Below are 554219 nucleotides of genomic sequence, written 5' to 3'. Positions count from 1 at the left end.
CTGTGCTGCTACCATGTGCTCCATAAACTTGTAAAATGAGTAGACCCGCTCCTTCAAAACACTCACTGAATGATCATCTCCCGCATCCCCTCTTGTCTCTGAGCGGCGCATTAGCCCGATATACCAGATTTATGTGTGTTCACCTGTCGCTTGGAAATGACTGAATCCTTTGTGGTTACTGTTCTTAACGTAGGTTATTTGTGTTATAAATGATAGCAAAACACCATCGCCATAGGCCGATGTGGAAATTGACACTGTTCTCCACTAGGTTGTCAAGAGACATAACGCAACAGAGCGCATGGTTCCATGGTGTAATGGTTAGCACTCTGGACTCTGAATCCAGCGATCCGAGTTCAAATCTCGGTGGGACCTGGTTTCAAGACTGCCACCTGTCCACCTGCCTAAGTAACCCCCTTCACCTGATGGCTGGGAATCTGCGACTGATATCAAGACTGCTCAGTCGCTCAGTGATCGCAGACTGATCACTCGCTCTTCAGATCGTCCAATTCTCCTGAGGGACCTGTGAGGTGACTTTACGGGTAGTTGTGAGCTGTGGTTCCATGGTGTAATGGTTAGCACTCTGGACTTTGAATCCAGTGATCCGAGTTCAAATCTCGGTGGAACCTGATTTCGAGAAGATTTGCACTTAAAACGCAGTGACTTTTGAAAATGTGAAAACTCTGCCCTCTTTTTGGAAGACGCTGTGTTTTTTGAAAGACTGAATCCTTTGTGGTTACTGTTCTTACCGTAGGCTATTTGTGTTATACATGACAGCAAAATGCCATGGTCACAGGCTAATACGGAAATCGACATTGTTCTCCACTAGCTTGTCAAGAGCCATTGCTCAACCCAGTGTGTGGTTCCATGGTGTAATGGTTAGCACTCTGGACTCTGAATCCAGTGATCCGAGTTCAAATCTCGGTGGGACCTGGTTTTAAGAGGTCGCGAGACCATTTACAGGTAAAATGCAGGGACTTTAGTCCTATCTTGTCAGCGCTTGTAAATGTGGAAACAGTGCCCTTTCTTTGGAAGACGCTTTGTTTTTTGAAAGACTCAATCCATTGTGGTTACTGTTTTTCCAGTCTGTCTGAAAGTCATGGCGATCTACACTTAAGAGATATTCATCTTTTGATTATGTGGAAATTGACACAATTTTTCAATTGTCTTGAATATCATGAGGGCAGATGACCTGAATACACTGGGCTAAAAAGTTGATCTTGAAGTGAAAGTCTGGCCAAGGAGGGAGCCGAGCAAGTAGCAAAAGTTTAATAAGTTGCTTACGTTAGGCAGTAAAGGTGCCTTTTTAAAATGTTATCCACTGCGTTACTGGTAATTTCATACGCTATCTCTGCTTTATCCATTCATTTATTTTAATGATCTACACTGTCAGTTTGCCTGACTTTGTCACTACTCGCAGCCATACGCTGAGAGCGGTGCCTTTTTTGCCTCGAGAGAGTCCATCAATCATTGCTAATTGCTATGTGGATCCAAAATCATAGGTCCGGACCTTCAGACGCAGTCAGGATGGCCGAGCGGTCTAAGGCGCTGCGTTCAGGTCGCAGTCTCCCCTGGAGGCGTGGGTTCGAATCCCACTTCTGACAGCCAGTGTTTTTCACAGTAGTCCTGAACCTTGCCGCTAAGACAACATTGGGAAAGACACTAGATGATGAGCGCTTGAGAAAAAAGCCACAACGGTTCAGTCTCTACACTCTCAACCTGTGCACAGAAAGCAATGCGTTGGTGAACAGTAGCTGTGCTGCTACCATGTGCTCCATAAACTTGTAAAATGAGTAGACCCGCTCCTTCAAAACACTCACTGAATGATCATCTCCCGCATCCCCTCTTGTCTCTGAGCGGCGCATTAGCCCGATATACCAGATTTATGTGTGTTCACCTGTCGCTTGGAAATGACTGAATCCTTTGTGGTTACTGTTCTTAACGTAGGTTATTTGTGTTATAAATGATAGCAAAACACCATCGCCATAGGCCGATGGGGAAATTGACACTGTTCTCCACTAGGTTGTCAAGAGACATAACGCAACAGAGCGCATGGTTCCATGGTGTAATGGTTAGCACTCTGGACTCTGAATCCAGCGATCCGAGTTCAAATCTCGGTGGGACCTGGTTTTAAGAGGTCGCGAGACCATTTACAGGTAAAATGCAGGGACTTTAGTCCTATCTTGTCAGCGCTTGTAAATGTGGAAACAGTGCCCTTTCTTTGGAAGACGCTTTGTTTTTTGAAAGACTCAATCCATTGTGGTTACTGTTTTTCCAGTCTGTCTGAAAGTCATGGCGATCTACACTTAAGAGATATTCATCTTTTGATTATGTGGAAATTGACACAATTTTTCAATTGTCTTGAATATCATGAGGGCAGATGACCTGAATACACTGGGCTAAAAAGTTGATCTTGAAGTGAAAGTCTGGCCAAGGAGGGAGCCGAGCAAGTAGCAAAAGTTTAATAAGTTGCTTACGTTAGGCAGTAAAGGTGCCTTTTTAAAATGTTATCCACTGCGTTACTGGTAATTTCATACGCTATCTCTGCTTTATCCATTCATTTATTTTAATGATCTACACTGTCAGTTTGCCTGACTTTGTCACTACTCGCAGCCATACGCTGAGAGCGGTGCCTTTTTTGCCTCGAGAGAGTCCATCAATCATTGCTAATTGCTATGTGGATCCAAAATCATAGGTCCGGACCTTCAGACGCAGTCAGGATGGCCGAGCGGTCTAAGGCGCTGCGTTCAGGTCGCAGTCTCCCCTGGAGGCGTGGGTTCGAATCCCACTTCTGACAGCCAGTGTTTTTCACAGTAGTCCTGAACCTTGCCGCTAAGACAACATTGGGAAAGACACTAGATGATGAGCGCTTGAGAAAAAAGCCACAACGGTTCAGTCTCTACACTCTCAACCTGTGCACAGAAAGCAATGCGTTGGTGAACAGTAGCTGTGCTGCTACCATGTGCTCCATAAACTTGTAAAATGAGTAGACCCGCTCCTTCAAAACACTCACTGAATGATCATCTCCCGCATCCCCTCTTGTCTCTGAGCGGCGCATTAGCCCGATATACCAGATTTATGTGTGTTCACCTGTCGCTTGGAAATGACTGAATCCTTTGTGGTTACTGTTCTTAACGTAGGTTATTTGTGTTATAAATGATAGCAAAACACCATCGCCATAGGCCGATGGGGAAATTGACACTGTTCTCCACTAGGTTGTCAAGAGACATAACGCAACAGAGCGCATGGTTCCATGGTGTAATGGTTAGCACTCTGGACTCTGAATCCAGCGATCCGAGTTCAAATCTCGGTGGGACCTGGTTTCAAGACTGCCACCTGTCCACCTGCCTAAGTAACCCCCTTCACCTGATGGCGTCAGTGGCTGGGAATCTGCGACTGATATCAAGACTGCTCAGTCGCTCAGTGATCGCAGACTGATCACTCGCTCTTCAGATCGTCCAATTCTCCTGAGGGACCTGTGAGGTGACTTTACGGGTAGTTGTGAGCTGTGGTTCCATGGTGTAATGGTTAGCACTCTGGACTTTGAATCCAGTGATCCGAGTTCAAATCTCGGTGGAACCTGATTTCGAGAAGATTTGCACTTAAAACGCAGTGACTTTTGAAAATGTGAAAGCTCTGCCCTCTTTTTGGAAGACGCTGTGTTTTTTGAAAGACTGAATCCTTTGTGGTTACTGTTCTTACCGTAGGCTATTTGTGTTATACATGACAGCAAAATGCCATGGTCACAGGCTAATACGGAAATCGACATTGTTCTCCACTAGCTTGTCAAGAGCCATTGCTCAACCCAGTGTGTGGTTCCATGGTGTAATGGTTAGCACTCTGGACTCTGAATCCAGTGATCCGAGTTCAAATCTCGGTGGGACCTGGTTTTAAGAGGTCGCGAGACCATTTACAGGTAAAATGCAGGGACTTTAGTCCTATCTTGTCAGCGCTTGTAAATGTGGAAACAGTGCCCTTTCTTTGGAAGACGCTTTGTTTTTTGAAAGACTCAATCCATTGTGGTTACTGTTTTTCCAGTCTGTCTGAAAGTCATGGCGATCTACACTTAAGAGATATTCATCTTTTGATTATGTGGAAATTGACACAATTTTTCAATTGTCTTGAATATGATGAGGGCAGATGACCTGAATACACTGGGCTAAAAAGTTGATCTTGAAGTGAAAGTCTGGCCAAGGAGGGAGCCGAGCAAGTAGCAAAAGTTTAATAAGTTGCTTACGTTAGGCAGTAAAGGTGCCTTTTTAAAATGTTATCCACTGCGTTACTGGTAATTTCATACGCTATCTCTGCTTTATCCATTCATTTATTTTAATGATCTACACTGTCAGTTTGCCTGACTTTGTCACTACTCGCAGCCATACGCTGAGAGCGGTGCCTTTTTTGCCTCGAGAGAGTCCATCAATCATTGCTAATTGCTATGTGGATCCAAAATCATAGGTCCGGACCTTCAGACGCAGTCAGGATGGCCGAGCGGTCTAAGGCGCTGCGTTCAGGTCGCAGTCTCCCCTGGAGGCGTGGGTTCGAATCCCACTTCTGACAGCCAGTGTTTTTCACAGTAGTCCTGAACCTTGCCGCTAAGACAACATTGGGAAAGACACTAGATGATGAGCGCTTGAGAAAAAAGCCACAACGGTTCAGTCTCTACACTCTCAACCTGTGCACAGAAAGCAATGCGTTGGTGAACAGTAGCTGTGCTGCTACCATGTGCTCCATAAACTTGTAAAATGAGTAGACCCGCTCCTTCAAAACACTCACTGAATGATCATCTCCCGCATCCCCTCTTGTCTCTGAGCGGCGCATTAGCCCGATATACCAGATTTATGTGTGTTCACCTGTCGCTTGGAAATGACTGAATCCTTTGTGGTTACTGTTCTTAACGTAGGTTATTTGTGTTATAAATGATAGCAAAACACCATCGCCATAGGCCGATGGGGAAATTGACACTGTTCTCCACTAGGTTGTCAAGAGACATAACGCAACAGAGCGCATGGTTCCATGGTGTAATGGTTAGCACTCTGGACTCTGAATCCAGCGATCCGAGTTCAAATCTCGGTGGGACCTGGTTTCAAGACTGCCACCTGTCCACCTGCCTAAGTAACCCCCTTCACCTGATGGCGTCAGTGGCTGGGAATCTGCGACTGATATCAAGACTGCTCAGTCGCTCAGTGATCGCAGACTGATCACTCGCTCTTCAGATCGTCCAATTCTCCTGAGGGACCTGTGAGGTGACTTTACGGGTAGTTGTGAGCTGTGGTTCCATGGTGTAATGGTTAGCACTCTGGACTTTGAATCCAGTGATCCGAGTTCAAATCTCGGTGGAACCTGATTTCGAGAAGATTTGCACTTAAAACGCAGTGACTTTTGAAAATGTGAAAGCTCTGCCCTCTTTTTGGAAGACGCTGTGTTTTTTGAAAGACTGAATCCTTTGTGGTTACTGTTCTTACCGTAGGCTATTTGTGTTATACATGACAGCAAAATGCCATGGTCACAGGCTAATACGGAAATCGACATTGTTCTCCACTAGCTTGTCAAGAGCCATTGCTCAACCCAGTGTGTGGTTCCATGGTGTAATGGTTAGCACTCTGGACTCTGAATCCAGCGATCCGAGTTCAAATCTCGGTGGGACCTGGTTTTAAGAGGTCGCGAGACCATTTACAGGTAAAATGCAGGGACTTTAGTCCTATCTTGTCAGCGCTTGTAAATGTGGAAACAGTGCCCTTTCTTTGGAAGACGCTTTGTTTTTTGAAAGACTCAATCCATTGTGGTTACTGTTTTTCCAGTCTGTCTGAAAGTCATGGCGATCTACACTTAAGAGATATTCATCTTTTGATTATGTGGAAATTGACACAATTTTTCAATTGTCTTGAATATGATGAGGGCAGATGACCTGAATACACTGGGCTAAAAAGTTGATCTTGAAGTGAAAGTCTGGCCAAGGAGGGAGCCGAGCAAGTAGCAAAAGTTTAATAAGTTGCTTACGTTAGGCAGTAAAGGTGCCTTTTTAAAATGTTATCCACTGCGTTACTGGTAATTTCATACGCTATCTCTGCTTTATCCATTCATTTATTTTAATGATCTACACTGTCAGTTTGCCTGACTTTGTCACTACTCGCAGCCATACGCTGAGAGCGGTGCCTTTTTTGCCTCGAGAGAGTCCATCAATCATTGCTAATTGCTATGTGGATCCAAAATCATAGGTCCGGACCTTCAGACGCAGTCAGGATGGCCGAGCGGTCTAAGGCGCTGCGTTCAGGTCGCAGTCTCCCCTGGAGGCGTGGGTTCGAATCCCACTTCTGACAGCCAGTGTTTTTCACAGTAGTCCTGAACCTTGCCGCTAAGACAACATTGGGAAAGACACTAGATGATGAGCGCTTGAGAAAAAAGCCACAACGGTTCAGTCTCTACACTCTCAACCTGTGCACAGAAAGCAATGCGTTGGTGAACAGTAGCTGTGCTGCTACCATGTGCTCCATAAACTTGTAAAATGAGTAGACCCGCTCCTTCAAAACACTCACTGAATGATCATCTCCCGCATCCCCTCTTGTCTCTGAGCGGCGCATTAGCCCGATATACCAGATTTATGTGTGTTCACCTGTCGCTTGGAAATGACTGAATCCTTTGTGGTTACTGTTCTTAACGTAGGTTATTTGTGTTATAAATGATAGCAAAACACCATCGCCATAGGCCGATGGGGAAATTGACACTGTTCTCCACTAGGTTGTCAAGAGACATAACGCAACAGAGCGCATGGTTCCATGGTGTAATGGTTAGCACTCTGGACTCTGAATCCAGCGATCCGAGTTCAAATCTCGGTGGGACCTGGTTTTAAGAGGTCGCGAGACCATTTACAGGTAAAATGCAGGGACTTTAGTCCTATCTTGTCAGCGCTTGTAAATGTGGAAACAGTGCCCTTTCTTTGGAAGACGCTTTGTTTTTTGAAAGACTCAATCCATTGTGGTTACTGTTTTTCCAGTCTGTCTGAAAGTCATGGCGATCTACACTTAAGAGATATTCATCTTTTGATTATGTGGAAATTGACACAATTTTTCAATTGTCTTGAATATCATGAGGGCAGATGACCTGAATACACTGGGCTAAAAAGTTGATCTTGAAGTGAAAGTCTGGCCAAGGAGGGAGCCGAGCAAGTAGCAAAAGTTTAATAAGTTGCTTACGTTAGGCAGTAAAGGTGCCTTTTTAAAATGTTATCCACTGCGTTACTGGTAATTTCATACGCTATCTCTGCTTTATCCATTCATTTATTTTAATGATCTACACTGTCAGTTTGCCTGACTTTGTCACTACTCGCAGCCATACGCTGAGAGCGGTGCCTTTTTTGCCTCGAGAGAGTCCATCAATCATTGCTAATTGCTATGTGGATCCAAAATCATAGGTCCGGACCTTCAGACGCAGTCAGGATGGCCGAGCGGTCTAAGGCGCTGCGTTCAGGTCGCAGTCTCCCCTGGAGGCGTGGGTTCGAATCCCACTTCTGACAGCCAGTGTTTTTCACAGTAGTCCTGAACCTTGCCGCTAAGACAACATTGGGAAAGACACTAGATGATGAGCGCTTGAGAAAAAAGCCACAACGGTTCAGTCTCTACACTCTCAACCTGTGCACAGAAAGCAATGCGTTGGTGAACAGTAGCTGTGCTGCTACCATGTGCTCCATAAACTTGTAAAATGAGTAGACCCGCTCCTTCAAAACACTCACTGAATGATCATCTCCCGCATCCCCTCTTGTCTCTGAGCGGCGCATTAGCCCGATATACCAGATTTATGTGTGTTCACCTGTCGCTTGGAAATGACTGAATCCTTTGTGGTTACTGTTCTTAACGTAGGTTATTTGTGTTATAAATGATAGCAAAACACCATCGCCATAGGCCGATGTGGAAATTGACACTGTTCTCCACTAGGTTGTCAAGAGACATTACGCAACAGAGCGCATGGTTCCATGGTGTAATGGTTAGCACTCTGGACTCTGAATCCAGCGATCCGAGTTCAAATCTCGGTGGGACCTGGTTTCAAGACTGCCACCTGTCCACCTGCCTAAGTAACCCCCTTCACCTGATGGCTGGGAATCTGCGACTGATATCAAGACTGCTCAGTCGCTCAGTGATCGCAGACTGATCACTCGCTCTTCAGATCGTCCAATTCTCCTGAGGGACCTGTGAGGTGACTTTACGGGTAGTTGTGAGCTGTGGTTCCATGGTGTAATGGTTAGCACTCTGGACTTTGAATCCAGTGATCCGAGTTCAAATCTCGGTGGAACCTGATTTCGAGAAGATTTGCACTTAAAACGCAGTGACTTTTGAAAATGTGAAAACTCTGCCCTCTTTTTGGAAGACGCTGTGTTTTTTGAAAGACTGAATCCTTTGTGGTTACTGTTCTTACCGTAGGCTATTTGTGTTATACATGACAGCAAAATGCCATGGTCACAGGCTAATACGGAAATCGACATTGTTCTCCACTAGCTTGTCAAGAGCCATTGCTCAACCCAGTGTGTGGTTCCATGGTGTAATGGTTAGCACTCTGGACTCTGAATCCAGCGATCCGAGTTCAAATCTCGGTGGGACCTGGTTTTAAGAGGTCGCGAGACCATTTACAGGTAAAATGCAGGGACTTTAGTCCTATCTTGTCAGCGCTTGTAAATGTGGAAACAGTGCCCTTTCTTTGGAAGACGCTTTGTTTTTTGAAAGACTCAATCCATTGTGGTTACTGTTTTTCCAGTCTGTCTGAAAGTCATGGCGATCTACACTTAAGAGATATTCATCTTTTGATTATGTGGAAATTGACACAATTTTTCAATTGTCTTGAATATCATGAGGGCAGATGACCTGAATACACTGGGCTAAAAAGTTGATCTTGAAGTGAAAGTCTGGCCAAGGAGGGAGCCGAGCAAGTAGCAAAAGTTTAATAAGTTGCTTACGTTAGGCAGTAAAGGTGCCTTTTTAAAATGTTATCCACTGCGTTACTGGTAATTTCATACGCTATCTCTGCTTTATCCATTCATTTATTTTAATGATCTACACTGTCAGTTTGCCTGACTTTGTCACTACTCGCAGCCATACGCTGAGAGCGGTGCCTTTTTTGCCTCGAGAGAGTCCATCAATCATTGCTAATTGCTATGTGGATCCAAAATCATAGGTCCGGACCTTCAGACGCAGTCAGGATGGCCGAGCGGTCTAAGGCGCTGCGTTCAGGTCGCAGTCTCCCCTGGAGGCGTGGGTTCGAATCCCACTTCTGACAGCCAGTGTTTTTCACAGTAGTCCTGAACCTTGCCGCTAAGACAACATTGGGAAAGACACTAGATGATGAGCGCTTGAGAAAAAAGCCACAACGGTTCAGTCTCTACACTCTCAACCTGTGCACAGAAAGCAATGCGTTGGTGAACAGTAGCTGTGCTGCTACCATGTGCTCCATAAACTTGTAAAATGAGTAGACCCGCTCCTTCAAAACACTCACTGAATGATCATCTCCCGCATCCCCTCTTGTCTCTGAGCGGCGCATTAGCCCGATATACCAGATTTATGTGTGTTCACCTGTCGCTTGGAAATGACTGAATCCTTTGTGGTTACTGTTCTTAACGTAGGTTATTTGTGTTATAAATGATAGCAAAACACCATCGCCATAGGCCGATGGGGAAATTGACACTGTTCTCCACTAGGTTGTCAAGAGACATAACGCAACAGAGCGCATGGTTCCATGGTGTAATGGTTAGCACTCTGGACTCTGAATCCAGCGATCCGAGTTCAAATCTCGGTGGGACCTGGTTTCAAGACTGCCACCTGTCCACCTGCCTAAGTAACCCCCTTCACCTGATGGCGTCAGTGGCTGGGAATCTGCGACTGATATCAAGACTGCTCAGTCGCTCAGTGATCGCAGACTGATCACTCGCTCTTCAGATCGTCCAATTCTCCTGAGGGACCTGTGAGGTGACTTTACGGGTAGTTGTGAGCTGTGGTTCCATGGTGTAATGGTTAGCACTCTGGACTTTGAATCCAGTGATCCGAGTTCAAATCTCGGTGGAACCTGATTTCGAGAAGATTTGCACTTAAAACGCAGTGACTTTTGAAAATGTGAAAGCTCTGCCCTCTTTTTGGAAGACGCTGTGTTTTTTGAAAGACTGAATCCTTTGTGGTTACTGTTCTTACCGTAGGCTATTTGTGTTATACATGACAGCAAAATGCCATGGTCACAGGCTAATACGGAAATCGACATTGTTCTCCACTAGCTTGTCAAGAGCCATTGCTCAACCCAGTGTGTGGTTCCATGGTGTAATGGTTAGCACTCTGGACTCTGAATCCAGCGATCCGAGTTCAAATCTCGGTGGGACCTGGTTTTAAGAGGTCGCGAGACCATTTACAGGTAAAATGCAGGGACTTTAGTCCTATCTTGTCAGCGCTTGTAAATGTGGAAACAGTGCCCTTTCTTTGGAAGACGCTTTGTTTTTTGAAAGACTCAATCCATTGTGGTTACTGTTTTTCCAGTCTGTCTGAAAGTCATGGCGATCTACACTTAAGAGATATTCATCTTTTGATTATGTGGAAATTGACACAATTTTTCAATTGTCTTGAATATCATGAGGGCAGATGACCTGAATACACTGGGCTAAAAAGTTGATCTTGAAGTGAAAGTCTGGCCAAAGAGGGAGCCGAGCAAGTAGCAAAAGTTTAATAAGTTGCTTACGTTAGGCAGTAAAGGTGCCTTTTTAAAATGTTATCCACTGCGTTACTGGTAATTTCATACGCTATCTCTGCTTTATCCATTCATTTATTTTAATGATCTACACTGTCAGTTTGCCTGACTTTGTCACTACTCGCAGCCATACGCTGAGAGCGGTGCCTTTTTTGCCTCGAGAGAGTCCATCAATCATTGCTAATTGCTATGTGGATCCAAAATCATAGGTCCGGACCTTCAGACGCAGTCAGGATGGCCGAGCGGTCTAAGGCGCTGCGTTCAGGTCGCAGTCTCCCCTGGAGGCGTGGGTTCGAATCCCACTTCTGACAGCCAGTGTTTTTCACAGTAGTCCTGAACCTTGCCGCTAAGACAACATTGGGAAAGACACTAGATGATGAGCGCTTGAGAAAAAAGCCACAACGGTTCAGTCTCTACACTCTCAACCTGTGCACAGAAAGCAATGCGTTGGTGAACAGTAGCTGTGCTGCTACCATGTGCTCCATAAACTTGTAAAATGAGTAGACCCGCTCCTTCAAAACACTCACTGAATGATCATCTCCCGCATCCCCTCTTGTCTCTGAGCGGCGCATTAGCCCGATATACCAGATTTATGTGTGTTCACCTGTCGCTTGGAAATGACTGAATCCTTTGTGGTTACTGTTCTTAACGTAGGTTATTTGTGTTATAAATGATAGCAAAACACCATCGCCATAGGCCGATGGGGAAATTGACACTGTTCTCCACTAGGTTGTCAAGAGACATAACGCAACAGAGCGCATGGTTCCATGGTGTAATGGTTAGCACTCTGGACTCTGAATCCAGCGATCCGAGTTCAAATCTCGGTGGGACCTGGTTTTAAGAGGTCGCGAGACCATTTACAGGTAAAATGCAGGGACTTTAGTCCTATCTTGTCAGCGCTTGTAAATGTGGAAACAGTGCCCTTTCTTTGGAAGACGCTTTGTTTTTTGAAAGACTCAATCCATTGTGGTTACTGTTTTTCCAGTCTGTCTGAAAGTCATGGCGATCTACACTTAAGAGATATTCATCTTTTGATTATGTGGAAATTGACACAATTTTTCAATTGTCTTGAATATCATGAGGGCAGATGACCTGAATACACTGGGCTAAAAAGTTGATCTTGAAGTGAAAGTCTGGCCAAGGAGGGAGCCGAGCAAGTAGCAAAAGTTTAATAAGTTGCTTACGTTAGGCAGTAAAGGTGCCTTTTTAAAATGTTATCCACTGCGTTACTGGTAATTTCGTACGCTATCTCTGCTTTATCCATTCATTTATTTTAATGATCTACACTGTCAGTTTGCCTGACTTTGTCACTACTCGCAGCCATACGCTGAGAGCGGTGCCTTTTTTGCCTCGAGAGAGTCCATCAATCATTGCTAATTGCTATGTGGATCCAAAATCATAGGTCCGGACCTTCAGACGCAGTCAGGATGGCCGAGCGGTCTAAGGCGCTGCGTTCAGGTCGCAGTCTCCCCTGGAGGCGTGGGTTCGAATCCCACTTCTGACAGCCAGTGTTTTTCACAGTAGTCCTGAACCTTGCCGCTAAGACAACATTGGGAAAGACACTAGATGATGAGCGCTTGAGAAAAAAGCCACAACGGTTCAGTCTCTACACTCTCAACCTGTGCACAGAAAGCAATGCGTTGGTGAACAGTAGCTGTGCTGCTACCATGTGCTCCATAAACTTGTAAAATGAGTAGACCCGCTCCTTCAAAACACTCACTGAATGATCATCTCCCGCATCCCCTCTTGTCTCTGAGCGGCGCATTAGCCCGATATACCAGATTTATGTGTGTTCACCTGTCGCTTGGAAATGACTGAATCCTTTGTGGTTACTGTTCTTAACGTAGGTTATTTGTGTTATAAATGATAGCAAAACACCATCGCCATAGGCCGATGTGGAAATTGACACTGTTCTCCACTAGGTTGTCAAGAGACATTACACAACAGAGCGCATGGTTCCATGGTGTAATGGTTAGCACTCTGGACTCTGAATCCAGCGATCCGAGTTCAAATCTCGGTGGGACCTGGTTTCAAGACTGCCACCTGTCCACCTGCCTAAGTAACCCCCTTCACCTGATGGCGTCAGTGGCTGGGAATCTGCGACTGATATCAAGACTGCTCAGTCGCTCAGTGATCGCAGACTGATCACTCGCTCTTCAGATCGTCCAATTCTCCTGAGGGACCTGTGAGGTGACTTTACGGGTAGTTGTGAGCTGTGGTTCCATGGTGTAATGGTTAGCACTCTGGACTTTGAATCCAGTGATCCGAGTTCAAATCTCGGTGGAACCTGATTTCGAGAAGATTTGCACTTAAAACGCAGTGACTTTTGAAAATGTGAAAGCTCTGCCCTCTTTTTGGAAGACGCTGTGTTTTTTGAAAGACTGAATCCTTTGTGGTTACTGTTCTTACCGTAGGCTATTTGTGTTATACATGACAGCAAAATGCCATGGTCACAGGCTAATACGGAAATCGACATTGTTCTCCACTAGCTTGTCAAGAGCCATTGCTCAACCCAGTGTGTGGTTCCATGGTGTAATGGTTAGCACTCTGGACTCTGAATCCAGCGATCCGAGTTCAAATCTCGGTGGGACCTGTTTTTAAGAGGTCGCGAGACCATTTACAGGTAAAATGCAGGGACTTTAGTCCTATCTTGTCAGCGCTTGTAAATGTGGAAACAGTGCCCTTTCTTTGGAAGACGCTTTGTTTTTTGAAAGACTCAATCCATTGTGGTTACTGTTTTTCCAGTCTGTCTGAAAGTCATGGCGATCTACACTTAAGAGATATTCATCTTTTGATTATGTGGAAATTGACACAATTTTTCAATTGTCTTGAATATCATGAGGGCAGATGACCTGAATACACTGGGCTAAAAAGTTGATCTTGAAGTGAAAGTCTGGCCAAGGAGGGAGCCGAGCAAGTAGCAAAAGTTTAATAAGTTGCTTACGTTAGGCAGTAAAGGTGCCTTTTTAAAATGTTATCCACTGCGTTACTGGTAATTTCATACGCTATCTCTGCTTTATCCATTCATTTATTTTAATGATCTACACTGTCAGTTTGCCTGACTTTGTCACTACTCGCAGCCATACGCTGAGAGCGGTGCCTTTTTTGCCTCGAGAGAGTCCATCAATCATTGCTAATTGCTATGTGGATCCAAAATCATAGGTCCGGACCTTCAGACGCAGTCAGGATGGCCGAGCGGTCTAAGGCGCTGCGTTCAGGTCGCAGTCTCCCCTGGAGGCGTGGGTTCGAATCCCACTTCTGACAGCCAGTGTTTTTCACAGTAGTCCTGAACCTTGCCGCTAAGACAACATTGGGAAAGACACTAGATGATGAGCGCTTGAGAAAAAAGCCACAACGGTTCAGTCTCTACACTCTCAACCTGTGCACAGAAAGCAATGCGTTGGTGAACAGTAGCTGTGCTGCTACCATGTGCTCCATAAACTTGTAAAATGAGTAGACCCGCTCCTTCAAAACACTCACTGAATGATCATCTCCCGCATCCCCTCTTGTCTCTGAGCGGCGCATTAGCCCGATATACCAGATTTATGTGTGTTCACCTGTCGCTTGGAAATGACTGAATCCTTTGTGGTTACTGTTCTTAACGTAGGTTATTTGTGTTATAAATGATAGCAAAACACCATCGCCATAGGCCGATGGGGAAATTGACACTGTTCTCCACTAGGTTGTCAAGAGACATAACGCAACAGAGCGCATGGTTCCATGGTGTAATGGTTAGCACTCTGGACTCTGAATCCAGCGATCCGAGTTCAAATCTCGGTGGGACCTGGTTTCAAGACTGCCACCTGTCCACCTGCCTAAGTAACCCCCTTCTCCTGATGGCGTCAGTGGCTGGGAATCTGCGACTGATATCAAGACTGCTCAGTCGCTCAGTGATCGCAGACTGATCACTCGCTCTTCAGATCGTCCAATTCTCCTGAGGGACCTGTGAGGTGACTTTACGGGTAGTTGTGAGCTGTGGTTCCATGGTGTAATGGTTAGCACTCTGGACTTTGAATCCAGTGATCCGAGTTCAAATCTCGGTGGAACCTGATTTCGAGAAGATTTGCACTTAAAACGCAGTGACTTTTGAAAATGTGAAAGCTCTGCCCTCTTTTTGGAAGACGCTGTGTTTTTTGAAAGACTGAATCCTTTGTGGTTACTGTTCTTACCGTAGGCTATTTGTGTTATACATGACAGCAAAATGCCATGGTCACAGGCTAATACGGAAATCGACATTGTTCTCCACTAGCTTGTCAAGAGCCATTGCTCAACCCAGTGTGTGGTTCCATGGTGTAATGGTTAGCACTCTGGACTCTGAATCCAGCGATCCGAGTTCAAATCTCGGTGGGACCTGGTTTTAAGAGGTCGCGAGACCATTTACAGGTAAAATGCAGGGACTTTAGTCCTATCTTGTCAGCGCTTGTAAATGTGGAAACAGTGCCCTTTCTTTGGAAGACGCTTTGTTTTTTGAAAGACTCAATCCATTGTGGTTACTGTTTTTCCAGTCTGTCTGAAAGTCATGGCGATCTACACTTAAGAGATATTCATCTTTTGATTATGTGGAAATTGACACAATTTTTCAATTGTCTTGAATATCATGAGGGCAGATGACCTGAATACACTGGGCTAAAAAGTTGATCTTGAAGTGAAAGTCTGGCCAAAGAGGGAGCCGAGCAAGTAGCAAAAGTTTAATAAGTTGCTTACGTTAGGCAGTAAAGGTGCCTTTTTAAAATGTTATCCACTGCGTTACTGGTAATTTCATACGCTATCTCTGCTTTATCCATTCATTTATTTTAATGATCTACACTGTCAGTTTGCCTGACTTTGTCACTACTCGCAGCCATACGCTGAGAGCGGTGCCTTTTTTGCCTCGAGAGAGTCCATCAATCATTGCTAATTGCTATGTGGATCCAAAATCATAGGTCCGGACCTTCAGACGCAGTCAGGATGGCCGAGCGGTCTAAGGCGCTGCGTTCAGGTCGCAGTCTCCCCTGGAGGCGTGGGTTCGAATCCCACTTCTGACAGCCAGTGTTTTTCACAGTAGTCCTGAACCTTGCCGCTAAGACAACATTGGGAAAGACACTAGATGATGAGCGCTTGAGAAAAAAGCCACAACGGTTCAGTCTCTACACTCTCAACCTGTGCACAGAAAGCAATGCGTTGGTGAACAGTAGCTGTGCTGCTACCATGTGCTCCATAAACTTGTAAAATGAGTAGACCCGCTCCTTCAAAACAAGGGGCGGGCAAGGTTCAGGACTAATGTGAAAAACACTGGCTGTCAGAAGTGGGATTCGAACCCATTCCTCAGAGTCCAGAGTGCTAACCATTACACCATGGAACCACACACTAGGTTGCGCAATGGACAAGCTAGTGGAGAACAATGTTGATTTCCGTATTAGCCTGTGACCATGGTATTTTGCTGTCATGTATAACACAAATAGCCTACGGTAAGAACAGTAACCACAAAGGATTCAGTCTTTCATATAAACTAATTCAGTCATTTAAAAAATGTGACATCTCACACATCATCTCTCATCTGTGAGTGGTGCATTAGTTCAGTTTGTTAGGATGACTCTAAATATGTCATGAATACAACATCATATCAGAGTTGAGCAGAATAAGTTTTCTTTTGCTAGCTGAGAGGGACCAGATGTCATGTTGTCATTTGACTACTGAAGAGTAACCAAACTCTATTTTCTAATATATATATGTGTGTATAATAAATATCACGGTGTATTTCAAAACAAACTTGTAAAACTCTGCACCACACTTGACTTGTCACATTTGCTTTACAAAACTGCAATCATGAACCAGTCCTTTGAACAGCTGTTTATCATGATCTGTCCCATTTGTAGTCTTCATTGATTTTTCTACCAAATGCAGGCTGTGACTGAAAACTACTGGGAAAATTAGTGATGACCACTTCCCATTTTAAATTTCCTGCTTTTGACCTTCGCAACACAGATGTTAACCACACTATTATACATTTTTAATTCACATTCTCACCATCCATCCTGTGTTTTATGACACTATTCGGATAAGACACTGATTTCTTCATAATGTTGTGTTGACACACTTTCCATACTTATGGAGAAAGTCCCACATTTGCTACCTCTGGGATATCATTCATGATGAAAGCTGTACAGGAATTTTTCTTTTTTAGGCTCCAAGATAATGTTATTTACACAAGTGGTCATTTTGGGATCATCTGCTAACCGGGGAGCAGTGGGTAATGACCTGTCTTTTTCAGAGCAGTTCATCTCTCAGTCTGCTAAGAATGATTAAGCAAGGCAGCTATTCTGATAAGGCTGGCTGTCTCCTAGTAAAACCAAGGTCTTGGAAGATATGCTGTGCTCTGTTTCAGACGGTCAGACTGTTTCCTCTTAGAAAGTATTGCATGTGACCTGACTGTAGACAACGTTACCTCACTTTACATAGGTAAGCACAGTTTTTGTTTAGGATCTAGTATCCAATAAAATCCTCACACATGTATAGCTGAGTAAAGAATAACCTTATTTTGACCTGTAGTAAATCTCGTGGGTCTAGTGAAGGGTTAAATACTCCTTGCTGGGAAGTAACATTCAGAATTGAGTAGCATTAGTATTACACAGTGTTTCACTTTTGTAGTGCTCTGTTCTCCTTGGTCGAGCTTCAATAAATGATTCTGCCTAAGACATCCAACTCTCCTGAAACCTACTTCGGTTACAAGTTAGCCAGTTATCAATATTTTCGGTCAAAGAAGCTTGAGATCATTTCAAGCCAGCAGAGTATATAATCTTCCTTGAAACTCGTTTAGCATGCTTGATCTATTTTAAAATTCTCGGTTTTATTTAAGTCTAGTGAAACATCATGAGAAAGGTCACTACACAAAACTTGTTAGAAACTTACTTTCATATGATGGGGGATTCTCACTCAGTGAAATAATTCTGGGCAGAGTTAACTATGAAATGTGTAAATGCAATACGTTTATAAATGTTTATTGTATATACAGTAACCTATGTGTCCCTCAGTAAGGTTTCAAGGTGTCTTGGCATTTCCCACTCTCCACTTGTCTGTGAATGCAACAAGTCAAGTGTGGTGCATGCTGTACATTGTTGTCACAATGTAATAACTTAAGGCAATAAGTATCTAATCATCCCACAAGTGTCTAGCAGCACATTTGCTACTGCATGTGGTTCCATGGTGTAATGGTTAGCACTCTGGACTCTGAATCCAGCGATCCGAGTTCAAATCTCGGTGGGACCTGATTTTAGGGGCGGAGTCATGTAAACCTATGTGTTACGTAACTAAGTATGGCCCTGTCTACATGAATTGATTACTGGGAAATCTAATAATACCAGTCTGTTTAAGATTAAGGACAATAAATTGTTAGTATGAATCTAAATGTCTCATGACAACAACTTTATGTCAGAGCTACGCTAAATAAACAAATATTCTTTGGCTACCTGAAAAGGAAGAAAAAATTCGTTATTTGTTTCCTAAAGAGTCACCATACTGTGTTCTCAAACATAGTTATTTATAATAAATGTTATACCTTATTAACTTGTAAAACTCTAAATATGCTCGTGATAAAACGTGTGTTCGTATGTAAGTATGTGGTCAGGATGGCCGAGCGGTCTAAGGCGCTGCGTTCAGGTCGCAGTCTCCCCTGGAGGCGTGGGTTCGAATCCCACTTCTGACAGTGTATTTTTCCCTGGAAAAGTTAGATGTAAAGGGTAGAAAATAAAGAAGCCCAGGTGTGTCTGTTGAACTCCCCCTCCATGAAGAACAGCCCATCAAGTCCCAAAACACAATAATAACACTGGCGCGCATATCTGCTCAAACAGACACAGATTACTGAGAGTTATGGAGGCTTAGTTCAGTGTATGGTAACACTTTAATGCGCGCGCTGATGTCACTGCAACAAATATTGTGAGACATTGCATTTAATCAGCAAAACTGGGAAGTATGAAAACAAATTTGCCCGGACAGAGGAAAATCTCCAGAGGACACAGAGTTTCGACTTTTAGCTACTTAAAATATAAACGCCCCGACAACTTTGATAGAGTCCAGGATTCATCTAGAGAATGGCTGCTTTATTACAAGCAATTTCACCGATAAACTTGCAATCTATGTGTAACAGCGGACCTGTCGGATGAGACGAAGAACACAGCACATCAATTACCATTAGACCCTGACCAATCCGGTTGGTGTATCAGAGGAACAAATGAAATCATTAAGTAAGTTACAGCTGCTGTGCCACGTGCGTAAATGCGGCGTCTGTTAATTTGGAGACGCACTTTTCGTTTCAGCTGCTGTGTGATGTTGCAGGTATTTAATAAACTCAAGGGGAATAATTCTACACACAGCCACTTGTGCAGACAGGTCATCAGTAATGATTTTCTGAAACCTCACGGATTTTATTCAGTGACACGTTACCGACATTTATTAGTAAGATTCAGACACTAACCCGTTACAGACCTGTCTGAATCACACTAATAGTTGTATTTTGAACGACATTTCATCAGAACAGATGTTAAATACTAGATAACTAAAACAGACAAAGTTCATTTGTGATTTTGGAGAGCCCTCTGTGCGCCCCTCTGCTAATCAAAACCACGCAAATTGTGGCTTTTGCGCGCACTGCAATTTGTTAGAATTGACCAATCCGGGGAGAAAAGCCTGAAAAACTGGAGGCAGCAGCTCACTTACAACTTTCCTGCCTGCATGTGACTTGTCAATATATAACATATATATTTTATACATGGACTATTTTGTCCATTTTAAGATTTTTTTTTTAACTTTTTAAAATCCTGTTTTGCTTTGCAGTGTGTAAATGCGATGTGTTCATACATGTTTTTGTAGGCCTAAAGAGTAGCCTGTGTGGCATTTCCCCCATCCAACTAGAGTCTAGCTGCGCTTGTTGCACAGTGGATCCGTGGTGTAATAGTTAGACGACGCTTAAGTTGGCTTGCGATTCACAGCTTCTTCCTTTTTTTAAACTCACATTTTTATATTTTTAACCAGGCCTAAATTTTTATACGTATCATTGTATTCTGCTTTTAGACACAACATTCCAACATGCAAACTTATTATCAGTTATCAGTTATTGATCCGTTAATAATGTGTACAAACCCGGACAACGTGTAAATGTGATATTTCTCACACTGTTGGTGCAGTTCTTTTGGTTGATAGTTAATCCAGCACACCGAGCAACACTGACAGTGAATAGACTTTTACATGTACATTGGTCTTTCCTGCCCTCTAGTGGACTTTGTTAGTACAAGATGAAACTGGTAGCCGTTTCTCTGTTCTCCTTAATACAGCATAGTAACATCGCAGCAGGTACTACAGTATATACGGGAGTCTACATCGGACGCTGACGCAGCGTCAATGAAAAAAGTCTGCTGTCAGAAGTGGGATTCGAACCCACGCCTCCAGGGGAGACTGCGACCTGAACGCAGCGCCTTAGACCGCTCGGCCATCCTGACTGTGTAAACAGAGGACAACACAAGTTATTATGGATACTCGTAGCGTTTTACATGTTCTTATGAAATGTAGTATGGTATATAAATATATTTTAGTGACCGTGTAGAAGACAAAATGACAATGTACACCTAACCATCACGACGCTGAAGTACGCTTCCGATTCATAGCTTCTTGTTGGAATTTCCCGGTCCACCTAAAGTGGCGCAACGCCTTTACATGGCGCTGTTCAGCCATTTTCAAACTAATTACTGAACTGAAAACGTATCAAATTGGGGGAAACTGTGATGTCCCCTGTCATATTGGAGTATTGGTTTCTTGAGACTTTTTAACACTGAGCAGGTTGGATCCCAGCAAATAGGCAGAAATAACAGTAAGACTGAAAATCAGTTTATCATGAGTAGGGGCAATAAGAGAAAATTCTACAGTTTAAATGATCAAAAGTTAAGACCATTTCATTTTACGTTTCATTCTAATTCCCATCATTTGATCAGTCAGTTCATGAATTAGCTTGAAAATGGCTGAACAGCGCCACCTGCAGGCGTTATGCCACTTTTAAGGTGGCCCAGAAAATTCCAATAGGAAGCTGTGAATAAGAAGCGAACTTCAGTGTCGTGATGGTTAGTACTTTAGACTCTAGACTTTGAATCCAGCCAAGCGAGTTCAATTCCCAGTCGGGAACTGGTTTTAGCAATGGATGATTCTATCAGTAAACTTTATGGATTATTGGAACACGACCCACGAAGTCTGTATACGAGTTCATTTGCTAGATTGGATCTCTGTCACTGTAGCCTACTGTGTTTTCTAATATAGGCTATATATTTATAATATATCTATATACCACATTATATTTCATAACATGTAAAACACCGAATATAGGCATAATAACTTGTGCTGTCACATGGCTTCATAGTCAGGATGGCCGAGCGGTCTAAGGCGCTGCGTTCAGGTCGCAGTCTCCCCTGGAGGCGTGGGTTCGAATCCCACTTCTGACAGTAGACTTTTTCATTGACGCTGCGGCAGCGTCTGCCCGACGCAGACACCCATACACACTGTAGTACCTTCTGTGTTACTATGGTGTATTAAGGAGAACAGAGAACGGGCCACCAGTTTCACCTTGTACTAACAAAGTCCACTAGAGGGCAGGAAAGACCAATGTACATGTTAAAGTTTATTCACTGTCAGTGTTGCTCGGTGTGCTGAATTTACTATCAACCACAGAACATCAACAACAGTATGGGAAATCTCACATTTACAGGTAGCCTGTAAACTTTCTACACACATTATTAACATTATTAACTGATCAATAAATAATAACTTTGCATGTCGGAATGTTATGGTTAAAAGCAGAATATAATTGCATGTATAAAAAATTAGTTAAAAATATAAAAATGAGTTTAAAAAAAGATAAACAATAGATAAATAAATGATAGAAACTAAACATGGAGAATAAAAGTGACTCATTCAACAATTAATAACTAGCATATTTATAAATAAATGCTAAATTGGTAATTAAGTATTTTAATTGATAATAGAATAAATAAATGAAAGCTACAATGAATACATAAATCTGTATTTCTATATTTGTAGTACCATCTATCTCATTAGAATACAGACACAGAAATAAAGAAATAAATTAAAAGTTATAAATTCATAAATAAATAAATGTAGAGTTGAAGGAATACATTAATTACATTTATTTCCTGATGAAATGAATTTCAGTATTTTTTTTATTGAAGAGAAAAATGCAAACACAGGAAAGTTTTATAAAGTAATATGAAGAAGTAAAATAATTAATTAATTGCCTCTGTTTTGTAGTGTGAAATGCCACACTAAATCCAGACCACTGATTTGTTTGAGAACACTGAATTCTGTCAGCATTAAATACTTCTGTGACTCTGCTTGAGCTCTGCTGTTTAAACCCACTTAATAACTCAGATAGTTTTGATCTATGTATTTTCCTGAGATTTCTCAATAAACAATAGTATTCGTGTTCTTTAACTGGTCAAACATAGAATCGATATTCACCTAAAGGGGTTTAAAGAGCTACTTCCTGATGATGTACCATGCTAGCATAAAAACATGACACATGTAGCTGTAACACCTTTCAAAGACAGGATGATGCTCAGGACAATAAACAGTCTGTGATGCTGCAGATGAAGAGCACATCTGGGGCCGCTCATCATCACTGGAAAAAGATAAAGGCGGCGGGAATAACATTTAAAAACCTCAGCAGCCCTGATGAACAGATGAGGTATATATATATATGGCAATTCTGATAAGAATATAGAAAAAGGTGAATTTATATTTTCAGATAAGTAGGTTCACAATGCATGCTCTCTCCTCTCCTGGCCCCATATCTGTTTTTTCTTGTGTCTTTATTTCCTCTTTGTTCTCTAAAAGACAAACAGCTGACAGGGGAAGATTAATAATCAACTTCAGCAACCAGAATAGCTATTCATTTGTGTTTTGATAATAACATGGAAGAAAATCTATTTTCATTTTTTAAAATGAGCAATATCACAGTGCATGCTGTCTCCTCCCCTCAACTTGCCTCGACTCCTCTCTTCTTTCTAAAAGACAAATGGCAGATAAAGGTTTCCCAGGTTTCTTTCTTCCACAAACAGCTGTGTGTTTTTTCACTCCAGCTGAAACATTTTAATGAAATAACTTTCATTTTAAGCTACATTTTTGCACATTTACAAGCACATTGATGGATGTGCTGTGCAGAGATGAGGAGTGATTAAGGTTTAAGCTCTATATTTTAACCACAGCATATGTCAAATTGTGGTAAATTATTACAAGTCACAGTATTTATTTTATATCTTTATGGGCACAGTGTGGCAATAATGAGGGACTTAAGTGACTGACAACGTCTTATTTGGCTACATTTATTGCATGCAGTCACATACATATTCATATTCAATGTTCAATATTCATATGTTAGTGAAGCAACAGTCTGTTTAAGACAGTTTCCCATGTTGTATGTGACAACCTAAAGATTCTTTTTCAGAAAAACATTTCTTGACTCACTGAAATGAAACGTAACTAAAACAAGTGCAACTTCTGTTGTGATTTGGTGCTATATAAATAAAACTGACTTGACTTGACTTTAGTAATTTAACACTGTAATATCAGGTGTAAAGCAGGTTTAATATGGTAGCCTGGGGAAATGTTTTCAACCAAATAAAATGTGAAGTAACCTATTATATTATATTATATTATATTATATTATATTATATTATATTATATTATATTATATTATATCTTACATTGCACTGTAACTTTTACTCTCCTGTTTTATCTGTCTTATTCTATTTTAGCTTATTTTTATTTCCAATTTAACATTTTGTAATAGTATTTAAATGTCTTTTTATATGGTCTTGTGTTGCTTGTTGTGACAATTCAACAGCTGGTTACTCATTTCCCGATTCCCACAGTTCAGCAACTTCTTGTTTGGGTTTTTACAGTTCAACATTTGGCCTCACAGTTGAGCTCTTCTTTTCAGTGCTTCAGGTGCAGAATGAAATTGGAATTTAGGGCTCTGCTTATATAAGGGCAGCTCAACATGTCACTCCTCATCATCATGACACCCAGAAACAGTACTTACAGAAACTAATTATTAAATATAGAATATTATGTATGTATAGTATATTTTTTTGCTAATACAAAAATTCAACTAAGATTTTGAGTACAGGAATTTTACTTGTTTTTCTTCATTGTGGTGTTGCTACTTTTACTCAAGTAAAAGGTCTCAGTACTCCTGCTGGCATTTATCTAATAATTTAATTGTGTATTTATTTATGTATTAATGCAAGCTTTTTTTAAAAAAAAAAAATTGAGCCACTAAGATATCATTCAGTTATTATTTTTATTTCAGCATTTATTTATGTATTTCTTGATGAATCTTCATAACTACAGTATACTTCAACATCTCTGGTAAAAATAAAACTTTTAGTTAAAAGTAACTGACTCAAAAACATTAAAACAGACATTTTACATGTTCGACCAAAGTATAAATGACATGAGGAGTCAATTAAAAAAAAAACTGTAAAAAGTGACTGCATTGTGAATCAGTAAATACTGTTTATTGGAGTGATTCATGTTTATGGAGAGATTACAGTATTCAGTCAGGTTTAACGTGATTAAAATGCTATTGTTTTTACAGATTTCCTTCACTATATTCAAAGTGACTGTGTGCCTGCTGATTGGTCAGTGTCCTCCAGTGGGTTTGTAGGCATTTCAATCAGAGGCGGGGCTTATCAAACAGCTGGATGTCTATTAGCGGCGGTGATTGAGCGCGTTCAGCTGTGAGCTGCACACTCTTAGGGTCTCTGGCACCTCGCTCCCCCTCTCTCCCTGTCTGAAGCTGGAACTGAAGCTACTCTGTGACTATGTTTGACCTGAAGAAGAGGAACAGTTTGACCCTGAACTGCAACCGCGACACGGACGAGTTCAGACGAGTGGCGGTCAGACGGAAGGTCAAAGGTGCTGCTGTAGATTGTCACGCCGCTCATACAGGTGACGTACCTTTCACTGAAGAGGACATTTTCACTCCTGCTTTCTCCACATTTGTATGGCACATGTTGAGCCCTCTCAAGAACTAATTATTTAAACTAGAAACACAAAATATCAGACTTTTTTTCTGAGTTAAATCCTACTTTTCTTAAATTATGAACACCCTCACATACCGTTTATCTCTTTAGCTAGCCCCCATCTCCATAAGAAATAACCAATAAGGCACTAATTCTAATTAAAATAATTATACAAAAAAGTATAACAAGATATTCGTGGGCTTATATTGGCTGCTATACTTACCGAAATGCACGAAAAAAAGTTACTAGTAGTCACATTCTGAGGACTATAGTAGTTTTTCTAGTCACTCTACCTTCGCTAGTGGTTCATTTTGAGAGACCAGTGTATGATTGGATAAGAGAGGTCATTGTTTGTTCTGAGTATTTTCCTATATGTCAGGGAAGCTTTCTGTGTTCACAGAACTTTACACCAATAAAATCATTAGCAGATATGGCCTTATTATCTCATTGAGTAAGTAAAAACGACGACCCTTGGCCTTTAAACAGTCAGTAAGACCAAAGGAAAATGTTTTAAAAAGCCCTCCTGGGCTCAAACTGCCTTGTAAGAGGGTGGCCAGGGCAGCTGGTAAGAATATTAACTGTCATTTTTGTGCATGGCTTACATAAGTGAGTAAGTGGTATTCTAATTTCCTTGTCAGTTTGTGAATAAAATGCCTTTTATATGCAGTGCACAAGAATTTGAATTTTGTTAGGCACAATTGTTAGCCTCTTAGCTTGTTGGATTACTCTAGTGAAATCTCTTTTCCCTGATTCAGCCTGGACTTTGCCTGTGTGTCTTGAGACCGGCATTTGTCAATCCCTCACACACACACACACACACACACACACACACACACACACACAAAGCCTTACTGTTCACCCACAGAGAGAGAGCAAAGCGATCTGTTTTGACTAAAGTATAAGTCTCTTTTGCTCCAATGGTACTATCAGATTCAGGATTCAACAGTACTGTGCATCACTATGACCTATATAATGAAGATTATTCTTTGGCTTGGTGTGAGGCTCATCAAGACATGCAATAGGGCAGCATATTAACGGAAACTAAATATGTTAAAGTTAAAATATGTACAAAGTTATTCGTTATTTTTGAGATGAAAATAATGTTGACATTTTTTTGCTTTCAAACCTCAACTCTGCTTTCTTTTTAAACCATAACTGAGAGGCTGGTAATTGATTTTTATACAATTTTTCTAAATATAAAGAAGAAAATCTACTTGCCCGAGGTCAATTTTTACTCGTGCCTACACAAATAGTTTTATTTATTAGTGGTTATCAAATAAAAACAAAGACTTAAGTTAATTGTCATGTTTAATCTTTAATTAAGTAAATGAAACAGAACAAAGACACAGTGTCATAGAGGCAACAAACATTCTTGCATATTGAAAATGGTATGAAACAGCCCCTATATGTCACTTAATACTAAATGCTATTGATCAGTTCTTCCACTCCAAGCTTCCTGATTTCTTGATCTCTTTAATGTTTCTCGTTCTTGTTCTTATTTATGGCAGTGAAAAATTACATGCACTGATTCCTCTATTTGACAGTGCTCACATAGTCCTGAGTGATGTTTGTTTCACGCATCACACTACTAGCCTTCTCAATTCTTAATTGGCCAACTGTGTGTGCCAGTATTCTCCAATGCATGCAAGGGAAGCGGGCTATGCTGACGTGTGCCAGAGAACAAGAACATAATTTATGATACAATGATCGAAAAAATGATTTTAACATTTTTTATTTTATTGTTTTACTTTTCTTTTTTTACCACTTGCAAGTGAGTTACTAGATTTACTAGCCCAACTTGGCATTTTACTTGCCCTGGGCAATCGGGCAAGCCTTATTGTTGAACAACCCCTTTTGGATCCAGTTCAAAAAGTACTTGATAACCTTAGTTTGACATTTTGGCCTATTTAGATTTAGATTTTCATATTTGTCTATTAAATGTGAAGCAACAACAACAACAGCGGCTGGTTAGCTTAACTTAGTATAAAGACTGTAAACAGTGGGAAACGGCTAGCTTGTATTTGGCCAAAGGCATAAAAAATCATCTGGAGCTGAAACAATTAGTCAATGGACAGAAATTAAAAGCCAACTGTTTTGATAATCGATTAATTATTTTTAGTAATTTTTAAGTAAAAATGCCAAAATTCTCTAGTTCCAGCCTTTTGAATGTGAATATTTTCTTGTTTCTTTACTTCTCTATGCTATTGTTTTTATTGAGTATTGCTTTGTTGTGGACCGTTGGTTGGGATAAAACAAGACCTTTTAGGTTGGATCTTAGGCTTTGGGAAACAGTGATCGACATTTTTCTCCATTTTCTTACATTTTATAGACAAAACAACTAATTGCTTTAATCCAGAGAGTAATTGACTGCTATTCCTTTTATGGAATATGAATGGAATATGGACTTATGTTTAATGTCACACAGGATCAGCATATATTTATTTATTATTCTTCAAAATCTCTACAGCCCAACTCAGTTTTTTGAAGAACTGGAAAAGCTGTCAACATAAAGCCCTTTTAATATGGTTCTTTCTCTTTGTGTTTCTCTCTCAAGGTTTGTGTGCTCCACCCAAATGTGACTGTTTAGTGTCTAGAAAGTGCTCTGTGGGAGTGATAGTACTCGACAAGTGTTAAATGTTTTCCACTGAGATAACTTATAATACTCAGGAGGGTTATGGCTGTGTGAAGAAAAGACGGAAGTGAGAAAGCAGAAGTATAACGCTGCTAAGAAAGTGCACATGACCAACAAATCTCTCACACTTCAGCAAAGCCAGGAGTGAATTGGAAAGCTTCATTTTGTTATTCAAGTAGTGGATTATCTTACATAAGAAACTGCAGGTAAACAAATCTGTTACACAATTTCAATGTTGTAAGTTGTTCGAAGGATGGAGGTCAGTTAGGATGGGTGTCGTTAGGATTTTATTGATGCTACTACTTTTATCAATACTCCTTATCGGTTTGGTTCTTTATCAATCCTCTTATCAGTTCTTTTTCATTACCAAAGAATTGATTTTTTTAAAAATATATTATGCAAAAAAAAGAATAAATTCTGAACAGGATTAGAATTGATTTATATTTTGTTGTTTCTAGAGCAGCAATAGTAATGTTTACAACAACAAAGTCACTAAAAAAACTCAGTAATGTCTCACTGGAAACTAATCTAAAATGTCAGTAAAGTTTAGAAAGAAGACCTGCCTGCAGGCACCGCTGGTAGAGGGAGGAGAGGCTGGTTTGTCTCAGCCTGTAGCTAAGTTTACAAGAATTTGACTAGTTTTAAGATACGTGGCAAACTAAAATAAACAGTGAGGTTACATACAGACAGCTTTAATTTAGCTTGTTTTATAGCAATTCACTATTAGCCTAACCAGGGCACTGTGGTTGTGTAAAACATACCGGTAGTGGATGGGAGACTGCAGACAAAGCAGTTGAAAACATCATAATATAATATTCTACATGTTTATGCTTGTTGAACAGGTGGTTTGATGAAGTACTCTTATTGGCTTTTTACTCACAAAGCTTTTATTGCACTTACAGTAACAAGCATAGTAGTCATCAACTCGAGTAAAAGCGACAATTCACCTGGTTCACTGTCTCCAGTGCTGTGTGTGTGTGTGTGTGAGAGCAGAAGAGAGAACCGAGAGGAGAGGCTGCCTCTAGCACAACCATAAGTTACACCAAAACGTATAAAAGTACTGATAAAAGAACCAACCTTAAAAATACCCCGGGTTCTTAAAATTTTAGAACCAGTTCCAATTCAGGACCAGGTTTCGGGGGGGGCATCCCTAGAGGTCAGACAGTCGTTGCACAGATTTCCAAGAGTATTGAAACAGCAATGAATGTGTGTAGTTTGCATACTGCTGTTTTTAATTTAATTAGTGTGACTTTATGTGCATGTAACCATTTGTTAACAGTGGAAGGCTAAGAAAAAAAGGGAAGAAGGTGTCTGAATCATGCCCTCGCAATGGTTTAAGGTTAAGAAATGTTGTATGTGGTTTCTCAGGACTCAGCAAAATTGGTCCTCAACACAACAGATTCATCTGTTGGTCGATTCTCACAAATGCATTGCCTGCAGCCAACCCTTGTTTAAAGTGCAAAAGCAGTGAATTTTATTAATTTTTTGTCAAAATTCCACATTTTAGGAAAATATGTGCAATGATTTTACAAGACATTCACATATTTGTAGTTTTTGTACAGTGCAAACAAATAAAATTACATTTTGTGTTTAAGTATTTCACCTAGTATGACTATGATAAAGCCTTAGTAAAGCATGAAAGACATATTGTCAATATATTGTCATGCGGTGTGGAGAAAAAAACGTTTTTTATATTTACATGTATAGTAACTGACTGTGTATTCTTGTAGTAGTGAGCAGTGGAGTGTGTGGCTCGTACAGCTGTGGACGTGCTTGTGAAAGAACATGTGGATCAGAACCAAACTCTAAAGTCAGTGCAGGGGACAAGGATGACAGAAGCCCAGCTAATAGATCACCCTCCAAACCACAAGGTAGGCTTGTATATCCATAACCTGAACAATAAATACTATCCATGCTAAGTCTATTAATGTATTATGGAAATGAACAATTGAAACTATTTGTCCAGTTCTCCACATGATCAGTGTTTGTATCATTATTTCACCTTTGTTCTTGTCATAATTATTAAATAAATCCCTTCTTATTCTTTGAGATCACAGCTTGTCTTCACTCTGTAGTGATACTACACCTGCCAGACATTGTACTGTAATCATAAATAAGCCAATCATGCTGTTTCATCTCTCCTCAGTGCCTCCTAAACCAGCTCACCTCCAGAGTCCTCTGAGGGCAGGACAAGATCAAGCCCACAGTCCCACTACAGGAAAATTGCTACCTCAACAAGTTAATGGCACAGAAGACCTAAGTCCTAACCGAAGCTATGGAGTGCCTTTTTCCTACATCAGCCCAGCACAGAACTGTCAATGCTCCCCTAGTCCTGTTAGAGGAGGGGGGAGCAGTTTTTTGAATGCAGTATCTGGAGCACAACTGAGCCCTGCCAGACATCCTCGGGGGATTCCAATTCTTGCAAGCAGTCCAGTTTTAGGATCTCCAAGTCCAGGCAAAAGAGGCATTCAGAACTGTAGCCCATTGAGAGAAGGAGGGCATAGCCCTGCTAAGTTGTCCCCAAGAAACCATAGCCCTCTCACAGGAAAACTGCGGACCCCCAGCCCTGTTCAGGGAAGGATGGGGAGCTACAGTCCTGCCAAGAACTCTAAATCCTGGCTGGGACTCAACAGAATCCCAAGCAGCAAGATGGAAGGACACGAGAAGAGGGCAGGGAAATCTTTGAGCGTGCCCAACTTGATTGTTTACTTGGATGAGAGCAGGTTTGATTTTTAATTTGGTTCATTTCTGCACCGTGATTACCTGAAACATATATAGCAGAATATAGAATCTAATAATTTCTGAATGACTACTTGAATTTCGAGTGACAAATACACTTTGTTTCTCCAGAAATCCCTTTGAAAAACCTGAACGCTCACCACTGAAACCGCTGCAATCACCCAACTGCTGTGGGCCTGCCATCACCATCAAAGCACCAGCTAACCATAGACTCAACCATACCACAAGTGAAGCAGTTTCCCATCTATCCAGCAATGGCAAAGAACACTCCCCAGAACAAATGAGTGGCATAATGCTGGGGAAAGAATGTGCAGTAGTAACTGTGAAGGGGTTTGATGACAAAATGGAAGAAGGCAAGATACCTGCAGGATTTGACTCCAAGTTTTCCTGCCAATGGACTGAGGCAACCCCAGAGGACGGGAAGGTTCACAAGGAGTCTAAAGGTGAACAAAGTGAGGAGGAGGAGGAGAAGAGGAGGGAGAGTGGAGGAGGTGAACCAAAAGAGGAAGAGACCACAGAGCAGAAATTGTTCAAGATAGCCAATGAACTCCTGCAGACAGAGAGAGCTTACGTGGCTCGTCTCCACCTTCTAGACCAGGTCAGTGGTCTAATCTGTTTGTGGGTCAATGACAATAAAAACACATTTGATGCTAAAAAGTCTGTAATAAAATAAAGTGGGGCTTGTTTTTCAATTGTTTGGAAAGATGTGGATTTACAATTTTTATTGTTAGATACAGCTATGCTATGCCCCTTCAGGTTAGCATAGTTCTTGTTGATATCGGGCACATGGCAGGGATGTCCTTTACCTCCCTTCTTTTTTTTCCATTGTAATAAAATGATTTTGACATTGTTTCTAGAAATGTGAGACACTTGTTTCTTTATTAGATAATTCTGTCATTGCACTGGTAGATACTTATTATTCTTGATAGAACATTTCTTGTGTAAAAGTTCAGTATCTGTAAAATTAATAAGCATGTCCTGCCCCGCTAACTCCCACCACAGGTGTTCTGCTTACGCCTAACAGAAGAGGCAGGTCGAGGATCATTTCCTCCTGAGGTGATAAGAAATATCTTCTCCAACACTTCCTCCATCTACTCCTTCCACAGCCAGTTCCTGCTACCTGACCTGGAGAACTGCATCAGCCACTGGTGGGTGTTCACACCACAAATACAGACAACATTGAATTCATATTACACTCTCCATTACACCGTTGTTATATTTGCTGTATGAAAATCAACCTGCTTTTACTGTGTATAACAAGAATCCAAACTTCTTGCATTGTTAATGTGACAGGATAATTGAAGCTGAAAGTCAGCACTTTACACTCATAGTCATTGTTTCATTTTAAAGCCATTGTGCTGGAGTAACGAGCCGACAACAGAAACATTTCATTATCCAAAGACTTATGGTCAGCAACTATTTAGATCCTTGACCTGCCCTCAAATCCCACCAAATCCAGGTGTGAGAGTCCAGGCCTGGGTAATGTTCTGCTGCCACATGCTCCCTTCCTGAGGATGTATGCCGACTACGTCAGGAACTTCGACCAGGCCATGGAGCTGGTGAGGACGTGGACCGAGCGCTCTTCTGCCTTCAGAAACATCATCCAGGACATAGAGGTAAGACATATCCAGCAGGGTATAGATCAGTTCTTATACTTGAGTCTGGGCAGGATGTTATGTATGTATTGTCCTGTTTTTTAGAGTCAGGAAGTGTGTGGCAGCCTGACTCTGCAGCATCACATGTTGGAACCAGTCCAGAGGGTGCCTCGTTACGAGATGCTACTCAGGGATTACCTGAAGAAACTGCCCAAGGATAACCCAGACTACGAGCTGGCTCAAAGTGAGTATACCATACAGATCAAGAATATCAGCTGGATCAGATGGACTGTCAGCGTCTTTATCTCTATCTACCAATATCCTTGCCCTGAGTCTCTTGTGTCAGACTTTGATGGTACCTCTCTCCCTCATAAAGTGCCTGCCTGTCTGTGAAAGCTCATTAAATCTGTAATGAACAGTGTGAACCTCATGCTGTGTCTCCTCCCACAGGATCCTTGCAGACAATTTCCATGGCCGCCACCCACTCAAACAGCGCCATCCACAAAGCTGTACGTTACCATAACATACCACATCACTTACCATTGTTCTAAGTAAGATTTCACCATCATCACAAAACACATAAATTGTATTGTATTGTCAAAACTCATCCTTATTGTGTTTTTTTTTTTTTTTTTTTTTTTTAACAATTCTGGTATTTTGCTTTTGATGGATTGTATCATTTGGAATGTTACAGCTGCACAGTTGGGATTAAAACTATGGTCAAATGATTTAATATGGCAAAAAAATTTGCATTTTTGTCATTGTAATAATAAATCCAAATAAAATTTAATACTGTTTACGTGCCTGTATTTTTCTGTGGGAACATAAATTGCCATATACAGCTATGATTGACTCCATACAGATCAGTTTTATACACTGTATCTTTCTTTCTCTGTAGGAGAGCCTGAAACGGCTGCTGGAGATTTATGAGATGGTTGGAGAGGAGGAAGTGGTTAACCCAACCAACGAGTTTCTCAGAGAGGGGCGTCTGCTCAAGCTCGCTGCTAGGAACACATCCGCCATGGAGAGGCACCTCTTCCTGGTTAGACCATTGATTTGTATGAAGGAAAAGATGTAGACACACTACATCTTTGGGCATTTTTGCTGAGACAATGAATAAAACATTTTAAAAGCTTTTTTTATTTAAGAGTGCCTTAAAATTTAAATCAAATATGAATTACTGGTCATAAAGAGAATCATGTCAATTTTCATGTATATTTGTTCTCCACAGTTCAACAACTTTCTGCTGTGCTGCAGTCCTAAGTTCAGCCTGGTAGGGCAACGTTTTACGGTCCGGTGCAGGATTGGAGTGGATGGCATGCAGGTGCAGCAGACCACCAATGAAGACCACCTACACACCTTCCAGGTGTCTGGAAAGGAGAAGACCCTTGAGCTGCAGGCCAGGTGTGTGTGTGGTATATGTCTGCTGTATCATGCCAGCTGAGCTGCGTGACTTTCCTTCACCTTTGACAAGATTATGTTTACAGTCCTGGTTACTAGCAGAATATTTCAAAAATATAATTGTGACGCATTTCCAAGTGATACTCAATATGTACGTGGAGTTTAGTTATAGAGAATGATTTAAATCACATCCTAGGGATGTGATTTGATCGCTCAAAGTGGGCATGGTTTAATGAATTCAGCCCAATACAGAGCTGTAGAGAGGTACAGAAAAATTGGATAATTGGATTTATATAACCATTCCTGAATTCAAGATGAGTGGGGGGATTTTATATAAAAGTACTCAAATAACGATTTTTATAATATGTCTAGCATGTAACACGAGATAAATGAATAATTAACAAATTGAAGATTTGAACTGGGAATATATATTTTTCACTGTCTTTACTTGGTCTGTGGCCTAACTTCCTAAACTTCACTGAAGTCAGTTTTCGGTGTAGATCCAGGTGCACATCCAAGAATTGTGAGATAATTTCTACACTTACTGAAACTGTGAATGTATCTGTATTTTAAACCTATTGTAGCCTATGTGCAGAACCATCTTGTGTTATTAATTAAACATTTAAGTTCATAACATGTCACATCCATTTAAATATAATTCTCTGCTTTGTTGCTTTTTTCCAGCTCTGAACAAGACAGAGACGAGTGGATAAAGGTACCAGGGCGTTTGTATTAAATGTTTTTTTTGCAACATAAAATGTTACATGAATTAGGAAAATATTTAATAGTGTCAGTTGAGTTTTCTAAAGCAAGTTTTCTCTCCAGGTGATTCAAGAAGCCATTGATGTGTTTCAGAAGAAAAATGAAACCTTCAAGTTGGCCTCAAAGGAGCCGAACGTGGAAGAACCAGTGAGTAGTTATTTTGGGGCTGTGTGTATTTTTAAGTTTTTCAAATAATACAGTAAGACTATGAAACATCCAAACTGTACTTTACAGACAGAGGAACTCGGCCGACGTGCCCCTCGCTGGATCAGAGACAACGAGGTGACCATGTGTATGAAATGCCAGGAGCCTTTCAACGCGCTGACCAGGAGAAGACATCACTGCCGAGCCTGTGGCTGCGTGAGTCAAACTGTACACATCAGCTTTGTACGGAACACACAACACAGACAAACTCTAACAAGGACAACTCAGGAGTGATGGTATCTCTGCTCCCCCAGGTGGTGTGTTGGAAGTGTTCAGACAACAAAGTGGCTTTAGAGTATGATGGTAATAAGCTGAACAAAGTGTGTAAAGCCTGCTACTCCATCCTGACTGGACAGAGAGGGGAGAGGGTGGAGGGCAAGAAGACGAGAATACTGGAGGTGAGTCTTGATTAAATCTAAATCTAAAATATTGATCTAAAGTATTTCAAAAGATAAATTCTTTAGTAACAGCATTGTATTTTTTTGGTGTGTATTGTCCAGTTGGAAGCATCTCCAGTGCCCAGTGACAATGTAATGAGTGGCTTCCTGCAGTATGGTGACAACCCCAAGACCTGGCAACGGGTGTGGTCTGTTATTACCAGGACCGAGCCTCCAGTCCTTTACCTGTATGCTGCCTCACAGGTAAGCAGACTATTGCATTTTATTTTCAAACTTCAAATTATGATGCCACATACTCTCTTCTATTTGTATTTCACTGTTGTTTGGGTATGCGTATGATGTTGTCAGACTCAGATGTCGCCACAGTCCCTACCACTGCATGGCAACACAGCAATCAGCAACAGCCATCATGCAATCACATGGGGCGGGGAAGATAACACATTGTGCATACAACTTCTTACACTAATAGGTTTGAGTTAGCCAAAGGCTACAAAGGAACCTGAGTGAAAATAGTCTGGGTTTTTTTGTTTGTTTTTTTTACAAAACTCTCTGCTTTAAATCTGGATCAACCATCTACAGTATAGGCCCTTAGGCTTTGTTTTACATTACTTCCCAAGTGTCTGGCTTCATATAGGTACTTTAAGTGACAAATTTAAATGAAAAACCAATATAAAGTGTCCAATAACGGTGGTGGAGAGTGCAAACATGTCAAACGAAAATTATATTTTCACCTTTTTTCTGTGTGAAAGACTCTTCATTTATTCAAATGTCTCCAATATGTCTTAAAAACTTTTTTTTTCTGTGACTTTCATTCATCTCCAGGATGTGAAGCCCCTTTCCAGTATACCTCTAGTGGGCTGCAGTGTGGAGGATTCTCCTCAGGAGCTCCAGGGTCAGTCCTCTTTCTGTCTAAGCCAATCAAAAACCACCCATACGTTCTCCTGCGAGGGGTTGGACCTTAAACAGCGCTGGCTGGCTGTTCTAAAAGCTGTTACGGGCATCATGTCAACATGCCCACCTACTGGCCCTGACAACAGCATCAATGGATCCAGATGTGGCATTAATGTCAGTGACCGAAGCGTCGGTAGTGGTAAGGAAATAGTAGTCAACGGCAACAAGGAAAACCACACCTGAATGTTGTCTATTAAGCTTGATGGATAGTAGATGTATATACATAGATGTATGTACACACATCCAGAAACATGAATAATGTAGAAGTGAAGCTCAGGAAAACAAAGCTTGTTTATATGCAATATTAAAACTGAGAACTGTGTTTTCCTTACAAGTGGCAACGCACTTTATTTCTGAAATGGTTTACAGTAAAATAAATAAAGTGAAGGTGTTTTAACATGAGTCGGGCTATCCCTTGTACTACACAGATGTTCTTCAGCTTTGTACAGGTTTTCTAAGGTGCTATGTGATGTGGTGTGAAAATGTGCTTACAGTTGTTTTCTTACAGCGGACGGTCGAACACGTTATTGCAGTGATACACAGAGGCTTTATGGGATCATAATCGCCTTATAAAACACATTCAGCTGATCCCATTTCTTCACAGATGATATTACAGCAATTGAATATTTACACTCAAAATAATTTACAGCTAAGCAACAAACTCTAAATAAAAATAATAAATTAAAAAAATGAAATAGATAAGAATGATTAGTGTAAAATAGAAAATGACAGAACAATAACCTTTAAGTCTAGAGTATCATATCTTTTACGTGTCGGGCACAAAGCCCAGTGAATGACCAAAGCACCAAACATCCTTTTCAAGAAGCAAGTGAACACCATGGTTGACATGAAGTGATGTTACCTCAATGGGATATTAGGTTGTTTTTTTGTTTTTTTTTTAGCACATTTATCTGACATTTATCTGCATGTAGTGATGGTCAGTCTAAATTCAGGAAATTTCCCCAAACTTTGACCTTGGTGTCTATTTCTGATTCACAGAAGTTTGCTTTCTGAAAAGTTAGACAGTCTTACTTAAGGAGAAAATTTCTCAAAGCTGCATTAATCAGTATTTTTTTTTTATATTAACACTGACTTAAATGGTTGTATGAAAGGGTTGTTCTTGACAAATTTATGGCACCATTTTGGCCTCTTTAAGCTAATTGTTTTGGTTTTTATGAGGCATTTACTGTATGGTTCAATCTCACTATCTTTGTTAACATTGTTTTCCAACATCAACAGACAGCTGTTTTCAGAAAAAAGTTCCTAAGAACCTAATGTTTGCTAATTGCCCTCTAGTGGCCAAAAATTGATTAATGCAGCTTTATGATTCTATCCTTTTCCCATTAACAAAATACACAAACAACAAACCAAAAAGTTTAGTTTCTTTTGTCACTTGTGTGTTTCCCTCTGCATCAACAACAAGATGTTCCAGACAACTGCTCCATTTGCTGTTAAGGGAGTTAAAATATGTTGCTATGATGTGCTTCAAAAATGTACAGAGCGTAAGCGTTTTTTTTTCTGCAGATGTATTTGCTGTTAAAAAACCAACTCAGTTTCTATGAATTAAGAGAATCAACTGGAGTTGTTAGCTCACTTCCTGCAGCTCTGTCTTTGTCGTGATGCTAGTGCTGAAAACACAACTGGAAAAAAGACTAAACAGTTCTGAGTCTTTGTAACAGCTTATTTCTCTGCAGGCCCAGGTGACAGTCAGGGAGCAACATTCCTCTATTTCAACATCACCTTTGCCTGTTGGACATCATTTGAAAATCGGATTTGGTTTCAGCTCAGGCTAAAAATGATTAGTCTTAACATTAAATTGAAATAAACCGATAGGGCAAAATCCATCAACTGGTCGTTTGTTGCATTAAGTGTCACTTAAACAGCAGTGCGTACAGACATATGCGTTTTGACCTGTGAGTAATCACATGATATTTTTTCAAGGAAGGAGGTACTGATTTGGACATAGAGGCTTAAAATGGGACGTTTAAATCCAGCACTTGATACAAGGATAGCAACACTGGTACCCCATATCACACACACGCTGACACACTGTACATAAAGAAACCAACAGGATTATTTACAAGAAGGCTACCTCTCTTTCACTTTCACACTTCCAAGTCTTCTGTTTTGTTCATCCAACTTGATGCCCCAGTACAGTTCGGGCCACTTAAGTATTTCTTCTATGTTATCTTCATCTTGTATTTGGTGCTGCCATCCGTGGCCTTCAAACACAGCTGACTGCTCAGTGTTAAAATACTGCAGCTGTATCAAGTCACCCAAGTGTCCATCTTAAGGGTGAGTTGATCTCCAAGAGGCTGCATCAACAAGAAATGACCACATGTTGTTTTTCCAATCAGGTTGTGAGTGAGCAGAACCACAGAAGCACAGGGAGATATACAACAAAAAAAAAGTTATGCCAGAGATATTTCTGGAGGCTCAAATAACTCCTGACTATAGAACTCCAAGAAGCCAGTAGTGCAGCACTCAGAGCTGGCTCGAGAAAACTCTTTTAAAACCAGCAGTGATAAAAGGTGGAAAGCCAGTCATCTGTTCTCTCTCAGCTGCAGCAGAGCTGCTCCGACACCAGCAGGGTGTCGTAGCCGTAGATCTCCAGCAGGTGGAGCAGGAAGAGCCTGTCTCCATGAGGATCAAGGCCCATGGCCCTCACACTCTCCTGGGTCAGTGTGGGATCAGGGCTCCCTGCCACCTCACTCAGGGTCTGGAAAATCCTGTTGTTCTGCTCCAGGAAAAACCTGGGTAAGTTAAAATTGAGAAGAAATGTGACTCAGTTGCTTTAAGTTGCAGATTTTCTTACAACAAAAATTGTCTATCCATGAAGTTGACTTTCAGCCTTGTTTATTTCTCCTTGTCCTGTATAAACTCCCACAGTTTGTATTTCATGTCTCTATGCTGAGCAGTAGCAGTGATGACATGAAGAGAGCTCAGAAAAATGATCACAAATCTGCTGTTTGTGGGATGTAATAACTGGAGCGACTGTGAGAGGAGGAGGAGATGGGTCATGGGGATTTTGTCAGGCTCATTACTTCTTGGATTCAATTTTAAGTTCCTAAGCTGCCACTGCGATATCTGTTCTTCCCACGATCCTCATAAAAGGATGAAGTCGTGTCTGCTGTGTGTACAGTGGTTAATCAGTAGTTAACACTCCACTGGCTGGTTTAAAAGAGTCATTTTGTACTTACAGAATAAAAAGATCCTCTTCACTGGACACACAGTCTCCATTCTCCTCCTGGGAGTACAGCAGCATCTGCCTACACACACACACACACACACACACACACACACACACACACACACACACACTTTATTTCTAGCTGTTCTTTTGGAAACCTACAGGATAGAGTGCACTATGTGTGATTTAGAGATATGTACTGTACACTTGGTAGTTCGGATTTGGCACATATGCAGTGTGTTGTAGTTACTTTGCTTAGCTAGTTAGCTAAGTTTAGAACAAGAGCCATGTTAGCAGCCCTGTGAGGCTATACTCCCAGTGGTTATTGGATCACATTTGCACCTCATTTCATGTTTTGCAAAAGTTGATATCTTTAATTTATTAATAAGTGTTTGTGTTCTTATTGGCTTTGTTGATTTATTTTATAGTTCATATATCTGAGATGCTCTTTTCTTGTCTCTTCTCCCGTGTATGTGAATGTTGTGATATGCATGTGTAGTCTGTTCTCCTGCCAGGTCTCCATTGTGATGGAGGACGCATGGCTCAGGTCCTACTCTGCTCTGGTGGCACCTTGAAGCTGCTTGGCGTCTTCTTCATCACATTCTTCATATATATCATAAATCCATTGTAATTTTGTTATCCTGTTCAATGCTGTATTTATGTAATTTGTCTTTCTTGTTCTATTCTGTACACACATCTATTTGTCTGTCCTGGGAGAAGGATCCCTCCTCTGTTGCTTTCTTGATTTCTTACTCTGGTAAGAAGTATATAGTGGAAGCAGTGGACCTGTTGCACCTACCTCTGCTCGGTGAGTTTGCGATATTTCTCCCTGTCTGCAGTGCTGAGGCGGAGCAGCGGCTTGAGTCCGTCTCTGTAGGTCTTTACATTCTGATTGTCTACATACACATCATACAGATCCTTCTTCTCCTCAAAGATCTTCTCAGTAGTGCCTAAACATAGAAACACACACTGGATCACTTGTCGTACATGAAAAATGTATGCATGTTAAACCTGACTACGCCCTCTTTCATTGGGCTTATCACAAATGTTAAGCATGTTTCAAGCATCCACTTACATGCTACGTAGGAGAGCTCATTCTCCAGGGCGCTGATATCGGCCACATTAACATAGAAGAAGGGGCGGAACTCGGGCACGGCCACGCCGACCCCGGGGATGGAGATGTTTGCCAGGCAACAGCAGCAGTACACTGAGAGGGAAGAGGGGGTGGAGGGTGAAAAATGATGCATGAGTGTGGGAGAGAAAGAGCGCAAAACAGGATGTGAATGTGTGCATGACGTGTGGGCTGTCCAACAGTGATAGAAAGGAACTGCATGTACACTGACGTACAATCGCCAGACTCGTGTAATAAATTAGTAAAAGACACAAATACGCACAATGAGAATGAGACTGTCAGATTAGCTGTTGATCTGATTCAAACCCTTTTTTTTTTTTGAGATGTTTCTCACCCCTGTAGCAGACCACACCCACAGGCGGAGGGGAGAAGATGAGAATGCGTCTGCGGAGTAGCGCCAGCTTCCACAGCACCATGATCTGCTCCCCAAAGAAGCGGATGAACTGGGACATACAGCCGGCCGGGTGGGTGATCTGGACACAAAGGCACACAAGGTTACTGAGCAACATATATGGTGTACAGGGCTGCCAATTGTCATCACAATTTTTAAAGATGCAGCATGTAGCACTGAAACATCAACAAATAAGCTCTGTAAATCTGACCCTAAGTGGCCAAAGGTATAAAAAAAGTAATAGTAGAATTTAAAAGTCTCTCCTACCTTCATTTCAGGGTGCATGCTGTGGTTGATTGCAGCTCCCCATGCGTTGGCTGGACATGTAGTAACAACTCCATCACCACTGGGGGGCAGAAGTGCTCTCTTGTCCTCATAAAAGGCCTCTAGGGGAGAATAGTGGCCTGGGGACTGAAGCTGGAGCCTGGGAAAGAGGACAAAATGACATCCAGTTAGGGCTGCAACTAATGATTATTTTCATTATCGATTATTTTCTCTGTTTGGTCTATAAAATGTCAGAAAAAAGGTGAAAAATGTTGATCACCATTTCACAAAGCCCAAGATGCAACCTAAAATGTCTTGTTTTGTCCCAATCGAATAGTCCACAAACCAAAGATTTTCAATCTACTCTCACAGAGGACAAAAGAAACCAAAAAATACTCACACTTCAGAAGCTGAAACCAAAGAATTTTTATATTTTATCTTAAAAAATTACTTAAAACCATTATCGAAAATAATAGATTAATTTTCTGTTGATCGATTAATTTGGTCATTTCTCACCAAAATAAATATTCAAAAGGACAGGTGAACTCCTTCATCACAGAGAGCCATTTTGATCTTAAGATGGAGAAAAACAACTGACTAATCTATGCAGATATTGTGGACCAAATAATCAGCTGCAGCTCTTTGTAATACAAATGAATTTGCCTCTCTCCTTGAAACCCTCATTCAGTAGCAACAGACTGAATGGCCACCAATGTGCACCGATACAAGGGCTGGATGTCAGTCAGGGAGAAAATATGCAACCAAGAAAGCTGGATCCTTACTATAGAAACAGAAATGTGACTGTTTTTTTGTTGTTATTTATTCTAAAAGAATATCTAAAATATTCCAGAGTGGATATGTGGGTTTCCATGTGCCAGAAACTGGTTTGCTTGTTGTTAAAGTTTTACCTTGAACTAGGATACTATCTAAATAAGGTTGCAACTAACTATTATTTTAATTACTGATTAATCTATCGATTATTTTTTTTTACAATTAATTGTTTAAAATGTGAGAAAATAGTGAAAAATCCTGATCCAAAAGTTCCCACAGCCCAAGGTGGTGTCTTCAGTTGGCTGAGTTCCACTAGCTGCAAGTACCAGGAGAAGAGAAATAACAGACAAAGAAAAGAAGGAAGAGAAAGAATAAAGAGGAAAGTATCTATACATTCCTATCACCTGATGAACAACAGTGAGCTCTTTATAAGAAACAGACCACAACGCCATAGCAGTCAGCAGAAGGGGAATCTGGACCAAGCTACATGACAATGATGAGTAAAGGAGCATGACCGCTGCATGACTGGAGGCCAGGAGAGGCCAGAGTGTGGGAACTGTGGAGGGGGAACACACAGGGAGGGAGGGAGAGAATATAGAGAGGGCTGTGTTCAAAGGGCCGCTGACGAGGAAGTGTGACAAAACTTGGGATGGAAAACTGCAGCACAGGGGCCTGTCTGCAGCAGCATTTATTAACAGGGTTAATGGAAGTGTAGTGTTGCTGGAGAAGACTGAGGGTGTGAGACAGAGAAAACAGGAGTCACACGGAAAGTGTGAAAGTGGAAAAGAAAGAAGAGGAACTGGGCCAGTATGAGACAAAAAGCCCCACTAGCAGCCCCTAGAGGCCATGTGTGAACTCACCTATGGACTAATTACATTACATTCATTTTTCATTACATTCATACTATTGTCCAAAGCGACTTGCAATGTATCCAAATGAAAAAATTAAAAAAACAAACAAAAAACAAACAGAGCTTGATGTCATTAAAAGATGGAAGTGCAAACAGCTAATGGTGTGTTAGAGAGCTATGTTGTGCATGCTTTTCTCTGATACAACTTAGTTTGCAGCCCAAACATTATAAATCAACAAACATATAAAAAGCTTTTTACATATTTTCGATTTCTTCCTTACACACTCACAAATGTGGTTTGTTTGAAAAGACTACCAAGTATAGTAAGAGTCAGCACACCAAAATCATCAAACATTTTTAAATATGCTAGCAATGTATTTGATGGATTGCCATGAAATTTTGTACAGACATTTATGGTTCCCAGAGGATAAATGCCACTTTCAGTTTGTCCAATTCTTTGGTTTAATAAACTACTGATATTCCCATCTGCTCCTGTAGTATTAACTAATGAACAATGGTTAGCATACTAAGATGGTGAGCATGCTAAACATTATACTTGCTTAACTTGTTAGCATTGTTATTGTGAGCATGTTAGCATGCTGACGTTAGCATTTAGCTCAAGTACAGCATCACTTTTATTATTAATGTTATAATAGCTTTTTTTCTCACATGCATTGCTCTCAAATTGTTTTTTTTTGGGGGGGGAGGGTCTTTTTGTTGTTTTTACTGTCTACACTTTTTCTGTCTTATCAGCTTGTCAGGCATCTGTGAAGCACTTTGAACTGCACTAACCTGTATGAAAGGTGCTATACAAATAAAGTTTGATTGATTGATTGATCACAGAGCTGCTAACATTCCAGTGGACTCTTTGTTCTGTTAAAATTTGTTTCAGTCTCTGTGTTTGGAACAGGGCTTAGCCAAAATGTCTATTTTACTCCCCTGTTAACAAGTTAACTTGTGAATGTAACTAGGTTTTACTGCTGAAGTTGTTTTTGACATATCTGAAAATGTTTTAACTACAAAGGACTTTTTGTCTTCTTGTTTGACCATCATGTCTAATGCTTTGTTGTCCCTCTGAAAAATAATTCTATTCTGATACCTCAAACGTTCTTAGTATCCTAGTTCTGCACATAAAGAGGGAATCTAGTAAAGAAAAACAAATTGCTGTATATTGTGTGGAGGGTTTTTTTTTGTCCAGTAACCCCACCTAATTATGAGCGGTGCAGAGACGATTAGTTGATTCAACTTTCTACAAAGTGAAAACTTACATTGACAATCAAGTGATTTTGGTAATTACTTAATCAATTTAAGTTATTTATCCAGCAAAAATGCTGGTTCCAGCTTCTTCTGTTTTATATTGTTGTGAACTGAGTATCTCTGACTCTACCTTCAAAGCCAACATGGATGATAAGTCCCTCTGGAAATGGAAATTTGAACATCTATAATTCCATAACAAGTCCATGTGCTGAGAAAGATCATGTGATACGTACGAACAGCTACTAAATGGATCTTGTGGTGAGATTTTGCCAACTGAATATTGTTGAGTTTTGGACTGTTGGTCAAACAAAACAAGCAATTTGAAGGCATTTGATGGCCATTTTCAGTATTTTGTAACATTTTATAGACTAAACAACTAAACTGATCTATCAAAAAATAATTGAGATTAAATAGTAATGAAAATATTTATTAGTTGTAGCCTTAATTGGCTTGGTGACAGTAGTAGTTCAGCTCCAGTTCTCGCTCCTCTTACCTGACCTGGTGCTCCAGGAAGCTCATGTAGCGGTAGAGCAAGGTGTAAGACGGAGATAGGATCCCTACCGACTTCATCCTCGCCCCCCTCTCCACCGTGCTCTCCACCGGCATGTTGGCAAAGCAGGCGAGGCCAAAGTAGCAGCCCTTCCGGAAGTAGCTGAGGATGGTGGGAGACAGACGAAGCCATGAGTCATGAAAGCAAAGGCACTGCCAGATGGCTGTGCTTTTTTTTTTTTTTTTTTTTTTGCCAGGGCAACACTTTCTGTTGTTCTGTCTTGCCAGAAGGAAGACATGGGGCCGCATCCTAATATTCAAAATTACTTTCCTTCCTTTGTTTGTATCCTAATTTAGAGAGAATGTGAGCAAATTCCTCTGCTGTGCAAATACTTTATTCATTATTAACTTGGCTATTGATTCACATAACTGGAAACCAACAGAGGAGACAGAGCAGCCTCTCCTGATCTTGCTGAATGTTTCACACACTCACACTGATCATGCATGCATTACACACTTACATGAAGTCTGTGGTTACTCGGTGGGAGCCGCTGGCAATGGCTTTGAACTCGACTCCCTCCAAGTCCATGTCTTTGGGCAGACACCACTCCAGCATGTTGCCTATATACACCCACACAACAGAGAGATAATATTTAAAGGCACGCAGACACACACGCCGATGCAGGAGCAGATCGTAAATATGTTATCACCCTTTCATTTCATGTTCACGAAACCACAGCGACACAGCCCAACTGGATTCCTTGGAATTCATTTATGTGTCAGTTGAACGCTGACGCTTGAGCGGCAGCTGAGCAAATATGGTCTGATAGGAGCAGAGAAACGGAGAAGGTGACTCAGCCAGTGCGGTTTTCAATCTAATCATTAGCTGTTTCACATGTATCAGTATCAAAAATGTGTGCTGATGGGGCGTCAGACTGAGGCCGCAGATCGGTATCATCCACTGAGACTCAAGAGACACCTGCAGCTGAACACCAAAGATGCTCTATTGCTACTTTGACAGCTGTTATCGACTTCAAGTATTTAGCTTCAAGTATCACGCGGTGCTAAGTACATTTCTAAACTATTTCTTGTGCAGACAGACCATTATTAAAAAGTCCCCACTAGCTGAGGTACAATAGTTTTCCTAAGCACAAAATCAGAACGCTTTGATTTGATGTGTCATGTAGCTCTTAATACTGGACTTGCTGTCAGCCTTATTATAAGTGCAATACTAAAATTCATCATAATCTTATTTCAATTAATCCTCTAAATGTTCAGTATCAGCTAAAGGTTTTCAAGATCATTTTTAAGTGTCATTTGTTAGCTTAATATGGAACCATCAGTCATGTCCCAGTGACTTTGGAGTCATGCTTTGGACGTTTTTTTCTAGAGCTGCAACGATTAGTTGATAAATCTATTAGTATCCAATTATTAAATTGATCACCAACTATTTTGATAATTGATTGATTGCTTTGAGTAATTTTTTTTAAAAGAAAGCTTAATTCCAGCTTCCAGATTCCAGCTTTTCCTCTAAATAATATTTTCTGGTTTATTTAGTCTTCTATGTTAGTAAACTGAACATCTTTTGGTTGTGGACAAAACAAAACATTTGAAGATGTCACCTTGGGCTCTGGGAAACGACGATTGATATTTTTCACCATTTTCTGACATTTTATGGACCAAACAACTGACTGATTAACTGTGAAAATAATCGATAATGGAAATACTCATTTGTTGCAGGCAGCCCTACTTTTTTGCATGTTTTTTGCACCACTCTTTCTCTTCCCTCATTTCCTGTCAGCTCTCCACCGCACTCTCTAATTAAAAACAGTAACCCCCCCCCCCCCTCTGAAAAAAAACCCAAACAAACTTGGAAGTAACACATGTTCTGCCAGAATAACACCCTAAAAACACAGGATGGATCCAGGAGTGAAAAATACATCAGCAAAACCTGTTCTTTTGGTTTTTTTTTTTAGGTTTAGGGTGGATTGCTCCTTTAAGTGAGCAGGAGTGGAGCTCAAACAAATATTTGATACTGCAATATCTAAAATCTTTTGTGATAATTCACCAATGCACTGGCACAATTGTGATAATACTGTATGTTTTGTTGTACTACTGAGGCAGAGATGTGTTCATCCCTCATATTTTAGTGCACAAATTATATAAATGTCACTGTTTTCTTCTTCAGGTACACAGATATGGATGCAATCATTTAGTGAGCAATGTATCATAGTGTCTTATTATTAACCTGTGAATTCCAGCACTAATTACAACACCTGGCATCAGCTCAGCTCATTAGTAGACTGAAAGGGTAACAAGGGAACAGTATTGACTGTACAAACCAGGGAACTGATCCAGCTAATCTACATGGGGTCTTATTTATTGGCTTCAAATTGAGAACCCATCAGACTGTGAGACATGGCGGTGGTGGGGTGCTAACGACAATATCAGAAACCTTTCCACTGAGCAAATATCAAAGGAAGCACTGTTATAACCTGTTCACTATTCTCCTGTTAATCTGAGTGCTGCAAAACCATAAAGTGGCCCTGATCCACCCTGTAGGGAATTTGTTGTATCACAATCAAATCAGGTTTTCTCTATAATTCTTAGACATTGAATGCTTGAATTAAAAGGTAGGTCACTTGACAGGCTCATCCTGTCTTCAACATTGGCCCTCTTTAATAATGAATAGACCCACTCTGCAGGTGATTGATTTCCATCACTGAATTCATCCTGACATTTTGACATGTCTGTTCTATAGTTAGGCTACAGAAGATAGTCATTGCTTTTAATTATTCCTCTAAACTTCAAGGCCAGGTCAGAGCCACACCTGTATCTGAGAAGGTTTCTGCAGACACAGGAATTGGTTGCATTTGGCGATGCAGGCTTCATCTATTTTTCCTTTCCCCGTCTACAAACATCACATCCATTACAATTTTCTGAAAAAATTTTGTATTTTATGAAATATGCCAATGACGATTCCGTGTTGCATATTTTTATGTCCCACCTGATCTGGTGTTGAATGTGACCACAAAGACCGACACAATCTGGTCTTTTTCCTCCCATTTCACCATCCTGTCCTCTAGCGGCACCTCCCTCGGTCCTGAATCCGAGGGACGCTCCCCCTTGTCGGGGTGCAGCGCTTCATCCGTGCCCGCCGCCGGGGTGCTGGAGGTCGCGGGTGGGGCGCTGCAGCCGTCTGCGCTGGGAGTGGGACCCCCCGGACCGCTGCTCCACCCAAACCCAGGCGAGGAGGATCCGGATAAGGCACGGCTGTTGGAGGGGCTCGACAGTCGGTCCTTCTCCGCGGACGGAATCTCCTCCCAGTCCAGCAGAGGGGCTCGGTCCGACCGCTCCACCATCCTGTCAGTTTCAACGAGGATTGTGAACGATGTCTCAGCCGACAGGCACCACCAGGTCCATCCGTGGATAATTACAGCTCAGAGCGACTCCCGCATCGTCAAGTTAAATTATTCACAACGGTTGTATTTTGCATCAAAGTAACATCAAGCGTAGCAACATGCACATCGAGCTTTAAAATCTTTCTAGTGTGAGGGGATCATAAATGTGATGCTGTTCAGAGAGGGCAACTCCTTCGTCTAATAAGAGCTGCATTCACAACAGTTTCACCCGTGCTGTCAGATCGCGCTTCAGCAACAACAGCTAACGAACAGTTGGGAACGTGAATCCGCCTTTTGCTTCTTGAACGCATCCCGTCTTCTTTTCACCAGCCGCACTTTCCATTTAATAATAAATAAATAATGATAAATAATAATACATTTAATTTGTACCACACTTTTCATTCATAGTGAAACTCAAAGTGCTACAGTATTAATAACATAGAACACACAACATAAAGAAAATAATAATAATAATAATAATAAAATGTTTTTATTGAGCAGTGAAACCACCATTAGGGTGTAAAAAATCTTTTAAATCTTTTAAAAAATTGAATGCGTCAATTGTATTGTTGACGCGCTTTTTTTTTTTGCGTTAAATACACATTTTTTTTAAATGTGTTGAATGTTGCGAAACTAAATGCGGGCGAGAGGAATCCTGGGGGTTCTCTGCGAGTTTAAGTTCCTCTATTAAGTTACAGAGTCTCAAAGCATTCTTCTTCTCCATTAATTTCAGTGTTTAATATTGCAGTATGCCGTTTATGCATAGTATGTTTGTAAAGAACTTTTCACATTTTTCAATAAAGGTTCAAAAATTGAAAAAAACATCCAAGTGAGAGGCGGTGACGTCATCGTTCAGAGACACGTCCACCACACGGAAGAAGGTTCCTGTTCAACCTGCTGCCTTATTGTTGATATAAGGACCGTCGTCTAATCTAAAATGGGTCAGTATTTTAATAAGTGATGAATATAATACGGGTTTGTCCATTCTGTCAATTATAACGTGTTTGGTTGTGAGTAATTAGACGCCGGTAAAGGCCTGTTTTGCTTCACTTAACGCACCAGCTAACTTAGCTATTTTGGTGTGGACAGTTCTTAAACGTTTTCCTTTCAAGCAATTTTAGCTTAGTTATGTTAAAATATGTACACACAGGCATCGAGGATTCATCCGGGAAAGCACTGGACTACACGTTGTAGTTTTCAGTGAACCTCAACTAAACTGGGTTAAACTGACAGTGAACGAGGCCTCACAGAGATGCAAAGTCAGGAAAAAGAGCTGGTTGTTATTTGGTTACAGCTGTAGAAAAACACACCCTGCCACTAGATTCACTGTCTTGTCTTTCTCGTGTTTCTAGAATGATTGTAGAGCAGTTCTTTAAACCCAGTTTTTAACAATTATGTTTATGATTATTTGAGTTATCATTCATTTAATGCAAAGTCAAAATAATGAAAAATGACCATCATTGTGGTTACCAGAATATTCAATTCATAATAAAGATGATGAATGAATGTTTGCTTTATAATAATTCATTCATTCAATAATTCATCTTCTCCTCATCCTCCAGGTGGTTTCTTCTCCAGTCTCTTCTCGGGCCTGTTTGGCACCAGGGAGATGAGGATTTTGATCCTGGGTTTGGACGGCGCAGGAAAAACAACCATACTGTACCGGCTGCAGGTTGGAGAAGTGGTCACCACTATCCCCAGTATGTACTGGTTTGCTCTTTTTGCTTTGCACTTCCATGCCTGTGTAGTGTTTGTCCCTCCTCATACCTTCATTCCGTTAATAGTCCAGTATATCATATGTACTAATTTTATCTTAGTACAATGACAACAACCTATTCATGTACAATAATTATATTATAAATGGCATGCAGCATTAAATAAACACTGTTACAGGCTTGACAACCACATACAACCGGTCTTGTCAACATTCTTGTTTGACGGGAGAGAAGCAAGGCTGTTGGTAATAAAACACGTTTCACAGGCTTTAATTGAGCAGATTAGAGTGCTGGTGTAATTTTTTTCATATGAAAGCATCCCCTCACCACTACTGTGAGACCAAACAAACCAACACTCAGCTACTATGAACGAGGATAGTAGTGGTACCGGTTGTAAAACAAACATACCTATGTTTTAATAAAGCCTAGGCCATAACAATGAAAGATGCTCTGTAAGACATACAGAATAGTGTGTGGTATGTAAACACTGAAATGGAGGCATATAGACACACAGAGGCTGTTTTTAAATAGGCTTTTTAGCCTTATTGAAATCATGAACACTTAAATATATCCTAGTCCTATTTTGGTTTAATTACACATTTCATTGGGCTTAATCAACATTGTACTTCTCTTTTAAAAAGTTATCTGTTTATGTAGTTGATTACATAACAGTACTTTGTTCATTTCAAGACAATAAAGACAGAACACCTTTGATTTTTAAAAACTATGTAATGAAGTGAACCCTAACTTATTAGTTGGAGTCAAAAATGACAAACAATATTGTCTGTTCAGCATGACTAATAGGCTGCAACTTCTTGTCAGAAGGTACAATTTCAGAAGCCTTACCAGATATAGTACTTAACAGTATTCTGTCAATTCTTTCTTTATATTTAGATTCAGCATCATTTCTCTCCAACTATCTCCTCCACATTCCTCAGCCTGGGAATGGAAATTGAATGAAGAGAAAAAAACACTGTGTGCACGTGCACCGCGGTGCATATCACTCATAATTGCAGCACTCAGCAAATTGCAAAGTAGATCCAGATAAGATGGTTGTATAGTAATAATCAGGTTCGTGTTCTCTGCCGTCACATTTGTATTTCTCTCTGTGCAGCGATCGGCTTCAACGTAGAGACGGTCACGTACAAGAATCTGAAGTTCCAGGTGTGGGATCTGGGAGGACAGACGAGTATCAGGTAGGTATCAGTGGCAGATGGTGGTTTTAACTCCTCAGGTGTGAATGTGTGGAAATGTATGCATGTGGAACAAGGACGTAGCTCTAAACAGCTTGTTGTTCTGTTAGCATCTAGTAGATAAGGTTCAAAAAGAGAATTTAAAAAAACTTGTGAGCATTTAAAGTTTTTAAAGAGATTTTTGTTACTGTTACCATCACATAAGTTGGCTGCTGTAGGGACTTGAAGTGTCTTCTTCATCTCTTAATTATTCAATCTCTTTATTATTTATTATTCTCCAATCTGTTTTCACCTCACGTTTTAAATGTTTTAACTTTTCACCTTCTTCTCTTCACGGTGTCTAACCACCTTTCCCTCCTTCTTCGATTGATTCCCTCTCCTACTTCTCCTCTCTCCTTCCTCTGTCTGTCAACCTCTAACCATCTCTTTCCACTCCTCTTGTTGCTTCACAGGCCCTACTGGCGGTGTTATTACTCTAACACAGATGCAGTCATCTACGTCGTTGACAGCAGTGACCGTGACAGGATGGGCATCTCAAAGTCCGAGCTGGTGGCCATGTTGGAGGTAAGCGGGATAATTTGATTTACAAGCATGAACAGAAAATAGATGGTTTTAAGAATGTTCATTAGAAGCTTGAAGTGCTATGCTAACAACAAAGCTCAGGGGTTGGTGTTGCCAGTCAATCCAAAATATCCTCTAGTGTCGCCATGAGGTCACATTGTCCATCTGTCAAACGCTGGGTTTTGATGAAATATAGTGAAGAGTAATGGCTAATTTAGCTGTGGATTACTGTTATAAAACAGCTTTTTATTAAAGCCAGGTTACATGAATTTAATGTAATTAAACTCAAGCTGCCATTTGGCAAATCTCTGGCTTTACCAGCTTGTTTTTGTGAAGTCATATAAAATCCTTTGCTCCTTTTTATCCAGGAGGAAGAGCTGAAGAAGGCGATCCTGGTGGTGTTTGCAAACAAACAGGACATGGATATGGCAATGACACCCACTGAGGTTGCCAACGCTCTGGGCCTTCCTGCCCTCAAAGACAGAAAATGGCAGATCTTCAAGACCTCGGCCACCAAGGGCACAGGCCTGGACGAGGCAATGGAATGGTAAGCTTTATAATGTCTTATACAGAGAGAAACAGTATATAAATGTGGGTAAATCATTTTTAAAAGGTTTGAAGTGGGAAAACCTGAACATCCTGTTAAATATATCCGCAGTCTTCAGCAGTTGCTCATATTTGGTACATATTGCACAATGTGTTATCTGTTCTTTGTGTTTACCGTGGCTGAATTATATTTGCTTTATCTTCTTTGTAGGCTGGTGGATTCCCTCAAGAGTCGGCAGTAAAGACACCCACCCTTTCTGTATATACTCCTGACCTTTGACCCTTCTGTATGAAGCCTTGTGACTGACCCCCCCCTCCCTTTCCTCTGGACCAGTGATCGCACTCCTTCCCTCCTCTCCTCTCCTCTCCTCTCCCCACCCGAAGTCTTGGCCAAACCCCCCCAATGCCGAACGCCTTTCAAGCCTGGGACTGAAGGCTGCAGTAACATCTGAACTGGACACACACACAAAACCCCATCTTTTCCAATTCTGGTGGAACAAATGAGGGTTTTAGAAAGCCGTAGGACTGCAGTATAGCTACGTTTACGTCTTTAGGAAATGTGTCAAGTGTCAGCCGACAGTCAAAAAAATTAAACAACTGTGTACAAACTAAAAATGTAATTAACACTGAAATAAGTCCTCATGGATTAAGAGGAATCAATCATCAATAAAACAGGCTGTGTACAAAGCCCTGTCCACTCTGACCCTTTGCAGAAATTCTGAAATTGCGATTCTTCACGGGACACTGCATCAGTTACCTTCTTCTTCAAGAGGGGTTGAGTAACAAGAGATGCCATGAAGATCCACTGGGAGGCAGCGTTTCTCCATAGAGGTACAAACCTCATCAGCATGTGTGACAGTTGGGAGTCTGACAGAAAAATTGTCAGTACTGTTCCTGACCTGAGCAACCAGAGATGATGACGTTATCACCTAGGAGTTGCTTATTGTCAAGTCATTAGACAATTTCCAATAGTATTCTGGAATGTCTTTACAATACTTGTGAATGAAATGTTCCGATTTACTTTTGCCAATTGCAAAGTGAAAAGAATTTGGCTTCAGTGTGGAAAAACACTATTTACTTTATGTCCTCAGGCCACCACGTGTTACTGCAGCCTGTGTTTTTGTACTAAAGTTAGGCAGATACAATGACATGGATTTCCATTTCTCCCTCCTGTTCATTTGTGATCCCATTTGTTTTTAAATAATTTTGTAGTTAAGGCCTTTTTTTTTTTCCATTTCTCATTGAAATCATTGAGTGCAGCTTTGGCATATTAGTCATATAGTTACTGAACACTAACTGTATGCTCAAAGTTTTATGGTTGCATATTTATATCTGCTTGTACAGTGAAAGTGATTCTCAGTAAAGATTGCTATCAGTGGTTGTACCAGTTTGTGTTAAGTCTTTGATTTTTAAATTGTGATACCAGACAATCATTGAAAATGTCTTTTTTAATTACAAAAAGTTGTACATTGAACTGCACATGATATAAATATGAGGACATTTCTTCTCTCTGTTCACAGCAGGAGGAAAATAAAAAATAGATTTCAGCTCTGATCTGCAATTTAAAGACACCCCGTTGTGTTACAGCTGTTACATGATGTCTCATTGCTAATTCCTTTTACGCAAACACACACATACACACAAGGACGTTGGATGTGTAACAATAAAGACCGATTAGATTATTAACATATCACATGGTTAGGTCCTTGTTCCCCACACACATCAGCAAATCCACCAGGGTGAAAAATCTGATTTGTGTCTGCTGGCCCAGTGTGATGTGTTCATCAACTGACATTAATTAGACTTGTAAAAGATATTATGTAACGTGGAACATGCAGCCAGTTAGCTATCAAGAGCCTGCCCGAGTCTCTTTTCTGGGCCAAATGGCCAGCTTTCATTCGCACCCAGCGTCCTTGACAAACAAACGTAGCCACCTACATGGCTCACTGCACCATGGCCAGATCTTTGAGAGCATGGCTCCGGTGCTTCTTCGCTTTATATCCAGGCCGAAGGAACTCGATCTTCCTCTTTTTGGCTTCGATTTTGTTTTTGTGCTTCTTGAGTTTCTTCTTGGCAGCAATGTCTGGGTTAGCCACCGCCTGAGAGAGAGAGAGGAACGAGGGAGAAGAGAGTGCAAACGTTAAGATGATTGCCAGGGATAGTAATGTATGTGTCAATACAACGTGTTGGTGTCCATCATACCTGCATGGCTCTGTGGCGTTTGCGTTCCGCTCGCCTCACTGAAAACTCCTTCTGGACTGAGGAGTAGGCCAGAGAGAATCTCTCCAGTCCCACATGTTTCTTCAGCAGCTCTATCAGCTCTTGTGCCAGGTTCTTCAGTGTGGGGTCTGGACAAAGAGGAGAACAGGGGTCAGCGATGGAGTACAATAAGACATAAGACATTTTTGAAGGAAGTTTGAGAATTATTTCATTCTTCAACTATTTTCCTGCAGGACAAGTTCAAATCTGGACAGAGAGTAGCAGTTTGCCAGAGTTATAGGCTTTTTAAAGACAAGAATAATCAGTAACCTTGGTCTGCATAGGTGCTGTCCAGCTCTCTGTACAGAGGAGCGATGATAGTGGTCAAATAGGGGCCGAGCCGCTCCTTCCCCAGGTCCATGGCTATCGCTCCCAGGAACTTAAATACGCATGTTCTCTGTGAGAGACAGTGAAGGGAAAACAAAATGAGCTTACTTAGATACAGGACAGACTGTATCTAAATGAATTTAATACATTGAAATGTATTTAGGCAAGGAGAGAGAAGGACTATTAGGTGAGGTTACAGGTGCAACAGACCTGAAACTTTTAACCACAAGAAGTCAGTATATATGCTTTTCAGCTTGGTATGAAGCCATTCTTAAAACCTGCAATAATTGGGGGCAGCGGAAACAAGCTGTGAGCTGTCATATAGCTCACGTTAGCAAACAGTTACCAACACATCATATAGATATAGAGCAATATTGGCATTTTTATTTATAGTTTTGTTTCTGTCCAGCAAACAAATGTAAGTCAAATATTTACCCTGCTTTAAGCTCTGTTTTGGTCTCCACCAAACCCCAAAAAATACCATTTGACACACAGTAACTTTGCTGTCTTCCACAGTAGTTGCAGACTTCGAAAATAGTAATTATTTAACTGACCTGAAGATTTAAACTCAATCAAATTTGTGCATTTCCGATGTGATAAATACATTTTTCCTACCCTGGCAAATTAAACATCTTAAGAGATTAATTTTCCTGCTGTCATGTATGGAGTTGCTTTTCAAATTTAACTAAAACTACTCCAGTTAAAAAATACTGACCCTCAATGCTTATTTCCTTAACTACAACACATCACATATTCATTTGGCCTGCATACACCACCATAGCAGGCTACTGATAGAGTAGATCTACTCAGATGGAAGTCCAAAAGTCGGTTAATGTTGTATTGTTAAGATAGTGAAAGCTAATCTCCTTTCTTTATAGTGACTGGAGGAAGTGTCTGAGTAATAGGATACCAAGCTGCCGCTAGTCAACCAGAGAACTGGACGTGTGTGTGTGTGTGTGTAGGTAAGGTAAAGACAGTGTGTACCTTCAGGGGAACTTTAGGAGTGTACGCTGCCTCTCTTTTCGCCATCAGCGCCAGCTTCTTCATCAGCCACAGCAGGGAAGGAGGCCGGTCGTCCTTGTCATCTTCCTCTTCTTCCTCCTCCTCTTCCTTTTCTTTCTCCTCCTCTTCCTTTTCTTTCTCCTCTTTTTCCTCTTCCTCTTCTTCTTCATCTCCATTCTCCCTCTGCTGCTCTTCCTCCTCTTTTGCTTCTTCTTCGGGAGGAGTGACATCAGACTCAGGGGATATGAGGTAGATTACCTTGCCGACGAAGAGCAGGTTCTTGATCACCTGTGGGGGCGGAGCAGGAATATCTGTCAATCAAATGTAATCGGCGGGATTTGCTGAAAAGTGTTTGAGATGCAGTGAATTTGTGCACCTGTTCTCCTGACGCCGTGTCCAGGAACTTGGACTGTAGCTGATGGCAGAAAGATAACGCCAACTCTCTCATCTAGAGGACAGAGAGGATAAAGAGAAAACTTATTGAAACAACAAGATGCAAAAATTAGGTCACTGCACCATTCATAGTAGCAAAACAGGCAGTCCTATCACCTTCTTATCCAGGCCTTTGACGATGAAGGCCGTGGCTGCCTGCTGAGGTGAATCATCGCCTGCCTCTCCCCTCCAAACAGCTACCAGCTGCTCCGCCTGCTGGGCAGCAAATAGTTGGCCAAAGAGCTGCGAGGCTGTCAGCCACACCCAGCAGTGAGGGTACCGCAGGTGGGCTTCAATGTGACCTAAAGGTGTACACATACATTGAAAAAAAAGAGAGTGAGTGTGTGTGGAATGTAGGTGGATGTAAGTGATAGAGAGGTGGTGTGTGTAAGTCTTTTACCCCAGATACTGCAGAGTGTGTCGTGAGGCTTGCTGAGCTCCAGCAGGCCGCAGTGTTTGCTCAGTTTGGTAATGAGAGTCAGATAACTGAACAACAGCCGGTCTGCTCCTTTCTCATCCTGCTCCTCCTCGATCTGAGAGAGTTTTCATGTTAAAAAGAAGCTCCTTTTTCTTCATGTTTCAAAAAAATGTTATCATTTTCATTTATTCCACATAACTACATCAAAAGTAGAAGATGTTCAAGTGTTGACTCACATCTTCGTAGTTGTCAGGGTTGATCTCTGTCTCCAGCAGAGGCAGCAGGTCGTCCATCCGACGGGCAAACTTCTCCTCCTCCACCTCCACGAACAGACCACAGACCTGAGCCCCGAGACGCCGCAGGCTGGCCTGAGAGAAGGGGCAGATGGGAAAATTATAAATCACATTCTACATTATTTAAGACACTGAAATATATAAAAGTCAGTAGAGTTGCAAATGCTGCACTGATAATAAAAACAATGAATTATTTCATGTTCAAATGATAAAAATAACTTGGTGGTATTCACTTTAATGTAAAGATTTTGAAGTTGTATATGTATAATTTAAGTGTGTGTGTGAGTGTATGTGTACTTTTTCTGAATTCAGCCAGGTGTTGACGAGGGAGAACAAGGTGTTCTGGTGGTTCAGATCCAGCTGGGTCAGCAGGGTCTTGATGGCCATGGCCGCCATTTTCTTACAGCGTGCCGAGTCGTCGTTGATCACAACCAAGGCCAGCGGGGCGAAGAACAGGCCGTTGTGCTGCAGCAGCAGGTTCTGAGCAGAAAAATAAAAACGCAATCTAAGCTTTTGTTTTGATTACGAAATGCAGAGTCCAAAATATTTTTGTACACACACACACACACACACACACACACACACACACACACACACACACACACACACACACACACACACACACACACACACACACACACACACACACAGTATACATGCAGACTTGAGAGAAAATGTCCACACCTTAGGGAAAGTCTGGAAGATGTAAGCCAGCATCTCCAGCACAGACTCCCTGCCTGTGTCGTGCTCATAGGTCAGCTGGGCCATAATGAAGTCCAGGTGCTCTCTCAGCTTCTTCCCCAGAGGGTAGTCCAGCAGGTACTTTAGATAGATCTGAAAACACAAAACCCCTTCTATTTACCGGCTGAACTGGAGATGATTGTCTCTTTATAAGACGTTACACATTGCCTGTGTGAGCACCTGTCGACAGTGGATTCTGATCATAGCGTTGCTCCCGTTGACAGACAGCTTGGACACTTTTTTCATCACCTCCTCCATCTCTGGTACAATGAGCTTCCTGGACAGAATTGCCTGCAAAGACACACAAACGCAAAGAACACAAAGAATTTATTATGAAACTGATGATATTTTACTATTTTTAAACTTCAGACTAGTCCTGTACGCAAAATTGAAAACCACAAAACACTCATTTTGACCTTGGCTGTGTAACATATGCTTCTTGCATGTTACATGTGTAATAGCAAAATCTTACAATATAGAATATAATTTTGTAGGTAATTTTACCTTTATTTGATAGTTGTAAGTGTACATATTTGTGTTATTTTCATGCTGTTTTTTTATATTTCATATTTAATACTTGGCTACACAGTATCCAAGGTAAGGATGTAGTTATAAAGCCCATCACTGGGGGAACAAATCAGACCGGGTTTGTATCCCCCAGGTGAGTGTGTGACTATTCAATGAAAACCTGTAAATATTCATGTTTAGCTGATCTGAAAGAGACTACAGAGAGACTAACTATAACTATACTGACATCCAGAGTGATTATCTATGTGTACTGATCCATCTGTATCAATAGTGTCTTTTGTGTAATTTGTAATATAAGTCTTTGATCCTGGCCTGGTCCATTGGCCTATAATTTGTAATTTAATGGCTACAGAAATCATTCATTAGCATTGTAAGTTTCATTTGATTATGATTTTATACTGAATAGTTTGACCGGGCTTGTATCCCCCAGATCCCAAAGTGCTTGTAAACAATAACAACTCATCACTGAATCGACATCGGAGCTGTCTGCGTCTCTTCATTGGAGTCAACTACTAACTGTCAGCCGTTAGTCCACCACCATCATCAAAACATGATGCAGAGGCTGTAGGCTGTCACCACTATCAGCAATGTAAAAGAGACTTAACAGTCAGAGAAGACAGACCCCCACTACAGCTGCAGTAGTTACCTTTAGCAGGCCAAAGGCAGTAGCCTGGCGAGACTGGTCATAGATGTCCTCCTCAGCGTATCCCAGCAGCACCTGCAGTTGTGTCTCTGAAATCTTATTGCTTTTGACATTCTTCACCAGTATGGTGATGGCCTGAGAGAGAAATTGAACAATAGAAAAAACAGTCCATGTCAATACAATATTTAGGTTTTTTTTAATGACTCTTCATAATTTAGTTGGAGCAGTTCCACAACAAATAATTTATCCTACTTGTCATCTTTCCCTTTCAGAATTTCATAATATTCTAGAAAGCTGCCTTAATCTTTCAGGAACATTAAAAAAAAAATTCAGTCCTCAACATTTCTGTTTGTTTTATTGCCAAAACTAAAGGGAAAATAGTTTTAACAATAAGCTGACCTGTTTATCTTCAGGTGTGTGTGCTTATTTTTTGTGGTGCTACTACCTTGAAGCAGTTCTGGACCAGTTGGTAGTTCTCCCCGCGGGCGGCTCCGGCCTTGGAGTAATCCTTCAGCAGGACAAAAAGTTGCTTGGTCAGCTGGCCGGCGTTCTGCTCCACTGCTGGCAGAGGAAACTTTAACAGCCAAGTAAACGCCACCAGAGCCTCTGTGGTCACCTGGGAGAGTGGAGAGAGAGAGAGAGAGAGAGAGAAAGAGAGGGTGACAGATGGAGGAGAGTGGAGGCAGTGCAGGTTATAGTCTGCATTTGTGGATCTAGCTAAATTGTGTTGCGCAGCAGTTAAAGTACGACAAAAAGATGGGGAACACAGCTCATGTTGCGGTGATAACAGGCACGATTACAAAGTCTGGGAAAAATAAACTGTCAGATGCTACAACCTTGACATGCATGGAGTCGAGACAATCGAGCAGCAGCAATACGAAGGGGTCCAGCATCTCGAGTGAAGACGCCTCAGATGATGTCACTTTGGCTTTCTTCAGACTCAGGTGGAGCAGCTGAGGAATAGACAGAAAATAATGTAAAATAGTGAATAATAGTAGAGATGGTTCTGAGCAATTTCTTAATTGCTACAAATTGATGCTAATAAAAATACTATGTGGCATTATTGAAGCTTGAGTACGTGGACGTGTACCTTAAGGCCTGCGTCCACTAGGATGTGCATGTTGGTTCGGCTGCTGACCGGAGCTTTCTTACCACCTCTCTTTGGGGTCGGGGGCAGGAGCAAGCAGCTGGGAGGGGGCAGTCGGGGGTCTAAGGGACACTTATCTGATCCTTTCTCTCTACAAACACACACACACACACAGTATCATAAATGATAATGACAGTATTGTGAATGATAGACGATGGAAATAAGCATGTAAGTATTTGACGGTGTTTTAGATGTAAGTTGTGTACCGGTCTCTCTTGGTGAGCAGCGGCAGGCTCTGGCTGACCAGGCCGTGGCTCAGCAGCAGGATGTCCTGGGAGGTCATGCCGGTGTTGACAAGCAGACCCAGGACCAGTCGGCGCAGCACAGCACCCACCCGGTTACACACCTTCAGACTGGACGATGTCTCCAGGATCTGATAGAGGAAGAGAGAGTGAGGAGAAATGCCGGTTTATCTTTCTTATGTTTACACCAACAATTAGGTAAAGTTGAATTATAACACTCTACCTCCATGACTGAAATATTATTAGTCTTTTTTAAATGCTTTTAATAGTAAAAGAAAATTTCTAAAGACTTTAAACGCTAACTATGAAAACTAGATTCAACAAAATAACATGCATTTTGAAAACCCTACCAGTTTTCCACAATTAAAAAAAAGTCAGAGAAAGCCAACCTTTAGTATATTTTAAGTGAGATCTTGTGTCATCATCTAGTGTTCACAACAAATGTTTTACTTTCCAAATCATATCCCCCTCTCTCACCTCCTTCATTGGCAGTATGAGCTTGGTGATGCTCTCCTTGCTGCAGAATTGGGCCAGCAGCTCGTAGGAATCCATGCTCTTGCTGTGTCGCGCCTCCATCAGCTTGGATACGATCCCCTTCACCTCCTTCTCCGCAGCCACGGCCCCGAACAGCTCGTTGTTGAAGATCTGACCGAGGCAGAGGAAAGACAAACGTGTTAACTGTATTTCAAAAAGCGTTAAAATATAAAATAAACGCTAGAAAAGATGACCTGGATCATGTTTTAACTGAGGCTTCACATTCCTCAATATTTGAGACACAAGCCTACATAGGTATGAGGTGTGAAAAAGACTTGTGCTTACATCGATGAGCATGTTCATGCATGGGTCAAGGTCACCACTCTTCAGGGTTGGACTGAGGACTGAGAGCAACTGGTACACTGTAAATGTCAGGACATGGACCTGCAGGGCGGAAACATAGAAGGCAGATAGATATTAAGACAATCAAAGTCAATGCACCATTGCCATTATATCATGAAATCAATAATGATCATGTTGAAATACTGTCAAGGCTTAACTCCATTATGTGCATGTGAGCCTGTAGAAACAAGTGCATATTAGCTCTTCTCTGTCATTCTCTGTATCTTTCTGTGTGCCTGCATGTGTGTGTGTGTGTGTGTGTGTGTGTGTCATCCCTCTATCTTCCTACCTGGTAGCCCTTGACCAGGACGCTCTGCATCTCTTTGAGCAGGTATTGCAGGTACTTGCAGCCCAGCGTCTCAATGATCTTCACCAGCGTTCCTCGCGCCACGTCACGGATCTCCTGGAAACGGTTCCTCAGCACCACACACACTTTGATCAGGATCCTGGATAACACACACACACACACACACTTTTGAGCTTTTTTTCCCTTCATAAAACACATTAACCAGCCAGATATCCACGCGCTCATACACATGCATGTACACAGAGCTGCATACCCAGGCAGGTTGGCCTCCATGATGTGAGGAGGCAAAGTCTGCATCAGTTTGACCATGGCGAAGGCTATCGGTATTCTCGCCACCTCCTCATCCTTCACATCCTTTGACTTCACTGCCTTGTGCTCCTCTTCACGTTTCACCTAGAGGGCGTACACGTAAATACACACACTTTTACTATTATAGTGCTGTTTGCAGACTTTTTCAGAACACATTAGGATACCAAATCATGGCTGTACCTTTGCGGTGAGACACCTCTGCAGGCGGGGCAGCACGCTGTCATTCACAGTCTGGTGGATGGCACTCATCAGAGACTCCAGCTCCTCTTTACTCTGCGGCAGCCCGCTGGCCGCTACGACGGGTTTGGGAGCCGGCGGTCTCTCGGCTTTAGCGGTGGCCTCCTCCTTAGAGACGCCATCCTTTTCCCTATCTGTGGTATCGGTTTCCATGGGAACATCAGAGGTAGAAGTCTTACTGTCTACCTCCATGGGTTCCTCATCATCGCTTGCGTCTGATTCTTCGGCCGCAGCTTCCTCCTCGTCACCTGCGTCCATCGCGACGCTCCCAGCTGGTTGAAGATGTGCAGTTTGATTTAGGATGTTTTATTTCATCAAATTTATCCTTTTAAAGCTGGAGCTCAGGTACTGACTCATCTCATTTATCAGAATAAGCTTGTTGACACACAATCAAAGCTTCAACTAATTTATATTACTCAAAAAAAAACTCTCTTTCAGATTAGTGACTCACCCTCTCTGGCCTTAGCAGCCTCCATTTCTCTGCTGAGGGTCTGGTGGTCGAAGTGGAAAGCATCCAGGACTGTGACCAGCAAACTGGAGTTAGGGAGGGAGGAGGAAAGGGAGAAAGAAGGTTTACAAATCACATTAAAGTATCATGATTAAAATAAAAATGGCATCGGAAAGCAATGTAATGGTTAAAAACCTGCAGAATAGGGCTCATTTAAAAGCATGCATGCAAACCTCACCTGACAGCCAGTTTCTGCTCGGTCTGCCCTGTCTGCAGGATGTGAACGAAGTGTTTCAGGTAGTACAGGTACTTGGACCAGGTCAGCCTGCGACATACTGCGCCCACCACCTCCACCGATGCTGATGTCATGTTCTCGTGCTGCAGCATGTCAGGAAAGACATTTTTTAGTTTAGTACAAAGCCTTAAAAAGTTCTCCCATAAAGTTCTGAATGCGTTATCCTACATTTTGCAATTAAACCATTGAGCTGTGTGCACGTTTGTGCGTATGAGTCACCTTGAGCATCTTTTCGTCGAGCAGGACAGTCATGGCGTACGGCATAATGTAATTCTGAAGGGAACGGGGCGTCATTACCACCGTTCCCTCGGTCAGCTGCTTGGCCAACTTCCTCAGGGCACGACCCCGACGGTGGATCTACACAAAGAGGAAAAACAGAAGTATTATATACATAGCAGTCAAACAGGAAAGGAGAGAGGTGTGAGATGAGAAAGGAAAAGCAAAAAGGAAAGTGAGCTGACAAGAGCGAGATGCAACAATTTAATATCTGTTTCTGCAGTTTCTGTTTTACCTGAATGTGCTTCATGTGCTCAAAAAAGTCAGACTCTGGGTCATTGTAGTCAGTGAGCTGCACCAGGTCTCTGAACTCTTTCCTGGAGGGAAACGTCTTCACCAGGCAGGCCAGTACAGTGGTGTATTCATGTTGCACACTCTGGTAGAGTAAAGAGTAGAGACATTTTTAAACCTGCTGCATACTGGTTAATTTCAGTTGTTTCATATTTACAACATCTCTCAACATATACTATAGTATGTTAGGAAATCATGGAAGTGTGTGTGTGTGAGTTTCTACCTCTGTCTTGCTGCGCAGCCCCTTGTGTACAGCATCCAGGATGGTGTGTTGCACAATGTCCTTGTAGAGTTGTTCTCCAGCCCCGACCGCTGCCAGCTGGGTGATCACTGCAGACAGACACAAGGTGGCGTTGTCTCCCAGCGACATGTCACCAATCTGCATTAAAGGAAAGAGGAAGGGTAACAAAAGGTTTGGTAAACAGCCATCAATTTCAAGAAGGAAGACAACAATTTGGAAAACTGCTAGAAAAAAACTAAAACATTTCACACTGAATCACACTGAATCCAAATCACTCCTACTAATCATATCTTCTCACCTCATAGGTGTGGAAGCAGTTGTGTATGATGTTGTTGATGTAGTCCAGGTCCAGAGTCTGCATGTCTTTGATGTACCTGGTGGCATCTTGGAAAGCTGTCAGTCTCACGTCAAAGTGGATTTCATCCAAGTGTCGACTGTCTAACGCGTTAAGCTGGAGAGAGCAAACAGAGAACAGTGAGTTTGTTATATCAGGGTATGTGAGTCTGACACCAGAGATTAATGTTGAGACTTCTAGTTCCTGGTAAACATCTGACGCAAATACAGTAAAGTGATCTTACCTTTGTAGCTACATCAGTAATGTATGTTAGTGAAGGATCCAGATCTGACAGAGTCTGAAAGCAGAGCAGCACAAACAGACGAGGCTGTGTTCAAAAATCAGCTGATGATGAAAGATTAAGGTGAGACTCCAACAGTTCAGTGCATAAATGTAAAAAGAATTAAAACTTCTGAGTGCATCTACTGTGTTACTTCTTGAAATTTTAAAATACAGTGTGCCTGCAAACATAACGTTTTCTTAAGTTGTTCTGCTGCACCTGGAAGACGTTGATGAGGGCCCGTCTGGGCAGCTTGTTGTGAATGATGGAGAAGAGTTTGCTGAGCGGCCGCAGGAAGGCAGAGGGCTGCACACACTGTCGCAGCAGGTTCTGCACGGTGGCCAGGATGTCGATTTCCGTCTCCTGAAACAAACACACAGTGAACATTTGACCAACTCCAATTTGAGAGGGATGTAATGTGGAAAGAGAAATTACCAAAATGCCACTTTGTTGTTACATGATTTACTAGCCACTAGTAGATTCTCTCATTTGAGCTCTCTGGATCATAACAGTCTTTAATAGAACAAAAAAGAAAAACAGTCTTACTTGAGGGTTGTTGCCTTTCTGGAGGTAGGGCAGCAACAGGCTGATGAGCACTGAACTCTGCTCCTTATCGCTCACAAATCGGCTAATCCTGACAGACACAAAGTGACACATCCAAAAATGAGTTTGATGAGACAAAGTAAACTGCACACAGGTCATATTCAAGAGAGAGAAGATATCTTTCAAACAAAATAAACAGATGATCAAAAATATGTGAGCTCACTTGGAGAGGATGTTGAGCTCCTTGGCCACCTGCGCTCTGAACTTCTTCTTCTTGAGCCTGTCGGTGTTGCGTACGACGCTGCTGAGGTACTGCAGGAGGGTGGAGATGTGAGGTAGCAGCAGTCTGGAGCCCTGAGTTATTGAGTCTGGAGGAGATACAACAACAAGCACATTTAACTTTGACCAGCTGCAATTAGCCTGAAATTCAATTTAGAAGAGGTTAACAGTATAAGGAAAAAAACTAAATTTCCATATTTAATCTTTTTATTATAAAGCAAAATCTGCTAACCTGCAGTGATGAGAGCGCCCTCTTCAGGCGTTGGAAACACACAGCCGTTGACGCTCAGCTCTGTCTCACTCTCTGAAGCAACAAAGTTTTCTGTGGTTGCGAGGGCCTCGGCTATGTCCATTACCATGGCAATGGTCACCGGGGAAGCCTTCTTGGCAGAGAGGAGGGCAAAGACGTTTAGGAGGACACCACACTGCGGGTGGTCTGGCCTCTGTTTGGCCAGGAGGGGGAAATACCTGAGACAGACAGACCAGAATATATATTTGAACTTCCTTGATGAAGAGACGAGTGATGTGATGGGAATAAGACAAGCGGAGAAGAGTCGGACTCTGACCTGGGATTTTTGCACCACACATGGATGAGTTTCAGCAGAGGGGTGGGCGAGTAGGGGCTTTCTGTAGGTAGACGACAAACCTGTGCAAAAGAATTTAAACTCATAGGTAAAAGAGAACTGAATTGGAAAAGTAAACAAACATAATAAAAATCCACAAAAAAAGACAAGTTTGCGTCACGTACCTGAGGCCAGACCACAGCTTGGAAGACGGCGTCCAGCTCATCTGGGGTGAAGCTGTAGGAGTCAAAGCCGTCAAAGAAGTCCTGGATCCTCAGGATGCCGAGTCGCCTCAAGTTCTTCAGAGGACTGATGCAACCTGCCCGCAACTGCAGATGAAAAGGAGAAGAACCCAAATCTCCATGAAAAAAAATTGCAGCGAAACAGCAACAGCATATTTTTCACTCAGTCAGTTAAATATTTTAAGGATTATACAAAGTTATGTAAATATATACAGTGAGAGAAAGGAATAATGAAATAGACCTTTAACATTTTGTAATCCTGATTACCTGGTCCCTGCTGTCCAAGATTGTGGACACGGAGGCGGTGACACACAGCAGGATCTGCAGCACCTTGGGCAGGTAGATGTGGATGAGGTGGCCCAGTTTCTGGATCACCACATGGATGACATTCAGCAGGCTGTGCTGACGGCCGAGCGGCAGGACGGCACCCGCGCTCGTCTCGGCTACAGCTCTCTCCACCGCAGCCAGACAGGAACCTGATGACACAGACAGAGGAAGGGGTTGAGTGAGGACACGTCCACTGTTAAAATGCTGCTTTTTTATATTTGAATTTCAGAGGGACTACTAGTTTTTACTAATAGTGAAAAGAATAAAGCATTAAGTTTATAATGATATGAAAAAGAGCAAATCCTCACTTTTTCAGATACAATTGGATATATAACTTAAACAACAGTTATTTAAATTGTCTTTGAAAATGTTCTTCTCTCAACAAAAAAAATAAATATGCAGAACAGAATACCATGTTTTTTAAAACATATTTCCTGTAACATCTTATACAAGTTCTGCAAGCTTTGTTGGAGGATATCTTTCATTTCCACCATGCTCGTGTCCTACCTTGGCTGTGATGGCAGACGGGCTCCAACAGCAGGTCGATGAACATTCCCAACTCCTCGGCCTGGCAACCTGCCAGGAAGCGCAGAATGATGGAGGACCTGGTGGCGGCGCTGGCCTTCCCCTGAAACTTACTGCCGGCTTTAGTGCGCAGACGGCCAAACAAGATCCTGTGTCAAAAATGGCAAAAAAGGAGACATGTCATTGAGAGAATATCAATGTTTAACAAACCTCTGGTAAAGCAGTGCTCCGTTACCATCAGAAATTATAAATAGGAACCTGGGGTCAAAATGATTAAAAACAATGTAGTAAAAATGATAATTACAGCCATCCTTTCATTATTTCAACTTTCCTAAAATCAATCATTAATGTGTGAACGTGACTACTGTTACCACAGAGCATTTCTGAAGCTTTCTAAATGGAGTAGAAAACATTGGCATCAAGCAGAGGTAAAGGCTGATTGATGCAAACCACTAAATGAATAAAACAAAGAACCAATATTGATTTTAAAAAGTCAATATTGTAAAAGTGGGAGACAGATAGGCTGGGAACACACTGCTACTGTTTTCCAGTAACATTAGATGAAAAGAAGTTAAACAATGGTCTGTCTTTGTACATTTATTAGCCAGTATGTAAATTAATGTTTGAACTTGTTATATAGTTCAATAAAAGAATAATCCCATAATGATCAAAGAGGTCTTGGCAAATTAAAGGAATGGTTTCACATTTTAGGAAATACACTTACTCACTTTCTAGCAAAGATAGATAAGATTGACAGCACTCTTGTGTCTGTTGAATATGAAGCTACAGTCACGAGTCATTAGCTAAGCTTAGCATAAAAGACTGGACTTTTTTACCTTTAGAACATAACCTGTGTAAAAAATAATGGACGTAGCCACCGTGACTTCACACGTTGGTTTGTGGACTCGCCTTTAGAAGCCTCGAGTTTGGCATTTTCACCGTCGCCATCTTGGATTTTTGGAGCCTGAGGTGATGAAAAGTGACTATCTTTGGACCTAAAGCTAGCTGCTAGCTTGGTTTGCACTGTACATTTCTACTCTATGGTTAGCTACGATAATGCTAACGCTAATGCTAATTTTTGCTACTGAAACAGGCTTAAAACCATTAAAACAAAATGTATTTACCAGAAAAACTGAGCATCCGACTCCTTAGATGGTCTTTTAGTAGAACCAAACATGGAACCACACTTTATGGTGACCACAATGTACAATTAAGTTTCATGAACTGAAAACACCGAAATAGCGACAGCTAAGGATATGCCTATACTCTGCCTATACTGTGAATCTGGGGTTACGCCATGGTTACATTACCTAACCAATGTTGTCGCTGTGTTAGTCAATCAAAACTTAGCCAAGCCCTTAAGCATACCCTGATTTATCGTATATTCTAATATAATAATTTATAATAATAATAATAATAATTTGCAAAATGAACATCATGTTATATTGAAGAAGACTTGAAACTAGCGATTGAGACCATAAACTCTCCTGGCTGTAGCATTTCCCAAAATGTCAAACTATTCCTTTAAGACAGAAAAGACTACTAAAAAAAGGTACTCAGAAACACACACACATACACACACATACACACACACACACACACACACACACACACACACACAATACCTCATGAGCAATGGGATGAGTCTGGCTCTGTGGGAAGCATCAATAACTCCCGTCTCCTCGGAGATGTTGAAATGGACAATTTCTTCTTTGAAGTGTTTGTCATCCAGTAGCCTCTCCAGATTCTCCCTGAACACACACACACACACACACAGAGGTCAAAACAATGGGGCACAGAGCAGCACTCCTGTGGCTTGTAGTCGTTCAATCTTTTTAAAAAACTTTAAAACTTTTAAAAAACTAAAATCATTGAGGCAGATGCTTGAACTTGGGTTAAAGAAGCTCCCAATTGTCCATAATGTGGCCTATTAATGATGCTACATGTATTTAATAACCACTTACAATGTCAGCTAAAGACTACGTTGTACATACTATGATATGGTTGATGAGCAGCATACAAATGGCAGAAATGACTGCCATCCTTCTGACTATCACTGTCCTGTATCCAGGTCAGTGTGACAGCCTGATCCTGAACAAAGAGGCGCACACACACACACACACACAATCATCTGTAATGCAAAACTCCCGGAATTGCACATCTGTCTGCAGGCTGGCTGGAGGTGCGGTAAACGGATAGCTTAATAACAGACAGTAGAGGGCATAATGTCAGGCAGAAACAAGCGCTGAGGTGGAAGTTAACATTCCTGAGAGTTATAAAGTCTTCTGTAACCATAGAGGGATGAGGACGAGAGCTCTGATTCCTATCAAAGACACTCACAATGACTCCATTGAGGAACATAAAGAGAATGGAAAGAGACTGAAATATTACTGTATTTTTTTTTCCCTCTACATCTCTAAAAGGTGGTTGAGGTAGGTTTCTTACTTGTATGGTACAATGTTGGAGTCTTTGTATGTGAGAACACATTCTAGTGCTACTCGCTGAATCTGATGATCCTGATGGCAGAGCAGCTGAAAAACAGAGACAGACAGAGTGAGAGAGAAATAGAGTAGAAATGCTGCATTGACACCAGAGAAAAGTCTCAATCTTACATACATTCAAACAGAAAAAGTCTGAAAAGTGTCCAAACATGTTCCAATATCCGCTGGTCTAAATACAAAATGTGAAGTTTCAGGATTACCTGGTTGTAGAGCTCACTGAGGCTGCTTTCCAGGTAGAGAGAGCGAGGGTTGGTGAATTTGGCGAACACCTTCAGATGAGCGATGAGCTGTCTGTTGGAGAAAAGACAAAATCACATAAAAACTTAATCAGCAATGTCATCTTTCAAACTATTAGAATAAAAATGAGACAAATGTGGTGAGAAATTGGTTTAGTATATTCATCACTCATTCAGTGTGCTTGGGTTAGAAAAATCCTACAGGGGCATTAAAAATAACAACAAAGTCTTCACAATATTAGAAAATTGGTTACCAGTTTACCGTGCAACCACTAGTATAAGGAGGATTTTGGAGGCTGTTTTCAGTGATGGTGTTGTAATGGACTGCGATATATTTAGAGCTGAATAAACACAATTAGCTGAAAGATACTATAAAGCTCCGTAGAGCTGAAGGGAACAGTAGTCCAATGATAATTCTCACATTACAAATATTCATTTTATCCATTGTTAATGTAAAAATATTGGTTAGAGCTTCTTTAAAACTTTAATTTACGATGAAATATTGATTTTTAAAAAGCTACATGTTGCACCTTTAACGTTTTTATAGCCTAACAGATCTGTCGCCTGGATTGGCATTTAAGACGACTGTGTCACTGTGTTTCAAGTCTTACTTGGCAGCAGCTCTCCTTGGGGGCGCTTTCCTCTGCTGTCTGCCTCCCTCCTCAGCCTCCTCTTCCTCTTTCTCCTCTTCTTCCTCTACAGCCATTCCAGACTCCTCAAGGGCGGCATCGTTTCTTTTCCTCAGGTCCTGAGTAGGCGCCACCTGCAGGTCAGCTGGGTAAAACTCATTCCTGCCGACAAAAACGGAGGACAAGTAGCACAGGGGTCCGTCAAACATTAACACTTCACTGGTATAAAAACAAGACCTGACACAATGTTTGAATAATGTGCAGAGCCAGATTTCTTTGAAAACCAACACCTGCTCGTTTTAGACACTAACCTGATGAACCTGAGCAGCAGAGGGCTCAGTTCTCGGCTACGTGGTTCAACTCTGTCGGGAACTTGAGCCATGGTGCGCCACAGCAGGCTGCGGAAGTTGGGAAAGTCGGTCCTCTCGTTGGGGTTGGAGGTCGACTTCAGCTGCTGTAAAAACAGCACCCCCATTTCCCCGCTCTCGATGACATCACAGCCCGGCTCGCCCTGAAGATCCAACTCTTCCGCTTCATTATCGTCATCCTCTTCATCATTCTCCTGCAGTTCTTTTTCTATGAAATGCAGAGGGGGAAGATCTGTTTGTCTCCTATTTACTACGTTCGCTGTTCGATGTATTTGTACTAAAACTTGGCAGTGAACTTGGAAGGGAATTTAAATGTAACTCAGAACGATATGTTGAATCCTGCAGCCTTACCAGCTAGTCCTGCCACCATCTCCAGATGTTCATGGTAGACCCTCCAGAAGTCCTTGTTGTCCATCCCTCTGGCGTGAGTCCTGCAAAACAAGGAAGACACACCTTGAGAACACCTCAAACATGTTGAATATTTGTAATGTTTATTCAGGTAACACAAGTTCTGCATTTTGACTAATAAGTCATGTAAGCAATTTTAGAATAACTCATTTAACTTCAATGTGTTGAAAGGTACAGCAAAAGCTTGTAGTCACTGGCTGGTTATGCCAACAAAATGTGAAAACGGCCTCAGTCCCTAAACATAAATGACTCAATTAATCAAAACATCATCATTTAAAACTGTATGAATTTTATACTCACACAAGAAGCTCAATGACTGCGTCCCACAGTGGCCTGAAATTGACGAACAGCATTGCGATGAGGTAACGCAGAGGCACCTGAAAATAAAGAGGAAGGGAACCAGTGTTGATCTGTAGCATCTACAACTGTAATGATGTTAATGTTAATATCATGATGATGAAAAGAAAAAACACAAAGTGCTGTTCTCCTCTCTACCTGCTGGAAGGTGCCGTGCGGCCCCTGTGGCAGGCTGCGCTGCACCAGGTCGTGTCGCAGCTTCCGGAGGTGCAGCAGCTTTTCTCTGTAGTCCTGCACCGAAGCCGGCACCAGCTCTGCCTGCAGGCACACCACAAACACCGGCTGCACCTCCACATTCTCCTCACCCTGGACAAGAGGCACAGATACCCACACGAGTAATTACATGAGCATAGTGTTTCTATAATTGATAGAGTTTAATAAGAAACTAGACTGACAGTCGTACCTCAGCTTGTGCGGGGAGCTCTGCCTCAAAGTGAGAGAGGATCCTTAGAGTCAGCAGGCGGATCTAAGAGAGAAAACAATTCATTTGTGAAATTGGAGGTAAAAAAATCTTTTTATAAACATGAGATAGGTAGAGGTAGAAATGCACCGCCACTGCTGTGACTGGAGACATACCTTAGAGATGTTGGAGGAGAGGTTAGCGTGCAGAATCTGGTAGACCTCCAGCAGTGCACTGTGGGATAGGTGCTCTGAAACGCCGCTGAGTGACAGGCGGGTGTAGTAGAGGTCTCCTAGTAGCAGGGCTGATAGGTCTGTGGGAAACTTTCTGTAACATTAAAGTGTGTAGTTGTCATGAGTTAAACCCGTTAGTGTGAGCGAGAAAAGTGTTTACTGAGTAACATGTAGTGCTACTTACCGTAGGACTGAGGTGACCTTGTCCACAGTGACCAGCGAGAGCAGCTGGGCAGAGCCGTCCAGAGTGAGGAGGCAGCTGAGAGCCTGTGTGGCTACAAACAGACCGGCTGGAGGGCAGAGGAGGAGTGACATGAGAGAGAGGAGAAATTAAAACTTTACTATGTAGAAATTTATGTTTTTGACATTTTTTTTACAAACTATCAATGATTCAGAAAATAAAAACAAACCTTTCCCCAATTTCTCCGACTCAATTTCACACAAAAGGTGGTTTAAGAAAGTGGTGACAGCGGGAACAACACTTGCTGGAACAAGAGGCCTGAAAAAACAGTAAAAATACACTCAAGTAATAAACTTTGGGAAAGTGTGTCCAAGCTTTTGACTGCTTCTGTATCTCAGAAAAGAAGCTCTGTGACCAGGTGCGTGTGTGTTGAAATATGTATGTACGTGTTACCTGAGGTGTGGCAGCAGCACCAGTGCGGCCCAAGGCAGCGACAGATCAGTGACAGGCTGCTTCTGCTCCTCAGGAAATTTGATCAGCGACAGCACCAGCTCTGGCACAGCCGACTGCTCTGGTGAAGCCTGACCCGCCTCCTTATTAAACACTCTGCAGGAGAAGAAAGACGCATTTTACCTCAGAGAAAATAACATGTTGAAACTTACACTTTAATTGTATGAGTTAGAGACCTAGAATTTAATTTATGACTAAATTAAGTGAGAATCTAACCCTGTGGTCTGTCCAGTGAAGAGAAGCGGGTAGGTTTCAAAGGCCATGGAGCCATCTGTGGGGGGTGGGGCTTTGGCGAGGATCAGACTGACGAGCACCTCCAGGCCGCAGTGGCGAGACACTGGATCGCCGCAGCCGAACAACCCGGCAGTGAAGCGCAGCAGGCTGGGGAGAAAGAGCTGAAGGAGAGGAGAGAAAACTTACTGTCATGGACGTGTAGAGAGAAATGAGACATAGACTGACCCAAACACAGGGAGAAAATATTGATATATATATATATATGATGACAACTCACCTGTTCAAACTGTTTCATGGTGAACATCTCCTTGGTAAACTCTAGGATCAGATCTTCCCCCATTGTGCTGCCAAACACCTGATGGAGAAGACAGAGAGCATTTTCACATGATTCATTCACGTGAAAAAAGGCACACACATATTCACACACAGAGAGCGTGCACATTTAATTTTGTCACATTAAACAAATGACTTTCTCATCCTCACACATCTCATTCTTCTTGTCTGTTCAACACACACACACCCACATACCTTCTGGACCGTCTCTTGGATGAGTGCATTGGGCAAGCTGATGTTCTCCCCGAGCAGCAGAGAGGAGATAATCTGAAGAAGCAGCCGGGAACAGGAAGCTGACAAAGCTGAGCTCTGAATCAGACGCAGCACCGTCTGTGATGAGGACACAAAAATGGTTTGTACAGCTACATGACACACACCATTTGGACTTTAAGCAACAATAAGGTTTTTTTTGTGTCTGACAAAATCTCACAAATTAGTGTCCTCCTCTTACCTGGCAGACGGCCTCCGGCTTGGTGATCTTGGCTCCGTCCCTGTGGGACACCAGGGTGTGGAAAATGAACAGCAGCCTCTCCAGCTGGTCTGTGGCTTGTTCTGCCTCTTCTCCCTGTGCCTCCATGACACCAAGGACCTCCACCGCACTGACCTGTAGATTTAGACATGTTGCCATCAGACACAAGGCAGTGAATGTACAAATAAATGATCGGAGGATGGAGAAAGGACTGACAGAGACAGTGACTGGAACGCAGGGACACAGATTGGGTGAATCATGATCTACTATGAAGGGTTTTTGAGTAAAACAATGAGATATGTATTCCTTTAAGTTTGCACCTGATGTTCCAACTGAAAATAAAACAGTCTTACCTGTAAGGACTCCCACAAAACCAGGAAATGTTCTTTGTCAACATGATTGGCTGCAGCCTGGGCCATGTGATCCAAAGCATCCCTGACAGTGTCCCATGGCAGAGAGACTCCTGGATTGGTTGTAGAACCGAGCTTCCGCAAAGCTACAGGGAAAGCCTGTAGAGACAGGTGCAGAGAAACAGAAAAAATTGAAAAATCTGAATTTATGACCTGTATTTATACTGTTTAAGTCTAAATTTCTGAGGACAGCGTAGCTCCGTCACATCAAATCATACCATACAAGCAAGAAATAAATGAAAACTCTGTCCAACATGCAGCAGGTACTCAGAAGAAACTCACAGTTGCAGCGCAGGAGTGGAACATGTTTCGGACTCCTTTGCACATCTCGAACAGCAGCTGACCCGCTCCCTCCGCCTTGTCGGGGTGCTGCTGCAGGTCTGAGAACACGTGCGTCAGCAGGGCGTCAAGATCGGGAACCTGTGGGACACGAGGAGACACAAGTTTATCATGGAAAACAGCTGCACACACTGAAACACAAAACACTGAATTCATTTTTTTAACATAAAAAAAAAAAGGAAGAAAAGCACAACATCAAGTGTGATGTTGTCACCCACCTTTCTCATCAAGAAAGAGAAGCTCTCTGCTGCAAACTTGCGGATGTGCTCCTTCTTGTGTTCCAACAGCGTGCTGTACAAACTGTGGGGTGGACAGAAGTTTTAATTTTAGAAAACATATGACTTGCACTCTTCATCTACCGTTCATAAAACACAAGAAACACTTTAGTGCTGCAAAGGAGAATAGAGGTTCTGTGAACTGTTGAACTCTTCTCTTGGACATAATTGTAAAAGATGATCAGTCACAAAAAAGAGAACTGTGCATACATCCTCTTTCTAACAATTGCTGCTATTTTTCACCTGTAGATGTTGGTCATGTCTTTCACCATGAGCCTCCAGAGGTACTTGTACAAGTAGGAGAGGCAGGTGAAAGCCCACTCCAGCACCTCTGTGTCTTTTGTGTCCAGCAGCGAGGTGATCAGAATGAAGAAGTCAGGGAAGTGAGGGTAGAAGTCGGTCTGCAGGTCTCTGGCTAGCTGCACCACCAGGCTGGAGAAAGAAGGAGAGGAGAAGACACATCTAGAGTTAGTTCACTGAGTCCAACTTAAAAAAAAACTACAACTAGTACTACAAACAGCTAGGTCCTCTGATAAACACAAAACAAAACGGGCAACTTACTCCAGCAGAGGCTGGTAGGCCAGACTGTTCTTGACTGCCAGGTGTGTTTTCAGGGTTTCTACTATCGACTTCTGATGGAAAACTAGCATGTTGAAAGACTGGCTCTTGTTGGAAACCTCTTTCAAAAACGTAGCTGGAGAGGAAAAAGCATTCATTTTACATTAGCTACAGATACACCACAGGTTTAGGATATTCACTTTTTTATCATTTATACGTACTGAAATGTTCTGTCAAGTTGAGGTCTCTCCATTTTGTCAGTCCTTCAGAGAAGTATGTTTCTACTTCCTGCATTGGGAGCAAACAAGACAGGTCATTACAAGTCAATAAAAACGCAGATGTAAATGTGAGGAACAATTATGTTGCCATGATTACTGATTGTTTGTACCTCTGCATAAGATCCAGTCCTGTCAATACGGTGGATGACATCGATGTTGACATTGGCAAGTCTCTCAGCAAAAGTGAGAAACTGAGAAAGAGAAAAGTGAGAAAGGTTTACGATCTGCTAGTGTGGAGACAAATGATCTAATAATAATATTATTAGATAATAACCTAATATTGTAATAATGACAATGTACACTGCCTGTGATGTCAGGTTAAATGTCACCTTTCCATAACTTAATAGACTGTCCTTCTTGAGAGAAATTTACACTTAATTCCTCTACATAATTTGCAGTTATTTGCTTAATTCATCCTCAACAAAAACCTTTCATATAACCTACATTGTAGTCAACGTTTTATGGTATTTCATACTGTCAGTATCGCCCCGAAGCCCCATAAAAGCATACTCTTTATGATTAATATTTTCTATATAAATACAAGGAAACAGCTAACATTTGGACTGAAGAATAACCACTACTGGCTTAATGTTGTTGTGAAAATTCTGGAGAAAAGAGGTTCACATGGTTTATATTAATGTGCTCAAACTGACAACGTTTGCTTCAATGACATTCATATAAAATGTCACAAAAGGTGTCTAAACTGTTCAGTGGTGGAAAGTAACTAGGTACATATATTCCAGTACTATACCTAAGTACAATGTTGATGTATTTTACTTGAGTATTTCCACTTGATGCTACTTTATACTTCCACTCCACTACAACATTAGAGAAAAAGTCCAAAAACTGAAAACAGAGAACTTAGTTTTTTCTTCTTTCCTCTCTCATTAATCATCTCTAGTGACCCTTTGTAGGGGCCGGTCCCTAGGTTGGGAACCACTGGGCTAAACTAGCTAAATGTATATAAAGTAGTTGAAACTAGCTCCACCTCCAGCAGCTACAACAGTAACATGCTGTTTACACACTGATGCTTCAGTACAAATAATCTAATGATGTCATATATAATAATATATCAGTCAGAGGAACCAAACCAATACTTTTACTGCAATACTTTACATCGAGCTGATAATACTTATGTACTTTTACTTTACTTATAGAGTCTTTTTACATTGCTGTATTGGTACTTTTACTTAAGTAAAAGATGTGAATACTTTTTCCATCACTGAAACTGTTAACACACTGATAAAAGCGATTTTTAAAGAGCTTTAACTCCACTTTATCCCTGCTTCGCCCCTAGCAACATGCTGCAGTGTGTTTCTGGACTCTCACCCTGTAGGTGTTCTCAGATTTGTGATACGAAGACTTGGATTTGATCTTCATCTTTGCTTCGTTGCTTGATAAGTGATGAATGGTATTCCAAAGACCGTCATGCGATTTATACGACTCATGAAAACTATAATTTCTTTATCTCTCAGCTAATGTTACAACTGTTTACAGCCATGCTGGAAAAAGGCATCATGGGAAGGTTTTTTTGCTCCGCGTGGTGAGCGAAGAGGGGCGAGAGGGCGAGATAAATTACTCCATCACTTCCGCCTTCGTCTGAGGCTTCACTGCTCCCTGCTTCCGGTGTCGTTTGATTTTTGTTGTTAGACCGTGATTTTTTGGCTACTAAACGTCAACATGTCTGACTTCCAGTGTATGTGGACAGTAGAAAAGCATACATTGTCAAAATGTTTTGAATTGAATAGTAACTTAGCACCAACTGCTTTTAAGAAGAAAACCTGTGGAACCATGTAGAGCCTAAGTACATTCAGCTAAGTAAGAAAAAAACACACCATGTTTGAATAAGGAAAAAATTAAACAACAACCAAAAAATACTTTTTGAGAATTTAAAGATCCCCTCCAGACATGTTTTAAGATGTATATAAAATACTCTACTTTGTAATAATAATGTGTGTCTGATATGGTTTTTTCCCCCCAAAAGTTATCTTCTTAAGATCCTTGAAATGGTATCTACTCCTTCTCCCTCATTAAAAATCCAGACTCTATGGATTATGAATATGAATATGCAAATATATTGTATTTCATTAGTGTAACTATTAGTCACATATATGTGACACCTGTGGTAGAATAATACATATTTTTCACAGCAGAGCGCAAACACACAGGTGTAACTAATGACATTAATCAATGACAGCTGCATTACATTTAGGCGCTGTTCTGTATGCTGGCTCACTGGCATTACTAACTAACCACATACAGATACATGGAATTAGTCAAACTGCCTGCTTGCAAAAAGGTCTGTAAGCCTTTTTCACAGAGGACATTTTGACTTGTCATCATAGGAAAAGTACAGGTGTAAATAATGACATTAATGATGGCTGAATCCCATTTAGCTGCTTTGGTTTCAACGTCCTGGAATTGGACATGTTGGCTCACTGACACACTGTCATGGCTTACTGGGACATAACAAAGCCACCATTAATACTGTTATTAGTAACACCTGCACTTTCCCCATTAAGACAGTAGTATGCTGGGGGAAAGGACTAGTTTGTTAATTTATTTAGTAGTAGTAGTAGTAGTAGTAGTAGAAAAGACAGATTTTTTTTAGCTTTTATTTAATAAGTTCCTTAAGTTTGAGTGACCAAAATATGCAGTGGTAGAGGAAACTCAGGAATACACTCTACCCTTTAAACAAAAAATTAATGTATAATTTGTTGAAAATATACCAAAAAAATCTGACAGAGGTTACAGGAAACATTTCTTTACCAGCTTTTCACCTGCACTGAAATGAATTTCCACCCACTTGGATGTTTGGCAGCAAACTGTACCCTTTGCAAGATGAATTAATTTTTATAGTTATTATTATAAATAGTTACTTACTAAAAATAGTTCATTGTGAAACTCCAAGTCATTTGCTTTATGTAAAGATGTAAAAATGTAACACAACATATTTTATCTGAATACACATTCTACAAATTTACTAGAGCAGTTTGACCCACTAAGTTTAATTTCAAGTCTTTTATTTCCAGCAGGCTGGTGAATTTTTTTTTCAATCTCTCCTAAATCTCTACTCTAAGTCACACATCCACACACAGACACATTCACACCTGTTGGGTGGTGTTGGACATAACACAGGTTCTCTGTGGCCAAAACATCACCTGTAAAAATTCTTTCACACCTCACACATACAGCCTCCTCAAATAGAAGCTGACTAAATGTGATGCTCATATGTACACTACACAGAGATGTACAAACTCACTGGTTACTCGTAGTCTTTCATTTCATTGTAGTCAGTCAATATGCTGAATGATTTCATACAGTGTTTTTGTGATCTGAATAGCACCAAACCCTCCTCTGGAGAGGGGCTATTCTAGAGGAGTTAGGCAAGGCTCTAGTACGGAGGAGACAACATACTGTATACCATAACAATGGAATCAACACTTCACTTGGTATCTATTTTCCAAAAAAATAAAAGATTTTGCATGTAAGTGTTCATTTCTATAGTGATTTGAAATGCCAATCATCTCCCCGAGTCAATCTGACCTGTTGAATACCATTAATGCGTTCAAAAATGGATGCTACACAATTAGTATCTATCCAAACAGTTAAAACATCCTGAGTCTGTAAAATTGTTCAATAAATAGGTTATTCTGATAAATCACAGCTGTGCAGCCAGTGGCCACAAAATGGCTTCTAAATCCAGAGAAATCCAGTCTCACAGCTTCTCAAATGTTTTCCCCCCATTCACTACATTATCACTAAAACCGCAGTTTACTCAAACACTGCCTCCCCCTTTCTACCTGTTTTGTTTTCAGAGGCCAGAGATCTCAGAGGTCTGTTCCTTATCGGAACCTCCTACAGACATTTCTAAAGAAAACTGACGCAGCAGTACAGGAAATTCTACGCACAAAAAAAACAAACACACACACACACACACACACACACACACACACACACACACACACACATTTTGTAGAGACAGTTGCCTTCCACAAAAACAGTAGCAGTAAATAAAGAACAGTAAAATGAGTTTTAAAAAGGGAGACAAAAACTCATCTATCTTGAATCTAAGACACATTTTTTGATTGAGTGAGGTATTAGAAATTGACTTGTGCAGGGATGTAAATATCCTGCTTTTTCTGTTTGGATCTATTTATTTCACCACTTTTACTGACTAACTTTACCATCTAGAAACACTCCACTTGAACACATTTCTGCTAAGTGTAAATATAAAAAGTGTGAATATCGCAATGATGCTGTGCACTTAGATAGAAACTCTTCAAATAAAAGAGGTTCTTTAAAATATTTCAACTGTGGTTGCAAAGTGGGAGTTAATATCACAAATATGGAAGGAATTGATGTGGGAGTGCTGGTACACCCTGGGTAAACAACTTGATATGTTAATTAGAGAATAACTTAGACATACACAGACATTTTATAACATAATTCATCTGAAGAAATTATAAAATTCTGCCTTTGAAAAACCTGAAAACCTCCAGACAAAATGTATGCAAAATATTCACACATTACATGAATCTCACAATAAACATACTGGCAGATTCAATACATAGTACAGTGTATTTATAGTATTTCGTGTGTGTGTATGTGTGTGAATTTCTGCAGTCTGGACTGATGATAGCTTTTATCCTGTGGTCAGGTGAACAATTCATTCTTTTGGCCTGTTGACTTCACATGTACCTGTCTCTCTGTCTCTCTGTCTCTCTCTCTCTCTCTCTCTCTCTCTCTCTCACACACACACACACACACACACACACAAAAGGTTTCAGTCTGTCGTCCTGCTTTCAGCTCACTGTTGAGTGAGAGGGTGATGTGCCAGGACCTCCACTTATTCACAGATGACTAGATGTTTCCAGTCTGAGTGCAAAACACATAGCACGGTTTGAATAACTTCCTGAAAAACTATTTTTCATTTTACTCTGACTTCCACCAAAATGTCAGGGGACTCTCTGGTAACTGGATCCTTTGTGGTAGCAGACTATGTGGTGTTTGCTCTCATGCTAGTGGTGTCTGCTGGAGTCGGGGTCTACTATGCCTGGTCGGACAGGGGCCAGGAAAGCTCCGGGGACTTCCTAATGGGGGGCCGCAGGCTGACAGCCCTGCCCGTCTCCCTGTCTCTGACCGCCAGCTTCATGTCAGCCATCACAGTGCTGTCCAACCCAGCTGAGGTAAGGTAACAGTAGATTGACTTCATACTGGAGTCCTAAGGGACAAATACAAGGAAAATTCTCTACTTGTGGTTGTATTTCTTTCAATGACATGCATCCTTCAGTAGTTTCCCTTGTTTTAAGATATTTTAAGGGAATCAGAGATGCTATGGGATGGAGCTGCAACAAAAAATTAATTGGCAACTATTTTGATAGTCAAATAATTATTCTTAGCATTTTCTTCAAGCAAAAATGACAAATATTCAGTGGTTGCAACTTTTCAAATCTGTGTCATACATGATAGTAAACTGAATATATTTGGATTTTGGACTGTTGATCGGAAAAAACAAGACATTTGAAGACATCACCTTCTGAATTTTTCTGTATTTTCTGACATTTTTGAAACAGACATGCATGGTGCATAAAACACTTCACTGACTCCCAGACTTGCTTAAAAATTTAAACTTATCAGCTCAAATGCAATGATAGGGGACGTTCCTGGATACATTTCTAAGTAATTCAATCAATTTACAGACCATGTAATTGCAAATTGTGCAAGGAAAACAAATTATTACAGCTCTAGTGAAAAAGAGAATCTCATGCTAGAAATTGATATCTTATATCATTGGCTGATATTAAATACCAGGCAAATATCAGCCTAATGTATCAGCCTAACCACACAGTAAATCTTCATATAAAATCCCACAAGACCTGCTCACTGAACATGAACAATGGTTGATTTCATTCCTTCAGTATTTGCTGCTGGGTGGTGGATACATTTGCCTTTCATTATGTTCTTTATATTCTTTATGTTTCTTGCTACTTCAAAGCTTATACCATAATTTACAGTGTTTCATGTGGCTACTTAACCTGATTTAAGTAAATTCTTTTATGAATTAACTGGCCATAACTTTGTCAAAGTCATAGAGAAACATTACTCTTTTATATTATATAAATTTGGTCTGTAGGTGTACCGCTATGGAGCCAGTATTGGATTTTATGCTCTCTCCTATGTAATGACGATGGTGGTCACATCTGAGGTCTTTCTCCCAGTCTTCTATAGGCTCGCCATCACCAGCACTTATGAGGTGAGAGTAGTTTTGTGTGCATGTGGTAAGTTATTGTACTGAATTCATAGTGTTGTGGCTGTATTCTACGGTATTGTATTCATAATTTATGAAATATGTAAAACATAGACCCAGATATCTGACCACTCTCTTATCTCACTGTTCAAATAAAAGGTTGGTGTGACAAACATTGATAAAAAATAACACTGAAACACCAAAGAGCACGTCCTTGTTGTAGTCTGAGGTTGACATGGCTCTGGTCCAAAAAGAAAAGGGATATGTTGAAACTTGGCTAATATGGGTAGAGTCCATTCAATCTGAGTTATTGCTTTTGTGTTAAGCAATTTATAATAGATGGATGAATATGACTTCTCAGACTCTCATGCCAAAATATTGGCCTGACCTGATATGATTGAAACTTATCACAGTTCTGATAGTAACCTTTTACATTGCTTGTCTTTTTCTGTCTGTGTCATGCCTCTGCTAAGTACCTGGAACTGCGATTCAACAGAGCAACCCGTCTGCTGGGAACTGTGCTCTTCATTGTTCAGACAGTGAGTAAGAAGCCAGTCAACACATAATGACAAGGTTTGAGCCACTGTGGCTCAAACCGCAAATCCTTTATCTGAGGGTCAGTTATATCAGTATCTTTTCTCTCTTTGTTACAGATCCTCTACACTGGAATTGTCATTTATGCTCCAGCTCTTGCTTTAAACCAAGGTATGTTGTTTTCAGTGCACAGTGGTCAGGTTCATGTAACATTCCTGCATGAGGGCACTTAAAGCTGCTTGAATTTTCTCAGTGAAGTGTCCACTGTGTGCCTCCCTCCCACTACAGTAACTGGTATGGATCTGTGGGGTGCAGTCATTTCCACAGGCGTGGTCTGTACCTTTTACTGCACAATGGTATGTAAGCAAATCTGTTTACTGAGTTCTGCTGTGTACATAATCAAAATGTAATACATATTCATGTCATTGAGGGTTTTCCCAAGAACATATATTCTTGTCAAAATGAAAAAGCTTGACACAGTATTTAACAGTACATAATGGCAGTGAAAAATTACTTTTTCTTCTGTTGGAAGAATAATTGTCCAAGAGCTCCATTTGGAATTCTCAGCCTTTAGCCTAAATATCTCTTTAAGTCTTAGTGATTGGCTGATACACTTGAAGTTTGCTTGATTTTAATGTATTATAGATACCTATTTGTGGTCTGCATTGTTACAGGGTGGTCTAAAGGCTGTGGTGTGGACAGATGTGTTTCAGGTAGGCTCCTGGATCAAGAAAATACATAACAAGTGGTTGATGAGGCATTACTGGTACGTCATGTTAAGATTTGTGAGGGGACTTATGGTCAAACTGACTGGCCAAATCAGGGATCACTGAGCATCTGTCATAACTTTTTGTGGTTGCCAGTGGTATACCAGTGTTTCATACACAGTAACTGTACACCACTGCAGCAAGAAACTCCTCACATTTTGGAATAATGCATTATACTTTATATATTATTCATTTACAATAGTTTAAATGCAACAGACTGGTAAATCTAAAACCACAGCTGAGACCAAGACCAAACCAGATTAAGTAAGGAAATTAAAACTATCTTCAATGTTCCCCTCTAGGTTGGTGTCATGCTTGCAGGCTTCCTGTCTGTCATTATCAGGTCTGTGATCTTACAAGGTGGAGTCTACCGCATCATTACAGATTCACAACAAGGAGGAAGACTCAACTTTTGGGAGTGAGTATGATAAAGGAGTGAGAATATGAAGTCACTACAGCTCTGTTAAACTGTGGGACTGAGATATGGACTGAGGATATGACCATTGAGACTGGTCCACTATACTGAAATACTGTGTCATTCTTACTGCATCTGGCAGCTGCATGACAACAAACAATCTGCTCTTTATGAGCAGATGTATTTAAACCCTTCATTTTGCCTATCTCTCTCCATGGTGCTGAAACATTGAACCAGCACACTGTGTCTTCTATCAAAGAGGCTGGATCCTCTGAAATCTGCATCTCCAAACCAAATAAATTGTTGTGGGTCAATAAGGCCTGGCACATTCTTTCGCCTAAATTTGAGACATTCTGTATATTGTTTGCAGGCCTCAGATACACTGGTGAGCATGTGTTCAAGGTTAAGGTGTCAAGACTTGTCAACAAATCTTGAAATATCATGTAGACTTGCAAATATTTGTGTTTAGGTCACAATCGATCACTGCTAACTAGTCCAATAAAAAGATAGATAATGGAATCCAGCAATAAACTCCACAGTTTGTTCTTGTTAGCTGTCTACACATGTTAATCAGAGGGAGTTACAGAAAAATGGAAATGGAAGATATATACCATTAAACTGCCCTGGTACACTATTTACCAGACATCTGTTATGTGTTGATGTTAAATATCAATAATCAATATTAAGGACAGTTTCATGGTTATAAAATTGGAAAACTTACAAGCTGACAAAGGTCTCAAGTTTGCACCATTAGTTTTGGTCCCTGTCAGAATGTCTTATATGAGAAAGAGGTGCAGGCTCTGCCCTTCAGGTTATTATTACCTTTTTTTGCAGTATGCTTTGTAGTATGCTTTTTAATCACTCAGCCACTGCTGCCTCCCCCCTTCAGGTTCTTTTAAGGACCATATATATTCATAGGTTGCGTCAATTACAGGATCCAGCCCCTGAACGAGGGAACTGATGAATCACTATATTCCTGACAACAACTGAACAATGTTTAACTTAAATTTATGGCTGAAATTCAAACCACACTCTCTTTATGTTTCACTAGCTTTGACACAAACCCTCTGAGGAGACACACTTTTTGGACCATAACCATTGGAGGGACCTTTGTCTGGGTCAGTATCTATGGGATCAACCAGGCCCAGGTTCAGAGATACATCTCCTGCAAGAGCATCACACATGCCAGACTGTGAGTTTTATTTTTACGGAGGGAGCCATTCATCAAGACAGGTGATAGGGTGCAACTATCCTTTGTGCTCTTAAAGGAAGTCTCCATCCTGAAGCACTTTTACTTGATAGGCAATACACCTTGTATTTTTTGGCTCCTTTTATTGTTTGGTGGACTATTTTCTATATCCCCACTGAAAGAAACATCATTGACAAACTTCACAATCACCATTGCTCAGTCATCAGTCATACATGGAGTAATGCACTCTAGTAGAGACAAAGATAGCAATTTCTCCACATTTACTTTGGGAAATATTAATTACCCAAACTACTGGTAAATGTGCTAATTTACGGTTGATATAAATTTACCATTGCCATTACCATAAAATATGCATGCAATCATTCATTAATGTATGTAATCGTGCATGTTAATGAATCCATGTTTCTGTTGACCAATTTTATTGCATTGCTCTGCTATTGGTTGTCATCAGTGTGTGTTTTTCTTTATCCAGATCTCTGTACATCAACCTGTTAGGTCTGTGTTCCATCCTGCTGTCTTCAGTGTTTGCAGGAATGTGCCTCTACTCAGTCTATAAGAACTGTGACCCATGGACAGCTAAAAGGGTTTCAGCTCCAGATCAGGTACAATGGAGAGTGACAAAGCATAGCTGAGGGTTACTGTGATTGTTGTTCTTACAAAACACACACACACACACACACACACACACACACACACACACACACACACACACACACACACACACAGTTGTACAAGCCAGAACAGAAACATGAGAAAGAAAACCAATAACCAGATAATGCTGATCAACAACCATCCTGATCATGTATGATGTCACTCCCTCACTGCAGCTGATGCCATATTTGGTGATGGACATCTTGGGAGACTATCCTGGTCTTCCTGGGCTGTTTGTTGCAGCAGCATATAGCGGATCTCTAAGGTTTATACTCAAGTTATTTTGTTTATCAGCTTGTACTCATAGAAAAAAAGGGTCATACTGGGTCTGTTTGGGTCTGTTAAGTTGGATTGGCAGTAAAAAATAAGTCATATTTTTGCTTTTGTGTTAGATATTGATGGTGGTTTGATGATTCTTTGAATTAATTGTGCAATTCTGTTGGTATATCAACCGCAGCACAGTGTCCTCCAGCATCAATGCATTAGCTGCAGTAACTGTAGAGGACCTGATCAAACCGTACACTCAGATGTCTGAGAAGCACCTGTCCTGGATCTCAAAAGGACTGAGTGAGTGGATTGTCCTCATGTACAGTATGTGCTGTATGTCAGCTGAACAAGTTGTTTCTTTCTTAGTGTCTGGCACAATGTTGTTTGCAGGTCTCTTATATGGAGTTTTATGTATTGGAATGGCTGGACTGGCCTCACTCATGGGAGGGATCTTACAGGTAGTGTGTTTATGTGTTAATGCAGAAGCATCATTTTTATTTTCACTGCATTTTGACAGATGTAAAGCAATCTTGTAAACACAGTGTTTGTAGGCTTTTGCAGAAGAATCCATCCTGCAACGTAAGTGATGTGTGTCTCCTAACACAGGCAGCCATCAGCATCTTTGGGATCACTGGAGGTCCTTTACTTGGGCTGTTCACATTGGGTATCTTCTGTCCATTTGCCAATTGCAAAGTATGTCTGTCCTGATTTAACTATAGTTTTTGCTGTAGCTCATGTAATTCCAGTAACCCATGCTAATATTAAATAAGGTCATGAGTCCAGCACAGATAATGAACTTTGCTCATCCTGTGATCTGCTGCTATTTTTTTTTAAATTAACACTTATTTCTCATTACATTTTGATTAAATTATTAATAATTTACCCAGTAAAATGTAAAAGATACTGATGAATGTATACCACAAATTAACTGGTCACAATTTCCTCTAGTTTCTGTTAGTTTAGTAATAAAAACTCTGAAATGATTAATTATTCCAAAAAAGCAAGCAAACCTCAGCACAAAAACAGCAAATATTTGCTATTTTTGCTATAAAAATGGTTAAAACCAATTATAATTGCAATCACAATTGATGAATTTCCTGTCAATCAACTAATTGACCAATCAACTAAACGTATTGTTTGCTTGCTAATTGTTTTATCACTTTTTACTTTAGCATTGTCAATGATTAAAATGTCTTTTAGGGAGCTTTGTCAGGTCTTCTGTCAGGATTGGTCGTATCTCTGTGGGTGGGCATCGGAGCCCAAATATACCCTCCCCCTCCTGAGATGACCCGACCACTGTCACTGACCACTCAGGGTTGTAACTTCACTACTGCAGACAACTTCAACTGGACCTCTACCTCTCTGCCAAGATCCATCACCACATCCCCTGTACAGAACAGTGATGCCAAGTGAGTGTGTAGCTGATTGAGACTCATTATTATTAGCAATATTTATCATCCCCAGGTGAACTAAGGTTATTTCGAACTTGTAACGATGCAAAATTAGATGCAAAATGGCAGCATAAGAACATTGTGAGATCTACAGTAGATAGTGAAGATGTAGTAGTGATAAAAATGCATCGAAGTGACAAGAAATCATCAGGTGACTTTCACTTGCATTTTTTCAGAAAGATGTAGCCTTATAAAGTTCATATTTACTACATAATACTATTACAAATACCCCATTACTGCCCAATCTTGACTAAATCTGTCTTATTTATCTAAATTTCACCTTGACAGTTTAAATTACACAGAACATTCATAAGGAGAAATATAAAACTGTTTATATGTGCAAGATTTCACTGCTCATGCATTATTATCTGAACATGTGCTATTTTTTCCCATCACCAGGCATCTACTGGCAGATAACTGGTACTCTCTGTCCTACCTTTACTTCAGTCCCATTGGAACCATAACAGCTATCAGTGTGGGACTGATAGTCAGCCTGTTTACAGGTAAATAACATGTCATAATTTTAAATACCTGCATGTTATATTGACATTTTTCTGAAAAACAGCTCATCAGATATCATTGTCATACTGTTTTTGATTAACTTTAAGGTTTTTGTTGTGCTCTCCTGCATTTGCAATTTATTTGTACGTATAATTTCAGGAGGCTTGAAGCTGAAATTGGAATCGAGGCTTACTTTAATGAAGGAAGACACAACTTTCTATTACCTATTCAAGTTTTTCCAACGCAAAGTAAGTGCTGTAGGAGTGAACTGATGTCAAAAGCCCTAGACTGATAACAGCTCCTGACTTTCTGTTTTGTGCTCTTCTCTCTTCAGGTCGTGAGACGAACAGGGAAGCTTGACCTGACAAAGGACAGAGAGAAGAAATTTGGCAGCACTAATCCTGCTTTCTGTGATGTTGAGCTGGACTTAACAAAAAGCAGCATTCCTACATGAAAAGCAACAAATGTTTGTTATAAAATTTCTGAATCGTCATCATCAATCTATGGTCTAATACAAGAAATGTTGATGAAGGAATTGAACCAGACAATAAATGGCATGGCTATCTATAAGTTATTACAAAATATCACTGCTTAAAATAAAACTTTGTTGAGCTCTGATTTTTGGGCACACTCCAAAGACATCAGGTCAGGTTAACTTTAACTGCCTATAAATATGAATGTGAGTGTAAATGGTTGTCTGTTTATATTTGTTAGCCCTGTGATAGACTGGTAACTACACAGGGTAAATGGGTATAGAATCTATCTGTGCTTACAAATATAGGGTGGATATATATGAATCCTTATCTCAATAACCCTTTGAAATTGAACACTACATTACCTGGCCTGATAAAATATTGATTCAGGCATTTTACAGTTGAAAATGTGACATCTGGCCTGACAAACTGTTTGGAGAATAATCCACGATCCTATTCATAGTAAATGTCTCAATTCCTCAAATGTTTTTTTTTTCTTTTCATTTTCTTTAATGACTAAACGTACTGTTATATAGATAATCATTACCTAATCTGTGTACAGTAGGTGTGTGTGTGTGTATGTTTATATCTGTGGCTGTAAATCAATGTCTAGTCTTGGCCCGTTCATTTTATTTACCTGCTGAATACTGACAAGAACACACACACACACACACACACACCCAGTATATGAAACGTATGTTTGTTTTGCTGCTGTTAAGTGTTGAATGAGAAGATTGTTGTGGATATTTCTGAGCGATGGTCAACACTTCAGTGGAGAGAAGCACACATGAGCCTTTAATGTTTTAATGCTGAGAACTGTAAACAGCGAACATCCAAGTTGGTGTAACTCGGATGCTGTCTCTTCCCGTTCTGCCTCTGACAGTCTGAGTGTTAGTATTTAACCCAAGCAGATTGGCCTACGATATGAAAAATTAGTCTAATTGGTCCATTGATTTCTATTTGGCTACACATTCCACCTATCTTTGTTGTCCAGAAGGGTCCTCTCTGGCCTTAGCTTACCATGGCAATGCTGATATATTCTTTTATCAGAGAGGTTTCTGCTTTCACCAATACATCACAGACAACTGACGTCTCGAGGAGAGATTAAGAATTACAGCGTGGCCTCAAGGCGTCGTCTTGACCCAATGTCACTCCAACCTGTAACGCCTAAAGATGGAAAATTCCATAACAAAGATGATGTACCAGGATTTCCATATAAGCACATCCAACAGTTTGAATAACTTTCTGAATAGTGTTAGCACAGTTATATTCTTTCAGACAATGAAGGCAGCAGTAAGCCATTTGTGGTGATGATTCTGTGCTCATGATCCACCAAAATTGTGAAGGAAACTCAAGGATATGTTTCAGCTTTCTTTTTTTAATGAATGGTTTTACGGGAAATAAAACTGAAAAATATCACAGATATTACTGATAAAGATAAACTGTTTCTCACTATGATTCACATGCTTTGGCCCTGATTTGCATAACTTCTGGAGTTCATTGCTTACAACACACGCATCGAACCAAATCCTTTAACAGCCGTTTTTTGAGTAACACCTGAGAACGCTGCCTGGTGTAGAATATTTACAATGCTGTTGCATTTACCTGACTGTTCTCTGGTCATCTTATCCTATTTGATTTCAGATTCAGTTTCACCGTCAGGTGATTGAAAGATGTCATGTTTCATTTAAAACTAGAGAAAATCAAATCACCTTGAGTGATTAACGGTGCCCCTTATGTACAGGTATTTACGGTCCTGTGAATAAGTTGTATTAACATTTTTTTTTTTTTTACTTTTGTGTATGAGTAGTTTCTTTCTTTCTAAATTGTTGTGCATATTCTTATATACGGAAGCCGAGAACGGCCCAGTTTTTTAAAATTATTTATTTCCATTATTTTTTTAATGCTGTTAATGCCGAGATCACAAATTAATATATCTCGTTATCTCGAGAAAACAAAAGGCCAGTTTCTCAAGATAACATGATCATTTATCACAAGATTTATCACGGGTGGAGCTCATTCTCATTTGTTCATTCCTGTCTTCTCCTCTCCATGTCTCCCTCACATGGATAGCTCAACTATTTAGATCAAGCACAAGAAGCCTTCATGTGGCTCTTAAGGACATGAGTTCAAATCTGTCATATGTTGGCTCTTATTCCCTCTCTCCACCCCACTTTCCTTTCTCTCAACAAGTCCAATAAAATGAAAATGCCTGAAAGGTATTGTTTGGTACTTCTACTGTACATGAAACATCCTGTCATATTATTACCAGGAGTCACTGCCATTTGGCTGTGACACAGATGTCATTACATGAAGGTGCTGTTAACAATGTGTTCTCCTTGATCTGTTACATTTTCAGCTTAAATCAGTTGTTACAGTTGTCAAGAAGTCGTCTATGCATGCTGCCATGGTGCTCCTGATCTCTGATTCTAAATAATAAGAGGGAACAACCTTTTGTTTTCTCTTGATAACAGGTCACTGTTGCTCTGTCCAGTAAAAACATGAAGCTTCACTTAACATTCAGACAAACTAATGTGGCGGCTACAATTGTTAGATTTGATCTCTGAGACCAACCTTTACCCACCTTGATAAGAGGACTGACAGATTGCATTTTCATTTTGACACCAAAAGAGTGTGGTGACATGTAAATGTACATGCAATAGACTGGGGGTGCTGTGCATTTGAATATTGTCCACTGTGCAGCCAATTAAGTCTTTGAAAATGAAATGTTAAATGCTGTTTTCATTTTTTTATTTTCAAATGGTTAGAAAATTGCATTTTAATTTTAATCGTGACTTAAATATTGCTTGAATAAATGGAAAATCAGGTTACATTGTTTATGTTGCATTTTAATTTTCAAATTTTATTACATTAATTAACATTTGAGTATTGTCCACTGTACAGCGGGGTATGACTTTGAAAATTAAATGTCAAACAGCTTTTCCATTTTTATTTTAATATGGTCATAGAACACCCATATGAGTATGTGAAGATGAAGAGTCAAATTGGATTATTGCATTTTCATTTTCATTTTTACTCAAATAACACATACATATGTGGAAAATTATAATGCTATTGTGGAATTACATTTTCATTTTCAAGTTTGCATTATCATTTTAATTCAGTCTCCTATGGACTTAAGTATCTGCAATATTGTTTTGATATTGAGTTATATATATACTATATTGAGTTATATTGAGTTCAGTAATAGTTCACTTATTGTTCTAGTCCTGAGGTGTATGAAAATTGGAAATGTTCAAATTCTGCCCATAGTGGCTTCTCTAATTATACATGTAAGTGAGAACCTCTTCTAGTTGTTGATTTGTCTGGTTTTAATCTTGATCTGTTGTCTGCCCCTAGAAAGAATGTAATAGTAGAATATACTTATTTTAAAATCATAATTGAAAGTGGGACATATATATGTATATTCATCTTAAGAATACTATTCCTACCCATTAAGAGTAATGTTAGACTTCCAATATTCAAGGTTGCTCTAAATCTAACTTAATATAAAAAGTTAACTCTGATGTGGTGAAATTCATATCCTCATCAATGTTAATTCTGCCTCAACTAACAGGCAGTAAATGAGTGGGGTTTGTCTGGCCAAGAGTAGATTCCATTATCATGGACTTTGTAAAATTAACTTTTTATACTCAGAGGGATCAGTAAGGTTGTGCCAGCTCACCTGAGGATTTGTGATGACTAAAAATAACATCATCAGGATATAGTAACTATGGTAACTGGATGTTTGTGCTTAAGGGTTCATATATAAAACCTAGATCCAATTAATACAATTGTTGCCAAATCTCATCAACCCTCTCAAAACCCTTTCCGTGTTTCCAACATGTTTGTGTCCATGTATTTTGCCATTTATTGTGTTGAATGTTGAGCCAACTTGAAAATTAGCTCTGACGTTTTCAGATATGTGAGGGATGTAAGCTAGCTGTAAGTTAGCCAGCATGCCTTGTCAGCTATCAAGATGACCGGGCGGTCAAAGCTCATGGTACCCCGCAAAGAACAGCCTTATCTCAGCAAGTCATTTTGGAATTTGCTGCTGGCTCTGATGTCCATGTAGTGGTTAAATATGGTATATAACTCATTTTGGGTATATTTAATGGGGAATCATTGGTCTCAGTCTGAATCTGTTTGTTTTTTCCACAGCAAATCAGTTTGGCTGAGGGCAAAGTTAAGGTTTAAAACTTCAATGTAAATTTTTATTTAACTTTAACGTTGTACTATACACAAGCACTTTAGCACTCAAACTTTTAGTTTATTTTTAAGCCGCCTTGTTCTTAATGTCAAATGTACAGTCAAATTTCTCTTATGTTTTTGTGATGTTTTTATGTGAAGCAATGGGCTGTAGCACTGTGTGCCCAAGACTAACATATAAACAATGTTTTAATCAAGGGACAATTGAGGAAACCCGGGCCCTCACTGAGTGGAGGGCAGCCAATGAGAGGCTTTTCACTGGCTGGCAGAATTCGTCGAAGTCTGGATGGGAGTGAGTATTGATTTTGAGTGCTTGTATCATTTCCTGTATGTCCAGTGTCCATCCATAATGATTAATATCTTATTGAAGTGGCAGTGTGTCACTCTTTGTTTATGTTTTTGTTTTTCCCAGGGACTTTGTTATCACCTCTGTCCTGGCAATAACAGGCCAAAAAGAAGTGGAACAATTTTAAAGACAAATACAAGGTAACAACAAAGATGCGGCACCTGGCAGTGGGACAGTGTTATGGATGCTGCACTCCAGGGGCAGCACTCAATTAGTCCGCCCCTGGTTGTTGCAGCAAACCTGACTGCCACTACAGGTGGCACAGTCAGCACACCAACCTCTGCCCCTTCTGCAGTAGAAGCCAGGGTCAGTCAGGGTCAACGCAGGAAGAGACCCAGGGAGAGTGAGGCTCTTCTTTCATTCATGAGGGAACAGGCCGAGAGGGAAGAGGAGAGAGAGAGAGAGAGGCGATAGCGAGAGAATAGGAGAGGGAAAGGGCAGCAACAGCAATAAATTAACATATACACACATATATTTCCATCTATCTATCTATACTTCTAGTGAACATGACTACATCTGGAGAGGTTTACTGTCTACATGTAGTTATGTTCACCCAAACATGCAGGCAGTTCTACAAGAGCAGAAAGCTGGGCAGCAAGCCTTCCCCGGACTCTGTTGCAGCTCCCTCTAATCGGCTTCTGTGTTGCCTGAATCATCATCGCAGTTGCCTGGGTTCCGCAGGAGGAAGAATCCTTATGTGGCACCCATCGATGGCACCGGCAGCAAGGTGGAATGCCTCATGGCCAGCAAGGCATTCCATGAGCAAGTGAATAACTCTGTGGAGAATGGTCATCATTTCCTCCACGACATTGTGGACAATCCTGCACACTGTGGCTAATGGCATTGCAAAGATGTCAACCTGCAGTCAACCTGTAGGAGGCTCCACAGGCAAGCCAGTAGACGGTGACCAGCACCTCAGTTTCATGGTTCCATCCATGGGCTTTTTGCTGGGCAGCATCTGGACCAGCATGTTGATGCTGTTCCTGGATAGCCTGAAGGCTGGTCTCAAGTCAGCTCCAGAAAAAAAGCATGGTGAGGATAGGCACATTGGTGTTCATTTGTGCATACCTTTGCAAGGGACTTTGGTCCTGTTAAAAAAAAAACAACTCTTTTTAGAATTTTTTAAGATTGTCTATTAATTGTTATATTTATGTATTTATTGCTTATTTATGTTTTTACTATTTAATATTTATTCAACTGCATTCCCAATATGAATTGTCTGATATCAATGGTTGACAGAGAGAACACTGGCAACACAAATCTTGCTTTCTGTGACATTGAGTTGGACTTAACAAAATTCAATGTTCACATGTGAAAACTAATGTTTGTCATACAATTTCTAGATTGAATTTTCCTATTTGTCAAATGAGGAATCATATTAATCTTACGTCTAATACAAGAAATCTCAGAGAAGGATTTTAAGATCCCCTCCAGAATTTAAACACTCTGCTTTGAATAATAATTGTTGTTTGATATTTTTTCTATAAAAATGTTGGATAATCTAGAAATTCTTAAAATGACACCTCCTTCTTCTCCATCAACAATTATTTTTTCACTTTTAACTGCTGGACAAAAGATTTCTCCTACTTGTAAATAAATAAATATCAAATACAAAGCACAGCTCTGACATTTTACTATATTATCTTGTGTATCTCCTAAAATATGTACTCTTCTTTTTCTGAAATGATTTAAGTGTTACACAGTGTTATATTCTAGATAATTAGTATCTGGTGTATGGGTGTGTTTGACATTCTGTGACCGGGAGAACATTATGTACTCTTGGCCTTTTCACATTATGTTTTTGTCTGGAATGCTGAAACAAGAACACACAGTTCTATTGCTCTATACTGCCAAGTGAGAAAGAGATGTGGAAACACTCAGAAGGTTTGGTCTGACTATCTGGTAGCTTGGCCTATTTGGCTACGCCTGGGTTAACAGGGGCCAGCAAAACTCAGGCGACTTTTCAACAAGGGGCCACAGTCTGACAGCTCCACCTATCTCCCTGTCCTTTACTGCCAGCTACTGTCAGCTATTGTAGTGCTGGAGTGCAGGAGTCCAAATGCAAGAATAATCTCTTCCTGACAGGTAATTTTGTTGCTGGTCCAACGTGCTGAATGTAGTTTTCTTTAAACAAGAAAAACCTCTTTAAATGAGGTAAGGTTTTTTTTACTTGCACTGAAATGCATCTTCACCAGCCTGACTGTTTGGCCTTTTCTGAATGGAAGCTGAATACTTTGTGTCACAAAGTAGTTTCAATTTTAACCTTAATTGCTTATTTTTACTCGTACATAGAGAACTTTACTAATTGCAGATATCCCTGGTCTGTTGATGTGCTGCTATGGAGAAAACTCTGATCATAGTCAGATGTGACCCTAGTGGTCACACACACACAGACTGGTCATCACCAGCAGTTATAATGTGAATGTAGCTTTGTATTTTGTTTTGAGATAAGTGTGTGGTTTTATGATGTTTTGCAGTGTTTGCAGCTGTATTCACAAAACCATGCTGCTCTCAAACTGCAAATACAAGTATTGTTAAATACAAAGTTGTTAGCTGGAATACAGTAAGGTAAAAAGGTAATACTCTGGGTGTTTTCCATCAGAAGAAAATAAAATCATGATGAGGAAAATCAAAGAATAAAGGACCACTTACCAGTTTAAAAGCTTTCAGCCCTTCAGTCTTGAGCTGCCCCAGGTGCAATAATAATGTACCTCAGTCACATATAGCAGGAATATGGTAATTTATATTAAATGAATATTGTTTAATGAGTTCTTAATACAAAATAACAATAAATATATTTATGCTACAGTTTCATACAGCAATGCCAGTAAAAGAGTAAAGTTATTGAAAATAACTGTTGTGATTTCATTGTATTTATTGTAACACTGGACATAGTGCATTGATACATAGTCATGTACATTCATTCTTCAAGAAATGTGACCATGTATTTACAAATATATACACTAACAATATATTCCACAGCTGTGACATTTCATTGTTACAATTTGATTCAGTCAGTCTGAGGGGCAAACCAGGCCTAACAATTGTTCTAGAGGAAAACCTATGATATTAACGTATGTACAGTATTAAATATTTTAAACACTGGCATTAAGGTACAACTTGCGTATAAAAAATACAAAGTGCGTTCTGTAACAGGTATCACGTTGTCATTCTTTTTCTGGCACTTTTTACAGATGGATTTTCCATTTCCCTTGTGAGGCAAGTTTAGTTGATTTTTCTATAAGGGCAACTGTTGGGAGCAATTTTTGCGGTGTAATGTGTAAAAAGATTTGTGTGCGAAAATAAAACACTGTTGCGTTATCTAATAAATATTTTTGACATTATTTTTGACTGTACGTTGGTTCACTGTCCCCACAATCTGTACTTCACTTCATAAAGATATCTTGGAGCAGTCTATGTGTGTAATTATTTTTCAGGTTCATAATACCTCTTCTTCATTGCTCGGTATTTCCTGAGGAAATAAAGAGCCTCCAGTTCCTTGATGACAAAGTCTCCACGGGCCACAAGCTTTTTGATCTTTTCAGGATCTGTAACATCTTTATTCTTCATGAAGGCTGACTTCAGTCGCTCTCTGAAAAAAGCTGCTCCCTGCGGGTAGTCACGGCCAAGATACAGCAGCTTTGGGGAGCGAGAAGCACATTTAGCTGAACCATATGTGTATATAGTACTACAGTAGTAGTATTATTAGTAGTAGTGTATAGTGGACAAATTCACTTACATTTTTGTATAGCCTGATAACCTCACCCCTTAAAGGGTTGGCCATGTCAGAAAAAAGAGTGGCACCGCTCACTTCTGAAATGAGGACAAAATGAAAAAGAGAAACAGTGAGCAGGAGAGAAAGTGGACAACAAAATAATTAGCTTCAGCTAAATAGCTAGCAGCATTTAACACACACTTCATTTCACAAATTCGCAGAACAACAACGTTAAACGGTACATAATTATTTTACATGTGTTGGTTTGTTGGGTGGAGTCACTCTAACGGAACGATAGAGTAGGGACGTCTCCTTTCTCACTTTGTCCTTTCTTCGTCTGCGGTGGACTCATAGATGCACGTACAGCACGTAAGTCGTTTCTTTACGTCGCAAATAAAAATAGACAACTACGCATGCGTAGGCGTTTCTATGGTTACTTGGACGCTGGAGAGTTTTTCTTTTTCAGCATGGTGAGATTTTACCATTTTCTTTTTAAATAAACTGCCCCAGTTTGGCTTTAAACCTTATCATACTCGAAGTGTTTTAACGGAAGTGTTTAACGCTAAATAGTTCATAGTTAAAACATAGAAAGTACGGCTAAAAATAAGCTAGTAGCGCAACGTTAGTGCTATTTACCCTTAGTTGTCAAGTTAGCAGGAAGAACCTTTAGTTTAATGCGCTTTCTTTCCTTAAGTTTCTTACCCTGTGCCTTTAATTCGTGTAAATTGAAACATTCTGTGACTTCATTTCTGTGTTTTCTCCTATGAATGAAAGCCGCCCAAGAAAGGAAAGGTATGAGCAAAAGGCAGCCAGCACATTCTCTCAATGTTCCTATAACCACGTTATGTAGTCGAAGATATATACAGCGAGGCACAGAAAATACCACCCACCTTCTACTGTTGGTTCATTTTCTCTAACACAAAAGAGTACAGTCACTGTACCCCCTTCTCCTCAGCAATGCATCCATACCCAGTAAGCTGTCCCTGTTAAACACTGATTTGTAATGTTTTTCGAAATTCAACTCACCCAAAAAGGGACGTAAATTGAACAAGGCTCAGAGGGCGAAGCAGCTGCAAGAGGAGGAAGAAAGAAGACTGCAAGAGGAAGGTAATCCCTGTCTGTCAGAGTTGCGTCTCTCTTCATCTTAAAGATCCTCTCCAGACGTTTTAAGATGTATATAAACTTACTTATTTGAATAATAATTTGTCTGATATGTTTTTTCCACAAAATTATCAAATTATCTTGTTAAAATCATTAAAAGGACATCTCCTCCTTTTCCCTCATTAAAAATTCCAGAAACTATGAATATACATATATTTTCATCTCTAAAGTTTAACTGCAGGACACAAGATATCTCCTACTTCACTGTAAAGTCCATTCTCAGCTTCAAGTTTCCACATCACACTTGTGTAAGTTGGATATTGGACCAGGTTTGGCTTCCAAACTATTTGTGATGTTACAAATCATGCTCATAGGTCAACCCCTTAAAATTTGATTTTCAAATTCTAAATATAGGAGCAAGAAGAAAAACACATTTTTGAGTGGAACTGGACTTTAACTGATCTTAAAATTTGTTGTTGGCATTGGCAACCATACAGTGTATGTGGTTGGCATGAAGCATAATATAATCCCAGAAGCAAACAATAGTGTGTTTAGGAATGAGAGAAAAAAAAGTGTTGAAGTGTGCATCATATGTGCTTTCCCCTTATAGAGGAGGCACGGCTACAGGCAGCGAGAGAAGAACAGGAAAGGTTGGAAAGAGAGAGAAAGGAGCAGGAGCTGAAAAGGCTTGAGTTAAAGGTAAGTCATGTAAACCATTTTCAATGGTGACACACATGAACTTACAGTGTATGCATTGTTATGTGATTCTTTTTCCTCAAACAGACAGTGCTGATCGAAAACAAGTATTGCTTTGAGTATGGATATACTGCATTTACATTGTTCATGGATGTCTTTTGCTGGCAGGACAGGGCACGCAGAGCGGATGAGCTGGATGAACTCCGCCATCTACTGGAGGAGAATCATACTGCAGTAACCAAATGGAAAACTGATGCTGTGGAGAAAGCCAAGGTGTGTGTTTCTGTCTTTCTGGGTTTATTAGTGAGAGGGAGACTATAAAAAAGGGATATCTGTCAGTCTTAAGTCCATGCTCAAGAAACACCAGCATGGAAAAACAAGGTGGATACAAAACTTTTTGGCCCTGTCCACGGTGCAGGATAAGCAGGAATTCATTGCCAGATTTCTTCTGGCTGATAAGAACACACAGTATGTTCTTTGTGTTCAGTGGGAAAGGTACATGCGATGTGATGGCACACCAGACCCGGCAGTACAGCAGGACATTAACACATATACCAGCTTATGGAGAGATGACCCAGAGGTCAACATCGCAGTTGTGCTCAAGCAATGTAACCTCGCTCTACAGGTCTGTACTGTGTGTGTGGAGGAGTATGCAGTGAGTATGAGTCCTGCAATTGGGCGTTGAATCAATGGAGAGAAAATTGACTTCAACTATCAGATACTTCTGTTATTACTTTTGATACTGTTACATGCACTGTTAATCACTGACCACTGTTAATCATTGAATCAAACAATTAATTGATAAACTAATTGATTATGATATAAAAATAATTGATGATTGCAGCCCTATTTTAAATTCTGATTCAGACACATTCTATCAGTTCATCGATAATCATAAGAAATCACAATCTAATTCCAAGAAATGAATTCTAGTGTTACAAAATAAACTTTTTCCTTTTAGCAGGTGGAGGAGCTGGAGGGTCTGCTCAGAGACGTTACAGATTCACAAGAGGGCCAGAAGTACCAGGAGGCTCTCATAAATTTGCAGGAGCTAATCCACACTAAACACCTCCTCACCACCGAGGAGATCCTTAAGGTTCGATAATCATCACTCACACATAGCGAAGCGCTTTGTAACTATAAGAAATATGCCTTACAAATTGTGTGTCTCCCTGGTCACAGAGGGCCAGTGCCAACATCGACACTGAGACAGGCAACATGCAGACTGTGGTCAGAGATGACAACGTTACACTGTGTCTCTGGGCCAACCTCAAGAAGAATCCAAGGTTGTGTATGACTGTGTGTGTTTGGGGTAGAAGGGGGGGGGCAGCTGGGATCTGCAGCTGTGACTACTGATGGGTAGGGGACACCCGCACTCACCTGATGAGCACAAACTGTAGCAACTGTTGCGATACTTCTCTTCTGTTGCTAACTGGTCCATCCAGGTTTAAAGGTTTAACCTTTGAGGGGGTCGGCATGGGCTTTGAGCTTCCAAAGCAGCTGGCTGTGAGCAACATCGCTATACGGAACTTCCACACACGCTATGACCACCTGTCTTTGCTGGCCAGGATGGCTCACCTGAGAATACACACACCAAGCTGCAGGTCAAGCTGATAGTGCCTTTTACTATTGCTAATACCACAATTACCTTTACAGTAATAATAATGTTGGCATTTATAATTACCTTGTCTGTTTGGTCCCAGGTCTCTTGCAGGAGGCGAGGAGGCTCCAGCTGACATAGGTGTACCTGAGCTGGGGGAGACAAATGGAGAGGGGGAGGTGAAGGACGACAACAGCATGCAACAGCAAAGAGCAGACGAGGAAGGATTTGAAGGGACCGGGAGCAAGGTAAAGGAGGAAAGAATTAGTTACTGGGCTGGTTACATTTCATGTTTTTATGCTTATTGCATCTTTATTTCACAGAGTGCAGCCAGTCTACAGTCAACAATCAGTGCCCAGCCTGCAGAGGGCCAAGACAGCCAGATACAGACCCAGATAGAGGCGCTTGGTGGTAAGACAGCCAGCCTAAAACTTCCCAAACGTAAACAAAATAATGTTGATGTTGTCCAATGTTGATTTAGACTCTTGCCCACTAGCTAAAGAATGCTGTCAAGAGTAAAGATGGATGAAAAGCAAATGAAGATGCTTTTCCTCTACCTTTGATGGTTCTGTTTTTCTCTGCCTGCAGATGAGGGAGACTTGACTTCTCTCCCAAAGCAGCTGTCCATGATAGACTGTGGTGAGTCTTTCCAGGTGGTGGACTTGATGCAGTACACGCCTCTGGGTGGGGTCTTCTACTATGACGTGTTCCACCTACCACCACAGGCTCATCAGGTCAATGGCTGGGAAATTAGACAGGTGAACAGAGAGGAGTTTCAATGTGTGCTGCTTACACCAAGGCCCAGCGGTACACCCCTTAAGTTAACCCTATTTTTCTGATTTTCTCTCATACCATACCACCACAATTGTGTTTTTCTAGCTGTTGGACACAGGGCTTCAATTTTTCCGCTACCCCACGGAACAGTCCAACTTAGATGACAACGAGGCCCTTACCTGCCCTCCTGTTGGGGTGTCTGTGACACTTCCTGAATCTGTTGTCTTCTTGGAGGCTCCCCAAGTGGCTCGCTGGGATGCTGCAGGTAGGCGCACTGCAACACACACTGTATAATCCTGTATTATACATAGTAACATAGAAAGGCATAAAACATTTTTTTTTTTCTTTAAAGTAGACTAAATTGGAAATGACAGATCAGGTTTTGAAATACATTTTAAAGGCACCAAAAAGGCATGCACATTGAAATTGTCTCTTTTATCCAGTGAAGCAGTGGAGAATGGATGGTATCACTGACATCTCTTACGCGGAGGCGGAAGCAAAGATCTCCTTCAAGATGGACTCCTTCCAGGCCTTCGTGCTGATGCAGGAAACATATGCCAACTTTCCTTTCCAAAGCTGGGAGCTCCGGCCGCTCGGCCAAGACTCAGCTCTTTTCATCATCAACGGAGCGCTCATCGACCTCAGCATCACCATCCAGGTAAGAGACACAAAACAAAAACACAAGGATAAATCAGTGGATGTAGTCTGACTCTTATAATATGTGCTTGTGTCTATTTTACAAACAGGGTAACCAGTGCATGTTGCAGTCAGAGCAAGAGATAGGCCTCTCTCACCTCGTAGGGAAGTGGATGAGTGGCCCCGCCCTGCAAAGAGCCATGCTCAACGCAGGGATCAACATCTTTGTGAACGAGTACACAGACAAATACGTCAGCACCTGTGGCAAGGTCTGCATCTCCTAACTGTTGGCTTGTAGAATAGAAGACAGACAATATAACAGGTTTGAGCTAAATTTGACCTGATTTGATTGTCCGTGTTGTGTTGGATGGACAAACCTGCCAAATAGTACATACTCACATATCTGTGTAGAACTTACTGGAAGCGGAAGATAAAACCTGATCTATTTCCCTTTAAGTATCATTTTAAGAGAACATTGCTCAAGCTGGCGACATATTAATTGTCATTGTGCCAACATTAACCTTTGTCTAAGCAGAGCCTCTTAGAGCTGTTGTTGAGGCTGTAGACTCTTACTCTTGTTATGTCAGTAGATTACAGTCCATGCATTTCCCACAATATTACAAAATGTGCTGTATGGTTTGTCTCCTCTGCAGGACCCACTTACAGAACACGCTGCCTACGAACAGATGGCCCTCTTCGCCTCTGCCTGCGCTTTTTCGTGGAGCAAGTGGAATGCCAAATGTGGAGCTGAGCATCTGGTCATGCAGGTATTTTCTTTAACACATACATTAGATACAACATTTATTTAATTTAGTATTTTACGTTTTTTCCTTCCAATGTGGAAATGCCAGTTCCCTGAACTGAACATGAACTCGTCTTTTTGCTGCCATGTCCCTCTGTTTGCCTGAGGAGGGTGTAGACAGTCGTCTGTGTGCTCCAGTACACATGGAGCCTCCAGCTACATGCAAAGGTTCATTCCAACCACTTCCGCACTGGCACCCTGACAATCAGTAGGGTGTTGTCAAAACAGCAAAAATGCTGCACCACAGCCAGTTCACTGTCACCTGGGTGCCCTCAACATAAACAGACATTTAGTAGACAGCCCAGAGGTAGGGCAAGAATGAGGAAGAGAGAAGTTATGTAATGCCACACTGTGTGTAAAAAAAGGACACTCTCTCAAACAATCAGCACGTGATTGACAGTGGAGTTTCTGGCCTTGGTTGAGTGAGCAGACCAGAGATGAAAACAGAAAACACCCAATCCAAACCACCAAATTCACTTTGAATTGTTTTGTTGTTTGTTTTTCCTATTTATATACATCTTTCTCTTACCTCTCCTCTCCTCTGCCAGGTGTGTGAGCATCATGGCCCCACCCCTGTGCCTAAAGGCTTGTGGAGTCTCTACCTGCTGGGTGCCCAGAGGAGTCAGAAGCTGGAGATCACAGAGATGAGCGAGGCTTTCTCTCCAGACCATTTTCCAGGAAGTGAGTTTCACTCCACCTTCATCCACATGCTGCAGGACAACATGAGCACTGATGGCATAGTTAGGACCAGAGAGTCCAACTATCTCTTTGTTGACACAGTACAGAGTCTGCTCTGTGCCACCAGACCACTTATGTATTCATAAACTTGTGTGAGGAGTTACATTTTTTTTAAATTAACAAATTAAAGTCATTTTAACCTTCTGAATTTGAAATGTACATTTGGATGCACATAGGAACACACACCTTCTATTGTAGAATTGACTACTTTATTTATGCAAAGTTTCAAGCATCTTCTTTGGAACATACAAAAGTGTATGAAGTTGAAAACGGTGACAACCACAGCAAGAACTCAAAAAAAAAAAAGGAAAATAAAAAAACTCTTTGGTGTTAAGACTGTAACAATGTATAATTATAACTTAAAAATAAACATTCACATCTCCCCACTCAAAACTAACAAACTCATAAATATAGATTTCAAAAACACTTAAAAACACTTAAAATGAATGTTTATTACCAGTGTTTATAGACTTTAAAGTTATAAAATGTCCTCTGCAACCACTGAGGAATTCCATTAAAAAGGCTAGCAGTCCCCCTGTATCTTCAAGTGCATGAAATGTGTTTAAAAAGCCATCGTCCATGATGTTTGTCAATGGAAAACTGCATTCAGACTTTGTGGATCAGCACTATCATTCTGATGAAGTTGTGACATGATTAGTCAACATTGTGGCAGCTCTGACAACTGATCAAGCCGGATTTTACAGATCATGTTGGGTCCAGGTGAACAGTTGCCAGGAGCACTGATAGGAAAACTGCATCATAATGTTGAGCAGCCCACCATAAAAGATATTGGTTGCCACCTCCTTTATCTGCTGCTTCTTTTAAACACAGACACACGCATACACACACAGACTAACTAATTTAGCAAACGTAATGTGACACATAAAATCCTCCGTAGGGTTAACTATCCCCTGAGGACTGGACTGTGCTGTCAATAAGAGTCTGTCTAGGAATCTTCAGGCACCAGTAAATATCCAAACAGCCACCGCTCAGGAGTGGTACACTGTTCTTTCTTCATCACCATCCCAGTGAACAGATAATCTCTGTAGAGGGCTGATGGGCATAGCACCATCCACCCCGGATGTCGGGCTAGACGGGGGGCTGTCCGTTGTGACGGAGCCCTGTGTAGGGCCACAGCAGCTGCTGCATGGTCATCCAGGAGTCCCCGGTCCCCACAGGGGCTGCATCTACTGCTGGCTGCATCACCAGGCTGGCCAGCAGTGCCAGGAGACCTGCAGGAGGAGAACCATGAACATTTCAGTACACAGAATGGATCTCACTATCCATTGTGCCATTAGAGGAAAACATCTATGCAGAAACATGGGTTGGATGTTAAAGGTGTAATAGCAGCTGTGTCACTGGGGTTACCAACTGAGCATCATAGACTAGGCCTGTAACACTTTAAAGAAATCCATCAGTTTATCGGCCTTAAAGAACCAAGCCAAAACAAAGAGCGAGCTCAAACCTTTAAAATACTGAACTCCTGTATTAGAAGTGCACATGCAAGCTGTATGAGAAATTATCTTGATTTAAATGTGAAAATGCTCATTTAAATAGGCTTTAATCAGTATTTAGAAATGATCTACTGTATGTTATCTATAACATAAAAAATGAAAAAGAATGAAAAATTGATCTTAAAACCACTATCACTGAGAAACTGAGTGTACCTGCTAGCACCACCACCATGGCTAACCAAAGCCAGAGCCCCCTGCTGCCTCTGGCTACTGCTGCAGTCGCAGCTGCCCGGGAGGAGGTTAGGCTATGGGACAGAGACTGGGCTATTCCTGGATCTGTAGATGTAGGGCTTGATAAGGGACTTGGGCTGGAGGGGGGGCAACAAAAGATAACAAAACCTTAGAGAACAGGATGGTTAGAAAATTAGGCATGGGAGATGGTTGACACTGAGAAAAGATGTAAAATTGTATCCAATAAAGCGAGAGAGTGAATAAGTTACCAAAAATGACATGTTGTGATGAGAGGGAGTTATCACAGAACAGTGCCATGAAAAACATAACACTTCCTTCTAAAAGCTGTGGGTCATTTGTGGTAACTAATGGATGGCAGGCAGTGAATTAGCTGCAGCTTGGTGCAATCTACAGTATTACCACCTATCTCAAAGTGTCAAAGATACAGAACCATTCACATTATCTTCATCAGCATAATCAAAAAGCTCTCAGCAGCACAGTTAAGAGTGGTTGGCATGGAGGTAGATTTGAGCAATTATTGCATGGTTAGGCAAAAGCAGCAGATGATTTTGGCCTGGAATCTGTCAACAGTAGGAGTGCTGCTTCAAATCACTTTACAGTCATTATGGGAGTCAGTGCAAGCTCAGAAGTGGCCTTGTATTGGCACTCCTACCTGCTAAATACAGGCCTTTTGCATGCATTTATTGTTTTTTGGACAGAGATAGAATCCACAAGCATTTCACACTTTGGACTCTCCTCCCTACACACTTACAGCATTACAAACAGCTCATCCTGACTCCTGAGCAATGTGGAGGGAGGAAAAGAGGAAAGGACAGTTCAGAAAAACACATGATCTGCTTGCAGAAAACACTTAGTAGCCCCACAAAAATAAAGAAAACAGTCAAGTGTAGTAGGTTTGCACATACAATTGTTAAGGTGGCTGAACATGTTAGTAAATGACAGAAGACAGAACCCTTTATAGATGGCTTGGGTATCAGTTAGAGGCTTTCCACAGTGCAAATCTGAACTTGAGACCCATGCATGAAAAACAAATCATGAAGCTTCCAAAGTCATTTGTCACATTGCTCAGTCCCTCCAGGATTTCAGTGTTTTTCTGGTGATTGTTGCGATCAAAAATGCTTGATTTTGCAGTGGCTTTTCTCAAAAACTGCAATGCTATTAGCAAAGTTTCATGTGATTTTTTTAGCTCTAAAATTGCATGAATTGGCACAACTACTACCTAATGAATCAAATCATATGTAATCACTTCCTATGATAATAAGCATACTGCACATCACAGAAATAACAAAAAATGTTTTAGTGCTCATCTTTTTTAAATTTTCTCAACTTAAAAACCCTGATAAGACTATGATACCATTATAAATCACAGGGATTTTGCAAAATTGCAAGCCCCAGCAAATACTGCGGAGCGTGGTTGAGTTTTCAAGAATCATTGCAATTGCAAAATCTCGATTTCCTGGAGGGACTGATTGCCATACACTGATCTCAAGTCAGTTAACAGCTGAAGGAAATGGTTCATTTCTGCCCTGAGTAGAAATGCTCAATCAACATGAGCCCCTGGAGCACAGAAGCTAGTCCAGAACAGACCCTTATCATGAAAGCTTCATCACTTAGGAGGTTTCATATGGTCATCCAACTTTTCAACAACATGATAAAAATTAAAAAAAAAAAAACCCAAACACATAAGGATCATCTCATATTAAAATCATAATTTTTGTGAAATGCGCTGCAAAAATACCACAGAAATTACTGTTAAAATTGGACGAATATGGAGTTTAGGATAGAAAATTGGAACCACCTAAATGATGAACTCTTCCACAATTCAGCTAGCCTCTTAGCTTTGCTGGCAGAAAGTGGAGCTGCAGTAGGCTAGTGGTGGGTATTTGGTTGGACTAACGTCTTGAGGGGCAGAATGAGGGAGGTGAGTTTGTTGCCCAGCTCACTGAGACTGGACCTCCTCCTCTCTACCACAGGCTGCTCCTTCTGCTCGTCCTCCGACTGGAAGTCGGTGCTGTCGCGGGCTGTCCTGTGGGCACGCGTGGGTCAGGCATTCACAAACACACTCTTCAGTTGCACATTCATATACAAGCATGACTGTATTACCACACAGGTTCAGTATGTGTACATGCACACATGCACATTTCATGCAGCCAAACCAAGCAGGCAGATGCAGACACGTACACCTTTAAATATTCATGATGTAAAATCATTTGCTTAACAAAAAAGATATGTTTGAAGTCGTTTTCTACAATATAACAATGCAAGCCCCACAATGCAAATTATATGCTCCAGTATTATATCATGAATGCACAAAACAATTTCACAACCTTTAAGATATTTGAAGAGCATTAAAAGTGCTTGATTCACATCATCCAAGCTTCAAGTTTGGCTTAGTCAGTCAAATATGGCCAATTCTACTCTTGTTGTCCAAACATTTGAAAGCTATATGGTGCTAAAATAATAGTCAACACTGTCTCTTACTTTACATATTATAAAGACAGGAAGAAAAAACAAAACAAAACAAAAAAACGTGCAAGAACTGGAAAATGTGGAGAATGTAGGCTTCTGATAAACACTTCCCCATGCGACCAGACACATGAATGATGGCTGCCAAGTGGTTTGAAGTCATCATCCCGGTTTTTTTGTGTTCTTAAAGGATAACACTGCTGTTTTGAGTTTGTTGCGGCTTTCTCTTTCCTTTTCCCTACACCCAATCCACATCTTTATGGGGGCATCCTTTTCTTTTAGCAAGGACAGAAGTTTAATTTCAGGCTCCTTTTGACATTGAAAAGTCTGCAATGGATCATCATATTATTTAAAATACAAAGTGATTTGAAGAAATATTAACTTGACCATGACAGAAAGCTCTATAACCCTTAATTCTCAAGTCAACAGCAAGCGCACTGTGGGATAGATAATGATGATTTCACACCAGAAAGCTGCCATCTTTATGCATCTGGGTCCACAGTGAAAGGACTTGTGCGACGCAGTCTCCTTCTCCTTGGCATTTCTTACCCCTTCATCATGAGAGAAGGCTCTTCTGTGTCAACCCAGGCCGCAGAGCTAACAAAGCGTTTTAGTGGGGGGCGTGCTGTGCTCTTTCCTGCCACATTCCTGAAAACCACCGTTATCACATACAGGCATAACAACAAAAACAACCCTCATGTCATGTTATGGCATATCTCTGTGGCCTGAGAAAAACCACAGCCACAGCGAATAGATTCAAACCCATCAGAAACAATGCTGGTGTGTTTTAACAGTTGAGTCATATAAAAGCTGGTATTGCTTTTTATTTTAACCATACACCCTTTCACATACAGTCTTGGTTAGCTATACTTGATATATTATAATCCAGGTTATAGCACACACATACTGTACATACACAAATGCAAATACCTACCATGGAGATCGCCTGGTCAGTCTCTCTGTCTCAGCCTCAGAACCGTCTTGTGTTTTGGGCTGTGTTAAGAGATCAAAACATTTGAATCATGATCACCATAACCAAAAATGCTTCTTTGTATAACTTAAAGCATAATTACAGCCAATTTCAACCAGGATCCACCATACTCTGACATAAAACATGTTTAACTTCACTTGACATAACCCTGAGTCATTTTTTAAAATTTGTGCTTGCCTGGTTGTCCGGAACAGATCAACAGATGCTTAAAAGGCCCACAAAATGACTCAACCCATGTCCTACATTTAAGATGTTTAGGCCACTGTGGGAGACTGTTACAGTCTGGTTATACATGATCTGACAAGTTTGTTCTGCACCATTTTACACTGTATTGCAAATAGTTTGGCACTTGAATTGGATCAGTAAGATTTTGTCTATGCTATGATGGTAAGCAAAGCGCTGGCAGTGTCGTCCTCACCATGTCAAAGTGCATGTTGCCTCCACCAGAGCGGGGTATTCCTGCTATGCTGACCCGCCGGGTTGATGACTGAGGGGATGCATGAGGGGAAAATAAATAAATAAATTAATTAATTAATTAAAAAAAAAAAAAAAAAAAAAAAAAAAAAAAAATCAGAATCACCTCATTAACAGACTTGGATATTTTTAACACATCAAATCAACATCAATCCTGAGTAATGGAGAATAATGAGATTATATGTAACCTAGCTGCAGCTGACCTTGTAGTACTGTGATGTTGTTGGCTTCTTGCCACGGAAGTCATCTGGAAAGAGGAACAGATCAATGACTTTGCATGTGTTGTGCTTTGTATGTGTACTGCTTGTAACTGAGTATCATACTGTATTTAAACATACACCCATCTGATCATAGTGATCATTTGCTTTTGTCAGTATATTAAGCCAACGTTGGCCTTGTCAGTCTAAGTCTGATATGTTGTAATTTCTTGGCACATTTAATCCAATTAGCTGTTCAATTTTGTGATTTTTTTAAATGACAAATATACACATTTTATTTTAAGGCCTTTAAGAACTTGCCTTAAAGAAGTGGCAACCACTTTCAAATTTCAAATATTTGGTTTTAGACAAAAAACGTGGGAAGAAACACTGAGTATTTTGTATTTATTAGCACAGCAATTGTCAAATTTAAGCACAGAGTAGCAACTAATTGTAACACCAGTCTAAAAACTCACTTCATGTTGCACCTTGATAGACATACCCACACATTTATGTACTTAAACTCAAACCTCTTTCAGTTTGTGATCCAAACGACCTCTCGTTCTGCATTAGTGTCTCTCTCAGCTCCAGCAGTTCAGCGTGCTCCTTGGTGTACATCCTCCTCAGGTTCTCCACGTGCTGGATCATCACCTCCACAGCCTTACCAATACGACTCTCCTAACATGCATAAGACTCCATTGAATCATCATAATCAAAATGAACTTAATCATATGGCGGTAGAACTTGTTTTGCTGGAACAACAGTGAAAACAGACTTCAGTTTATAGCGTGATCACACTACAAAACAACAGAAACCAATGTTGACAACACAAGCCCACCTGATGAATGGCTCCTAGCATCTCAGAGCGACTGGACACCCTGGTCATGGACTGGATGAGAATATCTAGATTCTTCTGGAGCCGCTGGATGATCTCCATGGACTGGTTGTCGTCCTCACACAGAGGAGTCAGAGCCTGAGAGGAGAGGAAGGGAGAGGGAAAAATGATGAAGACAGAAAGATAGAGAGACATAAAGAAATATGAAATTAAATAACTGCACATGGCAGAGGAATACTTTTGTAGAAGATTTTCCACTCATACTCACTGACTGACCTCTATTCAGTTACATCTGGTTGATTCAGTCATTCTTATTGATGTAAGACATTGTCCAAAACATAGTATATACCTAGCAATAGGCTGCAGAACAAGATAAAGGGTACCATTTATCCTCCATTCTCTCTTCTACATTATGATGCTTTCAAGGTTCATGCAGCTCTCAGCCCATTTATTTACAACAGCCAATAATAATATATTGCTAAAAACAGTGGCAGCTTCAAGTGGTCTGTATCTATCCATTAATGTGAGTCGCAGTATTTTTACTACACTAACAGCATATAATAACATATCCAGTGGTGTGGCTTTTCTACTAGGTGGGGTATTTTGGCCGTGAGCATTCGCCATACAGTGTAGCAGAGAGCCAGCTGCTGGTGGCTAGTGGCTAGGCTAGCGGTTTCTGAAAGAATAAAAAAGTATCTTCTAGTGGCCACTTAGGAACTGCTTTCACTTTACAATTATAACCACAGTACCACAATGATCTGTGTACGTTTTGCCTGCCCTCAGGAGGGAAATATGATCTAACAAGGAAGCAGCAATTAGGCGAAAAATCACCCAATCTGGTAACATTTCTTGAGCATAAAGTTTTCTGCACCAGATCCAGTTATTTTCGGTGTATGGTGTCAACCAATCAGGGGCCACCAGGAAAAGCCAAACATATTACACGCATACTGCCGTTGGGCGGAGAAAAGTACACTCTTCAACACACAGACAAAGATTATAGGCAGTGATAGTCATTGCATTTTTCTGTAATTATATGTGATTTATGTGAGATTAACAACTGAAATTTATACACAAGCACAACACAACAATAACAAACAATTTTTTCATTAAAATATGTATGTCACAATTGGAATGGCAAGAGGAGCAGTGCCCCAGTGCCCTTAATGGACCACACCTATCTTTTGCAATTTTGTTTATACTCAGTAGCAGTCTAGTGTGACAGGTGGATGAAACGTGTTCAAACATGTGAGTTTCACCTCTTGAAGCCACACCACTCACCAAAGAATATAAAGCCACGGCATGCTGTGACTTTATGTACAGCATAGACAAAAAATTAAAAACTGGAAGGAAGACAAATTACAGAATTCTAAAAAATTATACAAATGCACTACAAATTATCATTCAGGAGTAACTATCAAAAAGTGAAGAGTTGATTCCCTCAAACTGAGAACGTAACTAAAATTTACTCTATTTGCCAAAATAAAATTCTGGTATCAGGTGATGGCGCAAAAAGTGTACGAACCACAGAAAACTGGGCAGTTACACACCTAGACACACACACACTGACCTGCAGTAGGCCCTGGCAGCTGGAGACCTCCCTGCGGACGTTTTCCTCAGCCAGGTCACGTGACCTCTCCTCCAGGCGGAGTCTCTTCTCCAGGGTGAACATGTCACACTTGAAGCCCAGTGCCAGACGCTGGAACTCCGTCTGCAAACACGAAAAACCACTTGACTCACTTTCTCAAAATTTTGGCTTGCTAGACATACTGTGTCCTGCCAACTGTAGACATGATGACCATCTCTAACATTTCCTTGTTTGATCATGAGAAGAGTTTTCCCCCTATCAATGTCAGATTTATTGTACTGCCAGAAAAGTTGCACCAGATAAATTATGAAACTCCCCACCTCCCTGTAGACAACCCTCATATTTCAAGAGAATCAGATCAGTTTACATTAACAAAAGGGATGCACTAACATTGAATGGGTATACTGTAGTGCAAACTTACAATAGTGCATATGATGTACATATCTGATTTCAAATGAGGAGTAATCAGTAAATCTACTTGTAGAGATACCTAATCCCCAAAAAACTGCTCTGTTTATTCATCTTCATTCAATCTAAAAAATGTCCTTAACACACCAGTGGCTTACGTAACTAATGATATGAATCACAGCTCCAAGATCTAATGGTATGCATACCTCAATCTCCTTGTCATTCTGTGACAGGCTGCAGAGAAAGAGACAGCGATTAAACAAGCCTTCTCATATGCATACTATTATGGATTTAAGTGTTGTGTTACCATGATCACTGTCTGTCTTACCTGTTCCTGTCCTCTTTGAAGGAGTCACTGGTGTCAGAGATCACTGACGCCTCAGCTACAGAGGGAAATAATAAGCAGGTGAATCAAAGCACAAGAAATAGCTGACCAAAATAATGCAATCACCATTTAAACGTTCAAAGAGTGAATGAAAGACTGATTTTAAAATTGGGTTTAATTTGGTATCAAAGAGAGAGGTGGTTAGTAACATTTATAATATCTAGTGTATAACAGTGAACAATGAATATAACACATACATTCCTTCTCAGTGGTCACGCTGGTCTCGCTTTTGTCCTCCTGAACCTTGTGCTGCTCAATGGTCTCCATGCTCTGTGACAGCTCCTGCAGGTTCCGGACAAACGTTACTGCCTGTCTTGGCTCATTCTCACCGTCCTGTTCTCCTTTTAACTCTGATCCCTTCACTTTCCCATTCCTCTCAACATCCATATTGCTCCCTTTACTTGCTCCCTCCCTACTTTCCCTTCTCCTTTAAAAAGGTCTTTACATAATGAAGGTGAATAGTGAAGATTTGAAGAAGCCGGCAGTGTAGTTGGCTCTTGATTCTGAATGATCTGATCCTGAGTGGAGTTAAAATAGAAAGTACGCTCTCTCTCCCTTCCTCTCCCTATCACTCACACACACACACACACACACACACACACACACACACACACACACACAAAAACACACAAACACTCACATAGCTGGAAAAACTGCATTTCTCTTCAGGTTGTAATGTCACACTGAATGAATATACCAATGGCACAATCTTGTCACTGATTTAATCATAATTACAACATCCACATTCACCATGATCATGTGATGTTTCATAAAATCGAAGAATAAAAAATAAGATTTAACAAACAAAAAACAACAAATACAACGTCATATCTAAATCATAAATTAAAAAATATTAAACTGAACCAAAGCTGACTTGTAAAGGTTTCTAAACCAGTCTTTTATGCATTAGAATGGTTATTTTTCCTCAATTACAGTTGAAAACCTTTTATGATTTATTGCTTATATACATGATTTCAAATCTTCATCAACATTAGTATGTGTTATTACTCATCCAACACCCAGTTTAGAGGAAAGTGGGAGTAGGGCAGGTCTTACCAGTTCCTTTTTATTTTTTCCATGATGGGGGAGGGAATCCTTTTTGGCTGCTGAAGCACTATCCTCAACCTGGCTGGGGTCAGAGGTCACGCTGCCCATGCCTGATTGGTTGGCATGTATGACGGACGATCCTGACTGAGGAGAGCTGCTGTCAGAGAAGGTGGTCGCTCCGCTGCTGGTGAGCCGGTTTGTCCCTAGAGGAAGAATAATGTGTGGGTGGACAAACTTACACATATGTACATGTAAGAAGGCGTAAACAAACAGTCAACTTGGAAAATATCGGCTTCTCCGTTTCTCTCTACCTCATTCATACACACAGATTTGAGAGTTTTCTTCCCACCTGCCATGCTGGCTGCTACTGCTGGAGACTCAGCTGTACTGTCCTGCACACTCTCCTCCTCTTCCACCAACACAGGTAGCAGGCTCGTGCTGAAAAACACATGCACACTCTGCACCTTTACACAGTTCTAAATCATTTGCGAAAAATATATCTAGACCTAAATGTCATTAACAACAAACACACAGCTGGCTTTCAGAGTTTTGATGCAGAGAAAACATTTTTCTCTCAGCACTATCACTGAAATCTTGAGAAATTAACTCCGCTAAAATGTTGGATAGTAAATCCGTGTGAAAACGCTGTTCTAAAGGTTTTCTGAGCTAACAGTTGACAGTGAATCACTCACCTGTCCTCCGCTGCTGATCTGTCTACCGACTGGTCCCGGCTCAGGCTCTGAGATGGACAACAGTTGAGAGAGGGAAGGAGGGGGTGAGAAAAAGACAGGTGGCCTTGTAGCACATTTTTCTGTTCTACATTACAGGAAATGGTCAATGATTAAAAGACACATGCAAACATACATTCACATTCATGGTGCGTACCTGTCCCATGGCAGTGAAATGCTCTCTAAGCTCTACAGAGTGTGGAGGAGAAAGATTGGGCTGATTTCTTATATAATGCAGTGCTACATGGAGAGCCCTGCAGCTCGGTGTGTGTGTGTGTGTGTGTGTGTGTGTTGGTGAGAAGGGTGCTCAGAGAACACGTTAACACTGGCACAGTGCTCAGTGGTGGAGGCGGACTATGTGCATGTACTAACACACATACACACAATGGAGCAAGGTGAGCACTCAGAGCAATGCAATAGGATATTGTGTAATGAGTGTACATAATATCCGATTTGACACTGCTCAAAATAAAGTGAGCTGCTTTACAGGGTCAGTGAATACAATAGTTAAAGAGATTTCAATGTCATTTTATATCCAAAGCAACTGTGAAGCAAAATAAATCTGTCTGCTGATCAGTTACCTTTCAGCCATTAGCATTATCGTTAACTAGTGTCAGGTTCGTATCTAATATATTTAATTTCCATGTGATTAAGTATACTTGATGGGGGGCCTAGATTCTAAAAGTTGAAATCATCTAATCCTCAATGATGATGTGAATTTTCATATGAAGCTTTTTTATTTGCTCAATAATTCAACTTTGATTTTTATGCCTGCAAAATAATCCAGGGCAACATCTTAGAAATGTAGTATTTGCAATAAAATAACTGACAGAAACCAAATAAACAATACTCAGTGTAAGATAATATTGTGACACAAATTACTTTAAGTGAATTTGTCCCTGTGTAAGATCTTCACACATGGGAACATAAATCCTTTGAAAATTTCACTCTAGTAAAATACTAAAACATCATTTATCTCACTGGGACCAACATGAGTTTGCATTTTTACTGTTATCACAAATATCAATAGTGAAATAATGCTAAGATCAATAACATGGTATTAAATTTTGTCTACAGTTGTGTGCAAAAGTTTGGGCACCCCTTGACATGATTTAAAAGATGTAACCAGAGCCTCTCTAGGATATGGAACATAAACATAATATTTTCAGGAAACATTAATGCAAAGTAACTTTTTATGTCATAAATTGAACAATAATAAAAAAATAAAAACATCATTGTGGCATGTGCAAAAGTTTGGGCACCCAACATAGTCAGTACTTAGTAACACCCCCTCTGGCAGATATCACAGCTTGCAAACGCATTTTGTAGCCAGCTAATTCTCTTTCAATTCTTGTATTTGGGATTTTCTCCCATTCTTCCTTGCAAAACGCTTCTAGTTCAATATTCTTGGGCTATCTTGCATGCACAGCTCTTTTAAGATCTACTCACAGATTTTCAATTACGTTTAGGGCCATTCCAAAACCTTCAGCTTGCATCTCTTGAGGTAGTCCGTGGTTGATTTCAAGGTACGTTTAGGAGCATTATCCTGTTGTAGAAGCCATCATCTTCTCAGCTTCAGCTTTTTTATGGACAGTGTGATGTTTGTTTCAAGAATTTGCTGGTATTTAGTGGAATCCATTCTTCACTTCACCCATGCAATGTTTCCTGCTGCAACACAACCCCAAAGTATGATAGATCCACCCCCATGCTTAACAGTTGACAAGTCGGCGAGGGTTTTTTTTTCATGAAATGCTGCTCCTTTTTTCCTCTAGACATACCTTTGCTGATTGTGGCCAAAAGAGAGAACTTCATCAGTCCACTGCACTTGTTTCCAAAATGCCTCAGGCCTCTGTAGATGTTGTGTTGCATACTTCTGACATTGGATTTTATAATGAGGATACAGTTTCTTAGAAGTAGAAGTTTCTTCTACTGATTCTTCCATGAAGGTCTTGTTTGTGCAAGCATCGCTGCACAGTGGAACGGTGCACCACCACTCCTGAGTCTGCAAAATCTTCGAATGGGGGTTTTGATTTGCCTTTCTGACCAGCATACGAGCAGATTTCTCCAAGAGTTTTCTTGATCTTCCAGATCTCATCTTGACCTCCATAGTTCCCCTAAACTGCCTTCTCTTAATTACATTTCACACTATAACTGCAAGCAGACAGCACTTTGCTATCTTCTTGTAGCCTTTTTCTGCATTGTGGACATCAATAATTTTCATTTTCAGAGTCTCAAACAGCTGCTTAGAGTTGGTTGCTGAGTGTTTGCACAAGGTTTGAAGAGTCAGAGTACTTGTAAAGCTTTGAAATCAGCACCAGCTTACATTTCCTAGTGACAATTGTCGACATGCCTTAGGTCTAATGAACTGATTAAGATCTGAGACCTTGTAAAAAGAATCTGAGACTTCAGAACTCTCGGGGTGCCCAAACATTTGCACATGTCACAATGTTGTTCTTTTTTTAAATTTTTGTTCAATTTATGACATAAAAAGTAACTATGCATTAATGTTTGCAGAAAATATTGTGTTTTTTCCCCATATCCTAAAGAGGCTGTGTTTATATCTTTTCAAATAAAAAAAATCATAAAAATGTGTTATTTGTCAAGGGGTGCACAAACTTTTGCATACAACAATTGTCTACCCCAAACATAAATATGGCTGAAACAACATCTACCATTTACAAGTAAAACTACAAGTCAGGGCCTATTTGAATATATCCAAATTATTTTGATCATAATGAACTCAACTCCTTGTTATTGTTAACAGATTAAAACCAGGAGTTGCTTCTGGATCATCAAAAACACTTTAATTTGACTGAAAACCCTCCTTGACCAGGCTTCTGAGTGTAAAGGAGCATTTTATTGAAGAGAGCACGAGAGCCAGTCTTTCTTTACTCACCTCAGACTCTCAGCAGGTGTCCCAGCATGCCACAAGCAAGTATGAGACTAAATAAAACAAGCTGATCGATCCTTCAGCAGGATGCAAAGCCAGCTGCACTGAAACAGCATCGCAACTTAGGCGAGGTAGTGAAAACCTATCATCAGCCTCAGTTCTGACATGAAAACACTGCAAGCCTATTTGAAGCAGATGCTGAGCATAATTACAATGAAGCAACCTTATAGTATACTGTATATGTATAGACCACATATAGAAAATAATAATACACCATAGACCAAATCAAAGTATCTCATTGTAAACACTAATTGGTCCAGACAGACCAGAAAATACAGTAAAGATCCAGTATGTCCAGGCTTTTGCTAATGAGCTTTGTAACATCACTGTCCTCTTTCTGATAAATTCACTAATTGACAACAATTTTGATAATTAATCGTGTCAGTCATTTATTAAACAAAAAGGCAAAATGTTTGCTGGTTTCAGCTTCTCAAATGCAAAGTTTTCTCAGTTTGATATTTCTAAACTGAGTATGTTTGGATTTTGGAGTGCTAATCAAAGTACGTGACTTATTTGAAAATTTGCGAATATGAAATTTGCTTACTGGGGAATTGTGATTTTTTCTGATGTTTAATTAACAAAACATCTGATCAATTAATTAAAACAAACTGATCAAAATATTCCTTATTTACCCTCCCATTACGTTTCCCCATTTCAACCTTGATTGAAGATCTGCTCTGAATTAACATATTCCTTTTTCATTGTCATGTCCAACTGTTAGGAAATCTGAGGCATTTCCATTTTAAGTAAGCTTAGCAGTAACGAAAGCACCAACCCCTTAGTAGCAATATGAAATATATTGTACTTTGCCTCCTTTGGCAACAGAGCTCAAGGAAGCTGATATCTCCCTAATTCACTGGCTTGAGCAGTCAAGAGAATAAAGCCTTCTCATTCTCTGATCCTTCCCATACTTTACATCTCGGCCCTCTCCTCTGTACGCAGGAAAAGCAATCTCTGAAGGAAAGCCGGGCCCTGCCCTGCCCATTGATACCCCCTGACCCCTTCCTTCAAAATACACCTGTCTCTCAGTAAAGACACATAAAGTAGCAATGAAAGACAAAGAGGATGAAAAAGAGGAAGGGGAAGCAGTGGTGTACTGGTGCTGAAAACAATAGAGGAAGCTGTATTCCCTTATGCATTAAAACACTTCCCGTCTGCTACTGACCTTAGTGCGGTGCATATCTGCTGTGCTTGAGTCAGTCTCTCCGTCTTTCTCTTCTTCTCTCCTCTGGTCCTCAGTGGTCGGCTGGATGCTGACCACAGGTGAAAGGTGTAGGTCATGTGTCAAGCACTATCCATTTTCTCATTCTTGATTTATACATTAGGTACACTTTCCATCCATCTAACAAGACACAACTGTTACCGTATGAAACAGAGAGAGATGAGGAACAGCCTGAGTCTGTTTGTAGGTGGACTGTGGCTATGCAAAGCATGGCTGCAAAGATACTAATTAGCCTGCACACTCCTCCCACAGTGAGGAAAAACACCCATTTGACTAGCAAATGCGGCCAAAGTCATAGGGAAATGACAAAACTCAGTAAAATGGTGACATCAGCTGTGACTATAGTGGCAGTGATAAGACCTATCGACTTCAAATTTAGCAGGGATAGTTTATACTGCTAGGAAAATTAGTCAGGACACTGGGTGAGGTTGTGGGTTAAGGTCAGTTTCCTGACTATGGAAGCTTCTGTTTTGTGCTCTCTAGGGAGGACCTGCCAATTCAAACACCAACTTCAAAGGTGTGTCTGTGGACAAAATTACTTCCTGTCCTGGAGAGAATTAACTTATCAAGAGTACAGAAATAATAAAGGTTGCTTTGCAGCTTGGGATGGTGAATGCTCATTTTCTTATGTACATCATCCGTGTCAGGACTTTTTAAATGTGGTGGACTACATATATATTTTTGTTTTTACTCTATGCGATTACAATCTTCGTTTTGGAAAATCCTGTTTTGTCTGTCATATGGTCATTAGTGATCCCTCTCCAATCAGATATAATAATAATATAATAATGAGATAATACTTTTGTTTTATAGGCCTATTGCCTATCTTTTTACATTGCATGGAAGTAACTTTTTTAAATAGGAACAACAAAAGGAGAACAAAAAATTCAGAACAACAAAAAAAGTCCTGCTATATGTTAAAACCATGACTGACAGTCTTTACTGTGATTAACTTACAACATGTATGATTTAAGCCACAATTGTGAGCATTTGAGAATTGATGACTTTGGCGCTCCCTAGTGGCGGTATTAAAAAAAGTCACACTGCAGCAGACAGCGATGTGCTTTTTTTTTTTTAACACCCAAAAAATAGAATAACAGCAGATATGAAATATATTAGCAAAAAACTATATCTATGACCTTCCATGACATGAGCATTCTACAAGGAAACGCAGGAACAGTCTAATACCCTGATTATGTGCCCGGTCTTTCAAATACAATATTAATTTCTTCATTCACCTCTCACTCTGGGTAACAGTCTCATCTGGTCCAGGTGATGTGCTGTCAGGAGGAATCATCTCAGATGCTGTGGGAGAAGTGTTACCTGATGTGACTGTCAGATTTTGGGCTGGACCATCGGAGTGAGACAGTGCAACCTCATGTGTCTCTGCATCTGATTAGACAAGAGCAAAATGTTTAATCTTTAAATACTATTTTTTACTGTCAAATATCAGTGTACATTCCAGGGTTACAAGTTATTGTATTATCAGCTGCTGTAATATACATTAATGACTTCCTCCATTTCCCAGGGTACATTTTTACAAACCCAGAGAAATTAGCCAAATGTCACTTTGCATATGAGCTTAAATGTTGTTTTAAACATAATTCTAATATCTGAACATCTAAACAAAAGACATTAGTTATCCAGTTAATGAAGTCTGTGTGTTTTAATGTAATATATGATATTACAAGGAGTAATGCAGAGCTTACAACAAAGAAGTACAACATTTTACTAAGCAGTCATGCAATTCTGGATTACCAAAAGACAATAAAATCAGTGTTCATACAGTGGTTTTTTACCAGAGTTTGACGTTCATCTTGCAAAATTCAGTAAAATCTTCTCTAAACAAACAGCAAACATACCAAGTGAGTCAGGAAATGAGTCACTCTTTGGTTAAGTTGTAAAACACAGTAGAGCGAGAACAAAGTGAAACAAAGATAGAGTGAGCCACATAGAGAGTGAACTAAAGAGAGAGAGGGAGGTAGAGGTCTTACTGTAGTTCTCTGAGTGGGACGGATCAGGGAGAGCATCCGCCTCTGGGTGTCTAATGCTGACAGCTTGTGAGTGGGCGCTCAATGGCACTGCTGCCTCTTCCTGAAACACATACACACAGCCACAAAATGATAAATATTCAAAAAAAACAAAAGGGGTGAAAAGATCAAATAAGCAACACACATTAACCATGTACCAAACAGCAGGCACACAATCAGTCAATAGAAACAAATCTCAGATGAGAAGACGATACATAAGCAGCCAACAAAATCTAACAGCTGACAGATAGCACAAAGCATCTGCCCCTCAGTGATGGATTACTGCAAAGACCTCCAATTACTGTCATCTTCATAGGAATTCAAAAGCAAACACCACTTTCATACTGACTGCATCAATGATGGAGTGTTTCAATTAGTTTCATAAACCTAACAGTCATGAAATTAATTAAACACTGAGGACTGCAGTTAGTGGAAACATCCAAGACCAGAATGTGTAACAAGACATTGAGATTACAGCTACGTAATGTGTATTTTGTGTGGAGAAAATATATTTGTCTTCATATGCCACTGCATAATTTCTCCTTTTGCCACTAACAGCCAGTCCTTTAACCTCAGTGTGACCAACGTTTTATCACTGTCATTCTATATAAGGAAGTAGACAGCTTCAGCACAAGCTGCCAGACTGCTGCCTCTGTAAGCAGAGGCAGTGAATAATGATGTGTGAAGAGCTATTTGGTAGGCAAATGGCAATGAGAGAAAAAGAAAGAGATAGAAAGAGTGTTCAAACAAGGGAGGGAGAGACAGTAACGTGTATAAGAAGTGAGACAGTAAAAAAATTTCTATTCAGTCAGTCATTTTTAAAAGAACAAACCAGCAGTTTTGCATATTTTTGACAATATACATAATTTCCTGGCCTTCCAGGCAGTCACTGCTTCCTGTTCATTTCAGAGTAGCAGAAAGATCTACTTGCAGAGACTTCAGGCTTGAGTAATGTAATCTATCACAATGATAAGGACCATTTTTAAAATCCCTCTAGTTGATGGTACGTTTAAGCACATTCTCATATCCGATTTTCATCTTGGCTGCTGAAAAGATTAGATTTTATGCTATGTTGTTGGATCATAGTAATTGTAAAAACTTCCTACTTCCCTCCCACCACTGCACAGGAATGTGTAAAGCTGTATGAGCTGTATGCCAAATGTAATATCAAAAAACAAACAAGCAAGGAAGGTAAGCTGATCATCAAATCTCTTTTCTTGTATTGTCATGCTTCCTGCAGTTACACACCTGGCTGCCCAGTACAACTACAGTACAATCATCTACTGTTGGGTTCTGAGTGGCTGGGGATTCAGTGTCCTGCTCAAGAACACCACTGCAGTAGTTGTTGTTAGTGGAGAGCAATAAAACCTACATTTCTCCAGTAAGAAATGTACTCTTCACAGTACAGACCAAAATAAAAATAGCCAAAATGAATCCTTCAGCAACAAACTGGCAACGCCTTTTGACACTGGTATTATCAAGTGTAACACTGTTAACACTGTCTTAACAGTGTTATTAAGAACAACCACTACATTGTTTTGATCTTATCAAAAGTTTATTTTTCCCCAAAGACCATGGCATTGTTTCATCCAATTTTTACAGAGCCCCTGAAGTCCTTAAAGGTGATACTTCTTTTATCTTGTGCGAACAAGTTGCTATCATGTGCCAACAAGTTATTATCTTGTGCGAACAAGATAATTTACTATAAATTCATGTGTGGGAAACATTTAACCCTTTATTAATGATTCATAATCATTTAGAACTGCAGGACTGCTGACTAATCAGTGAATGTGACTATCATTTACTATTTACAGTCCCAAGAACTTCTTACTTAATCTTCTTTTCAGTGATGCTAGAAGACAAAAAGGCAAAATAGGAAGTTGAATGTTTCAGTAGGAAAAAATTCTGCAGCTTTGTGTATGTCACTGAGCAAACGACCAAGTAGACCATCAGGATGTTTAGAGTCGAACCAAAACCTTAACGATCATGAATCATTAATAAAGGATTAAATGTGTCACACTTTACGATAAGTCATCAGGTCTGCAGTTATACTTAATAAGTCATTAATAAAAATAATTACAGTCTGCAGCTATAAATGTTAATAAACTGTTAATTAATGGATTTTCATATGGACGCCCTGCAGCCACCCTTTCTTTCTTCCTTTATGTGCAAGAGCAGCAATAATTTCTTTGTATGACATTCTGAGGTGAACATAAAACTTGGCTGTGTAAATGTGAAGTTGTCAAGCTGTATGTTAGAGACACACATGAATTTATAGTAAATTATCTTGTGTGCACAAGATCCGCAACTTGTTCGCACAAGATAAAAAATTACCTTTCGGGACTTCAGGGGCTCTGTAAATTTTCAATGGACAGCAACATTTTGAGATTTTGGGTATTTTTTTCAAACAAGCAGATAAAATTTTTTAAAAAAAAGTTAGCACATGGCTTTCATCATAAGGTCAAAAATTGTATTATCATCTCATAATCACATGCGAGCCATCACAAATTAATTTAGGAATGTGGTTTTCAGTGATTGAAAGATGCAGTTTGAAAGCTACGTTCATTTAGGCAAAATATTTTTTAAAAATTCAAAGAAAGAACTAGTCATATTGAGCCTGGTACCAAGTTATACAGTTGATGATGAGATTAACTAAATTCTACATCCAGAGAATCTTATTCTCTGGAATTTATTACTGTGAATGACACAGAATATTATATTTATTAGTACGCAAGCCAAATATTTCAATAATGTAACTTTTATTCAAGCTTGTGCCATATTAAGAAAATATTAAAATATGAAGAAAACAGAGCAAAAGGATAATACACAAAGGTTACATCCAGTCACAAACTGAAATAAAGTGAGCACCTTGTAGATGACTCTACATGCACCTTATCCCATAAGAGGATCATTTCAGAATTCAATTTACCTGCAAAGGTTGACAGTTCACCTCTGGCTCTGACTCAGTGCAGGCTGTAGAGTCTGTGTGACAGGCAGAGAGGAATAAGAAGAAAAAAGTAATATAAATTCAGGAAGCAATAAAAGGAGGAAAGATGAGGCTGAGTTTGAGGGCAAAACAAAGAAGTTGTTTTTATAAAAACCCGAATCCTTGTCCAATTCAACCAGGGGTTAAGAGCCGTCAAAGAAAGCAACCCCACCTTTTACCATAAAAGCTCAGACTGTCTATTATGCAAGGCATTGAACTGAGGGAGAGGCAGAGGGGTTAAAATACCATGCATGGCTAAGGTGGCATTAATGACCATTCACACTCGTTTTCTGTCTCTCTGCCTGCCAGCCGCTCATGCAGGCAGAGGAATGGGGGATTACTGAGCTCACTTCATGGCCTCAGACCAGTCTTACCTGGCCATAGAAGGACCTTGTGGAAGAGAGGATTTCACACACTGTGTAGACACACTCTCTTTCACACACACAACCTTTAGAAGCCCAGGGCCACAACAACCATAGAAGGCAGGGGTCTACTTCCAAGGGCCTCAGAGTGTGTGTATCCATACAGTGAGTGAGTGAGAGAGAGAGAGAGAGTGTGTGTGTGTGTGTGTGTGTGTGTGTGTGTGTACTGAGGCTTCAAGGGTGGCTGAGTGTCCTTTGACTCCCATGGATTACAGCGGAATAATCCAATCTCTCTCTCAGACACAAATCAACACTTGAAGACAAGAACAGAGTCAGTAAGTCCTTGTTCACCTACAGAGTTTATCCTGTGAGACACTTTGTAAGACACCTGCAGACTGATGCACCATCAGGAGGTGTGTGAACTTTAAGTCTTTAACTAGTTGGTCTGACAGACAGCTGTGCCTTTAAGCTTCACAGCTGGCACTTGAGAGTGAGAGGGACTCCAGCAACTAAAATATTGCTGCTGGCAGTACATTTCCTCTCTCTACTGATGGTCGCCTGAGTTAATATTAGGTATAGGAAAGCAAAAGGCAATCATGTTCAGTTTAAGCATAAACACATGTATACCTAATCTTGACCTAAAGGTGCACAGATGCATTCATAGTTTGCCTTTTGGATCTACTAAAACACAGCAACATAGGCTCAAGTAGATAACAAATACAGCATAATTAAAGAATGGACTTACATTATTCCATTTGTTAGCTGTGTTTATATCCTTTCTTCATTCATACTATGGTTTAAATTTTGTCACGATAATAAGACAAGATGTATTAGCTCACATTCTTGTTGCATGACTTACATCTATTAATCCTACAGACTTGGATCCAGAGCCAGGAACAGAGTGAACAGGCTAAAATAATATTAAACTATGTTTAGCCGTATTTGGCTGGCTTCAGGAGGTTCCAGTTAGCCCTGGGCTAATTCTGGTGTATACTGGATTTTAAAGGCTCAAGGAAGACTCCTAAAAGTTCTCAACTTTTCCTGAGATGACGCTGAACATTTAATCTGTTGAAAGCCAATTCAAAATAGCTAATAGCTATTGCAAAATAGAACAGCTACATGGAAGTATACCAGCATGAATAAATCTCAATCTATTCTATCAAACTTTTTCATTATATGCAATACCTAAATATCTAGAAATAGAAATTATTTTTTATACTTTAAGATTTTTACCAAGTAACACTACCAGTCCAAAGTTTGGACACACTTTCAAATTCACTTGAATGAGAAAGTGTGTCCAAACTTTTGACTGGTACTGAATATACATGGAGCAAATGTAATAATGATTGCTTGGCAGTTGAAGTGTTGAGATGTTGTAGTAAAATCCATCTTGATGTCCCCACTCACCTTGACCCCCTCCTACTGCACCTCGTCCAGGCTGTGCCTCCCCAGACAGGGTGGACAGAGGAGTGGATGTGTCCCTCACTGCCGCTGTATCCACCACCATCCACTTCTCCTCTCCGTCCTCCTCTTCTCCTCGGTCCTTCACTTTATCTGCCGTCTCCTCAGGTCTGCCCTCTGTTCGCCCGTCCTGTGCTTGGCAATTCCTTTCTGCTAGCTCATTCTTCAGGAAGTCTTGGAGGGCAAACTCCTCATCCCAGTCCAAGTCATCTCCAGTCTAAAAGAAAAAAAAGGGGGAAAAATAGAGAAAGACAAGACCCGACAAAATGAATGCAAAAGTGAGATGGGCAAAAACCTAAAGCTTCACTCTAACAAATCCCACTGTGGCAATATCCCAGTGGAGGACTGGAGGTGATGTGGTTAAGGGTTGGAAAACTGGGTAGAAAGCTTGAGCAATGACACCAGCAATGACCACTTATTAAAAAATCTGTTACCAAAATATAAAAAACAAAAAAGAAAATGGAACTCGTAGGTTTCTATTCTTAAAGTAATCTTTCAGAAACACTGAATGTTAACTAAGGCCTTTAAGATGTTATCAGTTTTGTTGATTTACAAATCCAAGAGCTGATCTAGAGCTAAGTGAAAAAATGATTTGTAAACAACAACTATGTAAATCTATCCACCTCGGCACCAAGCTCATTATGTTTTGCAGTAAAAACAATGGTGCTGTAATGGAAATGTTTGAGAGCATGTCAGTGCATTTTGTGTGAGGAGCAGTGCGTAGGTGTGTAGTCGCATCTGATTCTGTGTGTGTGTGTGTGTGTGTGTGTGTGTGTGTGTGTGTGTGTGTGTGTGTGTGTGTGTGTGTGTGTGTGGGTGCACATGTCCACTTCAGCCGCCAACTCGCACTCAGCTCTTCTCTACCAGATACTCCATCTGTCTGAATACAGTATGAGCTCTGTCACTGTTCTCAAAGCACACCAACCAGTATTCTATTGTGTAAAATTAATGTTAATATATACAACCACATACATGGAATTTATTAAAATTGAATATACTCCAAACCCAATTTTGAGTGTCATGCCAGTGGATATTTAGACAGTAAGGGTGAATAGTAAAATCAAGTTGAAGCACCAATGGTCATAGACTTAAACCACATGATCTAGCCAACTCTCTCTCCCTTCATCTATCTCACCTCTTCCTCTGGTGCAGGTGTCTGGCATGAGGCCTCTCTGCTGTCCTGAGGAGTCTTTAGCTGCTCCAGCTCCTCACATAGCTGCCGCTTCTGGTTCTCCTGCTCCTGCACCCTGTGTGCAACAACACAAAATCTTGTTATTAAAAAGGATTATTATTTTTTCAAGAGAAAATTGGGAAAAAAAAACATGCAGTTTAACAAAGCATTGTTAACTAGCCAGTGAGATAGAGATAGATACATGGAGAGAGCTCCTGGAAGACTTTACAGTGGACATACTGTACCCAATCCGCAGGCCCATGCAGTGTCCCATTCTGTTGCCCAGGGTGACCAGCGCCAGTTCTCCAACTGGCCCAGTAATGTTTTCTTCACTTCACAGTGTTATAGATCCAGTCCCAGTCGGACCCTCTAATCTCAGACTACAAACAGACCCTCAAATGTGTCCTACAACAACCTCCCAATCCAACCACTGTCTTATAGTTCAGTCTTGCTCTGAACAACTTGAATTAGCCTACACTAGAGCAGGAGGTAGAGTTACACCTACAACGAGCCCTTTTGTTTCTCTTCTCTCCAAACAATATTAAAGTTCCTGAGTTCCACCCTGGCAACTGAGCACCAGTAAATCCCAGCTGGACAGCCTGATAGCCTGATCAGTTCTCCCTCTCTGGTCTGATACTGTACCACACTAACTCTGTGATATAGCTGAGGGGATGGCCATCTCCATACACACACAGACAGACAGACAGACACACACACACACACACACAGGCTCATCCACCGAGGCAAACCCATCAAGACACACTGAAGTCCACAATTGGCCCAGACCCAAACCTAGTGAGGCGGGCCTTTGAGGTCACTGAGGTCAGAATGACTGACAGGTCTTTCCCCCATTCAGCACAACTGACTGGCCAACTGAAACAGAGCATCAGTGAGCAGGAATGCCCATTTCAGAGACACATGCAGGGGTATGAGGGGTCTCACACTGATTAGTGTATGTGGTTTTGTTTATGTAGATGCTAAAATTTTAGAAATATAGACTTCTCTGAGAAACAGTGCTCCTCCAGTGGAATAAATACCTTTACTGGTTGCATAAAATCCTCTTTAGCTCTGCCTAGTAACATCCTTTGTTATTTCACTCTGGACCATGTAGCATTTAAGATCCTGGTAGCTCTGCAGACACCCTAACAAGCTTAAAGAGACAGCTATAGTCTTTTATGGACTTTGAATGTCAGCTAGGCTAACCAGCTAACCCTGATAGCTCATTATGCCTAGACTGATTTTTTTTAAGTTAGCAATTACGCAGCTAGACTTAATCAGCTTCCAGCTCTCTTAATGTCTTCTTCAGTGGCGTCAGTATTACCTTACTTAGCCAGAAAATGAATCCTTTAGCTCCGCCTGCTGGAGTCTGACTCAACCAATGAGATCACTGCTGCTCAAGAACAACTCCACCTTAAAAAAACGCTTCCCTGCCAAGTTGTCTTAAATTAGCCAGTACAAGATTTGCTGCAATTCACTTCTTACTCAGCTCTCAAACAGAACTTCACCTCAGCATTCAGCAGCTAACACATTACAAACTGTTTAATGTTGACATACACAGCAACAGATGCACAGGCAGATAACAAAGACCTGCTCACCTGACTGAAAGGTGCAGGATATCGGTTCGGGACCTCCTCAAATTACTGGCCATTTTGATCAGCTCCTTCTCTAGTGAGTCCGTGTACTGGGCTAGCTGGTCCAGGCTGAGGGCCCAGTCTGCCCGCCTCGCATCCAGCTCGGCCTGCACCGTCTGTGGGAAGACAAGGCCGAGGGTTCAGCCTCTCGCTCTGCTGAAAGGCTGCAGACCGCTGCGCAACCTGAATATGTGGGCGTCTTTAACACCTCCAAAAAGGTTTTGACACCTAGCTGTTACAAAATTTTTCCATGTCAGTCAGTTGAAACACTGAAGAACCAACAGAGGACAGACTTGAACTGGTACAGCTCTACTCCACTAATGATCTCTGTCTCATTTATATGTTTACTGCTGTATGGCAGTACGTGGCTAATGAATGCAGAGTGGCAACAATGCTGGAGGAGGGGGAAAGAGAGAAAGAGAGAGACAAGAGAGATAGAGAAAGTCAGTGTGAGGGAGGAGGGGAGTGGGTTGTGTTCACGGTACAACACACTGACTAAACAGCACTGCTTGGATGGGGCCTGCTAGAGAGTTATATAAGTGAGAGATCTCTAGAGAGGAGAGATAGTGGGTGGGAAAGAGAGAGAAAGATAGAGATAGGCAGTGATAGACAGAGAAAAAGAGTGCAACAGGTGGACAGAGAGAAACAGAGATGACATTACATAATTTTCATGATTCATATAAAAAGAAAAAGCATAGATGAAGCCCTTTTCAGTCTTAAACCAACTTATATGCACACACAGACACTTAGACTGCAGTACACTGTGAACCTGCAACTTTTCTTAAGCTTATCTCAAGAGAAGTAGGTAGGCTGATACTGAACATAAAACTGGAATATGTGTGTGTGAGAATACATTTGTCTGACCTGAAGAGTGGTGTCTGTGTTGCCCCCTGGCTGTGCGTTGTCATCTAGCAAGCCTTTAACTGTAGACAAGACAGAGTTGGTTTCTTCTCTGAAATCCCTTCTCTGAAACACATGAGAGGCAGCAAGAAGTTTACATACAGTGCAGTGTAAAACATAAGATGATACTATTATAATGCTCTGACCTCTGATGAGAAATGTCAAGCTGACCAAATGACTGAACTTGACTGAGACTTCAAGATTACTGTCACTCTGTGCACCTCAACAGTTACTCCAACATAACAGTCTATGTTTCATTTAGAAGGGGGAGACCATCCAGTTATTATGCTGACTCATTTTAGACACAATCACTGCCTTTCAAAAAAGGCACAATAGACAATATAAGCTGAACTTTCATAAATGTTGCTCTTTCTTACAAAATATAAATGCTACAACTCATGCCATACTGGTTTTGTTTTGAACAGAGTGACATTTAGACTAGCAACTCAAATAGGAAAAATAGCTTAATTTAACATATAGAACATTATATACAAAAAGATATTTTATACAATTGCGCACACACACAATCACACTTGGTTACCAGTTTGTTGAGGAGCGTTTTGAACTCCAGAGCCATGTGTTCAGGGCTAGGTCCCTGCAGCATCAGCAGCACCTCTCTGTCCAGGGTCTCATCCAGTGGGGAGGCAAAGCTCGTGGTAGTGGACAAATGATCAACTCCATGAGGGGGCTGCAGAAGAAAGCAATAAATTTACATGAAGGAGCAAAGGAGCAAAGGTCTGCATCTAATGTTTAGACAGTACTTTGTATTTTGTGTGTGCATGTGAGAAGCAGTTTGTGGAAGAAGATTAATCACCTGGCTGTAGGCAAAACATTTCTCCAAACAGCAGCTGGAATCAGCAGCAATATAAACTAAGATTACATAACACAACTAGTGCTAGCTGTGTTTGGTGTGAGTGCTGTGTTTCTGTGTAGGGTGCATTCAAGTTTATATGTGCTATCAGGAAGAAGACCAAGAGATGTTGCATCCATAAACTCTGTGTCAGAAATAAAATACCAAAGGAGATTGAAAATAAACATATCAGGGTATAAGATGGAATTAGAAGAGAAGGAATGTGTTAATAAGGGAGGAAAAATAGAGCAGGGGGGAGACAGAAAGGGAGAGAATAAAAGTGATACATGGAGAGCATGAAAGATTAGGTGAGCCAATGAGAAAGACAGACAGCAGAGGAAGTGCTGACCTCCAGTGGTGACTGTGCCAGAGCCAGTTCTGTCTGTAGGGATCCTGCACTACTCTGGTTCAACCTGTAGGCCACTGACAGAGACAGTCCAGCTCTGTGAGAGACAGGAGGACGGGGGTGGAGAGGTTTGGTGAAAACAAGTTGCAAACATAAAGACATTCATTAAAAAAGTGCAAAAGAGTGGTAATGGACAAATCATTCCCAAAGTTAAGGACTAAAACACTAAAACTCAAGTTTTGTATAGGATAAAGTTTCATACAGTGGTGTCCGAAAAATACAGTTGGAAAATAATTTAAGTTTTCAGTCCCTCAACCCTCAATATCTCAAACCCCTCCACGGTTAGGTGATTCTTGGTTCACTTACCCAGTCAAGTCTTGGTGCATCAGCTGCATTTGGTTCTCCAGCTTACTCTTGTCCGCCCTCAGCAGCTGGAATCAACAACAGAAACGCAACAACCGTGACTCAGTCCATGCTGTAAGATATTTAGAGGTCAACTATGACATCAAAGCTGTCGGCTAAAACACCCGTGTGTGGAAGGACAGCAGGTGACTTAATTCCCACAGTCGGTCACCACCACCAAAATGCATGATGGTAAATGCACCAACACACTGGACATAGCAGAGAATTGTCTGTACAGTAAAACTACTGGCATGGAAATTTTAAGATTTTTCCTGTATTAAATTAGAGTATCACATTTATCTCGGAAAAAGACTTAACATTACAGAAGATGAAATCACCACCTGAAATTCATGGTCAATATTTCTAATTCAAATTAAGTATTATTATTTTGTATTCAAAACTTAAGACATCTGATATGCTTCTGAAATGACCAACTTCATCAGTGACCCTTTTTTACAAACTCATTTGACACAAGGATTTACAAAGGATTGGGGAGAGTCACTACCTTATTTTCTGCAAACAAAAAAAAAAAAAAAAAGAAAAAAATAGTATCCCAAATGGTTTCTAAGAAGCATATAAAAGGCTGCATTGGCATGAGAGATCAGGAACATGTGAAAGCAGTAAAAGGCAATCTATGAGAAACTAGTGGGAGCTGCTGATGTATAGAAATAATGATATGATGGAAGTTCATACAGTACAGTACTGACCTCTGTGATAGAGGAGTATTCCTCCACTGTTGCCCTCAGCTCGTCCATCTGTCTGCCCTTCTGTAAAATTAGGAAAACAACAAAAGACCATTTTGAACAGAAAAAAGAAAAAAACCTGAGGCTAAGTTCCCCTCAACCAGAAATTTAAATTTATTTATCAGCAACAAAATTGGTAACAACAAAATATGAACTCCAAGACTCAAATATTTTACAGATTTTTGCTCTAAACTCAAAGTTTAGAAAAAGGAGCCTTCCTAATCAGCACTATTACCCATCCCAACATCAGTATCTTTTACTATGTCAAGTAAACTTCAGCCCATGCAGCTTCCAACTCTTGGTACCTTATCCATTCTTGTCTAAAGAAATGAAAAAGTTAAATAAAAGGCAACAAATTCTGCTTGAAGATCAGAATCATGCTAAATGGATTCAAATATTTTTTTACAATGATCAGAGCTGCCACAAATATCTTTACAGTGGCAATAAAATGGATAATAAAACAAGATAAAGCACTGACCTCTAGTATCAAAGCTTCCTTTTCACTAACAACAGCATCAAATGAGTGAATTTGCACCTGAGGATACAGAAAGGATGGTTACACAACAAAGTACAGAAAGCACAATACAGTGGCAGCACAGTGGACTGTAGCTAAAGTATTGATTTTGTGAAGGTCATTTAAATGCAAGTGCAAACAAAAGGAGTATGAAAATTCAGAAATGGACAGATGTACAAATGCAAAGTGTGAGTAAAACATGAACAATATTTTGGACAGATAGTAAAGCCACCTGAAGGTCAGCGTTAATGTCACACAGCTCCGCTATTCTCCTCTGAAGCTCGTCCATCTCCATGGTGACCTTGAAGTTCTGGGGACCATCAGAGGGGAGTTAGGGCAGCCGGTCACATGCTTTCATGAACAAACTTGTAACAATATACTCTCTGTAAGCAATCTATGAATGGGTGAGAACTATTGAAGTTGAAGCAAGTCACCTCTTCTTGAAGAGAAGCAATCTTAGCAATGAGACTCTGGTTCTCTTTCTCCTGAAAAGAAGAAAAACAATCAATAACAACTATGGAAATGAAGCTCAGTCCTGTATTTTCTGGTCCACTATATCCTGACAGTTGACAAGCTGAAAAAAATCTTAAAGATGATGTATAATTTGAAAAAAATGAATAATTTTGCAATTTCATTTAAAAGATAAAAGATTTTACAGAGCAATCACTGACTGTGGCTCAGACACTGGAGCACCGTTCAAAGTTTGCACCATTTTTCCAAAAGTACCAAACATTTTCCAAGTTGAATGGTTTGTTACTTGGATGACCTTTACCTTTCTGTTTGCATGTTGCAGCCCTACATGCAAACAATATGGCTGAAACACAAACCGCAAGTCAAAGCGTTCACCTGTCATTAAATTTCACCTGAATTTCAAAACACGGCATTTTGTTTTAGAAGGGGGTGTGATTGTCTATTAAAATTGCTGCAATACCAGAGAAATAATAAGACATGGTTTCATGTATAGTCAAAGTGGGCTTCACAAGTCTACACGTCAATTATTTTTTTTTTTACAGGTGATGCTATGAACTGTGGTCTGCAATACATATCAGCAGCAAACATTTGCATGTATGGTAAGAGTGAAACCCTTAAACAAAACAACTTAAGCCTACAAGTTGTATATGCATTTATTTAGATTCTCTATGTGCTGATTTAGTTTCACTGACCACATGTTTGCTGTGTGCAGATGCACGAGCTCTGCCTTCCTCTGTGCAGCTCAGAGTGGCCTTCATCTCTTCCACCTCCTCTTTCAGCATCTTCTCTTTCTGGGTCAGCTGCTGGTGACTGTGAAAAAGGTCACCAGAGATGGAGCGTCAGCAGACCACCGAGCATTACCGCACAGCATTCTGCGCAGCGTGTTTGCAAATGAGTGTGTACGAGTGCATCTTACACTCTGGCCTGGCTGCGGAGCTCCTCGTTCTCCTCTGCCAGCTTTTGGTTACTGTCCTCCATGCCCTCCACCACCTGCTTCAACTTCCTCACCTCCTCCTGGAGCTTTTGGTTGCTCATTTGGAGGTCAGCAACACAGTACACCAGCTCTGACGTTTCACTGAGGAAGGAAAAACACAAGTACATAGACCAAGGGCATGTGTGGGTGGTGATGCTTTAAAGATAGGCATGGTATAGTCTATTCATACAGACATGGACAAACTCTCTAAATCACACACCACTTACAATTCTGCTCTGGATGCCTCCCCTCCAAAGGCTTCTAAGCTTCCTGAGGTCATATTGAGCAGCATGGACCTCTTGGCTACAACACACACAAATAACACAAAATACATTATCAAAGCTCCTGCTGTTATCAAAATTAGATATATGTACAATACAAGGAAATTAATACTAAGTGTTGACATGCGCACTCACCAGACAGGCTGTCTCTGAGTTTGACTGAGTCCTGGGTTATATCATCCGATGGTTCGTCCCTGGGAAACAACAGAAAAATTAAAACACATCAAAATGTGAGGAATAAGTTAGTTTTACTGATCTCTTCCCAAAATGGCAGTCATGCACTACGCCTTTGCTATAGGAGCCTTAAAACTTGTTTGAAATGAAGCACTGATTTGTTGAACTGTTTAATTTTTGGTGCCTGGCACACTGAGCATAAAAAAACAGTCAGCTCTCAGCTCAGTCTGAATCTCATCCTTTACAGCCCAACAGATATACAAACAGACCCTGGCAACACTGCAAAGAGAGCTTGCTGGCTGACGCACAGAAATATCTCATTTGAAAGTTATGTATGTGTATTCAGCCATGTGTATTCATGTGTATATCTATATCTATATATATATATACAGTTACATCCCTTCAACGTATGAAATCTTTAAATTCAAGTACAGCCCACATATCAGAGCATTTTGAAAACCCAAGAACACGATGGTCAAGACGCATCATGTCTCACTGGTTTGTCAAAATTTGACCACTTACATAAGACCGAACATCCTATAGTATCAATATAAATGTTCAATTTTAACCCCAGAATCTGTGTACATATTTAAATAATGTACTGAGAGTATAAGAATCTTCCATCCATGTCTCATCAAACCAGACTACAGATGTCAAACGCACATTCGATATAAACCTGACACAGAGTGCGTTGCAATGACGATACAAAACTACCTCACAGACTAAAGACACGCTGTTAGATGGAAATGTACACCGTGGAAATTATGGGAAAAAGTGCTCACCAGTAATCTCTCATCTGATGCATAACCCGCCTACACACAGTCTACTTGCATAACTCAAACAGAGTATATGAATGGCTCTCTGAAAGGCTAAAAAGGAAGCACAGGGCTGGTGAAGATGGTGCAAGCTGTCCTCGCCTTCTCACATAATGTATAAGAGGTTAAAGACTCCGCAATCACAAATGTGTGGAAGCAAACAGCAAAAATGTGGAGCCAATTTAGCAAATCATCTTGTCATAGTGTGGACCAGGATTAGAAAATTATCTTCAAAAAATTGTCAAAGCCACAAAACATCATATTGAAACCGATGACAGGCAAACAGGAGGTGTCTCTCTTTGACAAAAATGAAACCAGTGACTGCATGTCCTCAAATCTGAAATCTCTACCATTTCAAAAGCTAAACACATGACCTTGCAAACCCTTGTGTATCATGTACATCAGTATTTTGGCTTTTACCCATTGTTACGGCAGTCATCAATCCACTCCTTCATTACGGCGTGGTATGTGTCCAGGTCAATGGAGACGTCTTTGTGTTCTGGGTCCAGCATGTTGCAAAGCTCCTCCAGTCCACTGTCTTCTGAGCTGCGACTGGTGGTGTGCCGCAGGTAGTCCACAATGTGAGACACATACACTTTACCTGGAACACAAAAGCATTAGAGTCACTATAGAAAACATTTTACCTGTTAAGACATAGACTGTGATGTTCAAGACAATTCAGTTTACTGCATTTCGACGCTTGTCAACGCCCCCAGACAAAGGTGGTATATTACGACTTTAGATGTGGGTTTTAGGTGTGGGCAGCAAAAGCAGCAACCATGGTGACAGCGAGAATCACTACTGCAACTTATTTTTTTGCACAGTTGGTTCCATTTCTCAGTGGTGACTTCATTTTTTTTTTTTTTTTTTAAAAAACAACTCTTGAATCTTCACACAGTAGTCTAAACTTTTTTCTTTGCTCTGACACAAAGGGGTTTTCAAAAACTCAAACTCAACCACCAGCAAAGCTCCATGTATTGTACTTGTTATTTTGTACAAACAGTAATTTGCAATATTTCCACAAAAATATTGTGCTGAAATATATTTAAAACCTAAAATGGTTACATATCAAAACAAAAAGTCCCATTTTAAGCTGAAGACCTTCACAATTGCTTTTATTGTACTTTTCAATCTCAATAACATCTATGAAAAAGGGACCATTTTTGGAGCTATATTTACATAAACATAGATCCAAAGAGGACAGAGGTAGAAAGATAGAAATAAAAAAAAACTAGACCTATCACCTAAAGTGCAATCAACAAATGAGACTATGAGCTAGGATGCATTCAGATCCAGAGGTGAAGGGAAAGGAACAGAAGTGGTCATTTTCATAAAAAATCCTCAAAATCCTTCTAACTGCTTTCAAGATTCCACATCTCTGGTGCACAAGATGGTTCCCTCCTTGCAAGCATGAAAAAATGCTGAGAAAACACAGAAGTCTCTGCACAGATGACAAAACTTGAGAGATACTAAGAGAAATGGAAGACAGGCACAAGAGGAAGACAGACAACACTCTTCTACACAGAAGCACACACTAACACAGTATGCTCAATGACAAGTTATAATTCATCATCAGGCGTCTCCGTTCAACTGACATTAGTGACTCTGTGTGTGTGTGTGTGTGTGTGTGTGTGTACCTCGGCGTTGGGTGTCACAGGCATGGAAAATTGTGTCGAGCAGATTCTCCTCACAGATCAGACTGATTTCTGCCATATTCTCCTTCCTATTTTCAGAGGCCAGTGAGTTTCCTGATCATGAACACAAGGCCACAGCAAACACAGTGTGTATTGAGTTGTGTAAAAAAAGAAAAAAAAAGAAAAAAAAGCACATGACACATTTTCCTTCAGGTACTGTACAGTAACAACCGTGACGGTATGATTGGAAAACACACTTATCACTATAAAGTGACGAAAGGACGTTTAGTTTAGTACCACCAATTACTTTTATTTGTAATTAATTAATCTAATTATTATTTTTGATTATTTGATCAATTATTTCACCCATAAAATGACAAAAATAATAAAAGTGATTGCAACAGCCAAACCTTAAGTATTCAATGTACAATGATCTGAAATCAGAAAAAAACAAAGTTTGGCAATCAGGAAGTTAAAATCAGCAAATATTTATTAGTTTAGCTTGATATGTGCCAAAATACTGTCAAAAATATTGTCAAGACTAGAGTCCATGGCTGCATTAACCTGTTGAAGAATCCTGGGCCAAAAATGAGCTGCTGGGCCTCGTGTTTAGCCTCATTCTTCACTCTCTCTAGTAGTTTTTCTATGCTGCAATAATACCTGACCCCTGGTTTAACATGTGGTAATTTGGTTTAACACAAATCAAATTAGGAATATGGAACATGTAAGCACAAAACATATAATATACTATTATAATGATAAACTTATAATAATGATATAATGAAGGTTGTGAAACCATATTTTGACACAAGACAGACTTCTATTTAGCTGTTGCAATCAGATTCCCACTTTTGAAAATCAATCTTGGGCTAAAAAACAGTTTGAAGAAAAAAAGATAAAAGACACTTCAAGACGCAGAACTTCTAGTCTACAACCAGTCTAACTTTTCAACTGCGTCTCACAGTCTTCATCAGATGGAGTTTGCCTCTTGAAACGCCACAGAAATGGAAAAAGCTAGTTAGTGGACCTTGAGTTAAGCCAAAAAAAAAAAAGAACTTCCATGCTAAATCCATTTTATGTTGGTCGTAAGAACCCATCTACATAAACCTGCACATCCCAGCTGGCCAGCAGCCATTCCTCAGTACCTTACCTCCATCTCCCAAAGACAGTCTTTTGACAACCAGAGCAGGGTAGGGCAGCTCATACTCTGTCAAGTTGCCCGTTTCTGCAGAGCAGAAGTTGAGGTTATAGGAGAGGGTGCTGTTACTCGGGGTAAAAGTACGAGAGAGCTGTGGGCTCCTGCTTGGCCTCTCGCTCTCAGGCTGCACCGAATGGGGTCCTCTTGTGAATGTAAAGTAAGGGGAGTCTTTGGACTGGCCTGTGGGCGTCGAACAGTATCTCTGCCATGTCTTAACCTGTCTTAAATCACTTCCATCAGCAACTCTCCTCTCTCCCAGAGTACTAGTGATGGTGTATGTAATGTTAGTTGGTGTGGATGGGTTGCATGCTGGGGTGGATGGGGTGGACAGTGGGACAGAGGGACCAAAGCTGCTCCTCTGGGAAGCTGCAGAGCTCGGCATCCCCATTCCTCTCCCCTTCTCCCTCACCCTCTCCTTCCCACTCTCCCCCTCGTCTCTGTGGAGTGACCCTTTCTTCAGGATGGCTTCCAGGTTGTGTCTGAGGCCACACTGGGGGCTGTCGTAGCTGCTGGAGGAGAGCTTTGGAATCTGGAAAGGTGAATTTGGCTCCCGGTCACCGCGCCACTGAATGGTCTGCAGTTTGCGGCAAATGCTGTCCACGGGGTTGTGGCGACGCGTGGGCTGGGGCGTGTAATAGTCCATGCTGCTGATGGCGAGGCTGCAGTGCTGGCGTCCTGGCTCGAGGAGAGGCTGAAGTCTGGGGAAAGATGAGAAGAAGACATTTAGTTTATTGGCAAGGAAAGTTGGTTAAAATCTGGAGAGAAAATCATTAAAAAAAAAACAAACCATGGTTATTCTGCTGGTAGATGACCAACACTGCATAGAGTAACACCACATCTCATAGCACACAGTGTACTGCATAACTGAGACATTCAGTCTGATCAGGACTGCTTGGACTTACTCCTCCAGTGTTAGAAGCAGAAAAGGAACAGGTAGAGCTAAAGTGTGGAAGCAAAAAAAGAGCCATCTGGGACCAATAAGGAGTACCCTGCTGTGAAAAAACACCAGCTGTGGCATAACACAGGCCACCTAATGCCAAATAGCTATTATGGCTGCAATTATTTTCAGTATTGTTTCATTTGCCAGTGATTTTCTTAATTAATTTATTGTTTTGCCTATAAAATGTCAAACCATTGCCCACAGTGATCCTCAACCCCAAAATATTCAACGTACAATAATATAACATAGAAAAAAAAATCTGAAAAAATATCCACATTTAAAAAGCTGCTACATGCAAATATTTGGCATTTTTCCTTGAAAAGCAAATCCAACGATTAATCGTTTATCAAGATGACTGCTTGTCAACCAACTACACAAAATCAACTAATCATTTACAGTCTGTAATTGTTATTAGTTCCTAGATTCAGTGGCTACCATTACTGAAAAACTGTTCAAGTGATGGGATCTGGAAAAGGACCACAAACACCTTGTCAGGCACTGAATGCTTCACACAGTCCGTTAAGAGGGTTTACTGTATATGCAAAATTAGTCCACAAGGTTTCAGATTTTAAATCTTGGTCCTTAACAGACTATGGAGAAATAAAAGCAAATTATGTCCAAAGCGTCGCCTGCTTAGCCTCCAGGTGTGCTAATTAGCTAATTAATTCTGAAAGTTGACGTTAACTCATTTATTGCTGTGATTGCCTGTAACCTGTAACACCGTTTGAACTTGGATATCACAATTAATTTAATCACAGTAAACATGTAGAATGACATTCAGCTACTCTTAATTAAAAAGTAAGGCAAATAAATTCAAAGGTTTAGATAAAAGATGTACGGCTACCAAAGCCACACTACAGGCACATTTTTTTCACCTATTTTTTTTTTTTCGTCCGCAACTCAAGCGGCAATATGTCCATGCAAAAGAATCAGACATGCACCTGACCAAGTCTAAAAAACCCTCCTTTTCTGTTACTCTCTCAGCCCTGATTTAATGATTGTCGAATGATGTTTATGGGATAGATACTGTCGTTACCTTGTACAGCTTGGATGAGTATATAGTCCGCAACGAAATGTTTGACAAACTGTCCAGGGGCACGCGCTGAGAGCACGCGCAGCAGGTAGTTTGAAGCAAAGCGCTCGAGACAGAAAGAGTTAAAACCACTGTGGGTGTTCAGACTCTAACAACGAGCCCGCACCCCCACCCTGTGGCCTGCAGAGGACACAACACCCGATATAACAGGCTGGACGACTTCAAATCTATGATGCTGCTGAGTTTTAAAAGTTTAGTAAAGTAAAGGAGAAAAAAAGGTTAAAAAATATATTGTTACGTCAGTTTCTCCATAGTCCGTCACCCTTTTAGTGTCGCACCTTTAACCAACCACACTCACAGAGACAACGCCCATGTAAATACTTCAGTGATAATTGATATTTTTTTTATATATAAAAGTACAACAAACTATAATAAATAAAAAAAACTATACAGGGGTAGTGATGACGTCCTTTATAGACTAGCGGTGGTTCTCAAACTTTTTCACGTCACGTCATAAACTGGCACAAATTAGACAAATTAGACCCCCATTTGATAAGAATTTTTCCCAGGGTCTCCCATCTGTTAAGATTTTTGCTTTTAGATGTTTTATTACAGAAAGTGTATGAAACCCATGACCAAAAAAGTCATACATTATGCCATTGTGTTACTTATGATTGGAATTGTAGTGAAAATAAATGATTCTCCTTTTTTCTGGGGACCCCCTGGAACTCCCTCAAGGACCCGTGGGGGTCCCTAGACCGCACTTTGAGAGCCACTGCTTTATAGCACTGTAGTGTCACCGTGTCCACTTGCATGTTTGTCTGGTGCCATTGCAACACAATGGGACTGGTTTCAACCTGAGCAATTAGTAAGCGGTTTAGCTGAAGGAACCTGAAGGTGCACGGCGGCTTTGATTTTCATCATGGCGACCTTTCAGTCAGACGTCTCTCCTGCTCTGAAGGTAATGTGTGTCTTATTCTACAACAAGACTGTTGTGGGTATAAATATTGGTGACGCAGGTTGTGCTTTAATCTGCTAGGTACAGTAGTTGAAATGAACATGTAGGAATTTATATATTAAAACAGCCAAATTATGTTGTTTTTTTTTCACAGAAGTCCTATATGGACAATATGTGACTCTTGTGCTATATGTTACGCCATTTATGGTTGTAAGGACCACTGATGTACAGTAACTGAGTCAAAAGGCCTATTTCTGATCACATCTATATTTAAAAAGATGCTTAAATTTGATAAAGTATACTTCAATAAAGTATACAGTGCAGTGTGGCTTCCAGTGTACATAGTGATGGTGATTTTATATCAAAGCGCTATTATGATACAATAATTAATCAAAAATATTTTATACATAAAGAACCCTGAGCCAATTTGGGTTTGGAAGTTTATATGAATGTTTTGCCTCAGAAAAACGCCAAAAAGTAGAGTAGCAAAGACACTCCATAGGGTCTCTACTGCAATTTTATGGTTTCTTTTATTTGTTTTGTTTGTTTGTTTCTTTTTAAATAGGAATAAATTTGCAGTATGCACCTCAAGGATAATTGTTAAGCGTGAAAAAGAAATCTAGTTTATTGCCCACCCTGACAATAGCAAGAAATGAATGGAAATAAATCCTCATTCTAAATGCAATGCAACATGTTATTAGTAAATATTTGTAATTTTTTTTTTTTTTTTTTTTTTTTTTGCATAATGAAGTGACAATGCACATTTGAAATCTACTGTTATTATTACTGTAACATTGTCCAAATTGTCTTCAGGGAAGCAGCGCCACCCCAATGGCTGACAACAGCATTCCAAGCTTCAAGGTACTGAAACAAGTTATTCTAATGAGTTGTGGTTATTGATCTGTAGAATGGATGGGATGCAAAGCCTCAGTGGTTCAGGCCCACTGTCTAAATGCCATTCTTCCTTTGATGATTTAACAGCACCTACCCTCAGTAGCTGCTCCAGCTGCAGCATCTTGATGATTCCTTGGCTTCCTGACACTTAAAAATCCCCCCTATTGCTCCAGATAGAAGATATTCCAGCCCTGTTTCTTGTCCTCATGTTGCCAAGAGCAGAACCGAAAGCCCCTGAGAGCCACAGTCATTCGCCAGTGTTGTTATTGTAACAACAAACACATGGAAGACATATCCAACAGAAATCCCAGCGCTTGATTAAATCCACTTGACCTCACCAAGCCTTTTCTAAGACTTTTGATTTAGCTCTCATCTTCCCTTCAACCGGAATAATTTCCATGTCGTTGCCATTTTCGTGGTTTTTAGGGGCGAAGGATGGACACCACCAGTGTCCGCTCCTGTGCTCGACCTCCTCTTCCTCCTGGCTGCTCAGCAGAATCCACTTTCCCAGCTCACGCTAAGTAGCTGGAGCTTTGCTTGTTTTCTGACCCTGAACACCTGAGCAGTAGACAGCAGGCTCAGGTAGAGATTAGGGTGGATATATGCAGACACACTCACTGACACAGACACACACACACAAAGGTGAAAGCTGGCTTTGGTTTGGAGAGATGTGTGCTAACTTTTGCTTCCATTGAAAGAAATGAAAATTTGAAGTGAGTCAATGAAGTCTGGTTTGTCCCGTTAGATTCTTTGATATATGTGATGGACTTTATCAATCAACTCACTAAAGATCATGGTAAAGCCTGTCATCTGAGACAGACTTGGCAAATATTTGAAAGGCCCTTGTCTTGCTGTGTGAGTGCTTGCTACAAAAGCCCTGTGCTTCTTCTCTCCTCCCTACACTGCTCTCCTACACACTGGAAGATGGTTGGATACACAGCACATTCATATTTATAGCCACTTAATCCCAGCCAAACACTGGCTGGACTGTGTGTGTGTGAACTGAGGGATGCAGGTGACAGTGAAGAGGGATTATGGCGCATTCTAAGGACATAGATAGTGCTCTTTCACTATTTAAAGACTGCCAGGCCCACTCTGTTATTTTTTGAAGTGCCAAAAGATGACATAGAAGCAAATATTCCTGGCTCTTTTGCAGGGGAAAATATAGATTAACAGTTGGAGAGCAGACTAACTTCTAAAAAGGAAAATGAACGACCATTAAAAAACTACCTGCAAGAAAAAAAATAAAACACTGTAGGAAAAAACACAGTAATTTAAACACATGCATACAGTGTTGTGCTGTGGCTGCACACCATTTTGTAATCCAGGATTATGGTGCAAGCAACCTTCTGCACCAGGAGGGAGGAGATAAAGATAATCCCAGCCAATTGGAACAGATCATTTACTGAATGGCAGGGCCAGAAAGTGTCTCTTTAAAAGAAGGAGCACATTATTCAGTCTTGCAGAACAGCAGGAAAGGACAGCAATGACTTTTTCTCACAGTTTGAAGAAGAAGAATATGACTCTTATTTCTCCATCTATGGGCACATAACCCTGACTTTGACCATTAAATGGGCTAAATGAGAAAAAGAGCTTCCTGCAGATATAGATAAATACCATACTGTTGTTGACTATGATTCATTCCTATATGTCCACAGTGTCATAGATGCTGCAGTGTCACTGTCTTGGTGTCTTATGACAATCTTTGAATTAACCTGTCACACTGACAATGTTGTAGTAACCCCTGCTGGGCAAACACGTATATAGGTAAACAATTGGAATGATTGGTGGCATGAAGACAGTGTCATTTGAGATATTAATATGAAAAAAAAAAATCTTCAATGAGTTTAAAAAAAAAAAAGTGTACATTTTCAATTCTGAGTGATGTTTCTATGTATTTCCAGAATGGAGAACTCAGGGTTCAACCTAAAAATGACACCTTTTCCTTCAAAATTATGAGGCAGGTTTAAGTTATTGCTAGTTTTCTTTAACACATTTGTTCAACTTTGACAGACACTATGAAGTTTGAATTTATATATAATATAATGTGTTTCTTCTCTGACAAGTAGATACAATCATATATCAGTAATGTTATACACATTAAGAAGTGAGGACTGCAAATTAAGCCACAGCATGTAGACAATATGCCTGACATGGTGGAGACATGTGGAGACAAAACAAGAGTAAATTGAGGAATGTTGAGGAGGAAGATAACACAAGACCTCTGGAAGCTAATAAGGGGCACTTTTTCTTTCTTTTACAAGTAATTAGTTGGTGAAATATGAGCATAATAATCCCTAAATTAAAAAATGATACAGGCTTCATTATTGCATAAAACACTCAGACTCAGTCTGAATTGTCACTATTTCCTCTCCTGTTGTCTTCTGTATTTGCACCAGGCAAGTGACCTGGTGATCCAGCTGTCCTCCACTCTGAAGGCCAAATCGGAGGTGTTTGCCTTCGGGACGGTCTTCACTGACCACATGCTGACCATAGAGTGGAGTGCAACTGAGGGTTGGCAGGCTCCATTCATCAAGCCATTTGGGAACCTGTCACTTAATCCGGCCTGTTCGTCACTACACTATGGCATACAGGTACAATGAAGGATTCAAACTTTAGCCTTACTTTTTATACCTTTCCTTTGCTAAAATGTAGTTAGTTTTTTACTATGTGATTCAAAAATAGCGCTTCATATGACTCCTCAAAGATATAACCTTCTTCTTCTCTTCTCTTCTCACCAGCTGTTTGAAGGGTTGAAGGCGTACCGCGGGGATGACAACAGACTGCGTCTCTTCAGACCGATGCTCAACATGAACCGCATGGCCAACTCTGCCAAGAGAGCTTGTCTACCTGTAAGATGGATGTGAAGAAAGAAGTTTGACAGAAGAATGAATGAATGGATGGATTGATGAAAGGATAGGTGACAGTGATGAAGGAAATACTGTTTTTGCCATCAAACTGCAACTTAAGCCACAATTTCAACTCTCTCCTCTGATATTTCATCTAAGTGCCTCCCATCATTCTTTTCTTGTCTTCTCCCCACACTTTCTCTCCCTCTCTCCCTCCTCCAGGCCTTTGATCAGTCAGAGTTGCTGGAGTGCATCAGGAGACTTGTAGAGATTGACCAGGACTGGGTTCCTCAGTCAGACTCAGCCAGTGTGTACATCAGACCGACATTTATCAGCACTGAGGTAAGGTGGATCTATAGTGGTTCTGCTCTGCTTTTTGGTCTTGGAACTGCAATTGAATTTGTGCGTCTTTGTGTGTCCCATTGTAGCCATCTCTGGGTGTAAAGAAGCCTGCTCGTGCCTTGCTGTATGTGATCTTGTGTCAAGTGGGCGCTTACTTCAACACCGATGCAAAGGGCCTCTCCTTGTGGGCCGACCCAAAGTACACGCGGGCCTGGAAAGGAGGAACTGGAGACTGCAAAATGGGAGGGTGGGTAGGCACATAATATATGCATGTTTTAGTTTTTATTCACTGATAATGCAGTCAACTCCAATATGATCATCTAGCTGGTGAGAACAAGTGCAGAAAAATCTTTAGGACTACACTCGTCAAATTTTGGTTTGATTCATTATTGAAGATAAATTACAGTTTGTTCTAGTTTAGTATCTAGTATCTGGAATCTAATCCAATAATTCTCAGTTAGGATTCTTTAAAGAAAAGCCTTCATATCCTGTCAAAGTCTCTGCTGGAAACTGTCACTTAAAAAAATAAAGTGCATCCTGCTTTTTTGGGACAGGAGATAAAATAATGTCTCTCACTTCACTGTACAGTAGTTGCATGCAGTGTTGTAGACAGTAAAGTAGCTAAAGTCATATTTCAATTGTTGCTTTGAATTGCTGCAGGAACTACGGATGCTCTCTGTTTGCCCAGTATGAAGCAGTGGATTATGGGTGTCAGCAGGTGCTGTGGCTGTATGGAGAGGATCACCAGATCACTGAGGCAGGAACCATGAACATCTTCCTGTACTGGATCAATGAGGATGGAGGTTAGTCACACTTGGCTGACCACAGGCTGTTATGTAGGGTATTGTAAAGTGATTTTTTTGTTTTTAATAAGTAGGATGCTTTGGATATTAAACAAATGTGACCTCTACTGGCAGGACATCTTCATTACAACTTCAGGGCACACAGCATCTTTTTTCTATTTGCCTCAAAAACTTTTGATTTGAATTTTTGTTCCTGTTTTTTAGAGGAGGAGCTTGCAACACCACCTCTTGATGGCATCATCCTCCCAGGTGTTACCCGGAGGAGCATCCTGGAACTAACCAGGAAATGGGTGAGAAAGACAAACACACCACTTTCTGAGCAGTCATTTTTCTTTGCCTCTGATGTTCAAAACTAAAACTCTTATTATGTTTCCCGTCATATATTAATGCAAATGACATAAACATTAAAGGTCAACATGCAAGGATACATTTCCTCTGATCCGTCTGCCCTCTTCTTCTCCCAGGGTGAATTCAAGGTGACGGAGCGTTACCTGACCATGAGCCAGCTGTGCTGCGCTCTGAAGCAGCAGCGGGTCAAAGAGATGTTTGGCTCCGGCACTGCCTGCATGGTCTGCCCTATTGGACACATTGTGTATCAGGGAGAGGTAAGACAGAGGAGCATACAAACATATTCTGTATGTATCACTGATATTCACTAATATAAATCAAAGTCAGTTACATTTAATTATATATTAATTTATATGAAAATAACCAACAACTATTTTGGGCTTTCAAGAATGGCATACTTTTGTTGAGCTACCAAGTGCTCCTCAAATTTAGAGAAACAATAAAAACCGACTCATGGTTGCAGGCATTTCCTCTCTATAATTCCAGCTGACTTATCTTAAACCTTCTTAAGATGCTGTGACTCAACAAATACAGTAATTGGTGAAAATATCTGTCCTCAAACTCTTTTTTGTACCCTGAAAATGATCACAGCCAATAATAATAATAATAATATACATTTATACTTGAAGACATCTTATCTCTCCCTTTTCTTGTAATAACTTGAGTGGAGAATCCCTTTTTTTACACCATAAAAAAGTTAAATGAAGTTATTATAACCAAGGCTCAGGAACAAGACCACGCCTCGCTCTCTCTCACTAACTCAATCACCTGTGCGTGTCTAACCCCTTTCTCTTTCGTTACTCTCGGTTCACAACACCCTCCCCCCAAAACCTCGTTCTTTTCCTCTCTCCCCTTTCAGTGGGTGGCATGGTGGCTCAGTGGTTAGCACTGTTGCCTCACAGAAAGAAGGTCCTATGTTCAAATTCTGGCTGTCCCAGGTTCTTTCTGTGAAACCACAGGGGGATGATGAAGTAGAAAGCTCACCCAGATGCGCCCCCACCCTGAGTCTCGACCCCGGGGTTCCTAGATGCTCCAGCCACATCATGACTCCATTCAGCGTCCATTCATTCCCATGCAATTGACCCCCTTTATCCCTCCCCTTGATGCCAATCATACTATAGTACAAGACCTCAACCTATCTCCGGCTCCTGTTCATCTCCCAGCAATCAACCCCCTTCATCCCACCGTTCATGACCCTGATCCAATTTTTCCTGAATCTTGTCACCAATCCAAATAAACAAGTTTTTATATTGTACAAATGGTGTGGTCTTTGTTCATGAACTTAATATATGAGTAGTAAATTTTAATTACTTTACAGTAAGCACTTACATGTAAAATAGTTTTAAACTTTTATATGGTTAGTGCTTTGATGAATGTGGCTCATGGTCTCTTGTGACCACATGGACTGTTTTTATCTTTAGCAGGATGTCAGAACCCTGTGGCTTCCTATTTTAATATCATTATATGTTTATTTAATATTCACCATGTTCTCATCTTTTTTTTTAATGTAACAAGTAGATTCACAGAGCTGATTGTGTTAATAAAACTGTATGTGTTTTTGTGTGTTTTTCTAGAACTTGCACATACCCTGTCAGGAAGAAAATTCACAGCTGGCTTCACGGATAGCAAAGGAACTCACAGATATACAGGTTGATGGATGCACACACACACACACACATACATACACACACACACACACACACGCACACACACACACACACACACACCACAGATGTTTCCCTTCGCTCAGTAACAGCTGGTTGAACGTCTGTGTTCTTTACACTCCTGTCACCCTGAGGATTGTGTTTTCATGTAGTAATGGGTAGCTTTGAATAAAGCCTTAAATGTGGTTGTAGATTTTGGAAGGAGAGCATCCTAAAACATAAAAGCCTGGAACATTGGAAACTAAGTCTTATTAGGTCTCCCAATCTGAAATATACGGATATCATAAAGAGAAATAGATACAAATGCTCTCACTGACTCACTTCCCTGGAAATATGGTTGATCAAATGCAAGGCCTAACAAAAACAAATATTCCCTCCAAATATGAACTTATCTTGCATCTCCATAATTGCACTGCAGGAATGTTATCTCACTGGTTATTATGTAACGCAGTAAGATAAAATTACTGTTTTTTGAACAAACCCTATCGGCCCTTATTCATTGCACACCCGCTGCATGTATTATCTTGCCTGTAAGTACATTATAAGTGAAATATCTTTTTAGGTAATGAGCAATGATTTGCTAATATTGCACATTGCCTACAAACATGCGACATCTACTGTTGACACAGAACTGCAGGTTTAAACAGATCCATAATGTTCTTCGCTGGAGGCTTGATTGGTGTTAATGAGTGTGTTATGTATCGCTGACTGTGTTACTGTGTTGTGTAATGAGTCTATTCGTAGTATGGGTATGGAATAAGAATGGAATGTGATCCAGCCCGTACATTTTGGCAAAAGCCTTCACCAGAGTGTAAAGATAAGATATGACATGACACAAATGAAATAAGAAGGTGTGTGGCTACAGAAATCACACAGGAGGTCAATGAAAAAGCATTACAAGAACCTACCTAATGTACTGTAGATTGACTGTCACCATAGTGGAATATGACAATGTAACAGACTGACGTGATGTTATACTCACTAGACAACAGAAACCAAATTTCTAATCTAACCACATACTCGATACCTTTTTCCATTTTTCTTTATGTCACCATCTAATCATCATCTAAAACTAAAGGGTACCTTTTAGGATACCTTGCAGATTCCTGTTGACCAGAGGTTCATTTCATGAACGAATGAATGTATAACTCCAAACTGATGTGACAGTACTGACCAAATCAGTAACTTTATTTAGCCATGCTAACATCGAGGCTCTATGGATGTCTATGTGAAGGTCGGTCTGTTGGTCTACCACTTGGATCCAGACTGACATACCTCAACTATTGGATCGATTGCCATGAAATTTGGTACACACACGTTCACGTTCCCCATATAATGAATTCTAATGATTCTAATGATCACTTCACTTCCAAATACCTGCAAAACTAATGACATTCCCTCCAGCCTCAGATGTTTAGTGCTAATTTAAAAAAAAAAAAAGAGCCACTCTCACAGCCACTAGCGTCACTGTGGACTCTCTATGTAGCACTGATGCACTTGAGCTCCCCTCACTGGTGACCAAAAGCACTATTGTCTGCTAAGCTGTGATATACAATGTATCACTTCCTCGGTTAAAAGCTTACTGATTGCAGAGTTTTTAGGTGAACAGAAGAAAGTCAAGAGGTAACGCCTTAACATGAAGCAATACGAATGGTGATTGTTAGGCTTAAAAACAATGAATTAAGTACATACAGTCAGTGACTACAAATCTTTGAGCTAAACTGAGCAACATTATACTGTATATGATGCCACCTCTAGGTGACCTCTGTGCTCGACCTTACCGGTATGTTCCTGTGGTTTACCAGTGTCTCACAAATACTCCTGTCTAGAGCAGAATCAGAGGTCGCTGCATCCTGGCTTGATTGTTTAAGAGTCTTGGATTTGCATTGAAAACTTTGAGAGCTACAGGCTTTCTTTGAAACCATATGAGCAGATAGTGGCCTCTGGGTCTCCTAAACGTCCTTTAAACACTGATTAGTTGATGTGGCTTATCTCTCCAATTGAAATCTTTTCTTTTGCTTTGTCTTTCTCTTTCTCTCTTTACTTGTCTTGTGCTGCATCTGTGTTTGTTTTTTGTCATTCTGGTCAGTCACGGGCAGGAGATTAGCATATCTGCTCTCTCCATCATCCAGGCCTTGTGTGCATATGTGATGTGTGTACCGTTTGTGCATGTTATGAATGTGTTGACCACTTCATCCCGTACGATAACATCTTCCTTCGTCGACAGTGCTTCAGAGAGACAGCGGAAGACAGAGACAGTTGCCGGCCTAATGGTTGAGCGCGGAGAGTTGGAGATAGGAGCAAGACAAACTCCTGAATTCTCTCTCTCATTAAGCTCGCTGTAATTGCACAAACCCAATTATTGCCTCAGCCGTTTGTGATCTTCAAAGCCAAGATGCTGCAAATGAAGCCTCGAACAAGTGGGAGAGGAGGAGGAGGAAGAAGATTTGGTGGAGGGGGGGAAGGAATGGGCGGCTGCGAAGCTTAATGAACAATAAAATCGACAAAACGCTGGAAAACGCTGCACTCCTTCCGCAGTGCAGTTAAATCTGTTGACATTTCATTTGGAGGGAAGCAGTACAGTGTTATCCCCCCCACACACACTCGTCCTCCCGCCCCTCTTGAAGACAACATTGTGCAACAAACAAACGAGTGGTCTGAGGCAGCAGATGAAAGATGGGTTTACTAAGTCGCCCTGCTGTTCCTCTTTCAAGTTAATTAGAAATCACATTCTTTTGTTTCCCCTTCGCAGGCGTTTATTTACTTCCTCACTTCGACCATTAGAACAAATTTGCAACATGAGACACAAATAATTGGATTTGTCTCCGCGGCTGTCATGGATTGGGGAACATTTTGTTTTGATTTTTATTATAGTCCCTTTTCTCTGTTGTGTTGTGTTCTGTTGGGGGCTGAGTTTGCAGATTTGCTTACGGATATTTGATTTCATTTTTGTGATTTGAGTTCTGCTCGCAATTAAGCGGTGGCGGGCGAGAGAAGTTTAGTGCTAAGTGACATGAGATTTCTTTTTTTACTACTTGGGACACAGCGGATCAGAGATTCGCTTGTAACCTTTTGATGACCTTTGTTCTCTTACAGTACGGCCGTACATCCAGCGACTGGACTTTCCTGGTGTAGCAGACATGAAGAAGCCTGGAAAACATACACACACAATGATAAGTGTTTACAGAGAGACATACCATAATGTAATAACAAAGACCTATGCAAACATGTATGTGCAATATTTTTAGTCTAACTGCAATATGCTGTAGAGCCAAAGTTGAAGCCAAAATGGCTCTGCGGCAAGTGTGTTGTAGCACTTTACCTCCTTTTAAACTTAAATTAAAGGCAAATACACAACTGTCCAAAATAATTAACAAAAGTAGGCTAATGTCTAATGCAATAATGCATAATAACTTACAGTGTTCCTGCCACCATGACTTGTTCTGCTACTTCTCATCTCCTTTTCTAACCAACATCCAGGATTCAGCTGTGGCTTTGATAAAGCATGAAAAGAGAAAAAAATATGTCAGATAGCACAGTTGCAAAGGATTTCATATCACTTGTGTAAGAGTTACGAAGCAGCTATAGGGGGAATTTAACTCATGTGTAGTATGGCATGAAAACATGAATTTAAAATCATGTGGTCTAAAAGTTTTACAGTAAACTACAGTTAAGTAAAGAGCTATAAATCCAGATTTACTGAGTGTTTTGGGGGTGAAATTTCAATTTTCAGTTTGTACTATGATATATCATATCATATATGATAGTCTTTTCAGCTTCACTTAAACCTGTGTTTCAGAGTTCATGCTAATGTCTCAAAAAGTTTGAAGGTTGTGTTATAAACAGAATATTCTTTTAAAACTCTATAGCCAGGGAATTGTAACCATTACCTTTAGGTAAGAACATCAAACAAATGTGGTGGAAATCCATAGGTAATACACTGTATATTACCATACTTAAAGTACAGTTGTTCCATTACTGCAGTATCTCACGGGGCTTGTTATTAGGTCAGTAGTGCTGGACAAATAAAATTCAATAGTCTGTGAAATGGCCCAAAGCTTGTGGGGGTTTTGTCAGTGTTCTGTCAGTTTTACAGACCACTTACTCGTCTCTTGCTGTAAATATACTGTAGCACAAGAAATGTTCAGCTGACCATTGCACATTTTTACTATATTTAAAAGGCTGACCCAAGTACCTCCTTATACAGTGATACCTTACTGTGATCATTATGTAGTGTCTTATTTCTTGCAGTTAAACCTGGATTCATTTATTTTTTGTCCACTTGGGGCAGTGTAACAAGCTATACAAAACTCTGACATATTATCACCATACAGAGTTGATTTGACAGTCACCTATTTACACACCCAGCCAGACGGAGCAACAACAGCAGTCATTTAGAGCCTTGGCTCTGGATACCCAGTGATAGTTAGTCCAATATTCACTCTACTTTCAGCTCTGTTTTGGTCTTCACCACCTCCTGAGGGAAATATCTCGCTCTTTAGTTGCTAAATGCTCCAATATCACCAGCTAGTTGCTAACTTTGTCTTTTGTTTGGTGCTGGACAGTGGATTTATCAGAACTTTTTCACTGAAAACAGTTGCTTGTTGTGTTAGGCAGGGTCAGTGTTGAGAGTGGTGAGGGTGACCCAAAACTGTAAAGTTGTGGGCCAGAAAACCAAAACAATGAGCTGCAAGACACTAAGGCTTTATAGAGCTGAGGGCAACTGCTGAGTGGGGTGATAATTATCTCAGGGTTCATCACTAGTGACCCCTTTCACATTACACATAGTAATTTGATCCATTGTTAATATAAAAATATTGATTATAGCAGCTTTAAACTACTATATTAAAGATTTAAGTATAATAACACATTTTACCTAACATAGGTATGTGGTTTTACAAAATAATGGAATGAACAAATGTTACCTCTATGTGTCAGTTTGTTCCAATAAATAAATGTATATAAAATAGTTAGTTGTGTGTTTCATTGTTCATAATATAGTATTTTAATAATATTCATAATATTTTAGTTTTCCTTGATATGGTACTTAAGGAGATGTGGAGAAAGTATAGAAAGCATAATATGTGAAGAGAGTGTTCCCTCACACATCCCACCTCTGTATCTTTTATTATATGGAGGATGTTTCAGTCAAAAGAGCTATTTTGTTCCTTATTTTCATTAAAAATATTCATGGCTATCTGGATAAATAAGTCAATAAATAAGAAAATAAATAACTAGATAGCAACTAGTAACTATACTAGCAAGAAGGCTGAAGAGTAAAAAAATGGTAAATAGGTTCGCTAACTGAAGCCCATTTCCTCTGCTGTTAAAATTAGGCGGTGGTGTTGATTTCAATTAGATTGACTGATATAGTGGGGGTTTTTTAAATTCTTTTTGAAAATATTCAGGTTTAGAAATAATCATTGTTAAATGTTGTTAAACATCTGGGTAGACATTTTAAAAAACAATCAACAACATGACCTGACATTATGACACCAGTGTCTGGTTTGTCTTCAGTGTCTTAATTTCCACACCTTGAAGCTCGCATTAGCAGAGGAGGTCCCTAAACCCGTGTCAATGTCAGAGAGTGGTGTTGGGTGATCTGGGGTGTTCCAGCGATGGTGTGGGGAGTAGAAGTAGAGTGGACTCCTGGACTGGATGAGGAAGCCTGGGATCCTCTCAGGAGTCAGAGCCAGGCTCTGCAGAGACGCTTCATCAATCCTTAATGATGCTGTGGAGTGCAAGTGTTCTCCTGCCACCATATACACACACACACACACGCACGCACACACAGAAACACACACACACATAGAGAACCTGGAACAGAACCAAAGCCATCAGCATAATGGAGTCATAACAGAAAGCCATCAAACCTGAGAGCACTTGGCTGTTTGGCTCTGCACACATGCGTACACACACGCATGCACGCAAAAATGTTCACATGTGTACACACTCTAGTGACATAATTGATGATACACTTTACAGGTTTAAAATGAAAACTCAGGAGATAAGTTTTGTCCACTATTAAATTCACACCTTTTTAACTGGGATCTCGTATGTATGTCCGCATCTGTCTGTGCAATGTATTCACATATGTGGGTATGTGTGTTTATATGTGTGTGTGTGTGTGTGTATATGTGTGTGCCCAGTGGCGTGCTGGATGATTTTTGGCTCTTTGTGAAGACAGCTCATTTTGGCGGCAGCTCCTTCCTTGTGTGCAGTGGCACAGCTGGTGTAAAGCCCAGTGAGTGTGCACGAACACACACACACAGACACACACACACACATACACATACTTCAAAATGCCAAACACCATCTAGCCGGCTTAATCTAGGCCACTGGTGAAATAACCACAGCACGTATCTCAGTGTCTTATCCTCTAGTGTGGATTCCTTTTCTTGCCTTTCCTTTCTTCACAGTTAAACACTTTGTTCAATAATGATTAGCTATAAATTAGTTTCTCAAGCTACATTCCATTACTCGTCCACAGGGATCACTAAAATTACATCTAATCTAATCTAAATTACATCTGGACAGGTGCAGACACGTTGCGTTTAAAGGCATGGTGCCTTTAGTCAGAAACCACTTCAGGAAAACTAAACATCATATTCAAGCTGTTATTTCACTGATATTTACTTTGAGATGACAAATGTTGATTGGAGATTCGCTTGTCCACCCAGAGAGCTGACATGCCTCTGAGGTAACAGTTCATAACTACAGTATGTAACAGTGTTTGAGTATGAAGAGATGGAAACACTAGCTAGGTGCTGATTTAACACACTCGGAGTTACATTAAGATCTGCAGCCTGAACAGCTGAGACTCTAAACTTTCTAAGGAAAATGCAAATGTTTTGAGGGTGTAGTTACACTATGATGTTATATTGTACTATATTACATTACCAGTACCATTTAAATGGGTTTTATCAATTCTTCTCTGATACAGTGTCTGCCAAAACTTCACATCGCATTGGGCTGCACAGTTGCATACTCTGGTAAGTCACTGTATGCAGGCCTACAAACATTTTTGCAAAGGAATAAACAAAAGCATGAAACTGCTCATAAAATCTGACAATTACATGACAGTTAATATATATAAAACAGTCTTTCCACCATATTCCTGATGGTCCTGCATTATAAAATGATGGGCTTCATGTTTACCAGTTTCACATTTCTGTTTTATTTGTGTTGTTTTTTTGTCATCCAGACATTTAACTTGTTTTACACCAGGCACCCTGCTCCAAACCTACATCTATCAATTCTATTAACTCTGCTTCATTGGCATTAAGCACAATTAGGTGTTGTATATGTTGCCAATGTATCTCTCTCCTTTTCTCTCGGCTCATAGTTTTTTTCCCTCCAGCTCCTTCATCTCTTTTATACACTTTTTCTCCTTCCATCCCTGCCTCCCTCCGTCCCACCCTCCTTTCCTCCGTCCTTCACAGAAACCAGGGACCCCAGCAGGCCGCTCCCATTCAGCCTGAAGATGCTGATGATGTTTTAATTGTCACTTCTTGTTAAGGCGGCCGTGACATTCACGCAGGGACAGAGGGGAGGCGGTTGGCGTTATCAGAGGAAATGGAGAGAAAGGGAAAAGGGAGAGAGAGAGAAGGATAGAGAGAGAGAGAGAGAGAGAGATGGCACCCATTCAGCTACTAAGAGTGGTATTTGGCTCTAAGCAGTGTGGCTCCTTCTCTCTCTTCCCTCTCTCTCACCCCGCCAGGGCATGATCTGATTTGACAAGCGCAACGCTGTCATCTTGAGTTTGTCCAATTTGAAATTCTAATTAATGAACTCGGCGCCACTTTGTGTTTTTGTCGTTGTTGTTGTTGTTGTGTTCTTCCTCTTCTTCTTCCTCTTCTTAGGCCAGTTTGTCTTCTATTTGTCTTTTCTTTACCCTTCCTCCTTTCCTCACTCCTCCAGTCTTCTTTGGAGGCGGTGTGAGTGAAGAGGCCGCCGGTCGCTCTGGGTGAGATTGTGGTCTCACACCATAGCAGATGATATCAATGGCTTTGGGTCACCCAATTAGAATCAAACTGTGCATGTGTATTCTGTTAGTGTACTGCATTTGTATGTGTATGCGGGAGGGTCTATGTGTGTGTGTGTGAGTGTGTGTGTCTGTGTTCTGTTTCTCTCAGACTCCTAATGAGGAAGCAGAGAGAGGAGCAATGGTTGCTGATCGCTGATGCTGAAGGGCAGAGAAGTGGTCAGTCTCTCTTTCCAGAACTTCACACATTTACTGGACTCTCAGAGAGGAAAAACTCATCGTAAATGCTCTTTAACTCCTTGCACCTTGCATTTTTCAAGCACAGCTATGACCTCGTGGCGCAATAAACATCATTTTCAGATTTAGATGGTGGTAAAATCAAAGAGCAAACACATCTTTCTAAGGATGCAAACTGACATTCATTTCAAGCATTTGCAGGGAGAAATACATCATAAATATCAGTGACTTTTGGTCACCCACAAATTTACAGTCTTCTCAGAGATCAAATCTGTCCTTCTGCTCTCTAACACCCACAGCAGCGTGCATTGCTGGATTGATGTTCTTGGGCCAAAAAAAGCTCATGGCTCAATAAACGTCTGTGATCATCTTCAGGTTTTGATAGCAGTCAAATCAAAGTTTTCCTCTTAGAGATGCAAACTGATGTTCATATTATACAAAAAGAAATACATAGAAGAGGTATAGAGACTAATACAATGAAACCACAATATGGATCTTTGCAGGTAAGTCCATTGTCAGTAGTGTGTGAAATACAGTACAATGACCAAGCATGCTTTGGGTGGAAGACCCACGGAGTGCTGTCAGTGAACACTGACAGGCTGCCACTCAGACACTCATGGGTCACTATGGGTCATTTAGAGTCTTGAATCCACCTGTGTTTTGACAGGAGGAAAAAAAAAAACAGTAAAATCCTGCTTGCTGTGAGACAAAATCAAATACAGGGCCTTCCTTATTCAGATGGGTGACAAATTAAAGGAAAAAAAAGATCTTAATAAGGCGTTGGGCCTCCACAAGCTTCCCAAACCAAACTTTTTTCTTAATTATATTTATGTACTACTAAGAGAAACATATTGAATCACATTTTTAACATCTTTTTTATCAAGATAATTAAAAGAAAGGAAATGTTTTTTTATGAACGCATCTACCTAGTTGCAAAATGTTTAAATGTATCTAGAAAATGTTCACTGACAATGTGTTTTTTTGTTTCCCCTATATCCACTCTGCACTACAACATCCGTTTGTGTCAGCTAAAGCATAATTAATGTTTTTTATATTTATGTGTAGGCACTCATAGTCATTCATAGTCATGATCTTGTTAAAATACTGAAAAAAGGCAACAGTGACATGAGACAGGATGCGTTTGCTGAACCAATATTTAACTGAAACAATAGTCTTTTCCTCACTTCAATTAATGTATTTTTGTTACCCAACCACATGTGCGACTCGGGATATGAATCATAATCTCTGATGCCTCTGTTCTGTGTTTTGTTCCCTCATTTGGTATTTTGATTACATCATTTTCATTCGCATCACACCATTCAGTAACCACCCTGCGCCCTGGACGGAAGCATCTGCATTTGTTATGCTCCTTGTCTCATTTATTGAGGTTTTTCCCTTTAATTTCATTTCATAAGCATCTATATCTACTCTGAAACATCACATTTGGTGTTAACTTTAACGGAGCACATGGCTATTGATGAACACTACAACAAAATTGACCCTGTAACCTTTTTGGTTGATCCATCTGCCTTACCACTGCGCAGTCCTGCTCTCATTTTAAAGTGAAGTTACAGTATGTGGGGCAGAGAAACACACAGTAATGTGTCTTTCTTTACCAGCGGGTGGTGCTAGCAGCCTACAAACCATAGACCTCCACACAACTCTGTTTTAGCAGAGCGTGAGAGACAGAAAGAGAGAGAAGAGAGAGGGAGTGTGTGGAGTGAGCTTTTGGAGGCCTGCCAATCATGATGCAAAACCACTGCAGAACTAATCTATTTCCATGCCCGTCCTAATCCACCAACACAACGATGGCATCATTTAATCACAAAATCATCATCATCATCACCACTATCACCATCATCCTCCTCTCTCTCACTCCCCTCCCCCTCCGCTGCATTAATAAAAAATGTATTTTTTTTTGTAAATAAGAGCTTGTGATTAAGAGCAGATTAGCGGGTGCCTTCAGACGGACAGACAGACTGTGATGGGTTTTGTTAACACGAGAGTAACACTGGGTGTCAGTTGTGTGCGTCTGACATTACATCAACGTTATCCTCCTGCCGCTCATGTTATCGCTCTTGGCTTAGAGTTTTAGGGGACTTTTTAACAGCAGTGCTGCTTAAGAGCTTAGAGTAAATGGATGGATGGATAGATGGATGGATGAAGATCAGGCATGCACACACTCATGCACAGAGAGATCAGTGTCACTCACACAGCTTCAGCGCCAAAGCCTGATTTGCTTTGTGGTAAAAGCTGTTTTATTTCTCATCAGTGTTGTAATGGAGATGCTCTGCTGTCACATGGCACTTGAAGTCTCATTTTGTACTGAAGAAGAGCATTAGGAAAATCAGCCATTTTGCTGTTCTGGTATTCACCTCATTCTGTACTATAAAGTGTATCTGATTTTACTAATATAATAATAAAACCTTTTTCTGATGGTTAAATTGTGGACATTGAATGCAGTAAAGAAAAGAAGTTAAAGGGGGACTTATCTGTTTTGTTCTTTTTGTTTTATTTTTTTGTATTTTTGATACCTTGGTTTAAGACTTCACATTTATTGGTTCTACTGAACACCAGTGGGATTGTTAGATTTGCAGTTAGTGTTGTTTCCTAAATATTTTCACTTTAAACAGTCTGCCCCATTGCAAAGAGGATGTTGGCTTCTTTTGATAATGCTTTGTAATTAAAGGATGATATTCATATATATATTTTTTTGCCTTTTTTTTTTTTTTTAAGTCCAAACTCTGGAAAATCAGTTAGCTCACTTTAGGGACTGTACAAAAATTATTAGTGGTGTGTGGTGAGGAAGCTGAGCAGTAAAGTAAATATGTCAAAAATGTAAATGTATCATATAAAGTGAGAGTGACAGCATGTGGTCAAAAAAAATCTGGTAAATCATATTAGTATGTTTGCTATCATTTTGGCAATTAATGCTAGTTCCACTTCCATTGTGCATTTTGGTGGCTATATGGAAACTATTATTCCATTCAAATCCTAAGGTTTAAATAGGAGTATATCATCATAAATTCTTTCTGCAGTTATTAATAGCTAATAAATTGTACCAATTAATAGCTTTATGTAATGTCGAAGGTGTTGACCATACCGTACACTTTTCATACAGTCCCTTACTGCACAAGCTCTGCACTCTATTCTGATTTTGGGCCATAAAGCAACCAAGCAGATTTTTTTTTTGTTGTAAAATTACACACAAGATGATTCACAACATAAAACGCAGTGCAATACTTCTTGCCAATGGTGTAGGTTGTTTATGATCATTATAGAATCATTTTATATATTGAGATACACAAAGCACCTTTAACATTAAAATCTCTCTTTGTTTTTTCTTTCCTCAGGTACAGTAAGTTCCTGTCAGTGAAGCATGTACTTTATTTGCAGGTGGGCACATTTTGTCAGGCAACGCAGGACACCGACTTATTATTCAGTGGTGTGCTGAATATTTGTGTATGTGTGTATCAAACGGAGACGTCGGTCCTGACGGTGAGTAATGTTCTCCAGGCCTGGCGGCTGGCACTGCTCTGTCTCCCTGCAGGTGGGAGTGAGTCACACACACAGGCATGCACACACTTACACACACACACAGAGCCACCCATTTCAGCCTGACCACCTCGGTGTGCCAGCGCAGGCAGCGACCATGGCAGCCAACTGGCCAATGAACAACTGTCTGTCTGTCTGCCTGTCTGTCCGTAAAGCAACAGCACATACCACCACAGCAGCTAGAGTGAGGTTTCCTTTCTCTGAATCTGTTTGCTCTCTCTCTCTCTCTCTCTCACACACACACACACACACAGTCATTCTCTCTCATTACTCACACAAGTCTGACACATCCCTGTCAAATGCCAACTCACATTAAGGTGGGGAGAAGGTACCTCTCTCTCTCTCTCATCTGTTTATTCTGTCTCCCTCTCTGTCTCTCAATTTCACTTGAAATTTAAATTCAAGCTGCTTTACTGTAAACAGTATTAATCAAGGAATATTACTATAGCCAACACATTACATATATATAACAGTTAATAAATAGACTAAACAGTATATACAGTATATCCAATATATATCCCATTATGTCATCTGCAGTCACAAACTGAATCCCAGGATTTTTTTCAGGATTGTTGAAGTTACTGAAGGAAGGAATCCAGTTTCTTGAAATATTTTAAAGGGATATTGTATATTAGCATGCTCTACCACTGTGCTACATACAGTACAGGCCTAGCTACAACATCCATAAATGCATTTTACTGGAGGGATTAAAGTGCAGAAGAAGCCACTGACTCAACTTCTCCCGTCTATCTCTCCACTTCTGTCTCTGTTTTTTTATTTTCCATTTAGGCCTATTCGTATATGTTTATGATTCATACTGCTTTTATTTCATTCTTATTATGGATTGTTGATTTTTGTTGTCATCTTATGTGATATAAGATATAACGTGTTAAATGTTTAGGTGCAAAGAAAATAAAAATCAAATAAAAAGCCTTGCAAATAACATGGTGTTTTGTCCAATACTGATGTCCTGTTCAACTGGCATCAAAATCATAGTACTGTAAATGACCACATCATAACACACAACTGAAGGCTCTATCCATCAACTGTGAGCTCTGGATTTACAATGAACTCTGCATACGTGTCTGTGTGTGTGTGTGTGTGTGTGTGAGAGAGAGAGAGAGAGAGGGGGAGAGACTGCTGTGTGTGTCTGAAGCCCTTTTCCATCATTTGCTAATCAGATATCATAATTTGCTCCAGCAGAATATTGAAATATGTCTGCCGGTATTTGTATCACTCCATCATGGTTGAGTAAATGACGATGTGACAGGCATGGATAACCCACCAGACGTGGCGTGAGAGAGAGTCTGTGTGTGTGTGTGTGTGTGCTTCTGCATGTGTGTGTGTTTAAGTGTGTTTAAATGATGTTCTGTGGAATCGGCGATGTATGGTTGCCTCTCAGCGCGGATAAAACAGTTAAACACAGTAATTGCCATTTACTCTCAGCTGTGCTGGCGTTCCCATGGGAGAGCACAGCGCTCAACGGGTACCGCACACACACCCACGCACACACACACACACACACACACACACACACACACATGCACACACACACACACATACATACATACATACATACATACACATCTTATTTTAGAGGATTTCATCTTCTTCTGTCTTGTTTTTGTAAGGTTTGGTCCTGAATGTGTACACTGCTGCCACACCACTCTGTGTGTGTCCGTAGTGGAGGTCTTGCAACCATCACATCAATATTACACTCTGCCCTGGGGCAGCTGAAGGCTTCTGGGTTACCTTACTGCTCCCTCTCTGTTTCTCTCTCTCTTTAAAATAAGGCAGGAGAATTATATGTATTTGCTTTGCCAAAATACGCCTTTTAAAATTATTTATTGTTGACTTTTGTTTTATATAAAACACAATTCTGTGTGTGTATGTGTGTGTGTAGAGAGAGAAAGAGAGGGAGAGAGGTGTGTTTCCTGATGTATAAATTAAGAGCACATAACTTCTCCTCCAGGTCACTGAAACAACAGAGCCGTCACCCGCCTGCCAAGTATGAATGTGGGGTGCAGAGAGGGACATAAATGACCCATTGTGAATGTGTGTGTGTGTGTGTGTGTGTGTGTGTGTGTTTGCCTTTGCATGTGTGTCAATGTGAATGAGTGTTCATTTATATGCGTCAATACAAATGAGTGTGTGTGCAGTGTATGTGTTTTTGGATGTGTTTGAACATATGTATTTTTAGTACAGCGTGAGTATGTGTGTAAATGTGTATGTGTGTGTGCTTGACTGGGTTTCTCAGTGTGTGTGTGATTAGGTGATCGCTGCTTTATATTCCCCACAGAGGAATAAAGAGAGTATTTCCCCTGAAAAAACAACAGCGCACAAAGGGTCCTTTGACAAGGCCGTGTGTGTGTGTGTGTGTGTGTGTGTATGTGTGTGTGTTTGGGCAGGGGGGGTTGGTGGTGCAGGTCTTGGACCCTCTGAACTCCCTTCAGCTGTGACCCGCTGCTAGAAAGGCTTGACAATACATAGTATGTGTATGTAAAGACAACATTACTCAGCCTGTCTTGGCCGGAGTCAAGGCTGAAGACAGAACGTTATCTTCACACCAGCTTTCATTTTAATGACATGTTAATGATGCTGTGTTATTTTATCTGTTTAAATGTTGTTGGTGTATTCCAAGAGTTATTTTGTGATGAAGTGTTTTCATTGATTTATTCTGTTTGAAGCTCAGTTTGTGAGTTCCTACATTTCCCAGAATCCCCTTTAACAACTGCACAGAACTTACCTCAAATTTCAAGGATTTGCTGAATTTCAGCTGTGGGTTTGAAAGTGCATCTAGTTTGAGAAACAAGTAACATGAACCATAAGTGCAGTACAAATAAAGCAAAACATGGTGCACAGTTTGACGGAGTGTTTTATCGTCTTTCAGCTCATTGTTTTTGTTTAACGGCTCACATTTTTAACGTTCTGAGTCATTCTCACCGCTCTCATCAGCGTTGTTTGCAGCCACAGTGGGCAGCTTTCTCAGCAAAAATGCTCTAATAAACTCATTGTATGCTACCTACCCAGCAATGAATGCCAATGTTGCTCCATGTCCGCTGTACTGATGTGTAAATAGCAACTGTTTGCTAACACATTAGCCATATCAACCTCATAAGTTGATCATATTTGAATGTTGTGTTCACAGCTTGTTGCGCAGCTCCCAAGTGACCAAAAAATTAATTCATGCAGGTTTAAATCATGAAATTAAATGACAGGATATTAAACACTCCCCTCTTCTCTTAATGGCTTGGCAGGGTGAAGAGGTTCATCTTCAGTGACTCGAGCATTCTTTAGATGCAGCTCATGCTCTCTGACTGTGTCTTGTTTTTTGTATAATAATTTAAATCTGTGGTGTCCTTTATTTGGGGTAGTATGTACAGTAGTACTTTGCTGGAACACCACGACAATCTTAACTAATTCAGGATAAATATTACATCTTATTCTTATGTAGGAGATACAGAATATTTTCTTTCTCCCTTCTCTAACCCTTCTTTCAACATTTCTCCCTCTCTCACCTTGCTGCCAAGGTATAATACCATGTTGCACCAGTGTCACCAAGTGTTAATAACTTAACTGTCATCACAGAATCCCACGCCTCATGCCCCTTTTTAACCTTACGTTCATTTATATCTCTTCAACTGCTCACATCAAAGGTTACTGCACTTCCATGCCTCCAAACCCTTCGATAAAGACAATGATTAGTAAAAGCCAGCCAGACAAACTGACAAACAGACAGATATATAGATAGATGCTTTCCATTTTCCCCAGAGATCAACACTGTACCACACACCAACAGGCACACAGGGGGATTATTTGGGAAAATTCCAGGGCATTTGCTCCAGAGTGGCACCGCGGGCCTCTGAACACCGACGATTCAGCTAATGTCACTGTGTGAAAGCATCAATCTGTCAACAAAACCCTACTTTGTGGGTCAAAAGGCTTTCAGCATTGCAGCAAAAGACAGAAAAAAAAAAAACACCGGCTCCACATTTCACCAATGAGTGAGAGAAAGAGGCCTCGAGTGAGACTGAAAAGAGAAAATTGTTACCATTACCTTGGAAAGGCAAAGAAAGTACAGAATAGAAAAAAAAAATTCTCCATGAGAAGGAATAATCAAGATGGTTATTTTTCTGCCGGATACCGCTGCTCCCTTGCATTATCAAAATTGATCGTGCCTATAATTTTACAGGGGGAGACACTGAGAGAGAAAGAGGTACGGAAGGCCCTATTGTCGGGCCAGCACATATCAAACTGTGTGATATTGTAGCAGTTAAGTGGCAATTTTGTTGGGTGCAAGCAGATTTATTTCCCCTTGCAGAGTGATGCCATTCTGTGCTTTTTTAGTGACTTTAGTTGGCAAAGGTGACCTGATCACAATCAAATAAACCCTCTCTTTTGTATGCATGTTGTATCGCCTGTTTTATTTTGATATAAATCTTTAACCAAGGCAAAGTTTCCATTCAAACCTCCTCTACATCTAAATATAGTCAATTAAATGTTGCTCAGACAACATATGATCTTAAAACTTTTCAATTATTCACCCAGATTTAGTCCAGTTTTAACCTATGTCCTGACCTGCAAATTTCTTAATTAATACTACTGGGTAGTCATATCTGTCATCAATACTCAACATCATACAACTCCTTTCTCCTTTAGATGCAACTGGTGTTTAAAACCAACACCAACATGTAAGGCAAGGGGAAGCGTATGGACATTTAAAGGAAGGTTGAAAACAAAAAAGGCCAATTGCATAATAACATTGTGCTGTGTTGTTCCCACAGTGTAAAATCTGAGGGAAAAACCTACACTGCAAGTGCAGAAAATGGATGCAGACGGAGATGTATCACAGACAAAACACACAGTCACACGAGTAATCATCACACAGTCTCACACACATTGACCCGTGAACAAACACGCACCTCTCTGCCCTCCAGAGGTACACTATCTGCAGCAGGAAGTCCCATGCAGACACTTCCTGTTGGTCCCAGGAACAATGGCTATTGTCGCAGGCCGCGCCACGCTGATATGCCGTGACCTCACCTCCACGTCTCAGCTGACAATAAATCCTGCACCTTTAAATGGAACAAGTGATGATAGATTAACAAGGTAACGGCGCCAAAAACATAAAAACAAAACAGTATCAGGGTTAAAAATGGTAAAATACGTAAGTTTGGGGCAAAAATGCGAGCAGGCATGGTTGTTTTCACATCATATTTTTTTTAATGTTTTTTTTTTGTAATTGTTCCTGTTGATTCCAATTTAGCAGCAAACTCCTGGCGCCAAACTCCAGGTCAGACAAAGCAGAAAGACAATGCAGTCACTCTTAACTGAAGCACTTAGCTGAAATAGCTCACAGAGTTTCTTTACATTCATGCCTTCAACAAGTGAAGAATCCATCCAGCCTCCTCCAGCCCACCAGGCACCATGGTGTTGTCGGATTAATCAGTTCATTTTGGTCCATTGAGACTTTTGGACAATCAGCATATACACATGCACAAGTCAATACTAATGCTGAAACTTTCTCTCTCCATAGTGAGGATCTGACTGCTGTGTTCTGGCCCAAGATTTCAACAAACAAACTATGCATTTTTATGCTCCTTTTTCTTTCATAATCTTATGTTATTTAATGAGTTGAATGAGTTCACCAGCAAGTGCTGAATGGGCTGACTGGTGTCTGGTTTTCTCTCTTACTCCCCCCCTATAAGTCTGTCTTTGAATGTCAAAAACTAGACTTGAAAAGTGTCTGGAAAAAGTTTGTAGTTTACCCTTTCACAAGAAGTGAAGACTGTGGTCGTATCCCTTGGAATTACATTCATATTGGATGATTCTGCAGCGTACAATTTATGTTCAGTGTTGAAAGATTTTTACAACAGTTATTTACACTCTTATACAAAATAACATGTATGTTTTTCTTGTGAAGTACAAAACGAGCAAGGAAATATACAATGTCTGGCTGGATAGGATACTTGATCTTTCTCCAACCGTAACAAAGTGTTTTAGTTGCTTCATCTTCATCATCGTTAACCAATATGTTATTGATCACAAGGAAAAATTCAATATCAACGTTCTCATTGGCAATGGTATTGACTTAGATGTATGTTAGATTGAAATAGGAAAATTGTTTGACCCTGTTGAGCTCATGAACAACACGGACATTTGTTTTCACCCACTTTCTGCTTTCCACTGTTCCTTTTTGATACATGATTCTCCTTTAAGGTGAGACAAGTTTCTTTGTTTAGCACATTTCAACAACGAGGCAATTCAAAGTGCTTTACATAAAATATTAAAAGCATTAGGACAAAGTACAAAAGAAAAACACTATAAAAGGACACAAATACAATCAAAATAGTAATTAAAGAGCAAAGAGAATAGAAAATTAAGATAAGCTAAAATAGAATAAAATAAAATACAATAGTAAAAGTTACAGTGCAGTGTAGGGAAATTAATCAAAAGCCAGAAATTTGATTTAATAAAAGGCAGCAGCAGACAGAAAAGTCTTCAGCCTTGATTTAAAAGAACTGAGAGTTGCAGCAGACCTGCAGTTTTCTGGGAGTTTGTTCCAAATATGTGGAGCATAAAAACTGAACGCTGCCTCTCCATGTTTAGTTTTTCCCCCGTGGACAGAAAACAGACCTGTCCCAGATGACCTGAGAGGTCGTGGTGATTTATAACAAAGCAGCAGATCAGATATGTGTTTTGGCCCTAAAACATTCAGTGCTTTGTAAACCAACAGTAGTATTTTAAAATCAATTCTTTGACAGACAGGAAGCCAGTGTAAAGATCTGAGAACTGGAGTGAGATCATATCTAGGAACATGGCTTGAGAAGATGGATTCAACTGAAGAGACACATATTCAAAAGAAGCAACATTTCCATAAGATATTTGCTTGCACTGGAGGGAATCATTAAACTAAATAGCAACTCCACCTCCTTTCTTATGCACTCTGGCTTCACTCATAAAACTTAAGGTGGGAGGGGTTGACTCGATAAGAACAGCTGCACTGTTATCTTAGTCTAACCAAGTTTCAGGTAAAAACATAAAATCAAGATTGTGCTTGATAATAAAATCATTGATTAATTTTTTTTTTTTCCTGCCAAAGACCTGACATTTAATGAAGTTAGATTTAATGTTTTAAAAGCATTATCTCCCCAATTTTTTGGGACAGGCTGTGGCTGGCGAGGAATGGATGCTAAATTTGATAAATTTGTTTCTTAGCAGATCACTATTACCTATCAAGAAAGGAATTGAGGAAGCCACAGGCACACTGGGCCCCAGCTTTTCCTGGGAAGAGTCATGAGTACCATTAGCCCTGTAGCCTGGACCCAGCAGATATCAGTTAGAGATTGCTGACTCAAAGCCAATAGTGAAGATGAATACTGAGGGGGATTTAGATGAGACAAAACTGGAGGTTAGTTTGGTCCCAGCAGTGACCAGCTCTTTCATCTGGTCAGTGAACTCCAAGAGGGGGTAGGAGAGGGAAACTGGAGAGGAGGGTGACCTGGATGGGGTTTGAGGGGGTGAAGAAGGTGAATCCTCACAGTTGGTGAGTGGGGTGGAGACTCTTCCTCTTGGCTCTAACTCTCATGTTTAAAACTCTCTTCAGGCGGGGGCTGAGGTGGCTCTCCTTCAAGATTTCTGCCGCTTTGTGTTATATCTTCTTCTTGTTTTGATTCCTCTTGTCTCTTGTCCTTGGCAGAGGAAACAGATTGGTGATGCAGAAAGTAAAATAGGATACAGATTAAAAAAAAAAAACTCCTGATTTGTTAAGGTAAAGTTCATCTGCCTTAAAAAGATGTCTGTGGTCCCAGAAAAAGTTAAAAATGTCAATTAAGTGCACTGATGAATGGATGGTACATGCAGTTGAGAGGCATGTGTTCACTGCCAACAATCTGCTGAATCTCTCAAGTCCTCTTCTGACTGGCAGTAGAAGGCCACTGCATACACCAAACATGATACATGCAAATGCCCATGATGACCTTGTAAAGCTGAGCTAGAGGTGCCCAGTAAAACCAGTCTACTGCTGTTGGCCAATGTACAGCTCTACTGGTGCACTGAACAAGTGCCTTCCTCAGCAGAAGTTATTGCAGGAAGCAAGGGTGTAATAACAGGCAAACGTTCATACAATCAAAATAGCATAGGCTAATTGTGGCCTTAACAATGGGGGTCGTGGGTCAATGTGTTTCTGTAAAAAACTTGCTGAACACTGAGTAAGCGGAACCAAATTGCCTTTGTTTCTGCACTGTACCTGTGAGAAACAGTTTTTAGCAATATTATCATGATGAAGTGAGTTGGTGCTTCCATATATGTAGCCTTATGCAGAAAAAATGAACCAGACATAACACATTCACTTCCCCAGACAATCTAGGGATTCAAACTTCTGTGCAGCATGAAATAGATGAGAAAACTCTCGGTAACATATTGTGTAGAGAGAGATGCATAGAGAAAGAAAGAGCATTATGTTCATTAATCAGCTGATGACACAGCTCCAGTGGCCTTAGTGGAGTAGGCAATAATGGAACACAACCAAGCTCCCTTACCTTATGTTTAGCATGATCCTCGAGGGTGTTAGAAAAGGGTTCCAACATTCGACAATACCTTTTTTCTCTGTGACACGGTGCATGTGTGTGTGTGTGTATGTGTGTGTTTGAGCATCCCTTCGTCCCCATCTGTACAGAGCAGCTGCCGTCAGGATGCTTCTGGGGATTAAACGCCTCTCTCACACACAATCTGCCTCCCCCCCCACCACCGCCCATCCACATCTTCTTCACCTTTCCACCTCCTTCCATTTCTCCCTCTCATCCTCTCTCCCTTTCTCTCTCTGTCACTCTTTCATCTTATTGCCAATTCTCCATCTCTCCGTGCTCATATTTTAAAGTCTGATTGTGCAATTGTTGTGCAGCACCATGTCTGCCCAGATGTCAGAGTCCATAGGCCTGCATCCCATGTGCGTAGAGTATGCAAAGCATGTATTCAAATGCAGACCAAGTAAGGCCAAATGGATTCCACTACAATGTGGACTACGTGGACAGACGATTGGGGCTTTAAAGCTGCACTAACCAATATTTTTACATGAGCAATTGATTAAATACTTAAGTGAAAAGTGTTATTTGTAGTGATGAATCCACAGAAAATTAACACCCGACTCTGCAGTTCCCTTGAGATCTAGCGCATTTTGTTCTGGAGCGTTTTTGCATTTTTCAAGTCATTGTTTTGGTTTTACGGCCTTCAACTTCACTGTTTTGGTTCAGTGTCACCGCTCTTACTGCATACTTCCTGCCCAGCAACAAATGGTAGTGAGAGTTTGCAACTAGCTAGTGAACAAAGTGGAGGATTTAACTGCTAAAGCCAGAGTTGGCGGAGCCCAGACAGAGGTACAAGAAGAGTGAATATCATCAGGTGGTCTGAAACACATCTCCAGATGAATGCTAATGTTCCTCTGTGTCCTCTGGATGTATAAATAGGTGACTGTTAACACGTTGCCATATCAACACCATTAAATGATAATATCTCAAAGCTTGTGCGTGAGTTCTGCCCCCAAATGGCCAAAAAAACCAATGTTGCTTTAAAGTTTTGACCTGTCATGTCTAATTTTATGTGTATCAACCATGTATCTATCAAAATAAATATATATTTATGTCCAAACAGTCTGATTTTGGTTGCTTTGTGCAATCTCCATTGTCCAGAGTTCATCTCTTCACATCTGAACACAGCAGGCCTGGAGTTAACAGCACTTTATTAAATCTGATTATCAAATCCAAATCCTTTCAAATCCCTTGTTGTATTTAGCTTTAAAGAACATTAAACAACATAAGTCATTAATAACTTCACATTCAAGTAGTCAGTATCTTCTAATACTCAAGTTTTCCAGATAAATCGTATTACATGCTTGCAGTATTTAGCTAAATGGCTATCTGAATGTTTTGTACAATACTCCTTGATAATAAAAAGGAAGAAGAGGATGAAAGATTGGTTATTAGATTTGAAGACTCATAAAAGAAGACAGTGCACTGTAATGAAGCATGGAAACACGGAACTAGATTCAAAATCAAACCTGCTATGACAATCCAACCCTATGTCTGTATCAAACCACACTGCTCTCACAGTATTCACCATGTCAAATGTCCTTCACAGTCTCTGAATCTAACATCAGTGATATGCATGTTAGCTCTATCTACACCTCCGTGTTTACTAAAGATGAAATCAAATAAAAAGAAACACACTCATAGTGAAGATTTTAGAAGTTTTAGCATGTGGATGCTGTTTTTGTCTGCGAATGAGTGTCTACACATGTTTGTGAGAAAAACTGTGTGTGACAGAAAAAGAAGTAAAGTGTGTGCATGTGTGTGCAGCGTGTGTGTAAGCATGGCTTGAGGGGTGAGAGAATTTTATCCTACTGTCAGAGAGAATGTGTCAGATTTCCACTCCTTTGTTCCTTGTCGCCGAGCCTTGTCGTTACGTCTATCCGTGTGTGTGTGTTTGCCTGCCATCCCTGTCGGCTTTAGTTATTAGTCACTGGCTCTGTCGAGAGGCGCCTTTTTTTTCCAAATAGTTTTGAAGTCATAAATCCATAAGCAGACAGATGTAAGCTGGCGACCAAATACAGACATATATTAGGCATTCCCCTGGATCCAGCAAGCTGCTTGATGGGACATAAATGTAATCATATCCTTTCTCCCAAATCCCTCAGAGCTTTCACATTCTCCCCTCACCACTGTTGATAGACTATTAAGATACAGATGCTCTTGGTGTATACGCTAAGTCGGTCGAGATATTTCTCATGTGTACCATATGTCTTCCCTTAAATTTTGATACACTGCATCTACTCTGAAGTGCTGATAAGACATTTTAAGCAAATATAGTAAGCATTGTGGTCCAAAGCGTTGCGTGGGCAGCAGGCCTGGACCGACTGCAAAGAAAAAGCAAAATGAAAGAATCAAACTGAGTGAGCACATTTTGAAAAAGGTTGGAAAAATGGAACTGTTTTTTTTTTTTTTTTTTTTTTTGAAGTTTTGGAGGGAATCTGTCAGAGTGTGAGAATGAGAACAAGATAGGTTACATCCTGTCTGTCGTCCAAAATGTAAACCTTTGAAATTATTATACTCCTATTACTGTAATTGAGTTTGACAATAATACCAAATGCTCCAATAATGCCAGATTATGAATTCATTATGATATGCTATAATAATGCTGGCCAGATGCTGCCGTTTTGTCTGTCCTGCAAATGAATCTAATCCAAACTGAACATCTGACAATGGAGGTTTTCATAACCCCCAAATGACTTTGAACAGGTTGTAGGTTGTATTCATTTGCAAAAACACTAATTAAAAGCAGAAAAACCACAGGAAATCAAAGATGCCTGGAGAATAATGATTGCAGCGGACAAAAATCCTAAAGCTTGGTTATTTCTGTGCTTTTGTAATTCTATCACATATTAAAGGTTCATTATTAATTCATTCATTCTGAATGTCAGGTATACAACATTGTCATGGGTAAACAGATGAAGCAGCTTGCTGAAAGCTCAGTTCATAATTGTTGTGATCTACTAATTATTTTAAATAACTATAATTGTAATTAGAAGTTATAGATTCAAATATTAGTTGTTTTCTGTTATTTAAATCAAATTTTTGTCCAAGTATAGTGAAAAATCATAACCTCATGACCCAACATAGGTAGACAGTGACTTGTGATGCCACTGTTTCTGACATTTTTTTTAGACAAAATTCAATCCAAACAATGATCAAGAGTAACAGATAAAACACAAAATCGCCACCAAACTAATAAAACTATTTGCTTACTCAAAAACAGATGTCTGGCAATTCTTCCTCATAGAAATGTAACTTTTAAAAAAAGCTATATAAAAGATTAGTTATTAGCTTATACTTGTCAAATCCTCATACTGTATATTTTCAGATGAGGTAAATATACTCAAGGAGCCTTGAGGGTGACAATAATAATAGGAGTTTGGTTTCATTGTGTCGGAGCTGTCTAGTGTCTGCTCACAGGCGCAAAGAGGTGGTTTGGAACAGGAAGCGCCGCCTTGACCCTTACTTCCTCCATTGCGCCTTGTTTATGTTCCAACGACTTCCTGCATTTCTCTGTCATTTCTCAGGCTTGGAATAGCACGGCCGGCGGATGGATATATCATGATATATTTGTCTGGCAGAGCGTATACGTGTAGAAATAGCAATGTAAGCTGAAGGGAGAGCTGCGTCCTACTAACTGGAGATTATTGTGGTGCAACTGTAATGTTACTTTCCAGTCACTAGAGGGTGGTTAAGCCTGAGCTATGTGATCAAGACCCAACTGTGGAAATACAGTACATGACAGGAGGTAAGATTATTGACATGTTTCACTAAATGATGTCTCCTCGGTGTGAAGTACGTTCGGGCATTCAAACTAAATCTTCTCTGAATTGTAATGGAGAAACGCAGAATTAGATTTATAAATGCAAACATGTCCTTTAATTGGGCATGAGAGGGAATTTAAAATGTTAAGTTATTTGAATTAGACTTTTACAGCAAATTTCATCAGCTGTTTAAATGTTAAATATTTGCTATAATCCCCTTTATCTCATCAATGATTGCAAACAGTAGTAATTAAACAACATAGGGATGCGAGTGCGTTACCTATAGTCTTTCTCTCAGTGAGTGTTTGTGTGGGTGTGCATGATTGTGTGTTCATGGAGAGATTTGTGATGGAGCTGGTATGAAGCACAGCCTATAATAAATATCTTTACCATCTTAACTTGAAGTGACATAAATCCACTTGATCCCTGCGCTGTTCAAGATGCTTTTTTTTTATTTTGAGATTAGAGAAATGATTTACTAGTGACCTATTTTGCTTTGTTTTAAGATACTGACCCACTTGTTTTAAACAAATGTATAACATAAGTGCAACTTCAGTAGGAACAAAAACATTTGAATCTCCAAGAGAGATTAATAGACTTTGTGAGAAGAATGTTTTTGCAATTAACTGATTAACTTCAGTTGATTGATGATTGATGTGCTCGTGACCAACAAACGATCACAGCAACAGTCAAGACACATAATAAGACACATAATAATAAAACACATCAAACATTACATACATCTGTGGTTGGAAGATATTAACAGTCCAAGAGGAAAATCTAGTGCAAAATAAGAATAAAATGTCAGGTGCTTTAAAATACAGTAATAGTTAGTGCTTTGCTTTCATAAAGTGCTGATGCAGAATTGGGGAGCCATTTAGTAATTGGATGGTTCCGCGGTAAGTGCTGCAGCTATTCGCCAACAGAGGACTGATTTGTGCTTATGAAGGCCTCCTATGTCATTGGTTTGATCATTGGTGCCCTGCCTTCCATAAATGTGCTGGTTTTGGGTGGGGGGTGAGGGGGGCACTGTTCCAGTTCCTTGTCGCCCCAGCAGGGTGTCATTTGGCCGAGCTCTTAAGCTTCAGGCCCCAGGGGTCTGGTGCAGGCTGCCAAATCCTGCGAAGGTAGCTGTACTACAAGTAATACATGATGCTCAGTGTGTGGCTTTGTATTTGTGTCTGCGCCTTTTGTTCTTGTTAATAATATCAAAGACAGACTGTATTAGGCCGTATATTCACCAGAGAAAATCATGAATTGTATAATATTGAATCATAACAATGTTTTTGTTCTATAATGAGAATATGATTAATGGTTATAGATGTAATGTAATTTTTCTGTAAGCAATGAATTACATCAAACATATTATTCTTGGTTGAAATTTTAAACGGATGATATTATGTTATATGGAGTCATAAAAAACTCCTCTAACTTCAAAGGAATCCGTGGAAATGGCTGAGAGGTCAGAAACAGCCTTGTGCCCTGAGAAAAGAGAGGAAATTGACAATAAGACCTTTCTCAGATTGAGCATTAAAAGTTATGCTCATATCATGGCCCAGGCGTCCTGATTCCCATTCCTCCCACACACACACACACACACACACACACACACACACACACACACGCACTCGAACACACACAAACACACAGCAACAGCCATAAACTACAGAGAAGAGGAAGGGAGACAGAGAGAGACGGCTGCATGATCTTGATTTGGAGCAACGTTAAAGAAATTAGGACATTTCTGATGCCCAGTTTTGAAGTATAAAGACCAACGCTGATTTTGGATAATTTCCCAAAGAAACCCTAAATATAGAAACTAATACAAGACAATTTCTTTATGAAAAAAGAACAGTGTGACATATTAGCAAGAAAAGAAGTAGATACTTATCATAGTTAAACAAAGAGACAAAAGAAGTGTGAATAATCATCATTTCTGGCAACTTGATTTTATAAATCTAAAATGATTTTTAATAGCAATAATTAGTATTTTCATAACAATAACTTTTTTTTGGCATGGATATTGTTGTTGGCACATTACACATATATATTTGTTTATTATTATTGAATTTTTATTACATTGTTTCATTTGTCACTAAACTTGTACCAACATTACTGCAATCTGATGGCCACTAAACCTCACAATATATAACTCTGATAAAGTCAAAGAAGACAAGAAAAGAAAACCATACCACGGATATATTTATGTCAACAGTCATTCAAATGCAACATTTTCGGATAGACCTTTAAAATGGTCAAAATGACAAATATTCATACTGTGACTGTAATGTCAGCAGTCCTAAGAATCCCACTAAGTAAAAATTTGTATCTTAATAAGCATACCTGGACACAAAAAGGGAATTGACAAGTGGTTATAATTAAGATAAAAGTCGGGCTAATTGAGCCCCAGATAAACCAAACTCTATTACGGGGGCTCTGTACCAATATTACCATACTCTTCTTTGTGTTTTAGAGGACCAGATACTCCAGATTCTCGTGGCTAAATTTAACTGAAATTAACTTGACAATCAGTGATGTAACATTTTGTGGTGGAAGCACTTTCAATTGGAAGTGAAAATCAAACTCAAACTAATGAACTTAAGAGGAACCACAGAGAGAGAGAGATAGAGAGAGAGAGAGAGAGAGAGAGAGAGAGAGAAAGAGAGAGAGACAGAGACAGTTCCCTAAGCTAGCTAGCTGCTAAACGCTGAAGAGAGGAGAATGAATTTGGAGTGACATCCCAGTTATTGCTCTTGACATTTGTGCATCGTCCGGGCGCAGTAAAAGCCGCACCTAGGGGAGGTTGTGTATGTGTGTGTGTGTGAATGAGTGTGTGTATATGTGTGTGTACTGATGAGCTAAGCGCAGCTGAGGACAGACAGTGAATGAATAATAAAGTGTGTCAAACCTGACCTATGCGGTCACTCTATTTAGACGTTCCTTTGTTTGACCACCGCCCCGACCTCCTCTCACACATCATACACACACACACACACAAAGACAAAGCCTCTTGTGTGAGCTAACTTTAGAATGAGGAGACGCCAATGAGTCCCTTTGTTTTCTGCAGCTTTAACATACAGTAACTGTTGAACTGTGAAAGTGAATTGGACAGGGATCAACCATATAATATACTTTTGACAGCCTTTGAAGCGCATCCGCTCTGCCCCCGCGCATTTGCTGATTGCCCCTGAGCCCTTTTTCTCCTCTGCACAGGCATACTGTGGCATTTACAAGGTACAGTGGGCAGCAAAACGCACATTAGAAACAAGTTAGCATACATGGACAGAGAGAGATACAGTGAGGCAGTGGGTAAACCATTTTATTTGGTTGGAGTGAAATGGTGCTTGTAGTAGTAAATAAAATACCTGATAAACAATGGTCTGTAGTTGGTGTATGTATAAAGCAAACATTGTACACAACTAGTCAGTCAATTAATTAGGAACCCCATTTAAGGATATTGCATCACTTTGATGCTGCCATAAAGATACTTCTCAGATATTATTCTAATGACTCTGTGCTTCTTAATATATAATATAAGATTCATTCAGTCATTTTGATTAGGACTGGATGGTGCACTCAAACTGAGTTGATGAGTGACAAATGAAGTAAAAATGATCATCAAGTATCTTTAAAATATGACACACATGTTCACTCTGAATGTGTGAACACACTGAGGATGGTAGAGCCTCAAAAATCTGTGTGTATCAGTGGACTGTTGCTATTGATTTCACAAAAAGAGAAATGCAAAAAGACAAAATGTGTGAGAACTTGTCTCACTTAATTGTGAATTCAGTGGATTTTTGCTGCTGGCTGGTATAAACCTAAAAGACTTGAAGGGTGTAATACAAAGGTCATTAGTAGAGCCTGTTGGTTCTTCTGTTACGTCTCTGACACTAGAGGGATGAACACCAATTATAGATTTGAGGTTTTGATGATGGTAGCAGAACTGATTATTGTGTTGCTCCAAAATCTTAGCTAGGTGTTTGAGTTGTGGATCTGGTGACTGTGAAAGCCACAGCCCAATTGGAGCTGTAATGATTAGTGATTAGCCGATTAATCGATTAGTCCAACGTCTGGGAACTATTCTGATAATTGATTAATCACTTCAGTCATTTTTCAAGCACAAATGCCAAATATTTGATGGTTCCAGCTTTTCAAATGTGAAGATTTTCTGTTTTTTCCCTTTCCTTTATGACAGTTAATTGAATATCTGAACATTTTAGACTGTTGCTTGACCAAAACAAGCAATTTGATGACATCACTGAGGCTTCTGAGGAATTGTGAATGCCATTTTTTCACAATTCTTTAACATTTCATAGTCTAAACGATGAATCAACAAATCGAGAAAGTAATCAACGAATGAATCGATAATGAAAATAGTCACTACTTGCAGCACTAATTGATATTATATTCATACTCAAACTATTCAGTGCCTACATTCATTCTGTTTCTCCTTCCATTCATTCAGGTTTTGCCTTTAACTTGTCATTTGTTTGTATTTACCAGTCTGTACCATGTTCAAGTAACAGAGAGAGTTGATGGAATAGCCACTCATGCCTCAGGTGAAAAAAATTGTTATTTACAGACTGGTTTGGCATCTATCATTATCATCCCTAAATAGGTGAATATAAAGTCCTATCACATTTCAGGCTAGCCAATGAGGATTTCAAAGGGTTTTGACCAATGGAGGAAAAGGAGGTGGGTGTTGTAACTTTTTACAGCCACGTTTCATGCCTACAGCAGCTGAGTGTTTCATACTCAAAAGATAAAGTTTACCTTTTAATTAAGCATCTCATGTGTGAAAAATAGTAAGCACCGACTGCCTTTCAGTTATAACGTGCTTGACTGCAAACACAATTATCACCTCACTGCTGTCACAATTAGCCTGTTGTCAACTTTTTGTCAGCATATTCGCTGCACAACTTTGGCCAAAAAAACCCAACATAAAAGCCTTATATAAACACTGTGCTTAATCATTTCAAAAGGGCTAGAAGACACATATGCCTTGTTTACTGTTTGTTATAAATGTAAATTATGTAACTTGCTATTTTATTTAAACATTTCTAGCAAATGTTTAACCCATGTACCAGTGACTCACATTGTCTATAGTTGTACAGGGATTTGATTACTTTCGTTCAACGGTTCACAAGATGTTTTTTACATTGTTGTAAATACTGTAGTGGTTTCTAATGACACTTGCTATTTGCTTAAGACCACCAAGTTCTGAACTACAGGGTCACAGGCGAAATAGCTGGCTAGTTTACTAACCTGTTTGCCACTCGCTGGAGCCTAGCTCTGTGGCCAGCAGTTATGTGGCTTGCTCTAGCAGCTATGTTAAATGGATAATAAAGCTTTGACACATTGAAAGCTATTCCTGTTGACAGTCTACAGCTGCATCTTGCTGCAGGGCACAATTCGCCCACTATCTTTTCAACCCTGTTTTCAAAATTAGCTCTGACCAATGTGGCTGTCCAACTGTATTGTAATACCAACAGAGCCTTGTGGGACCACTCTAGACTCTAACTATGCTAACCGTCATGAATTATTATGATGATGCATATAGATTCATGTCCTATATCCTAAGAATATGTTGAGGTGTTGTTGGTGTATCCTTTTGATATATCGTGTGGTAAAATGAGTTTTGGGGAATTTGGAGATCCTGGCTGACCTGCTGTACTTTCAGTGGCAGTTTTGGCTCGGTGGCAGTGCCTGTTCTGGAGAGGAAACAAATTGACATCTCCTCCCCTTGGTGCCTCAGCCTTGTGTAATTTGCCCGAACCTTGGTGTGTATGTGTGTGTGTTATGTGAAGTGAAGTGAAGTGAAGTGAAGAGAGAGAGCGCGGGAAAGAGGTGGAGAGCGAGAGAGAGACAGAGAAGTGACACAAATCAATGTGAGCACCCAAACCACCATCACCAGCAGCAGCAGCAGCCTCCCCCGACCTCCATCACCTCCCTGCCTTTCCCTGGGAGAGGCGGACAGAGACAGAGTCACAGGAAAGACCGTCTCCTTAACAACGCAGCATCCGGTAAGTCGTTACAGAGATAGAAATACCTCCCACCATACACAAGTTGTAGAAACGATGGCAACAAGGGTGCGTTGGCAGTGTGACTCGGGTCTCCAAGGCGCAGAGCGCACAGAGCAGGGCAGACAGCAGTCAAGGCTGAGCGCCTTTTTTCTGCTTTCCCGTGCACCAGCTCCTGTATGACTGCTTTCGCTGCTGCAGCAAAGACAGAATAATGCTCAGAATAGGACAGCGCGAGAGAGCCGCTGCCAGTCCTCCTCCATTCATATGTTTTAAAGCCTGCTGGGGATTAGGGATTGGATTGAGGGAAGCTTTTTTCCGCCAATCACCACCCTGCCTCCCGGAAAGCAGGCGAGAGATGGTGGATGAGTAGAGGAGAGGGAGGGAGAGATAGAGAGGTAGTAGAGAGGTTGTTCTCTGTCAGACTTGACATGAATGTTGCATTAATATTCATATAAGGAATTATTGACTGTCTGTGGTATTCAGCGGTGTTGCTACAGTATCCTTACATAGATTTAACTGTGTGTCTTCAATATCCATTAGTGAGTTTCTAAGAAACTTGCATATGGATTTTTTTAAAGGACTATAAGAGTAGTTTTGCAGATTTTAGACCATAAATTAGCTTTAAAGTTACTTTTTGACTGTATCACATACACTGCTCTGTACATCTGTATCTACCTGTTTCAACGTTTATCATATTTGGCATCTTTGGAGACATTGGTATCTTTACTAGAATTAAAAATGAAATAGTTTCATTTGGATAATCCTCAATCATACAACTTGCTTTGTAAAGAATGAAGTACAGATGGGTGTTATAGTGTTGAAGATGTTCAGTAGGATTGTGCACTATACATTATTGCAATTGATTTCCAAAGCATTTAAAAAGTTTTAAGACTGATATCCCACCTTCCAGGAAGCCACTGGTTTCCATTCATACACTATGAAACAGATGTTGTGGTTTGGGTTTTCTGTCATGTGAGTCTAAATTGTATTGGCAGTACTAAATAAATTCCTTGACAGTCCTTGAATCTACTTTTTATAGTGCAACAAAACAGTAAAATAGGATACAAACTCACAGAACGATTGGTGGTAGAAACAATACAGTCATTTTGTTAGAATAGAATTACAGATAGAAACACATGGTGATGTGTTTTTGAACTATTCATAACTGGAGCTCACTTTAAATAGTTGCTGTCAAATATAGATGGTGGTCAAAGTTTTGAATATGCGCAAATGGACATGTAACACTGTTAAAACCCTAAATAAAAAGATGAATCATTTCAGATGTATGTTGGTTTTTTGGCCCTAAGCAGAAGTTGTTTTGCATCTTTGACTGTGTTATGTGTGTTCAAGCACAACTGAAATGACAGAATCCCAGTGGGTTGTCTGAAATGTGCCAACTTTTGGCACATTTCATTATGTGTATTGACAATTGATGGTTGTCTTTTTTTCTGTTCATTTATTATTAGTCTTTTCACATACCACAATATATTTTAGCAGTAAGACAATGCTACTCAAAATCAACCATAGAAAGTCTTTATCTATGTTATTTTTCCATCTGAATTCTGAATGAAAATAAACAAACAACAACAAAAAAAGAACCAACTCAAATCCAAGATTCACATCTGAGGAAAAGTTCAATCTTTTCCAAAACTGACATGTAATAACTTTATAATAATCCACTAGTCCGGCTCACATCCTTTGTGTGTTTGTATGTGTCAAACTCTCCAGGCGTTTCTTTCTAACAAGCCTTACATGCCTTGGCATCCTGCCAGCTAATGCCTGCCTTTATGGCTCGAGTGCTGTGTGTGTGTGTGTGTGTGTGCGTGCGTGTGTGTCTTTGCGACTTCACAGGAACCTCCTTGAGCTGTGTGCTTTGTTCATTATGAGTTCAGAGACAAACTTTGGTCTCAGTGTTCATTGATGATTTGAGGAATCGGAGGAGCCTGCTCCTGTAAAAGTCGAAGCTCTTAAACTTCATCCGGTTGGTGCAGGACACATAGTGTGTGATTGTGTTACAGATGTGCTGTTCTACTTTTTCACTGCCAAAACAAACTGCTGAACCATTTCTGCTATTGAACAGTGTTGTCTAAGACCAATAGTAAGGGCTGAACTGACTTACAGAACAGTATTGAGGTAAAATCATTTTTCTGCATTAGAGAGATCTCTAACTTTAATTTATGCGTGAAGAACGGGAAAGATCAAGTAACTTTACTATGATTTCTGACATACTGCTCTCATGCTCTCATATGGATTTTATTATTAGACCTTTTCATTGCTATTCTATATTCAGAGCTTTCTTCACCCTATGAGCTCATTTTATTTGAAGAGCCAATCGGAGGCATTGCTGAGTCATACAGTAACTGCACTGAATGTGAAGTGTGTCTGCTATTTACAGTCATACAGTATCAGTTGCTGCTGCCCCCCATTTATTATTGTGGCCGAGCGAGCTTGGCAGCGGTGGGTATTGTTATCAGACTGAAGCATCAGGGATTGGTTTCCGCTCCGTTTTAGACAGTGATGAAACACAAACATGTGCTGTACACAGAAATATACACACAGTCGCACTGGGTTTGTTCTGTGCTCGAGTGTGCGTCCCAGTGAGTGTGCGCACACAAGTCCCGGGGCCCGGAAAGCGAGACACATTGTTAGATGTAGGTAAGAGTCAGACAGAGAGAGACATCTGTCAGTCTCTGAATGGTATTTTCCCAATGCGACTGATGAGGTGCTCCCTCTCTCTCTCTTTCCTTCTCTCACACACACACACACACACACACACACACACACACACACACGCCTACAAACACATATACCAGTGGAGGGCTCAGGTGAGAAAGCAATGTGTGTGTTTGAGTGTCAGTACTTTAACGGGGTGTTGATCTCCTACAAGACAGGAAGCAGTAAACAAATTCTCCAACATGTGTCGGCTTGCTGGAGCATATCCTTCTCTTCTTCTCTCTCTATCAAAGTATGTTTGTGTGACTTATGGCATAATGAAACATAACAGCTGAGTGAAAATTGGAGCAGCTCTTCAGTTTTGTTAGTGCACTTGCAGTGGAGTTTGTTTTGGTGAAAGAAACTGCAACAAACAGCTATCAAAAACACATTTGTTGAATAATTTAATAGGCTTACAGAATCAGTCTACTAAACATTTGACAAGTGGCTTTGGATGTTTGGAAATAATCTAAAATCAAACATGACCTCTCTGAAATGTGCTGCAAGTGCATTATTTATTATGAGCCGTCCATACCTCCAGATCCCCGAGAGGTAGAGCTGGGCAATAAATCAATTTTATCATCTATTGACTTTAAATGGAATTATATCGTAATGCTATGATCTTTTGGAATCATTGTTTGGCAAAATATGCCTGTGGTAATTAATGATTCCAAGCAAATAGTGATGACAAACGTACAAAATGAGCTGTCAAAGGTTTTGTTTTACACGTGAAGATTTTAGTCCATTATAATTAATGATCAGTTTGATCATTGTATAAGAGATTCTGCCAAAATCAAAACAACAAAGTCTTCACACTGAAAGCTGCTAATGCAAAAATGTTTCCAGTATTTGGAAAAAAAAAGATTATTATGAATATCGGGATATTAATTTTAGCCATATTGCTTAGCCTTTCCTCGAGGATTGTGTGGTTCTCAGGGTCTATACAGGTCAAAGTTACAAAAAATTGTTGAAAATGTGTGGAGGGAAGGTGGTTGTAGATGCAGTTCACCACTTTGTTTGAAACATTCTGATTCCTTTAGGTACCCTCCTGTTGTCTCGCAATTATTCGATGCATTCGAATATTATTATGTGCATGCCGATATAAGCTGACACTTCAGACAATTAAAAGTTAAAGGTACCCTGTGGAGTTTTTTTTTTTTAACAAAGTTATTTTTTTTTTATTCACTGTGTCTCACTAAAATGTGTTGTGTGTATCTTTAACGCCTAAGAAATGCGGAGTGTGTTTCCTTCCTCACAACATATTTGCAAAGCCAATTTTTTAAATAGTTGAAACCTGAATTGTTTACAGCCATCCTTGCTAGCTGACAGTGTTCTTCTTCCCTTCCTTCCCTGGTGCACTGGTACTTTTCTTGGCGCGTTACTTCCACCATAATTGACAACATTGTCAGTCACTAGAATAGCACGAAACAGAAATAGGAGCAGAATTGTATAAACAACAACAAAACAGGGGCCCATGCATCAAAACATTGCTCTATAGCACTACTAGTGGTCAAAAACTCCACAGGGCACCTTTAACTTCTTGAACGATTTGTACCACTTTTCTTTGGGGTGCCATTTTTTAAAAAACATTCACTAATCAATTGTTAATTCACTGCAATCCAGCTGATGGAAAGACTCCATAAATTGAAACAGTCTTCTCTGTCCTGTCTTTCAGTGTCTTGACTTGACTTAACATCAGGGATGATAATCTTAATATAGTCTTTATAGTCTTGATATTCAGTTGTAGCCCTTTTTTTAAATCCATCTGTCAGCTGATAAGTGACTGGTGTAAATTTAGAGAAAAACCAATACCAGATAATATATTTTATCCAGATTCACCTCATCACTGTACTTCATGAAAGCTCAAGTGTCTACTTAAGTGTACACTATGATAAGTGCAAGTCTACCTCTCTCTCTCTCTCCCTCTCTTTCAGTCTGTATCCCTACTTTATCTTGTTCTCTCCTCTCTCTATCCATCTATCTAATGATCTATCCATCTTTTTCTCTCTCACTGTGTCTCTCCGCAGACTTTGGATGAGGCTGAGGAGAGCGCTGCCAAGATGTATGAATTATTAGACTAATGGGCTTAAGTGGCTTGTCCTAACATTGTGTCTCTCCAACACATAGTCATACAGGGGCTTAGGAGAATACACAAAGCAAGAATAAAAAATTAGAATGAAACCAAAATACCAACCCCCTTCATCTCCGTTGTCTCCTTTTTTTTTTTTTGAGGTCGGGATTAAAATTCATCAGAAGGAACCATTAAGTTTCCCCTTTTCTCATGTTCTCCTCTCCCCCACCTCCTTCCATGTCTTGTCTATTTTGTAAGCGCAAAGTGATCCATTGTTATTAAATTGAGAGATGTGCCATGTGCCTCCATTCCCTGTGGAGGCTTTTAGTAAGTGAGCTGTTTCAATATTTGACTTTAAAAGATGGCAAATCTCCTCAAAAACAGAGAATGAAACTGGGACAGATGAACTGCAGTGTACATATATTGCATGAGGAAAAGATGCTGGTTGGGATGAATCGTAGGAGGGGAAAAGGAGATTGCGCTGATGCTGAAGCTGAAGCTGAGGACTACAGGTGAACTTTGAAGTACCGATGTCATTGCATTTTAAAAAAGTTAAATCAGGCTTCCAAAAAAAAAGCAAGACAGGGACAAGAAAGAAGGGAAACAGTCAAAAGGAAAAACAGCTGCGTCATTTTATGACGAATAACTAAATTCAGCTGTTTTAAAGAGAAAGAAAAGAAGGAACTTTGTAAAGTAATTCTGGATGAAAACCACTTGATTTGGGAAATGCAGACTACTGAAGTTTCACTTAGCTTTTACTAAACTTATTTTGACACAGTACAAGAACTGGGAATTTTGTTCCTAATCACTTACACTGAATTCACTTTAGAGAAGGATTTCTGTGTGGGAGACAATTAAAAAAACCGATAACTCTGTCTATGAACATACAGGCATATCAGTATTGAAATAGACTTGAAAAAAAGTGAACCATCTACTTACTCTATGTTGAGAGTGATAGCAGGTTCTAATGCTGTTTTAGTGCTGGGACTTCCTTTTTTGTATATTTGGATTTTTATATTTGTGTAATTTTTGTTATGCTTCGTCAGATCTCTGCTGATGGAAATGTTCTATAATGTTTCAAAACCGCATAGTGAAAGCTTCACTCAGTAATTACAGGATGTTGAGAAAAGAGGGCTGAAAAATGCTGGAATTTCAGATTGTGCAGACTTTCTTACATAAAATAAACTTTTTTCATTACTGATTACTCTGATAACCAATACAGATACATTTGTTTTCTTGTTGATTCTGTTATTTGTGAAGGCATGGCATTATTATCTACGGTTTACTTTCAAAGTACATTTTGTGACTCAGGTGTCTGACTTATTCATGTAAAGCATTGGAAGTGTTGCTTATTGTTTCTTTCAGTTGTCATTCTGTATCGTGGGTGTAGAGTAGGTACTGAGGATTTATAATGCTTTTAGAGGAGTTATGATGTTTTGTCATACTAATTTACTTGAAACTTGAGAACTCTTTAAGATATGTTTTCAAGTTGTCATAAAAGCTAATTTATAAAAAAATATGAGTGATGGATGTAAAAATACTTGGTCTTACACAGCTGCAATGTATAAATCACTTTACACCTTGTACATGGGTTTGCATTTAGCTGGACTTAAGAGCACAGCTCCACAGTCACTGTCCTATAAATAAAACCATCGCTGAGTGAGTGAATGTCAATTAATTGTTTACTTACTGTGGGAAAGTATTTATAGACATGTCCTGTGTATAATGTGAAACACTGTGGAGTTGAGGAATGAACTTTGATCCACACTAGTGGCATGGCTCTTGGGAACGCATTGTTGTCATTAAATTTGGTACTGATATTCATGGTAGCCATAGGATGAATCCTGATTACTTTGATGACCATCTGATTTAACAGCTAACACGCTAAACTAAAATGGTGAACATGGTCAACATGTAGCACAGACATTTTGTCTTGTTTAATGTAATCTCATAAACTGTACTGTACTAGATCTTCAACGTGTCAAGTTCATGGAGCTTTGGATAAATTTAAATGTAAAAGTTGGTTGGAAAAGGACAGGTATAGAAATGTCTATACCATGACCTTTATATACTCTGTATCTTACATCAGTGATTTGCGCCCACCCTAAAAGGAGCAAGTATTTTCAAGCCCATATTCCTTCTTTCATGCAATTGCTGCCATTTTAGACAGATGTCAGAAATCTCATTATTAGAATTTCATGTTTCACATTTTTGACCTTTATTGTCTACATGAGCTTCTGGATATCAGATGGTCAGTAGGATGATTTCACCTACTGTACCATTGGAAATCTCTGCTATCTTCTCTTTTTGTCTTGTTTGTACCTTTTGACAGTCCATGAATATATCAGATCAGTTTTTGCCTACGCATATAAACACACCATAGGAACACTGTGCTCAAATCAGTGGGTCAAGCAACTCCCTCCCCTACAAAAAAAAACACCCCTTCAAAAAAACAAAAGATACGATAAAATAACGAAACAAGAACTGACAAAAAGAAGTACACCCCTTGAGGCCCTCTTAATGAACCAAAGTCCAAGTCGGACAGAGGCTGCCTATTTCCAAACTTTTTTTTTTTTCCTGTTCCTTTGTGCATCAAACTCTTCAAAAAAACATAACAAGCTTCTTTCATGGATCAAACGAGAGCGGCAGTGCTCATTGTGCCAAAGCAGGATAAAAAAAAAAGAGACAGAGAGAGAGAGAGCAAGAGAAATACCTTATTATTGTTATCAAAGTAAAGCCAGCTCCTCTCCTGCTGCTCTTATGGGACCCCTCTCACTCTCTCTGCTCATAGACCCAGGGGGAATCTAAACATGACCCGCATACACACCCCCCTCCTCCTGGAACACACACACACACACGTGGGCCTGTCTTGGTGCACGTCGTTTCATTTGTGAAATTAGTCCATTCTCTCTGACCCTGTCTTTTCATCAGGCGCGGTGGTGCATATTTTAGTCCCTTTCCTGCGCTTGTTTTACTAATTGGTGGCTATACTTTGCCCAACACTGATATCCTTTGATCATCTCAGATCATTACGTTTACCTCATTAATTTGCTCAATGTGATTTTTCTCCCCCCCAAAAATTTAAGGGTCCGCGCAAAATTGGATTAATAATAGATCATATGAGCCGAGAGAAAGTGTAATTCCTTTGTGATTTCTCCTCTACTTCTCCTTCTGTTTCTGTTTCTCTCTCTGATTATTGTGTCTCATTGTCCTGTGGTGGACAGGCCAGGTTCAAAAGAACAGTTTGACATATTGGGAAATATGTTGATATGTAAGATTTCTTTCAGAGAGTGAGATAAGCAGATCAATATCAGTTTGTGTTAAGTACAGAGCTGGAGTAAGGATGTCAGGTCTAGCTTAGGATAAAGACTGGAGGCATGAGGAAACAGCTAGCCTGCTTCTCTCAATAGTAGAAAAATATCCCCACTGACATCCCTGAAGCTGTTTTTATTTACAAAGTGTATTTTGTTTGATCAATGCCAAAATCAGACTACACAATAGCAGCCTGACAAATGCAAAATGAAATTGAGCATTGAACACAAAATTGCTTGTTTTGTCCCATGTATTGTGCCATATTGGATAACAACCAGTGCAGCATCTGGGATGCTCTTATGGCATCCCAACAAAAGACACTGTTATGTCAGAATTTTTCTGCCATCTCTTGTCTGAGTTAGACAACCTCTGCGAATGTGTTCATTGGAGCGCACAACTGTAAAAATGCATTTCAGTGAACCTATAACCATTTGACTACCACCCTCCATCTATAATTTTTTTGTAATTTTGCTTTCTATTCTGTACACACAACATCTATTGCATGTCTGCTCATCCTGGGAGAGGGATTCCTCCTCTGTGGCTCTTCCTGAGGTTTTGTCCCCGTTAAAGAATCAGGGGTCTAAGGATAGAGGATGTTGTACTGCTGTACAGATTGTAAAGCCACCTGAGGCAAATTTGTGATACTGGGCTACATATTGACTTGACTCGAGTTAGGAGCATTATACCAAATTAGTCAAACCTGTGGGTGCAGTCTGCACACATATACACAAACTCACTCTTTTCAATGACTGGAAAGAAAAAAGACAGATGGAGAGTGTTGATGAACAGTTCCAGCCAGTATCAGTTCATCCATAAAAGCGTGTTGACTGGTGCTGCAGGTGGAACAGTCAGTCCATTGCACTCTCCTTAAAGTCATGCAAGTCGTGCAGTCTGCCTTGATTCTTGCCCATGTCATGGCAAGAATTTATCATGGCCTAATTGCACAATGACACCTGACCTCCTCAAAAGACAAAAATATCATGTAGTCTGATCCCAGAGTAACCATTAAGTGAATGTGCAATTCATCAGTGCAATACTTCTGTGCCTCTGGCTGAATCCTTTGTTGTCAGATCCGGTCGGTGAGAAGTTTTGGTTTTGGTCACTTCAGGAATCTGCACACAGTCACTGCACCTGGCTGATGTTCGCCAAGAGCAAAACTCCAAAATTCCAAACTTTCTGTTTGTGTACTGATCAAACAAACAAAATACCACATTTTAGTTTGTCAGCCTTAGATTTTCCTTTATGCCAAGCTAGGGTAACCAAATAAGCATATTTCTGAAAATGTTGCAGTATCTCCTTAAAAGTGGTAAAGATATGCATGTCATACATTCATACATACACATTCAACACCCACTTCTACATCATTTTGCTACATTTTGCTTCACACAGAGTCGGCCCGTTTGTTCAAACATACATTAAACATTACACGGAAACACTGTAATTCATCCAAACTGCGTCAAGTCCACAATCATACTCCACTTTCACTCTCCAGCTGTGACTGGAAAGGCTGTCAGTACTTCCTGTATCACACTGTTTTCCTGTATTTCATCCACTTTTCAGCAGCAAAATCTCCTGCAAAGATATCTTCCCTAACAATAGGCTGTTGTCTGCGCTTTGTTGTTGACAGCTTCATTGTCAATACATACAACTCCAAATTGTGTCGCACATAAAGACGTGTATCTCCCTCTTCCTTTCTCCTTCCTCTCCCTCTTGTTCTCATCGGAGCAGATTACATCTCAGATCACTCTGTCTGCAGGCGCCGCTCGGCATTGTGCTGTAGTTCTCTCTTGTTGTCACGATGAGCTCTGCGCCCTCTTATTATCATATAGATAAGTGAATGTTTGTGTTGCAGGAAGACGGGGAAGCGCAGCTCTAATGTAGTGTATTGTGTACGTTGTTAAAATTGGCCCCTGCCGCCTCTGCCATTCAAACAGCCTGCTCCTCTGTCATAGTTGTAAACACAATCGCAAGATTGGGAGTTTTTTTTGGGGGGGGGGGGGGCTCGTGTGTGAGAAAACGATGATGTGTGTTTTCTCAGTAACTTGTTTTTGTGGTTTGAAGTGGTGCATTATGCATGTGTCTGCTTACAGTACGTGTGTGTCTTTACTTGCCTACGTAAGTCTGGGATGTGTGTGTGTGTGTGTGTGTGTTAGAGTGTGAGTGACATTGGAACCACAGATGGTGGCGCTTTATTCTGGACATTACTCCGAGGTGAAGATGAAAGAAAAACATTTGATGATGGTTTACGTTGCACAGTACAGTCAACCTTTTTAAACATTTTCTGCCCACATTTACACATTCCCTATTTATGTGTCATTGTGTGTCATATGTACAAAGTGTGTGGTTGTATTGTGTGTGTTTGTGTCTACAGAAGAATTTGTTTGGAAATTTTAAGCACAAGGAAAATCCCCTGCAGCATTCATGGCTCAAATAGCCTTTGCCACTTGTGTAGTGTGTGTGTGTGTATATGTGTGTGTGTGTGTGTATGTGGGGGTGTGAGAGACAGAGAAACACTGGAATAGACATCTTTACTCTCAAATCCTCCTTCCTCCCAGCGCTCCCACTTACACACACGCTTTCTTAAGTCTAATATTGACTGAAGCATCACTGAAACATGTAGCTCTCACAGCATCAGTGTACTAGTTAAATTGGATATAATCTCTTTGCTGGGCTAGTTAACCCCAGTTCAGCCTAGTGTAGTTGAGACTCCTCCACCCCCAGTCTAATCCAGCTCGGCTCAGTTGACTTCAGTCAGTTTTAGCATGACAGTGTGAACTCAGCCAGAGGAGCTGGAGGCCGTGATGTGATGACTCAGAGATTGAAGGAGACAATCTGTTCCCTGTTCAGCCCCAGGTGTGTGTGTGTGTGTGTATGTGTGTGTATATATGAGTGCACACGTGCAGTGTGTGTATACATGTTCCTGCAAATGCTCCTCAGGGGTTTGAGGTGAAAAAAAAAAAAAAAGAAGAGAAACTTAAAAAAGTGATAAAATATTTCTGTTTTTAATATTATTGATGTAACAGGACAGAAGTTTGTATGCCGAATTTCCTTATTAGCATTTATAATATCTTCAAATATTTTGATGTGGTAAAAATGAAATGCTAATGCTCAGATGTTGCCCAGGTTGAGTCCAACAATCAATTTTCTCCAAAACATACTTTAGTTAGAGGTTGTTTTGTACAGCACTACAATGGCTTGAGGGGCAAAGGAAACTTTCTGCATCATATTTCTGAAAGAAACTGCAGCCTCTTCTGGTTTGGAGATTTTTTTGTTTCTTTAAATAAGTGAGCAGCCCTAGGTCCAGCTGTGCATCTTGGAGGTCTCGCTGACTGGAGTTAATGTAGGTGTTGCAGAAATGTTAAGAGCAAAAGTCTTGAATACATGTGTGTAAGACAGGAAAATACATTTGGGTAATCGGTCGTAAGAGAGTTGTAGCAGTGCCATAAGGTAAAGTCATATTCTACAAGGTGATTAGATCTGAACAATGACACATTAGAATTGACTGATTTCAGCATGCATGTGCAGGATTACATGTGGCTCCGTGAGAGCTTTCACTGTTGTCTTCAATTTATGTTTCTTTCTCTCTACACCTCTACTGTGTAAAAAAAAAGGAGAAATATTAAAAGCTAGTTAACTGCCCTCTGCTTCTGAAGAAAAAAAAAAAAGACTTGAAGACAGTTGACATGACGTCTCCTGTAGAAAGAGAGAATAATGGCACAGTAAGGGGCCGTTTAACTTACCATATGTTCAACATAACAGCAGTGTTTTTTGAATTTTTATGCTTGTGTGAATAAGTGTGTGTGTGTTCTTTTGTTTGTCATCTTTTTATCTTCTTGTGTACTTCACTGGCTTTTTACTATATGTTCAGATTGTTAATGGGTATCACTAATAGTGGATTGCAGTCAGTGTTGGGTAACATTACTTTAAAAAATAATGCATTACATTACATTATAACTGCCATTAAAAAGTAACCTGTTACATAACAATGTTACCTACTGAGAAAAGTAACCTGTTAGAGTACTTATGCGTTACCAAAAATGACAACCCCTTTGTGATTCCTTGCTCATGTTGGTTATATATATATATTGTGGCAAACAGTGAAGAATGAGACACAGTAAACAGTTCTCAGCAATGTCAATCTTTTGTTGACATACAGCACAGGAGACAGAATCTCAAAAACACAGCTGCAGCATCCAGCTGTGGTCAAGAAATGTAAGTCACCTCACTCATGGTTAAAACTATAAACCAGCACAAAAATGACAATTACCAACATAAACCACCATGTTCTGAACAGACACATTACAATCACTAACAAAAAGTAACATTTGCATTTTGGAACATAAAACAGCAAACTTCACAAACTAGGCCTACCCAGTCCAGCACTGGGCATGATGGGAAATGAGCGCTGTCGCTACATTACAAATAGATGCATAAAAAGAAAAGAGACAGTGCGAATGCATCGGGGATTTTCTTTTTTTGTGGCAACAAGAGAAACAGGGAGATACGGTAATTAGTGACAGCCCTCATTTCTCATCATGCCTGGTGCTGGACTGAGTAGTTTGTTAAGTTTTCTTATGTTCCAAAATGCAAATGTTACTTTTTGTTAGTGTTTGTAATGTGTCTGTTCAGAACATGGTGGTTTATGTTGGTAATTTTGTGCTGGTTTATAGTTTTAACCGTGAGAAAGGTGGCTCTTACATTTCTTGACCACAGCTGGATTTTTGTTCTGTGCTTTTGAGTTTCTGTCCCCTGTGTTGTATATCAATTAAGGGTGTACATTGCTGAGAACTGCTTCCTGCCTCTCATTCTGTGCTGCACGCCACAATAACATAAGTAACGGATGTTTATTTGAAAAAGTTATTGGGTAACTGATTACTTGAATTGCAAAACTAATGCATTACATTACTCATTACAACAAAAAAGTAATCTGGGTAATGTGTTAGCCCCAATACTGGTTGCAGTACTACATTGTGTGTGTGCTTCCGTATTTACATGTCTGTGTGAAAGCTGTGTATGTGCCAGGCTGAGCACAGCTTCCCTCTGATCCAACACCACCACCACCTTACACACACAAACACACACAAACACACACATACACTTCCTCCCTCCTCCATGCGTTCTTCCACTTTCAACATCCTCCCTTTCTTATGGAAAAGAGCCAATTAGACTTGTGTCTGTTTGTTTTAAACAAAATGGCTTTTAATTAGCGCGATCAAAAAGGCTTCTTTCTGCAGGCCCCAGGATCCACTTTGTAGTTCCCCCTCCAGATTGCACATGGGTTTGATGCCACCTGATAGGACGCCAAGACAATCAGAACACTTTTATAATGAATACACACATACACACAGACGCACTTTATCACTTTGTCTCCATCTATCGCTTGTTCTCTCTTAAAGTCTTTTGGTCTTTTGTTGTATTGTTATCACGACCCTTCCTTTCTGTTGCCCACATCCTCTTAATTCTTCCTGTGTCGCTCCTTTCTTCTCTTTTGTCCTTTCTGTCTCTGATCTGTGTTGTTTTAATGATGCGGACCAGTATGGCTCCCTGCTGGACATGAACTAGTGTCCTCCATCTTCCTCTTTGACTACATTCACTTCTGAAATTGCTCGGTTTTTAAAATGAAATTTCATATCTATATTAAGATGCAACCTTTATTTTATGTAAGTATGACCTGGCAAAAAAAACATGTATGTCAAATAATTGGCACCATCAGGTTTAGATCTGTGGTTTTGAGTTAAATGTCTTGACAACGGTGGATGGTTTTCCATGAAATTTGGTACACACAGTCATGTAACCCTCAGGATGAGTTGTGATAACTTTGATGATCTTCTAGCACCATCATTGGGTCAAATTTTTATCTTGTCTAACACTTTGGTTTATGACCAAATACCCTCAAAACTATGACATTCCCATCAATCTCAGCTGTACTTTATGTCTTTGGCGTGTTAGCTTGCTAATATGCCAAAGACATAAAGTCACTAAGATGGTGAACATAGTAACCATTGTACCTGCTTGACATCAGCATGTTAGCATCATCATCGTGAGGTTGTTAATGTTAGTATTTAGCTCAAAGCACTGTTGTGCCTAGTGTTACAAAGCTGCTAGCATGACTGTAGACTCAGCATTTTAGCCCTGTCACCCTACAGCTCCAGCAAAAGGGGATTTTATCTACATGTGTCTGTCTGTATGTCTGCATGTGTGTGTTTGTATGTGTTTCTAGGCCTGTACTACGAAGCAAGTTCAACTTAGTCTGGCTCTCTTTAGATGAGCTGGCTTCACTGACCGGTATGATGAAGCTGGCTATCAACTGGCTCAGTCAACTCTGGGTTTTCCTACCAAGCTACGAGTGCTTCATGTGAAAGAGGAAGGGTTGTTGATTACGAACAACATCATCACAACCATGAATGAAGTACTTCATATGATATGAGATGAAACAGTGATACCAAGTACCTGCGGAAAATTTCTGTTTTAGGAACAACAAGAAGTAATTTCAATAACATGAAAGGTAAACACCAGCCTGTAATCATACCACAGAGTAAGATGTAGAAACACTAGAAATCATTTCCACATATTAAAAGAAGGCTAAGGCTTAAAATACATGTAAGTATTATTATACATGACTTAAGTACAGAGTGAGTATTTTTTGCTATTTAGTTGGATGATGAATATATCATGCACATAAAAAGAACTTAAAACTAATGCCAGACTGTTTCTGCTGCCGAAGCAAAGAATGGAAAAGTAGTTAATGACTGATGAGGTCTATCTGACCCAAATGTTGCATTTATAATCATGGCAGCCAATTAACAGCGCATGGATTATTTTTCTAATAAAAGACAATCTTTTGTTTTTATTTCCAGTTATCATCACACAGTTGTCTCATGTTATTCTGAGCTGCAGTGATGGAATCAGAGTGTAAAATCATCCGTACCATCAGCTATCACTCCAGGGATAAAATTAACTTTGCACAATAGAAATGTAGCTAAAATCATCATTATGTGTTTAGTAAAAGATCTCTCCATTTGTTAGAAGCTCTGTTTTAAAACCAGAGTAGAAATAGAAAGTATGGAACAATAAAATGTTTCCACTCAGCTATAAAATATTGGAAACTCAGGACTTTGTCCATATCGGGATCCTGTAGGAATGATGACTCTTTTTTTCCAGTGATCTGATTGGTCAGTGGTCGAGTTGTTGACAGGTTGTGATCTGATTCTCTGAAATTAACCTGCTCCTGAGCAGGTTAGCTGTTCAGCATAAGTTTCCATGGTGATTTATCCCAGTTAAAAGTGGGCCAGCTTTGTGATACTCCAAAACCTGATTTAACCCTGAAGATAGCTGGCTAGCCTACAAATCTCGCTTCATAGTACAGGCCCCTGGAGTTGTACATGCTTTGTTTATTTTAACAGATGCTCTCCTACTCCTGGCTGTGTCGTGCATATACTGTATATGTACTGTATGTGTGATGTGTGTCAGGTGATGTCCACTGTATTGTTGGTCTGTTGCTGACAGTGGCTGCAGGGAGTAAACATGTGGCCCAATCAGCTTGCTGCTGCTCAGCTCACTATGGCTCATAATTGACATGTGTGTGTCTCTGCGTGCTGTATGTGTGTCTCAGCTGAAATAGGTTCAACTGACAGCTGTCAGGTTGCTTGACTCAATCATGGGGTACATCCCAATTCCCTTAAATTGCATCCATGTTTCCCTCACTTGCGTCCTTTCCTTGCGTCTTAGTCTCCCACTTAGGATGTATGTAGAGACGCAAGGAAACCATCCGAGGAGAGAGGAAACAAGGAAATATGTTTTTAGACAAATGAGGCGTTCTTTCCTCTGTAGTGTCACGTGAAGCAACGTCCATTTCTGATGACTGCGGCAGCTGATCACAGCTGGATCAGCTGTCAGTCGGCTTTAACAGCTCTAGAGACTTCTGATGGAGTTTGTGTCTGCACACATGTGCACTGTGCTAACACTAATAAAGGTGCATAGTTATTACTGCCAGAGCATCTGTTTTCTCTCTGCAGCCTGTTACCTGTTCAACAAACACCTGCACATGAATAAAAAAATGGCATTCTGTATTTAAACTGCGCACTGTGTCCTGATCAGAGGCACAGGAACCATCCCTACTGGCATAATACATTTATATTATTTATTAATTATTTGGGTATGTATTTATTGATATTCTGATTGTGAATTCATTATTTAATAACCCAGAATATGATTAGGGTGTCTTTTGTACACTGGAAATGATCTATTAGGCTAAATGTTTCAGGGAAAATAGAAATTATGGAACTCATATCAAACTCAACGCTCAGGAATTTTCAGCCTCACATGTCATTGAATGGAAATGACGATAAATGATGTAACATATAAATGTGCTTATAGTGTTTCTTGCTGACAGACAGACTCTCCCTGACTTTAATTTGATCCATAATACAGGTTAACAGGGGAAATAACAGAGCATGAAAAGAAAAATCTTTCTAATAAATGAAGAAAGTTGTTTATGGTTCTTTTGTTGATCTGACGGTCATCATATTAACACAGATTTTTAATTAGATGGTGAATCAGAAAACAAATAAAATATAAAACTTGGGAGTGATGCACTTGAGTTTAATCTGTAATCTGTCTCCACTCAGTGATGTGACGTATCAGATCAGTCTGATCGATTTACTGTGTTCACTGTGGCACTGACTGTGCTTCAGGTTATTATCACAACTGCTAATTGGACTGATATGGCAAATAGGATTGTAGACTTGGCAAAGACATTTAATTTTGTGCTGCTGGCTTTAAATATTAAAATTAAATAATAAAAACAGATCTTGACTTGATTTGACAAAGGATGTGAATGATTTCCTGTAGAAATGCTTGATTTGATAATCATCATTATTATCATCATAACAACAATTGGCTGAACTCCTGAAGACAGGGTGACCAGATGGGAATGGGTGAACTGCGGGACAGGGGAGTTGGGGGTGGGCGTGGCCTCCAGTACATTACATTCAGGAGGCAAATTCACAAAAGAATTGTGCAGCTTTTGCGGCCGCTAAACCTACACAAATGAGACAAAAAGAAACTGTGTAATTCACAAAGCACCTGTGAAGGGTGAAATGCACCCCAAACTGTGCTGCAAAGCAAATAGCGTCTCAGTGCTCCTTTGCGATTTGCACGTATGTAAATCAGATAATATGCATACATTTGCTGCAAAATTGGCCCCTTTCTATGCAAATGAGCCTCATTGCAAAAACAGTCCAATTCACAAAAAACAAGTTCAGCGCTAATAGCCACACGCAGTTAGAGTGAAATTATTAGCTTCTTCAGAGAGTTGGTGGTAACTGAAGCCACTCAACCACACACTCATTCCTCACTATCTCTCTTTCAGCTACTTAAAAATAAGAATGTCCTGACAGCGCTGATGGAGCTCAGGATTCATCCATAAGGGCGGCTTTATTACAAACAATTCCACCATATAAAGCTGGAATCTGTGTGTAACGGCTGACCTGAGTAGAACACAGAATATTTATTACTGTTTACTGTGTTAATGAAATTATCGCTGCTGTGCCGCATGCATAAATGCGTACATGTAGGTACAAGGGAAGGTGTGAAGTTGGGGAATAAAGGGGTGACAATCTGGGAGCTGACAAAGAATTTATACGGTAGGTAGTTCTTTATTGTTTTTTTCTTTGGAGGAAGAGTCACTCTTGCAGGTTTGTTGTCACACATGAGAAGCCTTTTGAACCAAGACTCAATAGCACAACATGCATCTGTGGGAACGCTGTATGCCACAGTGTCACATCCATAAAGCACAGAGGAGGCGGCATTAAACTGCCTTTTGTTTTAATTAGCAAATGTGTACTTTTATGTATATTTGATGTATATTTTATGTATACACATAAAAACTGATGCTTTTATTACTACAAAACTTCTATAATCAGTATATGTATGCTATAATTGTATAAAGATTCTACACATAGGGGCTTTAAATTAAAATTTAATTGAAATAAGTGCAGCTTTATGAATCGGCTGTATGCAGCTATAGACTCTACAAGCTTGAAAATAACATAAAACATGTTTGACTAAATTTCCATCTTTTCCATTAAGCGAGGCAACATTAATTACCAAATTTTGCCCGGCCGTGTGATGTGACTTGTTTCAAACATTACAGTATGTATCCCTGTTTGCTTAAAAACCAAAGCAACAATGACAAGAGGGAGCTGTGACAGTGCAGAATGAGTAGGCATTCAAAGCTGAACAGTCACAATTTATGGATGATTCCCTAGACAAACGCCTTGGCAGTATCTTGGCTTTAATGGCTGCACAAGCCTGATTTATTGTATGAGTTAACCCTGACCCTACTCCAGCTCACGACATCACCTTCATCACTACACACTCACATACACATGCACAAGACTCCGTGCATGTGCCAGACCCTGATAAATGGACAGAAACAAAGCACGATAGGGACCAGTAACAAGATAATACGGATGATACGTAGGCTTATGTTTGAGATATATTAGTGTATCTGTGTGTATGTATGTGTGTGTGTGTGTGTGTAAGCTGCACAGTCTCTTTACAGTACCTACTACAGTTACGGCCTTATATTGATATGAGTAGCACTTAAAGTAGACCCCATTTGCTTGTAACCTTCCCTCTCTTTACTTTCCTACAGCTCTCTGTCACAGTGAGTACTCAGCTTTGTGCAAGTATATGCGTGTGTGCGTGCGTGTGTGTGTGTGTGTGTGTGTCAACGCACTTAGCATAGAGCCCCCTGGTTTCCCTTCATTTCCATATAATTAGATTGTGTGTGAAAGGCTACTTCCAGTGCATTGATTAAGTGTCAGAGGAGAGGAGACAAGCATCTCTGGGCAGAAGAGGGACAGGAGGGGGCACGGCACTACAAGAACCTGTCACACACTCACACACACACACACACACACCAAGCCCTTCCTCTCCTGTCACTGTTATATACAGTGATGTCTCGGCTACTGAAAAAGACACTAACAGAAGGATATGAAAGTGTGTTTTTAATAATGACCCATATTGTGTACAGCATGACATTGCCCCTGTTTGCTCTCCTTCTCTTTTTGTTTTGTGTGACAGAATCGGAGCAGACAGTCTTAGCCTTGTGTTTTCTTGGACTAGCCCCCGTTGTCTCTGTCTTAATTTATGTTTTGCTGTGGCTGAGTCTGACTCGGGTGTTATACGACCGCCTGCTAGCCTGCCCTATATAAGGACAAAACAACTGGACTGGGCTGAACTGAGCTGAGCTGGGCTAATGGATTGCACTCTATCCACGACCGCATGTCTACAGTACCTCAAGCCGAACTGCATTCCAGAGGACTAGTGAGAAAATCCCTCCTACATCTCTTGCTTGTTCATATTTCTATTTCTTTTCCTTGCATTTCTTTTTCATGGTTGACAGCGCTGGTATTGTCACTCTGCATTGGCTGGACTCCTTAAAACTTTAGCAATTCAGGAATTAAAGGTTTTTGTTCTCCTTGTGAGTCACTCTGTGGTGAAATAACTTCAACAAAATGTCAAAGTGTACTGTGTAGTAATTTTAGTAAGATTTCGGTTGTCATTTTTCCAGAGAGATGAATTTGTGCAAAGACAGGGGGGTTGAGGACTCAGTATTCAACACCTTTTTGAATGAAACATAAAGAACTACAGTCATTTTTATATAACAGAGTTCTGTTGATGTCAAATTGCAAGGGCTTCCTTCCACATGTTCAGCTGTTTCATACAACCACAGTCTTCTACTTCTGGACAGCGAACAGATCTACTGGACCACACATGGTTAAGGTCTTGCCAGAAAGACTCTCTGTGGTAGGCCTGGTTGTTAAGTTAATAGAGGGACTGTTTATTTTATTCTTATTTCACAGCCCAAACTTGAGAACCTGTGGTGTTTTTGTATAAATGTTGGGCGGCTGCTGCCAACCACTAGAGTAGTAGTAGAGTAGTTACTATGCAGCTGGTAGGTTAGGCAGCATTATCATTCATCATCATCATTCATTAGGAATTGTGTTGGTGTAGTGGAGGGTGGACCCAGCTAATCTTTCTTTTTTTTAATATGATGAGACTTTTTAGGAAAAAAATGGAGGCAAGCATCATATCAAAATGAAATGCGTAGTAGATAAGGGAAAATATCAAACATAACTGAAAACCACAGTTTCCTTCACAATGACTCAATCTCCAGTAGTGACATTGAGTCTATGTATTCGAGTGTAAAGTTTGGCTTCGGGTGGCACAAGAGGAAGCCTCACAGTAGAGGGTTCATCCTCTGAAGAGAATGAATGTGCTTAGCTAATTTCATGGCAATTTACACAATACCTTGTGATATTCCTTGTGTATAACTGGATGTTTTGGTCTGATGGTTTCACTTGTCAGGAACAAGTCAGGATGGGTCACCAAAATTCATTAGGAGTCAGGACCATGAATATCACAGATATATAGATTAAATTTAAAGTCCAAAAACACATAACTACCAAGTTTAACACTTTTATTGGAATATTTTTGATTTTGGTTTATATTTGCAGTTGTTTGACACTTGCTGATCTTTGAGTTGAGGTCTTATTTTCCCACCTCTTGTGCTGCTGCCACCTTGCTTGAGGAGATGTAGGGGCGTCAGAAAAGGCAAACCAGGAAAATGTTTGGGGCCCCCCAAAGGCCACTCATACTGGCATATTTTGCAATGACAACTATAAACTCCCTTAAACCTCCAATAAAGGCACTATACAGTGCTGCTGCCCCAAAAAACCCAGAAGTCCTTCTAGCTACCATATGACAGCTGGATACCGTTAGTTAGGACAGTCAACGAGCTATCTGTTACTGTCATACATGCAACGTTAGGTGTAAACGTCAACGAAACAAGCATACCTTTCTGGTCACCAGAAACGAAAGAAAAAACAAGGAGGAAAAACGACACCAGGACAGTGGTAATTGGATATAGTTATGATAAATACACCAAGATTTGACTTTACACTGTGCAGGCAATGGTAACATTAGCTAGTTAGGTAATGTGTCAGTTCATCTCATTAAGCATTACTGTTCTAATGAGTCACAGCTTGTGGAAACATCTCTTTAAACATTTACTTTCTAATCAGTTGACAAGTGTTATTTGCAAAATGACACACAGATATAGACTATGAAAAAGCAAGTCACAAGTTAATTAAGGTTTTAACAACATCTGAGTGATACACAACGTACTAGCAAACTTTTACATATGGTATTGACAGCTGGCTAGCTATCACTGGCTAACTATCCAGCAAGCTAACAAGTTTAGCTAGCTAACAAATTTAGCTAGCTAACAAAACATTTTTAAAGTTAAGTGATTCATTTGTTTTGTATTTAGTTGACATCTGGGTACAAAATACAAATAGTTAATATACATTTATTATAAACCCTTTAAAGAAAGATGCATGATGAGATAATGTAGACAATTGTGCTTGCATACAAGACAGCTTGATGTTTAAGTTATCTAGCTAATGTGTAGTAGATATGTTAGCTTAGCTTCACATTGCGAGCCAGTTAGTGAGTAAACTTAGGAAGCATAGTCTCATTTTAGAACTGATTGTTTTACCATCTAATTATCTTGTTGTGGAGCCCAATATAGGCCAATTGCACTAGTATTTTTTCAATCTTTGCACAAAATCCCTTTCTTGCCATGTCATTTGTTTTCCATTTTTGGCCTTAGGAGCATTGTTGAAATTCTTCCAGCCACTGGAACCATCTCCATCTACGACTTCTGACACTGACTGTAAGTTCAATGTATCCTAGGCTTACTGCCCCCCTCCCTCCGCTCACCTTTTTTTTCCCATCTGATATCTCTCTATCTTTCTCTCCTTCACTCTCTATGTGCATTCATATGCATTCTTTTTCCTGCAGCAGTTCCATCAACTTCCACACAATCACAAAATGCTGTCCTTGATGAGAGAGAGCATACAGCACAAGATGAACAAGATGAGAGTGACACCCTGCTGCCTCCCCATCATATTATCACTCCTACAGAAGGTAACCCTACTCCAAGCCCTCTCATAATATTAGATAGCCTTGCCCAGTGTCCAATTGAGACAAGTGAACACTCTCCTCCAAAGAATTGGAATAGATACACCAAAAATGGCACTACTCAAATTCAAATGGGGCTTTATTAGGATGTCAAATGAACATTTTACATTTGCCGAAGTGTTAACAATAGAATATAACCCGCCACAATTATGTACAAATACACTCACATGGTCTAACAAAGCAGATAAACAAGTTCATGCATTCAAACACACTTTTGTGTGTGTGTCTAGGTGTGTGTATTCAACTTCGTCACTGACAGGAGATGTTTGTAAGGTGGAAGAGGATCATCTGTTTCCTGATGATAATGAGGACACCCTGCCCCCCAGCGCCAGCATTAGAACATGGACAATATCTGATGACCCTGCAGAATGGTCTAGTAAGGTACCAGATGCAGAGCGCTGTTGTGGGGCCTCTCAGAGTCTAGGATCGCCACTGGGGAGGTGCACCAGGTTTGGTGGAGAGCGAACAGGATTGGACTTGACAAGTCAAGTGGGGCTGCTTAAAGCCCCAGCTGAGTTAGGATAACAATCCCTCCCCTTCCACACACACACACACACACACACACACATACACACACAACTGTACTGTAGCTGCTCTCTGTGCTAAGTGCTAATTAGCAGAACAAAGCATCTGTTGTTCTTTTAAACACATGACAGTTAAATATTTCATCTATCCGCCTGTCTCCACCGATCCTCAGCTCCGCTGGAGGAGCAAGAGGAGGCAAGCTGACAGCACACACACACTACACTACACTACACACACACACACACTGTTGTAAATGTACACAAGCATGCACACAAATGAATATACAAGCCAACATACACAGAAACAGACATGCTGAGACACACACACCGCCTGCGCTCTCATGTGAGTTGACAGCAGCATCAGCGTAATGTGCCATATTAAAGTGAACAGGACCTTTACTATAAACACCATTCCCCCTTAGAGAGAGAGCTAGAGGCAGAGAGCTGGAGGTTTGGTCTGAGAGAGACAGGGCCAATGGCTAAGTGCTTATTACCCTGCCTCCCCTGACACACACAAATATACACTTTGTTCTTCCACTGTCTGAGGTAGAGAAGAGGGGGCAATATCGAGAAAGAGAGATAGATCACAACCTGGAGAGAAAAGAAAGGTTAAATGAGTCAAATGATTTGAGATAGGAAAAAGACACATCTGATGCTCTGTCTGTCTCTTTCCCACCCTCGTCTTTTTCCTCTCCATCTTTCCTCCTCTTCCTCCCTCCATCTCTGTCTCTCATGGCTTGAAGGAGGAGTGTGGGGGCAGAGCGCTCTCGTCTTGTTAAACGGCTGGCAGATGACAGAAAAATTAGAGGCATTTCGCTCGACAGGTTGTTGTGTGTGCGCGTTTTTTCCCCCCCTTTTTTCTGCTTCAAATGTTTTTTGTCAGTTTGTTTTCAGTCAAGCTGTCTCGGCAGCACAATAAGTGCAACCGGTGCACGCACGCATACACACACACACACACACACACACACACACATAGATTCATAGACATGCAAAAACACTTGCAGGTTTTTTTGTGTTCTCATAAGAGACAGATCTGATTTTGTGTCCTGAGATTGGTGGCAATTGGAGGAGGGAGAAGAGCCATTCGCTCACAAAGACGTCTTCCTCTCCGCTAATTATCGAGACAAGCTTTGATTGCCTGTTTGGAAACAGTTTTTCAAACAGCTGTAATGACGATGATTAGGCGGCGATGCAAATTCTGTGCAGGCGGGGGGAGGAGCGTGCAGTTGGACCGTCCAAACATCTCGCCACCTCGTGTTTACGTGAAGGTGTGTGTTTTTCGCAGTCGTGTTCGCATGTCATTTTGTCACTTCCTTGTGCCTTTCTCCGCGTCTGTTTGTGAGATGTCGCTATTTTACCTGACAAAGGTGCCTTGAGGTGCTAACCACCACCTTTTGAAACAGTGAATGCGGTAAAATTGTTATTTTTGTGCTTTTTAAGGTAAACACTTCCATTCTGTTATAACTGGTGACATGGAACTAATGGATACATTTTCCTGTTACTGTAGGAAACAAACAAACAAGCATTAGTCAAACACATGCTGACACTCACACTGATTGAAATAATACAGAGGCAATACAAAGAATATAAGTGTGTTAAGTATATAAAGCAGTTTTTTTCAATCATGTCATTTTAAAAGACTAAGATAACACAATCTAATGGAAATGCTATAACACTGGCACCTACTGTACATGTTTTCTACATACAGCCCAAGTGTATGTGTGCACATCGATCATGGCGAGCCTACACAGGAAAAACATGTCTTCTTTAGCACGGTAGCATGTTAGGAAAAATTATACAGGTTGGTCTGAAATTTGGTGGAAAAACTGAACTTGAACAAAAACTTAGTTTGGCTCGTCAGACATTAGGCCTCCCACTATGTTGCATTCATGTGATGGTGGTAACGTGACTACCAGGATGGATTTTGTGGAGGCTGTTGATTTGCATTTTTTAATTTTGGTGGACGTTTGCAGACGAAAGAATGAGCCACAGACAGCAAAATGAGCTTTTCTCACAGATGGTGGAGTGACCGAAGGGTGAAGATGAAGTTGGTGTGAGGTGGACATAAGCAGCAACATCATCTGTGCAACTGGATGCACCAGAGTTTGTTATTGTGAGGAACATGTGTACCGTAATGATTTATTAATGGTGAAAATACCATGCGTAGCCTCACTGTTATGCATCTTTTCTATTGTGGTCCTTCTCCATTAGAGTTGTTTAAAGTATTAAATCACACTGTTGTTCATCCTGCTTGCCAAAGGAATGAAAGTTTATTGCTGCAGTTTTTATGGATAGCATTCACCTGGAGGAACCCAAGCTGTCTGACCCTCATTAGAGTGGGGAAGCATTTGAAATGAGAACCAAACAACCACACAGTGTGGCGGCCAGCTTCTCATTAGAGAGGGAGAGAGAGAGAGAGAGAAAACAAAGAGAGAAAAAGAGAGCTAGAGTGTAAAAAAGATTTAGAGATTCTTGATTTGATTACTGCTGCCTAGACAGACAATACAGTTCAAGTGATGAGTCTCATTTGTTTCTGTGTGTAATGAATTAGTGTATATGTGTGTGTTTATTTGTCTGTGTTTTAGTCTCAGGGATGAGCTGATGAGGACAGAGGCCATTCATGTTAAGTGGGCTTCAGAGAATTTGTGTGTGTGTGTGTGTGTGTGTGTGTGTGTGTGTGTGTGTGTGTGTGTGTGTGTGTGTGTGTGTGAAAGAGAAAAGGAGAAACAGAATTAACATTACAGAGTTCACAGTATGAGTGTGTGTTGCAACTACATGAGTCAGCGTGTGTGTGTGTTTATCTTAAAACTTGTGGTTTAAGGCTTTGGCAGAACTTTGCAGATAGATTGATCTATGAAGACTCAAGAGCACACACACAACCTGCGGATGTGACTCTATGTCTGTGGATAATATTCTTTCACGTTTTACATATTTTAATCTACCAAGATTAGTATTTTTTTGAATTAGAGTACTGCGGTTTCCTGGATTTTTTTTTTTATAACAAGAAATAATGTCACTGAACTGGAGCTGTGTAACTTGCAAAGTAATTTTCATTGACCCTTTGTCCCATTAACTAATTAAAACAGTAACTGTTTTATTTTGGCTCAGGATCTATCATCACATTATCCATCAATTGCAGGCTGGGGGGTTTGATACCTGGTCCTCCTGTCCTTGTGTGTCCTGTCCTTGAGCAAGAACCCCAAATTCTCCCAAAGGTTAGGCCAGTGCCGTGCATGATAGTCACTGTAGTGGTCACAGTGCATGCCAAACAGCCAAACTGTCACTTTGTATATTAAAAACAAACAAAAAAACAGAGAATTGAGTGTTTTGAGCAGAGAAACAAAAATGTGAAAATGCGTTCACTTTGACTGATTTTATGATGATAAATTATAACTTGAAAAAGACACATCGAGACAACTGGTTGACTAGCCCTGCAAAGAAACATATAACATTATTTTGGAAGACATTACTTTTATCTTATGATGAATTTAGCATAACTAATGAGGAGAGATGATCTTCTGTATGCTTCTGTATGTTCCATCGAGCTCATCTGTAATGCTGAATGTCTCTGTGATGTTGATGTTGCAGCCAGAAGCAAACTTTCAAACTTCTTCAGACATCTCTGTTGCTCAGCATTGCTGTGCTGTTTCTGTGCCGTGCTTCCCATAGATCACCTGTCAATCAAACAGTGTGGACAGGACTGGAATGTTTCCTTCTGAGGATTTTCTGATGTAGTTTCTGTAACTGGTGCTCTTTTTCACTCTCCGTACAGCAATGGCATCTATTCTTGTCCTTTCTAACTACTCAGCTCTTGTTCCTGAATGAAAAAGGAATCTCTGTAGCTTCTACCAGGAATCACATCACTTCCTGCGCAACAGAGGACTTTCCCATCTGACACTGCGTATTTAGAACAGCAAATGTAAACTCTTTCATGAATATGTCATTCAATGCTACAATATGCAACAGTAGAAAAACTGACATTTATGTTATCACTGTAAGGAGAGGCTAGAGGCCACAGCTGCTGCAAACACACTCCAAGCAGGTATGAACACACACACACACACACACACACACACACACACACACACATATGTAACTCACACGGAATAAAAATCTTACACAAAGAAAAAGAGGCATAAACTCGCAGGTGAATCATGCATACACACACACTCACACACACGTGGCAGTCTTTTGAACACCAACATGTGTTACACCTGGGATTAGCTAGATGTTTGTGAGATCAAATGTTGTCCACCATCCCCCATCCTACTTCCTATTATCTCTAATGTGGAGAATAATCCTCTTGTGGAATTAATCTCCTTTAAATAGAGTTTGTTACCATGCTGAGATAGAATTAAAGCTCTTTTTCCACTTCTGGATGCAATGATGTGCGAGTGTGTTTGTACTGTTCTACTTGCATGTGTTTGTATGAGAGAGAAAGTCAAAGAAATATACAAACAGTTAACGTGGAGAGAAATTTGTCCATCAAGATTACAAAATTGGTGTGTTTTCCTTAGGAGTGACTGTTCTGTTAAACTGTACACATCTGTTTATGTTTGAACCAATTTGATGCATTTAATCCTACGTTGGTCTGTCAGTTTATCTGAGTTTGTCCCAGAGCTTTGATTCTCAGCCCGAGCGTGATTGGACACAACAGGTTCAGCTGGTTCATTCTTTTATTTCTCTTAATTGCCTTTGGCTTCAGTTAGGTTATGTTTGTTTGACTTATTTCACTTTATTCATTGTTTTTTTCTACATCAGAGCACATGAAACGTTGCATTTTGTAGCCTTTTTCTGCTAATATAAGGATTTATAGCTCAGAGAAGTAAAATTTGAATATAACTCCTTGTCCCGCATAGTGAAAGTAGCATGACAGGAGCAAGTCGATCCATTTAATGAAGTTCATATCAATCAATCATGGGCATAAATGGAGAAAAACAGACTTAAAGCCTCTGACACTCTGAAACACTTTGTAACACATTTGACACTACTGATTTAGAAAAGTGTGTTTATTAAAATTGAAGTCCATCTATTAAGCTCGACAAATGTCAGATCAGTGACCAAAACACAAGGCTGAAAAATGTCAGATGTAGATGGGGTGTGAGTTTTTAAATTAAGAAATGTGTTGATTTGTTGATATACAGCTTCTGCCTTTAATCATTGAGCAGAAATCAAGAATCAAAATGACAGATCATTTGATGGATTGCCATGAAATGTGTTACAGATATCTGTGGTGTCCAGAGGATGAATCCTATTTACTTTAGTGATTCCCTGCCTTTCTGCCCAGTGTTACCAACAGGTCAATGTTTTCATTTATCCAGTAAAATATATACCTGATGGATTGGCACAAAATACTGTACAAACATTCATGGTTCCCAGATGATGTATCCTAATGACTTTTGTGATCCCCTGACTTTTCCTCTAAGGCCAAAATGAGGTTGGCATTTGTATAATCTCTATAAACAGATATCTGAATATGAATGCTAAATCATCAGTCGATAGATGACGGGTTCTGAGATTGGCATTTGTGGATATGAATGAAATATCTTGATAACCATTGGACGGATGGCAATCACATGTGGTACTTCATTACTTTGGTACTTATTTGATATTCATGTTCCCCTCAGGATGAATTGTAATAACTTTTTTGATCCACTGACTTATCCTCTAGCAATGGAACAAAATTTTCGTCATCCAATACTTTAGTTTATAATCCTGTCAGCCTCAGGCATTTGTGTTCAGGGTTATTTAGCAAACTAAGATGGTAAACATGATAAACATTATACCTGCCAAACATGAGTATGTTAGCATTGTCATTGTGAACTTGCTGATGTTAGCATTTAGCTCAAAACGCTAAACTCTTAGCTGCTGCCAACTTTCAACTTGAGCTTGGAGTGAAATTTGTTCCCGTGGGTTTGGGGGGTATTTGGTGAATATTGAGCCATCGTTGACTTATGTTAATATAACTGCAACACAGACGCAGAGAGCCACACAATGCGAACAATGCTAACACCGCAGTCTCTCCAGCCTCACTCCACTCCCCATCGCAATGACTTGTTGTTGCACGCTTTCAGTTAAAACAGACGATGATCGGTGTGTTCAAGGACAATCTGTGAAAAGTGCTGCCTTATCCTTGTTACACACCTCAGCCCATCATGAACTTGAAGAAAAAACAAAAAACAACTGCTGTTCCTTCACTTAAAAATAACAAATTTGAAATCGGAGGAATCAAAGATGAAACTCACGTGTGATCGTGAAATCTGTGGCAATTGTGTGACTCTGTCGTTCAGTATGTGAGAGTTGGCAGTCCTGTAGTTAGTTGCGTTGTTGACATGATGGCATGTTAAAAAGAACATGAAAGTTTTGTTTGAGCCTCATCATCAGGTACAAGAATGCAGTAATAATTTCTCCTCATTTCCCCTCGAATTAAATGCCTCTATTACAGTTTGGCATAGTTTTTTTTCAATTTTGGCTAATTTGGTTGGCTGACAGTCAGGTGGGGTTGTGGTCTGATTGTCCACATAGTTTAGCTGTTCAACCATCTGAGCTGTCTTAGTATGAGCCAGCAGAACCATGAGACTGTCCTTATCTGTCTTCAGAGGGCAGACCAGGATGCTGCCCCACACAACAACTCGCAAATGATATTTCTCTCCCTAATGTCGTCGGTTCACTTGGAACATTTAATCACATTAAAACATTAAGCAGCACATCTGGTACATACGTCCGCTCAGACGTCTTCAGACATCAGATTTTGTTTTAGAGACACAGTGACAACTTGCCAAATATGTGTCTTTGTCGCTGTCTGTCTCTCAGACGGAGGTGAGAGAGACGGAGAGAAAGGAAAAGAGAGACAGACAGGAAAAAAGGAGAGCTGTAATTTAGCTGGCTGACAGAGGAAGTGAAATCTCTTGGGGGTGTGTGAGTGTGACAGTCTAAATGAATAGAGACATCAGTAAGTGCGTGTGTTTGTGTGGACATGAGGAGGGATCTGTGCTTGGTGTGTTTTACTCACCCTGTCAAATCCAAGACAGCCCTAAGTGTTTTTATCAACCTTCCTCCTCCTCTCTGTCACAGCTCTGTGTGGAAAAGTGTGTGTGTTCATGTGTGTGCTGTGACTGCCAAAAGGGAAATGTGCAACAGGTAGGTGGTAGGAGCGGAGTGTGCACAACAAAATGTGTCCTTTCCTTTCTTTTTTGTCTTGTTCACGTTTACTTCCCCATCTCGCTTCTGTTTACTAGGGTTGCCAGGTTTCAGGAGAGAAAACACGCAACCTAAAGTATCCTGAGCGCCAGATCTAGTTTACCGCATAAAGCTGTGACCCTTTTTCTACTCTAAAGTGGTCTTGATTACTCTCTTGTAAGCAGTCAAACAAATAAAATGATAGAAATTATGATTGGTTTTCATCAGATATGGCTAAATGAATATCTCAAGATATCTTTCCCATTTTGATGCTAGAATCAAGTCACACCTGGTCTATGTCTTGCTTGCTGGACCTACAGGATGAGACCTGAGCAACTAGGTGCTAAGACAACAGAGAGATAGACAGAGACAAAGATGAAGAGAACTGCTTTTACAAGCTTGTAAAAGTGGGAAGAGTTATAGTTACTGCTTAAGTGAGAAAAGGTCAGGAGGTCATCAAACTTTTTAGTTTGGGGGTCATTAAATTTAAAGCAAATTGAACGGAAATTTAGCCACCAGTTTTCAATATCCGGTGTACATTTTGAGCTAAGGTTGGCACTAACGGAAAGCTCAAGAAGTGTCCAGAATTGAAAGGGTTCATTCTCTGCAGAATATAATTGTCATGCCAAAATCCTTAATAGAACCTGGTATTTCCTGAAAACTTTAAGCCTGATGGTGGTGCCACAGGAAGGGTCAGAAATTCACCAAAACATGAGGATTCATCGTCTTGAGGTCATAATTATTAAAATCTGGAATTTAGCTTTTAGTTTTCAAGTTACCTTGTTGTTTATTGACCTGGTGGTTGCTTGGTGTGGTAATGGTAACTTCTCTTCTTTTCTTCTCTTTTTCTTTCCTTTCCTGTCCTCCTACACTCCTACACTGTATCTAAAGCAGAAGTAGTTGTGCAAAATAATATGTAACTCTCAGTGATTGGGTCAAAAGGGCAAATCTGCAATGGATCCCAGCCCCCACAAATCTATGGTTCATGCTTAGTCTGGAGAGCTCTCAACTGAACCCTGCAGTAAATGTGTGTATATGTGTGTATTTGTGTGTGTGTGTGTGTCTTTTTGACAGCTGTCAAAAGCAAACTCAAACACTAACAGTAAAGTCTGGCAAGTGCAGTGACTGTCTAGTTAATATCAAAGATAGATTGGAGCTGGAATTCTGGCTCTGGTGGCAAATTGATTTTTCCACATTTTAACTGTTAAAAGGACATGTCATAAGCTTCTATTTTGCCTTTTACCATTCAGATCTTTGAAATAATATTTGCTTGTGTTTGTGTGTGTGTATGTGTATGTGTGTGTGTGTGTGTGTGTGTGTGTGTGTAAATTGTATATTGTATTGAGAGAAGCTGTCACACTTTGTTTTGGTCACACTTTATTTTACAGTACATTAATAAGACGTAATAAGCTGTATCGCCATTTTCACATTGTGCATCTGAAACTGTGAAGTTCAACACAGATTTCTTAGGTAAGTAACATTATTATATTAAAATCGCTGATTAAGGTGGCTACTCCACAACTCAGGCGTGTAAAAAAGAAAAAGTTATTTGAACAAATTCTGTTCAATAGTTCTTGTAATCTGAGGACTGAGTGTCACTGAGCAGTTTGGAAATAACGTTAGGGAAAATTTATTCGATGTGTACTTGATATTTTAGTTTGGCTCATGAGCCATCCGCTAACATGGAGGGGGCGGGACTTATGACCTGTACCGCAGCCAGCCACCAGGGGGAGATCAAGATGTTTTGGCTTCACTTTTGGGGATCTGTCATGATGTCCATATTTATATACAGTCAACGTTGGCTACAAACAGCTGTGGAGGCTCCTGTGTGTAGAGTGGTGATGTGTGAACTGTACAGCACCCTTTCTCTGTGCTGGCAGAGAGCTGGTCCAGAAAGTGACCAGAAAACCAAAACTAACCAACTGATTTCATTCAAATAACTTTTCAGCTATTCAAAAATCTTTCATTCATGCATCAGCAGTTACTTTTTTGCAGATGCATTGTCTTAGGTGGGCTGCTGTCCTGTAGGAAAGAAGTGAATCACTTTAAGTTTTTTGTTTGTAGTCACACTTGTAGTAACTTAAGATAATGAATTATCTTTGAACTATGATGACACAACATTGTTTTTCATTGCATGCATTTATAAAAGTCTATTTTGCAGGGGGCTCCCTATGCGCACAAAACTTCTCAACACTCACTTGCTTGTCAGATTGACTTTTGCAACTTTGGAGGCGGGGATGGAATAGACAGTCCACTCCTTCGATTGGTCACTCAGAATGCTGACCATGACCTTTGACTGGCTGTTTGGTTTGATGAGTGACACAGTCGAAGACAGGCAGTTGCCTGAGAGAACAAAGGGAAATGATGATATTTAGTAGCTGATTCTCCATTTTCACCACTTACACTTATGAAAACGTTTTCCACATCATAGTAAAAGCCTGTTTAAACCCACTTTCAGATTGGTGAAACCTTTATTTTGCTTATGAAACCAGGAAAACAATTTTCTGATATTTTTACATCCAGATCACATTAGACCAGGTCCAGATCAAAAACAACTATACTTAGACTTGTCAGATCTGTGTTTTGTTTTGTCCTGACTGACAGTCCACAACTCAAAGAGATTCAGTTTACAATCGTAGAAGACTAAACCAGAAAATATTCACATTTAAGAAGCTGGAATCTGAGAATTTTTACTTTTTTTCCATAAATGATTTTATAATCAACAATCAAAACAGTTGGCGGCAACTAATCGATTAATCAACTAATTGTTGCAGCTCTAAAAATCTTAACAAATGGAAGCATCACATTGACATTTTCTACACTTTTCTTCACTTCACTGTGTGTCATTAGATTACAGTTTGGAAGAAAATCTGCTACAGACAAATATTTGACAAATTGCTTATTTGAAAATGAATAAATGTCCAAAGACAGTTCCTGACTGGGGAACTGTACATAATATTCTTCCTTGCTTGCTTGTTGCATACCTAATTTGTCACAGCTCTAATTTTTAATTTGTCAAGTTACAATATTAAGTTTTCAAGTCCTGTCAGTCCTGTTTTTAAAAGACTGAACTGTGTAGAAATACCAGAATTCAAGGCTTAAATACAAAGGTATTGCCCTTTTAAATTCTGTGTCCCAACTCCTGGTTTATGGCACCAAAGGAAGTGCCTTTAAAGACAGCACTTGTGTCATGCTTTGGGATCTGTGTGTGTGTTTGGAGAGAGTGTCACAAGACCGCTGCTGTGGATATAACGTTGTCTTTGTTTTTGTGACATTCAGTGTCATTTCTCAGAAGCGTAACTTTAGCAGAATCACATTTTCATGTCTTCAATTCCTTCCTCTTACTTTTGAAGGCTTTTCTTTGTGACATGTCCCTTTCTGCTTCCCCTTTCTTCTGAAAGAGGTTTCTCATTCTTAACATCTTTTATTTTAGGACAGCGGAGCATGATAATGGGGAGTGTGTAGGGTGATTTTTTGTGCGGTTTCAACTACTGCTTTTACTCATATACGTTGTTCTGGTAAATGATAACCCTTTACCACTTAGTCTATACATTGGATCCATTCAATAACACATTTCCATAAATTACAATTTCATTTACCTGTAGGGCTTTGAGGATTTTTTGGATACATACCTGTTGTGTATTGGGACGTATAGTATCTATTCTGTAAAAATAACACTCCAAACCTAGATAGAAGTAGATAAATATGGGTGAAGTGTGCCGAACAGTTTTAGGCGAAAAGATTTCCCACACTGGAGTCATATGACGTTTGAGTCTCCCTTAATAAATAACCTTAATTTATCTCCTGATTCCATTAACTGTTTGAGTAAATATATGTGACATTTATACAGCAGCTATTTTTACACAATAGCTTTCATACATTTCTGACTCAAGATAAACTCTACTGTATAATCTAGGGATTTTCTGCTCCTTATATCTCAGATAAAAGTGCATTCAGCATCTAACAAGTAACTGTGTAAACCATGTGATCTGTTTTTTTTCTCTCTCCTGAGGCCAGGAACTCAGTGAAATGTGAGTAAGCTGGCCAGTGGGCAATTGAAGTGGTTGCAAGCTTTTGCCTGTATGAAGGCTTTTGTTTGGTCTGGACATCTAGAGGTTTTCAGGAGGGTTTCGTCAGACAGACAGACGGTAAAAATATACACCACGTACGTAGTGGTTGGTGGAAGTACTCATGTATTATGAGACGGGTAGTGCCAGTAAAAGATTCTGATTAGCTGAGTCACATTTGAAGCTGTTAAGCAGACCTATTAATTGAGACTGTAACTCTCTGTTGAGTTTTATTGCAGCAAAATATTTTCATTTATGTATTTATACTGCACTTACTGTGCTGTAATAACATCCTCAAGAGGTTTATGTCCTTTAAAAGTTAATCATAGATGATAGATAACGGTCTGAAAAGCTTCATGCTGTACAACTGAGTAACTTAATAGCTTTTTGGTTACCACACTAGTTTGTAAGTGGGCGTTCAGACCGAAAACAGCCTTGTGTGAAAACAGTGAAGGGTCTGTGTCAGGGGTATGTTGTTTCAGGTACAGGTGAGATATTATATAGGATCTAGGTAGTGCAGTTGGAGTAACAGATAAGTCTGAAAAACACAATCACTGAGCAGTGATTCATAACAACTCTGAAAAGTTATGACAGCTGCAGTGAATTTATCTTTTGTGGCAAACATTGTGAGATAAACAGTACAAATACAACATTCACGTTACAAAGTAATCTACCAGTTTGTGTGTTTGTATGTATTTCATCGACCAATGCAGCAACATTGCATCACATTGCAGTCCAGAAAAAGTTGAGCCAGGTTCGACTTTTTTTGCCAGACGAGCCTGCATTAATTTGCAGGAGCCTTCTGCGTTGTCACCCCCCACTGCTTTGAATGACTGGTCCCATTCACACAGACCTCAAGACTAACTGTTGCCAGACAAGAACAACAAGAGTGGATGATTCTGGAAAAACCATGGATTGCGTTCAATTCTGGTGTTGTTAATTCTGGACTTCTGCAGTATTTGTGCATGGCAACTAAAGTGTGGTTAGGTTAGGAAAAGACTATGGTTATGGCAGATAAATTATGGTTATGGTATGGTTAAGTTTAGGCAACTAAATTACTTGGTAAGGCTAGGAAAATATTGTGGTTAGTACAAAGTAGAGGTTAATTGCAGGTTTGTGATGGGACGCAAACTCTGGTCTCCTGCAGTCAGACTTGCTATATCCACCATCCCGACCTCCACACCCTTACTTTCCACCTCACCACATATAGGGCACACTACTTCCTGTGTTGGCACTGGACGTAAATCCTCAGGAATAGAATCACCTCACATGGTTGTAATTCACAAGGATACACGGATGGAATTGTTAGATGTTGATGTGGTTATTCAATAAAAGCAACATACCTCAGCTATGCCCTACAAACTTAAAATTGAATTGACAGTACAATGGAATACAACAGAATATCACTGAGTATCTGAATTTCTACCTTCCCTTTTACGCCCTCAATATAACTATGACTATGAATGCAATAAAAGCCGAATGGCCTTGCTTTCAAATTGCTTTGTACTATACTGCATATGAAGTTGTGACGCATCAGTGTAAGTCTCATGTTCCTTTTTATGCCCAGTAGCTTCCGACACACTCACACCGCCACATACACACAACACATTTTACTGGGTGTGTCTGCTTTCAGTAATTCGTTGAGATGTTCACACTTTCTTTTGGCGTGTTTGTCTATGGTTAGAGTCAGTTTGATATAGGTGACAATGCTCGGAAAAACACCAAGAATCCGACTATGCATACTGTGCCCAGTTCAAGAAAAAAAACAACCCCTCTTATTTATCAGTATAAACAAGTGAGTGACTTTTGTTCTGAGAAAAAAAGAAAATGCTGCATCATACCAGCTCATTCATCCGTTCAGCGTTCTCTCATCAGCCAGATGACGCAGATGGCACTGGGATGAATCAGCTGTTCGGCAGACAGATCTGGTCTCAGACTAGTGATCAGCACTCCTACATGTGGTACACTGGAACCTATCTGACCAAAGCTGATCCCAGATCTGAGCCTGGAGGGGTCGGAGTACTGGGGAACGCTCCTAAACAGGAAGTGGAAGAGATCAAACGCACCAATCAGATTGCGGTGTGGCGAGACTAAACATCATCACCGACAGGAAGGAAGTAGCTATGTCTGAATTACACAGACTGCCATGAGTGAGTATGTGTGTGTCTGTGTGTGTGTGTGTGTGTGTGTGTGTGTCTGATTTACACAGACCAGCGTTTACATCCCACACCCAAATATTTACCTCTGTGCAACTGCCACCCTCTAACACAAAGCTATGATTAGGCATAGGGGAGTGTGTATTATATGTGTTTGTCAGGCGGCCTACAAACTGTGTGTATGTTTGAACGTGTGAGTGTACTGTATATGCATGTATATGTCTATGTGTGTGTGTGTGTGTTTAGAGGGTGTGTGTGTGTTTAGACGGTTCGTGTGTGTGTGTGTGTGTGTGTGTGTGTGTGTTTAGAGGGGTAGGATTGGAGATCCTACTGGGACCACCTTGGTGAACAATGGCTCTTTTATTCCACTGGAGCATTTGACTGGACTCTGTGTCTCACAGCAGACACGCACACACTCACACACAGAACCAGACAGGAAGCACACATATCCATACACACAGAGGCTTCACACAAACGTGCACGCATTAATTTGCAAACTCTTTGGGGGTATCCAGTGTGTGTGTGGGGGGAGGAGGGGGGTCAGTTTTCGTCGTGTGTGTGTGTTTTTGTGTGTGTATGTGTAGTTAGGTAATTTGGCCCACTGGTCTGCAGCTTCAGACACTGTGGAATGTAGTAGCGGTGGTTTATTACATTTTTGGTTTGAGGGGGCAGGGCAAAGGAAACAAAACTGGGGGCAAATCTGTAGAAGCCGAAAGCTTTCTAACTCCAGAGAAGCCTTATCTGGTTCATATTATGTCTTGACATTTTTAGAAGATGATTTTTTATGGGTCTTCTTTATTTGACACCATATATTGCAAGGATGAAGTTAAAGGACATGGGAGGTCACACAACAAAGGAAGTGATGTGCAACCAAGCCAGAGATGTTGTGAGCCAAAACAGTTCTCATTCAGTCCTTTGTACTTGGAAAAAAAGTGACAGCAATGAACAGCAATTTTCACTCAAATCAAATTATAGTAAATAATACAACTGAAATGACAAAAGAACTTAAGTTTAACACTATTTTAAACATGAACAGGTAGTCAAAGCAAAAGCAAGAGACTAGGCTAATGCCAACACCGGCAGTGTTTGCTCCAGCAGATGGGATGGTTTTAAAGTGTATAATAGTGAGCAATGAAGAACAAAAATATATGTGGCCAAACACAGCTTGGTGTAATTTCTGCCTGTGTATCATCACCTCAAATCCACCTGTACAAAAAAAAAACTCTCCACTGTTGCATGGACAGTGAGAGTGAGGAGAGGGAAACATACACAACACAGCATAGTCCTGGAGGTTAAGAGTTCACTTATATATAACTATTATACTGTAGTTACTGATAGTATGAAAAGTTACTATATAAAACATCACTACTGAAAACTGAAACTGAGTGAACACTTCATGTGTGTTGTGCATATCCCTCTGTCTGTGCCTCTGTTGCCTGAAACAGATAATGACTATAGGTTTGCCATCTGCAACTGTCCCAATCCCTCTTCTTGATTGCATTGAGCTCCAAATGACCAGATGTTTCATCAATATTATGGCATTAGAGCTGAGCTCAATAGGCAGATGTGTGTCTCTCTCGACTGATTGTTGTCATGATAGAGAATAGTCTGATTACCTCCTCTGATTAGGCCAATGGGCCACTAATCCTCCCACAGCCGCTTCACATCCAGTGTGTCAGCCCTGCCCTGCACCTCTGAGTATGAGAACAGGTTATACAACCCATACACACACACACACACACACACACACACACACACACACACACACACACATACACACACAAACACATATAACACACACAGAGGTAAACACAATGACGGTGCACACACCGAACAAGACAAGTTGTAATATTGGAAATTACATACACAGGCTATACTTGTTGGTAAATGTGCACTGCTTTTTCAGGTAACGGGAGGACACACACAAACACACACACACACACACACAGTAGTACACAGAGGTCTTATGCCATGGTTTATAATGCGAGCTTGGCCACTCACCCCAAATGTCATGTTTATCTGATCCGTATTAAAGATCCTGTGACAATGGAACAGATGGGGCTGCCTTTTGTCCTGCAAGTGCACGTAGGACACACACACACACACACACACACACACACACACACACATACACATACACATATACATATATCCATGTAGGCTCCCAGCTCTTCTCTGTCTCTCTCTGCCTCTCTCTCTCCGTCTCTCGGTGGGCCGTGTGAGTAGGGTTGAGGTTGTGTGATTGTGTTTAGCCAAGCAGAGTGATTGTGCTCTACAGGGGAGCCAGCCTGCTCTCACCACGCCAGACGGACAACATAACACACACACAAACACAGCCGCTGCAACTCCTGCACTATATTTTTTAAATATCCCATGCTGGTTTCGCTGTACTAAAAGCTCAACGGAGGTCAAATGTATTCATCCGGAGTGCACTTGTCAGTATTTTGATATTTTGCTTCTTATCACAACAAAAAGCTACAGAAATTCAACTGGCTACCAACAATAAAAGCCCATTTCTGACTCATTGGAGCACGTTCTTCATATAACTTACTATTGTTTGACTGGCAGATGTTCCTGTATTTATTTAATGAACGCTAATGCTGTCCAATCAGCAGATGGCTCTGCAACACCTAAGCTACCTGAGCTGATGCAGGATGGTGCTGGAGTGGTTTAAAAAGTCACATAGCTGAAGGTTTAATGGTCTGATCACTGCAACATGTGTCTATCAAACCAGGGTATGATGCATCAAAGAAAGTGATAACCTCACTAAGTGTAAGAAAATCTTTAGATATGCCTCACCATGTCAAGAATCAGCACTGTCCTGCTGCTTTTACCAGTGTCAACGCACATCAATCCTCCAGAAAAGCTGCAATTTCATTACATTCGCATTAGCACAATATCTGTACCTTGACTTCTGGCTGTACGGTGTGTGCTACAGGCGACATGATCACTGTCTGTTGCCTTTCAATCTTTTAGCAGCCATACTTTACTAGTACAGAACACGGACTTCATGAAACTTAAACTTATTCATCTTGACAACTGCTTAATCATTTCCTTTAAATCCCATCCTGAAGTCACGTCGAGTATGAACCGAACCACGCTCACATTTCTCCCCATGCATTCATGCTTTATCATGTCTTCTAAAATTCAACCCTTTTGGTCTGGAATTATTAGAGTGAATTGTCTTTGGAGTTATTTTCCAAAGCCATCCACTCTAATCTACCAGCAGATAGTTTATTTATTATCCTTGGCTCATCAGAATCAATGGTAAACCTCACTACAGCTCAGGAAATCATTTCTCATTTCCTCATCACAATAAGACAAAAACTACCAGCCAAACCATCAAAATGTAGCTGGATGACATTAATACACCACATTAGGGAAGATTAATAAGTTTTAAAAACACAAACTCTCAATTTTGCATCACTTAAATAAGTACCACTGAATACAATCAACACATTTCACCTTATCACCTTTTGCAGTATTACAGTGTCAAGTTTGTGTTGTTATCACTGTTCTTGTTTTTCACTTACTGATTGAATCAATATATGTGAAGTAAGTTACTTTGTGAAATTAGATTTGCAACATCTGGACAAGGACTCAAAATGCTAAGTAAACTCAATCGAAGGCCTAGTGTGCTTGACCCTCAGCTTAATTTCTGTTTATATGTTTCCCCTCATGCAACTGGGAATATACTGGAAATATTTACAGTCCACCTGCATCTAGATGACTCAAGGTTATGTTTGGTTTCTCTTTACTCTCGGTGATGTGAACATGTAATGGATGTATTGTTCTCTATGTGGGGGGAGACTGTAAGGACATTAAGCCTGCTGTGCCATCACTCCCTCAGGCCTGCCTCTGTATGGAAACACAGCCACGTCTTAGTATGTCTGTCCATATACACACCATGTGTCTTAAAATTAATATTTAAACTGTACTCGGCTGTAATAAACAGTATGTTATATGCTTTCATTTTGTAATTGCATACCGGTGTGTGACATCTAAATTGCGTGATTTCAGGTTGTTTGAGTGCACTTCTCGTGTATGTGTGCTTGCCTGTAAGTATTTCTCTCAGTTTTGTGTGTGTGTGTGTGTGTGTGTTTTCTACTGGTGTGTGCTTAAGTGGCCATTGTGCGGACACAGTGGAAGAGAGGGAGACCAGCTAGCAGCATAAAGCCACCAGTCCAGCTCAGCGGCTCAACCAGCAGCCAGCCAGCCCCACTCGGCATGCACCTGGCGTCCCCTCACACACACCACCATTATTAATTGCTAATACATATTTATGTGGCACAAATTTGCCATTTGTTTATGCATAAAATTATCAATAGCGCAGGGCGCTTAGCCAGAGAAAACGGTGACCTTTTTAAAGAGTAATAAATGGAACTGTATGTGTATGTGTGTGTGTGTGTGTGTGTTTGTGCATGTATGTGTGTGTGTGTGTTTATCTAATGGCTGATGTTTAAGAGGGAGGTGTTGGGTTGGAACAAGGGGAGGAGGGTGGTGGTTTTGCGGCCTGGACATGGCAGAAAGGCAGCTGAGGCCTGCCAAGGAGATCCACTGATCTGGATGTTTACCCACAGTTTGTTTTTCACAGGCAATGAGCTGTTTTTGTCCTCGGCTTCATTAGCTGTGTCCATGTTCAGAGTGTCTGTACCGGATGTGCCTACGAGTGCTTGTGAAGAAGAATCTGCGCATATGTGTGTATCAGTTAGCATATTTTTTTTCTGTGTACAAACGTGCAGAAGTGTGTGGAAGTGAAAAGAAACTGCGAGCACCACACTTTCTCTTCAAGTGAACCACTGAGGTCACGCCCATTAACGTTCTACACTCAATAGAGTTGCAAAGTAGGAAGGGACACTGGTTTCGGTATATTTTTATTCCCCATTCTGTATTCCCATTTAAAAAGAAATATTTTTAATGATATCCTTAATATGACTTCACATATAAACATTGGAGTATCCAAGATGATCATAAAGGTTTATGTGATGACCACCAGTTTTAATTATTTCAACTTTTTGTCTACCCATGAGCCACAGCTGCTGTTGCTATGGGGAGAAAGCTGATCAGAGGCTCCAGTCAAAGCTGCTGCAAATTCAGTTGCAGTTGTGAACATAACACGGTGCCATACAGTAGTTGCCGAACTGACCAAAAAACTGACCCAGAATCATAAACTGAGTTGACTTAAGCTGCAGATTGTATTATCAGTTTATCAACATCATAAACTTTCGCTTCCTCTTATTGTTAGCAGCACACTGAACAGAATTTTAAGCTCTATGATTTGATGTTTCTTGCCAAAATGCACATTGGGAGTTGTACTATAGTTAACTTCTCATCTTGCATTTTTATGTACGCTTGTACCTTTGCCTTTTTTTTTTTTTTTTTTTAAAGAACCAGATATTTTCTAACACAGTTGCTTATCTTTTGTACTGAGGATTTAATTGGGAGAGTTTCATGTACAAGTGCACTTCCTGGACTGAATAAACTACACTGGGATGATTAAGAACAAACTGGACAAGAAAACACTGGTCAGGACTGAACTGGGCCAAGTTAGACTACACCTGGCTAAAATAGACAAGACTCTGTACTGAGGACGATTGCACAATTAACTGTCAACACAGCTAGAGACAAGGTACCGTGAACAAAAATGAACCATTAGGAGGAAAAAAAAAAAGAAGGTGCAGCACTTGCTCTGTGTTTTAATGACTACAACAGCAAAATGATTTATTATTCAGGGCAAGTATTGTCGCTCCTTTTGTTCTCTTCCGCAATTAATTGAACAATGAAAACAAGCACAACAACAAAACAAATAGCAACATTAACCAGTGTAATTCCCAAATCTGGAGGACAAGGACAAGTGCTTTAAACAGCCCTCTTAAAAGGAGAATTTTGTTGTTGAACAGATTCCCTAGGGGAAAGATTCATACAAAATATAATACAAAAAAAACTCATTTTTATAAGGTGTATTCAGTTGTTGAAAGTGCTTGAGGTACAGTTCTGACCTGTATTAGTCGACCTTTATGTTCCTCTTCAGACTCGTGTCACTTACTTCTACTCTCACTGTAGTTTTACCCTCTTCGCTTCTCAATTCTTTTCTTTTTATTCTTTGTACCCCCTCTCATATTTAGTAGTTCCTCTCTTTCTGTCTTTGTCTCCTTGTATAGTCATTGATTTTCCTCTCTGCTTTGCTCTCCACTGTCCTTCAGTCTCTCTGATGATCTTGTCTACTCCGTGCTTCTTTTCCCCTGTTTTCTCCTCTCTTTGCAGTAATATCTCTTTAGTGATGTATTTTCTGTTTGTGTGTGTCGGAGTGTTATTGTCAACCTGGCTGTTTCCCCAAGTGTGAAATCCAACTGAATCTCTCTCTGTTTCTCTTTAACAGGGTTGGCCGGGTCTCTGATGGGTACCCACTCCACAGCAGAGCCATCTCTCCAGGGACTCTTGTAGGTCAGCTGCTATTTTCATACCACACACACACACACACACACACATCGAGTGACTGTATTTAAGTATGTAAGGGCTCATGGGACTCTTGCTGTTAAACTAAAGGCACACAATGGACTGGGTTGAGTGACTGCGTCAGTCTTTCTCTCTCTCCAACACACACACACATGCACACTTTCTCTCTCCCTCTCTCTATAACCTAGCTTTCATGTGGCCTTCATGAGGTCACACACAGGGCTCAAGTCAGTTTCCATGACTACACAGTCAGCATCCAGCCAATCGGCATTCTCAGCTAGCCACTATGGGGCCAGTGGGCAGCCAGTAAGCATCATATCTGTACATCTGACATAGAGGGTATAGGGGGGGAGGAGGGTGTGTGTTTGTTATTGTGGCTGTGTGTGCGAGGGAGGGGATTACTGCAGAGGACTTAAATGTGTCTTGTGAAGTGTACTGACAACAGTTTTTCGTCTTAACAATGACAAAAATGTATTTAAAGTAACAGCAACACCTCTACGTGTAATATGCTTTAATGGAGACTGATGTACATACATAGAAATATACAAACTAAATAGCAGCCAACGATTTTAATGAGGACATTCACACAGAAAGCGTGCATCAGTGAGGAAATCAGGAGAGCTGCTACGAGCTAAAGATTGGTCTATCATTGCAACATCTCACAGGTTACATCTCTGGCCGCAAACGATCTAGACAGACACGTCTCTATTTAAAATACTGTAAAAAATATTATAGGATGCTATGCAAAACACCCCAGGAAACTCTCCTCTTTTTGAGAAATGTGAGCCACAAAATCCCTGTTGGAAATTCCATGTACAGGAACTGAGACTGACAACCTAGATATAGAAGCAAATAAAAAAGGAACTAAAACCCCTCATTTGACCTGACATCACAAAGTGCGTAATAAGCCCCTGGAAATGGTGATGGTGAGCACTCTGTTGGTTAAAATGTGTCCAGCTGCTGATTATCAAACTAATGTATGCCCAGTGTCTGTTTTTTCCTCTCGCATCCCCACCTGACTGTGATTGAGCGAGCCATTTGTCTCAACTTTTCCCAATTTGTAAAAACTCGGATGGTTTTCTTTTTTCCTGACATTGCGACACGTGGCTCTGATTAATTACTGTAGAGCGAACGTACAATGTGATTGATCATTCACCTTCTGATCTGAATCAGACAGGACCTGATGCATCTCATCTCTTTATCAGTGTAGTTAACAGATGACGCATTTAAACAGTTGTCTCACTCATCAAATATACTAATTTTCCCTGAAGCATCATAAGCCTATAATATTTCATAAAAGGGTTAATTTTCTTCTGATATTAGCAGAGGTTCTCTTTATTTCACCTCCACTACAAAATGCTGTGGGGTACTATGTAATATCTGTGCCATGAAAACTTGGAAAAGCATCAACTACAGGCCTGAGTGCAAGCTGAACAATGGTGTGGTGTCTCATATATATTTTTTCTGTCCTGTAAATGATGTGTTCTACACAACTTGAATTTCAGAGAAAACATCAGATCCTATTTATTATTATGTTTCAATTTTAGGAGTTTTGCTTCCAGTCAGAGTTTGGGGAATGTTTGACCTTTGCTACAACTCATTTACATAAAGTGCAACACCATGCAAAGTTTAACTGATGGATACATACAGCATCTGCTGTCTTTTCTCATGTACAACTCATGTAAACTCTGCTGCTACATTCCTCATATGCTCTGCGATTTTGTTGTACTTGCCATTTCCCAGCCCTGGGGGTTTGAACTAGTGATGGACTGGGAGCTGGAGAGGTGGAGAGGTGAGAGGGCCAAAAAGGTAAATAGACAGACAGGGAAACAGCATATGGAGGTTAGGGACAGTGGGATTGTTTGCTTTAGAAATGAAAGCCATGGGAGATAGGGACAGCAAAGGACAGCTGAGACAAAAGAGACATATGGAGCTTTGCAGCATCAAATCCTCTGTATTTTGTGTGTTCACTCTGAAATAGCTCAGTGACCAACTTGTCCCTCCATGACTTTTCCAAGATTTTCATCACTGTCCTGTCCTCTTCACACACCTTGCATGAATTGACAGGCAGATGATCTCCATCCCCAATTACTACACAGACAAATAAGTTCACCTTCTTTAATGTAGCAACTGGCAGTAGGGTAACACTGACAGAAAGAAAAACATACAGTTGGCCCTGAAGTTAGCAACAATGCCTTAGTTTAACTTGACCAGGCTCACTTAAAGTGGACTGACTTTTAAGGTGGACCAGCAATTCTCATTTTAGTATCAATGTCAGCTGCTCTTTAACAGAGAATAGAGAAATGGCTGAGTCTCATTCTTGAGTTTTTCATACCCATTCCCACATATGATAACAAGTTGGACAGTAGCCTTAAAAGAATATACAGGAAGTCGCAGAAATAGTTACATTCTGTTAGATCTGATCGCGATCAATCTACCCAAGCTTAGCTACTCAATCACTAACATTGTTTTAATGTTGTTACATGTGATTGAGTACAGCCTATTAAAATTAGTACCTTATGATCATCAAAACAGCTTTTATTCTGTAATCTCCAATATTGGGCTATTTTACATAGACATTTAACCACTGCAGCAAGCGGACTGTTACTTGCCGGCCAACATGCTGACCAATCAGCTGACTTGTCAAATTACTAGTTCACATCTCATTCCCAAAATAAAGTAGTATATTGTAATGCACAAACAAATAAATAAATACAGTAAAACAAAAATCAAACCTCAAAATTCAAGAGGAAAGTAAAAGTAAAAATAGACATTATATCCTTTAGCTGAACTGATCTGAGCTTGACTGTCAGGGCCTGAAGAAAAATCTTCATGTCACACTTGTTCCCAAAAGTTTTTTTGTCGTTTTGGCTGATAAAAGTTATCCCTAACACTTCTGAGTTCTTAGTATCAGACTACTGACATCAAAATGTTTACAATTAAACAAAAAATGAAGATAAAACGTCATGTTGTTGATCCAACACCTGAGCCGATTGGCTCTTTGGTCAGGTGACAGGTCTCCCATCATGCCCTGGGTCCTCTAGTTGGTTGAGAGCAGCTGCGGCACCCGGCTCTAAAAACTGCAACTGCCTTGATCTCGAGAGTTTAACGTTGCTACGCGTGCATGACTTCAGAGCAAGTCGAGATCAAGTCGGACACAAATCTAACTGGCACGCATTGTGTGATGATCGCCAGTGATGGATTCTGGGCAGGCATGGCTCATCTCAAACAAGCCTATGGGAAACTGCCTAGATGCCTACTGATGATGTCATCAACTAGGGACACAGACCATATTAGCCAAATAAAACCACCAGCAGGGGGTGCTAAATGAAAAAATAAAAATAACTGACTAATAAGGCAGCACAATTACAAACATAAAAATTTGTGCGAGGAAATGCAGTATTTATAGCTTTGAGGTAGCGAATACAGACATTAAGATGAAGATAAGTAAAGAGACGGACAGACAGGTGAGTTGACAGATCAACAGACAGACAGTGAGGTGTGAGTTGGGTCAGTTTAGTTGGGACATATGGCTCCTGACAGCCCAGAGACTCAGTACTGAGGGACCTTGAGGACAGAATAGAAGAGGAAAGACCCACATACCATCTGGACAAGGGACAAAGATTGGGAGATAGAATTAGTAGAGTTTGTGTGTGTGTGTATGAGAGAGCGGGAGTGAGGGTAAGTGTAGCCCAGTAACAATGCCAGGCCAGTTGAGAACACCGGCCTCACTCTCTGGCCCTCTGAGAAACACACACACACACACATACTTCTTGTATACATGCACACATAATACATGTACGCACAGTCTACTAGGACAGACATGCATACACACATTTTCTGATGCAAACAAATGCACGTAAACACATGGAACACAGGAGAACATGAGCACACACACAAACACGCACATACACACTTTGACTGAAACAGACTCTGTATGTCACTGCTGTCTCTTCATCTGCCAGAGCGGCCATCCAGAAAGCCCTGTCCTCAAAACTGATTGTGTGTGTGTGTGTGTATGTGTGTGTGTGTGTGTGTGTGTGTGTGTGTGTGCTTTTTCCCCCTCTCTGTCAGATACCACTGGAGTGGTATGCTTCACAGGGCATTATATTGTCTGACATATGGGTTTTGCTCCTCTGCTCTGTCCAGGAAACAAGGCCAAGCGGGCAGGCTCAGAATGGAGCCCTTGGGTTTGATGCAGTTTCCATCAAGTCCAGTTGTCTTTAATGTTAGCGGAGTGAAACTGGGGTACTGGTGGTGCTCTGCTAACGGGGTCACCGGCCTCAGTGCTGGGTCACTTTGTTGTGTGTTGGGTTCCTGTACAACTTCTGGGTCAGCGCTGGAGGTTGGGAGAGCAGGTTGTTAATGTGAGTCAATGTGACAGACACTTTCTGTGAATAGCTCACCTACATGCTGTAAACTGCAGCCTTTGGTTTCCATTCATTTCAGTGCAGTATGAAAATGAATCTACAGAGGCTGAAACTTTCTTGAGATAGTGGACATTCAAAATTATTGTTGAGTAACACTGCAGAAACAAGGACTGTTGCTTGTTTGGTTCTTTCATGGAAACGCCAACATCCAGGAGTTGAGAGTCAGTTTCAAACCCAGACGTAAATGTACAGCTAAGCAAATGTAACTGCTGACTCAAGTCTAAATTGTTTACAGTATGCCAAACACTGGTCAAATCAAGAAATAAGAAATGTCTAGTGAGGTGGATTCAACCGAGTGCACTCTGTGAGTGAGTTAGAGATGTGACATTACAGGTGGAAGGCAACCTCTGTCCCCTGAAGCATTTTGCTACTTCATACTTGCTTTGTTATTAAGTCGCTTTAATAAGTTAGAACTTAGAAAATAAAGACATTTTAAGAAGGACATTTTCTGCCTGAAATACATGATAAGTATAAAGTACTGTAGGAAGAATGCTAATGAACCAGGTCTCTTGGATGAGGCCTTGCACTGACTGACTTTTCCTTAAGTAAACCAGCACAAAGAAAAACACACACTAAGAATCAAAAATAATAATAAACAAGAATAACTGGCCTGTTGAAAAAATATATTAATAAATAACATTAATATGATGAGCAGCTACAGCAGAATCCAATAAAACTATTCAAATCAATTAAATTCAGTTTGAGGTGAGTAGGTTTGCAAACGCCACAACACCAACAAATCAGATAGTATGAAGATATAAAAAGTGATTCAAGTGATTAAAAGGAAACGTTTTGTATTTTTACTTACTACTTTACTTACTTATTTTTACTAAGTTCGGTTCTATTATATTACTTTTTTGGTAGTTGCAGCCCACTTCTATGAAATAAAAATAAGTTTGAGGAGGTTGATAAAACAAAATATCTGTTATTTTACATCTGTATACAATGTTTGCATTTACTGGGCTGCAACTAACAATTATTTGATTAATTGATAAATTGTTTGGTCTATGAAATATCGTAAATAGTAAAAAAAATGCTCAGAGAGAGTGGTTGACATTCTTTCTTAAAAAGTGACTGAAATGATTAGTCGATCAACTCTCCAGACAACTCTGATTAATCAACCGTGACAGCTAATCTTATAAAATGATTAATTGGCACTAAATTTAGATGAATTTAAATGTGGTATACTGTATACTGTATATAAATAAGCTTGATATTCCCTTTAGAAAATTGGATCATTTCTCAGATTTTTCACGATATTCCCGGAATCCAGTGACCAGAGGAGTCATGCATACACAGTAAAGCACTATGGACATGAACTTTTCACTTCCACCAGGATTTAGTAGTTTCAAAAAAGTAGGGCATAGACCCCCACCCAGGTGCTTGATATTTCTAATGCGTGTGTATGTGTGTGTACGTGACACAGAGTGGGTGGGTTGGTGTGTTTACAGGCATGTGGGTGCTGAGGAGCTGATGGCATAAACAGATAAAGCTGTGATGGAGGATGTACACTCTTTTGTTTGAGTTTAAGAGACAAACGGCTGTCCAAAATACACACACAAGCATGAATGCACACATACACACACCACCCCCACTCTGCCGTGTGTATACACCACACGTCAGGTCTTAAGTGCTCTGTAACAAAGGGCGAGTTTATCCCTGGGATTCACTGTAAATACAATGGTGAGTAATGCTACAGGGACTGGCCTGTGGTCACCGCAGACATGATATAGAGAACGAAAATAGGAGGAGAGGGGTGCAATATTTTATAAGGACTTTCTGGCCTCCGGTCTGCTTTTAAAGGTGCTGTGTGTAGCATTTTGTGCGTCTCAAAATTAAAACCACATTTCCCATAAATCTGTTGCTTTCCCCTCCTTGGGGTCGCTCCATGTTCAGCTGTTTCAGGCGACAATAACAGATAGAGCAAAGTTAAGCGCCAGTAACAGGTCTGAACAGAGGAACTGGAATAAAGTTGTGTATTTCTCTTCACAGATAACATCAGTGGTTCCTCTTTTGTGCAGAAAAATAATCCAGCTGATTTCCTGTGCAATATGTCCCAGTGGAAACGCATTAAGAGTAAAATCAGTGTTCAGTGTGTTTGATAAAATTACTTTTTTTCTTGAGAAAAAAAGTAATTTAAAATATTGAATGAAACAAAAGCTAAATAAGACCTAAGCTGGGACAACTTTTCGACCACATTATCATGTCCATGTAGAATTGAAGAAAAATCACAGAAAATCACAGTAGTAATTAAAATGAATGATGGCTGAATTCCATTTAGCTGCTTTGGTTTTAGGTCTCTGGTATTGTGCATGCTGACTCACTGGCACACTGTCATGGCTTACTGGGACACTTAGAATAGAACAGAGACGTCACTGATATTATTATTAACATATGATTTTCCTACAAGGACAAGTCAAAATGCCTGCTGCGGTAAAGGAATATTTTGTTAGAATCTTTTTTACTTTACCTCACAGTAGGAATGTCCCCATTAAGCCCCCATGCCGATCCGAGTCCTTTAATATTATTGTATTTTCTGAAACTGTAGTACTGGTATATGCTCACACTAAATTGTCTTCTTGATTGCCAATATAATTATGTATCATCAGGGTAAGTGTAAATGATCAGCAGAGACAGCCAGGCTTCTCCGTAAACATCTCATTTGATTTTTGAAGCACTTTTAGCACCTCATGATTAAGATAAATTCTCTTCAGCACTCAGCACATGTGGAGGTGGTAGGGTTTCAATGTCTTGTTCACGAACACTTTGGCAAGCTTGTCAACACAGGGCAAGGACGATCTCCATAACCTTTTTGGCAGAAACATCTGAAACCTCTGACAGCATGGCTGGAATAAAGCTATTGTTATTGCGGCAAGCTGTCTCCATACTGTCAACCCCCCCAAAAACACACACACGCATACACACTTATATACATACACACATACACACACACACACAGAGCACAGCAGTGGGAGCACATCATCTGTCACCCAGGGCCCAGGCGGAGGGGCGACAGATTGTCTTTGCGGTGTTCCTTCAGGTCCCATTGCTCCAAACACACACGCACACATGCACACACACACACACGCACACACACACACACACACACACGCACACACACACACACAAACAATCTGCCCACTGACGTACTGTGCTCAGTATTCCCTCAGAGTGAGGGCAGGGCGGTCTTGTTGCCTTTATCTCAGAGGAGTATTAATACAACACACCATGATTCACAGCATTTCTACATGGGAACACAGAGGTGTTTCACTTAAGTGGTGTGCAGTGTCTGTTCTCTCTGTTCTCTGCTTGAAGAAAAACAGATTTTTTTTTATAGCCGGAACACACACATATACTGCTTATTTTATGCAAATTTATCATAGTTTATATGGCTTTTATGCTCGGGCCTTTGTTGCTGAACAGTAGAAAAGTAGAATTACGTGCTGATGAGCAGGAACATTTGACACAGAGACGCACACACAAGCACACACAGTGTGAGCTATGTTATGGTTAAAGATAAACCACGTGTGTACAGATCAAATAGGGGATCACTACTTGTGGCGCAGAACAAATGAATCTCACATCAATGGCTTTCTGCAACCATATGATATGGCATAGTGGGGAGATCAAAACGCCAGTGTGACGTATTTAACCGTCACAAAACAGCCACATAAATTAAACATCAAGAGTACGCATATAGCCTGACCCAGTGATAATCAAGGGTCTTTTTAGTATCAAAGTGCTGCTCAGTAAACACCAGGCCTTTAAAGATCATCATCAATAAACATTACCTGGCTTTGTTCTTCGCTCTCGGGGAAACCGCACAGACATAGATATGCCTTCCTTTCTCATTTTCCCATCGCTCTTTCTCTACCTGCTCATACCCACTTCCTCATATACTGTACTTGTGTGTGTGTGCAAAGACCTACGGGCCTTATGGAATGTCTGAGCTCACACCCTTCCTTAATGCGCTTTCTGTTCCTCTGTGGAATTCTCTCTCCTTGAAGAGAAAGAGAAAGTGAGATAGAGAACAGAGGAGAAGGAAGAGAGAGATAGCGCGCAGGTAGTTTCATTACCCCACCTCCCCTCCTCTCTGGGTGCCTGGGTTATGGCCAATTAGGCCTATTAGCAACAACAAAACACAACAAAACCCGGTCGGCAGGCAGGCAGGCAGGTAGTTAACGGTGGGAGGAATTGTTATCTCTCCCACCGACAGGAACAAAGAAAATGCTCTCCAGAGTGCCGGAGACAGAATTTATACCTCCCGGTGTTCTCAATTCTACAATTAAACTCTTTACTGCAATTTCCCGTTAGTTGGAGTCTCCAGAGGGACTTTCCAATGCACCGCAGTGATGTTTTACACCTGCAAAGTGGTGTGTTATGTAATTAACCAAGTTTGAAACAATTGCTCAGAAGTACAGAGAAGCACCACCACTATGCAGCATTTAAACAAGACTGTTTAGTCCTGTAATGCATGTAGTGATGACACATTGACCTAATTAATTATCACTTTATTTTAATGGTATTCCAGCTCTCTGGCTCACAAGGTAAACAGCTGCTTGAGAATCGGCTTTTTGATAGAGCTTTGATTAAGTTTGAAATTGAAAACGAAACTTCAGGTATTGTTCCAGATTGATAAAATCATATTGACATTCGTAATAACTCTAAATAGATTACTAAAAATCTAGCCCTGTAATGTAACCCTACACAACAGTATGTACAATACTCCAACCAACAATGTAGGTTATGAAGACATATAGCTTGTGTGTTTCTCTGGTAGAACTTCATTGGATTTGTAGTTTTTTGAAAGTTAACAAATAAGTTGTTAATTTGTCATTGCCTTCCAAAACTGTTACAAATCACTGCTGCAATAATAAAAGCATTTTCTGATCTTACACAGTTGAGGTTTGGCACTTGGTTGGGGTTAGGGAAAGATAATGCCTTGGGTTCAAATAACTAACATGGTTAAATGAAGCCAACACTGACTGTTGGTAGGAAACACAAAGCAAACTTCAGTCTGATGTTCTGTTGACCCATCCAACCAACCTAACCTCCTCCCTCTTGTGGACTGTCGCTCTATAACAACATCACACTATACCTTTGTTTGGTCCTGATCGACAAGTGTCATAATTACTATAACCACAAGGAGGGCTTTGTCAATTCAACGTAAATATGGCGTCAGGACTTCTGCTGTCAATTCTCGGACTGAACTAATCAGGCCCAAACTGACTGGCCAGGTTATGCTACATCCTCTGGAGTCCCTCCACCTTGATCAGGTCATATTTCATTTTGCTTGACAGCAATTTTATCTTTTGTTTTTAGGTTACACATACAGTATTAATACAGCAACACAGATGTACATAAAGTAAAAGAGAAACTAACAAGACAACAATTCATTGTTGTCACAAAAGGTAAAGTCTGAGATATGTAATAACTTCCTGGAATAACAATGATTTATAGAGGCAGCAGAAACCAGATAAATGTGTGTTTTTTATGTCCACAGTACAAAAATTCTGCTGAGGCATAAAAGAGCTGGGAGTTTGACTCTGTGCCGTGGCTCTGTGGCTTTTTCAATGTCCACTGGAAGCGTTTCAGTGGTTCAGCAGCCACATTTCTAATAAGTTCAGAGTTGTTTTGCTCTTAATTTTCTTGTTTTACAAGCATATTGAATCACGTTTGCAGCTTGTTTAAATGTGGTAACAGATGCTTTGTGGCTGTACTTGAATATGACCTTTTATTGCTTCTAACTTTCTCTGTGGTCACTAATTTTAAATGTCAATATAGTCGATCTCACAGCACAGCTGCTGTCAATAACCTGTATTTTTGTTTGTTTTGTCAGGTGATGGAATGATCACAAAATAATAATTTCATCTGCAGTAAACCAGCTTCGCAATGACTGCTGGTTAACAAAGTATTTATGAGCTGTGATTCACACCAACAACAGAAAAAGAAAAAATATGTAAACCAAAACACCTATTTGGCTGCATTAAAACACATACTATAGGTGACCACAGAGAGCAGGATGGGCCAGAATGTGGGTCTCAACGAGACCTGTTGCTATCCCTCCGTCTCTTGGTTTTTTTCCTTCTCTCTCATTCTCACTGATTGCAAACATGATAAACTAGTTTTGCTTTAGCTATTAGGGATGTGCAGAGAGCCCGGTATTTGTATTTGTATTTGTGTTCAAATAAAAGTGAAAATAGGTGTAAAAATCCTGTTTTTGTTTTATTATACTTTGAATTTTAGGATATTAAAGTGTTAAAATAAGTGACAAGAGAGAGACAGCACACCCTGTAACGTGTAGGGAAGAACTTCAAAGGTGATTATAGCTTTGAACTTTTCATTTATTGCCTAGTTTTTACAACCTAACTTTGTGGAAAGGAGAAGGGGAACAACAGATTGTGCGTCATGTAGCAGGTGGATGTGACTGCCCTCGTTGAGACCCGCTGATAGACGTAACAGGGGAGCAGAGGAGAGAGACTGAGGTAGCGATGTAACTGACCTGCACACTGGTATTTGACATGTTGTTTTTTCTTCTCAAAAACAAATCATTTTTAAAATATTTATATGAAATAAATGAAAAAACTCATTTTTTGTGCTTTGCTGAATAATGTATTTTGATTCAGCACCACCCCTAGTAGCTATGTGTTAAGAGAAAGTCGGTAACAAATGAAATGAATCATTAAAATATATTTTTAAGACAACTGTCATTAAATACAGAAATTTCAGATACATTCACAAGTGAATCTCATGCTTCAGAGACACGAGTCAGTCCAGCAAAAATAGACTTGAGGCTATAGATAGCGGAGTGGGGACAAGAGCCAGGCTCACGAACCCTGTGAGCACCTGCTAGAATGGTAGCGGATCATCTCCGACAGCCGCAACGGAGCCAGATCCTGTGGACATTGCGGGTTGTACAATGGTAAAACTGTTTAGTTTTAATACAATATCGGCTCATTATGTATAGTGGTTCTTTCTTTATACATCACTGCTTCAGCGCTCCATATAATCTACACCACAAACACAGAGTTGAGACGTTGTGTAACTTCGCTGAAAATCAGTTACATGCAAAGAGGATTAGTGGAGATTAAAACAAAAAAAGTGTAAGTGAAATTCTCACTAGTACCTGACTGAATTTGGCTCTTGCAGATGTGACAATGTGGTGGCCAGGTGACTTTGCCTTTTTTTTTAAGTAAAGAAAAGACCAAGCGCTTTTCCACCTATGAGGCAGTGGATATTGAGAGAGATTATCATTAGGGCTACATGGGATGACTGGAGATTACATCCAAAAGATATATATTCCACATCTCCTTTCATCTTCTCAGTCTCTCTCTAACCTTCATTTCCTTGTTCCTCTCTCTCTCTCTGTCTCTGTCTTTGTCAGTCTCTTAAGACCCTCTTACTCCACGCTCAGATTAAATGCTCCATGCTCTGTATAAAATCCATTAACTCGACATGCCGATACATTACCATCACCCAGATGGAAGCAGAGTGTGTATTGTGTTAGCGTCATGTTGAGGCGGAGGGAGAGACAATCAAATAGAGATGTGCAAAACAAAACTGGGGATGGATGGGAAGAGAGGGGAATGGAGGGAGGGATGGAGGGAGTAGGCAGGGAGGTAAACTAAATGTGACATCTCATATTTGACTTTTCACTTCCCATTTAGCTGACACGTCCAAGATAAGTGGAGGAAAGATTACTGGTCTCATTCTGTTAGACAAAGGCCTGTGTGTGTGAGTACATGTTTTGTTTCAGCATGTAAATTTTAAATTTTAGGCCCTTTGATGATGAATAAGAGAGTAGTTAAGTGTGTATGAGCAGACAATAGAGTTTCATTTTTGCATTCATTAGAATTAATGTATTTTCAATGTACCAGTTTGGATCAGCTATATTTCGATTGCAAACACTTGAATCCTTTTTTAGGGAAATTATCATTTCATACAGTGTAGGTCTTGGTTTGTGGTTTTCGCTATTGTTCCTTTTGGTAATGACAGCTGTACATTGTACTCACCTTTGTGGAAATCTAAAGACATGGCAACAACTCTGTTTGTCAGTAGCACCTAGTATGGAAAACATGAGATGTCAATCAGGTTTGTTTTGTTTTTTTAAAAACCCAGGTTAGCCAAACTTAGTTGAAAAAGAAATTAAGGCAAGTGACAAAATTATGATCCAAACTTTCTGTTGTAAACATCCATCACAGTTTACAGACCAACATCCCGGTTTAGCTTTCAGTCCAATTCATGGTTGCTGCACACTCATGTATAATGGAAAAGTAACGCACACCAAGGGTTGTAGTGAGGTGCTGATCACTGGAAGTAGATTTGAGAGTAGGGAAAAAGTGTCGCACACTCTGGCTCCATATGCTTTTTCTCTTTTTATTCAGATGACGTTTCAGCCCTCCGGCCTTCATCTAGATCAACAATAATAGTAAGACATAGACACTGGTATATTATGTGGGCCACACCCAAGTAACACATCTGATGGTGATTAGACAATCATGTCCCACCTATAGGGTGAGAAAAAACAAACAAGGGGCCTTCAGCGAATCAAAACTCTGAACAAACAGTGAAAGGAACTACAGCCAATCAAATCACTTCATACGAAGTGACAAGAAACATTATGTCATTATGTTACACATCAGTTTTCTAGATTTATGGATCATTAGAGAGAATAACTACTTGTATGTCCCATTCTGGTCCTATTCTTGTTAAGTGATGGCATATTCCACACAATTTTCATTTTTCAAAAGTATGCAGACCCTCCTGACTGTAGTGTGTATATTAGTGCATGCATGTCCACGTGCAAGTCCACAGCTGGCCAAGTCCACGTCCGTACTGAAGTATGAACAAAGCTTACAGTCCTTGCGGTAGTCGAATACTCAAAGTTTTCCTCTGCAATGAGGGATTATTACTGACATTTTGGTGCACTCACTCTCTGTTTACCACAAATTAAAGTGGTTTACATAATTTGGCTACAACCTGTCTGATTGTTTGACTGCTCATTTTGTGCACTTTTTTGCTACACCACCCCCAAGGATGAAGCCTTTTGGTGATCCTTTCAACTAGTGCCACAAGGTCAAAAGTTTCACTTGTCACTCCTAGTTGAGAGAGGAATGGAGCAGACACATTTGTCATTTTCTCCCATGACCTTACCAATTATAACTTGTTAAAACCTTAAATTTAACTCCATCTTTTTAGTAAAGGCAGTGTTCATCTTTAACTTACAGCATGGCCTCCAAAGCCAAGCAGACTAAGAAAGAAGGTACCAAAACTAGACTAACTGTCCACTGAAGTTAACCAGATAAGTATGCCTGTTCTGACTAGCCTGCTAGAGGAGCACTGCAAGTCTATATCATCATCCCTCTCTACTGAATTCAAGTCGGCATTCGCATCACGAAACTAAATTAGATGCAGTACAGGCCACAGTGACTGACTATGGCAAGCGAATTGCATGTCTGGAGACCAACAACAACTTAGCTGATGAACGCTTCCAGGCCCTTGAGGCATCGTGCTCCATCCTAGCTGATGCATGTGCTACACTCAAAGCCAAAAACGCCGACCTGGAGGGATGGAGCCGGAATATTAGGATTGTAAGTCTACCAGAATCTATTGAGGTTCCCCGGCCCACAGATTTCTTCTCTGAAGCCCTGGTAGAGATAATCGGTGACCAAGTGCTACAGGCTCCCCTGTGCCCATTGTACTCTATCTGCTAAGCCATGACAAGGAGACTTGGCCTGCGACCAACTCTTCTATACCCAGCAAGGCTTCTAATCACCAACAGAGAAGGCAACAAGAAATGGCTTTCCTCAGTTGAGGAAGCCACCGCTTTTACAACATCATGGCCAGATGCATAATAGCAGTATTCTAACTAACGCTACCTTAATCTTCATCATGGCTGCTCAGCTGGTGAGAGTGTTGTTGACTTGATAGTGTTCAGTTTTCTTTACTCCAGTACTTCAGCTAATGTTCAGTACTGTCATTGTTTGGTTACTTGGACTGCCTTAATTTTATGTAACTTTGTTTGGACTTAATAGGGGTATTTTTCTTTGTCGCCCTCGTTTGCTTTGGTTAACCGCACTAGCATGGGCCTGGTTAAATGAATAGGTTAATAACTAGTTAACCTCTATCAACTGCACTTGTTTTGATATATTTCTATAAAAAGGGTATCACTGCACCAGCTTTATATTTTCGTATTGCCATTTTCTCTTCGTCTTTTTTGTTTCTGTATATGTCAGTTTGTCTCATGGAATGTTAAGGGAGTCAGTGGAGCCACCAAAAGGGTAAAGTTATGGCACACCTACAACAGCTCAAAGGGGATATTTTCTCCTCCAGGAAACCCATCTCAGGCCCTCTGATACTTCATATATTAGGAGACCCTGGATGAGTCACATATTTCACTCCAAGTTTTCTGAGAGGGCGGGCATTGTAATCAGCAATAATGTAACATTTAAACCTTTTAAATCTATTGAAGAGCCCAATGGTTGCTTTGTTACTGTCTTGGGCAGGTTGTTCAATATCCCTGTGATTTTAGCATGTACTTTGGGATGATGACAGATTTATTACTTTTTTTCTTCATCTCTCTCTCTGATATAGACAGTCATTATCTGATTTTAGGTGGTGATTTTAATCTTATTCAAGACTCTAATCTTGATAGATCTTCTTCTAAACCACTCTGTCTAATTCTGCCACGGTACTGAAAACATTTTTTGGACCAGCTCAGTTTAAGTGACCCTTAGAGATCCACCCATCCGTCTGTAAAACCTTTCTCCTTTTTCTCCCACATTCATCATTCATACTCGAGAATGAATTTCTTTCTTATTGACAATAGACTTTTACATTGGACTAATTCTAGCATGTACCATAGGATAGTGATCTCAGATCATGCTGCCACATCAGTTCACATATGTTTCCCTAATCACAGCTCTTCATCCAGACAGTGGAGGCTTTCCCCTCTATCATTAACCAAACTGCAATTTAAAAATTTCTTTTCTGATGAAATCTCTCACATTTTCCAAATGAACAATACTCCCAACATTGCAAGAGGCATCCTGTGGGAGGTGTGTAAGGCTTACCTGCGGGGACAAGCTATTTCTTTTGCTTCTCATCTGAAAAGAGCAGAAACAGCCAGGCTGGTGGGGATATTGGATCAACTCCAGAGGGTTGATACGCAATTCAACAACTTGCCTGCCTCACTACCACCAAAGCTTAGAGTGGCGCTCAGCAGACTGCAGCTCCTGAGGACACAATGCCCTGTGGCGGGGGACTAGCGTAGCAGACTACAATAGCTCAGAGGCAAGAGGAAGTGGTATGCATGGAAGCAGAAGAGGGTTAGCGAGCTGGTCTGTTAGTCAAGCTAAAAGCTAACATGACCATCGCTCTTTCTGGTCAACGTTCACTCCTTGTGATAACAAAATGGATTTGATCTGACTGAGACTGAGTGAAGAACTGTTGTGTTTTTCTCCTGATGGAAACTTAGCTAAATAGCAACATGCAGGACTCGACTTTTCAACTCAACGGGTTGCTATTCTTCAGTGCAGATCAGAATCAACGGTCGGTGAAAACCCAAGGAGGTAGACTCTGCATATAATTATCTCTAATTATAAATGATTTGTTCCTTAGATTTGACATAGGAAATCCTGCCCAACTGAATCCACAATACACTGCAGTTTCAAAGCGTAAATGCTCAGCCATGGTGTTGACTGCTTATTTTGCTCCTGATATGTCTTGTAGCATATGAAAAACATCATATGGACATATTAACATGATTAAAAACTTGATTTTCATTGGAAGGGGTCTTTAAATGTTGACCAAAAGATCCTAGCTAAGGTTTTAGCTTCATGTTTACAACAGGCCCTACCGACTTTGATTTCAACAAACCAAACTGGCTTCATGGTCAGAGGGAACTCCCCCACCCTGACACTCTTGAGGTAATAATATCCTTAGACATTGAAAAAGTATTCGACAGGGTTGAGTGGAAATACCTTTACTATGTTTTGGAAAAATTTGGCTTCAGTTCTGATTTGACTGCTTCGATTTGGTTGCTCTACAAATCTCCTGTCACTTGTGTTCTTACTAATGGCGTGAGGTCTCGGTCCTTTGCTCTCTGCTGTGGCACGAGACACAAGACTTTGCTCTCCCCTTCTGTTCATTAAGGCCATCAAACCCTTAGCCATTGGCTTTGAGGGTAGAGGAGATTTGAGGGAATCATCAGTATTGTTTCACTCACAAACTGTCCTCATATGCAGATGATCTGCTGTTATATGCCTCCAACTCATCCCTCCCAGTTATCAAAGACATTTTAATTCAATTTGGCAAATACTCCAGATATAAGTTAAATTTTCATAAAAATGAACTTCTCCCCATCAATGCTCTATCTTAGAAAATACCATGCTCTCTCTTCCCATTCAGAGTTGTCTCTAAAGGTTTTGGATTCTTGGGTGTGTTTATAACAACTTCATTTAGTGACCTTTTTGCTAAAATCTTTCGCCCTCTTGATCAATTTAAACTTGACATAACTTGGTCGTCCTCTCTTCCCTTGACCCCATCTGACCTTGTTAACCTTAGATATGTCACTGTTTATTGTTCATATTACTGGTATAAAATACAGTTACAGTTACATACAAATACAGTTTCTCTAATACTTTGGTTTATGATCAAATATTTGCTAACTAATGACATTCCCATCACCCTCAGCTGTCTTTTGTGTTTAGTACTAATTAGTAAATGTTAGCATGCTAAGATCTGTCAACATGCTAATATCTGTATAGAGTACTCTTCTCGATACTTGATCTTATTGCCAGTGTGTGTATTCAATAAGAAGCCAGAGCCATGTTAATTGTACTTGTCAGCTACCACCACGTCTTTTGTGAACTGTAAAATCCAGCATCTCTTTATTTTGACTGTATGTACTGTATATCTATTTACATCCTGTCAGTCCATTAATTGTGAATGTGAATGACAAATGTACTTGTGTGTTTATAGATTCAGTATCTGTCAGCCTCTATAGGAAAAAACACACAATGGATCATACAACAGTGTTTACCTACTGTATAGAATAGCTTTGCCACTCATGTGAGAAGTGTCATATTGAGGAGTGTGTGCATTTGTGTTTGTGTGTGTGTTTGTGTGTATGTGTGTGTGTGCTTGTGTGTATTGCCCACTCATGTGAACAAGAGAGGCTGCAGTTATCTTCACCTCACACACTGGGAACACCTCTGCTGTGTGAATGTGTGTGTATACAATCACACATTTTTGTAACCTTTGTGTGTGACTGATTGACTGTGTTTGCATGTATGTATATACTGTATGTGTGTGTGTGTGTGTGTGTGTGTGCTTGTGTGTATGCATGTGTGTGTCATAGGCTACTTTCCAGGACAAACTTCAGACTTTAAGACCAGTTGATTGGGGACGGCTTGTCCAATTGGGGACAAAAGTAATTTTAATAAAACGCTGATTTTTGGGTCAGTGGTTAAGGTCAGGGTAAGGGTTAGGATTAGGCAAGTAGTGGTTATGGTTAGGGTTAGGGTAAGTCTCCAGGAAATTAATGTAAGTCTATGTAATGTCCCCAAAAGGGACCTAGGACGACATGTGTGTGTGTGTGTGTGTGTGTGTGTGTGTGTGTGTGTGTGTGTGTGTGTGCGCCCGCGTATGTGAATCCCCTGCAAGGCCCTGGGGTTACAGGCAGCTTGGTGACGGTGCAGATGGGATAACATATGACATGTGAGTGACTGAGGGAGTGTGTGTATGCATGTGTGTGTATGTGTGTGTTTGTGTGTATGCGTCTCTGTCCATCTGGGCTCCCCTCTGATCGGCCGGGGCTCCCTCTGCTCTCTGTGGCCCACTGGGGAGCCAACGGGACGACAGAGAGAGAGAGCAGTGAAGCCCGCCTACCTTCATCCTCTCTCACCTCCACCGACCCTTTTTCTACAAAACAGCTTTATAAACATTGTTATCAATATTAAAATGATGTTTTGTTTGTCTTAGGAACATTCTGACAACTTAATCTCAATACAAATTGGAAATGATTTCCCATTCAAGATCTTTGCTACCATATGTAGTTATTTGATATTTGATTGTCATGTAATATTTAAGTGAATTGTCATGTTTGCTTGCTAAACTTTGCTTTTCAGTAAGCAAACATTTCATGATTAAACACAATTGTCTCTTAAAAATTACATGTATGTAATACTACAGCAAATACTGTATGTTTTAAAAGAAATCACGCCCGAATTCCAATTTTTATTAAAACTGTGAGGAAATTAAATGAAGTCACAAAATTTTCACTCTGAATATATTTCCAAAATGTTAACGATGTCGATGTATTTTATCTCTTTTCCCTACAATTTCCGCTCTTGGCAAGTAAATCATGATTCATGTTTTCAGGGTTATGTTTAGGCAACTCAAAGCTCTTGGTTAATGTTAGGGGAGAGGTGATGGTCTTTGTTAAATATTAAAAAAGTAAAGTAAACAGTGACTAGAAGCACAAGATTGGACTTGTTTACTTCTTTAATCATTCACAAACACCTCAATCTCTCACTGATCTCAGCCAAAGTGTTTTAGTTTCCTAAATCTAACCACGGGCAAGACTCAGGATGTGAACCTCAGTACCTGTTATTAAAGTCCTGTGCATTGTAGGCCCACCATCCTTCCAGACCACCTCCCTATGACTTCTGTGCATTACCAGTACATAACACTTTCTGGATTGGAATAATTGTTGCCACTGAACATAGTCCAGGCAGCAATTATGTTTTCTCTCAAACATATTTTTGAAAAGCCCTTCAGTAGTATATATACTGCATGCAATTTTGATGACAGGATCAATAGATGTGGTGTGATTTGTAGGTTTGCACACAGTGTACTCAATGTATGTTCATCCACGCAAACCAATTATGGCACACAGTGCCTGTGGTCGATGCCAACATACAGTACTTGCGGTGTAAATCACTGTATATCCATTCTCCAATGAATAATTATGCTGTTTTTTAGACTACAGCACAAGTTCATGTGTGATAACATGCTGCGTATACAGTATCCTGTTTGAAGTTTAATTGGATCATTTTTGTGTTCAATCCAAGTTTTTCTTTAGCTGGCATTGGCTTCAGGTTGCAGAGCCAATGGGTTCGGATTTTTACCACCACAAAGGCGAGGCGCTGAATGTACAGGACACTTTGTGCATCTGACATTGTGCATTGTGTCCCCATGAGACTTGTCGCACTCTCTTATTCATGGGATCCAGGTCCATGGCTATTTTGTGAGGCTGGCCAGGGCCGCGTGGTGTTGAGGGGAAAGGCTGCGGGATTTGGACTGATGGAGGCATTGGAGGGATGGTGTCTGTAGTTGGGATGAGAGGGAGACAGCGGGGAGCTGGGCAGTCGGTTTGTTCCTGTTCCATCCATGGGCTGGAGGCCAGAGCCTGGACAGAGAGGATGAGAGATGACGGAGAGAAAGGGAATGATGGAGAGCAAGGGAGCAGGAGTCAGAGGAGAGGGCATACACAAGTAGAAAAATAAAAGACAGAGATGGGGATGTGAGGAGAAGGAAAAAGGATGTTTTTATGACCAAGGCAGGAGGGCTTAAGAAAAAAGAAGGAGGGGGTGAAGAGAAAGGCAAAGAGTGGAAGAAGAAAATGTCACTAGAACAATGATAGCAGTGGGGGGGTTTCTGTCCGGTCAGACCAACACTGAGATGCTAAAGAGGACTTAATGACGCCTGACAAGTGCAATTAATAATTAAAGCAGGACCCGACAATCATGTAGCTAGCATGTGACAATAAGCTTGACAAGCCTACTCTCCTGCCCTTCCACCTCCTTTCCTCTTTTGTCACAATTTTGTAATCTTTTCACTTTCCTCTCCTCTTATCACTCTCTTCCGCCTCTGTCGCTCCCTCCCCCTCTCTGTCTGTCTGTGTAATTTTGGCACTTATGTTCGTACCACACCCCTGCCCCCAACCCTGCCCTCTGTCGCTTTATCCATCACCCATCCGTTCTTTCTTTCTCCTCTCCATCTCTTTTGCTCTCTCACCCCTCCTGTCACCCCAGAACGGCTCACGCAAAACTGCAGCCGTCACTATCAGGTGTTGACGAGTTGCCCTACTTGATATTCATGGGTGAGATTATTTTGGGGAGGGGGGGGAGGTATACAGGAGAGGGAGGTGATGGTGCGGGTGTGTGTGTGCCGGTTAGGGATGGGGGTTGGAGGGTGTACAGGGTGTACATGAAGCATCATTACCATATCAAAGACATGCTAGGCTTTTCTGTCCTAATGGTAATTACACTGCCCACAATTGGCGCTCACTGCTCGGATCACAACAACAAGAAAAAAAATTTCAAAAAATGGATGGAGGGATGAGGGGGAGGGGTATTAAAAGGAAGTGTGTGTGTGTGTGTGTGTATGTGTGGGTGGGGGGTGAGGGGGGTACAATTGGCTGGGGCTTTCAGGTTATGTTAATACCGCTCATCTATTTAATTAGTGGCTGGCGTTGGGCTTTGTTTACATCTGATGTGCCCCTTCTAGGGAAGACAGAGGAGAGAGAGAACGAGTATCAGAACAGAGAACAAGAGAGACAGAGAAGGAGGATAGCAGAGCGGTTTCTGGGGCTGGGTGGTGGGATGGCTGGAGCGAGGTGTGACTGCGCCTCTTGAAGCTGTAATGAGGTCCGTTGTGGATGGACCTTTGATAGGCCTCCTGGCTCCACCCCTCTTGCCCGTCTCCGGAGCCATGAGGGCCTGGTCTTGGGAATTAGCTCAGACTGCAGCCAGATATAAAGTCTGCTTGTCTGCCTGTTTCTCTGACTGACTGATCAACTGGCTGATTGGCTGACTAAGTGCTTGACTACCTAACTCCCTGCCAAACTGAAGAGCTTGTTGGATGATCGCACAGCGTCTGAAAATCCCTCCCTGAACACCTTTCCGGCGTCAAAATGGGGGGAAATTTCTGTAACTTTCATAAACCGACATTCAAACAAACACATTCACTTCATGAAGTGATTGGCCAAGTGTGCGGAAGCGGAAAAATAAACAGGGTTTGAACTAAATGTTCAATACAATTACAGATACTTTTGCAACTTTTTGTGTGTACAACTGATTTCTACTCCATGAATGCTTTCAAGGAACGATTGTCCGAATGTTTGACGTTATTCCCATTTCAGCTATTTTTTCGTCTTGCCTCTCTCTATCATGTCTCCATGATGATAATTCCATTAAGAGGAATTATGGCCTAAGAAAGTATTTTTGACTGATGGTGTCTTGTCTCAGCTTTGGTTGCTGCTTGCTTAACTGACCATGGCTCCATCCTGTTTACGCAAATTTAGATTTTTCAGCTTCAGTAACAAAGATGGTGACGATTCCTCATCGAGAAACATCCTTCCAGAAGTCTGTTGTTGACATTACAGATTCTATAGTTATACTCTTGTACCTGACTGACCAGCCAACTGAATGGATAACTTGAATGATGAACTATAAGCAGGCTGGCTTGGCTGATCCACTCAGCCACTGTGTTTGTGACTTTGTTTCAGCCCATGTTTGTTTTGAAGACATGATCTTTGGGACTGACTTTTTGTGTGCAATTTGCCTATGCATATGAGTCTTTACGCCTGAATGCGCACATTTCCGTCAAGTTATTGTAATGTGGAATGTTTTGGCTCCTGAATACCTGTGTGTGTATCTGTATCCACTTTTTAAAAAGGGGCTTGTGATGGGTATTGTAATAGAACCCATTTTACCGTGCTCTCAGGGGAAAGTGAACGGGGAAATGAGAGGAAAATGGGAGGGAAATGAGGATTTTTGCCTCTGTTAGAGTAAGCCATCATATCTTTCTATAGATATTTGATGGCTGTTGCAGTTGTTTCCAAGGTATGAGTCAATCAAGACCCCGGTCAGCACTGGATTGAAGTGCATATCAGCGACTCAACAAACAGAGAAAAAGAGATCAATATTCTAGCCAGAAATCATTACAATATATATGCGTGCATATGAGTACACAGCTGCATTCTCAACATTGAATGAAGTCTGTGTAACCTGTATAAAAAATTCACTGTGACATTTTCAGAAGGTCCAAAACAGGGAGGATTTTTTAAACGCCTTTCACTTCAAAGAGCAGACAGACAGACAGATATAGAAAAAAAGCCTTTTGGTTCCAAATGCTTGCCATTTCACTTACTGGCACTGACTGATGGGATGCTTTTTTTTTTTTTTTGCCCATGGTTTACTTGAAAATCCTGAGAATTGTCACCATCTTCTTCAAGGACCTCCAAGAGAGCGTCTTTGAAAAACACTTGTCTCTCAATTGGGGGTGGGTGGGTGTTGGGTGCTCAAGTCAGCTGAATCACAACAAGGCAGTGATTTTTTTTTTTTTCATGCTGAGATCTTTGAACATCGAGAGAGAGTAGAAGAGAGTTTATGATGAGAGATAGCAAGGAGAGGAGAGGGAAAAATGATAGGAGTGGTATATGAGATAAACAGAGAGTGAAATGTATGGTTGTGGGAGAGAGGGCCAATGAGACTGCTCTAGTAAAATATAGTCAGCAGGTCTGCTGTGTGAAAGCTGCCTCACTGGTAAACACAGTCAAAAAAAAAAAAAAGAGAAACAGAGGACTGCAGTAGTTATTTTACTGGAAAGAGGGCAAGAGAGGAGTGATAGATCATGCTCAAGGAGAGAAAAGAGTGAGAAGAAACAGGGAGAGGAGAGGGAACAGCCCACATGCTATCACACTGTTTTTAATAACAGTGTAGCGGCGACCCGAGGCCTCCACGTCCACGCAACGGCTGTGCAATGTCTGCTCGGCGTCTGTGCCACACACAAAAGGGCTCCAATCCAAAAGTCAAGCCATTCTGCTCTGTCTGTCAGCTACAGGCTGCATCGAGGCAGAAGCATCCGAAGACCTCTGCCTCTTAACTTAGGTATTTACCAAGGGAGCCTGTGCTGAGGAGGCTCTTCATTCAAATCCATAAAACGCTGCTCCACACTCTTAGGCCATGTCCACACTAATAGGGTAGAAATGCTGTTTACATGTTGAAAGTAAAAAGCCTTTTCAGATCACCTTGGAAAAGTTTATCATTGACATTGATGTTAATAGAAAAATACTGAAATCTGTCTGGTTGAGTATGTGCAAGCCAGCAGTTTTACTCCTGGTCACTGCGCTGTACATCAGCCCTGAAATGCTCCCTTGTCCATGCTAACAATTCAAGACCAGTGTTTTCAAATATATCCACTTTGGACAGTGTTTTCAAGAGGATCAATTCAGGGTCAAAACGGCATGTTAAATGTATAGAAATCCAGATGTTTTTACATCTACGTGTTTTACACTAACACCTGGGTGCTGCCCGGTAGAACCAAAGCTTTCTACTGGGCCCATCAGCCTCAACATCTCCAGAGCAGTCGAGGGTTTGGAGTCTTGCTCAAGGGCATCCAATTGACTAATTGAATGATTTAAGTAAAGGACTGTACCCTGGACTGTAGAGTTCTGCTACAAGTAAACATCTTTCTCTCCCATTCGTACAGTCAGTCAAAACAAGAAAATATCACCAAAGCAGAAATTTTGTCTTTTCTGTTGCACTTGAAGGGCGATTTATTATTGCACTTCCATAAAGTTTGGAAAGTCACAAGAAACAGATATAGAATGGTCAAAATTGAACCAGCAGAGGTCAAGATACATGACTTTTAGTTCCTACTGTGGGTCAAAATGCTGGATCCTACATTTCCCATAATGCAACTCAATAGCACCCACTTCTTTGAGACTTTACACCTCCTGTTTGTAATGTTGGATTTCTGTTTTAACTCTCAAGCCCAACAAACACAATTTGAAGTAACTTATAATGATATTATAAGTTATATTGGTGTTATAATTAGTTTCGGTTTAATTATTAATTCAGTTTTGTGGTGAAGTAAATATACATTGACATGTTTTAACAAGTAATTTCATAAAACTTGTTTTTCTTTAACAGAATAAAATGACTCAAACTAGGATGAACTAAATTCTCCTGTTTAAAGGTTTTTTGAAAAACATGATATATAGATTTATACAATCACAAAGACTACACAGGAAACAGGAACATTATCTAGTTGAAAACAAGTGTAATCATTTTATCCACTATTTTTGTACTTTTTTAACATGAAGAAAAGCTCAACAGTTACTGACTTATTGAATTGGGTATTTTATTGCAGTGTGAACACATGGCTCTTTGATGACTAAACTAAGTTCCAGTAGGAGGCGTACTCAGCGCAAGCAGTGCAACCTGGCCTCCACCTCCCTCCCTCCTCTCTCTGGAAGTCTCTCCCTCCACTTCTTTCCCTCACTTCTTCCTCCTCTCCTCACAGTGTATCAAGTGCATCATCCTCTCACACCTCGCTATGCCCTCGAGAACAGCGCCCCCCCCACACACACACACATACACACACACACACACAGCGCACATGCACGGCAGCACCTCGTAAGCGAGATAAGGAACTTGCAACACCAAAGGGTCCGGCTTCTGTCACCCTGCTACCTCGCCTGGACCACATGGCCTCGGGTGCAGAGAGGAGCGAGAGAACGGAGAGAGGAGGAGTGAAAACAAGAGTAGGAGGGGAGAAAAAGAGAGCTCAGGAGGGAGAAAAAAAAGGAAATGTGATAAAGATGCAGAAGACGAAGAGATGAAAGAGGAAGAGAGACAGATGGGGCCAGAGAGAGGGAGAGAAAAAGGCTTAGACACAGAGAGCTTAAAAAAAAAAAAGCAGTGAGTGAACGGCAGCAGTGCCAGCAGAGAGGGACTGTTGTTTTTGGTGCATGTTGTCGGTTGGCTTGCCACCAGTTAGCATGAGGCAGATGCAACCGGGAGTGCTTGGTAATTATCGCGGTGAACCTCCCTCAGAGCACATGTGCTTTCCGCTTGCTAATCTTCACAAAGATTCAACGTGGCCAGTCTGGTTTTCAACATTTCACCTCTGTTAAAACAAAAGCAAAAAAAAAAAAAAGAGGAAGAGAACAGCAGCATGTATAGTATATGAAAATTGTAGTTACATCGACTCCTGCATGTGTTTTGCTCAGAGCAAAGAAACACAATTCAGATGACACTTTCTACCATCTTTTTTTTTTTTTTGCTTATTTGTTCGCGTCTGTGAGATCTACATCTCGCCGAACATCCGACTCTTCCTGTTGGCTGGTGCGTTTACTGTCGTCTCTTATCGTGTCGAGTTCAGCAGCTACCGCGCTCCTTTTCAACAGGTGTTTGTGGATCCCACTGTAGGAGAGCTGGCTCCTGCAAACTCCTGATAAGCCTCGGTGCATGCGACTCACCCAGTCACCGATAGAATCTGCATATACCTGCAATCATATGCTCCAGCCAAGTGACAGAAGTATTCCCTCGCTGACGGGCAGAGATAAGTTATCTCCATCAGCTGTGCCTTTCTGTACTTTGAACATAGTATTCAGATACACTTGGACTCACTTTACATAAACTAAAGTCCCAGTCACATTGGTCAAACTGCCCTTAAATAAGTGTATTTAAAATTGAACTGAACTTTATATAATGCTTGTTGGGGCATTATCAGATTAACTTGTACAAATGTCAGAACAAATGTTGCCTAGTACAACAGATTAACATATGAATTACATGCTATGAGGTCTTACAATTTATGTATTCAAGCGATACAAAGAGGCACATGACAGGACATAAGTGCAACATAATCAAAAAAGCCGAGGGGCACTTTTAGATGGTAGGAATGCAATTCTTTTTGGTCAAGGCTGCTGCAGGACACGTGATACAGCATGTCTCTCCATCACATGTCCTTGTAACTGTGCTGCACACAACCCCTATTGACAAAATAACAACAAAACATAAAAAAAAAAAACAGATTTAGAAATTAGTGCAGCTGGGTGGCCAGACACTTTATCTAGGTAATGTAAAAGGCTTTTTCCACTGACACTCATTAGTTGAAAATAGTTGTTTTAGGTAGTTTATTAAAGGCTTGATAATAAAGGAACACCTGCTGATCCCTGCCGGATGGGTTTTATTGCTTGTCCACTCTAACCCCTTTCTTTTAAGCTTTTTAGCAGCCCTGAAGTGATTGTGTCGCGCCTCAGTTGAGAAGGTTGCTGACTGGGCCGTGGTGCTGTATTTGCTCTGTATCACAGTTGACCCCTTGAAAGTTGTCTTTACCTGCTTGGATCAAAGGAGGTGCTTTAAAAAAATCATTTTAGTGCTGGGATGGTCTTTGCCAGAGGTCAAAATGAAAATAAATCTCAAGAAGAGTATTATCACCTATTGACTTTCATTTGAACTCGGATGCTCTTGCAGAGAAAGAAAAACTGTCAAAACAGAAATAGCTAAATGATACTTAGCACATATTAGAATCTCCCCCAAAATGTTACATCTTAGAAATGTGGTGTTCATATTTTTAGAATAAACCTACTTTCTAAGGCTGTCACTTTTTAACTTTTTATGCAAAATTCTACTGTTTGGATGAAAAAAAGTTATTTTCAGTCTGGAATTATCTGACCAAATTCACAGCACATAAATGCTCTCTCTGATCTACTGCATGTGCCCTGCCTGGTGTCTCAGTAAACAAGGCAATTGTTGTTCTCTTTGTCCTCTTTGATGAAACCCTCAAATGGTACTGAACGTATGAGCATGACAGCAAATCATCTGAGAAATCATGTGTGGAGGGATTTTGATTCAAAACGTAACTGGAAAGAAAATGTGCTGATAAAGGTGAGGCTGCAGTAACATTACCACAACATAAAATCTGTCAAGTGAGGTAGTGGAGGAGTGGAGGCTCTATGAAAAAACGGAACAGCATCAGTTCTACAACATACTTCAGGACAAGGCAAGTGGGTTTGCATTTGAATTAATACAAACAAATTACATGTTAAACATCATCTGGTCAAACTTTTTTTTGAAAAAGTGACAGCCATAGTACCTTGCATTTCAAATCAGGTTCTTGTAAGTTTTTAAATTGACTCTGTTGGAATAATAAGTAGCATATTATATTTCTGGTGAGTTACTAAATTGACCTTCATTGCTACTATTCCTGTATCATCCTAGATTTCCCTGAGAAACACAAACATTTATCCTCCTAGAGCTGCAACTATTTTAATTATCAATTCATACTGAACACCTTTGGGTTTTTGTCAGACAAAACAAGCAATTAGGGCATTATCTTCACTGTTGTTTGAAATTTTAAACAGTGTATGACTTATTGATTAATCAAGGAGAGTTTTGGGTAGAGCATTAAAACAAAACTATGTAGGTTAGAAGTCGGACTACTCAAAATACTTTTACAGAATTTAAAATTTACTTACAGAATCGTTAATATCTTGGCAGTGATATATCCTTAATGAAATCCTACAAAGCTGTACTTACAAGGAAGAGTTGTTGCCTTGTGCACTTATCAAAATGTGGTAGTTTTGAGATTGTAAGAAATGAGACAGCAACTGTAGGTCAGCTGTTATCCAAATCTGACATGTCATACTAACAAGCAGAACTACTGTATGCTCTCTGTCACTCTCTCTCTCACACACACACACGCACACACACACTCACAGAGTGCCCCCCCCCCCCCACTTTCTTCCCCTGTACTCTCTCTGGAGCCTGACCTCCTGTAAGTACCATGTAATCTTTGCTGTTGGACTAATACTCTAGCCTTTCCCTCCGCAGGTCAGCAGTGGCTTTCCATCTCGAACATGTCTGCTGAGATAGTTGGTGTTCCTTGCAACCTCCACCCCCCTCCTCATCCCCCCACGCACATACATACACACACCCTATGCTCAACACGGGCAGTTAATGTTGAGCACAGTGAGCCTTGTTGTACTTGAAAACAAATCACTGCAGTGTGGCTTAATAATGTAATGAGTCTTTTAAGCCGCGCAGACAAGTTGATCCGCTCCAGTACAAATATGGCAACTTTTTTTGATTACATGACCCCCTGCCCTCCCCTCATCAAAGTGTTGTTTTTGTTGTCTTATCAGCACATTAATTCCTAAATAGGTCAATCCAAAGACACATGCAACTATCTGAATTGAAGCACAGGAGCACAAAGTAAGAGAAGAGGGAGGAAGCGTGAGAATCTGTCTTTAACAGATAATCTGGGCTTCTTTTATTCAAGAGCAAAGGCCACATATTTTCCTAAATGTGATATTCTGAAAGACAATAAGGCGAGAAAAGTTCACACGGAACATTTTCTAAATGTTGTATTGGGAAGTTACCCATTTGACCCGGTGGTTAGGAACAAATAACGTTGAATCTACAGTTTTGACAAAGGAACACTACCTTGAAATAATCAATTACTGTAAGAAACATCTTTGCTTTTGGAGTCCAAACTCTCTCCAAACCACAAAGCACTGATGAAAGCAGGCTTGCAAGAAAAAAATAAGAACAAAAAAGTATTTTCATGTCATTCACCTGGATTCCTGCTCTGTATAATCCAACACTAAGAAAAAAAAAATAGAATGCAATAGTTTTAAGCAGATAAATACAGGCTCACACTATGCCATTTCTTTTCTCCATTTATTTCTGGCCTTTTCATTCCACTTCTTTTATTCACCTTTTTTATTTTCTATGTTCCAGCCTTTTTTTTCGTGAATATTTGCCACTGCATCGATTTTGGTCATGGCTGTGGACTCAGTCGCTCAGCTAAAAGCTGAAAAGAATTCTGGGGTGATAATGGCACAGATCGGGAGGTCATTGCTGTCTGCGTTTCAGTGCATAAAGAGAGCTTGTGTAAGAGATACAGCATTGTCTGTTGTACAGCATATAGCAGAGGTCAATCTCAATCAGCTTCTTTTGCCAGGGGTCTCAACACTGATATCCAAAGCGTCATTTTTCTCCTCTTTTGTCTCTGTTGAACTCACCGTGTCTGAATTCCAGTTATATTTCATGAGGGACAACCTCCCTACAAGCGCGGTGATTTGCTTCCTGAACAATGCCAGTTTGGGCATCGTGAAACTGAGACAGCTTTGACCGTGGCACCTTACCAGTAATTGAGTTCTTTTGCCGGTCATGTGTGGGGTCAGTTTCCCTGCAGTTGGGGGCCGGGGATGGGGGTGGTGGTGGTGGTGGGGGGGGCGTGGGACCATTGAAATCGTGGCTCTATTGTGGAGACTCTGGGAGAGGCTGGAACAACAGCGTGCAAGGCCTGTGTGCTTGATAATAGACTAGCAGTGCAGTCATTATCTGTCCAAGGACTCCAGAAAGGAGCTTTTAGAGCAGATGCTCCCCTAACTCAAGGTTTGTACATACAGAAAGTCAGAGAGAAAAAGACAGAGCCGCCTGAAGCATAAAGGACTGCCTGCAATATTCCTTTGTTTGGATAGATCACCTTCCTCTCCTCATGGCCACTTCTCTCCCTTCATCCATCTCTTCTCTGTTTTGCATGTAGCCTCCTCTTCCCGGTTACTCATCAAAACTCTTACCCCACTCCCTTCAATGTATTCCTCTAATCATGATTTCCTGTCGTTGGTCCCCTCACTTTGCACGGCCTGCTTCTCTCTCCTCTGCTGACTTGTTCGGTAATGATCCTCGCTCTCTGTGACGACTGGAATCCTTTTGTGCCGTCTGACACGTTTTATGTTTGAAAGGGAACAGAGGGCGTTTTTACAATGGCCTTTTATGCCCTGTGAGAAATATATGAGTCTTTTGGCGCGGCTAATGAAGGCGCTTTCATGTCCCCCACCAGTAGAAGTGTATAGAGATGGATTGTCTGGGGCCCACACAGGCCCCAGTGTAGCCCGCAGCACATTGTGTCGGCCCCCAGTCTTTGAGTATTGATCTAACGGGGGAAATGGAGAAAGAAAGAACAGAAAAGGGAAAAAAAAAGAAAAGAAAAGAACAATCTCCGGTTATACTGTTCACTAGTTTCCGCTCACACTCTGACATTCGGACAGGAGAGCAAGCGAGGTGAGCCTACGCTGACAGGCTACGCTCCGCCCCCCTGCACTCTCGCCGCTTCACCAACACGACCATCATCATTATCAAGGTGACCATTACTCCCCCTTGTTTCAAAGACAGTCATTACGGCCCCTAAGAACAGAGGCAGGGCTTCAACTGAGGACAGGGGAAGAAGAAAGATAAGCGGAGACAGAAAATAAGGAGGGGCGGACAGATGAGAAAAGAGAGGAGAGGAAGAAGAGGAGGAGGAGGAGGAGGAAGGGGTGTGATGAAGAATTATGATGAGGAGAAGTGTGATTGGGGAAGGGAGAGAGGAGGAGAGAAAGAGAGGACGTGTGGGAATAAGTGAAATAATTATGGAGGCCACTTCACCAAGGGCATATTGTACTGTGCAGAAAGTAGCTTCAAGTACACACACACACACACACACACACACACACACACACTGTACGGATGCACTCATGTCAGCCTATGTCAGCTCCTGTCAGCTCTCAGATGAGGGCAGCATTAGCTAGTGAGGGTCTTGTCGCACTGCCGGGGGTCATGGGATATGAAGTCTCATTGTGGATTTAATTGTCTCTTTATAATCAGATTAATTAGCAAGCGTATGCTTGTCAGGAGCAGCTTCCTACCCACACATACACACGAACACACACCGACCACAACACCTACCCTCCAACCTTCACTATATCACCCTCGGTGTGTTTGCCCTGAACTACACTGAGGTTAAAGTGTGTGAAGACGAGAATGAGAGTTTTAGCCTTGTCTGCACACAATGCATGTACATATCTCTTCAAGTATGCATCCCTTTCCCTTTTGTGTGTGTATTGGTTCGTGTGTGTGCTGTGCAGGCGAGCTGGGGACGGATATCTTTGCCGACAGCGGAGAACAGAATTATTCCAAGCGTTTAACATCTAAGGCCGCAGAACAAGGCGTGTGTGTAATACAAGGGCCGTGAGTTCAATGGAAAAACAAGAAAAGGGATTTTTTTTTCTTTCTTCAAGAGTACAAGAGGGAGCGGGGTAAATAATTCATTTCCTTTGGCTCAGGGCACGTCCTATTGTCACCGCCTAACAAGCACAAGGACAGGCGGCCGGCGGGCCTCTTATTGCTTGTGAGCGGCAGAGAGAGGAATGGAGACAGAGAGAGACAGAGCGAGAGGAAGAGGGGAGGCATGGAAATGCGCTCTTTGATCCTCCCTCGTTAGCCCTTGGTGAGCTTCCTCTGCTCACCGCCGCCCAGAGAGATGGTCAGATCGCGCCCCTGGCTCTGTCAGGTGTGTGTGTGTGTGTGTGTGTGTGTGTGTGTGTTCACGTAGTTTAAAGTGTGTGAGTGTGTGCATGCCCTGGTGAAAGGACAGTAAAGACACTTCCTCTCTCTAATGCAGCCCAGGTGGAGGTGCTGCTCAGAGGGGGCCCAAGAATTCAAACACAAACACACTCAACTATGAGCTCAGATTATGCAAGAATGCAAATGCAAACTCACATACGGTTGAAGTTTATAAAAATGCACATCCATTATTTATGTCACGTCAGACATCGTCAACACTGAGCAGGCTAAATCAGAAAATGCGTTTTATGTGTGATACTGCCGAGTGTCCATGCTCCCCAGGTCATGCCTAACAATTGGAAAATGGCTCTTCTTCTTCTTCTCCCTCTTTGGATCAGCAGATAACAAAATTTTCCATCACGCCCAACATCTGGTGGGGAGTAGCACTGATATAGCTTATTAACTCATGGCTGGTTAAATCACTGTGGTCACATATACTGTGTTTTTAATCAGACACTTCATTTATTATCACTGAAGTTTAAGAAATAAGTTTAAGTAATAGCAGTCCACTTGTATAACAGTCATTATGATCATTGTACTTTCTCTCTTCATCCCTCTCATTCTCTCTCTTTCTATGTCATTGTTTTGTGGGGGAGAAACAGGGGGAGGTCCAGGCCTGCGAGGGGACAAGGTCCAGGCTAATGGCAGGAAGTCTTTAAAGTTTGCAGCCGCCGCATTTCATCTAAGCACAGAGGGAGCCCCCTGGCCAAAGACCCCTGCTTTGATCCTCTCTCTCTCTCTTTCCCGGTCTGTTTCTCTCTTGGCCTCTCTCTCTGTCTCTCTCCACAGCACAAGGGCAGAGCTGTCGGTTAATTAACAGAGCTCTTATTACACATGTCCTGTAAATGCATGTACAGCACAGGCACTGATACATGTACATACACATACACATAAACACACATTTGGTTGGGTGTAATTTGGACACACACACACACACACACACAGTAACACAGCTAACAAGGCAACTAAAAAGTGTATACTCACAATGACTTACAGACACAAACACACTTTGTGCCTGTTTTTTTCTGACTCACCCCAACCAATTTAAGTTATCTTCATCTTATTCCGGCACAGTTCAAGTCTTCCTGGCAGTTTAGTCAATGTGATACCAATCTGCCCAGTTAGATACGTGCTGTAGGTGGCTTTTATTTGATGTCATGTAGCGTCGCACTCAAGTTAAGTGAAATTTGGTTTCATTCTGGAGAAACCTGTGTGTCCAAGCATGTGTGTATATCAGAGCAAAATGTCTTTGTGAATTATTTCCTTTATTTCTCCACAACTCTGATCTCTAACTCAGCAGCTAGCATTAAAGACAACAAACGACAGTAACTACTGTGAAGACCAACATCTTGACAATACAAAAGTCACACCTAAAACGCCAAGAGCAACTGTTAAAAAACTGAAAATAAAAACTTAATTATTTCCATAATGACACACCAGGTCACGGCCAAATGTAGCAAATGGCTCAAATTCACCTTCACAAATGTGACAGTGTGGAAAAAGAGATGGGAAATAAATACTCTCAGCTTAGCACAATTAGTTTTATGAATTCATAAATTCACAGAAGGTCGAGTGCTGCAGACCAGCACTTGGCTGCTGGCCTCATGCCAATGACTGCAGCAAACCAATGCCAATATCACACAGTTAAACAGCTTAGACCACTGACACTAACTACAGTAAAGACAGAAATATTTTAGAGCTCCAGGGTTTCCCTTTGGGTATTGTGTCTAACTGTGTCCTACTTGTAAAAATCCAGAAGGTTTTCTTTCTTTCCTAATATTGCCCCATGTGGGGCACACAGTACAATGCAATCGTTTAATCACCTGCTGAGCTGAATCCGACAGACCCCAATGCATCTCATCTAGTTATGACGGTTTAAACAATGACCTCACTCGTTTAATACTTAAATAAACACTTGGCATTTGTTGTGTGATGGTGGTGCCACTGCTCATTTCCCCTGAAGATTTATAATCCTAATATTATATTTCATAAAAATGCAAAGTTCTTCTGACATTAGCACAGCCGATCTTTATTTCAGACAAGGCCTCTACTACGAAACACTGCAGGAAACCAAGAACTTGCAAGCAAACTAAGGCCTGTGAAGAGTGAGGAGTTGGGGAGAAATTGTTGCTGCCCTCAAATTACCTTGTGAGCCAAATGTCAGTGGTTTGATGGATCAATAACACTGGCTAGCAAGTGATTGGCATTCATCATCGTCTGTGTGATGCAATGTTGCTATCTCAACCTTCTTCACAGCAAGATGGGAGTTATGGTCAGTGAAACAGAGATATCATGCAATATGAAGTTTTAAAATCATGTCTATGGTTTGTCTCGGACGTTGGATGTAGGATGTTGTGTTATTATTGTTACACAGCTCTTTATGACACTTAAGATAACAGCTTCTTGTGAATATTTCTACTCCAGAAAACCTGAAAATGTGCTTATCTTGACCGGGAGAGGGGTGTAGATTTTGTTGTATCAAATTGTGATGCAATTAAACAGCCATCAGTAGCCATTTGTATCCGTATTCTTCAGCTAACAAGTCTTTAATATCTCATTCAATAAAAGCCACCACTCTCAGCCAGCCGGAGAGCTACATTCGATCTAAGAGAGGGCACCACAGCTGACCCTGTCGCCTCTTCTCTCCTCTCTCATACTGTGTGCGTGCCTGCGTGTGTGTGTGTGAGTGTGTGTAATACTTGTGGAGAGGTATTAGCCTAATGGCAGTTGCATTCAAACACTTTTATTAGCTTTTCACGTGCCTCTGCTGGGCTCCAGCCACTGTTTCAGAGCCACTCGCTTTAGCACAACACACACACACACGGCCTCTCTCTTGCTCTATCTCTGTCAAGCACCCACACCCACCAACACACACACACACACACACACACACACACACACACACACACACACACACACACACACACACACACACACACACACACACACACAGTCACAGGTCTCTAAGTGAGACAGGGCCCTGGGTAATTTGCTGTAGTGGAGCGGAGTGGCACTAAAAGCCTGCTGGGTAATTGAGAGGCTAGGGGACGGAGTGAAGCCGACTGCCCTCTGTGTTCATGTGTGTGTGCGTGGAAGTGTGCGTGTGTGCGTGTGTGTGTGTGTAAGCGAAGGCCCCTGCTCTCTCTCATTATGCTGTGGCTCCTGCCTGCCTGTCATTGTCTGGACGCAGCGCCCACAGAAAGCAACAGTAATGCGCAGTGACACGCGGCGTGTGTGTTTGTCTGACTGTATGCGTTTCTCTGTGTGTGTGTGTGTGTGTGTGTGTGTGTGTGTGAGTGTGTGTGGGTATGTGTGATGTGCAATGAGACATTATGTCCTCTGAAAAATAACAGCATCCTCACCATGCCCTCCCATCTCCTACACATGTGCACAAATGCAAACACACGCATAAACACACACACTTATCACTCCACTGGTTGTATCTTGTCTGAAGTAAGATGGTAAACATGAAGTCTCAAACCACCACCCACCTCCTCTCTTGGCCCCTCCCTTTGCTCCACTAACCCTGTACATATTATACCACCCGTTTGCACTGAATGTAGAACGTGTATACATGGCCAGATGTATGGCTTTTTTCTTCTTTCTTCTGGGTTTAGAAAGAGTTAGGGCCCACATTTAAGAATGACCTCTAACGCTTTCAATCCACTTTTATTTGGGCAAGGTCTGAGATATCTATCACTGAGTCTTCTTCTATTCATTCATTCAAATATTTCTTTTGATAACTACGTGTTCTGTTGATTACCCAGAGTAATGAGGACCTTGTCTCTGAAAAGAGATTTGTGAGGAGGGACCCAAAAATTCCTGCGATTGTTTAAAAAAATGTCATTGTAAATCTTTCAGTGAACCTTTCAAATCCCCTTTCTAAGAACTCTCCTTGAGAGGGGATACACGAGCGCTTCTCCCATTCCTGGAAACATTTCCTGTAGTCATCTTTTGTCAACATGATCAGAACCTCCTGCAATTCTTTCTGGATTTCTTCCACGGTGGCAAATATTCTCCCTTTCAGTCCCAATTTTAGTTCCACCAAGCTGTAGGCGTACGCTACCTAGCAGCAAATCCAATAACTACGCCCTTCTCCCATGATATCAATAGCTTCCGGAAATTTTTGGGTTCCTCATTTTAGCTGTTTAATTGTGTCAATATAATGTTGTAATACTGTGAGCACCACAAACAAAAATATTTGTGAGTTAAGTGAGGAACATGTTTTATTGTAATTTGGGTGAGGTGAACCTTTAAGGTATAGCAGTCTTTGGCTTGAGGAGTAAATCTAGAGGATTCTGATGGAAGCACAGATTAGTTATTCATCCATACTCCTCTTTCTTCCCCTCTCCTCTACCACCTGACTGTCATGGAAGAGATCAATACAGTGTCTCCTCTCCTCAATATCTGTCACTCACAATATCTTCAGGTAGACCTTTCATTGTACATGCATGACATGCTTGCATACAGCTCGCCCTGGTTTGGGTGCAAATGTGTCCTGCTGAAGTGTCCTTGAGCAACACAAGCGGGATTATAATGTCTACTAGATTCAGAGGTTTCAAAAGATTTTTCTTTTCTCTACCTGGACCATCTGAGGTTTTTCTGTTCGGCGTACATGTTGTCCACTGAGATGTATTTCTTCTTCTAACAAAGGACGTCACTGTTGATTCCAAACCAATGAAAGCTTAAAGTTATATTGACAAAACTAGCGGTAAATAATGTCCTCAGTTACTGAGGCTTGAGGTCAAATAATACAACACTTTTGAATTACTCTGCACAACAGCTAATTTGAGCAAACGGTATTTTAAAGAATCTGAATTTGAAAATGTTTCCTGTTTTTTCTTTGAGATTTTGGGAACAACAAGGACACCCACAGAAGTGAAATAGATTCCACCGTGCATTGGGACAGAAATGATGTTTTCATCGCCGCTAGCAGTGACAAGCTCGTTCACACAGCAAAACGTGGACACACACTTGCACACATACACACACCTATGGCCCTACAAGCATATAACATCCATGTAAACTGAATATTTTTTAGCCTTTTCAGATTTTTCTCCATCACTCTACATTTGTATTTTTTTCCACTTTGTCTTCTCCATTACTGTAGTTTGACCTGTTTGACGCCAACAGCTCACTCTTAGTCTTTCTCCTCCTCCTCTCTCTCTCTCTCTCTCTCTCTCTCTCTCTCTCTCTCTCTCTCTGTGCTGCTCCTCGCCTCCCTCTAATTGATGCTGACATCAAATCAATAATTTCACTTTTTTTTTTTGTCCTTTTGTCTGTTTGTGGTTCTTGGCTCAGATGGCATTGGTGGGGAGAGAGAGAACTATGGAAACTGATGGAGTGTCCCTTGTTTCTAAGAGAAAGGGAAGAAGAGTGAGGAAAAACAGGAGGAAACAAAAACGGGAAGGCAGAGAAGGTTGAGAGAAACGGGAGACAGACATCCAGGAAAGGAGCAGAAGAATGTCACAGCAGCATTGTCTGAAGTGCGCAAATGTATGGTCTCCATACTGACAGAAACATAAACACACAACTTGTCAACAGGCCTTCGCTCACATACGTGTGCAAATGCCTTTATACTGTGTTGTTGGTTTGTGTGTGTCTGTATATCAAGGCTGGCTCACCGCTCTCAACCATGCATAGCCCTAACTGTTGTGTTTTCATGTGCTTTTCTGCTGCAATGTGATCAGCCAAAGCATGTTAGGTAAGCCATGTCAGAGTAGAGGGCTGTAAAAGAGGCTTTCCCCCTCCTTCCAACAAGTCTGTCACTCTCTCTCCTTCAGTCTGCCTTGGATTTTACTCTGGCAAACGAGAAGCCAAGCAATATAAATGTAATCATTTTCACTCATTTTCAGTTTACAAGTTAGTATTTAGCTGATGTTCTCACCTGGAGTAATTTACGCCACACAAGCAGTGCAACAAATAACATTTAAAGGTTAGCACACTAGCAGGAAGTGAGAGGAAGGTTCAAGGAGATTTGTCCTATTCAGAGAAGCCAGTTGTGTTGGAAAAGCATTTTGACTACAGAAGCTCAGACATGCTGCCAGGAGCAGATGATGACTTTTTAAAAGCTGAAATCACTTTTCTGGACATGTTGGAGATCTGTTGTTCACTGTATTTTCAATGCATTATATTAGGTGATTTCATATGTTATCACAATCAAAATAGTTACCTGTTTAATCTTCATATTGTGGCATAAGGATGATCCTTGTAATGATCCACAATTAAATTTAAAAAACACTTTTGTTTCGGGGAACAACATTATAAAAGCTGAACAATCCCTACTGTATCACAGCATGTGCCACAGTGTTTTGGGTCGTGACACTGGGGGAAGATTGGTAAGAACGGACAATTTGCAATTACATGCACATGTTAACATGTTGCAGAAGAGAGATGTCTCTTTGGCTGAAGATGTAGATTATTCCTCTGACTTTACTCGGCTCAGTCATCATCAGATGGGGACGCAATCTGCCTTCAAACTTCAAACCAAGAGCATCTGTAAGTGTATATATCTCATTCCACCATGTTTCTTTTTCACATTAACTATGGATTAGTTATTTCTCACTTTTCACAGTCAGATTACTGTAAAACTGTAATATTGTACAATAAAGGATAACTTAACTGTGGCAGTATGTCATTTCCCATAGTAAGAAGATGAGATGTGTGAAATGTGGCCAACTGACAGGCATCCTTAATGCGACAGAAAATGGGGAAGTTTGTTGACAAAAGATGCACAGCAGCTACTGTTTCAGACACAACCACAAATGTGCAAATACAGGCGGGCACAGTGACACACACACACAGACAAGGGCACACTCATACAAGCAAATAGACAAGCATGCTGTGACCACATATAAAAGGAAGTCAGTGTGTAAGATAAGCTTTAATGAATTTATAGAGGCAAAATCACACTTATGTTCCCATCTTACGTGTTTCTCCATCAAGACCGCATGAACTGTATGTGCAAGAGACACAAATAGAACCGGCAGCAGTGTGACATTGAGGTAGCGTATGGGAAAGTGAATGCTTGGGGGTCAGGGTGTTGGACAGGCGTATAGATTTTTCTTTCAGCTCTAGTGACCTGAGTTCAATCCCAACTCATGAAAAATGTTTACGCAGTGAGTGACCTTTTCATTCTAAACAACAATTTTTTTCTTCTCGTCTATTTTTTAAACATTTTTATCCTGTTTTTTTTTCACTTTAGGCTGACTAGCCAAAATGTTGCAATTTATAACATTGTTTTTCATCATCATAAAGAACCATTGGACCTTAGCTGTATCTCAGTTCAGGGTTTTTTGTGTGCTTCATACATTCCTCTGAGACTCCTCATACTTCTCAGTCCTAGTTTATATATGAATGTCCAATCATATAAAAAATCTGTGATATTCATCACAGCTATTTCTTTTGTTCACTCTTTTGAATAAGCAATAAGGACAACTACATTCTCAATCATTTTGTTGAATGTAGTTGTAGTTAAGGACATTGTTCCAGGCCTTGATATTGTGTATGTATCTGAACATTCAATTAAGAACATAACAGAATGTATACATGTGCTTTTTAAAGAGCTATGCTTCAGTGTGACCATCAATATACAGTCAAGGCTCTAGGGTGAGGGTCAGAGATTTCTTCATTATTACTGGAGCCACTGCATGAATACTCTGAATGCTGCACTGCCTGATTGTGTGCATAAACAATGTTTTTCTGAAGGTCATACGGGAGGTCTTCCTTGGGTCAGCTATGCATTAAACGTTGATGTATGTTTATACCATTGTTTCCAGGATATGTTTTTGCTTCAGTTGTGTTACCTAAAGCCTTGTGGCCTCCAGCGGGAGATGGAAAAAATGTAGAATGGAAGAATCAATATTCTGGTTACACAGAATTTTGTGAGACAATTTTTATTGCATTCTTAAAGAGGATTTCTAGCAGGTTGTGCAGTAGGAACTGTGTTTTAAACGGCTGGTTGGAAAATGTCAGATGTCCAAACAGAGGACAAAAGCTTTCACGAAATTAAAGATCACGCTCATTTTCTTGTTGAAAACAGCTTTAAAATATCTCTCCAACACAAGCCCATTAAACTGTTGTTTAAGTAGTGGGTCATTGTCAACTGTCATTTGACTTAAAAGCTACAAAATGGCAAAAGTGAAATTACATGGATTTTTTTTATATTGACATTGAAAATAGGATGACAGGACTGCAGGACCATAACACAATAAGATGACAGTGGAGACGGCTGGATAACCTGATGGTTAATATGAACCAAATTATACTGGATTCAATTTTTCTTTGTTGGACTAGTTGAGTAACAACTAAGATTGTTAACTTGGTGATGGACCTGTTAAGTTGTGTTAATTAGCTTGTAATGAGATTACGAAAAAGAGAAGGTCTTTGATTCTAACAGACATCATTAGAGGGAGAGGGTTCAGTTTTATTTGTTGTAAAGTGAGGTTTAGCTCATTCATGGATCTAATCACATGCTGACCATCCATGCTGCCACACTCATCCTTCATGGACTCTTGTTATCTTAAGTGAAATTACTCAGCAATCAACCCGAATTTCAAAAGACAAATAGCAGTGATGAAATATGATGTCACCTTATTGATTTTGCAGTGCTTTCCATTTGGAAACATGGAAAGCAGAGAATCAAATCAGCCAAAAACACCAGCAGCTTATAGAGCCGCAGTGGCTTGCTCAAGGACACTCGTGCAGGGTAAATAATTGTCAACATACCTTCCTTATACTTATGTTATACATATCTCAAATTTTGATTATAAGATAACTCCCCTTTTCCTACACCCGTTTTTGGAAAAGTACCTTTTGAAGATACAACACACTGTCACTGTTTATGAAGTAAAGACAAACCAAACACTTTTAGGGCTGACTAACTCAGTAACAGAAAATAACTATACAGACTCACTATAAACAGACTTGAAGACACCCGCCAGTCTAGCAACATTAAATTTAGCAACAACCCATAATGCAACACTCTCTACAGGAGCCGGAGTTACAGTGGTGGACTCCCTGTACAAAAAGAATATCTGATGTTGTGAACATGTGGTTGTCTAGTTCTTAAATATCGGATGACTCCCACTTCAAAAATGTTAATCCTGTACATATCAGTAAAATGGTCTCTGACCAGTGGTGGAAAGTGACAAAGTACATTTACTTTAGTACTGTACTTAACTACTTGTACTTTAGTATTGAGTATTTCCATTTGATGCTACTTTATACTTCCACTCCACTACATTTCAGAGGGAAATATTGTACTTTCTACTCCACTACATTCATTTGACAGCTTTAGTTACTTTTCAGATGAAGATGTGACACAATGGATAATATAACAAGTTTTTAAAATACAACACATTGTTAAAGATGAAACCAGTGGTTTCCAACTTTTTTGGCTTTAGACGTCTTACAAAAAGCAGTGTGTAGTCAGGGTCACATTTCAGATGTCTATGAGTTGTTAACAGCTCCACCAAATAGTGATTTTTCCCTCTAAACTTCTCGCATGGTTTCATTCCAATAAATTTTCAAATTATCCATTACATCCCCAAAAATAAAAGATTAGAGAAAAAGTCCAAAAACTAAAAACAGATTCGTGTATCAGAACTTTGTTTTTTCTTCTTTCCTCTCCCATTAATCATCTCACGACCCCTCAGATTTATCTGATGACCTTTTGGAGGGGCCCAACAACCAGGCTGGGAACCACTGGACTGAACTAGCTAACTGTACATAAAGTAGTTGAAACTGGCTCCAGCAGCTAGAATAGTAACATGCTGCTGAAACACTGACGATTCAGTATTAATCTAATGATGTCATATATAATAATATCAGTCAGAAGGACAAAATTAGTACTTTAACTTGAGTACTTTAAGTACATTTTGTTGCTAATACTTATGTGCTTTTCCTTAAGTAGGATTTTTAATGCAGGAATTTTACTTATAATGGATTATTTTTACATTACTGTATTGGTACTTTTACTTAAGTAAAGAAGTACTTCTTCCATCACTGTCTCTTACAACATATTTCATTTGTTTACTTGTAGCAGCAAAGTTCTGTTGTCTGAACCCAATCACACACTGGACTCAGGTCCTGCACTTTGCATGCTCATATCCACCCCTGAACTTGTGTGCGTTACATAAATAAAGCATGTCCCTCATTCAACAATTGCCTGTTAACATAATCCAGGCAATGATTATGTGCCGTCACAATGTAACTGGGAAAACAAATTAGTATTATATAAATGTAATTTCCCAGAGACAGAATTGAGACTGCTGGACGTAAGACGGGGGTACATGAAAGTTTGATGGCTGAAAAATTTGTCACAGAAGCAGAAATTCTAAACATCTGGTTTTGGTGTTGCTTTCTGGCAATCGAAGAAAAACACTTCACTTTCTGTATTGTAGAGACTATCAAAAACAGCCTTGTGAAAGGGCAAAACTCCTTTTGAAATGATTCCACCACTACTTTTGCTATTTCTCTACCCATTTACAGACAACTCCTCAACAAGTATGGAAATTTGATGGAGATAATCTAAGCACAAAGGTCCACTTACGAGCAATCAAAGCTTTGAACCGAATCTCACGGTTCTCATTCGGCAAATGTGTCACATGAACTAATTTAGTCACGTGATAACAAGTGGCTGTAAATCTCTCTTGAGGGCGTGCTGCTGGCATCAGAAGTATAGGAATGTTTTTTGGCATTTGGCAAAAGGGATTGTGAGAAAAACAGGAAAGAAACTTATGGAAGTAGAAGTGAAAGGCAAGTTAAGGGGAACTGAGTGAAATAAAAATATAATTAAAGCACAGTTCTATTCAAGCGTCCCAGTAGGCCATGACAGTGAGCCAGCATGCACAATATCCTGAAACTGAAGCAGCTAAATGGAATTCGGCCATCGTTAATTTTTATTATTCACACATGTGCTTTTCCTACTGTGACATGTCACAATGTTTGCAGAAGATTGCAAGCAGTGCTGCTGGTCAAACACCAGGGCAAAGTTAGTTTGAAGTTTAGAAATCGCCAGCTGATCTTGCACAGCACGTAGAGCATTGTGTTGAAGTTTGAGTTTAATGTTAAAGCTTACTACATTTGCAAACCAATTTCCTGAGGGAAACCCTGCATAGATAATAATGTGTTTGGGACTGTGACTGACAAATACAAGTCCCTACTTTTGAAGGAGGGCTGATTTGTGTTTGCAATCTGTTGAACTCCACATCAGAACTTACGGTAACTTACAGGTCTTCTCCCTGTGATGGCACACTCATTGTGAAATAAAACTGTACACAACAAAAGATAACACCCATAATACGAGAAATAAAAACATCCAACAAGGCGAACACAATAGTCCCTGATTAAGATCTAATGTGATTTCACACTACTTGGCTTGGCACAGAGATTTAATTTACTGCCGCTGGACTTAGAGCAATATCAGCATTGACTTGGGGGCACAGAGGCAGAAAAAGGGGAGGAGAGGGTGGGAGGAGGACCAGGGTGTGTGTGTGTGTGTGATTGGGGGGGCTGTTGTGTTGAGGAGGTCAGATTGGGGGGATGGTGGTGGTAGATTGTTGGAGCTGAGGGGAGTCCTGTCAAGAATGGTATCAGCACAAGTGTTCGGGCCTGTGTTTGTGCTGTCGCTCTGTCTGGAGAAATTAGTCATGTCCCATACTGGAGACTAGGAAGCAACGAGACAGAAAGAGAGAGGAAAGAGGAGTGTATTTGGATGTGTGTGTGTGTGTGTGTGTGTGTGAGCACTCCTTCTGTGCTAAGCATGGTTGCTTCCCCTGGACTGAGCAACAGAAGATGAAGGGATTCAATTGCTCTGCCTTTTTATGTGTTGTCAAGTTCAGTGACACACAGATGCACGATATATATTTATGTAAGTAACCACGCACATACCTACAGATGCAGTACTATAAGAGCTTCACACACACACACACACACACACACACACATGCATACACACGCAAACACTCACACTCACAAGACAGACAACAGCCAGTGGGAATTCTCTGTCTGGTGAAATCAATAGAAATGTACACAGTCACAGACACACGGGACAAGAATATATTGTGTGTGTGTGTGTGTGTGTGTGTGTGTGTGTGTGCCACTGGTTGATCCAGGGAAAATGGCTTTTGTTGAGTCCCCTGTGCTATGTAACATTACAGAGTAATTACAGAGTGTGTGCTTTGTTTAGGGGATGTCTAATTATGCTGTTTGGGTTGTGCAGGGCCCTGGGGTGTCACCGTGTGTGTGTGTGTGTGTGTGTGTGTGTGTGTGTGTGTGTGTGTGTAGCCGGTGAGAAGACACTAATTGTGGAGGCGGTGTTAATGGTACAGCAACTGTCAGAGAGAGAGAGAGAGAGAGAGAGAGAGAGAGAGAGAGAGAGAGAGAGAGAGAGAGAGAAAGGTGGAAGCAGAGAGAGAGAATGGAGAAAAAAACAAGCATGAGTGTGTCACATTGGCCTTTCTCTTCTTCTGTAATCTTTCACTAACTCTCTGTCCATCAGGATGTAACCAGTATCACCTAATGCCACATCTCTGCCATTATCTAAACCCCTTTTTTCAGACATTGATTCTGTAAAATGTTTGTCTGTCTGTTAAAGTGTGGGATTGTTGGCTTTCGAGCTGTAGATTTCTGTTGTGGAAAAGTTCCATGTTCAGTCTGTTCGAACATGACAGCTGTTACCCCCACAGAATTTGGCATCTGGCAGAGGTCACATACAATCTAACACATTAGCTCACAAAGTCAAATCTGCAACTTCAAAACCATCTCTGAGATCTCAGCGCATCATTTAAAGTGCCACTCTACTCTGGTTTAGTCTTATGATTGGTTTGCAAGTAAAATTTAATAACCTTGCCTTTAATTACTTTTATTGAAAGGCGAAGTGTGGGGGTTAACCATTAACTCAAAAAGGCATGTCACATATTGTAATCTGGGAAGGGTCATTTTTTTCTCCAACTACTTTGGAAAATTTGAACTGATAGCAAAAAAACTTTTATTTCTATTAGACAGGTGACATTTTGGTCAGATTTCATCTATTGATGGCACCAATGCAACACTAGATTGACGGCGGGCTACGCACCTATTTATATGACTGGAGTTACATACTGGTAACCTCTATTTTGCCTTCTCTAATTACCGAAGAGGAGACTACTTCCGTGCAAATGCTGTGTTTACACTCATTCCTATAGAGTGGTGATCGCGGTGAGCAGAAGGTTTGCAGTGGAGTTGTCTTTGCTAGACGTGCGTTACTGCCTCAACGTTGTCTTCACTATCCACAATCTCCACCGCCATGAGAAACATCCCAGGAAAAACGGCCAATCACAGTTCTCTCTGAGTGGTGTCTGCCACACCTCCATAATTACATTTTTGAGGTGCATAAGCTCCATAGCTACGCTGTAACCCTTTAATGTACAATTATAAATCAAGCTTAATGGAACAAAGCACAGATTCACAATTTTTCAAGTGAGAACAATAGTCAGCTGCCCATATGAACACTGAAACAGGTTCTGTTTGCTGCAATCATTCTTCAAAGTCTGTTATTTTAGAACAAAATTTTTCTTTTTGTTTGCTTGGACAGTGTTTCCCCATTGAACCGCAGTGGAGGGGTCGTAACAAAAAGAGGAAGTTTTGTACTAAGAAGACTGTAACTAACTTAATTTGACTCAGACTGCTAAAACATATGAACCTTCGATAAATTATGGAATATACTTACACTGAAAGTACATTAGGAAGGTATCTTTAAACAGCCAATATGTACAGGAGGAATGCTTACAGCAAGAAAAACCTGTATCAGTGTTCATATGGAAACCTGACTATTATTTTAAGACAGACTTTAAGATAATATTTTAGGTATTTTTGTTTGCATACTCATGTTGCACCAGTCACATTCTAATTTTGCCTATTAGCGATGTACATGATAAAATGTTACAGTGTGTATTGTGAACAGTGTGGACACAGTTTTGAATCAGATCCCCTGAACCTACAGTAGGTGAAGGCAGGGAAGAATAGGTAACACTAGGGGATTTTAAAGGTGATCCTTAACGTGAACAAAATGTTCTGGCCACATCGGCTGAACTCAGACCTGATCAGTAATTGCAAACTGGCTCTACTTTTGACTCTTGACTCTTTCAAAGACTGCAAAGAATATGTCAGAAGTGTGTGTGATTGAGGTGCTTCCATCAGGCTTAGTAAGGATTGTGCGGTGTCAAACCATCCAAGATATCTGACATTTTCCACACAGCAGAGATTCAGCTCTGTGGGAAGAAATTGAGACTGAATGAAGTTACTTTTAACATCAACAACAACAGCACATAAAATAGAGAAAAATGACATTGAGAGGAGCGCAGCAAACACTGTAACTCAATGTATTGAATGGACATGAGAAATAGAAGAGGAACAACTACCGCCTCCGTGTGTTCAACACTTACTGTATTGATCTTGTGTTCCTGGGCAGATTTTTTTATCTACGCGAATGGCTATCCATTTTTTTGTTTGAGACAAGATACAGATAGGATCAGGTAATGTGTGACCACTTTGATAACAGCAATGTAAGGCTTTTCTATGGACCAGTCATCTGGTATTAAATGCCCACATGAGGCGAGATTTGAACAGGCTGGTGCCAAAACCTCATCGTGTAGAGGGCTAAGCAGACAAGACACTGCTGCAGATTTTTGTTTAGAGAGCCCGAGAGAACAGAACATAATGGCAGTATGATATTTGTCAAGTGAGTTTGCTTCTGTAACATGTTTGTTTGTTTGTTTCAAGGTCTGTCCTGTACAAGGTCTCACAGCTGTGTATCTGGTGTTCCTATTGACATTCACCAGAAATGCAAGCTACCCATTCTGTCTCACAAAGACGGTACAGAAAAGGTCTCATTCTTCCTTGTTTATATAATTCTAATTACCCGGTTTGATTTAGACTTGGCAAAGAAAAGTAGTGATGGCGTATTCAAAAGGAACCCTTGGTTTGAATAGCTATTGGCCAGCACTGAGAAGGGGTCAAGGTACTGAGATGTGTCCTTGTCCATACAACAAACAATACAATACCCTGATGTCACAGATGCATAATTGCTAAGCACATTTGTTCCAATACATTATGGCTCACGATGACATCTCTGGACCCAATGGTGCATTGTCTGTATAATATTAGACCAGCCTTCATTTCATAAAATGTGCTCCAGGGCATTAATTTGCCCGTGAACTAAAATGAAGTGCGCTTTATTATTGTTAACATTATCATTTACAGAATGCAGCATTACAGCCAAAGTCCATTTAAATGAATTAACAAATAAATTAAATTGCTGCAGCAGTGTTGTTGTCCACATGAGGGAATTAGAGGGAAGTAACTTAATTTCAGTATGCATTTATAAGCTTATATAATGGTCGATATTAGACTATGAGTAATCTTTCTGTTGTAACAGAAACTTCGGGAGAGAAGAGAGTCTTCTCCATGACATCTTCCCTCTTTGACCTGTACCTCATAATGAGTGTGTTTATATGAGTGTATGTGCTTATGTGCGCCCTTGCATCAAAAATGTACTGTATCTTACATATTTATGTGGAGTCTGTGTATGAGCTGTGTGTCAACGGTGTGTATGTGCATGTTTGAGTTTGTCTTTATTGTATCTGTGTGTCGCAGCAGGCCGTGAGTAACGTGATTAAGTGGTGAAGATGTGGTGCGACTGTGTGTGTGTGTGTGTGCGCGCATGGAAGCGTGCTGAGAAGGCCACTATTAATTTGATAAAACAAGATTGGACTTCAACATTGTCACCCTCACAGATGCTGCGACTGCTGCTCACACTCACTCTCACACACACATATACACACACCTTTTCTGTCTGTGTGTACTGCATATCGCTCTTTCATTTACGGAGTTAGTCTTAAAGTTACACCCCTTTTATAGGGTCAGTGAACTCAAATAACAAAAAGACATCTTTTTTCCAATACCTCCAATGCTATTATTATATGATAGCTGTGTCGCAGATGTCTGCTCTTTATCCCAAGGTGAATGGATTTCAATTTGTAGTGCTCAAAGAATTGGAAAAAAACAAAGACACAACAGCAGTATGTCCACAAACAATGTCTTGATTACTCAGGATAATCCATAGATTTGGTAGGAACTACTTTCAACAGAGGAAATAGTCCCTGTAAAAACGGTTGACAGTGTAATAGGCAATCTGCATGGCTAGGTAACAATAGTTGTAAATGGGCAAATATGTTTTTTCGTGTGTGATTTGGTTGAAGTGACCCTTTAAAAGCTGCCATTCACTGAAGAGCATTTGTTGCTATACTGTTAAAAGTTACCTTATCAATATTTTTTATTCTAGAAACAGAGTATGCTGTATGTACAGTACTTTCATACAAGCGATTTATTGATGTTTGCTTACTCGCAGCGGTCTCTACTCAAGTGGAGGTTTTGACCCTGGTAACCTACAGGCGGTGCAGTAACAATGTGAGGTTACAGGCCAAGACCTTCCTCTCTGTCTCCATTGTATCCTGTCTATAATCCAATCAAGTCACTCACATTTCACCCAGTCAGATGCTTTCAGTTGACCAGCAATGCAGGTCACTGTCTGTGTGTTTGTGCATTAACTTATTTCATTTTGACTATGTTACTGTCTTCTATGTGGTTTTGTATGCGCTACTGTGAATGTGTGTGTGCGTGCGTGCGCATCAGGGCTGTCCTCGAGGTTTTATTAGTTGTGTGTGACAGTGTCTTTGCAGGTTGCATACAGATGGTTAGAATTAGCCAAACAAATGCATGTACACTAAGTAACCACTTTATTACATACACCTGCAATCCAATTCAATAGCTCTGCAATAGACTCGTATCCATAAGCTTCAAATATTCATTAGAGACAAATGTCCTGGACACGTCACTTTAATAAAACAAATGTCGCTGCAAATGATCCCAAATGTACTGATTCTATGTATATCTGAATGTTTCTGTTCTCCCCTTTCTGCATCTGTCCTCCGTGTGTCCTCACAGTCTAATTACATAACCTACCGACAGTCGTATGATCTCCCTACCAGCACATTGCCAGCACAGTGCTTTGCACTTTGGGTGTGTGTGTGTGTGTGTGTGAGTGTGTGTATGAGTGTTTGTGTAGTGTTCTATTTTTGCTTTTAATGCAAAACTGCTGTAGAAAGTAATGCATAACAACTGTAGATAATTCTTGTGTGTGTGCTTGGGTGTGTTCATGTCTTTGTCCCTTCATGTCATGTGCGTGTACGTGTGGTGCAGCCTTTGGCAGGACAGTCCCGCAGTCCCTCCCCTCTCCATCCACTCTGTTAGTGGTCTTTACCCTCCCAACAATCAGGCTTTATCCCCGGACACTCCTGGTCCCACAGTAGCCCTATAGGAGCAGCAGCCCAGCACTCCTATCCAAACCAAACCAGACATATTTCCAGACATATGTTCACTTGTGTAACCGATACAACCTCAACACACATAAACATGCCCGAACAGACACACACAAAACACAATAAACAATGTAAAGCTAAATGAGAGCAGATTATGCTGCGTTTCATGTGGATTTTCTTGCTTCTTGCTTTCACAGTTTGCAAAAAAAAAAATATATATAGTACAATTTTTGTGGAATTTCTGGAAGTCACTGCAAACATGAAAATCTAACTTGATGCAAAAAAAAAGCATGTTCATGTCTTGTTTACTCTTCTTGTTCTCTTGAACTTTGTGTTTTACATTACAGATTTGACTGTCAGTAATTAATTACACAACACATGACATCACAATTTGTAAAGTTTATTTTGAGAAGGCAATGCTAATACTAGGTAGAGATATGTCACCTGACAGCAGGCTGGGGTGAGATGTGATCAGAAACACACACACACACACACACACACACACACACACACACACACACACACACACACACAAAAAAAAAACAGCAAGACAAAAAGCATGCCAAACATTAGAAAATGATTATGAATTCTCCATCCAAAAAAGAAAACATAATAGCAATGCCATCAAAAATAGCACCCTTTATTGCGCCTGAATACAGTGTGAATGAACGGCAACACCAGAGTACAAAAGCAGCACTGTGTTAGCATCAGTATCAGAAGTTGCAGAACATGATGTGGTGTTTGATCACAAGAAGCCTGTGGCACTGTGAGATGCTGTGCACAGAGAGGAAAACTGAGAGCATTGATTTCATTGTAGAGAAGCAAGGAGTGTGTGTGATTTGGCAAATGTGTGTGTGTGAACTGTCTGGAACATTAAACTATAGAGGCCCATTCAGAGCTCCCTTTCTCTCTCCTTCAATCAGGAGATAGCAGGGACATTGAGCTGCAGCAACAAAAGCAGATTTCCATCAGACAGAGTTTCTGAGAGAGAAAGGCATTGTGTTGAAAGAGCTTAATGGAGGCTCAGCTTAGAGCTTTATTCACACAAACTGTACTCTCAGGTCGAGAGAAACACATAGTATGTGTACACACATGGGCACACACACTCACTTTTCCCATATACAAAACACTCCTTGTTCCTCTACACTGAAATCGGTGCTCTCATTTTTATAATGTTTTATAAATGATAGAGGAGAGTTTGTGACCAGATAGTTGCAAGTCATGGTGCCATAGAGAAAGGCACTTAAAGCACTTTACACTGACCTCAGACTAAAATCACATGCACAACACAATGCAGTTAGTATCTCCTTATGGACTGACTTGAATCAGCTCCTTAATGCCAAGCACAAAACAAAAACCATACACCAAGATAAAAATCAAAAGTGTACTTCATTTGAAGGGACATTCTTCTGGGACTCTACAATCATACTGTACTGATATGTTTTTGAATACCGTCTTATTCTTGCTCAGGGTCACACGGTACATGAAATGCTAAGAATTTTCATAGACATATATTGTCAATAGGACACAGAGACCTCCAGACATAATGGACTGAATCAACACCTCTCTGACACCTCTCTCACTTCTCTACAAAAGCTGAACATTGTAATCGTTCCAATAAGTCCTCAAGCAACAAAATAGATTGTCCATTGCATTCTAGTTTCATCTCATTTGAGCCTCCGCTATAGTTAAGGTATGGTTCAGTTAAGGCAAGTAAAACTACCTGGTTACGGTTAGGGAAAGATCACCTTTATGGTTAAAGGTAAGGGTTAGGGTTAGGGCGTTGACTGCTGGTAGCAGAGCACAGGTAAACAACAGTCTGCACTATAAAGATCACATGCCTTGTACGCACAATAGTCCACCCCATCCTCATAGGGGCTCAGTCACACCAGCATTTAAAACTTCAAACTTTGGACCAAAATCAATTAACTTCAATTTAATAGCCATCATTCAATTTGCTCCTGAAGGCAAAGCAAATTTGGAGAGGTGCTTTTGCAGAGTTCAACTCATTTGGTGTATTTTAAGGCAAATTTGCACCATTGACCAATTGCAAACCACTGAGGACACAGAGAACGGGACCTAAGTAGTCACTGTACTTACCAAGCTTACAGCATCATCTATTTCCAGAGGAAACCCAAATGAATTTTGCTGTGCTGCTTGTGTGTGACTGAACAGCACATCAATGTCAAGCTGATTCCACCTTTGCCACAAAAGGTAAAACATACAGAACATAGTTTGAAGAAACAGCCAATGATGTAACTTTTCTGGAGAGGACAGTTTAAAGCTTCACAAAGACCCCATTACACCTCATGTCACTTCATGTGTCCTCTTGGTGATAGCTATCAGATATCAAAAAAGCAAAGTGTAAATGCATCTAAGAGGCAAGACAGATTGAAATCCGATTGATGCATTCTAGCCAGAAAAGGTTTAAATGCATCCGACATATACGTAAACTTTACTCCTCCCAACTGTAACTACGTCAGTTTGGAAATAGCCGCAACACAGTCTGTGCCCTGTGATAAAGGCGGCTGAAGTTACACTGAAATAGCTGTCATCAGTCTCATGGAGGCAGCTCTAGTGGTTTCAACACATGCCATCAAACAGAAGGTGCACTGAGCTGTTTTAGTGTTTATCTCATCTCTGATCAGTTCAATCAACAAATAAAATTAAAGTGCGTTATTCTTCTTCTGGCATTTTTGGTAGTTGCCAAACAGATTCCGCTGCATTAACACCATCCTCTGTTCTAGCATAAGGTCGACCATTAGTTTCATGCTGGGGGAAAAACACGGATTGCAATCGGATTTGTAATCACTCTTGTAAACAAAAGTATATTAAATCTCATCTGGTTTTATCCAGATATATACCAAACACTTAACAAGTCTAAATGAAGCCAAAGGCTCTGCTCCTTGTCTGCCTTTATGTGTTTTGTAGCAATAACAGAAAACAAACACGAGATACAAGACACATAGAGGTATATTAAGAGTTGTCTTTTTCTGACTTTTGTCTTAAAACACACTCATCATGTTTCACAGTAAAATAAACGGGTCTTGCACTGTGAATCATCTGTCTCTGAAACCTTGCTTTCTCTCTCTAAATACTCCAGTCTGTCTCTCCCTCAGATCAGAGATGTCCTCTTTTGTAGTACATGTAAACTAGGGATGAGCGAGCAGGCCTCCCATGGATTAACCGCCGACTGACTCCAAACGTTGCCGTCAGACTTCCTTATTATGAGACACGTAAAATCTTAACAACACATAGGCGCACACGCACACACACACGCACACAGCCGCACACATTCTGAAAGGTTCTCCAAACTAAGTGTATACGACTAATGCCATAGTGTTGTCCCCAAATCACATCGCTCAATATTCCTCCGGAAAAGACTACACAACGGCTGCTCCCAAATCTGATTGGTGTTATTTGTAAGTCAGCCTAAATCTCAGAGAAGCTACACACACAAATGGAACAGGGCTTACTAATCCATTTGTAAGGCAATAGGCAGGCAAACAGGCAGGGGAGAGCTTGCCAAGTGTTGTAATCACAACTAAAGATGATGAGCCCACTCCCTTCCTCTACACTCTACAGTAGCTTGTGTGTGTGTGTGTGTGTGTGTGTGTGTGTGTGTGTGTGAATGTGTGTGTATTTGCATGTTTGTCCTACATCGCCTCCTTTACAAAACTGTGACAAGTGAGGGAGAAAATGAATCGGTATCAAGTGGATAATCTACAAAAGTACACTAGGAGCTTTTCCACCTTATGCAAGTCCCCCGCTCATTCATTCGCAGATACCACGCAATCTCGCTGAGAACAACAACAAGCCGGCGATATGAGTTTTGAAAAGGCAGTAATTGTAAGCAGGTTGGGGAATAAATTAGAATGATGACAAAATACAGAGATAAATCCAGCTTAAGAGAGATGTACGCCACTGTTTATTTGATTTCAGCTTTTCTCTCTATCCTGCTCTTTCTCCCTCCCTCATTCCTGATCTTTTTTAGTGGGGTGGAAAAATGGATTTTTGTCAGTGATTTGGCCCTGAAATAGCTTATTGTCTAAGGCAGCCACTGTGCGGGAACAACGTCAACATCACATGTGTGTGCGAACGCGCTCGCCTGTTTCCATGGGGAGTAATGGCCGTGGAAGTGTGTATTGGCTCTGATGGCACAATACGCCACTGTGCTCATTGGTTTAGACTGGTGTGTGTGTGTTTATAATATGTGTGTATGTAGTTCTATAGTCTCTCTTGTTGATATTTATAGATGGAAGAATTCTGGTATGGAGGGGGTGAGGGGTGGGGGGGTGGGAGGGTGTTGGGAGTAAGAGTGGGAGGGTAAGGGAGAGGGAAGGGAGGAGGATCTTTGAGCTAAATAAGTGACTCTGCCCTCAGTTTTTCTCTCTCACTTTTTGTGCCTGATTTTCTCATTTCACTCTCCTTAATTTTGTACCTCACACATCCAAGTACAGAAGCATCCAGGCACATATGCATCTTTTAGACTTTTTGAAAATTTTGGAATCTAATTTAAGGCCCAGATTAGAAAATGGTTGAGCCACGAAGGTTCATACAATGGTCTAATGGTTAGTGATGAACTGAAATTAAGTTAAGTTTAATGACCGACAATGGCCACTCATAACTTGACCAAGACATTGAACCCCCACTTGCCAACTATTGTTATACCCAAAAGCTGCGTAAGACATAATAATGGCTTCCTAAAAGATGTCAAAATCAGAAAAGTGTTTGGCTTAAAGAGTTTTAAAAAAAATAGTTTTAAGAAAGTTCATAAACCAACCTCATTTTCTTTGTTTGTCTAGTTCTCTCAGAGACTTATTGTTTCTTACCCAACAATACCGCACATTTGGTAATCTGCATTTAGAGGACATAAATACTCTATCATTAATCGGCTGTGTCTGTTCTTCTCTCTATCCAGGAGCGATTGGGCTCAGGGGACAGAGGAGCTGATCACATTTGGACATTTTTCTCTTCAGGTTGTTTCACCAAGTAACTGGTAAGGGCTCCAAGCAATCTCCTGTCTGTGTTTCTGTGTCTATCGCATGTACAGTTAACACAGACGCAACACAAATACAGAGTAACACAGCTCAGTCTTTTATTAAGAAGAACACGATTGTGTTCTCTTGCTCAGTCACAGTTATTAAAACAGTTAAAGCTCAAGGTTATGTGAACATTTTAAAGTCAACAAACCCACATACATGAGTCATCATCAGTATTGCTTTTTACTATTGGGATAATAGTTCCCATTTAATTCCCATTTAAGTAAGTAAATAATAAGTAACCTATGAAGTCAAAGACACAAAGACAGTGGTGGCTAAACCCCTTTCTAATTTGTTTTCTGGCAGGGTATTTTATTCTCACAAAAAATGTATTCCTTGTTTTTGTACTGACAGTCAATCATTCAGGTTACAATGAATTCATCATGGCAGAGGCAAAGATATATATAATGACATCATACTGAGTGAAGGGCATTGCCCCGAATGTAAAATCGTCACTCACAGCTGCTTCATGCAAATATTGAAGTGTATGGATATTCTCTGGGGTTGCTGTAAAGCTTTCTGGGAAATAAAGGATGCTGTTTCACTTAAAGCAGATCAATAGAAAACTTGTCTTCATCACAAAATGACTGGTGGAATGTACTAACCACAATAATACAGTATGCACGTGCGGAACACTATTAAAGGGTGTATTTTTCCTTTAACCAGAGCAAAGTAAAGAAGCTGGTTTACTCCACGCACACAAACACACATCAAATCACTCTAAACTCAGTCTTTACATATAAAAGTTTACCGACAGCCACGCTGATAGATTTGTCCGTTTCTTATAGGTCTTTTAGCAGCACGAGCGCTAATCTTCTGCACGGTCATGTGTTTCTATCTTGGGGAGTTTTGCTCATCTAAAAACTTTGGTAGGAAATGAATTTGACTGGTGACTTTCTGTAAATGTTGTGGCACATCAGGAAAAAAAAACGATGGCATGGCGTGCTTAGCTGGGACAACAAAAAGCAGCGGTTACGGCTGTATAGAGAACAAGGCCTGGAGTCAGAGGAGGGTAGAGATAACAAACCCAGATACTAAACAAATGACCATGAAATAGAGGATCAACTGATAGTGTCTGCATGCTCTTTGTGTATATGTGTGTGTGTTTGTGTGTGTTTATGTGTGTGAAGAAGTCCAGACAGTGTGTGTCAAGGCAGTGTCAAGATCACAGATTGCGGCCTCATCACTGCTCTGCTGAGGAGATTTAACTGGCACTGGCTACACTGACCCAGGCGTGTGTGTGTGAGTGTGTGTATATGTGTATAGATGTATGAGTGTTTGTCACAGCCCTGTCAGATCAGCCATGAGTCTGCCCACTGTGTGTGTGTGTGTGTGTGTGTCAAACAGGGATGACCTTTTTCTGTGTGTGTGCCTGGGATTGTGTGTGTGTGTGTCCTATGCTGCAGGCAGGGAAAGTCCTTGTCTTTGCTGCGCCAGAGAGTTGGAGGGGACACCCCGTTCATCTGTGTTTGGGTGAGTTTGTTTCGTTGTGGGAGTTCCCCCGTCAGAGTGAGAGGGGCTGGTCTTCTGCATCAGTTTCATGAGTTTTTTTTTTTTTTGTTTTTTTTTAATGTCTCTGACCTCACTCTTTAAGTATTCTGCTTCCATGATTGATAATCTCCAAACGACATCAGAAAGTCTAATCAATTGATGTATCAGTACCACTCACCCATCACATCCTCTGCCTTGTCTTAAAGTTTATCACTTTTGGCCAACAATACACTGTCTGACTTTGAGCCAGTTTCAGTTTGCTCTCTTGTTAATTTGAGTTGTGCAGCACTTCATTGTGTAATAAAAACTTTCATTTTCTATTTGTGGATGCTAGCAGGATTGGATAATTAGATGATGTTGGCAAATACCAGCAGCAGTTACTTAAATTATTGCATTAAAAATCTAAATATTTTACATTTTTGTCATCCGCCACAAAGGAATGCAGAAACAGTTGCTACATAGCCTCAAACAAAAAGATTGAGAACAAGGTATTAATCATCCATTTCCGGAATTATGTGATCACAGCTTGAAATCCAATAAAACACAATGGTGAAAGGAAAAGGAACTCTAATGAAAGCATGCATGCAAAATTTTAAATTTCATAGTTATGCCATTTATGATAAGGGAATTTTACATTTTGCAGGTTACAACAGAATACAAATTGTCATCTGCACTTTACAGCTGCATTCATTACCCTCCTAATGCCAGCCTAAATCCTATAAGCTCAGCTTCTGCTAACCATTAACCAATACTAGAGGGTATTTAAGTGGTTCTCAATTTTTATTGCTTGTGTCCTCTTAAAATGAAGCGTCGTCTTCTTGTGACCCTACATCACAGCTCATGACTTGTGAGCAATTCAACCAAACACTGATTTTGTTCTTCTCAGACCGTTTTATTCAAGAGTTTTTTAGAGGCCAGAAGAGCTAAAACTGTCCGGCATTTCACAAGCAAACACAAAGATTAGTGAAAAATGAACAGATTTTTTTTTCTTCATCTTTTTACTTCTCAAATTTGGAGAGACCAGACCTCCATGATGATGACAATGAGCAGCATTGTGTTTTCAGAAACCAGTTGTAATGTATTGTATTTGTCCAGTCAGATGCGGGAAGATTTCATCATGATGTTTCAAAGAAGAAATAATTTCTTCTGTAAAAGCTACTCCATTCTCCTCCGCGTTGGTCTATGCCCACTAATGATGCTCATAACCCGAGTAATTACCTATGGAGCCTTTACAGAGCAAAATGAGCAAAGCAAGAAGGCAGTAATAAAACTGTAACATTAAATAAAAAAAACACAAAACGTAGATTTTATTGCATCATCACACATGGTCTGCAGCCCTGCAATTCTGTTGCTGTTTTTTTTTTTTTTTGTTATCATTATTTGAACCACTGAACCCAAAGCCTTGCTGTACTGTCAGTTATAAACATTTCCTTAAAAGTAATAGATATTATCCTCTGTTAAAAGCCGCACATGCTTTAGAGCATCTCCCTGCAGTAAATATGCTATTCTCCATACATGGTTGTTAATTAGCTCTCTTCCATATCTCGCTGTGTGTTTCCGGTGCTGAACAGATCCCCTGTCCCCTCTCTCTCCCAACACTGTCCAGAGCTGTATGAGAGCTAATTGGCAGCTCACTTGCCTGCCGCGACGGTGATCATGCAAATGTGTTGGTGCTTACCAATAGCCGGGCCCATCAAAACATTACGACGGCCATTACCCAGAGCTGGGGCCGGCCTAACGAACATATGCTCCCCCCCCCCCGCCCCCCACAACCTCCCCCCAATTCCTAAACTCTTATTTATGTGTTTAATTTAATGTGCGAGGGAAGAATTTCCGAAATTAAATTTGTTTTTTGTTGGTGCCTCCAGAGAGTGGCGGCGTTATAATAACATGGTAATTTTTTACACGTCTTTATGAGAAATGAGAAAATTAATTCTTTCTGACAAGCTGTAATTATTGGGCTTGGAACAGTTGCAGCTGAACAGTTTGGGCTGTGTTAGCCTGGCAGTGAGCTGAAAGAGGGAGAGAGAGAGAGAGAGAGAGAGAGAATTCGGGGGGAGGAGGGAGAGAAAGAGAGAGAGAGAGAATGGGAGAAAGAGAGACAAAGAGACAGAAAGGGAAGAATGTAGTGGTACCAGCCAGAATCATAGACAATCACGAAAGAAGGAGGGAAAGAAGAAGAATGGGAGCTGAATGGCAAAAATGTGAGGGGAGGAGAGCAGGACATGAGGTGTGTATGTTAGAGATGCAGGTGCAGAGAGAGGCGAGTGGAAAGGAAGAGAGGAGAAAGGGAGTGAAGGGAGAGCTGAGGAGAGGTGGACAAGACGAGAGGAGCGAGGTGGTGAGAGGTGAGGGAGAAGAGAAGAGGAGAGGAGGTTGACGACGTGAGATGTGAGGTGACAAGGCTAGATTAGAAGATTGGAGAGTTGGGAGATGAGGGTGAAAACGGAGAGGAGAGGAAGGGGATGGAGTTGGGGAGAGACTGAACTGAGAAGTGGGGATGAGAAGAGGCGGAGGGCGTGATGTTTGAAGGGACAAGGTTAAATTACATAAAAGGGAGGGCGACAAGGATTAGAACGGAGGAGGAGAGAGGAGAGAGGTGGTGGGAGGTAACGGAGGGGAAGAAGAGGTTGAAGAGGGAGGGAGAGGAGATGAGAGGAGAGGAGTAGAGTGAGGATTCGTGCCTCAGTGTGTTACATCAGGTAGGAGTTAATGTCTTCTTGTCTGATGTCATCAGAGGAGGCTCCTCTCCAGCAGGAGCAGCTCCTCCTGTGTCAAGGTTATAACACATTAATATTCACAGTCTACAGCCGGCCTGGCCTCGCTCCAGGCCTTCTTAGGCTCTCTCTCGCTCTCTCTCTCACACACACACATGCATACTCAAAGGACCAGCATCTGCTCACACTTACAGAATTTCTTCCTCTTTGCTCCATCAAGCACAGGCATGCATTCACACACACACAAAAACACACGTACAGAAGCATATGAGCTTTCACACACAGACACAGCTTCCTCTTCTTTGCCCCATCATGTGCTGAATTATGGAACATGATATTGATATTATGCGGCAATATTGTCGTTTCTCTACAGTTATTCACTTATGCTGGCATAAAAGCACTCTTACAGTTGTTGGGTGACTCATTTAACGACCCACTTCTGGTGTGTTTGTGTGTGTGTGTGTGTGTATGTGTGCAGCCAAGTGGCCATTTGTTTTCACTAAGTGTCACAGCCTTAAAAGGAGAACCAGTGTCTCTGTGCCCTTCTCTGCAAGTGGGCGTGTGCGCATTAGGGCTTGGAGGTCATGATGATAAAAGATGTTTTCGTACAGAACTGTAGAAACTCAGAAACATCATGTAGTGCGATTGAAACGTAGGCAAAAATGATTTCACAAAAAAAGCTCACACGTTAAGTTTCTCTTTTAAATCTTGGGAAATTTTGATTGAGCGTTTGTGTGTGTCTTGAAGTAACCATGTGATAGTGAGACTGTGAATGTAGTGTGTGTGTGTGTGTGTGTGTTCTTCCAGAAACCCTTCCTGTTTATTCGTTGAGCGTGTTCCATTTTGTCCTGTGCTGTTAAATGTTTCATCCTAGCAAAGGCATGATGGGACCCCCTGGGGATGAGGCATCTGCCCGCCCGGCCACACGCTGAATTATACATGACAGCACAGGACAGAGTGTGTGAGTATGTGTGTGTGAGAGAGAGAGAGAGAGAGAGAGAGAGAGAGAGAGAGAGAGAGAGAGAGAGAGAGAGAGACAGAGGGAGAGCATTTGTAGGTGTCACTGAGTGAAGTGTCCACTTTGTTGCGTGACTCCATTTCAGATCTGCTCTGAGCTGTCTTCAGTTGTAAATTGTCTGGCATGCCCTCTCTGTGTGTGTTTGTATGATGTAGAATTATCAAGAAACTTATTGATAAATCAAACAGTTGACAAAGGGACAGTCTTGTGTTGCCAGACCTATTTCAGAACCATTTTTTTGCTAGAGCTGCACAAACCCTGTGAGAGATCTTTCTGGATAAGGTGAAAAACTATTTGTTCTGTATTGTGGGAATTGTCATGTCTTACTGTACCTGTGCTAAACTCACCAGTTTTGCTTCTGTTAATTGGTGCAAGGAGATGTAATTGGGCATAATTTTGCGCATGGCTGAGTAAGGCCTTGCAAAGATTGGATGACATGGGAGAATGTCAATGTTGAATGCTGAATTTTTCCACAACTAATCAAAGATGCAGAACTCAAGCAGAAAAATGGGCATTTTACTGGGGTTGAGGTCATTTCCAGAACAGAGAATATGGGCCAGGGAGTAATGAGTCTTATCGTTATTTCATGCTGCTGGACAAAAACACTTTTGGTTAATGTCCACTAATAGTTTGTCCTTTAGCCAAGGAATGACTTACAAAGCAAATAGGGTTCAGTGTCTTGAAGGACACTTTTAACAAGATCTATAATTGTTTGTTTTTGTGTTCTACTCCAAGACTGGAATTCATGTAGTTTATTCCTGGAAAAATTAGGTTCTGCTTCAGAAGTTAACTACTCAAAAACTACTTCAAAAATGTTTTGTTACTACCACAACTGACTAATTAACAATTTTAATGCCTTCTTGCACGACCAACCTTTATTTTTTCTTTTTTTTCTTTTTTAGTTTTCTCTTCACTTAACAATCTTTAAATCTATCCTCAGAAAAGTCTTTGAACAATGCACACTTTTTACTGACTCAGCAAAAATCTTTACTATCATTAGCATTTTTGTAAATGTGCTCACGACGTTTTGGGGATATTTTGGCTTGTAAAAGTTCAGTCATGATGATAAATGTGACGATACTTTTGATACACACCAAAAAAACAAACAGGAGTACCTTGTGTCTTTTGAAAGGTTAAATAATTTACCCTCTCCCTGTGTGTGTGTAATGTGTGTGTTCATGTGTGCAGGTATGTGTGTTTTGCACCTGAGGTCTTGCTACTGTAGTTAATGAAAGCCCCATCTCCTCATGCAAATGAGGCTGCTGTTAACCCCAATCAGAGAGGTCGCTGAGTGCGCATCAATCCCACATTTCCCTGAGTGCTCTGCAGGCAGGACACAATGGTCCCCACCCCTCCATAGGCCCACAGGTAATTACTGGGAGGCAGAAAGGGAGAGGCCAGGGGAGTCAGGGTCTCAGGTAGGTGTACGGGTCCGTTGATGCTTTTTTCATGTAATTTATGAGAAACACAGGGTTGTGTTGCTTGTTGGGTCAAGTGCAAGTGCTGTCTCCTACCACACCCCTTCCTTCTAAACACACACCGATACACACACGCTCAAAGGGTGACAGGTAATTACAGCATGAGAGTGGCTGCGCTGTATGTAGAATTGGAAGGTCAGGCCTGCTGTCTGCTCCCTGTGGGCCACAGAGCATCACCTTTCTGACTACATCCACAATAAGCTCCATTAGAGCTGTGTTTACCCATCTTTCCACCTGTTGTCTGTTTTTTTTCCTACCTGTCAGTTAACCACCAGGGTAGCAACTATTCTTCTGGGGTCCACACATAAAAAAAAACCCAGATCACCCCTTACCACACAGAACCCTCTCATCTTCAAAAGGTAGGGCTGGGTGATATGGCCAAAATCAAATATCACAATATTTTTGACCAAATACCTCCATATTGATATTTCGACATTATTGTAAGGATGGCTATTGGTGCCTTCATAAAATATTCACACAATGAGATTTTTGATAAACAATCATCTGTAATGTGGATACAATAACTAGATGTAGACATGATGAAGGCAAATAATAGAACAGCTAGGACAGTCAGGTAAGGTCAGAAAATTACATCACTTTACTATAATGCAGCCTTTAAAACCAGGAGAAGACAACATCCATGCCATTTCACGATATTACGATATCCAAGATCTAAGACATTGCATTTTGTTAGTCAGGTAGCCTTTCATCCAGCTGACAGCATTTGTACTGAAACCACATGCCGAAAGTTTTTTCAGAAGTTGTTCATGGTCAGTTACATCAAAAGCAGCACTGAAGTCAAGCAAGACAGCTCCAACATTTCTTTTATCATCTATTTGACTCAACCAGTTATCAGTCATCTGTATTAAAGGACCAGTGTGTAGGATTTACTGGCATCTAGCAGTGAGGTTGCAGTTTGCAACCAACTGAATACCCCTCCCCTCACCTTCTCCTTCCGAATGTGTAGGAACTCGCGAAAAACACGAAAGGCTCTCTCTAGAGCCAGTGTTTGGTTTGTCCGTTCTGGGCTACTGTAGAAACATGGTGGTGCAACATGGTGTGCCTCCGTGGAAGAGGACCTGCTTCCTATGTAGATGTAAAGGGCTCATTCTAAGGCAACGAAAACACTTGTTTTCAGGTGATTATGCACTAATTAAAATATACTTGTGAATATTTTATTCCATTTCTGCAAGTCTGTTCTACTAGATGCCACTAAATGGTTGAGTGGCCATCTTTGTAGGCATGCTGAAACTCAGAATCAAGGCCACTGACAGAGAAATAGTTAAAAATTTGATAGAAGACTAATCTCTCCATAAATTTACTAAGATCAGGAGGAATACTAATAAGTCTGCTGTTCACCCCAATGAAGGCAGTTCTACTGTTCTTAGATACTGGAATGATTCTGGCAACTTTCCATGCTTGAAGGAAAACATTTTGCTTCAGGCTAAGGTTAAAAATGTGACATATTGGTTCAGCAATGTAATCAGCTATATTCTTATTAATTTACCATCAAGATTATTCAGTCCAGACTGTTTATCATTTTTTACTGAGATTAGAAGAAGATTTTTTACCTCCTCTAGTTGTACTGGTTCAAAGTCAAATCTACAATCTTTGTTTTTCATGATAAATTCTTCAATTAGAGATAGTCCAACATTTGAGTTATTCATATTATCTCTTGGACTGTCAACCTTTTCATAAAGAAGTCGTTAAAATAATTAGCAATTTCAAGGGGTTTTGTAATGAATGCACCATCTGACTCTGAAGGAAAGGTTATTCGCTTTAGACCTACGTAATATGTTGTTAAAAGTGTTCCATAATTTCTTCCCATCATGCTTTAGTTCATGAATCTTGTTTTGATAATAAGATCTTTTTTTCAGTCTGTTCATTTTTGAGACCTTGTTTCTGAGTTCACGGTATTTAATAGAATCTCCCGATTTTATTGCAGCACGTTTCATTTCATCCCGGTGAGCCATGCATGTTTTCAATTCCTCATCGAGCCACGGGGCCAAAGTACTTCTCACAGTGAATTTTTTTGTTGGTACATGCTTGTCTGCAACAATCTGTAACATCTCAAAAGAAAATGCGAAGTGCAATATCTGTGTCTTTCACTGTGCAAACTCTGTCTCTCTGTAGATTTTTTATGTCTTTAACAAATTTTTCATTGCAAAAGGATTTATAAGACCTTAGCCCGGCCTTCGGTACTTTAGTTTTTCTTGCTATAGCTACAGTATTGTGGTCACTAAAACCAACAGGGATGGATACGGCCTTAGAGCAGAGTTCACTGGCATTAGTGTAAATGTGGTCAATGCATGTGGCAGATATAACTCCAGATATGTCAGAGCTCACCCTGGTAGACATGTTCAGCATCTGAGTAAAATTACATACATTCATTACAACTAGTAATCTCTCAGAGCACAGGATGAAGAAAGCCAGTCAACGTTAAGGTCCCCCAGAAAGTATATCCATCTGTCTGCATCTGTTGCTTTCTGAAGCATAGCACATATACCATCAGTGTATTGTACATTAGAGCTAGGGGGTCTATAACAACAACTGATAAGTACTGGTTTGATGTGAGGTAGGTGAATTTGAAGCCAAAAGGCTTCTATAACTGGATTCATCAGATCATTTCTGACCTTATCTAGGATGTGGTTTTGTACATATATGACAACACCTCCCCCATGCTTATTTCTGTCATGTCTAAAAATACTATAACCAGGTATGGCTACATCAGAATCATTGACTGAGATATCTAAATGTGTTTCTGAGATTACAATTACATATACATTATATTATCACTGCTGAGAAGTATCAAGAGGTCTTGAACTTGAACAGATCTTGAACAGACCACAGATGTTAAGATGTGTGATCCTTAAGCCTTTCTTAAGTAAACCCATAGACATTGTTCATACAGCCATATTTAAAACACTGTCCACCCAAGTTAAAAGCAAAGCAGGTCCATTCAGTTAGCCTGGGTCTGACCCCTTAGCTGAATAACCAGTTTGTCATACCTCAGACTGGCTTTGTCTCCTCTTTCTCTGGCTTCTCAGGGCTTAGAAAAGGTCTCTACTTCTTTTTTTCATTATGTCTGAAAAGTCTTCACTTAAAAAGATGTTAGTTCCTTTGAGCCTTCTCGCTACAGAGAGGATGGACTGTCTGTCTTTAAAATGAAGAAATTTAACTACAGTTGGTCTGGGTTGGCTATTTTGCCACTTCTGTGTGTGTGCTCAATCTCCATGCACTCACTTCTCAGGCCTAGGTTTTTCTCCAGCATGATTTTAATCTTGTTTCAGAAGTTTCCAAGCTCGTTCCCTATTCATCAGCGATACCGTCCACAAGTATGTTGTTCCTTCTCATTTGATTCTCCATGTCAAGTTTAGACATATCGAGTTCCTCCTATGACTTGTAGATCTGCCATAGCCTGTAGTTTCTTTTTCAGTGTCTTTTCAAAATAACCAAGCAGCATTGACCGTGTCACCCACTTAATATCTACCTTCACTTAGCCTCACACCACCAGCAGCTGTCAAGTTGACTTTAAAAGCCAGGAGTGCAATGAGTTTTGTTCATTCATTTACTCGCCATTTAAAAACCCTTTTCTGACAAAATGATTGTCAGCATGAAAGTTAAGCACAGTATGAGGTGCTTATTAAAGTAATGACTTCAGGTAAGACCTTTGCTTGCAAAATTCATATGTGTTTAAGAAAAGAATCATTCATGCTTTTGAACATCCACTTGTGAATTTGACGTAGTAGGATTTCTTAAAAAACGGAGCATCTCATTACCATAAGTACCATAGTTATTATAGTATTTAATAATTAGAAAGGCTGCTTGGCGTAATTGGAAACTTGAAGAGTTGAAGAATGATTAGTCTGGGCACTAATCAGTCTTTTGTAGAAGGTTTCTAATGATTATGCTTAGGTTTGTGTAGATGCTCCTCAGTGTTTTCTCTGTTTAGCCATACTCTCTTCTTATAATACAGTAATATAAAATGTTTTCTGTTAGACAGAGGATTATTTTTTTGGTCAGTAAAAAACAGATCTTGGGGCGTTCTCGTGGCCTACTGTAGTTGCCTAAGTCACATACCATGTAATTGCAACCTCCCAACTTTAGCTGACGATTTGTTAAATGTAGAGTCAGTCATTCTGGAGAAAGATTGATGATTATTAGGCAACGACCAAAAGAGAAATATGGCGGAATCCAAAGCGATGGGTCAGCTGTACAGTTGCGAATGTACCTCTCACACTTCATCACGAGCACAAAAAGAATTTCGTCTCATGTGAGCACAACAGTCCATCCACACTCTCCGCCTCTCTGCGGCCTCCACACTCCTCCCTCAACCTACGTTCAGCGTCTCTGTAACAGGGGCAGCTGTCTGTCAGCTGCACCTCCTGGGGAGCTGAGAGGACAGCGGTCGCCCAAACTGCCTTCATCAGGCTGACTGACAGCCGAGATTTACTGAACCAAAATAGTTTGCATGTCGGCTCCGCAGGGAGAAATCAACAGTGTTTGTATTTATTGATTCATTGATATGGTTAATAAGTTGAATACACATATCTGTTCGGTGAGAAAACACTTTCTATGTGAATTGGCCATGGCCTCTCTCTGTCCAATCGCCAGCCCTCCTTACCATTCAATGGGTGCTGGAGACAGCAGACTGTCATGTCCTCACACAGACAGCTGCTCTGATGACTTCCCCCTGTCCTGTGCACTAGCACAAACACCCCCTGCTGATTGGCTGGAATAGTGTGTGGCTCTCTCTGAGCCACTGAGTTGTCCTCATCATTAGTCCATCAGATCGAATGTATGTCCTGATCTTATGTATAGGGGTGGTTTGTGTACAGTGTCTTTGAGACCTGATGAAGATCCCTTTTGGGATCAAAACATTGTTTGCACAATAAAAGTGTGCAGGTTTTTTCATGGTCTCTTGATTACTTTCTCTCAGCTCAGCAACTCACTTACTGGATGTGCATTTTGATTACCTTCACCCACTGGGTTACTTTTATAAAATGTTACATGATAACGAAGAAACAATGTACAGGAGACTCTGCAGTCTCTCCAATTAAGACTAGACATCTCGACGATGTGGTAAATGTGTGTCATTGAGCTTTAAAGCACTGTTCTGTCAATCACATAAATGCCAGATTTTCTAAAGGAGGTTTGTAAGAGCTGTTAAGTCATATTCTGGCATAAATATTCTGATAAGTAGACCACAGGCAATAGTTTTGGCGTGATGTGGCTGGAGAGATTGATGTGTCAAACTCTATTCAGATGATCCATGTTGACTAGTAGACGCAATGTAGTTGAATCATTTGAGTAATTGGTAGGTACAATTTAATAATTTGAAAGATTTAATAATTCAAGGGAATTTAGTAGACTAATTTGAGATACAAATGTAATGAATTTGAGGGAACTAGTCCTAGGGGTTCCCTAGTTATGAGATACTGAAAAATAAAGTACTGTGTGCGACGTTAGAATGAGTGCACTGGAGATGTGTGCAGGAAGCATGCAACAACCCCGCTGGGCAGAGCGTCCAGCAGCTCTTCATGCACATTCTGTGTGGTTGGTGTATGTTGGGAATTTGGTGCAAACTGGTGACTAAAAGCCCACCAGCTAGCCTACATTTATAGAATACCCACTTTTTTCTTAGGACTATAATATCGAGTTAACCCAAATGATGAAAAAAAAAAGTTGTTTGGTTGAACACACACATACACACACACACACACACAAACACAAACACACACACACACTCAGACTATCTATATCTATCCCACCAAGCACCTGATGTCCATGGATGTTGTTTTTTGGGCTAAATCTGGTTGGGCCATCGTGACCTTTATTCAGCCTAAATATAGTTATTGAAAATTGGGCTGTAGTCTGTCTGATTTGGCCCATATTAAGCCCAAGATGGATCTCTGTTTCGGACCACAAATAGCCCTAATACAGCCATGAAAATAAGATCACACTGCAGCAAGTAGGGAATTATAGGCCTATATCAATGAAAACGTGTGTTGTGTATACTACACCTAAATTAGACTTTCTGAACATTTTTGAACATAATCATTGCTGTTCAACAACTTAAATATATTTATCATATTTATATGAATATAAATATGTTTAAAATATGTCATACAAATAACTTATGACTTTACTGCTCTTTAATATAAAGATTTTCCCGCTAAGACACACACACCTACAGGATACAGACTACCAGAGTGGCTTGTTTTGACTGATTGGTAACTCAAAATTTAAAAGTCAAAATACTTGCAGGTGATTGGGCGTGGAAGAGGAGAAGGGTGGGGTTGGTGAAAAAAGGCGGACAACCTACATTTAGATCGAAACAGAGAGCGATGGAGACACAGATACACATTGAACTGGGTAAGTATTAAGTAATTATAATTTATTGGGATAATACAGAAATGCATGTTTTACTGAAGTTTAGTCAAGCTAATAAGTTGCAAGGTGATGTTAAGCTGAAGAAGCTAGGTTTCCGCTAGCAGCTAGTGCTAGCGCCAACATTAGCTTGTCAGTGTTAGCCTAGCTAGCACATTGTACTGAGCCACAGAGTTAAATTGGATTTTTGGAGCATGTCTGCAGGGCGCGTTTACATCTCAGGGGAAAAGTTTATCTTTCTTTTTTGTAATGCAGCACACTTCTCTCTCCATACATGTGTGTGTGTGTGTGGCCAGGGCTCTAGAGGTGTGATTTGATGGTGCTGGTTTTACCCTCTTTGTGATCCATCCCTGCCCCAGCTTTCTCCCTCTAACTGGACCATCTTTGTGCTTTCTTAAATGTTAATTTCTGTTCAGTTGGAAACTGGATTACATCGGGTAAAACTTTAATAGCCCCCGCCGGGTCAGTCTCCACAGCAGCAGGGGAGAATAGGATCCAGCCTTTAGATAATAAGAGCAGCAGCGAGCCGTGGATGTGCCAACCTTTAAAAGTTGTAATTATCAGTAACTTATTACTATCAGCTGTATTTACCCATTTTATTATTGCAGGTTTGTGTAGATGTTGCATGTTTGAGTTCTGATGCACAGTGGGGTGACTCTGTGACCCAAATGTATGACAGTACATGAGAGGTACAAACTGGGGCTTGTTGACACCTTCATGACTGTCATAATTAGGGAAAAGGATAATAAAATGTCCCAAATGATACTATTAAAATGTGACAAGCCTTGATAGTTTTTCTTTTTCTCACACAGATGCTGAACACAATCTGACAGTAACATCTGTACAATAATACAACATTGTTTTGAATGACAATACACTTATTTACTAGTTTATTAGATCCACCTAACCTAGTTAAAATGTTCAGTTTTTGTTGAAACAGTTTTAAGTAAGTGGATTTTGGAGGTGGTAGTTGTAGTAGTATCATACAATACAATTCAACAGCATCACAAACTACTGCCTAAATGACCATAAAATAAAATGTTGTATTGCACTGCATTGGCTTCAGCTAGGTGTACCTAATAAACTGCCAACTGAGCAGGGTTCAACATTAATGTTTTGTTTCACTTGCCCCGGGTCAGAAATCTACTTGGCTGAAGTCAATTTTTACTTGCGCATATACAAATAGTTTTATTTATTAGTGGTTATCAAATAAAAACAAAGACTAAAGTTAATTGTCATGTTTAATCTTTAATTAAGTAAATGAAACAGAACAAAGACACCGTGTCATAGATGCAAAGCAACAAACATTCTTGCACACTGAAAATAGTATGACACAGCCCCTATATTTCACTGAATACTAAATGCTATTGACCAGCCCAGTTTCTTTCAAATAATGGAACAGACTCTGTAACCTGATGGCAAATACATTTTTTAGACTCATTTCTTCCCCTCCAAGCTTCCTGAGTTCTTGATCCATTCAATGTTTCTTGTTCTAAAGAGTATTCATGGCAGTGAAAAATTAGGCTACATGCTCCACTGATTCCTTTATTTGACAGTGCTCACATAATCCTGAGGGATGTTTGTTTCACGCATCACACTACTAGTCTTCTCAATTCTTGATTGGCTAACGGCGCGTGCCAATATTCTCCAATACGTGCAAGGGGAGGGGGCTATGCTGACGTGTGCCAGAGAATGAAAACGTAATTTATGATACGACGATGATGAAAAAATGATCGTAACATTGATTGTATGATTGAGCAAGTGAGTTGCTAGATTTACTAGCCCGATGTGGCATTTTACTTGTCCCGGGCAATCGTGCAAGCCTTATTGTTAAACCATGACTGAGTGTACTACACCTGTGTGCAAAAATGTATTTTCAATGTCTTCTTTTTGGTATGATTTTTCAGAAATAATTTGAGGAGATGCCAGTGCGTGCCACTGGGTGAGCAGCAGGTGACTGAGTCTGGCCCGCTGGGAAAGGAGCACACACTGCTTGCACTGGTGAGTCAGCTCTGCTCCTGTTGTTACAGAGAAGTACACCTCAACAGCAGCTTGTGGTGCGCCAGGAATAGCCTGAGTTACTTCTCATGAGGACCAGTTTATTAGAATCTAAAGCTGCCGCAGTATTGATTTTTTACCGCACAAATTAGCGAGGCCATTCAAACATTGCAGTAACCGCCATAAAAAATTATTTAAACCTTATAAAATATAAAATAATTGGTTCCTAAATACTGTATTGGCCCAAATATAAGGCAACCCTGATTATAAGATGACCCCCCACCCCCTTTACCAACACCTGTTTTTGGAAGAAAACTTTTCACTCGTTATGAATTTATCTCTTCCATGGCAGAAAAACACGTTACACGAGCCTTCAAAAACTAACGAAACACCTTTAAGGCTTACTGACTCTAAAGCCCTTTTCACACTGGACAAAAAACCCACCAACACCCACTAACATCTGGCTTTTGACTTCAGTGGGAAAGTGGGAAATGACTGCAGTAGTCACAGGTATTTATCAGCTACAGCTCCGCTCTGCAGTGATGTAAACATGACACCCGGGTGCGCACGCTAATTTTCGCCTCTTTTCTGGCACGATGCTATGACGCGCGATGAAGTTCCGGATGTCGGCGCATAAATAGCCAGGAAGAACATTATTGTTTTTTTTACAGTATATGGGAACAATGTGCACCAGAGATTTTGTTTTTTGTATCGTGCAAGATGCAACACTGACAAGACAGCAAAGTGAGAGAACTTCTCCTGATTCAAGGGGAAGAGGAAACACAGAGACAAGTTACTGGCACTGTGAGGGACACTGTGATATACAACGACATATCGAAAGTGCTGAGTGAAAGAGGCATTGCTCAAAGCCCAAGGAAAGTAATAAACAAATTAAAGGCGCTGAAGAAAAAATATCTTGACATTAACAACCACAAGAGCAGAAGTGGGATGGGCCATTCTATGAGCTTTGCCAAAATATATTTGGCAACTCTGCACTAGCCAAGCTTGTTAGGCTCTCTAGTTCTTCAGGGACTAGTTCTTCAGCAGTGTTCTCGTCGTCTTCATGTTCTCCCAGCTCTCCCATAATAATAATAATTATTATTATCAGGCTACAGTGTTCCATCCAGAAGACGGAAGAGGACGAGGATGGAACAAGCTTCTGCTGCAATAACTACCACCATGGCAAAGCTGAAGGAGATGGACAGAGCTGCAGCAGGACACGACGATGCACGCATGCAGATGTTCACTCTTTGAGCTGTTGTTTTCCAGGCTCCCAGGCCCTGCACCACAGACTCCACAGCGACCACCACACGCCTTGTACCAGTATGAACAGAGCCAGTATGAGCAAAACTTTATCAGTTTATTCAACTCAATCAGCTTATTCAAGCACTCAAACGAAACATGATGAGCACACTACCAACAGGCAGTTATAGTATAACTATATAAAAGCCTTTTCACACTGACAGGATTTGTGTCAAATGTCAGTTTGTGTTGCAATATAATACTTGAATAGTACTTATTACATTTTTTCTACTTGCACACTGTTCTACTTTGTGTTGAACTGATAATTCATATTTTGTACTTTATATACATTTCATATATTTCAGTACTTCAGTTTTTTGTTGTATATTTTGAGCACTGGAATACTTCGTCACTCTTCTGTTGTTTTATTATTGTTCTATATTTGGACACTTGAATACTGCCTGAGACTTTTGTTATAAGGGAAAACTTATTTGATAGGTATTTTATAGGTATTTGCCTTTTTCTATAAATAAATGCTTTACAAAACACAAGACAAAGTTGATCACATTTGCTACAGAAACACAGCATAACAGTAACAATGATGACTCAAAAGGCATCCTGATACAGCATCGACACTGTTCACTCTGATAACATTGCTGTTAGATTGTCTATGATAGTGTTGCATAGAGCTGGGCAGTGTTAGGTCTCTCTTCCTTATACACCACAGCATGGGGTTGACCCAGACCCTCTGGTGGATCCACCTCAATGTTCCACTCTGGCAAAAAACTATCTTTCTATATTTCAAGTACGTTATGCAAAATGCAACAGGCAGTGACAAAATTGGGCATTAGATTAAGGTCAGTGCCATTCCTCTTCATTAAGCATCTCCAACGTCCTTTCAGTCGCCCAAAGGCATTCTCAATGGCCACCCTGGCTGAGCTTAGGGCGTGGGTGAAGTGGGTTTGTTCTTGCGAAAGTTGATGATGCTGGGGGAATCCTTTCATCAACCGTTGCTTCAATGGGTGGGCAGTGTCTCCAATGATATGCACAGAGATCTCCACTCCATCCACCATCTTTGATTTCTGTAAGGACAGAACACTACATTGACACAGACAGTAACAGTAACAATTTGAAGAACACCCACCTAGTCCAATACAATAAATCAATATATATATTTACCTCTCTGGGGAAAAGGTAGCGATTTCGGCACTCCTCTGCAGTGATGAGAAGGTCTGAAGGTCAGCCTGTGGACTGATTTCAATGTGAAGGACCTGGGTCAGATTTTCCACGAAAATCCAATGGATGTGGCGTTTTCGCACGCTCCAAAGTGCCTTACCTCTCTCCCACTAACGTCAACAAACAACCGGCATCTACTGCAACAAAACCAGTGCTATCTGAGTAGAAACACCCTGCAGGTATTAGCTCTCCAGCTGATGAGACAGCTAGCTGCCTCCGTCAACCACCACACATTTTACAACAAAACACCGTACACACACAGCTAAAACATTATTTGCTCAACAAAGGAGCAGAAAACAAGCATCAGAACAATAGTAGAATATAGCTTACCGTATTTGTTTTTTCTGTTGGTATTCCAAAGGTGGTAATAAACACACATTTCACAATAAAACTGCAGCATGTTCCTGTCCGGCCACAGCTTGCTGAACTTACCTGTGTTTAGTAAACACGATTGGTGGAAAAAAAAAGTTGGCAGTTTGCAGGTCGGATCTGGTTTGGGTAGTTGATTAACGCATATTTTTGCGGGTTGGGTGGTGCAGATTGGCTCTTGTCGGCCATTGGCCACAGCACAGCAGGAGCCTCTGTGTGTGTTTGTGTGAGGGTGTGCATGTAAAGCAGAGGGGGGAAGGGCTGACTGACTGGGGGTGAGAGATGCTTTGCAGGAACATGGTGCAAAACACGACATTAGAGATCTTTTATGTTATTATAAGAGGTGTAAGTGAGGGAGAAGACATCACTTGCAATAGTCTCGCACTCCCAAGCGTGAGCAACAGGATGCTGACTGCACCGGCCACCGGTGTCACTAATGAGAAGGAATTTCTGATTCCTACATATAGAACCTTTAAGACACTCCCTAGCTTAGCAACATTAACGGTACAAATAACCCATAATGCAACACTCTGTGTAGCAGTCTAGACAATTCTGAATATGAGATGACCCCTCTTTTTCAGATGTATTTCCAGGAAAAAAAACAGTCTTACATTTGGACCAATACAGTACACCCTTTGAATACATTTATTCTTGTAATAGTCTATTTTTATAGCCTCTACAGTGTAAATGTCTTTGTATTCTAGTGTTGTCATTGAGAGGCCGACTCTGCAGCGGGAATATTGGTTGGCATTCGACGGACACGTCATTCTTTATGTCAAGTCTGAGAGAATAACTAATATCCTGTTACTTGAGCTGCTCACTCAGTGGTGAAGCGGTGATCAGCTTGACGCTGTGGTGGATGTGACGTGATTGCGTTACCGTGGTAATGTGGTAACCGCGGCAGCTCTATTAGAGTCAAACCCTGTGATTTCTTTTCCACTCCAGCACCTGGAAAGGTAGGGAGAGCTGCATTTAGTGCCTTATAAGCCCCTGCCAGAAGATAGCTCTCCCATCATTTGGAAGATTCATCATAAAGGACTTGGATGGGCTGCTCATACTGCCTCATGACAAGTTTTGGTGTCAGGTGAGGGACTGTCAACATTTGAAAATGTTGCTGAGATGTTTTTTTCTCTTTTCCTTCCTCTACAATAGTCTACCAAAGCTATAAAAATGTAAATACACTGTAGATTCAGCGGCCAGGAGCCTGTTACTCACAGTCTTCTGCTGTGGTCCATCTTTCCCACCAGGCGATGTTTGATGAGTCCCTGCAGAGGTGCCTAGACTTGTACTTGCATCATGCTCCTCATGGCCTCGACCTCCGCCCTGCCGTTCTCCCTGGCGGTGGCCAAAATGCAGCGCTCTGAATCAAAGGTAGAATGAGAAACCGGATATCAGTCAAGTGATGCTCCAATTTGGCTTCTTAGAGGAGACACTTGCTTGGGATTTTTCTGTATTTTCCAGTAATAGTAATGTCACTGCCAATTCCAAGAACAAAGCCTTGATATACATGATCACCTGTTGTACTGCGTGTGCTTCTCTTCCCTCAGGAAAACTTCTTCACCCCAGCTGTGTTTGGAGAAATTATCTATGAGAACTTCCTTTCTGACATTGCCAAAATTTTAGACATGTGTGTGTTGTTTGAAAAAGCAACAGCCAGCTGCTGCATAAGATGATAGGTGGGTTGTTTCTTCAAATCTTATCAGTAATTCTTGTCACTGTATGGTATTTTGATGAGAAATGTCTCCATTAGGTTAAAATATGAGGTGAAAACTCTTTGTTAACTTAAATAATGGCATCCTTTTTTAGAGAACATCTTTACCCAGCAGCTGTCCTACTACAGTGACTTGGATCAGACGGTACCCACAGTACCCACTTAGAGGTGAGATTAGATATTTAAAATACTCCTATTCGTTTAAAAGTGAAATGAAGTGTTAGACTGGTAAAAAAAAATGATAAGGTTTATTCAGGTTTGCATTTATTTTGGATTGGGCTATAAGCCAGTAGCCCACTCCAAATGATAATCCAAAAGTAGAAGTTTTCACTGCACACATTAGGGCTGATTACTTCCACTTCCCTGATTAATCCACAAGTGCAAAAATGCTAACAGTGCATTTTGCTTGTAAGCTGATAAGCCAAATACATTGTTAGCATTTTTGGCACTTGTTGATTAATGAAGAAGTGATCAGCCATGACTGCTTCAAGTATTTCAAATACTACTTTAGCTTTAGCTTTTAACTTTAGGTACTACTTCAGCCACATAAAGTATTGCTTAAAATACTTCAACTATCTAATTCTGCTGAAGCAAGAATTTAGCTTTTTTTTCCTCTTTGTCTTAAGGCCTGCTGCAAAAAACACCCCAAGATACTACAGAAGACAGTTGAAACCTGTGTAGACAAGCAGAAATATGCTCGACACAGAGGGACTCAGGTCAGTGTTAAGCATTTGTTCAAAAAAGATGTTAAAAAAAATCTGATGTCACCCCATTTTCCTTTTGACAAATAAAAAAACAAAAAAAAAAACCAAGCACCTAATTCATAAGCTGTGAGCAGATATTGCATGTTTGCATAGAGGTGGCATGTGTGAGTCATGATGCACAGCAGGCTTGCGTTTGGGCTAGTACTGTATGAATTCTAGTTCCACTAAAATGATATTTGAGCATATTGATACACAACAAATAAGAATGTGAGCAATGGTGCAGTGTAGTTTTTAGTTTGGAGGGAAGCTGAGTGAGTTTACAGTGTCATTGTAGTTCACTTAGCTGTGAAGTTACAAGGTATAAATTGCATTTGGTGACTCTGGAGATGATAATGTATGTTTTCAAATCAAATTTTTCATTTGTCAAAACCAAAGAAACTACTGCTTTTTCAGAAAAATTGACATCAAAGCTGCCTTGCCCAGGTTCATTATCTGTCTTTTTTTTAGTTGTTAAAATAAATAAATCATTATAATGAAGAATTTGTGAAGGATTATTTACCTTAGTCCAGATGCTATCCTGTTGTTTTAACATCCACAATTGCTATTGTAGCTTTGTGTGAGGTTGCAGCAACAGTGTCCACTATTTAGGTGTTGTGGCACAAATCATTATTGCACCCTTCAGATTTGAGATTTCACATAGAACGACCCACCAACAGTGACTTGTACTAGCTGCTGCTCACAGCTTAAAAAAGAAGACTTCTAAATCAGAAATTATTCTGATTTTAATTAATATTTTCGTCATAATGCAGATGGATGATGCACGCAGACCATCCGTGACTGAGGACAATGAAAGTCCATCAATGCTTCAGAACCTGAAGGGAACAGAAGCCCCTCACTGTTGTCAGTCTGCAGACTCTGATTAAATCAACAAATATACAACATAAACACAGTCACCTCTCACCTACACAAACACACCATCATCAGATCAGAGTGCTTTTTTTTTTTCTTTTTATCATTTTATTGATTTGTATCATGATGCCAAAAATTAAACATAAAAAGTGCATTTGTTCAGGGGCTTTGCCAGGTTTCTGTAGTAGCAAAATGTTGAGTGGAGGAAATGAAGTGAGAAAAAAGTACAAGGTTTATATCCTCCCCCGATAATGTATGTTTAGTTTATGGTGCAGAGGTTGACTGTACCACATTTAAGTGTGTAATTTTTATTTATTAGATTATAAGCCTAGTCTTGACTTTTTACTTACTTACTTACTTTTTCATACACACACACACACTCACAAAATAAATAAATAAATGAATAAAAAAGTAATGAGGCTTTTGAATATTGATGTATTATCAACCTTTTACATGTGTTAATAGTCCTATTTGAATAGTTCAGTAAATCAGTCATCCTAGTGACCACAGTGGTCAGACCAGTGGAAGAGTTACAGGAATGCTGTGTCATAATGTTATTGTTCATGTTAATTAATGGTGAAATATTTTAATGACACATTAACACAAAGCATTTGAATAATGTAATAACATTCTGGGAACATTAAAAAGCATGCTGCTGAAAACATTTTCAGGATGTTAGAGCATAATGTTCTAACAATGTTATCACTGAACATTTTAAGAGGGTTATCACCAAATAGTGTTTTAGAGAACATTATCCCAGAACATTCTAGGGACAAAAAAATAACAACTTCCTGTTGAAAACTTTACCAGAACATTACATGTAACGAGTCCAGGGTGTGATTTGCTGGAGGGGGGGGGGGGGTTGGGAATTCCCCCCCCTCTGGTCTATATATCCCTGCCTCTGCTGAGTTATTTCTATCCTCCTCATAGTGATATCTGCTGCTTCTCTCAAACACCATATAAAATGTCTCAAATAAAAATAAACTATTTAACAAAAATCTAAGTGCTGCAATGTTAGGAGCAGTCTATAGTGCAAACAACAATAAAATCAGAAATGGACTTTGACTGTCAGTGCTGGTGTGACAGTAGAGATGACACTGCATCTAAGCTACATGATGATGCAGTAAATGGACCAGGTGGCTCCTTCCCTACTCAGACATTTGCAGAGATGTGGGTAAAAGAGGGGCGACATGCCGTGGATGACTCCTCCACAGGAAAGCATAAGAAGAAGAGAGAAGTCCGTCATCAAAACAGTTTTCTTAGTGTGAAAAGCAGGCATACGCTGCAGCCTATTTATTTTTATGATGACAGCATATTGTGCTATTGCATGTTGTGATTATTTTCTATTCAGTATTGAAGCTTGCTGCGCACAGAGCTGAATTAAACAGCGACTTGCAAGAATGACAAAGTGTTTTGGCACATCTGGCTGAGTCGTGCTATCCACAGTACTGAAAGGAGCATTGGGGATTTAATTCTGCTTTGTTAAATTAGCATTTAATCTTTTGTTTTGTTGTATATGATCAAATCCCCTTTATATCCAGATGAAGAAAAGACAAGGCATGAACTTGACTTCACATTGCTGAGAGTAAAAATATTGCGCAACTTGATGAATTCAATTAAAAAAAAAAAAAAAAGGATTAAAATATTCCTGCAAATGCAGTGGTCAAGTTTAAGTTTCGTAAATGTTTTATTTAAATTCATAATTATTTTCTAAATGTTACTGTAACAGCTGCAAGAACTAGCCTAATAGTCTTCATAGTCTGTATAGGCCCACTGGGGTTCTGATTTATTTCCATGAATAAAAACGTTTCAGAAACATTTCACAAATCGCACCCAGAACTACTCCCTTGTGACTTAACTATAAGCATAAATCAGTTTTCAGTCAATTGCTTTGGATATTAGGGAATAACAAATAACAAATAAGATGAGACCTTTGACCTGAGCCCTGTGGTCTGATCCCGGCTCACCTCTTATTAGTATTCACTGTCTACACTCTGTGGCCTAACTCTATTCTCTGACACATCTCTTTTCCTCTCCACTCGACTCCAGGCATGAGATGTGTGTAAATGAGGATGTGCGTATCTGCAGGTCCTTCTGTATATGCTTGTATGTGTGTGTGTTTGTACAGGTTTAACTGTGTGTACCATTGTATGTGTATGTGATGAGATATGATTGCTACCGCTGAAGAGCACTTGACCATCAAAAGAACATAGAGCAATCTTTTCCAGTGGGGCAATAATGGTCACCTTAACATCATCACGCGCTCAACCCTGTGGGCAATTGACATCCTTCTGCTTAAATGCGATTGGAAGACAACAATTTTTCTGTGGTTTGAATAACAATGCCAATCACTGTTTCTCCCTTGTCTCGCAATAAACCGGTTAAAGGCCTCCAGTAGACTCTGTATTCGATCAATTTTGAACGATTAGGTTTGCCAAGCCAAATTAGGTTTGTGGATCATCAGCCTTTGTGACCCAAGTAGCCTGAAGGTGTTTTTGCCCTCTTCACTTATTAACTTGTTTCTGTGCGGAGGCACTCTGACATTTTTGTCTTCTTGTGAAACAGTGAATTCCATGAATCCATTCAATCAGAGAAAGGGAACATTTTACTGTTCATGGTCTTTTCTTCTTTACAAGAAATCCGTATGATATGTGACTTGGTGAATGAGACATTTGTCTAGTCTTTGTAAAAACAGTGCTTGCTTTATATTAGAATGATTCTTTCTTTCATAACAGCCGGTCTGAATACATGTTAGGTACGAAAACTATACGTTTCTCCAAAAAAATGCATCTATTTGACATTTCTATTCTAGTATAAACTGAATGTACAAAGTGTACTGGATACTTTTTCCAGGGAAAGAAATACCATCACTTATTGATCTTCCATATGAACCAGTCACAAGTAGGAAATAGATAGGTAGCAGAGTCGCAGCTGTGACAGATGAGTAAAAGACATGTTATTTTTAGAGATTTAATTCCATCTTTATATACACTTCACACAAACACAACACATCTAATCCTTGACAAAACAAACACTCACAAACTCATACATCAAAAAATATAGCAAGAACATAAAACGGACAAGTTCAACTGTTATATCTTAATATCTTCATTTAATAAGTATAATTCAAACATAAATCTCTACTAAGCATATCCATCTTCTATTGTAACTAATTGAAACACTTTGATTAAATTACATAAAATTTGACCTCATTATTATATTGGTTTGGCCTCCGCCTATTACTCTCCTATTCAACAAATTACCAATTAAAAGTCAGAGTTCTTTTCTTCTCACAGAAATGAATTGTGAATTCTCCTCACCTTTTGTGTTAGTGCATATAAACTATGACAATACTGCAGCTATTGTTCGTATTTTTCCATTTTTCTGTTGACTTACATTTGAGAGCCAGTGTTGCTGGGAGACCTCTGTCAACTTCTGTGCTACTGACTTGTATAGCCTATGAACATTGATACAAGACATTTTTTCCGCTTTTTCAACAAGTACAAAGGATTAGTTAACCACAGTTGGTGATTTAAGCCGTCTGTTCCTTTACGGCGCATTACAACAACATTTAGCAGAACCCGTTGTACAGTATTCCACTCAAAAAGTGAAAAGCCCTGCATTATAGAAAGGAGATGATCAAGATATTAGCTGTCTCTCTTACACTGGCCCAGTTGTAGTGATAGCAAATCTCTCCTCGTCATTCGAAACACAAGAAACATACGGAGTGCTGAAAGCCCCCAAGTTTACTGCCTGTATGGCTGCTGGAACTGAAGTGACATTAAGAACTATTATTCATGTCTGTCAGCACAGGTATTGCATCAGACAACAAACCCCCTCCACCAACCTCCCTCCCACAACAAACGGAGAATATGTAATAAATGTGATTTATTAGCCAAAAATCATTTTAATTTCAGTGTATCTTGAAGTACAAATTTCTGCAAATGCAACTGATGACAAAAGAATTATTCAGCTTCTCATATAGTACCTCACTGTATCCTGTACAAAGCTGAGTGTCACAAAATGAACTCTACCAAGTGCTAAAAATAAGACGATAAGATGAGTCCTGCTCCTAAACAAACTACTTCCTGCTCAGCAAAACATTCTCCCCACAAAACAAAAGTAGTGGGTGGAGCCGGTGCAGGGCGTTGAACACAGAGGATGAGAAGATGGCCATTGAGAGAGAGAAAGAGAGAGAGAGAGAGAGAGAGAGAGAGAGAGAGAGAGAGAGAGAGAGAGAGAGAGAGAGAGAGAGAGAGATCCTCTTCTCTGAAACGGGCCCCAGAACAGCCTGGGTGAGCCGGGGTTTCATTATCCCCCATCCCTCTGTGATGAGGAGAAGAAAGGCGGACGTGAGAGAAAGAAAGAGAAAGAACAGAACAGAGGAGGGGAAGAAGAAAAGAAAGAGGCGTTTGATAGAGCTGTGTGGAGACCGTGTGTGAATGAGCCAGTGAAGGGCAGCCATTGTCTTGCTGCGACCTCAATTTGGTACTGTACGCTCCTCTTTTTACTGCACTGTCTCGAGCCACAATGCCTCCTTTCTCCTCCGCTCTACTCCCTCTCTCTCTTAAAGAAATAGGGGGATTAGGGCCCACTGAGGGGAACTGCGTGTCCAGATTGCCAACTATCAGGACCCTTTACGATGTGACAAGAAGGCTGCGAGATATCCTAGACGACGTTTGTCATTTGTTTGTGTTTACATCTCACTTTCTTCAGCTTCTCTTATTCCCCCCCCCCCCCTGTAACTACTCGCCACAATTATTCTCACAGGTTAGCTTGGCACAAAAGATAAATGCAATTGTATCAGTGTTTCTAAGTGGAACAGGAATGCAATGTATTTTTGGAAAAGCCAAGGAGAAAAGGTGGAGAGGGTGAGAGAGGTGCAGGATGTAAAAGGAAGAAAGAGAGAGTGAAAAGGACAGAAAGAGTCACAGGGACAGAGACAGAGAGCACAGCTGTACTTCCTGTTTACCCAGGCCTTGTTTGAGACAGTGGGAAGGAACAGGGCCTGCATTCATCTCTTCTTTTCTACCTCCGCTGACCCCCTTCCTCCTCCCATCCCTCTCCTCCTGCTCTATTCTCCTTCAAGTCCGTGTTTTCTCTCTTTCCTTGCAGCTCTTCTCTCTTTCTCCCCCCCCCCCCTCGTCTCTTGCTGATAAACTGTATTGAACTCAGGAGGATGAGCTAGATTAGTCAGTGTGTAGCGCTATTTGGTAGGCATGGGTTTAGTACCGGGACTGATTTGGAAGAAGAATTTATTATTAAATGTTCAGACTGGCAGCTGTTATCATTGATATGGACTGCAGATATGACAGGGAGCGAAGAAACTGAGAGAGGAAATGGTAGAATGACAGATAGGAAGACTTTTTTTTAAGGAAGTTGGTGAACTTTCTCCAGGCGTAGTTCAGTTATTAGGGGAAAAAAAAAACCCTGTCTGTTTTTTTTCTGCACTGAAACATAGAGCAGGCACACACACAACTCTATTAGACAACTTAGAAGTTCGGGTTTGCTTTGATGGAGAGTAAACTAACTGTAACTGTACGCCGAAGCAGACCTTGACGCCTTGCTGAGAGAGAGAGAGAGAGAAAGAGGGGGAAATGGAGAGAGAGCAAATCCCAGTTGTTTGTTCCACCCACCCAAGCCGAGCCCTCCCTGACCTTTCTTTGTGCAGTCGGACATCAGACTGAGATGCAGCGAAAGAAGCGCTAGATTAAAAGAATTGTTTCTGTTGCTGCTGTAGTCCCTATTGTACAGAGGGACAACTATAGACATGGCTTCAGTCAATTCATCATACGTGTATTTATGCACAAACACACACAAACACACCCACACACACGGACGCAAACGCTTATACATAAACAGATATGATGTCAAAATGTCAGCATGACATGGCGGGACCCCTTTCATCTGAACGTACTATTTGTCGCATTGACAGTCCATCTATTTTGCAGTCAATTAGGTGGCCATAGAAAACTGTGTGAATGTCACTGAAAGGAACATATGGGAACGAGTCGTAAAGGGTGGTAACGGGGAACACAATGTTATAACTACCAGTGTTTCTCTAATGTGCTAAACTTGAAAAAGAGACAACATTTTGGCTTTTTCTTTCTCTTTTGTATTGAGTATAATAATAGAATACAACTCCTTCCTGTTTTAAAAGTTAACTTCTCATTATGTTGCTATTTTGAGACTGTGTGCACATGCTGGGCTTTGAGTTTTACACATATTTACACATGTAGGTAGATAACTTTTTTTATATCCTTCTAACTGTGACAAAGAAAAAAAAAACAACTGATGGCAAGTGTTTACTGTCATTTAAATGACGATTCAGTGAAACAAGATTTCCTTTTCATTGGCTGTGAGCTGAAATTTCCTTTTCACGCTCATCACAAATGTAAGACCTTTATCTAACAAATGGCATCCAACATGCTTGTTTATCGCTTTAGTATATAATTCAAATGATTTATTCTAATTCTTTGAGAGGGTGTTGTGGTGAGTGAGGACACTGCCCTTCAGTTGGAAAAGAAAAAAAAAAAAAAATCCGGCTGCATCTCGGCAAGCATCCTCTCTGCTGAAGTGTCCTTGAGCAAGACACGGTCTGCTCCGAGAGTGCAACTCCTCAGCTGACCCTGTGTTCTGACCTCCCTGTACTGTAGGAGAGAATAGCCGAGGCTGCATCTATCACTTTTTTTTCCTCACTGTATTGATCACCCAAAGGAGGAATTTTATGTTCGCTTGCCGTTCTCTACCGGGAGGTCAGTGCACAGGGTCAGCTTTGGAACAGTGCCTCTGGAAAATGGTAGGGGTGCATTGGTTCACGTAAGGACACTTCATTCACAACACGAGAAGGAATCAAACTCATCTTTGTTCTACATACACTCTACATAAGGTGTCAACTGTCCTGCAAAACTGTGTTTTTTCTCATCATACAATAGGGAGGTTTTGGGTCCATGCTTCTAACTCAAACAAGTCCTGAACCCTCTGGGGGAATCTAAATGGCTGCTGTCTCTAAACAACTTTTGACATCTATCTCCAAAACCCAACATAACCCTGAGTTAAGAAAAGGCAACTTCTTCTAATTTGACTTCATTCTTTTGAAATGGTAACTTTTGAAAGGTTTTCCGGGGCTCCAAGGTCATGGGAACAGGCTAACTCAATAACTCTGTGTAAATCATCAGCAAAATGAAAATCAGAACAGTAATATGCAGACGAGAGTTTCATGATTGTGTTCCCTGTGGCTAAATTGCAGTCAAATGCTCTGAATTCCAAACCAAAAAAAAAAAAATTATCTTCCAAAAGATTTACCTTCAAATTTCTAAACCATCTTTTTTTCAGCCCACAGTTTGCTGCATTCCCAAACCCTCCTTTGGACTTTCAATTACAATTCATTTTGATTAAACATGTAAATACACCATCCTTGATGGTGTCCTTTGTTAGTACGGCCTTCTCTTGGCTAAAAACCATACTCTCTTGAGTCTCTCCCATGTAATGAAGATTGAAGATTAAACAACAGGAAGGAGCCATTATTTTTGTCAGGGAATTAAAGTACCATCAATCTCACTTAATCACCTTCCTAATATCTCCTCAGACGCCAGCAGAAAGCTGTTTCGCAGCTCAAGGTTAACATGCTTTGTTCTGTGGAAGCAAAGGGAGAGGGATAGAGAGAAAGAATAGATGTTCAAAGCTACTCTGGTATGCTTCGGATCAAACTGTCCACAGAATGGACACAGATTACGGTAAACTGTGTTGTGTTGGTGAAGGGCAGGGCCAGGAGGTCGATGTAGAAAGAAATGACAGCTATTGTTTGGTCTGTAATTATCTCTGTCTGCTTATTCGCTCGCTCATTTCCTGTAGAGACAGAGAGAGGGACTGAGGGGAGAAGGGCCAGTGGTTGTTGAAGCCTTGTAGCAGGTGGTACAGTCTGTCCTTGATGACCAACAAAAGCTGCCCTGCTACTGTGTGAGTTAATGTACTAATTGGTGCATTATGGCAAACATTGACAAAATCACATACTGTGAAAGCCTTCATAGGTGCCTATGAATCACATGATTAAGTGTTGTTTATAGCATATGCAGTGTGTATGTATGTGTATTCATGTTTAGTTTTGCCTTGCAATTCGACAAGACACGCCTCCAAGCAACAGTTTGGAGGAGTTTAGAGGAATAATCCCAACAGAGCAACTGGTACAAAGGAGGGGTAATTTAAACTGTTAAAATCACTTCTCTGCTAACGTCTGCATTTACAATTTGACACAAAGTATGCCTTGTCTCTTTTTTTTTCTTTCTCCAAACAAAATGTGTACCTGAATCAATTAAATGAGCAAACTGACAGGTAGGGCTGCAGTTAATGGTTATTTTCAATGTTGATTAATCCGAGGATTGTTTAAATTTTTGGTCGATTAAACTTCAGAAAATAGTTAAAAATTTTCTTTGCAATTACCCAGAGCCCAAGATGACATCTTTAAATGTCCACAAACTCAAATATATTCAGTTTACAATAAAATAAAACAGAGAAAAACAACAAACAACAAATTCTCGCATGAGAAGTTGAAACCAGCAAATGTTTGGCAGATGTTCTTGAAAAATGGCTTAAATTATACATTAATTATCAAAATAAAAAGTAAAAATGGTTGCTGGTTATTTTTCTGTCAATTAGCACTGATTAATCAACTAATCATTTCAGCTTTATTATTGTTTGCCATATCAAAAGAGCTGCACTTTCACCAAGATCATTAACTTTCATGTTTCATTTTCAGTTTCAGTTTCTTTTACTTTCACTGTAACATGGCCAAGTAGATAAATGGTTGGATGTTTCTTCGTCTTTTTTTATGTTATTTAACTTACATTTATTGTCCTTTTGAATTAGAGTCATATTTGTTGTAACTAGTATCTTAATGCTGCCATTGCCACAGATCTTCTTTCCAGGGACTCTTCCTCTCTCCAATGGCATGTGACACCAAGGTAACTTTCCTGATGAGCTGACCGACAATCAGTGGTGGTTACAACGTATTTGACTTTATTTGACAATTGGGCGATCATAGTCTTCTTCATGTGATCAGCAGCTTCACAGATTCTAGTACTAGTGGGTCTGGAGATGACTTTAGCTTGAGGTTGTAATGTGGTTACTCATTCTTTGAAAGCTGGCTGTTCTACCACTGCAAATGGCTTTAAACTTTCACATATGAAATTGATGACAAGCTTGTCAACAGTTGCTTGTGGGACACGTTTTCTTGCAGTTGCCAACATCACATCTGGTAACCTGGCTTGCTTACTTGCTGGGAGCTTGTTTGGTGTGACTGTGGTCTTTCGCTGACGTGCTGCTGTCGCACTGATGTCATGGTACTGGTCAGTCTCCTCTGTAAATATAAATATTATCTTAGTGCATGTTCAAACATGACCTCATCACATCACTGCTATTAACACCGAAGGGAAGACTCATTCGACTAGAGTAATTATTTAAGCTAATCATGAATTGTTTAGCATGATGTGAAAGTATGGTATTTTTGGTTAAATGACAACTGATTTAACCTATTGTAATTGAAAGTGGTTGTCCTATTTTTTTGCGATAACATTTTAAAGAATCGTAGTTTAATTTTTTAAGCATGCATGCACGCGTACACATTAGCTAGCTATGTCCTACTTGAATCCCAGGCTAACCGATGACACTAGAGTGTATTATTATGTTAGCTGGCTTTACGTTAGCCAAGCTAATTACCCTAAACATATCAAAGATGAATACAATAACATACAAATAGCTGTAAATCTTCTTACCTCAACATGTTTTTTGAGATTAGAGGCTGAATTCCCGTAAGCCAACATCACCGTACTCAGCAAAGTTTGTATTGCATTTGCAGTGTACAAGAAGAATTCTTCCAGGTGTGTCCACGGGCACTTGTCCTTCGCCATTTCTTGGTCATTTTCACTGTTTTCAATGTTGTTGAAAACAGTGCCTGAGCCCACTGCGGTATTTTGTTTTTGTCTGTATTTCATGGTTTTATTTGGCCAGTTTGCGATTGGTTGATAGCCTTATTGGCTACAAAAATGCAGATGAAAGGCTTGGATGTCATTCAAATTGTAGGCCTACTCAGTAGCGTATCATGATTTTAAAGTAGTGAAGTGATTACATGGTGTAATGCATACTTAAGTAAGAGTAAAATTACAGACTCATACTCATAAAAGTAAGTACCCCCCCCAAAAAAGACTTAATGACAGTAATGGACGTAGTTGTAATTCATTACTTCTAACACTGGTTATGATGTAACAGGGACTAGTTTGCCTGTTTTACAGCATATTTTCCACACTTGAGCCTGAATGTCATGATGGCAGAAGTGATGGTGTGATTTATCTGGAGGGTCCTCATCAACACAGTTGAACAAGGGAAATATTACATTTTGCTGTTGAAAGACACCACACTGACAGAAATGGTTTAGAAGGTAGGAGTCAGGCAGACACATGATAATCAACTTTGATAGTGTCTACATGAGCTGTTGATGGTCTGGCTGAAACATGTGATAATGAAGCACTTCCCCTTTGCAGAGAGAGCTCATGTAACCACGGAAACCATGTGTAAAGCTACACAAAAGAGGCAAGTGAAAACGGATGGGGATCGAACACTCCAGTTGACTAACATTGATTTACTCCTTGAGAGCGAGAAAGAGAGATAGTGAGGGTGATGTGAGCAGAGGTTAGTGTTTCTAGGCACAGTTCATCTTCACTGATCAAACTCAAGTCTTCCCTCTCAGACTCTGTTGCTCACTCACACACAGTTACTCACAGGTGTGCACTAGTTCACAGGCAAGAGATTATCTTTACACCACTGCTCAAAATGTTTATGGTCTGTTGTTTCTCTAGCTGCTCTTGGCTTAATGCCAGTTTGTAAAATCTCATCACTCGCTACACTATGAAACTAGTTGTGTCAGCCGTGACAGGACGAGAATTTTTTCTTCAGATCACAGATCACAAAAAGTGTGTCTTCTTTAATACACTTACTGTGGAGAAGATCTTAAAAGATAGATTCACATTTTTTTCAAGTCTATCTTAAAATACAATATGAATACATTTAAAGATTTATTAATTGCTGTAATAATATCTCCTGCCTATACTAGCAGTGAAGAAATCGTTTCTTAACTGGATTGCAAGTCCACAGTCCTGGTCCCAGTAAGTCAAATCAATCAGGTATTTTTGTTAATCTTTTAAACAGTTGTTAAACAGTGACCGTGGAGTATGGAAAGAGGAATGATTACAGCCAACAGATAACTCTTTAAACACACATACATGCATGTGAGTATTCTTTTAAGGCAAACTTGAAAAAATGTGAATCTGTCCTTTAATGAACATCTGTGAACATGAACTGTGAATGAGAATTTTTAAGAAAGTTTAGAAAAGCAGTTTGCATTGCTGACCGATTCGGTGTACCTGTCATATACCCAGAAGAGCTGTACATGGAGACCTGCTGACAAGCAACACAATTCTCTCTTATAAGTAGATTAATAATTTATTTAATGATTTTAAGAATGAATCTGCAAAACTGGTAATGTACAAAAACAAATCCAAGTGCTTGTGATGAGTAAAGAGGCCTCGTGATTACGCCAAATGGAATTAATTTGATCAAGGAATTTTTTGTAACTTTTGTTGTGCAGATTCTTTTGCTTCTTCGAGTAGATGCACAATATCTTCTTCTGTCTTTTGGTTGTAGTTTTACTCATATAAATCATAGGAGGACAAATTGCAAAATATTGTATTACCAGTAGTTGTATCTGTGGCATTGCTGAATTGAACTAAATATATTATGTGAAGTTTTTTGGGGGTAATTCATTCATTAAATTCTGTCCCTCTGGGAGTGTTGCTATCTACAGTAGTTTAGCCAAACATTGCCCAGTATATTAGGAAATTGACTTAAAATCTTGAATACAAACAAGGCTCTGTGATGTTAGCGTGTCTTTTCGAAGCATGCCACTAACACAGAACACAGACTAGCATCATGTCTGAAACATTAACCTAATATTGGTCTGTTTATGCCCTTGTGCTAAAACCAGAAAGCCTCAAATAACCCCAGTTCTTGTTTGTGCAATTGCTTATGCAATACTAATTATACACATCTGACCAGTAACACGTGATTATGAGAAGAATTGGCATCAAATTTGTCCAATAAAGCCTTTCATTAACACAGACAGACGGGCTTTTCTTTCCCGTTTATTAGGTTTGTATTTTTCAGTCTGTGTAATAAGGGATGGTACTGTCACAGGAACCCATCTGATTTGGTGCTCAGCCGTACACAATGTAACACACACACCAGACATCACACACAGACATGGACACACATGCCGGAGGACACAGTTGTAAGCTCTCTTCATTTTTGTTCTCCCCCCTGTGTAGTTTTAAGTGTGTTGGAAATCTTGTGTTGGGCCATCAAAGCAGCGCCCTGACCGTTAATGGCTTTACGGCTTGTTAGTTAGTTTTAGCCAGCTCAGGAGGAGGGTGTGTGTGTGTGTGTGTGTGTGTGTGTGTGTGTGTGTATGTCCATGTATGTGCGGTGAGGGGAGGTGTCGTTTGAATAAGAATAAGGAGGACAGTGTTCAAGAGTGTGTCAGTGGGAATTTACATGCACAAAAATGCTTAAAAACACACACAACTCGTATTTGTAGACATAGGAGACACTTGTGCATACACTCATCCAAGCAGTGAACAACTATATATATGTATATATAGTGCAGATTGACTCATATACATAAACACACACAAATAGTGAACCAGCATGTCGATAGTCATCTCTTTTGCTGCCTCTCTCTCTCTCTGGGAGTCCAGAGAGGCCTGGCCTAATTGAGCTGGCCTCAGGAAGCCCATCATTAGCCCTGCTGCTCCGGTCACACATGGTCACCAGATGTGAGTCCAGCCACAATGGAACGCAGAGTGCCACTCTTTCTTTCTGTCTTCCTCTTTCTCTCTCTCTCTCTCTCTCTCTCTCTCTCTCTCTCTCTCCCCAGCCTAATAAACTGTCTTTTGTTTCCATGCGGCCATTGTCCGTTTAAGCCTACCGCTGCCTGCCATAAGAGAAGTCATCGGGGCCTGAATGGGATGCTTTGTACTGACAATAGACAGAAATAGGAGAGGGAGACAGCAGATTGAGAGGGACAGAGAAGACAGAGAGAGAGAAGAAAACAGGGATGGAGAGAGAAGGGGGGGGGGGGGGGGGGGGGGGGGGGTGCCTAGAGAGGATTTCAATGCACCCTCTGGAATTTTTATGGCTTGTTTTTGCAGGTTCAGAAGTCAGTGTCATGGGGCAATGAAATATACATCACACCTTTCTCACCTCCCTCTACCTGATGCAGCTCATGGCATGGCATGGCTGACTGTGTGTGTGTGTGTGTGTGTGTGTGTGTGTGTGTGTGTGTGTATGCATGTATGTGTACAGTATGAATGTGCTATTTTGCAGCTCTTGTGAGTGCCAAGTGACCTCACAAGGATAGAACAATCAAATTACTTGTTGGTTATTTTGTTCAATTTATTTCCATTTGTTCTATCAGTTTGATCTGTAATTATTAGTCTGATTTACGGTGAGGACTCTGGTTTAGGCTGGAGGAAAGAATTTGGATTAGGTCTGTTGTCAGATTCAGAATCCTGGCTTAAAAAAAAAACAAAACCTGGCTGTGTTTCATCCACGTTTTTCAGTCATTTGTCTCATGCACGTCTGACAGAACAGATACACTTATATTTTTAATCACTACAGCCGTCCTCACAGCCCGTGGAACAGCCTATGTGTCACACTTTCCTTTCACGTCTTATGTCCATTTTTTTTTCCCATTTAGTGTGAGTTATTAAAGTGAATGTGTACTGGGCTCTGAGCGCCAAAAGCAGGTGACCACACAGCATCCTGTGTAGACAGGTGTTAAGATTACCAGATTTGGCAGTAAGGAAGGCTTGAAATGAACTAGTTTGGATGTAGTCATTTTGTACAAAGTGTTTATACCAGTTCCAAAAGGCCAGTTCTTTTTTTTTTTTGCATGCTTCCTGACCTCTGCACACCTGGCCAATAGCTGTGTGAAGTGGGCACGCTTATCAGATTGTTGAGATTATTTAGAAAGTTACAAAAATTGTCCGACATAGCTCGCCCAATTACAGCGGTTAAAGGTGTGGGGGAAATTGTTTCCACAAACCAACATACCCTTCATTTAAAGCATACCGACTCCTTAAGGCTCTGTAATAACCAGCAGTGGAAAAAATAAGGGCTGGCTGAGTGAGTATCATCTTTTAAATCTCTCTCTCTCTCTGTTTTTTTTGGTGGCGCATTTTTGCCATCACTGGGCAATTGATAGTACAGAGACAAACAGGAAATGAAGGGAGAGAGAGATGGGTAGGACATGCAACAAAGGTCTCTGGCTGGAATTGAATGGTGAACGTTGCAGTTATATGGTATGTGCCCTGACTGTTCAGCTACTGGGGCACCCCCACATCTCTTCTTAAAACATACCTCTATCAAAGAGTTTAACCAGATTTTTGTTTAAATTTGATTTGATTGACTCTTTCCTACTTTTATATTGGGAAATCCATGCAGCAGACTATACTTTGTGTTATCTGTGAAAATCTAAAAAACAATAGAGTCCTAAACCATAAGATATGTCTATGCGTGCACACATATGCTTAAAAGCTGTCTTATTTGTCCTCAGGATGAATGTGGAAGCAGTGTTTTCATCACTTTTCCTCTATGTTTTCTAACTCTAGAAATGTCTTTATCTCTCAATCACTTAAGGGAGGTGTGTGTATGTGTGTGTGTGTGTGTGTGTGTGTGTGCGCGCGCATGAGAGCATGTGGGTTAAACTGTGGATGCATGGCAACGCACGATACATTTCGACGGCTGCCCTCATTTGAGACAAATGTAATTATCACGCCTGGCTGAGTTTTTTCTTATTATTGAAAAGTTAAGTCGCTAATCTGTGAAGTTGTTCCTCGGCTGAATTAATTCAATTATCTGGCAGCATGAGTAGATATCAAGGTTTGACGTTTGTGTCTGCGTGCTGTGTTCTGTGTGTGTGTGTGCAGTCGTGCAATATGCATATGTGTGTGCATGTGTTTTTATATTAGCGTGGATTAACATTTACATCTTTCTGACATTTTGTACTGTATGTGCGTGCGTACGTATTCGAATGTATTTATGTGTATGCCTGTGTGTGAATATGAGTGAGAACAGAAGCCATGTTTTTCAACTCCCACTGGATCAAGGCCTTTTATAATCCACTGAGCCGACATAATTCCACCTCACTTACAATGGATTTGTCTCTGCTTTGTCTCCTCATTATTGTTCTCATTCACATGATAAGCTGCTTCATGATTCCATTAGCATTCTCTCTTAGCCACCATGCTATAGGCACCGATATCTCAACTTCGTTGCTGTGGAACGCCAACTTTTTTACTTACTTTATCTTGACTAGCCTGGCTGAAGGACTTGTGGAAAAATCGAATTGTTGTACTTATGAAGAGAGAATAGTCTGTTTCCTTTCATACTGTTGTCATACTTAATTACTAGAACAAATGATAAGACATCTGTGGATGTACATTTGTTCTGTAACAAGGAAGAATGTGAGTTACAATTACATCTTTCATTTCCATAATTTAGATACTGAAAATATCTTTAAAGCTGCACTAATCAATATCTTTATATCAACAGTGAATCAAATGTCACATGTTAAGTGAAAGGGAACGCTAATAGTGACAACCCCACAGAGAATTATCACAACACTCTGTACTCTTCTCAGCTCTACGGTAGCGTTTTAGTGTCTTTCAGCTCATTGTTTTGATTTTATGCACCTCAACTTTACTATTTTGGTTCACTCTCAACTTATTTCCAGCTGCAGCAAGATGCTTTTTTCAAGAAAATGCACTGATAAACCCAGAGTACACTACCTCCATGAGCCATGGGCCTCCATGAACATAAATGCTGGCAAACATAGACGCATTCATACATGATGACACCCAGTTTGGCATCAACAGAACGAACAACCACCTTTGGAAGAAATATCAATTCCTCCAATATTTTTTGAGGTGATGCAAGCTTTTATTTCTTTTGCACTGCTTGTCACTCTGGTCAAAGGTTTGTAGCTGGAGTAAATATTTCTTTTTCTATTTCTCTCTGTCTTTTCCTTCTTTCCCCTCTGCTCTCTCTCTCTCTCTCTCTGTCAGACATGCTAATGTTATTGATCCTGCTTGGAAACAGGACAGAACCATCTACAGATAAGAAGACAATGCTTGCAGCAGCCCATAGATTTCTTCCTGGTGCTCTGAGAGGTGTGTTGCAGGCTGTATTGGAGTTCACGGGGTTCTCACAATCTGTTGTCTCACGGATTGTATTGACAGTCTCCTCTGGGCTCAGCCCAACAGTCTGTTTTTATCAAAGAGGATGGCAAGTTGTTGTGTATGAGCTCAATGTATGTGTATGTGTGTATGTGTGATTGAGATTGTGTGTTTGTACATGCAGACTGTGGCGTGGAGTGCATTGCTTATATGTACATTTTTGGATTTTCAAGATGAAAGTAACTCCAACAAAAGTAACTTCAGTGAGCTATGGTAAATAGCATTTGAAGAGAAGGAAGACACTTTGATATAACCACACAATACACGACCTCACCAATTGCGTTATAAATATGTAACAGCTCATTGAGGTTACTTGTGTTTTCTACTGTCTTAATGTGTTAACTAGTTACTTTGCTGTTGGTACTTTTCCAAATCCTAAACAATGAAATACAGATTTCAAAAAAAGAAACACAGCGGTGTCCATTTTGTTTTTAGTTGTCTAGCAACAGTGTTCATGTGATGTACAACACTTGAAAGCCAAGCACATTATCATGGATGTATTCTCATGCCGTAAATATGACTTTATCAATCAATTTGAAGGAAGCAATAACACCATTAAAACAAAAAACATACTTGAGGTCCTTGACTTTGGCGATCTGCTAGACTCCTGCTCCTGAGTCATTAAAGTGACATCATTTTGTTCTCCAGCACACCAACAGGAGGCCGGTGTGCTATATGACTACTATTATATGTAGCTATTATAGTAAAAGAAAATGTACAGGCACTAGTAATACATAGTAACTATCCTTTTATTCCAAAGGTCATAAAGCAAGGGAAGTACATTTAATAAAGCCCTGAAGGGCGGGAGTGGTTAAAGAGTAATCACTCCTACGGGACGCTCTAAAAAGTACAGTGAATGCGCCTGCAAGGCGAGAGGGATCATTTCATTGGTCAACACTACAACTTGCCTTCTGTTGGTTTGGGGATTTTGACAGCGTTGTTGCACAAAAAGTCAGAGAGCAGATGTTTCACAAGTGCACAGAAGCAGCCTGAGTGCAAGGAGAAGGGCTGAAGCTGGAGCGCAGGAAATCTGTCCAAGCAACAATGTGTCTGAGTGCAAGCTTACAGTTTGAACAGAAGCAGAGCAAATCTAAGTTTGAGGGAACGAATTACAAAATCTGAACGTGAAATCAATAAATCATGCTCTCAAATTGAAAGACCACGCTCTTGAATAAAGAATGGAAAAAAGCCCCATATATGTTTGTATGTGTGTGTGTGTGTGTGTGTGTGTGTGTGTGTGTGTGTGTGTGTGTGTGTGTGTGTGTTTGCGACAAAGGTTGTGTAATTTATTTATCTAATGTCAGGATCCCAGACAATGCAACTCCAGTGTCAAGGTTGGCAGAGACGGTTACCATGACGACGCTGGCAAACAAACTCTCAGATCTGGGCTCTCTTTCTCCTCTAAGAGGAAGGGAGGCTTTTGGAGACTGAAGAGCAGAGTGCCGTCTTTTTTTGTTGTTGTTTGCCAGTAGAGTGGTGGATATTGATCAAGAATCGAGCCCATGTCGCTCTGTACAGAAGCCTAATGCACTTTCGACCCAAACTAGAAAGAAATGGAAAGCGAGGGAGGAAAAAAAGGATGACCAGCTACACTGTATCATAGTGGGGGAAAAAGCAAGTGTGATTGAGATGAGGGGAGAAAGAGATAATATTGGAGGAATAAAGAGAGAACATGTTTTTTTAGGAGTAAATCAGTTAGATCTTCATGCTCTACCGCTAATGTGTATATATATATATATATATATATGTACACTACCTGTGTGAGTGTTTGTGTATGTGGTCAGTTCTAGCTCATACACAGTACATACAGATAAATATAAATGTAAGTTTTGGCTTTGAATGTACATGAAATTAGGTTAATTTGTTTGCTAATAGTGTCTGTCATGGCTGTTTTGTGCCAATATTTGTGTTAATCATGTGTAGAGAAGTGGGTAAAGACATCAAACTGGATGAAAAATAAGATAAACAAGCACTTACCATAAATGTTCTAATACATGCCCAGTAGTCTCTAATGGTAGTTTGTAGGAGGTCCTATGGCACAGTGGTTCCCAACCTGAGGGCCAGGAAGCCTGTAAGGGGTCAAAAGATAAACCTTCACAAGATGATTCATTGGACAGAAAAGAAGAAACATATGGTTTTGCTACAAATTAATCAGAGCTGACATGATTGATAGTTGATTACTCAATTAGTTGATTAACAGAGAAATTATCAGCAAAAATGTTGATAATCGCTTAATCATTTGAAGTAATTTTTCATGAAAATATTTGCTGGTCCCAAATTCTTTTTTCTTTTTCTGCTTTGATATCAAACTTAATATCTTTTATCTTTGAATTGCTGCTTGCTGAAAACAAATATCTTAAAGAATATTTGGTCATCTTTGGTTCTAGAAACTTTTTAAATATTTTCTTACATTTTATCTATAGATCAAATGATTAATTGATTCTTTTTCAGATTAATCTATAATGGAAGTAATCAAGCAGCACTCATATTTATACTTTCCTTAAAATGTTGCTTTTTTCTTGAAATACTGGATAGTTTCACCTCTTCCAGCCTCTGGCATTTATTTAAATTAAACAATTTGAAAAGTTTAAAAGTAAAAATCATTCTTCAGTGTTCCCATAGACACAACCAACAACAGTGCACACTGTTTTAAATGAAGGCATCACACACTAAAAAGCTCGTCTATCTCCTGCAGATGCTGAGTCCAAAAAATGCTAAATTTTCTAGAAACATACGTAACCTCTCTGACGGAAGAAACCTTAATGACTGACCAGGAGGATTCACCTCTGCACGCACACATTTGATGAATGAGCCAGCCTCTGACACAAAATATATTTTAGCTTGCTGAGGCGTCAGGACACCCCCGGTCTCCAGATGAATGCTGTTCGGCACATTACTACAGTAGCAGGTCTAACACAGAGATTAACTTTGACCCCGATTTCACCCCATGTCACGGAGGAAGCTGCTAAGATCGCCTGACGGCACCCTGCACTGTGTGTGTTTGCATGTGTCTGTACAGTATGTGTGTGTGTGTGGTAATCTTCTGACCCCGGGCTTTTACAGTAGTGATGAGAGGTAACTGCACTAATTCACTGTCCTGCTGTGAACGTCTGCTGTAATTAAGGCCAACTTGTCACACGGTCATGCCTCTCGTCTTGCCTTCGCGCTCCCTTTCTCTCACTCAAACGCACTCAATCAGATTTGAACGCTTGTTTATTTAGAAGGTGTGAGTGTATGTGTGTGTTCATTTTTTTTTTGATGAATCTTTAATTTTCCCAACTGGGATTTGCAGCTCTCCCTTTGGACTCACTCACACGCATACAAACACACACACACACACACACACACACACACACACACACACACAGATGTAGCACATACTCCAGCATGCCTAAAAAGCTTGTATACTTCAAAGTGATAGCCTACTGTGTCCTTCTTCTAAAAAACAATCAAAATGGTTTCTTAGATGACAGGTCTGCTGTTAAAAATCCACTATTTGTTGTTTTAAGAGTTACACAACCTTGCTCTTAAGTGTCTAGACTGAACCCATTCACCTCTGAAAGCAGCTAACAGAGATGAATGGATTGTCTGCATCAAACATGCGATAACGGAGCCACTGTGATGAAACCACCCTCAACCCTCTTCCTGCTGTGTGTTATTCTCAAATTATTCAGGAGGAAATCCAGGAAGAAAAATGACTTTGTATACGTTTCTGGACTGTATATTCATGTTTTAATTTTCTACCTTTCTGTGTTGTAAATCTAGTTTAGTTTGACTGTACTGTGAGCGTGAGACCTACAGCGTGAGGGAATCTCCTCGGCAGCGTATCTCCATCAGACCACAACATGGAGAAATCTGCTCGCTAATTACAGCCATATAAATCAGCAGTCGTAATTATGCTAATTACACCGCTAACTTCCTCTCAGAAGCCTACACAAACAAAGGCGACGGTATCGGATGATGCAGCGCGTTAACGAGCTTGTCAACTTATCTGACACACGCTAATTACTCCGCGGGACTCCTCTGTGTTTGGGAGGAGGAAGAAGTGTCGGAGTTGCCGGTTTTTGAAGGTTGCATCATCTCAGCCTGTGACCCCTTTAACCTCCGGATTAATACCTACGTCTTTTAATGGGATTACACTTCAGTTTTTTTTTAAAGGCATCACTGACTGTTAGAAATGAAAATGATTTCACTTGTGATAATTGTGAAGTGTATTGTATTGCGATTAAAAGAAAGGGGGGGGGGGGTGTTACACAGCCTGCGCAAACAGTTGTATGATGTCACTGCAAGTCTGAAAAATAACCCTGATGAGGGTTTGAAACTTAAAATGTTTGACAGAAAACCTGCATTTTAAGCTGGCGTGAGGTTCGAAAGAAGCGGGCATTAAGGAGGTTGGGAAGATATAATGAAAGATGCTATTCAGTTGCAATATGGGAAATGTATGCTATAGTTTTTTTGGAGTTTGACCTATACAAACGTCAGGCCATCTCTGCCTCTGCTGCTTCAATTTTGACCTCTCTTTTTTTTTCTGTCCCTTTTGAGTCCCCTGACTTAATGGAAGGGCAATAAAAAACTCCAACCAAGTTTCAGACGCTTTTAAAGCATCACGTTACACAGCGCCCGCGCGGATCATCGTCATGTTTCTTGGGTAAAAGACTGAAAAGGTCATTGTGACGACTGTCATGTTGAATTTATTTGTTTTTCATTTGCATATTCACAATAGTTTCTTTTATGTGAGTGTATCTGTGTGTGTTTGTTCATGCGGGTGTTAATATGAGAGGGCAAAGGTAATGAGAGTGCTACGCTGCAGTTAATGACACCACAGTGATTAAAACTGCCAGAGACCAGCATTAATGAATCTAATTCAATCAAGACTCCAGCCACTACACACACACACACACACACACACACAATACACATATAATCTGCAGATACACATCTCTACATCAGACACTTCTTAAACATTGTTTACTACAATGAGTGTGTGTGTGTAGCAGCCTCAGGTGTTCAGCTGCACACAACAAGCTACCAGCCACTATTCCTCACGCACAGACGCCCAAACATTCATGCACGGATTCACACAATAGCTCTGTCTGTCTTTATCTCTCTCCTGAATGTTAACCTTTGGTTTGCTGTCCGTCTGTCTGCATGCCTGTCTGTCTGTCTGTCCGTATGTCTGTTTGTCTCTCTGTCAGTCTGTCTGCATGATTGACTGCCGAAACCGTCCGCCAATATGTCAGCCTGGCTGTGTGTTTGCTGACTGCTTTGGCACTGCTAGGAGTCGAGGGCAATGAAGACCGTGGAATGAGGGAAGCTTAAGTCAGTTAACATATTAATAAGGTGTTTAAATAATATCTTAAATTTAAATAGATTCTAATACAAGGTTCTTGTTCGAGTAGAAAGTAAGTGGTGAGAATTTGCTTAAAGTTAGCAGCATCAGTGGTGTGAATGAAAAGTGGCTCGTTTGAGTGTGATCAACGGTTGAAGGAGTCACCTGATCTGTCAGGTGTTGGTATGCAGGACTTGAGAGGGTGTATGTATACACTTCTGTAAGCTTTTACTGCTAATGGGTAGCAGAGAAAACCCAATAAGATACTTGTAATTCATTAGAGAGACAGATACACAATCAGGTAGATGTTGAAGTATATTTGACAGTTACGGCAGAAAGAATGGAGCTTACTAATCGTTCAGTGAAGAGACCGCCGATTTCTCTCTCAATCCACAGAACTTGTTTAACAAAGGTAAAAAAAAAAAACGAGCTGAGGCAACTCTTAGTCCGTTGTAGCTAAAAATGTTGCTCTGTGCATGACTACCACCTGCTGTCTACCTCCATCTCCCTCCCCTCCCTCCCTCCCTCCCCTCCCGTCTCTTTCTTCCTCCCTTTCTCTTACCGTCTTGTTGTTAGTGTTTAATTTCAACCAGTCATGTTTTCTTGTACTCTGATAACTATTTAACATGATCTAACGAGACCAGATGAAAACAGCTGTCTAGCAGCAACAATTCATCACTGCTATCCAGACAACTCCTGTTATTTTCTTCAGATTTTCAAGGCTCATGTCAGGATATTTGACGATAGGACTCTTTGCAAATAATGTTGTAATTATTTTATCCCTTGTTACATGTCACATGATTCTCTCCTTTCCTCTCCTCTCCCTCAATCTGTCTCTCTGTTCAGTATGCAGTGCTGAGAGGGCATCATTACGGAGCCCGTATTTGAGTCATTTTGATTTAAGCAGACAGACAATGGCCTGTTGATTGAAGCAACCAGAAGGCAGACAATAGGGTTCTATGCCACATAATGCGCCACCATTTTTTCTGAGCTCCCCGCTTTCAGAAAAGGGCCCAGGCTCTCCATTGTGCCTCTCCCGGAGGGAAAAAAATGGTGCTTGGGGAGGAGGAATATTTTCCCGTGGTATGTCATTATTTTGCAAATTTCTATTATCTCATCATGTTGTCTTCATTGTAATTGCAGCTAATTAGGAGGCTAGTTAGGAGCCTGGGCTTTGAGGCTGGCTCGGCTGCTGAAAGGAGCCCACCGATTATGGCCCCGACAAGAGAGGAAGCAGGAGAAAAGGGGAGATTAATGCTGTTACCCAGGAGACACTGGCTTCCATCTGCGGGGAACAATGCAGTTTTGTTTTCTCCGGGATCCTGCTCAGATCAACAGAATGGGCTAGCTCTGCTCTGCTCTGCTTGACGACAATGCCCAATTCTGTCTTACCGGGGCTCGGGCAACCCCACTCCCCCTCCTCCCCCCCCCCTCCCCCCCACTCCCCTCCGCTCCAGTCACTCTACCTCTCCTCCCTCCTCCTCTGTCCCTCCCCTCCGTCATTCTTGCCACCTTTTCCTCCGTTCAGCGGGCCCTGACTAAAAAGCTTAGCGCCCTCAGCGAGCCAGCCAGCGCCAGTGACTGAGAGCTCTCACACACCCCCAGTATCAGATGAAAGCAGCGCGATGTGTGGATAGAGTTCCCAGGTTGCGGGAGGTCGCGCCCTTGTCACACACAGAGCTGCAAGGTTTTACTCCCCAATTCCCGCCGAGCTCCAAAGCACTTAATGAAATAATATACTCTGTCGCTTTTGCTCTTTCTTCTTCCCCTCGTTCTCTCAAGCACCACTCCGACGCCTCCCCGCCCCCCCCCACCACCACCTCCCTCACCGGAGCTGAGGCAGGCCCCTTGTCTCAGAGCAGGGGCCCCGGGGCCCCTAGACACCTTCTTTGCAAAGAGAAGGAGGGAATACAATGAGAGAGGGAGCCTAGTTTGGTACAGTACAAACACACAGAGCACAAGCAGGCTAGGAGAAATGAAAGGCCTTTGTCTGCCTTTGTCAGGGGGAAAAGGACACTGAGAAAGAGGGAGAGTGAGCGCTTATGGATAGAGAGAGACAAAGAGAAACAGACAGAGAGAGGAAGGAGATAGCAGGCTGGATCACATGACTCAGAGCATTGTGATCCTGAGTGAGAAAGGTTTGGAGCGGAGCATCTCTCCATCTGGTCGAAGCAAAAAAAAAAAAAAAAAAAAAAAAAAAAAGGGGGAGACGGATAGAAAAAAAGACAGGGAGACGGAGAGAGGGAGCAACACGGCGAGGGAGCAAACAGAGAGAGAATGAGAGAAAGTATTGAGTAAGTGCCAGCGACATCTGCTCCCGTGGGCACAACAATAAAACTCCCTCTAGATCAGCCTCACACTATATATGCTCGCACAATGCATCGTTCTCAAAGGCGCAAATAAATATGTGTGTGTATGAGCTCGTGTGAATGAAGAATGCTCTTATGTTCACGAGGGCTACCCACTGATCTGTTAGACATTCACCTACACACAATCTAATTTAGCTCAATGCATTGTAACCAGATCTCTGTCTTCATTGTGATTTTTTTTTTTTTTTTTTTTTTGTCTCTTTTTGGTTATTTTGACTCTTGCACTCCAACACTGGAGGTAATTCTTTGAAGTTCAGGGATAAAATGATGCTTAGTAGTGATTTCAGCAAACTCCTGAATGTTTCTTCTGCTTTGCTGCATTGACAAATAAGTTGTGGTGCTTTACGATTCTTCAAAGGAGAATAGGATCCTTCTGCAGTATGTGACTCACACATATCATCTTTATAGTAAACCCGTTTCTACTTAGGACTCCAGATGCTTATTTAATACCTCCATGTGCTCTCACTTTATTAATGTAGCTCTGGTTATTCACATATACTGTTTTCATGCAATCCGCACTATTTTTAATAGCCCCTAAGTCCAAACAGAGGAAGTGTTGCGTGGTATTGTAAGAAACAGCCTACTTAAGCATCTTGTTTGGAAGTAATTACCGCTGAAGTTGTCCTGTTATTTTGACCCCTATTAAATCCATACTATAATAAATAGTAAATAGCAGTTGTTTTATAGTGAAGAATAAGAAAACCGTATGGCTCTGATATGGTGCCACCCAGTACCATATGCGGATGAATCGAAAAAACATATAAGATCTGAACATGGCTCTACATAGCAGCCACACACCCTGTGATTATGAGCCAAAGAAATACTATTGGTACAATTACACATTTTCCCTGTTAGATAGCATACAATGAAAGAAATCATGTATAAATCCTAGCCATTTATTCTTTCAGATATCATGCCTTTTGTACACAACAAATGCTTTGTATATATATTTTTTCTGTTGAGCGTTTTTGGCCAAGGACCATGATTGGTTGAGGGACGATTGAAGAGAAAAGGACTTTTATTCCAGTTGGTTGTTTGAAAAGTTGGAACTGAATAGTTGGAAAGTTATATGTACCTGCGTCTGGAAAAAAAGCAACAAAACTTTGATCAAACAGCTTGAAATCCTAACAGATTCTGAAAGAGCACCGACAAGGTAATCTGTGTTGTTTAGGGACCGCGGCGCGCCCCCCGCGCCATTTATCTTTGAGGGGAAAAATTTCTCCCTGTTGCGTTTAATGTGTAGTCAAAGTGGAGAGGGCGAAACGCTACTCTCTAATTTTGCATGTCATCTCTCTCCAAATCACTTCAAAGATGAGGCCCTTGCCAAAGATTTCCTCCCTTTTTCTCCTCGCCTTTTTCCTTTTCTCCCCCCTTTTTCTTTTCTGCCTTGTCTTGTTCCCCAAGTTGCCGTTGTCACCATCGCTTGGCGCCAGGAAATCTCGGGCATCTAAACAGCAGCACACAATGTCGTAAAAAGGCTCTAGAGTTTTACTTTCAGATGTCACTCCAATAGCACACATCTGCTACGTGCCGTGCATCTGCTAGGCTCTCCCGTCTCAGAGAGCCGGGAGTGCTGATTGAACTGAAGACAGAAAACATCCTCATTATCGCGGGCAATGAGTGAGCTGGGCTCCCCAACAGCCCTTTTAATGCATTCACTCACTTAACTGCAGCCCGGTGTTGCTGTGGATACAAACATGTACATGAACGGCTTGTCCTCGCAAGAAAAACGACACTATAGGTCATAATGTAAGTCAATAAAAATGACCTATAGTTACATTTGAGTGACAGATGCCATCTAGCAGCCCGGAGAAGTGACGCAGTTAAGATGACGTCTATATAAAGTGAGGATTTCCATATTCAGAGGTGGTGGGTTGGGTGACTGGTTGGATCCTAAATTGTAAAAAGTGGACTTAGTGGAGTTTGCTGCAGGTGACCGCTGTTCGCTTCCTGTTTCCAGCCGCAAGTGTCACATTTCAAACCGTGTCTGGACGTTTTTTAAAAACCGTAACTACGATTGTCGTGGTATTTACTCTTGCTATGACGACAAAGGTTGCTTAACTTTAAGGAAGTAGTAACTTTAACCCACACCATGTTTCAAGTGATCATTTTGACCCAAACCATGATCTTTCCCTAACCCTAGCCAAGTGGTTTTCGTGCTTAAATCTAACCAGACCTTAACCACAGCGTTGCCACACTTCAAAACATAATTATTTTTTAACAGTGATTTGTAACAGTTTTGGAAAGCACAGACAAATTATGTTGCCTGCCGATAGAGGCGGCGTATTAGATCACGCTCCTATGGGTCGTTCTGGAGTGAATGGTCATGCGATCTATTTGCTCGTTTAATTTGGAGGGCTTATTGGTACACGCACATGCAGATACACGCATGTGCACACACATGTCGACATATAGGCACACACACGTGACCATACATAGACACACGCTGTTTCAGTGCCAATCGCCCCAGTGTCATAGACAATAGTATTACACAGCCATTGTGTCAGTGCTCAGTGAGAGGTATCTGCTCTCCAGCTCTGTCTATACTAGATACTCCAGCAGCAACCAGCTTCTTTCTGTGCAGTAAAAGTCATATCTAACAAAAAAATTACCCTCTAGACCATTTTACTGTGCATGTCATGATATACATATTTATCTTTTTAACAGCGAGGGTCTTACAATATGCAGTTTTATTTATTTTCTTATTAATTACATGTGAATCTGTATTAGCATGTACTGGGTTGAAGGGAGCATTATTGAAGAGATTTGATGAGAAAAGGCAACTTTGCCAAATCCAAAACTTTTGACTGATCACAGAGGGCAACAGAAATGTTCTTGCAGTTGAAGAAGAAATTCATATTGTGACTGAAATTCCTTTAATTATTTTGCCATTTAATCACTATTTGGCCATTTATGACCAGGATATTTAGCTGACGCTCTTAATAATGTGCTTTATTAATAGCCAAGGTATCTTATGGGGAGTAAAGAGATCATCAGGGTAAGGTAAGGTTATCAATAACAGTATAAAGAAAAACTACAAAAATAAAACTACCTAAAGAAAACACTGACCAGGTTTATTTTGGGACATTTGTGGCTCTAAACATAAGTACGATCCAACTGTTTGGTGCTGAATTAAGTTTTCTTTAGATGTTTACTCTTAAGTTTCTATTCAGCACATTCTTAAATGGAGTCCCTGATGTGATGATGAAAACATGATGAATTTACAGGATCTCATTTGGAGGATAGATACTCTTCTCTGTTACTCTTCTAACCCCACTTTATTAGGGTTGGTAAAGATCTTGCCCTTTGACACTTCTAAAATACAATGTGTCAACAGAACACCTGCATGGATGTTTCACACCACAGCTGCTTAACACATGCTGACTGTACAGCTTCCAGTTGCTTTCAGATAGTAAGATGTTTGGATGCCTTACCTGGAAATAAACTTAAAGAGTCCTGTCTGTCAGAAAGGGCAACACATTCTTCATTTTTTAGAAATGTCAGCTTCTGGACACAAGCAGTGGCACATGGTGGCCAATCAGATATCAGTAAACCCTCGTCACTCCAACTCACTCTTCTGGCTCCTCCTCTACATTTAGTAAATACTGTCACCACTTTTCATCATCAAGAATCCGTTGTTTCCTCGCTCTCATCCTTACTAGTCCATCACAAAGCAGCGCTCCGGAGTTGACCAGCGCGTCGCCTTCTCACCCTCACCTACTGACGCAGTGGTGATAAGTGGTAACTGTGGCAACCGTCGCTAGTGTCAGACTTTAATGGCCACATTTCCAGGCCTGTTGTCAGTATCAAACAAAGCCTTTTCCGCGTCCCCTGCTAATAGCCGCCCCTTCTCTGAATCAGTGTCACTATTCAACAGATACAGCATCTCTTCACTTTTGTCATGATTTGCTGATCACATGGAGAGATACATGCGGTGGTTTGTGTCATGCCTTTTATTCAGAGGTTCTGTAATAAGTATGCTATTGTTCAGATTCAGATGCTTTATATTATTAATTGTTCAGTTGTTTATGTAACTATGACCTCCTTACTACTCTGTGAACTCTTGATCTTGATGCTGAATCATTATCTTTCCAACGAAGACGTTCATTTTTACACAAAAAATCTTCCACAGACAGAGGCTGATTTGGAGGGATTTATTTAAAAAAAATTTTAAAAAAGGAAGGCAGAAGTGAGCAGGGAGGTGTGCCAATCCAGCCAGCTGAGTTTGAGTGTGTATAAGCTGTATTAGCTGGCTGGGGTCAGCAGGGGTGAGGCTGTTCACCATGGTTAATAGCTACAGAATGAACTGAGGACACAGTAATAGACTGATAACAGGACTAGGGTTGGGTAGACGAGGGAGGGGGGAAAAAAAAGGAAGTGCGAGTTGACAAAGAGAAGGCAAAGCAGCATATGCAGGAGTAAGGAAAACATAAAGTAATGGAGGTTGGGATTAAGGCAGAGATTAAACAAAAGAGAGAAAGAAAGAAAAGGCAAGGAGATCAGGGTAATGTATGAGGTTAAGGTTAAGTGGGGGCTGTGTATGTAGGGATAGAGGGAAGGGCTGGATAAGAAAGAGAGATGAGAGGAGAGAGAAAAAGAAAGAAATCAATAGGTAATGACAGAGGTGAGGACACAGTAATAGAGGTAAAGGAGAGCAACTACTGATAAGGAGGGAGTGATAAGGAAATAGGGAAGGAGGAATTAGTGGAGGGAGTTTCGTTACAACAATTCTGTATTGAACAGGGTGTTATGACAGAACCTCAAACATTTATACAGTGAGTCTCATTGTTTGTCAAAATCAGTTTGCCAGTCATGGGAAATATTACTCAAACACTATTCAAAACAGTCATATGATGTATTTTGTGGCTCTGGAAGAGCTTTGTCAAGAGAGACGAACTTAAGTGACATCACTGGAGTAATATTGGCGTGGGCTTTGTTATGTTACACTGGAGACAAGTAGTGTGAGAGACGTGATGAGATGAGAGCATTAACTAGTTTGGAGGGTTTAATGGAAAATGTTATTGAATTGCATTTGTAGCATCCTGCTTTTTTGGAGCTTACGGACTAAAAGTCACAACTTCTGCTGCTTAAATTTTGACCATTTTTATAAAATCAGTCGCTCACAAGTCCCTGAATTCTATGGATATGCAATAACAAATCTCTAAGTACTATTTGAATGGGTTATAGATTAATTATTCATATCACAGGATGTACTATATCAGTCTGGAGTAGAGGAAAACGGACACTGATTAAAATAAAATGTTACTTCGGCATGTGTAAAACATGCTTTAGTGTAAAGTTGAGCAAATGGGCATAATATTAATGTTTCTGGTAATGCTTTGCAGAGTTGAACTGTAAGAACGTACACACAACAGGGTGCAGACTAGTGTGAGCTTCAATGCAAGACCATCTTGCCCTTTTGCCATGAGAGAATAAAGCAGTAAATGTTAGTGAGGTGGATAGAGCGTGGTGTACTGGAGAAAAGTTGTGCAACATATTTTAATTTTCATGGAAATGCTTAGCAGATTGGTATGAATAATGGACCTTTACAAAACATGAGGCCTTTCTCAAACTGCAGGAATGAAAAGCCCAGGTGTAAAGACCTATAATGTAATAACATAAGGAACATCCCACACATGGTATCATACAATATCATAATATCACTCATTTGTGTCTGCCATCATTATACTGGTGTTGGTCAAGCAGCCAATTTTCCCCACAAAAGCACTAAACAATATGTTTTTCTTAGTGTTTAGCAGAGACACGCTGAGACACTGTAATTTAAAATGTCTCCATTATATTTTGGAAGGTCCTGACCAGACCATTAGGTTTCGATGATAATGTCACACAGAACTTTTTTGTCCTATTTGCTACCAACCAAAGAAGTTTCTTGCATTTCAATGCCAATTGCATACCGTGTGCCCTCGGTCTGTTTTAAAAAGTGGGTACATTTGAATGTTTGGATTTTTCTCCCTCATTACGGAGTGAGATTGATGGCAGAATAACTTATGCATACAAGACTAACAGTGCAATGAGCAAATTAGGCTTCACCTTATTGCCTTAAAGAGCAGAAGGATGCATTCCACATGAAGAAGAGAGACTTTTAATGATAAATTCAAATGTTTTTATGTAAATATTGTTCTATTTACATTACAAGTGAGGAGAGCGAGTCCCCCGGTAGACAATTCATAATGTAAGGTAAAGACAGATGAGAATCAGAACCTCTGGACGGGTTAAATGATTAGATTCCTGCTCAAACACAACTCTGTGTGTGTGTGTGTGTGTGTGTATGTGTATGTTTGTGTGTCCGTGTCCGTAGTCTAATGACTGCGCTGTCTGCAGAGAGTGGAACACAGGAGGGAATTAGTCGTCATTGCATATCAAAGGCTTAGCCATTAGAGACACAGGGTAGGGTCTTCCTAATGAGAGGGGGTACCGGTGTGTGATGGTGTGTGTGTATGTGTGTGTGTGTAGTGTTTGGTTAGGTCACATTATATGCATACTTTGATACACACACCTTCAAAATGGCCTGCTTTTTACATATTGTACTTTGGCACACGTAGTATGTAAGGAGAATGTAGTGATCACCAATATGCACACACACATTCACACATATACCCTGGCATAATTCAAAGATACCCACAGCATTTATATATATATACATACACCTCAAAGACATGCTCTCAGATGTAGACGAAGTCAAAGACACACACACTGTGTTGCCAGGCCCCTCTGGCAGGCCTCGTCGTGCCTCTCAGTGTGGCATGGCGTGGGCAGAGGTGCCAGTGAGATGCCAGGGCTTTGTGTGCCACACTAAGATCAACGCCAGCCATTGCACGCACACAGCACATAATGCGCCCAGGGGTACAGGACTCACACACCCACCTACACCTTCCATCTAATCATCCATCCATATCCTACAATCTTTTCCCCTATGTGTTTACCTCTTTCTCTAGTCCTCTTTATTTCTGTGTATGTGTGTGTGTGCATGTGCATGCATGTAGACTGATTGGCGATGCCCTCTGTGCCATCTGCAGCAACCCCCACCCACCCACCTCCCACCCTTCCCACTCATCACAAGGGTGGGCTTAACCATCTGTGTGCCAGTGTGTTCCCACAGTGAGAAAAGGGGGACTTGGGGGGTCGTAGTGGTGGCAGTAACAGGGGTTGCCACGACAGACACACGCATAAAAATACAAAACAGCACACTGTACATTGAGAGAAAATCAAGAATTGACATGTGAGTGCACAACAACATAAGGTGGCCCTGCATGCATACTACTGCAATGAAAGCACAAGTGATGTCATATAATGTACAGCTTGCAAGATGACATGATTCTGCTGTATTCAAACAAAATCTAGAAGCATATTGTGCAGTATATGCTGGCGGAGTGTTTTCTTTTCTTTTTCTTTTTTTTAAACAATTTAGGCTTGAAGCTGCCAATAGTAAGGGTCAAGGGTCAAAGCCACAGTGCCCTGATAGTATTCCTGCGGGCCAAAGATGGACTCCGGATGGAAGTGCTAAGAATAGAAACAGAGGCAGAAGAGCTTACTACACTTATGTTTAACCAGTACCCAAACACATAAAGGATTAGAGTTACTGAAATTAAAATGAGGGATCCGATATGCTGGATTGGTATCAGCTTGATACTGACCTTATTAAGTGGATCAGGTAGCAATCTACATAAAATACAGTATTTTTGTCAATGTTAGTTACATTCATTACTTGAGTACTACACTGATTTAGCACTGCATGCAGCATTGTTGTTGTTGCGATGGACAAAAAGTAAAAAGTAACAAAATCAGTGCACCAGAACCAAAGATATAATCTTTTTTTATTCCATGCATTCGTCTTCCTTGTCAAAACCTGGTGCCTACATTACCCACAATGCACTTTGACTACTGACAGTTCAGTTGAAGATTAAGGTGTGTTATGCTAGTAACAGCTAATGTAGCCTCGAGTTGCTAGCCTCAAGAAGAGATGAGATGAGACTTTACAAAACTCCCTCTGGATCCAAAAAAGGCTTTATACAACTTTTCTTACATATGACATTGTACTCCCCAAGACCTGTAAACAGACTGTGATGTGTTAAATTGGCACAGTTCCCCTTTAAGTGAGAGATTGAATGCTGACTTAGTTTTTAATGCCATGGTTATCCCTTGTTGCCTTACCTAAAAATGATTCCAAAGTGTTTCACACAGATACAGTTTGTAAGTATTATAGTATTATACAGTTTTAAAATTTGGGAAAAAAGAGCACTGATATTGGAGTTTGAATCAGTATTGCCAGATATTGTGATTTCTATTATATCCTAAGAGGGAAAATGTTGGATTGGTGTATAATTAAAATAATCATTAATTCAAGTCGTTAATTTGTATATTGTGGTGGTCTAGACACAAACACACACATATTTCAAGGCACACACCAAAGTGTGAAAAGGCTCAAGGCTGTGGCTGTACCACAGCAGATTCCCCAGTGTTTCTTGTGTTTCCCGCCTCCTCTGTGTTTCCAGTGATCCCGTCTGTCTCTCCCTGTCTGTGTCTGTGTGTTGGCATGGGCAAGGTTTCTCTTCCTCACTCTCCCGGCTCCCTGCTCCACCTGCACACCTGTCTTCAATCGGCTCATCTTCTCCCTCAGTCAACACACCTGCCATTCATCAGCTCATCTCCTCTCCAACCCCGGCTCTTCACCTACTCTTTGCCAGATCGTTGATTCAACATCAGCAGTCGTAAACATTTCCAGGCCGATTAAGTTGGTGAATTCCTTGTGTCGAACTACTGATTGTATTCTAACCCATTTCTCTTGTGTCCTGGGATCATTCCTGGCAGCCACCTAGCGTCCAAGCTAACACCTGCTAGCTATGCTTACTCTCATTCCATGCACACAGTCACGCACCTCCATTTCCCTTCTCTCCCCTGCTGCCATTGGATCCCCCCCTCATCAACTCCAAGACCAGTAACTCTCCATTAATAAAACTTTTCTTAACCAACACCACTCTGTTCTTGTCCTGCATTTGGGTCCCTCCTGAGTTCATAACACAACAATCTGGCCAACATGGACCCAGTGGACACGTAAAATCTCTGCCAGGCTCTCACCGACCAAGGCGCCCTCGTGGGCCATCACGATCAGGTTCTCTGTGAAGTTGTGGAGACTCTCAGGAACTTATCAGCCAACATCACCCAAATCGGAACCTAATTCCACCTTCTCTCCAATCATCTCTCCTCTCCGCCGAACCTCCCCACTCCTGCATCTAGGCACCTACAGGGTTTGTCTCATGCAGTGCTCTCCTGATTTTGAACAGTAACCCTCATCTACAGCAGAGATAAGTCCAAAATAGCTTATAAAATGGGGGTGCTTAAGCTGAATGCCTTCCCTTGTCCCTTTACCTCTTCCCTTGTCCCCTGACCCAGAATGCAGCTGGCGGCCACACTATGCTGGAACCAAAAGTCTCTGCCGCTGCTTGCCTTAGTGGAAAATTTCCTAGATGCTGATCTTTCTGCACAAGCTGGCATCACCAGTGAACCAGTAGCTGCACCCCTGAATGCCAATACTCTCAACGGCAAGCTCCTCTCCCATGTCAACACACCAAACCCCTGTATCTCATCCTCTACTGTAACAGAATACTGGATGTATTGTGGAGTACAGCCAGTTCCACCTTATCTCTTCCCATCAAGCCCCCGTGGTCTTGTGTCACCCTTGGCTAAGATCACACAATCCCCACGTAGACTGGTCCACTGTCAAAGTTGTTAGCTCAAGTTCTTTTTGTCATTTCTCATGCCTGCAATCCACCCTCACCCCAACAACAACTCGCCGCTGGAATTATCTGGCCATCTTCTTCCCCAGTTGGTGCAGGATTTCCCTTGGTCTCCAAAAAGGACTACTCTCTTCACCCCTGTATCGACTACCGAGGTCTCAACGTCATCACCATCAAAAATAAGTATCACTTGCCTTTAATCAATTCTGCTTTTGAGCCAATCCTAGAAACCACCATCTTTTCCAAACTGGATCTAAGGAACGCCTACCATCTGGTCAGAATCTGGGAGGGAGATGAATGGAAGACGGCTTTCAACATGCCCCTTGGCCATTCTGAGTATCTGGTCATGCCATTCAGCCTAATGCCCCCCCTTACACAATACCTCCTCAACAGACCTGTCATTGTTTACCTAGATGACATCCTGGTTTTCTCCGCGACCCGGAAGAACATGTCAGTGCTTCAGAGGCCCCCTGAAAACAAACTTTTTGTCAAAGCAGAGAAGTGCAGATTTTACATCAGCTCAGTTACTTTCCCGAGGCACATATTAGAGAGTGAGCAGGCGAGGACAGAGAGTGGTCCAAACTCACATCGGTGAAGCAGCTCCAGCAGTTCCTCGGCTTTGCCAACTTCTGCCACCAGTTCATCAGACACTACAGCCAAGTGGCACATCCCTTGCCCAACTCACCTCAACTTACACCCCTTCTCATGGACCCCTGAGGCAGATGCAGCCTTCTCTGAGCTGAAGAAACGATTTCATTCTGACCCCTCACGACAGTTTATTGTGGAGGTTGATGCCTCCACCTCCGGGATAGAGGCAATTGCCTCCCAGTGCTCAGCCACCAACCAGAAGCTTCATCCCTGCGCCTTCTGTCCGCTCCCAGGTCCTCCAGTGGGTACATTTCTCCCAGTTTTCCTGCCATCTGGGTATCAGCCACACTTTGTCCCTCCTGACACATTGTTTCTGGTGGCCCACCATGGTTATTGACACCCGTGCCTTCACGGCCATCTCAACTGTGTGTGTACACACTGCTGGTGGGAGGCCACCGAGGAGTACAGCAAGGAGTGCAGCTGGATTCCCTGCCAGCACATCCTGGACACCTCCTTGGTCGAGGACCTTCACCAAGAGCACCTGGCAAGCCCAGGGGGTCGCCTGGAGCTTCCCGTTGCACAGGGTTGGGGTGGGGTGGGGTGGAGGGACTGTCACGGCTGTGGCTGTACTCCAGCAGATTCCCCAGTGTTTCTTGTGTTTCTCCCCTCCTCTGTGCTGTGCCTCTGTGTGTTGGCGTAGGCGTGGTTTCCCGTCCTCACTCTTCCAGCTTCCAGATCCCTGCTCCACCTGTACACCTGCCTTCAATCAGCTCATCTCCTCTCCAATATATCAACCCAGGCTCTTCACCAGATCGTTGTTTGAACCTCAGTGGTAGTAAATGTTTCCAGGCTGATTAAGTTAGTGAAGTCCTTGTGTCAAGCTATCAATTGTATTCTAACCCGTTTCTCTTGTGTCCCAGGATCATCTCATTCCTGCCTGCCAACCGGCCTACCTGCCAGCCACTTCCTTGCTTCCAAGCTAACCCCTGCCAGCTATGCTTCCCCTCATTCCATGCTCACAGCCACACACCTCCATTTCCCCTCTTTCTCCTGCTGCCGTCGGATCCCCTTCCCCATCATCAACTCCAAGACCAGTAACTCTCCTATAATGAGCCTTTTCTTCACCAAAACCAATGTGTCCTTGTCCTAGGTTTGGGTCCCTCCTGAGTTCATAATGCAGACTAATTATTAAATCCATTTACATCCAAGTCAGATTCTATAAAACAAGTGATACACTGTATATGGCAGAACATTTTAAGCAGCAGTTAGTTAACATGCCACATGCCTGTGGTGAAGATGTCTGAAGTCAAAGTAGGAAAACACATGCACATACAATACAAAGACATATGCACTGGCTACATATTGAACCAATACTGAAATCTGATGTAAATGTTCTCTGTAAAAAGGTGGTGAGTTGTGCTCTGGTGTTAGTAGTAGTGTCTGGGCTGTAAGATGTTTAGGAAGCGCAACACAATTGCAGTGGCCACAGGCCAGCTGGCTAGTAGCCTCACTGCTCGAACAACACTGTTATTTTTCTTCTTTCTTACTTTTTTTCTCTCAGATTCCTCAACTAGTTTTGCCCGTCCGCACTACTCTTTATTCACTATGTGAATTGTGTGTTTAACTTTTATGTCATGTTATCTCAGTTCACCTATCTTCCCATCACATAACACAAACACAGTTTCACATGTTAAAAAATGCTATGAAACACCACAAACAGGGACAAAGTCAAAGTTGCCATGCATTGTCTCCTTGCCCTTCCTGCCCTTTCATAAACTACACACACATAGACTCTCTCATACAAACAAACACACACGCACACACTCTGTATCTATTGTTCTTTCTCACACATGGCCTTGATGATGAAAGAAGAAAGAAAAAGGAAAGTAGAACTGAAGTGTCAAACCTCACACCCAGTCTGCTATGCGATAAGATTAGATTTATTTTTCCAGCTGTGACATAGAAAATGAAAGTGGATTATTTAGTTTAAAATGACTGAATTAAATTAAAACTAGTAGGCGTTATTGTTAAGCAAGGAACAGTGGGGGCTTAAATATATAGGCTCAGCATAGCCCTCAGGCAGTGGATAGCACAATCTCCTCTCCTCTTGTTCTCACCAATGGACTTAAAAACATAAACAGCCTTCCAGGACCACAAAGCCTGTGTAGAAAATCAGAAAATCATTTCCTCTTCACTCTAGATTCCCTCATGCGCTCTCTCTCTCTCTTTTCTTCTGTTCTCTCTGCCGTCCCCCTTCTCCCTCAGAGCAAGTACACAGGGGGCTGCCAGGGTGCATCAATCCAGGGTTGAGCTCGTGCCTTGACGTGGAGAAACACAAAGTGCAGAGATTTGGTGCATAAACATGTGTGCTCTTAAAAAGGGCTTCAGCAAGCGAGGAGAAGGGAACTCTGCCAAATCCCCCCATTCAGCCTCAGACCGAAGGAGGCAACATCCTGACAGCTTTGAGGTGGGGGGAGTGGGGGTACTGGATGGAAAGAAGGGGTAGAAAGAATAGGAGGGAGAGAGATAGCAACTGAGGAAGAGATTGTGATGGAGGAGGAGGGAGAATGAGATGAAGAGGTAAAGAGAGAACATCAGCTCCTGGGGATAAAAAACAAATCTCAGGGAGTCTCAAAGTGATAATCCGCTGTATTTTCATATTGAAAAAACTGGCTGTTCCATATCTCTGTCATATAACGAAACTGGGAATAAACTTGTAGGTTGTCCACTTTCTTCTGTTCAGTAAAAATCTGTGGCAAAACTTTGCACCTCCTTCCCCCACCTCACCCAACTGATGAGGTTCAAAGTTCATTCTTGACCTTGGAAAAAGCAGTCGACAAAACAGTGTCACCTCAAAGTCCAATTAGTAGCTGTAATGAAGATTTCAATCTAATCACATGATTTTCATCAGAAGATAGAGTAGTTGTAATTATTTGTCCTGAGCACTTGAAGGACTTCACATCCACATTGGCTTAAAAATTGGGGATCAAAGTTCAGTCTTGAATTTGACAACAGATTTACGAAAAATGTTGTATAGTAGAGTTAATTTCAGGAAAATCTAGTTTGATTACAATTTGAGTCTTACTTTTGTAATTCTGGTCATTGTTTCTTTTGTTTGTGATTACATTGTATGAGAAATATGAGAAAACAGCAACATTGTTAAAGCAAAGTCGATGAGGCCTCTGAAGAAATATGAGCAGTTAGATGATCAGAAAGTTCACCAGATTTTGTAATTCACTTTATTTGGAGGTAAAACTTAAAGGCACTGCTCCCGAAATGTCAGTAATACTCCTGCATTTCACAGGAAAACCTTAAGTGTGCGAAACTACAAATAACCATTTTAACCAGGATGTTGGTCTGTAAACTGTGATGGGTCGGCATCTGGGAGTTAATTTAGAACTGCATTTGCCCCATTGGACTTCTTTTTACCATTGTTTTTATGATCTCAGCAATTACTTTGATGAGTGCAGTGTTAATTTTATATGGAAATGATTTGTAAACTATAATCTAAAACCCAGTTTGTAATAAATTTGATTTATCCTTGTGTTGTAAAACATGCAGTAGACTAGAAACTTAACAGAAATAGAAATATACTGTAATATAAAATGGTGGGACTTTGTTGGTTTTTATTTATTTAATTACTTATTTTACTGAGGCTTTCAATTCCAGCATGAAGACAAAGCTTTTTATGATATTTCTGCACCTCTTAGATATTAATCTATGATTTTACTGGGATTTCTTTCCCTTTCTGGTCATCCATTGATCATTTTTAGTTAAAAGTTATTTAAACCATGTGACCTGTTTCATCTCTCAGCTGCCATGGCAGTCTGTGCAGCTTTGCCCCTCCATCACCCCACTGCCACCAGTGTCAAGGCCCTGTCTACGGCTCCCTAGGGAGATTTCCTATTGGCTGCTATTTTTAGGGCTCTATCCCTGTAAATCAGCAGTCTGCTTACTACAGCATGAAAGTTATTTTGTTATCACTCCAAAACATTGTTACTGTATTGCTTTGCACCAAGTGGCGTGACCTTTGACCTTTGTCATACACTTGCAGAAACGACATGAAATAAGATCCAGTTTGGGTAACAGATTCATGAGTTTGAATGCTTGTCAGACACCAAAACAATGCACAGAGGTTTAGAATAGAATATTTTAATATTTTAAAACTCAAAGTTATCACCGCAGCAATTCTTATATTCTTATTTGTATCTTTTGCTGTGACGATTGCGAGGTAGAAATTAGGAGTGCAGCGGTACGTGTATTTGTCGTCAACCATTCGGTATAGGATGTTCTGTTCAGTACGTGACTTTCCTTGGTTCGGTATGCTCTGTGACCCAAACAATTACTGTCAAAATAGTTCAATAATCCACTTACTCTGATGTGCGGAACAATAATTTTAGAACTTGTTGACAGCACACCACTAAGTTGTAGCATGCTCATGGATGTATGCTAGCCGGTTTAGCCATGGTAACCTGGTTATCCTGGTTACCATGGTTTCTCTGTAGTGAATGACAAACAATAGACCCATAACACTGACCGAATACAACACTATTATTAAAATATGCTCCGTTATCTCCGTAGTGAAATGGCACCACATTTTCCCATCCCCCTCCCCTCTCTGTGACAGTCACCTTTGAGTTACTGCTGTACTGAAAACATATCGAATTGTGACCCCAAAACCGAGTTACATATCGAAACGTGAATTTTTCATCTATCAGGAGTGTGCCCTTGCATTGATTTGATCGGCCACTGCAGCGCCTTGTCGTATGATGATTTGTGGTCTCACAAGAGTTTTACCACGTTCAGCTTTTTTGCTTTGGCAACCCTACTGTGACGCTGGACTGCACCCATTCAAATGAATGAGAGAGCTGAGCTAAAGTCGGTGTGAACGTGGCCTAACTGTCTCACGTGTACACAAGCGGGTGCTTGGTGGATGTAGTCTATGTTCTTCTAATCCAAGCACTAAAAGCCACAGCCTTGATGCTCAGTCACTGCTCGGAGCTAACAGATTTTTACCTGAGATATTTCATTCCCTCTCATTCTTCTCTTGCTGCAGATTGATTTTAGTCAGTCAAAACCTTTCAGTCCGCTGTTAAATGAAGAGAGAGGAAGAGTTCAAGGAAAAGTCTCCATTGTCTGTGTTGCAGTCAGGTAGCAGGACAATTGCTTTGTGTGTGAGTGTGTGCGCTCATGTACACTGTTTTGTGTATTTGTCTGTGTTTGCACGTGTGTGTTTCCGAGCTGTCTGGACCGGTCATTTTTTTTTTGTAAATCATTCACTTTTTTATTTATCTTCCCAGGCTAGTGTTTCATTAACCCTGCTGTGACACAGACTCCCTTTCATTCACTTCTCGCATTTTCTGTTCGAGCCGCTCTCTCTCTCTCTCTCTCTCTCTCTCTCACAGCACCAAAGATTACTAATAAATAAGTGACACCAGACAGACAACAGTCTATTTTCTCTCAGCCATAATTAACTGACTTGATGTTTTGAAGGAGAGGAGAAAAAAATCCAACTAATTAGGAATGAGTTAAGATTCGCACAAAGAGTACAGATTGTTAATTAATTTTCCACACAGCCATTGTCGGGGAAGAAAACAGCTTTGTTTACAGTGCAATGTTTGCCACAGCGGTTAAAGCAGTGCACTTGCTGTGGAAGCACGGCAGGGAAAGGTCTCTGACATACTGTAGTCCCTCTGTACAATAACCTTGAGCAGAAAGAACAAGACTGTCTCTTGAGTCAGATAAATAAAGGGATGGACCAAAATGTTGTCAGTCAGGCAACACAGAAAAAAACAAATGCTGAAAAACATCCCTGCTACTCACCCAGTCTCTCTTTCCCAAAATGCACTTTGACATTTGCTGAACTTACAGGTGCACTCAGTAGAGTTGTAGAGTTGAGATTACAGTTCATTGCTTCGTGATTGAGGGGTCAGTTCACCAAATTCATAAAACACATATTTTTTTTCTGTTGCTGTTAGTGGTATCTACAGGCAACCCAGTCTTACAGCAGTTTGTAAAACAGTCAGGAAATTTAATCTATAGATTCGTGTACATGGACACAAATCTTCCTTTTTTTTATGACACTCAGCACGACTTTCACACTAATGTATTTCAATTGGAAGTATGTTTCGTGCCTGCACCACTTTTTTTTTTTTCTGTCAATCAAAAGTCGGGAGCACAGAAGCTGTATTGTAATTTTCTCATTTCAGAGGCACAAGATATCCCCGGCCTAGTTTCTTCTTTAGTGGAAATAGTGACCAAAATTAGTCATTTTAAAATCTATTTACAGAATAGAATAGTAATAATTGTGAAATGGGATATAAAACTTGAAATGAAATATTGACTGTACAAAGGAAAAATGAACTCTGCTGTGGACAAAGAAATGAAGTGTATGAAATATATGACAAGAGCAAAGATTAAATGTGACGTGCATAAATAATTAAACAATGTAACAGTGGAGGTTGAATGCGATGTACAATCTAAATATATGAAAGTGACAAGTGCAGGGATTAAATGAGGGATGTGAAATGTAAAGTCTAGTTTGACAACCTCATCTTCAATGTGGTATTGATGCGCGCACACACACACACACACACACACATTGGAGTGCTTTATTGCATGACGTGGCTCAATATTAATTGAGGAAGACTTTGTTTTAAGAAAGATGATTTGATATTAAATATCCTCAGACACATATTCTTGGAAATATTAACTGAGCAACTATACATTTTACAATCACAGACTATAAAACACCTTTGTTAACAGTGATAGTGGTGTTTGGATTTCCATGGACTGGTGGAAATATGAAATGGGATGAAGCCTACCGACAGCAATTTAACGTGCGTAATCCATGCACAACACAATGCCTTTTCGTAGCCTTCCGATGTCAAAAACTGACCAAAAACACTTTTATTTCACAGAATCGAAAGAGAGATAATTAAAACTGATGGCCATAACATGACCACTTCATAAACTGCTGTGATACTGGACTGCTACAGGAAGTCATGCAAAAGTCTCTGCCTGCAACCCAGTTCAATGAAGAGTTTCATTTCTTTTGCTCACAGCATTGAAAACTCACTCTGAAAAATCATGTAAAACCTCAAATTTATACTGAAAGTATACTCAAAACCATGTACATTTCTGTAGAGCTTGTATTTTTATGATGTGAGTGAGATAGAAATAGTAGCCTACATCTAGAAGAAAACAAAAATTGTAAATAATATCTGAAATCACTGAGAGTTTAGCTCACACACAGCATTATAAGGCTATGATGTCGTACACCTACTGCTAACCGTCTCAGTCATATTCATAACTGGATGTCTCAAAGGAGTGTTTGTCCTACAGGAATCTGGTGTGCAGCTTACCTCACATCACTGACACCTCCATACTTTGGTGGTAAAAGTGGCAGAGAGAGCAATTTGTTTGTCTGTCTTTTGGTCTCTACCTGTCTGCTTGCCCATTTATCTGTTCAGTTTCCTGCCCAGGCAGGGATTGATGGGTTTGGGAGGTGGAATACACTCAAGACGGACACACAGAGACAGAGAGAAGGAGTCGCTCGTAAGTGTAAATGAACACGCACATGTCTACATCCATGTTACCACGTCAGTTCAAGTACCACAGTAGAGAAGGTGTGTGTGCGAGTGTGTGTGTGTGTGTGTGTGGATGAGAGCGGCCTGAGCCCCCGCCTGTATTAAGAGGGCCCTGGCAGCAAGAGATAGCGGCTCTATCTTAATGGCTTCAGCCGCCTGCCACTCAGCCTTCAGACGGGGTCCTCTGCCTGCACGTGTCTCCCCACGATAAAGCCACTTCACAGGGGCTTGCGCCTCTCCATGCTGGCCTCTCCTCTCTCCTCCTCGCCCAGGAAAGAGGAGAGAGAGAAAAGAAAAAGATGGCAGAGGTATTGATATATGAGCTCACCCTGAGACAGACGAGCTGTGAGAGAGAGACGGACGGAAAGAAAAAGGAGCGCTCACGCCACTGGCCTTCATGCTCAATTCCGAATTGTTGATCATATCTGATATTTTTTGAAAGACTGTCTTAGGATGTAACCTAGAATATGATATCTGATACAACAATGCAAAAAACATATGTTTGCAGGGCCACCGCAAGATGTCACAACTATTTTAGGACCTGTTTTCTCCTGCTTGTTTTGAAGGCACTTTCCTTACAGTTGTATGTGCGTTCAAGATCTAGATAGAAGTGAGGCGTCTCCTCAGACACTAGTCAAGTTTTCCATCTGGCTTTCTTTCCATTGTTGTGTCTCAGTGTCATTAATGTATTAATGCTGGCTCAGGTAAGCTGCTGTGGGTGCCAAAATTATAGCTGTCAGGTGAATGATGCAAGCTTTACTCAGACCACTGTTATTGCACTGGAAGCTCACCCTAAGGAGCAGCATAAATTGGTAGAACAGCAGCAGCAGCAGCAGCGGTGGGACAAACACAGGTATACCACCATGGATCAATCCTGACCCGCTGGATTGGACTTGTTGACATGCAAACTTCCTTATGAAATGCTATATGAGCAGCAGCAGTGTTTTCAAAGGAGCAGCAGTGGCAGAGCAAGAGTGACAAGTGCATGTCTGCTCAAATAGGCCACCTTATTGTAACGGATGCACTGGAAATGCGTTGTCATGAGTATGTCAGTGCAGCTCTTGTCGTAAGCTCTTGAAGCTTACAGGTTTCGTTCCATTTAATGCTGAAGTACAACCTTAACAGTATATACAGTTTGAATAGCCATTGAACCCTAATGCTCTGCTTTAACAGCTCAAACAATACTTTACATTGTTTTATCAGCTTGATGTTTTTTGTCTTTTCCTAATTTTATGAGAGTTGCTTAAAGATATGATTTTAAACTGATGATATGATTTAGTCCACCAGAGAAAAGTATGTATTTCCTCTGTTGGAGGTCTCAGAGACCCCCGTAAAACAAAATTAAACTGGATTTTCGTCTGCTCTACATCTGTGATTGGTGTTGATAGTCGTGTTTACACTGCATTTGGATTTTTTTGGATATTGGATTTTTTTTACCTGGTTGTTCATAAGAGATCCAACAGAGAGTTAAACCTTTCTGGGGTGTAACTGACCCCAAACAGAAGTAACATAATCTACATCAAATGTGCAAGCTCAGTGTGTGGCAAAGGGAAGAGTTATCACCTTTATACTTTCCTATATGTTGAGATTTAATAAGATCAGAAGAAAAGGGAAACATTTGTAAGAGGATTTTTTTTTTGCAATGAATGTTACTACATTTATACATTTTACACAGAATTAAAGCCAATTTCGACAAAACACAAGGGTTAAATTGCCTCATCAAAGCTCTAGGCAGGTAGCTCAGACTGTCATGTAATGGTGAAAAGATACAACACCTCTGTTATAGAGGTAACGTACCCCCTTAGGACAGAATATTGATATTAGTAGTTTTTGTGCAATGTTCATTTTTATCTGTATTAGATTATGATGATGTGACTTATACATATCACACTGCATTACATTATGAAACAGCTGCAGGCTCACACACTCACCACTGCATTTTATATGAGTCTATAGGATGATCCTCCATACTAGAGAAGAAAAAATACACGTGTTGCTATTTATTGTCAAGACAATGTTAGGTATACTTCCTACTTACATCTCCAGCCTCTTATCCTTCCAGGAATTATAGCACTAGATCTACTAATCGAATTCTTTTAAATGTCCCCAGGGTGCACTCAGAGCTTGGTAAAACTGCTTTCTCCTTTTATGCACCTTGGGCATGGAATGAGCTGCAAAATACCATTACCTTATAAGCACTCCCTTCTTTGACCAAAGGTCTTTTACAAACTGACCTGAAGGAAACATGTTGCTGTTTTATATAACCTTGACTTGAGGTGGTCTGTGGTATGGATATGGATGGTGTGGCCTGTGTGCCCTTCTTAATGTATGTGTTCTATGATGTGAAATTTTTTTTTTTTTTTTTACGTGAAACCGCTTATGCTACCTTCTTGACCAGCATTCCCTGTAAGAAGAGATTCTGCATCTCAATGGGACCTTCCAGGCTAAATAAATGATAAATAAAAATAAATACATTTTTTTTTTAAATCTGTCACCCTCAACTTTTAATGTTGAGGTGGAAAGTTCAGTCTTGACATTGGAAATTGGAGTTGACGTAACTATAAGTGTTCAGAGTAAGTGGACCTTGAGTTGAGATTGTTTTGTCAACTGCTGTCTCAAAGGTCAAGAATGAACTGTCAACCTCTACGTTTTAGCTAACAAGGATGAGAAGAACCTTAAAGTCCTCAGAATCATGGAAAGTTCCGACATCGAAACAGCTGATGAAGACCATGAGATATGATCAAAAGCAACCTGAACCAGCAAGTAATTGAACCTTGAGTTGAGATTATTTTGTCAAATGCTGCTTCCAAGGTCAAGAATGAACTGTCTTCCTCAACTATTGATTTTTACAATGGTATGAATGACGACTACGGTATCATCAAAGTCAGGGAAAGACGGCATGAAATTTGGACATGTTACACTTTCATCCAACACCCCGTCCTCATAGCCTTACTTTCCTCCTTGCTACATAAAAGGCACACCTCTCCCAGAGAATGGTGTCACTGGATGTAAATTATGAACCTAATTCCTAGGATACCGGTGTGAATAATCAGTTCTCAACATCAATCAGTCATTCATAACTCAGTAGCTGACCGTATCTGTCTTGCAGTGAACAGCTACAATTGAAATTCTAAAAAACCTTTGCAAACTTTGGACTGCTCTCTCCTAGGATTTTGATTCACAGCACAGCAATATTCAACAAGCTCTTGCGTGCTCATTTCTCTCCGATTTAAATGCAAAATATGTCATTTTCTAGATGTGATCTTGCTCTTCCACAGAAAACCCTCTTAGGTCCATAACTACTGATTTGCCACATTGTGTCCAATGTGTGTGTGTGTGTGTGTGTGTGTCTTCGCATTTGCATAATATTCTGCGCGAATGTTTATGAAAATGTGTGGGAGATGTGTGTGAATATATGTGTGTGTCTTCAGGCTTTGGGATTGTTTACTGCCGATCTCTCCCTGCCCCTGCTCATACTCGGCCCCTAATGCACTACAGCTGTTAGGGTCCCGACACAGGGGCCTCCCATCAACGGTTTCATTGTAATGGACTGTGTGTGCGTGTGTGCGTGTGTGTGTGTGATGCTTGCTTCTCCGTGTGTTTTTTCCTGTGTTTGTGAATGAGAGCGCGACCGTGTGTGTGTGTGTGTGTGTGTTCCTTCTGGCTATTTTTTTTCCTGTTTCTCTGTGACAGTGCGTTTGGTTCGTGCGTGTGTGCGTGCAGGTCTGTATATCCTGTCCTTATACGTGCGGCGTCTCCGTCTTTCTCGTGTCACCTCCCTCCTTTCTTTCCAGAAACACAACTCTGATTATGAACCTTTGAATCACTTAACAAGCGTCTTTTGCTTCAGCCCAGGTGAAACACTCCCTTTTCATTTTCTTGTCGCTATTCTCTCACTGAACACAATACGCTCCGGTGGCCTTGTTTATTCATATTCCTCAACATGTTCTAACTGCAGACGATGGCTTACACTTGAGAGCCTGGTTACTCTAGAAGAACTGTTCTCCTAGCTTGTTTGCATCCCCCCCCCCATCCTATCTCTTTATGCCTTAAAACATGCTTTCTTTGCAGCATAGTACACTGAAAGACCCTGACTGATTGATACATGCTGATGATAAACTTTTCCATACATGAACGTTTAAGTACATTTATTGTTGTGCATTTACAATATCATCTGCATCAGCTATATAATCCATTGTCAAATCTCACTTACTCATGATCAGTTCATGGACAAGTAAACTCTTAAAGCCACTATTTTCTATACCAAGTTTATGAATCGTAATGACATAAACATCTATTCAAAATATGACGAACATGTGGCTCATCCCCATTCTCTCAGTTGCCTGAAGTGGGAAGGGTGCAGGGCAGTGTGGGTGCCCAGGTCAGTGTTGCTCCGTTATGTTGACGGATTGCCGCCGACTCAGCCGCATAATGGTGAAATTAAGTTTCTGTAATGCACAAATGAGGTTATCATTGGTTTTGCAGCTGTTTACGGGGTCAAGGAGAGATGCCGTTTCCAATCGGGGCTCAATTTAGTCGGGGAATGCGATTAGATTTAGCCCTCCCAGTGTATTCTCTCCATTTGACCATGAATTAGATTAGGTAAATAGAAAACTAATGCCACTGATTGTTGTTGACATTGACATGTTCATATTGCTGTCTAGAGAGCAGAGAGGGGAGTGGATGTGTGTTTTGTCTGTGTGTGTGTGTGTATACATATATGTGGTTATACAATGTCTAGCAATGTAAAGGTGGAATTTGATATCTTTGGTAGTAGTCTTCTAAATCCCTGTGTGTGAATGTGTTTCTCTGTGCATGTGTATGAGAGAAACAAAAAGAGATGTTTTCACGGAATTAAAATTAGGATGGGGTCACATCGATTTCCCATGATCCTCCCAGCCTAAGTTCTACTATCTGCTACTTTTTAAATAATTTAAACTTAGTTCAGTGGTCCAAAACTTACAAAGAAAAGTGCATCTCCTCTACTGGAAGTCAAAACTGCTATTATTCTCATTACTCACTTATGTCGTTTATGTTTGGATTACTCTGACAGTATAATAATATATTCTTTATCAGCTTGTTTCAACTCATCGTTGAAGCTATATGATGTTTACACTAAGTATGGCTGCTCCTTTCCATCAAATGGAAATATTCTAGATGTCTAATACATTGTTTTATACACGTCCCTGTGTCATTCAGAATATTTGGCATCTTTAGAAACTAGAATTTAAAATACAGTTATGCGAGTTTGAACAATGTTTGGTTTAACAGCTTGAGTTTTTCCACAGGTAGGTCAGGGGGTCAGTTTATGCTCAATCATATGTAGTTCATATGACATGTTTTCCGCCCACGATGAAAATCAGAAGGGTTTATGGTCGTTCCGAACGGCCACACTCGAAGGTGGAGTGAAAAGCTGAACGTCATAGAGGGGAGGGAGAGGTTAATATCGCACATTTTAGTCTCGTGTGGAGGGCATTCGTAGTGTTGCACTCGGTTGTTCTCGTGAAAAGTGACACGATTATATGTAAAGAATTAAAAAAGAGAACAAGAGAGAGTTTGAACCCTGGCTCCTTTCTCATCTCCACAGTCGGCCAATCACAGCATGAAACTGTGTGAATGTCAAATTTTGAAAGTTACAAAAACAGTCTGGCACAGCTCCCCCAATCCGACGTCAGAAAGGTGTCAATGTCCAACAAGCAGGTCTGACGTATAGTATATTGCCCCCTTTAAGAGGTAAATGTCTGCCATAGTTTGAAGCATCACACTAGCTGGGCATTTTCCAAGTTTTGCTGCGCTGATTCAACAACCTTGTTATTTTTTGCTTTAAACACCTTGCCACTGGAGAGGGTCGCAACATCTGTAGAAGAATGAAACAATCCGTAGTTGTAGATATTCAAATTTCTTTCTACTTTAAAAGCACTTCTCATTCATATTGACTTAAAAGTTGAGATTGAAAGTTCATTCTTGACCTTGCAAACAATTAATTATTTGACTAAATGGACCTTGCAGTGAGATTGTTTTGTAAGAGAAATTGTTAACATCTACATTTCCATGACAACTGGTCGAACTCCATCTGCTGAGGAAGATCGTAATACAATCAAAAGCTCCAGAACAGCCATGGACATTGTTTTGTCAAGTGCTGTTTCCAAGGTCAAGAATGAACTTTCATTCTCAACATCTAGGAGGAAGTTTCTGATTGCAGAGATGTGTGTGTGTGTGTGTGTGTGTGTGTGCGTGTGTGTCTCTTCTCACGGTTTTGAATGCTGTACAGTGTATGCATGTTGTGTGTGTGAGACTGTGTGCATGTGTATAGTAAGTGTGTGCTTGTCTACTGTAAGTACAGTGACAGGGCTCGCTTTCTCCCTCTTTCTCTGTATGTGTATGTGTGTGTGTGTGCGTGTGTGTGTGTGTTTAAGTATCGTAGAAGTGGCAGTCTGTCAGCTCTGCTTTCCTCTCTGTTTTCCAGAACAATAGCTGGATTGGCCGTATGTGTGACATGTAGACCACACACCCCTAATAGTGACTGACAGCACTAAGGGCTGAAAGCAGCATGCTCTCCTGACACACACACACACACACACACAGACACACACACACACACACAGAGTATACAGTACGTACACCTGAGGACACAATGGGTGTGGGTGATTAGTGAAGGTTTTAGTCAGTTTGTATATGTGTATTTTGTGCATGTGTCTGCGTGTGTGTGTGTTTGTGCATGCGTGCATTCATGCATGTGAGCTTCAGCATATGTTCTGTTGAAAGTGTTCAGCTGTCTTCTTGTAACAAAACTGTTCCACGTCGCAGAATCAAATGTCTGCTTCTTCTCACTGCAGCAACGCAAAAGAAATAAGAGAGGAACTTAAATTCTGTTAAAGCTTTTATTGTGTCTCTTTTGTCACAATTAGAAGTCAAATTCATGTGGCAGTATTTTCTGAAAACAGTATAAGGGTACATCTACCATTCATCTACATGGCCACAGAGGAAAAATGGATTCTGACTGGGTGGAGGATGTGCATTATTTTGCGATTCTTACAGTACTCGTCCTCATTCTAAATTAATACATATAGGTACAGAAAATTCATTCAAATCTATTTAATTTAAACTAATGGCCACAAATCCTACAGGGAGGAAGGAAGGGAATTTAGCCACATTTTGTCATATATATGCCGATAAAGTTTTTGTTTTAAGTCTTTTACTCAAAATATGAACAGAAGGTAATTGGATTTTAGATTTTCCTTAAAGTCTGTGTAAAGCAATTATAAATAAGTGTTCTGAGTTTTTCACACCACAGAAAAACGTGTTATTAACCAGCCAGCCAAGTTCGAAAAAATCGCCAAGTATATAAAATTAGGTTTCAAAATCGTGGAAAAACAAGCAGTATTCTGAGCTCTGAAACACTGCAGGTGTTGACTGAAGGTGCTGAAACCACGCCCCAACTAAACAGCCTCTGAACCTCTAAACTTAACAACACTCATGCCGAACTTCCTTAAAAAATATACAATTTAAAATAGGCCTTGTTTGTAGGTGTAAGACAAGCAACATGGATGATATTTCAAAAAATAAACACACAATTAAACACTAGGAGCCATTGTTTAATTGGGTACATATTTTGTAGTTAAATGTGGACTTACTTTAGTAAAAATGTCATTTAAATGAGTAGTTAACAAGTGATCCATCACCAATCATCGTTATGTTAAATTGTCGTTTTTGCTGAAAAGCACAGGTGAGGGGCTGGAACCGCAGCCACAGGGGTACCGAAGACACCAAAAAATCCTGAACACAGAAATTCTGAAAGGCAGTTTAACGGTCTAACTGCACGATTCAGTAATACATAGTTCACAGTCTTTTCACATGTTTTCAGCAATCATTTTCAAACATGTATAATGTGTTTCAGAAGAAATCTCTGATTTTCCTTTACATGGACTTTAATGTTAAATCATAATGACAACCAGCAAAAAATAATAACATGCAGAGATGCATTATTAATAGTTTTTTAATGAAATAGAATTGTGATTTAACCTTTTTGGACAGTACACTGCAGCAGGGCATTCAGCAGCCACTGAAAGAATTTCACTTTGAACCCGGGATACCTTATAATAATCTTGTTTCAAGGATTGTTTTACATCCACTGTTCTGTTACTTTATTTTACCAGCGAAGCCAATCACGTGAAAAGCATGATGTGTGTAAAAGTGGAGCACAAAACAGCTTCACTTTACTAACATGGTGGAACCAAAGGGACAGTAGAGACTTGAACAATACAAGTTAACCAATTAAGCACGGATGAGTCTAAGGCATTCCAAAAATGTGGTAAAAAGTGTTACTTTTAGCTTCTCTTTTTCTTTGTTCTGACCGTGAAAGCTATGAAATAGATTAGATTAAAAGTCCGGCAGCAGCTGAAATTGTGTTGTTATACAACTCTATACACCATGATGTTGGGATATGGAACACTGTGTCATTGTACAGCAGTGTATCACTAATCCAACAAGTCACCTGTTTTGATTGTAGTAGATTACAATTACAACATTTGTCACCAGCTAAAACTGAAGTAGGATAAGATAGATTTATGTCAAGCATATCTCCTGATGCATGTTGATCCAAAGTCACAGGAACTGTTGACCATAGTGACACACAAAGGTCTGTACAGGCACCGGAGGCTCCCTTTTGGGATTACCTCTGCTCCAGCATTTTTCCAAAGAGCAATGGACCAGATTCTGAGTGGGCTAGCAGGGGTCCAGTGCTACCTGGATGACCTGCTTATCACAGGACCAGATGAGCAGTCACACTTAAGGAACCTGGATGTGACACTACAAAGGCTGGAGGAACATGGTCTGAGAGTTCAGGAAGACAAGCGTGAGTCTGTCGAGTACCTGGGGCACGTACTTGACAGCACTGGACTCCACAAAGCACCATCAAAGATGATTGTAGAGGCTCGGTTCCCGAAGAATGTGAGTCAGTTGAGATCACACTATGCAAAGTTTGTGCCTAACTGCAAAACCAACACATGGAAGTGGACAGACAAATATGAGACAGCTTTCAAAGAAGTGAAGACAGCCCTCCCTCAATCTGAGGCCCTCATCCACTTTGACCACACGTTACCACTTCAACTGCTCCACACTTCTGGTTCCCGTAATGACTCGCTCTCCTAAGCCAGTGTCCCTTATTCCAGAGCTGGAGGCCTATCAGGAGCAGCATCCATCACCAGAAGAACCCCAGAGGCAACCTTCAGGTATGGACACTGATCCAAGCACACCTAGACCTGCTCAGGTGCCTACACCAGGCATGACCTCTCCCAGACCAGGACTCAATACAGTCCTCACCAAGAGACAATATGACTGACTCACCTACAGGTTGTAGTCTATCAGGATGACGACCTCCTGATAGACTGTCATTGTAGTCTAGAGACTAACTCTTGACATCAGGGGCTGAATAATCCCCAGGGTTCAGTCCGGGAATTGAGGTATTCTACCCTCGTTCCCTAGTTCACACAAAAGTTCTATAACCGAAACAAGTTTGTTAAAAGTTAATTATAGTAGGAAGACAATAGACTGTGACATTAAGAACAAAAGAGTCTACTTGAAGCAGAGATTTTTAAGAGAAAATACAGTGAAATCTTTTACTTTGTTGAGGGAACATCAAATTAAAGTGGGAGGGATATGATGTGTATTGACAGCCTAAGTTTGTCCCTTTTCAGATACTGTCATTCCCCCTTGTGTTATGTGCATACGTTATTGTGATCCTCAGTCCTGAGTTTACAACTAAATACATGCCCATGTGCAACTCTCTCTGGTCTCATGTTTCCTCATTATTAGTTGTTGTACCAAATAGTAGAACGAGTGTACGACGGTGTGTTTTTGTGTGTTTCACATATATCAATTTGATAAATTCCATTCATGTCGCATAATAAAGTGCATTAAAGCTGGCAGTGACCTGAAGTGTATCTACATGATCTGTGACAGTTGTCTGAGTGTGTGAAAACCAAGTGTGTGTGCGTGTGTGTGTGTGAAAGAGAGAGAGAGAGATGGACTTGAGGAAGGGGGCAGCACTGCTGTGCATTTGCACTCAGGGAGTGATGAGCCCTCTGGTCAAATGGCCCCTCCCCTCTGCACGCACACACACACATACACACACACACACACACACACACACTGAGCGAAAGAGAAAGAGGCTCTGCTGCTGGCCCTTTAAGAGCTGAGCCTAGATCTCACAGCTTACAGCGAGGGAGGGAGAAGAGGAGGGACAGAGGCAGAGAGAGAGAGAGGGAGGGAGGGTGTGAGGCTGAAAGTGTGTGAGTAGAGAGAGAGAGAGAGAGAGAGAGGAACACACAGAGAGAGATAGAGAGAGAGAGAGAGAGAGAGAGAGAGAGAGAGAGAGAGAGAGAATCAGCAGTGTGTGTGAGAGGTTGAAGGATCACTTCTATCCCGTCTTGTTTTGGGGAGACTAACCTTGTTCATCTGAGCATTGTGGGACTGTTTTATGTTGTTGTTGTCGAGAGAGACGGACCCTTACTCCAGCATGCTCACTGAGCCTGAGCTACCTCAGGAGTGTAACAGGTACGTGACGCTTTCTTACACACACACACACACACACACACAAACACACACACGCACGCACACTCGCGTACAGATGACAGAGACAGAGGACAGGACGTAGCGGGACACAGAGGGGAAGATACAGGGAGGACAGGAGCAGAAAGTAGAAAGATATGCGTGTGTGTGTAGAGGAGGATCGGTGTGTCTGTGTGTGCAAAGCATGTGAACTGTCTCAGCGAGTCGGCTGAGTTTTGAAGCCGGAGAGAGTGTGTGTGTGTGTGTGTGTGTGTGACAGAGTGAGAGATGGTAAAGGAGAGAGTTGATGATTGACTCCTGCTTTTGGGAGAGATATCATATGCAAAGCTTGAGCAAAGCAGGCATTATATATATGTCAGTTTTATGCATATGTGTGTGTTTGTCCCGGCAGTAATAGAAATCAGTCTCTTTTTCCTCCTCTGTCCCTCCTGACTGAAGTTGTCAACATGTTCATTCAATTCAATCCCTCCATAGATAAAGTGCTTAAAACAGTGTTGGGGTCTATATATGTGTAAGAAAAAGAAGCAGAGAGATGTGTGTATATGTGTGTGTGCGTGTGTGCGTGTCTGTCAATCCTCTCATCATCTCATCTCCACTGCTCACCACAACTTTATTTACTTCTTCTTCTCTTCGTCTCTCTTTGTAATAAAGCCTAACATATTAAGATGCTATCAACAAGTCGAAAAACCTCAACGCGACTCTTTTTTTTTTTTTTGAAAACAGCAAAAAAAAAAAAAAAAAAAAAAAAAAAGCAATCACAAATCATCCAAAATAAATAATTTTCTAATCTAAATTTGGAATGTTTACACCCTGCCCACTTGCTTAGACTGTTCTTTTGAAATTTACTTATTTGTGATTTATTTTTCACTTAATCCAAATTCAATTCATGCAAACCCTGAGTAATCCTATTGTCAATCTGCATGGTGTTGTTGTTTTTCTTCTTTTCTGCCTTATGCTAATGTTAATCTCACTGTGCTCCTCTGATGTTTGTGCGGGCCTGCTTCATTTAGAGGTGCGAACCCTCTAACCTTGCCCTTTTCTGACACTGTCAACACAAGTGGCTTTTGCCTGTGGAATAATGGTTGTTTGATGCTAATGCTGTGAGAGACAGATTATGTTATAATACCCGGCGTTTTAATACTAACACACACACACACATACATACGCCGAAACACACACGCCTCGCTCCCTTGCCTGCTTGACTTTTATTGCATTAAAGTAGCGCTCTGTTTTGCCCGATGAAACTAATCTTTTGTTCCGAGATAAACTGGGGTTGGAGGGGGGGGGGAGAGGCGGTGGTGGTAGTGGGGATTTCAGGGGCCCCTTGAATTAAGAACACATTTAGATGTGTCAAAAATGTGTTTTTAATAAACCCTTCAATCCGGCAAAGTGGTTGAGAAGAGAAAAAAAAAAAATAGATAACAACAGCTAGGAGGAATTAAAAATTTAAAGGATTACACCGAAAAGCAGAATGTATGGAGATAAATGTGGGGATTACAATGACTTAGGAGGACAGCGCTTAAAACTCTTGCTTTCCAGTAATGCACTCCATCACTGTGGCTCTGGCCGTGTGTGTATGTGTGTGTGTGTGTTCATATGTGTATACGGATGTATGTGTGCGAGCAGGCGAGAGAGGGGTATCTTCCATTCCGTGTGTGTGTGTGTGTGTGTGTTTCGAGTGTGTGCGTCGAGCGCCAGTCTCTCAGCGGAGCACAGTGTGTGTGAGTTGCCAGTGTGTGTGCGCTCCAGCCTCGGTGGTCGCGATGCTCTCGGTTCCTGCGTCTCTGTAAGTGTCCGCTCTCCTCCTTCACACATGCTTCTTCCTTATCTTCTCACCACTCGTTTTCTTCTTGCACTTTTCACTGCTTCTTCCCCTTTTCTTATTCTTCTCTTCCTCTTAAATCATACAGTTGTTAAAAATTGACTTTGAGTCACTTTTGATTGAAAAGAGCTGATGAAGAGTTTCTGGCAGAATTTCTAAAAGATGGTTTGTTAGAAAGGAAATATTTGGTTTTTTGAGTGGTGAGGAATCATTACTGAAATTTTACTTTTCTTTATTTGTTTGTAGAATCTACTAAGAAGGTTAAAAACATACAGTTTTTTACTAATTTTATTTAAGCCAGCAAAAGTCTTGTGATATGGTTTTTGTCTCTTCTCGTTTAGCTGTAAAAGATGCATGTCATGCTTTGACAAAGCTCCAATCTTCTGTGATTCATTTTATTTTTATTTCACTTTAAATTAATGATTTTTGTGATTTCAACTATTTTTTTTGGTTCTCTGTGCTGTTCAGCTGCGTATCAAAATTTCCAGTCTAAGCTGAAAATAGTGGAAACAGACTGCCTTCGCTAACGCGCACAAACAGAAATATACACACACAGAGAGAAGCCGAGAAACGCCAAAGGAACCAAAATATAGAGAGAGAGAAAGAGAGACATTTGAAGGAGCTGCTGTGGCAGTTGATGGAGAGACGATGAAGGGAAAGAAATGATGTGGTCAAACTGACACATTCCTCGCCGATGGACAGAAGAAGGAGTAGAAGAAGAAGAGGGTGAAGAAGAAACAGGGTTACAGACAAGTGAGAGTGCTAGAGATGAAGGGGGGGGGGGGGGGGGGTTGAGGAGGTGAAGAAGGGGGGGGGGGGGGGGGGGAAGGGTCTCTCTTTGCTGCTCTGTCAATGTGGTGTAAAGGCAGTGGTGGATTTTCACACCCCTCCATTTGTCCCCTCCGTTTATTGGGCTGATTGTGAGTGTGTGTGTGTGTGTGTGTGTGTGTGTGTGTGTGCGTGTGCGTGTCAGTGAGTTTGAAGGGGGGAGACAGTCATCAGTGGGTGTGTCAACACTTTGAACGGTTCAAGCAAGACACACTCGGATATAATCTGACACTACTTGCGTCGCACTCAGCAACAAGAGCGGCATCAGCAGCCGGAAGGATTTTGCTTAATTTCATTGAGACAATCTGTTTTATTTTTTTTATCATCAGTATAAATAATTTATTTCCAGTGGTAGAAAGTAAATATGTACATTTAGTCAAGTACTGTACCTAAGTACAATTTTGTAGGCTACTACTTGTACTTCAGTTGGGTGTTTCCAATTTCTGCTTTTTTTATACTTCTACTCCACCGCAGGCTGATGGTGTACTTTACTCCATCACAATTACTTTACAGCTGTTGTTATGAATTCTTCTGCAGATTAAGATATTGCATACCAAACAATTATCAGTCATAAATATTGCATTTCTATGTACTAAACTATCCAGTAAAATGTTAAGTAGTTAAAATTCTGTCTCCATTGACCAATTACAACTTTAAATGCTGCTTAAACAGTAATAATAAACCAATATTAAAATATATACTATAATAAAACATTGTGAAAAAGGCTAAAAGGCTATTCTGCATAATGAGTATTTTTACTTTTTTAAACTTTTAAGTGGGTTGATAATAGTTTTATTAAAGTAAAATTATGAACAATGGAATTTTAATCTCAGGAGTATTTTTATAGTATAGTGTAACCACCAGCTTATGGTTATTTATTCTAATAATTATTTACTTTTCTTTTGTAATCATAGACTCACGGGCAGTTTTTAAGAGAGAACTTCTTGCGGCTGATGATAAAAAAAAAAAAAACTTGTTTCCAATTTAAGTGAGCAGTGCTGCTTCCAATGTAAGTGTCGCTGTACTTCATTTAAAAGGGCAAAATTAAAGTGGTGTGTGCGTGTTTGAGGAAAGAGAGAATGTGTGTGTCTGAAGGAGGGAGAAAGAGAGAGAGAGAGAAGAGTAATTGAGTAGAGTGTCCGTGCTCTGCAAACTAATGCGCCATTCTGCCCCTCTCTTCCCCTGTGGCCCTGTCCCGGCCTCCCTCTCTCTCTCTCTCTCTCTCTCTCTCTCTCTCTTTCTCTCTCTCTCTCTCTCCCTCCCTCCCTCTCCCCTCCACCTCGGACTGGAGGCCATTGTCTGGGCCATATTGTCTGTCCCCAGAGAGCCTTGATAACCGTGTCTCCATCCATGGAGCGAGAGGGGGGCAAAAAGAAAGAAAAGGAAAGAAAGAACGACAGACAGAAAAATACCAGAGGAGAATGCTAAAGCCCCCCACCTCCTCCCCACTTCCTCCCCTCTCTTAGCACACTCCCACCCACCCCCTCAACCAACTCTCCAACTCTCTCCCACCACGACCTCCCACCCTGGTGCAATCAGCTGACCCTCTCTGATAGCCAATAGAAGAAAGGAAGGGGGAATATTAAGCTGCATTTGTTGTTGTTGTTGTTTATGGATGTGTGTGTGTGTGTGTGTGTGTGGGGGGGGGGGGGGATAAAAGAGAGAGAGTGATGGAGTGTTAGAAGTGAAACAGACAGAAAGTGCATGCGCAAAACACAGAGACAGACAGATAAAGGTGTCCCCTCTGGCTAACTAGAGTCTGGTCATATGACATGAGGTCACAGGGTGGGGGTCAGAGGTCAGGTCGAGGTATTGCATTGTCTACAGAGCAGGAAAACTCCAGCAGTGCTTGCGTGTGTGTGTGTGTGTGTGTGTGCGTGTGTGCGACCATCCAGAATTTTACTCCTCACACTTCACATCATCTCTTTCTCTCTTCATCTTCTTTAACCATCCACCAATCAATGCACCTACACTAATCCCACTATGTCGCTCTCTCTCGCTCTCTCTCACACACACACTGTAAAAAATAGATGTAAAATCAACAGTAATTTACTGTGTTTCTGCACAATTACTGTGAATATTTTTTACAGTATAGTATTGTGTATTAGGCCTAAAAAACCACTGTAACATGTTACTGTAGAATACCACTACTGTAGAAAATCACAGTAATATTCATACTACTGCAGATATCCTTATGTTACTCTAGTTAAGGTAGCAGCTTTCCCTTTTGTAAAAGAAAATCACTAAATTGTAGATTATTTTGTAATACTTTCAAATAAAATCCTGAAATTCTTGGTGCAAATTGAAGAATTTAAACATTCGTTTGAAATAATAATTTTTTCATATGAATTCAAATACTTCGATATGTCGTGAGCTGATTGGTTGAGCCAAAGAAATGTATCACGTGATCTCAAATTTGAACAGCGTCACTGAGCACTGAGCTTTTTGGAATAAATTATCTTTTGTCTTTTTTAAACTTTAAAGGATTTTCTTTTTAAGAGCACTTGTGTTCTTGCCTGTTCATGTTCAGTGTAAAGTTGTCAGATGGTATAATAGATGGATAATGTAGACTTTCTGACTCCTACATCTTGCTAACTTTACCAGCTAACATTTGACTGCAGACTACTCTGAAAGTAACTATGAAACAAACTCGGAATATTTCAATCTCAGAACCCATCGGCTATCTGTCTGACGATGATTTAGCCTCTGGGGGCAATGGCCAATATTTTGGTTTCAATTTTCGTTCCTGTGTGGCAAGCAGATATCTGGATAACAGATAACGGTTATCTCAGCTAAGACTTCCTCTTACATGTGCCAGTTCTCGTTTACAGTCTGATTAACAACTTTAGACATTCAAGATGACATTTACACACATATATATATGCATATGAATACAGGTAAATAAAAAAAGCTAATAAAAAGCTAAAGTGTCATCAGACAACAGCCAATGGGTTCTTTTTTGCTCTCCACACGGACTGTTTACCTGCATGCAACAAAACCGCGTGATTGGTCAATACTAGTTAGACTACAAACGGACTACAAACGGAAACCAGAACACTTCCGAAACCAAAATCTTATCGCGTTGCCTTCAGAGTCTGCATTCATATGCAGATTTCTGTTTATAGAGATTAGATTCATACATCTGCACTGGAAGATACAGAAGACCACAATTCCCCAAGAGCTTGAAAGACGTCTGTTCAACAGATGTTTTTTGCAGTGTGGGCAGCGCACTTCTTGCAGCGTGGTGAGGAGGAACGTTAGCCATCGGTCTGGAGTGCCAATTTTCTTGGATGGCGACGGAATGTTCTGCGAGGACCCACCCTTCTCTGCCTTTGATTGGCTCTGACACTGATATTCTTACCTTGGGTAGTAGTAGTAGTAGTAGGGGCGGGTCTTCAGAACATTCCGTCTCCATCCTAGGAAATGAAAACTCAGGAGCAGCAGCAGTCAACGGCATCACCAGCTGATCAGTAAGTGTCTTCAACATTAATAAACTCTGTCCTGACTAACACCAGACATTACACCAAGCTAGTTTTGTAGTTAAATTATTTACATCCATTTCTGGCTGCTCAGAAGTGGGTTTTGCATTATTACGTTAGCTAGTGGTCTGTCAGCTAACAGAAATCCATAGTTAACCTGACTGCGCATTGTGCTAAACTGAAACAGCTTCATGTTACAAATCTAACTTCTAACTAAGATGTCTTTAAAAGTTTGTTACAATAGGTAACTCCCAACGCAAAAAAAGGGCACAGTAGTTAGCTGTTTGTCATTTCTCTCCGGGAGGTCAGAAGCAGTCTTAGGTAGTCTAGTTTATTGATGATGGAGTGGGCGTTGGTGAGGAAGATTGAAGGAAGAGCTGGTTAACTGGGGTTTAGCCTTTAGCCTAGCTTGGATGCTGGCTTGCTTACCCCGCTTCCGCTTCCTCAGGCACCACTTCCCCTGGGCGCTCGTTCTTGTTGGGCAATGCTGAGGTCTTGTGGCCTGGAGCAACGAGAGGCAATGTAGGCAAATCTCTAATGTCCATCTAATCTCCGTCCAGTTGTGTTTGGCATTTAGAAAGAAAATGTTGTGATGACAGTAATGAGTTCAACCCTGCAGTAGGCATTACAGTAATGCATTTATCATCACAGCCCTAGTGTAACCCGTTCTACAAAAGCTCTATGTTTCCTCTATGTTTTCTATGTTTCCTATGCTTGTTTTGGTCATAGATAGGCTGCTACAGACAGTTATAATAAAACATTTTTTCTGTCATCTACAGTAGCTCTCATTCAATTTGCTGAAGAACACAATGAAGCAGTGGAAGATCAAAGTGAATCAGCTCCTGACCTGCAAGGATCCAAGGCCTTTTGGCCCAGCAGACTTGAAAACTTCATTGACCTTGTGATTTACAGAGTGATTTTTAGAGGACAGAAAGTTGCACATGGTCCCTGCTACTTTTATGGCTAGAGGAGACGTGTTAGACTGTTTTCAGAAACAATAAGAACTGGAAACTGAAAAGAAAACATTCTTATTCAGTGTGTTGAGTTGATGCCCATACAGTCCAAACATTTCCTGCTGTTGCTACCTCACATTAAAAGCTTCTCACTGGTATACCACTGTGTGGCTTTTATTATGAAACATGTACAGGAAATACAAAACTGACTGCACTATTGGTCAATAAATATTAGTCTACACAGCAAAATGTTTTGTGCTGTTTAGTCAGCAGATCAGATTTGAATATTGCAAAGGACAATTGTTAAAAGAGGAAACAGCCACAGTGCGCTTGTAGATGAAGAGCAGCAGGAAAACGGCACTTTTACTACAGTTAGTGTGAACCAGTGCACATCTAATATGTCACAAAGGTAAACAACTTATTTTGTTCTGCTGTCCAGTCTGAGGGAAAACCATTTGCACTGTGCATCACAGATATTGCAGCAGTTCACTATTCAGTGCGGGTATTTCTGCCATATGGAAGAAGGCCATTAGATTTCTGTAAACATGGTTTGCACAATCCCTGTGCACAATGAAAACAAGTAAATATGTTTGTTCCTGTTCAACCGTTGACAATAAATAATTGTCATTTAAAGAGTTGGTTCTGTACTCATTTATTGAAATTTGAAAGTGTGGTTTGAAAGTTTACAGCATTACATGAATAATCGTAATCCAATTTACTGCAAAATATCTGGTGCTGTAATCCAATACACAGTCATATAAAATCACTGTATTTTATTTTACAGTCATGTACAGCTACTATAACAGTAGCTACAGTATTATATTACTGTTTCATTTTATATTTACAATTTCCTTACTGTGATTTTAAGTACAATGTCATTAAATTACTGTGTTACAATATTGCTACTGTAAATAAAAACACAGTAAACTTACTGTAATGTATTTTTACGGTAAGTTACTTGTCCATTGCTGCCAATTAGTTACTGTAAAACATAAACACAGTAAACTTACTGTAAAGGTAACTTACTGTAAAATAAATTACAATAAGTTACTTGTCAATAGCTGCCAGTTAATTACTGTGAAAATCACGGTACATTTCTTACAGTGCACGCCCCCCCCCCCCCAACAACCCGCCATCCTTCCAATCTACAATAGGAGACAGTGTTAGAGGCTCGGAGGTCCCTCCCAGAGCGCTACAATGAAACCTCTGTCTTTCCAGGTAGTGAGAGAGAGAGAGAGAGAGAGAGAGAAGATAGAGAGTGAGGGAGGAGGAGGGGGAAGTGGGAGGAAGGGGGGGGGGGGGGTCCAAGTAAAAAGGAGGAGACCATTTGGGCCGAGGTGGGAGAGTTTCAAAGTGCGGTACGAAAGAAAGAGGCCAGCTGGGAGAGTATATGTGTGTTTGTGTGTGTGTGTGTATTTGTGTGCTGTCATTTATGTGAGAGAATGAGCTTGCATGTGTGTGTGTGTGTGTGTGTGTGTGTCTGGTTTACAGGGGCAGGCCAAGTCGCTGACAGTGAGACAAATGTTGTGACTCCTTTATGGATTGCTTAACAAATGCAGCACAAATAGTGGCCTGGCACAACAATGGAAAAACACTGTCCCTCGCTCAATAAACATTATGCAGCGTCTCCCCCTCGCAAACACCAGGGGAGCGGGGCCGCCGTCCACCGGATGCACTTTTCCTCTCTATCCGTCTGTCTCCTTTCACCCCCTCCTCCCTCCCTCCTCCCCCCCTCACGCACACACTCTCTCTTTCTGCCTCTCTTCTTCCTTTTTTCTATGGCGAGACTCAAGATTTTCCCACGAGCTGTCTTCTGTTGTCCTGGCTTTAAACTGATGTAACAAGAGGACAAAAAAACCACCTAAGGGCAATTTACTCACATTTTTCATAAGATAGATAAATAGATAGATGCAGACACTGACATACGCAACAAACTTTTTTCTTCCTTTTTCTGTCCTTTTCTTTCCTTCCTCCCTCCCTCTATCCTCTATCTTTTCTTCATCCTTCCTTCCATGTTAAAATGTCAGTGATGATCACGTCGTCCGGTGACTCAGTGTAAAGAAATAAATAAGGTTTTAAAGAGGGAAAAAAAAAAAAGAAAAAACCTCAGCTGAAAACATGACAAGGAAAGTATGTGGAGCGATGCCTTGCTGGTGACTAAAGCTTTGGGTGGATGAATGGACGAGAGAGGCAGACAGAGAGAAGGAGGGAGAGAGAGAGAGAGAGAGAGAGAGAGAGAGAGAGAGAGAGAGAGAGAGAGAGAGAGAGAGAGAGGTAGTCCCAGAGGCCTCATGAGTTAGCCCACGTCTTTGGCGCCCACCCTCTTTGCTCTCTCAGCGCATACACACATACACAACACATGACTCTGTCTCTAGCCTGTGTGTGTGTGTGAGTGTGTGTGTGTGTGTGTGTGTGATTAACAGTGGTGACATTAGGTTGTGTGTTATTGCCTTTTGTGGTTAAGCTGGACAGGAAACACGGTTTGGGCTGTCGGCTGCCGATTTAGGGCACCTCACAGAGGATGCTTTGTGTGTGTGTGTCTGGCTCTTTGTGTGTGCGAGTGTGTGTAAGGGTGTGTCTGCGCGTATATGACTGCGTGAGCATATACAGGCAGGAGCTGTGTTCACATTTTCTCCCTCTTACACACTGTTTACTTCAATAGAGAAAGTCATCAGGGAAAAGCCAGCAGGCGCGTTACATCAATACTAACAAGCACAAACATTTTTACTTCACGATGCTACGGTGTCGTTACAGTTCATGTCAAAACATTTTTGGGGATAGTTTTTAAAATTAGTACTCTGACGACAATTTCTATGGACTCTAGGCTTTTTTCACGCTTGTTTTCGATATCAAAACGCTTAGAAGTTGCTTAATACTTGCTTTAAAAGTCTGAAAAACTAAATCCGATGCTTGTCCGGAATAGCCAAAGCTCTCTGTATAACAGAGCAACGTCGAGGGACGAGGGAATATCACTGACTCCCTCCTCCAGGTCCTCCCTCCCTTAATCTTTATCCCTCCATCTCAGCCTTTCCTTTCTGTTGCTGCCCCACTCTTCCCACTGTTCAAAAGGACAGCCTATAAATAGATATTAGGCAATATCCTTAAGAGTCTGCACAGAGAAGAAGGGAGAGACGGAGGGAGGGGAGGGATGGAGAGCGACATTCTTACAAACAGCTGATTGTGTAAAGAGGGAACAGTAAGTAAGACAACACCGGGGGAGAAAGAGAGAGAGAGAGAGAGAGAGAGAGAGAGAGGCAGGAAGACAGAGAGAGGGAAAGAGCAAGAGGACAGACGATGTTAAAATAAGTTCAAGAGTGTGTGACGGAGAGATAGAGACAGAGACAGAGAGAGGGAGAGAAATCATTTTTGAAAGCTGAGACTGGGAGATGCAGCGAGAGAGAGAGGAGGGAGGAAAAAAAAACAAACGATGGCAATAAAGCAAGTGATAGCGCGACACAGGGGGAAACATTTGTTTAAATTCCCGCCTGAGGTGTCATACGGATGTAAATGTTGCGGTCGGCTCCTCGGAGGCAAAACGCCCTGGGCGCCTTATCTAAAAGGCACATTCCGCTCAACTATTTTAATATGCCCTTCCATTCCCTCAGAGAACAATTTCAAAGATAGCTTGCATTTCTACGCAAATAGACCCGCACCTGAGTGACAGGCAGGCAGTTCTTAGCAATGACGAGGTGGCGGGAAAAAAAAACACACACACAAATGTCACTTTGACTCTTGACAGCACTTTGGAATTAGCCGCTGTGCTTATTTTTACTGTGAGCGCACTGAGACGATGGATTCGACTGACTGTGCAGTGCGTGTTTGTGTAGTGGTTGAAATAATGGGTTGTAATTTAAAGAGAGGCTGAGCACATGCGTGTGCACTCACACACACACACACACACGCATGCGTGCGTACGCCGGAGCACACACACTTTACTGTGGAATTCTCCAGAGGAGGCTCCCACGCTCCCTGAAAGCTTGTTCTGAGTAGAGGAGTTAACAAGAGCAGTTAGCACCATGATTATGTTAGCAGCCAGACACACAGAGCTAGAGAGCCGGGCACGTGTGTGTGTGTGTGTGTGTATGAGAGATAGTCTGTGACATTTCTATGATGGCTGCTTTGTCTTTGAAACAAATCTTTGCCCCCATTTTGCTTAATTCATTTGATTTAAGTGTGTGTGTGTGGTTTTTGCATGTGTGAGCACCCTCTCTTGCGTGTTCATAAGCTCTCTGCGCGTATTTAAACATGCTTGCGTGTGCGTAAGCTCGCCGCTGCTGACGTGCCAACATGAAATGGACGCGTTGATTACAGTAAGCGACGGCCAGGAGACGGTTAACCACTGTCGATGGCGATTATTTGGCCGGTTAATGGACGTCCGCCGCTGTCCGATTAGTGACTTAGCAGCAGTGGACATATGTGATATGAGAGGGACTTAACTGAGGAGCCGCTAATCATCAAAAAGCCAAGGGGAAGTGGCGCTCTAATCTCAGCTTAGCGCTCTCACCGTGCGCACAAAGTTGTGTGTGTGTGTTTGTGCGTGTGTGTGTGTGTGTGTGGTTTCTGCATGAGAAATGAGAGGTTGTGAAGCAGAAGAGACAAACAGCAGAGTAGAATTTGGTTTCTGTAGAGTTTACTTATTCTTTGGTTTGTAAATCAAAAAATACACAAAAAGCCTGCAATATTATTGCAACAGTGTTGTGTCATTTGAAATATCATTACTGTACTGCTTTGTGGAAAGGGCTAGCAGCATGTGTGTTAAGTGTGTTAAGGACTGTGTTTGGCGGGAGGCGTTTGATTTTTGGCTTTGCAGAACAGGACAAAATTATGCTAATGTTCTCTAATTATGACCTGGACGCCGCTGCCAATTTATCGTCTTAATAAAACCTCATCTTTTTTTAATCCTTGCATCGCTCCGCGCTTTCAACCAGCTTCCTCCAGGTCTCCGCCGGCGTGACAGCCCTGCCAAACTTTAAATGAAGTAGCCGGCGTAACCTGCACACCCGCCGTGCCCAATTGTATAGTAATTCGACTTCAAAGGGGAACGGGAGGGAGAGAGGGATTTTATAGCCGGAGAGGAGCTGTGAATGGTCTCTCCATTCATAGACACCCACCTCCGAGGAAGTAGTGGCAGAGCTGGGGAGGGGAGGTGGGGGGGGGAGTGGATGGGTGTGAAGAGGAGTGGAGGGGGAAGAAGAAGAGGAAGAGGGGCAAGAAAACAGCAAAAAGAATGATGAAATGAAGTGTTTACCAGAGACTTATTTTCTTCAGGAGAGTGTAGGTGCTCTCTTTGAGTTTTTTGGATACGTGTGTTGTTCTCTATGTTAATGTGTAACTACTCTTGTCTCCAGATGGCCTGTCCGTTTACATGTGTCAGCATGGCTACTGCGTTTAAATGATGGATAATAAAATTGTAAAAATAAAAACTGAGTCACTTTTTCAAAGATGTTTTCTGTAAGTGAGCCAACGTGTAACATTTGTGAGGTGAGAGGATTCAAAGCTGACCCCAGGTTTTTGTGTACATAGGGTTATGGCTAGGCAGAGGTGTGCGCAGGACACAAGGGGAGGTGTGTGTGTGTGTCAGTGTGTGTGTGTGTGTGTGTGTCTGAAACAAAAGGCCTCAGTGTGAGAGAGTGAAAGGAGGTAAAGTAAACAGGCAATGATGAGGACAGACCTGCAGTGTTAAGGCCTCTGTTGTATGTATGTGCACATATGTGTGTGTGTGTGTGTGTGCCGCGTGGCTCAAAGCCTTGTAGTTTGTACAGCTGGGCCCGCCGCTCACACTGGATCTTGTGTGGAGCAACACACACACACACACACACACACACACACACACACACACACACACACACACACACACACACACACACACACACACACACACAGTTTTCTGCTCAGTCATTCCTCACCTACTTTTTTTAATGCAGCTGACAAATACCATAAACGCTATCACAAGTCAATTGCAGTTCTAATATTAATTGGATTTATTGATAGGCTGTGTGCAGTTTTATCTCTTAAGTCTTTGTCATGGAAACAAACGCAAAATCTTTATGGCCATGGTTTTTGCTGAGCAAGCCCATGAAGATAGAACGGAAAGACAGATAAAGAAATCAAGTGCAGATACACATTCCACTCTGTTGACTTACAGAAGCGTCCGTACATGTGTGTGTTTGTGCGTTTTTTTCTTCTGTACACACCGTCCTGTATGAAAACACAGATTTACAGCTGTTCGGCATTGTTTTTACAGATGGAACGTGTGATTAAGTGAATCCGACCTTGATAAAAGTATACAAAAAAAGTCATTAAAATAGTTGAGGCTGTATATTGTTGTAGTGGTGATTTAGTAATTTTCTGATTTAACTTCAAATAAAGGATTGCATGGGTCGCTCATAAGTGGATGAAATTGTACAACCTTTGAAAGCTCATTGAAACTCAAAAATGCATGCAAAGAAAACAAAGTCACTTTTTCGGAGTTCCTGAAAACTTTACATTTTGGAGATAAAAAAAAAGGTTCTCAGCAATGTGCGGATGATAACACCAATTTGTAAATTGGTTTAAATTATTAGATTATCTATGAGGTCTATCAATCTTGCAGACAAAATCTTCCAAAAACAATTACAGATAATTAAGTTACTGGTGGAGAGATAGCCTTTTTTTTTTTTTTTTTTTTTTTTTTTTTTTTTTTTTTAAAGGTATTACTGCAGTTGAGTTTATTTGATTTTGACCGTAACCTTCCGTGCGATATGATAACACCACATGTTGTGTTTCTTAGCGTGGCACTTTCTTCATCGCCTCAAGTGAGAAGCACTCAATATTGTTTGCCTTTCCACTGTCATAAGGTAAATAAGCAATGAATTAGTAGCAGGGCTGCTCCTAGAAACAATGCCAGATGTACAGTCCAGAGGAAATCCAAAAGAGTCAAGAGTGTAATCAGTTTATCACGGACAAGCGGAGAGAGAGAAGAAGAATTTAAGAGAGAAAGACAAGTAGTAAATATGGATGGAGGATAAAGATATAATGGTGAATCTCTTAGTATTGGTGACAGAGAGAATAGAAAGAAAGCTGAGGGAAGAGTAAAAGAAACAACGTGTTGAATCAAAAGCGAAAAAAGAGAATCAGCAGAGTTTGAGATTTACACGCCTGTTGCTTATTTCTTTTTTTTTTTTTTTCCACCATCTCACCACTTTTTTCACCATCACACACCCTTCCCCTCCGGTTTTCCCAGTCCCTCCATCCACACCTCCATCCCTTCATCCCTGTCATGCGTTTGCCTCTGTTCGACTGAGCGTTAGCAGCCTATTACCCAGGGTCATAGTCGCAGTGGCTTCAAGGCTGACAAGTGCATCTGAAAGCACTCAGGCGATGCTGAGAACCACATTAAATTCTATTATTGCCACATAGTCACTGCATCCCTATTCAGCTGAAGTACAGGGAGGCAAATTTACCTTGTGAGAGACAGAGTTCACCTAATAGATGTGGCTTTATATCCTTTCCTTCTTTTCAAGGGAACAAAGCCTCAGTAACAAATGCAAACAGCAGGGCCCTCATGTTGCTAGCCATTTTCCTCCAGTTCCTCTATTGTCCAGAGGTTTTCATAAACACATATTATTGTCACTGTGCATACTGCTCTCACTCTCTGTCTCTCCTATTTTATTTTTTTTTTTCCTCTTTCTCACTCTGTGTCTCTCTCTGAAAGCCCATTGTCAAGACATGGTCATTTCCTCCACAATGCCAGGGCAAGCGGGCTCCATTTGCAGTACTGGCCCATCTTTTGAAAATGTGAACGTTGAATGGCCCCCATGGTAAACATACTGTAAGACCTGAGAGTGGGTTTGAAGGTCTGCCAAGGAGCTGGGTGCTCGCAAACTGAGTGAAGGGGATATTGTGTGGAGTTGCACTGCTAGAGCTCAGGCGTCTGAACGTTCTGAATGTGCAACAAAGACAAACTAATCCAGAAGAAGGAGAGGGCTGATGAGCTGAATGGGATCCAATGAATACCTGCTCAAAGGACTTACAGATGTCTTAATGCTATCTTTTTTTTCATTTTTTTTTACAGTAAACACACAGCAAAGTGGCTACAAATTTAGAGTTGAATCAGACTATCCAGGAGTTTACAGGAACTAGTTTTACCCTCAGGAACCTCCACATATATCTGTTGCCGCCATCATGACTGTCGTATAACTCCAGCCGTTGATCTATTATATCATCCTTTGAATATTGCTCACACTTCCTCCTGTTTTTCCTTCTCTCTCCATCTTTCTATCTCCCTTCTCCTCTTTTTTTTTTTTTTTTCCAGGATGTCTTCCAAGCGACCAGCCTCTCCATATGGGGGGACAGATGGAGAGGTAACCATGGCAACCAGCAGACAGCGAATGGAGGATGAGGAAAGCGAGGGACTGGGCCGTGTCATCCACCTCCCCCTGGCCTCCTACTGCGGCAAGGTGTCCCCTCGCTCGCCCCCCAACCGCAACTTGGACAGCCCCCCCAACATGGTAAGGGCGGCTACCGCATTTTGCATCCGATCTCCACTTATTGTTACCAAGGGTGATGGCACCCACTTAAGGGTGACGGCAGCCTCGAGTGCTGACTCAGGGTGGAGCCATGAAACAGGTGTGACGTTTTGAAGAGGTTCCAGACTGGTGTGACCCACAGTGTGTTTTAGGGCTTCATAAGTGACCAGTTTATTCACATTACTTTTGTCTTGTTTGGCAAACTTGTTGAAAAGTTGAAAAGTTCACTGTAGACTTTTGGGAAATGTAGTTTGAAGCCCTTCAGTATTAAAAAAATAAAAAAAATGCTAACAGCTAAAAGTGCTAAACATCCTTTACTTACATTCAAAATTTCCCTCTCATGTTAGCTCTCTGTGTCTTTGGCTTGATAGACTCTGCAGCTCTCATCATCGGCTGCTTGGCCCTCGTCTCTGTGTCTCCATTGGCTCTCTGCCCTTGGCATTCCTTTCCATAAGGCCATGTGTATGTGTGTGTTTGAGAGGCTCAGGGTTGAAAGTGACCCCCAGGGCACAGACCCTAGATCAGATTATGTTCACGGTAATCCTGACCTCCAGCATTACGAAAAGAGAGTTAGTGCTGAGGGCAAACGTAGCTCTTGGTCTTTGATACTGGCTTCAGGAACCACTTGCTAAATGAGCTGGGAAAGTAGGTATCACTTGTATGGAAGTAAATTACAATCTTTGGTTTAAAAAAAATATTATCTTTGTAGATGGATTCAGCTAATAGTGAAGTTATCTTCTGAAATAGTACATGAGATGGTTTCAGGGATTAAACATGCTCAAACAATTAGAATTGTGTTGTTTTTATGGAATTTCCAGTAATTTCTGGGGAAGTAAACAGTTTCTGTTTCTATTAAAAACAAATTGAATGCTACTTATATAGTCTGAATCTCAAACTCCATGTTTACTTTGGTATGTTATTTATTCCTCTTATGGTCATCTTTTGAACCCAAACAACATAATAAGAACAACACCAATCTCAACAATGAGGAAACTAAATGTATGAATATTTGTTTGGTGATTCATCGTTGACGTGAAGATAGTGAGATTCATAAAGAAAGAAGAAAGAAATTGACTTTTCCCTGTGAGTGAAAAGCAGTTTGGCGCTTGAAGCTTGAGGTTTGTTTTTTTTGTTGTTGTTTTTTTTTTTTTTTCCCAAAATGGGGGAGGAAATAAAAAGAAGGTTCAAGGCTACTGTTTGGGTGCACACGTGTTTTTGCTTTTATGCGCGCAGCACCAACCGTCGCCTTGAGCCCGTTTTGATGCACAGTTGCGTGACTGCAAAATATGAGCCATTGCAGTGAGTCATTTTCTTCGGGATAAAGTGTGACATTGTGTGGTGGTGTTGAATGTATGGCTCTGTATGTGCAAGTGCGTTTGTGTGTACAAGAGCATGTGTGTGTGTGTGTGTGTGTTTGTACAGTTGTTTGTACAATAATCTTCTTTGTGATTCATTATAAAATATCAGTATATTACCTTGCAGTATATATAGGCTTATTGTAAACTTCTGTTGGTTGACGTATGTGTGTGTGAGTACACAGCTATGTGTGCATTTTTCAGATTACTGTGTCTCATTACACATTCTATACATGTGGTGTGATTTACAATGCATGTTCAGTACATACGTGTGATTATGTGACTGTATATAGGATATTACATGTTGCTGGTATGCATTATTTAGTTTGCATAAAGAAATGTTGACTATCCACCATGAGAACATATGATTAACATTTAAGTGCATCTGTGAAACATAAATGACTCTAATAGTCTTTACAGTGTGTTTTCATTTTGCGTGTCATCAGGTGCGTATGCCAGCACACTATGCACTGTCTTAATCTTCTCTTGGGCCCTCACCTTGATACACACCTTGTCACAGCAGTGCTCTGATAACAGCCACCGACCTTTCCCCCCTACCGACGATAAATGCTTGTATGCTGTAAAACAATGAAACAGTGCTTAGGAGCCGTAATTGAAAGCTAATTCTGTAATTAGCCCTCTGATTAGCCTGCAGGCCCCTCCCACGGTGGACTCTGCATCTGTGGCAGGTGCCAACTGTAAACCAAAGTCCTGGGACCATAAGAGAACACACACACACACACACACACACACACACACACACACACACAAACACGCGCGTGCAAACACACACATACACACACCCACGCTGTGTTATCTGTAGCTGTTGATTTTATTACTCCCGATGCATTTAGATAAATTTATCTTTAATAATTAATCGCTAAAAATAAACACAAACATTCCATTACAAACATTATGTACAATATTTTGTGCAGATTTTGGCCTCGTCGCTGTCCTTTTTAGGTCATTATGGAGGGACAGCTGCTAAACATTCTTCATCCCCTCCTTAAAAAATTCTCATATCTTCTAAAAATAACACAGAACTGCTTTCTAGTCCATTTATTGACAGCCCAAGTGAGAGAGTGTTGGCGTGTGTGTGCTTATGTGTGTTTGGGATGACTTGTGTTGTTGGGGGGGGGGGGGGGGGGGGGTCTCATACACAGCATAATAGTTGATGTGGATTATTAAGTGGCAAGTATGTGTCTGGCGGGTGGGATGAGAGCTTATCCGACTGCCTGCTTGGCACGTTGTAAGATGTGCGTTAAGTTTTTTCTTCTTTGGGGGAGGAGGGGGGTGGAGGGGGTTTACAGTGTCAATCCCTTCACCGCTGACTGCCAGTGAAGAGTGGATGGAGAGAAATAGAGAGAGAAATGGAAAGGGAGAAGGAGATTTACTAGGTGGCTGAGGGTGTTGGTGGGACCCTAAGGGAGTGGTGGGGGTTAGTGGGGGTCTCTCTCTCACTCTCTCAGGGCAATTGCCGTAAAGTGATAGGGGGAAGTAAATGGCTCATTGACGACCGGTTGACTTGGAAGTGAGGCAGCGAGGGAGAGAATGAGGAGAGATGGTTGGGGGGGGGAGTGGGGGGTGTGGGAAGGGGAGGGGGGGGGTGACGAGATTACAGCTTTATCTTGTCATAGTAAATTAACACGGCGGCGGAGAAGCGCTCGACTACACACTGACCTCTTCATCCGGCCTGCCTCGCGTGCCTGCTCAGCTTTAACCCAGCCGCTTTACCTGCCTGATGCAGCTGTAGACAGACAGACACAGACACACACACACACACAGAATAAAAAAAACAGCACTCTCACATATTTTAAGACTGAAAAGTGCTTGATTATTCACTTTTTTAAAAATGTTGTTTATATATACAAACCCTGCCTCTTGATAAGAATAGTACTGTTCATGATGGTTTGCAAATGAATGTAGTTTAGCTAAAAGGGTGTTTTATTGGAAGTGAAGTTCTCACTGTGCTGCTGGACCCTGATTGGCTGAGACAAGCTCACAGTTCAAATGCCTTATGGGAAGGGAACCACAGTCATAAACATGGATTTTTAACTGTATTTAATGATTCAAACCCAAAAAAAAACTTACTGTATTTGAAAATGTTGAATTATTATAAGAAGGTGCCTATGAGTTTGTAGTGCACGTACAGATATAATTGTTTATTAACTGTCCTTCTTGCTTGCTTTCTTTTAGATCTTTTATGTTTGTGTTTCCTTGCACAAAATAAATGTTTTCACATCAGGCAGAGGCAAGCATCTTCTCTCATAAATGTGTTAATGGACAAACACTAATTATTTCATTAACAGGCGAGATGCACGCTAACGCAATACAAAACTATAAAGATATTTCATCAAGCATTATTTCTTATTCATTTTCCTCCACAAGCTCTCTTTTTCCCTCTTTTTGTGCAATGTGTGATTATGTTAGTGTGTGTTTGTGTGTTCATGTGAATTTGACAGATTTAACACAGTCATTGAGCAGTCTTGAGACACAGTGGTCACACTTAATTTCTCATGCCAGTGATGCACTAATGAATCAACACACGCTTGCCTGTCAACAGCGAGGGGTCGTGGTAAAATATACTGGCATATATTTTAGCCAAACTGCTATTTAAAATACAGAAAATACAGCTGCATGTTTTTAGATAAGGAAAGGGCAAGAGTGTTACTCTCACATGAGTTCAATTAGACTATTAGAATCGGGACATTCAAATCAAGTAATTCAATGACAACATGTAAATTTGTTTTTTGAAAATCATCATTAATATTAATATACCAAAATTATAATTATGTTCAAAATTTAGGGATTTAAAGCTCAACCATATTGTTGGAACAGGAGGATAAAAGTAATGTGTGTGTTTGCTTGCATGTCCCAGCCTGAGGGACCTCCAAGTCAAAACTGACAGTGTCTGTGTTTACCCATGGCATGTAAAGGGATTTGCTGTGTGTGTGTGTGTGTGTGTGTGTGTGTGTGTGTGTGTGTGTGTGTGTGTGTGTTTGGCAGTGTACCGGAGGTGAGTTAAGTCTATGTCGTGGAGATTGGCAGCTCTGGCGTTAAGATAAGTCTTACCCCCCTGCAGGAGTGATCAGTGACATTCTCATGTGTGTATTTCTACACTTGTGTCTGTATGTATTTTAGTTGAGCAGCTGTTTCCAGTTCTTCCTACTGTCACATTGTCCATGCCTTGATCCACGACGATGCGCCAAGCATCAAATATTGTTTTTCACACATGCACCTTGCAAAGCCTGAGACATGTCAGGCTATGGCACACAGAGAGAGAGAGAGAGAGAGAGAGAGAGAGGGAGAAGGAGGGAGATAGTTTCTTCTGTTGGGCAACAGAGAATGAGTAAGGAAAGAAGACGAAGAAATAAAAAAAAAAAAAAAAGAACATGAACAGCGGCATCTGTGCTGGCTGTGGGAAAAAAATAGCATTTGGATTTTTTTTTTTCTTCCTTTTTCTGGCAAGAGTTAAGTGTTTTTAAACCAACCTCCCCTCACAGATGAGCTTAAGAAGACAAAAGTTGTTTAATTCGGTTCCATTGCAGAGGCAGTAAAAGGATAAAGAGAGTGAGGCGCAATTTTTACTTTGTTCCAGTCATTTGGAAGAGAATTGACATCTGCAAACTAAAGGCAGAACCGCCCACACTGCCAGCCTGCCACATCTAGTGCATATAAATACATATATGCAGGCACTCACACATTTACACACACACACACACCTACAGGCTATGTGTGCACTCACAGTGTCAAATATACGCACAGAAATGGCAAAACCTGCTCACACGCATGCACCGAGACGAGGGCATGAACGTTTACAGTATCCAGAATTCCTGTTTGTACTTATGAATAAATGAATGTTGATGAGAAAAAAAGTTTTGCAAACCCGCGTTACTGCGGGAGAGCGCGGAAACACGTCGGCGCTCACACACGCGCGCGCACACGGGCTGAGTGACACCCGTTTACAATAGTGAATCTGTCTTGTCTTTTTTTTTTTTTTTGATCCCTACTGTCTTGGACTTTGCGGCGCAAATCGCCGGGGTAAAAAATGTCAGTGAGGCGCGTGGATTATATGCTGGGAGGTTGATGGGTTAAAAAACATAAGCCATTTGGGATAAGGCTGTCTGTCTGACTTCACACATAAATAATGTCATGGGCCCTAATGTACCAGGTCTTTGAAGAAGCCACGGCTCCCTGCTAATTCCCTTTGATTGGGAAATGACCTTCATTGTTGGACGCAGCGAGATGACATCTCCCTGGCAGATTCTCGACAGAGCAAAGAGATCCGACAACCCCGCTCCCCTCCTCCCCGACTCCATCCCTCCATCCATCCCCCCTCTCTCTCCCTCTCTCTCTCCCTCCCGTATTCTTGTTCTGTTTGTTTTGTTTGCGCGACATCTTTCTCGAAAGAAAGAGTGCGGCTGTTTTAAGTAGGCGCTGGATTAGATAAATGGGATGTGACAGGTGTGACCGCTGCCTTCAAGATGCCTCCTTTCCTCTCTCTCTCTCTCTCTCTCTCCGTGAATCTCTCTGTCAACTCGCTCTCTCTCATTTCCTCTAATAACATCGCCTCTCTCTCTCTCTCTCTTCCTCTCCTTCGCCTTTCGCTCTTTCCCTTCTTTTGACTTCTAGCCGCTTACACTCTTTCTCTCCCTCCGTCTCGTTACATTTGCATGTCGTGCCTGTGCTGATGCAACTCGTAATCACAAAGCCGCTCATTTGAAGTCTGAATTTCCCTAATCTGAAGAATAGGAGAGGGCAAAGGAAAGAAAGGGAGCAACAAAAAAAAAAAAAAAGAGAGAGAGAAGGAAGAAAGACAGGAGCAGGTCGAGCCGTCACTTGGTCAGGTGCTGAGAGGAGAAGAGTAAAGTCTTTCAGGGCTTTGAGATCACAAGACACTTTCCCAGCGTAGCACGGCCTTCATCCAGTGTTAGCAGCCTAAACAGTGACTGACTGAAGCCTATAACTGGTCATATATATACACAACTGTTACAGCCATGTCATCGCTGTCACACTCTGTCCCTCCGTTACAATGCAATGTGCAAGAACACTGGGAGAATTAGTGAATTATTGAGTGTGCTGACTTATTCAGAGTGTGGAAACACACAAAACCAAAGAGAGAGAGAGTCGGTGAAGTGTAAAAAATGCCAAGTGATAATGGTCTGCTGTACCTTTCATATAGTGTTTGGCCACTGACAATGAAAGCATCGTCAATATTGAAAGCCTCTGCCTGGCTTTATTCTCTCAATAGTTTGTGCTGTATGAGAAGTTTTTTTTCTCCTCTGCTCGGATGGATGCTTTTATAAAAAAAAATACTTTGCCTATAGAATAGAAAAGAATAGAACCCGGAGTCAGTCAGGGTATAGATGACTTCATTGTGGACTGTGATCACAGTATTAAGTTCCACTTCCACCAGCAGCCAGCAAGTTAATGATTAGAGAACAATCTCCGCCTTAATACATAATAATGTCATCAATACAGCTGGAATGTTCCCTTGTCTCTCTGCCTCTCTGCTGTCTCCAAACCCATCGGCTGATGACGATTCAGCCTCTAGGGGCAATGGCCAATGTTTCGGGGCCCGATATGCAGCCAAGACTTCCTCTTCCATGTACTGCTCATTGTTTACAGTCTGATTAGCAACTTGAGAAGCCAACTCCTGTCATTTTTTTTCAAAAGCAATTGTGCAATCCAACTTTGAAAGCAATTTGTTTCTATTATTACATGAGTCCAATGTTTCTCCACACAATACACAAACATCAGTACTTTTTATAGGTGTTTTGGGTCCAGATGACATTTCGGCTAATACATTCCGCCTCTTTTGCTCCCTACGTGGACTGTTTACCTGTATGCATGATCCTGTAGAAATCACCGCCTACATTTCAAGTGCTATACCTGCTCAAAAGCGATTGGTCAAAACTGCTAAGACTGCAAACGGAAACCAAAATGCTTCCGATACTAAAATCTTGTCCTTGCCCACAGAATCTGCATTCATATGCAGATATCTGTTTATAGAGATTAGGCTCTCTGTCACATGCACACACACACCCACACACAGACAAATGGAGATACTGGAAATGTGTGCCGCTGTCCCAGGTGGTGTGCTCCATACTGGAGTGAGATTAGCCAAAGATTAACCCTGTGGACCATTGACCCTCATGTCTACAAAGAGCTGAGCTGACAGACTGACTAGCTGATTGACTGACTGACTCACTTGTTTCTGTAGTTAAACAGCACGACACTCACCTGAGCGCACCTGTGTGTGCGCGTGCAAGCATAATATATGTATTTAAATGTCTGTAGGACGCCTGTGCTGATTACATTTACAACATGTGTACATACAGTCGTCCACACACACACACACACGTGTGGCAGAGAGAGAGAGAGAGAGAGAGTGTGTGTGTGTGTGTGCGCTCTTTGGAAGCTGACGCCGTCCTCCCTCTCAGTGTCACTGTTAATTGGGCTGAGCCGGCATTAAGTCTATCATGCGGTCTGTCCACACAAACACCGGTTTTATTAGGTCAAAGATTAAGATGCTAGAATTTACTTACCGTTCAGCTGCTGTCACGAGAGTTTTTGTTTCTGTTTATTCTTACTGGTCTTACAGGAAGTTAATCTTTTTTTTTTTTTTTTTATTTTGTCTGACAAACAGAAGGATTTTTAATGCATAACCCTATGTAACATATATAAATTGAAATGTTTTTTTTATTTTATGAAATAAATCTTTATGGTCTTTTTTTCACCCACATCAAATGTGCAAGTCTAGTTTATGACTAAGGGAAGGCTTACCGGTTTTAATGAAATGGTTGGTTTTGAAATTATTATTATCTATTACACATACATCAGCTGCATCTGTGGGACCCCAGACAGTGAGGAAGGTCAGCCCGTGTCATCAAAACACAACTTGAGTCACTTTATGACCTAAAAGTCTGTCAAAATGAAACTGAAAATAAATGTTTGACTTTAAAGAGTACAGCTTTTAAAATTAATTTAGAAATCAACTTTGTATTTTTTTTTAACTTAAGGGCACCCGTGATTTCCAAAGATCATTCAACTTACCTTTTAAAGGCTGTGTAAACTTAGTAAGTCTAAAAGGATGCAGGATAATTATTCATAATGACAGCTTGGCAGAAGGCACAGAGCTGTACTGTGAGTTGTATATATTATATTTTTTTAGCTGTCATGCCGATTGTTGTTTTGTCTGTTGTGAATTTTTTAGCCCTTTCAGTCCTTTCATAAGTTTATGGAAATGACTTGACACAGTTCCAAAGCTTTGTGTTTTGAAAAGGGATCTATTTTTTGAGACTTTTGATGGAGTTGCATCCTCAGCATTAATTGTCACGAATCTTAGGACAAAAGTAGTGAAACTTGGGCTCGGGAGTCGTACAGTAGCGTTGGACGTTCCTCAAAGGAGAGCAGTCGAAGGCTTTGTAATGAAGAGTTAGCGTGACTCTGAGAGTGTGTGGAGTCTTTTGCTGTTGTTTCATGTGCTCGTTCTGTCAAGTACCTCCAAGTCAGTCAAATGCAGATTCCAGAGGACGTGAGAGAAAAGAAGAAGTATGCCCTAACTTGAGATAACTGGCCGGGGATGAAAGTTGGTTGCATTGGGCTATGAGAAGGGGAGATGGAGAGAATAAAGAGAGCAAGTGAATTAGAGAGGGATGGAGATAATGAGTGGGTATATGCCAGCTCCTCCCCCGTCCTCTCCTCCTTTTCTTCTTTCACAGTTTGTTTATGCCTTTAAGTTTAGCTAATTTTGAATCTAATCATTTATTCCTCTCTTCTCCCCTCCTCTTCTCCTTCCCCTCCAGGACCAGGACGGCACTAAGGGGAGCTCTCTGAGTCCTTACCCCCAGCACAATGCTACCTCACCGGGCAAAGAGGAAGGCGGAGGTGGGGGACGGCCCTGCAGCGACGGGGGCTCGGCCGCGGGCGCCCTGGGGACCCCCGAGAGACGCAAGGGCAGCCTGGCAGACGTGGTGGACACACTGAAACAACGCAAGATGGAGGAGCTGATCAAGAACGAGCCAGAAGGTCAGTGATGAAAAGGGGACGCCTGCGCGGCCAGATGTGTGATCTGTAGCTCCCCGCCATCTCTCTGGCTCTGCGCCGCTCTTTTATCACATTCTGTTGTCCTTTCTCTCTTCTTTCTTTCTGTCTTGTTTTCTCCATGGCTCTCTCTCTCTCTCTCTCTCCCTCTGTTATGAGCTCACCAACATTCAGATGAGAGGCGAGCCTTTGTTTTTCCAGCACACAGACAGACAGCATCAGCTGTTTGGGTCCATTGTCCACCATGCTTTGCATATTTATCACAACCTGACAAATAAGATGTGTGTATGCCTGCGTGTGCGTGTAGTGGATGCTTGAGTCTGTGATACAAACATACTTGAATATCTTCACAACTCTCCAAATGTTTCCTGGCTTTATTTTCAAGGGGGAAGTGGGGGAGGGGGGGCACTCACATTAAGATTTCTCTCAGCTAAATAATCAGAGAGGGTTAAATGAATCTTACCACCTTTTTAACATCTTCCCACCTCTATAACCTTTTGAATGATGCTCTCTCATCCTTCAGCTGAAGATTTCACACACTGTTTACTGTAAGAGGCTAAACCAGATTTTTGCCCAGGGCTACATAGCTTAGCTCGATTAGCCCTGCATTTCATTCTCAAATTTAGCCTTGGGCTAACAGTTGGAGTTGAGAAAAGAGATAAAATTAGCCCATGGCCAACTCTAATTTCCATTGAGCAAATAAACGTGGGCTTAAGTCACTATGAAGTGCATGTGATAGTGATAATGTGATAAGTAGATGACCGACAGGTGTCCATCTCCTTTAGGAAGACGGGATAGTATAAATAACATTGTATTTTATTGGAGGAGGAATCTTTTGTGTGCTACACAGGGAGGTAAGTGTCAGTTTCAAAACAGGCTCCTGAAGCTGGTCTTGCTCAAGGGCACTCAAGCAAAGCTGTACACCAACACAACCACTAGATCTTCTTGTACACCTCCATACTTTCCTTTCAGCTTCCAAATACACTGCTGCTGTGTTAAGATTTCTCTGAACTGTATGCAGCCTCAAATGACACCAAGCCCCAAAGTTTAAAGAAGAGTGAAGCAGTGCAGTGTATATCTGTCTTGAAATAAAGGTGAACATGTGCACTTGTGTGTGTGTGTGTGTGTGTGTGTGTGTGTTTGTGTTCCCCCAGTACATCAACAGGCTTTCATTTCAAGCTGCGATGTGCTAACCTTATTTTTCAGGCTTTTCTGTTAGGTTTTCAAAGTGGCCGAGACTGCTGGTCAGCTCTCGCCGTCTGGTTGTTTTTATTCTAGTCGATAGAGAGGCCTGTTGTGGCACATTTTACCAAAAAAAAAAAAAAAAAAAAAAAAGAAAGAAAGAAAGAAAGAAAAAAACTGGGCTGTTTGTCGAGCTGAGCTGTAATTGAGGTGTGTTTTGGGTTGTTCGCTGCTTCGCTGGACCTCATGAACCGGCTGCACAGGAAAAAAACAACAATAATGGATCTTTATGAGTCAGCCAGGGCAGAGAAAGAGAGAGAGAGAGAGAGAGAGAGAGAGAGAGAGAGAGAGAGGTGGGAGAGGGAGGAAGAGAGATGAAGAACGAAAGACAGAAGGAGGAAGAGAAGGAGAGAAAAGGGAGAGTGAAGAAGAGAAAGAGCAGTGTCTTCACAGAACCCATTAGCAGAGAGCCACAGTGGTGCGGCATCCAAACCAACCCGGAGCATTATCTGCCCTACGTTTAAATGAAACGCGCCAACAAAAGGCCCCAGCGCCTCCAGACCCAGCACACACACACACACAAAAAAACCCTGGCCAAGCAAGAGAGAAAGGAAGAAAGAAAAGAGAGTAAAAGAGAAGAAAAGGGAAGCTGAGAAAAGATGAAGAGAGGCAGAGGGAAATGGAGAGGGGGGAGAAACAACGAGGGGCGGTATTGAACGCGAGATAGAAATCCCTTTTCTGTGCCCGGCTAGCTATTGTTTGGCTGTGTGGCTCACAAAGGCCATTAGCAGCAAACAGCAGGTTGGGATGAAAATTTAATGAAGGCTTTAATCATTATGAAAGGCCTGGAATATTACTGCTCTCTCTCTTCCTCTGAGTCTCTCTCTCTCTCTCTCTCTATCTCACACACACACACATGCTCACACACCGCTTCCAGCTGGATCAATGATACACACGCACACACACACACACACACACATACACATTTAGTGTGGAGGAACATTAACACCAAGAGGGATGTGAACAAGGGGCCAAAGACACAAAATGGGTCAGAAAACGATAAACATCTCGAAACAGAATGAGAAGCTTCACTTATCCAAGGCAGGCCTTGAGCTAGACATCACACTTACACACACACACACACACACACACACACACACACACACACACACATATAGACAGTCACACACAAAAAGTATGGCTTAAGTTTGAAAGATATAGTTTAGTGTCTGTGGCTAGTGTTGCTCTACTTAGGCTAGATGAATGTAGAGTGGTAGATACTAGGTCAATGTGTGTGTGTGTGTGCGTGCGTGTGCTGTTTAAGCCTTTGGGAGCATGTATACTTGTGTATATGTATTTGCATATGTATTAGTGATGCGTGTGCATGTGTGTGTGTTTTAGGAGAAGTACTGCATTTAGCTGCATGCATGCAAGGTGTGTGCGTGTGTGTAGGCTGCTAATAAATGACTAGCCATGTTGTCCCCCATGGCCTGGCCTAACCATGCTCCACCACTCTCCTGCTCTCTCCATTCATCTCCTGTCTTACTCTACCGGCCACCTGCTACCCTGGAGATGCACACTCACACTCTCTCACACACACACACACACACACACACACAGCTAGCCCCATCTTTAATACATTCTTCAGGAGCGACAGGGAGGAACAGCGAAGATAAGAATGCCATGACACTGCCTTGCTGACTTGTGTGTACGTGTGTGTGTTTGTGTTTGTTTGCCTGGAGTCAAGGCGAGAGGCCGCTGGGTGAGCGGCTCGTGCTGGAGTGTGTGTGTGTGTCATTACGTGGAATAATGAGAGCAGAGTGCAGAGCGTCACGGGAGGCGCAGGGTCGAGAGGAGAGTCGGTGCTAAAACCCAAGAGAGGTTGCCACACGTCCAGGATGAACACATACGCTTACACATACGGCTAAACACACACACCTGGGCTGGATAGTTCCCTTGGACTCGCCATTTAACCCCTCGTGACCCCCGTGCTGCAGAGCAAGGCCTGGTGATAATCTATTAGAACACCTGCGGGAAAATAGACTTGCACTAGATTGATGGATATATAGATGGATGGATAGATAGATGGATATACAGTGAGCTGCGAAATAGAAGAGAAGAAAAACGAGGGGAATTAAAAGGAGGAGAAAACATCACTAAATGGGGCACAGATGTTCCTCTCGGCCCCTGGAGTGGTGCCTCCACTGCCCTGGACATTCACCAGACACTCAGCCTCATTCCTCCTCTCCTCCACTCCTCTCCTCCTCTCCTCTCCTCTCTCCTCTCCTCCTTCTCTCCCCTCACAGCTTAGACTGAAAGTGGCTCACATTAAGTGCCAGCTGAGCTCCATCTCTGGACCCCTCTGCTGACCCTCTGCTACCCAGCTACAGCTACCCGTCACTGGGGCTTCTTAGCCTCAGGACTCAGTATTATGTTTTCTCTCTTTTTTTCAGTGTAACTTGTACAGCAGAGTAAATAAAGGTCATTAACTAGATCTTTGTATCTTCTGAGTGAACCTACAACTCGTGATCTGAGGGATTTAGACATTTGGCCTAAATGATGTCAGACGTTTTAGCACAGTGTACTTTTATGTTTTAACAATGAAAAGATTAAACTGATTATATTGATACAGCAGCGATTTAAAATTCTAACCTTGTAAGATCTGCTATAATGTTTTACAATTTTCATGTCCTACCATATAACAATAACTTAGTGCAAGGAATCCGTTCTTGAATAATTCTGCTCTGAGCTTCAGTTGCTTTGGTAGCTGCTTGCCTCTCTTGGCGGTCACCTAGTTGGGGTCGAAAAATGGCAATATTCTTGTTGTTTTACTGAGTCAGAGTGCAGCTCCGGGGTCAGACCCTGGCCTCTATATTTTATGGCCTTGATCCGGACGCACGTGCGGGGAAACAAGAGGAGACACACACTCAAGCGCACGCACACGCACTGTGTACAGGTTTACAGCCGTGCCGGCAACCTTGAGGTCAACCAGAATGGTGTTTTTATGGTTGAGCGTACTTGCTGTTTCAAGTCGCTCCAAGGCACTGGTTTCCATACTGAAAATGCCAACTCAATGAAGTGACAATGAGATGTCACACAACACACACAAACGCGCACGGACACGTACTCACACAAGCACGCACTGCACTTCATCTATTTTCAAGGCAGGGAGGAAACCCAGGGCTTGCTTTTAGAGCGCACTGAGGCATTTTATAGGACAGCACTTAGGCGAGGCCATTGTGCCACACAAGCACACAGTGGCCGGAGCTCCCTCACGCCTCCGTACACTCCAATGGGTGACAATGGGAAGGGCGGATACATTCTGCCAAGAAGAAGGAGAGAGAGAAAGGGAGGAAAAAAAGAGAGCCGGAGAAGTGGAGGGACCAAGGCCGTCTCTCGTTCATCCGTCCATCAGTCCACCCCCTCCCCTCCCACCCCCCCCCTCCTCTCCTTCACTTTGCTTAATCCCTCCACTGCTCTGCTATATGGGGGGTTATGTCAAACACACACACACACACACAGATGCACACACACTATAAACATCAACAATAGCATATACAACCCTTGCAAGTCATCACACGGACCTGCAACTTTTAAGCACACATCCCTAAGGGGAATTTGTGGACTGACACACACACAGACACACACACACACAAGCAAGGACACTAAACGCACACATACAGCAGCAGGTTCACAGCCCTAGCGTGGGAGCGGGCGAACGTCTTTATGTGATTTCCACCCTTTGTCGGTAATTAGTTAGATGTATAAATTAACATGAAGTGCAGCAGGACTCTCACAGCCATTGTTTGTCACGATCATTCTTCTCGCGCTTGGGAAAAGGAAGGCGAGTGAAACGAAACAGAAGGGGAGGCTGAAAAAGAGAATTGTTTTCTTTTTTAATTCACTACAAGTGAGAGAGAGAGAGAGAGTTTGGGCGAGTGAGAAAAAGCAAGATTTGTCCTCCTGTTCACCAATTAAAGAGCTCTAAATACACGGTCAGCATTCGCTAAAGAGAAGTTGACATCATGCTTATGAGACTAACTCTGCCTTGAACCACTTACTGGGGAGATTTGCACTCCATTTGTTTATATTAATGCAAGCCCTCCTATCCTGTCCTAATCTTGGTTAGAAAGATCACATTTAAAAAAAAAAAAGGCGGCCTTTTGAGCAAATGAAACCAACTTTGAAGCGGGCAAAGAGCTCACACTTCTTGCTGCTTATGTATGAAAACCAGCTCCTTTTTATGTATCATTTTATCTGTCATTCTTCTCAGTTATCCAAGTGTCATTATGTCAGTTAACTTCACAGCGTTTGTAGCAGACGGGGGGGAAAATCATCATGGACATGGCTCACAATTCAAATCGGGTCAATTCGGAGTTTTTATTTTGTTTTTTTTTTTGTTTTTTTTGTCTTTTGTGGCATGAGAAACCGGCAACGTCATGGGGCGAACCTGAGGCCTATTGTGGGGCCGGCCATTGTTGGCTCGATGAAAGGCGCATTCAAGTCACTTTTCTTATTGAATTGTTTTGCGTCTGCTTTTCGTGGCATTCTCTCTCCAGCCTTGCACGAGACAATCGGTGGGGATGAAACTCCTTTTCTGCCATTCTTCCCAGTCCAGATGAGCGATATTAAGGAGATGAATAGTGTGCATGTGTGTGTGTGTGTTAGTCTGTGTGTGTGTGTCTGTGTGTGTTTTTGGGAAAAGCAGTGCCCCAGCTTTTGTCCAATACAGGAGCATAAAGGGGCTTAGAGAGAGGAGAGAGGGTCCTGTGGTTTTCCTGATGGTGTGTGTGTGTCTGTGTGTGTTATTGGCCTCCCGGTGTGGCATTAAGTTAAGGACAAAGGCCTGAGGTTCATGAATCAGCCAGAGCTTCCATAGCTTAGCAATTGTGACCTACTCACAGTTTGACTGTCCTACAGTACACTGTGTTTGTGTGTGCATGAGTGTATTTGTGTGTGTGTGTGTGTGTAATGAGGCAGGTAGGGGTAATGTTTGTGTGTGTGTGTGTTTCTTTGCGCTAGAATGTATACATGCATTTCCTGTTGGGGTCATACACTCTATATGAATATGTTTGGGTGTATTTGTGTGAGTCAGACTGTCCGACATAAAGACTTCCTGTCACAGACGCCCAAATATTAGACGGGCCCCAGCGTTTTGGCATTCACCCATTCACTACCATTCAACACCACGTCCCATGACCAAATCAGTGGAATCCATGATTTATCTATTCAGCTTTCTCATAAACTCTCTTCATTTGCACACCCTGTTGTTGTTTTTCTCCCTTTTCTCTTATTTTCCTCTCTGGTCTTTTCTCCCATTCCCATGGAGAGACAGAGGAATGTTTTTATGCTGCAAAATGGCTGCAAGATTAATGAGTTTTGTGTAAAGTGCGCCGACTTTCATTTATCCCTCAATTACTTTATCAAAAGGATATCAAATGCAGCTGAAAAATCTTAAAACTTTTCATTAAGCCACTTAAGCAACAAAAAATACTTTGTGGAAAGGAATTGCCGCTTGGAGTTCAACCAGTTTTTCAAAAGGTCAAATGGCTACACCCTTGAACATTTTTACTTTGTTAGAAGAATTATCATGTTAGCCAACAACTTCAATGATCTTCCATTGAGTAGTGAACTGACATGGAGTTATTTTGTGCGTAGGTGGATGTCACATTTCGGAATGAAACGCTCGATTTGTCATCTTGACATCGTGCCATCGCAAAATATAAAAAAGGTATCATGGTGCTGCCAACAACATGCAAATGTTAGAGTGTGTGTGTGCATTAAGGCTTTAAGTTAACTTATTAAAACTTATTAAATAATGAGTGGAATGGGTAGAAGTTGCTCATAAAATATGCATCTATGACTTTTAATAAAATGTTTTATACTTTAGTTAGAACAATTTCTTATATATCAGTGTTTGTTCCATGAATCAATGTGCAACAGCAGAAACTGAAACTAATACAATCAATAGAGTTTTAAATGGATGCTTTTGAATTTGTAAAACACAATCATTCCAACTAGGCTAAACACATACTGTAATGCTGTGATACCAGGCACGGCAAGAAGATCATATTCAAGCACACTTCCCGGCACAATAAAAGTCAGATTGATTTTACGTATTGTGATGCGTATGTACATGAATGTACTGTACGCAGACATTCGTGTGTTTTCTTATGTGACCTATATAAACAGGTTCTAAACTGTAGGTACACATGAAGCCTTTCATGGTGGCACCTTCATGGCAGCATGTAAGCTTACTGTAGGCTATGAATGTACTTTAAATAGACTGTAAGTAAGCTCTGTGTTAGAGCTTATTAGCTGTGACTGTGTTTTTGCAAGACAGAGATTCAGTGCGTGTACTTATATACTCCATACAGGCAAGTCTATGTGTATGAATCGTCATGCCACATACTGAATGTTGTTATATACGTGTGACAGAGACTACACCCCAGTTTCCCCCTGTATAATCCATGTAGGCTTGTGTGCAAAGTAGCACAATCTGCTTAGCGCAATTTAACATCTCAGCTGCAACACACACATGTGAAAGCATCAGAGCTGTAGTCCGTATCGCCCATGTCAGCAGCGTCCAGCGCAGGATTTAAGGCCTGACATGACATGGATGTAGAGGCGCTTTAACAGGCTGAGTGGAGGAGTGGGATTGGTTGTGTGTCACCGCACACTCGTGTTAGATTGTCTGCGCACACGGCAGCAAAAACATTCATATACTGTACAGTAAGTTGCCCCACACATGATGACGAACAAACCGGCCTGTGTGACCTGACCGAGGATCCATAGCTAGCTACCCATGATGCATCGGGGATATCGAAAGGAAGCATGCCAGCAATCCACGTAATTACCACCCACAGGCCACCCCCTACTGTTTCCGCTCTCTCTTACACGACAGATACCAAAGTGGTGCGTATGTTATTGTGTAGCTTTAGCACTTCAGTCACTCAGAGAACTGCAAGTCAGTCGAGTGGTGAGGAAGCCGGTCCTACAATGCATCAGCCAGCTAGTCAGACATCCATTCAGTCAGCCAGGGAGCCAGTCACTCAGCCGCTCCGTCAGCCAGTCACTGTGTCAGTCTTTGAAGCCACAGGGTCTATATTAATTAACCCCTGGCTGGCTGGTCAGAGGGCGGGTCCTGCAGATGAAGTGGTGGTGTCTATGCTGTCAGCCACAGGGGTCGCGACCCCGAAGCCACAGCGCGGCCCGGCCTTATTTGAGCCAGATGTTGGGAGACAAGCATCTCCAGCACCCCCACCCCCTCCCCTCCCCTCCCTTCCCACCACCACCACCACCACCGCTACGCCACTGCTGCATTCTTTTCCTTCGCTGCTGCTTGGCTAGCAGAGCAGTCATCACCAGCCACTCATGTCGGAGCTCTGATGCTCTTCTGGATAGATTGCTGTACTTCTCTGTCTGCCTGCCTGCTCCCCCTTGTCCCTCCCTCCTCTCTCCAGCCGTCCTTCTCTCTTTCTCCCTGTGGGATCCCTTTATCCATCCATTCACCTCTCCCCTCCCATCCCTCTGTTTTCACCCCTCCCTCCTCGTTTGGCCCACTGCCCCTTTCCGCTTCGCTCAGGGGAAAGAGTGCTGTGTGTGTGTGTGTGTGTGTGTGTGTGTGTGTGTGTGTGTTGCCTGGCAGCATGCCCGCTCTCATCCTCCCACCCTCCCCCCCCCCCTCTCCCCCCATCCTCTTATTTTCTCCTACCTCATCCTCTTCTCTCTCTCTTTTCTCTCCTTTGCTTTCCATCCTTGCCCTATCCTTACTTTCTATTTCTCTTCTCTGCTACCTTCCCTCCATCCTTCTCCTCCTATACTTCCCTTTGTCCCTGTCACTCTCTCCACCTGCTTCTAATCACTCCCCTTCCATCTCTTTCACTCCCTGCCTCCATTCATACTTCCCTCTCCCTCGCCCCCCCCTCCCCTCCCCTCCCTCGCTCCCTCTCTCCCTCGTCTCTTCCTCGGCTGGGCTCAGGAGCAGTGAACAGGTGTTGTCTCCTTTTGATTTGGGTGCGTTCGGATTAATGCTGTCAGCTCAGCTGTTAAAACAACTGCCACCGCCAGATGCCAGTCAGTTTGGGGCTGGAGCTGTCACCTACACACACACACACACACACACACACACACACATACACACATACACACTCTAATATCTAAACATACGCACACTCAGATGCAAGTGTGCACACACAGGGCGGCATGCACATGCACACACACACACACACACACACAAACACAGCCCCTCTTGGCTCATTGTAATACCGACAAAGCAAATCAGCTGCTGTACGCCAGTCTTGTCTGTAACCCAGGTGTGTGTTTCTGTAGCCTTTCCAAAACATCACAGTCAGTGAGTATAAAAGCAACATTATGATACTACAGTGATCATTAATACACAGTTGCTATAGACTCACCTAGACAACCAGAGTCCTTATTCAAAGGGGCTTTATTCTAGGAATTCAGTGTTACCTTTTTTTGTGATTTTCCTACAAAAATGAGTGAAGACTTTTTCTGAGAGTTGGAGATGTTTTGGGAGATATTCAAGTTAGGTAATAAGCTAAAAATCAGTCCTTTTTTTTCAAACAGTTTCAGACTAATTAGACTTGCTGTGATCTTGAACCCTTACTAAATTCCTTCAGACAGTGATGTATTACTGTGAAATACGCAGTGGTGGAAAGTAACAAAGTACATTCATTCTAGTTCTGTACCTAAGTAATTTACCTATTTTACTCAGTACTACTTACTTAGTATTTCCATTTTTTCCTACTTCATATTCAGAGAGAAAAACTGGTCCTCCACATTTATCTGTCAGCTGTTACTTTTCAGATGAAGCGTTCATATTAAAGCATATGATAAGCCTATACAATACAGTGCATTGTCAAAGATTAAACCAGTGGTCCCCAGTGTTTTTAGCTTGTGACCTGACCCTTACAAAACAGCAGTGTCTATTTGGGCCACTGTGTCACATTTCAGATTGTCAGCAGTCAAAGAGACTAAACTTGGTTTGGATGGTTTCATTTAAATAACTGTTTGAGGCCCATAGAGGCATAGAGTAATACTTTTCCAAAGAAAAAAGAAAAGATTTTACTACCCCGATAGATTTATCTTGTGGCCCGTTGGCGGTGGCCTGACCTCTAGGTTGGGAACCACTGGACCTACCTAACTGTTTATGAAAGTAGTTAAAATTAGCTCCATCCCAACCAACAACAACTGTAAAATACTGCTTACTCATCATTAATAGTCGAATAATGTCATAATTATAATACATAAGACACAGGGGCCATAATTTATATAGAGCCAATACTTTTACTTTTTTGCCAACTATACCTCTGTACTTTTACTTAAGTAAGATTTGAAATGAAGGACTCAATTGTAGTTGTAATTAACATTATTTTACAGCCATATTCACCAAAGATCCTACATTTCATTAGTCTTTAGCGGATAAAGACTGAAATACAGAATTTTCACACAAACGTTTTTATTCATAGAATCTTATCACAGTATGTTTTCTTGAAGACAGTACCTCTGTATTCAGTGAGTAAACCTTCAGTGAGGCTGTTTATGTTCGCTTGGCCGGTAACTGTGTTTACCGCTGGACAAACTCTCCATTCCTAAGGCAACACATGATTTCTACCTCTACCTTCACCCTCCTCCCTCCATTCCTCTTAACCTCGCTTACTCTCACACTCACTTGTTCCTTTCTTTTCTCCAAAACATCCACCCTGCCCAGGCAACACACAAACGAACAAACATCCTCCCTGCTTCATTTCAACACGTTACCATAAAACTCTCTCCCGATACATCTATCATCAGTGTCTGTGTGTCTGCATGCGTCACCCTCTTTTTTGGCACCTTCCTACGCTCGCAGCCCTTTTGCCGCCTGACGGTTCCTTAAATTTAGAATCAGAATCTTTGTTGATGGAATTTGTGAGTAAAATGATGATTAACTGTGAATATCAATGATCAGCAGTGTTTAAGTGGTGTGTAACAGCGCTATTTAGGGCTTCTTTATATGTGGGTTGAGTTCACAAGCTTCCTGTGTGTGTGTGTATGAGTGTGTGTGTGTGTGTGTGTCAGATGGCGGGTAGTGGGCTTCAGAGTGGTAAGCTGGTATCAGGGTCCATTTTATACACACACATTCATTCATAGACGTAAAGTATCGGGGGAAACATTCCACTATCCATCTTTTCCTTCTGGCAGATTTTTGATCTATCTTTAACTCTCTTCCTCTTGGTTTCTGTCTGTCTCTCTTCCTCTCTCCCACTCTCTCAAACACACATTTTTTCCCTCTCTCTCTCTCTCTCTCTCTCTCTCTTTCCCTCTCTCTCTTTCAAACTGAACTCATGTACTCATGTTTGTTTGCAAGCTTCACACTAGACAGTCTTGTGATGCTGGTTCAAGGAGCCGTCCACACTAAGACACTGGACACTTGTTTGTTAGGTCATGTCGGTTTGTCTGACACACTCTTACACCCAAAAGCACACACACCCAACACACTCTCTAACATTGAGCCCTCTGTCTAGCCCTCCGATGCCCCCACCCCCCACACCCCCACCCTCCACCCGTATCAGTTTACTATGTGAAAACACAGGCGAACACAGGATTTCTAGCCCCCTTTCTAACCCACTAACCAAACCACATTTTCCCCCCAGTTTACTGGTGATTACGCCCTCCTCGTCCGTTTTGTTGGTTTGCTTGATTACACTAACGAGGTTAGGGCCAAGGTTATCATACCCCACTGTAGTCTCCAGTCTTTGCCGAGCCAAACGTTGTTAAGACAATTAGCCCACTCAAAGAGTCATGGGTGTCTTGTCGGGGAATGGCGGGGGGAGGAGGAAGAAGGGGGTCAAAGACCAAAGGAATGTTCAGGAAGAAAAGGAACTGTGTGTATGAGAGGTTGAACTCAAAAATGATATAATAAGTTGATTAAAGTATAACAAGAACTGATATATTAAATTGTTGCGATAAAGATATGAATGATTAGATTAAAACGGGATTTATTTAATGAAAGCAGAACCACCATTTGTTAATAGAAAAATCTGATTTGATAAACATCCAGATCATTTATTAGTTAAGCAAAATCAGGAAACTGGGAGGACTTTTTCTTGGAAGGGCATGTAATTGACACAGTGGCACAGTTACAAACTACTCCTGCAATTTTAGTATTGCACTCCCACTAGTTAGGGGAACTCACAAGAGACAGATATAAATATGGGTGGTCATACTCACAGCAGCCAGAGCTCAGATATTTTGACTTTTAGTCTCAAGCGTGGGTCAAAGTCCAAAAACACTGGAGCCTACATTTTCCATAATGCAACTGGTAGCATCTTTCATTAGACTCGCCCCGCCTCCCAAATGCCAGAAGACGTTACACAACTATTTTCACAGGTTATATATATGCGTATATATATACTCCTTGTGACTAGTTAACTGAACTTCATGTGTAAAATTGCCTGTTTTTCTTTTATCCAGTCGAGTGTTTTTCCATTCATGTACATATTAAAAAGGAAATTTAAGAGCTAAATTTCAACTCAGTTACAGTATGTACTTTCGCCAACTCTGTTATTGTCATTTAATTTGTGTGAGTTCTACTCTTCCTATTTGTTAGCCACAGATGGCTAAGTGATCTAAATGTGACCTAAGCAGCAGCATCAGCCGTTATTGACGAGGCAAATCTCATCAACCAATCAAAATTTTTTTTTTCTTTGCCTGAAAACTATGAGATCTTGCCAGGAAAATTGGGGAGTAGGAAAAGATTTACAGGTCAGGCACACAAACACTCGCAGGCACACACACACACACACACACACACACACACACACAAACATGAACACACACATGCTAGTCAGCAGAGCATTCCAGCGCTGTTTGGACTGTTGTTGCCATTGGTCTAATGGTTCTCACATGTCTGTCGCCCTATCTTTGAGCAGCACACAAGACAATGTGGTCTATTCTTAAGACTTTACAACGCGCTCTGTCTCAGGCCGATCGACGCACAGATGGAACAAACATTCACACATAGAGAAGAAAGACAAAAAGAGACAGAGACGACTATCAAGACTGAAACAGACACGTAAACAGAGGAGGGGGGGGGGGGAGGATGAGTGTGTGCGTGTGTATGTGCATGTGTGTACGTCTGTTTGCACTTGTCAACAGCGTCTGCGTTAACTAGAATAGGCGGATCCCGCCTCCGCCGTCCGGCAACGCGAAGGCACTCTACAGCCAAGCCAACTGTCAATCAAACAGCCGACACGGGGCCAAAACTATGATAGCGTCAGAAATAACAGTCTTTACCCATCAGTCTCGCATGCACAAACACACACACGTATACGCACACACACACACACACACACACACACACACGCACACACACACAAGCACAGGGGAGGTTAAAGTCACAGCTCAGCCCTGTTTGAATAGGCTTCCAACATGCAAAGCAGCATTAGTGTGTCAGCAGTGTCTTGCTGTTCTGTCTGTCTCTCTGTCATTGCTTTGACAGGCAGACGAAAAATGTCACTCGCAGGGGGACTCGCAAGAGAAAACGCAGCACTATGTGTGTGTGTGTGTGTGTGTGTATGTGTGTGTGTTCTCCTTCTGTCTCTCGCGTAGTTAATGCGTGGGTCCGTTCCCCTCCTATACACGGCAGGCCCAATACACAATGCCTTCTTTTGTTGTCACGTTAAAGTGATGCAATAAAGCTGTGCAGTGACAAGGACGGCCCGGGGGTCGCTGCAGTGACAGAGACATTGAGTGTGTGCAAGCGTGCACACGCACATTCGTGTGTGTGTGTGTGTGTGTGTGCGTGCGTGCGTGTGTGGAGTGGAGACAAGAGCGCTGAAGAGGGGTTATTGCCACGAGACAGATTGCAAGTGTCATTTTCCATTACAGCAGCCTGAGCCACTGTGTACGACACACTCACACACACACACACACACACACACACACACACACCAATACACATGCCTTGGCCTACTTTAACAGGATGCTTTTGACAGGGAGAGATGTGCGTGCATTAAAAGAGTGCCGGCCCCGACTATTTAACCCTCTCCTCACCCTGACACCGGGGTGAGCAAGCAGAATTTGCACCTTTTATTTTTTGTGATTCTTTTTTAGCGGGGGGGCTTATCTGATTGGTTGATTCACAGGTCGATGTGATATACATCAGATTTTTCCATGAAACTAAAGGTTTCAACAGTTCGTAAATGACAGCGGGATCTGACTGTAAGCAACTAATTTTAAGGATTTTCATGGATTACTTGATAGATTACATCATGAATCTCTATTGGTTAAGTCAACTCTTTGACCTCTATGGCCTGTAAAACAGTCTCAAAACATATTGGATCATGCAAAAAAATACATCGTCTCTCAGCTAGAAACTGCTAGGAAAAAAAAAAGCATTTTCTGTCTTTTTGAAAAGTTTAGATCCCGAAGATACAAGGTTTTCACCTGACAGCAGCAATAGGATACAATATACTTGTCAGAGCAGCTTTTCAGCAGATCCTCAGTGAATACATTGAGTTGTAAATACAGAATGAGCCATTGTTGCATGTGAACCTCTATTATCTATTCAAAAGTCTCTCATGAGGCTCTGTTTGTTAACCAGGCAATTAGCAGGCAGTATTTGGTGGTTATCAGTACCACAGTTGACACTTGGGCTCTTCAGCCTGTAAAGTATGAGGCAGTAAAATGAAAATGGGATCTGTGTTCAGTCCCATAGCTTGTCCCTAATAAGGTGCAGTGGCAGCGGGTATCAGGGGCCGAGCTGAATTAGTCCGCAGTGGATTCAAATGTCTAGATGCTATCAAAGACCATTTAATGATAATGGAGGTCACAGAGGCAATTGGGAAAATGGTGTGTGTGTGTGTGTGTGTGTCTGTGTGTGTGAAAGGAACATTCTCTCTCTCCCGCAAAAACACAGCATTAAGATAGCATCGCTAATTTCTCCAGCTCGGCACAAAAACAACATGCAGAGGAGGGGAGGGAAAAAAAACACACACACAACGCACACACACATACACACACGCACACACACATAAGAAAAATGAAACAACAAGGAAAGTTTTTCTGCGACTTTCTCGAATGTCGCTCCAGATTTTGCCCTTCATCGTTCTTTCACAATGTCGCGCCCTCTCCGCTGCTATTTCTGACTGCCAGTGTGTGGATCTGGCTCGCTGAGATTTCATGCCAGTGTAAAAATTGGCTGAGGGTTTGGTTCAAATCAAATTGGACATAAGCACCCACAACACCATCTGTTAGGGAAAGGCAGTGGAGTGAAGGGCAGAACTCTGTATTCAGATAAATGGATTTTCAATTTATTAAATTGTTGACTGACACCCTTGTAAATTTTCGCTTTATGTGCAGTGGCCTATTCTTAGAACATCACATTTAATGGAAACATGTTGCTATGCATCCATACAATCCCAAGTACCTAATATTAGAGTGAAAAAAAAAAGATCCCATTACATCTGTTGTTTTCTGTTAGTTAAAATCCCTCTTTTTTCATATTCTTGCAGCACACTTGCAACACATTTACATGAGAGAGAAAAAAAAAAAACAAATGTGTCCTTTTCTTTAAAGCTTTTTTTTCCCCTAAAACTACATCTAACTTTAAGTAGACAAAAATAAAACCCTCTCCACAGTTAGTCTTTAGGTGTTTTGGCAACCGATATTGTTTGTGTGTGTGTGTGTGTTTGTGTGGTTTTCAGTTAACAGGTGTGTCGCCCCGAAATGTGTTTAAAGACACGTCTGTGATTGTCACAGCACTTTAGGGGAGGACCATATGTCCCTTGTCGCTTCACCCAAAAACTTAACTTAATTGCAAGGTGAATAACAGTCTCATATCTCTCAGAAGTCGATGTCATGATGCTGAGGAGTGTGTGAGTGTCTGCCAAATACTTTCAGTTTGATTCACTCTGTGTGAGTGTGTGAGGCATGCTGGTGTCCCCCTAGCCTGCCTAGTGGTCTGCGTGTTTATTATTAACTAAAGTTGGAGCAGCTTCTGAATGAGAAGTCGCTGTGGACGTTGAGACCGACCAGGGACTGAGAGTCTTACACACACACACACACACACACACACACACACACACTCTTTCTGTTGCTCACCGCGATCCTCTGCTTCAGTGGGAGACAGGGAACACTGGGAGGGGGCTAGAAAGTAAGGAGGAGGATGAGGAGGAGGAGGAGGAGAGGGATTTTAGTGTTTACACAGAGGCCCGGCCACCGCGGCAACTGTTGCCAAGCGCTGTTCTCCCCAACAACAAGCCAGTAATTGGTACTTTTAGCGGCTAACCTTGCGGAGGTGGTGGTGCGAGGTGGGCTTGGACAAAAAGCTTTTTGATACATCTCCCTCTCTATCTCTGTCTCCTCTCTCAAGCCACTCTATAGTGCCCCTGCCTTTTTTTTTTTTTTTTTTTTTTTTTTGACAAGAGACTGCCCGTAATCTTGGCACGGCCCTCTTCGCTTTGGAATGATTGGACCGTCTTTAGAAGGAATCGATGAAAATGTGTCCAGACACATGGCCCAGCTCAACCAGACATGAATTGATCATCAAAATATCAACATCATCATTTCGTAATGGAGTATGTTGGCTCTGTCAGTGTGAAGGGGGAATAGCCAGACTGAAAAGCAAAAGCTGCAGTATCAAGAGGGTGTAAATAAGTGAGGAGTTGTATTCAAAAATTCTGCTTTTCGGGAAGTCTTTTTTGAACATCTCCATAATGTAGACGATCCAGTCTGTTAAAGTTGTAAAATTTTACTCCTCGAAGACTTAAGTTACCTCCTATTATATAAATAGTAAAGCATTTCCCCTCTTTTTTTCTTAAATAAAACACTTTGTTCATTTTAAACTACTCTAAATATTCATTAAAATGTTGCTATTTCAGGTGAAATGTCAAGACAGCTCATTTACATAGAATAGTTTAGCACAGCTTAGAGCTATCTTGAGTAAACTATTCCTATGTAAGCATGAGTCTATGTGCAGGTGTGTTTGCAGCCTCACTCCGGCAACAATTTGTCTTTCTGTTACGCTGTGTAACCCAGATTAAGATCAAAGATCATCAGAGCATTTAGGATCATCCGAATAACCCAATTTTCTCTGCATTCCTATACATTATGTGTTTGATAGTTGAGTTAATGTCAGGGAGGATGGGTAATAAAACATTAAGAGAAGCAAAACTGACTTTTTATGATGAAAACCATTAAGGCACATAATTCAAAGAGTGATGAGTAATCCAGGTCAGTTATGCTTGCTCTGATTTTGACTTTAATTCAGTTAAGTTAACCTGGTTAAGGTGTTTACATGACAGTTGAAAAGATTTAGGTCTTGCCTTAATCTGGTTATAATCTAATCTTTGGATCACATGTAAACATACTCTTTCTGTCTCTGTCATGGCCGCCAGCAAATGTGTTTTTCGCCACAGAAGACGCCACACATCTCTGCTCGGTGCTTTCTCTGTTTCTCTTTCCTTCCATCTCAATACTTCAGTGTTCAGGGTGGCAGTCTTAGACAAACTCCACCAGTGCTTGTATAATTGCTTATTCAATGCTGACCCCTGCTCAGTTTGGGAGGGAGGGAGGGAGGAGAATGGAGGAGGAGGAGGTGGTGGGAGGGAGTTGCTGGAGCCTCCCCATGGCTGCCAAGGCCCAAGTCAATGTGGAGCCTGTTTTTTCGGGATATAAGGGCCGGCCACGGGTCCCAAGCCAGGGCCCTTTCCTGTGGGCCCTCCTCCACCTCCTCCTCCTCCTTTTCGCCTTCGCTCTCCTCCTTCATCCTCCACCCTCCTCTGAGCCCGGCTGGGCCTGGCGCTGGCACAGAGGCCTCTTTGTTGTGCACCCGAGGGCCCGGGCTCTCTTTCTCACTCTCTCTCTCTCTTCTTTCCTCCCCTCTCTCTCTCTCTCTTTTCCTCCTCTCTCTCTCTCTCTCTCTCTCTCTCTTTCCACATACCCCCCCCCCTCTCTCTCCCCCTCCACCTCCTCCATCCCTCCCTCCCTTTTCCTCTAAAGGTCTCCAGGCTTCACAAATATGAGATAATAGGAAAAATAGAGCTGGCCGCTTGTGGTGACTCAGGGCAAAACATCTGAGTGAAAAATAGAAAGTGAGTGAGAGAGAGAGAGAGAGAGAGATGGTATTGTTTGTGAGGCTGGTCAGAGCGAGCTGGACTGAGGTTGAGTCTCCTCCCATCTTTCTCTCTCTCTCTCTCTCTCCAGCAGCTTCTGAACCAAAAGCTCACTGTGGATCCAAAAGCCGGATGGGGGCTTGCACTAACACACACACACACACACACACACACACACACACACACACACACACACACACACACACACTCACACACACACACACTGTTTCTCTCTCTGTCTCTCTCCCTCTCTCGGCAGGTGGACGGGGTTGTTTTGGCTCGGCTGCAGGGCAGCAGCTTGACTCCGTTTGAGCCAATGAGCCAAAATAATAGCCGACGATTCCAGAGTTATTGTCAGCGTTTTCCCCCCTCTGCTTTTCCCAGAATCCCTCTCAGCCGTGCGGGATCGGAATCACAACGTCACCCTGAAATGAATTAATGCGCCTTCACATGAAAATACAACAGCGTTCGGTCAAAACCAGACAGTCAAAACAAGAGAGGACGGTTTTTAAAACCACCTCTCTGACCCATCGGCGGGCTACGTCCCAAAGCTTTCAAAGATACCAAATGTGAATTTGAGAAAATGTGTAAGAAATTATGCTTAAGACAATTAGAACTCTGGGTTGTGATATTTCACTTAGTGTTAACAGCTTCAATGAAGAGCTGAAACAAGCTGAAACAGAATCTACTGTCAGACAATATAAATTAAGATGACTTTTCCAACCTTAAAGCTTAAGGGGAAAAGAAGGGGAAAAACTCTATTTTAAGGGATTTCATGTACACACACACACACACACACACATACGGGTTTTTATCACATGCCGGGGACCAATGACTGGCAGCAGTCTGATGGGATCCACCCTTTCTGAAGGGTCTAGAGACATAATTTTAACTGCTAAAATCATCATAAATTTTTCTGAACATGAAAATCACTTGAAACTTCAATAACTCTCAAAAATTTTTTAAACCTGAATTTTGTCCCCCCTGGGGACTCGTCATGTTAAGTCAGGAATTTGCCTCCCATGGGGACATCATGTTATGTCTATTAATATACAACCAACACCACTGTTAAACACAAAGCATGATGATAATCTAATGTTGGATTGAAAACTCAATATTAGATTACATAAACACCAAATCTAATAATCCAGGCTGCCACAAATATAGATCAGATTCTGATTCTAAAATATAATTTTTGGGCAAACATACAATTAAACAGTTGATAAACATGATGGATAATTTACCTGGCCTCTTTAAGAAATTAGGATTGCATATTGGTTCAACACTAAAGTTACCTCCACCCCGGTGCACGGTTACCCTTAACACCCTACAGTCCATTTACACAACACACTACTGTCCATATTTAAGATTCTTTCAATAGACAAAAGTTGAGCAAGATTATTTCACTTTTATATTTTGTTTATTGCTGCTCTTTTACTTAGAATTATTGAACACATGTTGCAAATAAACATTTTAAAAGGTGAATACTGGTTTGTCAATTGTTGTCCAATAGGTTTTACAAACACCAGACCTGCTTTACGAAAGAGGAGACGAAACATTATGACTGAAACCACCAGAATTTGCTCCCAAAACGCCTCTGGTCAGAAAAAAACTAGACCTAATGTACAAAAGTGAGAAACAAATCGAGCTCATATTGTAACACAACTTTCATTTCGAACAGCCTGTGTATTTGTTTTAGAGCTGCAATGATTAATCGATTAGTTGTTAACTATTAAATTAATCGCCAACTATTTTGATAATTAATTAGTTTGAATAATTTTTTAAGAAAAAAAGTTAAAAGCTTCTTAAATGTGAATATTTTCTGGTTTCTTTAGTCCTCTGACAGTAAACTGAAGATCTTTGAGTTATGAACAAAACAAGACATTTGAGGACGCCATCTTAGCGCTTTCGGAAAAACTGGTGAACATTTTTCACCATTTTCTGACATTTTATAGATTAAACAACGAATCAATTAATCAAGAAAATAATTAAAAAAGATTAATCAATAATCAAAATAGTTGCAGCATAATTGGTTTAAAACATTCACTCCTAGTGACAACAAGTACACAGGGCATCACATTCATCAACAAGTAACAACTAAGAGCATCACATGCACCAACACACATTCAGTAAAGTCTTTTTGCGCTTTCACGCTGAATGGCAGTAATCCGATTCTTAACATAGAACTTCACCGCCGTCCAGTTTCTCTTTTGAAGAGCATCTGGTGAAGCTTGAATGCAGGAAACACACTCTGATTTCCCTGGTACTTTACCAGATTCTATGAAGGCTTTTAGTGTTTTTTCAACAGCTTGGACCTCCACAAATGACCAATTCCTCCTCTTAGAGGTTTCTAAGAAAGAAAGACAGAAAAAAGAGAAAGCGATATAAAGGATTATTCAGTGACCAATCACTCTAATTATTTTGATCAAATATGTAATTTCATCAAGCAATGTCCTGAAAAGTGATATTCTGACACCAAGTCAAAGCTTTTTTTAAAAACAGTATGGTAACTTTTTACAGCATCAGTTGTATTGACTGATGTGGTACCCAACCTATTTCACATTGTAGGAATAAACTGGGGATCTCAAGGTAGTAGTGGCTTAGTGGCTGACAACATAAAACAAATAGCATAAGCACTGACTATATTTACATGGCACGTTAGTAACCATGTTATCTCCTGCTGTGAGTACAGAGGTGATATCTCTTACTGAGACTCTAAAAACCTGATGTTACCTGCAGTTGGTCAGGTTTTTAGAGTCTCAGTGAGAGATAACACCTCTGACTGACACTCTCTACTCTCATTGTATAAATGTGACTATTGATTGAGATGATTTCAGGCTAGAATGCATAAACCCTCATTACACAAGTGAATGACTGACAGATTACACTGGGCTGTAATAAAGAATTAAAGACTAATAAAGCCATAAACAACACAAGGTAGAATATTAGATCAGAAGCATGTTATTCTTTTAACTATACCCCTTTTGTAAAAATAGGTGACAAACAAATAGCAAGGAGTGCATTTAGTGTGTGAAATACCTGTTTCAAGTCTCTGTCTTTTTTTAGACTTTGAGGATCCTGTTAAAATAATGAATAAATATATTAATACAATACATTTACAGCTAACTGACAACACACCTTCACTGTTTAAATGAAAGGCATCTATAACAAGACTTAAGACTAACAAAATCTAATATTTCTAACAGTGCAGTGCATCTGATTTTTTTAAATTCAATTACATTTATACATTTGGCAGATGCTTTTATCCCAAATGACTTACACATCTGGAGGTACAGTAGGCACATCTAGTGTTGCTGAGAGGTCAGACTGGGAATTAAACCGCGGTCTCTCAAGGAGAAAGCAGAATCTTAACCACTACACTATAACTTCATTAGGAGCACTGAGAAAGAAAGTGCTGCACATCATTAATCTTTTGATTTCATAAGTTTTCTTAAAATTACTAAAATCAATCAATCAGTAAATTCTTTATCTTGTTTGGCCATGTACAGACACAGCGTCTTTGTCAGTGTCTGTGTACTTAAAGCATTTGTGCTGCTTTGAAATAAAAGCATCATTTGAAGGTGATAAAGCCGCCAATCAGAGCTTTTTATAATAGTGCCTGTTTAGCTGTTCTGTGTGAAAAAGGTGATGGATCAAGAGGGAATGTGGACATCAAGTGCCATGGCCTCAGTCTGTGGGATACCTGCAGTAGTAGGTTCAACACTGCCAGGCTCATCAGAGGTCCACTGTCCACTGTTGGATCTTGAAGGTCCTATCAGAAGAATAAACCATTTATAAAAAGAAAAAGATGTAGGTCGCTATGGAATACCAGAAATCAATATGGAGAAAAAATGGTGATTGCAATACAGCGCATGTTAAGTGTATTATAACCAACGTTCTGCAAATATTCCAACCACTTTATTGCCACCCAGTTTATTATAAAACAACCACTGTACTATAATTGACCAAAAAATAATCACCTGGCACAGCATGCAAATTAGGCTGTCAATCAAAAGTCTGTGGGTGGAGCCAGTCAACTGGGCTCTACTTCAGTTTACTGGAGTCTCCGGAGTGCTTGGCAGAACTGCTGCATGAAGCAGCAAATCTTGAAGGAACGAGATGATAGAGGAGCTCGAAGCATCTTACTGATTTTACCGATTTCTGGTTCTTTGATCGAGTTATGTGTTGTGGTCAAATTCTGGTCGGGTGCTGTGTGTGGTCACCGTTACAAGTGTCTGTAAGTAGTAGACCTGACTCCATACTTACAAACTACCAAATGCTTGGTGCAGTTTCAGAACACTGTGGGATCAATTATCGCTTTTCCCACAGTATTTTTATATCTTATTTTTCGGTGTTTGCATGAACTCATTCCATTATCATTATAAATTAGCTTTATGCAATTATATTTTAATATTTTTTGATAATGATAGCGGAATAGTTTTAGAACTGAATTTTGCTATCGTAATTTATGCAATAAACAATAAACATTCAAAGAAAATAAACTTTTTTTTTTGGGTGAAAAAGTAAGATTTTAGCACTCAAGACCAGAACTTAACTGCTGCACCATACATTTGGTAGTTGGTTAAGTATTGAGTCCATTCAACCACAGTCAGACATGTGTAATGGCGCCCACACATAACTAAACCCTTCAAAGAACCAGTAAGAATCAGGAATATATCAATTTATACTGGGAGATGTTAGATTAACCTTCATGCAGCAGCTCTATCATCCAGCCAGCTGAGGCAGAGCCCAGGTGACAGGCTCCACCCACAGATTTCTGCTTAACAGTCTAATTTCAATACAGTATTGTATTGATTCAATTCAAAAGCAGTTGATACATTTGGTAGAATATTAGCATGCTAGCACATAATTCTTTTAATTCCCTCCTTTTTGTACAAGCAGGTAACTAACAAATAGCAAGGAGTGCATATAGTGTGTATTACCTGTGTCCAGGTCATCACTGTCAGACTCCGTTTTCTTTCTTTTCTTAGTTGTTGAGGATCCTGTTAAAATAACAAATAAAATATAAATCGTTGTCTTTTTAATTTCTCAGAGTAGTGTCTAGTTAGTCTGTGGGATACCTATGAAAGCAGCTTCATCACCAAACTCATCCATGGTAGGCTGTCTTGTATTACATCTTGACGATCCTTTGACAAAAAATGACAATAAAGTTAATAAATTGGCATATGGTTGATCTCAACAATCCCACTCTCTCAGTTAAATGTACAACCCACCTGACGATGAGGAGCAGACCGATGAGTCCCTCTCTGTCTCTGAATGATCACTGTCTACAGCCTCTAGCACTCCCTCTGAAAAGCAGTGATAACGAAAGAAAAAGACACTTACTCTTAAATAAATAAATAAATATTATATACATATATATACACACACATTCATATATTTCCTTTACCATTGGGATCAATCTGGATCTCGTCCAGGCTCATTCCCTTGAAGTCTGACAGTCGGCCTTGTTCTAGGGCAATCAGCACTTTGCTGACCTTGGCCAACTGCAGGGTTCCTTCAGGTAGTCTATAGTACTGTCTATGCACACGGATGTCATGGCCGAGAAAATTTGCGAGTATGTCCATCTCATTATCTCTAAGGTTCAGGACTGTGGACAGTGTCGATACATGTTTTCTCAATTTCGTTGAGGACAGAGTTTCAGGATGCTTGGCCCCGCATTCCCTTGCAATCTGTCTGATGGCATCTGATCCCCTCAAGTGAGTCTCTGCTTCAGGTCTGGAGAAGAAAAAGGGATTTTCATCCGGTACACCACAGGCCCGCCGATGTGCAACCAAGGCTTCCATTGAGGACAGCATGTCCGGTGTTAAAAGGAGGGGAACTTTCCTGTTTCTTTTCCCTCTTATTTCAATGCGTTGGAAATGCTGGCAAAGCTTTTGCTCCAGCTCTGAGAGTCCTAGTGCCAAATCTGAATGAACTCCTGAAGTGTCTCTTAGGGTGAATGCACTGAGAGGCATCTTTGACACCTCACCCTCTCTCCTGCGATTAAAAAGGATCACCTCACAAAGAGTCAAACTTGCCAGCTTGGACCAGTTCCTCTTATTTGGATCGTTCTTTAGTCTGCTTTGATATTCCTCTCTGCACGAATCAAGATGCATGTGCATGTTCTTTACATCCTCAGTGAAAGGGAGGAGCTGAGGAGTGTTCCATGTCCCCTCCCTTAGAGTTTGTAGGGCACGTGATGACACAGAGACATTCCACTTTTTGTCATAAAGACCCCGGCTTCTCTCCAGATTCTTAAGAAATTGTTCATTATCAGACTCTGCCATCTGAGCTTCACACTCAAGAATATCTGCAATCTTCTTGAGACTGTGACCCAGTTTCAGAGCCAAGGATGGAGTTTTGTAGATGTTTTTGTCCTCATCAAAGCCAGCCACATCCTTAACTGCTTGGACCACAAAGTTGAAATTCGAAGGTACATAGAAGTCCTCCATTCGTTTCAGTCTGCCAGTTTTCCGTGAGCGCCGAATCAGTCTTCCTATTTCTCGCATTTTTTGTCTAATGTACTCATGTTTGGTCTTGTCATGTCCATGCTTTGCATACAAATGTTCTCCAAATCTCAAAATGCTTTTCTCCTCTCTGATGATGTTTGTCACTTCATCTTGGTGCATAGCATTTACCAGCTCCCAAACCTTTCTGCTAACCCCCTCTGGGACAGGCTGTGCATAGGCACAGAGTGACTGGATCCGACTTTTGCCAGGCTTTGTTGTGCTGCTTTTTTGTGAAAGCCTGCACCTGGACATGTGTCTCCATAATGATCTCCTTTGAAGAAAAGCCTCACAGTTTATGCAGTGCATGTAGTCACTTGCTTTCACCGTTTTCCCAGATTGCTGACTTGGAACCAGTGTTCCACTACCAGTTTTTAGGACCTCATTGTTATGGGCACGGTTCCCTTTGTTTCTAATGAGATCAAAATGCAGTTTTCGTTCCTTTGAGTTCAAAGGAAAAGAGATAGCTTTTTTTACAGCTTCTTCAGTTCTGTGTTTGCGTATTAAGTGCCTCGCCATTTTATGGCATTGGATGGGACAGTACAGACAATAATGCTTTTTACTGTACACTCTGGCACCATCTTTCCTTTTTTGGAGCTTCATTACTGATATTTTTCCCAGGTTAGTGTCATCAGAGTTTTCACTTTCTGTTCTCCTATTATCTTTATCTGAAGAGGTACTGGGCAATGTCTTTCCTCTAGAAGTTCTCTGTGATGTCTTCTGCTTCTTGGGTTTCACCAATGGAACCGTGCTCAGAAGATCACAAGATTCCTCTGAACTGCTTCCATGTGTTGAGTCTTTTGGCGGAATATATTCATCAGCACTGCTTTCAATGCAGCTCATAGAGGCTTCTGATCCATCAGATAACTTGGAGGTTGATTCCAGGTATTCTTCCGGAAGCTGGAAATGGAATATAAAAGACATTTATAGCTAAATTATGTGCAAGAAACATTAACAATAACATTTTATTTGAAGGGGTGCTCATAAGACTGACATGACAACTGTCATAAACATTAATGAATATTAATGACTGTTGTCATTCAGTGTCATTCTGTCAATTATGTCACTTTCCCTGCAAAGTTGACTTTGCTTGGAAGGTCTTTGTCATGATAACATAACATTAGTCAAGGTTATGATTTTGTCATAAATGGTATCTTATGTCACTTTCAATAAAAAGTTGATATTGTTTGGCATATCATAGTCATGACAACTTTACATTAGCCAAGCCAATATAACCTAAATATCATGTCATAAACATGACACAGCAGGCATAATCAAAAAATGACTTGGCACTTGTTTGCCAGGTCTCTAATGTAACTCAACGTTCTGTTATCTAAGCATTTGACTACATAATAACATTTAATGTAAATTAAGTCCAATACTGTTGACAGTTTATAAGCATTTGATTGTGATACAATAACTTGTAATGAAACCTTGATGAAAGCTTTGGCTAATGTAAAGTTGTCCTGACTATGATGTGGAAAACAATGTCAACTTCCTTTGAAAGTGACATAAGGGGCCATTTATGGCAACAGTCATAACCTTGACTGACGTTACGTTGTCATGACAAAGACATAATTGACCGAATGACACTTAATGACAACAGTCAAGTTCATGAGTCTTGTCATGTCATGTTAATGGCAGTCTTATATCAGTCGTATCAACACCCCTTCAAATAAAGTGTTAACACATTAAGCAGGTATGAAAATCTTGCATCGTCTATGAGACCCCCTTAAAACCTGGGCAACTGAACCTGACTATCACCTAACCCATACAGGGTTAGGGCAAGACTATGACATGCACTGTCAGAGTTGTGTTAACAGCTACAAGATTAATAGAAAATAATTATTTGCTGAAGGATTATTTGGAACGAATGTTAAAGGATTTGGCTAGCAATTTTCAAAATTTTCCTCTTGTCAACAAATCTCAATATGTTTTTAATAGTTTTTGAACAACAACGGAGATCTATGGCACAGAGTAATAAGATATATCAGGCTTTGATACACACACAATTCATTATGCAAACTTACACTGTCAGTTGTTGTCAGGAGCGGTACATCCAGGTCATCGCCAACACCAGGGTGTGAACTTTCAAGGATGCATATCTCTGTGCTGTCAAAGTCACATAGGCTTGTTTCCTTTGGGGGAAAAACAAGGAAAACATGTTTTACTTCCTGTAAATTCTTCACAATAAAAGTCTCCTGTTATTTAGTAATTTACAAGTTTTTACTTTGAAGCAGTAAAGCAGGAAATATTGGGTTTGTGTCGGCAGTTAAGTTACACAACTCTGATATCGATGGCCAAAGCGCAAAACCTCCTATCTGCAGAATTTTCTGATTGGCGGATTTCTCTTTGGATGATGAGAACAAGGAAGGCTGCTCATATTCAGTCTGTCTGCAGGATAATCCCGCCCTTCATTGTGACAGAAAAGTCACACAACAAAACAAAAAACACAACGCAGAGACCCTGAGTGCGTAGAGAGGCTACAGCACGAGTGAGTTACACAATCACTGAACATTCATTTCCAGTGGACGAGGAAGCAAACACACTGAATTTAAGGAATTCTGACCCTAGTTTACTACAATGTAGCAACTATTACATTCACTACATCTTTTTACCTGAAAACAAACTGTAATTTATTTTTAATTTAATTTGAATTATTAACTTATTTAGAGCATCGTTTTGTAGAACCTCTTCAAGTGCAAAAGCTCCTTTCTGCACTTTGCAAGGCATTAATGTCTGGTCGGTATTGTTAACACATAATATAATAATATAGTCCAAAAACAGTGTATTATGTATTGGGTATCCTGAACAAATAGCATTCTGCAAGAAAACAAGTTTTTTTTTAGTTTTCTCTGCATTTTTCAGATCGGAGGTTTTGCTCTTTGGCCATCGATATGTAAAGTTGGTTAGAAGAGAGAGGGCTCATTGGGAGAGGGGCCTTAAAGAGACAGGAGCTAAAGTGACCTGTACAGAGAGACAGTGTATACTGAGGGGCTGCATAAGGGGCCTGTATAAGATAAATAAGGAGTTTTTTGAACTGTGAATCATACAAAGTAACTCTAGTAGAGTCCAAAAGTAAAAATTCAGAGCTGAAATGAGCATAATAGGTCCTATTTAACTCACTCTGACACAAACCTGCACATTATGAAAAAGCTAAGGAGCTGCAGACATGAATATATCAAGGGTAAATATCTCCCTATAGCTGCACACTCACTACAGTCATTTCTAATTACCTGGAAGGATACCTGCATTATAACTGGCTTAGGAGGTCTGCTGTATAGAACAAGCTAAAAGTGCTTATTTGACACTTACCAAACTCTCGAAAGCCGCCAGTAGCTCATATGACGGATCTGATAGTGAGAAGGTCTCCTGCTCTTGGTTTGGTCCTCCTGAGAGCTAAACACAACAGACAGACACATTTATTACCATTTCTCCAGAATATGAGGTTCACGAAGAGCTGAAGAACCAGAGCATTACACTTCTACACATCTTTTCTTTATTAAATACTAAAACATAATATGTAAGACTTGTGTTAATAGCTACAAGGTTAATTGAGGGACACAGAGGTAAATTCCACTGACTATTTTATTTCCCAAAGGATTATATGGAACAAATGTTAATAGGATTTGGCTGGCAATTTTCTAATTTTTATTTTTCTTGTCAACAAATCTCAATATGTTGAAATAGTTTTTGAACAACAACAACAGAGATCTACGACACAGAGGAATAAGATATATCAGGCTTTGGATGCACACAATACAGTTCATTGTCAAACATGAAATTTGTTGACAAAAAGAAAAATATAGAAAATCACTAGAATTATCCTCCTGTTTATTTTCTCTTGTAATAGTTAAGTGTCCCACAGGTTTTCATTATGTAAACTTACAAATACACTGTCAGCTCTTGTGAGGGGCGGTACATCCAGGTCATCACCAACACCACAGTGTGATCTTTCAAGGGCGTATACCTCTGTGTTGCTGTCTAAATCCAGGCTTGTTCCCTATCAGTGAAAAAACAACATAAAACACATATATCTATATCTTTTCTTTATTAAAAACCAAACATAATTTGTAAGAGGCCCAATTGAAAAGACAGGTCAGAGTATTTGTATAAAGTCAGATATTTGAATATTTGTATGGATAGTGTATCACATTTGAAAATCAGTCATGGTTACCTGGGTTTGGTGTTTTACGTATTCCATGTGCTTGGATAAAGATTTATTATGATGCTCCCTGAGGCGTTGTTGGCGTGCCTTCAGCCTGGTGGATCTAGCACTCTGTCTGCAGGAGGTTAAATACAAAACATCTGATCTATCATCTGTACACCTAGAAATGCATCATTTTTAAACATCAAACGAAAATATCTAGAATTTGGGGGGTGACCGGCCACTTTACAACCTGGTTATATTAGTCAATACAACTTCATTATGTTTACAGCTTGTGGAGATAAAGAAAATCAATTCCATGCTTACATCTATTCAGAGAAAAAAAATCTCCCCTACTGAAAAGGTTGTTATAGAGATATGGCTTGAATGAAGTTCATGAAGCTCTTCATTGTGTCTTTACATGCACTTAATTAACCAAGTTGAAGTGGCTTTCTCCAGTCAGCTGATTTCTTAACTGACATGAACTGTCAACAAGAACCCTGGTTTCTGTAAGCAGGGTAGTGGATTACAAAGACCTGATTCCCACAGGTAGATTTCTCCTGGAGAACTCTGATTTCTCTGCCATGTGTTCAGGTAACCAAGTTTCTAACATGCTTCTGTTGTGCATACATGCAGAACAATAGACCTGGGTTAACTATGGAATTAATCAACAAATCACTTTTTTGGTCAAATATGGCATGCTCACACAAAGGTAATGCATGATGATGACTTTACATTGCACCAGAAAGAAAGGGCAGGTTCCCCTGAGTCATATGTATAAGGCTTGATACTCACTGAAAGAAGAAGCTCAGTATTAGCAAAAAATATAAAACTATGTCCAGGCGCTTCTTTGTCTATGTACCTTTAAGAGAGTTTAGATTTAAAAAATAAGGTATGTTCTAACTATAACTCAGCTTCTGCTTGTTAAGGTGTGTGATGCCTTTAAGTCTGTAAATAAATAAAATAATTTATCCTTGTAAGTTAAGTTACTCATCATTGGAGCCATCAGTAGCTAGCTAATGCTAGCTACTGATGGCTCCAGCAGGTGAAAATGCTGATTAAACATTCCTGTTCCTCTCCTCAGCCCGCACTCCTCCCGCACTCCTCAACAGTAATAAATTAAGTTATCTGAGGCCAATTAAGTAAAAGTAAGCAGTAAAAAGGAAGTCATAACCATAAAAATGCTCAAAGACCAGCTCAAACTTATACAGTTTGCTAACAATATCGTCCGGTTATAAGCTAGGTCACGTTAGCATTAGCAAACCATGCTAATATAAAACGTGTGATTTTTTTGGTTGCAGACACTTTAGCCACAGTGCTTACCCTAACTAATTATAACTAAAAAAAGTTTCATGTACTTACTTAGTTTTCATCTGTTCGCTCTTTTTCTGCTGTCAGCCGTCCTCGTCTCCGTCCTCGTCTCCGTCCGTCCGTGCTGCTATCGTCCGTGCTGCTATCGTGCGTGCTGCTATCGTGCGTGCTGCTGCTTGTTTCTACTGAATGTCAGCAGCTGAAACCGTGTGACCGGGGCGGATGGGGGATGGGCATAGATAAGGTGGGGACCGCAAATGTCAGGAAAGGTGTGTTTCTCTCTCACCTCTTTGAGTCATTGCAGAAATTTTATCATTCATTGCTACTTAAATAATGTAGAAAGTTGACTGCCATGTTCTGCATGTATTGACCATTGTTCTGTCTTTTCTAATGTAACTAAAGGCTACATTTTCTTAAGATATGCGTGCTTACTTCAAACAAAATGTAAGAAATTTAAATTAATTTAATTTCATTTAATTTTAAATATCAGATACAAAATGAGAATTGTATAATTAAATTTGTAGTTATTTGAAATTGCTTAAGTGGTTGAAATACAGTAATAGTTGCATTGACACTTAGTAGTAAAAGAAGTAGAAGTACTGTACTACTAGTAGTGTAATAGTAGTACAGTTATTAGCGTTAGAAACAGCTTTATTCTATAAAATAATTACATACTGCCACAAACTCCACTTGTAGATTTATACAGGCTGGCACAAAATACAGTCTCTCCTGCGTGGTTGCTGCCATTATCATATATTCTGCCTCACAAAAGACAATACTACTGTGTACTGTGTCTTTGATTTGCAGGAAATTAGTGGATCATTCTTAGTTAGATCAAAACACCATCCAGATGTGCCTCTTGTGTCAACACTAACTGTAGCCTCAGTTTGTATGAATATCAGCACACTGCAGCTAACTGTAGCCTCAGTATGTATGAATATCAGTACATTGCTCCTCACTGTAGCCTCAGTTTGTATAAATATCAGTACACAGCTAACTGTAGCCTCAATATGTATGAATATCAGTACACTGCTTCCATCTGTAGCCTCAGTTTGTATAAATATCAGTACATTGTGTCTAACTGTAGCCTCAGTTTATATGAATAACAGTACATTGTGTCTAACTGTAGCCTCAGTTTATATGAATAACAGTACATTGTGTCTAACTGTAGCCTCAGTTTATATGAATAACAGTACATTGTGTCTAACTGTAGCCTCAGTTTGTATGAATATCAGCACACTGCTGTTAACTGTAGCCTCAGTTTGTATGAATATCAGCACACTGCAGTTAACTGTAGCCTCAGTTTGTATGAATAACAGCACACTGCAGTTAACTGTAGCCTCAGTTTGTATAAATATCAGTACACAGTTAACTGTAGCCTCAGTTTGTATGAATATCAGCACACTGCAGTTAACTGTAGCCTCGGTTTGTATGAATAACAGTACATTGTGTCTAACTGTAGCCTCAGTTTGTATGAATATCAGTACATTGTGTCTAACTGTAGCCTCAGTTTGTATGAATAACAGTACATTGTGTCTAACTGTAGCCTCAGTTTGTATGAATAACAGTACATTGTGTCTAACTGTAGCCTCAGTTTGTATGAATATCAGCACACTGCAGTTAACTGTAGCCTCAGTTTGTATGAATAACAGTACATTGTGTCTAACTGTAGCCTCAGTTTGTATGAATAACAGTACATTGTGTCTAACTGTAGCTTCAGTTTGTATGAATATCAGCACACTGCAGTTAACTGTAGCCTCAGTTTGTATGAATATCAGTACACTGCTTCTAACTGTAGCCTCAGTTTGTATGAATATGAGCACACTGCTGTTAACTGTAGCCTCAGTTTGTATGAATATCAGTACACTGCTTCTAACTGTAGCCTCAGTTTGTATGAATATCAGTACATTGTGTCTAACTGTAGCCTCAGTTTGTATGAATATCAGCACACTGCTGTTAACTGTAGCCTCAGTTTGTATGAATATCAGCACACTGCAGTTAACTGTAGCCTCAGTTTGTATGAATAACAGTACATTGTGTCTAACTGTAGCCTCAGTTTGTATGAATATCAGCACACTGCAGTTAACTGTAGCCTCAGTTTGTATGAATAACAGTACATTGTGTCTAACTGTAGCCTCAGTTTGTATGAATAACAGTACATTGTGTCTAACTGTAGCTTCAGTTTGTATGAATATCAGCACATTGTGTCTAACTGTAGCCTCAGTTTGTATGAATATCAGCACACTGCTGTTAACTGTAGCCTCAGTTTGTATGAATATCAGCACACTGCAGTTAACTGTAGCCTCAGTTTGTATGAATATCAGCACACTGCAGTTAACTGTAGCCTCAGTTTGTATGAATATCAGCACACTGCAGTTAACTGTAGCCTCAGTTTGTATGAATATCAGCACATTGTTTCTAACTGTAGCCTCAGTTTGTATGAATATCAGCACATTGTTTCTAACTGTAGCCTCAGTTTGTATGAATATCAGCACATTGCTTCCATCTGTAGCCTCAGTTTGTATAAATATCAGTACACAGCTAACTGTAGCCTCAGTTTGTATGAATATCAGCACACTGCAGTTAACTGTAGCCTCAGTTTGTATAAATATCAGTACACAGTTAACTGTAGCCTCAGTTTGTATGAATATCAGCACACTGCAGTTAACTGTAGCCTCGGTTTGTATGAATAACAGTACATTGTGTCTAACTGTAGCCTCAGTTTGTATGAATATCAGTACATTGTGTCTAACTGTAGCCTCAGTTTGTATGAATATCAGCACATTGCTTCCATCTGTAGCCTCAGTTTGTATAAATATCAGTACACAGCTAACTGTAGCCTCAGTTTGTATGAATATCAGCACACTGCAGTTAACTGTAGCCTCAGTTTGTATAAATATCAGTACACAGTTAACTGTAGCCTCAGTTTGTATGAATATCAGCACACTGCAGTTAACTGTAGCCTCGGTTTGTATGAATAACAGTACATTGTGTCTAACTGTAGCCTCAGTTTGTATGAATATCAGTACATTGTGTCTAACTGTAGCCTCAGTTTGTATGAATAACAGTACATTGTGTCTAACTGTAGCCTCAGTTTGTATGAATAACAGTACATTGTGTCTAACTGTAGCCTCAGTTTGTATGAATATCAGCACACTGCAGTTAACTGTAGCCTCAGTTTGTATGAATAACAGTACATTGTGTCTAACTGTAGCCTCAGTTTGTATGAATAACAGTACATTGTGTCTAACTGTAGCTTCAGTTTGTATGAATATCAGCACACTGCAGTTAACTGTAGCCTCAGTTTGTATGAATATCAGTACACTGCTTCTAACTGTAGCCTCAGTTTGTATGAATATGAGCACACTGCTGTTAACTGTAGCCTCAGTTTGTATGAATATCAGCACACTGCTGTTAACTGTAGCCTCAGTTTGTATGAATAACAGTACACTGCTTCTAACTGTAGCCTCAGTTTGTATGAATATCAGCACATTGTGTCTAACTGTAGCTTCAGTTTGTATGAATATCAGCACACTGCAGTTAACTGTAGCCTCAGTTTGTATGAATATCAGCACATTGTGTCTAACTGTAGCCTCAGTTTGTATGAATATCAGCACACTGCTGTTAACTGTAGCCTCAGTTTGTATGAATATCAGTACACTGCTTCTAACTGTAGCCTCAGTTTGTATAAATATCAGCACATTGTGTCTAACTGTAGCCTCAGTTTGTATGAATATCAGCACATTGTGTCTAACTGTAGCCTCAGTTTGTATGAATATGAGCACACTGCTGTTAACTGTAGCCTCAGTTTGTATGAATATCAGTACACTGCTGTTAACTGTAGCCTCAGTTTGTATGAATATCAGCACACTGCTGTTAACTGTAGCCTCAGTTTGTATGAATATCAGTACACTGCTTCTAACTGTAGCCTCAGTTTGTATGAATATCAGCACATTGTGTCTAACTGTAGCCTCAGTTTGTATGAATATCAGCACACTGCAGTTAACTGTAGCCTCAGTTTGTATGAATAACAGTACATTGTGTCTAACTGTAGTCTCAGTTTGTATGAATATCAGCACATTGTGTCTAACTGTAGCCTCAGTTTGTATGAATATCAGCACACTGCAGTTAACTGTAGCCTCAGTTTGTATGAATATCAGTACACTGCTTCTAACTGTAGCCTCAGTTTGTATGAATATCAGCACATTGTGTCTAACTGTAGCCTCAGTTTGTATGAATATCAGCACACTGCTGTTAACTGTAGCCTCAGTTTGTATGAATATCAGTACACTGCTTCTAACTGTAGCCTCAGTCTGTATAAATATCAGCACATTGCTTCTCACTGTAGCCTCAGTTTGTATAAATATCAGTACATGGCTAACTGTAGCCTCAGTTTATATAAATATCAGTACATGGCTAACTGTAGCCTCAGTTTGTATAAATATCAGCACATTGCTTCTCACTGTAGCCTCAGTTTGTATAAATATCAGTACATGGCTAACTGTAGCCTTGGTTTGTATGACTATCAGCACACTGCTGTTAACTGTAGCCTCAGTTTGTATGACTATCAGCACACTGCTGTTAACTGTAGCCTCAGTTTGTATGAATATCAGCACACTGCAGTTAACTGTAGCCTCAGTTTGTATGAATAACAGTACATTGTGTCTAACTGTAGCCTCAGTTTGTATGAATAACAGTACATTGTGTCTAACTGTAGCCTCAGTTTGTATGAATATCAGCACATTGTGTCTAACTGTAGCCTCAGTTTGTATGAATATGAGCACACTGCAGTTAACTGTAGCCTCAGTTTGTATGAATATCAGCACACTGCAGTTAACTGTAGCCTCAGTTTGTATGAATAACAGTACATTGTTTCTAACTGTAGCCTCAGTTTGTATGAATATCAGTACATTGTTTCTTACTGTAGCCTCAGTTTGTATAAATATCAGTACACAGCTAACTGTAGCCTCAGTTTGTATAAATATCAGTACATTGCTTCCATCTGTAGCCTCAGTTTGTATAAATATCAGTACACAGCTAACTGTAGCCTCAGTTTGTATGAATAACAGTACATTGTGTCTAACTGTAGCCTCAGTTTGTATGAATATCAGCACATTGTGTCTAACTGTAGCTTCAGTTTGTATGAATATCAGCACACTGCAGTTAACTGTAGCCTCAGTTTGTATGAATAACAGTACATTGTGTCTAACTGTAGCTTCAGTTTGTATGAATATCAGTACACGGCTAACTGTAGCCTCAGTTTGTATAAATATCAGTACACTGCAGTTAACTGTAGCCTCATTTTGTATAAATATCAGTACATTGCTTCTCACTGTAGCCTCAGTCTGTATAAATATCAGTACATTGTTTCTAACTGTAGCCTCAGTCTGTATAAATATCAGTACATTGCTTCTCACTGTAGCCTCAGTCTGTATAAATATCAGTACACGGCTAACTGTAGCCTCAGTCTGTATAAATATCAGTACATTGCTTCTCACTGTAGCCTCAGTTTATATAAATATCAGTACATGGCTAACTGCCTCGGTTTGTATGAATATTAATTTATTTACATTTATTTTAAAACCTCAGAACACACATTGAGGGAGAACCCTCATTTTCAAGGGTGCCAAGGTACAGACATACCATGAATGCAGACACAACTAAAATCAAATAGATTTAAAAGAACAATACATGTCTACGTCATTTTAAAACAAGATAAAATTAACAATGCTAAAAAGTTAAAGTGTAGGGATTGACAATGAGAACAAAAAATAAATAAAAATAATAAAAGCACTGACAGTTACAATTAATAAAATTAGAAATTAAAACTTGGAATTGTCTCAGCAGTATAGATGAGATCAACTAAAGTTTTGTTGAAGCTTATTCTAAGTATGTGGAGCACAATAAACGAAATAAATATCAGAAACATTACAAAAATAGACCTTTTATTTATTTACAAATAATTGTTTATTCTTGTATTTATTAATTTATATTTTTTGTTTACTTCAGGCCAACAAAAATGTCATTATTAGTTTCTTCCAAAGAATAAAATCGCTTTGAAAGGAAGTTTAATGATTAAATGTGTTCCCTTGTTGATTTTAGAAAAAGTAATTTGATAACATAAAAATCTAATCACATTAAACTGCACAGACGGTCATATTTTCTGTGAAATATGAAGATTATATGATACACACACTTTCACACACTTACACACATGTCAGGAAAAGGTCCCCACGAGTGCAAATTCACACACTGCAGTACCGAGTGTGACCTCTAGGGCATACACAAAGAAGTGAAATTCACCCCCCAGGGGACCAATTTTTTTTTTCAAAAAAACGTCACCAGGCACATCAGGAACCTCTTTTCTATTGATTGCAATGCTCGTGCCTGTGGGGACCGGGATTCGGTCCCCACGGGGAAAATCGGTCCCCACGGTGTGAGTGATATGTCAGGTTGTGGACCCCACCAGGATAGAAAAACGAGAACACACACACACACACACACACACACACAAGTTTGCTCAGCTCTCCTTGTTAATGCATTGCATTGACTTCCATTCATTGCGGACAGCCTAAGCCAATCCCTAACCGTAACCTTAACCAAGACCTCAGAAATGACGTTTTGCCTCATTAGGATCAGGCTTTGGTCCCCATGAGGACTACTGATCCCAACGAGGTCAGTGTTTATACCGGAAAAGGTTACAATGAGGTAACAAAAACACACACACACACACATTAGCCCACTTTTACGACCCTGTGCAGTCGAATACTTCCTCTCTCCCCGTTTTCTGCTGATTTCTCTCACCCCTTCGTTTCTGTAATGGGGGAGTCGGGTATCCTCCCCTCGCCTTCGGTTGCCAAAACCCCACCCTTCAAATATGCGGCCCACACCCCTGCGTGGGCACCAAACTCCACCCGCTTACCTCACGAAACGCACACACACACGCACACACACACTCAGCATCCCATACGTCAGAAGAACAGGGAGTAGCTTCTCTTCTTGATTTTCATGGAAAGTGTTGTGCTGTCCTCCTTTATTATATGATTTTTGGCCATAATTAGTAGTAGTGGATGCTTGCTATGTTTCCATCCAACTGTCAAGCACATTTTTTTTGAAAACTCTTGAAATATTGCAGAACATAAAATGCGAATCAGGTGCATTTCCATCTGCTGGCCTGCAACAAATAAATCCTCAAATGTGACAGGAGTGGAAAGAGCCTTTTCAAGAACTCATTTGCATCGGGCATATTGTTATTGTTGTGCGGTTTCAGGTAATGGCGGCCATATTTCATACTCTATATAAAGATGCAAAGATGAAAACAAGGAAATGCACTCTGACATTGGGAGTTTTTCTAATGCCCATACAACCATGATGAGAAACTAATGCAAGGGAGCCGGTCGGGCGTTTTTGTGAGGTCATGGTTTCAGGATGTCCACGCAGACCTTTTAACTGTTTGTGTATGTACGTTGGTGCCCTCCGTTTCTGTACAGTGTGTGTGTTTGTAGTTTATCACGGGTGACAGTGCGGGTTCATTTCTCATAGTGTTCGCCACATCAATCAATATCTCAAAAAGCTTCTCTTCTCTTCTCTTCCTCTCCACTCCCCCTTGCCCATTTCCTCCCATTTTGCCATCCGCTGCACAATGAAAGAGCCTCTTGGCTTTTATTAATAGTTAAAGTGGCCCCGGCCTGTCACTGGGGACAATGGCTGCAGCCCTGTTAATAAATAAAAATAATAACTAGGAGATGGAGACAGAGAGGGAGTGCAATGGAAAGAGAACAGGCGACACTGCCATTTGTTGTTCCCTCTCACTTGTCAAAGCTCTTTGGCTTAAAAGCCTCTGTCATTGTTGAGGGAGAGGGGGCTGGAGGGAGAGATGAGAGTGAGAGACGGAGAGAAAGAGGGGGAGAGAGGGAGCGCCAGGGGCTAATAGCACCTGTTGGGGTGATGGTGAGACAGCTGTCACGGGCTGGGAAAAAAAACACAGGAGCACACTCTTTCTTCTACTCTTTCTTCCTTTCTACGCATGTTTTTCTTCCCCTCCTCCCTCCTCTTACAACGGATTCTCTGTCTATCTCTTGCCCTACCTTCATCCCCTCTGGTGATAGTCCGCTAACCTATTCCCCGAAGGCTACGGCGGCTTCTCACAGAGCGCGCTAGGGCACATCAGGGACACGGCGCTGAAACTCGGTTGCTGACTAACTGGCTGAGTGGCAGCGCGGAAAAACGCAAGGACAGACCAGTCAGAGTCCAAGGACGCTGGATGGATTTGAAAAGGCGAGAGTGAGGGATGAGAAATAGAAAGAGTGAGAGGTGGAATGGCTTGAAGTTCAGCAATGAGCTTCCGCTGTGTGTGTGTGTGTGTGTGTGTGTGTGTGTGTGAATGTGTGCCTGTTATAATCAGCAGAGCGTGAGTGCTCTAGTCTTAAAGTCAGAGGAAAGGACCTGATTCAGGCCTCTAGGGAGGCTGAAGCCCTCAAACACACACACACACACACACACAAAAGCTGAGGTACAGTATGTGGGACATGCTGCAATGCTTGTGGGTGTGTGTGTGTCTGAGCAGAGCTTGTATGTCTCAACTCTCTTGTTTGTGTGTGATCATGTGAGTGTGTGTGTCATTTTAAATCCTGAAAATCTCCAGGTGGTTTCTCATCCTCATCCTCCCCACATTCACTCCATCACAGACAGGAAAAAAAGGGGGATGAAGAGGAAAGAAAGAAGTTTAAGCAAAGCGCTGCTTTTTGTGTTTGGATGATGGATAAAAGTGCTTTGATTTGTTGTTGAGTACGGCTGGTGTGTGTGTGTGTGTATGTGTGTGTGCGCGTTCAGTGATAAGCTGTTCAACTCAACACACCGGACATCCCTCTCTCTCTCTCTGTGGAAAGCATTAGTGTGTGTGTGTGTTATGTGTGTGTGTGTGTGTTTGTTTGTGCATGCAAGCTGTCTCATACCACTGAGATTAAGACTTTTTTTTTTCTTCCTTAAATCAGTCTTGTCATTCTAGTTTATGGAAAAAAAAATAATCCGGGGACAAACAAACTTTCCGCCTGCCGTCAGCAGTTGCCAGTGCGTATGCGTCAGTGTGTACAGTTATATACACGAGTGCATTCAAGTGTATGTGTTGTGCACACATGTAGCTGTGTTTTGCGGGTGTTTGTGCATTCAAGTGTGTGTGTTTGCGTTGGCTGATAGGGTTAATCTCCCCACTCAAAGTGTAAAACCTCTTTCCTTAGCAAGGCTTCGCATCCCAAGTGCAGATGGCTCCTGGTAAATAAAATACTCTCTCTCTCTCCCCTCTCTCTCTCTCTCTCTCTCTTCTGCTTCACACTTTCAGTCTTCCTTTGTCTGATCATTTCCCCCGTTTCTCTTTGTCCATGTTGATAACAGTCTGGGGTGACTGCGCTGAGGTCTGTGTGTGTGTGTGTGTGTCTTTCAGTACATATATGTACACACTTTTAGGATTCAATCTCTGCATGTGCATGCTCTCTTGTGTGACATTTTCCATTTCCGCCACCGTGTGTGTGCGCGAACACCCGTGTGTGAGTGCGGGCCGTAGTTAGGACTGTAATTAGTGATTCTGCGGGTGTGTGCGCGCATGTGTGTGTTTGTGTGCGTAAGGGTCTGTGGAGTGTGTGTTGAAAACAAAGCGCTAGCTGATAATGTGTCCATTGTGGCGGGTGCATTAAGGCCCTCTTTGTCTCAGGGCCCACAGGGCTAATGATTCTCTAGCAGCAGGTGAGAGGGAAAAAGCCTCTCTCTTTCTCTCCCTCTCTTCTCCACTTGTCTCTCTCTTTATCTTGCGTTGGCTCTCTCACTCTCTCCCTTTTGCTCACTTGTTTTTGTTCTTCAGATTTCCTCTCTTTCGATTATCAGCTTCTCTCTTTCCACCTTTCTCTCTCTCCCTCTCTCTCCTGCTGATGCGGCCATTAGGCTGAGCTGCCGCTGCCTTTATTACAGCAAATGGACTTTAAATGAGCTTTATTGTCATGTTGGCCAGCCAACTGAATCCCTCTCTCTCTCTCTCTCTCTCCTCTGCTCCCCCCTCCTCCCTTAAACAGAGGCCCCCAGCATTGAGAGGCTGTTGTCAAAGGACTGGAAGGATAAACTTTTGGCCATGGGCTCAGGGCACATCGGAGAAATTAAAGGTATGGTACGACTAAATAATGAGCTGGACCGAGCTGAGGAATTCAATGAACCCTTTGAACCTGATTGATGCAAAATTCGCACATCTCTGATGACCACTGAGATTAAACTCAGAAATCCTCTTCAGATCTAACCTCACAATCCTGAAATTTACATATTTTCTTCAGTATCAAAAGTAATCCAGGTGATTATCATCTATATACAAGGTTACAGTACAAACAAACTGCAAGTATGAGTTTTCATGGTGCAGATTTGACAAAATGTAAAGAAATATAGGTTGAAAAAACGGCGTGTAGCTCACAGCTAACTCTCCATGGCAACATTTTGCTTCCTGTTAACATCATTCAAAGCATGATGGGAACCCTGCTGGCAAAAACTCACCACATTAACATCCCAAACGGATATAAGTGAAAGAAAACAACAGGAGTGGTAAAAATCCATGAAAATGTACTATTTTCAGCAGACTTTTTGTCATTAGTAAAGCTAAGAATACCATCTACATAGTTCTTATGTCCCTGGAGTACTGACACACCATAGCCATTCATACATAAACAGATATTTAGTGTTTTAAAAACTTGAAAAAACAACATATGGTTCAAAGGGTGAAATTGAACCGTAATAAACTGAAATTGACCAAACTCGACTCAAATGAACTGAGCTGCCCTGAACCGATCCGAGCCGGCCGCTTCATCTCATGTTTGACCAACATGTCAAAAAGTCAATGACGTCCCTGCTAGTCTACCAGCTTTGTGTTAATCTCGGTGGTTAATCACCCATTTTATCCACACCAACCCTTCTTAACATCCGCGAGCGAGACAGACAGAGCAGGACGACAGAGGGGCTGGAGGCAGAAAACAAAAAGGGAATAAAAGAACTGCGATGTGAATAATATGCGAGAGCAAGAATCAGCCAGAGAGAAAGAGAAAATGAGAGAAAAAGATGTGAGAGAAACAGAGAGAGGTGGAAGAGACTGGCTATTATTCCCTGTAACTCCAGGGCAAAGTCGCCGTTCTCCTCCAGTAATTGAGCTTCATTAGGAAGCAAAGCAATATGTAATCAAAGAGCCTTGCGGAGCGGCGTGGCCGTCGAGAGGGGGGCTCCATTGATCAAACCCCCTTTTCCCAGCTCCCCGCCGCGCTGACATTTCTGTGTAGGGGCGTCCCGCTTGGCGCACCACACACCAACAGCTGGGGAGCAATATCAGGAGTATGTATGAGTGCATTTGTATGTGTATGTGTGCAGCGGAAGTGCATGTGTGCCCGTGTAAGTTGAGTGTGTGCAATCTTTTTTTGAGTGTGTGTGTGTGTGTGTGTGTCTTAGACGGTGCTTACATAACAGTGTGTGTCTGTGAGTGTGAGTGTGTGCCTATGATTATGAAAAAAAAGCAAGAAATATATGGAAAGTCAAGTGTCTGTACACCAATTTGCGTTCACAGCGAGTGTGTGTGTGTGTGTGTGCTGTTCTCATTTGTCAGTGCATCCCTTGACTTTTTTTTTTTCCCCCATCGAATTCCATTGAAGAGCTTTTTGTGGGGAACAAAGTGATTTTGAGCCACCGCCTCCTGCTCTGTCGGTCTTATTGAGAAGCGACATTGGTAAAAGGCCCCATGTGGTTCACATAGCAAAACACACACTCACACACACACACACACACACACATACAACTCATAGCACTAGAATAAATATCCCCACAGTATAGTGTCATTAACATCATGCAATAGAAAGTGAAGAGTGACCGGGAAGATTAATCTCTCAAACTCTTGGTTTCCCTTTAAATTGCCTCTCACACTTCTTCACACGCTACGACAGTTTCACATATACAGTATGATTATTAAAAGCCATGTGAGGTGCTGATGGACATACAGTACTGAAAGCGGACGTGACCATGGTTTTTATGGGTGCAACATCCCATCAAATAGAAATACAGTTATATACAGTAGATATCTTTGCATCACTGCTGAACACATCTGGTCTCTCATCTGGAAATTCTGAAATTTGAAATAAAGTTCTGTGGTGATCAGAAATAGATGACAGACACCTCAGGTTACTGAAACTCTTCCTCCAATCTGTTCTCCTCTCAGTTATTGTTCACATGAATGCATATAAATATACTTCTTATACTTTCTAAAAAGTCTTCACTTTTCCCATCTACCCCTCTTGTACCCTTGTCTCCTCTTTCTTCTGTCATTCCCCTTCTTCTATCATATCTTTCCTTCTCCCTCTTTTCTCTCCTCTTTTTCTCTCCCACATCTTATGTCAGTGTCTTATCCTTTCTCCTCCTCTCCCTACCTCGCCTCTTCCCTCCTAGGCCATCTCTTCCCTACTCCTCCCTCCTTACCAGGGGGGAGTTATCAATGCAGCCAGGGGCATTAATTAGCGCGGCAAACACGGTGACAAGTATTACATTGTTACAAATTGGTTAATTACGCCGTGCGCGGGTGCACGCGCCGGAAAGAGGGAGTCGGTGTTGGTTCGGCGGGTTTGTAGGTAAGCAGAGTCCGTAACAATCTGCCTAAGGAGGAATGTGTGTAAACCGATGGAGGAAACCAGTTATCGATCCACCTGCCTGCCTCGCAGCAGCTGAGGAAACAAGCCGACGCGAGCTGATTTATGGGGTCACCGCAGAAATTCTGAAAGCCTTCTAGACGGGAAGGAAAGAGAGGGGAGATACAGGGCAGCTCGCGTCCACGTAGGAGAGTTTCTAAATCTCGTCTCAGTTAGGAAGCGTGTTGTGTTCTTGGATTCTTCTCCGCCTGCAAAAGCTCTGGTTTACTGATAAAAGATCCACAGCTGAGGGGGGTGGGGGGTGGGTGGGTGGGGGGGATTGAGAACAGCTTGTGCAAAAAAAAAAAAAAAAAAAAAAGAATAGCCCGGTTGTCTTCGTTTTTCGCACACCTAACTATCCAGACTGCTGGTTAAAGGAATGTTCTTCCACCTCAGCGCACACGTACACACAGTTTGGCACAAAAGTACCAGATTTTACTGTGTTTGCATTTGTGCATGTGTGTGCGAGTAAGTGGGGTGGGGGGGGTGGGTTAACCCCAACAAGGAAACCCCTCAAAGAAAGACTCCTTTGATCCATCGTTTCACCTTTACAACCCCCCTGCCCTTTTTTTCTCCCCTCTCACTTCACCCCTTTGCCCCCTTCCTCCCCACCCCTTCACCCCCATTTGAACAGGCCAACGTTTTTAACACAAGGCTCTTTCTTGTCTTGGTCAAGCTTTGGCTATATACACGCACACACGCACACACGCACACACGCACACACACACACACACATGTTTCTCTCTTTCTGGCTCTACAAAGGTGGGTCTGTGAGTTAGGACAGCGGCGTGTTTATTTTTCCAGCGGCCAGTGCTCCCGACAGTTGCCTTTATTGTTCATTGTTGGCGGATGGATGGAGTGCGGGGGGAAGTGAGGGAGGCGGGGGTGGGGGTGTCGGTGGGCAGTGGAAGCCGGGTGGGTGGAGAGGGGAGGGGAGGGGGCGGGGGGTGTGCATGAGGCGGCGGCTACCAACAGGGAGGACAAATGGATGGCTCTCACCTTCCCGAACGGTCAAAGGGCAGGTCAGGAGCCGTGGCTCCTCTCTTTGCCTTTACTCCCTCCATTCCTCCTTCTCTCCTTCTTCTCGCTCCCCCCTTTTCACCCCTCTTGTGTTCCTCTTTCCTTCTAGTTTCCCTCTCTTTCTTTCCTTCTTTCTTCCTCATCTGGTTTGACTGGCGCAGGAATGTGGCCCTGTTAAAGGTAGCAGCTGAAGAACAATGGGGGATTGTAGTATTCCACACACACACACACACACACACGCGCACACACAACAAAGGCATGTAGGCAAACATTGGTACATATGGCCAGACATGAGCACACACACTCATACTGATTGTGCCTCAGTGTGCCTCTCTCTAACTACATCCTGTTGAATGATTTAGGCCTTGTGTGGAAGTGTGTTTGTGTATGTGTAATTGTGTACGTGTGTGAGTGGTGTGTGTGTGTGTGTGTGTGAGTGGTGTGTGTGTGTGTGTGTGTGTGTGTAATGGAGCTGGTATGTCAAGATCGGAGAGGTCAAGGGTCAGGCCATGCTAAATGTGAGCAGGAGGTTGGCTGACTGCAGGGTAAACACAGACCAGACACACTCTCTTTCTCTCTTTTTTCCACTCTTTTTCACCCCCCCTCCACACAAACACACACTCTCTCACACACACACATACACACTCTCTCACACACACACATTTGCTCTAAATAAAGCTTGATAGCTTCAGACCAATCCTCAAATTTACCCGTAAATCAGTGCCAGTCAAATAAATTTGGATTTTACTTTAGGTTTAAGTGAGAAATGTACATTTTCAAACCTGGCTGGAGATTTATTTTGTTCGTTAAACATATGAGTCTGGCATTTGTTTTGCCACCACATTTTGCCTGTTTACAAATGTTTCCACTGCCAGATTTTTTTATTTTTTTTTATTTCAATGAGGCAATAAAGGCAGTGATGGATGTGGTCTGAGTAATCACTCCTGGCTTTGTGTGCCCAGGAAACTGAGTCAACATCTGGTTTTACAACTCTGCAGCACACATATCCACTTGCCAAAAGCGCACCTTCCGTTGACATGACCCCTCCTATCGTCCAAAGCCCCTAACCAGTCATATATTAGGTTGACCAACAAGCCATGGATAGCTATACATGGCTTTGTTGTTCCTTGCATCTCCATTCCTCTGCCTCATGCCTCTGACCTCTAACCTCACCCCCACCATCCTTTCTGGCCTCCGGATAGCCATGAAAATTTCACAAGAAAGAAGAACACGGCATGACATCCCAGCTTCACATTTTGTACTATTTCCAACCTCGTCTGCTTCTTATTTTACGTACATTCACATCTTTACCTTTCTGAATGCTTTTCTAGTGAAACCCTGTTTGCAGTTTGCTGTACATTGTGATATTGTGATATTCCTGCAGCTGAAACATATTCTGCTTGAGCATCAATTTTAATATTAACTGTAGAAAAAATGTTTTCAACTGCAACAACTTTCAACTGCTTCACAGTTTCTCTTTGCAAAATCAGACTCTCTGAGTGTACTATAAGCAGACATCTTAAAAAAAAAAACTGGAACTCTCCTTTCAAATGAGGAAAGCAGTTTCATAGCGTAACCTCAGCCGAGTCTTGCACTCTTCTTCAAAGCAGCTACCGTCTCACCTTTGACCCCCCCCTTCTTCCCCCCTCTCTTGCCCTAGGTACCCCAGACAGCCTGGCGGAGAAAGAGCGCCAGCTTATGGGCATGATTGGCCAGTTGAGCAGCCTGAGGGAGCAGCTCCTGGCGGCCCACGAGGAGCAGAAGAAGCTGGCTGCCTCGCAGATGGAGAAGCAGAGGCAGCAGATGGAGCTGGCCAAGCAGCAGCAGGACCAGGTACAGTACGGGAGCACGCTGCATGTCAAGGGCTTCATCTGGAAATGCTCTGTACTATATGGCTATGCTGCAAAAAGTCCCGATCCATCTTACGGTCGCAGGTCATTTAGTCATGAGAAAGATGACCTGCAGTATTTGGTACTTATTTTAAATCAGATCAGTGCTTTTTAATGATATGCTCAAATCCGTCAATGTCTTTATTCTTTGGATAATCCACCATATTCCAAAATATAAACTTCATAGGTTGATTTTTAAAAAAAAAAATATATATAATCCCCTGCAGTAATGCCACCAAGAAAATATCCTGCACATATGTCGTGTCTGACCAGTAAACAGTAAACAAAAAGCACATGATTGGACGATGATTGATGTGGAATTTCAAGCTATAGGTACACACACACGCAGACACACAAATGCACAAACACAGCTAAAAATCACAAATGGTCATCATCTAAAGTTTACAACAGAAGGTGTGGTCGAAGCAACAAATCACGCAGGATCTTTCTCTCTTCCACCCCCCCCCCTCGCTCTCTCACATACATAAACACACACACACACACACACATACATCTCATATAGTATTCACACAGCCAGAGACATGCGCCTTTGGCAGCTTGAACACAGGGACACTGCACAGGAATGAGGTGAGGGTATGTAGTGTTGGAGCGGATGTAGCTCAGACACACACACACACACACACACCAAGCTCCCAGGCGAGAGTCTGCCAGGTATTTGCATAGAGAAGGGTTTCCCTATTTGTTGTGCTTTTTAGCTTCTGGTAAGCTTGGGTTTACAAAGAGAATGAGGTACTCACACACACACACACACACACACACACACATAGAGAAACACAGCTGTAAGGACAAATCACCTGTGACAAACACAATGCCTTACAGTGCTGTTGGCTGCATCTCTCACCAGTGCACACGGACTGAGTCTGTCTGTACGTGGATTCCGCACACATCAGTGTTTCTGCTCTACTCTATGAGCCACTGGAGAGTTTCTGTTGAGAAGTTAATTACATTTTAGGCATGTAGCTGATGCTTTCATGCAGAACAATGAAAAATGAAAGCAAAAAGTGTAAGCTTGAAATGTGAGTACAGTGACATTACAAGCAACTAAAGTAATCATTGCAAGATGTGATGAATTGATGATGAGTAATAGATTAGATTTTAAATAAGACATCATTAAAGAACTTGGAAATGACTAAAATGAAAATGTTTTTTTTAGGTTAACAGCATGTCAAGTCTATTGAAGTCTATTGAAGAAAAAACCTGCCTCAATTTTGACTTGATAAACAGATTGAAAGAATTTTATAAACCCAAAAGTTCACATAATTATTTCAACCTGTCGGTGATCCTTCAGTCAAAGAGAAAGTGGAAGAAAAAAACACATGAAGACCTCATTCAGACAAGTTCTAGTTCTACAATATTTAATTTTGCTAATTGACAGAAAAAGCAATATGACAGATAATTCTCTGAATGCACTATTTTCACATGTCAGTAAGACTTGTTTACATGTCAGTAAGTGTGTCGGTGCGACAGTGTTGTCCAATTGGCTGTGAGCTGAGCCCAGATGAGATGAGGTCTTTAATATTTCATAGCAGGGCATCGACCCTCTGTCGTGCAACTGGGGCCTCAGAGACCTGCAGCTGTGTCGCGTCTCCCACAGGCATTGCACACACGCTGCACACACACGCACACACACTGTATACATATATATATATATATATATTCTAATAACATGTTGTGTGTTGTGTCCTCAGATTGCCCGGCAACAGCAGCAGCTCCTGCAGCAGCAACACAAAATCAACCTCCTGCAGCAGCAAATCCAGGTGAGGCCGTTTTGTGTGTGTGTGTGTGTCCATCCACGTGTTGATGATATGTGTGTGTATGTATGTGAGTTTATGCATCTTTCATTGTGTGTATGTGTGTGTATGTGTGTGTGTGTCTGCAAGGCCCCACAAAAGGCAATTTTTATGATTGTGATTGTTGCAGATTTTCTTTGCTCAGCCATCAGCATTTGGAGGCTGAATCAGCGTTGTCTTATAAAAGCCCCTCCTCCCTCCCTCTCTCTCTCTCTCACACACACACTCACAACATATGCAATCACATAAAAGTGGTCAGTCTCCTTGGAGAAATCAGAAGCAGTGTGCTGGCTGGTGGCAGTATGTGTGTTTTAAACCTTTATTTTATTTTAAAAATCAAAGTTTGTTCGCCAAACTGTCCGTGTAGGAGGCTTCGCTGATGTTTATTCCATTGTGTCTGAGTGATTGTGAAGTTGTTTCCACAGATAGAGCAGTACTGTAGATGTGCTCGGGAAGAAGCTTAGAACAAAAAAGCTGAAATTGGTTAATCTTTTATTTAAACTTCATCTCACAGGCAAAAAAACATCTCATCACATCCCCTAAAAATATGCAACGGGCTACGTCTGTGGGGTGTTTCATGTACCAGTAACACACTGATATGCTATCAAGGAATTCCACTTTGAGTAACGGATCCATGATTTTAAATGCTTTTCGGATGCAAAACCACTGCACATGCTATTATGAGGAAAGATTTTACAACACTGGAAAGTGAAATTTGTGTGAGCTGACTTCTCCAGAAGTACCGCCTTCACAGGAAATGCAAACTCAACTGACTCTTTGTTAGGAGCCTCTTTGTTATGATGACGTTGAGCAAATCTAATGGTGTGGGATGTTTTATTTATTTAACCTTTGTTTAATCAGGAAAAGTCTCATTGAGATGAAAAATCTCTTACAAGAGCGACCTGGCCAAAACAAGCAGACAGGCACAATCAACAGGGTTGCAGACATAAAAAACATAACAATTTACAATGAAAAGTAAGAATAAATTACAGAATCATAGAATATTTTAAAAAATAAACATTCATCAGTATTCGTTGCAAGTCATCAACAGCCAGATGTGCCTGCCTGCAAGTCATTTAGAATTACTTTAAATGCATCCAGTGAGACCAACTCTTGAAGATTCAGGTAGTTTAGCAGCTGATTCAAAGCAGAGGTAGCATCATAATTAAACGCCCTTTTTCCCCAGTTCAGTACAAACGTTAGGGACAAGTAGTAGGAAGAAGTCCTGAGAGCGAAGACAATAACTTCCCATACTTTTCTGAAGGATGTAAATCTGAAGTAAGATGCAAGCAGACCAAGAATGGCCTTATAAATAACCTTAAATAGCCTATAAAGTAAAATAAAAAACATGAAATATTGCAAAGTAAATCAACTAAAAAGAGCTTCTGAATGTGAATCTGTGTCTTACTCTCAAGAGTAAATTGGTGGGTATATATATGAAACACTTAAAAATGGAAGTATTGTCCTTTTGGGTGCTACACTGGAGTCTTTATATTGGTCCAGGTGGCTTGGAACGAAAAGCCCAGGCCTTTGTAAAGGCAGATGACACTGAATTTTGAGCTTAGAAAGCCAGGCTTTGTATCATAAAGAGACACCCTGTCCAAGAAGGAACACACACACACACACACACACACACATTCCCTTTCCCCCGAGAGTTTAGCCATACACAGTTTGTGTGATAAGAGACCTTGTGATAGCATGTGTGTGGGACGTGTGTCTATGTGTGTCCAAGATTTTGTGTAAAGCAGCTGTGTTTATTTGCTTTGTGCAAGTTAAATTCTGAATTGTTCGCGTTTTGTCTCTTTTGACACAAAAAAAAAAAAAGAGAGAGAGAGCACATGTTTGTTTCTGAGGATTTCTCTGTGTGTTCTCGAGCGTCCGTTCTTCTTCATCCATGTGTATGTGCGTGTGCGTTCACCGCAGCTGTGTGTGTTAAGCTATAAACACGTCCGCTCATGATTCACTCCCTCACGACCCCGCCGAGACAAAGCTCTCTTTTCCCATGACTTTGCAACCTTTTCCCAAACAAGCGTCTCTCCATTGAACGGGACCAACAATAGTTTCTCACAAGCAGGGGCAGCTGTAGGCAGCCTCGTTAAGAGAGGGACACAATCAACAGGGGCTCATCGCAGGAGAGCAAAACACACACACACACACATACATGTATACACATCAAAGTATGCACAAACACGGACAAACATACGAAATATACGCCTTCGCTCGCTCGCGCGCGCACGTATCGCAGAGCAGTCACAGAGAGCGCTGCACACTCTGCCTGATGATCAAACACACACTCATCATCAAAGACTTGGTCGAGAAATACACTGCTTAATCATTCATGAAGAGATTGTCCGCACAATCCCACAATACAATGGCCTGCCAGAGAGAGGGCACCAGGTTCAGTATGTTGGGGTGTGTGTGTCCGTGTGTGTGTTTTGTGTCTGTATGATAAGCCCCTTGTGATTGCATTTCCCCCTAACGAGGCTGAGTTCAGCTGTCCCCTTCGTGTTCGTGTGTGTGTGTGTGTGTGTGCGTGTGTGTGTGTGTCTGCGTCCTTGGCTTTGTTAGGCCCAAACCCCCAAAGGCCTGTGAAGAATGCTTTCAACCGTCCACTTGGAAGAGGTGATGAAATGAAACGAATAATCAAGCTCATGAAAAAGAGAGGAGAGTGACACACATCCCTCATGAAAGGAGGACAAATTATTTATTGTCCTCTCGTCCGGTTTCCTTTTTCTTCTTTTTTTTTTTTTCCCTCTCACCCTGAAACCCGAATCAAGCTAGCAATATGCGTGTTAGCGTCCACTATGTAGGCCAACGGCACTCGCCGAACGTGGTGTGAGCCGACGGTTCATTTAAAGAGGCAGGCATAACAGCAACACACGCTAATGACTTACAGTATACTTACACGCGGACGCACGCTTTCATTGTGTTAACACTCATTAGTGTTCAGAAATCAGTGATTGGCTACTTTCTTGCTCTGACTAATTGATTCTACCTGGAATTATCCATGAATTAGCATCAATTATGATCCATTTATTTGACAGACACACACATTTACATTGTTTTACTGTTTTTTTATCCACCCTAACCTTGGCTTAACACTAAAATCCACATCCTGACCTTAAACTAACCTTAACCTTAAACTATAAACCTCCAATCTTAACCCTAAAATCCAAGTCCTGACCTTAAATTATCCTTAACATTAACCACAACTACTCATAATCTTAAACCTGAAACCCTAAATTTGTCCCCCAGGTTAAGTAAGGATCAGGAAAAGTGACCCTAACTTTGCCAAAAAGTGTTCAATCTCAGGGTAGAACAGAACTTACTCTCACAAGAATTACAAAACAAGAACATGTGTGCACATAAAGACATGCAGACACACAAAACACACACACACACACACACACACACACGCTTCTCTACCCCCTGCTAGGGGCCTTCTTGTTAAGCTCGAAGGGGTGAGCACATTTCCTCAAACTTGCCTTTGCTTTCCCTCTCGTCTTCTCTCATTCTAATTAAACGACTTGTCTCTGAGGCTCCCCCCGGTGTTGCCGGGGACGACTGTTGCTGCTGTGCGGGGAAGCGCGACAGGGATGAAAGGAGCTCACCTGCCGAGCGGCTCAGGGCTTACCTTGAGAACGTGCACACATTTTCATAGAATAGAAGCAAGACTCACACACATACACAATGTATATTGGAACAGAGGGATGAGGGGACACGAGTGTGTCCTGCCTAATGAATCAAAACTCACTCAACCAAAACACACACACACACACACACATACGCTGTCAAGTGTGTGTCAACTCCTCCACCTCTACCTCTGTGTGCTGTCTTTCATCTCATCAAGCACCAGCGTTGCTATAGGTGGGAGACGGCAAAGCAGACACAGAAGAAGAGAAAGTGAGAAAGAATCAGAAAATGAGTAAAGCCACCTGATGCTTTGACTGGTTTAAGAGAGGCCAGACGCGCCGGCGACAGCAGCTAACAAGCTCTCTATTAAGGCTAACCCACATTGGTAACTCAATCACATAGACACACATACACACACACACACACACCCCTCCAAGTGTAATACCTGATGCGGTCACAAGCTCGGTCTCTATCCGCATCAGATGCTGCTCACTCTGAAGGGGAAACAAAAGTAAAAACACTAGAAAGCATGCTTTTCATTCATTTTCACACATTTACAGTATACCACATACATGCGCGCACACACACACTAACACACACACACACCTCTGTACTCTGTGCATAGGAGCGGCTAACCCAATTGCCTGTGTAATTGTTTAATCACTCCCATTACACCGCAACCAGTGTAATTTGTGTTTTCCTTACACACTGTATGTGTTTATGCGCACGCACATACACATACACACAGACACACATGCACTCATGAACTGGACCACAACCAACCAGCCATTCCCACTGAGACCCACCCTTCCTCACATGCTTTCTCCCTAGTATCCACACACACACACACAGACGTACCTGTGTTTGTGTGCCGCTGCCACACGAGCCCGTGCCCCTACATTCACAGCAGGCTGGCCTCTAATAGCCCTTGTCCATAGAAAGTTAATGGACTAATATTAAAAGGCAGCTATCTCTCCCTCTTTCTATGTGTCTCTCTCTCTCTCTCCAAATTAATTATTGGTTCTATCGCTCGCACATCCCCTCTTCAGCAATAGGTCATCCAGGTCTTGCATTAATTGCCGGAGCATATGGTCGCCAACAGATTTTAGCTGTGGGACTCGCACTTTAGCGGGGGCTATTTTTTCGCGCGCTCAGATGCGAGCCATATTGTGCGGCGCTGGCAGCTATTGTTCGGCGCATTAACTTCATAGAGCTAATTACTCCCCAATAATAACTTTACCTTGGAGTTTTTAGCGCACTGCGTGCCAACCAACCTGTTTCGCACCCCATATGTTAATTAGCGGCCACATCTTCATTATGCCGCAGCGGCGCTTTAAGTTCAAGCTGTGCCGCCTGGCGCGTGGTGAACGCAGCCTCGACTCGCTGCCAATTATCCAACTCTTGCTCCCCTCTCCGTCTCTCTTCCTCTCACTCTTTCTCTCTCTCTTGTTCATTCTGTTCTCTCTATCTGCTGTTTATTTCCTGAGAAGTTCTCTCGCCAGGGTGAATTGTCGACTTCTCTCTTTCTTTCTGTCCTCTTTGCCCCTGTGAAAGTTCTCAGGAAAAAGTTTCACACTTTATCTTTATATATTCTTTTTTTTTTTTTTTCTGCTCAGAGTATTTTTCTTTGTTTTGCATTCAGTTATCACTGATTAGAGAATTTTCTTTCTTTTTTTTTTTTTTCTCAAATGAGTTCCAGTTTTGTTTGTTTCAGGTTTCTTTGTTGGATGTGGAGGAGGGGTTCGCAGATAAAAAGCGAAGCCCCCTTATTCTCCACGTCGGCAGTCTACAGTAGCAGCAAGCGTGATGTTTTGTCTGTGTGTGTTGTAGGTTTTCATGTTCGCTTTGGGCCTGATGTGAAAGAGAAGCTGAGGAGTGCATTATTCCCCAAAGCGCCTGCTGTTTCAGATGTGCCTTTTTCCTTTATGTGGGATCTGGAGATTGTCTGATAGATCTGGCCTCGCTCTCACTTTGCCTCTCTCTGTGTTTCTCTCAACCTCACTTTCTCTCACAGGCTTTTCTTTCCTCCTGTTAGTTCCTCGCTTTGTCTCTGATTCTCTGATTTGGGAGAGCTCTCTCTCCCTCTCATTTCTCCTTCTTGGTTTCAAAGTTTACATTATGATCACGAGGGTCATAATCCACTTTAAGGTATTGCATTATTGCATATCCAATATAAGGAGAAACATCAGATTAAGTCATTTTGTAGATGGTGAAGGAACGTAAATGAGAAGGAATGCGCGGGGGGCCGCGGTCAACGAGGGACTGATCACCTCTAATATCATATGATCCGCTTGTGAACAAACACGTTTTGTAGTTTTTTTGGAGTCCTTTGTTTCTCCCTGTTAGCCTCAACTCGCGCTGACCCATGTTTTCTGCCTCATACGTGTGTGTTTGTGTGAATTACCCTTCGAAGGTCAGCGTGTGTGTGTGTGTGTGCCAGTGAGCATGCGAGGCTCTAGTGGTGCCGCTCAGCAGCTCAGCAGCTGTTACACACATATCTAACTCAACTATTATAACAGCACCATATGTGAGGGAATGATTCTCCATGAACCACTCTCTGTCTCACTCTCTTTTTCTATGTGAATATTTCTCATTTCATTGTGCCTTTCTCATCACATTTTCTTCTTCTTTTTTTTTTTCTACTGCTTGATCTTCTTATCCCATTGTGGAGACTTACATGTATTGTGCAACAGTTCTGTAGGCTGATTAATGTCTTCCTATTGTGCGCAGGCTTTTTGTTATGAGATAGAAAGAGAGGCAGAGATAGAGAGGAGAAGCCGGGGATGCTATTAAGGATCTAGTGTGATATTTTCATTTTCAGTCGCAAGGAAAGAAAGCAAAGCCATGTGCGCGCGCACACACACACACACACACACACACACACAGACGTCATGTAGTATATGTGCCAGTGTGTCTATGTACAGTATGTATTACAGCTGCCACAGACTCCTCTCCTCTCTTGTTTCCTCTCCTCTCCTCTTCTCTCCTCCCTACGGTACATTACAGCACTGCTAGCCAGCTCCACTCCAGCATATGTCCAATTAGGCCTGAAAGGCAAAGCGGAACTGTTCTGTCTGTGATTCGTCCCCGCGGGGGTCCTGTCCGAGCGTCGCGCTGGAACGCCTCTCCCTTCTGATCGCGCGGCGCAGGCAGCACGGCGGTTTATGGTTAACCAAAATGGTGGAGTAATTATTGTTTTTGGTGTAAAGGGGGGAAACAGGAGCCGCTTGAAGAGAGCGCTATTCCCCTGCGCTGTGATAGTTTGATTACAGTGCTGCTGGCTGCCGCATGCCGACACACGGGAGCGGGAGGAGGGGGAGGAAGCAAACACACACACACAGACACACACACACAGGTATTTACTGTAGACAAGCATGCATACGCCCAGGGAAACTTGAGTATACACACACAGGCAGCCTCTCTCTCTCTCTCTCTCTCTCTCTCTTTACCTGTCTCAAGCACTAACCGCTTCAAGTGGCCATATCACTGAGATATTACCTGATTGTACCGCCGCACCACCGCATCCTTATGATTGTGCAGCCATCTCTGGCCATTTCCATCATTCCAGATCAATTTTCCACATCAAACAGCTTTCACCTGCCTATTATCCTATTCAGCCATTACTCCTCCGCCCTCCTGGCAAGTAAGAGAGACGGAAGAAGGGGGAGACGAGTTGTAAAGAGGGATGGAGCGGACAAAGTGCTTTGCAATCAGGAGGACGGGTCAAAAGGCCCTAAAGCCCCTACCAGGGATTTGATTTAAAGGGGCATTCCACTGATTTTACACATGAAGTTCAGTTTACTCGTCTTGAGGCGTCTTCTGTGTCTTCTGAGGGAGCTTTCAAAAAGTCTGAGTAACATTGATGATGTCAACATCGGACAAATACTCTGCAGACACCACTTATTTAACCAAAGTTAAATTGGTGAGATTATTAAAATTTCAAAAAATGTGGCAAGAAATGTGTTTTATCCAACTGAGATGTAAAAATCAATGCACTGAAAAAGAGAAGAAGTGATGAAGGATCTCTTCTTCTACTTTTTCTTTTCATACCTGCAATATCCTTCAGCTTTTTGAGCGAGATAAGATGCCTTGTTATCCTCCCTCTCTCACCTTTTTTCCACTCTCCTCCTCCTCCTCCTCACTTCCTCTCTCCTCATCTTCTCCCATCTTTCCTCTCAAACTGTCAGTCAGTCCATCACACGCAAGTCTTTGTGTGTTGTTTTTGGCAGAACGCTGTTTAGTGCAACCATCTGTCTCCTACTTCTCTCTCTCTTTCTGTCTCCCTCTCTCTCTTTCTCTCTCTCCTGCCAAAGCCACCCATCGGAGGAGCTTTTTTCTGCTTCTCCTTTTAAAATCCTGGAAACCTTGTGAAGTCGTATGGCTCTCTGCCGACGGGCGCGCGGAGACGGTTGTGTCTGCGTGTGTGTGTGTGTGTGTGTTTGCGTTGTTGGTGGGGGGTGTGGGGGGGTGATTGGGGAGGAGGGAGAGAACATCATCTTCCAAATAAAAGGAAAGGGCCAGCTGTTGTGAGAGTTTAGTGAACTGTCCTTATGACTCGCTTTTGTCTTTGAATCGAGAAGATGGAGTGTTTACACTGTGTGTGTGTGTGTGTGTGTGTGTGTGTGTGTGTGTGTGTGTGTGTGTGTGTGTGTGTGGCTTCATTGGTGTCTATGTAGACTGATGTCATATGTGTGTTCTATATATATTACATGAATATATGTATATGAGCCTGAATGCATATGATTGTGAGAAATGATGTAATTCGGATGTAACCGTAACTGTCTTCAGAATGGCACTTAAGGCTTTTTCTGGGATCAGTTACACGCACACATCACTATTTTTAGCATCATTGTGTATATTGTTTTGAGTGCATGTTTATGTCGTTTATCACTGTAGGTTGGTTACTCAAAGAGGCGTTAAAAGTACGGATGGTAATGATTATATCTGTTTCCTTCTCCCTATTTATCTTCTCTCTCTCCATCCTTCCTTCCTCGCTCCCTCTCATACTTCCTTCTCCTGACTTTATCCTCATTCATCAGCAGGTCCAGGGCCAGCTCCCTCCGCTGATGATTCCTGTCTTTCCTCCGGACCAGAGGACTCTGGCGGCGGCTGCAGCCCAGCAAGGCTTCCTCATGCCCCCTGGCTTCAACTACAAGCCTGGCTGCAGTGAGTGACATCCACATACACTTACATACATTCCTAAATCGGTGCCAATTTCAGAGTATAAGTAGTTTGTTTTTTTTTATGTGTGATGATTCAATTGTTTTTCACCAAGCAAGGTAGAAACAGAGTTTTCCCACACAAGGAGTCAGATTGTTTCCCAAAAGACGAGCTCGCCCCTACAACAACATCTCTCTCTTAATAGAAAAACCAGTCCAAATACACCCTTCCTGTTTACACTCTCAATCTCTCTCTCTTTATCTCCCTCTCTCGCTCAGTCCTTTTGGCTCCTTCCTTTTGTCTTGTCTATTTTTTGATATATAAAAGCAACAAAATGCAGGCGTCCTGCAGGTCTTTTTTTTTTTTTTTTTTTTTTTTTTTTTTTTGGTATAACGCTCCGGCTGTGTGGCAATGTGTTGTTTACCATGATAGAGAGAGAGAGACAGAGACAGAGAAAGAGGGAGAGAGAAGGGTGGGTGCTTGCCAAGGGGATGCTGGGAATAAATGCACTGTGGGGGGGGTTAGCAGAATGGGGGGAGGGAGGGTGGTGATGTGACCTGCCCCAGGTTCTCCTCACATTAACACGGGACGCAGCCAGAACATGTTTCCAACACAGCCCACACACACTAACACATACACACATATACACATACACACACACAAACGTCCAGGCAGCCAGAGACGGCTTTGTGGTACTGCAAACACACAAAAAAAGACAAATACTTCGACACAGATATATGAGCGTGCACGCAAACCCGAGCTAGTGCGTGATGAGTCCTGCTCCCCCCTCGCCGCCCCCCCCTTTAGAGTTTCACAGCTTCCCAAACAAGTCCATTTCATTTTAATTAGTGCCATCTTCACCCACGCCCACTGCCCACGTAAATACCCTGTCAAGTGGTGGGCTTGTCTTTTCACTGCCTCCGCCAACTCCAACCAGACTGGCACGCTGTGCCAGGCTGAGCCGCCCCTGAGAAAACTCTCTGGCAACTTTCAAAGTTGTTGTGAGTTGATGTAGTTTGGTGCTGTAGCTCTAAATAGGACATGTGTAGCATTGTGCTCTGACATATTCTCACGGCACTTCATAGCTTTGAAGATATGAATAGATTTTATCCACAGAGTGTATGTAGGTCTGCACTCAGTGGCTGTCATGTTTTAACACTTGTTGAACAGTAACACAATTTTTCTATTGTCCAAGCTAAATGTGACTGTTAAGGTTTGTGAGAACTTTTTGTTAGCAATCTTGGACAGTAAAAACTAAATACGTGCAAAATAGAGCTACATTTTTAGGTATGACATGTTGAAAAAAAATGAAAAATCTGATTTTGACTAAGATTTAGATAGTCGAATCCTAAATGCATGTGGTTTTTTTTCAAATGTGACCTTTGCACTACTGTGCATGTCATGTAATTTTCAAATGCTTCAAAGATGATGCTGAAATGCATTTAAGCATTTGAAAAAGTAAAAATCCACACCCACGTTAAACTGATGACGTTTTTGCATCTCGCTTCCCTGGATCCGTCTCCCGTCTTTAGTCTGTTTGCCAGTGAGAAATCTCAGCCTCATCCGCCGAGGTCGCTGTCCCCAAGCCAAGAGCAACATGTTTGCTTTCCTCCGTCCTTCTCCCTTTTGTTACAGCGACCCCCAGGAGGAGCATAAATATCCACCCAGCTCATGTTTGTCTAGGGAGCGAGGAGGAAAGACCCATCTCCTAGAATACACAGTCCTGAAATAATTCTTTAATCCCTCCTGCCCTCCCTCCCCGTTGGAGAAAAGTATGTCTCAGCTTTGGGTTTTTTTTTAAGAACCAAGTTATATGGGAAAATATGTCGGAAGGAAAGTCTGGCTTATGCCAAGCTAGGACACATGTACACTCACACTCATTTACATGGGCACATACACACAATAGAAGGTCCTGATCCAGCCAAGAGGCTGACCGCTGTGCTGAAGGTTCAGGTCAGAAATGCAAGGTCAAGCCCTGAGAACATTCCCAAGTCTTCATGAAGAATGAAGTCTGCTCTGTGTGATAGTCTGACCTCCATGTACTGTATTTTGGTTAGTGGGCATGTCCAAATGCAAACCAGTACTGTAAACAAGCACTTTCTAGTCAGTATTACTTAATTCTGGACAAATTCAAATTTACTTCATATTTCCTCTCCTCTATCTGCCACCACCCTCCCCCTCCTCCTCCCCTCATCTCTGACCTTTCTCTCTCCCCTTTTCTTTCTCTCGGAGTAATTACAGCACGGCCTATCTGCACCTGGTCACTAATAATCCACACTCGTCCTTTTCCTCTGTTTCTTTCTCCCTGCACTTCTGTCATCTCCTCCGCCCTGGTCGTCCATCTATCTCTTGATTTATCATCCCTGACAGAGGGGGGGGGGGGGGGGGTTGGGTGGGAGAGACGGAGACGGAGAGGTGGAGAGTAGCTCGTGAAGAGAGAAAGATGACAACAAGAAGGAAAGCAGAAAGTAGGAGACTGAAAGCAGCACTCTCCCAACAAAGCAGGAGAACAGACAGTTGAGAGAGAGAGAGAGAGAGAGAAAAAAAAAAAGAGAGAGGAGAGAGCAGCAATCGGCAGTGGCGGCTCTTAATTACGGCGCTGGGGCCGGCTTTATCAGAATCCCCTCACCTCGCTGCTCTTTGTCAGGGGGTATTAAGGAGGAGGACACACAATCAGGCTTTTCATTAAGGCCCTACCGGCAGCGCACACAAAGGACGGCTTTAACAGCTGCAAAGAGGGACTCAGGTGGTGGTGGGAGGGGGGTTGATGGGGGTGAGGCGAGGGGAAAGTGAGGGACGAAGGTGGGATGAGAGGGATAAGAAAAAACAGGGTGAAGGGAAAGGGAGGGGATGCACATGCAGACAGAAATGGATGGAGATAGAGAGGAAGGATTGTTTATTTTTATCATTTTAACTTGCTCTGGTTAATTCTAAATGTCATGTGACACTAGTGTGTAAAAATGCACCAAAACCAATCACTGCTTTTGATTTGATATGAATATAATAGATGCTAAAAAAATGTGATCTATTGTTTTCTTCAGGTGACCCTTACCCTCTCCAGCTCATCCCCACAACAATGGCTGCTGCTGCTGCTGCCACACCAGGCTTGGGACCCCTACAGCTCCAGGTAAGACAGCATTAGTATTAATAAGTGTCCACTCACTCTAAGAGGGACTGAAGGAATAAGAGAGGGGGAGTAGAGGGAGGAGGGGAACTAGCTGGCTTCATACAAGTGTTAGGTTTGGTTGAAAAAGTAGAGAGATTCTCATATGGATGAGGCAGATTTATGGGCCAAATATATACAGTTAATTACAACAACTACTGGAACTGTTTGGATATCACGTATTGATGATTTATGGCAGCAAAACATGCAGTTTTCCTTTTCACTTGGGTGGTCCCAGTGGGAATAAATCCCTCATTGCTGACAGTGTTCACATCACGCACTGCCCACTGAGCTATACAAGACCACAAACACTGCCACAGGGGGCGAGGGGGTGGAGGGGGGGGGTTGTGGGGTAGGGGGTGCACAGCTGTCACTTTCAGCCAAAGTTTGGACAGTGAAGTGATCTCATAAAAACAGATCTTCATGATCAGAGCTCAAAAATCACACAGAATCGACAAGAGTAACCCTGGCCTTCGGCTCCGTCCTGCTACAGGAAGTAAATGGGGTTGAAGTCAGAAATGACACAGAGGCAGAATGTGATTTGACTGTTTGGTTATCTTCATGATCAACATGATGATTGTGTTTTGTCCTGTCTTAACACATGCGCCCGAACACACAAAGAAGGAAGCGTTTTCAGACAGAGCCTTCTCTTGACTCACCCTGGTTCAAAAGTCACAAAATATCACTTGAATTTTAAAACCAATGCCCTGTTTTGTTTCATCGAGGGCTGTGATTGGCTAGCTGTACGACACAAAAGAAAAATAAGGATCCGGCTCTGTTTTCCTGCCACAAGCAGCGATGTACATCAAAGCTGAGGTTCGCAGCTACGAGCCAAGCATGTTTTTATGCTACAAATTTCAAATAAGAATTGGTGACAGTTGACAATTAGATTTTTTTTTGGTTGTTTTTTCTCATTTTGAGATAGAACCAGACTTAGACTAAGCTTTAGAATGATGAAAAATGGGCATCTTCCAAATCGAATCAAGACAATTCGATTGGGTCTCTTACAATTTTAGGCCATGCAGGTTTAAAGGGTCAGTATATGCATTCATACAGTAAGTTCGAGAAAGTGGTCTGCTTGTTTGCTCTGCAACCGTGTCGTAAATCTGGAAGCCAAACAGTGAAGAAGCAAGAAAGCAGAACAGAGATCACACACACACACACACACACACACACACACAAAAACAGAGAGGGAAAACAGTAAAAAGTCAACATCTGTTATCCCACTTAAGAGGAGGATGAGTCTGACTTTGGTCCTTTTCCTGTCTGCATATTTAGAATAAGTGGCCTATCGCTCGGTAATCCTGACCCGCAGGATCACCGCTCATACGCTCACTTTCTCCCTCCAACTCTCCCCCCCCGCCCGCCCCCCCACCCACGCAGACAAACATACACGACCAGACCTCACATACTTCCACTCGGATCCACGTGGGCTTTGGGGCCCCCCTCTCCCTGGGGTTAAGAGCTTGCGCGGGCGTCCTCTCAGTTGCCTGTCTGAAACACATTAACCTCCAGTGTTGGGCTCGGCCTCGGTACAGGCTGAACTTGCCTCCTCCCCCCCCCCGCCGCCCGGCTCCCTGACACGCATTATCATAAAATATGACGCACATGCTCACACACACACACACACACACACACACACACACACACACACATAAACAGCTGCATTGACACACATATTTTCATGTATATTAACCGGGGGAGAGCACATCTTTTTCACTTACCGCTCTCACACACAGGGAATGATGGGAAAATATGGGTTAAAGGTTAGGCAGAGTGTGTGTAATACATTTGCACCTGTCAGCCAAACGTGCTGCCCCATATGCTAGACACTACAGGGAGAATAGAATAGCTGTGTAATTCTATCATGGAGAACGGACCCCGCTGTCGTCACTGATTTCATTATTACTCGCTTTGTGTGCGTGCGTGCGAGTGTACGGTGTGTGTGTGTGTGTGTGTGCGCGCGTTTGTGTGTTTAGCCCGAGAATAATGTCCTCAGTGCTGTTATCACTGCTTCAATCTAGCCGTCCATATGTTCGACTGTGTTCAGACTCACTCAAAATCAACGGCTTTGTCCACCTTGCAATTGGATTTTTTTTTTTTTTTTCACCAGCAGGGAGGGGCGAGAGGACATAACAAGTGCAAAAAAACATCTCACTAGCAGATTTCCTTCTTACAATCCTCCCAGAGAAGCACACATCCATCCACATGCACGCTCGCTCACACACACACACACACAAACACACAGTCACAAGTTGAGATTAAGGCTTTGTCAGAAAGAAAGAGATTTGCCCAGGCTAACACAAGTACAGATGTCTCAATGTGGACGGATTTCCTTTGGGATCGTCTCTGCGCCCTCATTTGATAAGGAGGTGTTTCCGTCGCCGAGATGAGACACGGCGGTTAGCTGGGGCCTCAGGTCGCCACGGCAACACAGTGGTTTGGCAGACAGGGCGCAAGCGAACCCACTTAGTCCAGACACACACACAATTAGATATAGAAAATGAAAGATTTTCAGATACAGTACACAATAAACTCCCAGCTGCATTCAAGAATGCATGGAAACACACATACACACACACACATACACACACACACAACCGTTATAGTGTGTAGTGTTAATTACTTGTACACACTTGGTAATGTGTTGCTGTCAGGTTACCCTCACGCAATGTCCCCTGTGTGATGCGTGTAGTTTAAAACTGATATAATCTTAATTTCTTTATCCAAAGAGTTTTGAAAAGAAGTCAGGAAATGTTCCCAGTCCACAGAAGAACTATGTAACCTGGTACAAATATGAAAAAGGCTAAAATTGTTTTAGTTATATGCAACACATATGTCACAGTGGGTTTCCTATATCAGGCAATGAAAGGAGACAATGTAATCTGGTCCAGGTCATGACCTTTGGCGCCTCAGTACTTTCAACAGGCTTTAATAGACTTACTCACATGGACAACTGATACAATGGTATCACTGTAGGGAGCACACACCCTCATACTATACAACATCAAAAATATGTACTGAGATGTCCTGACTTCATCTCAAGTATCGGTCTAGCCCAAAAAAAACTATTACATTTGCCTTAATGCAACTCATTAGCTTCTTTTGTTAGAGCCTTCCTGCCTGGTACATGCCCATGTCTGTACTCGACGGTACTAATTTTAGATATAGGCTTTCTGATTTTAAAAAAGCCCAAGCTGAAATAACCCTGGTGACATCATCACATGACATTTTGGAAAAGCTTTTGGAAAGCTTCCTCCACCACAAATTGGTGGATTGTCCCTTTAGAGATCTAGACTTGCACAGATTGAATAAGGACAAATCACCAGAATCTCAATTACACAGAAAGAGTCACAATTCATGACATAAGCTCAAGAAAATATGTACATTTAGATAAAACGCAGACAGATTTATTAGGATATCCTGATATTATGCCACAAACATTTTTTTTATGCCTTTAACTTGAAAATTTCTTCTTCTTTGGGATAGGAATAAATATAAAGATGGATGTCAGTGAGGCATAATGACGCGTGACCTCATTGCACAGTTTAAAAACTGTATACATAGAAAGAAAGCAGACTGAGATGAAAACTCTCAAAAGCATGGCTTTGAGTGAAGTGCAGTTCTTAGAAAAAAAATGTATTAATCTCTCAATGATTTAAAGCTCTTTCTATGTTTGAAACATCCACCATAGAAATCAACAGAGTAGCTCTTACAGTCAATGGGAGCTTAACACAGAATCCTCCACAGAATGTTTTTCAAGGCAATGGAGGCTTTGGAGTGTACAAGGTTGGCATTTAGCATCTTAATCTGGGGGATGAGTGTGACATTGTGCATTAGAGCATGTTAATCTGGCTCCCTATTGACCCTTGATATTATTGATATTATCCACATCGCACAAATGGACTGGGAAGGACAGACAGAGAGCTGAGATGAAAGAAAAATGCACTTATCCAGGCAAGAGAGAGAGAGAGAGAGATTGGTGATAAAGACAAGATGAAAAGGCAGAGGTATGAGAGAGGTATTTAGAGGGATGATCAGTTAAAAGGATAAACAGAGAGAAAGAGAGATGGGGGGATGGAGGTAAGTGGAGGAGAAAAGTGTGGATGTGTGTGTGTGAGAGGGAGAAAATGTGTGTGTGTGTGTGTGTGTGTGCAGCGCGGTATAAAGAGGGTCAATGGCGTGGGTCAGGCATCATATGGAGAGGCAGATGTTGGAACATATTGTCCTGGATTACCGCACTGTACACCGGAGAGATGGACGGACGAACAACGGACGGGCAGGCGGGCGGGCGGGCAGGCGGAGGAAGGGAGGGACAGGAGGGGGAGAGAAAAAAGAAAGAGGGGGTGAAAAAAAAAAAAAAAAAAAAAAACAGAGACAGGGACAGATGAGGGAAGGTAAACGAGAAATCAATCGAGCAACTTGTTTCTCCCACAAAACCTTATCTGGAGGAGAGAAAGAGCGCAGCAAAGCATTTTCTCAGATGTGAGAATTGCTTCAGTGTTGATATCTCCTTCTCGGCCGTACGGGCCTCTCGGAGTTTCAAGGAAATGCCATTTCGTGATAGCAGCGTGGGATCAATGTGAAATCAATACGCAGCAGAGATAGGTGACTACAGTTGAGCAAATTCCGCCTTAACACCATTTCCGAACAGATAATGAGTAAAAGAAAATGATTTTTCAACATACATGTGGTCTGTAAAAGTCAGTTATACTTCCTTTATTGGCTGTCAGTCTTGGGTTTTTGTTTGTTTCTACTTTTGTGATTATATTTCAAAACTAAAAGTTCAGGTTGGAGTGTTTCAGTAATAGCAGCAATAGCAACAACATGTAATTCACTATTACTGTAATTCACTACTAGTATTTCAGCAAAGGTGAAGTGAAAAATAACTTCTTTTTGGTTTATCTTTCTAAAGGGAGCACAAAGAAAAAATAATATTTGCTGTTAAACTAAATTCCCCAGAAGCTATACCATAAAGGTATAAGGAAGGCACTGCAATGACTTTATCTAAACTTGACCACTGTATTCATGTTCCTATGTGGGTTGTTATTTTATTTATTGCTTTGTTCGATCACAAATACGTTTCAGTTACTTAAATGAAACAAATGAAATGCCGTTGATCCCATCACAGAAGAGCAGAGAACAAAGAGAGGCTCAAAAGCAAAAGAGACAAATTGAAAGAGAGGCCGATAAGACGTAAAGACAGGGAAGTGTTTGTGTCGAACGCCTCTAACTCACAATTAAGTCCATGCTTGCTTCATTTCTTTTTTGTCTCTCAGTGCCAAAACACCCCACAAGTGGAAAAAAACATGGTCAGACAGACAGGAAGTCAGACAGACAGACAGAGAAGAATCCATTAAGATCCATACAATAGTCCTCGGTGTCCATGTAAACAATAGAGCTCAGACTGCTCTGAAGCGCCGCTAACTCTGACAACAAAGAGCAGGCGAGCTGGTAATCTGACTAAAGCTGCAGATTATTGACCAAGAAGACACACACACACATACGCACACACACACAAAAACACACACCGATCCCCACCTACTAAGATGACAGGAAAAACAGCATGACAATAGAATGGACACAGCTTTATGTGAGTGTGTGTGTGTGTGTGTGTGTGTTAGTAAGATGAGTGTACTATCTCACACACACACACACACAGTGTCAATAATACTAATAACAAACCATCACCCCTATATCTTCACTCAGGGAACACCAATAGTCACACATCACCTTTTGATCTCTCATCAATACAGCTCAGACTGGACATGTTTACATGCACACACACATACACACACACAAGTGGGGGGTGTCATGTGACAAGCACATGCTGACCACTAGACACGCTCACGTGCACATACACAGACAAACGCATGAAGATGTGTTAGCGCTGGTCTCACATTAGGGGATTAAGGACAAAAAGAGTGAAAAGCAGGTCTTAACAGTTCAAACGGACACACAGAGAGAAGAGGGGATCCACACACACACACACACACACACACACACACACACACACACACACACACACACACACACACACACAGCTCAGCAGTATGCCTGGCTAGTGAGTGACATTTCAAATTCCTTAGTCTCATCCTGCAACTACGATTGCATTTTCCCCCCCTCTCACTCATTGTGTTGCTCTGTGTGTGTGTGTGTGTGTGTCCCTGCGCCTGTGTGTTCGCTCCTCCAGTCACCCCAGGGGGCTTTGCGCTGTCACTTCCTGTTTGTTGACATGCATGTCGTTGTGGCGACGCTCTGGGCGCACTCCACAGTGCCTCTGCCCTCTGTACTGTGTATGTGTGTGTGTGTGTGTGTGTGTGTGAGAGCGAGCTCGTGAGCGTGTGTGTGTGTGTGTGTGTGTGTGTGTGTGTGTGTGTGTGTGTCATTGCTCGCCGGCCCATTGAGCAGGCTTTGAGTGACGGGAGCTGGCCTTGTAATGGAACTCAATTCACTCCGCAAATAAAGAGGCCTTTGAACCACTGGTCCGAATATGGCAGGACACACACACATACACACACACACACACACACACACACACACCGCCTGTGGTCCACTCGCTAGGGGGTTTGGCTGGTAGGGAAAGGAGGGGGGGCTGGGAGCACAGTGAAGGGTGTTCATGCTCGGCTGCAGCCCCCCCTTCCACCCCCCACCCTCTCCCCCTTCTTCCAGGAGCCACAGTGCAGCTAATTGAAGAGAAATGAGCGAGCAGAGGCTGATCTGATCTCAGTGAGCTGGTCCTCCACGCCGCGTCCATGTAACTCGCCAGAGCATGACCGATCTCCCGCTGATTTCCACATCAGCAGCAGCACACCCCGTCTACTGTATGTGCCTCAATTATTACTGTTCCCCTCGGTGTCTGTAACAGCGGCAGATGCTGACACTCTGGGAACGGATTTAGCTCCAAAACGGACTTGATGAATCTATACTGTCTGAGATGCAGTGAAGAAGAAATTCTTTCATAATGCAAAGGTGCAAGAAGGCCCAAAAATCCAATATGGTGAAAAGAAGGCTCTGTACACTCCAACACAAGTATTTACTCATAAAGCCACTTAAGTGTGCAGAGCCTTCTTTTCTCCATAACTGTTAATTTATTAAATCAGCACCTCAGTTTCAGAATTCAAACATGCAGCTTTTACACGGCGGTTGCAGTGTGGGACAGTTAATATTGTTATTCCCACACGTGAGTGACAGTCAGGCGGAGATTATTTCAAATTCAAATATGAGTTTCTTCCAAAAAGAACTTCTTTGTGCATGTGTGTGCTGCCAGTTTGAATGTCTAATTTTTTTTCTTCTTGTTTGTATAAAAAGAGATAAATGTCTTTATTTAAGATAGCAGAGGAGAGCAAGAGCTAATGTGGCTGTCAAGACAGATAGAGAGAGGTACAAACAGACAGAGAGAGAGAGAGAAATAGCAGTGACAGCATCTCTTCCTTGTCCATTTGCATAAACCAGCCTTTGTTTGACGCCAATGGCCGGCAGCCAAGCGCCAACAGAAGGACGGAAGTTAAACTAAAAAAAAAAAAAAAAAAAAAAAAAAAAGGATGGTCTTCTTCCAGAAAAATCTTCCACCAGAAATAAATAATAACAATTATAACTATTCAAAAACAACACATCAGTTACTTCTTGCAAAACAACCGTTCTGTTGTTCTTCAGAAGAGGGAATAACAATTCTGAGAAAACAAAACGGCGTCTTGGAGATTTGTATTAGCCGACATGAAAGTAATTGAGCTTTGCAGGATGATTTTGAGGAGGAAGATAGAGAGACAGAAAGAGGCATTTATGAATATTGAAGATCCTTCCAAGTTGTGAATATTATGCTGTGTCTGTTGCTGTGGAAATACTGGCCAGAGACTGTTTTGTGTGATACAATGGTATTGCATAAATATTCCCCGAGTATGTTCACACCATAGCAGCTCAAGCCATAATGCTTTTATTTAATTGGAAATTAATTAAATACATAAATAAGAATAGGGAAACCTGTTTTTTTGTTTCCCACAACAGTTATTGAATCTATTTATCTTTATTTGACAGCTAATTTATGGCGTTTGTATGTGTTTTTGCATCTTATTGTCAGTACATTAGAAACATCGCAGGGGCACAAGACACTTCTGGCATGTCCCATCTGGCATGTAGATCACAAATTTTCCTCTCTTTCTCTCACCACCATCATCACTTTTTTTTTTTTCACCTTGAGCAAGAGCCGGGCTCTCCGGCGTGACCTCGATAGCCGGAATGTTTTCCCTTTCTCCCACGATGCACCTGGAGGGGACATGGCCATCTCTAGGCCTGTCAGAGTGGCTGTTAGCGCTTCTCCCATGGGGTGGGAGTGGGGGGGGGGGGGTGACAGTGGAGATGTCCCTCTCTATCTCTCTCTGTCACACACAAACAGAGACCGGGCCACTAATGGCCTCTTCTTCCAGAGCTTTTTAGCCGGCGTCTTCTTTTTTGTTTGTGTGCTTTCGAGTATTCATTTATTCATGTTGCCCCTTTTCTTCTCCCTGTTTTGCCTCCTCCCCTCTCTTTTCTCCCCTCTTCTTCTTTTCTTACCACTCTCCCTCCTTTCTGTCCCTGCCCCCCCCCCCTCTTCCCCCACGACTTTACTTCCGTCTGTCTCTCTACCTGTCTCTCTGACCTTGCAGCAGTTGTACGCAGCTCAGCTGGCGGCCATGCAGGTTTCCCCAGGGGCCAAGCAGCACGGAGGCAGCCTGCCACCCCAAGCCAACCTGGGCACACACTCCCCACCCACCAACACACACTCACAGAGCGACAAGGTCCGCAGCTCCCCGCCACCAAACAAGACCAAGGTAAGGAGAAGAGCGAAGGCCTCCGTAAGTGTGAGTGTGCATGTTTGTGTGTTTAATACTAGAAATGCCTGTGGATTTGGGAGTTTGAGAGTTGGATAACAAGAGCGGCAGGCCACTATTAACCACAAATTGGTCATTTTTAAATGTCCAATCCAGAAAATAACATTAAAAGGACATTAAAGCTGAAAACTTACATTTCTAAAATTCAAATTAGCCACCAAACATCCTTCTTACCGAGTTATTTTTGTCATGTTTCAAGATACAATTATAAACAGAAATGACAGAAAAATGGAAAGTTTTTGCAGTGCAACTCAGTACACTTTGGCCTTTCTAGTGTTACAACACACACTGAGAGAGTGAATGTCTGAAACTGTTTCACTGCAGTGCATGACCCGAGAATGTGTTTCCAAGCATGTTTGAAGACTGCATTTTATCCCAAATCCCTTTTTTTTTCTGCAATCAAACAAGCATCCTGAGCAACAGTCAGCTCCTCATGCTAATGCACGCCTCGATACGACTTCCCCCTGACAAAACTTACAGTCATATTTGGAAATCAAACACTGCAACTTTATCACAAAACTCCAGCTGGTATGTGGTCGCGGTGGACTTGAGGATGTATTGGTATTTGTGCCATTTTCTCGGCTGGCTGCCCAATAGGGGCGAAGGGAAGGCTTGTGTCCATCCAAGTGGAATTCTATGAATATCTGGTTGGCCTTTGGGACCCTGACCCACCTCCCCCCACCCGTACACACACACACATAACCCCCACGCCCCCTGCCATTCTGTGTGCCCACCCTAGGACCCCCCACAGGTATAGTGGTCAGTCATCAATCAACACACACACACACACAGGACTGAAGTTGTTGTGGGACAACACTACTATCACAACCCCACAGGGTTTGACAATCTGAATTCAAATATGTGCTAACCTCACATTTTATCACATAAATAAAAGTTTCCCAACTTCCTTTCTACTCTCCTTTTCCACATCGTTCTTAATCGGACAAACAAACACACACACTGTTGGGACAAGCTCATGGTGCAGATTAAAGATTGTGTTTGACCCCAGAGCTTGAACCCCTGCTTCCTTTTCCAACAATCATTCCTTACACCTCCATCACACTCACGCGCTACCACCGACACACGTCATATTACCATATATATGGAGTTGGGCTGACAGGCAAGTGCTGCGGCCTGTGGTGGAGGGGCAGTGAGGAGCCGTAATGGCCTCCCCAGTCCAGCAGGAGTGTTTGACTGGGTTGTGGACCGACGTGGACCCAGACAGGCTCCATGGAGCCAAAATGGCTGAATGACCGCAGTGCTTTTTGGTGATACTGCCCCGTGTTGTAGCACTGTTTGTGAACATGTAGAGAGAAACATTAGATAAGCAGTTTGCAGGGTTTCCTTTCGTTCTTTTCTGTCTGTCAATCTTTTCTCTTTTTTTTTTGATTTCTTTTATCAGTCTCTCTCTAACACACTCTCTTTTCTTTTCTCAATCTCTCCCTCTCTCTCTCTTTGGGTGAGTGACATGTATATTTCAGAGGTGTGCTCCCCCTGTGGGCTCTATCTCAGGTCTCTAGTCATTTAGAGACCCGCTGCCTGCCTCTGCTCACAGCTGTTTGGACTCAGGCACACACCGCTTAAGTGCTTTACCCTCGGGTGAGACACGGACACACACACACACACGTGGGCACATGCAAGCACACACACACACACACAAACACAGGTGTAGAACAAGACACCATGCCAACCAGAAACCATGCAGCCCCTTCACACAAATACACACACACACAAATCACTGCAGCATACATGCATCTTTCTCATACGCAAGAACGGATCTTTAGATGAAGCCAGGCATGCATACAGACCCATACAATAGTGCGATTCAAATTATGCACCATATGCTGACCATTTGCTGACATGCATCACACACACACGCAGTGGTGGAAAGTAACCAAGTACATTTCCTCAAGTTCTAGTAAATATGGTGTAAGAGAGCTATTCTGCATAATGAGTACTTTTACTTTTGATACTTAAAGAACATTTTTCTCATAATATTCCTGCACTTTTACTGAGGTAAACAGGAAAAAAAAAACAGTATATTGTTAAATTACTTGAGTAAAGGATCTGAATATGACTTCCATGATGGCACATATATGCAAATTTGAGATTTAGCATGCACAGAGACAGCTGAAATGGAGACCACAACCTCAATTTTCAACATCTGGCATATAATGACAATATGCAACCGGCACACTGCTGTCAATAGTACAGTTAATGACTGTGTTCGCACACGCTCAAGCGTTGTAGACCACCTCTGTGACTTAAAAACTTTTTTGGCAAGAGGAGTGCCGTTTCCTGTTTACTGTTTGGACTCTTAAAAAAAATGTTTGTTTCACCAGTCATAAACTTGTCATATGTCTCTATCTTGGGAGAATAGACTTTGTGCCTTGTATAACCATAAAAGTATAACCATTTAAAGATCTTATCAAATACTGTACGTGAAGAATTTATATCACGTTTTAAAAAGTCTTACAGGAGAGTCAATAATTCTTTCAATCTAATAGATTCAAATATTAACAAAGATAGTGTGGAGGCAACAGGCCCAAGGCAATTAGAAAGCAAACAAAAAAACAACAATCAGACTAGACTGTTAAGGTGAAGTCACGTCCTCAGAGAGATTTTGTCCAAATATAAATTAGTGGAAAATGTGAAGTGCATTTTCATACTTGAGGAGTTAGTGTTTGAATATCAATGTCACATACTGTAAGAAACATTCTCGTATTAGACTCTGCTGTCTGATCGAATTAAATATAACAATATCATTAAAATCCAGACAGTCACGTATCACTGGGAGGAAAAGAAGAGAGGAGGAAAGACAGAGAGAGAGGCATATATAAAGGTCTTGACATGGACGTTGCAGCACACACACACACACACACACACACACACACACACACGCAGACCTGCCCAGGATAAACGGTGGTGGCACACACACTTGTCCTGTTAATTGAACCGTCAGCTCCCGTGATAAGATGCAGAACCCTGATGTCGCTTTCACATGTCGGCATCCACGGATGTGAAATACAGCCCACACACACACACACACACACACACACACACACACACACACACACACATTATCTCTCCCCTCCCGCTTCTTCCTCTCTGTCTCTCTCTCTCTCTCTCTCTCTCTGTCCCTCTGGCTCTCGCTGTCACTCTGCATGTTTTCGGTCTCAAAGCTTGAGTCTGTTTCATCAGCCAAGAGAGACACAAAAGCAATTGTATTAATTCAAGATTCCAAGCCTTTCAGAGGCTTTGGAGGCCTCACACACGCACGCACGCACTCTGTCATGAGATTTAGAGCTTGTTGAACAATGTCTCGCAATGACACACACACACACACATATAAACAAGTCGGTCCAAGCCTCTCAGCTCCACTGTCTAAACTAATTCCTCCACACTGGCATAATGCAGGTTGGCCACCTTCCCACCATAGGATTTGGCTTGGCTCGGAGAGGAAACTCCCCCATCCACTGTACAAGAGGCGGAGGCATTATCTATTTGTAATAAATATTCAAACGTGTTCCCAGCCAAAGCCCACCATAATATGGGTCAGGATTGAGAAGATCACGCTCAGTTTTTCTCTCCTCTTTTCTCTCCTCTTCTTCTCCGGCCCATTGTCTCACTGAAGGCATCTTTGGGGGGTTTCCGTCTATTTAGAAAGACCCCCCCCCCCCTAATGAAGGACAATCCAGTTAGGCCTCATCGCACATGCACGCACAGACACACACATGCACGCACACTGGTGATCACACACACACACACACACATACACAGGCACGTACCCATGTAGGGGCTTAATTGGAAGGGCTTAATTGAGTTGTGAGGGGCTCATAAGGCTTAGTACGACTCAAGGAGAGGGAATCAGGGAAAGTCGGCCCTAATGAGTGGATATACCCCACACACACACACACACACATACACACACACACACAGATACAGTACTTGCTCTCTTTTTGGATCCCACTGTATGCCGGATTCTACTCCGCCCAAGCAGCAATTAGACTAATGACGAGAAAATAAAGGAAAATAATGTCTCTATTCTATTCTAAGGTTTAAATCTGGCTACAACACACCCAAAAAGTTCAGTCTTATAAAATATACACTTGGTAACAATTAATCTACAAGTGTAGTGATACAAAGATAAGATACGAACAACAAACAAACTGTGTTTTAGTTCTACAACTAACAGACTTCATTGTAGTGCAGTTTTACTTGTGGGCACATTAAGCCGTCCCTTGCCCCATGTTGTGTCTGCCTTTTAATTGTGGAGTTTTAATTACACAGAGTGGTCTGTGTACATCTGGCCCCTCGGCGATCTAATTCCTTCCTTCCTGTCATGTGACCCTCCGAAGCTCCCCCTGATTGGATTAGGTCATCGGCAGGGGTGATGTTGCCATGACAATTAACGTGATAACAGCCAGGGCGTCGTGTGGTGGTCCACATGCCGATTCATTTAGAGGCTACTGTCTGTTACGTGTACTGAGGTTATTGCTGTGAAGACGTCCATTGATTATGATGAATGAGTGAATTTAATGATAGAAATATATTAATACCAGGTCCTATCTGGCATCATTATATATGGCACCTGTCGTAACATACAGAGTCTGTTGGTATGAACGACATGGACCTCAACGAACAACCACTTTGAAACATGTATTGATTGGTTGCTGTGTGTGTGTGTGTGTGTGTGTGTGTGTGGTTGTCTTTGAGGCAGAATGTGCTGCCGTTCCCCACACATATTCCCATGTTCACGGCGGTGAAGGTCCTCTGGTTGTAATGGAGCAAGTGCACATTGAAGTGACAGACAGCGCTCTGTTCTGTTTCCTGTTTGATACATTGAGACGTCACAGTGTCTTTAGTCTCCCTCAGCTGTAAAGAGGTGTTTTTCTTTGTGAAAGACAGACTGAGGTGTCTACTGATGTTTTGAAGGTGTTTCTTCTCCTCAGGTGTTTGATTCTTGCTCTCGTTGGTCTTGTTTGAAGCAGAGGAGCATTTTAGTGCATGTTTACTGGAGCCTGCATGTGGAGTGTGCACGTGCATGCGCATGAACTGTCCCGTCTCTGCCCTGTTCGAAGGGCGACAACTTTGCTGTGATAGGAAGTCAGTTATTTTGCATGTGAGTGTCAGTGGTTTGCACTGAAATCTTTCCAATATTTATTTTTTTGTGTGTGCTGTTCATTTTTTGCGCTTATGACAGGCTGTTTGAACACGGGCAGTGGCATGCACCGAATCATCTGTCCCGCCAGGCTTGCCTCAGATTGCTGTGCATGGAGTCCTGTTTAATTAGTACGTGTTGAGTTTGAAGTTACAGCCTCAAAATGCGAGTGGTCTCGGTGAGGGATGGCCTCACCGAGGGAAGCCTCCCACTTCCGAATTCCTACGGTGGTCACAGCAGGCGAAACTGTGCTGTTTTGGTTTTTGCAGGACAGTGAGGGTGCACAGCCACTGAACCTGTCGGCCAAGCCTAAGACATCCGAGAGCAAGTCACCCAACTCCCCCCCAACTTCCCCACAGGTCCCTGCTGCTGCTGCCGCCAAGCTGGGCCCCGCAGGCTCCATGAAGCACAGCGTCGCCCCCTCTAGCATCGGAGGACCGCCGACCAGAGTCAGCTCAATAGGTAGGTGGACTTAAGTATGCATCACACACACCACAGAGATAGTTAAATGATAATGTCAGTTAGTACAACTTTTGTCTTGTTTTTGTGCTTCATTTCTATTAGTTTTAATAACAATGATGATGATCAGCCAGTTTGTAATCAAGCCAAAAGTTGTGGCTGATTATCTTAACCGCTTTATTTGGAGGTTAAACCAAAAACTGAACACCCTTGCACAGCAAAACTGTGTGCACACAACTATGACAATTACGGTAGGGGCAATGTTGAACAGCTAAACAGCAAGTCACTCTAAAAGTCTAAATGATAATAATTTTAACATTTCAATTTAGTTTCTCCTACAAATAAGTTTGTCTCTCTCTGGGTTTTGTTTAAAATCTGATGGATTGTTTGAGATTGCTTGTGTTTCGTTGCCGTCTTCGCCAGTTCTCAGCAATTAATTTGGTGAACACAGTGTTATTATCACTGATATGACACACGCACAACAACAACATATTTTATATTTCAACACGCTCTTCTAGAAAACGTTTGCAAATCATTCACACAATGACAATGTAGAAGGTCTTTAAGGAAAACAGTAATAGCTCTGCTGGTAGTGGCGATGACAAGAATAGCGTTTTCCTCGTAGTGTTGCCATTGTTGGTAGTGCCAGTACCATAATCATACCCGGCCATATGCACACATACATAAAATATGACATAAATGAATCACTATTTTGTACTCTTAATCCATTTTTCACGCAACGCTGATAGTTCAAATATTACACATATGTAACAGGCTATAATTAGTGTGTTTGTGTTTTTCTTCCGTGTCGCTATTTGCCTCGGGGCTGCTTCATTGTTATGTGTTTATTAGTGACTGAAAGAGACAGAGAGACATAGGAGTGAGGGGAAGGAGAGAGAGAGAGAAAGAGAGAGAGAGAGAGAGATGGGGATTAACACTTTTTTTTTTTCCCGAGCGATGAAGCGGGGGAATAATAAAGAGAGGAGCGTATGACAGACAGGAGGTATCACCAATGAGATTAGACAAGCCTCTTACATGAGCCAGGACAGCGCAAACAACCAGCATTAATGACACAATGACAGCACACACACACACACACACACACACACACACACACACACACACACTCAAACGCACACAAAGGCTCACACACACACACAAACACAATCCCACCTCCTCCTCCTATGCAATAGGCAGTTAGTCATTTTTTTCTGACTTATTGACTAATCTCACTGTTTTTCAACAAATCGGCGGATTTAATATCAGATTAGTGGATTTGCGGTCCCAGATGTTTTTTGTTCAGAAAAATGGATTACAGTGTTTAAAGTTTGTGTGTGATCCCTGCTGAATATTTGTGTGCGTTTTGTGTTGCGGATCCCAGTTTTTTTTTTTGTCGTAGCTCAGGTCCCATCTGTTGCCACTGGGTTTACCCGGTCACCGGCACATTTGTTATTACAGATCATAGTCGTATTAGGATTCCTGTTACAAGTTCAGCGGGGATAGAAGGGGCAGACGAGTCGGAAAAGAGTCTAGAGGGCGGGCGTTTTGATGTGAGTGAGTGTGCGTCTGTGTGTGTGTGTATTTGTAGGGATGTGTGGGTGACTGGTGTGTTTTGGTTATTTGAATTCAGGCAGGAAGAACAGACATACATAATGCATCCAGTGATACAGTGGAAATTAAAAAGGTGGCAAAATGCTAGTGAGTGATAATTATTACATCCAGCAGTTCTAGAAAAGCATTCATACATGCGTTTTTTTTTTTCCACTTCAAGTTACATGGAATGATAATTTCAGTATGTTCTTGTTTGGGTGGGACATACTGTAACTTCAGGGGGAACTAATTAAGTCTTTAAGTGCTCAAAAATATTAAAATAAGCTGTAGAAAAACAAACTGTGTTTAATGTAAAGACGCTAGGTTTTATGTAAAAAACTCCAAAGTGTGAAGGTGTGTATGTGATGGATGTTTTATGTGCACTTAATAGGATGTCGTAAAGTAGCCAACAGTTACAAATTGTCCCCAGAGACAGGATTATACAGCGGTTGAAAGGAAGTACATTGACTTAAGTGTTGTACTTATGTACAATTTTACTTCATTACCCTTTGCTCTAACAGATTAAGATTTTACATACCTGTACAAAACATGTGGTCACTTCATAAATAACACTTTTAGAGCTCCACCTCAACCAATTACAACACTGAAATGCTGCATACATGTTAACACATCTGTAATAATAATCTAGTAATATATAAATAATAATCAACATTTTGAATGTGAACAATGACTTTAACTCATAATGGATTTTTTTCTAATTGCGGTTTTTCTACTTTTACTTAAGGATCTCAATACCACCACTGATTATATTAAATGTATTTTTACTTATGTCCTAAATAGATTTTTTTTTATATCTAGTTAATAAGGTCATTTTGACTTTCCTTCTCTTTTCACATACATTACATCAGTTTTTGTATTGTAATGAAATTAAGCACAGTAATTTAAAAATTGTTATGAATAAGGACAAAACCAATGATCAAGCAAATTGTCTTCCTCACATTGCAGTGTTTTATGGATTTTAGATAATCTGGCTCATATCAGCAGGTAAAAGGATGATGAAACTTTCAGAGTTCATTTAGAGTCAACCTCCGCTTCACGTCTGTATTTGTCCAAATATCGTTCCCCTTTGTGTGTCCCGTCTAACTTCACCTTTCTTTCTTTTTTTGACACCTACCAACCCGGAGGCACGTTTCTCTTTCTCCCACTTCGTCTGCCCATCCATCCATCTTCCCATCTCAAACCAAACTGAAGGGCTGTCAGCGCCTGTAACTTCTACCAACATCACACATTTGTCTTTGTCCCTGTCATAAAATACTGCAGCCCCCCCCCCCCCCCGTCCTTGCTGCCGGAGTGGTTTTGTGGTCAAAAATGTATTGCGCCTGTCTGTAGAGATTTGGTGCTCAGAGAGACAAAACTTGTGTTTGTAGAGAGAGAGAGAGAGAAACAGAGAGACCTTCCTCCCCCCCTCCCCTTCTATCTGGGTCACATTCACTTGTCTGGATGGTTGGCATCGCTGTCAGTTTAAGCAAGACACACACACACATACACATTCATGCGCGTAAGAATATCTATCTGTCCCCCCTCCCTCTCTTTTGAGTCCAGATTAAAATTGACTGCCACCCGATTCCATCACCCTCTCCCTCTTCTGTCCTCTCTCGCCCCCCCCCACCACCACCACCCTCAACCCCCACCCCCTTTTTGGCCCCGCTCACATCCAGATTTTCCGGTTATGACTTCTGAAAGAGTTCACGGCTCTGTCATTACCAATCTGAAGCTGGTAATCTGGCCTGAGATGGCATTAGCGGTGCGGATTAGCACAGATAAAGGCCCCATAAGCCAGCGGTGGCTCTTTGTTAAGAGCTAACCCAACTGATAGAGCGAGGCGATAGCAGTGCACACATCCACACGCATACACACACACACACACACACACACACACACACACACAGTCAGAGCAGATGCCTCAGATGCCTCGTCGGCCACTAAGCTGCTGAAATCATACAAATAATAGGCGGCGAAGAGGAGCGGGGGAGATCTGATCTTTGCTTGGCGGTGGGGCAGATGTTCTCGGTCGGGGAAATTAGCTGAACTTTTTAGCCGTAATGAGAGTCATCTGGCCACCTCAAAGTACAACTGTGAGGGTTCAGATGAAAAGAGACAGATCAGATGTGTGTGTGTGTGTGTGTGTGTGTGTATGAGGGAACAGGAAAGTCAAAAGTGAATGTTTTAATGTGATTAAAGGAGATGTCCGGAGGCTGAAGTTTTGAGGCAGTTTGTGTGTGTGTGTGTGTGTGTGTGTGTGTGTGTGTGTGTTTAAGGCTGAGGGCAGGTGGGGAGGCGGTGGGCTGCTAACAACAAGACTAGCTAGGGGCACGATCTGACTCACAAGCCCAGCTAAACAGTAAAGTGGTCAGTGTTTTTGTGTGTGTGGTGTGTGTGTGTGTGTCTCGGGGAGAAAGACACACACACACACACACACACACACACACACACGCCCCAGTAAAGTCCCCTCATCAAGTGTATGTTAATGTCTTTACCTCATGGTTCAGGGGAAGATTTATTCTGGATGAAAACCTCCTGCCAGAATCCCAAACATAAACACACACACTCATACATTCATTTTCTCTCCCAAGCTCGACCGTAAATGTAAATTGCTATTCCAAATTTCCTTCCTTATTTAAAAAAAAAATACACTTAAAGTACAAATACAGGAGATAAAGGCACTCAACATGAATTACATCCTAATTTCTCTCATTGCTGTTGAATATGCAAAACCAAATTAATTGCCGTCCTCTCTCTGTCTCTGCCCACCCCCCCCCCGTCCCTTCCTTGTCCACTGCTCTTCTTTCTCTATCCGTTGACTCAGCAGACTTGTTGTCGTCGCTGTCCTCTGGCGCCTACCTGAACGACCACGAGGCGGTGACCAAGGCCTTCACCGAGGCCCGGCAGATGAAGGAGCAGCTGAAGAGAGAGCAGCAGGTGCTGGACGCCAAGGTGGCCGCAGTCAGCAACCTCGGCCTCAACAACGGACGCTCTGACAAGGTAAAGCGTCGACACTCCATACTGACATATGACTGTATTTAACAGGACACGGTTTCGAATTGTGTTGTAAGCTCAGCGACAGGCGACAGTGTGTGACGACTGCCACTAAACATTAAAGGCGCTACAAAATACGAGCCGACCAATGTGACCTGTGAATGAAATATAGTGCGATTTTTATGAATTGATTTCTGTTAAAATGCTGCAACTACAAATTACAATATTATGATTTTTATGTCAAATGATTTACACTCATCATCAGTAGTTAACAAACTAAAGGGAACGCATGCAGCTCCTCACAAATAAGAGCATTTTATCTCAGGTAAAAAAGTACAACTGAATCCAAAGGTCTAAATTCAAAAGTATCCCCAAAATGCAGGAAAAAAAGTCTCCAAAGTCATCACACTGACGCTGTGCCATCTCATTGTCAGTGTGTAATAATTTGTCTTGCCATATGCCATGCCTACTGCACTATGTAGGAGGTAAATCGGTGTACAATGTGCTCACTGAAATGTGTTGAAGCTAAACAGGGACAGATAAGGTAAAAACCAGAGGCGTCTCAGAGGTAATGAGTGTGTCTGTAAGGCACACTGCAGGGCTATGTGCACGTATGTGTGTGTGTGTGTGTGTGTGCGGCGGAGAGGAGCGTCGAGGAGACGGTAATGTGAAGTGACGGTGCCGGCTTCTCGGCAGCGTGGCTAAATTGTGGTTATTTGTTAAACACATCGGGAGTCAGCTAGTGCACGCGCGAGCACACACACACTGCTTGAAGCATCTGCACCGCTGACATTCAACAGCTCTATTTGTCTCTTTCTTCCTTTTTTTTTTTTTTTTTTTTTTTACTCTCTCATTTGATGCGTTTCAAACAGTCAAACCCACACTGATCTATCTATAATTCAACATAAACCAAAGTCTATTGTACTATATGTAGTAATATACTGTAGATACTGTACAGCCTAATAGCCATTGAGATTAACACCAGGAGAAATGAGGGAACATCAAAGGATTTGACTGTTTTTCAGGAATACGCGAGGACATTTTACAGCTTGTTGCACACTTTCATTGCATTAAACGGAGACAATAAAGAGCATTAGTAAAATACTCCTACCTAATTTTATTGCACATTCTTTGTCATTTCTTGTTAAATGGCTGACTGTTAACCTATAGGATTTAGCTTACGAGGTGAAAAAGTGGTTTTCATTTCATTTTGGCTCATCCTCTCATCAATTTCATACCATTTATAATGGTCAATACTATTAAGAATTTTGTCAGCCTGATCCAGGAATATATTTTTCTCAGGAAATGTATTTTCTCATGTAAAATAAAGAATAGAAAAGGTGTTTTGTTTCTTTTGGAAGTAGTGTTAGATACACTAAAAAGCTATTAGGATGGATTCCTTTTTTAATTATAGACTTAGAATTTCAGATATCTTTTTTTTTTTTTTTGGAAAAGCGTGACTCTTTCTCAGCTTTCGAAGCCACGCGCTGACGCTGACTTCTGTTTTCCACGGCCCTTTGGCTTTGTGTTGCGTGAGTGTGAAGCCGGCGAGCTCTCAGCGTTCAGATACAACAGTGTCATCTCTGACACACTCAGAGGATTAGTTTTGTCGCTACTTTGTGTCTTGGCTCGAGTGTCAGCCATTCAATCCACTTTTCTCATGGACTGTACTGGGGCTTAATGTCAGACTAGGCTGACATCCACTCTGTCTCCCTGTTCAGCTCTGTCTCTGCCACACACACACACACACACACACACACATACTGCAAAAGCCCTTTGTAACATCATATTGAATCTTAAAATGTGTGAGACATATTTTGTGCTCTTTTTTTTTTCTTCCTGGAATGAGGTTTGAATGAAGCTTGTTTGAAATGAAGAAAATTCTTTTAAAATATTTTTGATTTACATACAAAATGACAAAAAATCATTCCACCTCACTGGCAGATTATTGTTAATTTATTAAAACAAAATAAATTAAAAATAAAATACTTTTTAAATGGCAAAAAAAAACAAAAAAAACAGAACATTTTCCACAATGTGTCTGGCTTTTATTCTCCCTCTCCCCTCTCGGTCTTTTTAGCCGTATTTATTCCAATCTGGGGGGGAAATTATCTCTAACAATTAAACTCTGTTGGACTAAAAACAGAGAAAATGCATTTCATTATCATTCTGCCCTCCCTCCATCCAGCCAGCCAGCTTGCCAGGGTCACATGTAAATGGAGAGGGACACTTTTTGGAAGGTTGTTTTAGAAGACGACAGTGTTTTCGGTAGTGCTCCTAATCGTATAATTATACTGTAAAATGCTGGCGCTGCTGCACCGCCGTGTGTTTGTGTGTGTGCGCCGACAGTCAGGTTCTAGAGTAGAGTGTGCCGGCTGCTTGCATTAAGCATGTAAATGCTCAGTAAATCAGCCTTTTATTGGTTGTAATAAATACCCAGGGGGCCGTACGGCGTGGCCTCGCTCTCGTCGGCGCTGCGCTCTCTCGTTCTCTCTCTCTCTAATGCGTCGACCCTCGGGGGCCTCTGCAAGAGAGAGGCAAGCCGCTGCACTCCACTCTCGCAGGTGGCTGCCAGGAGTCGCCACACACACACACACACACACACACACACACACACACACACACACACACACACACACACACACACACACACACACACACATAGAATATACAGTATACACACACAACAGTAAACACTCAAATAGGACTAAATGTAATCAACATTCTTGCACATGCAAACACACATGCAGATGTGTATCCAAGCATGCAGGCGCACAGCACTCTAACAATTTGATGTTGACATTACCATTTCCACATTTTGACATCGAAACAAACTCTCTACCGAAAACGCTGGTTTTTTTTTCTGCTTTCTCCATGTTTCGATCCATTGATAAAAATCATATTTATTTATTTTTTGAAGATTATTATTACTGAGATTCATTCATTCTTTGGTTACATCTGTCAAGGAGTTTATATATCTTATAAAAAAAACATTAGACATCTGAAGGGGAATGTCAACCGAGTCAGGAAATCCATTTAAATTCAACGATATGTTTAGGTGTAAAAGGAAACTAGACAATTGTTCGGCATCACTGCAGGTCTGTGGTTTCATTCATTCACGTATTGACAGTCACTGACTCACTCGCTGACCGACTGCAACTGTGAACTGTTTGTGTTGTTCAGGACAAGGCTGCCTTGGAGAGTCTGAGTCAACAGTTGAAACAGCAGGCAGAGGACAAGTTCAGCCACGCCATGCTGGACTTCACCATGAGCGGAGACTCTGACGGTAAGCATGCGCACACACACACACACGCACACACACTCATGTATGCAGTCATGATGGTGAGAATTACTGTGTGGTTTGTAAATTGGTAGGAAGAAGGATGTGATTCTTCTTGCAAATACTGTGATATATTTATTGGACAGGCTGTAATGGGAATTTTTTTTTTTTGTAAAGCACCAGTTGTTCATCTTTATTTTTAATTTATTTGACTTTTGCCTGACTCTCCTCACACCCTTCCTCTCATCTTTTCCGCCTCAGGCTCCCCCAGCGTGTCAGACTCCAGGATATTTCGGGAGGCTCGGGGTCGTGGCAGCAGCGAGCCGCACATCAAACGGCCGATGAACGCCTTCATGGTTTGGGCCAAGGACGAGAGGAGAAAGATTCTCCAGGCCTTCCCCGACATGCACAACTCCAACATCAGCAAGATCCTTGGTAAGCTATCCCGCCCCCCTTTACACACACACACACACACACACACACCATCAGTCCGCCGCTTTGAGTGACATGATCCTTTATCCTCCACCTTTATATCTCAACCCACCGCTCCATGTGTGCAACCCGAGCGAGAGGGAGATGCATGTATTGCCGGGATGTATTTCCTCACTTTCTCACACAAACGCACGCTCGCAGTGATTTCCTTACAAGCGGTGGCATCGTGTAAGCGGCTGTTAATGAACGGCTGGGGAGAGCACGGCTCCGACAAATGATGATATAATTCATTATGCATTAAACAAGCAGCGCGAGGCCGTCTGACATTTCCCCCGGACCGCCGGGATCGGCCCTGACATTTTAAAGAGCTCCTAAGCGTTTTATAACACAGGGAAATCTGGTTTTAATAAGCCTCCTCTCTCTCATTCTCTTTCTCTCTCCCTCTCTCTCTCTCCCTCTCTCTCTCTCAATTGCTAACAGATCGCAGAACAGAGAGAGAGAGAACAGCCAAGTGCTGACAGCTTTAACCCATTAAACATACAGTAGTCAAGTGCAAATTCAGACCAGATATGAAACACACAAGGGGAAGACATGCTGAAGATTACACCCACACACACACACACATACATACACACACACACACACGGGGGCCTGATACTACAAATCTATGAGCAGAAACTGAACTGAGAGAGGTGACAGCAGGTTAAGTGAAGTCCTCATTAGTTTCGATGAGTACCTGTCGTCCTCGCAGCTCTGCTCATTAACCTCGTTTTCTCTTGTTTTTTTTTTTTTCTCTTTCCGGGTGAGCCCAATCAACTTCCACCGCCATCTCTGTGTGTGCGTGTGTTTGTGTGTAAGCGTTCCTTAAATGCTGTCACACGTGTGACGGTATGCGCATGTGACATGGGGTCACGCATGCCGAACACACATTTGTTCCTCGCACACAATGTAATCGATCTCCGCGCGGGACACACATGCTCAATTTAAACCACATCTTCAAACTGATTTTTATCATCTTGCTCCTACAAAATGATCATAACCCTCCTTTAATGATTTATTTTTATGTTTACTGCTTTGCTGTTATTTTTTCATACTGTGCTTGTATTACATTTGCAGCCGTTTTTAATCTCTCTCATGTTCCTCTGTTGTGGAAAGCTCTTTGTAGCCGTTTTTCCGAAGAAATACAGAAGCGAAACTGATCATTATAATCATTAACAATGTGTCCCCTTCTCCGTCCAGGCTCACGCTGGAAAGCCATGACCAACCTGGAGAAGCAGCCCTACTACGAGGAGCAGGCCCGTCTCAGCAAGCAGCATCTGGAAAAATACCCGGACTACAAGTACAAGCCGAGGCCCAAACGCACCTGCCTGGTGGACGGCAAGAAGCTGCGCATAGGCGAGTACAAGGCCATCATGAGGTCCCGTCGACAGGAAATGAGACAGTACTTCAGTGTGGGGTAAGGGAACTGTCAGAGGAACACTGTGCGGGACAGTTTGTCAGAAGATGGCAAATAGTTTTTAGACATTAGTGGAATTTAATATTTGATATTCATATTCTCATGTGCACATATGTTGCATTTACAGTTTTACTTTATCTAAATTAACGGGATTTTTTTTTTTTTTTTTTAAATAAGTAAAACAGTTTCAAGTTAAATTTTTTCTTACAAAATTTCCTGTTTTTGATGTTTGTTGTCATTTCCTTTTTTCAATAAGCATTACCAACTAACAAAAGCTCGAGGACAGTGGTTCCCAACCTGGGGGTCAGGACCCCTGCAAGGGTCGCAAGATAAAGATGAACAGTCGTGAAATGATTAAGGGGATAAAAAGCTGATAAAGACATTTCTGCAACAATAACTTTTGTTACTTTTGTCAGAATGTCACCTAATCTTTGCTTTTTTGTCTTGATAATTACTTGATCGTTGTATCTCTCTCACCTCTTTGCCTCAAAAAGAAATAAAAGACACTTTCACTTTTTTCTGGTGACAACCTGTAAACATATTCAATTGGTGACGTGGTTGCAAGGGGTAACCAGACAAAAAAAAGTTTAGGAACCACTGCTTAAGGAGACATTGAAGTATTTCTCATCCTCAGAAGTAGAACTGTCTAAGACTTCAGTTTGAAACTATCACAGGGGCTTGAACGCTGCCTTTCTTGTAGTGAAATACTTCTCCCTCTCTGTGCATCACAGGCAGCAGGGTCAGTTGCCCCTGTCCTCAGCAGGCGTGGTCTACCCAGGTGCCCTCTCCATGGCGGGAATGCCGTCACCCCAGATGCCCTCAGAGCACTCAAGCATGTCCAGCAGCCCCGAGCCCAACGCCAACCACCACCAGACCCCGCACATGGCTGGCCTGAAGGGGGACGAGCCTCGCATAAAGGAGGAGGAGCTACGGCTGGACGACAGCAACGGCGACGTGTACGACGACTTCGACTACGAGGACGAAGAGGCTGATTACGCCAGCGATAACGAGAACCATATCACCCAATAGGACGGCGTGAGAGCCGCCTACTTTTTAAGCCAATCACAGCTGGTTAATCCCACAAAATCCCAAACCCACCAATCAGGAAGAAAACCTCCTCTTTTGCCAATCACCCTGAGTCCCAATTTCACAAAACCCGCCACCCTTTCTCCCTCTTGACTAACACGGACTCTGTTCTCAGAGCCAAATCCCTCCCACTGGAGTCCTGATACCAGCATCTGATCAATCAACTGAAGCACAGGACCTGTCACTCACACTGACTGTTACACAAACTGGAGTCTGGGAGGAAGAGACGACTAAGCCAGCTCTGAAGCTCGCTGAGGAATATTCAAGTACTACTGCAAGAGTCTGATACCGAGGCGAGTGTAATGCCACGAGTGAGGAGAAATAAAAATCACACTCAGAAAGCAACCTTTTAGACCCGTTTGTAAACAAGGAGACATTTTAAAATTAAAAACGCAACAGTGGACCTGTCAAAGGCGAACAGATGACACTTTAAGATGGCGGACCTGTTTATTATCAAGAGACACTTTTAAAAAAACAGCTTTTTTTGTTCTTGGTTCTATAATATTCTCACTCAGGTACACGGTGCCAATAAGTGGCTTGTGAATGTGATTTGTTGTTTTTGTGCTACAAGTTTGAATAATAATAGAAAAAAGAGACATTTCTTTTTTCCCCTTTTGTTGTAAAGCACCTGAAAGACATCAGACATGTTTATTTTTAACAAAAAGATATCTTTTTCTTCGACCTCGCAGTGTGCTGTCAGCGGTTCCCCCTTTTTTTCTCTGTGTTTTTGTGACTGCCCGCTCCCCACCCCCCTTGTTCACAATCCTATGGGACGGTCCAGCCAGGACTGACCACAGCGTGGACTGTCCCGCGTCGAGGGATTTTTCAGGGGTGGGGAAGGGGAGTCTCTCTGGCGTCACGGAGCAGAAACGAAAGCGCTGTGTTGTGAGACAATCCACCAGTTTTTCTTCTGGCTCCGTCCCCTCTATCTTGATCTCGTCCAGGGCAGAACAGCAGTACGACTTAGCTTGAAACATCCGACAGTGTGTGCTGTGTGTACTCATTTATTGGGCGTTTGCACATGTGTGTAAAATCTAGAGAAAGAGGCAAAAAAAAAAAAAAAAAAAAAAAAAGGAAAAGAAAGACAGGCAACTCTTACTGCTGCTGTTAACTGCTATATACGACACACGCATATAAACACACACAACTGTTGTTATGTCCCCCAGTGTTTTCCTGCTCCCTCCAATTAACGTCGTCCTGCTGTCCCCAGTGGGCGGAGCCGAGGTGAAGTCAGCCAGTCAGTGTTTCTGTTTGTATTTGAATACTGTATTTTATTATTTCTCTTCAAACTGCCTCTAGTCTAATATTATTAACAATAATTATAAGGATGGTCAGCGTTTCCTAAGTTTAGTAAGTTATGTACAGTATAATTTATTTTTCTCCTCTTTATCGGGTTTTTATGACCATATGAAACTATGACAGTCAATGAAACATTATTCTATTTAGCTGGTAGGTATTTAGATCTAAACAAAAAGTTGTCATTTTACCTTGCTTTGTTTTGCATTACTTTGTTCCCTTCTTTTTTGATGCGTTCGTTTTGTATTAATCCTGCGGAGGGCGGGCGGGCGGAGTCAGGACAGCGAGCTGGACTGACAGACTCGACGCAGCCCTCCTCCGAGCTGAAGACGTAACCTTTTCATGTCCAAACCCATTTCTAAGAAGCACTCAGACTCTGTGCAGTCAGAGAAAAAGAAGAACATGATTTTTTTTTTTTTTTTAAATTGTTATTATAATTTTATTTGTAATGGTTATTATAATGTATAATGTGAAGTTTCCTCTCTTTAATTTTGCCTTTTTTTTTTTTTTTTTTTTTTGGGAAATCAGTTTTTATCACTTTTGGAAACTGTTTTCTGTGAACAAAGAGTCCCGTCCCCGTTTACTAGTTTGGCCGCCCCACCGAGACACAGTGGAACATCTTTGGCTTGGATCCACACACACAACACACACACATACACACACACACATAAATGCACACACACAATCACTAACACACACATTTAAAATGAAGAGATTATCATGACAACCAAACGAATCCTATGCTGTCCTTTTTCTGTTTCTTGAAATCTAGATTTCTAGATTTCAAATCCTGTACATATGTTTTGTTTTTGTGAGAGCAGTGATTTCTTTCTTTTTTTTTTAATCATAGGAAAGCAGTGTTTACTATGATCCACCAAGGATGTTCCACTGTGTGTGTGTGAGATAGAGAGAGAGAGAGAGAGCGAGAGAGAGAGAGCAAGAGAGAGAGAGAGAGAGAGAGGCGACCAGGCGGATCAACAGTATCTTTAAAGTCACTTCTCATCAGGAGCCCTTTGCTTTGTTTTAGCTCCACGCGATGCTACAGGAGCCATGACTACTCTTCAGGTGTGCTGTCACATAGTGATCCCCACGTTTCACAATCATCCTCGCTATAGATGTTCGCTACATGCCACATAATGAGCCTCTTAATTTTTGCTGTATAGTCACCCCTGTTATCACACCATGGTTCAACCCGATGCTGGAGAGAGGGGACTAAGTGGATCAATCCATTTTTAGGGTATCCGGGGGGTGGGGGGGGGCATTAAGATGTCAATCATCCCTGCTGGCAAGGTCTGTCCCCATATCAAGACAATGAAGATGATGATGATGATGATGATGATGATAATGATATTATTTAAGACAATCAAAGTCATGAGTGGAGCTCAAAACAAAGTAAGAATTATTACAAGTTAAAAAAAAAATATCTTACCATCTCAACTTGAAAAATCAAGAAAGATAATTATGTAAATATAACATAGAGTTATAGATTTATATTTTGTTCATAACACAGTGTAATATAAGTTGTATATTTCTTTTTTCTCTCCCTCTGTCTCTTTTATTGATGTTATCCATGCCACAGAAAAGCAGGAGTCGCAGTACTCTCACAAAAAAAATGAAGAAAAATATCAAAGAAATAAAGAAAAACAAGAAAAAAAAAAAAAAGCCGTGGGCTGCCACCACCATCTGTTCTAAGTTCACTTTTTTTTCAGTATTACTGCCAGACAAGGCTCTAATAAAGACAGCAATGTGTTCAGTAAAACTTCTGCTGGTCCTGGTCACTTCTTTGCTCCACGCACACGTTCACACAATGGCTTTACAGTTCCAACACAGTCACATAAACAGACACGTATACACTGCCATGTCCTTCTTTTCACAAACATGCAACAAGACTTAGTTAGTGAATGCATCTACACTTGTTTATGTGATTTTAATAAAATCAAAAAGATAAACGGGTAGATTTGCACAAACTGTTAGACTTATATTAGATTTTGAAAGGCATTATGAGGTGATATACAGTAGGAATCTAATTCAAAGTGCTGCTGCGCTATTTTACACCTGGGTTTTCTTCAACATTTCTTTCCGTCCGCCACTCGGTGACACAATGTGAGCCATCATGGCGGTGGCACTGGCCATGTGTCGCCGAAAAAATTCAATCATCTCTATAACAACGTGTTAATTATGCTAAGTCCACCTTCTTGCCCCTCCAATCAGAGGGCCAGCTGGGAGGCGTGGAGCTGAATCATGGCCCGTTAGCAACCTGATAACCTAATTAAGTACAACAAGGGACACGCGAGGAGAGGAGAGGAGAGGAGAGGAGAGGAGAGGAGAGGGGGGGTGAGTGATGAAATGTGTGTGTGCGCAACTCACAAAAAAAAAAAAAAAAAAAAAAAAAGAGGGGGGGGGGGTTGAGACTGTGTGCACTCTCCGTCTTGCTATAAGCTCCGTCAAAGCGCCTGATACCAGATGCACATGCTGCTGACAACCAATTTAAAAGCAAATCTTTAATTGATGCTCAGTTAAGGATGTTCGGGATGTTCATTCCCCCACTTTCAAGGGTTAAAAAACACAAAACCCCACTCAGTGTGCCCATTTAAATGCTGTCCCCATCTGTGTCCATATGTTCCCCCAATCAACCCCCACCTCCCGGTCCGACGCTCTGCGCATGAAAACAGTTAAATGCACTCAGAGGAGATGATTTTACGTGCTTTGCTAATTACCATAGTTCCACACACAAAAAAAAAGCCCTTTGATGCAATAAAGAGGCGCGATGGGGGCAGATCCACAACTCCTACGGTAAGTGAGGGACTTAGTTGTTCTCTGGGCGTTGTGAATTTTTCAGTGGCAGCCTGGAGGTAAAAACCTGAGAAAAGGTTTATGTGTGAATAGTTGAAGAGCAAGAAGAGGGGATGCAGATTTTCTTTTTCTTTTATTGTCAGCAGTAAATGGAATGCTGGAGGAAGCAAACAGTGGCTAGACCCACAGATTAAATCACACACACACACACACACACACACACACACACACACACACACACACACACACACACACCCTAAGGTGTACTGTAGGAGTTGGCTCAGCTTAAACCACAATGATCCACTGGCTATTTCCATCACAATAGTTGAGACAAAAGAATGAAAACTATTACAGTGGGCACATATTTACATTTGAATGCCTGTGCCGTATTTTCTGTGCCTGTGATTTAACTTTTTCTGCTTGTACAGATCCGTGATATCTCAAGAACAAAACTATTTGAGAGTTGTGCATGTGTTCATGAATGTCACGCACTTATATTTGTTGTGATGCTCGCGCCTGTGCGCATGTGTCTGGGCGAACGTGTGACTTTGAGCAGGGCCCTCTCTGCACCGGCTGGTTGAAATATGCAGTTTTCAACCGTGGGTGTTTGGAAATTGAGTGAAAACGATGTCACATTAATGATTTAAAGTCGGTAATAGGATGTGCTGTGACGCTGAGCCGCCAGCTAAGCTGAGTTTAAGGCTCCGGCGTTAATGTATTCATGAGGAGGAGGGATTACACAGAGACAAGAGCAGCTAGAGAGCTGAGTGCAGCAGAGCAGCCGGGGCCAACAGGCCTGCTAGATATTATATATAACTACATTTATACTGCGTGAGTACATGTTTCACAATGCAGGAGGTAGGACTACACACACACATATACACACACACACACACACACACAGAGTATTGTAAAGCTGCAGAGTGGAATTAAAAAGAAGAAAAATGAGCCAAGAGGCTTACAGAAAAAAATGCTTGATATTAAAATTATATTTGACATTACAGCAACGAAAAATAATAAATAACAATGTTATTTATTATTTTTTACTGATGAAAAGAATGCTCTCTAAATGTGTGAATGACTTTAAAAATAAAAGATCTTTTGAGACAATACGAGTGGGACAGGACAAACAGCACACTGACATTAACTTGACAATCTGAAATCCAAAGCAAGCACAGTTTAAATAATAGTTTAATATCAAAAACTAAAATGTAAGAAAAGCCTGAGAAACTAAGTTCTCTACTTTAAAAATATAATATTATTCAGTTGATTCTAGTAGCAAACAGAATAGCAAAAAAGATTACAATTACATATTAATTCTAGCCCCAAAAATGACATACTATTACAAATACATGTTTATCTGGTGGTGCCGTTTCTTTGATTCCGGCAGCCCTGTTAATCCCCTGTCTAACACGCTAATGTATACACAAACTGCAGCATCATTAAAACAGGGAAAGGCGATCATAAAAGTCTCATAAAAATGATTTCAGCAAAGTACTTAAGCTGCAAAAAATTTCAAATATTTCTTCAAGTCGTTCCTCATTTCTCAAACGATGTTAAAAAAGTGAGGAGGGCTGTGTGTCTGGCCGTTAATATTAGGTGGTTGATACTTTAAGAGTCCATAAAATAATCCCATATCAGAAAGTGCCTGCACTCAAACCATAAAATTAAAGTAACACGATGCTGTGAGGGAAAATAAAATATAAATATGCAAGCATATGGTATATTAAATATATATATTTTTTAGCATTTTGGCAGACGGCCACCCAGTTACTTTATTTTCCAGGATTTAAGTGTGAGTGTGTAGTTTTACGCGAAAGATTAATGTGTGACAGTTCACATGTAGCACATGTCACATTATCACATGACAGCACTGCTCCGTCCTTGTGTCTTTTAGATACAAACATGACAAATTACGTTGTATCTGGCATCTGTTGTTTCTGGAGGGGTGAAAGATTGACTCAACACAAGACGAGGAGGGAAAAGAAAAAAAAAAAAAAAAGAAAGAAAAGCGGTAGAGTGGCCGATGACCGAGCAGATATTAGCTGTAATCACGGGTGTGACTTCCTCTCTTCTCACCATAACTTCATCCACTTCCTTCAGTCAGGTTTCAATAAGCAAAGTAATCAGCGTGACACGAGACAAACAATCACAAAGCGCCGTCAGTGTTTGAGCGACGGGCCTAATGTGACAGATCTGAGAGCGGCGGCGTGTGAGGGACAGGCGTGGCACGCGGTGCAACAGCGAGGCCCGCGGGCTGATCCCCAATCAAGACTGGGAAACTGGCTCGACGCCTGTGACACGTCGCCCCTCTGCTCAGACGCCACTCTCACATGAAAAACTCACCGGCTGCAGCGGCGGCGGCGGCAGCTGGCCTACTTTTCACCCCTCTCTCCCTGTCTGTCCCCATCAAAATATATCTTATTTTTAATTTCCCTTCATCTATCAGCCTGTCCGTGCCTTGATTGTGGTTTTCTCAATGATGTGTGCTCACTTCTTTTATTCAGAAGCCTTCCTGTCTGTTTGCTGCCTTTTTTACTTTCCTTTCTTGTCCCTTTCGTTCACCTTTGACCTCAATGGTTTGAGTTTTCTTCCTGCAGAAACATCACACTACATAAAATTTGTGAAAATCGTTGAACTACACATTTACAAAACTTTTTGTGATTTGGAAGAATGATCCAAGAATTCAAGGCTGAGTGGATGTGACAGACTATCAAAGTTTTACACTGTTTTGCTTGCTTATTTTGAAGTGGCAAATTGACATTTATGTAACAGTCTCATAAAAACATAATCGTGATATAACGAATAAGAAGAGTGGAAATGATAGATCCTGAGATGTTAATGTGTAGGTGGGCCGATCACACAAGAGCCACAAAACTTTTCACGGCAAACTTAAAAACATGATGTTGTTTGCTGAGCAGCAGTATCAAAGCGAGATAAAAAAGCCCGTGGGTGCTTTAACGTCATTCCATGAAATATATATTTTTTTGAAACAAGAAAAAAAAAAACCTGTAAAACTGTTATTTTCTCTCCCCATCAACACCCTAATGCACACATGCAAATATTATGCTAATAGTATGTTAATTGGTGAAGTAGCTGCAAAGCAGCCCTGCTGTTCAAATGACTGGTGAGAAAATAGGTGGGGTCAGTCGCAAGCTGTAAAAGCAGCTCCAACACAAATAAACAAAACCCTCGGGGATTAACAGAACAAGGGCCAGTGATAAACGGATGAGAAGAGAGACAGGGAATACAACAGGCTGTAAGCGAGGGGACAAGGGAAACAGCTCAGGGATATGGAAATACGGAGAAGCAGAGGGACATGGGTAAAAGGAATAAGTGGAGGAAGAGGGGTAAAAGGGGTTTATGTGGGAGACACGGGGATTAAACAGGGACACGGTAAGGAATAAGAAACAGGACAGAGGTAAAACAAATAAGGGTAAAGAAGGCAGAAAGGGAGACATTAAAGGGAAAAGGAAAGGGGTAAAAGGAGGAAGTAGATAAAAGGATAAAGAAGTAAGCAGTACAAAAGGAGTTAGGAATAAGAAAGGAGAAAAGAATAAGGACAGATTAGTATATGAGTGGAGGAAAAGGGAGAGAAACAATTAAAGTTCCTCATGCGAGTTTTAAATCGTAAAGGGAATAATAAGTAAGAAGGGATACAGATGTGAGGGTCAGAGGGAGAAAATGAAGGAGTAAAGACTAATAAGAACAGAAAGGATGAAATTTTGTCGTCCCTATACGGGGGAATAACTGTCAACCTGCTGAAATCTCTCACCAGACATCATCATCATCATGTTGTCTCGGAGGGAATTACTCCGTCTAAATATACTGTAAAACACATTGCAAAAAACTTCCAGCACTGCTCCCGAAAAGGAGACTCAGACTACCAAATATTTTTGTCTGTCAAGATCGATAGGCAGTCACAGAGTCATACATTCTTGCCGTGACTTGGCCGAGAGACGTGGAAAATGACACATCGGACCCTGCCGTCTTTCCTGACTTGCACACATACGTAGGCGCTGGAGAGAGCTCGCCAGGGATCGACTCCACTGTTCCTCCTGACACCACCGAGAACTAATGGATATGTATGAGAGCTAATAATGCTAATAAAACATCATTCCTATTTTGCATTGCCATGTTTACAGTTGTGCAAACTGGGCGAGAAGAAGCAAAAAAAAAACAAAAAACATGCTAGAGTCTTTATCAGGTGTTTCAGATGCAGACACCTTATGCATAACAGTCACTTCTGAGGTCACAAAGGTCACCAACGCACACAATACAACATGAAAGAATACCTTCACATTCAGGAGATGCATCTGTCAGAAACAATTGATATGGAAGATGCTGGTGAGGTAACACAAAGCGTACCATAATATTAAGGATTGCAGGGGTTATAAAGTTCAAAGATATATAAAGTACAAACAAGTTCTGGGAAATTCTTCTACACAATTATCAAGAGATTCATGAAGTCTGTTTGTCCAAAAGGAATTAAACTCTCCATACCCCATGTTGCAACATATAATTGTTTGGTGTATTGAGAGTTATGAAACATTACAGTAGGAACACCCTAAATAAATAAAGCACCCTATCATTTTCTGATGAATCTGTCAGGGGCTTTATAGCGCCAGGCCTCCAGTGCCTCTGGTTGTTTCCTGAGTGTAGCGTAATGTGTAAGTGCTCAGCGGGGCCTGGCAGGAACAACGCTATTTGGAAACTGTCAGTGTCCGCTCCATGCCAACCAGCCACAAGATACCCCCCCACCACCACCACCACCCCCCCTCCTCCCCTCAAACCTCCCGAAAAACATCCCCTCTGGAACTTCAGTGGCTGCCAGTTTCTCAGACAGCCCACCGCTGACCCCTTCAGGCCAGGAAACTGTCGTCCAGCCAAGAAGCCAAAGAGCCCACGGGCCCCTCTTCTCTCCCCCCCCTTCCCCACCCCCCCTTCAGTCTCTAAGATGGCTGTGTTGGCTGCTCACTCAGGCCTGGGAAAGAAAGGCAGAGAGACACAGAAATCAAATGAGGAAAGGGAGAAAGAGAGAGAGAGTGCTCAAGTTTGCATTTTTAATTTGATCGCCTCGTCACTTCATTTTGCTCCAAGATTAAAAAGCCCACTTATTCCTCTCTTTGCTTTGGATTTTTCCTCTTTTTTTTTTTTTTTTTTTTATTAATATGATAAGGATTTCCCCAGTGTGCAGACGCCACAAGCCACCAGCAGACAGCCATGTGTCCTGACAGTTGACTTTGAATCAAAGTTGAGATTAACTTGATTTTGCCAGCTTTGTTTTTCTGTTTATTTTTATTTTCAGACAAAAGGTTACAGGAAGGTTGCACGAAAGACAAACTGCCCTCTTGGTTGTCGTCACATATTTGTCCACCCTCCTTTTGTGTCCCCTCTCGTTGCAACCAAATATGACCAGCTGGTTCTATCTCGCTGCCCCTCTCCACCCCACACACCCCACCCCCCCCGGGCCCTGTGCCGGAATTGTTAAGACTTTCTCGTTTGGGACAAATCCAGGACGATCCAGCCGCAGTGTGGTAGGGAGAGGGAGAGAGAGAGAAACACACAGGAAAAGAGAGACAGGAAGAGACGTGATAGCGGAGGGATTGTCGGTTTAAAGTTTAAACTTCGAACAGCTGCTGTAGCGCGAGGGTCAGAGGGATTTCCTGGATGGAGGTGTCCTAATGGCTTGGTGTTAATATGAATTCATAGACGACCCATTAGCGCCCTTCGCTAACCCACCACCTCCTCCTCTTCCTCAGCCCCACCATAATGGCCCTGGCTCTGGCCGCTAGTCTGCATGCAGCGGATATAGCATGGATTTATTCTGATGTTCCCAGGGATTACACCCTCAGTGAGCTCTGTATTATGAGTAGATTTAGGCCCATAACTCCTGAAGATAAGGGGGGATTGGGGCGATTGTTTAAACGGCATGTTAGCCATCATAGCTGTGACACAGGGCAGACTGTGTGTGTGTGTGTGTGTGTGTGTGTGAGAGAGAGAGAAAGATTCAGGACAAAACGTTCAGAGTATTGATGTTCATTGAAATTCCAATCCAATCTCATTCACAACACTATTCTGAAATGCTTTAAATGAATTCAAATGAATGCTTTATGTAACTGAAATGCTTTTTGGATAATGAAAAGCTTTTGGTAGCATTAATCAAAAGGGAAATTCCACCGATTATGCACAATCGGTGGAATTTATTTTCACATCGTCGCTTTGGTAGGGTTTCAACCGTTTCATGAAAGAAGAAATATTACAAAATGATAGATTGTACAATGTAAGCAAAATTGTGGTTCTTTTTTTAAGAGGAAAAGAAGAGTCATTTGAAAAATGAATAGTACTTTTGCACAATGGATCTGTGGAATATGTGCAATATTGGGTTACAGAATTCGAATAAAGGAGTTTCAAACTTTGAATCTGACTCAGTATGATCCAAATCTATTTTAATTTAAGTCATTTCCCAAACTGACAAGCATGTAATAAAAGCTATTTACAATGATAAATTGTAGCACAAAACTGAAACAACTGTTTCAAGCCAAAGAACGATGCAGTTACAGAGAGACATCCAGTCTTCCTGATGTCCCGTTGGTTTCCTGGACATAAATTTGGAGCTCCGGCATGCTGCTGCTCGACAGATGTGTGAGTTCTGGTATTGTGGTCGGAGCACAGTGTGGCTAAGCAGCCCTGTGGTGAGGCTCTTTACAAGGCCTCAGGGACAACTGAGAGACCACTCTGACCACAAAACACAGCTCCATAAACACAGTCAGAGAGCCTGACTTCGGCAGAGGACGGCCAGCACACGGAGCCAAGGACCGGAGGTCTGTGGGATAGCTTCACTCACGACGACTAAGTGTCTCACAGTGGAGCTTTTAGTCTGTGACATGGATGTCAAGGTTTGTACTGATGTTCAAAGTTGCATTCAGCATGTTTTCATGTGATAATACACCAACTGAAAACTATGCAGTTTCCCCTTGTTTGCCCATATTACATTTTGGTCTCAGATACAGTCCATTGATAAGTGATTAGTCAAAACTTAACAAAATCAAAAATTCAAAACTGCTCTCTTAAACAACAGTGAGTGAGAGGTCCATTCTGACAAAGCTGGACTAAAGATGTTCAACCATCTCTGCTCCAGCCGTGAGAAAGAATTCAAGATACATCAAAGCTTGTTAAAAACATGATCTAACCTGCCAAAAACAAATGAAATAAAAATCAGATTTAAAATTCAGAAAGCTTGTAGTCATTACAGAGCTATTCTCCTCTTATCATCAACTTAATACTGTATATAGTATATGTTTAACAGTATAAATACAATAGAGAGACATACCTCAGTAATCTGTAAATGCACTTTATGCATATTCTCCAGCAATGTCTGCAAAAAGCATATACTGCTGCATAACACATATACTGCTGCAGACGCACAGACACTTTGGTGAAGGATTAATTACCCACAGACTACACGCTGTCACTAAACTGCACATTTCTACAGTATTCAAAAACAACATGAAATTCCAGATGGGAATTTTTAAAAACTCCAAGATAATTTTATTCAGTGTATAAACTAAAAATTAACTAAACTATAAACTAAACTAAAATTGTAGATACCCAAAAGAAAGTTTGTATTGTTTTCTTTAGGAGGACTACCATAATGTATCAGGGCTCAACCAGCGCTCTTTAAATGTCTCTTTAAATGTGTACAGTTTAGTAAATTCTAATAGTGTGACTGTGTTGTCATTTGGGCAAAAACGACTATGTTTTTTATTTCCTTATATTACATTATCACAAGATATTAAAGAAAACTGATTACTCATTTAGCACCATATAGTAAAATTACAACTTTGAGTGTTAAACCAATTAGCTAGTAAGACCTAATTTATGAAAGGTTTCTAAGTTGTAACTGATGGATTATTAATGGTTATTTAATCATTTATTAATTCTTTATAGATTAGTAATAATCCATTAATAGGACAACTTTTGGGTTGCCAGGTTGTGGAAAATTCTTTTGGTTGGTGTATACCCACCTACAACGTATTTTTTGATAGCTCTTAAATTGGAAAACCCCTTAAATGAATCATTTGACTATTTCTAAGAGAACTGCAGAGCATTCAGGTTAAAATCCATTAAATCTGAGAGCATTACACTAACTGCAAACTAGATTAATTACTAGAAAGTGAAAAAGGTATTAATGATTTTCTAAGATTTATAAAAGACTTGATAATTTATGTCAATATGATTTGTATGATATGTTAAATATGTCACTTTTAAATGGACTCCTATTTGAGTGAAATGTCTTCTAAGTACACTAACAGTCCTAATCAGCGGGATATTTTCCTTCCTCCATCCTTGCCAATCAATCAGTCTTGAAATGAAGCACCGGTCCAGTGAGCTTTTCCCTTCAGTATTGTACCAAGCTGTCAATTTACAGACAGAAGTATGCCGTCTCTAAAATGTTCCAATAAATAAACATTACTGTGCAAGAGGACAGCTCTTTCCGCATGTGTGTGTGTGTGTGTGTGTGTGTGTGTGTGTGTGTGTGTGTGTGTGTGTGTGCGCTCGTAAAGTGTGTGTTGCCAGATCTACAGCCTACATTCAGACAGCGACAGACAGACATTATGTAGCTGTGTCACACACACACAGAGAGGGAGAGGAGCGGGGAGAGAACCAACATCTCTGCTTGTTATTCAGCTTATGGATTATGTTCTGTTTAAATGACATCTCTTCAGCTCTGCAAAAACAACTTTAAAGCCTCCTTTTTTTTTTTATCATGTAACATATTTCATCAAAGTTCTTCCAAAAATAAATGCGGTCACAATGAACATGCTCCGAGGCCTTGCAGAAATTGAGCTGGACGCGGACCAACGGACAGGAAGTCGACTAATCCTCTCCAACAGGAGGTCAGAGGTTAACTTCCTGCTTTTAAAGTTGAAGAGGAAAAGTCGACAGATGAGAAATATTATTGTCTTATCAAATTTTTATTTTTCTGTTTTCATGTGACAATTGTTTGCTTTCAACTTTGCTTTTTTTTTTTTTTTTTTTCTCCTCTCAGATGCGTACACTCACAGAAATGCCCCAGACGGGTGTAATTGGTGTGTAGGGACGGTTGCCACAAATAACTGTAATTACCAGAAATGACTTGTTGCATGAAAACAGTCACGCGTGTCATTTTATGTTTGAATGCGGCAGTCAGATGTCAGTGGAACTTTGGGTAACAGCACTTTGCAACTCATTTTTAACACATTAAAGCTCATTGTTTTCAGTCAAGCTGCGGTTCCCGCTGAACTCTTCACACGCTGGTGTGAAATGAACTTCTGAGTGTTTTTACTGCTGCAAAGCTGGTAGAAAGAGGGGTCAGCAGCCCCCTTTGATAATGATAATGCATAACACACGCAAGCATACGGATACACATAACAAGCAGGCACGCGGAGGACAACAAGCGTGCATGCAGAAGCACTTGTCAACAGAGAGGCGTAAACACACACACACACACACACACACACACACACACACACACACACACACACACACACACACACACACACACACACACACACACACACACACACACACACACACACAAAACTCGCTCATCGTTTCAGTTGTGCCCTTTGAAGTCCTCAAATATCATGAAGCATTTACAATCTAATTATGTGCGTTCATGTCTCTCCTTTTTTTTTTCCACTCTCTCTGTTCTGCCCAGCTGTGAATTGAGGGAGAGAAGGAAAAAAAAAAACAAAAAAAAACATAAAACACAACAACCAGGGAAGTGTGAAAGCATGATGATTAGACCGCACGGAGAGAGACAAACATGAGGAGGGAGGGAGGAAGAGGAGGAAGCGGATGTGTGTTGACAGTTGGTATGTCCGCCACTCTTTGGGTCATTTAGAAAGAGATACCCCGTATCCTCGCTCTGGGAAGTTGATCTAGAAGCTGCAGGGAAGTTTGAAACAGAATCGGGGCTCATCGCTGAGGCCGACCCGTCCGCCAAACCCCACCGGCGGGGAGGGCAAGCTGGGATGAGGAGCCCTACGGTCACCCCTTCCGAGATGACTCGAGGCGTTAGCATTTAAACTCAAAAATATATGAATTTATGTGCAAATGAAAAAAAAAAAAAAGGCAACTTTAAGCTATAGGGCCTCTCCAGCCATGTCTATCTTTCTTGGTAAATAAATCTAACCAAGAGCCATAAAGAAACATTAAATCAAAGGCAAACTCTCACTCAGAGGGAACAAATTAGTAAAAGGCAATCTGGGGAACAAGCTGTAAGTGTTGTGTGTGTGTTAGGACAACTGCTCCTGTGTGTGAATGCGTGTGTCTGCTGTCGCCGCTCGAACAGTTCGAAGTGATACAGTTTTATTTGCGACAGTATGTGTGTGTCAGTATAACAAGAACATAATCTATAGGAGGGTGCAAGGTGTGTGTCTGTGTATGTGGGCGGGCGACGGCTTGTGCCTCGAGTTTATGTTTTATTTTTCTGTGAACACTAAGAAGGGAAAGAAAATACATTTAGAGAATGTTTGTGTGTGTGTGTGTGTGTGTGTGTGTGTATGTATAGGGGAGGATCATGTGCATTGGATGTGTCCCCATTTCTGCACGGTGCTCGTTTCTTCCCTGTTTCCACCCTCCGCAAATCTCGGCGGTGGCAGCGGCGGCAGTGACATTTGGGAGCAATTTTGAAGTGCGCCCGCAAAGGTTGTCAAGGGATTAATCTCATCTCACGCTGGGGCGCAGAAAAAAACGGCTTCCTCCAAGAATTAAACACAATTTACCCATCAAGACAAGTCTTTCAGGATGGGAGACAAGCATAAATAATATCTCCTCGGTCCAGATTCGCTAATTTACAAGCTTAGCATCTCCAAATGTTATTAGCGGGAATGACGAGGTTACCAGAAGGCGCTGTAGGGAATGATTTGTTATCCGGGCAAGCAGCAGCTGCAGCAAAGAGCGCATGTTGGAGCGCTCGGATTGAAAGAGAGACATACCTGACACCCACTGCCTCACCCCTCCTTCCCCCCTTCTCCTTCTCCTCCCCCACCACCACTACAACACCCGGGACTGCACACACCTCAGGCTGGCAGATAGTGAACTTGGCATCTCCCGAGCTAATGTTCTTTTCCACTCCTCTCATTCTCATTTGCTTTCAGTCTCCCCTTTCTCCCTCTCTCTTATTGCCGTTTATTTTCTCTGTTTTCCCTCGGTTTCTCTCCCTCTTTCCCTCTGTATCAGTCTTTCTCTCCCACTTGCTCTTGAGGCTCGAAACATCAAATAGAACATTTGGGCAACCGTTGTCATCTTGGCAAGTGTTGAAGTATCTCTCGTCTGTGACTTTTTTTTTTTTTTTTAAAGGGAGAAAGAAGTTAGTTTTTTTAGATATTCAGCCGCTCTCGACGTATCAGTCAAAGCGAATACAGATGTCTCTATGCCTCGTCCAAAAATATGTTTGTCTCTTCTAAAGATCTATATCGGCATCTTCGCTCGGTCACCGTCAATCATGAGACGCCTGAGTTCTCTCGCCAAGTTTAGCAGAATTTTCCGTGATTAACTTTGTAAATAACCAGGTGCCTCCTGAATTTGGATGCTGCACCTTTTTCTAAGCTGACAAGGGAGCTAACACCCTCAATCTGACGTCGCTGTTGTGTGAGATGGATCGCTCGCTTTGTGTGTGCCTTTGTGCATGCATGTAGGTGTGCATGTATGAATGTGTGTGTGTGTGTGTGTGTGTGTGTTTAAGGGAGAGTATTTTGATCTGTGCTGGCTGTTTATCTTGCTGAAACAGGAGTCTCCCGTCACTCCAGCCCTTTCTGATCCTGACAGATGAGTTCAACCCCAGCCTGCAGCCTCCGAAGGGAAGAGAGGAGAGGGAGAGGAAAGGGAGGGAGGTGTGTGTGTGTGTGTGAGAGGGGGGGGCGGAGGGGGGGCAAGGGAAAGAAACAGATGGATATAGGAAACAGAAATAGGAGAGAAAGTAAAGGAAAGAAAGAAACACACTCAGAGGTGGAGAAAGAGAAGAAGACAGACAGAGAGGGAGAGGGCGCTTAGCTTCACCTGCCAGTCTGTGTTAGCGGGGATGAGCCAGAGTTCCCTGCTTCTGGAAGCTTAGTGTCAAAGGTGGGACTGGAGGGCTCTGTCTGACATGTGTGTGTGTGTGTGTGTGTGTGTGTGTGTGTGTACTGTACGGGTGTGTGTGAGTACGTGGGCATGTGTCTTCGTGCCCAGTAGGGGTTCCCCCGCACGTTCCCACTTCTCGCCTCTCCACCGCTTCTCACATCACCTCTCTCTCTTGCTATCACTCAGGGGTTGGGGGGGTTGAGGGATGTGAGTGAGTGTGTATGTGTGTGTGTGTGTGTACAGTGGTGTGGATGGGTAACACAGCAGGCAAAGAGAAGACCCTGATCTCTGCCAGACTAATTGGATGATACGTCTGTGTCTTGTTTTCCCAACTTATTTTATTTTAAATTATTTTCTGGGTCACGTTGTTTGCAGGATTTCTGGTAATTTTTATAGGTACTTCTGAAGGTAAAATTGCTCCACCATTATTAGAAAGAAAATCACTTTTTAGACTTCAAATTGGAGTTTCAGGCTGTTGTACTTCGCCTGCACTGTTCAACTCAACTAACAGTTTCTGCATTATGAAATATATTCGCATGACTAACACTTCATATCAGAGCACCAGGGATTACAAGTCACTTTTAAGCAAGTGGAAGGGGGAGGAAAAATACTAATGGAATGTCTTTCTCATTCCACCACTTAAGACATGCCACATCAGCACCATATTTGGTCAACGTTGATATGATTGGTCAAAACCATTTATGTACAATCCGCTATGAGACAATATGATTAAATATCTTGCTGTACTAAAAAGGGAATTAAACTTGGAACAATAAAAATATACTAAACGTCACTGATTTTTTAGCCACTTGAGGGCAACAGAAACAAGCTGTAAACACAACACTGACTTACTTTCGCTGCAAAATTCTCCACTGTGTTCACCAACTAATTGCTAACTTTGTCCATCTACCATTTAGTGGTGGACAGTTACAGTTCAGTGACTTTTTAGAGCTATTTCACAAAAAAACAATGCCTGCTACATCTGGAAATAATGCTAATGAGAGCAGTGAGAGTGAAGCAAATCATTAAAGATGAGGACTGTAAAACTTTAACATAAAGATTCTAAAACCCTCCATAAAGATGAGGAGAGCTGCAAAGTTGAGTGTTAAATACCTTGGTTGGTTTCTCGTTATCAGCAACCCATTCACATTACACATAGCCATTTGATTCATTGGTAATATTTACATAAAACAAAGGATAGGCCTATAAAATACATTTCCTGAATAATTGACTTTTTCTGTTCTTGGGCAAGGAAGAAACACAGATAAAACATTAATTGTCACCATGATGTCTGTGTCTTTCACTTCTTCCTCCCTGCTGTTGACTGTGTTCAGCTTCTCATAAACCTTAGCGTACGACATCTGACTCAACTGGTCGGTTGTAAACAGAAAGTGGTTCACCTGGCACTCAATAACAATGGACCCTAGAAAATCAAGCTGGTTGGTAAGTTGGTTTTAACCTGAATTAAAGGGCCTATTAGGCACCAGCAAGGACGTATTTTCTATTGCTTGTGACACAAAAAAGTGAATTTTAATTAGTGTCTTCAGATGAATGCATTGAGTTAGCCCAGAAAGCCCAAATTAATCGCTGTCGGAGGAAAAAAACACTCAAACTTCTGAGACCCTGGTGTGTCACTTCCTGTCAACAGTACCTCTATTGCCCAGGCTGTTTGCTCTGTTCCTCTCTTTCAAATCTTATAATCTTTGTAACTTTTACCTCTTCATTTTTCTCATTTGTACTGTACAACCATTTTGTCATTGTTACATGCTATAGTCTAGTATCTGTTGTAAAATTAGCTTCTAGCCATTAGCATCTGTAATAAGACACAATTACTCATTGAATGGTTCTGAAAAAGTGTTACTATCTACACTCTAAGTTTTGCAAGACAGGAGTCCTACGATTATTGACAGTCAGCAAGCTTGCTATGTAGGAGACCTTTTATCCCCCTTTGATAACCCTTTATTGAAAGTAATGATGTACAGTCTTGAAAACAAAATGGCTGTACAGCTGCCGAGAGCTGTTGTGACTGACCAGTGCTAGCATGTGTCTGGCTGGCTAATGAGTCAGTGGTTAGCTCGACGGCTTATGTAGTTTATCATCTAGTACTGCGAGTAGTCACTAAATCACTGCACTTATAGAACCAAATATTTTGCAAAGACATGCAGATGACTTTCACAGTGCAGTGTTCTGGTGTGACCCATCTTTCATCCTTATCTTTGTCTTTCATACTGTCAAGCTTGTGACAGTTTTAAACTTGTGGGAAAGAAAGAAAATTAAAATCTGCCATCCATATCAAGACAAAGTGAACTGCATAACAACCTGTTGAGCAAGGTTATCATTATTATGACATTTGTGTTTTATTACAAATGTTAATGTGATTTTGAATTCGATTTTGTTGGTTTAGCTTTGTTATGTACTAGCTGATTCCAAATCCAACACCAACACCATACGCAAACTGTTTGAAATCAAACTGTTTCTCATGTGCTTTTTAACTTATCATCTAAATCTTCACTGACAAATTTTGAAAAGTGTGTACCCTAGCACACTAAAAGCCCATACTTCACATCATGTCTGTACAGTTTGACACGTACTTTAGGTGTAGCTGTTCTAATGTTGTCACCAACACTACTACCTCTACACATGTTGAATTTATTGCCAAAAAATATGGTTTTGTTATTGCTTCGGACCCCACCACCCTGCCCTCTCAGCTTTCTCATTGCTCCCAGACCCCCTACTGAACCCCATCACCCCATCACCAAAAGCTCCTCACCCCCCACTCACCCCTCTGACTGACGTCTTGCCCCATGACGACCCCCCACCACCTCTCCAAATCATTTCATACCTCTGCTGATTCCCACCCACGCAGGCCTCTTCCTCGCTCGCTTCTCTCCGCCAAGTCACAGGGGGCCCCCGCCGGTGCCCGAGGCTCCACGACTCTCTATCTCCCTCCTGCACACACACACCCCGGCATTCACCACCTCGGCGACACCGGGCCATCTGTAGAGTCTGGGTATGCTGGTGCAGGGAGCCAAGTCACCTTGCTGTTACACAACTACTTTTACGACCTTTCGCATGCGCTACACATGCACACCTTCAATTAGTTACACAGTCAGCAACAATGTGTGCCTTTGTGTGTGTATCTGTGTGTGGGGAGGCTTTTGCTACGTGTGTAGGTGTGAAAGTGTGTTTGTGCGTCTGAAGGAGATACTGTAGCAGGAGAGCGCAAACACAGGAGGCCGATGTGATTTCAGCCCGTCTATTGAACTGGTGTAATTGGGAGCATGACCGACAGCATAGCGGCTGGAATGCTATATGTCAGACCAACTGCTTTTAGTGCCACCTCTTCTTCCCTTTCTCTCTTATTCACACACGCATACACACATGCACTCTTTCATCTCTCCCCATCGCTGTACATTGCCCGTTCTAACCTCCCACCCTTCCATCCATGCATCTCTTCTGAATGGGATGGAGGCTCATTCTTTTCACAGCCGAATATCCTCTCCGAGACTTAGCCAAGAGGCCTTAAAGAATGTACCGTATGTGCAAGGGTCGGACTTCGCACCTGACCCGATCTGCCCGGAAACGAGGAAAAACAGCAGGTCTTTGTAACTGCTTGTAAGCGCGATCTGAAGTTTCTCCCAATCAGCGTTGCAGAGAGACCTTGACTCGGACCTCGTGTTGTATCTGGAATCGAAAAATGGGGAGCTGTAAATGCAGAATAGTTTTCATTGAAAAGAGTGCTGTGCCGAAAGACGCTGATCGCCAAATAGGCCAAATTGTCTGAAAACACTCCTCCTACAAGGTGTTTGTCCACATTCTCACATTCTGTTATTTTGAAAAGTGGCGATTATGCTGCAGGCCTGCAAAAATTAGACCTTCCGGAGAGGTTGTTCAGCGATGCTTATCACCTAATCCACTTAGAAACCCTGCCCCTGAGTCTTTCTCCTTCTTTATTCTTTTATTCTTTCTTGTTTACCTTAAATGCCTCTCTCTAAACTAAACTAAAAATTCACCTCAGTTTTTGTGGTTTTTCTCCCTACCTCTTCTCTCTTTCTGTTTCTCCTTCTCACAGATCTACGACAGATAGAAAGAGGACTACAGGGCCATGGAGCGGAGGCTGTGAAAATCTCACCACACTTTTAATGACTTTTAATGAGATTCATAAAACATGCAAAAACTTGCAGAAAAAGGGAGAGGGAGAGAGAGAGAGAGAGAAAGAAACAGAGGGAGGGAGTGAGACGGAGAGAAAGCAGCACCGCCCGCCACCAAGCTGACAGCGAGCAGGCTTGACATTTGGCCTCTCGTAATTAGGGAAGTGCCAGATTCCGTCCCTCTAAATCTCAGCTCAAAATCATTATTCTCAACGGTGTTGACTCCGCAGTGTCCGACCCGCTTAAGCCCTCCTCAGTGCTTTTTTGTCCCCCCCCCCCCCCCCCCCCCTCCCTACACCCCCTTTCTCCCACGTAAATATCGCAGCCAAAATTACATTACAGTTTTGCGCTTGCCTCCCCCTTAATTGCTTGCCCTCCAAACACAATCTGCTTTGGCAATACATAAGATGGTATGTGAGTTAACAGCGACAGTGAGTTGGCAGCGAGGCAGCTGAGCGGCGGTCTGTGAAAAAAGGGAGCACTAAGACGAGGAGATAAAGTGTGGAGGAGAGCTGGAGAGGAGCTGATCACACACAGACAAGCTGGGGAGCAGCAGACAGATGCCATGAGAGCACGGCTGTCATCCGCACAGCCAGGATGGAGGAAGGAGAGGCTGGGATGGGAAGAAATGGGGAGGAAAGGAGAGACAGAGGGAGGAGAGGAGAAAGGGAGGTTGAAAGCGGCAGAGGATGCTGGTGCAAAGGAGGGAAATGAGAAAAGTGAAAGGGAGGTTGAGAGGAGTGGATCAGGTGTGAGGTGGAAAAAAATGAGATGAAGGGAAGGAGAGAAAGAATGAACGGAGAGAAAAAAAAGAGGAAAACTTTTAGAATTTTACAAGACAGATAGAACAGGATGTATGTGTTTTTTCACTCTCTCTTTCCGCGTTTCCTGTTTTTCTTGAAAGGAAAATGCACTCTTTAAACAATCTATATTAAATTAAACTCTATACATCCAGTTGATAAAGAGCACACACCTAATTGCATTGTGTAAATGTGGGTTACACAATTTTCACAAGGATTGTGCTCTGAATTAACCTGTAGTATACGAAAGAGATTAAAAAAGGACATACATTTCTCTGTTTCAGCACTGCTCCTTTTAGACATTTGTGCATGTCCATACTGGTGTTGGTTGATAGGCTACTTTTACTTTGGGCCATAAATGCTGATGTGTTAATACAGACCTGTACAGTGTAAGCTAAGAAAAAAATGTTTTAAAAATTATTGATAATACTGATTTACTATATATTGATAGAGGCATGATGCTTTGCTCAAAGCAAATAAAAACTGATACAAATGCAGCAGCGACAGTTCTGTATATGAGAATAAAAAACATGTAAAGTGTGTAATTTCACGTCTGTTCTGTTGGTAAACCACTGAACCTATTCTTAGGAATTACCCGACATGTATAGGCTCTCTCCTTACTGCTAAACCTATCTACACATAATCAATGGAAACACGTTGTCCTCTAACTTTGTCATTAAAACTCAGTTCCTTACTGAAGGTAAATAGCATTCGCGGAACACATGGCGAACAGATCTAATTTTCTATCAATACTAAACTAACAGCCGACAAAAACCATATGTTTCGCTAAATAACGGATAAAATGAAACAACATATATCAATTTTCTGACTCAAGACATTATATAAATGAAACACAATAGCTGTTCTTGCTTTTAGTACAGCTGTTATGGTGAAAAAATCTGCTGATCATTTTATCTCCTCTACCCTTACTTTACTACTCACACAGGGATTCTTTAAAAAGGTCCCTCTCTGGGTTCTTGGGAAGAACACCTTCAGGTAAAGGCTGCTTTGAGGTTTAAAGTGGAGGCAGGCAGGAAATGAGTACTGAGAAATAGGTGGGAGCAAAAGAGAAGGACATGAAATTATGAGAGTGATAAAGGACGTTTCATAATGAAGAGAGAGTAGGGGGTCAGGATAAGAAAGCATACAGCATCACGACCTAACACTGTCTGTCTGTTATGACAGTGATCATATTTCCTTTATCTGAACTGTACGCTATCTTCTAGCCAGTGATTTACATAAGAAAGATGTGAGTAAAGCTAAAGTAAAAGTATGTAATACATGAGGCACAAGTACTATTCTGTGTATCTATTTTGTACATCATTCAGCATCTCTTACAATCCAGAGGATCCAGCCTTGCCAGTAATTTAAAAAAAAAAAAAAAAAAAAACAGTGCCATGATTTGTTTTAAGCCTTTGCAGTCAATCATTTCAAATGTGTTATAACCACAAGCTAATACCACCCAGCATGCACCATGATTTCATCGCGCAGAAAAAAAAAAAGCATCGCCACAAGCTCCTTCCCCCCCCACTTTAAGAGAAGTTTAGACAAAGTTCCCTCCTTTTCCTTACACTTCTGTCTTGCAGAGAGAACCCATCACAAAGCGTCAGCTAATCTGGGTGATGGCAAAGAGGGGACATGGGTTTGACAGGGGCTCGCTTACTCCATAAGCCTGCCATTAACGCTAATCCTTATGGGTGACGAGCAGAGGAGGGGCAGTGGCGAGCGGGGAGGGACAAGACAGCCTGTAAATATCAATAACAAATAGGAGATGTGGCGGTATTAGCCCCCACCCCTCCACCCACCAGCACCGCCGCCGCCGCCGCCACCACACCCTCATCCCAGCCCAGTTTGGCCTCCATGTCTTGATCCTTTATCTTGCAGGGATTGGGCTGAAGTTAATCTCTCCAGCCGTTATGACAGTCAATTAGCAGAGAAGAATGTAGCTGGACTCAAGATGCTTAAAAGTAAATGTATGGGGGTTCATGGGGTGTGTGTGTGTGTGTGTGTGGAGAGGGGGGGGGTGTCTGTGAGTTTTGTAGCGGAGGGTGGGTACTGTATGTTAACGTCTGTGGAGAGATGTTCCACAATGACAACTATCTCTCTATCCGCCCCCCTGGAGAGCAGATGGGATATGAGCCTGCCAATGAGACGAGAAGAAAGAGTGGTGTGTGTGTGTGTGTGTGTGTGTGTGTGTGTGTGTGTGTGTTTAAGTGCGTGTGTCAGTCATGCATATGCACACACACATGCGTAAGGGCGCTAGTGCGTGTGTCTGTTTTTTCTGTGCATTCAGTGCAACAGTGTCTTCCCTTACTTCCACAGTTGTACAGTTCTTACAGAGACAGTCTGGTGAGTTGACAAGAGTACATTCTCCGAAACGGCTGCCTGCTGACAATGTGACGCCTATGGACATTACTCATCGGTGCAAAATACACAGGCATTACAAACATCACTAATTACATTTTTCACAATGTAGTGTTTTTCTTTTGTTTTTTAACCAAACTTGCTGCAGTAAATCCATAAAAGTTTTAAAATTTGGATCATTGGTTAATCTGTTAACACTGTTAAATCTTAATTTTTATAATGCTGTTAAATGTTTTATTGTATGACGTGCAGATTCACAATTCTGACTAATCAGGTTAATTTGTAGTCATATTTCATGTAAGGAATAATGTATCCATCAACTGGAAAGTGATTTGTGGCTGAACGCAGCCCATCCAACTGTACACTGAAAACAAGAAAATGATTCCTTAAAATAGTCTGATTTGGTATCGCATTTAAACGAACTCTCTTTCATGGTTGGTTGCAACTGAGCTTCGGGGCTGCTGCGATATTTTTCTTTTCTTCTTTTCACTTCTGAGGTATTACTGTGATCAATAGCACCAAAGTGAATGCTCTAACAGCAACAGATGGATGATTTGAGTGTCTGTGTTCTCATTATTCAGCAGATAGGTTTGCCATCAGGCCTAACTCTTAAAAACTTGTAGACTTGTGACTGAGTTTACAGGCTGCGATACAGTGTATCTCATTTATGTTTGAACATGTTCTGTTCAAACAGCGGAGATATGGGAGCAACAGAAAATTTGATTTAGGTCTGCAACTAATAATTTTATTGATTCATTTGATTAATTAACATGATTTATTAATTCATTGTTTGATCAATAAAATATTAGAAAATAGTGAAAATTTGACATCTTCAGTTTATAATCATATGACAAAGAAAAGCAAAAATGTCTCACATTTGAGAAGCTGAAATTAGTTTTTGCTTAAAACTGATTGTAATTCTCACTTTTATAAATTGATTATAAAATAACTTGATTCATTTTGTTGATCGACTACTTGATTAACCAACTGATCAACAGCTCTAATTAGATTAATGCCTTAAAACAGCAATTGTATTTTGCATGTTCATTAGCAGGTATAATTTCTAAGTCACTTCATTCTAAAATTAGACTAACAAAACTTGAGCAATTAGGTTTTCTTGGAATAGAGTAACATTGACATCTATCAAATCAAATCTCTCATCATGTAAATCTAATTCCAAAAAAAAAAAAAAACATTTCTGGGAAAAGCATCATTCTAAGCTTGTTTACCTTTTAGGATGCTGGTGAAACAAACAGCCGGCGGTGGAGCCCAGCTTTGTCCTGGCCTCCAGGGAGAATTTAGGGCAGCCACCCAGGTGCCCTGAACCAGAATGAGAGGCTAAACTGGGCCGCAGGATGCCCCTAGTCCCTTGAATGCCTCTCCCAGGGCAGAGAGGATCCGGAGGCCAGCCCAGCATGGTCCAAAACTGAGCCCGAGTCAGCCCAGGGGACCAGGACAATAGCCAAGTATGTGTTCATATGGTAATGCAATCAACATCAAATCTAACTAGAACAGATTTGGGGGTTTTTTTTATTTATTTATGGACCTTTTTTAAGTTAGGAACGCACACACACTCTCATGCCCATAAACCCTGCTGAACTGTGCGTAAACATTGCCTTATACATGCATATAAGCAGGCATACACACTCATACACACACACACACACACACACATACACACAGGAAAACACACACAGGAGCAGCAGCAGTAGCAGCTGCATAAGTCTTTGGGTGAGTGCACATCTGTTAGACTGGCTTAGTACGGTGAAACTGGCTGTTGACAGCAAATGTTTTCACTCAAGCACACATCGTGAGTTATCGTACATGGAGGCTGCTGTGTAAAAAAAAAAAAAAAAAAAGAACAAATTCATTTCTGCTCTTTCTGTCTCTCTTTTACTCTGTCATTCTTTTGTCTCTGTCTCTCATGCAAACTATGTCTCTTTCTGTCTTCCCCTGGTTTTCCTTTCATCTGCTGCCTGTTTGAGGCTCACTGGCCAGCAAGTTAAATCAATTATACCTCTAGCAGTTGAAATATTTGTGGCCATTTGAAATAAATGCTTTGCCCAGGTATCTCTTTAAAAAAAAAAAACCCATTTCCAGAGGGGAGAGGGCAGGTCGAGGCCACATAACTCCGACAATCTATCATCTGCCACCTCGGCACGCGCTGTAATAGCCTCTCTTCCATCTAATATCAGAGTGAATGGTCGCAGTGATAGAAAGGCATGTTTTTATGTACCTAAGATGTGGATTGATGTGATTGTATGATTGATTTGAAACCCAGTGTTCTCTCCTGTGAGTCAGAGTATTTGTGTGTAGGCAGCAAATGAAAAATACCAGCATGTAGTGATTGGAACAAAACGATCTGACCCTCAACCTCCCAATCTTCATAACCATGTATCCATTCAGGGGTAGCTTTCAATGCGTTGACATTCAATGGTATGATTACTCGGAATGCATCCTTGTGTGTTTTGGTGTATGTGTATTTGGGAGGGGTTGGGGGGTTGTGTGTGTGTGGGATATGTGGGTGTGGTTGTCGACGGATAGGTGTGGAAGTTTTATGTGTGTTTGTGTGTGCGCTAATCACCTGTAGGCTGCTGGTTGGGGGGTGTTTGTGTTAAGGGCCTTTAGAGTGAGGCTGAGTGAGCAGCAGAGTTACACACACACACACACATGCACGCGCATACACACACACACACACACCCGTGTAGCGGCCAAGTCCACGCCAGAGCTGAGCCAAGACTCTGTGTTTAGAACAAGAAAAACACTTTGTTTACGCTTTAGGCCCCTTCACTGCTCAACCAGCGAAAGAGGGAAATCAACTCATCCCTGGTTCCCTAGCCACCGCCGTGTCGTCAACAGATGAAGTCAGCATCTCACACCCAACAGATGGGGCGCGGGGAACAGCAGCCTACTTTACCAAATGGACTTTTCTTTTCCTTGTTTCCCAATCTACTGATCAATGCTTCGTCTTCTGCGAGATTTGCGCTCGGAGCCGCAGGCGGAGGTTAGCAAGTTGTTGGATGAAGCAAAAGGCATTATCTGAGGTGTGTGACAGTGCTAATCGCAGATCTGAACTCACTGTGGCATCAAGCTGGGTGAAAAAAAAAAAAAATTATATATATATCATTTATTGTTCAAAAGGAAATGTCTTTTCTTGGAAATAATCCTGCGGGGCTTGGTGGGAGTGCATCTGTGGCAGGGGATGTTTAATATCAGATGCTGCTTATTTGAAATTGTCTTGCTTTGGTGAGATCAGAGCATCCAGATGATAAGGACACGCCCACCTAAACGCCCTCAATCAGATGAACAAACAACTCTGGCTCCAGAGAAAAACACACACACAATCTATTTATTTATTTTTTATCATTTATCCTTTAAGTCGTCTGTTTTTTTGTCCGTATAATTCCTTTATTCTTCACACCCAAATCAAGTGCCTCTGTGCGCAGCAGATAAATAAGAATTCCAAACTCCAATGGTTCATTTGTCATGGTGTGAATTCCAAGAGTGGAATCTAGAAATAGCTCGAGTGTTCAAGCGCGGTTGTTGCCTGGGGCTCGGTGGCATGTAGGAGGCTTTGGTGATATTTGCTTTTTGCATATTTTCTACTAGGGGGCTTTTTTGGAAGGGAGATATGCACTTTTCCCATTGCAAACATTGCAAAAAAAAAAAAAAAAAAAAAAAAAAAAAAAAAAAACACAGAGAAAAGATTTTTTTGTGTGTGTTCTGAGCTGCACGTTGTAGGAGGCTATGCCCATTATTTTGGTATGACATTACAGTTTTAATTGAATAGAATGCAATTTATTCTTAAGAAAACTTTTAATTAAGTGCCATATGGACAGATTGTGGAGTAGTGGCCTCCATGATATTCCCTTGGGGACATTTGCTGCATAATTAAGAATATGAACTGTAATGACACAGTGAGATTTAATGGAAACTTGCAGTCTAAATAGGCGACGTAGGAAAGCCATTATTACCCAGCCACAGAGGGCTTAGTAGGGTTCTCAAGGGACAGCGGGCTTCCCAGAGTGGAACCCTGGGAATAGAAAACCCTAGAGAACAAGAAGAGAAGTAAGGAAGGTAGGAAAGGACAGAAGGAAGGACAGAAGTACAGCACTTTCTCTGTCATGTTCCTGCCTGAAACTGAAGGGATAGTTCAGATTTTTTGACAGAAGACTCTCTAGGCCATGGTATGTATAGATGGTCATTTATTGGAGGTGATGGAGCAGCAGACTTTTGCTTCTTTATAGATGCATTCAGATTGAACATGACACACATTTTTGTCTCACTTCAATTTAAGCAAGATTCACTTCTGAATATGTGCAGTTCGATTCATTTATCACATATAGCCACTGACTGTATGTACTGACTGTACTTATATCAGTTGTATCTAACTAGCAATTGTGCATGTGTGGGAAATATTTGGTCTAAGATCTCAAAGTTCCCAGAAACTTCAGATTTTTTTTTTTACCCCCCCCCCCCCTCGAGATCACTATTTTCCTTTAATTGTCTCTGTATGTCTTTGCCTCGGTTTGTGCCACATCGACTGAATTTGTGTCTGTCTGTGTCCACATGCGTTTTTTTCATTGATTTTGAATGCAGTTGCACAATGCTCTATGTGCTATTACGTCTAAAATGTGCTTCTCATGTTGTTCAAATGGAAATGCCCACTCAGCCGTAAGCAAAAAGCAGTGATGTGGGTTAGAGCGCTGAGGAACCTACGTCAGGTCACATTTTAGAGGGGCTTAGGGAAATGGCATATTGGCACCAAAGAATATGTACTTCGAAGTTTAAATTTGAAGTTTTGGATTTGAATATGTGTGGAACACTACAGGGAAGCTACAGAATGATATAAAAACCTCAAAAAATAAAATAAAATAAAATAAGCAAATCAGACATGTGGGCAGCAATTCAGAGGTCTAGAACCAGGCTAATACTTGTTTGTATCATACATGATTCTTGGGTCATGCTGCACCTGTTGTCAGGGAGCTTCTCGACTTTTGACTCACTACTGGTTGTAATGGTGATCTAACAGTTTGTGGTTGTAGTTTTTGTCCTTCTTCAATCATTACAACTTGCTCAGGAAAAGTGACTTTAGCTGGATCAACTAAACAACCACAGTGGAAGCCATGATGGATGGACTGGAGGTAGCCTGTATGGGGAAACCTGAATATCTTAAACCTGCAATGCAGAACTTTTAAATAGAAATAAACGTCTTTTACATTCATGCTCTTGCCAAACTAGTTCACACAATGCTAATTAACCCTATCACTGCCAGGTAGTTTTTAATCTAGTGTTGGGTTTGACATTCCTGCACTGGTCGGATGAAAGCATGAATGCAGACTTCTGCTGAAGCCGAGCCAGATAACTTCCAGTTAGCTCTCTGCTAACTTGAATGGGGATTAAATAATTTAATTGTGCGGCTCTTCTAGACTTTCCAAATGTTATCAGAACAAATAAACCAAATTCTGAGGGAAACGAGTCATTTCGTGGTGGTTGTGTGATGCTCAAAACTATTTATTCACTGTTTTACAGCCACAACAGTAGCAGCGGAGTAGACTACGACGAAGCCTATGATGTAAGCACATGTCAACAGTGTTTTTGTAATTACTCTCACTGCCAGAGGGTGGAGACAAAAGTCTCACACTCCAACTTTAACTCTGGTTTCTAAACATTTATTTCACAGAGAGGCTCACAGAATGTTACAGTTAACTTATAATTACCTGCCTCAGCTACTTCACTTCATGGAAACTTGACTGTCTATAGTGGATCAAAATTGAGCTCAACAGTGTTTTGTGGGAATCTTCAATTGTTGTGGAGCGCTAATAACAGTTATAGGAGAATACTACAGGATGAGGCTGCTGAAGTCAAAGTAAACTATTTGCCATGAACAACGCACAGAAAAAAATAGCGAATTCCTTTGTTGTTAACGCTTAGTGAGTGAACAAAACAAAGAAAGGGAACAACGAGTAAAGCAAAGACATAAAATGCCCGCCGCGACAAAGAATGTGGAAATTAGAGAAAAAAGAGGGAGAAAAGAAAGATTGAGAAGAAAGAAAGTGGAAAAGAGGGCGTTGAGAGAGCCAAGGAGAGGGTAAATATGGAGGCCAGATAACAAGAAAACAAAGGCAAAGAGAAGGAAATCAAAAAAGTGTGTGTGTATGTGTGTGTGAGAGAGAGAAAAGGAGAGAAATGAAAGGAAGGAAAGACACAGTTAGCCGCCCGCAGAACAGAACAAACTCATTTACAGAGCAGTGCCAGACTTGAAAACAATTATCTGCCATCTCCGTTGCCTCTGTAGAAGAGTAGCCCGTTTTGTGGGGCTCTTTGTTTTTCTCAAGGACATATTCATTATTTCAGATGAGACCCATTTGAGTCTAAATAAAGACTTTCTCTCCTCTCTGTCAGATTCACTGGTGCTGTGATGTTGCATCTGAGGGGATGTGAAAACACGTTTGAAAAGGAGTCTGATGAAAGCACTTCTATGCCACTAATGTTCATTAAGTTCAAATTCTCTTTTATTTCCACCTCCCTTTTCACATTTGAGTCCAGGTGCTAATATTTGTGTTTGCACGGTACACAAGTTCTCATGAAAAATGGAGCGTTCAAGCAATCGGTGACATCTTTTCTTTCACTCACCACCCACGACAATAGTCTTCTGTCCGAACGGGCCCTTTCAAAAGCAGGCCGCATCTTCTCCTGTGCATGTGTGGAAGAGGAAAGGCTGGCGCTAATCACATCCAGACAAAAGACACCTCTGATAAACAGTAAACAAGGAGGTAGAATTCTTTTATAACTCATAGGGAACACACACACACACACATCTGCAGAGACGTCATTCTTCTCCAGATGAGAAGATTTTTGACATTGCAAGAAATAATTTTCTGTTGTGTTGATATCCTCCTCGTTTCCTCTTAAGGTCGCGACGTCAAACTCAAATGGAATCAAACTGACATGGAGGACGGCGTGGAAAAATAACCGAGCGGGTTTTCAGGTCCCATCTTACCTGTTCGGGAGGTTGCCTCGTCTCCGCTGAAAGACCTCTGTGTGTGGAAATGAAAGAGGAGTGTACTGAGACAAACAAACACACACACATACACACACACACACACACACACATATGCAAACACAACACACTTCAAATGGCCTTCGAGAGTGCTGCATTCCACATTTAATTGGAAGCGAAAAAATCCGGCATACAGCACCCTCCAAAGTAAACTTCTCACAGCGGCGAGCCAGCCAATCACACGGGGAGGCCAGGTCTCCGGGGCCCCGCCCTCCAGAAATAGGCACAGATAACCTATTGTTGGAGCTCAAACAGTGGTCACTCACACACACACACACAGACGCGCAAATGACCTCACACACAAACACGTATTCAGAGTATCAAGTATTACTTCTGAAACCTGCTGTAAACATGTTTTGTCAAAAATTGGATCTGAGTGAGCTGCAGGTACCGCAAGTGTTTTCACAGCTATTTAATCCCAAAGCTTGTATGTGCAATGACAAACTAATGGAAACTAATGGATCAGAGTAAAAAGCAGAGCAGAGAAAGACAGTGAGAAAGGGGGCATTTGTGCAGTAAGAGGGTAAAAATAAAAGGTATCCTTGGTAACTAGTTTAACAAATGTAATATCACATTTACAAAGATGTATTTTCTCCCCACACACACACACACACACACACACTTTTTGGGATGCAAAGGAGGCACTATCGAGGGATAAATTTGTATTCTTTAATTCACACGTATTAATGCGATCAGACGTTTGCACTGTAACATTAAAAATGACAGCAGGTCTGTCAGCCCATGTGGGAAATTTGACGACTTTGATCTGAGCTTGCGTGATTGCAGCCCGTGTCAAGATGAGGACAAAGGCCAGAAAAATAAACAGATGAAAAGAGGAGAAGTGTTTTATTTTCAACTTGAAATGTACAGAATTATCCAAATGTTAATAATCAGTTTGACATTTCTTCAGCGCCTAAAGAGACAAAATCAACTAGATGTTGCTATTTATTATTCTCCCGTATTTCACATAATTTAGGGCATTTGTTTTTGTAACAGCACTGTGTTGGTTGTTTTTTTTTTTTTGGTTTTTTTTTGATGCATGATTTAAACTCTCACGCTCTGAAATAAATAAATGTGTCTGAATCCAATCTGGATTAAAACATTATAATTGTGAGCATTTATCCCTGCAAAATCCACAGCTGAATTTTAAGAGGATGTGAGCACTAGTTTTTATTTAACGCAAACACACACAGGGGGGACATCTGTGCTGAATGCTGACCAAATCCATGGCGACTTTACTCACAATACAATTTTGTTGGAAGTGTTAGAATTTGTTTCAAGTTGATGGCACAGCCTCCATTTTGAGTTGACTTTGATATCATTCTGCGAACAGTGAAATGTCTGGATAAGTGTTGCGTTTAGGCCAGCCATCTGTACCATCTCCAACTCCAAAGCAGTTAGATGCAGAGCACCCTCAAATGAGAGGAGGAGGGGGGGAAGAGACCTGTCAGCGTTTTAAATGGTTCACTGCTGGCATCTACTGGAGAAACGGAGGAATGCAGTCACAGACACGACTCGACGGACCCTCACTCGTCGACTCAGAGAGGCGTTCACTCTCTTTTCCCTGCTCTTCTCCTATAAGTAGATGATTAAATCCACAGATGAGGCATCACCTCCAGTTCCAGCATCATACATCAACATTTTTTTTTAACCAAAACCGACTTCCTTCCAATGAAGACCAGTTACAGCTACTGACTAAAAAGTGCTATACAGTCACATCTCTCTTATACAGCTTATCTCCAGCTAAGTTTGTATTAAAACAACTGTGTATTTCAGTTGTTTTGACACTTTTAAATAATGTCTATGTCATTATGTCTTCATGTACATCCATCTTAATCTACATCTGATCAATATAGATTTAATAAAAGAAAGCCATTAGGGAAAATTAGTTTTTCCTGGATTCTCTGAACTATAAATTGTGATGTCAAAAGTTGCTGATCTCGTTTTTTGCATTTAATTATAACTTGAATTTTAGGTCAGGATTCAATATTTGGATTAAAGGTTCTGAGTGTTTGGTTAAAAGTACAATGATTATGTGATTTGATTACTTGTACTAATTGTAGATGTCAAAATTTTAAATTAAATATGTTATAGAATGATGATGATTGACTTTGGACATTTTTCAGGTATTTTTTCACGATGTTCAACATCGTTTTCCTTGTAAAAACGCAGACATGGTGCATTGCTGGGATGGGGAATAGATAAACATTCGACAAATAGTGAAAAATAAATGAAACTTGAAATTGCAATACTAAAACAAACCTATTTGTGTATGCCCTAGCTTTTATTGAAAGAGCATCTCATTAACAGCATTTAAAAGCATTTCAACCATGAAATGTTTTCAGTGGAAAAGTCTCTTAAATTCGAAATTGATGATTTCTCTTGCGGAAATAATACAAATAACAGCAACAACTGTACGTGCCTGTGCATGGCTTTACTTTACTGTATGTATTTGTGTGCACACATGGAACTTATGTTTATTTTCCACGGCATCAGTGACAAATCTGACTGCTATAAATGCCTCTCTTTCTCAAAGTCCTGAGCTTATAATGTGCGTGTTGGCATGACAGAGCGAGTTAAAAGTGCAGCAAAAGCGGTGTTAAAAACATGAAAAGAGCGTTAATGCATACAACATTAACTGATGTTTTAAATAAAGATAAACTGTTTTAACAGACAAATAATCTGCCTGTCAGTCAGCTGATGAGATTCAGTCATGCACTGTGCAGCTACTGTATGTCTGTTGAGAAATTTGAGTGTTTGCTGAAAACAGAGAATTGATTGAAGATGATTTAACTCTGCATAAAACTTTAATAAAAGCTCACCTCTGTCTATAGTTTCTCCTTCGTTTTTACATATTCGTGTGTATAGATGCATGCTTCTTACACTAGTTTATGTCCTTGTGTGGCTTGGGAAATCACTTCTGACAGAGAAAAAGGCTAGAGGAAATCAGAAAGCGTGTGTTAAAGGGGGGCCATGGAAAAAAATCTCCTGTGTAAAGGAATGTGATTACTGTTATTTTTGCCGAGCACAATTCTCATCTAATTCTTGTAATTGTTGCCTCATAATATGACACATTCATATCAGCAAACGCATTCAGCTCCAGCCTGTTTAGGATGCGGCGGATTGAGTTAGAGAGTTCATCCATTACAATAAAGAACAAAGCGGCCCCTATCTGTTTCAGACATTTCGCACTTTATGATGCCGAGTATGGCTCTGAGGTTGTCAGAGAATTCAGGCAAACAATGTATTGCTCTGAGATATATCGAGAGCTCTACAATAAGATCCTGTTGTTGTTGATCATTTTGAAAGGCAGGGAGCGGGAGATAGACTGAGACAGAGACAAACTCCAGACAAAGGGGATTGTCTTGATTATTTGTCCGTCAGCGATGTCAGGAGCAAATTACGAACGACGATGGCTCAGAGGATAACGGTGATTGAGATTAGGCCCCGCCGAGAAACAGAAAGGAAAGAGAAAGAGGGGGCGAAAAGAAAGAAAAGGGAAAAAGAATGAGGGAAGAAGAGTGAAGAGTGGAGAATGGGGATGTGACTAGACTAGAAGAGAGCTCTGTGATAACTGCCAGCCAACAGCCTGTTTGATCCTGAGGGATGGCAGAGGGATGTAAGGCGTTTGAAGCTGACAATCCCTTTGTGATGATAACACATGTTTTTCAGTGTGCGCGCTGATCCTCCCTCTCCTATTGTATTATGGGCAGCAGACGGCAGCTGCCTGGGCATTGTAGCGCTGCCGCTAATCTGAAACAATATCTTTAGGCCCAGCGTGGTTATGAGCAGCTGTCGGCATTGTGGGAAGCGCTGCTAATCTGCTTCAGTATCTTTAGCCCCTCGTTTAGCTCTTTGATCCTCTCCCATTATGCCTCCCTTCCCATCACAACGAGCGACTCAGTTTGGCAAAGCTGTGCTGGAATGTTGGATAGATACTGGGGAAGAGGGAGAGAAAAGACGGAAAAAAAATACACAGTCCTCCCATCAGAGGCTCGTCTATTAACAGATGTTTCTTACTTTTTTTTTTTGTTTGTGTCATTTTCAGAGCTTTTACACCTGTCACTGCTAGTCAGATAGACAAAGTAGAGTAGACAGCAAGTAGACAAGCAGGAAGGACCTCTCAAACACAACAGAAAGGATAATGAAACCTTCTGTTTCTCCCTTTAGATCCACTAAACCCTTCATTTGTTCTCCATCACTTTCGGCGTGTAGCCAGAGGTTGTCGTCAGGAGCAGGGATGTGATGCCCTCAAGGCACAGTTGGGTAGTACAAGAGCTCAATGGTTAATATCACTTCAACTCGTGGTTTAAATCCAAGTCCCTGCCTTTTCTTTCAAAAGACATGTAAGGCAGGTGGAGGACACTGAGGAGGTTGTTTGAGAGGATCAATGGTGCCGTTATAGTGGGATGCCACAAGTGTACAAGGCGTGGGGAGGATTTACAGTGGAGGAATGCATTGTCATTGGGGGTTTAGTAGAGGTGGGAACATCACATCACCTGTTTTCCTTCCTATGAAAGTGAGCTGCTTGGTGCTATAATATACCACAACTTTTGGGGTGAGGGGTCATCATCGAATTTCTTCACAAAAGGAACCCCCTATCTTTGTACAGAAAGTAGAGAACCACCACAAGCAAGTATACAGCACCATAAATTAGAGATGAAGACATACACCTGGTAACTGTGTTGCTGTTCTACTAGAAAAAGGGTCCTGTCTGTCCACTAATGGAATATAATTTGTATTGGGCTGTTTCCACTGCAGGAACCAGGAACTTTACCTGCATTTCCACTACAGGAATCACGGTCTATAGTTAGTTCTTGGGGCATAGTGCGTGCCCCCCAAAAAGTCCCTACTTGGGAGGTAGTACTTTCCAATTATGCTGGAACTTTTGGGGTGGGGTTTGCAGCACTGAACATCACTGATTGAAAATGTACAAGTAATTTCATTTTAATATGATCAAGAATAATCCAAATGAGTGGATAAAGTAAGGCACAAACCCAGGCTATAAAAAAGTGCGGTTAAGTTCCCAGAAAGTCACCAAAATACCCAAAACAGAAAGAGAGGTTTTTTCATCTCCTGCAGCGGTGAAATAGTAGATAAGGGATCCAGGCTAATAGGCTAATTATGACTAAGAAACAAATCAGGTATGAGACAAATTACAGTCTTTTAACAGCTTTGACTGTTTGAGGAAAACAGTAAGTAGCAGCCTGTAATGAGATGAGGTAGTGTAGCGGAGGTGTGTTTGTGTGGGTATCATTGTGTGTGTCAGTTGGGGGTGCGAGCGAGCTGTAGTAAGCACAGCGGATACAAGCTGCACACAATTAAGAGAAACATAAATATCTTGCCGTGCTTAAGCAAACCATTAATCAGATATAAATAGAGCGAAGGAGCCCTTTGTGATTAACGAGGTGAGACTTGCTGCTAATTACTAGTTTCCCTCTCCTCTGGTAATTAGACTGGCACGTTGAATGGGGATGAACGAGACTGCCCTGACCCCATTTCCCCCCCCCCCATACCCCGCAATTGTTCTGTTGTGCTCTCTGCTCTTCTGTGTGATTGTAATAGGATCCATGTACATGTGGTTGTGTGGGTGTTTCTGTCTTCCTTCAGTCTTATGGCAAGCGGCATGTTGTAGGTGTTTTAAATCGAGTGGCCAAGGTGAGACATAGTGTGGGGAAACGCAGTTTTGAGATTAAATGCACACTTCTGTCCTAAACATCAGGCAATCATAACTCGGGATTTAAAGGCCCCTTTACACTGTGAAATTTTTCAGCTGTCTGTCACGAAAGTTGGAAATCGTGAGAGAAACATGGCGAAATCTTTGGTTGTCAATCAAATACTGTGGTCCTAGATCACACTGTGAGACACGTGACTGACGACCGATTTGGAGCTTTGGCAACCAAAGACAGCCACAGGCAAAATTCTGAGAGTGCCAGGAATTTAAGACCACGTTCTCACAGTGTGACTGCTGCTACGACCCACGTCTACAAATAAACCACCATTCAGAATACGACAGGAAATGACAGAGAATACACTGGCTGGTGTGGCATTTCATAATTTTTTGAATAAAGTTTAGGGGGAAAACACACACGTTCTCCTTAATCCATCCACAGCTCATAAAATCAAAACGATGATGGTGAAATGAAAATGATGTTTGTGTGACTTTGCTGCATTTTCTTTTAATACTTACATCGTTGTGCTAAGATTCACCACGCATTCAGCACACAATTTGTCAGCCTTAAATTGATATCATACAGTCTGACGCAGATTGTGACCAAAATTTTATCATAGGCATTGAACCCAATGTGACATGCAATAAATTTACATATTCGCTGTTGTTGCACAGTCTAAAGGCGCCATTAGTCTGGTACCTGTGGTAGCCAGTAGAGTACACGGGTAGCAGTACATACATGCTGCTTCCTTCTTTAAGCTTGATTTGACAGCTTTTGACATGTTCATTGTCTTTGTCGTTCTCCAGCTGTCCAAATTGTTCCCAGCTTGTTAGAGGTTCACATGTTAGAGCGTATGGAGGCAGCAGACTGGAGTAACACCAGGGAGCTGCTTTGGTCCCGGGCCCAGCAGAACCCAAGGGTTCAAACCCTGCCCAGGATGCTGCAGGACATGAGCCACAGGGCTCTACAGCTCTTTTATGCTAAAATTCAAGATCAGTTCAACAAACAATTGAAAGCCAGTGCAAAATGCAACAAGTGTAGTGCTATTCAGATTTATTTAAATAATAGCTCACCTACTTAAAGGACCAGTGTGTAGGATTTAGTGGCATCTAGTGATGAGGTTGTACATTGCAGCCATAAGAATACCCCTACCCCTCTCCTTCCAAGCGTATAGTAGAACCTACGGTGGCCATGAAACTTGTGAAAAAAGACGAAAGGCCCTCTCTAGAGCCAGCGTTTGGTTTGTCCATCCTGGGCTATTATACAAACATAGTGATGCTACATGGGGGACCTGCTCCCGATGTAGGTATAAAGGGCTCATTCTGAGGTAACGAAAACACAATGGTTCTTATTTTCAGGTGACTATACACTAATTAAAACATAAATGTATTTATGTTTTAATTAGTGTTAGACTGCATTTATATAGTGCCTTTTTAGTCTTATCAACCACTCAGTGTGCTTTACAATACATTCATACATTCACCCATTCACACACACACACACACACATACACCGATAGCAGAGGCTGCCATGTAAGGTGCCAGCCTGCTCATCAGGAGCCATACAGCGCTTCCTATCCAAAGTGCCCCACAATGTTTCTATGCTCACCCATTCATACACACTCACACACAACGATGGTGCGGCCATCAGGAGCAATTTGGGGTTCAGTATCTTGCCCAAGGACACTTCGACATGCGGACTGGAGGAGCTGGAGATCGAACCACCGACCTTCTGATTAGTGGACGACCAGCTCTACCTCCTGAGCCACAGTCACCCAAACCCCAAACATACTTATGAATATTATATTCCATTTCTGCCAAGTCCGTTCTGCTAGATGCCACTAAGTTCTTCACATGCACCTTTAAAGGTATTCTCATTAAAACAGCTTATTACACCTACTGTAAGTTGGTAGCAGGAGCATAGTTGTCTTCAACCTCACATTGTCTTGCCACCGTTTACACAGCTTCAGTGTAATATTTTTTTAAACCCCAAGAAAAGTTGGAGTAAGAAATCAGATTCAGCCAAAGATTGTTCTGCCTGCAGAAAAATGAGACAGATGAGATTGTTCTGCCTGCCTGAAATGTTTGTAGCTGATATTCTATTTCACAGGGATTTTGCCTTATGAGTTTAGCGAAACACTTCTGATAGATGTGCATCACAGTTGTGTCAGCACTTCTCCTCTCCAGCCTCAGCCTCCAACTTCCGACAGGGTTACTCCAGCACACACTCTGGGCCCTGGTGATATATGGTGTAACACATTACTACACACTTATACCAATTGTCTTCAGTTGGAAGTGGCTGCTATGACCTTTTTATGAGAAATGAAAATAAGTGGAGGCGCAGAACAGCCGATATTGGATTCTGTTGTTAATTAATGTGTGTATTATCCGGGTAGATGAAGCCGGGGGGAGGAAGTTAATTGAATTACAGTCAGCGAGCTGGATAATGCACTGTTGTAATTGTTTGACTGTATAAGACAGTGCTCACATTAGGGAGACGAAAGGCAGGCCTGATTTGCTTCTAGAGAATGGTAAGAAATTACTTGTTTGGTTTTGGGCATGAGGCATGAATGGGTTTCTAATTTAACCCTTGGGAAGGCAAACTGTAAATATGTGCATTACTGGAGCCTGTCGACGCATTCCTTTTACTTTTACAACACAAAGACAAACCAGCATATCACAACACCCCATCCTCTGGTGGTTTTGACCAACTAATAGGCCTAAACAGTACTGCTGTCAGGAAAATATGTAAGCATAAAGCAAAGCTCTGTTGTCATGCTCACAGATCCCCTCTGAACACCTAAAGGATCGTCAATTTTTTAATTCAACCCATATTGCCTTTATTTAGACTTCATTTCACATCTGGGCTCCAAAACCAAATTGGGTCCTCCACAAAGAAAAACTGGCTCAGGGCTCAATGCCACAAATAAATATAAGCCTATTTCAATGTGATGTTTTTTCAATAAATTCAGCCTTTTCTTATTTGCTCTGAATAGGAGGGTTCAATACATGGCATATTAATGTGCTCTCTTCTATTTTAAATATAGAAATCTATGTTAATAAGCGTTAATATCACAAATAATAAATGTCCAATAGGATTATTTTTGTACCCTGTGGTGAGCTTTATGCCAGGTTTGGGGACCTGTACACATAATTTCTTTCTATAGGTTTTGCTGCCATCTTTTGGTCATCTCTGGTACAAACTCTCCAAGGAGCAAAATACACACGTCTTGCAAATACTGTATATGCTTTCTCAGTTCTGGCTGATTGAGTGTCGGGCTCTGATGGGAAGAATGTAGATGGCAGGATCTCTGAAGACACACAGACCCATCATAGCAACATTCTGGTGCCATAATAATATTTGACTCTGTCGTTTTGTTGCTTGCACGGCCATCATTGCCAAAAGAGTGATCTGGTGTCATGCAGTGACAGGGCTGATTCATTTGAACCATATGAGTCAGACTGGGAACAGCTGTTTTTTTAGGAAGGGACAGTGAAACTAAATACTCATTTTAAGATGTAAATTGGACAATGTGTCATTTTACTGACACAGGAAACAAATCCAGGTTTGTGGTACCAAACCAAACCATAACAGTGAATTGGTAAATCGGCTTTAGATTTATGCTCAAATCAAAAAGAAACAATGCACATATCATAGATACATGACTTACACACATTTCTTATGTTAAGAAAATCTCAGCAGACAAAGATATACAGTAAAGATTATACTCATACAGCTTGTACTGAATACTGAAAAACACTAAAACCTTCACAGATTTAGTTACAGGTTTATGTTCACCTCAAAAAAATTAATTTAAGCCAATCAAATACACAAACAACAGTCTATGTGCTTAGCATACCAAAGACTGCATCCAAGACCTACATTATAGTTACTTATTGAAGCTCATTACTCACAGAGCACAGTTAAAAAAACAAAACAAGAATGAAGGAATTGTCACAACCAACCCAGCAGACCTTCTGTACATTCACATGTCAAACAGCAGGTGACTGAACAACCAAATTGTTCAAAGCTCTGTGTCAAGACAAACCCAAGCACATTAAATATGACCTTCATAACGTCAACAACACCTCAGCGAAGAGTAAATACTCAGCGCCAGAGGATATTTCACCAGGTAACAAACCAGCAGGCCAGGTGACAGACAGAAACAAACAGCTAGAGAGTGTTTATGACTCACGTTATTTGACGTCGAAGGCCCATTCTCCTTTTTTCCATGTCCAAAAGTCGATGTCCAAGTCTCCATGTCATATAATATCCCACTGCAGGTAAAGTTGTGATGGTCATTTTGTTTGTTGCTAGCACTCCTCTTCTCCACTAGTCGATGCTATCACATCGTTAGCAAGACGTTTTGTTTGTTTTTAGGCTAATAGTCACATGTCATTTCAGTTTCTTCTCCCGAGGCCTTTTTCGGTGGAGAAGTCCCATTGTTTTGTTTTCTTGTTTAACATTTCTTCAGGCGTATTTACATTTTCGAGGAGAAACAACTTGCGCGTTTCCTCCAAAATTGTATATGCGGTTTGTTGCGTCGCTTCTGCGCTGTGCGTCGCGGGAGGGCGCCGAAAGTTCAAATTTGTTTAAAGGGCCAGTGTAAGATTTAGTAGGATATAGCGGTGAGTGGATACTCCTACCCTCACCCTCCCCTTTCAAACCTGTAGGAGAACCTACAGTGACCGTGAAACTCACGAAAATTCATAAACTGTAAAAAAAAAATAAAATAAAATAAAATAAAATAATAATGGACGTAGTCACCATGATGTCACCCTTTGGCTTGTGCACTCCTGTTTTGAAGCCTCGAGTTTGCATTTTGACCATCACCATCTTGGATTTTTGGAGCCAGAAATGACCATATTTGGACAAGAGGGTGGAGGTAACCCTAACGCTAGTGGCTAGCTTTTTCGGCCCCAGAGGTTACTGCCTGTGAAAAATGTGACAGGACCTCTCAAGAGCCAGTGTTTGGTTTGTCCGTTCTGGGCTACTGTAGAAACATGGTGGTACAACATAGTGGGCTCCATTGGAAAGGACCTGTTCTTTATGTAGATATGATGGGCTCATTCTAAGATAACGAAAACGCAACAATTCTTAGCTTCAGGTGATTATAAACTAATTTAAAACTACTTATGAATATTGTATTCCATTTCTTCCAATAGGCCCCCCTTCACACTGGTTCTTTAACTTTGACCTGAGTTGCACAGACCTTTGTGGGTGCAGCACAGCCAGTCGCTGTCATTGACCACTGCTTAAACTGAAAGATGGATGAAAAACTAATTACTTATATTTCTGAATTTCCAAAACTGTACAGTAACAAACTCTGGCTTTATATCTAGACCAAAAACACACAAAAAAAACACAGACAAGCTAATACACAGTACCGGCTATTAACACAGGGGGCTCTGTTTCACTGAATTACACTGAGTGAAAAGTGAGGGTGTCACAGCCATTACATTGAAATGATGTCTATGTCTATTGAGTGATAAAGGAAATCAAATTAAAATTGATAACTACTCTGGTTAGTAATTATAACATTAAAGATTCTGTCTTTAGAAAAACTGTCCTGCCAAAATATTACCATGCATATTTTAACTATGATTTGAACCAGTAAACCTAACATAGACAGAGAACTCCTTGTTTAACAACTTAAGAGACAGGAGATTAAATAAGACATAAATAAGACATAAATAAGGGTAAATAGACTTTTATTTCTCAAAGCATGTTTACAGTATTGAAAATGTCATTTTTTTAAATTTCACCTCTTACCCCAGGCAACTATTCACTTTAATGTAACTTTTAAAAAACAAAAGAAAATAAAACAACTTCCTCTATGTACATTCATTCACATTTGAGAACAGGCAAAGATATTATTACATTTTTTTTACTGTACATATAAACATATGCTACAGTGGCCAGAGAGAATGCATAAGGACAGATTTCTTTACAATGTTAAATACAAACACACTTCTGAAATTTAGTGTTCTAAGTAGTACTGAAATGACCTATGACACAGTGGAAATTCGTTTGTTTGATTCATATGGATGGGAAAATAAAGCCTACAAGCAGTATTTCAGCAGTGTGCTTATAAATATTTTCAATATTCTGAATATGTGGCAGTAGAATTTGACAAACTGCATGAATTTATGTGTTATATGTAAACATAGTATGATAATCTACCTTTCAGACACCCAACAGAAATAATATATAATCTCCCACAGGCCCTTCACATGTTCCTCCCACACAACTCAAACAGTTAATCGGTACCATCAAGTACACTTTTATGGAAGATTTTTACATATTTTAAAAGCCAATGTACAAAGATTTCAAATTCTTATTAGGTCTGAGTCAAACTACTTCTTCCATCTCAATTCCCCATTGTGAAAGACACACAACGCTAAAGAAAAGACAGAAGTAATAGGCCTAACCTTCAAACTTCAAAACCAGAAGTACAAAACAAGAGCTTTTACAGGCACACTGGCAGACTAACACTTCAATACCTACTCCTTCACTATGGTAGATGAACAGTGCAGTGTGAACATGAGTGGACAATCCAGTCTCATCAGTATTGGTCTATTCACGGAGCATTGCACACTTGTTATAGCAGAGAGCCTTTGGGCAAACTTGTAATAAAGTAACTTGTTTTGGGGTAAATGTGAAAACAAACTTGTTTCACCGCGTTTTGCACGCAAGTTTTAGGTTTAAATTGCTCAGGAAGCTCAATTCTTTTTCTTTTTTGAATATATTTGCCCAAGATTCATCTGTTATTGCACCAGCAAACATCCACACACTCTAAAAGACCACAGCTGTAACATTTCCATTTAAATAAGTATAAAAACTGAAATTTCTAAAAAAAAAAAAAAAAAAAAAAAAAAAAAAGGTCTTCATTATCATTCTAATTCTCTTTGTGCTACATGGAAAAATGACAGTGCGCATTATGTACAAGCAAAAAAAACAGATGTCAGCACTTTGGTGTAGGCTTATCAAAATAACCAAGAGATGACGTTTTTCAAAGGCCTCCTAAAGCTCCTTTTAAAACACTAATAAAGTTAAACGTGAATATTAACAGTGACAGACAGCAGCCATTATTTTTCTTCTCTCCAACAGATGGTGCTCTTGCTCCTCAGGTCCCACTAACAGCTGGTTTTCATTGCATTTTTTTTTTTTAACTTCAAAACAGATGTGTCTAACTTTACCGAGCTGACCAGCACTAAGAGATAAGATAACCAACTTCACTTTCTTTCTCCCCAAAAGTTCCATATTTTTCTACAGACCTTAATTTCAACATTGAGAGCTTAAAATGACAAACGCGAACAATCTGCAAGGCCCTATCACCATGTGTGAATAAGAACTGGTCTACAAGTATAAGAAATGGTCAGTCCTGCGTTCATAAGGACTGAACAGCAGTGTTTTGTAATATCTAAAGATAACTCCCAAACTTTCCCTGACATGGTTTGGTCTTGTCTCGTACAGCATGGCTTACAGCCAACGTCACAGTGAATAATGTTCCCCACACTGCTGACTTACCATGTGAGCTACCACTAAAATTCCTGTCTAACATTATGAACAATGGAATGTTCAAATTACAGTGAAATGCATGTGTGTCCCCTGTCGAGATTTAGACAAAAGGCACGTGTCAAAACAAACATGAAACCTACATTATAGTGAAAAACTCAATTGACTGTTCAGTGATATACAACTATTAAACTCAGGGGAGGAGGTTGGATGTAAACACAAGATGCTCTCCTACAACTTGATGTTTCTACCTTCAGTCTAGAAAGCCAAAACACACAAGCCCTCACCAAACTACACAGCAACAATGACTACATGGCTATTCTGGCACACCACCCACGTACAGTATGCTGGGGAAAATAAGGGTGAAAACAAGAGTCACAAGGCAGGCCATAAGTTTTTTTTGCTTAGTGTGGCTTTCATCACATGGGATTAAGGACAGCACTGGCCTTTCCATCTTGTCATTTGTTTTTTTTTTAACTTGGTTACTCAGCAAACAAAGCAGGCTTTGTATTGCTTTTCTGTCATTATAAATTTGGTCGTTAGCTGGCCTGTCTCTGGAGGGGTTTCCACATAAAATGTTCATATGAGCTTCTATGAAGTTGTCTCCAGGCAATCAAGATTAGTGTTTGGGCCACCTGTCAGTCATGCTGGTGGTTGCTATGTATTGGTTGTGAATGAGGTAATTTTCCACCCACGTGGTACCATTTATAGTTATTTGAGCTATTCGAAAAGCTCCTTACAAATACGCAGTAATCATGTTGATATCCTAATTGATATTAGAATAATTTAAACGACTACAGTAAATGTAGCCATGTGGACTTCACCTTATAGCAGGTCTTACAATACTTCACACATGCCCAGACTACAAATGATTTTGGGCTACCTCCTGGTTATTAAATGTGACTGCAGATTATGGATAAGACTGTGGTCCATTCAATCTATAGAGATAAGGACATGTGGATGGGACATGTAGGCACTGAACAGTTCTGGCTCTTTCCTACATAGACCCCTAGAGGGCGCTGTGCAGTCATCATGTGAGGCACAGAGCAGGGTGGAGGGTAGGAAGAAAAGGAGGGGGCAGGGGCTTTTATTCTGGTAAGTTCAGTGCAGCTACCTCCGGTTTCATCTTGAAGTACTGATTGAAGCGCAGGACTGCATATCTGAGAGTAGAGACACACAGAGAGAAGAGTAGTGTCAGAGATAAGATAAAAATGTATGTGACATGTGACTTGTGTACGTAACATCTTGTTCCTAAACATGTGATTAAATAACTGAAATCTGCTGGACAGAAGAAAATAAAATAGCTCATGATAAAAGTGTGAATGCTGGTTTCTTTCAAGGTGGCAACATACCCCAAGAAGTCAAAGTCGATGGTGGAGAACTTGGCCTGAATCAAAGCCCAGAGACCCCAGAAGAAATGCGATGCCTAGATGAAGAGGAGAGAGAGAGCAAAAACGGAGACACCGAGGATTAGCAAGCGCTCACTGTCTAAAAGTAAATGTCGTTTCTAATTACCCAACACGGCTCATTCGAGCATGTACAAAGCCAGCAGAAGCCCTATGGCAACCACAACAAATAGCTGACACAGAAACACAATTGCTTCACTTGCCCATCCTCCACACTGTCCTCTTTTTCCTCTTGACAGTAAACAAGACAGAGTGTAGCTCAGGGGAGAGCGGCGAGCCTCACAAGGGTTACCAGTTGTCATTAAGAGTGCCAACCATATGCTGGCCGCCTCAGCGAGCACATCACAAACATCCTTCTGTCATACTCAAGAGCAGGTGTGTAGGTTATTGCCCACATCACTCTGCACTCTGTTTAACCAAATCACACTATAATCCATGTTTACTGACCCAACACCTGGCAGCAGGCCTGGAAAATCCACTTAGGACAAGCTGCTGGGCCTCTTACTGTACTCTACATGTGTTCAGTTTCAATTCTTTAATATTGACTGTAATTGGGAATATGATCCAGCTGTTACACACTAAGTATTACAAAGACAGCATATTTGTCCTTGACCATACAGGATACGTCAAAACTAACATATAATTTCAAATATTAATTTATTATTTTTTTGCTACATTTTTTTCATATTCTGTCCAGCTCCAGTGACATCTTTGTTTTATTCTTTCTCATCAGTCTTCACTACCCCACATGAAAGAGTTTAGTGAAACAGAACCCAAACAGGAAGTCATGTGCCTCTACTAGATTATCAAGAATCTCAACATTATTCTTGCACTTCTTCCTCAAGTCAAAGTGTCAACACGAGTTCAAACTGATATCTGATCACAACATGACCAAAAATAACCAGAACGATCATTTAACAGTAATCGTGTAGTTATATTAAAAATCCTAATTATAATCTTCTGTGATTTATAATGCTGGTGGAATACAAATACTTACCAGGGCAAATTGGTTGACTTGGACAAAAAGAATCTCCACCTCTCTGTCAGTCACCTCACTGCACTGGCCTTTATGCTCCTTATAGGCTTCCAGGTAGGAGCGGAGCCACTGCAGCTGAAAGGCCCGCCCTGGATAGTGACTATAATCCACTTCATTCAGGCCTGGAACACATGAAAGTAAACATTTATGAGCTCAGTATGGGGCACTGAAGTCTTAATAAATGTATGAATGTGAACACATATTTTAGGGAATATTACACAGACATGTTTAGCTACAAGTTGTACTTACCAGCAAACTCATTGAAATGATTCCCAATGTCGTAGGCTTGGTAATTGTACCCAGCGTACTCGTAGTCAATGAACTTTACATTGCCTGGAAAGAGAAGTAGCATTGTTTAGGCACAGATACGAGAAGCAGACATAATATGAATGTGTTTTCCCTTTGATAACTCAGAATGTCAAGGCTTTTCATTTCATACTGTAACTTTCTTTCTGTCTAACTGGACTGGCTGGCTATTGGCCGATTGTGCGGGCGAGAGGTAAGAGTTTGCATTTTGAGGAAATAAGCTTTTGTGAGAGACATCACCACAGAAAAATGAAAAGGGGAATTAAGAGACATTTAGACTTAAAGGTATTCTTCTATAAATAAACGCTTATCACATGCAAAACAACGCAACCATTCTTAGATAAAGGGAAGTCAGAGTCAACATAGAGATTCAGGATAGAGGTTAAGTAAATGTGGGAAATTCTATGCTTTTATGTTGTCCTTGCAATTTTTAGTTTGGTATACCTAAGAACTACAAGAGAAATAATTGAAATGAGAATAGAAAGGTAGCTTGCACATCTACCGTAAACAGTCAATCTCCAATGGTATCTAAGGGAGTTATCAGACCTTTTCCAAGAAACAGCAAAACAGGCAGCCAGGATACATTAGCAAAGATGAAAATGTGCAAAGCCTGATGTAACACATGGAACACATACAAAATTAAAAAAGGGAAAAAGGAGTACAGCTGGCTTTCCAGAGAGTGTTTGTTTTGGATACGTGCACAGAATGAGGGAAAAATGGCCAAGTCAAAGTTCTGTTTTGAGAAGAAATGAAAAAAAAAAAGGAAAATAAAGCAGAGAGACAAAGGGAGGAAGATAGAAACATACAAAGAGACACTAACATGCTCTGTAGAAATGTACAGTGAGCTGCCAAAGCAATCATACAGCAACACACAGTAAGGTAAGTGCTCTCTCAGAAACTTTTTGACTTGCGTAAAACTATGTGCTGACACAGTAACTGAGAGCCAATGTCTTTTGATGTTTCTGGGGTTACCTACAGAACAACTAGAAGTCAATACACAGTCAGACTGTAGGCTTAAATCTGATGTTAGAGCATTGAGAGAGAAGGTCAAAGAATGTGTTGCTGCCTGATTGCAATTGTAGGCCACTGAAAATGTGACGTATCTGCATACATTAATAATGAACACAGAGGGAAGCATTCAGTCATGAAGTGGCTCATCTCAAAATACAAACCCTTACTTTAACAAGCCCAGTTGTTACAGAGATGTTAAAAGACTATTTGAATTTTGAGGAAAAATACATTCAGTCAACATTAATGCTACTCTTTAATTTTTGTGTTTTGGGGCCTTAGCTTATTTCTTTGACCTAACATATAGAACATTAGTTTTTGAGGTGGTGCTGGACTATAGAGAAAGACACTTTGAGGTGGGTTACCAGCCGGCGTGTAGGTCCTAGCGGGACACAACTGAACACCTCCGGGCAGTGGCTATAGCCCCCCTGTGCAGCAGATGAAAAGGTTGGGGCAAACACATCTTTCACACATGCTCACTCTCTCACTGACACATTTGTCTTTTATCCATTCTTGCTCCCACGCACAATGTCGAAACATCAGGCAGAGCTGCCAAACCCCCGATCCTTTTCTCCCCCCCCGCCTCCCCTCGCACATGAAACCTCCATTCCCCTTCTCACGACACTCCCCTCCAATGCTCCCTTCTCATTTGTCCACTGTGAACCCAATAGCGTGACACCTCTGCTGCTTCTGCAAATGACTGAGTCTTTGAGAGGCTTCCTGTAGGCTGCTGAGCTGCAGATTTTGTGACCCTTGGGACCGAGCGAAATGTGTGCAAATTTTTTTCTTTTTTTTCTTGAAAACATCTGAGTAAAGTGAGAGGGGCACGGAGACAAAACCAGCTTGTGATGGGGACAAAGTAAAGAGAGACAAAAAGAAGAAGAAAAACTAATATGACACTTGTTGAGTGAATATTTTGAACTTTTAACTGTATCTTAAGAAAACAGCAACAAAAATGATCAAAATTTCCAATTTTTGCTTCATGGTTTTATCAATACAGGAAGTGGTGGCTTCTCTGTTGTTGCCTTTGGCAGACAAGTGGTTTCAAATCAGCACAGACAGCTGAGCAGAAATGACAGGAAGCAGCGTGGTAGCTGTTAAATCTCTTTTGAAGCCCACTCTGTTTTCCAACAAAAGGCTGTATATGCAGGGTACAATAGAGATTGGGTTTACTACAGCGATGGTTTAGACAGTTTAAGTGGGCGCGGCCAGATACAGTAATTATGGCTTGGAGCTAAAGTGCTTGTACTCCATTAAGGTGTCAATTCCATAATGATTGTTATATGTAGGTGTGTTCTAGTTGTAAGTGCATTGACATGTGTGATCACACTAAAGGTAATCAGGAGAAGGGAAAATTCCTTTCTATTTTGGCTCCTAATCAATAATACTTCTAAACAGGAGTACTGATAACCTCAGCCTCAACTTACTGAAGCCTGAAACATGATTCTGCAAGTCTGCAAACATGAATAGAAGTTGTGCACAAAAGTCAACATTTCGACATACGAGAGCTTTACTTAACATTAACTTAATATTAGCATTTGCACTTGAGGCAATGTTGCATTTTTCAAAACTCAGTTTACAGAAATTTAACAGAGTTCTATGTTGGGTGTTGGCCGATTACAGTGTTACCGGATATCTTTGCTTGCTGACCCAATAAGCACTATGCAGAAGCATGTTTCAGCTTTACTGTAAATGGTTTGCCCAGCAATTCATGTACTGTGGCTATGAAGTGGAAAATTGCTTAGATGTACATTTAAGGCATTTGGCTGGCGAGTGACTTAAAGCAAGTGTAAATGATAAAAACATCTGTGTTATCACCACAGCATTGCAAGAAGCCTAGCAATAAGATGTCCGAGGGACAACTGGTGGCCGAGTAGCATTGGAGGGTGATATGGGTGCCATGAACTCATCCCGATTGGCCTGAGCAGAGGGCCGACTACACGAGGGCCCTCAGAGCCGACTGTGCGTGAGGTTTGTCTCTCTCCATTGCCTCCCCAGGGCAGGGCGGCGCAGTGCAGCCACAGCCTCAGCTGTCATTCCTAGGGGAAAAAGGCTAGACACAAGGAGCTGTGAGAAGGGCCCCACCCCTCGTCGCGAACGGACGAGGGGGCTGACAGCTCTTAAAAACACCCCCAACCCACCTCCCACATATATAAAAACCCTGAACTCTCCTTTTTCACCCCTTCTTTCTCATGTTCACCCCGCCATTCCTCTCCTACACAGACAATGACTGGTACAGTTTGACTGATATAATCAAAGTCGATCAGTGCGACACATGTTTGCCTGAGGACAGGTTGCTTGACATTCTTAGCAACAAAAAAAAAAAAAAGGCAACATTGCTAAAAAAAAAAGCACCGAAAAAACACATGCTATCAATAAAAGTGAGACTTGGTATGATGTAATGACAGTTTGTTCAGGCTGATAATGGTGGTTTTCAGTCTACATTTGAAGCACAGATTTAGAACGACAGATCAGACAGAATTTAGGAAACAGAATAGAATCCAAATTGGAAAACTACCAAAAATTTACTATGTGCCAAATATCTGAACAAGCCAATGATTACAGATGTCCACCAGGAATTTAAAAAGGTATGGGATATTGAAATCTGATGATTTACCACATATTTGCATACACAAAGAAAGAGCATTTGGCCAAATTTATTGGAGGCAGACACAAATGACTGTCCCAACCTCCAATTACATCATCTCCATCAATCGACATGCCACATTTGTGTATCTCGAGCAAACCGAACATCCAAATAACTGGATTCTCTTATCTGACCGTTCTAATTCTATGCCTGCAGCCCGATGAAAACACTGACAATGAGTGAAGCATGTGACAAGGGTTGAGGAAGTGCAGTTAATGCAATCCTACCTGAGCGGAGGCACCAATGCAGTTCACTCTACAACACAATTCAATCACACGGTAATGTCTATGACTACGCTTGTGCAGTTAATACTCACCTGCCTCCTGGTTATAGATGATATTCTTGCAGAGCAGGTCGTTGTGGCAGAGAACTACAGGGGAGCCCAGCACAGACAAGCTCTGCTGGAGCCACACCAGCTCTTCCCGGAGGCACCGTGGGCTGGGCACCTCCGTGTGCAACCTGGGGGGGGGGAGGCAGAGAGTGGAGGAGGGTGAGGATATTGATGAAAGGTAGGAGCAGTTATTGACTCAAAGACAGATGGAGGTAAAGTCAGTATGAGGAACCTGAAAGTAGAGAGTTAGAAATAGAAAGGGAAGAAGAAGAGGAAGAAAACAAACCACGATGTGTAGTCTAATTTTACAGGCTGGCACTGTGTTTTACAAGACACAAATGAGAGACAAAGAAATAGTCATAATCAATTTAACTGCAGATACATGTATATGACACTTCTGAACGATGTCTAAACCTAATTTTAGCTAGCATGATAGTCATTATTAAATTAATAAATCATCAACTGATATCCTCCAAATGGAGGATTTAAAGATTTTGTGACTTGACTTAAATCCTGACTACAGCTTATTCACAACTACATTTCCATCCTATTAGGTTAGGTTTAATTATTTTGGTTAGTTTAGTTTTATGCACATACACAGTGCTACTTGTGCTACCAAGATACTTTTTCCATTGTAAATGTCATGAGAAGACCAGAGAGGAATCGGGTAAAACAGCAAACAAATAAACACCCACACACATTTCCTTCCCCTGGCTGCTTCATTTCGTTAATTAGTTAATTTACCGGAGATAATGCACCAAATTATGTTTATCAGATCATTACCACAAAGCTAACCATCATCATTGTTTTTGACTTCAGAATATAAGCCTTTAGATAGTGCAGGGTATCATGCAGTCTTCCATGAGTCTTTATCAGTATTTTTCACACAATGTTAATATTTGGGTGACATCCATGGAAATCAACAGCCTACAGAGTCAATGTTTGTTTTGGATCCATTTTGGGTGCCAATATCTATGAAGGTAGTTGTTATTACCAATGCAATTTTCAAACAATCAAGACTTATTAATGGTGCCAAAGTGCCCAAAGTGTGTTGGTGAACTACCACAATCATCATTCAATTTCCCTGTGATGCACTGCACTTCTGTTCCTTTGTGTTGATGCTGACACAAACTGAACGAAGGGGAAAAATATGTAACCTACATATTCAGATTGAGATATGTCAGTTAACTAATGCAATATTGATTTTAGCTTATGCATGCGTAATACTAGACTTCAAGCTCAGGAAAACAGGAGTTAATTGACTCACTAAATGTAATATTTATGTCCCCCTTCCCAGAAAGCAGTAGCAAGTATCAATCAACAATCTATTACTTTTTCTTTGAGCTTCATGTCAGGGTTAGTAAATAGTATTAATCTTATCAATAAATTTAATATTGTCCTTTATGTGTAAACTTTGGTTTTGAAAGGGTTGTTCTTTCTTTGCTTTTTTGCTCTTTATTCAGGATTTCAAATGAGTACTAAATTCAAGTCTAGGTAGCATAATGCAACTTTTATTGGTCTAAATATTGGCTATTTAAAACCAGATAACATGTAAGTCTGTAATGTTGAAACAGTGATTGGAAAAAATGTCCGTTGTCTTCTATGAGAGCTTTACAAATATGAACACATTTATCTCTAAACCTGGGCTGAAAATGAAACTGAATTATGCTTTGAGGCTTTCATCAACGTATGGAAACATTTAAAAGGTTAAACTTCTCTATGGTCTCACCTGGCGTTCTGCTCAGGGTCCTTGAGGTACTTGGGGATGAGAGCAAAGTACTTGCCCATCTTCAGCCACAGGTCAGACTGGGGCACCCAGCCGTTGTGGGCATGGATGGCATGGTACTTAGCAAGCTGCCTGGCAATGAGTCTGCAAGGTAGAAAAGAAAAACAGGAGGATTAAATTAGCAAGCATCAATTCGCAAACAGGCTCATGTCAATTAATCAATCAATCAATTAATTGTATTACATTATGGAGGGATCTTTATTATTTCATAAATGGGAAGGAAGGTACATTCTTGTCAGAGGGTCAAAGAAAAAAAATAGAAAAAGACCAAAAACAAAACACTTGGACATTATAAGAACAATTCTATTTAATTTATTTTGGTTTCTTCATAGTATAAATTAGTATAAATCAGCACACAATTATAAACAAAGTTGCTACAATGTCATATTTCAGGATGAAATTTGTTACCTATCACATATCCTCTGTCTATCAAACACAATGGATCATTTCCAGTTTTACAGACTTTTCCATGTTCAAACTCAAATTAACTTTAGTTTTAAAACCAAATAAAACAATTACTTGACCGTGTAAACATGAATTTTGGGGAAACTATAAAAGAGTTGAATTTCTTAGAATTTTGTATGAAATTTCAAGACTTTGACTTCAAACTGTTGCTACTGCGTCATCGTTAAAATAGTTCCATATTGCGCAAGGAAAGGGTGGACCGGTGCAGGAGGCGAAGATGGGAAGAAGAGGAGGGAGAGAAGGGGGAGAAGACAGAAAAAGAAAGTAAAACTGGCCATTCAAGTCTGGCCACTTAAAACAAAACAAACCTGTGTGTCACTGTCAAGAATGCAAAACTGGCCCCAGGGTGATACTGCAGGCAATACAAGCATCTGTATTTTAATAGTGAAATTCCTAAATGACAAACTCTTGTGTCAGAAGAATTTGTGAAAACACCCCTCTCAAGATTGTTGCACGACTATGTTGCATTTTTACCTGAAAACAGGTTGGCTGCGGATGTGCTCAGGCTCCAGGGCGGTTCCCTGCAGAAACTCGTAGCACAGACCGTTGTTGAAGGTGCAGTACAGGCGCGGGGCACAGCGGTGTGCATGTAGTACTCTAAAACTTTTCACTTCATTTTCCCTATCGACCAACAGTTCTGTTTTATTGCCATAAATACGGACCAGAACCACATCTTGCATGACCGCACCCACGTAGCAGCCCAGCAGCTTATTGGTTATCCCATCTGTGAAGAACTGCAGAGACAAACAGAAGGAGGAGTGGAGAACAGGTGAATCAGACAATAAAAAAAAGCATAATTTCTCATGTACTTCAACAATCTTGACGCCTACAGTTGGACAACAGTGGGACCATCCTCCACAACATGCCATTTGTACCTGAAAACCTACATTGTTATGAGTATTACATAAGTTCTGAAAGGAGTCAGAATCTGGCAAATGACAGGATACAGAGGAGGAAATGAACCTGGTCATGAAAAATTAAGTCAGTAAATTATGTCTGAGTTGATTTAAGCTGAACTGTCTCTGTTGTGAAGCTGGGTACATTTTTGGTGAGAGGTGGGGGACGTTCCAACATACCAGCCCTAATTGTTCACTCTATCAGGGATTGACTGAGAATGACAGGACTGTCAGGAATTTTATTTTTCATGAGGAAGCAATGACTGGCATTTGCTGAGTTCCCATTTTGCTCTCATTGACGAAATACAGACAAGTGTGGCAGAACATGTGACCAGCTCCCATCCTCACTGTGTTTACCAAGTGGAGACACACCCCCATTATGTTACTGGACAGGGAAAATAATCCCCTTTCCAGGTATCTGCACAGACAGTAATGTTGCATTGCTGTGCTACTCTTAAGATTTGCAACCATTGTGTTCCCTTCTCTTTTTGCTGTAAACACTAGTCCTCTTTGACCAAGCAAAGTCACTTATGCAAAAAAAAGTTGATGCAAAATCTAGGGTCATCTATCATCTGTTTCTTCCAGAATAGTCTACACATTAGTAGGATTACATAACCTATTCTTAACACAAGAGTGGCTTCTCAACCTGCCTGCCAATCTCATAAATTCCAGAAAGGCAGTCATTGGGGCGTAACATTTAGGTCTTAACTGGCAGATATACCTCTCTGTCACCTCATTACATTGCTTACAACACTCACAAGTGTGTGTGTGTGTATATATATATATATATATATATATATATATATATATATGTGTGCATTATATATAGATTATAGTATGACGTCGTTACAGTAACTCATATGAACAGGCTTGTCCTGGTGTGCAGGCTGCGCCAAAAGCGGCGAGAAACTCCCACTGTTTGATCATGAGCAGAGCTGACGCAGATGCTCATTTGGAGAGGAGAAACATTAACCCTAACGGGGCGGAAAATGACCGCAATATCTCCCGACCTACATAACATGGCAATGAAATCATCTATCAATCTGACTCAATGTCAACAGCAAGTTTTATAGCGTCCGAAGTGTACTTCTGGGGGATTTAACCTCCCTGTGGCGTCATTATAATAGCTCGCTTCCTGTGACATTTGCTACTGAAATCAATGAGGCTAGTTTAAGATTAGCTAGCTACGTCAGAGCTGTAACGTCACTTTTTTGCGTTTTTAATCAACATTGACTGTAAAGAAAGGAATATACACGCCAAGGGACATTGTGGACAAATTGTACTGAGCAGTGAAATGTTAAAAATGAAACAAACGGCACCTTCATTTTAACCTCGGATGGCTTCCAGCTCGGTCTCAGCTCCTTGATCAGCTTCAGAGCACCGGGTCTGTAGTCGCTTTCGTCAACTGTCACGTCTATTTTGGGCACAGCGGGAGCCTCGTCGGGGACGTGAATGTAGTTAGCCATGGCTGAATGTTTGTTTCTGTAAATATCTTAACGCTCGGACAATTACGGGGAACTGAGCAGCCGCGAAATGCGCAATGTATGAAAATGTTAGACTACGCGGCGGGTATATAATCGTGCAGTAGTCAGTGTGCGGCAACGCCTCTCAAAAAGACCCACCCACTCTCAAAAAAAAAAAAAAAAAAAAAAAAAAAAAAAAAATTCACCCGATGCATGACGGTAGTCTATTGAAGGAGCGCTTGATCAAATTGTCAGCGTACACCGCCGGCGGAGACTAGTCGTTAAAATTTTAATACGCACAGACAAGAAAACAGGCTTAAAACCTGTTTATTCAACTCTTGTTATTTTGTTATTTTCTTTATGTTGTGTGTTGTATGTTTTAACTATGTAGTACTTTGACATTCCCTGCGAATGAAAAGCACAGTACAAATTAAATACAATTTTATTATTGTTATTATTAATTTAAAAAAGAACGTCTTAAACACATAAACGCCTAAACACATGAAGTCTAAACACATATAAAAGTTAAAATTTTAAAAGTCATATTTTATTATATACCATGTATATAGTCATTGCACAATTAATAATTACTACGGCTATTTTACTACTCTTGTTATTATACATTCTACGTATATAATTACAGCACAATTTATAATAATAAGCTTTTCTATTTTACAATTTAATTCTATTCTATTGTGTGTTATGTGTGCTGTTGTGACTTAAATTTCCCTCGGGTTTAACAAAGTATTTCTTATTTGTAAATCGGTGTTCCTCGGTGCCACACACAAGCGTACGGTGTAACGCCGACGTCACATCCGTTATCTACTTGAATGAAATAAGCTTTGTGTCAAGTCTGGGCGTTTTAAATGTCAGTGCTGTGAAGGCCAGCAGTCTGACACAGAGAGGGCAAATCCACTTTAACTCAAGTTAATCTGGCTTTTTAGTGATGCTTTTGTGACTATAATGTATTTGTTTAGTGGTTATTGGCCACATAGTAACTGACTGAGTTAAAGATCATACTGCCCTTGTTTTATGTGGTAGCAATAATGGAAGACCATGCTCTCACCACAACATAATGTATTGCTTTGTTATATGGAGGTAAATTATTAAATATAGAGTATTTATTAAAAGGGGACAGTTACTGTATATCATGAACAAGTCAATATAATATTCTTTGCATGAAGCATTTAGGCCCATTGCCACTTGCACAAAACTTATGTAAACCATTTTAAAGCTGTTTAAAAAAGTCCACGTGAGAAAACACTCCCCTTGCAGAGGCTTGTCCACTCTAAATATATGAATCTAAATATACTATGCATCAGTGGTGATACCTCTGGTGAACTTCCTTCTTCACAATATTGCTAAATCTTGGCCTTAACACAATTTGATTATGTATTGCCCACTCATACTCCTACGCTGGCATCCAATTCATGCCAGCCCTGACTTGGTGCTTGGTGACTAACACACATAAAAAACATTGCACCAGTTATGTTGCTATTCTAGCAATCTCCATGTTCAATAGGGATTTGAATTTTATCTTGATACATGCGTCACTTTGATCAGTGTGATTCACCCTAAGTAATGCCCTGCTCACCCCCCACACAGGTATCACACTCACAGCCGGCAAAAATGCCTTGCGCAATCAGTCGATCACTTCCTGCTGGCAACATGGCAGCTCTACTTGAGCAGAATGGAGGCTGTCATCTCGCCCAGGGAAACTGTATCACCAGCTCTTTAAGGAAAAAGTGTGCTGTTTATTCATGACACCCACTGATTTGTTTCCCCAGTTTTAAATGAGGCAAAAGAACTGGAACATGTCCCCATTTCCCCCTCACTACTAGAGACCTTCTTGCACAATCGTTGCTTTACACACGTTGATTTTCACTTGTTTTGCATAATGCTCTGTGAGTAAAAACACAAGGTTTCCGTATCAACCTTTATCAGCCAAGGGAGCAGCTAAATCAATGTGGGCAGGTTCCTGTCAGTGATGCAGTGACCCCAAAGACAAATAACACATACTGTATATATCCATTAAAGCACAAACCTACGTGCAAACCAACAAGTGAGTGGTTGGCTTCTATTTTAGTTACTTAAATCTCCTGTGGAGGTAGCACTTTCCACTTGACTTCTAATGCTTATTGTCCTTTCAAAAGTGGATTTTTAGGGGATTTTCAAATAGCAGAATCTCCAAGAGCAACATTTCCATGGAACAACAGACAGTATTATGTGAGCTTGATAGTGTCTATTGTTAAAATGCCTGCTGAGGCACAGGAGGAGGTGTTGCTGCGGTTTAGGTTGAAATATGATCACGAGTCTCTAAGCCAACAAAGCAACAAAGGGATTTTTCTTGTTTTACCATCAAGTAATGGTGAACATGTCCTATTCTTTAGCATTAAAAAAACATCTCTGTACTTTATTTCAACCTTGCTGTAGTTTTAAGTGGTGAATTTTGCATTTAAGCTACAACTAAGCCAACAGTTTTCCAGTGTGATTACTGAAATGAAACCTAACAACACTGAAATATACACCCTTTTTTGTTACAGTAAATCATGTGAGATAGCCTTTTTTTTTTTAAACACAAGTACACATTCACCTCATTTGTATTGGACAATAATTTATTTCACAGCAAAAATATATTCTTTACTTTACAAGTACATAAATAAGAACCAGGATAATCTCCTTTATCACACAGCTGTTTGTCAGTGCCAAAAGAAAAAATCAGACACGCCTGTTTGTTTGGACACTGAATGCAACTTTTCCCCCAAATTCTTTTGAGCCTTAAATTCATATTTCTGCATCAACGTCCTCTGCCTTGCATGATTCTTGAGTTTGCAGTGCTCAACATGCTCCAAAGTCTCAATCGAAGTAGTCCTCTATATCAATGTTGGGGTTGAGCAACTCCTCTCCGTACGGTGTCAGATCCATCTGGTTGAGGATCAGGTTCTCAAAGGTCTCCTCAAGGTCCGTTTCCCCGATCAGCACTGCTCCGACCATCCTCCCTCCTGTGAGAACCACCTGGAACAAAAAATCCACAGGTAATCTTAGTAAAACTTAAGCTTGACATGATGGTTTCTAAAGTGTTGGACGAAATGATTACAAGGATCACACCTTCATGTGGTAAAGTGTGAGGCAAGACATCTTTAAACGCTGAAACATCTATTTATATATTAAATTTCCACAAAAACAGACTGATTCAAAGTTTTAAGTGTGATGTTTTCTATCACCTTCCTCCTCCTTTGCTACTGACTCACTACCAGCATTACATCATAGACACAGAAAAACAGTGGAGCCTTTCACAGTGAAAAAAATTCCAAAATCACATGGCATATTTTCCAGATGCCACTGGCTCTCCAAGAATGTATAACAGAGTCCTAACAACTTGAGATTTTGATACTGTTTACGTAAAAAAGGGACAGTTCACTAAATTTGTATGTAGAATAACGAATCCTTTGACTGACATTGTTAAGACACTAAAAACATCAACACACAAGAGTATTAACACATTCTTATTCTGTTCAGCGTCACCTTGACATACTCCACGCCTTTGGTGCAGCGTACCAGCAGCTCCTGGTCGGGCCCCAGCCCCTGCCCATTAAACTTTCCCAGCAGGACCACCTGTGGAATTACCAGAAGAGAGGAAGTTGTTTAAATGCACAGTGTGAATGAGCCTAGAGGTAGAGAGGACACTCATTAGCACTGCTAAATGACTTTGAAGTAAAGGAAAATGGTTATAATAATTAGCCAAGCAGATGATTAATATGATGGTTATTGTTTAAATCGCTTCCATTGCAGTAAAATTTCACTCACCTTGTAGTTGAAGAATTTAGTAATATGTGAGAAGAGCTCGAAGCAGAAGTCCAGTTCTATTGGTTCTGACAGGACGTGTGCAGCCATGCAGCGACCCACGTACCAGCCCATCTGACGGGCCTGCGTCCACAAACGCATCTGCACACAACATATAGTACTGTTTTTCAGCTTGTCAGCTTCTATATCCACTCTTTTAACTTCCTGACTAACCTGTTATTGGAGCAGAGAAATATGTAAATTTTACAATCTGGCTTTCTTCCCAATGACAGGGGAACTGAACCATGCATGCTTGTTAATAGGCTGTGATCAATTCAGCATTAAATTTACTTATTTAGAACAAAGTGATATGGTGGTGCTGGCAAAACAAATGGCAAAACATACACTGTACTATAGATTTTCACAGATGTATGTTACCACACCATTTTCTAAGTACTGTGTATACTGGCATGTTGTGTACTGGTATTGCTATTTTGATAGTAACTATGAGTAAATTTAAACATGCTCACTAACTCATATCGAGGATATAAAGTTTGATTTGTTTTTGCTTTAGTTTGCATGTTTAATAATTAATGACGGGATTCAGTTTAGTTACATTTTACAATTATGTTTGTAGAGCTGTTATATTGTACTGAATCAAATTTAATCAGGCAGTAGTAGTAGTTTTTAAAAATGAAAAGTCTGAAGAAAGGAAATGGCATCTTACACAGCTTTGTCTGTCAGCCTACCTGCTGCCACAGTGGGCTGTGTTCCCAGCATGCAGTGCACACATCTCCTGCGGCATAGACATCTGACTCTGATGTCATCATATAGTCATCTACCTGCAGGCCTCCGTCACCTGCCACAGCAAACTTAACACATACAACCAAAAACAACTGTCATTTTTAGGGACCAATATATGATTATCTTTTCTGTTCACAAAGGGTCCACAGACACAAAACACAAAGTAACATGCAAACTCTTCTCTGCTGTTGAATTTACAAATGTGGTTGCTTTACTTTGGGGAAAGCTTCCTAGAGGGAATTCAGGCTGAAAACCAGAGTGATAGAGGCTCATCTGTCCTTCAGTGACCTCTAGAGGCCTCAAAACACAACTGCTGAGAATTTAGCCTGATTTCTGGGTCTCTTATTGTTTACCAATAGTTTACTGTTTGATTTAAAGTCCCCTTTCAATCAAAAATCTGTTTTGCTTATTGTTCCTTCAGTTGGATGTTTGAGCTTCATTGCTCAGAATGATACAAGGAAACTCAAATGAATGGGACGGTGTGTCCAAACTTTTGATTGGTGCTTTATGTGCAGAGTTTGACATCAAAATGCTGTTTTCATATTCATCTGCTAGAGAAGGACATTTTCTCTGTGCTCATCTTATTGCATGATTTGTGACATCACAAGTAGTTTGGAGACAATCCTGATCCAGTATGCAGTATACAAGTGTGATGTGGAAACCTGAAGCTCCCAGTGTACGTACATCTGACACCAGGATATCTTAACCCTCCTGTTGTCCTCGGGTCAAATTTGACCCGTTTTCAAATGTTTTTATATCAGAAATATGGATTTTTTTCATCTAATTGTCTGAAAATCACATGGATGGTTCCATACCACACACTTTGCAAGTAAAAGTAATGATCACTACTTTCATTGGGTCAATTTTGGGTGTTTTATTAAAATTTATAGCACCTGTGGACTTTTGTCCTCCCAATTACACATGAAGCATTGATTAACTTTTCATATCAATAGATGTTACTGGCTGTGAGGTCATGCATATTTGGCCACTTACAAAGGGACAAATAAGACTGTAGCTAGGCTTCATATTAACAGCATTACATTACATCATCAAACCTTATGTAACTGTGGGCAGACCCTGAAGTGTTGGTCCAAATAAAAGGTTACTTGGGAGCACAGGAGAGCTAATTTCTCCTTATCATTTGCCTGCCCTGGCGTTTCTTTTCAAAACTAGGACAGTGATACAATGGCAAACCTAATGATCATGGAAGAAATGTAGTCCTGATTTGCCATTTGATGTGGTTTATGTGTCAGTTGGTCAGATATGTGATCATATGATGGATAAGGGACAGCAGGAATTATTTGAATTGAATTTAAAAAGATTGTGAACATCCCTAAACAGCTGACAGACTTACAGATATGATCTGTTTTGAATATGGATGAGTGTGCTTACATTGTTGCCATGGAGAAATGGCTCAGTGTTTGGCACGACACCGGTGGCACTGACAACAAAGTCACAGCCAAATGTCTTGCCATTGGTTAACTTGATGTAAACAGGCCAGGTCCCTACTGAGAGAGAAGAAAAGCTTGAGGACTGAAAAGTCGGAGGAAAAAAGGGGGCAAGAAAGGGATCGGTCAGTTTAAATACAAGCAGCGAATCTAGTTCTCACCGGTCTCAGGTCTGAGTGTTTGCTGTGGGGAATTGAGCAGTTCCTCAGAGGTGAAGATCTTTTCCACCTCACACTGGTATTCCACTGAAACTCTGCGGGACACCTGAGCACACACCAGCAGAGAGAAGAGACTCAGGAAAAGCGGAGGGAGGTGTAGCGTAACAGAAGGTCAAGAAAGACATATAGGTTTATTCGCAGCAGGAATTTTCTAAACAAACAAGCTGTTAGGATTAGCACAGAGGTATTCAGTAACAAAAAGGTGCACACTGCACACACTATCTCACCTGCTCTGCTCCTTGTAGCACTATTCCTTCGTGCCAGTCTGGGCCGAGGGCGCTGCCAGGCTCTGTGGGACCAGAACCACGCCCTCGCAGGTTTCTATCTGGGAACACACACAAAAACACACATATGAGCAATGTTTTGTATGGGAACAGATTCCTCTTTAGCATATACTTTTGAATGACTCCAGGATGAAGACCTGCTGTGAAGGTCTGTGACGCTCCGGCTGTTGGTTCCTCTGTGGTGTAGCGAGTCCTCTTACAGGGAACAGCTTTCTCTGGTTTGTCAGCTTCCAGTGACGGGATGAGGAACTGTGCCGCTCCGGCGTCAAAGAAGGTGTTTCCTATGGCTTTGTCCTTCACAGCCCAGATCACCTCACAGCCCCCCACCTCATACCTACACAGCACATATTCAATAACACCTCATAAATAAACCGACAGTGTGAATCATCTCTGGTGATGTTATATGCGGTGGTTCCATGGTTATGGGCTCAGTCAGTTAATCATTTTAGTTTAGATTAAAATATTGTGTCAGAGGAGCACATACAAAAGTTATAACCAGCATGCTAGTTTAAGTAGACTCACACTAATTCCAAGGCAATCCCTCCATTTCCAACGACAACGATTCTCTTTGCGCTGGATAACCGCTTCTGAAACTCCTGAAACACAAATACAAAGAAAACCACTGAGTATCAACATGTTTTTTTTTTTAAACCTCTAACCAGGAGGTTTATACTGGTTATTATTGTCAGGTTATTATTACTGTTTTTACTGTGAAGATTTGCCCATTTTTGCCCACTTTTGTAAACTCTAACAGCTCTCTTCACCAAGAATGTTTGTACTTATCTTTTATTGTTAAATGTATGATCACCTTACTTTCGTGGTACTTGTATTTTCTCTTATCTTCTATTTTTGGATTGTTATGCACAACAACACCAAGACAAAATTCCTTGTATGTGCAAACCTACTTGGCAATAAACCAGTTTCTGATTCTCACTCTCATTCTAAGGTTATGTTTTCAGTCCAATGTTTTGACTGTTTGTAAGTTCCCACGATATTTCAACCAATGTTTATACACATGTCTATTCAACAAAATAAAGAATATACAAACTTGATGGAGTACTTTCTTTTGTTTAAACAAATGCAACAAGATATTGAAGCAGCCACAGCAGTTGAAAAGGTTATGGATACACTTCTGTACACAGAACAAAGGCCGAACACACCGCCTATTTATTCTGTATGTTTGTATATCCAGTTTGGAGTTTACCTTAGAAGAAATGTCACAGTTACAAGACAGAAAGGAGCTTCTTGCCACTGTAAGAAGGTCCTTATTTGTTCAGTGTCTTCAGGAATTTCAGACCTGTATGTTAATAAAAATACAAACATCCCGAGCGAATGGGTGGTACCTGAGCGCTGTCTGTGTCCCGTATGCCCAGCACATAAGGATTGCCTTGAGTTAGGAGCTTAGGTCTGCCCCCACTGCAGATACACAGCTTCTCATAACCGAAAACACGACCATCTGCAGTTTCCACAGTCTGAGAGCAGAAAGTAGAATTTATAGGAGATAGTGATTAATTTTCACATCAAGCTTTAAGTCTTCTTCTCTCACTTTGGGAACATAATGATCTTTTTCACAAATTTAAGATGTAATTGTGGACATCTCTGTTCACATTTTGCCACATTTTTAATGCTAATGAAAGTCCTACTAGACATTACAACAGACTACACAGGGTTACCATATGTCCACAAGGTGGCAATAGTACGCAAATAATAGCCACTAGAAAGCCATTGTTGTGATATGCTGCAGGAAATCACTGTCTACACTTTGTTGAAATTATATCGTTACGCAATTAATTAAGGAATTAGAGCATATATGGCTTATATTACAGCTGATACTGCAGTTACTCACAGATGTTACATGTAGTCATGATGACCTTTTAAATCTAGATTACCAAATGAGTAACATAACATAACTTTTTTCTACACACCATTATGGAAATATCATAATTTATCTATACATTTATGTTATCCTCTACAAAATTAACTACTTACATGTGATTGTGTGTTGAGTGCTTTGACAGCAGAGTGGATGACAGTCAGGTTGGGGAATTTCTCCTCCAGGACACTGGATGGTTGCTCCTCCACGTCAAATTCTTCCAGTATCTTGGACACCTTCCCATAAAGTGGTTGTTTAATGAATACAAGGGGGGATATGTTGACTTAGAATAAGATAAGTGTCAATATCTGTTGTCATCATTTCCTGGATGACTTAAAGGGCATGCTCCATGCATTTATACAATGAGGAGCCCAGTGGCAGAGCACAAAATTAGCACCAGTTACCAGCCAAATGCTGGTAAAATATGAAAGTGGCTGGTAGGTATGCGTCAATCACCAGCCAAAAAAACGATGGTTATCGATTGACTGACTGGTTAAATTTTACATTCACAAGCCATTTGCCTGGTGGACAAAAAGTTTATTTTGCACCATGCCCAGTGAGAAACAAAATAAGATAGAACTAGGAGTAATAAACACAACAAAATAAATGGTCAAGTAAATGGAATTCAATCTATACATATATATATCACATTATAAACATTATACACATAACAGTAGTCAAGACTACATGACCTGACTTGTGGGGACAGTCATTCTGACCTGTTTATAGTTGGTCACTGCCTTGATGTGGGGACCTGCTGTAATCAGAGCCACGTCAGCTGACTGGATCTGGGATGATAGCTGTCAATAAAAGATGCATGTTATAAAACAGTAACTACAACACATGCATTACAGTTATAGTGCCTGGGTGCATAGATTTAACCTGTGTAGAGCTAACTCGTTACTTATGAATTCATTTTCACCTGCTCAACACATGTCACACCGGCGATGCCACCTCCCACGATCACAAACTTGTATGTTTTCTCTTTTTTATCTGCCATTGCTAACGATATGTAGCTAACACTAAGCTAGCTGCCGTGCATTTTCCGACGCCGGGATGTGTCTAAATGTTTCTCTCAGTGTCGACACGTTCATAAACATTTAAGGTATAACTAGTAAAAGGTTAGAGTGTCGAAATGTCTTTAGAAACTTTTTGTTAAAGCTAGCTGGAGGTTTCTCGTCTCTACAGCGCATGAAAACGAAGACCGAAAAAACGCAACATCCGTGTTTACAATTTACTACGGCAAGCAGGAGGAGGGTTTTTCAAAACGCGCGCTTCAATAATGTAATAACGAGCCACACGCCTTTGTTTTTACACCTAAAGCCTGAACAAACAACTATCTCATAGTGACGATAATATTACAGGTGTGTGCCTATTTTTGGCACTTTGTTTTAGTCGAGCTGTGTAACTGATGCGTCAACTCACTAAAAAGTTAGGACAGTATGAGTTACAGGTGTCAAGTGGAAAGTGGAGACGTGTAATATAAAGGACATCATATGAGTGAGGATATCCACATAAAGAACACACTGATAGAGAGGAATACTAAATATGATACTTTATATAGGATTATATTATGGGGTTTCCTGGTACCTGATTATCTAATTACAACTTATAAAAGGCAAATTTTTCTGGTCATGGGCATGACAATCAAATTGGTTTTGAATCATAATTTGTTTCTGACATGGTTTCTCCACAAAAAGGTTCACCTGTCTTGTTAAAAATTCTTAAAATTACATCACCTCCCTCTCCCTCATTGAAAAATCCAGAATGTATGAATATGCAAATTTTGTTCAGTTGAGTGTAAATAAACTTACAGAGAATTTGACTGTGAAGCGTGAATAATGCTGAAATAAATTAACACTGGATCGATAATGTAATAAATGAATGAATGTATATACACAGGTATATGCATCCATTGATGGACAGCTCATGTATACAATATATTATTTGTTATCTAGTTTTAGCCCCTGTATTAAAAGACCTGTAAATCAATTTAGTAGTAAGAGGTTCATCTCCACTGTTTTGAATTGTGATGTTGGGGCAACTCTGCTGTTTATATTTAGATCACAATTGTACCTTTAATGTCAGAGATTAATGTGGCCACCAGGTCATGAATTAGACCTAAAATTCCATCAAAACATTCATCAGCCACCATTACTGCAGTGATAAACAACTCACCACCCGATAGCTGTTGGAGTAGAGTGCCATTTGTGATTTTACATGAAGTAATCGACAGATCTTGACACCATCCCCGTTCTATGTCAGGGTGTTTGGTGGATAATGGCTGCATTGTTTTCGGATTCATCAGCAAAAGCCGGCACTTGTTCTATTTTTGAAAAACCTTTTATGTCGGTGTTAACCATGCATGGGAGTATTGATGTCACTGTCTGAGATGATCGGGTCACTGGTAATCAAACACAGGTTAATGTTGTGCGTCATGGTTCCCCTCTTGATTTTCATTACTTTACCCTGATTAACCCCCGCAGGAACACAACACATGAAACTATGTATGATATAATTACTATGACCATATATGAAATACAGTACTGTGATCACAGTTCTGGCATAAAAAAAATTAGACAAATTGTGCTTCTTCTTCTGCTTCTTCAAAAAAAAAAGAATAATATGTTCTATTATTCACTGAGGACAAATGCTCATAGATGTTTTGTGGGTTCATTTCAATAGTCTGTGGGTCTCTTGATTGTGCAATTGAAAACATACTGCTTCTGAAATTAATAAAGAATGTTTTATTTTACTTTGATGCCAACCAAAGGCTACCAAACACCCATTAGCTCATTATTATAACGCATGGATTCTCACAGTATAATAAATGTAAAGAGATATTTGTAGGGAGCTGTCAACACATGCAACTGTCACAGGAGTAGCAGGAGATGGACCAAAATGCAGGACAAAACAACCAGAATTAACTGAAGAATGTCTCTTTGATAAAGATTAAGGCATGCAGGCACAGTAAAATAGAATAGAACAAAACAAAACCAGACAGAGCAGAGCAGACCACAACAAACTGAACAAAGGATCCAATAAGACTCAACTGAAAACTAGGGCTTAAATACAAACTGAACTAATGAAATAACAAGGAACAGTTGGCAAGACACAAGGGCAGGCTGAGAGCTGATTGGCTGGGGAAGACACAGGGAGCAGGGCAGGGCTAACGAGGCTGATACTGAGCAGGTGTGTAGATGAGCAAAGGAGGGAAAAACAGGTCAAATGCAGACAAACAAACATTGTGCTATGGAGTTAAGAGAGCTGCAAGATAATGGGCTCATGAAACCAGCCTGAAACACCTTCACAAAACAATGTGATATTTAAGAAACACTGTCATACTAAACCAGGTGAAAGTAAAAGTATTTCAGATTTCACTTCAGTTCTGTATGCTCTTCCAATCGAATACATATATTATGAACTAGACAGTAAAACATCTGGACCAAAGTTCAATGCAATGAGCAACAATAATATAATCTGCAACATATCTCATCTGTCCTTCCAGTTCAACACACAGGGGAAAAAAGTCTGAGGGCATCTGGTGGACATAGAGCCAGACTGTGACAGAACCATGATGGAAACTTGGAGGCTGATAGATTTATAGATTACATTTGATCACAGTTAATTAACCTGGTTTATAGGACTGTAAATGATAACGGTTTTAATTAATTACTACATTTTTAAAAGGCAATACATATTTTGATCAAAGGAATCAATTCCTGGAAGTATCTACTCTCAAAATTTCAGTGTGGTGAATAATTTAGCCTTCTTGTACAACAAGCTGAACATAAATGTAACAGTAGTCAGCAGCTTGTTGTCTGTCCAATAATAATATGAACACACAAGAGGGGAATTTTGAAACTTTACTTATAGTAAACAATTTGAAGGTTGAAGAATTTGAAGGAGATCCTGTAAAAATTCCTACTTAGGAAAGATCCTTAGCCAAACTGGTTAAACAGATTAACAATCAAATGTAACTTTTAATGAAACTGATTTTAAAAGTTTCAATTCATACATTTGTTGATAAAAATTTAAAATTTGGGAATATTTAATGCATTGAAATCTTTTCACAAAGTAAATTTTAAAAGGTGTACTGAAAGCTGAGGTTGAATTTGGAGCAAAATGGACTAAACAGGCAGATTTAGTGAGGTTAAGCTTACAGTGTAAAGGCCAAATGTTTGTGATTTTAGGCCTCCACATTCCCAGTCAGCACAAAACACATGTAGCTCACAGTAATCAGTTAAGTGTGGCAACTCCTAACACATATCACTATATTATCACATTATTGTATCTAATCTGCATCTGATCTATTGGATGTTTCCCTTAGCTACCTCCCTAGAGATGTTACCTCACAGCCCCTGCATGCAGATGTAATAAGATGCAATAACGCAATAATGTGGCTTTAAACGCATTGAGATTTTCAAAAATATATTTTCACAATTTTATTATCAAAACCAATATATGATAACATTTATTTCATTTATTTTATATGGATTTACATCTGTTTTCTTTTAGTTGTTATTTTATTATTTACTTTTTTCAGTTTGTTGTATTTTCATATTCACATCTTGCCATTGTGGAACAGCATTAACAGAGCAACAACACACACAAAGCCAGAAGAGAACAAGCAGATTGACTTTGATGGTTTAAACAAAAGGCACTGTTTCTTAAAGTTTATAAAATAAACAAGAACACTCTGTTCATAACCATCGTCAATGACTCCAGCGGTGTCATCGTTATTAATGTCATTCTCATAATCATTGTTACATAAGATGTCTAGTTATATCATCAGAGCACTGGGAGTGCTGGTGGAGTTTCCTCAGTCTCTACTAGAGAGGCTGGTAGCTGGGAGGCAGCAGCAGGTCCCTCTTGCCGTAAGTGGCAGATCCCACATTGGTTGGAGCATAGACAGTACCGATTGTGTTACTGGAGCGGACCAGAAAGTCTGCTAGCCTCTGGGTGACACAGGTGGCTGTATTGCACTTCCTCTTCTCTATGTGGTGGCTAAGAGAAAGAGAGAAAAGCACAGAAACTGAGAGATGTACAGCAATCTAGACAATTTTCACAACTGTTTTTTAATGTAATGAGGAGATAATACATCTGCTGATTTCTGCAAATGCTGTTTACCTGTCCATAGCTGTGAGCCCCCTCTGCGGCCGTGTACCCATGAGGCCGAGGAATGGGTTGGAGATGAGCCCGGGAGCTAACCAGCCTTCACTGTCTGGGAGGGCACTTTCCTGCTCGCTGGATGAGCTGGGATTGAAGTACCTGAATTGCAGAGGGAAGAGAGCCAAACTGTTTCTCACTGATAGCCACTGATAACCTCTTCAAAACATCTACAAGTCCTGAGAGCGAGAAGAAAAAGTGGCCACTTAGCTCCCCTGAGATGCACAATGAAGCACTCTCCCACAGATGAGCACAATTGACTTCCACCTCCAGTTATACATCTGTGCCCCGCTGCTCCTCGTACAGAGCATTACAGACCTTCTCATTGCACAATTTCCATGACATTCAGCTACATGTCTGCTGACCTCAGGTTAAACGCCCATATTTATTTCCTGCCTATGAAGACAATTAAGCTGCTCTGCTGTCATCTGATCTGATATGATCAACATTTCAGCTCAGAGAAACTTGCTAAACTGAATCACTTTCCACTGTTAAACTCTATAATCTTAGAGCTTAAGACATTTTCTCTCTCTCTCTCTATACAGATCACAAGTAATTGCACAGACACACCAAAAAGCACACTGCACTGCTTGTAGTGTATTCACTTACCTGCGGCTTGGGGCAGTGGTGACACAGCGCAGCAACACAAGCAGCATGAGGAGGAGCACAGGCACCTTCAGGTGATACATAGTGAAGGGTGATTACCTGCATGAACAGAGTAGGTTAAGCAAAGTTTTCTTTATGTGTTATGGATGACTGGAGGCAGGGTAATTTCTGGTAATTAGTCTTTATTTAACTAGAGAGAGCTGATCAAAACAACAGCAGCAATTTATGAATATGATCAGTGGTGAACAGATAAGAGAGAGTTTGTCCTTTCTACAGGTATTCTGAATTTGTAGAATCATCATTATGAGGTGAAAATGAAATATAGTCTTGATTCTATCACAGTATAAATCACCTACAATCTAATTTAAAGCCATGCTCAATGATTCAGTGACAATAATCCACTGGCACTTACCAAGTTCAACCAATTGAGCTCAAACGCTCTTAATAGTCTCTTGAATTTCATGTTGATTAGATTTTAAGATACAACTAGGGCTAGAACTAGTGATAATTTTCAGTAGCTATTAATCTGTCGCTTATCTCATCAGTCAATCTTGGAGTCTATAAAATCAGAATCAGAAGTCAGAATATAATCAAAAAAACCCTTCATAATTTCTGAGAACCAAAGGTAATGTCTTCAAAATGCTTATTTTGTCCAACCAACAGTCCACAAACTAAAGATATTTAATTTATTATCATATAGAAAAGCAGCAAATTCTCACAACTGAGAAGCTGCAACAACAGCTTTTTAGCTTGAAAAATGACATAAATTCAAGATAATGCTTAGTGATAGCCATTTCTTTACATCAAATAGAATGCATCATTTTATGCACATTTCCCTGTGATGCAACAAGACACACTTGATGTCTTTTGGATCTTGAATTCAAAACAAACAGAAGTTCAGTTTATTAGAACAACACGCAACCTGAGTTGCAATGATGGGACCGATAAAGGTTCAGTAAAATCTGAAAAGAGGGAGAGATTTAACTAAAATATCCTAATCAAATCTACAAGAAAACGGGCTACTTACTTTCTGTTGTTTTAGCCAGTAGCCAGCAGATCCCAGTCTGTCACTGGAGCAGCCCAGGGTTTGTCAGACTGTCACACAAGCCGACTCCAACAGTTATAGGCTCTCCGCTCAAACCACTTGTGACATCAGCTCTCTCCAAATATAGCCTTGCATTTTCATTTACACAGAATCGGGAGGGCGAGGGTGGGAGGGGGGGTATTAAGGGGGGTACAGGGAAATCCAAGAGGGTCTTATATGTGTCACACTCTGCTGTACCTTAATGTACACTCTTTAACCCATGCACACAGAAAAAAAACTTTCACAGTACACACACACACACACACACACACACACACACATCTGTGTACGTCACCATCCACATCATCATCTTCGTCATCATTGTCATCAGCGTCTGTGATGGGACTGACCCACCGTAAACCCACACTGGGGAGAGGAACACTGTCAAAGTGGGAAGCTGTCTTCCTATTTACCTTGAGACACGGAATGAAGTTTCGGGTCACCAAACTTTGGCCCTGCTGCCTCCCTCTGGGCTTCATTGACGATGAATAATAAATGTGAAGATGAATTATCATTAATTATGAATGGTGTCTCATTATTTTGATGGGATGAGTCAGAAACAACTGAGAAAGTACTAATTAATGAAGTGATGGTAATAGTTACACTTTATAGCCACATGACCTGAGAATCTGACTAGTTTGAGGTGGATCGCAATAGTTTCCAGTGGTTAACAAACTTTTTGGTGTCCCTGGAAAAATAGTTTTCTGTAACTTTAAAACTGCTATAATCAATATTTTTACGTTGACAATGGATCAAATGTGTGTGTAATGTGTAATGTGTAAGGGGCGCTTGTAGTAACAAATGTACAGATAACAATCCCTGAATTCTGCAGTTCACCTCAGCTGTTGGGCAGCTGGGTGTTTTAGTGTCTTTCAGCTCCTTGTTTTGGTTTTCAGGCCCACATCTCTTTTGGTTCACTCTCACCACTCTCATAGTGTCATTTTCTGCCACAGAAGGTGGTTGTTTTCAGTGAAAAAGCTTTGATACCAGCTACCTGCTAGTCGTTAACTACAGACAAAGTTAACGACTAGCTGGTGAACCTAGTGGAGCAATTAGCAGCTAAAGAGACAGATATTTCCCTCAGAGGTTCATGGATACCAAAACAGAGCTAAACAGGAGAGTGAATATTGGACTTACATTTGCCACGTGGCCAAAAACATGACTCCAAACTGATGCTGGATGTGTAAATAGGCAACTAACAAGTTCAGCCTACCACCTCTACATTATGTCAGTGTTGTGTTTGCTTTTTTCCACTGTCCCCATGTTCATGAGTAAAGCAAACATCCCTACGACTGACATCAGATTTTGATTTCAGTGTTGCTAAACTGCTAAACCCTGCCCACTTCAAACCAGTGATAAAAGCCAGTACAAAAACACAAATACAGAAATCTCTCATATGAAATGACCAAATCTGTTCTTATATTGGCAGACATGGAGTGTTCATATAAGACCCCAAAGCTCACAGTAAGAAGCTGATTGACAAAACTGGTTTTCAGAGACTTAATCTCTCAATTTCTGGTAGATCTTCAGCTGGAGAAATCCTCTACCGCATGGTAGCTTTGTTCGGATTAACCAGAAAATGAACTGTATACCTGAGATATACAGTATATACAGTGATAGCCACCATGGCTGAAGGAAAAGCACTCATAAAAATGTAATTATCAGAGAATGTATGAAAAAAACCCATTGCATTTAAAATGATCATTATGACTATGTTTCTGAGGAACAATGTTTGTGTGTTTCTACAGAGATCATCTAACAGTCTCACTGGGGAAATGCCACCACAGGCTGAAGGCTGCTGTTAAGTGCTGGTGGTTTCCACCACAGCTTTGAGCTAACAGAGATGCAATGCAATCCTAATGCACATGTAACATCCCCAACACCATCAAACCCACCTCTGTCCCTGGAACACCTCCCTGTGTTTCCTGTAATCTTTCCAAGAAAGCCTGCAGTAACTGCTGACAAAGACAGAGTGACAACACTCACTGTTCTGTTTTACAGGTGTTTCTTCTTATGGTTTAAATGCATCTAGTTTTGGACTTACAGTAATGAATTAATTGTTTTAGTTGAGGATTTACTCCATTGGTGCTTAGATACAATACACAACAGATGTTTGTTAATCATTGGCAAACACTGGTTAATAAAACATTGTATTAAATTTTATTAATATATATATTAATAACATATTAAATATTTAGCTATTCAAGTGTGTGTGTGTGTGTGTGTGGGGGGGGGGGGGGGGGGGGGTATGGTTAATATGCACAATCTTGAGAGGAGAGACAGCAGAAGAAATGAAAAGGAGGGTAAGGGAGAGAGAAAATGAAGAAGGATATGAGTGGCATGTGTTGTACTTTAAATCAATTTTTGTCAGCTATCATTTCAGGAAACATGTCTCGTCTCATTGTGTTGTCACATCCCTTGGATTACTTCTTACTTAAATTTTGAGGAATTGATTTCCTGCTCATCAGACAAACTGAAAGGTTTATCGGACAAGCCAATCATGCCACAACTAACCCTACATTTAGAGAAAGCAGAGTGATCCTGCACAAATAGCTCACATGCTACACAAGCTCAATATGGATTTATTAGTATTCCTCTAGCACTGGACATAAGAGGGATCAAAAGTCACTGGGGAATGATTAATAGAGACTGTAAGTGAGTGCCAGTAAAGGTTATGGGGCTTTGGCCTGTGATAATCATGTTGACAGCAACCACACCGGGACAGTTTGGATGCTGTTTATAGTTATCCAGAGATGCACTGCTCCAGTTTATTTGTAATACCTATGCACAAATGGTGCAAAGCAGCCAGCAGCTCAAGCTCCTCCAACCCACAGTCACAGAGATCTTTGGTTGAATAACAGTCTAGTCAAGTTGTTTTTTTAGAAAATGTTCTAAGTAGTGGAGAATCCAGCAGCTGAAGTGACAGATATTTCCCTCAGGAGAACTTAAAGGGGCGTGAATGTTGGACATGACTCCAAATGAACGTTAATATTGCTCTCTGTGTGTTTGATGTGTAGCATGTGTAGCATAGCAATAAGAACATGTTCCTCATACCTACTTTATAAGATGATGTGTCAATATTGTTCACAGTTTGTTGTGCTGCCCTCAAGTGGCCAAACATATAATCATTACAGATTTAATTAACAACAACAAACATTTGAAAATTGTGTTCTCAATTTGCTCTTTTAGCACATAAGCCACTTAAGTAATGAACCCAACAGAACCGTAATTTTCGTTCATTTTTTTTGTCTCCACAGCATGATATTATGAAAATCATTCATGGTTTCATGAATAATTTTGAGACTGTTTATAGATCAGGTGTGCAGAACATAATGTGACAATGATATCACTCATTCAAGGTATCATTTAATGTTGTAAAAACAAAAACATGTACAGTGTTTTAGCCAAGGAGTTTGCTATATATCATGCGTTCAATCTGGGTCTTGTTGGGCTGCTCTTTAGTGATTTGCACACATGATATAATAACTTGTTGCTACACAGTCTCCGCACATTAAATTGTTGGTCACTGTGCACATCCAGCACTACCCCATTTTAATGCCCATTATTGTGAAATGTTTCTACATTTTAATTTATGCAGAAGTGGAAATAGGACCACTGGTAGTCCCCTTCCTCTTCAGGACTAAGTGTAACGTAACAGCTCTATCCTGTAATACAGTAAAAGAGGAAACAATACTGTTAGCATAGATGAGGTTAGCCCAGAGGAATAAGCAATCCATCTTGACAATCTAAGTGATTGTGAATTTTGGCCTAACTGGTCCCAGTTGGCCTTGTTTGACCCTTTAGTTGAAAATACACTGTTAATGACTTATTTTTGTGGGTTGTCAGTTTCTATGATTTGTGCTGCTTCTTTCTCTGACTCATTCTTGTCCCCTATGTGATGGTCCAGCTCCTCTTCTTTCACCTGTGCATTGATCTCCTCGCAGACTTTGTCTTTCCCATCTTTCACCTCCTCCTCTGACATCAGCCCGTCCATCTCTGTCTTAGCTCCACAACTAGGAGGAGTGAGCTCAACAGTGGTCTCCACTGTGTTATGAGTGGAGGGAGAGAGCTGCTCTGTACTGTGAACCTCCTCTCCCTCCTCCAGTTCTGTTGCAATCCTTACCCAAACTCTGGGGGCAAGAGGGAGCTTGGGAGTTTTAGGAGCACTGGGTCGGTCCTCGGCAGGCTTTGATGGGGTCTGAAGTTCAATTTCCTTTGAAGCTTTTGATCGCTGCGTCTCTGTTTCTTGCTCTGGCTTCCTGAACTGACGTCTGAGGAGGACTATAACGGCGATGATAAAGAAATAGGAGGAACCACTGAGACAAGTGGTAAGACCCAGGAAGATGATCCTGCAAATAGAGAAAAACAGATGGACAGATAGTAGAGCTAAAATCTTAATAGCTATGGTGTCTAAAGTGCAGAAGAGAAAAAATAATACCATTCAGCACTTTTGAGCAAATTCATAGTAGCAGTCATGTTCTATGTCCACATTTGTAGTCATACCTGTACATTTCAGAGTCATAAATGCGACACGCCCCTCTGCCACCACACTTCTTGAGCGACCATTTCAGGCAAGTTGAATCAATCAGGGCTCCGAAATATACTGGTGCAGGAATTCCACCTACAGACAGAGCATCACCCACATACGTACTCTTACAACATTGCAATGGAGGGAAATCTTGCATATCTCAATCTCATTTTTTCTCAGATGATCTTATTTTGACTTCCACACACTGCACTAATACAACAATTAACACTCAAACTAGACTAAAGACAAAGACATTTTTCCTAGAGGAATGTTTTGGGACCTATCTGGAGCACTGCTCCCAGATAGCAAAATTGCTGTGGCCCATATCCGGCCCACACCCAACACTTTCATGTGGCCCACATACCGCATGGAATGATGGCACTTGGGCGGTCCGCTCCTGTTTGCCAGATCATTTGGGACCGCCCAAATGCCATCATTCCACACGATATGTGGGCCAGAAGAGGATATGGAATGTGGGCCCGATCAGGGCCGGAATAAAAATGAACTGTGGTCCAGATGTGGGCCAGATCCAGTTTATTTGTTTAGTTTTTGGTTTACATGTGGCATTGCTATGGTTTTCTTGTGGCCCAGATCTGGCAAACAGGAGCGGACCATCCAAGTGTCATCATTCCATGTGGTATGTGGGCCACATGAAAGTGTTCGGTGTGGGCCGAATATGGGCCACAGCAATTTTGCCATCTGGGCTGTCTCGTATATTTGCCAGAACTGGCCCAGATATGTTTAAGATAAACGGGCCACATTTGCTGCATCATATGTGGGCCATTTCAGGCTCACGTTCAGATAAGCCAGTACCAATTGTGCCACATCTTTACCTAAAGTGGCCCGATAATGTTCAGCAATATTTGGGCCATATTTACTATTTCAAATGTGGGCCACATGAGGCTCACACTATGACAGCCAGTGCTGACTGTGCCATACAATTGCCAAAAGTGGGCCAAATTTGTTGTATAGTATTTAGCCCATATTTGCCATATCATATCGGCCACTTTAGGTTAACATCAAGTCAAGCCAGTGCTTACTGTGCCGTATATTTGTCAGAACTGACCTTCGTATGTTTTAAGATAACCAGGCCACATTTGCTGTACTCTATGTGGGCCACTTTGGTTTACACCCACATTAACTATTGTTGACTGGGCCAGAGCTTTGCCAAAGGTGGCCCACATTTGTTTTGTGATGTTTGGGCCCTATTTGTTATTTTACATGTGGGTCACTTCAGGCTCACATCCATTTTGTCCGGGCCAGAAGAAGGTCAGCAGTGCCGTATCATTGCCTGAAGTGGCCCACTTCTGTATGCTATCTGGGCTGACATTGAAAAGCAAAACAAGTACAAATTAAATATAAAGAAGCTTACCAAGAGTCCTAGTTACCAAGGCCTGCATACCCAGTGCAAGGGATTTAAGCTCTGGTGAGATACATCTGTAATTACAAAACAACATCAGGTCCTTTTAAGATATCACTCTGTATAAAAACAATCATTTTTTCCTTTTCCAAAAAATGACTTTGGAGGAAAAGTTTTACATTTTGGGAAATACGCTTATTAGTTTTCTTGCCAAGAGTTAGATGAGATGATTGATACTACTCGTTTGGTAATTATGAAGCTATAGACAGCAGTTGGTTAGCTAAGCTTAGCATAAAGAAGAAACAGCGACGTCACTCATGGCTCACAGAGGTTCATATCTAAAGAATGAAATACACTAGATATTCCCAGTCATGATTATTTTACATCTAGCCAGGAACAGGTACACAGACCGTATGATGACCATGTAGCCAGGAGTGGCTCCCAGAGAGTTGATGAAGGAGCTGAGAACAGACACAGCCATGTAGGAGGTGAAACTGCGGCTACAGTCCTTAGCATGGGGGCACTGGCCCAGCCTCACTGACGTGCTGCTGCCTGCTGGGTAGGAGGCAGACACACAGCTGCAGTTGTGAAAAACCTGACAAAAAGAAAGAAATATAGGATGACTTACTGGAAACTACCAAAGAAAAACAACACCCACTCGCAGTATCATCTGGAAAACAAGTCTTTACTATGTCTCAGAATTCTTACTGTACACTCCGCAGAACAACTCATATTATTTTAACATTTACTATTTACAGAAATAAATGTAGAAAAAACATGTCTAAACAGTTTGAATTTAAGTTGTTCAAATGCCTTTAAGGTTACAAAACAGACAGCTTCTTGGTCTTGCATCCATTCTTAGCAGCTTTACTGCCAAAACTGTATGTGTGTGCATGTGTGTGGTCCTACTGTGTTCTTGCCGTATCCACTGGAGCTGTGGCAGCCGGCAAAACACGGAGAGATATAGGTGATGCCGCTGTCTGAGCACACGGGGTCCCACTCCTCTGCTGAACACGAGCAGTCTCTGTTACACTCTGAGAAGAGCATTTCACTGTTGTGTGATACACTGTGCGTCCTGCAAGGCAACAAGGATTTATATTTTATATCAGCTGCAGGGTGTGGCTCTAAAAACAAATCTGTATTATTGTATTTTTTGGCTGTAAAAAGAGTGTATAGTTGCAGTATTTTGATTTGTTAAAGCTGTGGTCTGACCCGTTGTATGAGATGGTGAGCCCAGCCACGGGAATGTTGTCACACTTGGTGCCAAACTGCAACAATGAGAGGAGGTACGCCAGGAAGGATGTGGCAAAGGAGAGCTGAGCCCCTGACACCACGCTCAGCTTATACCTCTTCATCAGCAGCCCTCCCAGGAAGATCCCCACTGCCACTGCTGGCAGGTTCAGCACACCTAGAAGAAAAAGTCAAAAGGTTCTGGACATTGGAGGCCCTTCTTACATGAAAATACCGAAGGAGGTCTCTCGGGATCAGACACTCTGATGTTTTATATCCTCTATGAGCGTTTAAGCTTTAAAAAACAGTGCTGGAGAATGTAGGGATGTTCTAAGAGACACCAGGCACTCTTGAAATCTAAGAGGTTACATTTTCTATTTTCTACCCAAAGCAACTGAATTCATGTTGTTGTTTTTTGTTCTTTTTTACCTATGAGGAAGTTGGCTCTGGATGCAGATTGTCCAAACTGTTGCTCCATGTATTTGGGTTTGAAGGTGAACAGGCCGATGAAGGCGTTGAACTTCAGGATGCTGCCACAAAGGAGCAGGAAGTAGACAGGAGTTCCCAACAGACGCTTCAGCGAGGGAAGAAACCCTGTGGAAGAAGATCCAGTATGAATACAAGCACAGGTACGGAATCTATTCAGATGTTTTTCATTAGTACAATATTAGATATAATGTAAATTTGAATTGTAAGTACAATAAGGTGCCCTCTGTGTTTTGTCAGAGTTAAAAGAGTGCACCTTTTGCAATTTCAGTTAGTTTGAGGTTGTTGTTGAGGGCATCCTCTGTCTCATCAAAGGTTTCTCGGGCGGGAGTTGGCTTGTCTTTATCTCCCTCCTGCTTGGGCAGTGAGCGGGGGAGGAACCAGAAGGGAATGCTGGAGATGAGCAGGAGGCCAGAGGACACAAAGAAGCCCATCCACCAGGCGCCCACCCAGCGGGCATCTTTAGGAGTAATGGTCACACTCTCTGGATGGAGAAAAGAATGTACAGGGTTTGAAGCAAGAAGGAGGCCATTCCACCAGTGTGTATTTAATTTTACACTTTTAATTTTGATCTTTCATTCCAACTTTTATTTGGGAAAATAAGGCTAATCATCTTTTGAGTATCTATTGTCTCTAGTAGCGACACTGTGCACTTTAGGTGGACTGACTGTTTGGCAAATAAATCATTGATTTTACCTTTTCAACATATTTCCTGACAGGAACAATCAGAGAAGTCCTCACTAACTCATTCTGACAGGTCTGCAGCCTGTTTTTACAGTAGTGGGTCAGACCTTTGCACCATTTAGCACTATGAGCAGCTGCTCAAGCCAGAATCACTATGTCTGTTTGGTCAAAACATCTAGCCAAAAAGCATTCTTTGCTTTATTGTAGGAGGACAACCGCTTGCTCTTTAATTCTGTTAACTAATCTTTGATTCTTAAGGAAAATAAGAGACAGACTCCCTGGATTCCTAAGTTTGTAAGGCCTGCAGAACTGACCTTTGTAACCCTCCAAGTGGGGGTTCGATCAGTGATGCTCAACAGACTCAGAAAGACCTCCTAGAAACCATTTTGATAAGTTGAATTACGACATGAACTAAAAGCATAAAATGATCCTAAAGGGAAAACAACTCCCACCTTATAGATGGAAGACAGGCTCTTATCACCAAAGCCATAAACTAATCCACATTCCTGAGGACTTTGTGAAGCCCCTTTCAAATCTGTGGCAAACCTGAAATTCATGTAAATTAAATGTCTAATCATCATGTAACTTATATCATGTTATTTGTCATGTAAATAGAGAAGGAACAGTATAACTTTCATAGGTGTATGACTATCTACTAAAGAGATATAAGACTTAGACTTTATTATCCTTTTATACTAACAGGTAACAATACTGCTCCTCTATTGACAAGAGTTAAATTCCCTCATGTGAAGAGTTAATGAATGTTTAATAACCATGTATTTGTATTTTAAGTGTTTAACTTGTGATCCATTAACCTCATAAACAATCATGTTTTAGTAGTTGAATTAGACAAGTAGTTTGGTTGAAAGAATGAAGTCTCTCAAATAATAGGAATATAAAGATAATATTTGAAGGATTTGAGTTTAAAGTTTCTTTTATTGTTAAACAATAGTCACGTTGAATGCTTTTATATTATGAAGTAAGTTATGTCAACTTATATTTAAATATGTTCTATTCTATCTATCTATCTAGAATTAGATTTCACCAAATTCCTTTACTTCAGGAGGCTGCAAACCACCAGCCACAACTAAAGCCCCTAGAACAAAGAAATTGAATATTCATCAATCAAATATATCTGTGTTTAACTTTTTATTGCAACGAGTTAATTTACATTATTAGTAAGAAGAAGAAGAAGAGGAAGAAGAAGAAGAAGACAGTTCATCACGTATGCTCTGTTCATTTATGCACACTTGTCCCTCCCAAATAAACAAATCATATTGATCTTTCTTCTGTTTTAGTGTTGGCAAAATTCAATTTGCCAGGTTCTGCTTCCTTGAGCCTGAAGGATTCTGCAGGCGTGGAAGTGTATTCGGACATATTTGATGAACTCTTGAAGTCATCTGAGTTGTCTTTCAAGGCTGAAGAGTGTAATGGTGAGAAATTGCAGTCTTATATTTTTCAAATTGTTTTTCAGATTGTTGCTGTTATTAATCGTGTGAACAGAATGTTACAATGCAAGGCTGTGTGTTTTCTTAGGTGTTGAGGAGGAGTCATCAGAGTGCTCATCTTTGTCAGAGTGGTCACCATCACATGCATCCCAGGGGTCATCATCAAGTTCTGACTCAACAGTAATACTGGAATCTACTAAAGCTCAGAAAAGACAGCTGGTTGAAGGACCCCCTGATGCCAACGTTGCAAGAAGTGTAAGTTATATTTTAACTGGGCTTTGCCTTGTGGCGAGCCATGTGGCTTAGCCCATCTCCTTTTCCTGTAGCATGAGGCAGCTTTGGTGTACAAGTACACCACCCTGGACCTGACACTAGTATGTAAATGTTACTCATATGTTACTCTCAGGATGAAATGGAACACGGCAACCAGCCAGTGAGGAAAGGGATGGACACACCAATGACTCATCTTCCTAGATTGATATTGACCCTGATGTATTGGTCTAACCCTACAATAAAAACATTGTAGTCACAATAGATATGTTAGCTCTGCAGTTACAGTAGGTAGCTGATGAATCTGCTATACTTGCAGTGTGACTGTCATGCTATTGTTGTTTCAGATTGTCAAAGCAGCCCTGTATTCAAAGCCTGGTGGAGACCAGATATTCAAGGAGTACGAGAAAACGAGCACCATCAGTGATGTTACAAGAAGAAAGATGGTGAACATACTAGTGGCTGACATGGTGGAGAGTCATGGGTACGTGAATATGCACTTGCAATAACAGGTTGTTGTTGTTGTTGTTTTTACCTCCAAAAGTCGGTGCCAATTTTGTCTTCACCCTCAACCATGTGCACATAAACAAATGTTGCATTTTTGGGGGGATGAATGATGCTGTTCTCCCAACATTGCAGGGCAGATCCTGTCAATTTTGAGATTGAGCGTGTAGCTGACCCTGTAGCTGAGCCTATAGCTGGACCATGAGATGAGATTTGAAGGAAAACACAACTTCTTTAAAAAGTCTGTTAAAAATTTTAAAAACGTTGCCATGACACTGGCTAAGAAACATCAGGAAGAGTTAGCATCTGATTTCGAGAACTTTAAGTTCAAAAGATTAAAGTTTGGTCCCATAAGTCAAGTCTTGGTCAGCAGTTTAGAGGGTGGAGAGGCGCTGAATGAAGCTTTTGATGTATTGACTGTTTCCACCACCCCTTGGGTCAAAAGCTATGGCACAGAGTATCAGGTGGGATGTATGTGGTTACTGGAGTTGAAAATGAGATGCCTTTGTTCAACAGGATTGATAGTATAATTATTAGAGACGACAATGCTTATCTTTTAATTTGGAAAGTCTCAACCCTTTTCTTTGACGATCATTTCAATGCATTTGCTATTGAGGAGAACACTGGGGTTTTCACAGTAATATATGTAAATGACCTGTTACATTACAGACCTTGTGATAGGTAATTTTCATATGAGACCGATGACCAAGTGTACCTTGTTCCATACTGTATTTATGTATGATGAATCCATGCAGTCTGTTATGCTGTCTGTTGTGAAAGTGATGTGGTGGCCTTTTAATGAGAATATATTTTTCTTAAGAAGTTGTTGCTTTGTGTATTTTTGGTGGGGTGGTTGTGGTGGTTAGTGGGGGCATTGGTAGTCACATTTTACACCTATTAGTGTTTATGCATTAGTTGTCAGTGTAACATTTTTAACCCCAGTCAGTGTAGCATTTTGTAAAAATGGCACTACTGTAGAGTACTATTGACACTACACACATGTTAGTCAGTGTTAATTTTGAACTCCCTACAGTGTTGAAATAACTAGCTGAGAGTAAAAACATTAACACTAACACTAGTGTAGAGTACTATTGACACTACAGAGGTGTTAGCCAGTGTTAATTTTTAACTCCCTATAGTGTTGAAATAACTCCAAAAATATTAGCACTAGTGTAAGTGTTAAATGAACACTGAAAAGAGTGGACGCATATAAACACCCTTCTTGTGTTAAATTTAACACTGTCAGAGTTAATTTAACACTGGTGATTTTGCTGTGTATACATAATGCATATTCATTTTCAGATTTGAAGGGATTATCGCACTGTTGTGTTACAGAATGAAGGCTGACAAATTATGTCTCCTGTTTAATCTCCCCAACTTGATGCTTAATGGCTAATAGTCATATGTCTGGAATAGTTGTTTATGTCTACAAAAATAAAATAAAAACACTTTTAGACCATTTTAATAGCTTTGCCATTTCTTAATATTATTATTATTATTATTAATATAATAACAACATCCTTTACATACGTTTACTGGAAAGGTATGACAATACTGTATTGAGAATGGTATCTTTCCTCATTGAAGTCAAGTGCGAGGTAAATTGCCATGATAGTTGTCAGAATCATTTGTAGTGTTTGTGTTTTCAGTGCCACCCTTTTGATTGTTTGCACATAAAAAGCCAAGTCAATGACTGTGTCCCTCAGGAGGACAGTGTGACCCAAAGTTAAAAGCCTCCCATAACCGTATCTCATTTAGCACCAGTTATGTTGTTGATCAGACCCGCCAACACTCCCGTTTTTCCCGGGTTTCTCCTTTTTTCACCCCTCTCCCACTGTGCTCCCGTTTTGCTGTTTCTCCCAGGAAACTCCCATAATTTGCATGGCCATCAACCTTAATTATGAATAATCGTCATACACATGGATCCATAATTTCTGTATGTTTGACTGAGGTCACCTAAGTTGCCAGATCGTCTATGAAACACAAAATACAAACACAATCCACACACAACATACAATTTCAACCTATCTGGCACCACAACCCAATTCAAGAGGCATGTTCTGCTCTCTGCACAGGCAGTCTTTCCTCCCGTCCTCTGTTCTCCTCCATCTGTTGCTGATGTGATTCACTGCTGCAGGTACTGGTAGAGAGGAGGGGCTGGTTTGTCTCAATTTACACGTAAGTTTACAAGAATTTGCCCAATTTTAAGATATGTGGCAAACTCAGATTAATATTTAGGCTACATACAGACAGCTTCTGTGTTATTAGCATATCCAGCGCGCTGTAGTTGTGTAAACATACCAGTGGTGGATGGGAAAGTGCAGGCAAAGCAGTTGAAAAAATCACTTCTCTACATGTTTATGCTTATTGAACAAGTGGTTTGATAAAATACTTACTCGCAACGGTTTTGTTGCACTTATAGTAAGCTCTGTGAGCGTAGTTGTCTTCAACTCGAGTAAAATGTTATCTTTCACTTCATCCTCCCCCTCATCAAAAAAACCTCCCGTTTCGAAACCTAAATGTTGGCAGGTATGTTGTTGTAGGACCACTTGTTCTCTAATTCTGTGAACTAATCTTTGATTCTTAAGGAAAATAAGAGACAGACTCTCTGGATTCCTAAATTTGTAAGAGCACACCTTCGGCCTGTAGAACTGACCTTTGTAACCCTCGAAGTGGGGATTTGATCAGTGATGCTCAACAGACTCAAAGACCTTCTAATAAACCATTCTGTTAAGTTGAATCATAACACGAACTAAAAGCATGAACTGACCCTGAAGGCCACTTGGACCGAAGTAAAACAACTCCCACCTTAGATGGAAGACTCTTATCAACAACGCCATGAACTAACCCTCATTCCTGAGGACTTTATGAAGCCTCCTTGCAAATCTTAGACATCATGAAGTGTTAATATGAAGGTTAATGTTTGTTATTGGAAGAACTGACTTATCATGAATCATGTAAATTGCTTAACTGTTTTTGAAACACGCTGACAGGACCGTTATTAATCAGAAATATCATGAATGCTTGGACACTATGAAAAGAATGTGTTTACAGCTTTAATGTGAAATAATAGGCAACGGTGACTTGAAGTGTGAGTTTTTGCATGTAAAAACCGGAATTAGATTTCACCAAATTCCTTTACTTCAGGAGACGCAGGCTACAAACCACCAGCCACAACTAAAGCCCCTAGAACAAAGAAATTGAATATTCATCAATAATTCGGCACGAAACCCTTTAAAACACACCCAAACTCCTCCCGTTTTATTCTAACTTATAAAAACAGCCTCAAAGAAATTCCTCTTTGAGCTGGCCTCCAAGAACTCAAGAAAACTCTTAAGACCTCTCTTTTATTTGTTTTTCAACCAAATATATCCGTATTTAACCTTTTATTGCAACAAGTTAATTTGTTTTGTTTTAGTGGTAACATTAAGTCTCGTATTTCCACGTATAGTAATTTAATTTGAAGTAAACACGTACAGTATTTTATTTTGAAGTAGACGCCGCTGAAGACTTGAGCGTAGTCAGACTAAACTTTATTCGACACTCAACTTAAGTTACTACAAGCGAACCAAAAGCCTGAATCTGCAACTTAAACCCTTGAAGAGGAAGAAGAGAGCAAGACTGCAACCCAGAAGTGAAGCCGGCCTGAAGACTCTGCCAGAGCAGCCTGAAACGGCTTGATTCTTTACCGGCATTCAACGCCTCTGCATCTACTGAGATGCGCCACAGCCCACAGCTGATCCGGGCTCTTCCACTTCAACACCGCTGGTGATGCTGCGTCAAACAACGCTGGACCTGCCAAGATGACGCCTGTACCACGAAAAGACACCCCAACAGTAAGGCATAACATGGCTTTGTGATCAAGGGTTGATGTCGAATAACGTTAAAATTAAGGAATTTATTTAGAGAAGTTGAATTAGCTTTCCCCTTAGCATTCCCCGGTACAACACGTCAAGCCTCGAGTCACGCATTTCGAGCCACTCTTGCTGAATAATTTTCTTTATTCATTTTTTAATCATTCTTAGGCCTTATTTATTTATTTATTTTACTTTCTTTTTATTTATTATTTTCTGTATATTATCTCTCTCTCTATATATATATATCTTCATTTATCCTAAAAGTGTTTGGTTGTTTCTTTGAGTTGCAGTAAACAGAGGTCACTCTTTGGGACAAGAACTCACGATTGTGAGACTGATTCATTGATTAAATTGAACAAGGGTTAGTGCTCCCTCCTGGCACTAACAAATCCTAACCAAAAAGGAGGTGGTGCCCTAATGACAAGGTAATTCATTAATAAAGTGTTAATACTCCTACATTATTAACTCTGTGAGTGACTTTATAGTCATTTGGTGTCCAGAACTTTGTTTTTGAGTACTGCAACTTTAAATTCAAAATCTCTTAACTTAACACTTTCATTTTGGTGCTAAGAAGTTTTGCTTCTTCAATTTTCCAATATCCATTGACAGTTATTTTTTTATTCTCATCTGCTCATATTTAGTAGATCAGCACACTGTAAATCTTACAAAAAACCTTGGTCAGTGTTTTTGCACTAGTAAAAGAAATGCATAACACTTACCCATATCAACATAGCCAATGTCAACATATAGTTTGGCACAGTAGGAGCCCAGGAGGAAACCAAACATGGGGCCCAGGAGAGTAATAGTCTGGAGACAAGCTGGCAATTAAAATAGATTTACATTTTTGATCATGTGGTCAACAAGACAGGAGAAGAAAAGAGATGTTTTATAGGTCTCCAGTGGAAAGACAATTAGAAGGAGGAGGTTAAAAGACACTTTTAACCGATGAAAAAGATACACATGATGAAGAAATACCTTTAGAATAAATTTCCACTGGAAACCTAGAGTGAACACTGATGTCTTACCTATGTAGAAGGGGGAGTTTTCAGCTTTAGCAAAGTCATCGATGTAGGAGATGCCCAGAGGTGTGACTGGGGTTTCTCCAATCCCCCGCAGTGCGTTCCCCAGGAATACATAGATCCACATGTTGGAACTAGACTCTTTCACGCAGACTGCACAAAGACAAAGCAAGAATGGGAGTAATATGCTCCCCCTTTTTTGACCTTGTCAAAACTGTTGCTGCTGCATTTTGAACTAGTTGAAAATGGGATTAACAAGACTGAGTGATGCCAAAATACAACAAATTGCAATAATCAAGGTGGGAGGATATGTAGGCAAGGATGACTTTCTTCAGGTCAGAAGTACAGAGAAGTGATCTGAGTTTGGAGTTGATACAGAGCCGCATGAAGCTTAATTTTACTACCTTATTGATTTTATGAGATTTTTTGCATGTGATTTAACAGAGGGTGCCAAGATGAGAAGAATTAATGTGGGTCACACACTGTGGTTCAAATAACATAACTTGCAGCCATCCAGGATTTAGTCATATTCAACTGACCAATTGTTATTTTCTGCAAATAAAATTGACCATCACACATGTAACACATCTACACTGCTGGCTGACTTCTGTTAGGGGAATAGTGGATATTTCATCCAAGATGAAGACAAATTTGATAAATTATAAATTTATATCTAAAAGACAACTTTTTGTATGTGTATCAAATTTTTTTAAATAAAAATTTATCCTTTATTCCGCTCACATATCATTGAGGAAGAGAATTTTAAAAAAAAAAAAGTCCATTTCTTCAAATATGCAGACAACCTCAGACATACATATGATTACAATGTGGTGTTGATTCAGTATCATAGTACTGATAATAGGATTTGGTTCTAATATTGCATATCACCGCATTGTATGCTACTTCCATATTGTCTTTTTTTCGAAATACATCACATCAGAATAGCTGAACTGGATCAATACATTGCATTCTGAGATGTTTTGGAAGAGGAAGAGTTAATTAAGCTCCACGATAGAGAGCGCACCATGGGAGAGTGGATCAGAACAATACAAAAATAAATCCAAAACTGAACTTTTTACCAGGCATATTACAAATGCTTGTAAAAATGAAAAAAATGATGCTCTGACATCATTTTTCCCTCTTCAAATCCAGCCTTGTTGTTGCTCTGCTCATATTTCAGCAATTCATACTCTGTATACCGAGTGATCATTGGCGTTATTGACATGAGGCTACAGTATGAATACTGCGTCTCTGCTGAGTTCTGGAGACGGCGCTCAACCTGGACTGTGCCTTTGTTGAGCAGCACGGAAGGCGAGTGGCTGTAAAGGTCAGACCAGGATCAGTGCATTCCAGAGAGGGTTGACAGAAAGCCATTAAGTCGTTGTGGTTTAACCAGATTTCATGTTAAAGCAGACTCTCTTTGTGCTGCTGTTGTGGTTTCCTGTTTACTGACCATAGTGCAGGCATCTGGTGCAGTTTGTCTTTATTGGATGTTATTGATGTCCATTTCATAGAGACTGGTTTGTCAAAGAGAGGCTGTTCAAAGGATACCGTTGGTTTTGTCTAACTAAACTTCAAATGTGACTAGGATGTTTGCACATGTGGCAATACAGTTGCATGTGTTATTGTTACTATTGTAATTCTTGCGCTGCACATCTTCAGTTTAAGATACTACAAGCTCAGACATGTGATTTAGTTATTAATTTATCAGACTAAGAGTTTACGGCCACAACAGCAGCTCTGTGAGGCTATATTTAGGCACAGCAGTGCTTTCAGCTAATTAAAGCAAAATTCTGAAAAGTACAACGAGGCTGATGGGAATGCCACTGGTTTTGCAGGTATTTGGTCATTAACCAAAGTAATGAACTAAATTTCATTCAATTTATCCAAAAGTAGTCAGCAGGATCCATCCTCTCATGAATGTTTGTACAAAATTTCATGGTATTCCATGAAGTGGAAGTTACACCTAAGGGTATCTACTGTATATACTGATTGTTTTAACTAAAGCTGCACAAGGTAAATTTGCATTTTGGTTATCCAAATTGCACAAAGAACATTTTTAACCAGTGTATTTCTTGCATAAAAGTCTTGCTTACTGCAGATTCAAACTGTGAATAAATAAACCACAATCCAAATTATTGATGTGTCTGTGGGAATCATTTTGAAGGCATCCATTCAATCCCACACACAGTCTTACCTTTGCTGTCTTCCACAGAGGGCTCTATCTGAATTTCAGGCACATCTTGTGTTTCCACACAGGCAGCGATGTTCACAGTGTCATTCTGGAAAGCCTGGATGACTGTGTCATACTTGTAGCTGTGAAACACAGCAGTGCCAAAATGAAACTTTAAGGGAGACACTCTGGAGTCCATTTTTGATCATTTCTTTTTATTTGTGAAACCTGGTATTTTATGATTTGCTTACCGCCCCATGAAGAAGTGTGTCAGGCCGGTGAGAAATGCCCCTACAGCCATCAGGAAACAGCCCACAGCAATGAGTCTAGGCCGATGCAGCTTTGCACCAAAATGGCTGACCACGGCTAGAAATAACAAGTTGCCTACCTCCAAGAAAGAGACACCATAGAGCAAAAGGAAAACAAAACATGGCTACATTTACTGTAGAAATTCAGCAGCAGCTGAAAAAGGAGGGAATAACAAAATGAGATCAGATCAGTTGCACTATGGATCAGGGTTAAATCAACAGTTAGACAGTACCCATCTCAAAACTGCCATCTATGAGTCCAATGTGTGTGCTGGAGAGGTCAAAACGTCTCTCAATCTGAGTGATGGAGCTCTTCATGTAGGTCCCTGTCAGGGCCTTGGAGAAATAGGCGAAGGACAGCGCTACGATAAACAACTAGAAAACACAAAGGAAAGGGAAAATTAGCCAAATACTGTACACTGTAAATGTACTTTGATATTGTACTTTGATACTGACACTACCTGACAGGAGCCCATAAAACAACATGTTGTCTGAACAGAACAACAAAGAGATCATAGATAAGTATAATTAAAGTGCCAAATTGGATATACTGCATACTTGTACATGATAGAAGCTTTTGAATTTGTCTTGTCCAAAATTTTGATGTTGGTTTGTTGTTGACATCCAGCCATGGACCAGCCCTATAACTGTGGTTGACCATGAGTGAGTGAGTGATGGAGTTACACCATTGGCTGTTGCTCTTTCAAAATTAATCGGTGCATGATCTGAGAAACGCAAAGTGACTGTGTTTCCTGCTCCGAGTTTGGGCACTTTCAGCTCCAGTGTTAAATGCAGCAAAGCCGGCTAAACTCATGTTTAAACAGAAGCGTAACAGCATTTCTACTGTCTCATCCTCTACAGTCCAGTGTGATTGACTCTGCTGACAGGCTGACAAAATCCAAATGCACCGCATATTATAACTGAATTAATACCAAGATGCACACTTTTTATTTCTTTTGATATTTCACATCACAAATGATGAACTGCAGTATTAAAACACAAGTCTTGCAGGTCAAACATGCAACTCATGTAACTGTTGTATCAGTTTAGTGTGGGGCAGCTGCTGTGCAGGTGCATTTGATTTGGCTGTAACTGTGGTAACCAGGCGGAGATAAACCTCCTGAATTTGCAACCAAGCAGCTGTCAAAACTTTCATTTCCACCACAGCCTTCATAATTCCAAACTGGGAGAAGAAAAAAGGCATATAGAGGCTTGACAGAGAGCACAGTTAAAGCATCCAAATAACCATCACTCTGGCAAAACACTCAATACAGAGTGAAAAACAAGAGACATCTGCAGAGTGAAACAAATGAAAGAGCAGGGGGAGTTAACAGATAATTAGAATAGTCTATAATTAGAATTAAAATAAGTTCTCTTTCCAATCAAGCATCTCAAGATATGAGTGGAAAATATTGTTCTTGCAGCAGCATTTAAACCTTTTCTTTTTACTCAAATTTAGCTTAACCATGTCATGTGATGCTACTTCAGTACACTTTAACAACAAATATTACTGGGACCACTACAGAAAATCGCAGATGAACATTTAATATCCAGGAATTCACATTATAGACACTACCACTGACTATCCCTGTAACACATTGGCCACAATTTCACACATTGACCATAAACAGTCCAGCTATATACTAAGTTTTCACCTAGTCTTGTTTTATTGTTTTTATGGTGATGCTTCTTAAAATGTACTTTTCGACCAAATATCTACCAACTGAACTAAAGCCCATGTGAAGAAAAAAAGCCTGGGATGAGACTGAGTTTGGAAATGTTTTGCGAGAAATGTTCCATTAACTTTATGCATGCTGATGTTGACTGCTGTCTAGTGCTGCAATCAGGCAAAGCTCAGACACGCAGGACTGATACTGACGTTTTTGACAAGGGTTGATATACTGATCTAGAGTAGACATTTGGCCTGCCAGGATTTTCAATGACTTGGTAAGGCTTGATAAACACCATGAGATCATCTCTTTGCATGATTTCACAATTTTGGAAAATGCTGCCTAAAACAGATGATGGTCTTACATTTTAAGCATTCGTCCATCCATCCATTAATTATCTATACCTGCTTATATTGTGTTGGCATAGATAGATAGATAGATAGATAGATAGATAGATAGATAGAATGAAGCACAGTCCATGAAGAAAAAACACAACTACTATATAGGTAACCAGCAGAGAAATGCAAGGAAAGGCAGCAAGATATAAAACTATAAGATTATTAGGCTCGATCTTTGTTGCCTGTTGATCTACAGATCACTTTAGTACTTTGAGAGTAGAGATGCCAGGACGTTTGCTGGTCGTCTGCTCAGGGACACACAGAGCCTGCTGGCTGGTCATCTTATCTCTGTCCTCAGCTGCTTCTTCCATCTTGAACTGAACGTCTTATTGGTCTTACTGGTCTATCTACCAGCCTACAGGACACTGCAAGAAAAGCATACATAGACAATATAGAGAATAAAAGAAGACATATAGACAATTAAAAGAGGCAGGTAATGTAAAATGTGTCTAATGTAAAGATTAGGAACATGTTCTTTGATTGGAGTTCACTCTTTTAATTCTATGATTCACAAGAGACAAGAACAGTTTATACTGTATTATCAACAGTTACCCTTTTCATTTAACTGATATATACATTTTGTATATAAAAGTATATTTATACTGTAGAACACATATTATGGTTTCAAGACTTTCAGATTCTCAGAAATTATGAGCAAAGCATATGTGATAAACTATGTAAAAAAAATACAAGTGTATAAGCTTTTTATACACAGTTTTTATTGTTATTGAAACATTTCCTCAAGTGCAAAGTCCTTGTGCAAACACATCAAAAAACAGAAGAGTTGTGAAAACAGACTGTACCTGTGTGTTAACTCCACTTGCGTTCTCTCCTCACTATCCTTTCCACTCAGTAAACATCAAGAGCTGCAGGTTGAATCCATTTCAGAAAAAAAAACTGGCTTCCAAAGACGGCTCTGACTCCACTTGTCCCCTGGTAAAACTGAGAGCGGGGAAATACATGCAACAGAAAGCATCACAATTAACCATTTAGTATGTTTTTCACAACTCCTATAATCCCCCCTCAGGTTTAGCCTGAGTAATACTCCCACCCACAGCACAGCTCGCCTTTTAAGTCTGATCACTCTTGACCAGCAAGCCTCTTGTGTTATCAGAGGACTTTCTGAATTAAATACCAAGTGCATTTCCAGGCTGAAGGGACTGAGGTCTTCCCTCTCTTCTTCTGCTTCTTCTGCTTCTTCTGCTCCTCTTTAAGCAGCCATGTTTCTCTCCTCTACTGAGAGAAGAAAGACCTGCTCTCCCCGAGCTCCTATTCTCCTGTCTGAGGGCAAAGCTGTCCCTCGGAACCAGCAGGACAAAAGGCCTCGCACATTTTTATTCCACACGCATGCCTGCCAGTCCTGGAGGGGAACAGAACAGGGAGGAGGTGGAGGTGGGGGCAGACAGATTAGTAACCCCAGACCATGCACAGTGGATTTTTTTTCTGTTTTTACTCACAAGGTAAAATATCAGATGCTTGTTGCTGTTTAACAGGATTAAAGTATATAAAATGCCAGTTTTAGTTTCTCACTGTTTAAAGGAAACTAGTTGGTGAAGGTCATAAGTGCCTTTCATGCATCTACTGATAACCATAGAAGAAGAAAAAACAAAATAAAGATGTTAGAAGTGGCCAAGAAATGCTAAAGAGACAGTTCCAGTAATATGAAAGGCTGAGAAATCCATTTCCAAATTTTTGGCTGTAGGCTAATGTCATAAAAAGGAAAATCTATCACAGTTTAACTCTGGGTTTAAAGTAATAGTTTCACAATATGGGAAACTAACTTATTTGCTTTTTTCTTTCATAGACAGTTAATTTACCTTATTTCAGCACAAAGATTGGAAACAGAGTAAACCAGCTAGCCTTTTCTCTAAAGCTGACAAATCACCACATAGTACTTTGTTTGTTTAATCTGTACAAAAACCACATCGTTAAAACAAGAGTTTTTGTGAGGTTTCCAGCAAAGAAACACTTTTGGACAAAGCTACAGTAGCTTTGTCTCCCTTTTTCCTGTCTTTATGCTAAGCTAAACTAACCAGCAACTGGCTGTTGCGTCATTAACAGACAGATATAGCTCTCAGGAAGTAAGGGAATAAGCATACATCCCAAAATGTCACACTACTCCTTTAATGAAGACTGTGCAGTAGAAACAGTGTGTCTCCGTGTGTCTCACTGTAAATGTGTGTCGGGGAATGCTCTATTAGTCCAGTAACCAGTGGGGGGCTCAGGCAGCCCGGCAGCAGGTCACACAATCAGCTTTGGCCTCTCACAAATTCCCAGGATTAAGATTAAGAGCCTTCACATTCCTGCGCGGCAACAGTGAAGGAAGTGTTTACCACTTTCCCTTTCTGAAAAATGATACTTGACTCCAGTATTGTGCGATTGGCCTGAACATTTTACATGTCTTTCACCACTGTATCGAATTTCAGGTACATTCAGATGGGAATGTAGGCTGTCACTGTGGTAGTTAAGAATTTGAAAATAACTAGCTTTTTCAGAAACATGATTTTATTTCTTTTCAGAGTTATGCTATTATATGTCTTATATATTTCCTTAATACATAATTTTATTGTTATTTCGGTTATGTTGCTAAGATTATTACTGTGGAGAATATCCAGCCAGAGTGTAAACCGTACAAATAGGTAATGTGTGTTCTTTTTCTGGGCTGATTGTGCGTCGATCTATTGGTAATGCCTCATGACTCCAGTAGGGAGAATCGCGCTCTCTGCCTCACTCAATACAAACGAGTGAAAACGAGAGAAGTGTGCGGGTTTCTTCATCTCTCTTCCCTTACTATTTTCCCTGTTTTAAGGGCTCAACATTTGGAGGCACCGCTGGGATGTTTGGCTGGAGGACCATCCCTAACCTGTAAGAGAAATCCTCTTGTCAATCATCATCCCTCCAAACTACCCAGGCATCAGAAAGGAGCTCAGCAAAGGAGCAGAGGTGGTTTTCAGACCAATATTGGTGGTTTGTGCCCTGAAGTGAGCAACGTGACCACTAGGGAGCTGCGAAAACCAATTAAGCTTGATAAACCCTCATTTGACTGATTATGCCAACTCCTCTGATAAAAATGGAATTTGAATTAGAGAAGCTGCAGCTGGAGATTAAAGGAGCACTGTATAAACTGACTGTAGAGGAGCTGATTAAAGAATGTGATGCACTTCAAATCTCTGGACCAGGAAAAGAGCATGTAACTGGTAAGACACGCAGTCAGTTAGTCTCACATGTCATAAGGTACCTCGAACAGGAAGAGTTGGCCAACTTAGAGGATGAAGGTATGTCTGAACTCCTTAATGCTCAGGACATCATACACAAAATAAAAATGGACAAAGAACAGAGTGCAAGAGAACTTCTAAATCAAATTGAGGAACAGGAAAGCCTCCAGAAGGAGGTAGAGGTATTAAGGCTGTCATTATGTGAAAAAGAGAGTGCAATGCATGATCTGATGAAAAATAGCATGAACCTACCTTTGAGTTCTAGTACCCCAATAAAGAACATGGCTTCAGCACCGCCAAATGGCTCTATGTGGCGCAAAGATTTTAAGATATCAGGCCAAATAGGAGAGCCCGGACAAAAAGATAGACTCGCCTTTTCCAGTCTGAGAGTCTGAGAAATTGAAAATGGGCTCAGCAAAGGCTACCCAGACCCAGAGATCACTGATGCTGTAATCCGTGCCATCCATCCAGACGCCAGAAAGAAAGTAAGGAACTAAGACGTTGTTCTGTTTGTAAAACAACACTGTACTGTTCAAAAGAATGCCAAGAGACCCACTGGCAGGCTCACGAAAGACACTGTATGGCATACACATGTTCAGGCATTAAGAAACAGGAAACACAGTCATGTGAGAAGTCCAAGTGTAGAAAAATTAGCGAACCAGTGAAAACACCCACTGCAAGGGAGTTGGTAGGAAAGAAATGTGTCATCAGGTGTTTTCTGCACAAACAGAATTCAGGCACTTTGGGACACAGGTTCACAAATTTGTGCTATAGATGAGGTCTGGAAAGAGAGCCACTTACCTGATGCAAAACTAAGGGATGTAGCAGAACTAATTGATCCACTTGACCCTTTGCACATTGAAGCAGCCAATGGAACAAAAATGCCATATATTGGTTGGCTTGAGGTAAGCTTTAAACTTACTGCCAATGATGAAGAGTTACTGATACCCATGCTAGTGCTAAAAGGTAATCAACAACCATGTCCCATTATTGGCTTTAATGTCATTGAGTACCTAGTGGTGAATAGTGTGCTGGATCGGACAAAGCACAGGGACAGAGAAAAGCTCTTGAAAACAGTGAGGATAGCTTTCCCTCACCTCAGGAAGAATAGAGCCAAAGCCTTTATTAATGCAGTGAGTGCAGGGCAGCCATGTAAGCACAATGTGAGAACAGCGAATGAGAGAGTCAGTGTACCTAAACGCAGCTCCATCCAGATTGAATGTCATTTACAGGCTCCACCGTTCAAGGAGGATAAGACTCTGATTTTTGAGCCTCATGAGAACCCGCAGTAGCCTCAAGTTTTGTGACACTCTTGTGTCAGTGAAGGCAGACATGACCCCAAAAATTGTTGTCAGTGTGCAAAATCCTACCAGCCATGACATCACATTGTCAGGAAGGACTGCTTTTGGAACAGTGCAGTCTGTTAGATCAGTATATCCTGCCAACATATTCAAATCAGACTGCCTACCTACTGTCTCAGTCCACAAAGTCCAGGCTAAGAGTTCTAGTAAAGACACAGCCACTGATAAGCAATTGGATCCCCTTGTTGACCTGACACACCTGAATGAACGGCAAAGACAAGGTATAAGTCAGATGTTAAGAGAAGAATCACAGTCATTCTCTAGGTCTGATGATGACATAGGCTGTGTGGAAAATCTGCAAATGAACATTTCACTAAAAGATAACGAACCAGTGTTGAGGACATATCTGTCTGTCCCAAAGTCCTTGTACCAGGAGATGAAAGACTACTTACAGGATCTGAGAGCGCAGGGGTGGGTGGAAAAATCCACTTTGTCCTATTCCTCCCCAGTAGTCTGTGTGAGAAAAAAAGACGGCACTCTGTGCTTATGTATCGACTACAGGGAACTCAACAGGAAAACTCATCCAGATTGCCACCCCATCCCCAGAGTGCAGGACATTATGGGCAATCTGGGCGGAAACATCCTCCTTTCACTGCTGGACCAGGGTAAGGCATACCACCAGGGGTTCATGGGTAAGGACAGTAAACATCTAACAGCCTTCGTGACCCCCTGGGGCCTATATGAATGGGTACGAATCCCATTTGGACTCATGAACGCACCTGCAGCATTTCAGCACTGCATGGAAGAGTGCTTGGAGGCATTAATGGACAAAATATGTGTGCCTTATCTTGACGATGTCCTAGTGTTTAGCAGAACATTTTAGGATCATGTTAATGACGTCAGGATGGTCCTGCGATGGCTGAGGGAGGTAGGGAAAAACTAAAACCCAGGAAGTGTGACCTCTTTAAAGCGGAATTAAGGTACCTCGGCAGGATTGTGTCTGCAGAGGGAAACAGGATAGATCCCGCTGATACTGCTGCAGTGATGGCTCTGAAAAACAAACAGCCAGGTACTGTTGGTGAGTTAAGAGCAGTGTTGGGACTGTTGAGTTATTACAGACAGTATATCAAGGATTTCTCACGGATCGCCAGCCCTCTGTATGACCTGCTTAAAGGACCTGCAGAAACTGAAACCCTGCAAAACAAAAGGAGAAAGTGGCAAACTAAACGAAACAGCAGAGGAGTTCCATTAAGTACACCTATTCAGTGGACCGACATGCATCAGTCAGTATTAGAGCAGTTGATAGACTGTCAAGCTTAGCCTCCTGTTCTAGGCTTCCCAGAATTCTTGCAGCCGTTTATTCTGCATACTGATGCATCAAACCAGGGACTAGGTGCAGTATTGTATCAAAAGCAGAATGGAAAGCTCCGTGTAATCACTTATGGCTCTCGTACTTTAACTGTAGCCGAGAAGAATTACCATCTGCATTCATTCAAGTTAGAGTTTCTAGCCCTCAAGTGGGCGATCACAGAGAAATTTCGTGATTACCTCTATTATGCACCATTCTTGACAGTCTATAGCGACAATAATCCACCTACCTATGTACTGTCTACTGCCAAATTGAATGCAACAGGGTGCCGATGGGTAGTGGAAGTGGCAGATTTCTATTTCACGATCAAATATCGCCCTGGTAAGGAAAACATTGACACAGATAGTCTGTCTAGGATGCCTATAGATATGGAGAAGTTCATGAAAGAGTGCTCAGAGGAAATGTCATATGATGTGCTTGGGGCAACTTCACAGGCAGTGGAAAATCAGGATGAATCCAGTGTGTCATGGTCCATGGGTGTCTCGGTCAAGTGTGCAACCATAACTACATGACAACAGGACAGATCAAACAGGACCAGAGGAGTGATCCAACTATTGGACCTGTGATTCAGTGTAAACTATCAGAGCAAAAGCCATCAGGTCCAGAACTGAAACAACTCAGCTCATAGATCACTTGTCTTCTGAGAGAATAAGACAAATTAGAGATGAGTGAGAATGGAGTCTTATACAGAAAAACAGCTCGCAGAAAACAGCTGGTCCTACCAGGAAAACACAAAAGTACAGTGTTGAGGGAACTCCACAATGAAATGGGCCATCAAGGTGTAGATAGGACAACGTCACTGATACGGGACTGGTTTTACTGGCCCTATATGCAACAAGAGATAGAGGATTATGTCATGAGAAGATGTGTGTGTTTTAAACACAAGAAGCTGTGCCGTGATACAATAGCACAACTGACCAACATCGTCACAACTCACCCGTTTGAGCTCGTCTCTGTTGATTTTCTCCACCTTGACAAGTGCAAGGGTGGTTATGAATATATTCCTGTCATCATTGACCATTTTACATGCTTCACCCAGGCGTACGCCACAACTTCCAAATCAGGCAAAACAGCTGCAGACAAAATATTTAATGACTTGGCTTCCCGACAAGAATACACCATGATCAGGGTGGCGAATTTGAAAATCAGCTGTTTGCACAACTGAAAAACTATTGTGGAGTTGCAGGGTCGAGAACTACTCCCCACCACCCCCAAGGGAATGGAAAGGTGGAGCGGTTTAATCGAATACTACTCCAAATGTTAAAGACACTCACAGAAAAACAAAAGACCAACTGGAAAGACTCACTGAACAAACTGATCTATGCATACAATTGTACTCAAAGTGAGGTGACTGGTTTCTCTCCTTTTTACTTGTTATATGGATGCTCTCCACGCTTGCCAGTTGACATGTTGTTTAACTTGACCCCAGAACAAGGAGACAGTAATCATCATCACTACATGGAAAAGTGGAAACAGGGCATGGAAGAGACATACCAGATTAGAGGGAGAATGCTCACAAAGCGGCCACAAGGAGCAAAAGACTTTATGACAGTAAAGTGAAAAATTCAGTATTACGGCCTGGTGATCGCGTTGTAATCAGGAACATGACACCTCGTGGTGGTCCAGGCAAGTTGAGAAACCACTGGGAGGATGTAGTCCATACAGTTGTCCGTCAAGTCAGTGAAGACATCCCTGTTTATGAACTCAGACCTGAGAAGGAAAAAGGGAGATCAAGGATATTACACCACAATCTTCTCCTACCGTGTGACCATCTGCCACTCGAAATGTCTGTCCAGCCACGAGCAAAGAAAAGAACTGTAGAGACAACTGAGGAAGTGGAGCAGTCAGAGGAAGAGGAAGACGACGATGAATATTATCCAGTGCCACCTCAGCAGCCATTTCAGCCATGTCAACCTCAGACATCAAATCCTGAGAGGACAGATAAACCTGTTGAACAAATACAGTTGGAGGAAAACGTGTCATCTGAATCAGAGAGAGAACATGAAGTGATAAACCAACCGGAGCACTTACTGGACCAGTGAGCCGGGGCCTAGACGACAGCACAGGCGACTTAAGGTTTTCACATATGATCAACTTGGCTCACCAGCTTGCTACAATCTGAGAACACTATCACATCATACAAACCTTAAGGTGCCATGGACACACACTGTGCAGTCATACTACTACCAGCAACCCTATGGACATGGGCGGTAGAACCATTGTGATCACACACAGCACAGGTCACTGAACTGAATAAATGCACATACATTACAAATGTATGTGCATTTATAGCAAATGGACTGTTCAACACAGAATTTACATTCAAAG

The 554219-nt window shown here is 41.0% G+C and overlaps 15 protein-coding genes, 4 long non-coding RNA genes and 38 other non-coding genes across 88 annotated transcripts; 45 read left to right on the top strand and 12 right to left on the bottom strand.

Annotated features, from left to right (window-relative positions):
* The first annotated feature begins 300 nt into the window (after window positions 1-300).
* trnaq-cug lies at window positions 301-372 on the top strand. Its single transcript has one exon. It is a non-coding gene; the product is annotated as a tRNA-Gln (tRNA).
* Window positions 373-554: 182 nt separating this feature from the next.
* On the top strand, window positions 555-626 carry trnaq-uug. Its single transcript has one exon. It is a non-coding gene; the product is annotated as a tRNA-Gln (tRNA).
* A 232-nt stretch (window positions 627-858) lies between these two features.
* On the top strand, window positions 859-930 carry trnaq-cug. Its single transcript has one exon. It is a non-coding gene; the product is annotated as a tRNA-Gln (tRNA).
* Window positions 931-1518: 588 nt separating this feature from the next.
* On the top strand, window positions 1519-1601 carry trnal-cag. The gene has a single exon. It is a non-coding gene; the product is annotated as a tRNA-Leu (tRNA).
* Window positions 1602-2051: 450 nt separating this feature from the next.
* Window positions 2052-2123, top strand: trnaq-cug. Its single transcript has one exon. It is a non-coding gene; the product is annotated as a tRNA-Gln (tRNA).
* Window positions 2124-2711: 588 nt separating this feature from the next.
* On the top strand, window positions 2712-2794 carry trnal-cag. Its single transcript has one exon. It is a non-coding gene; the product is annotated as a tRNA-Leu (tRNA).
* A 450-nt stretch (window positions 2795-3244) lies between these two features.
* trnaq-cug lies at window positions 3245-3316 on the top strand. The gene has a single exon. It is a non-coding gene; the product is annotated as a tRNA-Gln (tRNA).
* A 191-nt stretch (window positions 3317-3507) lies between these two features.
* Window positions 3508-3579, top strand: trnaq-uug. Its single transcript has one exon. It is a non-coding gene; the product is annotated as a tRNA-Gln (tRNA).
* Window positions 3580-3811: 232 nt separating this feature from the next.
* trnaq-cug lies at window positions 3812-3883 on the top strand. Its single transcript has one exon. It is a non-coding gene; the product is annotated as a tRNA-Gln (tRNA).
* A 588-nt stretch (window positions 3884-4471) lies between these two features.
* On the top strand, window positions 4472-4554 carry trnal-cag. Its single transcript has one exon. It is a non-coding gene; the product is annotated as a tRNA-Leu (tRNA).
* A 450-nt stretch (window positions 4555-5004) lies between these two features.
* On the top strand, window positions 5005-5076 carry trnaq-cug. Its single transcript has one exon. It is a non-coding gene; the product is annotated as a tRNA-Gln (tRNA).
* Window positions 5077-5267: 191 nt separating this feature from the next.
* Window positions 5268-5339, top strand: trnaq-uug. The gene has a single exon. It is a non-coding gene; the product is annotated as a tRNA-Gln (tRNA).
* Window positions 5340-5571: 232 nt separating this feature from the next.
* On the top strand, window positions 5572-5643 carry trnaq-cug. Its single transcript has one exon. It is a non-coding gene; the product is annotated as a tRNA-Gln (tRNA).
* A 588-nt stretch (window positions 5644-6231) lies between these two features.
* On the top strand, window positions 6232-6314 carry trnal-cag. The gene has a single exon. It is a non-coding gene; the product is annotated as a tRNA-Leu (tRNA).
* A 450-nt stretch (window positions 6315-6764) lies between these two features.
* On the top strand, window positions 6765-6836 carry trnaq-cug. The gene has a single exon. It is a non-coding gene; the product is annotated as a tRNA-Gln (tRNA).
* A 588-nt stretch (window positions 6837-7424) lies between these two features.
* trnal-cag lies at window positions 7425-7507 on the top strand. Its single transcript has one exon. It is a non-coding gene; the product is annotated as a tRNA-Leu (tRNA).
* A 450-nt stretch (window positions 7508-7957) lies between these two features.
* On the top strand, window positions 7958-8029 carry trnaq-cug. Its single transcript has one exon. It is a non-coding gene; the product is annotated as a tRNA-Gln (tRNA).
* A 182-nt stretch (window positions 8030-8211) lies between these two features.
* Window positions 8212-8283, top strand: trnaq-uug. Its single transcript has one exon. It is a non-coding gene; the product is annotated as a tRNA-Gln (tRNA).
* A 232-nt stretch (window positions 8284-8515) lies between these two features.
* On the top strand, window positions 8516-8587 carry trnaq-cug. Its single transcript has one exon. It is a non-coding gene; the product is annotated as a tRNA-Gln (tRNA).
* Window positions 8588-9175: 588 nt separating this feature from the next.
* On the top strand, window positions 9176-9258 carry trnal-cag. The gene has a single exon. It is a non-coding gene; the product is annotated as a tRNA-Leu (tRNA).
* Window positions 9259-9708: 450 nt separating this feature from the next.
* On the top strand, window positions 9709-9780 carry trnaq-cug. The gene has a single exon. It is a non-coding gene; the product is annotated as a tRNA-Gln (tRNA).
* A 191-nt stretch (window positions 9781-9971) lies between these two features.
* trnaq-uug lies at window positions 9972-10043 on the top strand. The gene has a single exon. It is a non-coding gene; the product is annotated as a tRNA-Gln (tRNA).
* A 232-nt stretch (window positions 10044-10275) lies between these two features.
* On the top strand, window positions 10276-10347 carry trnaq-cug. The gene has a single exon. It is a non-coding gene; the product is annotated as a tRNA-Gln (tRNA).
* Window positions 10348-10935: 588 nt separating this feature from the next.
* On the top strand, window positions 10936-11018 carry trnal-cag. Its single transcript has one exon. It is a non-coding gene; the product is annotated as a tRNA-Leu (tRNA).
* A 450-nt stretch (window positions 11019-11468) lies between these two features.
* Window positions 11469-11540, top strand: trnaq-cug. The gene has a single exon. It is a non-coding gene; the product is annotated as a tRNA-Gln (tRNA).
* A 588-nt stretch (window positions 11541-12128) lies between these two features.
* Window positions 12129-12211, top strand: trnal-cag. Its single transcript has one exon. It is a non-coding gene; the product is annotated as a tRNA-Leu (tRNA).
* Window positions 12212-12661: 450 nt separating this feature from the next.
* On the top strand, window positions 12662-12733 carry trnaq-cug. Its single transcript has one exon. It is a non-coding gene; the product is annotated as a tRNA-Gln (tRNA).
* A 191-nt stretch (window positions 12734-12924) lies between these two features.
* On the top strand, window positions 12925-12996 carry trnaq-uug. Its single transcript has one exon. It is a non-coding gene; the product is annotated as a tRNA-Gln (tRNA).
* Window positions 12997-13228: 232 nt separating this feature from the next.
* Window positions 13229-13300, top strand: trnaq-cug. The gene has a single exon. It is a non-coding gene; the product is annotated as a tRNA-Gln (tRNA).
* Window positions 13301-13888: 588 nt separating this feature from the next.
* On the top strand, window positions 13889-13971 carry trnal-cag. Its single transcript has one exon. It is a non-coding gene; the product is annotated as a tRNA-Leu (tRNA).
* Window positions 13972-14421: 450 nt separating this feature from the next.
* On the top strand, window positions 14422-14493 carry trnaq-cug. The gene has a single exon. It is a non-coding gene; the product is annotated as a tRNA-Gln (tRNA).
* Window positions 14494-14684: 191 nt separating this feature from the next.
* trnaq-uug lies at window positions 14685-14756 on the top strand. Its single transcript has one exon. It is a non-coding gene; the product is annotated as a tRNA-Gln (tRNA).
* Window positions 14757-14988: 232 nt separating this feature from the next.
* trnaq-cug lies at window positions 14989-15060 on the top strand. The gene has a single exon. It is a non-coding gene; the product is annotated as a tRNA-Gln (tRNA).
* Window positions 15061-15648: 588 nt separating this feature from the next.
* trnal-cag lies at window positions 15649-15731 on the top strand. The gene has a single exon. It is a non-coding gene; the product is annotated as a tRNA-Leu (tRNA).
* Window positions 15732-17880: 2149 nt separating this feature from the next.
* Window positions 17881-17952, top strand: trnaq-cug. Its single transcript has one exon. It is a non-coding gene; the product is annotated as a tRNA-Gln (tRNA).
* Window positions 17953-18305: 353 nt separating this feature from the next.
* Window positions 18306-18388, top strand: trnal-cag. The gene has a single exon. It is a non-coding gene; the product is annotated as a tRNA-Leu (tRNA).
* A 1706-nt stretch (window positions 18389-20094) lies between these two features.
* Window positions 20095-20177, bottom strand: trnal-cag. Its single transcript has one exon. It is a non-coding gene; the product is annotated as a tRNA-Leu (tRNA).
* A 907-nt stretch (window positions 20178-21084) lies between these two features.
* trnal-cag lies at window positions 21085-21167 on the top strand. The gene has a single exon. It is a non-coding gene; the product is annotated as a tRNA-Leu (tRNA).
* Window positions 21168-24438: 3271 nt separating this feature from the next.
* Window positions 24439-35851, top strand: LOC122975504 (FYVE, RhoGEF and PH domain-containing protein 4-like). 2 transcript variants are annotated; one of them, XM_044343962.1, is made up of 16 exons: window positions 24439-24693; window positions 29133-29270; window positions 29546-30122; window positions 30250-30736; window positions 31141-31286; window positions 31598-31754; window positions 31839-31977; window positions 32184-32242; window positions 32632-32775; window positions 32965-33137; window positions 33819-33849; window positions 33960-34043; window positions 34131-34256; window positions 34355-34498; window positions 34601-34741; window positions 35321-35851. In XM_044343962.1, exons 1-16 carry the CDS (start codon window positions 24567-24569, stop codon window positions 35630-35632), a joined length of 2985 nt encoding a protein of 994 aa, XP_044199897.1. In that variant the 5' UTR covers window positions 24439-24566; the 3' UTR covers window positions 35633-35851. The 2 variants fall into 2 exon arrangements, with proteins under 2 accessions (XP_044199897.1, XP_044199896.1); XM_044343961.1 differs by having other exon boundaries at window positions 29130-29270.
* Window positions 35852-37304: 1453 nt separating this feature from the next.
* On the bottom strand, window positions 37305-47577 carry LOC122975505 (DENN domain-containing protein 11-like). 2 transcript variants are annotated; one of them, XM_044343963.1, is made up of 9 exons: window positions 46801-47576; window positions 44315-44414; window positions 43798-43956; window positions 40430-40586; window positions 40106-40244; window positions 39715-39846; window positions 39439-39589; window positions 38650-38718; window positions 37305-38202 (listed from the first exon to the last, which is right to left on the bottom strand). In XM_044343963.1, exons 1-9 carry the CDS (start codon window positions 47153-47155, stop codon window positions 38007-38009), a joined length of 1458 nt encoding a protein of 485 aa, XP_044199898.1. In that variant the 5' UTR covers window positions 47156-47576; the 3' UTR covers window positions 37305-38006. The 2 variants fall into 2 exon arrangements, with proteins under 2 accessions (XP_044199898.1, XP_044199899.1); XM_044343964.1 differs by lacking the exons at window positions 37305-38202; window positions 38650-38718 and adding an exon at window positions 38765-39242 and having other exon boundaries at window positions 46801-47577.
* Window positions 47578-48004: 427 nt separating this feature from the next.
* arl1 (ADP-ribosylation factor-like 1) lies at window positions 48005-52593 on the top strand. The gene is made up of 6 exons (XM_044343965.1): window positions 48005-48135; window positions 48757-48894; window positions 50024-50105; window positions 50555-50666; window positions 51032-51210; window positions 51421-52593. Exons 1-6 carry the CDS (start codon window positions 48132-48134, stop codon window positions 51449-51451), a joined length of 546 nt encoding a protein of 181 aa, XP_044199900.1. The 5' UTR covers window positions 48005-48131; the 3' UTR covers window positions 51452-52593.
* Window positions 52594-52638: 45 nt separating this feature from the next.
* utp20 (UTP20 small subunit processome component) lies at window positions 52639-76021 on the bottom strand. The gene is made up of 61 exons (XM_044343959.1): window positions 75663-76021; window positions 74444-74524; window positions 74277-74343; window positions 74059-74191; window positions 73741-73929; window positions 73441-73522; window positions 73166-73303; window positions 72827-72982; window positions 72456-72608; window positions 72200-72334; window positions 71949-72026; window positions 71654-71832; window positions 71381-71533; window positions 71157-71245; window positions 70931-71036; window positions 70690-70840; window positions 70517-70579; window positions 70252-70419; window positions 70057-70133; window positions 69700-69779; window positions 69292-69556; window positions 68963-69142; window positions 68316-68406; window positions 68060-68145; window positions 67240-67365; window positions 65597-65763; window positions 65030-65238; window positions 64706-64849; window positions 64524-64603; window positions 64190-64425; window positions 63902-64046; window positions 63682-63769; window positions 63355-63498; window positions 63100-63153; window positions 62820-62972; window positions 62504-62659; window positions 62225-62365; window positions 61933-62070; window positions 61657-61796; window positions 61422-61504; window positions 60914-61242; window positions 60678-60817; window positions 60407-60563; window positions 60061-60159; window positions 59719-59886; window positions 59206-59372; window positions 58943-59090; window positions 58689-58805; window positions 58298-58468; window positions 57856-57987; window positions 56862-56972; window positions 56625-56774; window positions 56238-56420; window positions 55884-56015; window positions 55630-55762; window positions 55347-55531; window positions 55174-55245; window positions 54780-55085; window positions 53739-53865; window positions 53412-53557; window positions 52639-53308 (listed from the first exon to the last, which is right to left on the bottom strand). The coding sequence occupies exons 1-61, from the start codon at window positions 75711-75713 to the stop codon at window positions 53153-53155; spliced, it is 8484 nt and encodes a 2827-aa protein (XP_044199894.1). The 5' UTR covers window positions 75714-76021; the 3' UTR covers window positions 52639-53152.
* A 3133-nt stretch (window positions 76022-79154) lies between these two features.
* Window positions 79155-87142, top strand: slc5a8 (solute carrier family 5 member 8). 2 transcript variants are annotated; one of them, XM_044342679.1, is made up of 17 exons: window positions 79155-79522; window positions 80470-80589; window positions 81057-81122; window positions 81237-81288; window positions 81406-81473; window positions 81792-81830; window positions 82187-82302; window positions 83351-83491; window positions 83982-84111; window positions 84337-84425; window positions 84618-84727; window positions 84818-84885; window positions 85034-85120; window positions 85628-85836; window positions 86278-86381; window positions 86539-86627; window positions 86714-87142. In XM_044342679.1, the coding sequence occupies exons 1-17, from the start codon at window positions 79289-79291 to the stop codon at window positions 86831-86833; spliced, it is 1842 nt and encodes a 613-aa protein (XP_044198614.1). In that variant the 5' UTR covers window positions 79155-79288; the 3' UTR covers window positions 86834-87142. The 2 variants fall into 2 exon arrangements, with proteins under 2 accessions (XP_044198614.1, XP_044198613.1); XM_044342678.1 differs by having other exon boundaries at window positions 84618-84885.
* Window positions 87143-94264: 7122 nt separating this feature from the next.
* Window positions 94265-95483, bottom strand: lyrm5a (LYR motif containing 5a). The gene is made up of 3 exons (XM_044342682.1): window positions 95378-95483; window positions 95147-95220; window positions 94265-95046 (listed from the first exon to the last, which is right to left on the bottom strand). The coding sequence occupies exons 2-3, from the start codon at window positions 95189-95191 to the stop codon at window positions 94834-94836; spliced, it is 258 nt and encodes an 85-aa protein (XP_044198617.1). The 5' UTR covers window positions 95192-95220; window positions 95378-95483; the 3' UTR covers window positions 94265-94833.
* Window positions 95484-95528: 45 nt separating this feature from the next.
* Window positions 95529-114193, top strand: dnai7 (dynein axonemal intermediate chain 7). 3 transcript variants are annotated; one of them, XM_044342676.1, is made up of 18 exons: window positions 95529-95592; window positions 95897-95914; window positions 96157-96229; window positions 96834-96922; window positions 97088-97192; window positions 97407-97544; window positions 97881-98015; window positions 98102-98205; window positions 98365-98523; window positions 98623-98767; window positions 98843-98930; window positions 99108-99277; window positions 99399-99558; window positions 99737-99951; window positions 100040-100198; window positions 100583-100696; window positions 101280-101412; window positions 114064-114193. In XM_044342676.1, the coding sequence occupies exons 1-18, from the start codon at window positions 95536-95538 to the stop codon at window positions 114144-114146; spliced, it is 2145 nt and encodes a 714-aa protein (XP_044198611.1). In that variant the 5' UTR covers window positions 95529-95535; the 3' UTR covers window positions 114147-114193. The 3 variants fall into 3 exon arrangements, with proteins under 3 accessions (XP_044198611.1, XP_044198610.1, XP_044198609.1); XM_044342675.1 differs by lacking the exon at window positions 114064-114193 and having other exon boundaries at window positions 97884-98015; window positions 101280-101617; XM_044342674.1 differs by lacking the exon at window positions 114064-114193 and having other exon boundaries at window positions 101280-101617.
* On the bottom strand, window positions 101660-142270 carry LOC122974757 (lymphoid-restricted membrane protein). 7 transcript variants are annotated; one of them, XM_044342668.1, is made up of 39 exons: window positions 141969-142270; window positions 135358-136103; window positions 134211-134321; window positions 132994-133174; window positions 131720-131778; window positions 131531-131606; window positions 131247-131405; window positions 131023-131140; window positions 130294-130344; window positions 130092-130169; window positions 129824-129880; window positions 129310-129369; window positions 128567-128631; window positions 128204-128297; window positions 127546-127692; window positions 126969-127070; window positions 126069-126220; window positions 124438-124549; window positions 123249-123519; window positions 121423-121475; window positions 118458-118557; window positions 117702-117855; window positions 116407-116494; window positions 112256-112302; window positions 111913-112001; window positions 111573-111766; window positions 110714-110798; window positions 110460-110514; window positions 110338-110365; window positions 109706-109846; window positions 108142-108276; window positions 107834-107981; window positions 107310-107353; window positions 107051-107119; window positions 106576-106634; window positions 106191-106289; window positions 105073-105201; window positions 103137-103291; window positions 101660-102701 (listed from the first exon to the last, which is right to left on the bottom strand). In XM_044342668.1, the coding sequence occupies exons 2-39, from the start codon at window positions 136046-136048 to the stop codon at window positions 102559-102561; spliced, it is 4599 nt and encodes a 1532-aa protein (XP_044198603.1). In that variant the 5' UTR covers window positions 136049-136103; window positions 141969-142270; the 3' UTR covers window positions 101660-102558. The 7 variants fall into 7 exon arrangements, with proteins under 7 accessions (XP_044198603.1, XP_044198604.1, XP_044198601.1 ...); XM_044342669.1 differs by lacking the exon at window positions 141969-142270 and adding an exon at window positions 139325-139434; XM_044342666.1 differs by lacking the exon at window positions 141969-142270 and adding an exon at window positions 137382-138037.
* bcat1 (branched chain amino-acid transaminase 1, cytosolic) lies at window positions 138038-148430 on the top strand. 2 transcript variants are annotated; one of them, XM_044342681.1, is made up of 11 exons: window positions 138038-138339; window positions 139150-139197; window positions 141630-141824; window positions 141972-142082; window positions 142302-142421; window positions 142508-142668; window positions 143082-143224; window positions 143429-143514; window positions 143689-143829; window positions 145147-145221; window positions 148333-148430. In XM_044342681.1, exons 1-11 carry the CDS (start codon window positions 138301-138303, stop codon window positions 148369-148371), a joined length of 1158 nt encoding a protein of 385 aa, XP_044198616.1. In that variant the 5' UTR covers window positions 138038-138300; the 3' UTR covers window positions 148372-148430. The 2 variants fall into 2 exon arrangements, with proteins under 2 accessions (XP_044198616.1, XP_044198615.1); XM_044342680.1 differs by lacking the exons at window positions 138038-138339; window positions 139150-139197 and having other exon boundaries at window positions 139866-141824.
* On the bottom strand, window positions 143601-152601 carry LOC122974762. Its single transcript, XR_006400431.1, has 3 exons — window positions 150771-152601; window positions 148306-148729; window positions 143601-143800 (listed from the first exon to the last, which is right to left on the bottom strand). It is a non-coding gene; the product is annotated as an uncharacterized LOC122974762 (long non-coding RNA).
* Window positions 152602-196186: 43585 nt separating this feature from the next.
* On the top strand, window positions 196187-294399 carry LOC122975618. Of its 3 annotated transcripts, XR_006400739.1 has the most exons (12): window positions 196187-196405; window positions 197164-197226; window positions 197355-197480; window positions 197765-197915; window positions 217840-217904; window positions 271816-271893; window positions 290821-290959; window positions 291123-291246; window positions 291423-291551; window positions 291682-291754; window positions 292213-292302; window positions 293100-294399. It is a non-coding gene; the product is annotated as an uncharacterized LOC122975618 (long non-coding RNA). The 3 variants fall into 3 exon arrangements; XR_006400738.1 differs by lacking the exons at window positions 196187-196405; window positions 197164-197226; window positions 197355-197480; ... (1 more) ...; window positions 217840-217904; window positions 271816-271893 and adding exons at window positions 284871-285015; window positions 286938-287031; window positions 288137-288366 and having other exon boundaries at window positions 293100-294389; XR_006400737.1 differs by lacking the exons at window positions 196187-196405; window positions 197164-197226; window positions 197355-197480; ... (1 more) ...; window positions 217840-217904; window positions 271816-271893 and adding exons at window positions 284880-285015; window positions 286938-287031 and having other exon boundaries at window positions 293100-294388.
* On the bottom strand, window positions 203935-496831 carry LOC122975619. Of its 14 annotated transcripts, none has more exons than XR_006400749.1 (9): window positions 496136-496831; window positions 364366-364432; window positions 363196-363263; window positions 329701-329901; window positions 311520-311611; window positions 291091-291235; window positions 211146-211339; window positions 207436-207580; window positions 203935-206122 (listed from the first exon to the last, which is right to left on the bottom strand). It is a non-coding gene; the product is annotated as an uncharacterized LOC122975619 (long non-coding RNA). The 14 variants fall into 14 exon arrangements; XR_006400748.1 differs by lacking the exon at window positions 203935-206122 and adding an exon at window positions 206959-207259 and having other exon boundaries at window positions 496136-496830; XR_006400746.1 differs by lacking the exon at window positions 203935-206122 and having other exon boundaries at window positions 206959-207580; window positions 496136-496829.
* Window positions 345581-456773, top strand: sox5 (SRY-box transcription factor 5). Of its 4 annotated transcripts, none has more exons than XM_044344140.1 (15): window positions 345581-345726; window positions 361117-361312; window positions 370494-370716; window positions 411059-411145; window positions 416367-416539; window positions 418305-418373; window positions 427079-427205; window positions 430241-430326; window positions 439005-439169; window positions 444750-444852; window positions 449270-449442; window positions 452620-452722; window positions 452978-453151; window positions 454388-454604; window positions 455336-456773. In XM_044344140.1, the coding sequence occupies exons 1-15, from the start codon at window positions 345650-345652 to the stop codon at window positions 455631-455633; spliced, it is 2271 nt and encodes a 756-aa protein (XP_044200075.1). In that variant the 5' UTR covers window positions 345581-345649; the 3' UTR covers window positions 455634-456773. The 4 variants fall into 4 exon arrangements, with proteins under 4 accessions (XP_044200075.1, XP_044200073.1, XP_044200072.1 ...); XM_044344138.1 differs by having other exon boundaries at window positions 449267-449442; XM_044344137.1 differs by having other exon boundaries at window positions 444660-444852.
* On the bottom strand, window positions 393890-395606 carry LOC122975617. Its single transcript, XM_044344141.1, has 4 exons — window positions 394441-395606; window positions 394265-394339; window positions 394133-394177; window positions 393890-394033 (listed from the first exon to the last, which is right to left on the bottom strand). The coding sequence occupies exons 1-4, from the start codon at window positions 395540-395542 to the stop codon at window positions 393906-393908; spliced, it is 1350 nt and encodes a 449-aa protein (XP_044200076.1). The 5' UTR covers window positions 395543-395606; the 3' UTR covers window positions 393890-393905.
* Window positions 496832-497634: 803 nt separating the features above from the next.
* Window positions 497635-510958, bottom strand: etnk1 (ethanolamine kinase 1). Its single transcript, XM_044342704.1, has 8 exons — window positions 510659-510958; window positions 508918-509177; window positions 507922-508062; window positions 506178-506320; window positions 502150-502233; window positions 501862-502022; window positions 500811-500884; window positions 497635-500618 (listed from the first exon to the last, which is right to left on the bottom strand). Exons 1-8 carry the CDS (start codon window positions 510803-510805, stop codon window positions 500546-500548), a joined length of 1083 nt encoding a protein of 360 aa, XP_044198639.1. The 5' UTR covers window positions 510806-510958; the 3' UTR covers window positions 497635-500545.
* Window positions 510959-513396: 2438 nt separating this feature from the next.
* Window positions 513397-520462, bottom strand: pyroxd1 (pyridine nucleotide-disulphide oxidoreductase domain 1). Of its 2 annotated transcripts, none has more exons than XM_044343957.1 (13): window positions 520135-520462; window positions 519932-520012; window positions 519329-519448; window positions 518683-518811; window positions 517862-517935; window positions 517477-517673; window positions 517283-517380; window positions 516999-517101; window positions 516782-516897; window positions 515335-515457; window positions 514610-514747; window positions 514328-514417; window positions 513397-513817 (listed from the first exon to the last, which is right to left on the bottom strand). In XM_044343957.1, exons 1-13 carry the CDS (start codon window positions 520210-520212, stop codon window positions 513659-513661), a joined length of 1506 nt encoding a protein of 501 aa, XP_044199892.1. In that variant the 5' UTR covers window positions 520213-520462; the 3' UTR covers window positions 513397-513658. The 2 variants fall into 2 exon arrangements, with proteins under 2 accessions (XP_044199892.1, XP_044199893.1); XM_044343958.1 differs by having other exon boundaries at window positions 516782-516894.
* Window positions 520463-523238: 2776 nt separating this feature from the next.
* Window positions 523239-526134, bottom strand: LOC122975459 (calcitonin gene-related peptide 2). Its single transcript, XM_044343905.1, has 4 exons — window positions 526015-526134; window positions 524991-525086; window positions 524343-524483; window positions 523239-524219 (listed from the first exon to the last, which is right to left on the bottom strand). Exons 2-4 carry the CDS (start codon window positions 525068-525070, stop codon window positions 524045-524047), a joined length of 396 nt encoding a protein of 131 aa, XP_044199840.1. The 5' UTR covers window positions 525071-525086; window positions 526015-526134; the 3' UTR covers window positions 523239-524044.
* Window positions 526135-529417: 3283 nt separating this feature from the next.
* On the bottom strand, window positions 529418-547393 carry LOC122975458 (solute carrier organic anion transporter family member 1C1-like). Its single transcript, XM_044343904.1, has 16 exons — window positions 547142-547393; window positions 546810-546948; window positions 546216-546371; window positions 544172-544313; window positions 543882-544014; window positions 543655-543773; window positions 541464-541610; window positions 541158-541256; window positions 533932-534159; window positions 533619-533783; window positions 533172-533367; window positions 532869-533034; window positions 532370-532554; window positions 531972-532036; window positions 530575-530692; window positions 529418-530420 (listed from the first exon to the last, which is right to left on the bottom strand). The coding sequence occupies exons 3-16, from the start codon at window positions 546315-546317 to the stop codon at window positions 529898-529900; spliced, it is 2388 nt and encodes a 795-aa protein (XP_044199839.1). The 5' UTR covers window positions 546318-546371; window positions 546810-546948; window positions 547142-547393; the 3' UTR covers window positions 529418-529897.
* Window positions 535464-537403, top strand: LOC122975460. The gene is made up of 2 exons (XR_006400675.1): window positions 535464-535792; window positions 535896-537403. It is a non-coding gene; the product is annotated as an uncharacterized LOC122975460 (long non-coding RNA).
* Window positions 547394-554219: the final 6826 nt, after the last annotated feature.

This window comes from Thunnus albacares, chromosome 23 (genome assembly GCF_914725855.1).
Source record: "Thunnus albacares chromosome 23, fThuAlb1.1, whole genome shotgun sequence".
Classification (NCBI taxonomy): Eukaryota; Metazoa; Chordata; class Actinopteri; order Scombriformes; family Scombridae; genus Thunnus; species Thunnus albacares.
This window is presented reverse-complemented; position numbering and strand designations above follow the sequence as displayed.

Excerpts from the sequence above, each read along its gene's own strand:
- pyroxd1 (XM_044343957.1), bottom strand. The coding sequence starts at position 520,212 with ATGGCAGATAAAAAAGAGAAAACATACAAGTTTGTGATCGTGGGAGGT. Across the intron at positions 520,013-520,134 it reads GTGTGACATGTGTTGAGCAG|CTATCATCCCAGATCCAGTC; the intron begins GTGAAAATGAAT and ends TTTTATTGACAG. Across the intron at positions 516,898-516,998 it reads AACACTCAGACCTGAGACCG|TAGGGACCTGGCCTGTTTAC; the intron begins GTGAGAACTAGA and ends CTTCTCTCTCAG.
- sox5 (XM_044344136.1), top strand. The coding sequence starts at position 345,650 with ATGTTGTTGTTGTCGAGAGAGACGGACCCTTACTCCAGCATGCTCACT. Across the intron at positions 345,727-361,116 it reads CTACCTCAGGAGTGTAACAG|GATGTCTTCCAAGCGACCAG; the intron begins GTACGTGACGCT and ends TTTTTTTTCCAG. Across the intron at positions 427,206-430,240 it reads CAACTACAAGCCTGGCTGCA|GTGACCCTTACCCTCTCCAG; the intron begins GTGAGTGACATC and ends TGTTTTCTTCAG.
- LOC122975505 (XM_044343963.1), bottom strand. The coding sequence starts at position 47,155 with ATGGTGGAGCGGTCGGACCGAGCCCCTCTGCTGGACTGGGAGGAGATT. Across the intron at positions 40,587-43,797 it reads TTCCTGGAGCACCAGGTCAG|GCTCCAGCTTCAGTCCCCAG; the intron begins GTAAGAGGAGCG and ends CCTCTTTCCCAG. Across the intron at positions 40,245-40,429 it reads GCATGCACCCTGAAATGAAG|ATCACCCACCCGGCCGGCTG; the intron begins GTAGGAGAGACT and ends CTTTGTGTCCAG.
- LOC122974757 (XM_044342668.1), bottom strand. The coding sequence starts at position 136,048 with ATGGACTATTACACGCCCCAGCCCACGCGTCGCCACAACCCCGTGGAC. Across the intron at positions 118,558-121,422 it reads TGAACTGTCAACCTTTGCAG|GAAGAGGCAGCAGTGCCATT; the intron begins GTAAATTGAATT and ends TATGTGTTTCAG. Across the intron at positions 112,002-112,255 it reads AGATCAGCAGCGGAGGACAG|CACGAGCCTGCTACCTGTGT; the intron begins GTGAGTGATTCA and ends TGTGTTTTTCAG.
- LOC122975459 (XM_044343905.1), bottom strand. The coding sequence starts at position 525,070 with ATGTATCACCTGAAGGTGCCTGTGCTCCTCCTCATGCTGCTTGTGTTG. Across the intron at positions 524,484-524,990 it reads ACCACTGCCCCAAGCCGCAG|GTACTTCAATCCCAGCTCAT; the intron begins GTAAGTGAATAC and ends TCTGCAATTCAG. Across the intron at positions 524,220-524,342 it reads GGGCTCACAGCTATGGACAG|CCACCACATAGAGAAGAGGA; the intron begins GTAAACAGCATT and ends TCTTTCTCTTAG.
- etnk1 (XM_044342704.1), bottom strand. The coding sequence starts at position 510,805 with ATGGCTAACTACATTCACGTCCCCGACGAGGCTCCCGCTGTGCCCAAA. Across the intron at positions 509,178-510,658 it reads CATCCGAGGTTAAAATGAAG|TTCTTCACAGATGGGATAAC; the intron begins GTGCCGTTTGTT and ends TTGTCTCTGCAG. Across the intron at positions 502,023-502,149 it reads TCATTTCAATGAGTTTGCTG|GCCTGAATGAAGTGGATTAT; the intron begins GTAAGTACAACT and ends CATGTGTTCCAG.
- LOC122975458 (XM_044343904.1), bottom strand. The coding sequence starts at position 546,317 with ATGGAAGAAGCAGCTGAGGACAGAGATAAGATGACCAGCCAGCAGGCT. Across the intron at positions 541,611-543,654 it reads CTCTGTGGAAGACAGCAAAG|TCTGCGTGAAAGAGTCTAGT; the intron begins GTAAGACTGTGT and ends GTCTTTGTGCAG. Across the intron at positions 533,368-533,618 it reads CAGAGCCAACTTCCTCATAG|GTGTGCTGAACCTGCCAGCA; the intron begins GTAAAAAAGAAC and ends TTTTTCTTCTAG.
- bcat1 (XM_044342680.1), top strand. The coding sequence starts at position 141,540 with ATGATACAGGCTTCATTATTGCATAAAACACTCAGACTCAGTCTGAAT. Across the intron at positions 143,515-143,688 it reads TGGAACTAACCAGGAAATGG|GGTGAATTCAAGGTGACGGA; the intron begins GTGAGAAAGACA and ends TTCTTCTCCCAG. Across the intron at positions 145,222-148,332 it reads AGGAACTCACAGATATACAG|TACGGCCGTACATCCAGCGA; the intron begins GTTGATGGATGC and ends GTTCTCTTACAG.
- arl1 (XM_044343965.1), top strand. Across the intron at positions 48,895-50,023 it reads AGTGGTCACCACTATCCCCA|CGATCGGCTTCAACGTAGAG; the intron begins GTATGTACTGGT and ends CTCTCTGTGCAG. Across the intron at positions 50,667-51,031 it reads AGCTGGTGGCCATGTTGGAG|GAGGAAGAGCTGAAGAAGGC; the intron begins GTAAGCGGGATA and ends CTTTTTATCCAG.
- LOC122975617 (XM_044344141.1), bottom strand. The coding sequence starts at position 395,542 with ATGCGAGAAATAGGAAGACTGATTCGGCGCTCACGGAAAACTGGCAGA. Across the intron at positions 394,178-394,264 it reads GGTCTGCTCCTCATCGTCAG|GATCGTCAAGATGTAATACA; the intron begins GTGGGTTGTACA and ends TTTTTGTCAAAG. Across the intron at positions 394,034-394,132 it reads GCCTACCATGGATGAGTTTG|GATCCTCAACAACTAAGAAA; the intron begins GTGATGAAGCTG and ends TTATTTTAACAG.
- slc5a8 (XM_044342678.1), top strand. The coding sequence starts at position 79,289 with ATGTCAGGGGACTCTCTGGTAACTGGATCCTTTGTGGTAGCAGACTAT. Across the intron at positions 81,289-81,405 it reads AGCTCTTGCTTTAAACCAAG|TAACTGGTATGGATCTGTGG; the intron begins GTATGTTGTTTT and ends CTCCCACTACAG. Across the intron at positions 81,831-82,186 it reads TGTGGACAGATGTGTTTCAG|GTTGGTGTCATGCTTGCAGG; the intron begins GTAGGCTCCTGG and ends GTTCCCCTCTAG.
- LOC122975504 (XM_044343961.1), top strand. The coding sequence starts at position 24,567 with ATGTTTGACCTGAAGAAGAGGAACAGTTTGACCCTGAACTGCAACCGC. Across the intron at positions 32,776-32,964 it reads TGGAGAGGCACCTCTTCCTG|TTCAACAACTTTCTGCTGTG; the intron begins GTTAGACCATTG and ends TGTTCTCCACAG. Across the intron at positions 34,257-34,354 it reads ACTGCCGAGCCTGTGGCTGC|GTGGTGTGTTGGAAGTGTTC; the intron begins GTGAGTCAAACT and ends CTGCTCCCCCAG.
- dnai7 (XM_044342674.1), top strand. The coding sequence starts at position 95,536 with ATGCGTAGGCGTTTCTATGGTTACTTGGACGCTGGAGAGTTTTTCTTT. Across the intron at positions 98,931-99,107 it reads CCAGATAGAGGCGCTTGGTG|ATGAGGGAGACTTGACTTCT; the intron begins GTAAGACAGCCA and ends CTCTGCCTGCAG. Across the intron at positions 99,278-99,398 it reads ATGGCTGGGAAATTAGACAG|CTGTTGGACACAGGGCTTCA; the intron begins GTGAACAGAGAG and ends GTGTTTTTCTAG.
- utp20 (XM_044343959.1), bottom strand. The coding sequence starts at position 75,713 with ATGAAGATCAAATCCAAGTCTTCGTATCACAAATCTGAGAACACCTAC. Across the intron at positions 71,833-71,948 it reads CCATGAAACAGTTTGAACAG|CTCTTTCTCCCCAGCCTGCT; the intron begins GTGAGTTGTCAT and ends CCTCTCCTTCAG. Across the intron at positions 71,037-71,156 it reads GTCGGAGAAATTGGGGAAAG|CCGGTCTGTTTGTAGCCACA; the intron begins GTTTGTTTTTAT and ends TCTGCCCTCCAG.
- lyrm5a (XM_044342682.1), bottom strand. The coding sequence starts at position 95,191 with ATGGCCAACCCTTTAAGGGGTGAGGTTATCAGGCTATACAAAAAT. Across the intron at positions 95,047-95,146 it reads TTATCAGGCTATACAAAAAT|CTGCTGTATCTTGGCCGTGA; the intron begins GTAAGTGAATTT and ends CGCTCCCCAAAG.